Source organism: Neodiprion fabricii, chromosome 3, assembly GCF_021155785.1.
Source record: "Neodiprion fabricii isolate iyNeoFabr1 chromosome 3, iyNeoFabr1.1, whole genome shotgun sequence".
Lineage (NCBI taxonomy): Eukaryota > Metazoa > Arthropoda > Insecta > Hymenoptera > Diprionidae > Neodiprion > Neodiprion fabricii.
In genome coordinates, this window is record NC_060241.1 from 36,681,787 (window position 1) to 37,169,373 (window position 487,587).

Below are 487,587 nucleotides of genomic sequence, written 5' to 3' on the forward strand. Positions count from 1 at the left end.
TATGGGGGCTAATTAGCGAAGTTGCTCGTGGTGTATACGACGGTGCTTCGGGTCTCTTAACCCTGATGAATAGAGTAAGTTTAGTGCAACACGTTGTTCGGCCTGGGATTTCCTCTCTCCTGCACGACTTGGCGAAATCCCGGTGCTAGAATCCGTGGAAAGTCGGCGTAGCTTCAACAGGATCTTCGAGCCCGAGGCGTTTCTCGGCCTCGTTGACTTCCGGATGAGCGTATAGCCCCAACCGCTTTGGCGGGGGGGAAAGCATTTTTGAAATTGAAACGGCGCTTTACGGTGATCAAATTTTGTTTTTTCGATTCGAGGCGACGAGTCGCGTGTGGAAGTCAGAGACCTCGACGAATCGGCCGGATTGATTGGCCGGTCAATAAACGCCTGCAGGGCAGTTTGACGCGTCGCGTAATCCCTCGAGCGTCGATTCCAATTTCCAATTTTCGGTTCAACGTTTTGTACTTTCCCATTCGGCAAGCTCAGTCGAACGGTGACGATATTAGCTGGTAACGAACGAAACTGGCCGAGGGATGCGTGGCTGTTGAAACGCCAGAGAAACGTAAACGAGCCAGAACCAGCTATACAGGGTGTCTGATCGTCACCGATATAACCGGACCTTTTCAAATGCACGCAGGTCATTAATTCATCCTCGCCTCGAACCGCTTGTTTGTTTTTTTCTCCCCCTTGTTTCCCTGTTTCCTCCGTTCCCGAATCGCTTCGGCCTCTCTTGCACAGAGCTTTTTTCCTCGCGTTTGATCGTTCGATGTGCGCTGCAGCGGAGCGACCGGTTTAATTGTACGAACATTCAATCTCCTATACCGGCAAAGAATTTAACAAAACGAGCCTAAACTTGATGTCCGTACCTCTGCAGACTTTATCACCAACCGTAAAACCTCGACCATACACCGACCTGTTTAATGACGCTCATGCGAGAATTTATTTCTCTCCCGTGATGAGCAAGGCGCATAACTTTAACGATAGTAATAATTAAACTTTAATCATGTCGTCAAACGGATTATTTTACTCGGGCGTCCCGAAGGTTCGACCTTTGGCTTCGCGCAGGTCAACTTGATGCCCAACTTTGTCCGGGTGACGTGTGGGTCAATTTTAACCAAAGCATTACATCTACGGCTGGTGCCCAAAATTACGGGACAAATCAACTCCTTTATGAATTCCCGCGGGAATGAGCTGGCAGCGAGAGAGAGAGAGAGAGGAAGAGAGAGAGAGAGGCCTGGGGGATAAGCTCCCGATCTGTGTGTGCACGGGCATGGGGAAGCGCAGTACAAGGGACGATTTGGCGACCGTTAGAAAAGATCAGAGTGAGAAATCGAGTTAGGCTCGTAGTTACGGAGTTGTTTCATCTCTCGGGAGAAAGGGAATTGCAATCTTCTCTCGAACGTAATTTCGCCCAGAATTGCATTAGGCGGGCGTAGGGCGCCTCGACAATTTTTACCACTATATGTGTATACACAAAGCTACGTATACCTAGTTGCCCGTTCCGTCTATACAACAGTTTTTCTTGTCTTAGACCTACTTGCGAAAAGTTTTCACGTCAATGTCGAGCTGGTCTATCTCAGCTTGAAAGATTTTTTTCATTGTTTTTTTTTTTTTTGTTTCCTTCTTATTATTTTTTCTTCTGATTTTTTTGGTTTGTTCATGATTGCGTTTAACCCCGAGTTACCCAGAACATCTTGCGAGAGCGAAGCACTTCGAGCACAGCAACCGCCGCAGGATGCTCCGCGCGTATTTTCCAGAATCGCGCAGGGATACAAAGCGAGAATAAAAAGTTTGAGGAGAAGGCAGAAAAATGAATGGAATTGTTATTCGCCTGATGAAATCACGCGCTGACCCCGTTCACATCTCATCAGCGTTAAAACCAGACGACGAAAGCTCTTCGCCGAGCTCTCTGAAGGTTCAAAGCTCTCTGTGACGACGCGGTTATGCAGGTATCCCCTTTACCTGGGCATAAACGTGTATCGATGTTTGGGTACGCGTATAAAATACGCGGGTAAATTATGTACGCGCATATATCAAGCACACGCCTACACATGCATATGGATGCGAGGTAGAAGCAGCGAGCTTTGACACGCTTCCTTTCCCCCCCTTCTTCCTTTCGGCTTTGCCGTTTTTCACTTTCTTTGTTTTTTACACCAATAAACCGGCCGCCGGCAGGCCTGGCGTAAGCAACGATCCTCGGGAAATGGAAAAATTTCGCTTTCGACCTCTCGGTGTAAACAATTCTCCGCTTTCGGAACCCGCAAGCTCCGCTCCCCCTGCAGGGAACGTGCCCACCCTTGTCTTGTGCTATTAGAATTCCCACACCCTCATCACAGCCCCTAACAACAATTTCATCGGTAAGTCCTGTCGTTTTTTCATTCCTCGTCGAAAGAACCTTGCTAAATAACTGCATCGCGACGATGAATTATTCCAAATATTGGCAGGCAAGTGTTATTCTCCATTAATCGTCGATGATCCTCAGATATTCTAACTTCGTAGCTAATATTTATGTACAATCATTTTTTCCTCTTACAATTAGAGTAAGTCTTACGTTAGTAATAATTTATTGCGGAAAAATTTCAATCGGGTGACGGTGATTCCAGTAAACGCAGTTGGCTTTTATAGAAATATTAGGACCCTGTTGCGGGCACAAATTCTTACGGTGTGATTAGCACGGTCAGCCTTAGAAGAAAAAATTAAATTTTTCACCCGTATTAAGGATTTAGTAAAAAATTTAATCTCTTAACTCCGCAAGATTTAGATGGGTACGACATTTCGAATAATACATCGTTGGACTTAGTCAAATTACCTTGGATAGCTCACGTTTTTTTTCATTACTTTTGTTTTCCAGTAGTTCGCATGAAATTACAAATGCACGCATTATGCGTAGGTTTATTTGCACAGGTGAGTAAGAACGAATCGTGGCAAAGACACGTAGGTGTAATTTTTTTAATCATTCAACATATCATGATTCGATATTCTTAAACATAATAATCAGATAGGGTTATATATTATACACGCATTGAATATTGATTTCAGACATAATAGAGTCACAGAATAAGTGCAGTACGTTACGGGAGTCGGAATCAAATCTTGGAATAACAAAGACGTGTGAAGCATGAACAGCGCTGGTCTTATTTTACGACTTGATTTTTTTGCCGGCCCAGATTGAAGAATAAACCTTATTCATACCGAGTACCATCCACCCTGGCGGGAAACGTCCTTCCGCAAGTCACCTTCCAAGTAATCCAAATTACAAAAGTGACGAAGATCAGACGTACCGCAACGTGAATGACATAGAGGCTGAAATATATCGAACGTGAAGCTTGCATACATTTTACACGGTTTTCTACTCAAACAGTATCGTTTGAGTAGTTTACTTTTAAGTTTTATAAATCAACAAATAATGCTTGTCAATATTATTTCCAACTCAACACATCTGAGAAATTCTTCTGTAACATGAATCTGTGAAGGCATTGATATCAAGAATAGCCGGCAGTTTATACTAACATGAAGTGTCGCTGTCTCGCTTTTCCCAAATCTTCATCCTTGTCCTTCAGGAGGAACTTCTGAATGCCGGCAACCTGTATCTTCATGTATTCTTTCCAGTCAAGGACCTTCATACTGAATGGAAAAAGTTCCTTGTCTTTTTGGTCGAGTCGTGCCCAAAGGTTTTGCACTCGATGATTTCTGAAGTCCCACTCTCGGGTACAAAAGAACGTTACGACACCAAACATTTTGCTAATTTTCTTGTAAAGTCGGTGGAAACTGAAATATCAATTTTTGCTTTAAATTCTATTACCACATTAACGGTTGTAATCTTTTAATACAGACGGACGAAGGTCAAAATTTAAGCTCAATATTACGTTGGCTGTTTTCCAATCAGTCTGCACAAAGCGTCTATGAGCAAGGCTGGAATCAGGTGCAGAAAGAAATCCAAAATCACGAAAACCAGCTTCGATTTCACAAGAGTAACACTGTTATAATAAATAGCCGAACACGACGGTTTGGTGTATGAATAATCGGTGCACAAGTTGTAGAACCTCTTCCATGTAATCGAATTTTCAGGTCTAGACACGTAGTTATAGACGGGAACGTCCTCGAAGTGTCTGAAATTCGGGCGAACAGATCTGATCATTGTACGCATGCTGTTGGTCACAAAGTAATTGTCAAATCATTTCAATCGTGCAAGTAAGTTAAGTAATCAGGCCCGCGAAATTGTGTTTAGATTTGCTGACCCCTCATCATCTCAAACATACGACCTTTTGTCAGTGGTTGCAGTTTCCCACGCGCAGGCAAGAAGAGCATTGCAGACCATGTCAGCTGGGACAAGGTCAACTACGGCGTCACCGTCCACTTGCATGGTGCGAATGACGCCTATGCCCATTCCAACCAAAATTCCATGGATACCCATCACATTGTCGACCCAACCGGGAAAAGGTTCTTTATTAGTTGCCACCACTGGAAGTAACGGGAGCATTCATTCGACCGGCAGAGATGAGTAAACAACATGAAAATTATCGAGACGTTGACATTCGATGACTAACGATAAGAAATGTCAAGTGGACTGATTTTTTTCACACTCTCGCATCATTTATCGTCTTTCTGTTAAAAGTCAATGACTAGCAAAGTGTCGCAGAACACACTAATGAACAGTTTTATTCTGCATTCAAGTTACCGATGGATGGCCTGAAAATAGCGAACGGCATGTCTTTTGCATATTCAGCCACGGTACCCTCTGCGATAGCCTTCGTGAATGTGTACGTGTTCGGCCACTCTCCCACGATCCTGCGAACAAAATAGGAACCTGAGTGTTTCTTTTTGTTGAAAAGAGAGAGAGAGACAAAACCGAAACCTACGCTGTTGCGAATTTCTGTCTCACGCTCTCCGTCCAGTTGCTACGTTCGGCAATTTCGGTCAGTTGATTGACATCCTCCCAGCTAATTGGGGACGCGTAGATCAGCTCGTCGATTCTTTCCCTAACGCAGTTGCTGAAGGCAGTGGAGATGCAAACACCGACCTAAAACACCGACGATATGAATCGCAGTACCAAAGGAGCGATAACTGACTTACCTTGAAGTTTTTGCAAGACTTGGCGATGTCGATGATGTGCTTTACACCATTGACGTTCACGGAAACGGCCTTGTTGAATTCCTCGTCGAATCTCACGGAGGCAGCAGCGTGAAATATAATCGAAACCTGAAACGAGTCCGTTGGAAAATTCACGGTGAATGATCAGTTCAAGTTTTTCAACAACAAATCTGCAGAATACTCAGTAACCTCGTTGATCACGCGTTGATGATCTGCGGCCGATAAACCGAGCTCAGAACTCTCGACGTCACCGGCCAGTCCAACCACGTTGTTCGCAAACTGCGGACACTCGGCCCTCAAGACGTCGAAAACCTGCAAAAGTAAAGATCAAACTGTCCAGCTAGTATCGGTACGCCGCGAAATGTGCAAAACTTCTTCCTGAAATACCTTACCGAGTTTTCGAATAGAGCTTCGATTCGTTCTTGCGGGGTTTTACCCTTCTTCGGACGAACGAGGAGGTAGATGGTCCCGATGTTTCGACAGCTTCCTAGCAACTTTGCCGTTAGTATTTTACCTATAAAGCCAGTTCCGCCTGAAAGTAAAAACAAGACGTCATAATCATCGTAAGATGCAAATATCACGTTCGTTCGTTTTACAGCAAAACCAGTTGGTTGTTGTAAGGTTGAACAAGTTCACTGTAACGGGTTCGTCACTCTGTTGTAAAAAATAGTAAGTTGAACGAAAAGAGAGACTTGTTTTTTATAGATACCAGTATCTAACTATAAATAAAAATTGATTTGGCACGTAATTTCTAGATGTACGATTACTCTGTTTTTCTTTTGTCTTTTACTACAATTTTGAAGAGTTTGTTTCCTTTAAAGTCGACTGTATTTGGATTTCTTTTTGATTAACTAAACGAGTATCTATATAAATATAATATATAACTAAGTATAACTATATAAATATGAGTACGTATATAAATTTGTACAAATAACATTGCAAATATTACTTATTGTTTTAAAGATCATTCGTTCATTTGCTCATCCATACGGCTATTCCCACGTACGAATATCCATTTTCAAATTTAATTCGACAATTTACTCTTGTTTGTATGACCAGCCTTTTCTTTAAAGTCTAACAGTTTTCTTTCCTTCTACTTTGCTTTCTTATCTGTAACGGTGCGCCATTTGATCGTCACACCACCACCAGTCGGAGCCGACTTCAACAAGTTGTGTATGAAATAACGACCATCACGTAAAATTTTTCCTAAATCCTAGGTAATAGAGAACATTTTCTGCATTCAAATTGCTTCGTAAATTCCCATACTCAAGTAGAAATAGCATTTTTTACGAAGAGAACAGTGCCTTGTGATGTCAAATTAAACCAACGGCGCACCTTCATCCTTACGACGATCAACAGGTTTGGCTAAAAAATGGTTCTATCTGCAGATCTATGCACTGCCTGTGATTGAATTACTTAAATACAATTGACAATACAATTCTCAACTAATAATCCGATGAATTCAAAAGTTGCAGAATGGACTACTCACCGGTTATCAAGATACTTTCTCCAGCATAGAATTCTTGGATCAGCGACATTATGCAACGAGTGGATGACACGGTCGGATAACAACTGGCTTATTAAACGTCGTGGCTGGTATGCTTACCCGTATTTCGCGATGGTCAAAGGGACCCCTCGGCCACGTAGCAACAGCCAATGAAAGGCCGACTGCATTGAAATTAATATTTCTCAAGGCTGTAATAAGTCAGTATGCATGCCAATCATTTGCAACTCCATGTGGCGAAGACCTAGTTTCCGATACGGCAGAAATTTGGATTGCAGATGACGACTGTTCAGCGTTTATTTCCTATGCTTGGAACATTCAAGTATCGTTTTGTCATAATTAAATCGATAAATCGCGTTGGGTGGAAAACTTTGCTTGAAATTAGGAACCGAAAAATTCTTAGTGCAGACTTTGGCTGAGCACTGCGATCGAACGGCTTAACAGGCCGATGGAAGCAAATGACTGCAAGTCCCGCGGACGTCTGTTCGAATCTTGGAGAAATACACCAAACAGATAACTACTCTAATAATATTTTCGGATTCCCTCCTCCTCTTCCCAGCCTCTCACATGCGTGTAAAGTGACAACCATCGTGGATGATTTCTTTACAGCTGCTGATTTCTATAAAAAGACTACTTATACAGTTCTCATTAGGTCAACCGAGAATCTCTGTTCAATGCAGCAAATTTAATATTGCATGATATTGCATAACTAATGGAAATACGTACAATAGTACGCAGACACGGTACACACTACAGAATATATTGTTATATCCTAGCGGGAGTAACGTAAGAAAGGCACCCGTACCCAGGAGTGGACTTAAAACTTACTTATCATGAACAATTACCTGAATTAATATTAATTTAAGAAGACATTCGTTCTCGATAATATCATTTATCGAATAATATTATTCTTGGATATGAAGGTCGTGAACATCAAAACACTTTTTTTGTGTTAACGTTTCAGCCTGGATGAGGGACCTCCTCAGAACAATTTATTTAGAACATCTGTCACGAACAGAAATTATAAAATAATGTACAACTAACTTATAACAAAATTAAATGTGAACGGTTTGGGTAATAAGCAGGGATGCTTGTGCTAATATAAATGAGAGGAATTACCTGATGATGAACTGACACTTTCAAATAACGAAGAAAAGGAACCAACTAGTATGTAGTGAATGTGTGTTAGAATAACCGAGAAAAAAAAACAAAAGTTCATTTTTTAAAAAACACTACGACAGCGATACGAAACTCCCAAGCATTCATCCTGGTTGTTAATTGAATAAAAACACACAACGACCGTTTTAGGTTTTGAGTCTGGAGCACTTTTGAACGTGTGGAACGTCCAGTGTGTAGTGGAGGGAGACCGATATCAGTCATTATCAGAGCAAGCACAGAGTCGACGGGTTAAATAGAAATCAGAAAAAAATGTTAAGAAGATAAAATCGAGAGCAAGCTCAGTCGGTAATAAATAGTTACGATGGGTGTATCACAGAGGTGTAAATAGTACTCAGATGTTCAATATCTTGTCTTCGATTGACAGAATTGGGATGGAGAATTTTAATGTTGATGAAAACAACTCTGAGTTGTAGGAATTTCCGGTTTCGAGGCAGATTTGTTCAATATTAAGTTAAGAATATAGTAGTTTTGTGCACTAAAAAATGTCTTCAATATCGTTTGGTACTAATCGCCTGTGTAAGAATCTGGATACATGTAGTCACACATGCACGTATGGTGTTGGTCGCGCGTGAGGTTGCGCTGGGGGTCAGTAATTAGGTATCCGTCTAGCAAATAACACAAATTGTAGTCAGTGACGACTCACAATTAAGGAGTAATCATCGGCACAGAGTTTTAATTACACATTGTTTGCTATCTCTTCGAACCCTGTTGCGAAAATTAATTGCATTAATTTACACCAATTACAAATTTGAACGATGTATAATGAAACTGACGACTCATAGCTAACCGGATTAACATTTATTTTCAATATTTGACGCCTTAAAAAGTTACATTATAGAATTACATTCAATTATTGTTAATCCAATCTCCCGTTCAAGATTTCAAATAAAATTACTCCATGTAACCATTTATCTAAGTATAATATTGACACCATCATTACTCATTTTACAGAACCTTATCTAATTATAAACAGTTCGTTACACCTGAAAAAAGCTTCTCATCGGTTCCGTTCACTTTCATTTTCCATTCTGAGAAATTCAATGTAGCTAGACCACGTGTGCTACGTTTCACGATTAACATCTTTCTAATAACCGTAAGCGAGTCTCGACTGTGCGCAGTAATCGCAATAGTTGGATGAATGCAGATCAAACTCGGGGTATAAAATATATTGCAATTTATGTAACCCTACCCATCGTCTCAAACGGAACAATTTTATCTAGGTTTTTCAATATGGTTGCTAAGTGACTGACTTAGGTCACTTCTTACGTCACTGAATTCAATCGCCATCGTCCTGTTTTTGAGAATCCCTACTCTGAGAATGCTCAGTTGATTTAAACTAAATACGAATTCAATCCATACGCGGGGTCGTATAGTTTAACAAATGCACACAGTGGTTACCCCGTCATTCGACTAATATCTGACCGGAAATGCATTCTGTAAATACTTGTTTGTTTTATTTTTGTTTTTGCCTATTATGATTGATATGGGAGATCAAAAACATGTATAACTAGATTATGATACGATCAAGGCCTTCGACTTTGGAACCGTTGAAGAAACTCCAATTACTATCGTTGATGAGATATTTTTCTCATTCTGAAATCCGATCCATAATTAGGATGAGTTGTGCAATGATGCTAAGAAAATGGTTCATAAAAATCGACTGTCGACCAAATAATGAATATAACTACCTTTTTCCATGAAATATCGCAAGAAACGATATTTTTCACTCTGGGATATCAACTCTCTTACAAACAGCTGACCACTTCCTGTCTCGCCGAATTCAATTGTCATGTTCGGTTTTGAAAATATCTTATTTCAATTCATGACGATGTAAATAAATTGCGAAATAAATCACCACAATGTTCGTATCATGATTCACAAAAATATTCATGACACGTTAATGACATTGCACTAATATGCATTATACATTTCTCTATTTATAAGTCGTTCAGGTCACACGACGCACGGAGCAGGATTGAAGTACACAGTGTTTGACGATTTGCGACTCGTTAGTTTTCAGCCATCTCTCGTCGGGTGCTTATCACAGATTAAAAATGTCGCAAATACAGCAATTCTATGCTGGGCAAAACGTTTTTATTACCGGTCAGTATCTACCGCTTGAGGTAGCTCTCAATTTTCTCAACATCAATTTCTATCAGAGAACACCTTACGTGTGAATTTTGAAAAACGATGTGTAGAAATAGACACGATATTAAGTTGAGAATTCTAGAGAAGCTACGGCGAACCGTTTTTGGCAAACAGCGAGGCATTACCGGTACACGTTCTTCAATTTCAGGGGGTACCGGGTTTTTGGGCAAAATCTTGACGGAAAAACTGCTCCAAAGCTGTAGAGACATCGGGACCATCTACATCCTAATGCGGCCGAAAAAGGGCAACGGTGTTCAGGAACGCTTCGAAGCGTTTCTCGGTGATACGGTGAGTTACTACTATTGAACAGTTCTCAATATTATCATAATTTACATCTCGTCTTTCTTAAGAGAGTGATGAGGAACGCGGAAAGAGACGAGAATGTCGAAAGTTCATCCTGACGCTGATGATCCATCGTCAACAGCCAACATTTACGCAAGTTTCGTTCCAGGTATTCGATGTGTTACGGAACGACTATCCGGAATTTTCAAAGAAGATCGTCGGAGTCGAAGGTGATACCGCCCAGAACAAACTCGGACTTTCGGAAACGGACTACGCACGCCTTGTCGAAGAGGTACGAATACTGCAAATAGATAGTGCGTCTTTCCTTTCTACGCGTCAGGGGTTCAAGTCGAAACGAAATTCTTCCAGGTTTCAGTGATCTTTCACCTAGCTGCCACCGTGCGTTTCACAGAGCGCCTGGAGAAGGCTGTCGCAATTAACGTGAACAGCGTGAAACACGTGATGGACATCGCAAGGGCCTGCAAGAACTTGAAGGTGAGGGCATCTTCGCTGTTTCTCGTTCGACGAAATTAACATTATCACATTTCAGGCTGGGATTCACGTGTCCACCGCGTTCAGCCACTGCGTCCGGAAGTCCATCAACGAAGAGCTATACCCTCCACCCATGAGCCACGAAGAGATCAACATGCTAGTGGAAATGCTCAAGAGAATCGAGGGGCCGGAAAACCTGACGGAGTTCGTCTCTAAAGGCTTTGCATGCTTCATTGCACAATAGTATTCGTAACCAAGCATAAACTCGAGGTTTTAGAAAAAAAAGCTACCATACATACACTCGCGATATTAGCAGCAGTTGAAGTGACTGACTTTACTCATAACTCATCGGATGTCTTTGTAAAAAGCGAGCAATTTCTAACCAAATCGATTTTACAGAATCACGGGAGAATGGCCGAACACGTATTGTTTCACCAAAGCTATCGCCGAGGAAGTCGTCGCTAACTACGCCACTGACCTACCTTTCGCTATCTTCAGACCGTCAATTGGTAATTTACGCATGTGACAGACAGTTATTTCATCTCGAAATCTGAGACTCCTACTCCCAAACATCATAACAATCGCACGAGCCAGCAATTCAGTCATTCCAAAACCGATTTTAAACATGTTATTCCAATGATACTCCGTAATATTGCTGCCATCCTGTCAGAACCTCCTTTCAGGAGAGAACGTAACAACTATGTCGCAACATTGCTGCAACCTTGTGGCAGCAAGAGGTACTGTGTTGACACCGTATGAGAATCAAATGACGCATTAATTCAATTTTTTATACAACTCTACGTTTTCTTATGACGTGGGTTGATAGGCGTGGTACAAAAAAATCTGACCCGTTGACACTAGAATACTTCCTCCGTGATTGTTAAAATGGTCTCGAATAACTCTGTTATGATCACGGAGTGCAGAGCTCATGGCTTCGCATTGCAACAGTTACACAATTCGAAAGGGATGCTCGTCACGAGTTGTCAGAATCTTGAATTTCTGAAATTCTACGGTTATTCCTACGAACATCTTCATAAATTGTTCCACAGTGACAGGGGCCTACAAAACCCCCATCCCAGGATGGGTTTCGAGTCCCATAGGAATTTCGGGCATGATATGTGTCTGTGGCCTGGGTATCATACACGCCGTTTTGATCGATACCAGTACCAGGCTTGAGGTTGTCCCGGTCGATTATGTTTGCAACGCACTTATCGCTTCAGCTTGGAAGATCGCAATGACGGAAAAAAGGTAACGTTTAGCAGGGAAAAGCAATTTATCAAAATTGGTTTTCGTCATTTTCTTCTTTTTCTGTTTTTCTAATGTATTATTTTGTCTTGGTGATTCTTTCCCAATTCCGACAATAATCCATTTTCTTATTTTTATTTTCCGATTAAATACGGCAATTCTAAATACGGCAATTTTTCGTCTCGCTTAAGGCATGAATAAAATTGGTTGTAATTTAGCTTATTGCGGAATATTGCGAAAAGATAAAGGAATTTTTCAAACCTGACCATTTCACAACGAGACCGCGAACTGACTTGGCATTAGCTTTCGAATTTACACGTCAAGAAGTAAATACAGAGAAACATTGTGCGAGCCAATGGTTAGAGACCTTACGTGTGTATTTCAGAAGCTGCGAGGACGTTCCGGTGTACAATTACGTTTCTGGAAATGAAAATCCTATAACTTGGAAAGACTTTGATAATAAAGCCAGAGCCGTCGCAAAAACTCATCCATTCGAGCAAGCTGTTTACTACCCCAGCGGATACGCCACAAAATCAAGATTTCTGTACACAACCCTCCACTTTTTTCTTAATTTGCTCCCAGCAGTGATGATTGACGTTGTTCTGCGATTGAAGGGACAACAGCCGCGGTAAGTACAAAATAAATTTCGTCCTTTATAGGTTATACGTAGACAAGTTAGTGAAATAGACAAAATCCAGCAACGAGATTAAAGGTGAGTATTACACAATTTCAGAATGTACAAGCTCGTGGGTCAAATTTATGAGGCGTTTAACGCATTGGAGTATTTCACCACGCAACAGTGGGATTTCGACAATCAGAAGATTCAAGCGCTCTGGGAGCAACTTGGGTCCGAAGACAAGAGTATATTTCCATTCAGTATGCAAACCGTCGTTTGGGATGAATATGTCATAAATATGAGCAAAGGCATACGCAAGTTCATCATAGGTGATTCCGATGGAAACGAAGAGAGAGCGAGACGGCGACAGGTTTAGTGAGTGAAAGTCTAGCCTGTGGTGCACTTTACCAAAGACTTACACGCGTTGCACAATATACTCAATCCCTTCACCTGTTTCAGTCTTTACGCCATCCATTTGGCCGTGCGTATCACGTCTGGCATCTTTATTTTGTGGTTGATCTGGAAGTCCTTTCATGGGATTCAATCAATGTTCCTGTGATACGATTCTAAAGTTCGGCCCCGTTCTCGTTTGATCGACGAACAAGCCATCGTATTTAGTATCATTGTGTAATTTATGTAACGGAGAATAAACACAACTCGCATGTTTCAATTATCGTAGCCAAATTACCACACGTCACATCCATTTGACTGTTCATACAGAGAAAATAGCGCAGACTCGATGCGCGTATTTAGGACATTACTCTCATAGACTAAGTCTGAGCACCCGATCAGCGTTGCAAGCAGTGCAAAATGCGTTCCGATATCAACAAGATTTTGCTCCAAGTCTGAATACATGCGAGATTAAATATTCCCAAGTCACTTTCTCGGATCGTCTGTTTATTCTAATCCCACCTAAATATACACCACTTGCGTATAATTTCACCGAAATTGGTTCGGAATACCGAGGAGAGTCCGACTATAATCATTGAACTAAACAACTTCTCGAACCATGCAATAAAAACTCCTAATAAAAAAGCTCTGTTCTCGTTCTGTACGAAATCCGATGGGGTTCGAAATGATAATAGCCAGCCTCAGTCTTATTTCAGGTCTAACCAGGCTTCCGACATCATCCAAAACTCTCATGTTTGGCACCAACGTATCTGCAGATCACTTTTTGGGGCTAGCAAAGTCACCGAACATCTAATCAATGCATAATTTTTTTTGAATTTAAAATTTTCTTTCTTGTGCTGCAAATATTGGGAGAGATTATTGAACGATATTATGAGTTCAAAAATGCCCGCAAAATCTTGCTAATCACAGCCATCTCGATTGAGGCGTCAGGCGGGAGAAACGGCTCAGAATTTGAAAGAGTTTACGAGCAGACGACCAACCAACCGTTTTATAATTCCCCGTAGTTATTATTTAATCGTTATTAACACAAATTCAAATTAAATTAACACATCGATATCGCCAGTAAATATCCGTACGCATCCCAACGTGTGAGTCAAGAATAAAAAACAAAACGAAGTCACGAGATCCAAGGAATCATCAATTTTTACTAAGTTTTCCGCATTACGGAATCGCCGCGAAGAAAACTTAAAAAGACCGTGGATTCCAAATTTTATCGAAAGATTCTCAAAATCACCTGGACAATCACACGACGGAGCTGCTGCCAAGTATAAAGCAAAGGGATGAGTGATTTTTAATTTATTTAGGACTTATCAACTTTTTTCATTATTATCATAGACAATTTTATATCCCAGTGCGGGTTAATTCCAGCGTATTTCATTTTAATTTATTTGTGAATGTTTGAATGAATGTGTAATTTTTATTATTTTGACGATGGATAGGATTTGAAGAGTTTTTATATGTTATTTATATTTTATTTATATTTTATTTATTCAATTGATAGTCAAAGTCGTATTTATTATCATTCTCGTCATATTTTTTGTAAATCTGTCCATTTATTTCATTCTTTTCGTTTATTTGACTAACGACTGGAATTCTTACCCATCCCCTTATTTACATTTGTTTTTGACCTCCCAGACTAATCTCAATATAGGCAAAAACAAGAAATAATTATTTACACTGTACTGGAATTCCCAAGCAATTGTCAAGTGATCTAGTTTTATGATCCCTTCGCAGAGATCAATCTTATACAAGAATTCGAATAATTGACTGATATGGTGTTTCAATTTAATGAGCGTATTCTTGAAGTGGAGTTCAAAAATGATCTTCATCTACCACAAATTTTCCGCCTGACCTGCATAAGTGTCGTCTCACGATTCACCTTGTTCCCACACCGGTGACGTTGTAGAAATTGGTTAAAGTTTTCAAGCGGAAATTACTTTTATTTTTCGGTCCTATTGTGAAACAATGACTCTACCCAGGAAGCTACGACGTTGTCATTTTTAATTCGCATTCGTTTGCATATTGTACAAAATGTGTGTGAGATAATTAACAAATTTACATTCGTGCACGTGGTATCTCATCCATAAGTAACGCGAAGTTAGCGACGACGCAAAGAGTTACTCCGGTACCGCAATAGAAGAAACATGTCAGAAATACGACAGTTTTACGCAGGTCGAAACATCTTCATCACCGGTTGGTGCCGTTCAAATAACAAAATAAAAATAATAATGTCCTTCTCGAGGGACAAACATTTGTTTGAATTATACCAATGAGATTGTTTTTTTGAATCGTGGCCCACGTTTAATTGACAAAGAGACTTACATTTACTAAAAATTGCCAGGTGGAACCGGTTTCTTGGGTAAGGCACTGGTGGAAAAGTTACTCCGAAGCTGTGAAGAAATCGGAACCGTCTACCTTCTGATCCGCGAAAAGAAAGGAAAAACTACACAAGAGCGAATGGATTCTCTGCTCCTCGAACCGGTGAGATTTGCCGAATTTCTTGCAATGTCTGAGCTGGCGATAAATCGCGCATGTATTTCGCTGCAGGTGTTCGACGTTTTGCGGACCAGCTCTCCGGACTTTTCGAAGAAGTTGGTTCCAGTTGCCGGCGACGTAGCCTCCGAAGGACTGGGATTATCGGCAGAGGATCGCAAGCGCATCGTCGACGAGGTTCGCAGGGTGCACGTTGACTCTTCGTATCCATTGGTCGCACCCTAAAAAACGCCGAACTCTTTTCAGGTATCCGTCATCTTCCACGCAGCTGCCACGGTGCGTTTTACCGAAAGACTGGACAAAGCGATTCCCTTGAACGTCAACGGCGTTAAATACGTGCTGGACATTGCCAAAGCGTGCAAGAACCTGGCGGTGAGAGGATTTTTCCAGCGTCTTGTAGCGAGGCCGATGCACCAGCTGTGAATTATAACTTCGCCTCGCGATTCACGGCGTCTCCGTCAATTCCAGCTGCCGAACGTTTCAGCTCGCGATCACCTTAACCCTGTTCTGTTCCAGGTCGGCGTCCACCTGTCAACTGCTTTCAGCAACTGCGTTCTCAGTAGCATCGACGAAAAGTTGTACGTTCCGCCATTGAGCTACAGGGAGGCGAACGACCTCTGCGAAAGCTTGAAGAACACCGAGATGTCGGAAGGCGACGTCGAATCCTTTACGAAATCGTAGGTTTTTCAAGCGGGCTTGTCGTGGGAGTGCGTGACTAAGGATGGTGATCAATGTGTTCAATTGCAGAGTCTTGAAAGGATGGCCGAACACTTACACCTTTACCAAGGCTATCGGCGAAGGTGTCGTCGCCGAATTCGCTGGAGAATTGCCGTTCGCAGTTTTCAGACCATCGATCGGTGATATTCTTATTCTATGATTATTCTTACCATGACTGAAGTGAAAATTGCATCCGCAATTCCACTCGATTCTTGCATAAATCCAAGAATGGGTTGTAACTGAGATTAAACGAAGGTTACATTTTTATTTTCCAATTGTTGTTACAATACAATAATTTTTCCTAGTAATTAATTCATACGAGGAGCCAATGCCGGGTTGGATTTCTGGTATTGCTGGGTTTCCAGCGATTATATGTGCATCTGGTCTCGGCTTAAATCACATCGGTTTCTATGATTCTAATGCGAGAATCGACCTAGTTCCAGTGGATTATGTCTGCAACGCTTTAATTTCTTCCGCTTGGGAAACAGCCGTCACTAAAAAAAGGTAACGTCTTCGAATGCCGATTCGTACCGCCGTTTATACATAGAAAATCCACATATGAATGCATTTGCATTATGGAACACACAATTTTCACAAACTAACAGAAATGGAAAATCAAACAAATAAAGGTATCGCATGCTTCAAAAGTTATTATGTAATTTTCGGATTAGCAAATATCCGGTGACGTACATTTGACTCGTTTGCTTTCAGGCACCATGAGAATATTCCTGTATACAATTATGCCAGTGCAAATGAGAAACCCATCACTTGCGGCCAGTGTGTAAGGGATTTCCAGCGTTATAGTAATGAAAACCCATCAGTGCAATTGGTCTACTATCCTTTCTTCTTCGTAACAACGTCAAGATTTGTTCTGAGTGTATTACATTTTTTTCTGCATACTGTGCCGGCGTTCATAATTGACGGCGTCGCAAGATTGTTAGGAAAACAGCCGCGGTAAGCTTGAAATAACGATACCAGTATCGTCTTTGCCTAGTAAACGTAATTGCATGTAGTTTCGATTTATTTAGTTCGAGCCGCACTCGTGGCCTGAAGGATCGTTCATTATTTCAGGATGCAAAAGGTTGCGACTTTGTTAGGGAATGCGTGGATCACCATAGGATATTTTACCACAAAGGAATGGGACTTCGAAACTCATCGAGTTCAGAGCCTTTGGCAACGAATTGGGCCTACGGACAAGAAGGAATTCCCTTTCAGTATGCAAGAAGTCGACTGGGAGAAATATTTTATACGTATGGCTGGCGGTTTCAAAAAGTATCTAGTAAACGAACCTCCTGGAAGTGAAGACAAAGCGAAACGACGATACATTTAGTAAGTAAAAATTAGTGCCGAGTTATCGCCTTGATGATATATTAATCGCGGTCAACGAATCATCGTTGATTGCAGATCATTTCGACGGAAGCAAAAATATACCCTGAAATATGATTTTCATTCCGCATTTATTACAGCTTTTACATCGTCCATTTGATGGTTCGTCTCGCCTTATATTCCTTCGCTCTTTGGCTCGTATGGAAAATATTTTGGTAACACGGCGTTCCGCCTTGTTCGAGAACGTACAAGATGATCACTAGGTTGACGAACGCACCGCAAAAAGTAACAAAGAATTTCGCAATATTTGGCGTGGATTGGGATTACAAGTTGTTATATGTTGGATTCATTGACACTAGCCAAGCAACGACCCCCGACACAAGAAACTTATGTAAAACCGAATTTGCTGATTAGTAATAAATTCAATATATTGCATAATGCTCCGTATTTCTGTTCAAATGTTTTTTAGATTAGGCCTTACACGGTTAGAATGATTTCTAATCCGACACTGATCCCAATGTTTCCAACCTGCGTGACAATGTCTAGCAACAGGAAATGACCTCCGGCCGATTGAATGTCCATACATACAATATAGAAAAGTTATTCAACCTCGACATTACGATGAACTAGCAGAATCGTTAATGTCAGGTGAATATAGTTCGGCTACTCTTTAAATTTGAATGAGTGAACATTCACTGATTCCAAGTGATTGGTATACCACTGGAAGAAACCAATTCATATACACTGAGGATTAGGTATCTTTTCAATAATGTTTCACTGATTTCGATTGCATATTGTTTTACTCCAGTGGTATATTTAGAACTGATTCACGTTTAGAGAGCAGAATCACCATTTGTTGCCACTGTACCATTTTTGGCCGTCGTCGTATAATGTTTTACTTCTTCCAAGTGCTATAAATCTATCCAGTTACTGAATTCATCACAGAAGCTTACTCTGCAGATAATATTACTCTGATAATCAAATGTTTTAAATGCAATTCTGACAATGATCAAAACTGATTCGACTGTTCATACCATTTGTCGCCATGATCTCATTCGCATGCAGTTGATATGGCCACAAATGAATCAATAGATGGCCGCAGACGTTACGAAGATGGCCGAAAACGGTGCATTCAACATGCGTTAGTCCGCTGCTACAATGATCAGTTTAGCAGTAGATTATGCCTAGGCATAGCTTGTTCTCTATTGAAAATATTGCATGCCTTTGCGAATATTCTTTTATTCATTTTCGTTACTGCGAATGCCTAGCATTGAAACCCTGTAATGAAATGTGAAAGATAGGAATGAAAATAAGCAATAAGAATTATTCGTCCCTAACGGATTAGTTTTCAAAAAATTGTAACGAAAAAATCACTTATGATCAGGAAGTATTTCTTAGTAATCGATTTTTTTTGCTTCTCCGCTACGTAACGGGATTGAATAATTTAATTTTTTTGTTTATTTATATGTTTTTTGATATTGTGGATTACTTTTCGTTTCCAGATTATACATTACATTTCACTCCCAAAGGGAAAGCGAACTGCTTCAAGAACGTTGAAATTTTCACTCCGAGAGCGTTCAATCAATCAACATCGCGTTGATGTTGTCGACAGTTAAAAATTCAGCCTAACAAATGAATCTTCGTTCAAAAAGCGATGTACACCTTACGACTCTCAAGTTGAGATGGGAACGATCGTTTACAAATTTCAATCAACTGAATTCAAAATTGCAACGCTAATTGAATTAAAAAAAAAATAACCGTATAATCAGTTCGTCCTGATTTATGAGAAATATATTCCACTTCTTCGATCGAAAATTCTAAGTGGATTTTTTAATTGGTCCTAATTTGAATTCTAATTCATTATTTATAATGCATGAAGCATATTTTAATTTGGGAACACTTTCTTGCCGTATCGAGACAAAAAATTGCCAAAATTTTTACAGAGTACAATCAACGATTCAAACCCGTCATAAATCATTCCATTCTATTTTCTAAGACAATGAAGTCGTAACCTGTTCTCATTACGCGATAAAAGTCGAAATTTTAACGAGATATTTTACGTCCCAGCTGCACTAGTTGACGATGAATATTAATTAGAGGTCCCGTCCAATTAGAGCGGCGGATTGGCTGGACAAACATCTCAACTCACCGTCAGAAGGATTTTGTCTCATCTCGGCTCTGGTCTAAGGAGCAATTTGCACAACGGCCAGTGCTAACCAAACTTAACCCAGTCGTAAGTCGATTCGCCGCAACCTGACTTGGCTTACCCTGCTCCAGCAGCCATTTGATCTAGTATTCCATGGATCGTCGAGTTAACTTGCTACCAATTTATTATAAATCAGGAGGGAGCATATTTCTCGTGAAAAATTGACGGTGTAATTGGCTCTAATTAACCGGCTGAGAAACATCCGCTAAGAAATTTGTCATGAGCCAGGCGAATGAATCGAAGGCTGGAAACCGAAAGAAGCACGTCCACCTCTGACCTCGCCTCTGACATAAGTATGTGGACAAACGCTCGAATTGAATAGTTTTCCTTTTCTCTTCGCGCTGACCGAAAAACAGTCGCAAGCGTGCACAAAGAGCTTGGACGATTCATTTTTCTCTTCGCAAAGCCCGAGGAATCTGAATTTTTATCTCCGAAATTGAACAACCCGACCGAATTTTGGCGGATCCGTTTTTTGGCTAGATTTTCATTGAACATTTCGTCGAGATTTTCCCTACTGTCCGTTCTCCCGCAATTCGACCGACCGCTTCCCCTCTTTCTCTCCGCATGCGTCAAAGACTGAAATTCCAAAGTACGCAAGGTGCACGAAGAGGTTGTTGTGAGACCGCGATTTTATGGAGATACCAGGTTACGAGGTACCAATGGCGAGAAATGAAAGAGCGAACTGTCCCCGTGGCGTGCGTCTTTCGCGTTACGGTGGGTACGTATCATCCGTGCAGGGTGCCAATATACACAGAGCCATATTTTGTGGGGAGACATTATTTTCTTGGGGGTTAAATTCGTCTCGTCTTTCGTACCTTTCGATATTAGAAGTATTATGTTACCCCGAGTTAAAAGGCCCGTGAGAGCGAGACTAAAAGGTTTTTTTAGAGTTCCGTTATGGTTTCGTGACCTACTCGAGCTGTATGTGTCCACCTATAACGTGGCCGATGTTTATTTTATTAAACTCCAAGGAACGCCCCGTGTCCATCCTTCAATAAAGCCAAAAATTCACCCGCGAAATTCCTTACAAAAATACAATAAGTCGGCACGGCGCGGCGTATCTGAATATTCATAGCTGCAGAATGTTCGGTTTAGAAGCGATATTTACTCGTCCATCTCAACTGAAAAAGTTGTTGTGAATAGCAAGAGGAGAATACTCGATAAAGGATATCTCTTAAATTCAATTTTACAAGGTCGCTCTCGGAACTCGAAGTTTTCCCATTTAAATAACACGAGAAGCTACAGACTAAGCTGCGCAGATTTTTTTTATGAAAATCGAATGCCTACAAGTTTTCCATTCAAATATTCCATTTCAAAGTCGATACTTTATCTACTAAAGACATTCGAAGATTTATTTTTATGTAAAATTGACTTTCAAGCCGCGGCTTATAACTTTAGAACCGTTTAAGCTAGGGATTTGACTCAATAGACACTTCGGCAGGAAACTTGTATCCGTATCAATAATTACAGTGCTAAGTGATAACGATTGAAAAAAACGGCATCTTCTTTGGGTTATTTAATTGAGAAGATGTGGAAATTTGGGAGCGACCTTCTAAAATTGGATTTGAGAAAAATCCTTCCGCAAGGGTTCTCTTCCTCCCATATACAACAAGTTTTTCTTGTAGCTGTCCAACTTAAACAGAAATAAAAATACCGCCTCCGATCGAAACACCCTGATAATAATCACTCTCCTAATCTCCCAATTAAAAAAAATTTACCCAACCGATAGACCAGCCTGCTGTTGATACTGTTTGACGACGTCGAGAGTAAATACGATCCCAGGACACGTATCCAGCAGAACGAGGAGCTCGGAACGTACGGAGTTACGGCCTGTAAAACAAGGCTCGAGTACTCCAAGAGACACAAGAGTGGAAAGGGGAAAGGACAAGTGCAACGAAGGGGTGAAAAGAGGGAAAGCGCGACTTCGTGACCCCGCGGTTTACGGGGTAAGGTCATGTTACACTGTACGTTTGGGGGGGTGAAACGGCAGCCAGTAGCCAGTTATATGATCCCTTGTTTTTGCAGCGTGGAACTCCAGCTCGAGAGTTGCAGGGCGAGAGGTAGAGAAGGAAGAATGATAAGGATCACGGTTGTTAGCTACGTGCCTTTCACAAAGAGCGAATACCTGCCGTTGAATATCCATGTGTATATATATATATATATATATATATATATATATGTACGTGCCTACTCTTACTGGCAATGGAAAAGTTTACCGACGATCTTGTGCGTCTGTCATTGTACACATACACGCGCATCGGAAAAGAAACCGAGCTCTCTTCTTTTCAACGCGGAAGAATCTTCCTCCTCGAGAGTTCTTTTTATCATTTATATATAATTTCAGACCACCCGAGGTATAACAGGATGTGAGGAAAAACGTGAGGAAATGGAAACAGACTGCGTCGAGATATCGCTACGAAATCAGGATCCGTGCCACCTTGAAATCCTCGGTGATTCGAGTGGAAAAATTTATGTACCAGATGTCAACAGTTGGGCTTCAGACTTTGGTTGATCTCTTTTGGAACGGATAGCGAGAGGTTTGATAGATTTCGAAAATTCGGTGTCGTAACAACCGCTGAATTCGAACTTCCAGCCTTCTGCGACTAGATACAATTCGTAACTTGACTAGACAATGGCGGGCGAAGTGAAAGATCGATGCCAACTTGAGTACGGGTGTTAAATGAAATAGGCAAGAGCTGTGTGTCGAGATAAACTCGTTCCATCCGACTCGTGCGCAAATTTCTGTCTCGAACCACGGCGCGTGGTTCATAGAATCTGCAAACAGCAGTCTGTCTGGATTCTGGGAGTTAAATCATTCGGGATATTGGATATTAGCATAGTGACTTAACAAATTGGTGGGGGAGGCGAAATTCCGCAAGTTCTACAGACCGATGAAGGTGCACAAAGCAAAAGTGATATTGTATCCACACACGGCGAGTTCAACGAACTGAAAATTTTCCAGCAGCCTGAAACTTACACGCTGCAAGCCAATCCGTGTTTCGGAAAATGATTTTCTGCTCATGACTCGTTCCTGGGAGCGATATAGATTTTTCACTTGGAAATTTGAAATTGAGTCACTTCCTAAATTTCTAAAAACAAATTACTGGAGAATAGACGCGTTCGCAGACAGACCGGAAGAGTCTGCGAAATTCACCGTTTCCGGAGTTACGTTCCAGGGATTTTCGTTCGTAGACCTCATTCCGATAATCCAACGCGCAAACATACACCCTCATCGCTATTTAGATCCACTCTGGGGAGAGTTCGCTCTCTTTTGCTTCGCTTCCTCCATTTCAAGATCCGCGTATGTTTGTCGTATGCACGTTGTGCATATTTGCACAGCACACAACGCAGGCAGTTCTTCTCGGTGGCTTACCGTCTCGAATCCTAATACATCGCAGCGTTTTTTGTTTCTTTCTTTTTCTTTTTCTTAGGTAAACAAGTTCGTTCTTAGGCATAAATTCGCCTAGATTTCTTGGGTCCCTTAAATTCTTACGCGGAATCTGTGAACGCAAACGTAACTGTACAGATCGTATATAATCAGATTATATTACATAACGGTGTGTATCAGGTCTAGGAAATATAGCAGAAGGGAACTTTGCTGATTTTTCAAATTCTACCGGACGTGGATGCCCCGAGTCGGTTTAGTTATTACCGAGAGCGTAGAATCAACACAATTTGCGAACAGGTCTTGTCCGCTGTGGAATTGAAGGGGAAAAATTTTTCCCCACTGTTTAGTTTTAATCAAAACTTAAGAGACCGACCGAGCCCCTCTCAAGTTCCGCGTATATCAAGCACCGCTGTGTGCAGACATTTATATGTACGCAGGAAGCTGTTCGACATCGACTCCGTGCAAAACTCGGAGGAAAAATCCGAGGAAAGACGGAAGGAGGAAAAGAAGAAATTAGCAACCACCTTTCAGCGGTACGGAGTCGGCGCGTATTTACTTTTAATTTGAAACTTTGTTTATGGGACAGACTGCAGACGGATACGGAATATCTACGTTGATGCGTTTACTTTCAAGGAAAACCGGATGATTCGACCCGCTGCAGCCGCTAGACGTCGCCTGCGAAAATCGGGCTTCCTCTTCGCCGTACGCGCAACCTTACATTGTAATGCGAATGTGCAATTACACGGCAATCATTTCCGCTCTCTTATCCGCGCGTTCCTTGCAGTTTCGAATTCCGCGTTGCTCCTTGCACAGCTCTGATATCGCTCAGCCTTGAATTCTCAGTGTCTGCTGAACCCCCTGAGCCATGTAGCAACAGGTACATGACCACCTTGCAAAACAGTCGGATGTGTACTGCAGCAGTCTTCTGTTTTATATGCAGCTTTTTCGGTATGAGCGAAAAATCAGTCGAGGCTTTCGCTGTGGCGCAGAGTGATTAGCTATTTGTAATTTGCCGAAAAGAGTCAATCAAAGTTCCGAATGTGCGAAAATGAGAAAATTTTAAAATCTGAACATCGAAATTCTGAATGATTGAAGATTTTCAATTCTCCGAATTTCTGGCTTGGTGAAATTTCAACATCTTGATCTTTCTTTGTTTCGGATTTTCGATATTTTTATCTTTGGAATCCTGGTCAGTCTGATTTTTGAGTTTTCTCATTTTTTACACCCACTGGTTAAGTAAACTACGGTATGTGGGTATATTTTAATTTTCGGAATTTCACTCTATCGAAACTTTATTTCTCGGAATTTTGCTGTATCAGAATTCTACTTTCCGGAACTTTACTCTATCGTAACTTGAATTTTCGGAATTTCGATCCATCGAATTTCCGACCATTCGAAACCTTGTTATTTTGTCAAAGTTGCATTCTCCACTTCAAGTTTCACCACGAAATAATTCAGAATCAATCGCTTTCTGAACTTTTCAAATTCGGAACTTCAACCCCACCTCGCCGAAAGCATCTAGGCTGACGAGCCCAGAAATCTTGACTACCAGTAAACCAAGTCGTTTATCCTATCATCAGCCATGATCAAAATCCAGCACTGGATTTGTTATACGGTGAAGAGTTCTTAATTTTCGTTGCGGCGCGATAGCAAATATCTGCTGCAACAATTAACGTCTGACTACGAAAGGTACTCGATTACTCTGCGCCATTGCTGATTGGGCGCCGGGCAATTTTCCCCGATATCGTTATTCCTGACTCATTCGTCGAGCGACGAGGGTGGAGAAAAAAATATTAGAGCCGATGACACGAAGAATTTTTTCCTCTTCCTTTTGCCGCGCGTGCTCAGCCGACTGTGAAAACGTTACAATATGTATATATATACATTCATTTTCGATGCAGCGTACGATTTTTTTTTTCTCTCTTTCTTTTCCGACGTCCTTTACCCGTCTCGAGGACCGGACATTCGCCGACTTTCGTGATGCGAGGCTTCAGGCCAGATCCATCTGGCAGTCATCCAAAAAACCGAAAAGCCTGCACATGAATATGCGGAGCTCGCTTTCAATTTTTAACCCAAGTTACTCGGATGTCTGGTTTTTCCGTCCGCCGAGTCCTCGTCGCGACGACTCGAACTATACGCCGAGGGGAGGAATTTCGGGTATCTGACTATTCAAATGCAGTAGGAATTTCAATTGTAAGAACAATTCATTTCTCTGTTCCGTGAAGGGTTCATTCGACCATTCAGCACAGTCAAGTTGACGACCATTTCCCATTGTGGATGATGCGAGTTTTGGCAGGATTGATCCAACCGGATTAAAAAAAATTTTACTTGAAAAATAGTCATTTCAACTGAATATTTATTTTCTCTCGATGTAAGGTAGCTGAAGAAACGATCTCGTAGAATATTGGCAAGGAATTGCTCGACAGTTCAACCTATAAGGCGGCGATATTCTACAACAAGTTGGAACGTAACGTTTTGACATCAATATTTTACTCGTTCGACGCGTCTCACTTTTCATCGCCTCGAGGAATTTTCAATTTCACGACTTGTATCTCTCTCTCCATTGTTGCACGTGCCGTCGTTCCGCATCAATGCGATTGTTGTTCTCTATTTACGCCGCAAATTGATTAAGAAATATGTTCCGGTACGAGGGTGCGCCAATTTCCTCGACGCACGCGGTTGAATCGATCTGGTTCAATATCCGTCCTCGATGTTTTCGGTTGGCTTGGAATAACAGGCAGAGCTGCATGAGCTGCAGGCAATTTGCAAGGGCTGCGGATATGCGAAACAAAGTATCGAAGACGACGTGCGGCGGATGCTGCCTGAACCTGAGGCCGTGGAAGCGGAAGACTCACGTTAGAAACAGATCAAAAAACATCTCGAGCGTAATTTCATTCGATTTTATAAGCGTAATAAATTACGGTGAATCAGTGTGAGAAAGATAGCCGCAGCAAACTCTGCGGATTAAATTACGTTGACGAGCAAACCGCAACTATATCCATTTTGTTACGACGGATTCAATTCGTTCTCCAGACTGGAACTGGACGATACTTTGAAAACTCGGCTGAAGGATCATTGGGCGTCATTAAGGATCAACGAATCTTCAGTGTCACGGCAGATCGATCAGAAAAGGATGAATAAGCAGCTGGACGAATGAAAATTCCCGCGAGATTATTACGCTGACGGAGCACTGTAATATTTTTACCCCTTTGTCACCACGCAGAGTCTCTCGCATAATTTATGACCACACGCCGTTAAAAGCCATAAGTGGAAGTGTGTAGGTCAGGCTCATCAGTGACTTCGGGATACCTTTACTAATGGAAGAATGTCGTTTGACAGGCGCTAGAAATTCTTGGATGAAAAAAATAAATGCTCTAGGACGCATTGAGTGCCTTTGAAACTAGTCAACAGTCACGGAGCTGAAGGGTAGAAGCAAATGGCGACAACCATTTGTAAAGTTGAGGCATCGAGTAACCGAACTGACTAAAATACACGAAGTGGCTCAGTAAGATAACGGGAATAAGAATTCTTTGATAAAAAGGGTGAAAATTATTTATGGCTGAAACGGAGAAGTGGATAAAAATTTGCTTGAACTAGAATTATAGCTAGTCAGTTTGAGGAACGAGCTTTTAAGTTCGACTGGAAGATTCAGACTTGCAGATTTGATGATTTGATTACAAGGAAGAAGGGACCTTGGAAAGCAGATGCACGATCCGCGAGGTGAGTTGCCAAAAATTCAAATCTCAACTCCCGACAACCTGGAATTTGGCAAACATTTTGCATAATTGAGGCGATCTGTAAACAACGACTCATAAAGAAAAGTGTGTCAAGTGAAAAATTCGTCGAACCAAAAACGTAACTGAACAGAAGTTAAACAGTGCAAATTCAGGTGATAAAAGCAAATTTCATTCGGTAAACTATGATCTGTGATTTGGCATTTTTCAATGCTGAATTTCAATGGTAAACACTCTGTTACTAACATCAGAGAACTCACATTATTCTACTATTTTTCACTGAAAAATCACGTAAAGCTAGTCTGTTTCTATTTAAAAATACCGCTTTCCGACTGCAAATGAATTCTTTTACAAATTGTCTGAGACAGAGTGGTGTTTGTCTCAACTTCGTCGGTTGGCCACAAGAAAAAAAAAGCAAAAAACAAATTCGATTCCTACAATCGTAGTAATTTACATATGTTAAACTTGCGATTCGACAAGAAAGACTTTATCATTAGGGATAATTTGACTTAGGTGATCTGCGAAGAATTCATTTTAAGAATAAAATCAGCAACTGTTTGTTAAAATCAGAGAAAGCAATATGAATTTTTCGGTGAAAAAATTCTAGAATAACGAGATTCCTACGCTGGAGTTAAAACAACGAGGTATTTATATTTGAATTTCAGTGCTTCGACGTTATTTCCTCCATCACGAGAACTTCTACAATTCAGCCTTAGTGACACTATTTAAAACTCTGTTTCGTCACTTCTTTGTCTCGACACTTTGCCAACCTGACTGTACACCCTATGCACCCGTAATGCTTGATGTGTCTAATGCGCGACCCGACAAAGACGTGAAACTGGATTCGCGTCGAAAAAATTCGGGATCCCGAGCGGGTCACTCCGTATAATTACGAAGTAATTTGAGCGAGGATCGCGCTGACGATGTGGGAGCTTCTTCCGGTAGGATCGCGTGGCGTAATCTATTCCCGTAAACGAGACCGGCGCCTCGCCTCGGAGATTGGCGGTTGCGCGTCGCCCATGACCAGCAGCCATTGGGTCAAGTGGGTCTATAATCCGGCGAATTAGGCCCATTCCAGCCCCGACTGCAGGCCACCCCCCTTTGAAATAGTCGGCGCTGAATCCCTTTAAGCATCGTGAAATCACGACTCGAATTAATGACAATCAGAGACGATGGTCTCAGCCGATTTATCGTCTTGTTAGGTAAAATTTTAACCGTGAGTTTGACGGGGATCTTCTCGACTCATCGGCGATCACCTTTGAGAGGATCTGCATTTTGTTTTGGTAAAAATATCACCGAGGAGAAGAAGCTCCTTATTTAACCGTTTCACTCCGGTTCCAAAGAACGATACTCGTTGATTCGAATATATTCCAAGACTTTTTGTACCCACAGCAAAAATATTTCGTTGACTATAGATAATATGGATATAATGTACTTTGAACTATCGATGTCGTAAATAATGAATGTCAGAACTCGTGAAAAGGCAATCGTCGAGTGAAATGATGGATAGCGATAAAAGCCACCCGTTTCAATTGATAAGAATGAAACGGGACGTGATTTAAGTGTGGATCTATTTTTACCAACGTTGACGTAGGAGTGAAAAATCCCATCGATAAAAAAACGCGGACCTTTTCACGGCGATAAAATAAATGATAAGGAATTATTATAACGAAAATAAATGAAGATCCGCGGCGTGTCGTCGAGTCTGGTGGTTTGCTATGACTGTATAGAAAGGAAGAAAGACCCGCAGTGATATATTCGGACCCTTCATCTATCATCGCTTGTCATCAGGGCCGACGGGGCGCAGACGGGCGAGAATCGGGGAGAATGAACGAGAGAAGGAGATAAAGGGAAATAAAAACAAAACACATAAAAGTGAAAGTGAAACGAGAAGAAAAAAAAAAAAAGAAAAAAAAAACACAAGTCACCGAGGAAGCGGGCCGATCCTTTTGATCCCTGCCCTTTATCAGTCCTCCTCCTCCAGCCGCCCTGCAAGCTCTCTCGTCCCTCTTAAAGTCGAACTACAACGCCGCAAGCACATGCAAAATCCCGCATCGTATACGTGTATATTCGCTTTCTATGAAACTTGAAGCTTTTTTAGAACTCGACTACGCGAATACACCGTAAACCCTCGCAATATGTACCCCCGTAGACGTTTTCACTGACAAGGGTGTCTTACGTTCAAGTTCCACTTGCACTACATGGGACATTCCCTGCAGTAAAGTCGACCCTCGCCATATTTCACCATCGCACTGAAGAAATTTTCGCGATGAAGAGATTTGAATACTGCTGGAACTGGAAGAAAATGTCGATACAAGTAACAAATGCGATATTTGATGATTATGGTATTTTTACATAAAAATAGAAGCTTTCCTCGAAATTTGTCATCACCGATGACGGTCGACGAAACCAATTCGAAAAACCATCGATTCCGGCCTTCGCCCTGTGAATTTCAAAACGCCGTTTTTGGGACACTGGACAAGACGACAGCCGGAAGGAGTCGACTCGACGCAGAATGCCCCGTATATCTTGCGGATGCTGGACGGGGCGGGCATGTCCGGAGGTACAAAGCCGGTTCAATGGCGGCTAAAACGTATCCCGAGTCCCTCGCACAATTGCTTTTGCCGTTGCCTTTGCTTTCGCGCAGAGGGCGCGTAGCCCTTTTCCATTAAGATTAGCGAGCTAATGGCACCACGAGGACCAGACGTGCAGACTGGTCTTACACACACGTACCGCGGGTGCAGCGTGCCCTCGCCATTCCTCTTCGAGAGCCGCCCCCCACCCTCTGGGCACTCGTTTCTGAGCCAACTTGAGTATATACCCACACGTCCTAATGTTGCAAACAATGAAAAAGGGCCCCAGACCCGTAATTAGAGTTAACAGTCACCCGGGGGTGTTTCGGGGTCCTTCCGGATCTCCGAGGCGCACCGAGAAACACGATGGTTGAGGCAAAGAAAGACGGGGGTCGAAGGCCGGAGCCTTTTCACCCTTAGCGTGACCTAAGGCGAGTCCGCTTTGAGGGCTAGTACGTACAATGTTTTATTTTACTTGGGATCATTTTCTCAGAATTTTTCAAGTCCAACTTTTTCCGAGGTACGAACAACTCCTACGAGGTATATTTAGGAGCCCTTATTGTATGATTTGAGAGAAAGATCGTGAATCGGTTGAAAAAATCGTCTCCTGCATCTTGTATCCTGATCGGTAACGAGCGAGATAAACTTTTCTAGAAATCGTTGAATTTTACAAACTTCTTACGCGATATGTCGAAGAGTGAAAAGCCGCTTACGTCACGTGAACGGAAGTGTGAACAGATGTCACAAAAGGGGAACATTGCGACCACACAGCTTTTACGGTATTTGCCATTTTCCTTACTCGCGCGTTTTTTTTTTTTTTTTTTTTCACTCTTCTATTCGTGACAAAAATTTGCCGCGTATTTGAGCGTGAAAATCGAGGGTGTAAGGGAGTAAGCCGAGTGCCGAAGGGTTTTATAACGTGATTCGAGTGCCGTGTAATACCAATGAAGGGTATCACGGTAAGTCCTGCTCGATATTGAGCGAACATTGGCAACTTGTAGAGACAATAGTGCGTCCCCTAAATCCCACGATTTTGTAGGTACAAGTGGATAAACACTGTCCGGTGTCTCTGGGCTTTCTGGACTAACATGTGTACGTGTAATCGCACATTGATTTGTACGTTATTCAGCACTAGTTACAATTATGTCAATGGAAATGAGAAACCAATGACTTGCGGGCAGTGTCTAACGTATTTCCAACGTATCAAGAATGAAATTCCATCGGTTCTAACGATGTGCTATCTCTTCGTCTTCGTAACAAAGTCAAAATTTGTTTCTAGTGAATTACACTTTTTTCTGCATGTTGTGCCGGCGTTCATAATCGACAGCGTTGCAAGATTGTTTGAAAAACAGCCGCGGTAAGCTTGAAACAAAGATACCTGTATCGTCTTTGCCTAGTAAACGTAATCGCATGTAGTTTCGATTTATTGAGTTCGAGCCGCACTTGTGGCCTAAAGGATCGTTTTGGTAACACGGCGTTCCACCTTGTACAGGAACATACAAGATGATGTACAATACCATCGACATTTGCAAGGCACAATTAGATAAAAACTGGAGAAATCTGCAGATATTACACAGAGTTTAACTATTGGAGGCATTGAAAATGTAGTTGCAAGGGTGGGTATTGTGACGATGTATATATTTGGATAGACGATAGTAAGAACCGAAGTTCGGACGGATCAGCGGATCAGCGGATCAGCAAATCAGTAGGCCTACGACTTTAGAAGGAGAGAGTTGTGTACGGAGGTGTCAATAAATAATAAAGTGTGTGAAATTAACCCGAATCCTGATCAGGTAACAAATTAAATAAATAACGACGAAATGAAACAATAAAGAAAGTCACACCATTCTAAAATTATAAACACGACACATCAAACACTCTCCCTTCAAATTCTTCGAATAGTTGTTCCGCTCTATTTTATTTATATACCCTTTTACCGTCCGCTTTTATGTTATTGTTACTATTTTGTTTTATTCTTACTCGACTATTGTCCCTTATATCTTCTAACTTAAGCACCTGTGCCGTCCACTTATATTTTTTAAACTATCAAACCAAGTTTGTTGGGTTGCGACGTGCAGGGACTATAAATTTGGAATTATGTACTATTAAATTATAATTGACTTATTAAACCAAAATGACCCAACTAAATGCATAATTTTCTCTTTGATCGTCAACAACTATTTCTCGTAATTGTCTATTTATTTCCCTATCTTTTATATTTGACTTATAATCAATAAACAAAAATTCATTACAGTATAGAATAAACGTTATACTAGATTGCATTGCATTTATTAGTAATCAGGATACAGACATATTTATATTTTGTGCTGGTAACAGAATCAAAATAAACACAAATCAAACATTCAAGATAAACATAACATCAAACATTTTCATCTATTATTAATAAACAAGGAACATCAATGTATATCTATGCCGATGAAACTTGGTAAAATGAACGATTCAAAAAAATAAAGTGTTCGTTGATCCCATGCTGAGAACGACACGAATCGATTCACGGATTTGACAGGCTTCGCGTGTCCGATTGTTATTACCCGCAGTTAGCGAAATGTCGTTATCGGAATTCATAATTGTCACAAAATCCGACCTCATACTTCACCGCGTTCAACATGAATGTTAACACCAGAATGAACTGACACTCGCATTTATCTCATACAAAGTCGATCCAGCGTTGACAAGCCAGCATGCGTCGACGCACTAGATCAGAATCTCATTGGCTGACTGGTGGAGCAGGTCCTCCCTCGACCAGTCACAACGCGGTCCTTTTCGTGTGAAATCTTTTTTGCTCAGCCAGTACCCCCATTCTGGCAGGATTTTCAATGCTAAAAATTGGAGAAGAAAGAAAAAAAATAATAAAGAAATGGCAAAGTAACACGAGGCGCCAGGACTCCGATCCTGCACCCAAGAATACCGCATTCGACGTTACGAAGCAGGCGTAACGGTCCCCTGCACAAGCAAATGGACCGTCGACGCGGCCTGTGATAATCGGCAAAGCATATGGCCGTGCAATATCTCCTTCCATTAGATTAGGATCGTAAATCTGTACATATATCGCACTTTTGCCAGAAGCTCGGCGGCACGCGAATGGCTAGCTTTTACAATACACACAGCTATAACTGGGCCGATACGCGCATGCATGGCAGCAGACTGTCGGGACAAAGGGAACTATTTACACCATCCATGCTCTGCTGGTTTTCCGATCGTGTGGGCATATCGATTACGTTATATCATATTAGCGTATCGCTTCTACGAGGCAAAGTTCAACCTGCAGTCTTTTTACCTTTGGCCAGTGGCAATCGGCTCACGGATATCCTCTGTTTTAGTCCACTTTTTTGCTTCGTTAGTACCTATCGATAACGATTACAACTTCCTCCGCTTCGGGAATCCAAACGATTTACCCAATCCCTTAAAGTTGGCTTAACACCGTGCTTTGTGTTATCAAACTCAGATACTAACTCTCGCAAATTAGTTGTTTCTTGTTCCGATCACACGGAATTTTATCCCCTCATGAAACGTAACAAAGTACAAGAATAAATAGGTCGTAAACTATGCCGTTTCATGGCTTGCGACTAAGGGGTTAAAGACCCAAAGGCCCCGACCGCAAAATGTTGGAAAAAATTTACGTCCAATCTACTTACCGTTCGCGTGCAGAGCGTGACTCGGAACACCGATAATAAAAGAATACGATGCAGGCGTACTGCAGGCATGAGCTTCGCAAAATATCAATATCATAACCCGCTGTCCTAGGATAAATGTCCTTGACTGCAATCTCTGGCTATCGCGAGGAACGGAAGTACTTGTAGGCATACCTTCGGTACATTATCCACCGCTGTAAAATTCGCCAAGATTGCTATACGTAGATAATGGCTCATTCGGTTTCGTGCAGCAAAAACTTCATCCGACTTCCGAAAGTGTTCGTCCAACTTGACCTGAGTTTTTTTAAATTTCATTCATAATTTGGCCATTCTGCTTATCGAACTTGAATATTTAACGAACTTTTTACAATTAGATCAGGTTCTGTAAAATGAGTAATGATGGTGTGAATATTATACTTGGATAAATTGTTACATGGAGTAATTTTATTTCAAATCTTGAACGGGAGATTGGATTAACAATAATTGAATGTAATTCTTATCTCTTTGAGGCGTCAAATGTTGAAAATAAATGTTAATCCCGTTAACTTTGAGTCGTCAGTTTCATTACATATCGTTCAAATTTGTATTTGGTGTAAATAAATGCAATTGACTTTCGCAACAGGGTTCAGAGATATAGCAAACAACGTGTAATTAAAACTCCGTACCGATGATTACTTCTGATTTGTGAGTCGTCACTGACTACAATCTCTGTTATTTGCTATACTGAACGGATACTGAACGACTAACACCGCACGTATATATGTGTGAATAAACTTTGTGTCAGAATAGAAGTCTACTTCACTCGGGAATTTGATTAGGCTGCAAGTCGAATTTCATGGCAAGAAATGTCCGCTTGAACGAGGGAACGAAAACGATCACGTCCGGATGGTAGTAAGAAATCACCTCCTGTCCGCAGGCACAACAGGCCTCCGCAGTGTCTAAACGAAAACACGTTTGCTACCGGTTACACCCGTTCGGTTCTACCGCTCGGCCCTTTTTACCACTTTGCGGTGGCACTGGGGAACCTTCGCGTAATGGCTCGGCAATAACCTGCCCTCTTGCCGGGCATCCAGAGATAACCTGGAGTCGACGTGAAAAGGCGCTGCAACAATTTTATCTCGCTTCCGCAATCCCCTTGCCGAATTATCACCCAGGATCACCCTCGGCTAACCTCCCTCCGACAATGTACTACCAAAAATTCGACTCTGACCGCTGTCTGAAATCATATAACATCCGTACGATGTTTCCAGAAATTTTGTTCTTCGTGTATCAGTTTTTTTTCATTCTTCTCTACTCCCACACTTCTTACGATTATCTTAAATCGATTGAATTTCAGATTCAATCGGTCCAGCAGTTCAAGGAGATTTATTTAAAACAAAAGGCATCTATTCGCCAATGTTTCCTAAGCTCGATAGGTATTCGAGGGGGAAGTTAACCACTTGTTCTCCAAGCGTCGACTCCCAACCTCTAAAAATTGACCCTTACACGTAGATTACAAGGTTTGTTCATTCCTTTTTCTTTCGGTAAACACACGTTTTTCCCGCACATTTCCCAAGTCATCAAGTCTCGAACGATCTTGAGTAGAGAAGATCGCGACTCAGCAGCAGTGCATAAATTCTGCTGCACGTACGTGCGGCGATCCCGGAGAATTTGGATCTTCGTCGGTGTTAAACGCGCAAAGCCCGGCCGAAATTCTCGGCGCGTTTTAGATTCCGATAGTGTCGAGACGTCCCATTAGGTGGGCGGGATGCGGGGGTTGAAGACACCCCAGTGTTCCCATCCGCCGAGGATGCAGCCAGCATTCGACCCTCGGGGTCGGCCGATAGGAACTCGGCACCCCGTGTTGGCTGGATTATTAGTACGGTTATGGCATCGCGTAGATCACGGAATGCCACGTCGTGCCTTCGGCAGTTGCAGCATGGACCGAAGTTAGGTACGCGGGTGGAGATTCGGCGGACCGTGGATCGCCTGAATCACTGCTCGTTGTCAGCTGAGAGTGCATCTTTGGACGCTTGACGCGGAGGCTGGACTACAGCCAACCGATGTGAAGCTGGGAGGACTCGGATAAAAAATTGCTAAATTGGATCTTGGCGCAAGTCGAAACTTAGGGGTAAGTGCGAAACTTTTTGTCGTAAAATCGATTTTCACACGGAGAGAATAAAAAAAGCTGATTTTGCTAAAGACTGCAGAGACGGAGAGACACGGCAGGTTTTTTTTTTGGTAAGATTGGCTTCGTAAAATGCAGAATTTACTCTATAGAAACTATGAATTGTTATTGTAAAAAATATAGTTGACGTGGGTATTTTTTCACCGAAAACCTTGACGTGTTGCTTTTTTTTTTGCAGTTTTTAGCAAAGTCTAGTCTTGACCTTCTGATGCGAGTAACTCGAAAATCACAATCATAATTTCATAGGATGGACTGCGAGAAAAATATAACAAGATTTCTCCGTTTTTTGGCAGAATATCTTTTGAATCCAATTTTGTCGATCGATACCGTCCAAGATTGTTCCGAGATCCAGGTTTCAAATGACGAAGAACAGTGAAGCATAAATTTTTTTTTATATATCCAAGCCTCTCTGGAAAACCTAGATCGAGGCTTTCTGATTTTAGTGAAGAAACGTAAGCAAGAAAGTCCCTGTTCCGTGAATTTGCTCACTTATTTCTGAAAACATTACCAGCCAATTGGTTTCTCCGAAAGATTACAAGCACAGGGAGGTATTTATCTCGTCCCCTTTATATTTTTTTAGGCATATTTCTCTCCGTTCCCCCTTTGGCGTCATGAAATACGAGAATTTCTTTTGTATTGCGAACGAGCTCAAAGGGACCGTTCACTGGCACGTTGAGACGCCTTTTTGTTCTAAATTCGCGGATTTAAATTCCTTTGTGAACGTCGAGCAACCGGAACCCAAAGGAACCTGATACTCGGACTGGACGTGTGCACCTTTTTGAATACCCTACGTTCTTTCCAAGATCCACTCGGGTGATCTTTTTTTCTCTGCCCTATCTGCTCCTTTGCTTTTCCTCGTCTTAAGGTTCCCGCAGTTCTTATCCTTTGACAGATATCACGAGCATTGATTACATTTTCTGTTTATTTAGGAATTCCTGTTACGTCAAGCCTTTCAATTGACTCATAATGTTCACGCACCGTAATACAACGTGTGATAAAGCTCGGGTTTTTATTCAAGCAAATGTCTCCGTTCGTTTACGGTGAAACCGAACGAACTTTCATTAACGTTATGCGTGATCTGCAGGGTCGTCCTCATTATCCGGTTAATCAAACGAGCTTGCCAATGATTTTAATTACGGAGATATATAAATCCGAACATACTGCGTCCACTGCGGCGATCGTTGCATGTATACTTTTGTCAAATGGAAATTGATCACCGAGAATCGATAATCAATGTGGTGGACAAACGAGGTCCATTCGATCTACGAATACATATAGTCCGTATGATTACGGCGCGAGTATAGCTAACACGATTTGTTCGATGATAAAATATAAATTATAATTTATAATTATCAGAATAATTATCGTAAACAGGCACGGCTGACTGTCGGTAACGGATAACGAAGGGAATGTCAGCCACTAAGGCAATCACTAACCAAACCGAAACCAGCTTCTAACGCGGGAGAAACTGGTTGTAGAAATTAATTATCGCTAAGATTAATTGACGCCGGTTGATTAGCAATGCGTTTGGAGTATTGTATCTAATACAATTTACCCTTCCAGCGTCCTCCGACCGGAATCCATCCCCCTTACCCCTTCGCTCCGTCAAGGCTGATTGTATCTATCCGGTGATTGGGTCTGCCGACTGTACCTGACCTACACCGCCTATCAATGCTCGCCGCAAATCATTTATACCCTCGAAAGTAGAATCGCGCATTTATCATCTAAGGTATAATAAACAGCGTACGGCGAAACGCTATTTCCCTAAAATAATAACTGTATTTTTTTTCTGTCTCTCTCTCTCTCTCTCTCTCTCTCTCTCTCTCTCTTCCTTAATCTTATTAATCTTGATTCAATTTTGAGTAGTTTCAAGTTACGTAACTTGTAAATAAACCTTTCCAAGGGGTCTTATTAAGTACCACTACCGCTGCATATCATGGCACTGGCCATACAGGACCTCGAGTCCTTGACAAAAATAAAAGTTCACTTCATTCGCTTCGCTTTTCTCTGTCCACCGGTTTTCCACGTTATCGCAATTTTAGAAGCGAAATTTCAACGCAGGACAATTATTCCTAATTCAAAATTCGGTGTAAAGGTAGAAAATGAAAGTGAGTGAAATGAAGAGACAAACAAATCTCTAGGGGGTATTATTTTATTCTCAACTAGGGGCTTCACACCCTTCGAGTACTCGGCACTCCGCACCTCACTTTTCAACGGCTAAAAAAGCTTAACCGGCATGAGTCACAATGAGCTGCCAGTTGTCCAAAATAAATAATAGGATTCCTGCTATCGGATAATCTCAAATATACGAGGGTAAATAAAAGTTCCGCTTCCGGTTTCTTTCTTGTTTCGTTTATGAATAACGACTAACGTGTTGTATTGAATATTGACAAATGAAAGATGACATTATAATATTGAGGTCAAAAACGCATATTGGAAAAATATGTTAAACATATGAAACCAAAGAACTTTATTCTGATCAATAACCTTCACAATTTCATACTTCGAAGTTCTGCCAGCTGAATAACTCATGCCTTTCAGTAACAAATTAAACGAGCATCCGCAAAGTAAATTCACTGCGCACAACTTATTGTCATCCACGTCTAAGTCTAAGTCTTTGTACCGATTCCGCTCGGCCTGAACAAAACCAGGGCTCCAAATCCGCTGATGATCCTTCTCATTATCAGCTGATCCTGTATTAAATATCACAAGCTTACTAATTCGGTCCTGAGGGCGTCCCTGATATATAATAAGTGTACGTATCCAAGGGTGCCGAAGGGCGTCTGCAGGACGTTAAGCGGCTTAGAGCCGAGTTTGTTCGGCGAGCTTGCAGGACCACAAACGAAGAATATCAGCGGCGATTCCGCGCAACGAAAAAATTCGTGGATGAGGGAAAATTCCAGCTGCCACCGTCGTCGCTTACCTTTGACCGCAGGTGGCGCCTTCGTTCGATTACCGCTGTCTAACTTCCCGCAGAAATCCATCCGCGTTATCGAGCAGATCGGCAGACTCCGAGGAACCGTCGTTATATTGGCTAGACGAAGGCATGTTTTCCCCGACATGGTCACAGTGTATGCGTGCACAAGTGCCACCGGGAATATTGCGAACGGTTCGAGTACGGCGATGAGCTTTACAAAGAGAGAGCTTTACACAAAGAGAGTAGGAGAAGGAGGAATTGCCAATGGAAGAGGGGAACTTCCCGCAACACTATATTATACCCTGCGTACGCGGGCTACCGTCGTTTGATAAAGTTCACAAAATGGATTGACATGCCGGGCTTTTGATTACTAGTTTCAGGGATGTTTTTTTTACACCCGACAGGGATATTAAAATTTCAAGCACGCTGGTTGAAACGGTAACTAACATTCTACCTTTGGTTTTCACTGCCTACATCGGGAGAAATTACTGGTTGTCGCAGGTTAACTGTTTTTACTTTTTACCGTAACCCAAAAGTATACTTCTTGATGCAAAATCAAAGTGAGTTTTGCAGACGTTGTCAGAAAATGTAGTACTTTACAATAAATTAATTTTAAGGTCCTATTCGATTGAAAAATTTTAGTGAAATAAATAAAAAGTACAGATGCAATAACCAAAAAATGTAATAATTGCGTATAAATTTCCTGTAATTCCAAGAATGTTGGAACCGATATCGTAGCGATGCAAATTTTGCTAGAATTTTCTAATTAGGTACTGTATCTGTAATCCCAGTTTTCACTCGGTGTGTAAACCTGAATTCGATGGTGGATTAATTGCGGCTCGAGAACCGAGCGTTATGCGTTCGGTGATCTGCGGTATTTTATTTGGTATTTGTATACATAGTGTAGATATTTTGATGATTATTTCGATGAAATTTCATTTCGCCAATTATCCCGTGGCTCGGCACGGTATTTGATTATTTGTACTGGTTATACAACCGCAGGTCTGAATACGTAATTAAATAAACGTTGAAAATTCTGTTTCGATTTCGATCATGCACATTGATTGCTTATCGTTATTCGTTTATTTTTCATTCATATACATACGTTCGATTGGTTTTTTTGAACCCGTAAATTATTTTCTCGTTTTTATCCTTGCAGCTATGAAAAAATAATACCCGTATGAATCTAATACACCTAAAATTCAACTAAATTCAATAATCTTCAATGGTCAATCAAATATTTTTTTCGACTCGTCGTCCGATGCAAATCGCTATACACTATAGATCATATCTACCTCGCCCTAAAGCTCGTCGCTGCGGACAAAAGAATAGAATAAGGAAAAAAGAATTCCTCCTTTTCACGGCAGGTATCGAGTCATGATTAGGTTGAAAGCTTTCGAATATACGGGAAAACGTGTGCGTGGAGCTAGGCAAACGGCAACAAGTTTCACCGCGAGTGGTGTATCATCGATTTACCCCTGCAGTGCGATATAAGTATGCTGTGACTCCGCAGCATCGCTCATTCGGGATCAAAGCAGCAACTCGAATGAACAACAATCACCCAACCCATCAAACATCGCGGTTGTTTATTTATTTGCCGTGTGTTCTTTTTGTTTTTTTTTTTATTTTTTTTATTCATTTCCCTTCCTTTCTTTCGTTCCGCTTCTCTTGTCGTTTTTTTCCTGTTAACTTTTTTTGTTTTTCGCTGGTTTTTTCGCAACGACGACCGAGGACCGGGGTAATGTATAGGCTTACATAAATGGCAGGCTCGATGTCGCGGATAATATACGATTACGAGGCCACAATACGACAGGATGTCCTAACTGCGAACCCTTTCATTCGCCGGCGGAAGGCCAGCACCATTGACGCAACCGCGTCCTCTCCCGGGAGTTATGTAACGATCAGGTGAAACCGGTGATAAATGGGGAAAATTCAGGACTGTTATACCCCGAGTTCCAACCTCGCGTCTCTGCTTATCCGACCAAACGGTGCAGGCGAACCGCGATGGCCTCGCTGATCGCGAATGATCAGGGGAAAAGGGGGGAGAATTAAAGAAAGAAGATAAAGACCGCCAATTAGGACCGCCGGAATTTTCATCATACACGTCAAGATGCTCGGTAGAATTTCATCTTGGGGGTAAACGGGCGAGTGGGTGGGTCGGAGGGGGATGATTTCGAGGTGTGGCATTATTTCGCTTATTTAAAGGGAAGAAGGCGATTCGCGCGCGGAGAAACAAATTGAGCGAACCGGGAGGTTCGCTAAATTGAACAAGCAGGGGATTAAATTATTATATCGCGCGTAGTACGGCGTACACGTGACCGTTAATTAAGGAAGGGGATGGAGTACGTGACACCGCGGATGATAATAATATACATTCTCTAGTAGCCCGGCGGGCTGTAACTCCCGGCAACCGCGGTTATGGTCCTGCAACATTTCCCGAGAAATGCGATCCAATCCAAGTTATACTAACGCCAGAAACTAAACTACATTAAACGGACTACTGCCGAGGGTGTCTGACGTGTTTCGAATTAGGTTTACTGCCGCGCGCATTATTATAACGCGAGCTGCAGCCTTCGGTCTGCCGGATAAAATACATGATATACCTATTTCGTAACGCGGAATTGGCAACGCTTTATAAGTTTCGTAAGTGCGGTTGAATGTATACGTGTACAACTTTCGGGAAATTATTCAGGAAATCCGTCCTCGTTTCGCAATAATTTCTATACGTAGGTATTATGATGTATTACAGGGGAGAAAGTTGTACCGCTTCGATTCAAACCCTGCGTAAAATATATCATCCTGTAGATTATAACGGTCGATGTTTTGCAATATATTTTTTCTGTATGTTTTTGAAAATCTTTACTATTTCCTTACGAACCGAATCAAGTAACTACAAGGGTAAGGAAGAAGGCGATGCTACGAATGGATTCCAAGACAAATGAAAGCGTCTCAGAAAAGCACGGTTCAAAAGTATTAAAAAAAAATTGCTAAACAGCGAAAAACAAGCTGATTTTTGTAAATGTAAAGAAATGATCAAGAATAAAGCTGTGGCCAGTAGGAGTATCGATATTAAAGTCAGAGATTTTTCAATTGCCTAATGTTTTGAAAGACGGGGAGAAAGTGCGGCCAGGAAGTTGACATTTACGCGAGAGCAGATAATCGGTATTAATTATTTCCAATCACAGCAACAAAGCCCGAGCACAAAATGAAAGCTCTCCTACAGGTGCCTCCAAGCTAAATTTCCCGCCCAATTAACCGAATACCATCTCTAATTGAAGACATTGTACATTGAATCGCGAATCCGGTAACATAATTCCTCGTTAAATAAGAGGAGGAAAATCGCATGTTGACACGTGTCAGGTAGGCCTCTGCGTTCCACGTGTAGCTCCATCGGCAGACTGAAGGATAATCCAACCTGCGAAAGAGACAGAGAGAAAGTGAGAGGAAAAAGAGAGAGATAGATAGATAGAATTTCGAGTATAGACACGTGCGCATTTGAGTCTCACTCTCGCGACTTCCGGTGCGGAACGTTCTCGGCTTCTCTCCTTGATCAAATATTAGGCTTAAGGTTGAGCGCGTAACTGTTATTCCAGAACGTAGCAGCCTGCATGCATACACCCATCGTCCTTATCGTCATCCAAGCTCGAGGCTGGATATCCTTGCAGAGGAAGAGAGGAGGTAGCACCGGAAGTCGGGACGGAACGGGCGCCTGGCACACCCCCGCCCACCGAAATCCTTATTTCCGGAACAGGTCCTTCGCAAAGGTGCCCCCCCCCCCCCCCCGTCTCCTTTCCGCCCCCTCCTGGCCGCAATATCTCACGTATCCACGCGCGATTCCAACGCCCGGCATGTCCCGCCGATAGATGTATCATCAGCGGCAGGATATCAGCCGGGCTTCCGGTTTCATCAACAATTTATCTCAACCCTCGTGGCTGTGCCCACCTGCCACCTGATCAAATGAACCGTCAAATAAACCTGTGACTGAACGACAAACCGTATCTTCTATGTGGAACGAAAGGTGCGAATCGATGAATTCAATCGCGTGTGACACCGACAGACGTTTCTTCCTTTTGCCATCTTTCTCCTTCTCTCGTCTTACAGTCGCTGGGAAAGTATCGTCAAAGTTATTCCTTCGCTCGACGCTAGATGTGGATATTCTAAACTGTCGATTTGCAGGGCAAGCATATTCTAGAGTGGATTGCAGGGTTACGAACGCATATACTGTGAAACGATTTACATGCAATTGTTAAAAATTTGACTGAATATCGTTCTCGTTGAACGATGTGATGGAATTTTTTTTTTTTTTTTTTCTCTCTATCTCTTAACCAGTTTAGAAAGCGCGGTGCAAGCTTTCTCAAAACACCGTTCGTCGTCGTGATAATTTCTTCGCTTATAGTTTTCTCAGACGACGACTGCGAGCGTGTACCGTATTGAAGCTTGCTTCATGATAAAGCGTTGAAATAACAATGAACAGAACAAACGCGTCTAGTTCAAGAACAACTTTCCACCCAGACGTCTGAGCAATTAGTAATTAGTGATAACGGCTTGAATAAACAAATTTCATAAAGTCGGACCCGGCAGAATGACTAATTAAACCCCCAAGAAAATGTTGAACAGCATGAATGCAGGTGTGTATAAGGTGGACAGAAAACACGAAAGACAAGAAGAGATACGGAGAGAAAGGGGATACATGAAACCGGTCCGCTTGTGTACGTAACAAGTGTTTGCCCGTCGGACGAGCGTACGCAACAAAAGTGACTACAACGAGGAAGCTTTTTAATGTCATTCAAGGTTCACCTTGCACCTCGCTCTCCCCCATTTTCATTGCCCCATTCCTCCTTGGTTTCATATTCCAGCTCTCCTTCGCCACCTCAGCCCAATTTTTTCCGTCTCCTCCTTCTTGCAGCAGCATAACCAAGCTGCAAGTATTTACACACAGCGAGATTTCCGCGTTGCTCGATGCAGCGAGGCGACGAGGCGATTTCCGGCGTGACTACTTTGCAAATCGCCTCCCGGGCAGCAGCCAGCCGCATGTCGCCAACGTGTCCCGGGCGTCAGCCGCGAGCAAACAAGGGTGGAAGGTGGCTGCGTACGCGAGGCGAAATCCCTGACCTTGAAACTTGACGCAGAGCGGCATTGGGGTGCGTTCTTCGTCAGCGCGGTTCGATCAGCTGCTCCGGACGGCCAGGATTAGGTTGGCAACCGTGACGCGCCGGTGGCGCACCAAGCGGTGGCGTCGGTGAAGCGATCAGCGGCGGATTCGACGCAGTCGAGTGTACGTCGTTGGACTGATGGACAGTAGTGGTCTGACAACGAGCAGCGTCGCTTAGCGATCTTTGCTCTCGGTGTAAAATTGTACTAGGCCCTACGTTATTATCTTGTCAGGTGTAATTGATAAGGAAATGATGTATTCGCGGCCTTGGAACATCGCGAATATAATACAACATAAACGTTGCGTCACGCAGTAACCATTATCGTACGACCGATATTAATTTCCCCGAGATAATCGACGGAGAGATAATTATACAAAATAGCTTCGTACGCGCGCTATGATACAAAATTCATTGGCATGTTTCACGCGATCGTTGTATATACCAATTGTATACAGGTATGTACATACCTGCGACCTAAGTATGTAGTAAGCTGTAAGTAAGCTGCGTAGCATGCATCGTTAAACATTTTCATGCCGGGTTGTGCCCTGCGTTGGTTGTATTGCAGGTACCTCCGCGAGTGTGACAGACGTTGTCGCGCTAAGACCTCAAATTCATTTCGGCACACCTGTACACATGTGTATTATGCGTATATAACACGATATCAAAGCACACCGCGATCTAGGTCATGTAGGCTGAAATATTATCCCAGATCCGCGACGCGTTTCACGTTTCTGGCTACAATATCAGAGTGTATTAGAAATCCATTTCAGCCAAGACTTCAATCTGTTGGAAAACGTTTCATTATCGATAAATAATATGTGGGTACATCGTTAACGCAATAATTATTCAACGTTTGTTTCCGAATGATCGATTTTTATTACTACCGAATAAAACACTATTTTAGCGATTACAGAAATGAAGCAAAAATAAATACACTCACTACGCGGTGAGGTATACGTACAAAGCTTTGCGAATATCTTCCGAACGAATGGTAAAAATTACTTATTTATACGTGACACAACTGTGACACAATTCGCAATGACAATGAGATTTTTCCCGACTGCGTCATGCTGGATCTGCAAACGGCGTTTCCTCCCCTGCATTAATTTTTCTCGCACGCCACGGAAGATTCATTAAATCGCCAGGAGGTTCAACGCTGCACGAAACGGTAATGCAGTTGCGTTGATCAGCGTTTAACGGGGATCGCATTAACGCTGTGTGATTTACGACGCGTTGCATTTTGAATACTTCTACCACGTCCGCAGGGTGGATACTTCTCGATCCTGGGGTGCTCGTTGCGCATTTTTCCGCCCGTTATAGTCAGGGCGGAAATGAGAAAGGGACGGAGGGAAAGTTTGTTGCCAAGTTAGATTTGGCCGAGCCGGGACGAAAATAGTACGTATATTGATATGGAAATGAGTTGCTAAGAAATTACAATGGAGATGCAGATACCGATAATGCCCAGGCTTGTCTGAATAATGCATTAACAAACCTCGCGCATAATAATTACTTCGTGACCTGATAGACAAATCGATGCTGCTGCTACCGCCGCTGCTGCTCTGGCTGCATGGCGGGTCTGTCGTCTAATTATGATTACAATTAAATGCACGTTCATGTACACAGAAACGCACAGCGTGTGAGCGTTGTTATTTGTCAGTCACTTTTCATCCTGACGAACAGCCGCGTCGATATTTGCCACCAGATTTCATCTCTCCGTTCAGTTATTCAACCCTTCGACAATTTTCGGGTTCTTTAAGTAGATGTACGAATTGACCGGATGTATGCATGAAAAAACCGGACAAGTGCGAGTAAAATTCGCACCCTGATGGTTCCGTACAAAGTTAATCGTTTAAAAAAAAAAAAATGTTATGTGATATAACTACGAATTAACTATTTTCAGACTTTTTTCTTTACTTGTGATGTGGGACCTTGCTTCTCACTAAATCTCATGACCGTAGGCCAACGGGAAGTACTTTATTGGTTTTGATGAGTGATATTGATGCGTGTATCAAAATATGTGACCTAAATGTCCGTAGCATTCGATTGCGTTGGTTTCAAAGCTTGAATTTTTTACACCTCCAAGGGACCGTAAGCCTTACTGTTTGATATTAATTTCAACTTGATACCTTTACCCGTTATTGAGAAAAAGCTTCTTCACAGACGAACAACGAAGCGATCCTATAAGGGTTCCATGTTTACCTTTTGAGGTACGGAACCCTAAAAATTGTAAAAACAAAAGCGATCTGTATTTAAAAAATCTGAGGAACCGTTATCGGCCCAATAGTGAAACAAACATTCGGAAATATTTTACATCGTTCAAAAACTGATACGCTTGATAAAATTCTTTCCCTTTGTTCCCGTTCACTGTACGATCGGCAAACTTGAATTCTCATCGTTAAAGAGACATGGAATTGGCTAACGTACATTTAAGTTCGAATGGCTTGGAGATCTCGAGGGTGCAGAGTAAAGGGGATGATTCTTGTTCGACGAGGCCCGTTGAAAGTAGAATAAAATCTCTGCGTTAACAACAAACAGAGCATCGCCTGCACTGCCGTAATCTATACGCGGAGGATCCATTACGCCTCTTTTTCCCCTGCTTGTTGATGCGCGGCTACGTGAACGAGCCGAATTGAAATCAATATCCGCGTAAGGTTCGTATCGCTGCAAGGGTGTCACTCCAATTACCGAAATAAAAATTTGCACACGCGAACTTGTTGGCCTGTATATACCTACGCATTGCGAAAAAAAACCACACGTGCTTTGAAGCATGGAACGAAGGCTTTTTGCACCCCGGGTGTATCGAGACTGACTGACCGAAAACTAATCCCGAATGAAGCATTGGCGGTGACACAGAGCTCACCGGCGATCAATCGGGAAGCAAAAAGTAGAAACAAAACGAAAAAAGTAGAGATTTTAGAGCACGCGACGAACGTATTTTCGGACTTGCTTTTTTCCCCCAGCTTGTTTTTACATCCCCATCAAAGCGGGTTGTTTTTCAACTCGTATCTAGCCGCAGATTGCACGAGCTGTTGGATTCGAGTTTTATGCATAACTCTGGAGCTGCATCCATTCGGTTTACCTAAAAAAAAGATTAAAACGAATCAGTTTTTCTTTGGCCTGTGAATTTTACAAAAATTTTCGTTGATATTTGCGTGGGGCAAACTAACCACGAATTATACAAAAGTAATTTTCAATTTTTAGCTAAGGTGATTTCAAACATTAGATCGAGCTTACAATGTCACCTTTACTGATCAAATCTGAAGACGAATCAATGCCTGTATTATCAACTGAGGAGTAATATGCGCGACAAGAAATGGTTGAAAAAATTCTTGTAAATCAGATATCACCCCATGTTTCTATCAGTTTCACAAAAAATACAATCCAGCAGCCTGCAGCCAGTCTTGAACTCGATACGCGGTATCTCGCAAGGTCGAGATCGTAGAACTATATTTCAGCAATACGGTTTGTCAGAGGAGACCGAGGCTCGAATTATGCGACAGGATCTGTCTGACTGTGTTTCTCTTTCCGAGTCAGCAGCCTCGCTCAGAGAAACGGCGCGTCTCATTAACAGCTCGAATATCTCGTTAACTCTAGAATTAGCGAGAACCCCTAGATTTCGGAGGATTCTGAACCTAATGGTTCGTCTCGCAGTTCTCAGTGATTACCGGTATCGGCTTACACGTTATTAGCCCATGTCCGCGACCCGTTAGACACTTGATACCGAACGCGTCATGCTATGAGCTTCGAACCCTTGGTGCCCTGACGTACCGTCAAGGATGAATACGTGATCGGTGTACAATAGCAACAAGCCGCGGGCAGGCGTGTCTACTCGCTAAATGAAATCGCGATTACCGCACGTGCCTGGATCCAGTTAATGTTTTGCCATGAAACCGAGCCAAGGCACCGGACAACCCAAATATTAAGGGTGCGTGAAATCCACAGTCCGAATCAAAGGCTAGAAGAATATGATGCAGATCGTCGGTAACAACTTTGTACACGTAATTATATTCCCAAGGTAAAATCGCCAAGTTCGGCTTAACAGAAAAGGATCGCAACGCGGCTCGTGAAACGGCAAATGTGGCTCCAATTAATTTTTGCCTCGAGGAATTTCACCGTAAAACGATCGTGAACGTAGCGATCCGGACGGTCTTGTCCAACTCAACGGTGGCCTTCGGGCATTCGTGTTCAACGCTGTGAAAAGTGTGTAATACGCAGAGCCAGGTGAATTCGAGGGGGCTGTTCTGTAATATATTTCTGAGTTGTCACGAAAAGTCGAAGGTTGGATTGCCCTCGGCCACCTGGACGGTCAAAAGCGTGGTTAGTACCCAACGTTCGTACGTGATGCTCATATCGCGCTGCAGTTAACATTTCATAAGCGGATCACCGGCCCCCAGGGAACTGGCAAACGGTACGCTCGCCTAAATTATATATTAAAACGTAAGCCGCTACACCGAACCAGGTTGAAAATTCCACAATTCGAGACCGTGGCCAAATTTAATAACGCATGGTGCCAGTCGAACACGCCACACTTGTCAAAAGTCGCAAGCGATCCGAACGAGGGTGTAAAAAAGCAGAGGAAAGAGCTTCGCCTTGTCCAAGTTCAACACTGCATTTACTACGGGTTCACTGACCACTTATTTCTTTCCAGTTTACAAACGAATTCCATTCAGCGTTACTTGTTATTAGACCCAAAATTATCGGAACTTCTTATTCTAGGCGACTTTTTTGAAATATGGATTATTTATCGATTATCTCACAATTGATTTTTGAATGACGAGAAAATACGTTGTTGCACTTTTTTTGGAAGAGAATATAATATTTGATCGCAATCTAGATTGCATTTTTTTTTTTTTTTTTCATAATTTCAAACTTGATGCGTCAATGAACAAAGGGAAAATTTTGCGACGGCTTTTCACGACCGAAACTCATCGGGAACGGTTATAATTAAATTTCTGATGATGAAAAATGTGTTCTAATAGACACTTCTAATTGCAAACAATTAAAATTAAATCATCGAAATTCTCTCCTCTTAATAATTAATCTTGATTAATTGAAATTCTCTCGTCTCAATCGGTCGAACCGTCCGAATTAAAAAAAGTTAGGTACCTACAAAGATGAGTTTTTATCCAGTGCGGAAAACGTTAGTAGTACGGAAGCAAAAACACCAATACAGTTTAATAATTTTGATGATTTTGATTACGCAACAATTTCCCAAATTTTCGACACCTCATCTCTATCGACCGTAAGTAAGTACATTGTTTCATTCAAGTTCGCTATTAAACAATTTTGCCTCCCTTTAACTCACCGTTCGATTGAAACGTTGTAGCCCGTTATTCCTTAAACTAGCAGTAACAACTCTCGATCCTCGGAAACCCCTCATTACAGTTTCACCATGGTTATAACTACGACTGCGTTCTCCGATTATTCGTACTAATGGCTCCTCCAGCGAGCCGATAATTGGAGTTGCCGAAAAGTGCAGATCGTCTCTGATGAGTTATGGGGAATGATTGCACGGGGCGTTGGCAGCCGGTTGTGTAAGGTTACAAATTTATTTTTGAGACAATGATAGAGACCGCCGTAGCGGGTATATTTCGTCCGGTTTTGTTCTCCCGGATCCTTTTTTCTCTCCTTACACCCCCGAGATCCTGCAGTGAAATAAATTTCCCTCCTCCCGTCCCTCGCACCGCTTCTCTAACGCCTGGCCATTAGTTTCGCCCACGTGACACGACATAATAACGCGCAACCGAAACACTCCCCAAATTATTACTTCCTATTAAAACTGCTCCGCGGTGACGCGAGCCGGTGAACCACCGTCACCGCCATCCAACAATAAGCTCCCCAATCCCCGTTATATAACAGACATAGGAGACCATGGATTCGCCTCTGTTTCGTATAATTACTGAAATAGCCTTGGCTTCCCAGCCGATAATATTATACACGGCTGCGAGGACCCCATAACTCATGTGTGTCTTGCTCCTAGCACGATAACGACGCGGTAATGATCCGAGGACGAGAATCGAAAAGGGGCGCCCTTCCCGAGGGGGACCTTTTAACCTCATTTCTTTACTCTCGTCGCGCCTTCGCCCTTAAACGATTACTTTATTATCGATCGTCCGATATCGGTTTCGATCGATGCCGATAGGCGGATCGATGCGATGATCCTGGATGATCCGTTATTCGCGCATCGTTGCAAAGCTCGGAGCACTTGGAAGGAATATCGTACATTTTCAGATGAAAAATTCATGGAACACACATTCGGTCCTCAGAAGAGTGTAACATTTGTTGTCGGTAACAATATAGAAATTGAATAACTTGTTGATTTAGGTAACATTAATCTAACGTACACAAATCTTCTGAATAATCATACGTACGTTAAAACAAAAAAAACATCCAATGCTCGGTTGAATAAGTAAATAAAAGGTATAATCGTACAAAGGCACAGACCAATATAAATCGTTAAAAATCACTCATTCTTCCATTCATTCGTTCACGCAAATTAAAATACGCCTTTTGTTATATGTCGAACATGTACACTGCACAATATTTTGCTTCTCTTTCTTATCCAGGTGCGTCCAAATGTAAAATAAGTATCCGTCTTCAAACCACCGTTATTCATTGCTTCCCTTCTTCATCTAACCCATCCTCGGCGTTGTTCATTAGTAGAATTCTTTTATTTTAATTTTCGTTTTCGTAGACTACACCTTCACTGTTCATTGCAGCTAAGTTAAAAAAAAACACAGATATAAGGACTACGACGGATAGAGCAATTGCTTTGGCGTCTTCTTGTAGAGTGTCTCATTCTGCGTTTCCCCCAAGCTGTGGACTCATCGTTCCTTCCACCACAGTGGTCAAGGATTACATCCAAATACAGTCCAGTCAAATCGCTCGCGCACACATTCGTAGGCTTGTCATGTCACAAGAGGCATTGCGACGAAAGAGAAATCTGATATTTGTACAGTATGAAATATTTTTAAATACGACATTAAAGCTGTCGACCTCTCATCATTGTGTCAAAATTCAAATAAATAACGTCGTTTTACCCATTTTCTTCACCGAGAAGTCGATATCGTTTTTCAGATTCTGAACAATAAGATAAGAACTAATATTAAAGTTCGAAACCAAATTTTGGATGCCGGATGTTGGGATGTTCAGAAAGTGACGTTGCCCAAATTTTTTTCTCTCTGACGTCATCTATCTATAGTAATCGTCGACGACGAAAATCAGCTAGCCGAATTCCTCAGTCTGGAAACAACCGCTCAGTAGAGCGGACGGGTGAGAATCGCGCACTGCAGATTTCGAGTACCGGGTTCTCTACTTCCTGGATCCTGCACTCCGGGTCCGCTTCCTGGTGCCACTCGGGTTCCAGGACAAACGCCCCATAGTTTCTACGGTCCAGGTCCGCTACCTGGTGAAACTCGACTTCCAGGACAAGCGTTCCGTAGTTCCTGCGCTTCAGGTACGCTGCCTTATGAAACTCGAGTTCCAGGACAAGCGCTCCGTGGTTTCTGCACTCCAGGTCCGCTACCTGGTGAAATTCGACTTCCAGGACAAGCGTTTCGTAGTTCTTGCGCTTCAGGTACGCTACCTTATGAAACTCGACTTCCAGGACAAGCGCTCCGTGGTTTCTGCACTCCAGGTCCGCTACCTGGTGAAATTCGACTTCCAGGACAAGCGTTCCGTAGTTCCTGCGCTTCAGGTACGCTACCTTATGAAACTCGACTTCCAGGACAAGCCCTCCGTAGTTCTGGCTGTCCAGGTCCTTGATCTGGTAACTTTTTACCTTCAGGGCTAATTTTCTGTAGTTCTGGCTATCCAGGTCCTCCACTGGTGGATCTCGCCCTCCAGGACTCGCGCTCCGTAGTTACGTTTTGTTGAAATTGTTGCTGTACATTCAATGTCTACTAACAACGTTATCGACTGGACGTCGAGATTCACTATGTAAATTATTGTGTATGTATTGTAACGTTTTGGTGAACGTCACGAAATAAACACGGGTTCGTGAGCTTAATTAGCGAAGCAATCAAAGGCGGAAACTAAATATTAAAAAAAAGCTTTAATGGCAAGTAAGTGTTTTCTTTTTATCGTTCGAAACAAGGCTGTTTTTACAATACTATCGGTTGACGCAGCAACCTTATTAATTTTACGACGTGTGAAGTCCTACGTGTCTTTTATCTGCGATGACTACTGTATCAGTTGAAAGGGAGGTAAAACGCGTGATTTCATCCGTTGTAACAGTATATGACGATAGATACGAGTAGAATTATCAGGTAGTGAGGTATGTTTTAACGTTCTACGAATGTACGCTATACTAATGACAGTAAGGCTTTATCCAATCGAGCACAAAAATCAGCTGTATCAGGCACCCCAACCTTACAGAAGCTTATTCAACTGAGTTAATGATCGTAGTGAGCGCATAAGCACATCTTGAATTGTGTGTTTGCACATATGTCTGATAATGTATTGATTAACACTTATTACCCATTGAACAATCCTCGAGCAGCTAGGGCGTGAGGTATCTGGCAAATCTCGTATCATCTCGTAAAATACTGACAACGAGTAAGCGAGCACAGCGAGCGCACGAGCACAAAAACCAGTTACACCAGATATACGACTCCGAGCGAGCTTCAGCGAGCGACGGTTTTAAAGCTAGTAAGAACTAATTTTTATACTCGTACCTAGAAATTCTTGACAAACTGTCTGAGTTGGATTTCTAATAATGATAGTATATTCCTTTCTTAATATTAATAAAATTTCAACTCGTTCGAAATCGTAAACAAAATCTGTCCGAGACGATTAGAAATAAATGCACCTGTCAATAAAATGACCTATTTTTGATTAGAATTTGACGAACTATATAGATTTTCCGGTGAAAAAATAAGAAGATAATATGCTTATATGGTTATACGTTTGAAATTTAGTGTTTTCATTAGATTCAACTCGATTACCTTCAGTGGCACTTTTTTAACCATTGTTTCATCGTGTTTTTCTTCGTATACAGTATTTGCCTGACTTCAAATCCAACAGATCCTCATGCAGGTAAAAATACAAGTTGTAAATAATACGAAAAATGTTCAACAGTAAAATAAGCTCACTATTCAGCTGAAAAGAGAGATTTCACGAAGTATTTCTCGGGTAGGTTATGGGAATAGGTTTACTTTACAAAATCTAAAGTTGAATCACATCGGAGAATCAACAATCTCTTTCTAATCTGAGAAAAATCGAAACATGATTTGTCGCCGTACGAGCCTTTCGTAATATCTTCGTGACCCAAGATGCGTTTCGGAAATATAACAAGTTTCAGAATCTTTTCACGAAATAACTATATAACGCCGATTTTACTTCTGTACAGGCACATACATTTTCCACGTTTCTTTCAAAGCCAACTCATTGCCCCCCCCCCCCCCCCCCCCCCCACAATGCGTATTTCATTCTCCTCCTTCTTCTCCACCGCCTTTTCTCACCGGGTGCCTATCGCTTCTTCAACAACAATCAACATCGCGTCGGAAGCCCTTGAAATCCGTCAACAAGAAGTCTTCTCCGAGTTGAAAATGAGTTGGCGGATGGGCGACTCACCCCCCCGTATTTCAGTACGATAATGACACGGAGTACAAAGACGGGGATGGATTCGATCCGCAGACCGAATCGCCTCCCTCTGCGTATATCGCCCACCGAGGGACGCGAAACGCGGTATCAATTTAAACCCTAAATAAACGACGTAACGCGCAGGGTGTACATGCACGCCTGTCTGTAATACATACGCGTATCCTCGCTAAGCCGAGAAGTCCCGAATTTCCGGACACCTCGCTCGCTGGGCGAGACTCTTTAAGGATACATCGCGAGTACAGTCTAAAGAAAAATGTACCCCAGCAAGAAGGATCTTAAAACGAAGCTTCAAAAGTTTTTACTAGAACGGTGTATCTATAGTTCAAGACAAACAAATCTCGACCCCATAAAGTATCAAACATTTGTCCAGGCTATTACGATTTCGTACGAAGTTTTACTCTGTTTTCAAAAACGTACCATCCGTTCAATTTTGATCGATTACCGTGTACCTACAACTCGTTTCACCTTGGGAATTAACTCTACGAAAATAACCTCGGACGTATTATTTCCTAGATTAAACTTTCCTTCGTCGCAAAAACGGTGCATATACAAAAACATCATATTGAAAGCTCAGAGTTATTATTGAGCTTGAAAATCCGATTTCGCCGAATTGTCTAACCGATGTAAAAAATTAATTTTTTCATCGACGAACATAGTCGAACCAAGCGAGCTTCGATTTCGATTTTCGACTTCGATTCGGCCGGCTTCTCTCTCGTTTAGACGTCACTTTTACCCTCGGCTGTACCGTCGGTGCGCCCTGAAAGAGCCCTTGAGCCGTTCGCATCCCCCGGCGCTGCACTCTTTCGCGCAGATTCGCATCCGCGTACTTATCGGCGCTCCCTCGCGTGGCGTCGCGACGCCGGTCGCATCGACTTCCTCCTGCGGCTTATGCGGGGCCCCGGCACGGCCGGTGCAATCTCGCGTTAAATAACAATGCTACGGGACAGCGGCCCCCTGGGGGTGAGGGGCGGCTGCTCTCCCTCGCATCGATCACCCGGGATCAGCCCCTGAGGGGGGCAAGCCGGCGGAACCTGGCGGACCCGGAAAATAGCTTACTTACTTAATTGCAACTCGGCCACCGCTCCGTAATGCCTTATGCTAATCACCCGAGATTTATTGTTGTTACTCTCACGGCGCACTCAAATCGTCCCCGCAAATTTAGTCGCGCTGACTCCATTAACTCGTCGGTCTATCGGCGACTGATAACCTGCCTCAGACTACGGTTAACCGTCACTCCGCATTTAGCACAAAATTTCCGAACCACTCGTAAAATTGAAACAATGCTGCCCAGAGTTGGAAGATGAAGGAAATTTTCATCAATCAAATCTTGGTTACGAAAATTTGGTTCTGTTATGTTTCGATATTTGATACGCGACGAGGAAGGAGTGCAAATTGAGAATTGAAATAGAGGATACAATAATACGTGGATTCGATAAGATGTATAACCACGAATGGATGATCGTTACGAAAAGCTACGGCCTTGTTCGATCACAACTGGCCGATGGATGATGGATTAAGGGCGGATTGATGGTACACTGACCTAATAAATTTACAATAATAAAATTAAATTAAATTGGGCTTAGCCAAGTAACAGAGAATAATAAAGAAGTTATATTTATATATAATACACATGGAATAGGCTACCTCGCACAGTTCCTTGCTTTGATATTACAGCATTTTTACAAAGTTAATACACTTATAAAGTTCCAGATCATACATCATACATCATACTCGTAGAATATTGTTTGTAAAAAGCTTCTGCTAAGTAAAATTATTTCACATATGATGAAAACTTCGATTTCCGTGACGGAAGAAAAAACCTTATATTTAACCGAAGTTTTGTTCAAATTTCGTCGTCTTAAAGAAAATCAAATAAGTTTAAGAAGTGTGAGAAAAGTTTTTGTGTCGCAGTGATAAAGCATGCGATACAAGTCATTGTAAAAATATGATCGGATACCTGATTTATCGGGGGTAAGTATGTACGTATAGCTTTATATTTTGGAGCTTTTCACGCGTTCACTGATCCATACACCGTCTGCAGAGCTCATGATATAAAGAGGCAGAGATTTATCGAGATTTTCTCTGTAGCGAATTCATCCATCGTGAGTCGCAGCTACACCTATACGTATACGAAAATCCTCCATTATCGCTGTCAAATCTGCAGCCCGCTTCGGGTTGAAGATCGGTGACACGGTTCAATGCCGTCGAGCGAGCGCGGATAATAAAAGCAAAAAAAAGAAAAAAAAAACAACAAGCAGAAAATAATGAAACGGATACTGTGCAGCCGCGGAATGCGCGCAGGTGGCGAATCGCGAATGAGAGGCTGATGAAAATGGTGAAAAGAAAAACAAAAAAGTGAGGTAAAAAGAAAGAAAAATGGAAAAAAAAAGTCGAGCAAAGCAATTAAAAATAATCGAAAAAGCAAAATACCAGGGTGAAATTTTGAGCCGGTGAAGGCATTATTTACTCAAACTAATTTGATTTTTTTCTGGATTTTCATCATTCTATGAGTTACTTTGTTTTTTATTCATACTTAACTATCATGTGTAGTTCGATAAGTTTAGGGTCAGTCTGACCCCAGTATGGCAGCAGTGTCATTCCATAGATATGTGAAAGCTAAGGCTTAAGTTTCAATCATGCTTTTGTTGTAAATTAACAGACATGTGATTGGCAATGATACGCGATTTGAATCTCATTTTATGTGAGATGATTACATGCGTACATTTTTGATCATGGAAGGTATTTGTGTGGGCAATGACTACATTTTTTAACGTGCTTAGCGAAAGGTTTTTGCATCGAAGGTGCTTTTTGGGGGATCTGTATGTTTGTTGACTTTCTAAATGACGGGAAAACCCAGTTCATAACCATCATACCTTTTCGATTGGATCGCAAAGCCTCGAGCGTCGGGTTAACATTTCATCTGTAAATTTCCAGAATTCATTTCATCAATTTTAACACAGAATTCGATAGCATGATATTTCGTCTCTACAGTTTATTAAAATATTTTCAATATTTCATCATTTTACAACCGTTTGTTTTCCTGGTTCTCTGTGTAAACTTTGAATGACAATTCCACGCCGGTTTTTCCCTGCACAAAAAGCTGGGAGAAGAATCTCCGAGGGGAATTCGAAGGGTCGTTCTTCGTTGCAGGTAATGCGAAAATTCATATTTAATCCCAGTTGAAGTTTGTGAAAGGTCTGCCGTCCAGCAGCAGGAAGACTTTGTAGAACTGAGACTGCATCTCTGTAGGCTGCAGCATCGCATTGCCGGAGCGTAAGGACGGAGGTAAAAAAAAAAACGCCTGTCATACCTCGCGCTCTTTAGACTTTCGACTTTGTAGCTGGCAGCCAAGGGAGAAAGAGAAAGACTCACTCGTTCAAAGATGCACGCCCCTGATGTCTGGCGAACGGACACCGTATTTCAAGAGAACGAGTTTAATCTTAAGAGCATGCATGAGAGAAGGCACGTTCAGACGGTCTACGAGCCCCGGTTACTGACAACTGCGAGACTGATTGACTCGGGGTGGTTTTTATTTTTACTTTTTCCCCGCTCCCCTCGTATTCTCTTTTTACCTCTCGACATTTCTTCTCCGTCCCACGTCCACAGTCAAATAATCCGAGACGTACATATTTACTGGCGTTAAACGACGCTGTCAAATTTTATGGCCATGTACCTGACCGCGAGCAGCTGAAGACTTCCGTCATCACCGACCTTACTAATTTATACACAGCCGACGCGGAATTCGACGCTCTGTAGGCGCGACGTTTTTAATACCCTATTTCGTCCCTCTTACGCGATTGTAAGAAAATTTCTAACCGACAATGAGAAACGAAAATACCAAGGGGATGAATCGATGTTCCGGCCGGCGGCGAGTGATCGGCCGCGTTCAATAACGCATGAGATAACGCAGCGGCCGATCGTTGGTAGAAACGTAAAAGAACAAGAGGTGGATACGGGGTAATAGAGATACAGTGCTTCCGGGAACAAGGGTCGGATTTTACGCCTCGATGACAGTCAAAGAGAGACGTGGAGGGATCTGTCAGTTTGATATTCGACGGACTTGTTACGTTGTACGCACAGCCTGCGGTAAGCGATATTTATCCCGGGTTTTGACGATGCCGAGAAACGTGTACGGATACGGTTAGAAAAATCTGTTGGGCATTTAGATTTTCGACGATATTCACAGCGCGAATTAACACTACATTCATTCTTCATCAATTGATTGTGTGAAATGTAGTTTTTTTATTTTCAAACATCAACCGTCAACTATGAAATTTTCAAAATAAAGTAACAAAAAAACATTCCAGCGAAATGTCGATTTCAAAATGTGAGCATATTTTCGAAACTGACCTCAATGAGGCGGAAAATTTTTATAGAAAGTTCACTGGACGATTGGACACCGATTTTTGGTTGGATGAAAAAGGATGAGGGTCGTGATAAATTCGTCTGAAACGCATCTGGATTCTAATAACGTCCGGCTGCTATCGAACGTGGGAAAAAGAGACGTCGAATCGAGACGAAAAGAGACGTGAGACTTTTTCTAAGAAAAGTTTGATATCTAAATTGAATTAAACTACAGAATAAAGTGGCATTTGCATTACTGATGAAAATCAAAATTTCCTTCCCGCTGCAGATCGATGACCCAATTTTGTCGACCTCGTAACTCATTTTATCCGAATATTCGCTTGTACAACAAACGCGGCCGCGTTATCGGGCGTTCAATTTTTTAACCTCATGATTTTTTAAAGCGCATATTTCATACTCGCGCACGTATAGGTTACGTGCCGAAAAACCCGCGGCAAACTCGGCGGGATATTTTACTCAGTTTAGACGTTGAACAGTGTTTTTCCAGTCGCAAGGCGAAATTAAAGCTAATTAGAACCAAGGCTCAGGGAGCTAATGAATCGAGGAGATTACCGGGGAGCTTAAAAAAAGCTTAACGTTACCGGATTATCGCCGTTGTTCGACTTTCTACATTCGTTCCATCGTTTCTCTCCGCTCGGCCGTTTTTTGCAGAGCACCAATTTCGGATCGGGCTTTTAAAAATTTTTACAATTGGCTAACGAGGAAAAAAAAATTACCAACTAAGGAGCGTGGAAATAATTGCCATAATCAGGGACCGTCTTCCACGCAGGATTAGTCGGGATTGGATCAGGGATTAGTGCCTAAAAAAACCGTCGGATCAATTCTAGGGGACGGCAACTTTTTCACGATTATCGATCGCGCTGATCGGTCAATTTCCCTTTCGGTGCAGAGGGACTGAGAAGTTTAAAAACGACGCGGGAAAAATACAGAAAACTCAGAAAACAAAAAGCGTCGCAATATCGAATGCTCAATGTCGCGAAAATTTAATTCACAGAATTTGAAAATACAGATGGTTCAAAGTGTCGTGCAAATTCTGTACGAATGCGATTTTCCCATCGCCGAAAATTCGATATTGCGACGCTTTTGTTTCCTGAATTTGTTGCAATTTTATTCCACACCGTCTGAAGAAAAAGTGAGCAATGAAAACCGTGGGCGTACTTACTTGTTCATGAGCAAATAACCCTGTTAATTTTTCCGCAAGACTTTGAAAGTTTAGTTTCTAACATTATACTTACCCGCGCGTTACGCTGCGCGGAACATGTAAACGATGCGAAGTTATAACGAATATTGCACGTGTAAATTTTTTTATCACAAGCATATTTCTCTATCACCGTCGTTAGGTCCGAAAGCGAATATAATACCAGCTTATTGAAATTAATTATTCCGCGTAATGCGTAAGCCGCTACCCCAGAAAAGCTCTACTTGGATATTCGACGCTCGTAATCGTCACTCGCTTGTCATTGTAATCATCAGGCGAAAAGCTCCGCGTATATCATTGAGCCGCTTTACTCTGTGCCGTACAAAGCGAACTTCGGCTGTGAGATCATCTTTTTCCCCTCCCCTCGTTTAAACAAATATACGCATTTCTCGATCTCGAGAGGTTTGCATAATATCAGGGTGAAAGTTACACGACGGTTTTCTTTACAGTCGACTGCCAGCAGACTGTTTTCCCTATTTTATCTGCCTTTAGTTTTCTCCCGTTTTTATAGCACCGCCTCCCGTTCGTATCTCAGCCTCATAATTTGGTACAACGGGAAGCTCGGGATGCGCCAGACAGCCGAGAGTCACAAATCAATGAAACACGAGCCTAACTGCGCAACACGTAGAGATTGCAATTTTCCCGACACTTTCTAAGAGCCGACTGTCATCCGCAGGCCTATAATCAGAAAGGCAAATAAATCCCCCCGCGCTCCAAGACGGAAATAACACGTATTTATTTCACTGTTTCACCCTCGGATGTACGGGATATACGGGTAATCATTCTCGACTCAAACCTGCCAGGAAATCTTCTCCTAATCCAAAACCCATACACATAATCCCCTCGCCGTAATCCAACCACTCCGTCCAACCCCGTGGAATCGGTGTCCGATTTCTATCCGGATTCGAGCTGCAATATTGACAGGATGGCAGCAAAACAAGATATCCTTTCTGCAGCCTGCTGATGATTTTTTCGGAAAAAAAAATCGTGGTAATTTCAAATACTGAATATGTTCGAGCGATTGTACGAGGTGAATTCATCACGTAAGAAGAATAGAGTGAAACTTTATTAGGAAAAAGAATTTAAATATTCTATGCGATTTGAGACACAAATCGATTCTCGAAAACGAAGAAAAACTTTTTTGATATCGTTTTTGCATTCTTGCAGAGTCGTTGTATTGAGTTTCAAACGAATCGTCAAGTTAGTTTTGTTTCATAAGTGAGAAATTAGTTTAATCATTTTCAGCGACATTGCGTTTCATAAAATTTTAATTATAATTTGAAGAAAGTTCAAAACCATACGATGAGTTCATTGATCGTTTTTCGGATAAGTCAATTGACCGAGCCTTAAAATAATTCGTTTCTTCGATTGATCGACGAATCGAAGTCTACGGTTAACCAATAACCGCTCAGTCCAATAAGATTTATAGTTCCACAAACCAAGTAGAAGTTGGACACATTTTTCACAGTCGCCGCCAAGTAATTTTTATTTCGATTCAATTTCTGAACTAGCTAAGATTTCCACCTGCCACGCGGTTTATCGGAGGGTCTAAAAACCCGGAAGATTCAGAGTAATTCGCAAGGGTTCGAAAAGGCGTGCATTTATACCCCGGCCAACGGATATATATGGTATATATTTTCAGGCTCTCTAAACAAGGCAATAAACTTCCAGATCGAACTCCGGTCAGCGATTGTGCAATAAAACGGAGGATCCCTCGGCGAACTTCATTACTCCTACGGAATAGGCTTTTAACAGTAAGGTGGCCGGAGTAAAGGAAAGGAGAAGGCGGATCTCTCGGCCAAAGCAAACCTTGCAGCAGTCGCGATGCACGTTCGCACCGTAAGGCGACGCACATTACCGGCTGAATTACAAACGAAAAAACAAAAGTCTTCGGAGCGTCGCGACGCCTCGGCTATGGATCACCATTGGATGTCAATTTTTCCGCCGCTGAAAGCCACCCCTGTTTTTGTTCATAAAAAGCCTCGAGATGTATGGTGGATGTGAATCATGATCCGATTGATTCGCACCCCTGTCCCACAGACTCTAATTGTTGTATAAGATAATTGTTCATATGCATGCACTTACACTTGGAAAAATTTCATTCGTCGTAGTAACTGGAAAAATTCAGTAAAACAGGTATCGTTAAAAAAAACTGTTTGAATATCGCTGGATACGCGTAACCATTTTGCGCTATTGTCGATCCTTTTTTGGTAATTGTAACACAAAATCAGTTTGTTCGATTTACTCTATTTATTTAGTTAAATAAGGCTTTAACGTCAATTTATTCTTGCACAAGCATTAAATTTTCGCAACAGTTGCAAGAAAATATAGTAACAGTGATCGTAATGAGAAAAAATAGTAACGGATACTAGAGTTTCCGGTAACAGCTAGAAAACTAATTTTCATTTTCTACATAGAACTACACTTTTCGATTTCGGTAAAAAAATGAAAATACTTGAGGACTGAACGATAACCGGAACTGAAAATTATTCTCAGTGTACGTGTATAATAATAATGTGACACAACTTTTTTCTCCCCATCGCGATGATTCAACGATATTGTAAAGGGAGTATTCGGGATTCCTTATTCTGGCAGTCGATCCTTGAACTTTTTGAACCCAGTGTAAAAATAGGGTTTGAGTGGCTGCCAGGGAAGAGGAAGGAAGACGTGAAGCCCTGGCGAATTGGCTTGACGAGGGCTGCTTCACGACTACCGAATACTCGGATGTGTTTGAGGGCTCGTCGAGACTTCATTCGGGGAATTAGCGGCTGTTGCGAAGCTTTTCAATGTCGGCTGCGGACTTTAGGGAGAGACGAAAACGTGAGGATTTCCAACGGGAGAAAGGAAGAAGAAGCGAGTATTGAAAAAAGTATATACTTAAATTGTGACAGTAATGGCGGTATTGACGATGATGATAATAATAATGAAAACAATGGGAAACGAATGTGGGAGAAATAATGGGAGGTAAGAAACGAAGAAAAGATGTAAAAACGATCCTTCTTTATTTCCAGGCTCACAAAGCACCTCGTGAAGCTTCTAATATATTTTTTTTTTTTTTTTTAACAAAATCAGAAACCCTGTCTGCCGAGGGATTTCGAGTGGTTGTAAGGCCAATCAGCATTATACAATATTGTTGTCGGGGGATTAAAACGAAATAAATTGCGAGTTATAACGATCACCGTTGTGGTTAACAATACTTTTCGCACCCCTTATACTTGACCCTTGGAAAAAATTAATTGCAAGGGCTGGTTATCCGGTCGCAATTGAAAAAAGTAATTTTAACAAGTACCAGGGCGTTATGCGAATGAAATTATCTTAGGGAGAAGGATGGAATAAATAAAAAAACTTGCGGAAAATTCGATTCGTCCATATTTGTCACGCATTGTTCAAAACCGTAAAGCGTTCGTCTTCGATCTGTGTGAGCGCGATACTCAATATCTTCTTAATTAAATTATTTCACTCGGTATAAGGGTACAGCTTATAAATCTCAACCGACGTAAGGTCGCGACCTTAGCCGAAGCTTGATGTTTCTTTTTCGACCATTGATTCAAACGAGGATGAGAGAAAAACGGAGACAGAAATAAGAATGATGTCGTAACCGGAATCGTATCTTTTTTCCCTTCCTCGTTCATCTTTTTCTCTCTTTCTCTCATTCGATTCTGACAGGCTCAGCTGGTGTTCCTCGCCCCCCTCTGCGAGAGGAAACAGAGATTAGATAAACTCCCTGCCGCGCGGTGAATAACGCGTGAGGCAATAATGACCTCTGACTCTCGAAATGAACCAATATTTATACATGCGATACGTGGAAAGAAATTCCCCCCTTTTTTCTCCCAGGGAGACTTTTTGCCTCCGGTCTCAGGGAGATTACGTTCAATGCTGTTCGACACCGTCTTGCACGGGGTTCTCATGTCTCTGAAACTCTGCACTCGCCAATTCCCACCCTGGTACGATTAAAGAGGCGATCACGAGGGGAGGCGGAGAGTCGACGTGATCCTGCCGCGACAGCTTCCCGCAGGATGCAAGCCCTGCGGGCCCGCAAAGCCCGGGGCTTGATGAGGGCAACTCTGATGGGAAAACCCCGAGCCCCGTAGGACAATGGGAGAGGACAGCCTTCGGATGTACGTCGCATGTGTTGGACGGTTTGATAGCTGCACGTGTAATGACCCAGGCGATAGCTGGTGCACGGTTCTCCGTCGGAGAATCGATAAGGTTGTACAGTTGAGTATGAATACATTTTTCGTCATTTGTGTAGGCGATGGTCTCTCGTTTAGTGTTTTTCAAATAATCACGTTCGAAAGCTTTTTGCCAGAATCGTTGACGACCTAAAAGTAATAGAACCGAGTGAATTCCATTTCTGCTACAAATGCAGCAAATCCGATGACTTTTTACGTAAGCTAATTTACCGCGATGACTACGCTCACAAAATAATGCAAATCGGATTACCGAAGTGTCCCTGAACACAACGCAAAGAGCGTGAAGAGCCTGGTTTGATTCGTAAAATTTATACTCGATTTCGAGAGATAAGTTGTTAACTTTTAATCCAGAGAAAGAGATACTCTCAGCAAGAAATAATTACGTATAGCATTGTAATTTAAACCTAGCAATATGCCAAACTCATCACCAATTATGGTGGATTGCAACATTCCTTTAAACGAAGCAATAAAACTATTACTTTATACGGTGTTTGCCCTGGTAAAATTATGAAGCAGAGCTTTCACGTCTATTTCTTGTTTTTACCTTAAAAAAACGTGAAAATCTTAGTAGAATCGTTCAATTTTAATCAGCGACGGATGATTTCGTTTGGAAAACCGTTTTTCACAAATTCATCAAACCAATATTTTCTTCTTGTCACGTAATACTCAATTCAGCATTGCTGTTTGCTGATAAAAATCGCTAAAATGTTAAATATTAGATATATCAAATTGCCATTTTTATAAATAAATAATACACATCGAAGCTCTTGCTTATCGGTGTTTTTTTTTTTTTTTTTCTTGTATTATTAAAGGAAAGATCGTATTTTACCAATGTAATAATTTTCTCTGTACTTGACGCGCAGCGACCGCGTGTGATAAAATTCTCAAGCAAGTAACGATTTTCAAAGGCGAATCGGCCGAGTTCCCGATTTCTCTCCCCCGGAATAATAATTATCGGAAAACCGTCATGTGGCCAAAACCCTGGAGGGATACAGGAAATTGGAGATTCCTTATCGCGACCCGCCGGCAAGTTCTCTGATCCCGAAGCCTCCTTTGTCTCCGAATGGGTGAAAGCCCGCTTTCGCCGTTTTTCACCGGCCTACAATTTGCGTCTTCTTTATCTGTAAATGCTTTACGGGGATAACTAACCTCCTCTCGACTCGGATAAATGGCCCGTCTCATCATTCTTTACCCGCGGGATCGTTACTCTCGAGAATCGAAAAGCCTATCTGCATCTGGTTTTCGCGTCAAGTTCAGGGTCGCCGTGTCAAGTAATTTTCTCGCGCTTTCAACTTCCGCAGTTCAATTCGGTGAACAGCGGCGAATTTTATCCCGGGTAAAAAACTACCGGCCAAAATACGAGTCAAGTATTTCACTTGGAATTTCAGCAGTCAATACCAGGAATAATTTATTTCCTTCTCGTAGTTAATTTGTCCCAACTATGACAAGTATAACACGAAATCTTCGGCTGTATTTGAGTTTCAGGGAATCTAAACTTCAAGTCGCGGACCAAAATTGCGCAAAACGTGGGCGAGTCGTTATTCGCTAGAATTCATAAGGCGAGTTGATTAAGTTTTTCTTATCATAAGCACGAAGGACGGGAATTCGCGCTGGCAAGCGATTCAAATCCTACATCAAAATACACTGTGCAGACGAAGGGCGACGAGAGTTAAGGGAGAAGTGGGAGGGGGAGAAGCTGCTTCTACGGGACAGATCGTAATAATGCCTACATCGTGCCGAGCTCAGCCGAAACAATGGAGCTAAAGAGGTTTTCTCCCTTGCCGGGTTAATGAAACATTTTGTTTGAATGCCGGGGAATATTAAGGAACCTGGATTGTCTCCGGCTACGGAGAAAAGCTGATCTTTTGTTGACAGTTTTTTCGTCCCAAGTCGGAGTTGCGAGCTTTATGCAGAATTCTCCGTGATTTGTTTCACGAAATTCTCCTCTCTACACGGGGCTGAAATTTTCATTTCAAATTTCCACCGATTTACCGCAGGAATTCAACGGATCCCAACGCGATTTAACTCATTGATTTTCAGTTGAGCGACGAGACTAATTTTTCACCATTAATCATAACCCATCACCATTACCATTGTAAAGATGTGCCTGACCAATTAATTTAAATTCGTGTAAAATTTGTGCAATACTCTGTAAGATTATATTTCACCAAAAAATGAAAATACCGCTAATGAACGAACGAATTAAGGCACCGATCCACACATGTCGCTTTGTTGCTTCTAACAAATACGGGTAACAATAGCCGAGCAATTCCGACCCTAATTAGCTTGCGTCGCTTCGGGCAATGCTTGAAATTGTACCGTAATCAAGTTAATTAATACGCACTTATCAACTAAACGAGCCACTCTGGTACATATAAAGGAGTTGAATCGTTCGCGGGTGATAAGAACTATTAACGAGACAGGGGTCCCCTGAAAAATTTCCCCCATTCTTTAAATATTGTATCTCCATGTATACATCATCGCGACTCGTTGGTTAATTCACTCAAATAAATTATTTAGTCGAAGTTTCCGTGTATATACAACACACTCGGTTCAATTATTATCAATTACGGTGCATTTTCCACTTGGGTATTATTACCACTGTATACATATACGTATATACTTATATACCACTCGAATATCTAAGTATTTTCTCGTATCTTCGTCCCGCTTCGTTATCTCAATTTATAATGAACCACCCAATTTGCGGTATAATGATAATTGAGCGATTCGCATGTTGTTGTACGGGCTTCCACCGCTTCCAACGTTTCGATTCTTCACCGTTTTTCAGTGACTCGTTGTAATTTTTTCCACGTTTCCATCCATCGTCAGACTTACAGGAGAAGAAAATTATTGAAACACTGAAATTACAAGTTGTTTTGTCGGAAGGTAGTTGAGTCGATACCAAAAAATTTGCACGTACATAAAGCGATCATCGGTTGATTCATTGGATTCGATTATTTCCAAGAGATCAAAGATAAAACTGTTTTGCATGCGACTGTTTTTATTTCGTAGTGAGTAGTACACCGCGTTTCCTAATTCAGTTAATTTATTTTCGATAATAACGATTCACCTGGAGACTTATGAACGAAATGCAATATTGTACGGTTGACCGAAAGCAATCAAATTGATTGTAAGAAAAACTGTTCCCCATTTTATTACTGAAAAAATGACACTCAACCGAGCCACTCAATAATTGTTTTTTCGTGCAACTAAATTTATTGGTTTCGGTTAAACAACAATTTAAACATGATGTGGTTGAATCAAGTTATTCCATCAAATTATTTCATCAACTTTATCCCCATTTATTTTCAATTTAAAATTTCATTTTCTTTATCCCCAATAAAACGGTTTAAAATCGGCAAATTGGACTAATTTTAAAAATACTCGAAAAGTAGCAGTGATCGCATTCCGATCAAAGAGCACGTAAATCGCGTTGGAATAAATCAAACAAATCTAAAAGTACACAGAGACAATCCGTCAAATTGCCGCTTCTGGCGTACGCGGCAAAGGTACACAAACGAGCCCCGTAGCTAATACACTATAACCAATCCCTTATCCCGATGTGCCCGAGGGGTTCACCGAATCCCACACAATATTATCGATATTTTATTCCTATTTACCCTACATTGGGCAGGGCGCTGCACCACCGACCGGATCGGCACCCCTTCGCAAGTCTGCAGATCTGCAGACAGAAGTAGCTACAGGAAACAGGGATGGTGTGGGCGACCGGTTCACCCTCAACCACGGATCACGAACCACGCGCCGTGCCGTCTTTGTGGGGTGGTTTGATGTATGCGGACCGCTCCCTCTTCCCCCCCGCCCTATTCCACCCCTACTCCACCCCTACTCCACCACCTTTCAGCAGCGATCTTTTTCCTCCCGCATCTCCTCTCGCCGACTGATCTCTATTCCGATATGTAAAGAAGGTTTATTTATCTCCGCAAGAGAGAAAACGCATACATTATACATCTGTCTCTTTCTCTCTCCCCCTCTCTTTATAAAGAGAGAAAGAGTTCTCTCGGTTGTTCCGCACCGTTCGCCGTGTCAAAGCGATCGTGAAATTCGCGTGCGACTCTCGTTCTGCCGTTGCTGCTACTGCTGTGTAACTGTATTTCCGTTTCTACGTATTACGATCCAGGAACTGAAATATTTCATACCACGCTTATACGTCCGCCAGGCATTAGCCACGGCCCATCGCTTCCCTCGATCCGTTTCCGTCTGTCCCGCGTTCTTCCGCATAGCTTCTCCCGATCCGCTTCGTCCAGTCTTCGTTTTTTTTTCTTTTTTTTTTTTTTTTTTCTTTACCCTCTATACGTCGTATAAATTATACACGCAATGCTGATCGTTTGATCCGCTGCATCGTTCGTACGTACGCGATAACATCGAATAGAAACTCCTTTCAAGATGTACGTTTATCCGTTCTGGTATAATTACGAACGCACGATTCTTCCGGATCACTAGAACAGCTTCGACAAGCACAAAATTAACTTGACTGGTTTTAGAGAATTAACACACGATGAACAAGCTTTCGACAAGCTTCTGCCAAAACCGGAGTCCGCAGCCGTTCTCAGATCCATCAATCTCAAAATCCTAAAACGCGAGCAACTGGAATTTCAGATCGCCAATTTACCCCTCGGCGTTAGCTGCCTGCAGCTGAAATTCCGCCATGTCATACCACTTTAGTGCCGATTCACTCCGGCTGACAAGCTGCTGGCTGGTTTCTGCGGTTCGAAAGCGTTCGCCGTTTAGCACCTCGCATTGTTACGTCTGAGAGACTTCTTACAGCCGTGTGGATTACTCGTATTAGCCATCTGTCTGAAGCGAGCTTCTGCATTCGCATTTGTGTAATACGCATGTCCACCGGCTGCAAGCCAACATCGCTAAGTCTCTCAGCAACTGTACACCGTATCTCACGATTAGTTCCCTGCAGTTTAACCTGGCTAAGTCCCGTACCGTGGAGTAATTAACCCCCGCGACAAACAGCATGTTTTAATTAGGAAAATTCACAGCTCGACGTCTTGACGGTATTACTACGCGATGCCGGATTGCAGGTCTTGGACAGCGAGAATCTGAAGAAGTGATCGCCGTGCGCTTGGCTGCGTTTGAAAACCTCGCGATGAGTCACGTTCATTTCACTCGAGCGATCTAAAGTCCAACGAATAAGAAAATAAAAGACGCCCTCGAACCGTTATTCGAGAGCCATTCCGCACCGGAATTATTCACCTCGCTCACTCGGTTTGGAAGAGAACAACGACCGCGTAAAAGTTTCGAGTAAAGTGGGGGACGGGATATCGTCAACGAGGACACGGATACCCCCGAGAGGCAAAGATTGCGGGGAGGTTCGTCAATTGGCCAATTTGCATTCATCTTGATGAGATGATAAGATGCGGGTAGAAGCTGGCGAAAAGATAGGGCGCAATATCCGTTGGCTTTGGGATGTGTAAGCCGATGTTCTACGAGCCCGGTTAGCGAAGCGGGTGGCACGAGGGTCGGTCATAATCCGAGGGCAAACAATCAAAGTTTGTCGCACGGAGCTGAGAGAAACACCGGCGGATGGTTCGTACGCACACTCGAGAGTATTCGGCCTGCCTTTTGGCCTAAAAAGTCCATTCATCCGGAAGTTGATGGTGTTTTGTTTACACTAACAAAGAGTTACTTCGCACGACCGTTCGGCATGGCGTGGCAGAGAATCGCCACAATACGGTGAAAGCGGGGGCCGAGCAATGGGCAAACGGCAAATACGCCTGGGCAGTGGATTACACTTGAAGAAAAGTTTTGGCCACTTGAATGGGACGAGTGCCGTTACCGCGGTGGGAATAATTCGCAACTTAAGACCCGAAACACCAACAATGCCTCGAGGAGTGTAAATATTAGCTCGAGAACTTTACCGGAATTATATGAATTTATACTGCGGCGCCTATGACGGCGGGAGGCACAATTCCGTTTCGTAATTGCCTAATTATGTTCAATTCCGCGGCCTCGCCTCCAGGACTGTATAAAATTACCCGACATGTTTACGCTCGGCGATGGCTAATTATTGCACGCCAAGCTCTTCAAAGTACCTGCCAGCGATACTTTGTCACGTGCAACATCCACTCTGCGGGTATATTTGCCAGACTGACGCGTAGACATTCGCTTATGCGGCGCTAATTCGCTCCGTCGGGGGATGAAAAATTAAGCCCTTTGAAACGCGATCCGAGTGCCGGAATTATACAGCGAGAAAAATTGGACGTCACGGAAGGAAACCGGGAGCGAAACGTCGGACGACGTATCACTGACGTGCATTTTGTTCCTGGCTGTGGTTTCCAGCCCGGAGCGAAATCCGCTCGAATCACTCGGATCCCCATCAGCGTTCAAGCTATACGACGTACCGGATAACGATTCCGGAATGAGCGTCTCATTTCATTGTTCGAAGCTCGTAATTTTAATCACAGAGTCGTCCATCCGGCGCATGAGATTGGCGTAATACCGTCGTCTGCGATACCTGGTGCTTAGCAACTCCGTGACGGCCGCAATTTAGACGCAACCGAGCAACGTCCCGCATTATCTGTTTTCGTTTCTGCAGCGAGCTGGAGCCGATGAACCTGCACCCTTCGTTTCAGCCGGAATAAGGATTCTCCCATCGTCCGTAAGGCCGGAAAATACCGGCTTCAGCGAAAGACGAAGATAGGGGAGGACGAGTAGAAGGTGACCGTCTGCGTCAGACGTTCGTCAGGAGATTCGAGGAATTTCAACAGTTATTCACGTCACATAACTCAGGGGATATCGCCCTTGGCGTACTTCGCTTGAATATCATGTGCTTGAAATGCGGAGGAAAGTATGGACGGTGTTTCTCCTTTCTCCTTTCTCCATTCTTCACCTTTATCTTGTGTATTGCCTTTTTATATAGTTTCTATAGTTTCTAGTTATATAGCTCTTGGTACGAGATTACGACATTTACCGTTACGTTTTTAATATTTCCAGATACTCGCCCTACTTCCATTGTCGCCGAGGACCAGAAAGCCGCAAAACAGTTCTTTGCCGGCTCTTCCGGTCACCCGGACTACCAGCTCCCCGAAATACAATCCCGCAGCGAAGCCGTAAGACCCAACCTTGTGAAACGCCCTGCGCCCACTCACCCCTGCCAATCTTCGTCCTTAAGCTTTGCGGTGCTCGTTAACCACCGATGTGGGATGTTTTCGTCGTGAGTATGAATAGAACGGACCGTCGTTCCGAGTTATTGGTAGAAGCCGTATCAACTGTTGCTCGGAACGAAGCTTCGCTGCGTTATATCAACCAATTTCCGATTATTGCTTTAATATTGAGGACTAAATTCGCAGCCACATTGACTCAGTGGCGATAAAATTCTTGGCTTTGTAAATGAAACTGAGTTGAAAGTAGTATCCGATGATCCGCGCATTGTGATTGCAACGTAATTATAGAATGAAACGTCGGTCAACGTTCCGCAGAACGGGATCATGAAGCGAGGTAAAAGCTTTTCGGAGAAATTCCTTTTGAGGATAAAGCGGTATACGACTGGCCTCGTGTGGTCCTGCGGATCGGATGTGAAATCCGAATAATCCCATTGAGCACCGAGCACTTTGAGTCAAAAGGTTATCCCCTTGTAATAACAGAGGAGGTCGCGAAGCTTACCGGAACTTCGACTCGATTGGCTTGATATGAAATTTCCAGAACCCGAAATCAGCCAGTGTCCACGCTAATCTCCCCACTTGGGAATTGATCTTGAATGGATTCCCAGCAATTATAAGACCCTGTATTTCAGTTCATTGAATTTCTGAATCACATATACACACATTTATATAGTTTTCCGAGCATAGCCTGAAATTGAAATCTTAGTCTTTGCATTTGTTAGTATACTTAATCCTGCTCACTTAAAGACGTCGGAATTCATTCTCGAACAACGTTGAATACTTATACCGTCAAAGTGTACATCAGACAAGAGAAATTTCGTGGGTACAGAAAAATGTTTGAGCACGTAGTCAAAGGTGTTTCACGGCGCGAATTAAACGGCGGGGTTATTATTCGCTATTTTTTCAATGTTCGGCGCGACGGAACAGAGTTTTCGAACCCCTGACGTGAAAGTATCCTGTTCCGTGGTTTGAAAAGTTGAATTTCGGCAGGCGGCTGCTGCCGCACTCGAATGGAAGGTGAACTTCAACGCGACGAACCGTATTCCGGGTGCGTTCTAAACGACTTGAGAAACACAATAGAGTTCGAAACTTTCCCGGTTTGTGAATAAGGGTAGAAAGCTGCGAACTGTCTAAGAGATTATACTCCATCATATAAGCCACGCCACTCGTTGAGTCGGGGCCTTTTAATTCGGGAAACCCGGACGAGAAATTAATTCGTTAACGTGTCGGATTCTGACATGAAATCAAAAAAGAAACTTTTTGCTCCAAGAACAGCTCAAACAATCTCCCAAATAAAGGTCAAATATTTTATAAAAAGTTTCGCGCCCTTTGTTTGTTCCCTTGCGGATCGATATGTTTCGCTTATCGCTAATCCGGCCCAATTACGGCTGGCAAATAACGCGTGCCAGTTGATCATAACGCGTGACAAATCCTACCAGTTATACATACATACAAACCCCAGCGTGTTACCACCGGATGAAATAATTTGCATTATACTACACGCTTGGCACCCTTGTGCACTCACCCAACCACTTGTTTCGTAGCTAATAATATGAAACCACAATCCGCGTTTGTTTCCCGCCTACACTGCCCGCCGTCCTTCCTTCCTTCCTTCCTTCCTTCCTTCCTTCCGCTTTGGCATATCTCGTGACCCGCATCGCGTCATTAAACACCATTGGTTGTGGCTCTACATCCAGGTTGGATTAGTTTTCACTACCGCTTGCCCGTTTCCTTCGCACTTCATTACAGTGGCCTACGTACGGAATGAAAATCGTAATAACTTCCGAACTTGATAAGTTTAACGAAGCAGAGGCAGCTGATCAACGGAATGACGACCTCGCGTAATCCATGGGTTTAAAAATTGAAACTCGAATCATCGTCATTCCTCATTGGTTTACAGCCCGTTTATCTAAGGACATAGTTAAGTCGATTTGACGACTGGTTACAGCGGGAAAACGAGGACGGCGAGAGTTCGAGGTGAGAACGATGGAGGGAAAGATAAGGAAACGGTGGAGGGAAGAGGGACGGAATGAGGAGGAGCAGGAAACCCGGCGCACTTTACCCACGGGATGGAAAATTGGAACGTACCTACCGTTAAATACCCGCCGGTCGATTACGAGCTCGCCTGACTGCTCCAACTGCGCGAACTAAACCCGCAGAGCTGGCTAATGAAACCGGAGTAATTTGTCCGTTCGGAATCCCGAAACAACTCGTCGAATGTTCGCCGGTGGTGGGCAACATCCACGACGTAGAGGCCGTGTAGAACCCCGGGAGTAAACAAGGTTGCATCGCTTCATAACGAGCTCTCCGGTAGCTCGGCAAAGTATTCCGCAGAGGCGATATCCCGCCGACTAGAATCGCCTTATTCTCGCTTCGACGCGATTCCTTCCCCGTTGTAAATTTCCTCCGACTAGGTACACCCGTACAAGTAGGAACCCGGTGGAACGGAACTCTCGACACCCTTTCCTTACACGGTGTATTATACTGATAACGTCTCCGATTGCTCCAGTTCAACACCGGTGGAAATGAGAACGGACGGAGACACGCGAAGCAGGGTGAAGAGAATTCAGGATCCTTGGAAGGAAGAAAAACTGCCTCCACCCTCCGACAGTCTTCTCATGCACAGCTCTTACCTCCTTCCTCCTCCCTTCCTGATTTATCGCCTATGTATTACACGCCTGCTTCTTCTTCTTCTTCTTCTTCTTCTTCTTCTTCTCCGCGTTTGTGTTCGAAGGAAATCGTGCATGCGGGAATTCCCCTGGGAATTCAGAATAGGTGACAAAGAGTTTCCCCGTGCCCACTAAAAGCGTGCATGAATTTTAATCCGCGGCGCAGCTTCCTGCCGACCATCGTCAGGATTCTCAGTTCGCATCAACTTGCGTCGCGTGAATTCCTGACGTCCTTGGTCGGCAAACTCCGCTCACCCCTGGGACGAGTTGCGGGAAATGTAACGCGGGCATTGGCAAGAATCCCGGAAGACCTCCTGAGCAGGTACAGCATGCTTTGCAGGATGACATAATAATTGGTAAACACTGATGCCCCGGGAGACGCGAAACCGGGGCAAAGAACTCAGAGCTGTCCGTTCCCTGAGGGTCCTTGCTATAAGGAAGCTGCAGACTGGCTCCTGTGACACCCGGAACCGGATCCCCTGCGAATCGAGCTACCCTTCTTACTTCCCTCGTCGTCGTCGTTCTCGTAGGATGTTTACGGATGGAGGGCATAGTTCAATTGATACTCACTACCGTGATGTAGGTTCTTGTTTACACAGGCTGTTACTGGGATGTTTGTCAATGTTTCCAATGGTGTTTACTGTTCTTCGTTGATTAGGCTTATTTTGCAGTAAGACAAGACTACGCTAATGGCTGACAACTGTAGGTACACATCTATGGGTACACAGGCATATCGAGTGAACAATTTCTCGTAATAACATCGTTCCGATCTTGAGAGCCTCTTCGGGCGTAAATGATTTGGAGCAAGTCTGCAAACTCCATTATAACCGTCACGATGCAATTAGTAAGTGAATCCGCACGCATTTCAGAGCAAAGACTTTCATCTAAACCCTCAAAGGACTCGGTAACGTTTCACAAGCATTCGTTATGCCCGGGTTGTATGCATACGGTGGGTGGAATCCACCCGCTGTAAGACGATTTACCGACGAATGCAAGCGGTCGAAGAAAGGAGATCCATCTTACTGTAAACAGATTGACACACTGAGTGAGTATCGCTCTCACGAAACCTCTACAATTAGAAGCCTGTATTTTCTGAACTCAATTTGCAATACGACTTCTTGTAGATTTAAAATAGAAACAATGGATATGTCTCTTCATTGCTAATTACTTTAGATAATCGGATTCACTCGGTTTCACCTCGTTAAAAGGAAAATCATCGATTTATTAGCCAACGATGAGCAAAAAGCGGCGACTAGATAGTCGTGCAAGTGCGCTTTAATTCGAGATCAAAGATATTCGAACCTTCATAAGCCTCTTTCGAGTTCTCTGGTTAGCTAATTACGTCCAATTAGTCAAGATCCAATTTACATCGAATCAAATCCAAAGTAATACCACACCATATTCTAGGATAATGCTGCGCTGAACTGTGACGAGACAAAAGAGTGTAAAAAATTTAAAAAACATGATGTGTTATTATCAATCTCATGGTCTGAACTTCTCATAAAAAAGTATGTTAACTTTGAAATGTCACATTTTCGCTCGTCGTCACGATTGCGTATCAAGTATCAAAAGCACACGTCTCAACCATGATTGATTAAATTAGACAATCTTGCAGTACTCTGCGCGTGTATACGTCGAGTGCAGAAGTGCACGAAGAGAGGCGAGAAGACATTAGCGTGACAATACGTAGGAGGCGGAAACGAAACGTGTACAGTTGTAACAAGAACGAGAACCGGTGTTATCATAGGTAGGCGTCGAGCCGAGTCGTCCAGGATTTACCTTACTTGCGAGTATTAAACTGTCAGGATAATCCACCGCCCTTGTAATAAGGGTCCCGAGTGAAACAGTTCCTCGCCTGGGCGCAGCCTAGCGTATATACAAATAACGCAGCCCGTTACCGGTGTCATGTTCTCGCCGTTGCACTCGGCGACATCTGAAAAGGACTTTACCTACGCGTTTACTTATTACAAGATACTAATGCACGCTCTTGTACTGATTACAAAGCGCTGCAGGGTCATTCTCGAGAATGGAATTACTTGCGCAGTAATAACATCGAGAAAGAGCGTGTCTTTCACAAGGCAACCTGCCGGATTGTGACCCGTTGAAATGGGCATTGAACCTCATCGTCATCCATCGATGGGTGAGAAAAATTACAAACCTTATCACGCATACTGATCATTAAAGACACAACTCCTGCTCCATTCTGTAAGCAAAAAGTCACGCGCATACCTCAACTGTCATCACTTCCATCCAAATCAGTACCTGTATTCACGTACGCACATACCACGCAGCTTTCAGGAAATGGAAGTACGATACTAAACTTGAACCGGTTTCCACCTGAAAGAGCACAACGATTAATCTAACTGGATTTATCCTGGCACAAACTATCGAATACCTGCCTAGTTTCCGGACGCATTACTTCTATTTGCTACAAGCTTCCGAGAGTTTGAGAATTCCATCGTGTACTCTGTCTGGTTGGCATGCGTTAGCGCGTGATTCCCCATTCGGAGGGAAATTTTCTCACGATTTCCATTAGACCCTCCAGTTAGGGGCTCTGACCGGCTGCAGACTTACTCCCGGCACGATCAGGTCGCGTTGCTATCAGCCTCTTCCCCGTGGGACCCGGGGGACGTTGGGACGTCGGATGGCGGACTGTTCGAGCGACGGGACCCACCGCAAGGGTTCCCAGATGTCCGCCAAGAGCGTCGCACGTTCCGGCCATATTGCTTAGTTTACACACTGCACCCGCAGGACCCACCAAGGATCCCCCAGGATCCCGACAGCTCTTTCGCCCACCCCTTCGCCGCGGGTAAATGAATTAAACGTTACTCTTGGCCGGGATATGGACGCGGCGGCGTCTTTTGCCGTCACGTTTACCCGAACCTCCCTGAATAATGGTTATATTCTCAGGGAATACTGGGTCACGCTCTTCAGCTTTGTCCCCGCGATGTTCTCCGCGTATTTACCCTACTTCGGAGTGGATGGAATTTATTCGAGAGTTGACTGGACCATTTTTTTCCAACCCCTGATAACCCCTTCCGTCAATCAACCGAAACACGTCATCCGACCTTTTCACGGGCAAACCCGACGTGGGTATCCGTACAGCTAAACAAGGTGTAGAACCGGGTACCCAGCAAATTGCGGCATCGTTCTCCGGCAGGAACACCCGTGCTTCGCGAAACTCCGGGCTGGGACAATGGGTGATTACGAAAAGTAATTATACCGCCTCACGAATGGCCCTGCAGGGTATGGCGCCTCCGAAATCACGCGACTTCGTATTAGCGCGTGACGAGCTTGAGACGTATCAACAACGCCAAACGACACCCTCGTCCCTAGATAGCAAAGACCCGTGGGCTGTTTTGTTTATTTAAATACAGACTTGGTTGCAGGAATATTTCCAACGAAATCTTATCGGCTGTTCTCAAATACGTACATCCGTAAAAGGGAATCCACGAGAGGTTCCTTCGCGTCGGAATACCGTGGAATTGTGAACCGGGAACCACTAAGCCCATCGGAATTCGAAATAGAATCCACACCGGTATATCGGAAAATTGCCGCTAGGGAACAATTTTATCTGTCTAAAGCAACTCCGCTGGACCGCACCGAATCGGCGGGTTCGGAAAAGTGAGAAACTATCGATTGATCTTCTTCTATTGGCGAAATATCTTCTCCAGACACAGCCAGACATGGAAGTACCGTATGATGGAGACGAACGACTGTGGTTTTATCCGTTTTTGAAGGTTGAACAGAGCTCGCAAAGACGCCAAAAAAGTGTCTCAAACGATCTGAATTTGATTTTTCTTCTGTCTGACATTCGCGTAGAACATTTACTTTCTTACGGGCTATAATGACTTACAATCAGAGATCAGAAATTCGATCTTGCGGCGGTTAAAGGGATTTATCAAATCAAGATTCGAAGAAGTTGAAAAAGTATAAATGTAAATATCCGTACAACTCTTGAGACATCTCATTGGAATTCGAACTCGTCGCCGTTTACCGATAACTGTAATATAACTCGAAGAAAAGAGACGATTGAAAATCAGTTTTCTTTCACTGAACTTCATGGAAGTCCGTAGATTATGACTCCCATTACAACACCGTGACCCTAATAAAGTAATCGAGATTTCTTTGGCGCTGCATTCGAGCGATGAAAAGGATGGTTCATTCATTCTGCTTCATGCAGCGACGCGTAATTCTCATTCCATACAGCCAAAGTTTCTTCGGGCGTTGGGATTTCTTTTTATAAAACTCCTAAGACGTCTAGAGACGGTCGGTAGCTCGGCACTGATTAACTCGCAAGATCGTCTCAACTGGTTGAAAACTCCCCTGGATCCGGGGGAAAAAGTTTTACGCAAATAATGGCAGAAGTGTTAACTCCTCCTAGCTGCAGAAGACTCCTGCAGTTCTTATAAAACAGGTCTTCGCCGTTGGGGAATCCGAGATCCTCGAGTCGAGTTTGGAAAAAACGAACCAGCAAGAGAGTAAAATGTGTAACGAGGAAAACTACGTCTACGACTTCGCGACGCGGACTGGAAAAATGTTGCCTGGTCGAAATTCGATATTTCCTATCAATTCTATTCTCACCTGACAAGATACTCCCACCTTGGCTATATTTACGAATACCGATGATAGTCCCTACAGCTTATTTCACGAGCCCAATACAAACGTTTTTTAATCACTTACTCCCGTTGCCACAGCGACTCTGTTTTCAAAGAGCCAATTAAAAATACCAATCAAAAACGGGGCATTAAATTTACGGCAAACTATGCTTATCGCATAATAGGGAGGTGGATGTGAACAGGTATGCACGTGGATTAATGGGATCAATTAATATCGTCGACGGATAGGAATTGGAAATCATTTGTTACTTTAGGTGTTCCAATTTATATCTACTTCTATCCACGCATGCATATATATATATAAAGAGAGAGAGAGGGAGAGAGAGAGAGAGAGAAAAACAACCAATTCGTCAAAAAAAAAATATGATATTGCATTACCCGCTGCACATGCAACAAATAATAATTGCGTTGTAGCGAATTGACCGCACTGCTCGGGGTTCGAGCATTTCCTTGTCACCCTGGTATGTTTATCAAAATGCACGCGTTCTGTTTCGGCATCGTTATTCCTTGTCGCTGTGGAACTCTGGATATCAACGGCAGCATCTGTCACCGTCAGAATCTAAAACGCGTGATAGATTTGAAATTTTTTTTTCCAACCAGGCGTGAATCGTCGATGTTTGCAGAGGTTTTTTTAAAAATGAATTTGTAAGCAGTACTGGAAATGCAACTTTTGGAATTTTTGTTCACATCTGTGTTCTTGCAATTTTTTGTAAATGTAATCATTGATACAAATTTCTGACTCACGATTGAAAATTTGTAATCGCTGACTCGGTGTGCGCAAGTTTTCTCTTTTCTTATTTTCCACAATTCAAAAACGGGAGAAAAGAAGATGTCTCGAGATGATGAGGAAGGTTTTATGTCGAGTGAAGAGACCCTTATTGCTGATTCAGTGAGTCGACGTTACGTCTGCTGGGGTTTAAATTGGCGGGAATAATTGACGTGCAATTGAACCCTGAGTATCAATTCATTGCGGCTTATTGTCGTCGAGAATTCGCGACATCGAAGAGCAGCCAATCCTGTTTAACGAATTCGTCGAAACTATCTAGCCACGGAACGGAACTTGGCTCGAACTACTTTTCGCAAAACGTGAATCCCTGCAGGGCTGAATTGTTTTTTTGATCACTCCAAAGGAAAATGAATTTGAATAATTCACCCCGAAATGCCATCCTGGGCCTTGAAGATACTTTGCGGAAATAAATTGCCGCGGGCAAATGAGACGTGGAAAGTGAGAACGCGCCGGGAATACCCGAAATTTATTGGTCATAATTTTTCAGCGGTGCAAGCATACGCCGAATCTCTCTTTTTCACATCCTTCGGTTCGATGTCAGGGTTCAGTCTCCGTGATGAAGACAATGACGAAATTGCAAAATTCAATTCTGTTGATCAGCTTCCACAATAAAAGATGGAATTTTTTCACAATATTTACAATTTCAAAAAGCTCCTTTCTCAATGGTTGACCTTCAACTGTTGCTGTTGTTTATTTTTTAATTTTTGTATTTGAGAATTGTGTCACTTTTTTTCGCAACCAACACTAAATAGTTATAACAATCATCCTGTACTTTAGTATTATACCTTTTTCCCCTAGCGGTTGGAGTTGTTTTTTTTTTTTTTTTTTTTGAATGAATCTTCCCAGCTCGACAAATATTTGCGAGTAAAGAATTTGCACGGTCGTTTGATGTTCTAATAATGATGCGCAGTCCTCCACGAATCAGCCGGAAGTTGAACCGTCGAATTTCCGACGCGCTTTCGATGGGCCTTTCCGAGCCGCAAGCACCTACTTTGTCGGGTTATTTCGACGTCGTAAAACGAGGAAATCACTTCCTTCGAGTCACGAAACACGCTCCCTGGTATTCGGCAATTAATCGAGCCGCATCTTCCCTCAGGATACACGGGGACCGGGATCCGCGTATACCCGCATGTTTATCTTTCGGCAATACGTACGCGAGAATGTGGGTACATGTTGTACTTGTATTTGACAAAAACGAGACTCGGAGATAATAAATTTCCCGTAAGTACGGCACTTGGAGTATCAGCTTTAGGCGAGATTGTCCGATGATACAGATCCCCACAAATCTCACCCTCATTTCTCTGAATTATTTATATCACCTCCTATTGTACCCATAACAGTTCGAGTTATCAACCGTCGACCAGCAGGTACTTCGGCGTATTTATTCGAGTCCCAAATGTGCCCTGTAAAATTTTCAAACCTTGTTTTATTCGGAATCAACGCAGGAGACCTGCCTAAAAGCGATCAGTCAATTCATTGAGCCAAGACGTTGTTCGTAAAATTTTAGAAAATCGGGTACATGTGTACAAATTTGCTAACGGAAATTGAAAAAAATGATTTGGTAAAACATGTATTTCCATTTTCTCCAAACTAAGCTTGTCTTCACGATTGGGACACCGTAAACAAACAACGAATAATCCCCATATATGATATACGACAGAAATTTCGTACACGAGAGGGATGAAAGAGGGTGTACAGTTAAATGAAAACGCGCATCGTGCATCGTGCAAACAACCTACGGTACGCATACATTGGATCCGAAATTTAATCAGGAGTTGAAAGTAATTATTCCTTCTCCCTGCAGATGAATATCGCGAGGGTATAATAACAATATTCCCGCCGTCTTTCATTAAATATTTAACGCAAGATGATCGGGCGTGCGGCACGCTGAAAATAAGGGCTGAGTTTCATCCCCCACTCGTGCTCGTCGTTGCACGGCGCAATTTTCGCCGTGATCATCTCCGCCTCGGGTGCAGGACGCGTCCCCTTTTCCCCCTTTGGCAAACGTCAAAGGGGAAGCTTTCCCAGGACGCTGCTCTATCATCGTGGTATGATTTCAATTGACCCCCCGCCGACGTTGCAGAGCCAGATGTGACCGCGGGCAGAACGCGTGCCTCGTAAAAGTTTCGCGGTAGGTTCGTGGGACGCGAGCTTTGAAGGCTGGCCATTGTCCGACCCTCGCCCGTTTTTTTCAGGGAGCACACGCCCCGTGTCCTTTATTTTTGTTGCCCCCGCCGCGGTCGCGCAGGTTCGAGTGAACAGGTTCGACGTCAGGTTCACAGGGGCTTCTTTGACGCTGCTCTTGAATCACGCACGCGGTTTGGGATGCCTACACTTGCCTTTGGACAGGTGATCCCGACCCCCTCGCAACCCCTAAATCTCACATCCGACTACGCGCTGCCAGTAAATTCAACCTGACCCTACTTCTCCCGCTTCTATTCTCACCTTCGACGTTTCGTTTCAAGTATTCTGCGGTAAAACCCTGCAATGGTGACCCAAAACAACGGTACGAATACTTTGGGTGACAAAAATGGGATCCGTGGGAAGTTTCGAGGGTGCGATCGCTAGAAAATACTTCAAAAATCATGAGCGTGACAAATATCCAGATTTTCGTAGTAAAAATTGTCAAAAATGTTCCATTTTTTACTGGAATGAAATTATTTGTCCTGTAAAAGAACCGCTTCTCTAACAATCACTTGTTATACACCGGACCGGTTAAACATTTCGAACAATTTCTAGATTGGGATTTCCGGAACCAAGTTTTTGATCAAACAAACAAATAGAATCAAACAAATTTTTATAGACTATCTTTTTCCACCCTTGCTACCTTTCAGATCCAAAATTATACCGTGCTGCGATAGAATCATTTTTTACTGATATGTCAAATACTCTGTGTGCATGTGTGTGCTTTCAAAATATTTCTCGAGTTTCAGATTATATCACCGAAGATTGCGAGCACACTTTATAACGAAAAAGAAAATTCTCTCTTCGATAAAAGTGTACGATTTGTGCGAAGTTACAGTCTATAAGATCCATCGGCAACATTACACGGAAATTGACTCCGCGAGGTTGTGAGAACGGTTTAGAGATGAGAGAACATAGCTCAAATGTTACGGCCCTGGAAACTTGGCGTTACCTTGTAGGTATCAGTGAAACGTGTAAAGGCTGATAACATGCAGCCGTCTGTAACGTGCACGACAAATATTTGTATAAATTTTCATTTCAGCATGCCACCGGTGTCAAAACAACGATCGTATATATCCTTGCTTCAGCGTTATCATTAATTCAAGTAATTATTATAGCTGAACGCATCTTCCTCGGCCGGCGCTGCCTGCCTCATGACGGTTTAATATTTGAGCACCTCGTGCTAACATGGGGGGAAAATTGTGTAACGACTTGCTATACTTGTTATATTGAATTATACCACGATGTCACACTCGCAATTAGCGAGTGAATTTATTCATCAAAGGCGTAGGTGTGCGCGTATTATACAACAAGGTGAATAAGCATGGGAAGAAAAAATACGTCACGCAGTCAGTGGCAGGTGTGTAGTTCGTCTCTATTTATTTTTCACAGCGGGTCGTTGAAATTTCTCGTTTTTTATCGTTAATTATTTAACCCCGTCGCCCGCATCTGGTGAATTTCACGCGATTATACCGGTGGATAAAAGAAGCTGCAAAAAACTATGACGTTACTCGACTCGGGTTCCGATGGCTGTCACCTTATCCACCTGCCACCCTGCGAATAAGAGTGGCATTCCTTATCTAGCGTATTTCCACTCATCAATTTCAAATTTCCTTCACGTCTGAGCTCGTGACTTTTTTGCCCCGATAACGAAACTCGGCCAACTCGAGGTTCGTAATAAGTAGGTACACGGCCTTTCCTTAATTCGAGGCAAAGACACGACGAGCGAATAATGTACGCAAGGTCTAGGTATAATATAAGGGAAAATATACCAACGGGAGGAAATTTTTCCTTCGTCGTTGCTTTACCCGGAATAATAAATGGAGAATCGATTCGAGAAACAGGATGTCGACCAAACAAACGGCCGGCTTAAATCGAGGCACAAGTCGCAGAGATTTCACAAGGATTTCGTCAAACACCCAATGCCCTTGGCTCTGTTTGCTGGGAATATACGGGAAATTAAATATTGAAGAGCTTTTACGAGAATTCGAGGGTCACAATAAAGCCGAGAAGATTAAAGTCATTTTCTACATACCGAATTGATTTAGCGAGCAGAGGTTTCCCCAGGATCAGAGAGAGGGAGACTATTTGTTACAATTTTGCAACGATCAGTACGGTGCCTAGAGAATTTAATTATCCTGCAAAAGTCGGTGGCGTGCCTAACTAGGCAGTAAAAGTTGCGAGCCGGCCCTGCAGGGAAACGAGGGGAGGATTTTTTCCTCCAGACTCGTAAAACTTTTAATGAAACATTTTCACATTCTTGTTGTTACTCAAGCGGCCGATGAGAATTTCCGGCCTCTGGAAAGAATCGATTTCTTCGGCTTGGTGAACCAGGTTTTCTACAAAATTGCAGCAAGGTTCGAAATTTCTGATTACAGTCATTACATAACATCCCTTGTATCTTTTCCCCTTTTACAGTTGCCGGAAAAAATAGTTCTGCAGTAAAAAAATGAAAATGAGTTTTCTAGCTGTAACTAGAGATTCTATTAACTCTGTGTAAAAAATAAAATTTTTCTCAGCGTGCATCAAGGTTATTCGCATACATTTCCCAGGCCAATCTGCGCCTGATGGGCCCAAACCAAGTGAAGAGAGGGTGGCTGTGCTGCGCCCTCGAATCTCTCCCTCTCTCTCTCTCTCTCTCGCTCTTCACGGTTATCAATGTTTAAAGACTATACGGAAGGGTGCGCCACTCTGCTGAACCCCACGCAGGGACCCAAGTGGCCGAGTCGGGGTACATTAGGGTTCTTTGAGAACACAATACACTTACACTTATACTCTACTATGCATGCAAACAGGGTGGATTCCGGAGCGCTCTGCTTGTCGAGAAGATATACGGTGGAAAAAATATCTGTGTATTCAAGTTCGGTATTATATTATACTGTAAGCATTGTGTCCGTATTTCACTCTCCTTCACGCGTACGACTCACGCCATCGTGTCACTCGGGAAGCCCTGAAAAATTGCGCAGCTGCAGTACATCGGGAGATTCTTATTTTCGTCATTATTTTTATCATCTTCGTCACCCGTCGGTTGTAAAAGGAATTGTTACAAATTGGATATTTATTCCGACAATTTGACGTTCACGTATTTTATCATCGACGAACAACTATCGATTATATCATTCTTCGAGATTTGGAGTGATTTTCTCCTCGATCGATCGAGTGAAACTTCAGCTTGAAACGGTTTTTATTTTGCTACCTTGTACTTTAGAAGATAGTTGGAAAAATTACAGCGGATTATTCCAACAAACATTTGTTACACAGAAATTTCAAGCCTTCGACAAAAAGATGGAAAAAAAACTGTCGCTTGCAGAATCTTGAACGGACTGCATCACGAGAAGTCTCAGAAGTGCGGAAGAGAAAAATAGTAACTAAAAAAGAAAAATATTCGATGTAAAAACGAGTGGTTGAAGTTTAAAGTGGGAAGCAGTAATGAGGGGAGAAGATAAATTTCAGCACGTAAGTACAACAAGTATATACGTTTTTAAACTTAAACAAACGCGGTCTACGATCAGAAAGAGGGGCGGGGGGGGGGGGGGGGGGGGAGGGAGGGGAAAGAGAGAGAAAGAACAAAGAATGAAAATTGAGTGCAGGTATATATATATATATATATAGAAAATTCCCCCAGATGTTCAAGTGCTTTCGAATGGTATATAGCTGGAGTGTCACAGAAAGCTCAGGGAAATATACTCGTAAAGCTCGAGCTTGAACTTGCTACAGTAGCGTTTCTTTACCTTTTTTCCCGCTAGTCAAACGGTTCGTGTCGCCCGCGTCTTGAAACCGTGCTTGAAACTTTTTCCCACGTGTTTCTATTTATTTTCAATGTTTTCGTCTTCTCACCGCGGGCATGAAATATTCCCCAATACAGTTCGTTGACATCGTTTGAGGCCCTCAGCTACACCGGAGGGGCAAACACGAGCGCAATCATTCCGATTTTCAAATATATTCCCAGGAACGTTCGTCAAAAGAGCGTATAATTTGCATAAGTGACGCGTGCGTTTGTCAGGGTAGAAAAAAAAAATCTCTCCACACTTTACAGCGCAATATATTCATGCAAACTTCAAGCGTTGAATATTCTACCTTGTGAATACCTTGCCGTGATAATTTCGAAGTGTCGTTTTTTCTTCTTCTTTTTCTTTCTCTTTCTCTTAACCGCAGCATCGTCGATAAGCGTCAATTGGTTGCAAAAATTATGCGACTTTACGAGATTATTTTACATTCCTATGAATAGGGAAATATTACGCCACGGATGTAACGTTCGGAAAGTCGTACCTCGAAATGAAATATTTCCGTATACATGATTGGCATATTTTCATTTGTGAATATTACCGAGGAATTTGTATATTCGAAATATTCGGTCAGTTCGAATTGCGAGAGAGTCAAAAATAAAACTTATTTTTCAGAGAAAGGCAAATTTTCAATCGTGGCGAGTTAAATTTTTAAAACGAGAGTATCGCCTCTCTTTTCTCGTATCACGTACCGGGGTACTTTTTTTTTTTTTTTGTTTTTGTCTTCTATTTATTAACAATTTTCACAAGCGCTATACTCGAATGGATCCTTCTCCTTGCCGACACACGCAAGCGAACAATTTGGTCGCGTGATTTCGAACAATTTCAGTATATTTTTACGTCGAGTAGTTTCCGGCATCGGTGATCGGTTGAACGTAGCTCGAATCGGGAGATTGAACGACAGCGAATAAGAAGTACGGAGAGAAATTCCGGTCGATGATGAAAACGGGAGAGAAACGTTGAGAAAAGTTTACAAAGGGTTCGACGATTTCCTTCGCGAGGACTTTTGTAGCTTTTCACGGACGAGCCCTTCGAGCCGACAAGACAACCTTTCAATCCTCGCACAAGGGGGGTGATTTTTTAAAGTCAAGTGCTTCTCGGGGTGAGTATAGACGACAATTAATCATCCCCGGCGTAGAATATCCGAATGTATGCCTATTATGTATGTATATGAGAAGAACGATGAATTGTGTAATTTAAAAAATTGATTTTTCAGCTGAGGGGAGAAATTATTTTCCCGCGTCCGCGATTCCCTTTCACGTGTACCTACGTAGGTATAATGTAACAGGCATCGAGCTTAAAGCGACGAAAAAAAATTCAAGGGTCTTGTAATTTATCGTACGCCACGGCGCTGTAACAAAAAATAAGGGAAACAAGGGCGGAGGCGAGGTGGACAAATGTTTTTTGATAAAATATCAATTTGAATATTGAATATTCATTTTCTCAATCTCGTCGCGCACTCGGTATTAGCTCCCTTCGGTAACGAGGAGGGGAATGAAATCAAGCCGACATTTTTCAAACCTTCAGACATTATGTGCCGCATATCAAACATTTACTCGCGTCGAAACGAAACTCGTTTCGGGGTAAAAATTGACCGATATTATACGTATACATACGGAGGCGATACGTACGTCAATTTATCAGAACGAGCAAGTAATGTTGTTCCGTTGCTGTTTCATTTTCTCTACCCGAAGAAAACCTCCCGCAATCATTCAAAAGCCCGACTGAATCGTCGTAGGTACTTTAACGTCCCGACGCCAAAATGCGAAGTTAATTTCGAGCAATATCTATTCTGCAGATATGCCAGTTCGACAAAAAAAATACAAAACTTCGCCCAACTTTAACCGTCGTGCTGTATCGTCGCCTTTCGGTTATTGCATTGCTCGGAGAAAGGAAAGGAGATAAAAACGTACGTCGCTTTGGGGGAAATGCGGGACTCGCTTATGGAGCGGGAGAAAAAAAATACCGGAGGTGAGCTTCTGCCGTCGAATTGAATAGAGTAAAAAAGTGAAAATCAATTGCTACGAATTTCAGGGCTGCAAACTTGGCGCTCTTTTCATCAGATTCTGAGACTTGGTTTCAGAGATTTTTGGAAAAATTTCGACACGTCTTTGGAGTTCTTGTGATTTTAGAGAAAGGTAAAACTAAATCTGTCCAGGTTTTTTCTGATCAAGGTTGTACCTACGTCATAAGGAACAAAATACTGAAAAGCTGGGAAAATTCACGAATTGACTTTCTTTCGCATCGATGATAAAACTTAATACAGCGTTGTTCTAGATAACAAGTGATATTGATAATGTAATCAATTCCATGAACATTATGATTCACGATATTCTATCAGACAGCAATATTGAATTATACTCTTTCGGATAAGAAATATTTTATTTTTGTAATTTTTTAATAATCAAATTGTTGCGTGAAATTCCTGGATTGAAATCTAAACTTAATTTCTAATCGAAATGGAATTAAATATGCAATTCATATCTTCCCGCATTGCATTCAGATATTCTTTTGTTAAATAATTCCAAGTGGATCCGATGAAATTCTTCTGCACAATAATGAAACGTTTCATGCGTCTGGGACGCTTCAATTGTCAAGGTGAACTTTTAATTGGCGGGAAATAAAAGTTTTATCACGACGTGGAACGTGTAATTAAGTTTCAAATTGACGAATGTAAATATTTGAAAAAATTGCTTGACTGAATAAACAAAATTTCAATTTCACAGATTCATTCATCAGCACTTCATCGTTCCGATTATCAAAATTAAACGCTCTTCCCTGAAAGTATATTTGACGCAGTTAAATTACTGAAAGTTTTCTTCGCCAGGTTAATTATCCAGTTCAAGTAACTCTGATCAACCAGCGTCAAGGGTTACATTCAGAGCCTGGACGAATGTTTCCAAAGGAAATACGCAACTCTGTTCAAACTGAAAAAACGCCCGTGCAGCAACAAGCGTTCGACTATACATCGGTTAAAAAACTCATCGACAAACTAACTTTCGATCCAACGATCTACGAAACCACAATGATCGACTTGCTTCCCTCTCTCTTTCTCCCGTCAATGAACAGACGCGACGTCGACGTAACGAATATTAATGACAGCGGACATAACTTTTGATAAAGGAGTTCAGCGCGTGGTGTTAATAAATGTGATTTCCTGCCGCGTATCACCGGGGCTCATCTGCATCCCGCCCACTTGTAGCAATAAACTGTTATTAACTCGACTCAGCTGGTCAAAGTCCCGCAACCCAGACACGCGCCCTTTGCCTCATGGGCCGCCGACCTTATCGCGGAGACCAGAAAAGCTCACCCCTCTCGACGAGATTTGAACTTGCGAGTCAACTGACAAACAGAGAATGAAAACTGCGCTCACTCGAACAGCAACGGTCGCGATTAATCACTGCTGTGAATTATCGCCAGCCCTGGCAAGTTGGTCGAATCGCGGAGGGGGAAAAAAAAAGTCGAGGAAGAAACGTGCTAAATGACGAGTCGTTCGCGGCGAGAAAAGCGGTTGTTTGCTCTTGGACTTAGGATACGTACGGGTATGTACACAAAGACTGGTTGGCAGGATTCCCGAACGTATTCAGAAGCCGGAGTAAATGTGTGGATAACCATCCTGCACCGAGAAACTCGCGTCTACGGAATCCCCGTTACTCATCTTTAAAAGGCAAATAAAATTCACACTTGGCAAACTTCCCGCAGTTGGATACCGGTATGTGTTACCTAGTCATGCGAACCACGCACCCTTGTGTAGGTTATACACAAAGCTTACACGGGATACTCGCAGCTAATTTATACCGCACTCTTTATCGTAACCATCAGTCAGTTTAACGTCCTCGTTAATTTTCCACCACCCTTTTAAACTCGCCGGGTGAAATAATCCGGTTGTTTTTTACAAACTTTCCAAGCATCGCTCGTCATTGGCGAGAAATTTAATTTCTCCATGCTGCAGCGTGGAAAGCGCGAGGAGGAGTTCAACGGAAGCAGAATATCGTTGGACGAATTTGCCTCTTCATAATACAGCCTCATGGGTGAGTTTTCGAAATTTACATGACGCAAATAAACGAGTGACTATCGCTATCCATCACGTATCCTTCAAACTCTTTTTTGTACCTATGAGAAGGAATTTCGGGAGGAGGAGGATCCTTTTCGCCGATCAATCATTCTCAATACCTATTGGGATATATTGGGAATAACGGAGGGCGGAAAAGGAAGGGTAAACTACGAGGTATAATTCGCATCGCGCTACTGTTGGTTTTTTTAAAGAAAGTTTGAAAATCTGTCTCACTTTCGGAATGATTGAAACCGCGACAAACTGAGTTAATGACAAAGTTGGGATAACGGCGGATTCTTGCAGTACGAAATTCAAACTTGGTGCAACTCATGACGCATGATACACCCCGAGGCCTAAACCGTAACCGAAATTTCAAGCTGTATAAGGTAATTTATGGAGGAAGAATAATCACGAACATCGATAACATTGGTGCCTGAAATGATAATTGAATCGTCTCTTATTGGAAGCGGAAGGGCTCTGCGGGGAAAAGGAAAGAATGAAGAGAGGTTGGAAAGGCGTTCGAAATTTGCAGAACAGCCCGTGAATCTCTTAAGGCGGAGACGTTCCATTAAGGAAAAGTATATTTGTGCCAATAGGCGGACGAGAAAAATGACAGGTCAAATTTATAAGGCTATTAGAGGGTCTCCGTCCCAGACTTTCCTCTCGCGGCCGTTATACCTAACGTGTTAAAACACAAATTGCCTGTCTCGAGTTACCGTCACCTCTTCGTTGCGCGTACAAGGCTGGAGAAAGAGAGAGAGAGAGAGATGAAAAAAACCACGATATTACGAGTATATACAGCCGCACGTCGATCTGAAGTTTAATTTCCAAGTTCGTTTTTTCAACTTCGACTGCTGGTCAATAAAATCTCGCGTAAGCCGCTCAAGGGGAAGGGTATTGTTGATTCGGCCAAAAAAAAGTCACTTTTTTAAACATTTTTTCCCAAGATACTGGCAATATATTTTAAATTAACGGATTACCATATTGTAAAGTAACATTTAAAGAATATTTTCTGAAAATTACAGTGGAAAATATTAAAAACTAAGCCCTTGGCAGCATAACTCCGGACACGTCTCGAAAAAAAGTTGATTTGCGATGACGGTTGTAACTCATCACTGGGTCATCTGAAATCACAAAATCAAATTGATTTTATTAGTTTATGAGTTTCCCCAAGTAACGCTATCAAGTTCTTTTTAAATTTTTTGATACTTTCTATTTTACAGTAACAAATTTGCCGATTTTTTAAAGCGAAAATCGCGTTTTTCACTCTCCAGTGTTACTAATAGTTGAAAAATCAATAAAACGAAAAAAAACTTTAAAAAGTGTCTTTTTTTCGCCGAATTAACGGCTCCCCCCCCCCCCCCCCCCCCCCCCCTCCTTAAGAAGGTAACCCAACAGAATTATCGGTGAGAAAAGGGAAAGTAGAGAATGTGGCAAAAGCACGTTTTCGCAAATTCCCGAATCGCCAGACTCGGACTCCACGCTACGTGAGCTCACATTAGCCATTGTGTGTGAGTAGGAACAAGGGCGGAACGTAATGCGTTGACGCTTTGACGCTTCGACGATGTCGGGTCGCAAGGGAGGCCCAGTCTCGTCGTAATAATGCAGCCGTAGGTAATTGCGCGATTCTGTCTACTCCGATTTGTCAACGTCTAGTCGGTGCTTATCGAGCGCATGACGTTGTACAGGAATCACGTATGACGGCCTCTTCTGCGCGTTCAAGCGCGGTCATATACACTCACGAATCGCCCTCGAGCCTCCGATTCGACGATCGGTTATCCGTCCAATCGATATCTAATTCTGCCCCGTTTCGGAAAACCTCTTCGGCCTGTCAAATCGGATCACAGCCAACGGCAAGCTTCGCCGAAATTCCTTCGCCAGCTTGGCAACCGCAATTGATTTCAATCGCTGTAACTTTTCTGCACGCGTGTCGAAAATACCTGATTTCAACATCGAACTTGAGCCAGACGACGATCCAGAATATCCGTGGCTCAGATCGATACGCTTATTTCATGCTGCGGTGGGGTCGATTTGACCGGATGATGATGTTTTTTGCGGTGTGATCGATCTGCGGAAATTTTGAACTCTTTGAAAATGAAACCCCATTGGGAAAATTGATCAAATCTTGGTAGTTTCAGTAACAAGGGTTCGTCTTACAAAACGATTTTTGAACGCTGTAAGCGCGAGGCCATAAATCCGGAGAACGTAAGACGTAATATATGCCATTAGACTCGAGCCCGGAAGCTCTTACCTTCCAGCTCAGACGTTTTACGACTTTAACCGCAAGCTTTGACCGGAGACAATGTTCACCTTTGCGTTTCGCCTTCCGGCTGGTCTTAATAATTGCAGATAGTGAAGAACGTTCCGTTAGATTCTCGTAATTATTCGCACCTACGAGTCATTTTCCAAGATAAAGTACAAGCATTGAGATTCGTCAAAGCAGACGGAAAGCTTGAGCGGTAAAATCCTGTATATATATATCGAATGGGTTCACCTTATCGCAGCTGAAGGAAACGGCAAATATCCCGAGGATAAATTCTTCATTTCTGACGCGAATCCTGCAGCGCCATTTACTCGTAAATTTATGCCCCATACTTCGCAGGGTAATATTGTCGAGTATTTGCATTCTGCTATCATCGTGGTCATTTGCGGGAATAAGGTGGTCGGTGGGTGCCAACCGCGAACCGGCTCGTGGTAGGGCGCGTGCCTAAAGTTCATGGAAAGTTTATGGAGACGATGATAAACGAGCATCCAGGTATGGCGAGGGTGGACTCGCCGGCGCATAGACAGGGGTCGTTATTTTGGCTCGGACGTGTCCCACGGTGAAAAACGTCCCCGCGTCAAAATAGCGCTTCGACGACAGGCAAGAAAATCCGAGAAAATCCATTTCGTACGGAACATCGTTTTTACTCTAGTAATCGGCGATGATTGCCGTCGTCGCGTTAAAAAATCATTTCTTTCCTGAGATAAAAGCGCGAACAAGGAGACTAAAGGCTGAGTATACATTTTTTCTTAAAGAAATTAAACTTTTCTTTGACGAAATGTTTTCATCGGCTCACTACTCGCACGATTATAATGTGTGCTAAGTAAGTATTACCTGATGGCTAATGACTGGCCCATTGTTTGAAATTCTAATTAATATCCATCCATTTGTCGAACAATGCGACTCTCGAATACCTTGGACGATTCTTTTGCGTCTTATCCCCGTATTTCCCGAACCAATGAGCGAGGTAGGTATTCGTTGTAGAAGAATGACTAAACGTTCGTACAATTCTCGACACGAAGACGGCGAAGAGTGAATCCAGAGCACCGAGTTGTAAGAATTCCAAAACCTAAAAGTACGCGCAGCTTTATTGTCGCGGTGATATTCGAAAGATGGAAACACAGCTCAAACTTATTTCAAAGTTTTGAATAGCGTGAAGAATATTCCAACCTCTCCTAAATTGAAAACTGCGATTTCTGTACGAACAGTTTTTGTAATTGACGGGTTTATCCTCAGCTCAATGGTATTGGCGAGGTGAATAAAACGGCGTCGGGAGCAGTTCTAAATCTCGCCAAAGTATTTTCAAACGGACAGTTATGTTATATTACGTCAGGTCCGGAAGTAGACGTCCGATGCAGCTTGCAGAGCTTGTCCGGACGCTCGAATACCGGTTTCCAGGGCCCTCGGAGTCCGTTCTGTTTGCAAGACCCTTGAGAAGAAATTGAATGCTTAGGCGAATGACGGTCGCCCGGCATCGCGAAGCCGTTAAGCATATCCGCGTCCCTCGCTGAGTTCGTATAAACATACGTAAACTGTACACGGACGAGCGCTCCCCCCCCCCCTCCCCCCCCCCCCCCCACCGCCGCTACCCTTCACCCCGTCATTGACGAGTCATTCAGGGATGTCAGAATGAGCTCGACGAGGTTTCCACCCCCGTTTCACCCCGCAGGGAACGAACCGCCCCGTCGAGCTACGCTCTGACTCACCGCCCTTGGGGATAGGCCATTATTAATTCACCGTGAGATGAAACGGAATTATTTCTCGATCCGGCCTCGATGTCGAGGTTTAGCGTATGCAGATTGAGTGCCGTTTTCCGAATATCTCTACCAAGGTCCCACGGCTGCAGCATCGAGGGATCGAAAGGTCGGGAGTTCGGGTATTGCTTTTAATTGAGAGACGCGTCTCGGGATGGAAACTCGTTTCTCAACTTGGAATCAAACACGCTCCGAGTCATCGGCGGGAAATCTTTACGCTCTCGTAAGAGCGGAGAGCCGAAAGATCGAGCTATGGTTAATTCCTCCTTACACACAGCCTTGTATACTTTCTTATTAGGAAATAAAACGGACTGGCAAACATTTGCTCGTAGGATTAATAAATTATTCTAAAGCAAATTAAAGTTTCTTTGCACGGGAGAAGAAGGAGGACGAACTCTTCTCGGCAGCAGACCGAGAGGCAACGCCGCCGACGTTCCGAGTCCGTCCCTCGTCGATTGAAGGGGCGATTTTTAAGACCCGGTAAAACGGGAAAAGCTTCTATTTACTCTCTGCCTTTCGGATACGGGTTTCTCCGATAGTGAAAAGAGCCGCACACCTCGGACGGCCTGTCGTATTGACAACGATCGAAAACTTTTCAGTTACACGATTTGCGCTCCGTTGCGTTTCCCAGTTAACCAAATTACCCTCCTTCCGTTAGACTCGCCACGCGAAATTCGCAGCCGACACGGAAAGGGGAGGATATTTCACGAGTCGGTAAAAAATCATCCCAGACTCCATTGATAAGCGATCCGATCACGAAACGCCAAATGACGGTTCATCCTAATACTTCTCGTCTTGATTCAAAGCGGATGTTGTGCTCTTTCGAAATTTTTTTCGAGCCTCGGTTGACTCGGCGTAATATTTTTCTTGTCGATCCTTCTGATATAATCCGTTCGTTCTAATATAAACATAATGTATACTATAAATTTCCGACCACTTCCTCTTACATTAAAGCTCGCAAAAGAGCTGAGTTCATACGAAGCATCGTACACGGATGCCTGGACACGCGGGGGTAGGTATGCTGCTTTGGTAAAAGCTCTCGATTTCCACCGCGTGAAGATATTTGAAACCCGTAAAAAGCCGGGGCTGAGAGGCAGGCATGAAAAGTATGTGATTTTCTGGGGTCGTTCAACTTGGAGCGGACAAAGAACGACCCTGACAATAACCAGGTTCGAAATGTCTTCTGGCCGTTCCTGTCATCGGCAGATATCGCCCACCGCGGTTCCCGAGTTGATGGATAGACGCCTCCGAGTCTGGATCCACTGCTCCTCCCCGTTTTCGCGTTGGTCACCGAGTAAATGCCCGTTTTTTTCCCATTCCCCTCTCTCTCTTTTTTCTCAATAGTTATTTAGGGTGAGATTTTGGAGCAGGGTTGGTTTTTGCCTCGTCGATAATGGCCGTCCCATGGCCGATCAGCCTCGCTGCTGCTGCTGCTGCTGCACCGTTGTCAGGGGTGCATAGCGTTAAGTGTACCTCGACGATTCCCAATTCTCTCGTGTCATCGAATTTCCCCGATTCGTTTCGACCCCGTCTTATGTCTCCCGTTTCACCTCACCCTCGCGATGAAGCTATTTACGACATTCACCCCTGCGCTGCGCTGCGTCGAAGCCGAACAGATAACCCGCACCACCCTGCTAGACCACGCGGTTAAAACGTGGCTTTGAAAAAAAAAATTGAGTCGGGTACAATTCTAGGGGAAGTAGAAGCTGCTGTAGAATGATACTTAAAATCGATCGCTGTAAATTATTTTACCCATCAGGGTTTTTCTTTTTTTCTTGGACAATTTTCAGAACGTAATTGCATACTGACCAAGGCTTTCAGGAGGTACAATATAAATGCGAGTATAAGAGGAACGAAATAGTGAGTATATTTTGAGAATTTTCATGTCGACAACCAATTATTCTATTGGAGTTTGTTTTTGTTCAGAGATATGTTGATCTACCATCTTTCACACATTTATTTATTTTTTTTTATTACACTTAATTTACAGAAAGAATTTTTTTCGACAATAACGGCAACTATTTCACTCGGCGACATCTTTTTCGATTACCACGGCATCTAGAAATGACTCAATCGATTCACTTCAAATTTTGAGACAGTGTTCTTCGATCAATTATCCTTACTGCCGCGATCTCAGTCTTTTGCAATTATCATATTAAGTTTTTTATCAACGTTATTGTTAATAGCAAAGCTTTGTAATAACTGTTACTAGTGACAAAAAAAAAATACATATACAAATGCAGCTCATTCTACATGCTTTTGATCGAAACATAACCCAGTCGGATTAAATGATCTCAGACGAATTGATGATATAAATTCCTAAAATTCACCAAATTTTTCAGTCCTCTCGTACACGTTCGATTCGTACCCTCTTAAAGTGCATAACAGCCTCGATTGCAGGACACTGACGCATGCAGCTCAGTGTGAGTTCCGCACGTTGAGTACGTATGAGATTCTACTGATGTTATCGATATTAGTTAATATCACAGATTAGCCGATAGGGTCACAAGCTAGATAGGATAATGTGCCCCGTGAGTAATGATCAACGGTAGGTGGCATCTGCTTTGGCCGTAGTCGTTAACGTACTAATTGAAATCCAATTAGTATCGCGAATTCTGTAACGTACCGTCGGCGAACCGATACACAGAATATTTTCGTCCACGGGTGTAAATCCGGCTGGTTTAATTGAAACTTGTATATATTTGCAGGAGTCGTGCCAGTTGCTTAAAAAATCTCATTCACAGAGAGTTTTATCGTTTCAAATGTCAATCAAACTTTTATACGTAGTTGTATTGTAATAGTCACTCGATGTTTCGAGGAGCGTTATTCGGAGCTCTTTTGCGTTTCGCTTGACGTGTTGATCAAAGATATCGACGGTTATATCAACTGAACAAATATTTATTCACCGCAACGTGCGTTTAATTGAAGCTTCGTCCAATCAACGGAGCCTATTACGATTGCTCTTTGATTGCATCGTACCCGAATGGCTTTTTTTAAAAATTTTATTACGAATTTCAAGAAAATTCCAATAATTGCGAGGAAATAGAGAGAATCGAAAAGCGTATTTCGGTTCGCTGTACGATTCATGCTCACGTCTGACGGTTTCCACTTTTCTGCACGCCGAATGTAAAAATTGGAAACGTTATAATTACATTTCAAGAGCTGACGATAAAAATTTTCTAGACCCCGTAGCACGGCGAGCACACTCTTTCAATTTATTTAAATGATGGTGATAAAAAAAAATGTGCATGCATAAAAAATAACAAAATCGACTGTTAATTACTACAGCTGCGAGAATTGCGTGCTCGTTAACTCGTTGCAAATGAATCGGTGTCAAGTGAATGAAAAAGATTTAAATCTATTTTCAAAATCCCGAGTAATTTATTACATGCATTCGCGAAAGCCTTTAGCTCTTCCCCGAACTTCCTTCCGCCGGTTTAAATCCGAATCCAAATTTGGTCTTGCAGAACTGTATCACATTTATATTGTTTCGTATTCTTCTTACTCTTAGCGATGTCTGGCCGAATTTAGTTTCTCCAGAAATTTAATTTAATTTACTTAAACACCATTTCGAAAAACTACCGGCTCGAATGCATGACTCACGTGACCTCGTTGCTAATGAGGACGACTTTTGACGTTTGAACATCATTTGAAAGGGTACTAATTAGGTGGACTCTTAACTTTTTTTTTTCACAAAAATTCCAACTTGACGATAGACCGTCGGCCTGCATTGACTCGGAATTTTTAACTCAAGTATGTATTCTCCCGGAAGAATATTTCTCTTGATTTGAACTTAAAATTTGTTCGTGAGTTTTCTGTCCGTTCTTGGTTATTTTGAACAGGGAGGAAAGTTGAAAAACGACCGTAATGATCGTTTCACAGAACAATTTCTGAATATAAATAAATTCCGGTATAAATTAAAATTAACATCTGCTCTTCGCGGGTCGTTTTGTTTCAACTAAACTCATAGCTGGCTACTGTAAATGGAAATACCAAGGCCTCCGGGCGGATAGCAGAGTTGGCCAAAAAGGCTGAAGGCTGAATATGAACGCGAAACTAACCACCGAGATATTTTTCCACCCGGTGAAATCCGTGGATAATCTCAGCAAAGGAGTGCAAAAAGGAACGCTCTCCCTGTCCCGCTTTTACTCTTACTCTCCGACTCTTTTAATCTCCCTCTATTGCTCCTTCTCCATCTTCTTCTTTTTCTTTTTCTTCTGCTTTTTATTTCTCCTCGGCGAAGTTTACCTAGGAAATTACACGCAGCCCTGCTTTATAATTTAACTTAATCAAATTTGTTCGTCGCTAACGAATATCCTCCCGAGTTAATACTATAGCTGAGCGTGATCTTGATGTACAAAAGCTAATCGAAACGAATGAACCGCACGAAAGCATTATTTTACACCCTTGCAGAAGTGGAAAAAATGTTCAAGACCATTAATCACTTTATAATTACAAGGAAAGTCGGTCATCAATTATTACTCGGCCACTTCCGAGCCGCCGGAAATAAAGCTTCTGCTTATATATCCGTACCTACAGTACACGAGTTTTCGCTTGAGTGAACAGAGCTTAACTCAAAATGAGAGATTGACCAAATTTCGGCCAAACAGTCGACATGTGATTGCCCCTTTAAAGCATTGTTAATTTTACCCTAAATTCGTACGATTCCGAAGCCTAACAACAAATGTATAAATATATTTGCAAGGTAGAATTCGAGATAAACAAAGAACCGAAATAGAAACTCGGCGACTGATTATTTACAGGATCTGCGCGTGTAATCGAATGTTGTAGGTTAATCCGTTTTCTTACTTGCCTGAAATTCGATACAACAATGCCATCGACATTAGCCACGGCAAAACAAAACAAAGTCGAAATCAACCCTCCCAATTAATCCCGTATCAATTTTCCGACTCAGAAAACATCGCCGTTCGCGCGCGCTAGGGTGTTCAAAACAATTCATCAGCCCTCTCACCCAGGTTCAGTCGATACAGCGCCCACGGCTTATGCAGCACGTCCCATGCCGGGGGTGGAAGCCCGAAGAAGCACTTGATCTCTCATCCAAGATTCGAAAAACATCATTTCCTCGTTATTTGCTATTGTTATCTCGGATAATGGCTCGTCGGAGCTCCTTTCTGAACAAAAATATAACGCTCTGAATTATTTGGCGGCAGTAAATACAGTTCTGTAACCGAGCCATATTTCATTATAGAAAAATTTCTTTGCCAGGATCTTGAGCTACGACTCGATGTGATAGAATTATTGCGTTACGGTTCGCACGAGGCTTTTTTTTTTTTATACACATACTTGCGTTTCTCTTGGGATTATTTATCGAAACGGTGTCGCTCGGGTGAATGGGTTAAAAAAAAAAACTAATAACCACAAAATAGAAGGGTCATAATATGAAATTTTCAAGAATGCCAGCACCTGATTCGTAGAATTTTTAAATCTGAAAAGTCGAAGTGTGGGTATAAGAGAAGTCAGAATGTAGAAGTGGATGGAATTATTGAAATCGAAAACAAGAGAACCGTTCGAATTTCTGTACAATTTCTCTCAGATTCAATATTTACCGTGACGATTCTGTATTTACTCTTCTGTACTCCGACTTTTCTATTTCTAAACTTTCTAGACTTTGAAATTCTGTAAATTAGATTTTCACACTCCCGAGAATTTGGCAACCCACTTCAATCTTTGCGGTTTTAATTTAAACCGTACCGCTATTCCCGTTCCCGGTACAAACCCACTCGGAACTATTTGGGACCATTTTCGCAGAAATCGACGGTTAAATTCTCCATCAAATGATACTAACCTAACGCAGCCCACCCTAGCATACCTAATTTAAGAGTATTTCAATACCGGATATGAAATCCCTCCGCAGCGGCGAGGAATGTTAAATATATTTCAGTCCCCGGTTCGCTGTTACACAAGCGAAGGGGGTTTTCGTTCCGCATACGCGATGCGGGCCGGGAACGTATGTGTAAACTTGGGAATCTTGGATCTCGTCGATGAGGAACCGGCGTCGTCCCCAGTTTGCCGGATCGTCGGGCGAAACGTACGTGTGCGCAAACCATAAGTGAAACTACCGGTGAGGAATCTGCATACGACGCGAGTTGCCACTCTGGCAGAGAACCCGAGTCCCCGGGGTGAGCCACCACTCCCGGGGGACTCCCGGGGACTCCTAGTGCTTCTCAAACAAGGCGAACTCCCCCTCGGAGTTGTCCCTTTCATCCTTCATTACCCAGCCAACCGAGCCTATGCCTGCCTTCGTCCTCCTCGAGTACATCCTCGCGCGGCTTTCCGAGGACCTAGAAGTTATCATCGGATACCGCGCGTTTCTACCTAACGAATCGGTGAACGTCTAGGAACTGTTGAATATTCAGCTCGGTGCCGAGTCCTTGGCAAAAACGCGGATGATATTGACGTTGGTAGCGCCGTAATGCAGGCATCTTCCATCCCTTGGAAATTTCGCCGCGGTCGTATATCTTCCTGGTCTGTACGTTACGGGTACCTGCCGAAGAAAGTTTCCTCGTCTCTTTCCGCGGATCTTATTTATTATACATACATTTGTTATCGCTCCAAAGGTCTCAAGTGGGAGAGAAAGTGTGGTTTTGTTTCTCAAACATGTCAAGAGTTTTACTTTTCCCCGAGATACGCGGTATTGAGCCGCGGTGATGGCGGCAAGGCGTTGGTCCTTTCGAACAAAAGTCGTATATCGTATACCCCGAGTACAAGGTGAAATATGTCTTGGACAGAACCGGCGAAGGAAACAGAGCCAGTCGTGGGTTGGGCATCCAATTTCAAAGTCATACGATGCTCGAGGAACCTGTTCGAAGAAATTTTCGCACGATGATCACTGACGACGAGCGATAGCGATCATACGCACCTCTGTGACACTTATTTTCCTGCCTCGTTCGACAAACCGAAATTCCGCAGTATACAGATGTAGGATTTAACCCGCACGTGCGTGGATGGCAGAAAATCCATAAAACTGACATCAATTTCTCACAGATAAACCGAGGGGGAAGTAGAAATATTCCCCATCGTTCGTCAAATGCGAATTCAGAATTGAGATGCAGGTATTCTTCGGCTCGTTTCCTCAAAATATCCCGGCTGCGTCAGCAATTGAATAATCGGGCCGCACCGGGGTGAATAAACTTGACAAATAAGCAAACGGTATATAAGGCGAAAAGGAGGTTGGGTATCGAGGTGAGAAAAAATGAAAGGAAGGAAGGGGTCGAAGTCGATCCCGCCCCACGTAGCAGACAAATGTCGACTTTATCGGACCATCGCGCATCTGCTTGTCCCCAGACCGTCTTTGCTATTCCCGATCCATTTCAGCCCCCGCGGCATCGAAGCCCGATATTTGTTACAATTCTTATCATACGTCAAATTCAGCTGGCACTGTATAAAGGCGCGTGGATATACCTGCACAGCTAATAATAACGGTCAACCCCATATCTGTCACCCTGAACCCCCTCCGATTGTTCAAAGATTGCCAAACCGAGGGTGATGAACGGACGCGATAAATCCTACCTCTTTATAGTTCATATAAATAGGTATAGGTATGGGGTAGGAAATGCGGAATATAGGCCCGTCAGTCGAAGGCAATCATCGTTTCTTTCCTTATTGAAAATTGCCGTACATATTCAGAGTCAACGACGATACCATTTTCCCCGCCATTGGAACACTGCGATGTACAAATGTTCAACTCATTGTCGGTATAAGTACACTACAAGTGATCGTTCATTCGCTGTCGGTATCCGACAATCATCTGATGCGTGGTGCGAACATTTGCATGTTGCCAAAGTTGCCTGACATTTCATTATAGTTTATTTCAGGGGACTTTGAAAGTACGTATTATATCGTCAAGTTATCAGCCAGTGACACCGGATGGACACCGAACGCAGTCTGTTGAAGTATACGCGAGATACATTCGAGAATTGTGGATGGAGGACCAGCATTGTCTGCCGGTTCTCTAGAATACACGTGACACAACCTATGAGCCCGACGACCTAGATATCAATTACAATCACACCAATCAAGAGCCTCTGTCTACATAAACAGCGGTGAAACGGGATACAGGCAGGTGAACGGTGTTGGATGACTGGGCTTGAAATGACGTCCTCTCGGTGAAATTCGTTCCTAGATCCTCTGGCCGTACATAGCTGCGATTCCAGGCCTCGAGTGAAGTGTCAAACCGGCGATGACGGTGAGTGTTGCACAATTGAAACCCAGGGAGACGATCAGTTTGTCGATGATCCGATCTCTTTAGAATATCGCGCTGCTGATAATGCTGGCTTGTTTATTATCCTCTCGGATGCTAAAAGACGGACGTTGAATTGCCGGGTATTCGTTAAGTACACACATACCGGTATTTGAGTTGGATCTATGACGGCAAACTAGCACTAAGTTTTCATTTGATTATGAGTTAGTAAAACTCTGAGTAGTAAAACTCTCAAGTTTCCGCGCTGCAACGATGTTTGTTTCAATCGTGTCGGAAAGTGAGGAGAAATCCGGGAAAAAGAACTTGTTGGTAGTAAGAGATAAAAAAAAAAAAACGTAGAAGGAGGAAAAGAACCTCCGTACAGTAAATATCGTCAGAATGCAATCCAATCAGTGATTAAAACGAAAAATCTCTATAAACTTTTGCTTTCCCAGATTCATTCAGACCTTATGCTTGCAGTAACCTCAACCTGCACCGTGTTTGAATATACGATAAAAGGTCCAAAGAGAGCACGCAACAGACCGAGTTGGGTTACACGGTCTCTTAACTGAAGCAAAAAAATTTGAAATAACATGTGCTAAAAGCTCAGCAGCGAGAGAACATGACATTCGAGGTGGAGTCATTAGTCAATTTACTTTTTACGAGATTTTAGCCAGGATTATACAGAGAGTTACATTTCATAACATGCACTCACAATGACCACCTTGTAGGTCCACTCCAGTGTTTACAACTGGACTGTAATAACCGCGTCAATGGACGTTGGTGTCCTTTTACGACATGTTAAACCAACGACATATGCAAGCTTCATACTTCATTGCGGTAGCGAAAATGATCAGACACATTCCTGTTTTCTTCAATATTACAATTCCAAATGTAAATTGAAAAAAAAAATTCAGCTCAAGGACGTAAATTTTGCCCGTTTTACCCAGGGTCGTTGGAACAGCGGCAAATTCCGTGGCGGTATATACAGCAGAAATCGATTAAGGCGGGTAGCAATTAGCTTCTTGCATAATCAACGTGACTGCTGAGCTGGTTGGGCGAATTCAGGACCCACTAAACAAGATACGAGGATTCGGGAGCCAAGGAGCAGTCTCTAACGACCTCTAAATCGTCTTACCGCTGGTATACGATTCTGTTGGTACATTCGAATTAGCCCGGTTGGAACGATATGCAACCAATAAAGCGAAGCGCAGAGGACGGCGGGCGAGGATACACGCGGTGTTTGCGGGAAGAGTTAGGGCGTAAAGTGCGCCTGTGTGTCTATTTGCACTGCGCAACTGCACCTTCTTCGGCGAATATTATATACGGAGGTATAATTTGCTTACATCGTTGGCTGATACGAACGAAAACCAATTGCATAACTTTGCAGCGCTGTTATTTACTCTTCCCTCCCGCTTCCCAGAACTTTTCCGAGGTTGAAACAAAACAGATAGATATACGTATACCTGTAGGGTACGTGGTTGTTTATTTGCTAGGTGTGGATGGAAACGTGCTCGGGATGCATAAGTACGCTTTCGCCTAGCTTATACGTACACGTAGGCGACGATAAGAAGTTGCTCTGGAAAATTACTTTAAATTGTCTGGTGAGTATCTCGCGTTCGTTTCGCTGCAGCGTATGTATAGGTCATAGTCTTGAATCTCGGTACCGCGATACCGTGGCGCCCGCCTTTTCTGCACTTTTTCATAATCACAGGAAATAACGATCAAGCAAGTCCGACCAACGAATAAACGAGTCAAGTTTGCCCCGTCCTTATTTTATTGCATCTTCTCCGTTTTCTACTTCCCTTTGCAGGCTATTATGCTATAATACTGACGGAACAAGATACGTGGAAGAGCGGAAGAAAAGAAGAAACTCCCTATTCTGGACTATCGGTACAAGCGACAATGAATTTTTTCAGAACGCGTTTCTCCCGCCGTACTTGAAGAGACCGGCACAGAAAACGGAAAGAAAGTGCAGCAGGATTCTGCAGGTGTTGGCTGTGGCAGGCTGAAAAAAGGATTCCTAACGAAAATTCGATGTCCGACGTATTTGCGACGCCTCCGAAATACCAGCTTCGCTATTGTACACGTATCGATGTACGTTTGCGGTATTGAGTCGGTATGCGGAAGGCAGTTCTTCCGCAGCGAGGTTCTTCAAAATTGAGACAATCGTACCAACGATAAAACCGGGATTGCTTCGCGTACCTTTAAATTGATCCGAACGCTTCTTTGCCTCTCCTTCCTTTTTACACCCGCACTTTATACACCTACATCTAAATCCGCGGCAGACTTTACGGCGCACTTGTGCTGGCTAGATAGCAGATAGTCACCCTTACGTTCAGTTCCCTCCTTTTTTCTGAAAAATTACTTACAGGTATTCTAGTTTTTTGCAATCCTCTGTTTCGATTTCGACATTAGATTTCCTCGCACTGCATATATTTGAATGCATTTGAATTGAGGTCGGGGAATTCACCTCTTGAAATATTATCGCACCGTTCTCTGATCACTGCAACATTAATTTATTTCCAGTTACATCGAATACCGAATTCTTTAACGAAAACGGATGTAATCAGAGATGATTCATCAGGAGTCGCAATGGCGTTTATTGAGAAATATAAGATCAAAATGACAGGATCAAAATATATTCTCAAAATTGCTTGAATATTATTCGACACCTTTGAGTAATAAAAGAAATATTTTAAAGCGCTGCAGTTTTCAAGCAAACCATCAGATGAAGAATCGTGAATAAATTTCGCCTGCAATATTTTCTTCTTGTTCGCGGGCATAGTCGTCATACACCACGATTCCGGAAAAATCAAAAATAAACGGCCGCGATCCTATCCCGCCTCCTCTTTCCGGCTACCGTAATCCGGCCAGCAGGAAGTCTGGGTAAACGGAATCCGTCGTCTTCGGCAAGGTCTACGCGGATAACCTTTTAGTCTAATTAGTCGCATAAAATTACCGTTAATACAATCGCAAAATGAAAACCTGGATCCGTTGGATGACTGCACTGATTTGACCGTGAGTTTCACCCCTGAGGGGTTTCCGGTATAGTAGCAAGAACGATTTTTTTCACCTTTCTCCGTGTTTCCATCCGTCATTACTTGCGCGCAGCGATCAAAGAGCATGAATTAAATTTCTCATACAATTGGGACTGACGCTATTCTGAAATAATAACGTTCAAACGTAAATAAATTCATCGTTCGAGGTACCGGATGTAATTCAAAATTATCCAGTAGTTCACGTAATCCGTTTATGTATATGAATTTATGCCCTATGACATTGTTTTTCCAAAAAGTTCGGGCCACGAGAAACGTATGCCGATGTAACGCGCTTAACATAAAATACGTGCAAGCTACGTTACTTTGATTAACTTCCCGAGTGGCCTTAAATATGTATCAAGGCACAAGGGGATTTCTCTATCGCCTCTCTCATCAGGTTTTGTGCTCGTTATGGGTCTCTAAAAATTTTCCACCGACATTTCGCGCCTCCCTTAGATATCCGAAGCCCCCTCGCATCCATTCTCGGCTTCATGGGTTTGATCAAAAGTTCAAAAACTGCCGCGATTTAGACACCCTTAGCTCATCGTCGTTAAATTATCCTCCGTCGCTTTTACAGCTGCATGTCTATACACACAGCAAAATTGTCCCCTTTCCATGGAACGACGCCTCGTTCACGGCTGGTGTCATAATTTTCGCCTCTCCCTCTCCCGTCGGTCGGATGCTACAGGAAATTGATGGATTGTCCAACCTATCGGGCAGATGCGATGCAGGGTGAGGGCTTCTCGGCCCCGGTTAAACGCTATCTAGATCTTACCCCACAAATCTTATCTCAGCTAAGGCTGACCGATCTGTTGCGAATCGCCTCATGCTTGGATTCAGCTGCTGTCATTTTCAGAACTTCTTAACCCAACCGTTGTGAAATATCGTAAGGGTAATTGGTTATTATTTGCGAAAAATCTGCACCCTGAAGGCACAAAATAAATTTTCGAATTGCTCGGACGATATAGACATTACGAATAAAATATTTGAGAAATTTGATAATCGGCCTTTGTCGCCTGGCAGGTGTGTTTTCGTTTATCTATTAATTCTAAGTACATCAACTTCGTGCAGGTGGACTGAATATTGTAAAATTCACTCGGACTAACTAGTTCAAACCCTCGGATATTAATTTTCTGTCACTTACCGTAGGATAAGCGGTGAAGGAATTTGATTCGACACTTTTCATCTTAGAATTGTGGGACTTTTGAAAGCGTTCTCGAATCATTTGTCTCTGAGTAACCGCGGAGTTTGTCCCTCGATAAAATGCATCTGTAATAGATATCCAGGATACGCATCGGCAGAATAAATAGGTAAAAGTGTATGCGCCGTTCGAGCGGAGTCCCTCGGGATTTCTCAATAACCGTATATTCAATACTTTACTGTTCACAGTGTTCACCTCCATCCGTTTAATAACCGCAGGTGCGACGGCTTCACGCTGCACTTGTATTCCTTCATCCAAGCGCAAAGGGTCTCATTGGCATCGTTAACGTCGCACTGAAGGGATCGATCATTTTACTCTATAATTGCAAACGTTTTTCCGGAGCTCGAGTAATCAGCGTTAATGTTCTCTCCATGCATGTTTTAGAATTCCCTAAGCTGTGCCAACCCGCTCCGTTGCCACAAGATAACGTATCTTTGCAATAAAAAATTCCTCACCTTTGCCTGACTGAAAATCGAGTTTTGTTCCGCGGAGCAGAAAAATTTTCTCAAAAATTTCCTGGATTTGCCCGGTTTTCCCCAACATGTACAGGCCGCCCTTTGTACGGGAATAAGTAGTGAAATATGATATTGGGGAGAATAAAGACTAGGTCTAAGATCGTATGAAAACGGCGACCGCGAAACGACGACCCAGGGTATTAAACAGGGTGCAAAAAGGTGCAGAAATGGGCGGTATGCAACCGCCTTCATTCCAAGTAATTACCGTCCCTTTCACAGACTTTCACGGTACGAGTGCTTTGAGAAGGATAGAACGAGGGCGAGGGTGAGATGAAGAGATATAGAAGCGTAGAAAGAGACAGAGGGAGGAAGAGTGAGTTGATTAAATGATTAAACACACCCTGGGGCGTCTTTGCATGAAACTCTCGTGATTATTATCTTCGAATTGCATTAACTTTCAGTTTTATTCGCATTTAAAATTTCTCTCTGTAATATTAATTTCCATTTCTTCCGCTCTTCGTTTCTCTCGTCGCCAAGCGTCTAATAAGAGGGGGCTATCAAACGGGCGACTCAGAAAATATCAATTAATCGCAGGGTACATTTCCACGGGCCATTTACTGGGCTGCAGTCGGATCGTTATTACCCTTAATGTGACGATATTTCCCTCTGAAACGTGCAAGTATTACCTTATGAAAGAATCCAAGCATTTCCGTAGCGTGTGGAAATGTAACGATCATATTTAACCAGAGCTTTCATTACGAAACCGTCCGACCGGGGGATGGTTCAAACAGATCATTAAAAGTTACGGACTTCTTGGCAGGATTAATCACGAGATCTTAATCCTTGAGAAGATCCGTCGCTGGACAATTCACTCGAGTGTCATTTCATTTTTGATCTCCAGTCGCTGTCTGCGAAAGAAATCGAATATCAAGACGATAAACTTTACTTCGTTGATTTAACGCGGATCTATACGTACCGAAAGAAATGATGAATTGCTGCACTTTATACACCGTGTCTGTCGGTAATATATTTATACGTATGTATGTGTTACAGCAGGGTAGGTAGATATACGAGAAATGCAAAGCAAACGACGGGAAGGGAATCGCTTTCTTTGCCATTCATCGTTAGACGTGAAAAACTTTATTCTTTCTCGTTATCCTTGGGCTTTGGGCGGGATTTTATTTCAAATTATTCACTTTCCATCATCGTCGTGTATTCGACGCTATTCGTTTCGACAAAACGAAACTGATATAATTACATTCCAGTACGATACCTCCGAGTAATAAATCTGCCAAGATCTTCACCTTTCCTTTCCTTGCGCGTTATCAACGTTTCAAATGTTGTCATAATTTATTGCGTGCCATACGCTGTTCTGTATAGATAAATTCTACCTGAATTACACGCGATAAATCATTGTGCTGATAAATGCGGGCAAGTATAATGCTTGTATTTTACGACTTCCGTTATACCGGTCCGACAATAATTATCACAAATCGAAGGAATCGTGTGCAAATAATTTTCACATTATTCACTGTCACCTATCCTCTTAACTGCTGTCTGCACTTATACATCCTATTGAATTTCTTCGCCGTATAGACAGCAGGTAAGGCTTCAACGAGGATGCACTTGGATGGTTCAAAGGTTCAAGATATTTGACACGCGTTATAATGATGCGCCACGTGCCATATGGTTCACCTCACGCAACAGGAGTTACGCTTTGCGAACTCGTCAAGTCCTTGGCAAAGTCAGGTAACTTTCGCCATCCGACGCGTACGCATAATATACTCGTATATTCACCAAGTAAACGGCATTGCAACTGTTCTCAATTCAAGCGATGCAGATATCATATTGGATGATTATCTACACAAAGATTCGGGCAAAGATTTAATTGAATACATAAACTGAGATCCATAGAGATTAAGAATGATCAGCGTCACCGCGATCGCTGTGTGATTCCATTATGAATCGTACGTCACATTCATCGATTGAATGTGGATTGCATTTCTGTGAAGAACTTTTGACCTTGTATAGATTAAAATTAAATTTTTATCGAATTTGACGCAGATTGTGTTCCCAGAGTTACCAAAACCGTACAATGGGCTAAAGAACCTTTCACAGGCAACTCTAGTTCCTCGTCCAATCATTACAAGTTGACCGACCGTACTCATCCGGATCTGAGCTCTGTAAGAAAATACTATAATAGAAATAAGCGAAGACGCGACCCGCTTTGATCCATGATATAGCAAAGATCAATAAGCGTAACGATAAATATTACATGAACACGAATGCTCTCGGCATGGTAGCAGTACGCACTGGCATGCCATGGCATCACGATAATATCGAACGTCTTATTAAAGTTATGAACCCACACGAGCCAGCACGAGCCATTCGAGCCCCCAGAGGCTTCTCTCCTGTAGTTACCCAGCCACATGTCCGTACATTCTGTCCAACAAGAGGAAGATCGACCTCCTCCGTAGCATTTAGCTAATGGACAGTCATCGCTCGATGGCGAATCCCACCAAATATTGGGCCTTTGTTCGATCCCTTGGGATAGATAGCTCGCGTCTCGGCACTCCGTAACCTCCTTGTGTATTACATAGGTGCGTATCCGTACCTGTGTATTCGTCCACGTATACCAACTCGAGATGCGTTTACGGGACGCGTGTATCGTCGGCGGTAAGGCATGTCAAGTGGATATCTTGAAGACGGGAGCTGCAGTGTATATCTGTAGAAGCTTAAGAGATTTTGTATTATATCCAGACGCACGTTCATGCATGCCAACAAGAAGACGAGGAGGATACGGCAGGTGTTGCATTCGGCCTGGCGGCCCAGGGCAGCTGCAATCACGGCACGACCATCTGCCACGCGGTTGTTCGGCCGTCGATGCCCGAAGCCCTGCTGATTGGGCCCAAAACACGTGCCCTGGGAGCGGATGCGTCGGCTTAAGCCCCGGAATGGAATTTTGCTTCTTTGTCCAATTTTGTTTTCTCTTATTTTCGTTCCTTCCTTTCTCGTCCTGCTTTTGGTTTTGCATCAGTTGACGATCGGTCCGCACCCGTGGCAATGGATTTAGAAAATATACCGGCAGACCTGTTACAAACTCAGTAAATATTTATTGGAAAATTCATGCGCCCTACTATATTACTGCATAATTTTTCTGTGTACGGAAATCTGCGAGAGATCGAAAACACGCGGCCAAACTTAGACGACTCGGTATACCCAATAATACATAAGCTTCAAGTTTTCGAAGAAGATATCCTACCGAATAAATAATACGTTACGCGGTAGAATATTAAATAAGAATGGAATAAGACTGCACCCACCCTGCGTATGGCACATACGTTGGGAAACTGTTTGAAAACCGGTGCGATATAGTAAAGTTTCTCACAAGGAAAACAGCTTCGAAATGTTCCCCAGAAGTGGCTGCAGGGTACACCTATATCGTAAACGGCATCGCGACCAGGCGGCGAAGGATATAGAAGTTTGTTGACAGTTTTGCTTATAAAGTTACTTCGTGTGGTAAACGGTCCAATCAGTTGCTCTCGATCTCGCACAAGTACCACGCTACTATATCTGTGGCAGTATACACTTGGTTGGAAATTTCCTGAAGTCAAGAGATCATCCGTCACATAGTTATTCGAAAGTTTAAACCACTCCTTTATAGCGAAATGTGCTGGCATTTTTCGGACTTAAAGTACGGTATGAAAACCGACGGGGAGAAGAAATTTCAACTAAGTCACCTGCACTCAAGCGGGTAAAAAACAAGAAAGGAACGATCGATAATACGTTTGATTTCCGTTATTAAATATGTTGGAATAGAATGAAATAACTCGAACTTTTTCTACGAATAAGAAAACTTTGATCCCTGTTCCCTGTATAATTCATATCGCATAGTATAGAAATAGGGGCCTGTGTGTATATTATAGTAGGCGGTGGAATAATGCTAGCCTTTTGTAATGCACTTAAAGTTATCTATGTACCCAGACCCGTCTAATAAATAAAACGGAGCAAGGCTTGCACGCAACGACTTGGCGGAGGAACCAGAGTCAAGTTAGCCCTACGTAGTGGATGTATGCTTATAGCTATACAGCGGACAGTAATAAAAAGTAAGTGTCCGTAAACGACAGGAGCTCTCGAGCTAACCGTCGGCCGTATTTCTTCACAACGTGACTACGTCATACGTTGTCGCAGATGCCATGAAATTCGATCGCATGTATAGTCGCTTTGACCATCACGATATCCCCGACTGAAACAGGTATCAATAAATAAGGAACGAATACCATTTTTCCTTCTGAGTATTTTCAACTATCGCATAATAACTGGAAGAGTTTTTCCATATCTGCGGATCATATATATATACGTACGTCATTATGCCGTTCAAGACTGTGACAAAATAATTTGACACAAGCATAGACGTAGGTATGAGCGATACGAGAGTAATACGCCTGCTGATATGTATCCCGAAATACACAGTCGATTACGATAAGCCGCTTAAATTTGTATCTGTAAAAATGTTTGGTACCGAGCTACGGTCAGTGAGCTGCTTGGAACAATACCGACATACGTATTACCGATCGGTAAATTTCTTCGCTAATCAGCACCGGGCAGGTGAATTTGAAGGTACATATCTGCGGTCGTTGACTGTAGAATATAAGGACGGATACTCCTGGGTAAATTATTGTGACCAGTTTTCGTCGGGCAAGTGGGCCCAGGTGGGCCTGGGAGCGTAGGAGGATTCTGCTCTATCGACTTTAACTAACAGGCTCGCACCGACAACCGTAACATCAGTAGCATCCAAAGTAGTGTCGGTATGGAAGCTTGTGATTGAGTCAGTACAAAGTTAGTACGTAAGACTGCTTGTCAACTGCAACTAAAAATATCGATCAGCTCGATCAGCCCGTGGTAAGACGCGTAACCGCATCCACCGCCAACCACTCCCAACTACCTCCGTCCTCCGAGTCCTCCTCATCACCCTCCGCCACTTTCTCGGCCTCGCCGCGCCAATCCACGACGTCCACGACCACCTCATACCACCACCGACTACTTTCGTTCGGAGTAACACAGTCTTCGCAATGATAAGCGCAAGCCAGTACTTAGCCTGTGTGTACGTACCGACTTGTCGGCGATACAAGTAATTAATAATGAGGATAAATTTCTTCAAAAATTCGTATCGAAATAGTGATTTAATTGAAGTATAGGTACCCGAGAGAAGCATGTATACATGGATCATAAATAATGATAGATCAGATGTAATAATGATGCAGAGACCAAAAAGTATAAATGTATATGCGGTCCATGTACGATATTATTATATGTGATCCATTTAGGATTAATACGTGATGCATACTATAAATTTTATAATTTTCCAGGAGACAAACTAGATTATCTACAATGATACGGCTATAATATGAAAATAGAAGAATTATTCATTTCGAAAAGGGATTCTATTCGACACGCGCTCGATGTATTCCATAACATTAATATTCATAATTATTCCAACAACTTTTCATTTGCTCTCTCGATCTTGAATTTTCATAGGCATAGAATCGAAACGCTGATTTAGCTGGTCGCAAGTGAAGCATCTGCGTTGGGTGGAGGAGCGGAATTATTTTTCGAAAAGTATTCGGATGGAAAAAAATTCAGAGTAACTGCAATACATAACGGATGCGCTAATTCTGAACGAGATGAAATGGATGCTTCGTATATGAGACAGTATTTAACGCTGCGTAGTGATTTAAAGACCTAGAAAAGTGATAGGGAGAGAAAGAACGACGCTTCTCAACACTTCGAGTGTATTTTAACACACATTTGAAAGATACGAGCGAAATTTTTCATCATCCAACTGTCGCAGAACGGCAGCGTTATTAGCCGACCCGTTCACTGAAGAATATATCTTCAGTCAACGGCTGACCATCGAAGGGCATGGCCGCTTGAGTCTGGAATCGGCAGGAGGGATAAAGTGTGTATTTCTTGTATGAAATGTGAAACCTAAAATCATTATACATCATATCATATCATCATACATCATACATCGTACATCACACATCATCATACATAGTATTAAAGGTCGAAACCAAAGTTTGGATGTTGGATGTTCAGAAAGTGACGTCACCAATCTCAAATCAGCTAGCCGAATTCCTCAGTCTGGAAACAACCGCGCAGTAGAGCGGACGGATGAGAGTCGCGCTCCGCAAATTTCGAGTACCGGGTTCTCAACCTCTCGGATCCCGCGCTTCGGGTCCGCTACGCGGTGAAACTCGACTTCCAGGATAAGCGCTCCGTGGTTCCTGGTTCATGTTTACAATAAATTATTTCAATTCGTTTTTCGCGCAAGCCGAAATTCAGTAGCTGTCAGTCCGCTAATAAAATTTCTCGACTTCCAGGATAAGCGCTCCGTGGTTCCTGGTTCATGTTTACAATAAATTATTTCAATTCGTTTTTCGCGCAAGCCGAAATTCAGTAGCTGTCAGTCCGCTAATAAAATTTCTCGACTTCCAGGATAAGCGCTCCGTGGTTCCTGGTTCATGTTTACAATAAATTATTTCAATTCGTTTTTCGCGCAAGCCGAAATTCAGTAGCTGTCAGTCTGCTAATAAAATTTCTCGACTTCCAGGATAAGCGCTCCGTGGTTCCTGGTTCATGTTTACAATAAATTATTTCAATTCGTTTTTCGCGCAAGCCGAAATTCAGTAGCTGTCAGTCCGCTAATAAAATTTCTCGACTTCCAGGATAAGCGCTCCGTGGTTCCTGGTTCATGTTTACAATAAATTATTTCAATTCGTTTTTCGCGCAAGCCGAAATTCAGTAGCTGTCAGTCCGCTAATAAAATTTCTCGACTTCCAGGATAAGCGCTCCGTGGTTCCTGGTTCATGTTTACAATAAATTATTTCAATTCGTTTTTCGCGCAAACCCATATTCAGTGGCTGTCAGTCCGCTAATAAAATTTCTCGACTTCCAGGATAAGCGCTCCGTGGTTCCTGGTTCATGTTTACAATAAATTATTTCAATTCGTTTTTCGCGCAACCCCAAATTCGGTACCTGTCAGTCCGCTAATAAAATTTCTCGACTTCCAGGATAAGCGCTCCGTGGTTCCTCGTTCATGTTTACGATAAATGATTTCAATTCGTTTTTCGCGCAAGCCCAAATTCAGTAGCTGTCAGTGCGCTAATAAGATTTCTGTGACTTTATAATCTTCTCATAATCTTTTTGGTAAAATATGTCGATAAAAACTTTATATTAAACCTTACACATTATTTTTGATTTGTTCTCATGCTGAAAATGTTTATTAGTATTCGAGGTATAACTCGAGGTGGTTGGCGGTGATCGTTGGGGGTGGTTGGGGGTGGTTGCGGGTAATCTCGGTGATTCAGGAGGAGGGGGACGAGGATTTGTGCTCGGTGAGTAAAACATTTTTATAATATTTGATGGCAATTATAATTATATTTCATCTAAAATATTTCAAACTAGTCATGTTTACATTAAATTATTTCAATTCATTTTTCGCGCAAGCACATATTCAGTAGCTATGAATAAGCTTATACAATTTATTATATTATTAATTAATTAATAAATATTCTTATAATATTTAATGGCAATTGTAATTATGTTATATTCAAAATTTTTCAAACTTGTCATGCTTACAATAAATTATTTCAATTCGTTTTTCGCGCAAGCACAAATTCAGTAGCTATGAATAAGCTTATACAATTTATTATATTATTAATTAATTAATAAATATTCTTATAATATTTAATGGCAATTGTAATTATGTTATATTCAAAATTTTTCAAACTTGTCATGCTTACAATAAATTATTTCAATTCGTTTTTCGCGCAAGCACAAATTCAGTAGCTATGAATAAGCTTATACAATTTATTATATTATTAATTAATTAATTACTCAATTACTCAATTATATTAATCGTTACACAATATTTTCGATGTGTTCTTATACTGAAAATATTTATTACTATTCAAGGTATAACCTGAGGTGATTGAAGGTGGTCGGAGGTGGACGAGAAGGAGGACGAGGAGGACGAGGATTCGTGCTGGGTGAGTAAAACACTTGTATAATATTTGATGGCAATTGTAATTATATTTCATCTGAAATATTACAAACTTGTCACGTTTACAATAAATTATTTCAATTCATTTTTCGTGCAAGCACATATTCAGTAGCTATGAATAATCTTGTACAATTTATTATATTATTAATTAATTGATTAATTACATTATTCCTTACACAATATTTTTGATGTGTTCCTATACTAAAAGTATTCATTACTATTCCAGGTATTACCCGAGGTGGTCGGAGGTGGACGAGGAGGAGGACGAGCTGGACGAGGAGGAGGCGGGGTGGGTCGTGGGAGAGGACCTCTCCTCTCCTCAGAGGATGGGAGGGGGAGGGGCAGGGAAGGGGGAGAGGTGGGCGGGGAGGGGGAAGGAAAGGGACGGGAAGGGAAGGGAAAGGGCAGGGAGGGGAGGGGCGGGCGGCGGGGAGGGGGGCGGGAGGGTGGGTGGGCGGGAGGGAGGGAGAGCGGGCGAGGGGGGGGGGGGGGGGGGGGGTGTACTGCTCTATTAACTTTGACGGGCTCGCATCGACATCCGTCCTCCACTCTCTCCCTCCCTCCCTCCCTCCCGCCCGCCCTCCCCCCTCCTCCCTTCGCCCCTCCCCTCCTCTCCCCACCCCTCCCCACCCCTTCCCTTCCCTTCCCTTCCCTTCCCCCTCCCCGCCCACCTCTCCCCCTTCCCTGCCCCTCCCCCTCCCCACCTCTGAGGAGAGGAGAGGTCCTCTCCCACGACCCACCCCGCCTCCTCCTCGTCCATCTCGTCCTCCTCCTCGTCCACCTGGTCCTCCTCCTCGTCCAGCTCGTCCTCCTCCTCGTCCACCTCCGACCACCTCGGGTAATACCTGGAATAGTAATGAATACTTAGTATAGGAACACATCAAAAATATTGTGTAAGGAATAATCTAATTAATCAATTAATTGATAATATAATAAATTGTACAAGATTATTCATAGCTACTGAATATGTGCTTGCACGAAAAATGAATTGAAATAATTTATTGTAAACGTGACAAGTTTGTAATATTTCAGATGAAATATAATTACAATTGCCATCAAGTATTATAAAAGTGTTTTACTCACCCAGCACAAATCCTCGTCCTCCTCGTCCTTTTCCTCGTCCACCTCCGACCACCTTCAACCACCTCGAACAACCACCGATAACCACCTCAGGTTATACCTTGAATAGGACTGACAGCTACCGAATTTGGGGTTGCGCGAAAAACGAATTGAAATAATTTATTGTAAACATGAACCAGGAACCACGGAGCGCTTATCCTGGAAGTCGAGAAATTTTATTAGCGGACTGACAGGTACCGAATTTGGGGTTGCGCGAAAAACGAATTGAAATAATTTATTGTAAACATGAACGAGGAACCACGGAGCGCTTATCCTGGAAGTCGAGAAATTTTATTAGCGGACTGACAGGTACCGAATTTGGGGTTGCGCGAAAAACGAATTGAAATAATTTATTGTAAACATGAACGAGGAACCACGGAGCGCTTATCCTGGAAGTCGAGAAATTTTATTAGCGGACTGAGAGCCACTGAATATGGGTTTGCGCGAAAAACGAATTGAAATAATTTATTGTAAACATGAACCAGGAACCACGGAGCGCTTATCCTGGAAGTCGAGAAATTTTATTAACGGACTGACAGGTACCGAATTTGGGGTTGCGCGAAAAACGAATTGAAATAATTTATTGTAAACATGAACCAGGAACCACGGAGCGCTTATCCTGGAAGTCGAGAAATTTTATTAGCGGACTGACAGCCACTGAATATGGGTTTGCGCGAAAAACGAATTGAAATAATTTATTGTAAACATGAACCAGGAACCACGGAGCGCTTATCCTGGAAGTCGAGAAATTTTATTAGCGGACTGACAGGTACCGAATTTGGGGTTGCGCGAAAAACGAATTGAAATAATTTATTGTAAACATGAACCAGGAACCACGGAGCGCTTATCCTGGAAGTCGAGAAATTTTATTAGCGGACTGAGAGCCACTGAATATGGGTTTGCGCGAAAAACGAATTGAAATAATTTATTGTAAACATGAACGAGGAACCACGGAGCGCTTATCCTGGAAGTCGAGAAATTTTATTAGCGGACTGACAGCTACTGCATTTTCGGCTTGCGCGAAAAACGAATTGAAATAATTTATTGTAAACATGAACCAGGAACCACAGAGCGCTTATCCTGGAATTCGAGTTTCACCGCGTAGCGGACCCGAAGCGCGGGATCCGGGAGGTTGAGAACCCGTTACTCGAAATACGTAGCGGACCGAAGCGCGGGATGCGGGAGGTTGAGAACCCGGTACTCGAAATTTGCGGAGCGCGACTCTCATCCGTCCGCTCTACTGCGCGGTTGTTTCCAGACTGAGGAATTCGGCTAGCTGATTTTGAATTGGTGACGTCACTTTCTGAACATCCGACATCCAAACTATGGTTTCGAACTTTGATACTATGTATGATGATGTGTGATGTACGATGTATGATGTATGATGATATGATATGATGTATAATGATTTTAGGTTTCACATTTCATACAAGAAATACACACTTTATCTCTCCTGCCGATTCCAGACTCAAGCGGCCATGCCCTTCGATGGTCAGCCGTTGACTGAAGATATATTCATCAGTGAACGGGTCGGCTAATAACGCTGCCGTTCTGCGACAGTTGGATGATGAAAAATTTCGCTCGTATCTTTCAAATGTGTGTTAAAATACACTCGAAGTGTTGAAAAGCGTCGTTCTTTCTCTCCCTATCACCTTTCTAGGTCTTTAAATCACTACGCAGCGTTAAATACTGTCTCATATACGAAGCATCCATTTCATCTCGTTCAGAATTAGCGCATCCGTTATGTATTGCAGTTACTCTGAATTTTTTTCCATCCGAATACTTTTCGAAAAACAATTCCGCTCCTCCACCCAACGCAGATGCTTCACTTGCGACCAGCTAAATCAGCGTTTCGATTCTATGCCTACGATAATTCAAGATCGAGAGAGCAAATGAAAAGTTGTTGGAATAATTATGAATACTGATGTTATGGAATACATCGAGCGCGCGTCGAATAGAATCCCATTTCGAATTGAATAATTCTTCTTTTTTCATATCATAGCTAATCTAGTAATATGAATACGTACAAATAAATTCTCGGGTTATCATCTTGCTATATACTACTTTCGATTACCGTGTTCGGTACGCTTTTTGTTGTAGGTGGCTACAAACCACTTGTCTCTTTCTAGACAGCATTTTCAACATCTTTAACCGCACCTTCAGCACGTAACAATGTAGTCAATACGCAACTCTTGAAATTAAACAAATGTGCAACAGTGAAAGGTTTAACTATACTCGCTTCAAATTCTTTTCATGCGGAATAGCAGGTTATAACTATGAGTATCTTTTGATACCGGTAATGTGTTCATCCGACAGGATAAAAATTGTTCTTACGGATAATGTTGCGTTGGAAACAGGATCTAATAATCTGAAAGCTATCGGATGATTTCCCTTGAAAATCAGTTATTGACAAACAGCCGTTGATCTTTCAATAATGTTATGTATATAATTCTGAATATTACAAAATTTCTCCTGTGAAAACCAGATTTTAACGGTCATTCTTAGCACTTTGAGAAACTGTGAATTGACAATAATTAATATTTAGCATTTCGAAAATTGAGAAGAAGAATATGACTTGACAAGTTCGTCAATATTATGCCCAAGGTGAAAGATTTGTTTTAACTATTTTTCCTGAACTATAAACAATGATAAAAAGGATATCAATACTTGATTCATTTCAATGCATTACACGTATTACGATAGTAGAATAATTATAACGTATGAAATTATTTTCTTATATCTCGAACAGCTACTCATAGAGCTTATACATAGATAGGCTCTATGGAATACACTACGAACAACGGATGAAGACTTAGAGACGAAAACCAAAAGATTTCCTTCGTAATTCCTCTGTTGTTGGTCCTACGCTCTTTTTAAGTTCTTTTTTCCATTTCTGAGGTCCCAATTGGTGAAAAAAGTCCTGCAAAAAGGATTCAGAGATGAAAATTTACGGAGCTTTGAAAATCGCAACAATGCAAGGCCTTTGGATGTTTTCAGTCAATTTTTGACGGATTTTGGAAGATACTGAAATCGATTAATTTATACCTAATATGGACGTAATTTTGCGAAAGGAATCGATTGCGCGTAGTCCGAATACGCTGCGACCAACGGATCAAGAGTTACAGCCGAAAAACGAAAAATTTGATTCGTGATTCCTCTGCTGTTGGTCCCACGCTATTTTTGATGACTTTTTAGCATTCCTGAGGATTCGATTAGCGGAAAAAGCGTTCTGCGAAACGATTCTGAGAAAATAAATTTCCAAGCTCTGAAAATCGCAAAAACGCAAATCCAGCCTAATATGGAAGATCGCACTGATTTGACATTTCATCTTCCACATAACGTAGAAGGCTCATCTTTCTCCAGAACCTTTTTTTTATTATTTTCACCTAAACCAACATTTTAGGAGGTGCCAGGGTGGAAAATCGCAAATCATTTTTTTCTGAAACACCCTATTGGTACATACAATCTACCTGGACAACCCTTGGTCAAAACTCGATGGTAGTGAAAATCGGGCAGGAAAGGACCAACGCCATTCGAGTATTTACTAATGCTGCACTGGTTTACTTGTTGGAGCCGATACCATTGCAAGTACATTTCAAGCATTTTTTATTGTTTTACAAACTGTTGCTTTACAATAACTGACTAAATACCAGTTCACAAAATGACGTTCAAAATAATACTAGTTACGAGACATTTCGATATTTTACGGCTAAAATATTTATTCCACACGTGAACGTCGTTTATAATGCAGTTATTATATTGATAAACTTATTGGTATCACGACATTATGATTAATTCAGTAACTGCAAGTCTGTTTTTCTGTTGTAAAAACTGATAAGGCTCGTTTCTTTTTCACAGTACTCGAAACTTACTGCAAAGATCTGAAATATGCTTCTGACAACTTTGTTACATCGAAAATTGAATGATAGTGAAATGTCAGTTGAATTTAGGACAGAGATACATCAATAGCGACCAGATCTTCCGTCGCGACCTTTATCATCTCTTCCCTTGCGGTTACGATCCTTAGATCTGGATCTTCTCTCGCGAGAGCGAGATCTACGCTTGCGATCGGTACGGCCTCGTGACTTTGATCGAGACCTTGAACGACCACCACCGCCACCACCGCCGCCGCCACCGCCGCCGCCTCCGCCTCCACCACCACCGCCACCTCCGCCACCTCCGCCACCACCCTTGCCGCCCTTCTTGCGGCTGTACAAATAACGGCGCAGCTCTCTTGAAATTGGTTTCAGATGCATGAAGTTGCAAAATCCAGAACGGGTGCATTCTCTGAAAGCAAGAAAATTGAATATTTAGAAACTCGACCAAGGAATTCCAAGAATCTTGAAATAAATTTATCTCTTCTGCCTGCCAATTTGGAAAATAATCGACTAAAATATACGGACTTTCAAACCAGAGACCAATCAAATATCAACGTTTTGAAATAAGCAATGCATTTCAATATCTAATTTGAAGTGCATTCTACACATGCAAAGAAACAACAGTTCTTCTTGTCCACCTTGATGTGAGGAAAAGATTTTCTTTTACGGACATAAAAACGATTGTTTTGATGGTTCTATATCTCTTCAAGTTGCGCTACTATAAATGGCTACGAAACACGTATGCGGATAATCTGATCGCACAGGAAATTCGACGCTAATAGGAAAAGATGAATTCAAAAGCATTGGGCAATGCAACCATGATATATGCAGTCTCTAGTTGCATTGTGTGCTTGTTGACGATTCAGAACTTTCCTGTTCCACATTACGAGTTTTTGGAGTAGTTCAAAAAGAATTTTTGGAAATTAATACTTCCATTGAACTTGCCCGATTGCAGATTCATTCTTGATTTCTCCACCATCACCGACTGGAATGGATAATCTGTTTGAAAAAACTGATTTAGTTAAGCCCTGTTCCATTGCCTAATTAGGGATCACAACAATTGAGACATTTTGTGATATTTTCTCGGCAAGGCATAAGCGACAGATATTGCAATCACGACAAGATTCATCTATGCATCATATCCATGGAAAAATAAAGTCAATTAACTTCTCATTAACACTGTAGATCCTAGTCAAGATAAAGAGATAAAGAACCAAAACACATGCAAGTACACACCATAAATCTGTTTTAGATAAAGGACCACAATTTGTAATGTCGTACTAAAATGAATATTTTCATCGAAATACAAGCACGCATTACCATCTTTCACACACCAATTCGTTAATTCCTATTTAGCATTCATTGCTATTTTGACTTAATTTCACACCTGTAACTACAATTTCTTAAGAAATACTACCACACAATATCAATTTTCATAAACGACTTCGCATTGAACATAGAATTCTCCATAAAATTTACTAAATCTAGTTCCAGAAATGGAGATAGTCTAAACTTTATTGCTCAGTGCGATTGTGAGCTGAATTAAAACATTCATAGAATGTTTCTTTTATAAAACAATCGATCTGACACTCGGTAAATAAATATTTCAACGATCTGCACATCAAGGTCGAATAGGTAAAACTAGTAATACCTGAAAAAAAAACTCATACATCAGAGTACGAACAAATACAATGTTAACTTTGAGAAATAGAATCGTAGCTCGAAATTAATTCATGATTAAAAGAAAATCTTTATACATGTACATTAAGACCCTGGTGCTTACCCCATCTCATACTGTCTGCAGCAGGCTTCCCTGAAATCTGTCACGGGTGATAGTTCGGCATAAACAGGCCTTCCACCGAACCACCGGTTGTTTAAATCATTGACTGCTTTTTCCGCGTCTTCTTCTCTCCGAAACTTGATATAGACATTACCAACAAGATGGTCTCCGAGGTTATCACAAACGTTCATCTCTTCTATTTCCCCATACTTATCTTCACACTCGACAAATACATCTTCGAAAAAGTTGTCATAATGCTCCTGCATCTCTTCATCGGAAACATTAGCTACCACTATTCGTGAAAAAGAAATTAATTTAACAAACATGATACAAATTTAACAAAGGTCTGATTCATTATTAAATCCTTCTATGATTCAATACTCACAATGGGAACCATCAGCGCTCTTGGCAGAGTTCTGCGGATTGACGTAAAGATTTTGAAGCAGGCATGTCTGTCAAGAAGAAATAACATTTCAATTGTGCATCAGAGGTTATAAATCAATAATTCAAAAAAGGTATTTGCTTACCTGGCTGAACGTAGGTTTGTTGTGGATACGTGAGCACCTATCTCCGTGCCGACAAGCTCCGATTTTAAAATAAAAGGAGCAGTTTACTCTGTAAAGGTTAAACGGAACGCCGTTAATCAAGAACGCACAGCCCACACGCTGATTATATGTAATTTCTTTTTCTCACAGAATACAGAAGAGTTTGACGAACTTAAATTCACTTACTTGTCTTTCTCGGTACCGAAAATGGACGCGAGATACTCCGCCATGGTTCGCCTCTATTTACTATTGGACTCCAAATTGGAAACCGTCGAACGATAAACAGTTAATTAATACACGTCAGAACAAAACCGACGGAGACCATCCTCCCGGTACACGCTCCAGAACAAAGAGTATAGCGGAGAGTGGAACCTGGCATAAGGCAGCAATGTAATTTTCCGTATACGAATCTCTGCGCCCTCTAGAATATCAGTGACATAACTAATTTCGGATGTAGCGCTAAAATTCAAATTTCAGGTCCAGAATGTACGATCCAATGAATAACAAATCAATATAATCAATACAAATACTTTTCATATTATATAAGACTCATTTTATTGCACAACTTTGTCGAAGAAATTGTAATCCCAATACTAAATTGTCTATTCCTCCAATCAAAATTATACTTGACTATAGTGATTTTTTCCTCAGAGTGGCAACATTGCTGTACTATCGGAGCTGTTCGACCCATAGACCCGAAAGCAGGCTACTGCGCTACAAATTTAACAACGGCAGTTTTAAGAACCGACAGAGTGATCATTTGTGACTGGATCATTGAAGCCATTCCGAAATGGAGGATGAAACTGAATTGTTACAAAATATATTTACAAAAGTAAATAGTGATGTTATGAACCAGGTGTGTGTGTGAATATAAAGATCTAAGTTATTAATTCTAAACTAAATCCGTATCGTTTGAACGTTAGGTCCATCACCATTCCCATCTTCGATTTCTAGTTCCTTCACGCCTGTGTCGACGAAATATGCGGGCGGAAACGAGTGACGTTTCAACAGTTTACAAACAGCGTTGAATGGACCGAGAATGAGTACAAAATAGCCCGTCAGGTTATTTTCGATTTGTTAAGAAATCCGGCAGTGCTGTATCTTGAAAATGAAAGGGTAATTTATCAACAATCATTCATTCATTTATTCAAAGTATCTTGGACTCTTTTTATTCAACATTTTTTTCGTAATCATTTACTCGACAGATGCCACATCGATATGTTGAAACGCCTGCCGAATTACAACTTGCGATACGCACATGTGTAAATATACGAAGAGAGCATCTGGTTAAGGCGCTATTGAGGGAGCATTCAATCAAAAATGGAACGACGTTGCTCGACTTTGACTGGAGATTAAAGGTACTTGAATAGAGAAATAATTGTATAAGTCAGCTGATAAAATTCAATAATTACCCTTTTTAGTGGATTATGGGATCAAGCAAACTCGCCACGTTGAAAGAACCTCTTCTGCAGTTGGATCTTATCACCGAAGATAGCAAGAGTCAGCAAATCCTCGATCTTGAGTTGAACAGAGATGAACTCGACATGTTGATAAATGCGTTGGAGGAAGTGGGAGGCTGATTTGAAAAACTGTTACTATACCGAAATTATAATAGCGTTCAGAATAAAGATATGCTTACGCTTGGATAATCTTATTCTATTCCACCGTATTAATTATTTCTATCATACCCATAAGTTATACTATTTTTAGGTATTGAAAACTCAAGTATTGTAGTATTAAAACCTTATGTCGAAAATGTTATACTGCACACATAAAGTAGTGAATAAGAACTGATGAATAAGAAATAGACACATGAAGTAGGTACCTCCTAGAATGAGAATACTAAAAACCTTGATTACATACATAAATTACATGAAGCAACATTGACCCTAAAGCATAATTACAGAATAATGAGAAAACCAAACGTTTTCCTGGACAATTCAATTGTACCGTATATGTAATATTTACACCCAATTTATAGAAATAATTTGAGTTGTCGTAAGATTGATGAACAAGTAATCATCTGTGTATACAACTCTAAAGTGCTTTACTATGCGAACTGTGTATATAAATATCTATTATGAGCGTCAGATTTTTTTTTCCCTGTTGTACCTTATCGCAGTAAGTATGTTCACTCAAGTCGGCTAATATTGGAGAGCATAATGCGTTTTATAGGACAGTTTAAGAGGATCATGAGGCAGTCGGAAATTATAGAGAATAGATACACTTATTTCACAGTTTATTATAGGTTTGTTATAGATAAATGTTGAATAGTTTAGTTATTATTATAACTGCGGATCAGACACTGAAAACTGAATTTCGATTTTCCAAAACGTCCACGAATGAAACTCCACGTTAAAATATATCGTCTTCAACGCAACATAAAATACCGAGGGATTATGATTCAGGGACGTTTTAGATTTACGATTTAATATAATTGATTGGTGCAGATCAGTCGCATCGAAAGAATTTAAATAGAAAGATTTGTTGGTTTATCGTCAAATCTTATTTCGAAAGAACATTCAATTTCGTTGTAAGTTTGTAACCATTATTACAGATAATAATTAAAATCCATAAGAGTAGGGGTTTACTATACAATTTTTAATTTTACTTCCTTCTTGCTTATCAATAGGTATATCTTTTAAAACCAATGTCGATCAAGAGCAATGGCCACACGCTTCTCTAACACTTAGAATAATAATTCTGATTTTGGGGCGTACATATGGATTCTTTTTCTCAAGTTTTTTTTTTTTTTCGTTTTATTTCATTTAGGTTTATACTCTCTACGCTACGAGCTTAATAAAATCTTTCATAATTAATTAATTAGTAAGTTTTACTTCAACCTCCGGAGATTCGTATAAACGTAGAAATATCGTATGAAAAATTTGTAAAAGGTGTTTCAGGGATAATTGAGTGGTTGTGCGGGGCATCGTAATTGTAATTAGGCAATATTCTTTTAATAATTATTATAGAAATTAGGATAGGTTTTGCAAGTATTTTATACGGATATAATTAGCATCCCGAGACACACTTGGCTCTTTTTTTTTTTTAGATTATATATCACTTACATTGCTCAATCTTACTGTATATTTACTCCATTTATGTACCGTGTTATTCTCGTTTTCCGTATGTAAGTTATGCGTGAGTGTGCATGTTTATGTGTGTGTACGTGTGTGCAGCTCTTTATTACAACTTAAAACATCTCAAATAGTATAAATACAAAAACATTGTAGTTTAAAAAAAAAAAAAACCGACAAACAAAAATACGAGGAAAATAATTAAACTTATGCACGGTTTCCGATGTGAAACTAACTTTCATATTCATGCTACGCTGTGTTGCGTTGTGGTTAATGGTGGTTGTGGTATTGTAGTTTTTTCTTGAGTTTTCTTTCGTCTTTCCTTTTCCACGTGGTGCATTGTGCTGAGTCGATAGGGTGTTACCCTTTGAGTATTTCCCTCGGAGTACCCAAGATAGAGTTCCATCTATCTCACTCCAATTCACTTAGAACGCACAGTAGGCCTTTCAAATTCTTTCAATATTTTCTTGGGCTTAATTAATAATTAATGACACTTTAAAATTTCTACATGGCAGGAAAATTGTCACCTGCGATGGGCACTGCCCAAAGATAAAACGCCATCATCTATCTCGTTCATCCACTTATTTTATGAAGAAGTGTATATCGCTCGAGCGCGAATTTCGGTGACTGATATATATTTTTTTTCATTTATGAAAACCAATTAATTAGATTACTACTTTCTTTCCAATTACTAAATTATTTATCCATTTTCCACTTGTGTTTTTCCAAAGATTTTTTCCTATCAAACAGTTAATAATTAATGGGTCTACTATAAAGTCTGTATGCTCTCACAATGTTTCATTTAACAATCGCGCTTTTCTTTCTGCTGCTCGTAATAAAAGAACGTTATTTTCTGTTTAGTTGCAGGAATGGTCCAAATATATGTATACATATATATATATGTGTGTATGTATATATATATAATATACTTTTTTGGTTTTAACGAGAAAAAAAAACTTTCTTCTTCCCAAATACAATTCGGTTTAACGCTGCTTATTCCGTGATGACCTTCTGGTGGAGTGAATCATTGACAATTTCCTGTAACATTAAGAAGAACGATGATGAAAAAATTACTAATTCACTGCGCAAAACTTTTCTTCATTTCAATTCACAAGTTGATCCAAATTTATTGTTACTATAACTTCATACTCACGTTTGCGTTGTTGCTCTCGATGGCTTCATTGACTGCAGCCGCTACTGCTTTGTCGCTGATTTCAAAGTCCTCAATAGCCTGTAAAGATGAAAATGAATAATTGATAATCTGACAACCAAAGTTTTGGAGATTAGGAACACATAACTGTAAAAAAAAAGTATACCGACAGTCATAAATAATTCCCAGTTACTTTTAATAAATGTTATACTACGTCGTAAAGAATAAAACGAAAATAATGCATTATATATAAGTCAGATGGCCCCTCGCTCTGTAGTCTTCACTTGATTATTTATTAATAAAATTCAGAACTACCTATACTCGACGAGCTATAAATAGTCGATTGGCGATCATCATTCTTGCAAGATTTACAACAAACTTTCATCGAAACTTTATTCTAACTTCAATGCGACTGTAGTCTTTTTTCTCTATTGAATTCTGACGGTAGTTTGAACATTTGAAAAATATCTTTATTCATTACCTTGGTCACAGAGGCTACATCTTCGGTGAGAGCGGGCTCCGATGGCGGAAGCACTGGCAGCTCTGCTGGTACTGGTGGAGCAGGACTAGCCGGAGCTTCAGTCACACTTTCTGTTGCGCTAACTTCAGCTGGGTTTTCAGCAGGCGCTTCAGGCTCGGCAATTTTCTGTGAAATGAATCCCTCATCAGACAAAAGCTCCGAATAATATTTCCACTTAAATTGTACATACACCCAAGTTCCCTCTGTACTAATTACGTAAATCTAAATGATACTTCATTGATTAAATTGTGCATTTTCGATAATACGCGTCAAATAAGTGTGAATTATTGATGCAAAATATTTACTTCCATTATTTTGAATTAGACCGGTTGCTTTAAATGCTTCACCTTATGTGTGGAATAAATATCTTACTACGCCAAATGGATGTTATTAGATAATTGATCCGGTCGAATGACAAGTATAAAAATTTCAATAACTTCATGCAATGATAATAATATATAAGTCCCCAGGCAAGACAATTCACATGCGCAGCATACCATGTAACACATATTCTACTACAGACGCGACGTTAAACAAAGCTACAAAGTGAGAACGTTGAAAATTTGTTTGATTAATTATCAACTCCTAAATTTTACTAACCAATAGTAAATTTTTCAGCTCAACTACGTCTATCAATGAGTTTGTTTTCTAGAATTCAAATTATTTAACAGTGTGTTATTCATAACAATGTTTTCTTTTTCTGAAAAACATTTCCTCCACTATTTTATCATTATTACAGGCATCAATTTTGCTTCTATTTTTCAAAGCCAATCTACGTGGCTCTGACTTTATTTTGAGTTGCAATAAAATTATGTTAATATTTCAAGAAAACCAAGAGGCAAACAACACATGGGTTCGGGAATTTTGGGACATAGTATTAGAGATTGTTAATAATTTTGTGTCGTAGAAAGGTAAAAGATTTTCGTAACCATATTATAACACACAGATACTAATGGCAGGCGAATGTCGCTGGAGAGTGAGATAGGAGACAGATTGCCAAGAGCACAGGCTTCGATTAAAATTTATGGGTAACAAACGACGAGAATTCTTAAAAAAGAATTCTTTGATTTCATAATACTGTGGCTGATACCTTGTTTTTATAGACACGTACAAATACTATTTCGTTTGGTTTTTTCAAGGGAAATCCAACAAACAAGGGAAAGAGAGTTCAAAGCCGATAAATGCTGCTCTGTGTATCTTGCATCATGCTATTCGATATAAATATTAATAAGTTGCCTAAGAATGTCATGCTGAACCCCACAACGAGCTCTACATGACAGAAATTGCGAATGCGATTTTCGGCAAGTACAATGACAGGTGGATGTAATATGTTAAGTTCTATCGATACGGGATGATGATGTGGGGGAACGTATACAATTGGGAATCAAGGATGAAATACTTCAGGCTATCACAGAGTGTTGGAGCGCACACAGAGACAGTTGTCAATCAAATAGTGAAATTTGGTTTGGTTTTTTTTTTTTTTTTTTTTTTTTTTTTTAATTTTTTTCACCAATATTTGGCGCGTTTGATCATGCCAGGGATGTGCATGTTAGTCACCTGGGCGTTTTCCGGCACAGCGGTTGGTACAGCTTTCAACAATGGGCAACTGGGTGAATTTTCCAATCCGTTCATTCCCTCCGATTCAGCTAATCTCTCCTTCAATTGAACATCCGAATCATTGTATGAATTAAGGCTTTGTGATAGCGACTCCACTTCAAATTCTTGATTGCTCTCCTTATCATTTAATTGAAAATGTGAAGACTCTTTTGGTGATATCAGAATATTCGTAGGACTAGGACAGCTGGGAGAAGACGACACAACTTTCTCCGCTGGGATTTTTGGAGACAAAGGTTCTTCGGTGGGGCTGCCATTTTCGATAGTCAGTTCGGAAATATCTTGCATAGGATTGGATAAGTTTTTGGTTGGTGTGGGACAAATCATGACAGGGTCATCAGAGGCATCGAATTCGTTAGGAGGGACTGGAAAATCGTCTGGTGTGCTGGAAATTTCTTTGACTAGCTTAGGACAGCTTAAGAATTCTGGCAATACTTCGTTTACTGGGCTTGCAAGTTTCATAAGAGGAGGAGAAGATTCGGAAAGGTTTAAAGTATCCGTTACAGAACTGGATAGTTCTTGCAAAGTGTCTTTAAAAGGACTAACAAGGCCTTCAGCCGACATGTGACAAGCTCTCAATTCCTCGATCGGATCAAAAACATCCTCAGAATCCAAATGCCCAGAAAGGTCGTTCATCATAGTTTTAGGCGAAACGAAAGATCCACCCGTCAGAAGATTCATCGACTTATCAATCTTTTCTGACAGCAATTCACCCATACCTTGAGACTTCTGTAAACTGGGAATTGGCGATTCTGGCAAGGGTGGTACAATTTCATTGACCAAACCGTTCATCGTTGGAACAACTGATACACTTTCTGTCTGGATTGCGTCGCTGCTTTTAATGTCAGTAGAATTCGTTTCCACACTTTCTGCCAGCAATACGTTTGAATCAGATTCATTTAACAGAACTTTATCAGTTTCCAACACAACATCAATGGTTTCAGACTTTCTTTCACTTTCCAGCAAATCGATCGTCTCGACTGCCTTGATAACCGACTGGGTAAAATCGTCCTCGGGAACTACATGAGCTGGCCTGGCTTCGACTAAAGATTCCTCAGATAACGGTAACGGACCTTCTTCCGATTGAATAACGAAGGAAGATTGGTCGTAAATTACATCAATATCAGGCAGAACTGACGCTTCAATTTTCTCAGTGTCGGGTGCATCTTTCGCCGGTGAAGTGAGACTCTCCCATGACAGCGAATGGAGACCAGATACACCGTTTACAACTATTTCTTGTGTTTCCAAACTTTTTAAACAAACGTCGACCTTTTCGTCAGAACCCAATGAATTATCGACTTGTTCGATAAAAACATCTGAAACGGCTTGGCCTGGAATAACTTCTGATTCGACAGATTTGACAACTTCGGTTACAATTTGGCTACAAGAGGCTACAGGAAGACTTTCGTCCTCGTCTACAACGGGTGAAATTTCAGTTTCTTTAAGACTGTCGGGTACCTCGGTAACCGGCCGACTGACCGTAACAGGATGAGATTCGGATGTGAGTTTAGCCTCTACAATATTAGACTCTGTAACAACAGTCGTTTTCGACTCGGCAAGTGACTTGGCATGTTCAACTTGCTCTTTAGCGATCTGTGATGCCATACTAGCAGCCTCGGCAGGCACCTTCAATGCTTCGGCAAGTGCCGATGCATTAGCAGCAGCGTGCTGAGCCTGCTGCAGGGGGGATGGGTCAATGGGGGTTGGCGGAGGACTGGAAGGAAGCGGGGGTGGGAGGTCCTCACTGGTTTTCCTCTCAATGATAGACGGCGTCGTGACTGGCTGAGCTTGAGCGACTCCTACCACAGGTATGGCCTGCACTGGACTGACCTCAACTTTATCAGCGACCACCACAGGCTCGACTTTTTCAATTTCCTCTTTCTTTTCCTCGACAGGGACGGGAGTGGGGGCAGGAGTGGGTTCCTCTTTCTTTTCTTCAACGGGGGTAGGAGAGGCAGGGGCAGCCTTTTCTTCCTCCTTGACAGGTGCAGGTGCCACCGCCGGTGTTGATTCTACTGTTGGGCTGCTGACTTCAGTCTTCTCTTCGGCGGGACTCTCCTCAACTGGCGCTGCGACCTCTGCTTCTTCGCCACCCTGCAATAAAAATTCGAAACATCAAATAATTTGCCGGAGAAAACAGAGAATTTTTAGCAAACATAATGACAACGCGTCGCGTTTAAACATCCTCTACAGGCAAGAATTTCAAAACAATAATATGTACTTGGCGCGACAAGCGACTGCCTCTCGTGACGTTATCCATACAGAATTAGTTCCACACTAAACGAATATACATCACGTTGAAAATGTCGGTCATATTTTTCTACAACATTCGAGATCCAAGAGTTGTTCTATCCAACGAGTGAGTGCTCGAAACGAGAGTAGAACCATTGCCAGGCTTGATGTGTGAATATATATAAGATAAGAGGCGAACGGCACGTGAGGGATTTTTCACAACGGTGATTTTAGGAAGCAATCGATGAGGGATATTCGTCAGAAAAGTGGAAGGTTACAGCCACGTAGCTCCCAATCTCAAATGAGGACCAACAGTGTCACCGTGTCACCGTGCAATGGGTGCATTCAAATGTCATGAAAAAAAGCACTTCAGAAGTTGATCAAACTAAGAAGAATACAGGAAATAAGGGAGATGGGGGGTTATTGGCAATTATTCCTACCATATTAACGGCAGTGTTAGAGGATTTATTGCCAGACCAATGGCCAATTACTAAAAGATAATGTCCGTTTAAATTTGAATAACGACTTCCAATTTCACGTAAGAACCCTCAGTGAACTTTGTCTCACTATCGACATCCCCCGATGGGAACGAAGTTATGTCTTGTACTGAAATTGGAAATCAGTTGATCTAATCCGGAAAGATATTGCTAAAGTTCCGACTTGGAATTTTAGAACCGACTAACGAGTAATCAAATAGTAGTCATGATATAGGTATAGAGTTTATGGGTTGCAGGAATAGAAAAACCATTGAGAAGTTACGAGTAGTTTTCGATTATACTGTGAAAGAAGATTCACAAGACTTGGCGAACGTTATGAATTTCAATTAAGTTTGTAGTAATTTGCTTTGCATTTGTGGACGTGCACACAACATAAATGATGCTCATTTTGCAATAACAAGATGACGAAAGAGGGAGGAGGAGTATAATATAATTTAGTAAAACATGACACTTTCTACTCGGAATTCTTATTTCCTACATTCCAACTGACTCTAAACACGTACCTACTTAACTCACAGAACGCAGATTACTTCATTAAATACCGAGAAATTTAATCTGCTTCCTTACCGCGTAATTAACCGCTTGTAAATTCTTGCGTAATATCATCAAGGCATCTCAACTTGAGCTATGCGTATTGTTCCAGATTGTTAAACAGCCTCGCCACATGCTACAATTTTCACGCTAATCATCGTCGCTGCGCAGTTTTTTCATTCGAGACATGCTCGTACAGTGAAGTCAATACGAGAATTGAAAGACAAAGCTTGGCGATAGAATATCGTTCGAAATTCAATCGCGTCGCATCCGATGTTCCAATATCGAATTTCTGACGCGTATAAGGCAAATACGAGGGGGGGGGGGGGGGGGGGATAGTCGGAGGAAGGAGGAAAAAATCCTCAAGAGATTTCATCCAGTGCATGTTTACCCGGCAAACGTGTCGCGTATACGAACGGGGTAAACCTGAATTGCAAAAAAAAAAAAAAAAAAAAAAAAAAAAACAAGAAAAAAGAGCAATTCCTCTTGAGCGTCAGAAAACAATCCACGTATTGTTATACAGGCGTGAAGAGTCGCCTGGAGCTCGGCTCAGAATCGCTATTGAAGATAGTATAAGGATGAAGCCAAATTAAACCAAACTGACAAGAATAAATGAAGTGCAAAGGTTGCAGTCCGATTTTTCGTTGCCAAAGAAAATCCGGAAATACCTGGTGATAAAAATGAAGGGATAAAAAAACTCGAGAACTCTGCCCAGCTCATTCGGTTGGCTCGGACCCAAGGGGGAACATATTTTGGAAACTGGATCACTGCCCGACGAGGCAGGGTGTTTTAAGACCTGAGCGAATCTCGGGGAAGCTGAATATGCCGAAATAAATTAGGTTTTAGAAAATTGGCACGATCTGTAAAATATAAATACGAAAGGACTAGCAAATATTTCCAAAACAGTCTCCAGGAGCTTTGCTGTAGCATATTAACGTGTCGACAAACCTGGCGTTCGTTTTTCACGCGAAACTTTATCAAACCCTAAATCTCTTCCTTGTTAAAAATTAAGAAATTATGCTACTATATACCTAATAATCTCGTCGAATTAACAACCTCGCAATTAGAATAAATATGCGAAAGAGCGAGATCGTGTATCGATAAGTTGAAAGTAAAAGGATTAATGCATTACGTTCGTTAGTATTTACGAATTCTCTTCGTTAGGCGCACAATTTCATTTCATGCATCAATGCTTATACGATGTACGTATCTTGCACAACGACGCTTAACGTAAGTGAAACGCGAAAGAGGTAAAAACAAAAAAAAAAGTAACCAACCTATTTGCAAGACATTGACACCTGCGATAACAGCTCTTTACACGCTTTCGCCGGATATGAACTCGAATATGATGCACAAATAAATTTCCGCGAATAATTATTACATAAAACAAAAAACCTCCCAGATGTACAATAACACTGATCCATCGTTGACAGTTTACTTTTCATTCACAAAAGTTTCCTCATTCTCGAAATTCTTTCTCATTCAGATCTTTAATTCTAACAATAAATTAATCGAGCCTCTGCGAAATATCCCAAGATTCTGGAACGTTGCCCAAAGCGTGAAAGAGGTGAGACTTTTCGGAACTGTGGTATAGACACGCTTAAACGACACAGTCTGGTCTAGGATATTTCGCACCGAGTCAGGCGCATAGCGAAATGGAATGGTCTCCATCTGCCTATATTATATTATATGTATATAACGTTACAACTGCGCCATTCGGCAAACCCGTTCGCGAGATTGGTGAGGTATTATGCTGAAAGCAGCTTCAAGTATTCCAATAGACGATGCCGAGGTTTGCACATCTCGAACGGGCACAAGATATTGTACCTTTGTATATTATCCTCCGGGTTCTTTACTCATAACGTTACAAAATATACCGAGTCTCGATGGCATTTTCCATTTTATTTCAGCACTTGAGAGGAATAAAATTTTCACAGCCGTCTACATGTCGTTTTTATGTTTTATTCTGTAGTATACGAAAACAAAGCGTTCGCAGTGAAACTTATCGACCGTGAAACATTACAACCCTCGTATCTTCGATGTACGTTAAAAATGCATCAGTACGTAACATCTTCCAAGAACGGAGGGGAAGTCAACAGACTCAACGTATAAGTTTTGAAAATTGTCCCGAACAACTTCCTGATTCATGTACTATTTTAGTTAAAATTATTACGCAATGAAAGTTGGCAATTTATAATGATGGAAAACCAAAAAAAAAAAAAAAAAAAGAAAGAAATGTATCTACACGTAACTCAACTAAACAAACGTGTATGGTTATCACGCCTGATTTCTGAAGAATTGGGTCACACCTTGTACCAACTTTCTTTCAAATTTCCCATCATCGTAGAAATCTACAAACAGATTACGAATGGTAAAAATAATTAGCCAGTTTTTCTAAGATGTGCCGAAGCTGCGGCAAACTCGACTTGTGTATACATCTATATATAGACGCACGTGTACATATCTGCCTTAATGCCACGGCTGTGTAGTAAAATTCCTTGTCACAAAGAAACATTTCAGCAAGCTTCAACGGACTGCAAACATGCCGCAACGTTTGTTGTTTCGAGCATATACTATATATATACATGTAAAGTATGTCTAACAATAAGTATATGAATATTCTGCAGATGTGCGAATAGTACGATTAAATTTCAATGAAAATATGTTAAAATAACATTGTTATGAGCTTGCACGACGGTTACGTAACAGACGTGCCTTTAGCACGTAAACAAAGTGATAATAGAATTACGTAAACGAAATTAGCAAAGAGTTGACACATTTGGCATTACCCAGCGCAGCTTCGCTAAATGATTTTACAATAAGAGACGAATGTTTCTCAATTTTCACGTAATGTTACCTTGTAACGTCAATGTCAAATTTTCCGTTCAATATACGATACGAAAAAAGCTTACTTTAAGAAACTTAATGACAAATTCTAATCTGCACCAATTAAAGATCCAATTAGTAATAAACGTGTCGATCAGCAGCGATAATTCAGACTGTACAGAATTGAAATATCTAGTAAATTTTAACATTCTTCCATAAATCAGGCTTTTTCAGAGACGCATACAAGTTCACCCGAATACCGGACTTGATCGATTTTATTCCTCCTCTGCTACTTTCCTTTCTTTTCTTCTTTCCACGTTATTTCCCGAAGTTTCGTAATCGTTAAATCATGCTTAATCGACGAGGGGTTGATTGAATGCCATATAAGCGTGAAAGGGTATAATATAACAGGCAAAAGCTTTTATATCTGGTGGGTAAGGAAAAGGAAAAAAAAAAAAGAAACATTCTCCCACCGAATCGTGCGGCACGCAATATTTAGCTTGAACCGAGGCGTGTCTTATCGGTAATGAAATAAAGTTTTACGCCACGTGTCGCTTTCGTCATAGTCATAGTCGAAACGGTCGTTACTTCATCAAGATCTTCTGTGCAGAAATCCCTCCTAACGCTCCAACGATTAATTATCCTTCCAACTAACGTCTGCCTTAATATTTAACCACCGGATCAAGGGAAATCTTCTCTAGCTGACGACGCGTAGACACCGTTTCCCTATTCGCCATATCGCACTCCACACACCGTTAAAGACGGAAAATTAATGGTTATAAGGATAGGCGATAACAATCCGGGGAAATTAATTAACTAAAACACGTGTTACATGGAGTAGATTTGGTATTAATTTGTTTCTTTTTGTTTTTAACTGTTCCATTAAAATAAAAAATAAAAAACATAAAAAAACAAAGAAACAACGAATAGTTTGTTCCTCTACAATATCATCACAAACGGCAATTTTCTCATTTATTTCCGTCTATTCCTTTTTGTTTTCTTCTTTTTTTTTCCAACAGTTTTTCGCCACCTTCTGCAAGCTTTTGCCAGTTTTAGTACGGACTTTTCTTTTTTGCCCCCCCCCCCCCCCAAAGTTATTTTGTTCGTTGCTCCGCGCCAGGAAATATACATTAATTTAAAAATTTTAAACAGAGAATCGTGTGGGCGGATAGAGAACGTTTTCCGAGAGTTATCCGTTCCGTTATAGGGAGGACGATAAAAATTCCACTTCCGTTCATTCCCCGTCATACCGACATCTACAGCCTTTACGCCCGTTGAGGCTACACACTATTTTCGTTCATATTAATGACAAAGGAGAGCCACGGGCATCACCCCGAATATTACCCCATGGATATCGCTACACCGCGTATGGTGCCGAGTCTATTTCAGCTCGAGTTTGGCATTAGGAAGGAGCGAGAGAGAGAGAGAGAGTTCACGAAAAGCTTCACGAGGTGGACTCGCAACACACTCTATGTAGTCTCGATGCTTTTACTCGCGAACTTTCCACGCTATTTTTACACTAGCCGTTGCTCCTCGGTCCTCGTGCTTAAACTTAACGAGTGTGATCGTCTTACCGAGGCTAGACACCGGCGACGGAAAAATTATCGGCAACGAGATGACAATTTCGCCTGTAAGCGACGCCCAAGAACAACGAGAAAACGGGAAGAGCAACGAAGAAAAAAAAGAATCAAAATTTGCTTCTATCTTAAAAAAAAAAAAAAAAAAAAGAAAAAACTCGTACACGCCTCCGACTTGAATGATGACGTGGATTTTGCTTATACAATCCAAAATCGTACACGCCGACGTGTTTCGGGAGACAATCATGAGTCAGATGTCAAAATCTCATTGCCGAATATCACGCGTATCCTTATAAAGGCAGGTATAAGAAAATAAAAATGGAAATGAACGAATCTAAAACAAAAGTGGAAAATTAAGCAGTTTTAATTAGAATCCTGATCGTTTGACACGATGTTTATTCTTATCCTATTACAGATAATAACTAGGAAGTGAACAAAAGCTGTTGTTACTAAAGTACCAAACGTTGCACAGCGAAAAGCATCGGATCCCGATATTTTCTGCACCGCGTACTTGTGTCAGTGAAATAATATCCGGTGTAAATTTCAAGCAATATTTGACATCTTTGCGGTATCCTGCGAAGTATTTAAAAATACCGTCTCGTCACGAGTTAACTCATCTTCAACAAAGATGCGTCGCGTTGTCGCGATGCGGTTCGTGCCAAAATAATCTCAACTCGTAAGACAAGTCGCGGGACAACGAGTCGGTATTTTTCCAACATTTCGCGAAGGAAATAGAAATGGAATGCGGGAGTCAACGCAGCAAAGCGTCGCGATGATTCACGTATTCTATAAATAGGACGATTATTAAATTTATATAAAATGAGTAATTCAGGGACAAATCGTACGTAAAACATGCACGGTTGGAGCAACATTTTCTTTAAGGATTATAACACAGTCAAAAAGCAACATTCTACAGACAGATGTGGAGTATAATTAGCGCAAGTTAGTATTTTAGGTAAAGAAAATTCAACAACTGTCACGCGTGTCTTTCATTCTTTATTTAATCATTAGTTTTGTACACTTTTAAATTTACCGTAAAAAAAAAAAAATAAATAAATAAATAAAATAGAATGGATGTAAAAAATTAATTACCGAAGAATCAGAAAATTTTCACAGTCAATTTCACTAGATATTAACGCAAATGCGGTTAGGTAAATCGGTGAGTCAAAATTCAATACTTTTTCGTCAATTTCATTACGAGATAGTCGAACACTGAAGTTTTCATGTGGATTTTTCATCTCAAATCCAATATACTCGTTCGATTTCACTCAACAACAGTTTATTTTGTCGGTTAAACTATTTTTCACAAATTCATTGAAACTGATTTGTTCTCTGTGAATGAAAAATAATAGTAATAAAGTAAATAAAAAAAAAAACCAAAAAAAACTTTGATTCTCAACCGCAACCAAAAACTTTGCCAAATCGGCGTTACGTCAAAAACTATCGAATCGTCTTCAAGTACGTTAAATATGCAAAAACTAACGAGATAAGCGAATATCGATAAAGACGCGAAGAATACTCGTCGTTATCACAGAGCCTGTGAAAGGGAAAGACTTTGTGTTCAGGTATCGTACCGTGGTGGTGGTGGTTGTGGAGGTTTCATTCGCAGGTGCAGGTTCGTGAGGATTAACAGGGGCTGCTAACCCTAGCAGCGGGACCGAGGCCAAAATACGACGAGCACCACGAGCCATTGCCCCTGCGGCGCGACACACGCCGCCGCTAATCGTCCGGCCTACCTTAAGGACGGACTCCATCTTGATAATATCGAAGAACACCCGATGCTGCTTGTGCACCCTCGATTTTAAACTCTATCGGTTGGCTTGCTTCGTTCGACTACGCGGGCGAATTTCGAATCGATCCGATTTCGGCCCAGCTGCGTACAATTAATCGATCCAAATGACGTTAGCTTTTCTTTTTATTCTACATCTTTTGCAGGGTTGGTATTAAGACCAGAATCTCGAGGTTTTACACGCCGCGTTGCAAAAAAAAAAAAAAAAGAAGAAAAAAAGAAAAAAAAGAAAAACCAACCGAATCATTAACTAACAGATAAATGTAAACGTACCAAGAAGAAAATTAAATCGGCTCTTATCGTCACTGTCTCTAGAAAAGAAAAAAAATATCCCGACGAATTTGATAATCATTGAATCGTTGTTCATTTTAACCTGGATTGTGAGAAAAAATCTTACGAGATGGCGTTATTTTTCAAAATTCTTGGAATCACCTTTTTTTTAAGCCACGTTTATCTTGAATATATTCGTTGATTTGATTCTACACCTGCATCAGCACTTCGTGACAAAGTCGCACAAATTCATCGATATTACCGTCATTATTATTTATAGTTATTATTATCGTAGACGTAAAACTTGAACGACGCGTGTAAAACCTCGACGAGCTGAAATGTTCGGATCGATTACTATACGTATATTAAATTTAGTCAATCTTTTTAATATTCATGGTAAAATTGAAAACGTTGCGAAACTGTTAAAAAAAATATACCTCGACGCACGGACCGCTCGTACCAAACACAGTGCACTGACTCAACGTCGTCCGGGTTTGACCACCAAGTTATATAGAGAGACGGTGAAAATCGTCCCACGGCTCGATGTACCATTGGCCAAAGGAACCAAGCGAGGCGGGGGTCAAACAACGAAGACGAAGAGGAAAGAGACGAGAAGAAGAAGAACAAGAACAAGAACAAGAAGAAGTCGAAGACGAAGTCGACATTGCTTCCTGGACCGCGAGAGATCTACCACAAGTAAAAAAGAAAGTATAGGGGAGAGAAAAGAGAAAAGAGAAAAGAGAAAAAGAAAACGAAGGAAAAAGAAAAGAGAAGAAACGCAACCTAGGCGGCGTGGAACGACCTCGACAATTCTATTCTTGAAATTAGACGTGGAGATAATGCGAAGAGAGAAGAAGAGTAAGTGTAAGTAGAAGCGATTCCGCTGCTCCTCACGTCCGTCCGAAGCTCTGCAAGATTCTAAATCACACAAACGCGTGAGTCTCTCGTCTGGAAAATCTCGCGTGTGTGTAAAATCCCCTGCAGGAAAAATCTATTGTTCGGTTTTCTATCCGCTTTGCCCCCCCCTCGATCTCTATACAAGTCGCTCAGCGCAATCCGGTAGGCATGAGCTTTAGTCGTGTACAAGGTACATCGCAGACCGTTATTAATCAAGTTTCATCCTTCTTTATTTACGCCTGCTACCCCCTTTTTTACTCGACGGATGGAAAAGTACGATACGATTCAACGTGACACATTTTCCCAATCTGTGTCGTTCGAATTTAGAAATTGAAACTACCGTGAATATATCATATATATATATATATATATATAGATAAAAGCTTCGCAGTAATTTAATTCAGGTGAAAAAAAAAAAAAAAAAAAAAAACAGAATCCCACGCTAATACAACACGTCAACACATATAACAATACAGCTACAAATAACTTGTATGATAGATTTCAATTAGAAATTAATAAATCGAATTATTGTACAAGACGATTTGTTCAACTTTCGAAACTCTATTAGAATGACAGTCAACTCCTGGAGTCAAAAACTTGCAACGCAATTATATTTTTGAATTTAATATTCACCCCCCCCCCCCCCCCCCCCCCACATCAGACCAAATTATACTTCTAAAATATCAAAAACCATAATCGATGAAATCGAAATGCTCCTTTTTTTCTTTTTTTGCGAAGTTGATTGGACGAATAAGAAGAAAACAAAAAAGGAAAAACTAGTTGACGAAATATTTAAAAAAAAAAAAAAAAAAAAAATCGATGACTCACCGTGGGTATAAGATCCATGTTTAGCAAAATCTTGAATCTGTGTTGCTAAAAACGTGGTTGATTATTTTATGAAACCCAGAGAGAAACGGAGATGCATTTTATACTCAGCCAGCAGCACCGAAAAACGACACGCGTAGACGTCTGTATAAACCACCACTACTACTACGTCACGTATTTACACGGGAGAAAAGTTTGCTAAAACCGAAATCCTGGTAAGGTGAGGGGGGGGATCGATCCGGACGTTTCAAATTACTCGCACACGCGCTCAGCTGCATTATTCGGCCCTTCTCCAACAACGCAATAATCCCCAACCAAAGTCCGCAGCTATATAGCAAATTTGTTTCACGTGAAAGCGACGTGGTAGGAAATCAAGCAGCTGCAAAAGCTCGTGTAATATTTTCTACGCAAAATACATCTTGAATACAATTTTATTCGCCACTCTCGACCTGTTCCGTAAAAAGTAATTTCACCCTGCAATATGAAAATATCCATCTGAGACAACAGATTTTTATTTTTTTTTTTTAATACGTCGCGTTGAAATTTATTTTCGTTTTCACTTTTTACTTTACTCGAATCTGGAGATGAGAAAAAAAAAAAAGTATAAAAATAACGACAAACAAGAGAATTTTGCCGGGTAACAGATTTTTTATTTTTGCAAATATGTTCCGCTGCGTAAAGGAAAAAAAAAAATATATCCAGATCATATTATCACGATATGTCTGATATTGAAAATGCTACCAACGCCGTTTTATTTTTTTTTTTTGAAACCCGTATTTTTGGTATTTCGGTAACCACATTCCGTAAATCGGACTCTTTTTTTTTTTTTTTTTTTTTGTTACACGAGTTTGCTAAATTTTGCGACATTTTTTGAAAATCCGCTCACAATCAGATCAGACGCAAAACGCAGAATTTCGTAAAATCTAATTTTCGAGCTGAGTGTCTGTACGATTTTATCCTCGATGCGACGAGACGAGAATCACAGTGTGAGCTCTCTCGTACCAGTAATTAGCTATCGGGTATACGACGTTTCAGTTTGGTAAATACGCGGCGTCCGCGTCGTATTCGCTTCGATCGCTCATTGTCTTCTACGGAATTGGCATCGGCACTTGAGGAATGCGAAAGACGAGTATCCTGGCGATGAAGAAGAAGAAGAAGAAGAGGGCGACGACAACGACGACGAGGTTCAAGCACGCGCATTCCTATCGCCTTTTATTCTTCTCCTCGATAATCGCGACGCATGTTACACACAATCGTTTGCTCGTTGCACCTATATCCGGAGTGTGTGCAGGTATAGCAAAACCTGGCTGCAAGCCTAACGTGTAATATTATTATCTGCACCGCACACCTCGACGACCATTGATCCCTCCGCATACGTTAGAATGTATATAAAGTGCATCGAGGAGAAAGTTGCATACCTGAGAGTGTGCTAAAAATTGTGTATCATACCGTACGATAGAGTAAACAAGGAAAATTCAAAAAATTACCCTCACGAAATTTGCAGTCTTTTCCCAGTTTTCGTCATAAAAATTTCATAACTTTCCCCGTTTTTTTCTTTTTTTTTTTTTTTAGCCAAATCTGATAAATTGATTACAGCAAATTGATAAAACTATACGCATTTTCCATACAATGTCTATTTTTCTTTTTTTTTTTTGATGAAATTACGAACCGTCACTCGGGTCACAAAGTTTGAGAAGAACTTTCCGGCGACGGTGAGAAAAAAAATTTGTATTCCATCTAATTTATCTAAAACTATTAAAAAATTGTAGAACGTATTTGTATTTGCAAAAACCTCAGACATTTGAGAATTCCAGGAGATATCCGGGTTCCCAAAAATTCCCTGACCAGCTATCACCCCGAATTCGAAAGTTCGAATCAGTCCAGACACAAAACCTTCTCAGCAATATTTCGCGTCGCAATACGAGTATACGAGTATAATATAAGTTACATAGAAAGAAGTATTCGCGAAGGGCGAAGAGGAAGAAAAATGAGATAGATAAAAGAGCCGCGGCGACAGCTGCGATTGAAAATAACGTTCCAAGGTACGTAAGTAAGTACATTATGGAAATTCATCCGTTACCATAGAAAATGAGTCCGTGTTATATACGGATTTAGGTACGTAACAGCTGTGGAGTAAATGCGGCGAAGGAAATTCAATCACCGGTTATCCAACTTCCCTCAAGCGCAAAGACGGACGGACAGACAAACTCCCTTGAACGGAAAACGTCGAGTTCCCGATAGCTGGTACATATTACGTTCGGTATTGCGGCTACGCCGGCACAGCCGCCGCGTTTGTTGTGTGCTTTGGAAAGCACCCGACGAAGGCAGCATCTGCCAAGACTAATTTCGGAGACGTTAACCTTCCCGTCGACGTTTTACCAGCTGAAGATTGAACAGATCTCTCTCTTTCTCCGTGTCTTCGACATGATTCTCCAACTTTAAAACGCTGTTCGAAACTCGTTTCCACCCGACGTTTCTAATCATCTTCCTAAAATCGTCACTTCTGTTGCCGATTATTTATGTTACGTACGTTCTTCTCTCGCTAAATCCGAAGATAAATTCTAAACTTGAATTCAGAAATTTTTTACAGTAGGTAAGATTTGCATATTGAATTATCGGGTTTAACTTATCAAGTCTTAGCAGAACGACTCGAAAGTTAACGAAGACTCAATTTTTCCTATCACAAGCCAAATTTTCACACACCTCTAATCGCACCATTAATTACTGATAATTTTCTTCCATGTTGCTTCAAAATCAATTTGAGAAGAAAAAAAAGCACTTACACTTTCAGGTACTATTTTTAACCAAGGGATATCGTGTCGGTAGCGACAAATTCTCTCTCTTTCTCTCTCTGAAGAATCAAGTGGAAGTCGAGTCCCCTTTTCTCTGTCGCGTACAGAGGTATAATGTACGTACCTACCTGCGTCGTAGGTACGTCGTTTTTATTCAATTTCTTTTTTTTTTTTTCATTTTTTTAATATTGTTTTCACACATGCAGCTATACTAATAAAAGAGGGGGTGATGATATGAGATGCGAGGAGCCTCCTCGCAGAGGCGACGCATCGCGACGTCATCAGACAATCTCCACCACTCGTCTCGTCGGGGCAAAGCACGAGGTGGAGGAGTACGCCTGCCATACTATGTACGCATAGTCACGCACGTCCGCTTCGAAACTACCTTCTATAGTAGGTGTGTGCGCACACACACATATATATATACATATATATATGTACATATAATATGTAGATATAACAGACTTGCCCCTTGGCTGGGTTTCGCTCCTTAGACGTTGCGATCTTAGCTCGTTGCTGTACCAAAAAGACAAGAGCCAAGTGAGCGAGGTTAAAACAAACCACTCGAGTCGTCTGGCGCGGGTGGATTACTAATTAAAAAGTGCGGTTTCGCGCCTTTTCTTTGGTTGAAAAAACCGAAACAATTTAAAAAATATCGAGGAACGGTTTGAAAAATAGTGTAACTCGAGCGATCCCGCGGCATTGTAAATCATTTGGAAGTCAGTGAGAAGTCGATGAACTTGTATAGTAAATTCGGAACAGCTCGTTTGGGTACGTAGAAATCATCTAGTAAAAGTAAGTCAAGCTATCGTCTTCAAGTTTGGCGATCTCTGATTAATTTCCAAGTAAATATTTCCTCGGAAAATTATTCAACGCAATTATTCGACTTGTCCTAACTGGCTTGAATGAAAGCCTTTCACCAAATTCCAATAAATATATATCCACTGCACCAACGACGTCGTCACCACTACGTTCCTTTGGTGAATCATATTACGGATCCGTGACTTTCACCGTGCTACCAAATAGAAAAAAAAAAGGAAAAAAAAGGAAAAAATGGGAAAAAAAAAACAAGCCCCGAACTAGAAACGTGACGAGAAGGGAGGCACACTCCGTTCACGGTGTATTTGATTGTACAGCACTTGAAGAGTATTTCGAACATAGGTTAACAACCATAAGATGCGGGTGTCGTTTACGATCAGTAAGTCCAGCAGCCTACTCCAGCAGGCTTCTTTCACAACCGGCTACTCGTCCGACGAATATCGCCGACAAGTACAAGAGTGTCATAGTTTAGCCGCGGATCTTTCCTAAACCCGGTATAAGATTTTTATCCGAAGGAATTTCCGGTCCCCTTGAAAAGTCGCGTTTGATGCACGGGATATATCTGCGGTGGTAAACCCAATGAAAACTGTAGAGGATGAGAGCGAGACAACAGGGTGAGGAGGGTGAAGGGGAGATATAAAGTGACATCGATTTATCAAAAGAGACGGTCGCTTTGTCTCCCCCCCCCCCCCCTCGTTCTTCCGCGAGTCTCGAGTGCGTTCGACTCTCGTTGAGTTATGGGGTCGAGTCTCTCTCGCTCTCCTCCCGAATATAAGAGTGGAACCTCCCCCCCCCAAGCCCCTGTTCCGAAACACTTGAGATTCGGTTCACGTCCTTCGAGCCAGTCCTTAAAAAATCCTTTACATTCAGCCCGTACATACGTGTCGTTATATTTACACATGCGATACATCGCTACCGTTTTTCAAATATTTGTCAACCGTTAAACACGGTATGAAAAAAAAAAAAGACTTTGCGGGTTTCTCCCCCTTCGCATCGTATCAGCGTCTACGTGAAATATTGCCCACTCGCAAGATATTGCTTGCGAAATTAATATCCTTAAACGATTCTCTCTCTCTCTTCTCTCTCTCTCTTCGCGCAGCAACGTCAAAAAAATCTATGGATATATGGTTGTAACATTTCTCACTCTCCGGACTCTTCAAAAGGAAATACCGTGATTTATCACTCTGTATATACACGTTCTTCTTTAATGCATATACAGCAAAAACGCGAGGATAATTTTCCTAATGCATGTATGCGTGTATTAAACACGTATATTATATACAGGCACGTGCTACGAAAACTGTAAATATATCTACGTATGTTTTCTTTTCCATCAATATGCACAGAGCACCGGAATACGTGTTTGTGCGTAACGGAGTTCGCCTTACACGTGCACATTATAGATACACGTATGATAAAACGCGAGAGGTTGTTCAACCTCGGTATGTTTCTATATCCTGGTTGCAATTTCAACTTTGTGCCGTTACTCCATACTCGTATTAAAAAAAAAAAGAGAGAGAGAGAGAGAGAGAGAAAGAGAGAGAGCCGCCTCCGGCATATCTCATTACCCCCCGAGTCTGGGGACGCGGACTTCCTGCGGCGTCTGGTGGTTTAATCGTAATTAAAGTAAACTAAAGTAAGGTAAGATATTCATTCCGGCTCCTGCGGGCTTCTCTCTGATCCGTTCATTCGAAGCCTGGACGAGGGTAAAAGTTACAATGCACGTAACGCGTATTCCGAAAAAAAAAAAATAATTTTAAAAAAATCCGTAAGCCAACGACCGCGTGAAATTCTTTAAACGAATAAGAAGACGTAATAAAAATGAATCCAACCATAAGAATCACTCGCAAAATCAAACCCCGAGACTGCGGACTCGGTCATTCGAGATGTGTTGCTATAATCGAGGAAAAGAAAAATCACCCCCTTAATTTTGCCTCTTCGCGGGTCATTGTCTTTCTCTCCCACTGTCTCTTTATACACGCACTAGCACCAGCAGCAGCAGCAGCAGCAGCAGCAGCGTGACTGAAGATTATTCGGTTGAAAAGAATCTCAATAACGGCGTGTCTCACCCTTATTTATACCCCCTCTCTTTGCACAGAGGAGAGCGACAATAATTATGAAACGTCGTTTCGCAAAGTGGGTGAGAGAATCCCGGGGCTCGTCCCTTTCTCTCCTCCTCATCCGCTTTTCCGCAGGGACTCTGACTCCCTCCTCACATTCTTGCAACAAATCGCTGTAATTTTGGCTCTACTTTTTCTTTTTCTTCTTCTTCTTCTTCTACCATGAATACATACGCGCCATCTTATACGTATATATATTCTTCTAATTCTACATCATTCTGCAACGATGCAGACGGGAGAAACGGTAACGGATACAAACGAACGAACGATCAGTTCAATAACCAGCTTATCAACTCGAACCTCGTATAAAATCGTGTAAAAGAAACTGTTCTACTGTTCACAAAATGAAGTGCAATAAAAAAAAAAAAAAAAAATAGAAAACTTGTAAAATGTTTCGCATAACGAAACTTATATGATGACATTTAGAATCCTTGAGTGACGAGTGTTAAGATAGGTTCTATAAGAGATGAAGTTAGGACTTGGGTAAGAAAAATTATAAATGTCTAATATTGCTGAAAAGTTCCTAAAAATTTCTGGTTACTATTTCTGTACCTCAAAGTGTTGAAAAATCGTAAAAAACGATTCAATTTTTCAAAGGGATAAAAATATCCGGACCTTGATCGTCCCGTAGGTTTGTTCAAATCCGTCGCAAGTCGGGAGCGTGCGAAAACCCCGCGAGTTCGTCGGTCGCCATGGTTACAGCTGGCGCGTCCCGGCGTCCCGGCGTCCCGACGCTCGATACTCGTCAACGCCCAAACCGAGAAGGACAAGGATAAAGAGAGAGCGAGGGAAGGAAGAGAGAGAGAGAGAAAGAAGCAGCAGACGGACGGCTGGATCGTGCAAACCGCGAATTCGAGAGATACGGCTTAGCGGGCGCGTGTTTCGGTTGAATTTGAAAAAGGAGTCGATTGGTCAGCGAACTGCGATGAAAGAGACCGGACGTGAGCGGAATGGCGTAAACTAAGTCGCGAAAGAATGATTCGTCCTTCTGAGGGGCGGTAAAATTGAACAAATTTCAACCTGCCGGTAACGAAGTGATTTTTGTAGATTAATTGAACGACGGGGAAATAACCGAAAGGAAATCTCGGAAAAATTTCATGACAAGCGAAGGTTGTTGTTGTTGTTGTTGGTCAGAGATGGGGAAAAGTTTCAAGAATATGTACATATATATCAACGAGGGGGTTGTTGAAATGAAAAGGGGAAACGATAAATCTCCCCTTATTAATTGCACTATTTTTCTTTGCTGAAACGTTCCGACAAACGATTCCTACACAGGCACGCGTTTCGAATATAATAAAATCGGAAAAGTTGGCATTCGTTATTATAACGATTACCAAAACACCGTGAGGAAAAACAGAACGATAAAATTTAACCGTCGATTCATCTGTAGTGTTATAAATTTTACAAGCTACCCCTTTCACCGATAAGTGCTCTTTGCCGGGAGTAAAGAAAGAAAGAAAGAAAGAAAGAAAGAAGAAACAGAAGATCAAGTCAAAGTGTCCGAAAGATTAAGAGAGTGAAAAATGACGGTGAAGTTGCTCTTTCTTCGCAGTTTGCGGAAGTTGAATATTCACCGAGTTTACCTACACTGTCCATATAGCTCGACAATAAATGAGCAAAACGTTTTAGCCGCGTGGCTGCAGGTAATTTCATTATTATCCAAAGGAAAACCCTCGGTTCGTAAATTAAAATTTTCACCCGACTAAAAATTATAAAAAAAATTTTCATCAATGAAGAAAATTGCAAAAAGGATTCCAACGAGTCTCCGAGAATCAGCCAAGAATTGGACTGCCGATTAGTAACTCCTTTCCGCGTTTTATGGGGGAGGGAGGGCAGTTATCGCGGTGAAAGGAAACCAAAAATACACACCGTTGAAAATCTCTTTTCCAATTACTCGCCCCGGAATCAGATACACCTTCACATCCAACGAATACACATCTCGGTCCGCAATTTCCGGAATAGTTTCCCTAGCTCGGATGTATGAGGGGATCGATTTTGCAGCGTACTTTTGTCACCGCGCGTCCGTCTCTCTCTCTTTCTCTCTGTCTCTCTGGGCGACGGCTCATCCGGGAGAAGTGCACGTATAAAAGACAAGGAGGAAAGGGTTGTCGAATGAAAGCAAGCCCACTCGGAGGATATTACCGGTGGTACCGCTGCTCGGAAACTGGTTTCCGATAATCTAGACCGACGTATTTCCGCCTCAATTATCACACCGCGTAGTGATGACATGTTAGCAGGAGAAAGGTAACGACGGTCACGGATTCGATTTAGAGATAAACAGAGGAAAAAAGAACGCAGATCGTGGTAAATAAATGAAGATTCCTGAACCGACAATGTTGTTTTTGGCTAAAATCAGATGATAGAAATTTGCAAAACACAGAAAAAATTGCAAGTTCATTTTTTCAAACACTTTCCCCAAAGATTTCGGTAAAACGTAAATCCATGCTACAGATACCTTTAACACAATTTACACGATTGCTCATTTTTCTTCATTTTTATCTAACCGACACAGTCAAGTCCAAACTATATCTCCACAACACCGATTAAAATCTCGCTACAAATTGACGCCGAAGGCTAACGCGCGTTGCACAACGTTCCCCTTTTCCTCGTGATTTCTCGCGTGCAAATTTTACGCTGTACTACGAAGGGTCGGTTTCAATTGAATTAGGGTTCTATCCCTTCTGTGCGAAATCTCAATCGTGTGAAATCACACCCAATATCTCCAAGCAGTGAACATTGAACTACGAAGATCACTCTGGGCAACGCGACTTAGAAGCGAAAGTACCGAATTGTTTCTTGTTATCTTTTTTTTGATAAGCAACTTCAACAACGAACTTTGAAAACACGTTACTGTAAAATAAATTCTGCGAGATAAAATATAACCGACAGCATTTGCGCGCGTGAAACAAGGACGATAAAAAAAGAAGAGGGTAGATAACCAGAGACGATACTTTCAAAGGTGATAAATTCACGCCATTGGGGTAGTTCGCACCCGCCAACGCACCCTGTAAAGATAAATCGTTAAAGTACGCTACCGAATGCGGTTAATATCGAAGGGATCTACGTCTACAAATACCGCAATTCACTGGGTAGTATGTGGTTAACACACGAAGACGAAGAAGGGTGAAAGACGGCGATCGTTTGCTTTGCGTAACATCGACGCGGCGGAGAAACCGCCGGATGAAATCGGGGAGATAATTCGTTTAATCCACTTGTAACCGGCGCGTCAAAGGAACGATTTCCTCCACTTCAAATCTCGAAAAGCAGCCGCCGCGTGTCGATATCAGAGACGGGTTGTTCTCTGTATATACTCGGTCTTTTCGTCGTCGAGCATCAGGAACACTCCCAACTGGCCGACTGCCAGATTTCATCCACTCCTTAACTCCTCCGATCCCTCGTTCTCTCATTCTCTTACTTCTACCCTCGAGACTGATCAGTCGGTAATTACGTATATTGTTCTATATACACTGGGATTCAGGTGAAGGGATGGTTGAAAAGACACCGAGATTAAGGATCATTTATCCAATACATCCTTAAAAGAGGATATCGAAGATGGAAACGATTCCGTGGATAAGAAAAATTCATTCGTTAGTAATTTCATCTTCACCCCCCGAATACCATTAAAAGTAGCCTCATCCATGACGAGATGCTCGAGCCTTTGTCCTCTGGAACATGCCAGCCAAATATTTCAACGTTTCCTTGAACCCGCGATGCGAGTAGTTAGTACCTTTAAAGCTTTCAATCACCAGAGATTCAGTTTCCTCGTTCCAAGCGATCGGATCGTACACGAAATCAATCGTGCTTCTGCCTAATGCAGGGCATATCCGACAAATTGACAGGCAAGGATATAAGAGGGCGACAAACACCTGCGCCATATGGTTCTCTCCACTGGTTGTGCATAGGAGTACAAGAGACCATACGGAACGTGATGACCCGTGACTTTACTACCGTAGGACACGATGCCCCGTTGTCGGAGTCGCACTCCTGCATTTCGTCCCACGTCCAACGTTGAACCGGGTTCCGCCAAGCTCGCTCATCCGCGACTGTAGCTGCGAGGAATTTTGCAAGGCGAGGCAGACAGAGTGGCAATAAATACGTTTCTGCATCGTTCGGAATTGCAAAATGAGCTGGGAAATTACGACGCGAATACGCGATGTTGCACATTCGTCAACATCGTCGTTATTTTCTTTTTTTTTTTTTTAAATTAATTCCATTTCATTTTTCTTTTACTTTTTCAAAACTTGAAATAAAAACCATACAACCCTGAGGAAATGATGAGCGAATTCCGAATCAACGGTAAGAAAGAACTGGAGAAATTCTCTTGCGGTAAAATTCTTATCTACGACGCAGGAAACTCGTAAATTATATTATTTATTCGTCGTCGAGAAATGTTCCAAGGGAATTCTTCGAAAGTGTGTGAAAAAGAAGGAGATCGTTATTGTTATACCAATTAAAAAAGTATTTCGACAAAAAGCTGATGCCCAATCGGGCGAAACTGAGTAAGCTTCTTTTACAGCCGAGATGAAAGACCGGTTAGACCGGTATATATGAACGAAGTGATCGGTTGCGTAGGGTCGCGTCCGACTCTTCGGTGCAGCAGCGCCTCGTCGTTACGTCATTGAGTATATGAACCAGAAAACCAGGCCGAAACTAAACCGTGTGCGGCAGGACTGCTGCTGCTGTTGCTGTTGCGCCTTTCGAGAAAAGAAGGAAAGAGAGAAGAGGGGGGAGGATAAAAAGAGAGAGAAAGAGAGAGAGAAACGAAAACCGGTTCATTACGGCCGGACGCGACGTTGCATCGTCGTCGTTGACGTCGTTCTCATCGCCGGTGAATCGCGGAAACGAAAATCGAACGAACCCCCGAACTGAGAAGTTGAGAGAATTTTTATACTGCACAGGTTCTTCGATTCAACGTACCCTAGATTTTTACCACGTTGAAGTTAGTGACGTTAACGTGAAGAAACGTCATGGAATCAATCTTTGTACAATTTTAGAACGACTTCCAAGGAATTGGCTTTTCAAAATATGAATACGAACATGTTTTCTTTGTTATAATTGTCTAGCTGAATTTCAGGCAGTCCTCGATTTGCGAAGTATGTAACGATTTTCCTAAACATAAATCGTTAAAGTAACGTTACCAACTTCAACCTCATAGACTTTTATGCAAATATTATAGAACAATTTTTGGCAGATTTTTTCAAAATTCACACTTCCCGATTCGCAATTCAAACCATTTACGGTATTTTCAATATAATTTTGACTAAGGTAGGAGATTCGATGTATCAGTCAACATAACGTTCGACTGTTTAAGATTTCGAACCCGCGCAAGTCAAAACACGTTTCTGGAATTTAAGGGAGCGAGAAAGAAGCCAAAAATAATTCAATAAGAATTATAAAAACAAAAAAAACACAAATAAAAATAAATAAATAAATAAACAAAAAGACAATCTTCACGCATCGTTCCGTGTAATAAATTTCGAGAGAACCTCGAGATTGATGATCGTCGAGGATCAGATGTCATCACCAAAGATGCAAGACCGAGACCACGACTACCGGGTATAACGATTATACGGTTAAGGTCAGCAGCGTCTGGATCTCGTTCTTAACGCGAGTTCTCGTGTAACGTCAAGTCCGGAGGTGGTGGCGGTGGTCGTGGTGGTCATACCTGCCTGTATCATTCTAGCTTCAACCGTGTGGAGAGGAATAGCGGTAAATTCCCCTTTGTCAACCTAACCGGTGTATTCCGAACGCGCTTGCGTGTAGTTTGTAAAAAGCGTTGTATCCGATACGGACAAACCAAAGAAAAAAACAAAAAAAAAAAGAAGAAACAAACGAGCGAGCAAATGACTAACTCTCAGAGTCAGCGAACCTGCAGCAATTATCATACTCGCACGTTTGCAATTTCAGTTCACGGTTAATTACTTGCACTCGATTGAAATTTACTCTTTCCAAGGCAAATAAAAAAAAATATATACATATACGTATATCTATAAAACAATAATAACAACTCTGTTCCTTAAACCAAATTCATAATATTATTCCCGGTATGTGCAAGTAACGCAGACCCCTTTTCATCGGGTGACTTCTTTCAACGCCGAACAACGACAGGTAGGTACCTACATTTACTTTTAAAATTCTCCCCCCCCCTCCGTTGTAAAACCCATCGTACATACAGAAAGACTTCCGACCCGTGACACCGACAATTTATGCCTTTTTACGGGTTTTGTGGTTGAATATCCGGGAAGTATGGACCGTTGAACCGTGCTAGGGGAAAGCCCTAGGAACGAGGCTGATTCAGAATTTTCGAATAGCGTACTTACGCAGCGAATAATCGATGTCGAAGAGCGTCCTGCGTGAATACTATCGAACAATTTTCGATGCGATGGATAAAAACTTACGGCAGGTAATCTAATCTCACAAGTTACTAATATTTGTGTTCGAACAACCAGCGTTAAAAGAAACGCAAATATAACAAAAAAAAAAAAAGACAAGAAAAGAAAAAAGTATCCTTGTCTGTGTCGAGATAATCGTCGATCGGAACAACGTCGATTAATCAATCATTGTATATCCTAACTGGTGTTTTCATTCGATGGCTAATATATTTTTTATGAGCATTAATCTTCAATCCGAAAGTCCAGGCCGGCAGAAAGGCTGAGCAGAGTAGAAATTGATCCTTAATAACGGGAGGCAGTCCCGAGGCTCGATTCTAACCGTGCTCCGGGCGCAGCCCAGGCCAAGTGAAAGGATAATTTCTAATTAGCGAACGGGCAGCAGGCAGAGCCGCGGTAGAATATACGCCCAGGATTCAAGCGTACGTTTTCTTCCTCAAGGATCTCTGCCTGCCTGCCTGCCTTGGATCCTTGACTGACTTTAATATTATACACGATCCTCGCGCTTATACGTACATATACATGTAATGTAATAGAAGGTATTTTATGATGGAGAAAGAGAGGCGGGTGGAGATGAGAGAAATTATTCGAATATCAGGAGAATCCCTGCGAACGATGAGAGACAACAACGGGATAAGAAAAAAAAAAATGCTCGATCGTTCCTTGTTTGCGCTCCTAGCAGCAAGTTTCCAAAGACAAACTTGCATTTGGTGTAGTTGTCGTATCGGAAAAGGTTTTTTCTTTTTTTTTTGCTTTTTATAAACAGTAATTAAAAATTGACACCCACGGATTGTCGACAAGAGAATTCGACACTTGAAGATTAACGGGGTAAAAAATTGCGAAACGAGATGCGTAATATTACTTACCTCGGCAAGTGGTTCTTCTTTGGTGACATCACCGTTCTTTGGGGCGTCTTCGCGTGCAGTCTTGCTCCTGTCCTTCTTGCCGAAGCTGAGCGACCTCAAGGACCACTTCTTCTTCTGTAATCGAAGTTGTAAAACGGAGAGACAAAGATGTTAGAAAATTTTCAACAACAACGGAGTTACGATTAGAATTGATTCAATTTTCATGGAAAAAAAGAGACAATGCGTTTTTCAAACTTTCCGAAATCAAGTTTCAAACAATTTTCTCCTATGTGATTGTGAAAGTCATCAATTTTTCCACTAAGGGCCTTATTTCAGAGTCATAAATGCGTATCTATACAATTTTCAGACCGGAAATTACCAAAGTTTAAAAACGTTCGTATACACTTGTAACAACAGCAAAAGAAAAAAAAAAAAAAAGAAAAAGGTCTCATCTTGTCAGTGAAAACTTTGCTTTATATACATTGCAGACGCAGAGAGATCGTTCTCAAACTTCCGAACGGTTTCAAACTTAACGTGTAGTACTTAGGCAAACTCATCGTAATTGTAAATTCAAACTGTAATATATAACTTGGAAGATTTTCTCAGCGTTATAACACAATAGTGAGAATGGCCACTAAATTTCCATCGCGAAATTCCTCGACTTTTCCATGTTTTTCGAACAAAGATTTCATAATTTTCTCTGACCAATTCGGATAAATTAATCTTCAGCAAATAGATAAAAAAAAAAAAAAAAAATACACGTATTAACAAAAAATATTTGTGTTCCATCTAATTTATCTAAAGCTTAAAAAGAATTGTTTGTCGTATCTGTAAGAAAATAAAAAAAAAAATAATACATAATAAACGATTTCTTGACTTTTCGCAAAAACCCCTGACATTTATTTCCCAACTTTGTTTCATTCTCTTTTCTTTTTTAACTTTATAACTTATAGTAACTTTATCCGTTCACACAGACCTTGTCCTTCTTCTTGGCATCCTTGCTGTCGGGAGATGTGGCGGATTCTGGACTGATCGGTGTTGTATTGCCATCAGTGGGCGTCGTGGCCTCTTCGGCTACCGCCGGAGTATCTGTGTTGGATGATTCCTGTCTCGTATCTTCGACCTTGACTTCCTCCTGGAACGACGGAATAAAAATCTTATTAAAAGAAGAAAAGTTGAAAAGAAAAAAAGATAATAATAATCACCCGGGTCGCGTGTGTTTTCAACAACGTCCACGGAGCAATTATACACAATTAAACGAGAAACTCGACTGCGACTATGCAGGAGTGAAAAAGAAAAAAAAAAAAAGAAAAAGAATATTTCATGTAAAATTGACGAGAAAATATTACCGCAGTTATAACACGACGGGATGATTATAAGAGAAAGAATGAACGAAATACGTGTAATCCACCTCGTAAAGAGGCGACACAATAAAATAAAACGCGGCAATTAAAACGCAGAGCGAAAAATTGGCCTCTTAACATCGCCGCATGTGTGGATGTATACAGCTACCCAACATGCGAGGAATTTAACCTCTCGCTAATTCACCTATTATACCGACAACAGTTTTTAGTCGAGAATGAGGAGAGCGGCTCATTTCATTTCACCCTAACGGCCCCTCTGTTTCTTCGTATAATCTCGAGAAAAAGTTATTTAGCGTCAAGTACCAAAAAAATAAAAAAAGAAAATAAAAAAATTCATCCGTCATCCATGGTTTTACGTTACCTCCTCCTTCTCCTCCTGATCTAACAATAATTCGTAACATCGTAATGTTCTCATCTCCTTCGATTTGCTCTCTTCGAGATTCAATATTTCCCAAGAAAATCGCCTTCGAGGGTAAATCGAGTCACGATCTATTTGTTCTGGTATCTACAGTTACGGTTTCATTTTATTTTGCCATCAGACAAGTCAAATATATGTGTATTATAAGGCGATACCAGTGCGATACGAAGCAACAAACAACACCCTGTACACGCATATGCCGGATCTTTTTTTTATTTCAAGCTACGCTGATAATATAACAACAAGGATAATAATGATAATTGTTACTACGCTACTCGTATGTACCAGACAGCTAAAATGATAATTTCGAGAAATAAGAAACCACAATACGACATGACGTGTAATATAACGTAACGCAACGTAATGTGAAGTAACGTAAGGTAATTCCGCCCACAGTCCTCAACGTCTTGTATTTTCCTCTTTATTTTCAGATACGGTCGCCCCCTCAGTCTTCCCCTTGCTTCACTTTTTTTTCCACTGAGCAAACATCTAAATATTCTTCATCTTCCCTTTGTCACCACTCAACAAAAGACGCTTATAACGTAATAATACGTGTATACAGGATAAATATTACGTCAGAGAATTTATCTCATTTTAATTTCGTACTCGGCTATTCGTAATTTGTTATTGAGAAATGACTCATCTCGTGACGTGTAATACAAGCTTCGTTTAAAAACATCCCTCCCTCCCTGCGGTACTTGAGCTGCAGCGTGCCGGCGTAGTAATATAACGCTTGGAGACAATTTTAATTTGTAATTAAACTGAAATTAAGCATTGCGTTCCTATCGGGTGTATGGAGGAGTATACAGAGTGTAATTGTATCGTGGAGCAGAGACAATGGCGAGGAAGAATTCACGTCGGACTTGTATATTCATTAATTAAGGTGCGCTTGGCCGCCGCCCGAGGATCAAAGGAACGATTAAAGAGAAAAGAGCCAAAAAAAAAAGTAAAGAATGTCACGGCTCTTCGGATGTATAGCTTCCTAACATCGAACGAAACGTGATACGCTAGATAAAAAACTGAGTGACTTAGTCCTTTCGGACTGATTGAATTGCAATTTTTATTCATCGGTTTAATCGTCGTTCCGCAAAGAACATAAACTTGTGTGAGACGGTGAGAAGAAAAAAAATAGCACAATTACATTCAACGTAAAAGTTCCAATCTTCTAATAATTCAAGAAAACTGACGATGACGAAAAAATTTTAACCAACGATGGAAAACTTGAAAACATTTTTTTTTTCTCCGTTCTGCACAAACTTGTGCTAATAAAATTTCTAAATATTGCTATAATTTCATTCACGGTCGAATGACGTAACGTATAATTTCCTAATTAATCAAAAGGACAACGCTCTCTAGGCGTCTTACCAATTCACCGAGGAGAAGAACAAACCGCGTAAAACGTAGATTAAAAAGACGATGGAATATAATCGTTTTCTAAGATGCAAATTAACGACAACAACGAAATATTTACCGCAATCTGTCCTGAATTAAAGAATCCACGAAGACAAATATTTTCAACTTTCCGATCAAAATACCAACGGCACCCGCAAAAAGACGAGAATAAATAAATGAACAAATAAACAACATGGACATTTCCTCGTGAAAAAATATCGTTCCTTATAATTTTACTCATGACAATAATACCAAGTGAATTTTTCTCATTTTTCTAGTACGTCGAATTTTCGTTCAATATAAAAGATACGTCGTTTCAATTTCTAATTTTTAGTTCCTACGGACGAGACTCGAGTGGATAAGGTATATGCATAGCGGTATAACAGTTTGAATTGAAGGTCGTTAAGGAAAGGCCATTTGACGAACCAAATTTCCTAACCCTAGGGCCACTCCCTGCCTTTGTTCGTGTATACTGATGACCCTCGAAAAAGCGTCGCGTTCCCTCCTCCTCCTCCTCCTCCTCCTCATCGTCCTCTTCCTCTTCCTCTTCCTTTTCCTCCCTTCAAGGGAACGAGAGCCGCCGTTAAAGTGCCACGCCGTGTATAATACATGCATACGTACATAGTTTACACGCATGCAAATTAGACCCGTGAAATGCACTGAATAGGGGGAAATTACTTTGTACAAACCTACCCGAAATTCAACGTCAAAAAGGGTCCACCACCGACCGGGTCTGTTCGGTCATTTGGTATTAAACCTAGTTATACCCTCGCCGAAAATTTGGGTCAAACGACAACCGAGTAAAATAAAGAAACAAAAACAAAGAAATAGCAACCTTTCTACCCTAGATAGATTTTTTTCCAAACCATATTTGCCGTACGATATCAAAATCAAGCGTATAAAATATAGCAATACATTTAGAATCTATAATACAACATTCCAATATTTTGTAATCTACAATCGCGATCTTGACAAATTAAAAGACACAATTTTTCTAATACAATTTTATACGCATAAGCATTTACGTATGTATGTACGAATGATAAGACGACGAGTCAGATTAGACACAACGATCCTACGCTGTATATTAAAATTGGCAGTACATGTGTATGAAAAACGGCGATCGAAATTTGTAACCGAGTCGTTTTATCCTCGCGTTTTATCGAACTGGGCTCGGCTGGTGCGTTGAAGAGTATTGAGTTACACGCGTATCACACCACCTCTTATCCGTTGTTAAAGAGTACTCGTGTCAGTACTGATGTAAAGAGAAGCGAGTGACGATTTACACAACGGACATGCGTAAAGAAACAATATAAGAAAGAAAAAAAAATATATAAGAAACTCGAAACGACGAGACGACGCGACGCTCGGGAAAGACACGACATCCGACAAAAGGACAACGCGAATATTTTAGCGAATCATAATTATACACGTAAGTGTAGAGTTTTATTTTTTATTCTAATATTTTATTACAGAGGACCACATAAAAAAGGTTAGAATACCGTACTCAACAAAGCATTGGAAACACATCGGAATGGAATGAACGAATTAAATAAGGAATAAGACTAGGAAATGTGACTAAGAGTATTATATACAGAGTGAATTGCTAACGACCGAACGGTTTAATACGCATGCGCTGAAATTCGAGAGCGAGAGCAGTTGTTTTGTCAGGTTGACCGATATTCGTAAATTCAGATGACAGGTCGCCGCGATGTATGCAACCTCAAAAATGTTGGTCATCCTGACAAAACAACTGCTCTCGGTCTCGAATTTCAGCGCATGCGTATTAAACCGTTCGGTCGTTAGCAATTCACTGTGCACACGGTAACTAAAAAATCGTCAAATTTGAATGTCCGATTAATGCGATTTGCAAATATCGATTACATTTTTTTTTTTGGTGAATTTCAAGCCCTTACACAAGCCTAGAAAAGGGAAAAGACAGTATTTATAGTATTCCTGGATCCGTGCGTCAAAATTGACCAAATATTACGATGCTATAGTAATTCGCATGCAAAGAAACCAGAAACACGTGTACGTATTAATAAACCCTCGATTCAAAATAAGAATCACGCAATATTTCTTTAAATTTTCAATCCATGCCCATCGGGCTGAAGTTAGTAACGTAAGCGTAACGAAAGATTCGTGGCAAAAATTGGCATTACTGGCTTTAGCCTCATTTCTGGCTTTTCTACTTTTCTGTGCGTCGCGTGTGTGTGCGTATGCATACATTTCGTTCAAATTTAAACAAAAATTCGGTCAAAATCTGTCCGCACAATGTACATACGATACAGAAACCGGTGAAACCATTGCGGAAGAAATATAATTTAAAAACTTATAATAACTCCGCGATTCTTCAATCCATTCACCTCCAGCTAGGTGAGAAGCCTGCAACGCAGCACACGAAACGTTACTCCGAAGAAATCATCCCGCGAAATTGGAATTGCGAAATCAATTCGGCACCTCGGACACGCTACGGACTGCTTTCAAATCGCGAAAGCTGCGCTTGCATCGCACGCTTGTACACACGCTTACATACATATATACACACACACATATATATACAACATGGCACGTATACAGAAGACGCAACTCCGTTAAACAGTTAAGACCTTTCAAGTATACAGCCAGTGCTCTTCCATGGTTTGAAACATAAATCTACCGGATGTGCGTTATATATATATATATATATATATACATATGCATATAATACGAAACCTGTGCAGCACACGGAGGGAAATACGGGACTCGTGTACTTTGCTAGCTAGGAAATTGCGCGGCGGTAATATTTTCCCCTCTCTGTAACTTCACGGGTACAGAGCCTGCACTTTTTACATTAGTCGTTTATGCTCGTTTCCGTTCTTTTTGTTTTCAAGCTTCATTCTCCCTATTTCTCTATTTTTCATTCCTCTTCTACTCTTGATTTTCTTCAATTTTCTTTTTCCAGTTCCGCAAGAGCAAAAAAGTTTACACTCCTGTCTGTTGTTACACCCATCCATGCGTATACGTATAAATTACTTACACGTACGGCGGGTGAAAAACGCAAAAGTAAACCGTTGACTCGAACGCGTGGCGAATTCTCGCGAACAGCGTTTGTGTAAGAAGAAAATAGTAAAATATTCATCGCCGCGTTTTATTATACATAATACACGGAGTTCATTATCGCTTAGCTATAGAATTTTTCTTCTCCAGTGCGTAATTATTAATAACATATCTTTCCTTTTACGTGCGCGTTATGTTTTTTTTTTTTTTCTTTTTCTTCAACTTTCCACTCTCTCCCATTAGTTGTGATCGAAATTGATAGTAACAATTACGCTCGTCGAACGATATTACATATACAATAATCGATACGTGAACAATGACGCGTAACGCGTGCGTTTCACCTTTGGAAAATAATACTTAATACGCCGGATGTGAATTGAATAACAAGAGTGGAATTTGTCGTCTCTTATTTTCACCAACTGCTGGTACACAATTAAAATACCGTACAGGTATAACTCGCCTAATTATACAACCTTGCCGACCTTGTATTTGCATATCCCGCACTCTAGCAATGACAATTTCCACTTGCGTATCATCTTGTCATTAAACTTGAAACGAATTTTGAACAAATCTGACGATGAGAGAGAGAGAGAGAGAGAGAGGCTTCGTCGAATAGCGTGAGACTTTTCGCTTGATTCGTACTTTTATAAACGTTGAATTGTAATATAATGTGAACCGAACACAACACAACTCGTGATAAAAATTGAAAGATGATGAAAAAAAGAAAAAAAAAAGAGACAACGGGGTAAAAATACACGCCGCATGTGCAGAGATACGATAAAATAAAGTCGTGTGGGTGTGTCTGAATAATTATTCACACACGCACACTTCGAAAATAGCATAAAAACGACAAACTTGTGTATAAATGTGGATGAAACAGCAGCGTCCTTGCGGAGAGTGCAGCGTGCATGCAACGATGATACATACGATAAACACACGCGTATAATTCTATAAATATACTCTCGTTCTTTGTTCTCTCTTCCAGTGTATATTTAAGGCGGTCGGTTCGATTGTGTGGACGACACATCCGACCGACGATATTCCCTACAAATTATGTGAAACAAAAGCGTCCAAAGCGCCGTATTCGGTATTAAATTTTTCGAAATGAAATGACATCGAAAAATTAATTAATGCTATGTTTCGCATTGTTCGCAGTTGGACAGTTTGCTTCTAATAACTACCTAAACACACAATTAGATGATAAATTGCCAAACGCAATTAGTGCTGTATATATGCCTAATATATACTAATTATTATTTCACGCTTGATTCTTCAATACTGCTGAGTTATCATAAATTGATATTCAGGTCAGAGCAACGACTGTACAATATACGTTCAATGATAATTTTATCCAACAAGGAAATATTCTGAATTAACATCAGCGGCTAGGTAAATAATTTAATTAGGTACACGCGTTGTTCGATCAACGAAGCGCGATATGAAATGTAAAACAAAAAACACATCGTACATTTTTCTTCCTCATATTCTAAACGCGTAGTTAAATGATTACAATATATAACAAATTGTCTCGACAGGAATAATTACTGTTTATTACAAATAGGTTTGAATCAACTTCGTTTTAGGTTTCGCTGCACGTAACAAGCGGGTAAACGAGAGGATTTTATAGGCGGAGGACAAACGACAAGAAAGATCCGTGCGCGTTGTCGCATATCTACGTAAGTAACAACGGTAATAATTTCTTATAGCTGGCGATTGGTCGCGACATTTTGTCGAAACGATAACGAGAGGACGGAAGAAGAGGATGAAAAAGACGAAGGAAAAAGAAACCCAAAAACAGAACAAGAAAAGCGAAATGGAGACAAAGAAAAGTCGGAAAAATAGAAAACTCCTTTGTTTCCATTTACGCGCATCGTTTTATTTCAATATTACGCAAATAGCACGCAATATACACGCACACACACATACATATATATATATATGTATTATATATGAATAATGAAAATTGTATGGGTGTTCGTCTGTCAATGTAACCGACTAGACAACGCAGAGCCGTTTGCCGAGTGGCAAACTACGAGCTGAAGAAGAGAAACACACGAGATAATGCCGTAAGAGTAGTTCTACAGCTTACCTATACGTGTGTCGTGACGTCTCACTGACCGACTGACGGCTTGTTCTCGACGTCTGTCAAAACACTGCTTTTTACCTCGCACAATGCACATTCAAACATTCATGCCCCAAAGTAGGTAAGCCAATCATTCCGGACCGAGTTATACGTTATATTCGCGAATATCATAGGTTATTTTTAAAACTGACGAAAAATAATATTAGCGCACTACCATGTATCCAAAATTATTTCTTAAAAGGATCTGGTATAAGAGCATAAAATCAGAGTGGTTACAAATTTTTGGAATAGAAAAAATTCCAAGACATTTTCAGGGTTCTCAGGACCTGATTTTCCCTGACACTTTCCCAGTTCTATCAAGTTACTAAAACCTAACTCGTTCGCTGCTTATCAGCTCTGTGTTTGATTCAAATTCAATTCGAATTCAAGAAATACATAATGATGTACAAAAAAAAAAATCAGTTTAAGCCAATTTGTTTGCTCGACAATGAGATGAAGAAAAAAAAAAAAAAATAATAAACGAACTTGTTACCTCAAAAATCATTTCTAATTCCCATGACAGAAAACACATTATTTCAATGGAATTCGTTCATCGATAATTAACGATTCTTCGATGATCAATAACGAGTCTCGAATTCCCCTTCTATAAAAAATGTAGAAAATTACAGAAGAAATTGAAAAAAAAAACAGAAGGTCTGAAAAACTAAAAGAGAAAGAAAAAAAAGAAATTAAAAAATTAAACAATGGAAAATTAATGGTTGCGCGAGCAGAGTTTCTTTTTTTTTCTTTTAGGGTCTTTAAATACGTAGGGTATAATACTACTGGCAATGGTTAACTGAGATTGAAGTGTTTTTCGGTGCCGCAGGATGAAACACAATGCGTTACAGGTACCTACGAGAAATCTCGGAAACGCGTGGCGGCCGATAGACAACCGGCAATTATCCGCACGCACGGATATATGAAACAGCAGCGCTTTAACCCGACGGACACGCATTCAAAGCGGCCAAATTTTGTATAAAATATAAACGACTTTTTTACTCTTCTTTTTCCCCGACATTTCGAGGTACGTTGCGTGTTGAAATGTTGTACCTCGAAACAACGAAGCCGAAGCCTCGGTTAAAAGCTCAGCGCTTCGACTCCGCAACATCAGCCGGCTCTTTGTGCTCCAGGATGTCCATGGATATCGTATTAAATATCTGCCATGGACTTTCTCACGATCTTTCGGGATACAATTAATTCGTCGACGACCATGTACACCAGTGTGTTGCGGATCTGTAAACCACGTCGTTTCGTGTACCGTTTAACCCCCTTCGAGTCGCGCATCGTTATTAACTTTTTATTAAATATATAACATTCCACGGTTTTTGGGGTAGTTGATTACGAATCTGAAATCGGATTTCAACAATTCAAGATTGCGGATCAAATATGGGCGACCAAAATTTCAAATTTAATCAAATCTGGTCAAAAAAAAAACTATACGCAGGGATTTTTGGGATCGCTTATTGGTTAGCCGTACTAAATTTTCAAAATCTGATTTCGGATTCGTTGTCAGCGACTCCAAAAACCCGTCAACAGTTTGTTTTCTCCATATTCGAAATAATTCGAAATTTTCATCCTCCATATTTGATACGCCATCTTGAATATTTGAAATACGATTTCAGATTCGTAATCAGCCACCCCGAAAACTTGTAGTTCGTGTAAAACATGTGTATATATAAATTTCTCGGAAATGAATTATTCCTTCAATTTTTACGTTTTTTTTTCCAATCGATTGGTTTCTAACAACAACAATTAACATTACATCGCAATAATCGGGCTAGATTATTGAAAACCTATCTTACGACTGCTCACCGGGCATTATTCAACAGACGGTGCACTTGACAAATTACTGAGCTTACAATAAAACAGCTGCGGCAGCTGAGCTTCTAGCCCTCTTCTCCTCTCATTCTCTCCCTTTCTCTCGCTCTCTCTCTCTCTCTCTCTCTCTCGATTCCATGACCTGGAAGTCTCCTAATGGAACTCTCCTTGATCTCAAATCGACGAATTATATATAATATATACACACAATACCACTCGGCATAATTTTCCCATGCAATGCAGTGTGAAAACTTCAGGCAATAGATTCCACTCCCGCGAATAATAACAACAACAACAACAAACAACGACGACGATAATGATAACACAGGGTAAGTACGAACGATCTGCAGAGTCGAATAAACGTAGTGTAAATTATGGCTACCATGCAACACGAACAAACAGTTGCACGAACTTTATTGTTCGGGTCGAGAATTACTTTAAGAGAAACGCGCGTTATACGGTAAAAGTTTATGCAACGTTGGAGCAAAATTGAGTCTGTAAAATAAGAAGGAAAAAAGAAAAAATAAATAAAATCAACTCTCCACCGAGTGTTTCTCGCTTAAACGTATACACGGGTATATACGTAGAAAATTTCCGTACGAACCCCGACATGTATGGGTAACATGAAAATTATCCTCGTGTTTTCCGGTTCTACCGGTTTTTCACCTACCAACGTATAACGTGCACCGAGATTCCGCAGGTCACACCCTGCATCGAGAGATCTGGAGGCAGGTGGAGTGCCCGAGTTAATATATTTCGGCAAGGCGCGTGCGGCGGAGTTAAATTGATAAAAGTCCCGCGTTGGCCAAGGTGGAAAGGCTGGGGAAGACGGTGAGCATAAAACGCGTGATGGATATATTTCAGGGTGCACACGGGGAGCACCTGCCGAGATTTTTATGAGATTGCGGACGAGAGTCGAATGAAATTAAAAATAAGCAGGATAGGAACGGGTCTGGGAGTTGAAACCTGGTGCAGGAGACAAAGCACCGTGCCGTTTGTATGCCTGTATATGTATAATATGCGTATTTTCAACGTGCGGAAAAACGAGCTGGCGACAGGTGAGAATAAGAGAAGAGAATGAGAAATCAGACGAGGATGAAGTTGGTGGAACGTTGCCAAGTACAACGATGCGTATTTGGGAAAAGTCGTCAATTTGAAAATCTAGTAATACCTCTAACTTACTAAACCACAATAAGGGGGAAAAAAAGTCTTATTTTTGAAAGCCAGCTCCTTGAAAGTCAGTCTAAAATTGTGCAATAATGATTTTTTTCCAAGATGTTTCGTTACGTCAACGTTACTAACTTGAGCGTCAAAAATTAGAGGCACCTGCTTCGGTGCTTTATTTTTTTATTTTTTCATCGCGGTACCTTCGCTGAGGATTTTACAAAAATTGCAAAATCGATCATAAATTTTTCCAGCATTACAAAGCGGATCGAACGTACATTACGTAAGATAAATAAATGCCGAATCAATGACTTGTTTGTCAAGATTGATAAAGAAGAGAAGAAATTCTTTAAACTTTCGCCAACAAGTTTAAAAATCTTAAGAATGAAGCGTGTTGCGAGTACACATCAATGAAGATTAATCGGTGTGTTAAAATTGAACTATTCTATATATTTTTTAATTTTTTTTCTCAGGGCGCATACCGTAGGTACCGTTAACAAGCTTTATTCAATTTACTGATTAATCCTCACAGCTAACCACGCGTAGGTTATCACGAGGTTTAATCAGACTGGTACAAAAGAGAAAAAGAAATCAATCACGACGAAATTCTGACGTACGATTGACTCGTTTTCATTACCTACTAATCTAAATTCAGCACAGTGGTTTGAGGAAAACTTTAAAAATAATAATAACAAAGAAAACCGACCGAATGTAAATGCAACAACGTATGGAAGCAGCTCTGATTCAAGAAATGAATTTTATTGAAACTGACAAGAGGAGAAAGACAAAGACAACCCACAACGGTTAAAATTAGCATCGTCGACGTAACTATCGTTATCCATGACATATTATACGTAATGATTCGTTTAATGCGTGCAATAAATGAGAAAATACAAATATTGATACTGCAGAACGAAGTTGTTACACAGGTGAAGCATACGAGCAGGTTCACCCGATGGTGCTCGTGACCGTTCGAATCCACACAATCATCCCGAGAGTCTTGGAATTTTTTTTTACGATCGTCTCGAAGACGACACACGTCGACGAGTATATACGGGCGCGTGACAGGATTTCACAATTCAGCGACGAATCTAATCAGCCAAAGAGTTTACACAACGATTACTTCTCTCGCTGTTTGAGCGCGGCTTATATTTATGTTATATGAGATATTCCACCCCGAAGCTACTCACGTCCGAGATCCTCGCCATCCGCTATTTTATTCATTTTTAAGTGTAATGTACGAAAACAGTGTAAAAAAAAATTATCTTTCACAGAGTTTTGGACTTTCGAACCACGGTTTTGATTTTTATTGCTCCCAAAAAATTCGATTTTTTTTTAACGAATAGCGCCGGATCGATTGGCTCCAAATTTTTGACATCAATTTCTTTGTTAAGAGACGAAAATTTTGAGACAGACGAAACAAGCGATTGAAAAGTGAGAAAAAAAAACGAACAGGGCAACATTTTTGTATTTCTCAAATTTATGTTCATTCCGATTTTCTCTATTTTTAATTACTTGTCTCGCCTGTAACTTCTGAACCAAAAAGCTTGTCAATTTCCGTCTTGGTCTCAAAATTTTCGTTACTCAACAAAGAATTCATGAGATAAAAATTTGCAACCAATCGACCGAGGCTGTTCATTGAAAAATTGTGTTTTCGCGTTTTTGGAAGCGGTAAAAATCAAACCTATGGTCCAAAAAATCTAAAACTCAGTGAAAGATGATATTTGTTTTCTACGTTCCACACCATAATTAAAAATAAATAAAATTGCCAACTGTTATCGTCACACGTAGACTGCTTCGATGTGGAATGTCTCGTACATCTACAATTTTCTTTCCATCCTTCTTTTTTAACAACTCACAAATGGTAAAATTTTCAGATATCGCTTATACGTATTAATAAATTAAATGACTAAACAAATATGTAAAAATAATACACCCGTATAATCATGTCGTTTTTATTCCTTTTCGGACCGATTAAAACGTCGATCGCGATCGAAATCGCGATATTCTTTGAGCGCGTGTGTTTGCTATAAACTCGTTGTCGGTGTCGCATGCAATTGAACCCGAGAAACACGTGCGCAAAACTGGTCGAACCGATCTCCTATGATTCATTCGAAAGTTCGCACGGACAAGCGTAGACATAAATACACACAAATATATACGATATAAGTCCGGTCTATGCGCTGCAGCTTTGCCTAGGTCAGTCTATTGCAGCCTGCGTCATCAAAGCTAAAACACACTCGCAATCAGCCAACGATGTTTATTGGCATTATACCGTGTAACGAGTTCTCATGAATTTCTAATGAGTATAATTAAGGCATTAAATACCAGACTAACAACACCGAATTTCAATGTCGCGTATATTTATATTTCATGTGATACTCGAATCGAATTCGAGAAACATCCCGCGACTCTATAATTTTTCTTCACTCACGGAATAACGTGAGCAGATAACTTCAGTCAACTGAAAATCACACATACTTGACACGATATTCGTTTTAGCACGAATTTCTACCTAGTTTCGTGTACAAAATCATGTAATCCAGCAACCAAAAAATATTATGATTCATCACTCCGATTTTGGATTGTTTCACAATTTAAAATTTCGAACGATTCGCGATATTTTGTACTGAATTCTATTTCAAAGTTATTCCTAGGCAAAAAAATCCATAATCTCGAATATTCAGTGAGATTCATCTTCGTTTGAGTGGGTAAAAAAAAAAAAAAATTATTTTGTCAGCGAAAAAAAATTGAAACAAAACACTAGCATTCATTTAGTCTCAACACTATAATGCAATCACCGACATGTCAACACTACGTAACATCACAGTCACAGATGACGTGCAAATATTGCGATTATTTTTTTACTTAATCCGGCAATTTGTCATTTTTAAGGAGGAAAAAAAAACCGAATTAACCTAGCACGAGTTTCTAATGGAATACCCGATAATATGATTTTTCATCTTCCACTACATATACCGGGAGAATCTCTTGAAACTTGAAAATCAACCGCGCATGCGCGAGTTTTATGAGCCGTTCGTTGCAGGCTGACCATCCCGGGTTTTCAGCTGTCGAACTATTTCTACCGGCGACGTAGTTGATACGAATTTTCGAGGTTAGAATCTGAAACAATTGAGGCAGCGGCTCGAAAAGGTTTGGGAAGCATTTGTAATATCGGGTCGAAAAGTTGATTCTTCAAAGAACGGTCGGAATTCAATGCTCGCGCTCTTTGAAAATTCAAACGTACACATTTTGCGTAAGTTGGCACGCCTGCGTCGCAGACAAGAACATCGCTACAGGAAGATTTCGCCGACCAATGAGATTCAATTGTTTGGCGCATGCGCGGTTCATTTTCAAATTTTCAAGATATCGTCCCGGTACGTGCAGCATCTACAGGGAAGAATATATCCCACCCGGAACTTGATATTAAAACTGACCTTTTCGGTGTCCTCATCCTTGTCCTTGTCCTTGTCGTTTTCCTTATCTTTGTCCTGTTCCTTCTCCTTCTCCTTCTCCTTCTCCTTCTCCTTATCGTCGACTACAGCGTCGGAATGAGGCGCCGTGCCGTTGGTGGTCGGCTTTCCGTCGGATTCCTCGATCCTCTCTAATTTACCATCGCCAGGCGCCGCCGCATCCCCCGCGACGCTTCCCTCGGCCGGAATACCGTCCTTCTTAGGCGTCGTCGTGATGTCCACGGACCTTTTGCTCTGTCGCGCACCCATCTTTAATTAAAACTCCTCCTACCTTTGTCCTCGGCGTTGATTAATTTATCGCGTCGCTGCCGTAATTTTTTTTTCCGGAAGCTCGGCTGCAACGACAAAATTTCATACAACGTGTTATAACAGAGAAAACAAGAATTTCGTAACACTTGGCAAGATATTTCAGTATCGGTAGGGGCAGGTAAGCAACGATGAAAAATTAACAAGAAAAAAAACTTTCAAATAGGGATTATTCCTTTCGTTCAAGTTTACACGTTACAATGACGTGGTTTGATTATACATTCGGAGAACATTATTGACACGGTGGGCATGGAATTACAAGTAAAAACGTGTAGTCTACGCTTTTAACGAGAAACACAGTATACGCGTCCGTTCTTCGTCGTACCGATGTAGTAGAATTTTCATTACTTATACATATACATTGTTGTTAAAACGAATAATAGAAAGATAAAGTATCCGACAAATCGGCTCAAATTGTACATTGTTGTTATTATTATACACAGATCAGGAATTATTCGAAGAAATTTTGCAAAGAAAAATAGTAACCGAGGTAAAAAAAAAAACAGAAATGAAGAAATGAAATCTTTTATACCGTACTACGTGATGAAAACCTTGGTCAAGTTCGTCGAACGAAACAAAATACGTGGAAATTGTACGTTCGTTTATTGCAATAAAAGGTATTCAAGTCGCGCGTCATCGCGTCGAGTGAATGAGTCTGCGAACAAATGTGTTGATACAATGCAAGACCAGTTCAGCTGACTTCCTCTCATGCAGTCATCATTGACCACAAAGAGGTATTAAGGCACGTAGTACGTGTGTTGAAATAAATAAAAAAAAAAAAAAAAAGATCAAGACACCCGGCAAACATGAATATTATCGAAAAGATGAAATCAAGATATCAAAAATTATAGCAAATAATAATTAATTGGCTCTGTTTCAACGACACGTTGTATAATACACAATCAAGTGAAGAAGACAGCAAGTGAAGCGCGATAACGAAGATTGAAGAAAGAAGAAGAAAAAGAAACGAAGGAACAAAGAATGGCAGATGTTGCTCGGTGCAGTGAAGAAAGCACAAGCGAGCAATAAAAATTGCACAGCTCATTGCGCGATTTGTTCCTCCCCCGTTAAAGCAGATGGAGAATGTTGGTAATGATACGTTGGAAATATTCTTGCTCGGTGAAGTGCAGCAATAATTCCCTCTTCGCGTTACGACGATTATAATATCTATGTATCCACTTTTATTCTAGAACACACGATTCTCCCACGTGAGTTATTGAACTTGTACACCGTGCCACGGTAGATACGTGAGATATTCGACACTATCATAGTTATACTTTTAATCGATTACCGCTCCTGTTATAATTATGCAAAAAAATTACAAGTATCTTGCATAAAAAGACGTAAATTGTAACAAAGATCCAAAGAATCGTCCCAAGTAACGAAATATCGAAACTAAAGTCATTGTTTTGAAAATTTCTGAACCCCTTTGAAGAAGAAGTTTAATATAAAAAATCTGTGAATATACATTTTACTTTGTAAAAATAGATTACTCAATTCGATACGATCCTAGATATAGTTGCGAAGTAACCATTTTTTATGCAATAAAAAAAAAAAAAATCGAGTCGTTACATCAACGTTAAGAATTTTACTCTCTTCCCACACGATATTCCGTTACCCGATAATAATCGCGTAATTTGCGCATGGATTGCAAATGGCAAGTACGGTACGTAAAAGAAAACAACCGGAGAGTGCAAAATGGTGGTTTCGATGCAACGCGTCGGTTTCCGGTTTACGACAAACGCCTCCGGCGAGAATTTTATGGGATAAAAGATCGAGGTCATACGATATCACGATGATGAGTGTATATACAGCCGGGTATCAGGAAACGTGACGGTTCGTCCTCTTTGCAATTTACACCCAAGTCCAGAGTAATATCTATCCACCGGGGGAGGAAAATCCCGGCAAACTTGCAGTCCCGAGTTTGTTGAAACGTTTGACGAACGCCTTGTTTCATCATTATATGATTCACACGTCGCGAGTTTCCGTTGTCACGAGTTATCGCCGACCAACAGATTGCAGTCTATACATATAACTGGTTGATTCATGTACAACCTCGACTTTTTTTTCGTTCTGTGTGTCATATTTTTAGTACATATAGGTGTGTGTGTGTGTGTGTGTGTGTGTGTTAATACGAAACATTTTTATTCCTCGTAATAAAAACAAAACTGTATTTCATAAAGGAAAAAATTGTACAACGTTGCGATAACAGATAGATTTTTTTCATCGTAACAATTTTATAAACGCAAAATTATCTAACATTATTTGCAAAGAGATATGAATTATATATATGACATGAAACAACCGTATATATATGTTTGATCCTCGTTATAATTAGATCCGTTATCGCACGATGCCTAAGTATGCTTAAAAATTTGCCGAGCAGTTGTTTGAACTGTGACGATAATGACATTAGTAATAAAAAAAAAAAAGAAAAGAAACAATGCGTAAAAATACATTTGTAAATCGCTGGTCAATGTTCCGATAGCCAATTAATCATGGTCGTCGTCGTCGTCGTTGTCACACCTACATATCCTCCAACACATATTATACGACAACGACGAGGACGAGACGATGTTTTAATGATCGCGGGAGAACTTCAACGATCAAATTTATGTACACCATACGAACCATAGACAGGTTATTTGCATTGATTGTCGCACCGACCGCGACGTAACTCTGTACGACAGAGAGTAGTAACTGGACACGGCGTATCATCGCGTGACGGTGAAGAAGAAAATTGAGGAATAATAGGTAAGTGACGGGAACGTACGTATCATCTATTCACGTATGGACGCGATATAAATAGAATAATACGAGTATGTATCTCTCTTTATCAATCCGTTCAACAGTTTAATGGCGCGTTATATTCAGGGGTCACTGCCGTCCCACAAACTCTATTAAACTATCAACGACAAAACTCACAACCACCGCCTCCTCTTCTTCTTCTCATCTCTCCGGTCGCCACGTACGTTGTATACGTTATCATACGTACATATAAACTTTCGGATCATTGTAATCACGGTATTAGCCCCCTTTTTTCAAGGTCTCCAACGCAACAACGGGGTACTAGCGGAAAAGATATTTCATATACATCGTTTGGAATGCACTATATACAAAGATTGTATGATCGATGCGTCTGATCAGTTAGGACGTCAAAAAGAAGACAGCACGAAAATCTATAGGTATGTATTTTCCCCGTTTGTAACAGTTGTAAACACATGCTGGTCCCCCAACCTAACCTAACCTAACCTAACCTAATCAAATTTGACCTGAAGTTGACGAGAATTGAGGAAGGGGGCACATTTTTCGTTACATTGTCGTCGGGTTTGAACAGCCTGCGATTGAAGTGAAACGAGTGAACCGAAAAATGGATGGATCCGGAAGGGCATGATCAACAATTATTACCCAGCCCGCATCGTTGAATCCCGCATGTTACGGGAAAAAAGAACGCCTCGATATATCGAACAGGGTCTGTTCTTTGACTGATGTTGAAAAAATGAAACCGTTCTCTTCAAACGAACAATCAATTGTGAAAAAGCATCTTTGAATCATACGTTTTTCGGACTTGTTAGGTACCCGTCGATCACCTCGATCACAAAGAACCTCGTCTTGCAGGATAAACGGACGATAAGAGACGAATTCTCGTTTCCACGACGGATTGGGGGTAGAAATATAGAAAGATAAAAAGAATTTTTAAAAAAGGTGAAAGTCGAAGTATGGAGAGGTAAAAGATTAGAAAGGTTGGAACATATAATAGAATGCCAAATTGTAGAATCTTCAGAATTTCTCTTGATAATATTGAACCATATACAGATTCTCGATTTTTCTGTACCACGTTTTTTCACCTTTCTATATTTTGTTTTTCTGTATTTCGATGTATTTCAACATACTATGTTTTCACAGTTTTCTGTACTTGAACTATCCGAATTTTTTCAATTCAACGCCCAAGATTTCCGCGTCTATGAAAATTCGACATTCCGGTGATTCTATCAATCGGTATTTCTATTTTTTTTTACCCCTAACTTTCGCAGCCATCAACATTTCAAGGACTGTCCGAACACTTCGAAACCTCTGATTGTGAATTAATTGTAAGTTCCGTCTAATTGTACAGCAAACGATCCGCGACACCGTCGGCCGTTGATGCTGATTATAGGCACATGTCTCCGCTTTGCGTAGCAGTTATTTTGGTCCACATCAAGCATACCCACCACCACCCTCTAAGACTGAACCAAGAATGAGTTGGCTGTGGTTGACCTTGAGGATGTGGACACTCCAACGATCCGACGCGTGCTGCGCAACGAAATTGTCTTTCACCACCAAAATCAAGATGGGTTCTGATTCTGCGTTTTCAAAATACCCGTAAAAATTTCAAACTTCAGATAAGGATCAGAAGAAAAATAAAAAAAAAATATATATACACATATTACACATATATATACATATATAATCGAGAACCCAAAAAAATACCGAATACCGTCTGACACGGTCCTGAGAAAATGTAGAATCACTCTCTCAGCTGCGTCTGGACTTTGTGACATACGTGCATTATGCGGGTTCTCGGATAATCGCGAAACGGAGAAAGACGAGTAAACGACCCCCTAGCATCGACACAACGCACAACCGGCACCAGGCGTGCTGTTGAAAACTGGTTATGAGTATGCAATACAAATTGCGTTCTCAATGCTGAATTGCTTTCCCGAAGTCAAGTTATAGTAAGTATCGGACGAATAATCGCGGAAAACCGTAGACGAATCGACTAATCTGCGGATAAACCCACCATTAACCAAAAGAGAAAAAAAAGAGGGGGAAAAAAAAACTACGGAAACGAGTAAAACTAACGAGAATTCTGTACATCAAGGGAGTGCCCTGGTCGATTTCGACGTGGCGTATACATGTCCAAATATCGAAGTTTACGTAACTCAAACGCCAAAAAAATTGCACAACAGTCCCATTGCATACATAATTCCGAACAAAAACATTACAGCACATTTTCATTTGAAGCAGAAATAAAGAAATGAGATGAATTCTACGAATTTGCTATTACGATTTCGAAGAACGTCAATTGAAAATGTGTTCAAGTGTTTTTCTTCAAAATTACGTATACACAAAATGGGTCTAACGATCACTTTTTCGCTTTTGAGACACGCTTACGGATTTCGATATTTCAACATATATCATCAATCAACGAAGAAAACGCGACATAGGTATAAAAATTACTCACACTTGGACGTAATTTCAAAATGAAAAAATAGAAAAGGTATCTTCGTTTACGGCTCATTGCGATAAATTTCCATTAGCATCTATTATTCGAAACTGAATTCTGTCGGTCGGTCATTTTTCCCACACGGTGGACCGAAGAGAGGTGGGTTTAAAAAAAGAAAAAAAGAAAAAAATTAAAAAAAAAAACGGCCCGAGATAAAAATTCGAGAGATTAGCTGCACGTGACGATAGGGGAAATGGGGGGTGAGATATTGGGGGGGGGGGGGAAGGAATTCCTCGAGCCTTAAAGCAAGCAAACAGATTTCCTCGACCTTTTCCCGGCCTTTCACAAGCCCGAGCGAGTGAGCGAACCGATCACCATTCTATCCATCCATCTGCACCGATGTGTCGTTACAACGAATGGAACCGTTTCCACATTGTAGGTATGCGGTGCGATTCTTTAGTCGGTATATGATGATGATGATGACGACGATGATGGTGTGTGTGTGTGTGTGTAGAAAAGGATTCTGTGCGTATAGTACGGAAATGCGAGAAAGAAGACTGCTGCCGTTGCTGTATAGCAATGGTGGAGAATAGAAAAGAGTAGGTGCGGATGAAATTTATTTTAAAAGCCAACGATCCCAGGTATAAAAGAGATGGAGACGGAAACTTTCCTACGGCAAAATCGTGACAAAGAAACTCATACCGGGCAAGCAGCTCGCGTACTTGCAGCAACACAGCAGCGGTTGTTAACCAACCGCATTTATATCTGTGACATGCGTACATGTATGAAAAACGCGATACGAGTTCATACGCGCACAAGTAAAATCCTTAAGTAAGTAAGGCGAAGAAGAAAAGCCGATAGCAACGGTCACCCCCAGCCAATAGTTGCTTCAACTTGTCTTCTTTTTATCAGTTTTTTCATACTTTTTACAAATCTAATTATCCGTTACTTTCTGCTACGGTTTGCATCGGCGAACCAAAGTAAGTACGTGAAAAGTAAGAATAAATTACAATTATAAATTATTATAATTATAAATTAAAAAAAAAAGGAGGAACAGGTTACATATACTATATGAGGTTTGGTAGAATTGAACGGAACGGAAGCTATTCGCGTTTAATCGAGTAGAAGAAAGAAAAGAAGAAAAAGACGATCAATGGAAACATCGTAAAATCACCGTGTTGAAGTTGACAACGTTATCGCAACGGTTCGTGCTGTGAAAAAACCGTTGCTCCGTGATTTTGGAATTATTCGAAATTCATTAAACCGTAACAAAACAAAACGAAGAAGAAAAAAAAAAAAAACATTCGTATTTTGTAATCTTCCTTCCTTCAGAGTAATTTTAAAAATAAGAAAATAGCGATTTTTTTATTCTTCCCCAATATTTCGTTAAGATAACGTTACAAACTTCGATATCGTGTGAAATCGGCACCAACGAAATTCCGATGCGATCACCGTTAAGTGAAAAATCGACGCGTCGAAACTGCCGTTTGGAAACCCACCAAGGAATAGTTGAAGCAGCTTTGGCAGACCGCGTTGCAAGAACGAAACGGCGAGACGAGAGTCGGCAGATTCGATACAAATGCCGCCCAGCTAGACGACATTTCGATCGAGGGTAAAATACGCAATTACACGCGCACACGGTGGGACAAACGAGTGCTCGAAACACCTGGAAAATCGATCGGATTTACCCGATCCACGAGCGGACTTTGTCAGGGCGACGAAACCTTGAATGAAATATACGCGTTATACTAATTCCGGTTAAATTATTCCATCCGTTTTCCACTATATCGGTACAGAATCGCCTCTGCCGCAGTCACACGCACACAGAGCATAAAAAATACACGATCGACGCAAAGAGAAACGATAACGATTTAAACGTTGCGACGAAACAAACGAGTATGAATAACGACGAGAAGCGTACAAATCCGCTCGTCGCGATTCTTGGATGAATTCACTTGTGAGAAAGCTGTCGAAACGAAGGGGTTGTCGGAGGAACGAAAAGGAAATTGGAAGAAGGAAAAGAAAAATTTTTTTTGTTTTCAAATCGCATCACCCACAAAGTATACGTAAAGCTTTTACATAAACCTGGAATAAACCTTCTCCTCCTTCCCTCATCGTCGGCACGAAACGATATCTGAGTAAGTTAATGGGGGAAAATAAAAAAGAAAAAAAAAAATCACACCGTTACAAAATTCAACAACGATATACTCGAAAAGTATACAAAAAAAAAAAAAAAAAAAAAGAGGGTATGTACAAGAAATCGTCGAGTGTAACGTAGTATCAATTGTACGCACTTATCCTCCTTTTATCGTTCTGACTTCTCTCTCTCTCTCTCTCTATTCTAGGGCGGTAAGACGATTTCTATATCACACACACACGCGCGCACAGAGGGTCGGGGGGGGGGAAAAGACACAGAGAACCAGAGACGAAACTTCTTCTCGGGTGCACTCGGCTCGGTAACGCGCGGGCAACTAACTGCTGCCGACAAGCCGCAAACCGGTGCCGGGTGCCGGTTCGGACTCTCCTCCTTACAATTTTCGAACGAAGGGGAACGACGACGACGACGCCGTCCGACGGATTCACGAACTACCGAATGACTCGCCCGACGAGCAGCGACGAGCAGCGACGAGAAGCGACGAAGCGACGCGCCTCTCCTTGTCCTCTCCCAGGATTTTCTTTATCTGTATACATATATGTGTGTATGCACCTACTGGGTATACGCTACGTTGCTGTTGCCGCTGCTGCCAATCTTCGTCTTGCGTGTCGTTCCTTCGTCGGTTTGATAATCGGTGAATCACCGCTACTCTTTTTTTCCCCCTACAGGTTATTTCCTTCTTCTTGTATTTTTTTAACTATGTTTAGATATATATACATAGACACACACACATACACACACACACACAAACACACGTACAATTTGTTATAATCACGAATTCGCGACAAAGAAGACAGATATTCTTGCCTGCGCGTGAATTATAGATTTGTATTCTTGTTTGTTACTATGTGTTTATTAGATTTTCACCGAATGTTGTATTTTTAACGCGCACCGCGTTAATAATAAAAAACAATGATAATAATAATAACACAAATCGCGTGCGATTTTGGTTTTAATTGTACACTTGGATTTAAATTCGTATTTATATATATATTTATATATAATTTATCTATCCGTAAATCGCGAGGAATAACTTCGATATTTTATTTAGTCAGATTTAATTACTTTATTTAAAATACTTAATCCATATATTTATATATTAAGTAATAAGTATGAGATCGATCGATAAGTAGTTGATCAATTTATTATCACATATATAATATATGAAACTGCGTGTCTTGCAATATATTACTTATTATACGATCGTACTTTTAATTACTCGCGTTATTTAATATCCTCCCCGTACACGTTTAACAATTTACAACTTTTCGCCTCTTCGTTTTATTTCTCTCTTTATCTCTGTTTAAATCTACTTCTTTAAAATAATAAGTTGGAATATTAAATTTCCGTTAGACATACAGTGTTGCAATAAATATCTAAACTTTACACAAACTCAACATTAACTGCACACAGTTTAGGCATGCTGGGCAGCAGCACTCGTATACGTGTTTACCATAAAGCGTTAATTACTTTTCTTATTTATTGGTGTGTTTCTTTTTTTTTTTTTTTCCCCTTTCAGTTTGCCGATGTAGAGCGAACTCCTCTATAATAGTATAACAATATCCTTCCCCTGTGGTTTCGTTTTTGTTTTTTTTTTTTTCTGTTTTCTTTTTAACTATTTTTCGTTCTTCGACGATCAGTCCTCACTCTACGACGGGCAACGAAAGAATGAGAGCGAGGTTTGCTCCACGACTCGCTACCACGGCCCCCCGGGTCTTGCGCGTTGCTCCTCCGGGTCTCCCGAGGGTCGAAGGAAGGGAGAAGGGAGAAGGGCGAAGGGCGAAGGGAGAAGGGAGAAGGGAAAGCGGCAAAAACGCGGCGATCTTAGGGCGCGGCCCTTCGAACCGTGACCCACCCGCGTCTCTCCCTTTCTCCCTCGATATCCTCTCCGTCCAATTGATGAGGAATTTTGTATCACTTGACGAAATGGGTAGACTGATGTGTATAGATTCACATTCACGTCTAATTGTGAAGAAGGAATTGCAGAAAAAAGACGGACGAAGTGTGTACGAGTGGCTCACCTCACGACTGCTTGAAATTTTACCCGAATCATTTGCGTAATATGTGGGACGGACGGAGTTGGAGTTCCGAATTTGTAGAGTTTTGAGAGCGTCCAATTCCGAATTATTTGGTGGCGAAACTTGAATTAGAGAAATTAAACTTTGAAGAAACAACAGAGTTTCGAATGGTTGGAAACCCGATCGTTCAAAGTTCCGATATGAAAGTTTTTCAAAAAATTCAAATTACGACAGAACAAAATTCCGGAATGTAAAGTTCCGATAGAGTAAAATTCCGCAAGTTAAAATATACTCACACAGGGTAGTGGGTGTAAGAAAATCAGAAAAAGCGAAAATCAAAATCACCAGAATTCCGAACGTAAAAATATGAAAAATCCAAAACAAAGAAAGATCAAAGTGGTGAGATTTCACCGAGCCAGAAATTTACAGAACTGAAAATCTTCGATCATTGGAAATTTCCATGATTCAGATTTTCTAAATTTTCTCATTTTCGCACTTTCCGAACTTTGACTTGTCCAAATTACGCCTTATCGGTATTTTGTCCTTTTGGAACTTTGCACTTTCAGGACTTTGAGCATGCGTTTCGGACTATTCGAAACTTTGATGTTCGTCAAAGTTCGATTTTGTTACTTCAAGTTTCGCGGCCAAAAAATTCGTAATTTGGGGCTTTCGGAACTTTTCAAATACGGAATTTCAAACCCGCCCCCCGTTTACGTTTCATTCGTTAGCAAAAAAGAAGAAATTCGATCAACTATCAACGAGTGCATATTTGTAACCGTAAAAGGACGTTAAAAAAATTGAAATCACAGAGCAATCAAAAATGTGCTAAAAGACACACGTACAAGTTAAATAAAAAAATGAGACGAACAAGACGAATCTATTTATACGCTGATTGCGGATGTATATGTTTTTTCCTTCAAAGAATTAAACAAACGTAAATAATTACTAAGTAGGTACAAGGTACAAGGGTACAAAGTTTACGAAGCAACGTTTACAACCGTGATTATGCGCGGCGGAGAAAACGTTGCATGGGAAACAACGCGTTATTGCGAAAGTGAGCTTGACGATACGAGCTTTTGTCCTTATTATAATTCTATGAATACCTGCAACAATATAACATGTGTAGACCATGGATATGTGATATACGTATATAACATATACGCGGCAGAATCCTCGAGACACAACCGCATTCTTTTCTCATCACAAAATATACCCCGTGGAAGAAACTGGTTTCTCAGTTACGCCCGTGTCTATATTTTTATTTCGTTTTGACTGGTCGATTTTTAAACCGGACACCAACGGTCTTCGTGTATGTATATATATCTAAGAGGCATTCGATGCCAACTTGACCAACGTTCAACACCGCGGATTATTGCAATCTGAATCGGTTCTGAAAACAAATGAATAAATAAATAAAAGTGAAAATTACACGGTGTTGCAATTTCAACATTCTAACAAAAAAAAAAGTAATATTTAACAGATTTCGAGATATTTTATTCTCATTCTTCGATTCGAGAAAAAAAGATGCGTTGCTTATTTATGATCTTTATCTGGATATTCTTCTTCTTTTGTTTCATTTATTTGTATGAATTGTAAACGAGAAGAAAAAAAAAAAAACATCATAATTTTGAAAACAATGGTTGAGAGAATTGACATTTCGAAATAGCAGCCAACAAGAAAATCATCTATTAAATTCATTGTGATAAAAATAAAAGGTTGACCGAGTTGTCTCACTGTCAGCTAAATTCTAAATTTTCTTTCACGACATCGTTTGTCCAGGATTATGTTGTGTACCGTATATAAGTCAATTCTTCCAGATTTCGTGACTGAGCACGAGAGACTTCGGTTAGTGGCGAAGAAAGAGAAGGGGGAGTATCACGTTGTAATAAACCTACTGAACTCACTTATCATTCTTCGTAATACGGACAATACGTATTAATACTCCTGTTGTATAAAACGCGAGTCAACCGCACATCGCAGCGAAAAGAGAATTATTTTTCATCCAATCGTAAATCGTTTCCATACTGTGTGTAAGAAATATTAAATAACGTACGACTTTACACGTGTCTCAAGTAAGAGAGGCAACGTTTAATGAGAATCAGTAGCTTGCGGTATGTATACACGTCACACTCATACCTAGATATTATATTAAATTCCGGAAATTCAGATAAAAACCTTATACACGTACACATGTATGATGCGTATACGCTTACGAGTAGTCCGTAATTATTCAACGTCTCTTTCGTTAGCGCAAATGTAAGACAGATATCGCCGTATCATTAACGGATTACGCGACTTAAATTTACAAGTATACGATTTAACGAGCTTAAACTCTTCATCGGATACGAAATTTGAAACGAGAATCAAAAAGAGAAGAAGAAAACCGATGGAAAAAGAAAAAAAGAAAAAAAAAAAAACAAACTCACCACCGACATTCAAAACCAATGACCATTGAATTTTATGAATCTTTTACCGTTTCAAAAGTAACATCTGTAAATAATAACGATAGGAATCTGGGAAATGATTGATGTATTACAAACACATCGTTGTACAGTTGAATTAATACTTGCAGACGTGAGGACCGAATGACGCGGAAATTGGCAAGTTTTCTATCTCGCAAGTGATAATAACTTGAGGACAGCACGCAATATGATCCCGAGTCAGAGCCGAACGTTCGTACGTTGCTCGCGAAACATTTTCTTAGTAACAAGAAATTGCGCAGTTAATCAACGATAACGAGGTTTATCATCGCGCGGACGTTCACGGAATTCGAATCGTGTGCCAATGCACCGTATTACAAATTATTGTACGTTATGCATGTCGTTGAAAAATTGTCAACACTCTCGCATAATGCGTCGCAAATATCATTATACATACACATTGTGCATTGCGTGTGCGTGTCGTTGTACAAGAATCGTACAATATTATACAACGATTCATCATCTTTGTCGTGAATTGATTATTGATTCGAGTTAAAAGTTTACGCACGCATATAGATAACGATATTGTCTTAGGCGGAAAAATTATTTTTATTGTTATTTTTATCGAACATTTCGAATTCGCAAATAGTGATTTATTCGTACAGTCATTTTTCTCGAAACGCGTAAGTGTCGCACGCCCATACATCGTTGCACGTATGCATACGTGTGACTTTTCACCGTGCCGAATGGAATGACTCATATATTTCGTACGTGGAGTCGCACGACGCGACGTGCGTACGTATATACACACATATTGAATAAACATACCCTGTACATGCGACACAAAAGTGCAAGGAAATGCTCGTTAACGTTGTTTAAAGCAAACTGAAATCGTCGGCGGAGAGTCGAAATTGCAACGCATTGCTTGCCGCACAATTTATATATATATATAATATAATATATGATGGAATAAACTCGACGAAGGTAAGCAGCTGAGTTGCAAATTATAACCAATTGTAAATAAAGTTTAAACTTTGTCTGCTCGAACTTGACCGATGCGGTGATTGCATCGTTTGGATAACAAATTAGGTATGAAAGAACGTAATTTGAAACGACGTTGCAAAATATGATTCATTCCGATTCGCGAACAATATTCCGCGCCTCGAAACGTCGATGAACATATTTTGTGCAAGAATTTTTTTAATGTACGACTATTTTATTTCTCCAACTTTGCATCTCCCGATGAAATAATTCGAGTATATTTTTCTTCGCTAGTTTTCGTCACGAAATGAAATCAAAGAGTAAGAAAAATTTCAACACTCAAACTTGCCCTGCGAATGAAATATTTACAGGGTGTTCTAATTCGTTGAAAAATTTAGATTTCAGGACTGTTTTCACAAATTTCAGGGACGAATCAATTGAAACATTTTAGGAGCTTGATTTCGTTTCCTTATAAATTTTTAATGATAGAATAAATTGGTTGAATGTTGAATCGAAAATTTTATACAGCAGTTCATGCACGGAATGAATTTCCAACAACTCATTCAAGGCTCGAGACCGCGTATTACAAATGAAATCTCACGGGTTTCGATAAAAAAATTTATCGTGTCATCTATTCCATGATAAATCAAAATATTCCGAAACTTGAGTAGCAATTTTTGTTTACCAGGATTTAAGGATATTCAAAAAAAACAATAGACAACCTGCATTTAATATGATTTTGCATTGGTTCATTCCGCGTGCGTACGAATCAATCGCGCATTTAATTATGTAACGTAACGTTGCGATGAAATAAAGATGAAAATAACAAAGTAGTACAATAATAACGATACGTCAATTATTATACGCAGTTTATTCGTTTCTGTGCTTGACAGTGAATAATATGCATGAATCACAATTGGAATGAAATAAACCGATGAAGATGATCGGTTCGTCGTTATCACAGTGATAATCCTTGATCTCTGTCAACAATCTCCAGGGTTTAAGCAAAATTTGGATGACTTTCAAAAAAAAAAAAAAAAATAGCCACAGAAAAACGAAATTGTCTGTTTCAAAAATCGCACCTTGTTCACATCCCCTCGACGTTGATGATGATAAGATTAATCTAACGACCTCATTACGCAAATACTCTCCTGTATTATTGCTGAATAATAATAATAATAATAATAATAATAATAATAACAACAACAACAGTAATTATAATACTAACTTAAAATTTAAAAAATAAAGAAAGAAAAAAAAAACTAATCTCACGGTATTGGGAAGCTTGCGTCGTCTGCGACTGTGTTCAGGTGTGAAAAGTCTGCACGTGAGGAATGGCACTGAAAATTCCAGCAGTGTCAACGCGTTATCTAACTTCAGCATTCCTGACTCGTAGTCGGTAGACCGTTTGAATCGAGTCAAGCTTGCTTCGTTTGGTCATGCTTCTCGGAAGCGATGCAAAGAATGGTAGAGCAGAGGGGAGGGGGAGAGAGAGAGAGAGAGAGAGAGATAGCGAAAGAAGAAAAAGAAATGGAGGAATAGCTCTACATTTCGTACCGCGTTATATTTTCAACAGCTTATACGTCCGTGTATTATAAATAAATGAATTTATTCGGAGTTGGCCAGTGGTTGACTATTTATTTGTTACGACTTTTCGGCGACTTCCTCGCGTAATGGCGAATTAAGAAGATGGCCGGCAATGCCCGGCAGAAACGTCGCAATAAATAAATATTCAACCGCTGGCCAACTCCGACCAAATTCATTTATTTAACCAACGCACCATGGTCACGATATCCAAATCAATGTATATATTATACATGACTAACAGTACGCGGTACGAGCGATTAATTGGCGAAGATTATGCACCCGATTGGATGTGCTTTGAAATTCCTCTACTTGTGGACGATGATCGTTGTCAACCGCGTCGAACAGATTTTCATACAACTCGTAATATTAACTTATCGTCGCACTCGCTGATTCGCAGAATTCATACACAATGTTAAAATCACACATGCAAGCACGTGTAAATTTTTCACAAACTCGTACAGCACAGAATTCGACGAGAACATTTCGGTTTCGTATTTTAAATTCTACAGTTCGAGTAAATGCGATTTTTTTTTTATACGGCTACGTTATCGTATCGTTTGGATAAAAATCTGCAAAATACTGTGCTTGAATAATATAATGAAAAAAATTAAATAGAATAAATGAATGAATAAATCATAATAAACTCTAATTGAAAATCGAAATGAACTCTAATCAATATGTATCGGGATGGTCCTTACATGGAGTCGAAAATATAATTCATGATGCAGTTTGCATAAAATTACGTCTAAAATAAAGCCCAAGATTAACGATTACACCAAAGTTTTTTTTCTAAATTTGCCGTCAGTAGAAAAAAAGGTAAACTCTACGCGATTTCTATACAAAACCAAGCCAGAACAAGCCAATATTTGAAAACTTCATTCTGCTATATTGCTTCTTCTTTCAACCAATCGGCAACGTAACTCGGAAACTTTCCACCTTTCCCAGTTTTCCACAATCCGTGGCGACTCCGATCGTACATTACGTAAACATAAATACATACGCGAAGCATAATAAAAAATCTATAAGATTCTACATAAAATTGGAGGAAAGAATGGAATTTTAGTTTTTTTTTTTCTTTTTTTTTCTTTTTTAGTTTTGTTTCTTTTCCCCCTCAAGTACAGATAAATCATAGTACAGGTATACGTGCAGATGTCGACCTGCCGCGTTACGAGCCGATCACGGAGATAGGAGCGCGTTGCGGGATATTATATATTTATAAACTTCGAGAAACGAATTTGAGAAACCTTCCTAGAAGGCTATCTCTTGTCGGTAGAGCTGGGTACACGATAGGATATCGATATTTCCTTCTTCTTCTTTCTTTCTTTTTTTTTTTTCTATTTCTTTTATCTTTTCACTTTCTCTTTGTCCCTCTCACGACGAAAATAAACCCGGAAGCCTCCTCACGGAGAATCTCGGTTCGAGTTCCATCGCGTCATAATTATACTGCGGACGTTAAACTATGTATAATAAGTTTAATCACACACACATATATATATATATATATATATATATATATATATATATATATATATAAAATGTACAAACAACGCATCGCGTATTATTTAAACGCAAGGAAATGACGGACACGCCGAACGATACGAGTTTGTACATCCCAGAAGTTTGTACATAGTATCATATGCATACATATTACATATGTATATATATATATATAACTGCCGGAAATTTGTTATCATTGAAAATGAGACAGCGCACCGGGAGTTCGCCAGCACCGAGCACAACATGCAGGCAGGCCTTTCTCTTATCGCAAAAATAGCGTAGTACATTTAAATGTACGCGAACAAAAAGTCAACGTGAATTACGAGCTAGTTAGTCATAAATTAAATAACAGGCTGGCGAATTTTTGCAATGAGTCAGTCAGTTTGAAATCAATATCGAAGAAACGACCCGGTTAGCAATCTACGGTAAATAATACGTATCGTAAATGCTGTCGATATGTTTTCACACCGTTTTATCAAAATTCTACACAACCATTTTTACCGGCAATGGTACGAAAGTCGGCGGTACTTGTAACGACGCATTGAATACGAAATTTTGTTGAAATTGCAAACTCCTCCACAGTAATACACACGGTGTACGTGTAACAGCGAAACGGTTATTATATCTCTTCTGAGCCAGCTTGTCGCATTTATACGTACATATATACATATATATTCATTTAGATTCATTTGTTCAGGTAAAATTACGTCATTTCATACATATATATATACATATATGTGTCGATATGACGAGTTCATTCACGGCTCAATTGCCAATATTTTTCTGCGGTATCTTTTGTTTTATTTATTTTATTTTACTTCTTTTTTCGCCAACGACCATTTCAATCTTTTCATTCATTCTTCTCACTCGATTTTTGTTTTTTCTTTTCTTTTTCTACTTATATCTTGTACGGCAGATCGAAGCTACGGATATAATACCGGTTCAAGAATTTAATTTCACGCAGTTTGACGATAAGTTTTTCGTGCGAGAATTTGATCGGTGCGTAAAATCGAGTTGATGCAAAGTAAAAATGATTAATTATGATATTAATAAACAGGAATCTTGTTAGAATTGTGACGATTGAGAAACGGATCCGTTTTCATCTTTTTCGACAATTTCAGTGCAACGTTAATCTAAGTCCGCAATTAAACGAGTTTCATCATTTTTTCCCCCGTATATAACAAAAATAAGAAAGAAGACGGTGAAATCTCGATATCAGTGTCAAAATAAATTCAACGACTACTTTTATTCGAATGAAACAAAAAGAAAAAAGAAAAAAAAACTGGGTAAAAAAATGTCGTTATATCGTAACCAGAAATAATAAAACATTGAAATATGATGTTAACAAATCACCGATTGGATGAAATCAGCGAGTGAAACAGAGGCGGCACAATCATCGTTTATTAAATACGCCGAAATTCGTATCGATAAAATGAGTCGCGATTCGAATTCTTGACCGTCGAGTATTGCGAGACCAGTGAATCATCATTTTCGCGGTATACAATATCAGTTACAGGAAGATGAGTGTGAAATTAGCATTTCCTGGTTGCAAGCCCGAAAACTACTCAACTCCCAGTTAGGCGCTACGACATTGATTTCACATTCACGATTAATTAACGTATAATATTATCACCGGTCGTAAATTACACCTATAAATATAAATTCGGGACGTTATATCTGCCCGGCATTTCACGTAATTGGTTATTATAAGAATTTTCTTCTAGCGAACGGTTATAAAAATCTATAAATTACTCCTCTTGTTGCATTTTTTTTTTTTTTTAATGAATTTCACGAATTTTCGTACAACTGATACGCAAATTTGGACCGATGAAGAATATTAGCAAGGATTAATAAAAGTCGAATCGAAAATCTAAGTTCTAGTTGTTCGTTATTAACAGACTTATAAAACGACTCTGCAGTTATTATATAATTCGTAATCTATTTACCGGTTCAATTATACATGTATACATATATATATGTATGAATAAACTGGAGGTCGACGACTGTTTTAAAGTGTTTCGTGTTATACACACACACCTATATAGATATATATACAATAACATATAACATATGTTTATGCATCAGAGATAAGAAACCTGCTTACAATTTATACGCGGAGTATTTAAAAGTACAAAAAACAAAAAAAGGCAAATTAAAACGAGGTAAAGCGCGTTGATTGCTAATTTACGCAGACAGATTTCCTTTTTATATATATATGGTATATTCCACGTCAATTCGACTAGGGTCTGACACTCACTGCGATAGCGACATTTTTGAAAATTATGAAAATAATTACGTCACTTCTGTCACCAAAACCAAAAATATTCCAACCAAAATCAAATTCAGTATCAAAGGACAGTCATTTCTTATTCATTATTTAATCAATTGAAATTTTTTTTTTTTTTTCGTAATTCTGCTTATTTTGATGTCTATCTTTGTAAGCAAGACAGATGAATCATCAATTGTAATTGAATTATTGATTGCAATCGTGAAATTTGTTTTTTGCACGGTATTTTGCTACGGAGAAGACTGAATTAATTCGTTTGTGTGTGTGTGTGTGTGTGTCTATTTTTATGCATGGCTATTTTATATGCATGTAATTCATCGAGAGTAAGCGGACGACATCGATAAGAAAAAAATGAATAAATTTACATTCAATAAAGATCGCAACTTAGACCGAAAAAAATCAGAAACGAGATAGAAATGAACATAATTTTGACGGACGGGAGACCTTAACCCGAAAGCTTACAAAAGAGCGGTTGAAGCGTTGATGCGAAGCTGTAATTAATCGTGAGAGAGTGAATTAAAAAAAAAACAAAAAAGAAGTAAAAAAAAAAGAGAAGAAAAAATCCCCGGCGACAAGAAGAGGGCGAAGATCGCAAGGCTTTAAGGCTGATCTAAAAGATGTTCCGATTTAATAGGACAATGGAAGTGGCGGCGCAACAAGAAGAAGAAGGTCGGGGGTTCCTCGGGGCATAATCCGGCTTAAATTAATAAAGTGGTTAATAAGCGACAAAGGCGGTAGTCCCACGCGATTAGACATGCAGAGATTGAAACAACCCGCCAGGGGAGAAGGAGGGGTCGCGTTACGAACGAAGGAACGAAAGCCGCGCCGTAAACGTAACGTAAAGTAACCCGTAACCCGTAACCCGAAGGGGTTTAGCGGACGTGAATGAGAAACTACTCGTCCTCTCGTCGTCGAAACGCTCCCGATTCCAATTAAGACGCAAGACTGCAATTACGATTAAAATTACGTTTACGATTAATACCGGGCTTATTGGGAGCGAGATGAGTCGGTGTGTCCGGCCGCACGTTCGTCGCCGGAAACGGAAGCTCCACCCTACACGATATGTAATGACTCGGGGAAGAATCGTCCGCGTGAAAGCATCCCGCATAACGCGGAGGATAAAGAGAAAGAGGGAGAGAGAGGGAGAGGGAGAGATACCGAGTGCTGTGGCTCGATTTTGCAGTTCTCTCGCCTGCATGTTATAAATATATACGCGATTAGCACGCCGTTGACAATTATCTGTACCATGGCCATGAACCGGCGAATGTCACGGGCGTGAATCGGTTGCCAGATATACGTATGAGCAGCCTTAAGAGGACGCTACGCAGTCGGTCTTTACCGACCGAGTCAAATGCCGCGATTACTCATTTTCGTATTTATTAACCATTTCTCAGAGCCTTTTCGCACATGCTGCGCAAAAGTTACGAATATACTGCGGATGAAGTGCGATTCTAGATTCGACACCGCATGCGAATGAATGTACGCGAAGAAGAATGACAGAAATTATATAATTCTGGCAATTGTAGGAGTACATTTTTTTGCTTTTTCTTTCCAGTTGCGGACACTTTCCTGCCCTCCCTTTTTTTTTTCTTTTTTTTTTTATCGGACATATTGCACGTAGCGACTTTTTCTGGTCAACAATGCGACGGGTCTGATAATAAATGACCAGTGACTTTTTGCTCGGCCGGTAAAAACTGGATACAGTATCCTCATAATTTCAATGTTTCGTGCTTGTCAAAGTTGTTCTCACCCTGTGACGGAACTGTTTCTAATTTTGTAAAAACCTTCACATTTTTCAAATTTGTATAGAAAAGTGTCATTATTATTTTTGTACCATCTGCTATCTAGGTCGCTTGAACAACAAGTTTTAACCTCTCGCGATGATTGTTGAAGCGAAACTTGTCAAAAACAGCGAACGACGATGTTTGTAAGATGTGAACAAGTAAGGCATTAAAGACAGTAGAGAAAAAAAATTAAAAAATTACAGGTACAAAAGGAATATTGAATAACAAGAATTTTTTTTTTTCTGTAGTTCATTATAACCGAGGAGTTAATTTGCCGAATACGAGTGAAAACACAATTACTAGAACGTTTAGTCAGTCGTTCAACGATAGTTACAAAAGTATTGCTTAGAATTTTTTTCCCCATCTCTTTTTCCATCCAATTCAGAAACAGTTAACAATAAAACATGACGTCACGTATTGCACGTAACGATCAAAAGACTAAAATCTGCATCTTCATTCGGAGTATATACAAATAATAATTAAATTTCGCATCTAAGACGCTTGAATGAAAAAAAAATGAAAACGACCGAGTTATTCGTAGATTAGACAGTTTTTCACTCCTGATCCGAATTTGCAAATTACATAAGCTTGTCTTCCGCAAAAGTAAGTTAAAAGTTAAGAGTATTGAATTCGTTCAAATTCCTGTATCAATAATGTGAAGCAAATCAATGACTGCATAAAATTACCTTCAACTAGCTCGATATATTAACTCGAGACCTTGTTCGGTATAAAAAAAAAAAACTCCGTCTAACGGTCCAATCCAACCTTGTGCCTTATATCGCCTGCAGCGGAAGCAGTAGCAGAAGTCAACGGTTCTTAGCTACGATAGTCACGGTTCGAGTACGCATACCAGGTAATTACCATTAGCCATTACGCACTATTACCCAGACGAACGAATGAATGAATGAATGAATGAATGAATGAACGAATGGATAAACGCCTACGTTTCATCGCGCGTGATTTAAAGATCGTTAGCACGCGTACAAAGCATGCGTACCTCGCGGTTACAAATTAAGCTGAACAAAGTTGCATAGAGATGAGTGTATTTTCTTTGAGCATATTTTGCAGGAAAAAAAAAAAAAAAAAAAAAAAAAATTTCAAAAGTCACGCAACGTCTAAAATTTGACGATAGTGATTTTTGTTTAAATATTTCATTTCCGCACGTCAACTTCGTCTTCGAAAATCACGCGTATAATTTTGCCGTCTGGTGGTTGACGAAAATACTCAAAATAAAAATTCAATCCAAGCGTGCGACGCGATATGACGACGACATATGGTGGTGGGAAAACAGTCGAAACCTTTTCAACCGTAAACACGTCTGACAATCACTCGAGTGTCACCGAAATGTGAACTGATAACGATATCACAAAGGCATTAAAAATATCCCCCCCACGACAATCTATAATTACCGGAAACGTTTGTACGTTATGAACAACAGCAATTGTCCGGCTAAAAATGAATGGAAGAGCCAAAATGAGAAGGGAAAAGAAAATGTCGACAACGTGAACAAATTAGGACCTGATAAACGAACTGAAACAGAAAACTAATTGCTTCGAACCTAATATAGAAACTACTCGCTCATTCGTTTCGTTTTTTTTTTTACTATATTCACACGTTTTTTATTCGCTTTAATACAGGACGAGGAGAAACTTGGGATTAATTTAATAACAATCTCAGTCTCTTGTACAAGTGGAAGAAACTAGCGAAGCACGTCGTACGTATGATAAACCATACCGTGACATTAGAGTACATGTTGTATGAATTATATTAGTTGGCACGAGTAAACTGTTTATAACGAAGGATCTGCACCGTGGAGCGGAAAATATTAACAGCTGCGTGATGTACTTATAACATGATAATTTAAATGAAGACGCGATACTGATAAATCTTCAAGAAGATGGGATATCATACAATACCGCCGTAGAACAGTTTATTTTTATTCAATTTGTAAAGAGAAAAATTCTTCCTACGTGCGACGAGTCAAAGCACTCGATTCAACTAACCGGATGATAACAATAATCCATACAGCTGTAAATAAATAATTAAACGTTTCCCGTAGACTTAATTTGAGCGTAACAATTATATGCTGCAAAGCGATAAGTTTGCTATGAGAAACGAAACGAAACGAATTTCCCTTGTAAAGATTTGACGTAAGAAAAAAAAAAAAAAAAAATTGATGCTACGAAAAATGATTAAAAAAAAAAAATCGTTATCACGGATCCAACATCTGTTTAAATAATTGTTTTTATTTCTCACAATTGAGGTAATTACGACACGGGCGCGGAGGACAGTAAAATTAAAAAAAATACCAAATACTTTGGAGCCGGGGTGGAAAAATAACAAAATTGGCGAAACAATGATTAATCGCTGCAGTAATTGACACCGAGGCAACGCGTGATTAATTATTTTATGCGCAATACGCCGAGGTGTTGGTGGGTGAGTTATTTTATTATTAAGACTAAACTTCCACTTCCGAATAAAATTCACGTTGCGTGGGTGAAGGGAGAGAGACAACGGTACTTGACATCCGTCGGAACTCTGGCCGACTGACGCCCGAAATAATATTCATAAATGGTACAACGATAATAACAACAACAATAACAATAATAATAATAATACACGTACATATTACACATCGAAATATTCGTGAGAAGTAACAATTGCAAAGTGGGAGGAGGTTGAGGAGGGATACCGAAAGAAAAAAAGGGTGCACGTAACGAAAAGTGATTGAACAAAAGAGAAAAATACGTGACTATTCGTGAAAGTCGTAGTTTGCGAATTATTAAATTTAGATTTTTGTACACATATTATGCATGGATCGAGGTATGCGTGGGAAAATTCGAAAAACTCCGATGCACCGAAGTGTAAAGTTGATAATTACCCTTAAGCGGATGCTGTAGTCGCTCCTTCTTTACCGACTGCGTTAGATGTCGTCCATTTTCACCATTATCAGAGGTTAGGTATGCATCGTAATGCGAAAATCAACGTATCAGCTGTATTGTACATACAATTGAGAACAAAAAATAACCAACAGATTTCGGTTAAACGCAAAAATAAACCAACGACATAAAAAATCGCGATCACGGTTTCGTATTTTTCACGGCGAATCATTATTTCTGAACCTAATCATTGAGGCGTTGGTGTGTTTTTCGTTCATGTAATCGCACGTACAATTCGGCTTTTGCGTCCTTTTCTGCATTGACAAAATTAACCATTAGCCAAAAATGGATGACAATTAACGCGGTAGTTAGAAACGCTCTAAAATATTCGAAAAAAGGTTAGCATGACATATTTTGTTGGCCGAATTGCGTGATTTCCAAATTGACAAATACCACAGGAAAAACATTCCGCGTATCACACGCTGTTGTATCAATTTTCAACGTTACTGTATTAATATCGATGCTTGCCTCGGTCGAAACCATGAGATTGTATTTATCGTAAAGTATCGGCTATAGAAGGGAAGCGCAAACGTACGAGGTCATAGTTCGAGCGTGTGTTTATTCGAAGCGACAGGAAGGTTCGAGTTTCATTCTACACACATGCCTGCAACAACTTCGTAAACCAATTACAAGCTCGAATGACTCAAAGATGATTATTATTTTCACGGTATGGCGTGCTGTTGCCGCATACCTGAATAAAGCAGGCAGTTTCAAAGGTCGCACTTTATTTTTTCGTTCTACCCAAACACTGAGAGATATTTTTTTTTTTCGGTTACCGCTCATTCCTTAAATATTTACCACGAAGATGAAAATTAGTTTTATAGCTGTCACCGGAAAGTCTAGTATCTCTTACTATTCTTTCTCATTACGATCACTGTTGCTATATTTTCCTGCAACTGTTGCGAAAATTTAATGCTTGTGCAACAGTAAATTGACGTTAAAGCCTTATTTAACTAAAAGAGTAAACCTCACAAACTGATTTTGCGTTATAATTACCAAAAAAGGATCGACGATATCGTAAAATGTTTACGCGTATCTCGTTTTTCTTAATTCCAACAATATTCAAACAGTTCTTTCAACGATACTTGTTTTACCGAATTATTCTAGACACCGTATGATGTCAAATGATATTATTCTCAGTGCACGATCTCTGAAGCTAACTAAATTCAAATATAAAAACTAACGTATATACCTGTAAAATATATGTATACGTACATATAATGGAAAATTTTAAAACACAAGATGAGGAAAAAAAAGATTTAGCACAAGTTCTAGGCTCCATTTTCTTGGATTATGAAAGAGAGTGAAAAAGCATCGGCTAGATAATATAACACAGACTGCAGTCGATGGCGCATAAACGATCACGTAGGTAGGTAAATACGCAGGGTATACAGGAAACGGAAACAATCATTACACCTTCCCGCTTATACTAAACAGGTTTACAACGCCAGCGCGGCGGCGGCTCGTCATAGCTACAAAGAATATCAAAAAGGCTTTCCCATTCATGATATTTGACCAACTACAACGGCGCGCATTGCACTCGCTGTCTTTTGACATTGTGTGTATTAGAATGGAAGTGAAAATAATATATATAATAGAACAGTCTGGAATGGAATGGAATGTAATGGTAAGGAATGAAATGAAGTTACTAACTCGGTGACGGGTTACTCACAATAATAACGACAATGACACGAGCTCGAGTTTAACGGTGAAAAGACTTGCTTACGTTATACCTTTACAACATGCAAGATAAATTTAGCCCGAACAAAGAAACACCAGTTAAAAGCAACTGTTGCGCACAGTGAAAAATAAAAGTAAATTTCGATTTTGAGTCGAAAAATTTTAATTCCAGATTATTACGAACTATAAAAAGTTTTGATTTTATAAATACCTTTTTTAGGTTTACACCACCATCCTAATTTATCGATTATTTTCATACTTCGCCGATTTCCGAATTATCGTTTCTAAATTGAGATTTTTTTCGACAATATTAACGAAACGTAACGGAAAAATAATTTCTTGATATGGAATTTTTTTAAATCGCGTTATTACAGCCGGTATGTAAGTAACAGTATAATTAACAGAATTTGAGTCATCCAGCAACGAGTATATATGTATTTTTTTTTTATTTATTGACGATGTTGCTTTTTCTTTTACACATACATATGTATAAGTCGGTCAACCACGTTGACCGATTAACTGATACAAGTGTATTAAGCGTGGCATACAACGAAAAAAGCTTCGGAGATAAAGTTGTTTGATGTTTACCGAGCAGCAGTTTACATGTAACTTTAGTTTTTTCTGTTTCTTCTTATACTGGTAATAAAAATTTTCCCACTGTGCGCGTTTTTTTTTTTTTATTTTTTCCTTTTTCCATATATATATACGACGAAAGCCTTGCGACCATTTTCTTCCTTTTTCACTCCAGCAAACGCTTTTATTTGCAACGGAATTGCTTTTCATCTTCTACAATATGAAAGGAGGACGGAGGAGGGGGACTAGACCTGATCGATTGAAAAGTCAATAGAAACGAAATGCTTGCAGTCTCAATCTTCTGTGGATTGAGACGAAGAACCTCCTCTATCCTCGATGTGTTTCGTAATAATTGATAAATCCTATTTCAAATATGCCTGCAGGTTACAACTATAATTTGTAGAAATCATCTCGTCGTTTCCTCCGACAGAAATAACCGGTACGAAAATTACTACGTTGTATAATAGCAAGAATTAAATGAACCGTACGATAAACTCCCATTTTACAATAAACATGCCATTGAAAAGTGATGTCAAAGTTTTCCTTACCTTTTGCCATTTTTTTTCTTTCTCGATATCGCATTGCTAAACAACCGTATACAACGCCGTTCGACAGTCGTTTAAAGTTTCTACATCACTCGACACATCGTGTTGTTTAACAAAATCTATTTTTAAAACGTCAGCTGCCGCATTAAAAAACGCAAAGATCAGCACATTCGGGAAACGATATCGCAGCTGCTGGCTGCTGCGGCTTCATCGCAGCAGATTTTGCATCTCTCCTTAGCGATGCACTGCGGGATTAAGCGCCATTTGCAAACGTGTAATTAATATAAAACTTGCGGCAAATCTCGATCCGCAAAGTGAACGTACATAAAAAAGTAAGCAGATGCCTTTTATCAGCGGCGATGCAACTCGTTGTGACAAGATGAACGAAGTTCACGGACCTGAATTTTTCCCGATAAGTAAGATTTGGATCCGATGGAACTTTGAGCGTTGGGCTTCGGACCATTCGAGACTTCGATACTTCGTCAAAGTTTGCTTTCTTTACTCTAAGTTTCGCTGTCAACGATTCGGAATTTGGCGCTTTCGAAACCTCCAAATTCGAAATTTCAACCCCGCCCCGTCTGCCGATATTTATATCCTTTTCGATAAAGTCCTAAAAATCATCCGTAAGCTCGTACGTATAATCCAAAGGTTGAAAGCAATTGATATGGACGGTTCCACACTCACTTCAGAAGCCTCGAAATGATGGCGCAGAATATAACCCCAGGGGAAGGTCAGGAGGGTCGATTCGAGTTACGGATTTTAAGTATTATATTATTATCGGGTCGTTACGTCGGTGCTAAGTGGGTGAAACGTGTGTGTTCGGTACTAATCTGTTGTTACGGAGATAGGTGGGTGCCTATATTTTCTCGGGAATTATGTATCGGACACTTGTTGACGGGTAAATTACCGTCCTCGCCGACAGAGCGAGAGCCTCGTAGTAACGAGGGCGAAACGCAACTTCGCTCTGGTCTGGTGTTAAATTTCAACAAAACGATGTAGAAGAAAGTGAACCAAGATCGGTCCTCGCAACGGTGAAACACTCGTTCGAACGAGTCGGGGAGGCAAGACGTTTTATCAAAATCAATCACTCACCGAATTGTTTGCTCGTGTTCCAGATATTCTATGTCTTACACCCAGGATACTTCTTTCTATCTGAAACAAAAAGAGTTTTTTATGAAAAAAGTTATCCCATCTTACCACATTTCGCCTCAATGCTCGATCGAACTCAATCTCTTTACGCTTTTCTATATTACCCGTAATTTTTTGTTGCAGTTATTATTTTCGAGCAAGACCATAGCCGTCAAGTTTGATATAAGTTTATTTTGACTACAATTTATAGAAACGCTGTGTATATATGTACGGAATCGAAAAGCTTCGTTTCGATTTTTATGCAATTCGAAAATAGTAATTTGTCTATATGCATCAATTATGCTGCTTTGGTTGTTTTTATATCAAATATGCTACGCTTACTTGTTGTTAGTAGAACTGTGGAGAGATTAGTCACCGTGATTATAGACTCAGTTTTAACTAAGCCTACTATATTCAACCAATTCTGTTAAATCGTTCAAGAATATTTCAATTTCTTGTATGAAAATCGAATAATGAAATATAATAAATAATATAATCAATCAATTAAGTGTGTCCTCCCCTTAAACCGTTGACGAAACGATTGAGAATGGGGAAAAGCGTACGCTTTTCGCCCTGACGATTTTGAAGTACACACTCCCAAGAGGCGATAAAACACCGTACTAGAGCTGAAAATACGATCGCATTGTGCCTAATCTTGATTTACGATTTAGAGAAGGGACCCTGCGACGAATATGCCGCCTGGTTCTAAGACATATGGTGAGAAGAGAAAATTTTTGGTCCAATTTAAACCATAAACAGACTTCGCAAAGTGGCCATAAACAGACGCTGAGATTTGGAAACTTCCTATTTCTTTCAAGTTTTTTTTTGTTTTCTTTTTTCGTTTTTATTTAAAGTAGATGTACTATAAACAAGTTTTGACATTTCTCCTCCCAGATTATTTTACAATCGTATAACGGGTTTAGCTCAAACTGAGGATAATTGGGACATCAAAGAAACATGGAAGTAATTTATATACTTGAAAGGAATTGATTAGGTACCGCAAATTTCAGGACTTCTCTAATTTGATTTCTTCTTCTTTATACAGCGTATTGTATATAGGTAGGTATTCTGTCAAAGTACCGACTAATTTTTGCAAAAATTTATTGCAGGACATTTCCGGGTTGTCCAGAACCCAAGACGCAGTTTTTCCACAAAATTTTCTTCGTCCTACAGATAATAAGTATCCTAATTCTTTTATTGACTTTATTTTACCCTTTTCTCTTTCGATCTGTAATATCAAAGATTAATTTTCACTTTGAATACAAGAAAAAATGGGAGAAAAAAAGAAGAAAAAAAAAAAGATTGACATTTTTATTTTTCTCCGCAATCAACAACCAAGATTCCTTGACAATTTCAAATGTTCTACGACTTTTCTCAAATACCCAAACATTTCGAGGTTTTTCCAGCTAAGCGGCTATTCTCTGACTATACATGTAAAACGACGCTAATTATGAAAATGAAAATTCGCTAAATTCGCCGTTACAAAAAATGTCTTCTGCGAACTAAAAAACTATACTAAACTAAACTAAACTAAATCGACATTTGCGTACAATCCCCCCTTTCAACATGGAACAAAAAAAAAGAACTCTCGACTTTTCTATACTTTATCCAAATTTCAACGCGTCATCGATAAATTCTTGCCATTCGTATGACATTTGTTACAGGTATACCGTATATTCAATATTCGTACACGTTGCTCGTTGAAAGAAAAAAAAAAAAAAAAAAAAAAAATATAAAATTACGACAAAACAAAAAACCAAAGAAGGTGGAACAAGACAAAAATAATAACAATTAACGGTAAGAATGATAAATATTCGTCGGTATAAAAGTCGAATACTTGAATTATATACAACATTGATTTGCCTGGCCTGGGGCTTCAGCGACTCGACAAACCCGGCAGGGGTCGCGTCACCCCAATTCAAAGCGCTGCGCCTCGCCCCGACGGCTCATGGTGATGGCGAAGTACGGGGGCGTCGGGGTGCTCTCTCTCTCTCTCTGTCTCTCTCTCTCCTCCATCATCCCATGCGTGGGTAGGTAGACCTGGCGGTTATGAGGGGGTCTCGTATTGATTCTATGGGGATGATTCATGGGTTTCGCCACCCTCGGGCTAGCGCGTCGGGGTCGAGGGGCTCCGGCCGTGAGGGTGGGTGGGTGGAAGGGAGGGAGGGAGGGGATAAAACCAGAGGGGAGATATCGGTTGTTGTCTACGGCACACGGTCTGGCCGACCGGCTCGCTCTGCACTCTGCGCTTCGTCCTCGTTCTCCTCTCCTCTCTTCGTCGTTGGTCGCGGTTACTCGGGGGAAGGTTTCGTAGGGTGTAACGTGGATTTTCTCGCGAGCGAAAGCGAACTGTGTCCGATCCCCTCGAGGAAATGAGAGAGAGAGAGAGAGAGAGAGCGATCAACGTTATGCTGATTTGATGAGATTACAATTCGAAGAGCACCACGAGCCTTCACGTTCGTTTTACAGATGCATGGGTGAGGGAGGGGGTGGTCCAACTTCGAAGGATAAGTGAAAACAGAAGCTAACCAATCCTCCCTCTTGTTACTGGAACACGTGACCGACCGAGAACTCCATTCTCAACTTTGACACGTATATACATACATATATACGTCTATATATATATAGAGAGAGAGAGAAAGAGAGAGGATTCCAGTTCTATGCTGGAGGTTTATCACTTCGAAATTGGAAATTGTAAAGCTTCAAGCTCAGTGTATCTTTCTCGTGTGAAAGTTATCTCGACCAACGCAGCGATAACGTTCTTTTTATGTTGTTTTTTTTTTTTTTTTATTTTTTCTTCTCCTTACGAATATATTTTCTATGTAAAGAAAAATTCCACGAACATTCTCGGTGAGTATATATACAATAATCATCGATGGATAAAGTTTGGAAGAAATTAATTATGATGATGTTTGAAAAAATCTTTCGGATCGATCGATACGCGATCCGCGTGCGATCTATCGCGATATATCTATACGCGATATATCGTGCGTGAAATATTGTAAGATCAGTAACAAAGTGAATAAATTTCACAACAGATACTCTTTGCAATATAAAACGATGCTACAGTATAAATCGATCACCGTAGAGTTAACCGAAGTCGTTAAATCGAACCAACGAGTTCGCGACACCGACAACAACAGCATAACGGTGAATTTATGTAAGAAATGAGCAAAGTTTCATGGATATCGCTGACGAAGCGAACCGTTGGAAAAAAAAGCTTGTTGGGTATTTCATCTCTCGGAGAATTGATACCCTGGCATCGAGTCGAGTGTGAGGAAAGTAGCAAAAAAGAAAAAAAAAAAAAAAAAAGAAAGAAAGTAAAATAGTGTGGCGGACACGCGCGCGCGCTGCTTCAATTGGCAAATCCAATTCACCGTAACTAATATTACAAATGCGAGGATGCGTGTGGAAGTAGAGAGGATGCAAGCGGCGGAGTCCGGTTTATCCTCGTTTTTCCCCTCCTCGAACCCTTCGTCATCGAATAGGTTAATGCCTTCGCATACTTCTTTCGCACGACGCGGCGTAGGTGGTTGTAGAAATAGGTTGTGGGACTAGTATACATATACTGCAAAGCACATCGCACACCATGACGAAGGTGCGTAGGTATAGGTATAACGCAAAGTGACTGCAGTGAGTCACAGGCTCGTTGCAGGATCAAAAGCGCACCGTAACAGCGTGTTTCGGTCGTAGATTATCTCGGTGGAAGTTTTCCCCAAAGTATTTTGCAGCAGTGGCGATATGCGAGCTGTCTTGTATTTCGTGAACAATCAAACAAACGTATTACCCATTATTTCAAAACCGTATTCCGACCAACGTCGAAACCATAGCGTGGTTTCCATTCGTGCCGTAAGCGACGGTCGGCGACACTGATGAATAATGAATAATTACGCTGTATTGAGTCGCAGCGATAGTCGAACGTTGTCGATAAGCTAAAAAAAAAAAAATAACGAAACGCGAGGTTTTTGTGGTATATCCGAGTGTTTCTACGGCTGCGGGTGTATTCTTTGGTAACTCATCGTATACGGTACCAAGGCATGCTTAAAACGTCGTCGAGGACATAAAGTTACAAATTTTACTTTTTGAAATTTTTGGATGTTTCGGCTGGACAAAGCCAGCCATCGTCAGGGAGAAAAGATTATCCTAGCACTTGAGTTGTGTTTCACATGACAATAGAGTAGAAAATTCACTTGATTATAACGATTTACTCCAAATAACCTTCTCGGGACACGAATCTTCATTCACGCAGTGTAGTTAGTGAAATAATTCAACCCGTCAAATAACCGCCGAGACTAGTTTAGCATTAATTAATCACCGAAATAATTCTTACGCAAATCGACGTTGAATTATAATTACGGCGGTCCAATCCATAACGACGTCGATTCCATTCATCGGTGATGGAATTGGGCGTCGATTCGTGACTAAATTGTATACATCACGTGAAATCTCTGGGGGTTTAGACTCGTGTCGGGGGTTGGAACGGCAGCGATACATTACAGAAAGTATCGAGGTGCAAGTCGGAACACCTAATAGTAAATGGAACTCTTGCAGAAGAGAATTGTACGATTTCAAGTACGAACAAATGATCGAAACGTTGAAATTATGATACTTTGGTGCTGAGCTGAGGGTTTTCTCGACTTGACTTGACTTGACTTGGCTTGGCTTGGCTTGGTTCGGCTCTGCACATTTATCTCCAGCATCGCGTGGGCCTAGACTCGCATCAGACGAAAGCGTGGGTGTGCAGCACCAGCACCGGTAACTCCTCCTCGGTCAAACAACGTTGCACAGAGAGAGGATGCGTTCGTGATTCTAGGTTTATTAATAGAGTTTCTTAATTCATAATTAGCTGAACGCACGTGGAGGAGGTCTCTCGTTGACTGGTCGCAGATTTATTACTGATTTACGACCCTGAACTTGTGATCACGAAATGTGAAAGGGAAATACACGGAAAGTACAAGAACACGGATAAATTGGCTCAGGGAAGCAGCGTGAAGTTTGGTTAAATTCTTCTAAATTCTTACAGCCTGCAGGATGACTTTATACTTTTTTAGCATCGTCAAACCAACCTGAGATTAGCCACGATAGCTTTCTAAACTTTGTGAATAAGTAACTGAACTTCGATTAGGCGACGTAATTAACACCTAAACGGCACAGTAAATTTAACGTAGACAGGCTAATATATATTCTTGTTAAGATTCCACAGTTCATAGGACTCACAAGTTATACCCTACATCACGATGATTCTGCATTCGTACGCAAGAAAGCAGTTTTTACAATTAAAGGGGGAGAAATAAATTTAAGACTACGTTTTTTTTTTTTTAGTCATTTTCATGAATTTTATTGGCAAGAAACGAATGTATATGATTAATTGAAACTTTTATAATATTTTATACATATATTCAAATAAATGTTGTCATTTTTTTCAAGTACTTCCTAGGAAAATATGAAAGATATCAACTTTCACTCATCGGAGGTCCAACAATTTTCACCTGAAATCAATAGGATTTCAAATTCATTTCAAGGGCACGTCTTTCTTCTATAAGAACCAAACTCCCCCCAAAAATATCAAATTTTCAATTTTTTTATTCGGAAGTTACGTTTACATAGAAGAAAGACATGTCCTTAAAGTAAATTTGAAATCCTATCGATTTCACATGAAAACTGTGGCATCCAGAATTGTACAGTCTTGATGGCGACCTCCGATGAGTTGTCAGCTGATATCTCCCATATTTTCCGAGGAAATGCTTTAATAAAATTACGATATTTATTCAAATAAATGTATCACGTACATATATAATGTTTTCAAAGTTTCAATTAATTATGCCAATTCCATTCTTGCCATGAAAAAAATTCATCTTAAACCCATTTCCACCCTCAACGACATTCATCGACCATCGACGATCGTTCGAATAAAACATCCTGGCAACGCGATTGAAAATGAACTTCTATTTCAAATTCACTCAACTGCGAAGAGGTTTGTCAATCGAACGAAAGAGTCGTACGTCTAACACTTTTATTTTTCCCTCCCCACCCTTTATCACTCTTAATCTTGTATAATTTTTTGACGTAGTCTCAGGGTCAAGGGGATCGGACCCAGGATATAAATACCTGCTCTGGTGTGTCGAGGCTCGCTCGTCCTTGGAGAGGACTCTCGTACCGCAGGCAGCTTCGGTCTCGGATCTCTTACGTTTTCGCCTTACACACAAACACACGCACGCACGCTCGTATCGATATGAGATCGTCATATGGGAAGAACGAGTGCGTGTGCACGCGTGAGTGGTTGCTTATACATCTATCTTTCAGCTGCACCACGTATGCATACATGTGTGTGTGTACGAGGTTGATTGGCCGGCCTTGGACGGAGCCAGATGTCTTGGCGCACGCGACTAGCGACCCGCCAAAAGCGAATTATACAGCCAAGCCGATGTGCCAGGGCCCCTTTGTCCGCGGCGGCCATTTCCCGAATGGAAATCAAAGAAAAGGGTGAACGTCGATGATAAACTTGGGCGTAACGTCGTGCCGCAGATACGAAAAGTAGTACCAACAACTCTAGACACCTTGGTTCCGATTCGCAGGGTCACGCTTTATGTTTTATGAAGCTTTCCAATAAACCAAGCATTTTGGCATGGAAATAATGTGACATCTTCCTACGGACGTCTTTCTGTCAAAATTACGCACAAATTGTACGGATTTAATCTTCTTGCCTTTCTTTGCAGAGAGTTGTAAGGATACTGGGACCGTTAACGTGACTGACTGACTGGTTGTAACGGAACTAACGTGGCAAACAAAAGTATCATTAGGAATTTATACTTAAAGAAATTATGGTAACAATAATTGATTTTTCTAGTCTACTACAGGTTTTCAGCTAAATAAACTTCAAGACGATATCAAAGGAGGTTGAGAACCAGCTACAGGATTTTACAGTGTAGTTGTAGCTATGTTTCACTAAAACAGGTCTAGAAAAATGCTAACAAGAGTACAATTTTATATGCCTACATAGTTGGAGGGTGGGAAATATTTTATGCAGAAGAAAAAATAAATAAAAATATATCTGGCAGACTGATTAATGTAATTTCTTCTAGTGTAAATAAAGTGGAAATTTGCTGATGAAGTTACAGTCAAACTGTGAACGACCGTTGAAAGTATAGAATTGTTATTATTTATGAATTTAATTGATACAAGATGAGGTCAGGTTTTATAAGGCGTGTGGCTTAAGGGTAGCCATTTCTCCATCATCCCTTCGATTTGCCACAAGTTTTTTTTAAAGGATGAAAACTCACCAGCTAACGTAATATAAACACAATGCTGTCACTCGTTTCCAGGTAAATTTCATACGATTATAACCGGAAGTGCGCAATGTAGTGGAAAAAAATGAATCGTCCTTACTTCTCTTTATACAAGAATTAAGAATGAATAATTTCAAAATACGATACAGACTTCCTAGCCCTTGAATTCTTTCAATTTTTTTCCCAATCAACTCCGTCATCTATCCTGTAATTTCACCATTTTCAATATTATTATACGATTTTTCAACCGCGTTTCACTTTTTCATCCAAAATAACTCTGCGCTATTGTAGAAGCGAAACATGGGACGATGCATAAATTCATTCATTCAACGAAGTCTACAGTACAAATGTAACGTCAGGTTTTACGCTCAAGATATCGCTTTTCATCTGCGATTAAAATCATACGAGTAAACTTTTGCACGATAAAAATCTGCACATCAGCTAATTTATGCTTACAGTCTACAAGCTACTATATTACACAAGAGAATCAAAAAGCTCGAATAATGATCCTCCCTATAAATAATTAACTCGAGTCGGGGTTTGAATATTTTCCTTTGGGGTGAAAAAAAAAAAAAATTAAAAAAAAAAAAAAACAGATCCCGAAAGAAAAGAAAAATAATGAAAAACTTTTCGCAGGACAAAATTCACTCGAGAGATTTCACGTAGTTAGAAAGAACCACGAAACATGATCAAGTTACAATGGTACTTTTTTTTATTGAGAATTGTTACAAGGATGACGAAGAATCCGTCTTAAATTTATGTTTATACGTGTGACAATTTACGATAATGAGGAAGTTGTAACGCCCAACATTTACAGACCAAAAAGTAATACAAGATATAAACATTTGTATAAATGAATATTGACTTGTTATTCAAAAGCGCATATTATCCCACGTGTATCCAGAGTCTCTTCGCGTTATAAAATCGAGGCGGTCGTCTGTGGTATTTACGTATTCGATAAAAGTCCTTCACTTCCTTTCTTTAAGGGTTTCCCTGGACTCGGGTATAGCATACGTGTAAAATTTCCAAGTGCCGCAGATGCGGGTGGCCGTTTCTCGTCACACTCGAAATATGTCAAGATACGGATTGAGGATAAATAAGAAAATGCCGTTGCTTTATACTGACCGAGAGAAATAGACGCGGCTCGAGTTGAACTTTCGTCGGTAAAATATAAACAAATATACCTAGTGCGTCGATCAAGGCGACTGACCTTAGCCCAGAACATCATTAATTATATACCGTGTGTACTCTCGGACAAGTCAGGAGGATATACGTATATCTATATCTCAACACGTTTACTCTCTTGGGCAAACTGCCAACACTAGAGAGAATGAGTAAGACTTCTATATCAACAAGTGTCATCGCCTCGTAGCTTACGGGAATTATATATATTAAATCTGTCTTTAAGAAGGGCAAAATCGAATTTTAATGGTCTTACCCCCCAAATTAGTTCGAAATGATTAAAAAAAGGGGTGATTTTTAAAGGGTGAGATCATTAAAATTCGATAGAATAGATTCAATCGTCGAGGGTTCAAATTTTCAGAACCAATTCGAAGACGAATTTCGCCGAATAAATACAAAATTCGAAAACAAGACTAACGGACGAATCGTCAATCGTCTAAGATTTAGAAATATACAGTTTGCCCCTCGATAATTAGCTCGTAAAAATACGTCTCGATCCTTTACAACCCCTGGATTTATACGCTGACAAGAAAAAAAAAACCACATGAAAAGATTGAATACAGTGGTTTCCCTGCTTCGATATCTTTAGCATTTTCATCGGTAAATGCGACACATGAACACTACAGCAGGCATGATTGTTTATCGAAAATCAATCTAAAGCCTAGGTCAAAGTGTCGCCGTATGTGTAATCAGTTGAGTAAATACATGTGTGCAGTAACGTATAAACATTATCAGTGTATCGTACACGATTGTTTGAAGAAGAAGCTACTGACCAGAATAACATATTTCAAGAACTTTTCGTATCCTCACTTTGTGCTTTCTACATACGTGATATATAATACGACGCCAACTTGTCGCGTGGCTAGAAGAACAAGAAAAAAGAAAATGATAAAAAAAAAGAAAAAAAAAAGAGATATATCAGTAAACAAGTGTTATGTATAGCTTCGCCACTGTTAACGAACTAATAAAATAAAAGTAGCGATACTCGTGGGATGTCAATTCGATTTTGTGTGTTTGTGTGTTTGTATATTTATATATTGTACATATATATACCGTGTCCAAGTCGTTGAAAATAAGTTGCCTCAACCGGATAACAAGTGTTTACGAAAGGATAGAAGTGTTAGGAGAGTTGATTCGCAGCGTCGTTACACGTGATCCGATAATATACCGTATGTTAAAATCGATGAAAGCGAAGAAGAAGAAAAAAAATTATTACATAATTAAAAAGCAAGTACTAAAATTAGACACAGTCAACTGTTTAACTAAACGCAACACGTAATCGTATTAGCATGGCAAATTACCTGATCCCAGACCGACTGAAGCGTTCCGCGAGAGATTAATGACAAGGTTTTATTATTAAACTGCGCTTGTAAAAATAAACCGATTCAGCTATCGTACACCTATATTATCATTTTACCGTACACGAAAGTAGGTGTAACAGGAGTTATACAAATCGAGTTTAGCGAATTTTACACTGGACTTCTTCGCTGATCATTCATGGTATTCTGGATTGATATACAGCGACTATTTTGAATCACTCCAACGCTGTTTGTATTCGTCCGGACTCCGATCGAGAAGATCGATTCAAATTCACTAGCATTGTTGAAACATTCAGCAACGAAAAGAGAAAGAGACAAAAAAAAAAAGTTTATCGTGTCTCACATCCACCCACCTAGGAAAATGAAATCACAGAGACTGTCGACCGTTCATAGAATCCGCCGATACCGCGTTGTTATTGGACAGGAAACTGAGGATTTTATCGAATGTTAAGATCAGGGTCGGCTTTAGCTCGCCCCGCTTAACCGCAGGACCTCCATTCTCTCCCTCGTCCTCTATAACATATTTCATAGGCTTAAAAGGAGCTGGGTGCATAAGGAACTACAAGATAGGTGGACCACCTTTTCTGCAGGTATAAGAAAACTATCCACAACCAACACCGGTTGCACAGTCGTCAGAAACGCAAAGCCTCAAATGTTCCACTACGGTTCGCAACCAAAAGCTGAACGACCGAACGTTGGATTCATCGAATCCGATGAAGAACCAACGCCTACTAAAACAACCTGTTGTATGTTTGGCAAAGTACCAACGTGAAGAAGAGGCTACGAAGAAGCTGCTACAGTGTATAACGACCGAGTCTAGCACTCTTCTTCGTTCGTCGTAAACATCCGAGGATGGGTAAAAAGTTGCGAAGGTCAACAGATTCGGATCGGTACTTCGTACCTCCGGTTCTTGATGAAGGAAGTGAAATGTGCCAAAGTCAACGTATCAAAATGGACACTGTGATATGCGATATAAATTGTTATACATCTATCCCGAGATGCATAATCATCCACCGACGCGTAGGTGAGTGAAACAATGGGGTGGAACATGGAGATTGGAGATGGATATCGGAATCCTGCGCCTCGAATCCAAACTCATAACGACGACAAACATGGAAGAGCTCAGAGAGAGAGAGAGAGAGAGAGAGCAAATCGCGTCGATGGATATACGTGTTACGATGTAGAGTGACTGTGAGATGTAAGGCTGTCATACCTTAAATCTACACTTGCAGACACAATACAGAACCGAGTACTTCGCACGGTGCGTGTAAGTAGAAAAAGGAGGAAGAACATGAACATGTACCTACATAAAAGACGAATTGCGGGAAAATCTGAGAGACTCAACGGCGAAGAATATTATTCATATCTCCGAACGATAAATTGAGGAAGGAGGGAAACTCTGCTTACCACCGAATCTTCTTCTCGCTTACCCAATTCCATCCACATCTAGAACGAGATTGTCACCCCTTGGCAGGGAGGGCAGACTCGCATCTCCGCGGGTTTGATTGATTCGGTGTATATAAACGAACGAAGCGATAAAATTGATGTTGTCGCGCGCATCGCGAGGAATCAGGCCGCAAGCGATTTAGTATAGATACGAATCTTTTGCAATATCGAGTCAGAAGTAGGGTTGGTTAGGGTGTAACATTTGCTCAACTTTCCCCATTTGCACGAATAATATGCATACTTTTTTTCAACCACTCTATGTGTGAAATTTTACCGGCGAAATGCTTCTATCCAATGCATCGAATGAGCGACGAAGTCGATTGTTCGTCGGGTTTTGGCTATTCTAAGTCTCTGGAAGATCGGGAATAAAAACCTCTTAAAGTTGTAAAGCTTGATGAGCCCCGTCCATCAAACCATGAGTCAATTTTTCCTCTTCGTCAAAGATTATACTCTCACACCCTCAATATTTTGGTGTGTCAATTATACGTGATAAAAAAAAAGGCGTATTGAAAAATATAACGATAACGCGTTATGTACCTCAAGTTTCAGAACGAAATCTATCCCAATAAATTCTACCCGATTCACCACAGAATTCAACACAAAACAAGTTCAACTGTCAAATAAAGTCATAAAATTAGGTCTACCTTCTCTTGTTTAAATATTTATTCGGAGATTGGAAAGGTCAAATAACGCGTGACAAGCAAGCCAGATTGATACGGTCAATTCGACGGAACATTCCCAATACAACTGTGCTCAAAGAATATTACAATAGAATAAATACTGAAAAGAAGAAGAAGAAATCGTGCAGGCATTTTGAGAAAGTAGACCTGCAGAGGATGGGTTCAAAAAGAATAGCACGAAGCTCAAGGATCTCTTACGTACTTCACAGGTTTATTATTTTTCTACTACCAATTTATAAGACCCAAACCCTAGTAAAAGTTCTTTTCCCGACATCTCATGCCTCGTTAAAAGTATACATACATTTTTATACTTTATACATGTGATACATATGTACGTATATTAAACAACAAAAAGATGATTTCTACCTCGTCACTTAGCTACTGGAAGTTTAAAATTCTGGGACGAAACGTAGACGCGGTTCCTTCGAAAACTGGTCGCCCCAAAGTTTACCCGGTTTATTTATATTTTACTTCCCGTTTGCGGGCTCAGTTTATAGAACAAAATAACCGCATCCCGCTGACGAGGTCCTAAATGGAACTTAAAAAAAAAAAAACACGACTCTTCATCCTCGATCTTCACACATAAATTAATCACATCGTGTACAATGTATTGCAAACTTCCACGATAGCACGAATTGCTCTAATGACAAAACCGCCTTCATGATATTTCACTCTACGCGGTGTTATATACGCGGTATAAACGAGACGTTGAAACATTCCATCCGGCAGCAGCAGTTTCCGGTATGCCTTGCGATATGATTTGCCCCATCTTACACACCGTGCGCAATGAGCGCATCAGAGACTCACCGCTGTAATCGCGTAATTGCACTTTCAATTACACCATCACACAGTCTCTAAGTGTTGGCATAAAATTTTCCCTACAACTTTCGTTGGTGGCACGCCACACAAGAATGTAACGCGAGTGTAAAACATTACACACATGCATACGTACATATGTGTGTATATATATATATATGTATACAGAGGTCGGCATATCGGCCATATTGCGTGACTGCAAGCATTTCGAGTTGATTAAGTTGACCCGTAGAACACGTCACTTCGTAACTGTTCGAATGTAAAACGCAGTACAACCGACGGTATTCAATCGCTTGACTGAACGACGAAAAAAAAAAAAAAAACAAGAAAAATGATCTGACCTGGGACGAATCCTTAAACTGCGCGCGATGCGTTGCATCGTCAGAAGTAGAAAATCGTAGCGAGTTTCTTTTTCTTCGAAAGCTCGATCCGTATGAGAATCAATTATACACGATTTTGGAAGGGACGATTCTTACTTTTTTTTATCGAAATGATTTCTTGTCAAAAAATTTTGTCCGCAGGAAGTGCTGAGCGTTAAATTCTTTATTCGGTAACGTAATTGTTGGTGTAGGATCCCTTGTCGAGGGTGAAGAAGAAATAAAAAAGGAAAAGAAAAAATGTCGTCAAGCATAGCGAGTTAAATGGCATAAGCGACGCTTTAGCCCGTCACGGTTGCTTCCTGAACATAACTGGAGTACTGTCGGCACGAAGAAATGAAAACGTTCCTTTGTTGTATAACCGTCAAGCGCAGCAAGCGGGTGTTTTAAATATACTCGATGGCCGAAAAGCACAGTGAAAGCACCCCCGCGTATACCAAGGGCGGCAATTCCACCGACAGTCAAAAAATCCTTCAACTTCAAAGACAAAAACGCCCAGAAAAGTCTCAAGTGAGTACCGAGAGAATGAATTATGAAGGTAATTACGGAGGGTCACTGATGAAATTCAACAAAAATTTTCAGTGAGAAAATTACAGCATTTTTATATCGCATCGTGCCGAACGGATACAGACGTGAAAAATTAGACAGTGAGATAAAAAAAACTCCCGTATTCAAATTCCTGCGATGAATCGACGATCCGGACTTTCCAAGTTTGGAAAATTTTCCTAAATCGTTATAAAATGAATTACTATCGGAAAAAAACTCCAAAACTCGCATTTCCGATATTTTCTGAGATACGGTGAAAAAATACATCTGGTTCAAAATTATCGCGAGGTGTTCGGCAGGTAGTCGGTCTTCAGAGTGAAATACCGCAGTTAATCCTCAAGACGAGTGACCGATCACCTGTGTCTGTAAGAACCCACAGCCCGACTACCAACAAACCTAAAGGAAAAATCCGTTCCGTCGGTGTAAAGAGTGACAAAATTCAATACCTACAAAATATATTGTATGTACACCTATTTACTCACTCTCGTTGCGGAAATACCAAAGTTGACCGGATTGGTGAAAATTTTATACTCGTAAAACAGACCGTGACAAACTAACCGTATACAGTTTTTCCGTGGGAGTGTTGCAAGTAGTTTTTCAAAGTGTAACAAGCATTTCCTGTAACTAGTAGAAAAAAAAAATACTGGTTACTGTTTCGAAATGAATGTACGTTGGATTCAACTGACAAAAGTACAAAAACGAAAAAAGAGAATAGACAAAGAATTTGACGTAAAAGAAAGAAAAAAAAGGAGGGAGTGGAGGGGGGGGGGGAGTGAAAAAGGCGCGTAATAAAACGAAAAACACATTGCATTTATCATCCTTGGCATCTTTACTCAACGGCACGCGCCCCGTTTCTGCAGTACGGTTGAGCCGTCTGCTACGACGAAAGCGAGACAGTGATACAATCGTATATTTCAAGTGTCCGCTGGGTGAAGGTATAACGAAGGTAATCTTTCAAGGGAATATGTGGACTCCGAGGGTCGTATGCCGCGTAGAAAATACCCAAAAACGACGACTAATGCTACCTTTTAGTGGATTTATGGCATTTATGACTGCAAATGTTTGGTCAAGATAAGAACGTGTATTTCTGGAGGGTTGTTTTACGAAGAGAGAGAGAAAGAGAGAGAGAGAGAGAGTCGAGATGGTCTTCAGGACGTATACGTATAATCCAGAGCGTTACGAGTATACAAGGAATTCGTCTATCGTCAAGTTCTTATCTGACCGCCATGGGCTACCTACTACTTAAAAAACTCTCCCGTCGCAGCAATATGACGTAGATAATACCGGCTATCTTAACGCGTTCGTCTCAGTTAAGGATACCGTGAGAAATGTATATCAGTTATTATAGCATCCGTGTCAAAGTGGACGACGAAAGGAGGAAACGCTAACCAATAAGTTGGCAAGCTACTTTGTAGAGTTGAGATGAACGTATGCCGAGCTACCGCAAGTGCACAGAGTATTACAAGAAATGACGATTAACCCTAACTGGTAACTCTGGGTGAATTTCACCCGAGACGTTTTTCAAACTCCTCGCAGAGTCCCTCAGTCGTGGTAATTTAGGCACGGAAAACTGTGCGATCCTTGAACAATACCTAGACATTTTTTTGTAGATTTTAGGAACTCATTAATCATATAAAGCTAAATATCACTTTTTTGGAACTGGAATGAATTTCACCCGGTATGACCGTTATGCGATTCTACCAAGGCGTTACCAATTAGGGTTAACCAAAGTTTACACGGTGTACATAAAGTTGTTTCGATCCATAATAAATCTATTCAGTTCACGAGGTGTGTGTAACCAACCACCTGAGGTAATTAAACTACGAATACCAAAGTCTAATAAAGGGTGGAGCATTCGTTGGATATGCCAACAAGTGTGAAAACACAGTGTAGAGAAGAGAGCAGCGACGGCACATCGATTAAGCCAATTAAATTAGCCAAGCCAATTAACGGTAATTACCCGTAATTAATTAGAGGCGCAAGGATATATGGGTAACAGCAGTTGGTGCTGGTGCGGGAGAAGTCTGGTCGGGTGGTTTGTGGGTCGTCGTCGTCGAGGGCGATGCAGAGAGATGAATAACGCACAAGCTTGGAGCAGAACCTACCGCAGGCGCGTACCTTACATTTTCTTTGCTCTCATTGTACCAACCCAGCAGAGTGTTCACGGAGTGCGTTGCAACGAAGCTCCGCGTCTTACGTTGAGCCTCGAAGATGTCAAGTGTCGGATAGATACACTCTCCACTCTATCCTCCTTCGATTCATCCGAACACGATACCCGGCGTCGAGATAAGGATGCGGAGATTGAACGCCCGCGGAATGGCAGGGATGATATGAGGAACCGTCAGGACTGGGATAGTGAAATGCGTTTCTTCCATCCGTGCAGCCAGAAAGCATGCGTTTCGACTGGATTTCTCGCACCGTTGAGCTCGAAACTCAAACTTCAAACTTAAGCTTCAACTCCAACAACTCGAGACTCCATTCTGCACTACTTACGTGCCCCGCGTGCATTGTGTTCTACAGTCACGACTCTATTCAGGTGCAACAGAGGTCTATCAACCGTAACGCAAAACACGCGCTGTGTGTGTACGGATACAATATACTCGCGCTCCTCACCGTCCAACCTCACACTGCCTCTGCAATACTCCTCGACCACCTCATCCTTGGGTATAACATGTATCCACGTAGGTACCAACGATGCTATTATTCCTTTACACGTAGTCATTTCATCCTGGTCACAAAAGAGTAGACTTGTACGTCACGTGGGTTACAAATGCATTGTGTTCACATCTGTACATAACATCAGGAACTTCTTCAATGTATGTACCGTACATTGTTGTGCACTCGTGCAACTTTCATTGGAGGGTATCAAATTTTTATTCACAGACACGAAGCGGCAACGCTGCCCGTCGAAATTGGACGACAATAAAACGGGATTTGTACGATTTCGAGAAAATCTTTATGCAAGTGCGAATCGCGAGCCACTGCCACAACAGCGGTGAATAAAATAAATGTCATTCCACGATACTGAAAAGCCCCTTGCACGTAACAGGTCCACTTTGAAACCCGTGTTCACTTTTCGGGTTCACAAAAGTATAAGATACCTTTTTCTATTCAATCCTCTGAAGAACGAAGAGGCGGAGTAAATAAGACGATTTTAAATTGAATCCAAGAAATGAGGTTGTGAAATGTGTTCCACCCTGTCAAAGAACACAAGATTACAATGTGATTAGTATTCTCTCTTTTCGTGCAAATATTCGTACCATCAAAGTCCTTTCGAAGGATGAATGAGACTGATTTCAAGACTGTTCAACGTTGTAACGGAATAGAAACTACACCGTGACAGGCATCGACCGTAGTATACAAGGGGAACGGGGGAAATTTGTACACCCCTGGGTTGTCCACGAGCATGGAATGCGGGGGAGTAGGGCACGGATGGTGCACAGCTGCCGCCCTGCCAGTGCGAGAGTGTTTGAAATACAGTGTATAGTATGGGTGTTACGGGTGTGTAGGTGCTTACCTACACCATGGACCGGTCCTCCTTACTACGGGGCGTAAAGTTGCGTAGTATAACGCCGTGTCTCGTTCCCGCAACTCCCAAGACCTGACGTTGCGCACAAACTGTTGGTAACAGTCCTCCTCCCATCCCCTATGAAACGAGGGTACGCTTGTTACGCGTACTGGCATAGACATTTAATCGTCGAATCTAGATTAGACGAGTGTTGATACGACGTTGAAGGCAGAACAGGACGACATTCCGTGTCGCAGAATTGCGAAGCAACGTACGCTTGGATACTGACCGAAACGTACCCTTGTTACAATTTTTCTAAATCATTTCATCTCGAACTGTCTAAATTAAGACTATTCTTTACCTAGACTTGAGAGAGTAAGATACGACTTTTTCAATACGAATAATCAAATTCGATGTCGTCGAAGTTGTTCTCATGTCAGTCCGACTATCGATGAGGTTACGACTTTCGGACTAAATGCACTGTCGTGTACGACATTCTGGACTGATAGAACGGATCAAATCCCGACACCCGACACGAATGACGTCTCGCAGCATATACGTGTCGTCGTTTCACGCTAAGTGGAACAGTACTGCCTAGTTTTTTTTTTTTTTCTTCTCCCTTAGCTACAAGTACCATTATAGACTGGTTGAACCAAGGTCGGGTCAGACAAGACTTTTGGGATCCTGACCTAACGCTGTGAGACGTGATTCACAACGGTAGGAGTGCAGTCTTTCAAGTCGCGCCTACGCATCTAACCGAACTCGAGTGCATGAGCGGCGGAGTAACGAATAGGGGCGGAAAGGGGAGGGGGGCTTAATTTTCAAAAATAGAACGCGTACGCACGCACCGTGCAATCTGGAAAACTCTCAGCTTTATTTTCCTCTACCTTGACGCACATGCGGTGCGTGTATATATATATATATATGAACCGTTTGATTTATTCGTAAGGAATAAATAAACATACGTCCACGTCGAACTTGCGAGAGAATTGGCTGTACATATAATTATGTATACACGTATATATACGTTGTGCATACACTTTTTAGTTTGAGTTAGGTTAAGGTTGTCCCATTTTAACGAGTCCTGCAGTTCAGGTTTAGGCGTCTATCGTCTCATCATCATCATCATCATCATCATCATTCGACATATTCTTTCACCACGTATAACGAAATACATGAATTTGGCGGTAAATGTAGCGGGGAAATTTTCAAAAATTCATGACAGACGTATCGATTATCGGCAACGTCCAGCAATATAACGCAACAACTCGAATTGCACTTATCTTTTCACCGAGTTATATTAAAGCCTCCCCGGTGTATACCTATAATACGTACACGTATATACGATATAACCGCGATATCTTGGTTTGACCCCCAAAGTTCACCAGACGGTGTAATCTCTCCGCCATCACGTGACACGCTTGTTTTGCCCCTGACTAAACAAAAGTCAATCTCTTTGCCCGGCCGCGGGTGAATATAGGCGAGAGGAACTTACACAGCGCGGGAGAAGCTGAAGAAGTAAAAGCAGAAGCTCAAGCAGAAGCAGAAGCTCCAGTCGAGGGGAGAAAAATAATCAAAATGGCTGTTCATCCACGTTCCCTGTGTCGAATATGTTTACAGAATCGTCCGACAGAACGCGAGACCCGAATAGTTGGTGTGTTTGAAGTTAAAACGGAGTATAAGTACGTATTGTAAACAACGAGGGTTAATTTTACTCGGAGAGGTTTTTTTTTATACATAATCTTTGTACATCACGCGTGATTTGATTTAATTTGTGTGATGAGAAAAAATTTTACTCCCCCCTCTCCCGCCCCCTTCTTTTTTTTTGTCGTTGTTCAAACACAATTTGTTGACATTTTATTCATTGATCGACAAAGTCAACAGAGATTCGCAATTGTTGTACCACGATAAAAGTGTCTTCGTCGTAGTGTTTGTTGAAGGATGAAAAAAAATTCAAGGTTTCGTTGTCTCGTCCGTTTTAGAAAATTATCGAAACGTCAAAACACAACTGTAAAAGGTTGTTATATCATCCGATAAAAAAAAAATACTCTCGAATATTTCAGCTTTGTATCAAGTTTTATTTATCAACGGTCGGTTCGAATTCGTATATTTATGTAACGTGCTATCCGAAGGCTTTAAAATCGTTAAACACGAATCTGAATTGCTAGTTAGAAATTCGAATTGGATTTTAATCATTTTTTTTTGTTTTTTTCTAAATAAACTTGAAACCTACAGTACGAGAATGAGAAGTTCGAGAGCTGGCGCATGGTCAGTTTAAAGCCTCTTGTTTTACAGCTGTAGTCGTTCGTTACGCAGGTAAGAAGCTGGAATTCAGACCAGACGACTTTATCCATTGTGCAATAGTATCTACAGATGCATGAAATAATATTCAAACGCAGAGACGTGAAACGTATGCAATTTACAAAATTCCTTACCTACATCGCAAAACCCGACAGTGAATATTAAAAATAAGAAAGAAATTGACCTTTTCCCTTTTCTCAGCTCGTAAAAAGTATACAAGATACATTAAAATAATATATATCGATTCTTACGATGCAATACATTTTTCGATAAATTTTTTTTTTTTTTCTATTTCATTTTTCCCGTGCGATTAGCATAAGTATAATATTAAACGACGTAATGGTTAATTTGCAAAACTCACGCGCGAAATGCGCCATCAGTTCAGCAGCCGCAGACAGCAGACAGATGTTGTAAATTCAAGAGAATATCACATTATATTTACAATTTACTTAATTAAGAAAAATATACACGGCTGTACATGCGCGCATTTTTCGACCATCGCTTCGCGACGAAGCCGTGTGTAATAAAATAAGAACAAGAAGACAAATCTATCGTACATATTGTAGGAGTAATTACACACCTGCTACGCAAATATGAAAATATAAATATGCGTAATCCCCGCTGTAGCGATAATAAAATCTATATATATATATACATGTGTGTGTGTGTGTGTATCTATCTTACACATATTAATATACAAAAAAAATTCTTTCCTTCCAAGCAGATTAAAAATTTTCATTTAGGTTTAAAAATACGCTTAAAATTTGAACTCTCAATTTTAACATTAAGCAGTTGCGAAACGCACTTTCTATTTTCCGTGAGAATGACACAGGAAAAATGGTTGTCGCTCCTTCTGATTTTTGTAACTAGCTAAAGACGCGTCGTACAGAAAATTACCAGACATATTTTTGTAGAGAATTGAACGCTCGTCAAAAAAGATCTCTCATCAGTTTATGACAAATCTACTCTTTCCAGAGTCATTCAAGTTCCTTGTTGAGTAACTTTTGACCTCAAGTAACTTTTGAACGAGTAAATTTATCAGAAAATAATAAGAGACGCTTTTTGAAGAGCGCTGAATTCTATATAAAAATGTATCTGTCAATTTTCTCTACGACGAAGCATCGTTAGCTAGTTATAAAAATCAAAAGGAGCAAAAACCATTTTCCCCGTATTATTCTCATATAGAAAAATAGAAAGTGCGATTCGCAACCTGTTAATGTTAATATTACGAACTGAAATTTTAACAATCGTATTTTTATACCTAAATCGAAATTTTTAACCCGTTTGGAAGAATAAAAAAAAAATTCTCTTGAAACACTCCGACATATATACGTACGTATATCAGGCTTGGCGACCTTCAGTTTCGAAAGAATGCGGTGCAATGAAACGGATTGAAATAGAATGCAATGTAATATAATGTCTCTCCTATAACTACGACAGATATGAATCAGACCATGAACACTTGAGGCGTGTACATAAATAATTGACTAAGCGCTATGAACGCGAGCGAAAGCGAGTTAGTAAATCCGGGGTCAACTTTTCGTTCAGTTTCGTTGAAAAACAGAACGCAAGCACGATGCAACAAGCAAGTTATGTAATTAATGAGTAAAAAAAAAAAATCAAACATCTACTCCCGAAATTCTGACAAGCAGATAATAAGCGCCTAAAAAAAAAGGTGACAAATTAATCTCAATTGGAGCGAAGAATCTCTCGAATCCTTATCTTTCAATATGTGTAAAAAGGAAAATGAAGATGAGATAAATTTTTTTTTTTTTTTATTTCACATCTTAGTTTTATTATATAGTTCCCGGTAAAACGCGCGGCTTATATTATACGATACAAACGGCGTATTGTAGATACTGAAATAATGATTATCGCGCTTCATTTTCGCGTTCGACGATAAGCGAGTTGCAAAGGTGTCACGTTTCTGGTTACGCGAATAAAAAAGAAATAAAAAGTAAACGCTATCGGCAACGTGCTGCTGCGTGTGTACATGACGCATGCATGCAACGCGGTACGGATTCCGGGAGTAAAGTATCATTCACAATCGGCTCCTTTTTTTCTTTTTTTATACATATAATACAAGCCGCAATTGATATGAGATAACGATACAAAGGAAACTCGTTACACGCGCATATATTCCATTAATACAAAAAGAATACCGCGGTTTTTATTCCGTGAAATCGTCGTCGAAGCGCCGATTATACGGTACAATTTTTCCAACAACTTAAATAAATAAACAGTTGGTGAAATTGTCTACATCTTTGTGACGAAAAATTTTTAAACGGTCTATTGTAAAATTTAACAATTTAGAAGACTTTCGAGTGGATGATCAAATTTTTTGAGCTATCGATAAGTCGAAGACTGCACACGATCGGTGACTGAAATTTTCGAATAAGACGATACGAGCGAAATATTATAAAACTGTATTAAAAATGGATTAAGAAAGAAGCTTTTTTTTTTCTAAGAGTGTGAAAACGAACCGAAATTGACTTAAATTTTCGTCACGTTACGTTTACAGACATTTAAGAGCTCTCCGTATCTCCCCCAGTTTCCTCCTCCGAGTCCCCCTTACACGTTGCGTAAATCTCCGAGTGTGCTCAGAACTCACTCCTGCACCCTCAGAGAGTACATACCTGTGTAACAGAAGAAGGTACTCGACGCGTGAGAATTCTCAAGTTTAAAAATACGACATCGATATTTAAAAAGTTAAAAATAGTAAACCACACGCGTAAAATATCGACAAGCAAAAGAATTTCAAACTGTATATTTCGAATACATTTCATTGTAAGTTCGACGAATTCGTAACTCGAGGTGATATCAATGACGTTAAATTGTTTATTAAATTTGCATTATATACTGTATAAAAAAAAAAAAAAAAAATTACTACATCTATGTATAAAGAAGGTGGATTTAAATCGGAATTCAAAATCGGCCGAAAGCTTTTCGAATTGGCGCAGAAAATCTAAAAAAAAAAAAAAAAAAAACAAAATGCTTCAATTTTCGCCGAGTAACGCGGCTTCTGTTACACTACCTCGAATTTGAGGCACGGTTCCGACGATGATCAATGGTTCAAATTCTCAAAGCGTGAAGCTTGTTTACCGTGGCCTAGAGGATGGAGATCAATTTGCAAGCTCGCAAGCCAGCCACCCTTGAAGCTAACACGGAAGGTCCACATTGCTGACAGACAGCGAAAGGGGGCTGCGGGGGAGGAAGTTACCGACTCCGCACCCGGAAGTCAACCACCACCAAAGGTGTTATTTTCTACCTCGTTCGATATAATAGCACCCTGATTAGAAACGATGGGGAGAATCGAAGCTTGCCCACATTCGACTATATATATATATATAAAATAATCATTGCGTGCGTGTTTCGGAAAACGAAAGAGAAAAAAAAAAAAATGCTAGACGTCAGCCGGCACGTTATATTATACGAATTATAACCTCGTCTAAAAATAAAACTGAACCGCGTTTTGATCAGTGCATGTATGAAATTTGTTGAAATTTTACCTCGATATTTTTCTATATGACGGGTTACTTCCAATAAGTGGTAATTACTCATAAATTCAGCTGATAAAACGAATTTTGACAATGTTAAGGCAATAAAAAAAAAAAAAAAAAGATGACACTTCCCTTAATCTATAATCTTACGTATACACATATCAGTTATCGGACGATTATTCTGAGAGCGAAGTTATACCGTCAAACTTGTTTCTCCCTTATTCGAGTATCTTACTCTTACACCTGTACTAGAAGTAACTTTTTGTCATACTTTTACTGAATAATCATCAGTAAGCTGAAAGAATAAAGAAATCCGCCATAGAAATTTGCTGTCACAATAAGAATAATCGTTTGATAAATGTTTTAGTAGAGTTTTCCAAAATTCATTTTGAAATTCAGATGGAAAAATCTTCAACAGATTGGCAACAATTTTGTTCAAGTAAAATTCCCTGATTTTCCCTCTGGTATTAACGTAATGTTGGTAAATTTTCACGATCAAAAGTTCGAAAAATTATGCACCTTCGACGTATAAATTTGAATCTAAAAACATATAGCGTTGTTTCGTTTCACACGAATTATCAGAAATTGAATAATACTATTTCCGAGAGTCAGCTCATTGTTAACTAAATTTACGAAGCTTCGCTGCAAGTATGTAAAACAAATTGCTAAAAAAAAAATGTGTACGTTTTTCCCCGTGTTCCATCACATGTGATCGCATGACTTTTCCCGGCAATCGAAATTTCCCAACAGCAATTCTCCGTTTTGCCGATCTGTCGTCACCCTGACGAAGGTCATTACCCCGTATTATTTGGGTTACCTTCCTCTCTGCATACGTTGCATCGTACAAGCTGCATTTATAAGCAGGTGTATGCGAAGTAGCATCTCGGTTATATTCGAAAGGGAGGCAGCAACGAGAGGCAGACACCCGTAAGAACATGGCGGTTTGTTCCAGAACGTTTGATCGAAAATCTAAATCTAGGTATAACAAGTTTATAACTTGATGATACTGTATGACAAAAACATCCGAGATGATCGGCTCGCTTTTTCATACGTAAGTTGACGAAATATGAAGAGCGAATAATCAGGTAAATAAGTTTTCCATCGCATTAATATAATCGACAACTGAAATTAGTTCGAGCTTTTTCTTATCCCAACGAAGTGAATTATTGTTATATTATACATATCCTGACTGCAGGTTTGTATGTAAAATATGTACCGCGCAATAAGGTAAACCGCACGAATGTGAATAAAAATAAGTGTTATTGTCAGACGAAGCTGTCTCAAAACCGCGAATTTTGTACGCCTGCAAATCAGATGAATTGCTAATTTTAAATTTTACAAATATATTCTATACGATTCATTTCAAGTGCGTAAATAATGTGACGATAATCGAATTGTCGAAACGAAAATCGTATTTCATTTCCAGTTCTGTGAATTTCTGGCTTCGTGAAATTTCACCAACTTTGATCTCTCTTTGTTTTGGATTTTCGATATTTTTACGTTCGGAATCCTGGTCATTATGATTTTCGGTTTTGCTGATTTTTTACAACTGCTCGATGAGGAAACTACGCCGTGTGAGTATATTTTAATTTGCGGAATTTCACTTCACCGAAACTTTATTTTTCGAAATTCAGTTCTATCGGAACTTTTCTCAATCGTAACACGAACTTTCGAAATCGCGCGAATTCCGGAACATTGATAGCCGTCGGGTTTCCGACCATTCGAAAATTTGTTGTTTCATCAAAGTTTGATTTCTCTACTTAAAGTTTCGCCACCAGATAATTCGGAATTGGGCTCTTTCGATACTCTTTAAATTCGAAACTTCAAGCCCGCTCCAACGGATCATACCGAATCTGAGAGAAATTTTTAGTTCCGGTTACCGCTCGGTCCTTAACTATTTTCATTTTTTACCACAACCGAAGTATATAGTTCTAGGTACAAAATAAAAATTAATTTTGTAGCTGTTACAATAAAGTCTGGTATCCGTTACTATTCTTTCTCATTACGATCACTGTTACTATATTATCTTGTAACTGTCGCGAAAATTTAATGCTTGTGCAGCAATAAATTGACGTTAAAGCCTTATTTAACTAAAAAAGTAGAGTAAGCCTCACAAACTGATTTTGCGTTGCAATTATCAAAAAAGGATCGACAATGGCGCAAAATGGTTACGCGTACCTCGTTTTTCGCAATACCAACAATATTCAAACATTTTTTTCTAACGATACCTGCATTGCTGAATTTTTCTAAGCTACCGTAACAAATGAAATTTTTCTCGGTCTATCACTCGCGATAATTTACTTCGGTCTTATACTGCAGAATTACGATAGCGAGCTGCTCTGAAAGAGACGAACGCTCACCGCCGAAGAAGAAGAAGAAGAAGAAGAAGAAGAAGAAGAAGAAGAAGAAGAAGAAGACGAAGAAGAAGAAGAAGAAGCATCAGCATCAGCATGAGTCCCCTGAAGGAGGAGAAGAACCAGTTCTCTTCTGGCGTTAAATGTGGCGGCAGACGAGTGACTCTCACTCATTACCATACACACTGAGATGCCCGAAAGCCACACTGACAATCCTACCACTTGGTAGTTGGCTGGATGAACGGTGGATGCTTACACGAGTAACGTAACGCGTCCATGGACGACTCAGGGATGCGTCGGTGATGCATAAAGGTCGAGAGGTGCGGGGTGAATTCAGTTGAGAACTACTGAGCAACGAACGACCTGACCGAGATCCTTTCCTTTCCTTTCCTATAGTTGGTTGTTTTTTTTCCCCCTTCTTTTTTCCCCCACCTTATCCTTTTTTTCCTCCACTTCTCCTGTTCGTCGACGAATACTGGAATGAGCAAGGTATTAAAGATACTGCATTATAACCGCGTGCTCGTCGAACGGCATGGAACAGCAACGAAGAATTTCCATTCGTATTATTATCACCGCAGCTAGAAAAATTTAACCGGAGTTCCTGCCGATCCTTGGATGTATTCTTAAAATTAAATTTCTCTTTGGTTCTCCAAGAGTTTACGTCCGCGTGACGTGAACGGGATAAATCAAGATCTAATCTCGTAAGCCGGTTCGGCTCGAGAGTTTACTTTACATTATTCTGTAACACGTATCTAATCCACCGGTACAAGGCAATATTTTATCGCACGGAAAATGCAGCAGCAAACTGAATTATTCAATCGCGATGTATTCTCGGTTTGTCTTTCCATTTGTGTGTGTTTTTTTTTTATTTTCATTTTTTTTTTGTCGATTCTTTCACCTTACTCAATGAAACGTTCTATTTTCATAATCGAATTGAATGATACGCGTTATTTCAAAATCTTTAACTCCGATAAATTTTTTCCTTTTTTCTTTTTCTTCGAAACATATAATGCGTAGACCACATAATTTGACCTATTCGTTATAACTACAAGCTTACAATTTTTGTTATAATAATCTTGTGAGAAATAAAACAAGAATTCAAGACTTTGATCGCGATAGACGTTCCATATTTTTTTTGATTAAGTATCCGTTCCGCTGCAGACGTATAAATTGACTTTTTAGTAAATGGACTGCAACAGCAGCAGCAACAGCAGCACGAGTCGAGAAACGTTGAGAATGAGGCAGCTAGTCAGATCGTTGACTACGGTAGCGAAGGTTTGAGGGGGAGGTGGAGGGGGGGGGGGGGGGGGGTGAAAAAAATGTACAGAGCCGAGAGGAATTTCTGTGAGAGAAAAAGTGTTCCACTGTTATATACACATCGACCAACTGTGATGTAACAGCAGCTGCCCTACAAGTACCTTATACTTCCAAGAATGTTTTATTATATTAACCGTGTTTTAAGTCAAGTTCGATGGATTTTTAGATCATCAAAAATCTGGATCGTTGTATACATAAGGTTTCGGGTCCTGCGCATAGCACCGATACGCAATTTGATCGGTGTAAAATTACATGATTAATGACGAAAGGAAAGGTGTATAAAAGTTCTTGGAAAAAAAAAAAAAAAAACCGCAGAGTATATTGTTACCTATGCTAAATTCTACGGATTTATAATTCATGATAAATAATATAATAATTATGAACAAGGATAAAATTGAAAACTGAGGACGTTGCGAATGAAATCTTGAAAAATTAACCTTTCGCCTGATTGGGATGGAAAAAAAAAGAGAGAAGAGGAAAAAAAACTAGTAATGATAATAATCAGTAAATCAAATAAATTGGTTATTTGCCTTTCATGGTTTCATCTTTTTTCGCAACAACTGTTTTCATCGGAATTCGCCTCCATTAAATGACTCTAACAATACATCAAGACTCTTCGTTTAGGAAAAAGACAAAAATAAATAAACAAAAACACTGTATAGATGAGAATACCAAGAAGTATATACTTATATATAACTATAACAAGAATGATTACCTGAATAAAATACCTTACACGAAGAAGTAACCTAAAAACCGAATCAAAAAGCCATCAGCTAATTTCATACGATAGCTGCATGCGAGCGTCGCATAAGTCACGTGCTTCGCCGCGCACCTAGGCCATGGTGATACACACACATATATATATATATACACATGTACACGCGTATATATACCTATATTTTTCTTCATTCTTCGCATTTTTTTTTTTTTTTTTCACGTACGACTTACTCCACATACCGTTATAAGTCAAAGAATTTCTCCTCGCCTGCCTTCACACAACTCTGCTAGCAAACAGAAAACATTCTCTCTCTCTCTTTCTCTCCCTCCCTCTTATTACGTACTCCTTTATTATGCCTATGGGCGCGTGCCTTACACGTACAACATGGTGAATTACAGGAACAAATCACGGTGGTGTAGCGGAAACGCGACCGATTTTTGAAGGACGCGACAAGTGTTGATTGTATAATTAGTTGGACGCAAAGTCGTCGCGACATTGCCAAAAAGTTGGGGCACAACGTGCGGATGATGGTGATGGTTGCGAAAATATTTCACGACTCGTATTTCGAAAATTTGTCGGCTGAGAGCAGAGACATCTCAGAATTTGGTTCAACAAAATCACATCTCGGATTATGATTAAAAAACTTCGTATATCCTCAAAGATCACTTTCGAAATACAATATGGTTCAAGAAAATTCTGAGTCGAGGTTTTATTTAACCAAATTCTGAGATAGGATGTTTCGGCCCTCAACAGACGAATTGTCTTACTAAATATGTTCAGACGATCCTAAGGTGCAATTAAACGTGTAATTGCTCTCTCTCTCTCTCTCTCTCTCTCTCTTTCTCTCTCGGAAAGGGTTGCGACACACAAACCTGCAGGTTTAAAGATCTCGTAGCTGAGCTTATAGTCCTGAATGCAAGTAGCGCGTAAACTTCTAACACGGTTTACCTGCGAGAACTGCACCAACTGAACTTTTTATTTCAGGATTGAGAGCATGCTATGTTAGTTTCACATCTTGCAGTGAGTAAATTTCCTCAAAGAGGTTTTAGCTAAGAGGTTTATTGAAGAAGTGAAGAGAAGGGAGAAAAAAACTGGAAGAAACAAATCCCGGATACACAAAACAACGCGAGAGAAACTTTGAACATTGCTTATAATTCGCTCCATTTTTTAATTGGACATTTTTCATTCGCTTTCCAATGTTTTGCGAATATGCAATTAGATCATTTACAAAAACTCTCAAGATTTTCATGGATACGCGTTTACATTTAAATATTCAGAACAATATAGTAATTTCAAATTTCTGGTATAGAAAAGTTCGCAATCGGAATGAAAACAAAAAAAAAAAAAACATGGATATTGTTAGTAGAGCCGCATATTATAAAACACAAAATCTAAACCGATGTATAACATATAATTTAGGATTAACCAACAGTTCTATGTATCAATTTCATTTCTAGTTTCTCCTTTTTTTTTATAGATTTCCACAAACTTGACACATTTTTACATTTTCAAGTTGTATTTTTAAAGAGCACCTAATCACGCTCTAACTCAAAGTTATATATTTCGTAACTACGGAACTTGAAAAACCAAAACAAAAAAAAGGTTCCGTAGGAAACTTTCCATAGGGAGTATAACGGTTTGCAATTGTTGAAATTTACATTGTATAATGACGAACAATGGACTGCACTCTCGCGTGCAAAATTACGTAGGAGAGAAATTTTTGCTTAGAAATATTGACGAGATACTATTCGGTAGATACCAGTATACGCGGTTAATTTCCTAATGTACCGAAAAAAGAAACATCCAATTCACACCCTCATCAATTATTCGAGGCAGGCTACGCTGAGAATATAACTAATCGTAGGTTCGTATAAAAACGAAGTGCAGTTAACTGCAAAGGAAAAGCAAGAAGAGGAGGGAGAAGTAACGAGGAAGAAGGAGAGGAAGGAGAAGTAACGAGAACTATCCGAGGAGTTTGTATAACTCGACAAACGCAATTACGCGGGAGATACGGTGACGAGGTACCGTTCGATCACCACGTTCCTAGTCATATACTGTTCACTGTACATAAGCTATATATATAAATTATATATATATATATATATATATATATATATATATATATATATATATATATATGTGTGTGTGTGTATATATAGGCTCAGCACGGCTATCGGTCTATTAGTTTTATTTCCCTTATTTCGATCTAGCTCGTTTTTTGTTCTCGTATTACTCACGGCAGGCTAGCAGGTCGCAATAAGTAAGTCGCAGCACACTGCGGTCAAGTCTAACGTAAAGCAGCGTAATGGATTGCGAAGGAGAACCAGCCCGTGTGTATTATACAAGGTATTCGAATCGAGAAAAGAGTTGGATAAGTGTATAAAAGCTTGGAACTCGAGATAGCCGATCATGAAATTTAAGATTGCTTTCTCGTAACTATGAAACACGAAGAACGTAAAATTGGCCAAATTTTCACGAATTGTATCTAATTTTCTCTCGTTGGATTATAAGCTCTCCCTCTCTCTCTCTCTCTCTCTCGACGGATGAGTTAAAACGAACTGGTTCTTGAAAGAGTTTGATAAAATCGCTCCTTACAAGTAATTGGAATTGTAACATTCAACAATTCAAAAAACAAGACAAATAATATATAACATAACCTTGGATATTGGTGTTAAAAATACAAAACTTCAATTTAATCCATTCAAATTTCTTTACTCGTATACGCGGTTTTAAATCACTTATTACCGAAAAATCCACAAATCGATCAACTACAAAGTTATCCAAATTACCCTAAAATCTTTTCAAATACTTAACAGATTCTACGCCTGATTTTTATACTTTGCCAAGTCGTCGGTCAAGGTAACGGATAAAATTCAAACGAAATATCGTAACGGATACTTGATTTCGAGTGTGAAAAATCCTTCAATAACATGAAAATTGAGTGTGAAATCCACGAGCTCGGTCGCACGAGACGATCGACGGGCAGGCAGGCGAGAGGAAAGCATCGCTCTGAAATAGGAACCGGAACCAGGCAGTCCGTGCGTGGAATCGTCTATTGGACGACAATTGGACAAGCACTCGATGCGCATACGAATTGAAGGCAGGTAGGAGGCGTCGAATGTGCCCGACGCCCGGCGTCGCGTCGCGCCGCATCCGACACACGCCGCAATACCGAACCGCAAGGATCGTTGCTCTCTCGTTACGATATGCGCTGCTGCTGTTCTCGGGGTTTTCATATCTGGTTAATTTCGCGACTGCGAGATAACCGGATCGACCGATCGCGCTAATGTGTGCGAATATCTTCGATCTGCGATACCAACGAAAGTTGAATTATTTGAATTTAAAAACGACAAGTGCGACGAAATTATTGTACAAAATTATTTACTATTGTTCGTTATGTATGATTAATAGACTAACCGAACATGTTACATCTTTAATTTCCTGAGCCCGATAAATTTGACTTCAGTTACTAAATCTTGTCCTGTCCCCCCCACCTCTCGTTTGTTTTTTGCTCCAATTTGGTAAATTGAAAATTGGAGGAATTATGCAAAATTTAATTACAGATGTACGTAAATTTACTTAATTCGAATTATGTACTAATTATCCCGTTGGGATCAATTTTCCGAATATTTAATGCATGAATCAACTAAAACCAAATAATCGGTGATCCGTAAATATGAATCATAGAATTGATTCAAATGACTCAACTGTGCATTGAATTTGCATCGTTACTTTTCGCCAACTTTTTCTACAGTTCTCGCAATCTGGTAGACGACGATGCAAAGTGAGAAAATCCATACATGCTATTACATAAAACTTATACGTGAATTTGAAGAATCGCTATAAACCGTCGAGTATAAAAATTTGCACAATTTTACAATCGCCTCGGTATCAAGAGAAAGTAAGAAGTAAAGGGGAATCGACGAGAAAAATGTTGAACAAAAACTACGAGAAACGCACCTCCGCGACACACATAAATCGTGCGTAACGACAATAATTTCCAAGAATTCTACTACACGAGTAGCAGCAGTAAGTAAATAACAAAGAACGGATGAAAATTAACGACTGAAAATAAAAAGAACCACGTATGAATCGATAGAAAGAACTAGCGACGCGACTGCGAGACGATGAGTGTGTTTATAAATGAGAATTTATAATTTGAATTTGACGATGGGAAAAAGAGGGGGGGGGGGGGGAGGGGGAGGGGCGAAAAGTATCCATCCGTTAAAACTGCGCAATAAATTCAGTGCTACTGCAAAATCGAGACATCTAGATCGGGTTGTTTCATTTGTGGTCGAACCATAACGATTCTCGTCGAGAGAGGGAAGGAGAGAGAGAGAGAGATATTGAGACGTTCGAGACGCAGCTTCGAACCCTGGCAACGTGACGTCGTATAACTGACGCTGAGTTACGAGGACAGGCCAAGGGACCCGAGAAACATAATACGCGGCACAATACCCTGTGTATATATCTAAAGTCTAAACTCCAAACCGCCCAGATGGCAGATGGCTGGATCAACAATGGCGTCCGCCTTTCTTCGTCCCGTTCGCATGGCTAGGACGATCGGAGGATACTCGTGATATTCGTAATCTACTTCTATGTCTCAGTTCCGTAGCTAATACCGCGTGCAGATACCTGCCTTACCCTTAATCCTCGAGACGAGGGATCCCCGAAATTTTCTCACTAACTACGCGTGTACTCGGCTACTACGGAGTATGTCAACATACGATTATAAAAACGCGAGAATATCCCATTGTTCTGTGGTACGGTGAAATCGTTTTTACCTTTTTCTTCCTCTGTCTCTTATTATTACTCCGAAATTAGCGAGAACTCCTCTCGCATCCAAATCAAAAACTCGCGGAGATAATCAGCCTTCGTTAATTACACACCCATCCCTCCATTCTTCGATGAGTGTATTAGACTCGGAATTGTAAAACTCGTGCTCAAGGAAGGAGTGATGAAAAAAACGATTAATACACATTCGGCAACGCCATTGACGAAATTCCCAACAGTTTTGCGCGTTAATATCGTTGCGATATTCGGGATGATTCGATGGCTGATGAACGCCTCGTCCGACAGAGAATTTTTTCTTTCGGTGTTCGGTTATCAACGGTAATCGGGGTCGGATTTACCAAATATTCTGTAGCGATTCACAAATCGCGTCGTATTTCGGAATTCGGATGCAGGACGCCACCCCTACAAACTACGCAGGCGGCTCGGGGCTTACACCGATTAATGCACCGCTGGGTGAATCCGAATGCTAAACTCGACTTCAACGTCGATGTTAATTGAATCGCGGGAAATATCATTCAATATATTTTGGGAATTGCGTGAAATACGAGGAAACGAACCACGTGCTGTGGTCTGGTCACAACTGGTATTACGGGGCGAAAAGCCAGCGTCGCCGGCCGCCTGAGAGGCTTACATTTTCCGTTCGTTAATATTTTACAAAGTACGCCATCCGCCGAGGCGTAATAAACCGAGCCATAACCCGGGCTTCTTAGGAATTATATTGAGGCTGTGAAATCCTACCTTTTTCGGCTAAATATCCTGGAAAAGCTGAAACACACGTGAGATGCACTTCGAGCCCACGCGACAACTTCACTTGACTCTGCCGGGAGCTTGGCGACAGCTCCTAAGCTTCCACTGAAACACCACTAGCGACATCTTACGGAGCCGAAACGAGGCTCCGAGATGCGCGCGCAAATACGGGGGAGAAACTCCCGCTTCGAAATTCCCATCATACTTCTGACGATAAAGTCAACACATGCGTGCCAATTTGTGAATGCATGGTCCGCTAAATTTTATACTTTGCATTGTTTGTCGCGGCATTTATCCCATTTATTATTCATAAACGGTTGGCTTATCGATCGGTATTGTAGCAAACGATTGAGAAACGTAGTTGCACGAGTATGGATTTTTATTTTACGTGCGAAAATATTAGGAATGCTTGAACGGTCTAAGCAAAGATTACGTTTAACTTCGATTATATTTAATTCCTAATTATCTGGCTGGATTAATTTTGATTGATTAAATTGTAAAAATGGCGTGACTCGTTTACATACGTACGTCGGTTAATTTGCCAGGTTTTCCCTCGATATTTCCATCGTCGGTAAAATGGTGTATATTTGAAGATTCGAACAGGGCCGAAATGGGTTACTTATTTTGATCAATAATTCTAAAACACATTATCAACTAATCACGAGTTTGAGGTACTGAATTTTGAGGTTGTTACAAACAAAATACCGATCGTTACTTTACCGCGGTCACCGGATCCGGATATTAGCGGCGGGAATGAAAATTGTTTATGACTTTTAAATTTGTGAGATATCCAGTTGGAAAGAATGGATTCTGTTTCAAATTCGATTCTTTTTTTATCCGATGTTTGCGAAAATTTTAAAAACAAGAATTTATTTTTTCTACCGACTGCCGCAGCGAAATTTAATTTGGAATTTAAAATCATGGACCACAATGAATTCAGTTCTAGAATACGCACAAGGAATGTAATTAACAAAAGAATAAATCGGAGGCTTTGGAATTGATTGAAACTTGTTAAAATATTCTTTGCCTGTATTTATATACAGAATATTATTTTTCATTTAAGTACTTATTGGGTAATTTAGGCGGACTAATTTCGCAAGCTCTGAATTACATTGATTTCCAGCACGAAATACGGCCTATCAATTAGACCTGACAATTTATAGATTTGTTTTCACTTTGCAAAGTGTAGCTACCTGAGCCCAACGGCTATTTATCTGTATAAAATTTATACTGTTTTTGTTACATACATTTATAAACTTGAACGTGAGGTAAAAACATTTAAATAATCCTAGTATGAAACTTAAAATCTACTCATTAAGTATTCTCCTGAAATAAAGCATCCATAAGTCGTCTTGTTGTTGCTTTCTTTTCTTCCTCTGACATCTTCTTCAGTTCTGAAGCCAGATATTTGCAAAACAGATCTTCAGATGTTTCTTGTTGCTGATTCGAATTGCGTAAATGATTTGTAACTGTTGTTGCCATTTCTGCTATTGATTCTTGAACGTTCTCGACTCGCTGCTCATTTTGGTCAGACGAAGGAAAAATTCGATTGTTTTCTGATGCTAGGAGAGACAATGGATCGGAAGACTCAACTATCGCTGTTGACGTTGATGGCGAAGTCACTGGAGACTGCACTAATAGAGTTGCTGTGTATTGCGTCGCTGGGGATGGAGATAGTGACGGATTGTCAGATGGTGATGGAGTTTCACTTTTATACTTTCGCACATGTTTCAAATTCTTTGCTTTCGTATTAATATTTCTGTACGATCTGTAATAACAGGAACAACGTTCACATTTGTTTTTCTGTATTGTTAATTGTTATAATTTTGGCGCTTGAAACATAAGATTGCAACAGCCTTGCTATAATTTATATGGAAGTTGAGAAAAGAAGTGAATATTATTCTTATATTTGTTATGCTTACTAGTGACTGATTCAGACCGTCCAAGAATTTAAAATTCGATTTTAATCACTCGAATTCTCTCACAAGATTTAATGAATTACCAAGGGAATAAATCATGCCTCACCATTCACACTAGTTTAGGGTTGAGAATCTCCGATAAAATTTGCTGAAGTTTGCATTCGACTGTACAACATTCTTCCTGACTCTTCACAGATGGAATTTCAGATAATTTGAAAAGTATTGTGAAATTCCATACGAATTTCGGAACAGTTGAATAAAGAGATTTCAAATGAAATGTAGGCTTTAAGGTATCACCTCCTTCCAACGATGTGTTGGGCGAGGAATCCCATCTCTGCATAGTGTGGCCAACACTGTCGGATCGTGAATGTTACTCCATTCCTCATATTTTGTTCGCTCAATCGTTTCTCCTTAGAATATCGCTCTCTGAGTCGTGTCCAACGCTTCAGACATTCACTAGCTGTAAAGATTAGACAGAGTGACGAACCGTGTGACGTTACTGGGGCATGTATAACAAAACAACGTGCCATGATTCTTACAAATCACAGACGCATCGTAGTACAGAGAAGAAATGTATCCCAAACGCTGAAGAGAATTATAAAACGCAGTTAAAGCAAATTACCTGGCTGTTCTAAAATCGCGGCAATTTCCTGCCAGGACTTCTCCCTTAGCGCATAATCCTTTTGATTTTTCGATGTTTTCACGTAGAGGTGAGGGTAATTTTGGACTAAACTTATCAGCAGACTGTCCCCGTTTTTCGAACCGCCTTCGGAGTTATCGCAGTCATCCTCATTCGTAACAACGGTTTCATTTTGTTCCATTTTATAAGAATGATCTCTCATTACTTGACGGAATATCGCGGAAGATTTGACAGTTTGCATACTTATTGCTTAAACTGGAAATGGAGCATTCAAGATACAAACTAAACATAACCTGTTCATAATAAATACCTCGATGCTACCGCCATAGTCCGATACTCTGATAGAGAGGAAAACCGAAGAGAGCCCTCCTGACTTTTTTGGAGGCGTCTTTTGTATACTAGCGCTGTCTGATTTAGTTTAGAATTTTTTTAAGCAATTGTCGACGGTAAGATAAGTTCACTGAAATTGTGTTGTACCGACAGTAGATAACACAAATCACAATTGCCATAAGAAATTCCTATTGGCGTGGATGAAAATTAAGAGTCTACGAATACTGGCAAATGATGTCATTTGTCCAAATTCGATAATTTTAATTATTAAAATTCATTCCGACAACCACGTATACATTGAACCTATAATTGAAGTTACAAAATTTATTGATTTTGATATTGATTGATCAAATTACGCGACGCAGCCTGAACCGTGGTACTTCGCGTTTGCCAAATTGCCGTCGTTCGTTCCGTCAGGTGTTTTACACATATCTATATTATGCTGAGCAGGTGAAAGAAAGCCAAGGGCCCGGAGGTGATGTGATCCGCAGAGATAACGGCAATATCAGGCAATATACTGTTGCTCCAGTACTAATCTCTACTGAACCTTATTCTGTAACTTATATGACAGTGACAGAGCTAATAAACGTCATTTTGACCAATCAGAGAGAAGCTTTAAACAGAAAATCTTCTTTAACACCCGCGACGCCCGCGACTGAGTTACGGAATCCGGGGCGTAGAGACACTGAAACGGTAGAGATCAGTCAATAACTTTCTGGATTACCATCCATTGAGTTATAGAGAGAGAGAAAAAGAAAGACAGAGATGCCAAAACATGCTCGGAAAACAGTTCATCTCTAAACTTGCTTAGTCGTGATTGTAGACCACAGTAGTCTGCAGTAGCCGCTGGTACAGATCCTTGATAACGTCAAACATGTTGTAACATGGTGATCGCACACGTACGCCGCGGCGCATTTTGTCCTAGTAGAATACAAAATTAAAACTATTTTAAGAACGTGATAATATAAATTAATAAACTACTTGTGTGTTGCAAATGATACGAAAGGATAAACCAGGTATAAAAATTTTAACATTTCAACGTTATTAAGTAATAATAGACCGTACTATCAACGATTTGTAAGATTAACGAATTAGTCATTCAAGTCGTTACACTGATAACCGTTATAAAACCTCGTTAAGTAATTCGAATCGAATCGAATAATACTGGTAAATCCGGTTTACTAATCGAATTATTCATCAAACCGAAACTGCCACTAAGCTTTTCATATGTGCAGCAACATTTAATTTCAAATAATTCTTGTTAAATGTAACATCAAAAACTCTTAACTGTTTACAACAAAAACCTGAAATTCACGTGTATCATCAATTAATAACTACCTAAGTCGGGCATAACATTACAATTTTCATGTATGTCATTTTAGATTACTGAAGTACATGCAGGAGTATCGGAGTATACACCGTCTGTTCTATCCCAATAAAGTAAATTTGGAAAAAAAAATGTGGTCAGAGGCTATAGAATACTTCAAAGACCCGCAACAGGTTGCGCAAATCCAAGAGTTTTTTGGAGTAAGAATACACCACAATCAAATACTGCAACACAAAAGTGGAGATGGAAACTCGGTGATGGATTTCCCTTATGATAACGGAAATGTAACAAAAACAATAAGAAGAAAAGTAAATAGGATCAATGATGAACGGAGTTCAAGAAATGAAACCAATGGTTATGCAACAAGCGAAGACGAAGCAATGCCCACATCTAGTTCGGATCCTCCCCAGTTTACAATAACAAATCATATTTGGTATTACTTATTTTTGTTCGGTACAGAACTTGGGGACGAAATATTTTATTCCACTTTTATTCCATTCTGGTTCTGGAATATTGATGGTGCTGTTGGACGAAGAATCGTTTTAGTTTGGGCCGTCGTTATGACAATTGGTAAGTTTTTTGCAATCATTCTTGAACTGAGGAGGATGGACAAGATATAATGCCAAATTAACCAGATCTTTCGTACAGGTCAGTGCTTGAAGGATATAATATGCTGGCCAAGACCTGCATGCCCGCCATCAGTCAGATTACAAAACAAATGGTCCCAGGAATACGGCATGCCATCGACTCACGCCATGATCGCTGTTTCTATTCCATTCAGTGTTGTGCTTTTCACGATGAACAGATACGTTTATTCGTTTACCATCGGTTGCACTATCGCTGTTCTTTGGTAAAACACATACCAGCATACTTCTCTTTCGACCCATATAATATAGTTAGACAGATTCATTCAGCTTTCAGCGGATTACGATTAAATTGAGATAGTAATTACTACTAAATCCAAAATTATCGTGATGTTTTTTACAGGTGTACATTGGTCTGTGTGAGCCGAATTTATCTCGGAATGCATACAGTGCTGGACATTCTTGCTGGCCTGGCTTTAGCAATGTTTCTAATGATTCCCCTAGTGCCATTGGTTGATGCAACAGACTATTACTTTCTAACAAAGGATTGGGCTTTGGCCATCTTAGTTGCTATCAGCATCGCTACTGTGGTATATTATCCCTGTAGTGATAAATGGACTCCTACAAGGTACATGTGTGCCGTAGACTTAAAATACTTAGCATCTTCTACATATCAAATACCTATCCTTAGTACAATTGTGTGCACAGCATTTACAACGCAGGCATTAATTTTTTTCAAATTTCCTCTCTTGTTCACGGATTTACAGAAAACTATTTAAAAAAAAAAATTGAATACAAGTAAAAATCCCTTTCCAGATGTAAAAAAGTAGAATGTCGAAAACAAACGGAAATAGTATCATTTAAACAAACAAAGTAATCCCTAATAATTACCATTTCAGAGGTGACACTGCCATGGTAGTGTCGGTTACAGCCGGGGTCCACGTTGGAGCATGGCTAAATTACAGAACCGGAGCAATGTCAACGCCACTACTTCCTCCACCATACAATATTATTTGGCCATCTTATCCAATGCTTGGGCGTACAGTATTGAGGACAATATTAGGATTTTGCTGTATAATAGCAACAAAGGCATTGTTTAAATTTCTCAGCTATGCAACAATGTGTGCGATACTAAGAGTAAATTCAAAAGAACTGATGAAAAGTCGGAACTGTTTAGAAAATCGAAACAAGGTCCTTGTTGATTTGGTTTATAAGTATATCACGTGTTTTATGATCGGTTTCAACGCTGTTTACCTATTACCAAATGTTTTTAGTATGATCGGAATTGAAAGACCAACCTTTTATACAGAATTATAGTTTTAGTAGTAACGGGCACTTGATCTAAAATAGATCTTGCATGTTCAGTGCAAATACAAATAACGTACTTACACGTATTCATCACTTATCATCATGTTCTACATCCAAAGAGTACTGAAATATCAGTACGAATTAATATTTCATAACAGAGGAGAACATAAGTATTGCATTCAATCTGATAAAACCATCGAAAACTGAGAAATGAAACAAAATATTTGTTCACTTGATGTTTAGCAATCGAACATAGATAGTAATGTAAGGTTGAATAATGTGTTTTGTACTAAGCGGTATCATTCTCGAACATCTATGTATTTTGAAAAACAATATTTATTCGTGGTTCGCCTAATTTACAAGCAATATTTACTCCTGATCAGTGAAAATTCTGGCAAATCGTGAAAGAATTGTAACGATCGAAAATATCGATTAAAGTTCCAATCCCCTGAGCATAGTTTGAATAGAGATTGAACATAGCAACAAAATAAGGCTCAGAATTATTTGAAAATTTTGCTCAATCCAAATCGTGTATGATCAGACTAGTAGGACTAGTAATTAATTCTGCTGGGAGCTAGACCCTGATAAATTGATAGTCACAAAAACGAGTAGCCCTTGCTTTATTCCCATTTATTGATGCGGTAAATGAAGCGAAACCCTGACTAAACTTGCTTGCTTGAACACAGTGTTGAATATCTAAAAAATTTATCGCTACACCTACTGCCCCACTGTAAACGTTCAATGAATGTCTTTAATGCTCAGTTGAATGCTATCAAAGTTTTAGATCACGTATTTAGTATTCACGAGTCTTAATGATTTACACCAAATAAATGAATTATACACAAATATATATGTATATATTTATAAATCTTACAGCTTTTTGTTACTAAAGAATCATTTGATGTTTTCAAAACGAATAGATTCAATTTGCTCATGTAAATTTATATTTATATTTACCTGTTTTCTTTTTAACTGTACAAAACTTATTTCTTTAAAATAACTGTCATGAAACATATCCAGTGGCTATGAAACATTTGCTATTTTAAGAATCAAAATGTCTATTCCATACTACTTGTCACATACATTTTTTTTATAGCAAATGGTATAATTGAATATTAAGTGAAGTCTAGAATTGATGAACGTTGGTTCAATTTCAAAGCTTTTGTAATAATGATATTAACAACATAGCTTTATTTTTGCCGATTTATTAGGCAGACTTGACTATTGCAAGTGTAATTTAAGGATTTAATATCGTATTTAAGATGTTAATAAACTAATTATTTGGATGTTTTTTCTTAAAGATTTATTATCCTTCATATATTGAGGCAGATGCGTCATATCAGGCAAAAGTTGATAATTTAAATTCAAAGATATTAACACTGAACAACAGGCATATTTAGTACCAACATCTGTAAATACAAAAAAATGAAAATGTCTGAAATGTTACATATCAATGATTGAGGAGATGATAAGAATTCATTATTGCTACATTATTGACATTCCAAGAATTAAATTTTATTAAGGATTAATAAAATTTTTTTATCTTCAATCGAGTCATATCAAACACAAATTTGACTTCTTTGCATTTACGAATAGGGATTCATTTGAAGCTATAAGGATTTTATCTTTTAGTGTATTCCAAAAAAAAAAGTTATGAGTTTGCAAGAGTAAAGTAGTTTACTTACGCCATTGATTGTGTCTAATGCTGCATCCACATTTTCTTGAGCAATGGAATATGGGACAAAGATATCGATCAAATAACCAGTTTTGTGAGCTTCCACTATTATTCGATCCTCACCAACATCGACTGCCAAATCTTTTGAAGATAACTATAACAAAATATTTCAAAAATATGATAATTTATTGTACATATATACTTAGTAAAGATATTTAAATAAAAACATCGTACCACATTAGGCACTTTAAATTGTCCAACTAATTTCTCAACAGTTCCTTCCTTTGGTTCACGTAAAATTCTGTACTCAGGTATTCTTGAGTTCTTGAAGTTATTTTCATATACAGATTGAGCACTCAATGCGGATTTGGAAAGATTGATTGTTTCAGTTTCCAGTCTCGTTGGCCTTAAGTTATCACCTGTCAAGTCTTGAATAAGTGGTTTACGCATTGCGTTATTGACTTCTCGTTTCTCAATTCTGTGTTGCTGCAGCTTGCCCAGGGCCTAAATAATTTATGTAGCATTGAAGAAACATTGTATCAAATCTATCTGTATTTGGTTCTATTTTCTCAAAAACATGGTAGGATTATTCAACTTAGAATTACCTTGCGATGCTTCAGTACGACATATCCTTCGGGACGTATACGCTTGTCATATTTGTCTGAAACCCCCTCTATAACGACGCTGATCAGGAAAACCCAGAACAGTTTATGTTCCATGCATTTTTTATAAAATTCCGTATTTATTGCTATGTCGTATGTTGGCGCTGGTTTATCAGCTGAAAAAAAATTATTTAATTTTAAATGGATTTACCATAGCATACCTTATTTTTTTGCTTTGACGGCAGATATGCTCCATTAGACAATCTATTATATAGAATGAATCAGTGTCTCTTACATTTGTCAGATTCCATCCTTTCCTGACCAATACTCATCGGAATGCGATAACTGGAGGGGGTTTCATCTTCTATCAGTTTTAGCAATTGTGTTTCAGATATTTCTTCTGGTGCTGGTATCTCTGTGGTTAGACATATGTTCAAAAAGACTTTTTGGCCACATTCTGTTTTTGCTTTAACGCAAGAACCTGATGGGGGAAAGAAAGTAATCAAGTTGATCGTTAGTGCAATCGTACAGGCTTAAATTTTGTTTAACAAATCCGAATACTTGTCATTCATACCTGGACTCGGTCTTATCGTGACTGAAGGACGTTCAGGTTTATTGAAGTTTTTCAGGAGTTCTTCGAGGTCATTTTCCTCTTTAATGCCCTGTTAAATAACAAAATAGATGAGGTTAGTTGACATTGAATTTATTTGTAAAAAACAAGCAACTGAACTAGGCTACGATATTAAATCATAATAACTTACCGGTAACAGCAGATTTTTTGTTATAATTGATTCGTCAACATCCAATAATGAATTATTTGACATTTTTAATCACCTTCTTCGCGAACTTTGAAAACTATAGAAATTTCTTTCGCAACGTGCGCGCAGAAAGCAGATTGTAAATTGTTTATATATTGCAGGAAACGTTGACTCAAGTGACTAAACTATATATCTTCAATCAACGCAGGAAATAATGTTACTTCCTGATATTTTGGCTTATACTTTTCATTTTATCCGAAGGAGCGCTCGCGACTTATGGCGGTAATTTTTAAGATCATTGTGAAAATGTAGGTTCCAGTTTAATACATTTCAATTTTCGTTTTACTATGCAAATTTTTGTATATATTTGTTTTTATCAAAATCGGATAACCAGAAAATGGTGAACTTACCACATAGAGCTGATATTGTTGAAGGTTGAAGTTTTTCGGTAATAATTTAGACTTGTAATAATTACTGGATTGGGGAAAAAACTAGTTTCGACTCATGACTATCACTGACTTAGTTTTTTGATCACGTAACTTTGTTTTTCTTAGAAAATGGACAATCAACTAGATAGTCACATCTACCTTGATGGTTCAAAGAGAAATAATACAAATTTGAAATAGTATTGAATTGACAGGGCTTTAGATGAATGTACGGGACTGATTCGTGGATTCCACCAACATATTTTCAAATTACGAGTTTCATATAATTTTATGAAGCATAAAACAAGATATCGGTTAAATTATAAAAACACTAAACCGAACCAATAGCGACACTCAAATCGCAACAAAAGACAAGATCCAATGATAGAAATCCATTACAACAGCAATTATTGGAGAGAAATGAACAAATATTTCCTATAAAGTGAGCACATATGATGATATGGGATTTCAGTGTAGCACATATCAAGAAAATTCACCAACATATAGAGAAATTTTCAATAATATATTTTGTAAAACATTACTAGTATCCGTAAGTATTTTTTTATTACCTAAGAATCTTTTGTTGGGTCTAAAAATGTTGATAGATAACTGTATTACGCTCGATGGTTTGTGTCTACATATTAAACAGATGATATACATATATTTCACAGTACATACAAGTAGGCACTTTTCTCTCTGCACTTTGTAACATACAATGCGAAAATAATCCACTCTTACGAAAATTCCATCGCCAAGAATCGCATTTCTCTTGTACTCATTTAATAATCTAATAAAATAGAACTGCGTAGTATAGTAATATATTATATTAAGTTTTTTTTAGATGTAATTTTTTTATAATTACACGCATAAGAACTCAAAGTGAGAAAAAAATTCCATTCTATTTATAAGTCGCATGAAACGGCGGCAAGATACTGAAGCATTAAAAATATACTCGTATAAAGAATATTTTCAATGGCCTCTGAAAAATTAAGTATATTCTGTATTTCTACAAAAGCAATGGAACTTTGGAATTAAGATACTTACAAGATTTGTAATACAAGACACGGTACAGACCATATGCATTGCACACGCTTATATTACAAATCTTACTGGTATTACAACATAGGATCGTGTTGTTAATATAACATCCATGTTGAAAAAAAAATCAACTAAATTCTCAAGTAAAAACACTTATATGCTGTATCGCAACAAGTGTGCTATTTTTGACGTGATTGCTGAAATTGACATCGACCAAATACCTTACATTAATTAATTAATATTATACATTATAATTGCTTTTTGTAATATTTTTCATATTTTGTGGTGCGTTCTAAGTACTAGCGTAACTTGCATTGGACATTCTAAAACTGCCCAATACTGGTTACGTAGGTGACTGAGAAGAATAGAAAAGTAATACAAGATTACAAGGCAAATTCCAGAATGGTGAAGTAAACTGTAAAATTAAGTAGATACGCGGAACTTAAGTACGTTACTTGAGTACTTTGAAACTGATTGTTGCGATAGTTTGAACTCGAGTGAGAATAACTTAAGGTGGCTACAATATCGAGGAAAAAATTAAAATAATTAAAAAATATAGTTGTTTGTGAAATATGATTGAACAATAAAAAATAATAACAGGATTATGGAGAAATGTACTGGCTGAAAGAAATATATATGCCGTCAGAGATGATCCTACTACATTACAGGGTGAGATAAGCTCACTCCGGCTGGCAGTATATTAAACAACAGTATAGCATGTTCAAAGTGATTTACAGACATGCAAAAAAAGTAACTCATATCAGAATTATCCAATGAAAATGTCAGAATTCGCGATTACAAATATTAATGTATATTTTAGAAAAAGATCAACTTTTACTGTCACGTTGGTACGAAATATTTGTTCTGCCTTCCGAAACTATTTCTCCAGAGGATATGATAACTCTTTAACGTCAATGAACTGTACAAAGTTGTAAGTAATCAACGAAAAACCTAAACGAAATATAATTTTACGCTGCTAAACCAGCATCCTTGGCCATACTATAGAATGCACTAGTTTTTTGTTGGATTAGCGTTTCCGGGTCGTCAAACTCTGTGATGTAACCTTTATCTAATACGATAACTCTGAAAATAAAAATATGAAATTCAATATGACACAAGAGTACATTATTTTAAACCATGTTGTTTGGTTCAATGCAGAATCTACGCAATGCTAACGCGGGTAATATTGAAAAGATCCTGAATTTGGCAGTGAAAACGTTATCAACAAAATAAAATAAAATATTCTCGTACCTATCTGAATCGAGTATTGTATTCAGCCTGTGTGCAATTGTAAGTACAGTGCAATTTTTAAACTCTTCTCTAATGGTCCGCTGGATAAGATCATCGGTTTCCAGATCAACAGCAGCAGTTGCTTCATCTAATATAAGCACTCGTGTCTTTCTCAACAAAGCTCGAGCCAGGCATATTAATTGCCGTTGACCAACACTCAAATTATCTCCACCTTCTGTCACTTCGTGCAACAAACCGGACGGCAGACCTAAAACAATGATTAATATGTTATTCGTAACAACAGTCGTGTTTCTTGATTGTTGAAAATGTAAAAAATCCTGTAAACAGATGCTTCTGGTAAAAAAAGAAAACGATAGAGCAATTTTTTTCTTACTCTTAGCAATATTAATTATCTTTGGTAAATTAATATTGAAAAATTTTGAACACTATTGAAGTAGATAATCCATTTTATTTTACAAATGTAGTGTAATGATATCAAACCTGATGACAAATATACCTTTAACGAATTCTTTCAAGTGGGCATGTTCTAACGCTTTCCAAACTTGATCATCTGTGTGCTGTTCAAATGGATCTAAGTTCAGCCTCAAGGTACCAGAAAACAATACTGGGTCCTGGGGTATAATCGTTAGTCTCGATCTCAAGGCATGAAGACCCATCTGTGATATATCTAGACCATCAATAAAAATCTTTCCACCAGCAGCCTCGATTATTCTGAACAGCGACAATGTTAGCGATGATTTTCCTGCTCCGGTTCTGCCGACAATGCCAACCTTCTCGCCGCCGTTGACAGTAAAAGTCAAACCTTTGAGCACAAGGTCTAATCCTTCCCTATATCTAACTTTGTAGTCTCTAAATTCAACGCGCCCTTCGCTGGGCCAATCTGCTGGTGGACTACAATTAGGAATCTCCCACGGCGCTTCTTGAGGTGTTTCGCCATACTCCTTTATTCTTTCGACGGCAACAATGTTTGTTTCTACGTCGGATGTCATTCTTACCAGCCAGTTCAAGGTTTGTGTAATCTGATTACGTAACAATGATTACTAGTAGAATTGCATATTTTTGTTAATGCTATTTTACTTGCATTGTGCAAATTTAATATTAAATTCAGAATGTTGGTTGCAGCAATTAAAACCAGTATCTACAGCTGCACTACTTACTTGAAGAGCGTAGCTCAATGAGAATCCTACACCACCTGCAGTCAAATCTTCTTTTGGAAGAACGGAAAATAGAGCAGCAAAAAATATGATCAGGTTTCCCACCATTTCCAATCGTATCGCTAACCACCTGTAACACAAATTTCCACAATAAGTTTCTGGTTTTAATAGTAATATTCAATTTCTTCATTAATCTCACTTACCGATTTGCAATAACACTGGGATAATAGCAGACTTGATTAAAGTCTACTCTGCTTTCAGATTCAGCAATGAATCTGTCTTGCAAACCATAGGCTCTGATTGTTGGAGCACCTGTTATTGAATATGTATCACAGAATGAGGATTTGAATAAGTTTATTCAGATCTGGCGATGATTTTTGTATAAAAATTAGCTCAAGATTTGTCTCTATTTGATTTCACTAAATATAAATAATCACATCACAGATAAATAATGCATGTTACTAAGATTTAGATATAGTAGATGTATTTCAGTTGAATTAACATACCTGTAACAGATTCACCAAAATGGGAGTAAATAGGGGATCTAGAAACAGATTCCAACCGTTTCAACTGTCGCGAAGTTGCAACATAGAAACGCTGAACAAAGTAATAAACAACCCCTATTGGTAGGATTACAACTGCAAAAAGTGGTGTGCTGTAACAAATTGCTACAACAGTGCCAACTGCCTGTAAAGAATTTTATTTTGTTAGCGTATCAGATTTTTCAAGTTATAGTGGCAAATTAATGGAAATCAAACATTTGATAATTGAATTTAGACTTCTATCTGGTTTAGTATACATTAATTGAAGTATATAATTTCAATGGAATAAACGTATGTACATATAACGAAAACATGTAGCAATTAACTAGATCAAAATGAGTAATTCAAATGACCTGGGATCAAAAGGCCTAGACTTAAAATTCAAGAAACCTTTCAATGTATTTGACTGTGAAAAATTTCTAATTTTGTTGCAAATTGTAACAAATTTCGAACTTATTGTTCACAGTAAGCCATGCTATTTCTAAATATTAGTTCCACAGAATAGTTATGCTTTATAGCAATATATATATATATAGAACAAAGCTTATAACGTAAATGGCCCACCAACTGGCACGAAGCACTGAATCCAAAGTGAATTTCAAGCAGAAACAAACACCGCAAAGAAATAAAAATCTTTGGTTATAACAAGATTTTCAATTAATGGTAACTGTCTTCGGACACAACTATACAAATAAGATTTATAACACGAAAAAACAACACAGAAATTACAATTTGAAAAAGCTTCAATCTTGAGACAAAATTTATCTTTTTTGATAGATTATCAAACGCTCATACATACTTTTTATTGACACTACGTCAGGTGGTCAAAGTGGCAATTTGAACATACACAGAAAGCACACACAGAAAAGGAAGAATTGAAAGTATCTACTGAATAATCAAGATTGCTAAAACAAACGGAAAGTTGCATACACAGCGAAAGTAATGAATAATATTGCTTCCAGTTTTATCATTACTTCTTGTAAATAAATACACAGTGTAATGCATTTGCAATTAAGGTTCAACTACATTACAACAATAATGAAAAACAACTGATGAGTTTTATGTAATTGAAGTCCACCGCACGAGTCTGAAGAAAAGAGCAAATCTTCAACGGTCTTGAAAGAACTACAGAAAGTAATAAGAACGAATGCACAGAAGTGGGAATGTCCGGGATTGTCTGGAAAATACGTTCTAATGAACCATCGGCTTTCTCCTGCCTGTACAAGAATTACCTCAAATAGGCAATAGATGCTATCTGAAATTTGTTGGGGGAGTGAAGTATCCAGTACATCCACGTCTTTAGCAAACCTGGAGATAATGCGACCAGTTGGGGTCGTGTCAAAGAAGGTCAATGGAGCACGCATCACTCCGCGCAGCATCACTAGGTGCATCCGACGAGCAGCCAACCAACAACCCAGCTGCGGAGCCAAATCATACAAAAAGCTCGCCAACGCTATAACATCAGACACGGTTAACTATCATTGTAACCGAGCTGGCCAGGACATTAGGTGTCGGGTATTTAGTAGATTGATATGTCTCAGTGATATACTGACAAACAAAAAGTACCACCTTGATCAAAGCTGTATGAAATTATCAACATAGTTAAGCAAATGCTGAATTTTATATGTCAACAGTCGCTTAGCAAATTTCAGTTACGGCAAAGTAGCTATATTTAACACTGTGAATATACTCTGCTGAATGTGTAATCGAAAAAGCAATCTAGCTGAAACAATGAATAAACATATTTCGCTTTCTTATTTTCTACCACATTTCACATTTCACATTGCTTGATGATGATGTGTGTCAGGTAGTATTGGTTTTAATGTGATATATTAGTATGAACAGTTACACGGAAACGAAGTACGCTATCTATTCAGTCAACGGATAGAGATTCACACTCTTTTACCAAGTGTTACAAGTTGAAAACATCCAAAACTTGTTTCAATCATTGTGTTTAATGATTATCCATTCACAACTCGAAAATGTGTACTTCGGACGAACTTAAAACACAATCCAATGAAGGACAGAAATTAAAAAATTCAAAGACATAGAATTAATGAATGGAAGAGCAGGAAGTGATTTCTAATTTTTATAACTGAAGTACATATAATTGAAATAGAAACGCGTTAAATGAATTTTCAAGTAATTCAATCTTTTCAACGAAACTCTTGATAGATTCAAACTGTTGAACGACAATGAGAGCGAAATATAATAAATAAATATCAAACCGAAGGATGAATAGATGTAAAAATCATGTAAAGTTCCAGTAGAACAATCAAAAAAGGTCGCAGTTTCAAACTGCCGAATGATTCACGGGTATTGCATTTATTACAAGCTTTCTCGATATTCAGAGCATACCTTTACGTTCGTCCTAGCTCATCTTGTGTGAAGTTTGCTGTGATATACCCAAGAAATAATAGTGCATTACAGTCACGATATAGTGAAAATAAGATGCAAGCAACGCCGTGCATAAGCTATATATTACAGTAAAAGCATTTGTATAATTGTGTCCTTGATGCAGCGCAGAAAAATCAATATTAAAATGAAAGAAAAATTTTAATCAGTAATGTCATTGGTATCCTATCAACGTATACGCCACATTTTTCACAGAAAATTCATTCACCAGACACAAAAAAGATAGGTACTTGAAAGTCATCGTTTAAATAGGTACCGTTTTGGAAATAACTCAATGTAAATATTTCATTGGAGAATAAGTTCACCACTAGTTTAGCCTGTAGCGTTAGATTCCATTAATTTTTGACAGTAGTGACGGAAATTTCGTGATATAAGTATGTAGGCATGATTATAGAAAACCGATGGCCAGCGGACGAGCATGAGCTTACCCTAAACAGAGATGACAGACACTGTGATAGTGATGGGGGTATTTTGTTGTCCATAACGTCTACATCTGCACTGAAGCGGCTTAGAATACGACCAATTGGTACCGTGTCAAATAGATACATCGGGCCACACAATACATTGTGTAAAGCCGTACGATGCATGGCGGTTGCCGATCGCAGTGCACCAAGGTACAATGCCATGATTCCCAAAATTACACCAAAGGCTGTAACACAATACTAATCCCTGATATTCTATTTCACATAAGATACTCTTTAGAATAAAGTTTTTTTTTTTTCTACTAAAGATACAACTTGTCCTGAAAGATGGTTTGTATAGATTGGAAATTATTATCAAATCCATCACTTGGCACTTAGTATCAGAGCAGGGTACTGCCTAAATAACTTAAAAAAAAAAAAAAACAGAAAAAAATAATTTTATATACAATAAGATGGAGAGTGTGTTGTGTGAAAATCTTACAGATTACTACAGGCAACAAGCGACTGTGAAGTAACTAAACGATAAGTCAATGTACGATGACATCAGGGTATTACTGACGTAAAAATCACTGCGAGGAAAAAGCTAGTTTTGTAGGGGTGACTCACCTATACGAATGTATGCTACAATTTCACAAGGATCACGTTCAATCCAACTATGCAATTAAGTATATGACTTTTGAAGTAATATAATATATTGAGACAAGAATATTCAGCATAAGAGCCTCTGAAAATAATTAAATTTTAACAAATGACACTGCATTCAGTTTCATTTCACTACTACGGCTTTGTATTTAAACCGAAAATCTTCTGTTCTGCAGCAGAATCTTTTCACTTGAAGAAATCTTTATTTTCATAAAAGTTTCGAAAAAGTCGCTGCAGTTTAACAGAACTATTCGGCATCTGTGTTTAATTTTGATTATTTATGGATGATTCTGTTACTCATACTTTCATAAAATTGCATTTTAAAATAGAGTATTTATTTCCTAACAATATCCAGTCAATCTAGATCACTCACACAACAGTCAAGCTAAGTCTTAGTGCCTGGTATAACTGGCACGATATTTATTGGAGAAATTATACAATTTAAACTCTCACAAATGAAAAGTGTAATAGTTCAAAATGTAAGGGATGATTCAGGATTTTTGTGCAAACATAATACTGGCAAGTTTCAAGCATTTTTGTGCTTACATTCACGATTTTGCAGCGGGGTAAATGTGGTAGATTTTCAGTCTCCCAAAGATATATGAATAATTCGGCTTCGGCACTTGTGTTTCTATGACTCACATTGATCGTTTTTACAAGGCTTAATTTCAAGCAACAGTGTCATCAATAAAAGAATTTATACTCCTTTGACGGCAAAATTATGTAATACCTATGCTGTGATGATTAAAATCATGGACAATTATTAATACATTAAAGTATGAACAAATTTTCAATAAAATTTATGCATTTGAATCTTAAAGAGTGACCTTGACCAGATAAGTTTCGACCATATTTTCCTTGAATCACCCTCAAAACCTACATTTCACTATATGCTCAACAACCAACTGAAATATTAATTTTTCTTACCAGACTGAGTTTCGCAAAATTATCTTTCGATAATTTTCTGTGATTACATACGAATTGCCGAGGGCCAGCAGCGAACAATAAAATATAAATATAGATCGTCGTTTGAATTGCATCAAATAACTATCGAAATTTAATACTGATATGACGACTGGACATATAAAGTTTGAATTGTGAAGTGCTCTGATCTAAAAGGAAATATTATCAACTTTGTATCAAGTGATCTCGTATAATGTCAAATTAATAAGTTGCACAGATAACTATTAATGCAGAACATGGGACGATGAAGACACGACACTACAGAGATACATTTATTTGCAGACGCATGTACGGATAACAGACACGACAGTGAACTTTTGAATCTCCTTCTCAAAACAGAATGCGATTTCAATTGAAATAGGACTACACGTACTACAGCTTTTACATGGTCGATCGAAAAAGCTTATATTCAAGTAAAATGTGTAACTGCAAAATAGACATACGAATAAAGTTTGAAAGCGAAACAATAATTTGGAAAAGTTATAACCAATAATGCCTACCAATAGACAAGACTGGGAAACAAAAGCTGGCAAGACTTTGTGTTTCATACACGTACAATGAGAAACAAGACCTGCAACAATTTCATTTAAGTCCCTACCACCAAAAATACTCGTATCATACCGAAAAGAATGTCTGAATCCAACTTCGGAAATTGTTTGGCAAGGTGTTGTCAATGATATCCACATCCTTGCCAAACCGATTCAAGATTCGACCCATTGGAGTTTGATCAAAGAAGGAAAGTGGAGACTTCATAGAATTGCTCAACATAACTTCGTGAAGTGTAATAGACGCTATTATGGAGCCAAGAGCCAGGGAGAACGAGGCAGCAAGTGTGAATATTGCTAAAAGAATTGTTAGTATATAAGGTTATAGAATTGTTATTTTATTTGTATTCGTACAAATAATATGTAACGGAGAATGAGTGGGTAAGTGTCGGGTTAGTTTTAAAAAGCTATTCACAGACAGAGTCTCTGTAATGAATCATGCGACTTCTATTAGAGCGGATAGCGATACTAAGATGCATTCCTTTTTTACCGTACTGTAAAATTTGTGCGTTTGTTTATGGTTTAGTATTTAAAGAATCAAAGTACGTCGTTTCACTGTCTAATATTTCTGCTTCTACTTCGTATTCGAAAGTAAAATAACAATATGTCTAGTCCCCTAAATCTTGCACCGTTGGATAATTGATCGCTGGTATTGTGACTGATAAAACTGTAAATTCTGTCAAATGCATAACGCCATGCTGGTCATTTGAGAGATACTGTGCAAATTAAAGCATATTATGTGTTCATGCTGTCTGACGTATGAATATGCAAACAAGTTATATTGTAATATTGTGAAAATCACATTCATTTGGTGATCTATGTTAGTTACAGAAAGTAACATAGCTATTGGTGGACCGTTCACATAAAATGATTTGAATATTAGTTTTTTTTGACAGTAAAAATAATTTTCTACTTCTTTTTTTTTGTTAGGTGAGATTCGTTGAAAATCTCACGTACCGATGTAAGACATAGTAACCAGCCTCTAATGGTTGGCGGTAAAACATTGTCTACAGTATCAATGTCTTTCCCAAAACGATTTATTATCCTGCCAGATGGTGTAATATCAAAGAATCCAACGGGAGATCGTAGTACACCAAATAGCAATTCCACGTGAAGTAGCTTGCTACTCCGAATGCAGCCAACAGCCATCGTAAGTTGTGAGAGTAGTACAAATGACGCTGAAATTTGGTTCAACGGTATATACATCATTCTAAGTACATTTATGCACAATTCTATATACATATTCTACAGTATTCTTTTCCAGGCTACATACTGCAAGACGATGAATGATAAAGTGCTACAAAATTTATAATAATAATATTAACAATAAACTATTACTATTACTTTACTTTATAAAGTAAGTAAAGTATTATCAGCAATATAAACCCCCAGGTTTTACCAAGACTATTGTTTAAATTAACTTCATCTTTATTTTGTTTGGAAAAAGAAAAAAAAAAAAAAAACATTCAGCTGCCACTGTCTAACATAGGTCCTTTTCAATGGTGATCAATCAATCAATATAGGAGTTGATAAATTATTGGATACGATTCACACCTACCCTACAACTTTTTAAAACATCATGATAATTTCAATAATGATGTTTAAATGAGGACGAAAGATACGAATTAGTCACCAAAAATTAGTCCTCTTCGCAGCACTTTAACGTTAAAAAACTAATTTGAAGAAAGGAATCTTTAATTAAGTAAACTTGTTTAATTTGTGACAAACACTTTGTCAATATCTTCCGAAATGATCAGTTATTGCATGGAAACATTCAATCATAGGCTGTCTGATTATGGTTAGAATAATTCACTTGGTAGCAAAATAAACATTTGTGAAATTCATTTGACTTTCGAAATCATTGCCCATCATTGCAAACAGTTTGATCGTGCTATTGGAAATATGAACTGAACCGATAGTGTTATGAGAAAGAATTGATTTAATTGTGCTACATTTTATGAGGCTAAATCTTCACACGCCTTATCCAAAGATCAAAAGATATTTGACGTGATAGACTTATGTAAGGAAGAATACAATTTCAGAAAATTGCAGGTTGAACACAATTTATGGTACTGAAACAATTTCTACTGAAGTTTCGGAATTAGATTTTGTACGATGAAGAACCATTCGTAAAATATCAACTTAAGCTGGACATGATACTGAGAATACTCGACATATTTATGATTCCACACTATTGTATTCAACCATACACTTTGCATAATCCTTTTTAATTGTTTTTCATGTACATTATATATGATTGTTTGAGATTAAGATTGTATATGATTATGCATGAAGATGATAGGAATGAAACTGAATGTATTTTCGTTTAATGCTTAATAGTTATCGTTAACTAATGAAAGGTATTAAAATTTGCTTTCTAAAATATTACCTCCAAAGCTTTGTAGTAATTTAACAGTGTGAGGCGGGTGCAATGTAAGAGCAATGTGCAAACTAGAGAACCATGTAGTTACATTAGTTTCTAAGCTTCGTTCGATTCACGCATTTTTTGAAAGACAATATAATCTTTACTAAAAAATTAACACTGTAACAAAACATCAACAAATTTTGGAACTCAGAGAAGTTAAATTAATTGTTAAAGAACGCAAAATATTCCAGTTAGAAAATTAGTGGTGTATTTTTCTGACTAAAAAATTATTAGGCTCGGTTTGTTTAAAACTAATACATTAGAATAATATGAATAAAAATCGTATTTCATGCCATCAAACACCAAAATTGAAACAGATATGATTAAAGTTGAGACAAAAATATACTATTTATTCACAATAAAATCAAGAAAATATAGTACATTATCCAACAAGGGAATAATCGAGTTTTATTCCTCTGTTGCACACAGGACTTTATTCCCGACTCAACTCTGGCCGCATTATTCATTTGAGAGTCTCTTTTCCTTTTATGTGTAAGTGTGATCATTTTATTAGTCTGAAAACTAGAATATTATTGAAAATTTATAATAATACATTAAGAAATAGTTCAAATTTGAAACAAAAATTAGAAAATCAGAAAAACTGAATGAAAAACTTACTTGCCAGGAATATTAAACCATGAAAAGTGCTACATTTTTCCCGCAGATGAACGAAAAAAATAAAGAGGGAATAATATGCAACTTTTGTCCCATTTTTCAGGACAAAAAAATTAACATTGTGGTTGAGTCGGCAATGAAAGTTTAATCATCATTCCAATTAGAAAATTCTGATGTGTTGAACGAATATGATTGAAATAAGAAATACTTGACAACGTTAAGTTCGATAAGCAGCTAACTGGACACAGCAAACGACACGTGATCTGTTTTCAAAAAGGTATAAAATACGATCATGCAATGATTAGAGTAAATTAAAAGAGCTTTGAATAATATACAATACCACATTTTCTCTTGTAAAATTATTTCAGTTTTTCAATGTTAGGCACAGAAAACTATCGGATATAGGACGATAACATTCTCACCCAAAATAACTTTCAAACTCTAACAAGAATATTTTGAATAATATTAGAGATGATAGAATGAAACTTCTCCATTTGTCACTAGATATCATTAATAATCTTTTCAATGTACACTTCATCAGTAGTTCAACTGACGAAGATACGTATAGTATCACAAGCACTTGTCCATATATACATAACTCTGAGTGGTAATTCGCATATTCTTACATAATAGAGTACGACAGTCGCATTGATCCAAAATACCATCATGTTAACGGTTAATTCAGGAATATTTGTACGCATGTAGCGAAATAATAACAGCAGTGAATAGAAAAAAAAATATATACGTCCTAGTGTGAGAACAATCGCTCAAGCTATTCAATAATTCCGTTATTTAACGCAAAAACATCGCTATCAGCATTAAAATTAGGATATAGATAATGGGGAAAACAAAAATTGTAATGAATTTTATGATAGAAAAAGTGGGTAATGATCCTGAAAAATTGTGAATTTAATTAGTTTGAATGATATGCAGTTTGTGATCAGATGTTAAATGACTTCTGTAACGTATGTGGCAATGATCTGGTTGCAGCGGAGCTGCAATCCTAACACGTCGATCAGGCCTGTGTGTATGTGCATGTAAATTTCATTACAATATACTTATTGATAACGTAATTTTCCAAGTTTCAATATGCTTACCTTGCCCAAGACCAAGTCCTCCATACACTCCGAGGTACATGTCTCTCTTTGCAGTGTCTGAAACTGTCGTGTTATCATCTGACCATTTACTGAGCCATGCATTGGAGCCAATACTGAATATTTGGAACACAGCATTCATTACAATCGTGGAAACGGTTAAAAACCAGCCTATAGAGCGAAGATAGTGAGAATACACTTTCCATTTGACCTGAAATAGGAAATACCAGAATAAGCATGAGACATGTTTAATTTGCAATAAGTCTTACATCCGAATAATTTATTCTTCCCTGTGAACAATGGGGCTGCAATTTGATGCTACTTACGCTTCCGGTTTCAGTTTTTTCAACCTCGATAAGTTTTTCTCCAACCTTAACTGGTAATGCATCTTTTTCCTTGACACTATTTCTATGAAGCAAACTAACAGAGTTGTGACTATCTATTGAATATTGTCTGTAACAAATTAACATGGAATTCAAATATGGGACAGTTGACTGCGCTAGGATTCTTGTCTGCCTTATAATTTTTCAATCATCTGTCACAAAAACGTTTATCGCAACATACAGTTAAGATTATGAACTTCAAGTCAATGATCTCAAGTTAAATTCACGTAAAACGTACTCGTACCTTTTAAGTGAACCGTTAAGTGATCGTTTTTCATTCACAGATCCAGAATCACTGTGACTTTCAGATACCCTGGATCTAGCTCTTGATAACTTTTGCTGCAAATCATCCGTGCCAATCGTTGATTCAAGCTGTTGTTTTAGTTCATCAAGGTCTGCTTCTGATACTGCATCAGCCTCCACTGATTCATATTATAAAATGGATAAGTTGGAAAAAAGAGTATATTTGTGTTTATACTAGGTGAACAACTAATTAGTATTTACAAACAGCCATGTAACAAATGAAAATACAAATATGATATTTTGAAGCAGGCCTTTCGCACTCACGGCACAGGTTAACTTGCAGTGGAGAGTGCGAGATACGCAGGGAATCCCCGGTGAAAATACAACTTTTGGGCCACGCGCACACTGCTATCGCCAACACGTGAGCTAGTTTTCTTTCGCACCATTTAACCGCTACGCTTAGCTCATGTAAAAGTTGTGTGTGTGCTGGCGTTAGCGATGCGCACATGGCTTGGAGATTGCCCTTTCACCAGATGTTCCACATAACGTGAGGTGTTACGTGGCTCGAAAAGTTTACCACAAGATATCCTCAGTGTATTTTTAAGGCCATGCATATTGTATAATTAATTGGTGTTGAGAAAGAATCAAGTTTAACAATTATCAATCAAGTTATAAAAATGCGATAATAATCATTCGAATATCTGGTTATTTACATTACTGAACCAATGTGAATATCAACGAATCAGCAAAATCATTGGTACAATGCAACAGACATTATATATTTGCATCCTGAGATTGGTTGTTGGTGATGATCTGTTATAATTTATAAAACGATTCAAAAGCCATACAAAAATAAGTAAGTAGAGTTCAACATTCTCAATATTTAAAAATAAAATCTCAATCCTATATATGTATAGATTTTCATTGCTATAGGTTTAAGCAGAAAATAGTAATTTTTGAAGCTCCTAGGGTTAGATACTGAAATGACAAAATGAAGTAAGAATAAGAGTTGTCACCATCTTATTTTTGACTTACAATTTCCGACTTGGCCCCATGAAAAATAGAACCATTCAATATCAGTACACGAGAGTAATATTTTGTTGTCAGAAAAAACTGAATTTTTTAATTCATGAATATATTAATGTATACCTTCTTGCAGATGTTGTACCAGAAACTCAGCAAAGGCACCCTTCTTTTCCAACAATTGCTTGTACGTGCCACGTTCAGTTACTTCGCCATTTTTAATAACAATAATGTCATCCACTTCTGGCAAATAAGTAATTCCGTGTGTAACTAAGACTCTTGTCTTTTTCTTTAGCATTCCACTAGGGCCAATGACATTATCAAAAATATGTTTGCCAACGTGAGAATCCACCGCACTTAAAGGATCATCCATGAAATATATGTCTGCGTTACTGTAAACAGCTCTAGCCAAAGATACTCTTTGTTTTTGCCCACCAGACAAGTTGATACCTTTTTCACCAATTTCGGTCTTATCTCCCGCCGGCAACATTTCAAGGTCTGGTTTTAGAGCGCATGCTTCAATGACACGGTTGTAAAGACTTTTATCGAGAGATTTGCCAAATAGAATGTTGTCTTGCAATGTTGCATTTTGAATCCAGGCTTGCTGTGACACGTAGGCGATCGAACCCTATTTGATGATTAAATGGCATTTAAAATAAGTATTTCTATAACCATACACAATTTTGATCCAGCGGTATGGGACTTTCATATTACAAGCAAAATATATTGTAGCGGACTGGGCGTTACAGAATAGACTTTGATGAGAATAAAATGCAGTACAAATTGTCACGTCAGGATCCTCCAAAACTGCATACAATGTCCAGAATTACGAATAAGATTTTGCATTCATACGTTATAATTTTGTCTTTCGACTGCCTTACCTTCGTATTCACTCTGCCACCCAACCGATCCATTTCACCAAGCAGTGCTGATACCAGAGAGCTTTTTCCTGAACCTACCGAGCCGACAAAAGCTACAAGGTGTCCTTGCTGAACATGCAAATTAATATTTCGCAGCGTTGGCTTATCAGATTCATCAACACACCATGTGAAAGTTCCATTTTCAATAACCAAGGGATGCACTGAAAGTTATTATAAAATCATTTCATTATCGACTATTTGACGGAAGATTAATAACAAAACTAATTTCTTCCAAATATTCTATGTTTATGCATTGCTAATCTCTGATGAATAAGATAGATTGCTAATCTCTACTATTAAATAGTACAAGTTATTTTCGGTAATTGCTCTTAGAATCTAACTCACGTTCAGATGGGTCATGTTGCACATTGTTGGGATCCAATTCTTCTGAATTCATGAATTTGTTAATACGCTTCACAGATACTGATGTCTAAGTAAACCAAATATTTCATTATAGGCGATGCTCATATCCCAGGGACATTCAATAGAAATCAAATCATACGACAAGTTCTCAGGGGAGTAAATGAATATTATATAGACTTATTTTCATAAAAAAGACACGAAATTTGTAATATCATTTCAACTGAATACTTGTCGTTTATTGAAAAGTGATATCTTTTTAGACTCAATACTTTCATTCATTATTAGTTATGACAATATGTTGCATCTATAGCCTTCAAATATTTCGGAAGATAGAAGTGTATTACAGAGATGAAAACCTCTACATTGTTATTTATTTACAAATTATATGATTGATAACTTAATATTAATACATTTTATATTGTGAACTACGCGCAATGGTTTAGTGCACATTTCAAATTTGAAGTGAAAGTATGAATCTAGATACCTCGGCTAGTTTAGCGTTCATCAATAAGTTTGAAGCATCTCAGGATGAAACAGATCGAATGCTATGAAAGACTGTGGATAGTTTTAGCTTCATTTCAAAGAACAATAAGGTAAATACTGAAAGTTTTAATTGAGGTACTTGGATCGCAGTTGTCATCAAAGAGATATTGTATGTATTCCATGAAAATTCATGTGTGGTATTGTTCACGATATAACTTACTTGGACCATATTGCTGATCATCATGGGTAACATGGAGAGCGGAAATCTCAGGATATTGAATAAACTGAGAGAAACAAAGGCCTTCGTACTGTCCAAAACGTTTTCTTCATTGGAAAGTACAAATGTGGCGAACGATACCAGAGAGACCTAGATGAATTCCATCATGCAGCATAGAATAAAGAAATGACTGTGCTAATAGTATAAAGATAGAAGGAGTGTAGTACTTGGAAATTCATCCAGTTACATAAAGCCTTTGGGGTGTTTGCACCTACATCAATAAGATTTTATCAAGCTGTCATGAATTTTAATTAAAAAGAAGCTTATACAGGTTGGTCATAAAAGCAAAGGTTCGAAAGTCCCAAGTATTATTGTTCATTTTCAAGCCAAATTAAAAGTATTCATCGACAAAGTTGAATACTTTAAATTGTCCAGCAGTCGCGATACTTAAATAATTTAATCCAGGCATGTTTTACATTATCAGGACTGCTTTTATTATTGATGATCCAAAGTCTAAGCACGGAAGATCAATGAGAAGAAGGTTTTTTTCTTTAAATTTATAACATGTAAATTCGTTGATACTTCAACATTTGACGGTATTCCAATTTCTAAAAAAATTGATGTAAGATTGAAGGATCGATGTAATTGGAGATTGGTGATCAGTAGGAAAGAAAGAAATCAAAGCACTAATAGCAGACATCCAGCATCTTGAACATTGTATCTTGTGTCTGGTATCACCTGCACACTGAAAATGATGAGCTGCGGGAACATAACCATCGGCGTTTGGATGATGTTAAACAGAGTGAGCGATACAAAAACCAACGTAGCATCCAGAGTATGTGTTTCATCGATGAGTACGTACGTAGCTAAGGATGTGAGGCATACCTATACACACTTCAATTTTTGAATATCTCGTAAATCCCATTTTGTCGGTATGAAGAGACGGAAATCAAATTTTTGAACTATGGATCACATGTTTTACGAATGCAATTAAAATTCATGTGAAGTTAAGAAAATTATCCCAAATTCAGCAACAGTATCACCCATCCTCAAAGTGGAATAAATGTGAGATGAATCACTATTTTGGATGCTTACTGTAAGGATGCCTTTTGCATCCATCACTACTAAAATTTTTCATAATTATCAATTCGCGAAATGATGGTGTTCAGTGCCTTGATTACTCATTGTATTTCCTAAAGATCATTGTGTATTGCAAAATGACCAATATCGGATAAAACAAAAAGATTTCATAAATTAGAAAGTATTTAATATAATCTTGGGGTATTATTTGTGGCGTAAAATCAATCACAATTGTTATTAAGGTTTCACAGTAATGAAAACTGAATTCAACATGAAGTAGGTATGTCAAGGGCGAAATATATAACTGACTTACCAAAAAAGGGGCACAGGACCAGATGAAGCTTGTACCGGCATTGAGGTAAGCAGCTTCCTTCAAAACCTGTATCTCTTTGTTCCTAATCTTCAATATTTGCTGTTCAAAAGATGGTTCCCAGGCATATAGCTTTAGAACTTTAATGCCATTCAATACCTCGTTCATTAATTTAACTCTTTCATCTTTGCACTTCATTTGCCTGATTTGTAGCGTTTTTACTTTATTAGCAATCAGTGCATTGACTGGGATTAAGATAATCATAACAGCAAGACCAGCCAGCACGGATGCTCCAAGGGTATCCCATAAGAAATACAAAGCGAGCATAATCTGCAATGGTGCTGACCAAATCATGTTTATGTACGCAGTTAGGTCCATGAATCTTTGAGCATCGACGGACATTAGATTTACGATTTCGCCAACAGTTGACTCTTTACGCGCAGCATTTGACATTCTCAAAGCTTTACGATAAATAGCTGCAATCAGTGCTGTGCGAATCCGTAACCCAACTAAGAACATTCGATTGAAGTATTGAGACAAGACCAGTGTTTGAACAGTTGCCGTTAAGAAAAGTAGGACAGCATAAAAGTATCCCTTCCACAAAGGTTCGCCAAAATTGCCACTAGAGTCCTTGGTTTCAACAAAAGCAATGAGAAATCTAGAAAAGAAGATTGAAATTTTTATATGAAATGCCGCAGCATTGATTACACAGAAAAATGAGCAGTGTGAGTGTAAAGCAGTGACATATTTTTTGATATTCAAGTTTATATATACTTCAATATTTGTGGACTGGCGAATGTTAAAATATCCTGAGACAGTTTCAGTAGTGAGCCAAATAAAAATGTTGGTCCGAACGCCTTACAGAGAGCTGGCAAGATCGAGGCTATTTTTTTTCGTCTCGCACTATTGAAGTCTACTTGACCTGAGGATTTTCTGAATGATGCCTTTGTACCTTGTGCACTGTAAAAAGTAAACTGGTTAATTACATATTACAAAACATCTATGGATTGTAAGACAGCGAGTTCTCAATATTATTATCCTTACCCAAAATATGTCCAAAACAGCCTTGATAGCAATAATATAAACAATACAATATATTCGAAAAATTACACGTGAAAAATAATCAAATATGAAGATTTTGTATTATATTAAGTATAACATATAAATTCCCTGCGCCTGATGATGAAGAAGAAATGGACGGAATTTCAAAACCTTAGAAATACACGTACTTATCCGTTTTTCTTAAAGTTTCCATCCAATATTTATCAAACTTTGGTACAATTTCTGCAGCTGTATCTTCAGGATTCATTGCCCAGAGATCATCTGTTTCAAGAGGTTTTTTAAAACCTTTCCATGCCATAGGATCAAACCAAGTGAACAGGATTTTCGATGGAAATGATGAATTTGTTTCGGGACATGGTCGTTCCACCTATAAATAATTAATGTCAGATAACTCTTGTTTGGTACTTTCATGTTTTACGTAGAGGTAGATTACGTCATATACTCACCGGTTTATATTCAGAAAACCTTGGTTCGCCATCAACGAAAAAGTGTAGCAAGAACAGGACCAGAACCACTGGATAATAGATCATGTAAGAGACATATGAGTATGTTACCTCGGTCTGAAAAATTTTAATTCATTCATGCTGGGGTGCATTTTCATATCCTCGGCACATGCTGTATACAACGAATATTTTCAAACAAAAAAGAAAATATGAAAAACTCTAAAGTTTGAATTAGAATTATTACTTATGACAGAACTTACCGATTGATTATGTCCACGTATTATACTTCTGTACTGGACGGCCCCGCACAAAGCAAGTAAGAACCAGAACAGGAAAAGTAATCCAGATGTCCGCATTCCATATTTCCTATTGTATAAAAGTAGCACTAACGCCATAGCCTGGTGCATAGAAATCGAATATAAATGGTAGAATAAAGGTTAAAAATATGACATGCTACGTTAGGGTCTTTCTTTCCAAAATAAGGGGTAACAGACATAAAGTCAGTTTTTGTAATACACTTTGCCGATAAACAGTACAAACTACTGCAAAGTTATGCTTTTAGTTTTAGAAGATGTATATAATGTTCAAGGACATGCTCGATCAAAATGTATGTCATACGATTTTTATATTTATCATTGTCAGCTGCAAGTAATATTTCAGCATTGAAATTCCAAACCTTGTTATAAAGCACGAATGATTTCACACAGAGTGTAATTTCATTCTCCCATATCCATTATTTATATATTCATATACGTCCCAGTTATTACCAATCTACCATTAGAACGATAGTGATACGCGTTTGTTTTATTATAAACAAAGATACTTACAAAACTGATGAGCTTGATAAGCGGGGTGCAATAATCCACGCTGTAAACTGTTTCACCATTGGCCTGAGAATAGATTGCATAGCCAAGATCAGCTATCGAAAGTATGACTAACAGAGAAGTTAGTAATAGTTTAGATATAAGTATCCATGTAAACGGTATGTTCCTTCTTTTGCTACTTAAGATGTAGTAAGTTTCCATTGAACAAAATGTCCAGAGAAATACACAAGGCGTCCATACTAATACTGTTTTTTGAAAGCATTCTGTGAGATCTGGATTGTCTGTGTACCACGTCACGTTTAGATCCTGAAATAAATATTACGCATCATTGTATTTGTCTCACATTCTGAATTGAATGAATTGAAGAAAGAATAAATTAACAAAACATCGCTCTAATGAGCCAAGAGATTCCCATGCATGGGTAGCATAGAAAATGAAGGCTTATTCATATGCTACCAGATCAAATTTGTAAGAGTACACGAAGCCACAATTTTCAAAATTAGCTTATGGTAGATACAGGCAGTGTAACAAACTAGTAGAGTTAAATAAGAGAAAGAATGTAAGAAATACATAAAGAGACGTTTCAGGACGAATGATGTACAAAGTACATGTCATTCCTGTATAACTTATAGATCAAAAAGTGGAGTGTTGTGGGTTTGATAGCATAAAATTCCAAGCGATCCATACGTCGTGATAATTTTTTTCACTATCGGAGTTAGACTGCAGGTGATAAAACATTTGGAAACTGTTGGAGTGTCAGAGAGAAAACTAGAGACTGCAAATTATTGAAACACTAAATTAGTAACATCAGCATTATGAAACATTGTCAAAAAAAATACTATTTTGCAATTTAAAAAACATGAAAACGTCGTGCTTCATCATGATCTACTGAATTTGAGACAGTTCTAACGTTACCCTGCAAAATAACAATATTTCCTAAACATGCATCGTTACAATACCATTACTAATTTCAGCTTCATGAATTGTTAAATTTGAAAGGGTACGAAAAAAAAAATAAAATAAAATAAAAGAAAACCGGTAAGCACTACACTGTGGATGGATATGTAGAGATAGATGTGAAGAAGCAAAAAAATAAATAAAAGAAATTACTAAAATAGTAAAATTTAAATAGATATTAGACTGGGCCAAAAAAAACGAAGAATTTTTTTTTTTAATGGTACTGTAAAAACATTGTTCATGACGACAAATAAAAATTATCCTGAAAGTTTGAGCCTTTAATATTAATATTAAGGGGTGTATCGTTACAGCTATTGATTTTTTAACAGTTACCGCATTTTTTTACCCAAAATCCGTCAATTATCAATCTGAAAAATTTTATCAATCCATACTTTTGAAGGAAATTAAATTTCCTACAAAAAAGCTCTCTTACTAAATTGACGTAGATCGAGCCGTTTCCTTGTAATCGTGCGTTAAGCATTGATTTGTTTTTTCAAATTTTTCTTTGAATTTTTGATTTTTGTAATTACCAGAAAAATAAATATTTTCATAGATCAAACCATTATTTTTGTGGGAAATTTGATGCTCTACAAAAAAGGTCTCAACATTTTTCATGAAATTCACTCCTTTAAAAGTTATTCGACATTGAATCCCAATCAATGGAAAGCGTTAAGAAGCAATCTGTGCGATCTTCGGTCAAAAAAAGCTATAGTTTCGGAGTTTCAGCAGATCGCGATGCTTTATGAACCAAGGCCTTCAAATGAAGTCATAATATATAATAAATGTAACAAGTAATAGATTATATCGGCCGTTTAACGAATCTAGTTTTGCTCTTCCTATTTTGAAACACCATGCGGTATCTTCACAAGCGACTAGTTTTTGTACTTTTAATTAAATCACTTTTATTACGGTGAATTCTTAAATAAATAACATGAATAGTCAATGAAATCAGAGTACAAATTACGATTTAACACAATTTCAAATGATATAACGTCTAATTTGACTTTAACGTTCTGTATTTCGGTCATACAAGACACGACCTTTGACAAGTGCTAATATTCAATGAAACAAAAGACACAGAACGTCTAAGATCTAAATTAATGAATATAAATTAAATCAGTGTAAATATTTATAGATTAGAAGCAAAAAAAAAATTAAACCAAAAAAAAAGAGTACTTTGCCACTTGCCGCAACTAGAGATAGCCAGAAAGGAAGATTAAAAAGACAATGAGTGGATCATATAATGATATGGATAGAAGAGTGGATGTGTAAGTACAATGTATGTAAGTGGATGCATAAGTGAGGTTAAAGGACCCGTTTAGAAAGTCCATAATCTCAAATTTGTTGAATAACATACTGGGCTGTGTACGGATGGCGCGTTATGATGTAATCTTACTAGTAATAACCGGTGTCCGTTAGCCGAAAAACACATTGAGAAAGTGTTTCGATAAAAACGCTGTAAATATACGAAATGTTGTATTCCATTTAAAGTACTTACCCAAAACGCAGAGCCACAAAAGTTGTCCATCGAATGGTTTGACATGATGCCACATTTACTCCTAAGCCAGACGTTAACGGCGAAATTTACGTCGTTGTAACCTTACCATTCGTCCCTCTCGTCTATTCTGCAAAGCACAAAAACATTAACGTTTTAATTAACGAACTTGATCCTACACACCACAATGCGGGCTATCGTCATTGCTGATTGCACATGTCATACACAAGGGGGACGGGGACTACCGTTGCTAACCAATTCGATAGGAGAAAGTGTGCTTGGCGTTCCGCGAATAACGCTGACAATAGAGATGGCGTACTCACTTCGCATCTGCACACTTAAGGGTGCGTTCCAATATTGACTCCAGTCACTCCCAGTGCTTTCAACAATCTCTTATCTTTTTTGCTCTGTCTCTGTGCTAGGGAGTTTTTAGCGCTGCCGGTTATTTTCGGAACACACCCTAGGCTTTGCCCAACGAATCGTCGCGGCAAGTGGTTTTCAAATTTTGGCCGATTTCTTTTTACGTGAATTTTCTAACACAAGTCGACACTAAGTGATTTTATCGGTCGGATCTAACGGAATAAGCGGGTTAATGAAACCCCCTTTATTAAATTCCCGGTCAACGTTCTGTTTACGTAAAATTCACCTTCGCGAGTTCACTGTATTCAAATACTTACATTTTCTGTTGGGCCGACCGAGATGCCTGATTACAAGTACACGATACTAGCGGCACGTTGCGGCTCCATTCGCGAATATTTTCAAATATTTCTCGTGGGAAAACTATTGGACAATATAACCATATACTCTCGGAACTTTTTTGTAGACCTCATCGAGACCTTGAAAACTCCTAAACAGAAAATTCCTCTATCTGTAGAGTTTGGTCAGCATTCGCATCATCGTGTTCAGACTCGGCTTACAAATATCGTTATATCTACAAATCTATTGATCTGCTCGAAGCGAAATATAGCCTAAAACCTGATCGGACGTTGTAGCTATTCGTAGAAAAAAAAACAATCAAAATCAATTCGGTAGTTCTGGAGTTATAAGCTAATATACGGACGGACGGACAAGTCGAGAGACGTTGAGTTCTATCGTACATATTACAGAGAAAAAGAGAAGAGAAGAGAAGAAGAAGAAAAGAGATTAATAATTGATACTTGATGTATACAAACGGCTCGTATATTCAAATAAAACTACTTCATATCATCTCACTTTGTGCTGATTACAATCCGCTCTCCCCTCCACTCTTCCTATTCCTATCAGTGAACAAGCGAATGTTAAAGTTCTTTCGATTATACTTTAGGAGTCGTATATTTCTAAAATTACGGAAGACTTATAATTCTTATTCGAAAACAATTAATTGCGTTGTCGATAGACCTAATAGATAAAGAAATCCTTATAATTGCATTATCAACATGTCACTGCAATCGTTGCAGGCAATTCTTGATTAATTTCAAAATAAAAAAAACTTTTTACACAATACAATAATCGGCGACTATTGTCTGCAAAATTACGTACGTGTAATTTAAAAAACAAAGATCCCCTGACTGTCGAATTTATCAAAATAATCAAATACAATCCCGGATACTGAAAAATAAGTAATAACAGTCATAGTTTCTTTCTCTGTCATAATAAAGAACTGTAGTTGATTTGTAGCTGTATCTGCTTCATACATAACATTACAGAAAGGTGATATCGAATACTCTGCGATACTGCGAAATTAAATCAAATAGGTCAATACTCAATAATATACATAATATGTGTGTAGTTGTTTATACCTTAGAATAAGTGTTCCAGGGGCGTGTTATTTTCTCGTCGTTTGTATTAAATCACATTTAAAAATAACCGAGTTATTCATTTACATATGCGGTTTACAGATATCATGGCCGTCGTCTTCGGTAAGACTGGGGGAAAATTTTTGTAACGTGTTACAGTTTAATTGCCGAACTTAGCGCAGGTATAAACTCTAACTGATCATTACTAAAAACGTACAACAGTTGATTATCCCGGAACGCAGGTCTTCCCTGGTGAAAATGATTTCTAAGATTTTCTACGAATTTTTGAGGAAATTGAGACATTTCGTAAAATTCTGTACAAAAAATTGTTCTCGTACAAAATTGTAAATATATATAGTTTCGAATAAAAAGTTGTAGATTTTCATGAAAGTTTGTATTTTTTCAGTAAAAAACTTACAAGATACAACAATTTTTTACGAAAATGAACAATTATTTACAAAAAACTATATGCATGTTTACAATTTTGTACAAAACAATACCAAATATTCCAATTTCTGTAAAAATCGGAAAATTTGAAGAAAAAAACAAAAAAAAAAGAAAAACCAACAACAATACGATAAACTAATTTCTTTTCGCCTGTCAAGTAAATACCGGCAACACACGAGTTCTCATACAATAATAGAGAAGACGCTTCCCATTTCAAGACAATCATTAATTTAGACCGCGTTCATTGCTATGCGGCCCTCGGGACAACAATTGTCAATTTAACCCGCAAATTGACTCTGAATGAAATGTTGCACACGCAAAGTGAACACAAGGAATCAACTGTGTGCACGTATAATACAGTGACGCAACCACGTGTTCATCAGTGTCGATTCCACTTGACAGTGGACACGTGGTACTACATACGTACTGCTATTGCTATGAATACGAGTTCGCGTAATAATTCTGATACATTTCTTTGTTTTTTTTAACGTTAACTGTCATCAGATTCGAAAATTATTGCATCATATACATATAACACTTACGCGGCCAGTCCGTTGAACTAGAAAAGTCGTTGAATGTTTCGAGAATATACATACTTTTACACACAGTTTATAGATATACTGTTTTTGTAATTCTCTGGTAGAGTAAAAACAGAGTTTTCCTTAGGACAATTTACGCTGAAAAATACACTCTTTTATATTAAAAATAAAAAAAATAAAAAAATAAATAATACTGAATGATGGCAAAAAAAAACTGTTTTACTATTACTGTTAACTGGTTTCCTATTATTCTAACTTTTTTTTTATAAATCACGCCCTAGTTTTAACTCGTTTTCTAGATATGCGATATTTTGTCTAATATCTCAAATCTTGTATGTGTAATTCCGCTGATAAAAACACACACACTTGAAAATGATTAAAATTAAATTCAAATGATTTAGAGGATATGTGATGGTTGTTTGTTACAGCAGAACCAATCCATGTATAATTACACATCACAATATGACTTCATTCCGGTTACACTGAGAATGATATTTTTCCGAATAACATTAAAAATATAGAAGTAAAGTTTACGACCGCTGCATAGATGCAGAGTATGAAGAATGATTCACAGTTTTTTACATTATGTATAGTCCGTCCAATTGCTGGAACTGTGACACAACAATTACTAACCATGGTAACGAAGTAGGAAAAATTGTATACCTGAAAGCGTGAAAAAACACTTGTTCTACAATGCTTGAAAAATAATAAGACCGTTGGAATTACATGCAATCATAGAGTACACACGATATTACCCACAGTATAAATACTGTAAGGTATTATATTCCGTTATCAAGTGTGAAAAAATACGTGGAGGTATGTACAGTATATGTAGCATAACGCGATATGGTTCCACAATATTTTATCAGAAAAAATGCATAAACATTGTATATATGTACAGCAGCTTGGCTGATGACAAGAGATAAGATTAATCCGCATTTTGCTTGTCATGCTCAACGCGTATTGCCTCATATATGATGTTGAGTTACATGCAAGGAAATGTTTGACCGTTATTTCATACACTGAGAGAAATTTTTAATTCCGGTTACCGCTCAGTCTTTAGCTATTTTCATTTTTTACCACAATCGAAAAATATAGTTCTAGGTACAAAATGAAAATTAGTTTTCCAGCTGTTACCAGAAAGTCTAGTATCCGTTACTGTTCTTTCTCATTACGATCACTGTTACTATATTTTCTTGCAACTGTTGCAAAAATTTAATGCTTGTGCAGCAATAAATTTATGTTAAGTCCTTATTTAACTAAAAAAATAGAGTATAAATAAACGAATAAACTGAGTTTGCGTTACAAGTACCAAAAAAGGATCGGTAATAGTGCAAAATGGTTCGGCGTACCTCGTTTTTCGTATTTCCATCAATATTCAAACAGTTTTTTTTAACCATACCTGTTTACCGAATTTTTCTAGTAACTAAATCTAATCACGAGGACTAGGGTTTGCATATTTCGAAAATATGCTAGCTAGTGTGAATACTAGTTCGAACACATTCCTTGTACCCTTCAACAAGTAGGTACTTTCACTAGCTAGCTGAAAAAAAAAATGACATTTATCGAGTAATTGTAAGACACGTGGTTCAATAAGAAATGAATTAATGTTGCTTCCTGAAATCAATATCGCCACCTCATGTTTCCAAGAGTTTAACGATACGTACGGACGCAGAGATTAATTAGGTGGATTTTATGATATTCGAATGAGATTTCGATATCACAGACCTGTGCAGTGGATCGATCGATGCAGCTCTAATTCTGAAACACCTTACGTCGCAAAATATGCAAACGCACGCTTGTAACAAACCATTTATACAAGCCATGCCATTGCCACACCGTACGAACAGCAGTATACGAAGTTGAATACTGTCCTCATTTGCCCCCAATAAGCTACCCTATCGCATGACGGAGAGAGGTATAAAAGCGAACTGTATCGAATTACATTATGCTCCGATTTTTTTAAATAAAATTATCGTTATTACGATGTCAGATTTACTCAGTATATACTCGTTGGAAAATTATTCAGTGTATGAATTTCAAATCTATTATGTAATATGCGTTCGACCGAATTCGAATTTCCTTGGGTATGACACAGTATAATCGATTGTCTGCATGGTACCCGTTTTCAAACTACTAAAACAGATGGCTCATAGCGTCGAAAGTTGACGTATCCCTCGACACGGTAAATATTGGAATTTCTAATTTCTAAAAAGAATTTGTCAAGATTCGTAATTGTAACGATCATTGTCGCGGACTTTTAACCCCGTTAGCAAACTACAAGTTTCCGGACGCTTCTTATCGTTAAAATGTATATTGTTCGAAACAACAAAGGAAGCATATAACAATGATTCCCGTTAGAGTTAAAATAAACTGTATGATCGTAAGCCTGGAGCTTGATTCGCTTCAACTATTATCAGTCATGCTGTATTCCAGGAAGCCTGCGTACTTGTTGTTCACGATTTGAACCCGCATTCACAATTGTTTCATCTTTTTAATTGCAATGTGCATCTGATATAAATAATTTCTGTTGCCATTCTGATCAATGTATTTCATTAATCTAAGTGATTCGAAATAAATTGTTCAAAGTCTGATACACTGGTATTTTTTCTGATATTTAGTAAACTATTTTTTAAATAAATCAATAATAAACTACAATTTTTCACCACAAAAACCACATTGCATCCGCAATTAAACGTATATGTGTTTCGTATTATATGTACTTTGAAATATATATTATTCATGATAAAGGTACGAAGAATCGGATTAATCAATAAAAATGAATTGGCACAGATTATAAATTGTAGATAGGTAGATGGGTAGGTATATTTAAATAATTGAAGTATATTAAATTGATGACGGTCAAAGTTCTCGTTATAAATCATCGGAAATATGATATTTCGGCGATAAACTCAACAGAGGATCTATTCGATCGTCAAGTTTTTTCATATGTGAATTGTGATGTTGTATTTTATATAAATCATGGAAAATCGAGTAATCCGTGGGATATTTCTTATCGGTTATGATATTGCTATACACACACAATGGGGCAAGATAAAATTTTGCGTAAATACGTGATACTGCACTTTACGTACCAACGATATCTGTGCCTCCGGAAAATGATAAACAAGTATCGGGTGGACTGAAAATCATTCGGAAGTATTTTTACGATTTGTAGGTATTTGTAACAAAATGTAAGCCGTGTGCTAAATCCGATCGATAAAAAAAATGTATAATACAACTTACCGTTCCTTCGCACAAACACTGTATAATTACAGTCTCGGCACTTCAGCGGCGGAATAAATTCGCTATATCCGAAGAAGTTTGATAAAAACGTAAAGAGGGATGTACAAGAAAGAATTACACTATAAATATATTATGCCCTGCGCAACTTCAATGTAATAATACACGTTCGGTACATATTACATATTGTGTTATGGTTTTACTCTGAACTTTGAAGATAAAATCCTCAGGATTGTACCGTTATTTACGAATATATAAACTGTGGTGTAGGATAAATCAGGCACAGTTCAATGTATCCCTGTGTTAATAATTTCAACGCAATCCCGAGTCTAAAATTTGTCAAGCACTGAACTGAACTTTAAAGGTTTTTTTTTTTTCTTCACTTACGTGCTGGGTTTTAATCCGCAGTGTACTCAACGTTTCGTAATTCGCGAAAGATTGTCGATAACTTTTTATAATAACATTGGGTAAACTAAAATTTGTTGCCATGTGTATTGAGCACAGATGTTCTTAATTCGGTATAACTTTGCACGCTTGAATTATCGCACGAGTTCGTTAGAGCCGCGCCAAGCCGCTCGTTCGCTGGCTGTTCACCGACTAACAATGGATACATTGACTATCGTCACTCGACACTAATTGTACAAGGAGGGATATATCCGTCAGTGAATGTACCGTACGCAACAAGTCGTGGTAGCGATCAATGTGAAATTCGAACGTTACGTAGATCATTTGTCAATATCCGTGTTTCTGCAGGCGCGTCCGAGAAATATATGTGCAATGGACAAATAATTGTAGTATCCATAAATTTGATTCTAAATAAATAAATAACTAAAATACGTTGAATCTTTCTTCATAAAATCATTACTCTGTGTACCAAAAATAAATTATAGCTTATTATATCCAGTATTTTCGCAGGATTAATTAATGATTGGTCTCCGTAAGTCGGTTTTCAGATTTAAATATACTAGCTGTTTATAATACTGTATTTTAACAGCGCGATTGATATGAGAGGTGATGGAGCATTGAACTAAACGATTGTCATATATACACCGAACCGATATATTGTATTTGTGAGATATCAATGATTTCATAACATTACCGACATAAAAATCTTTAAAGATTTATACGTTCGTCGTCTGTTACGCTGTAAATGATTTCGAATTGAATCAAATTAAAAGGAATCACCTCATTCACTTCATTCATCGGAAGATTAGCGCTTTTCCCGTTTTTGTCACTCATCGGTTTGCGATTACAACATAGCTCCTACCTCATCAGATCACGTGATGATCATATACGTTATTTTGAGATAAAAAATTTTAAAAATCAATTGTCACAGAGTTGAGGTAGATTTCAAAGGACAGGCAATCAATAATTTAAGCTCCCGTTTTCTTTTGTACTAATCGATAGTCAAAATATATTGAGAGTTTCTCTTTTCGTATACAGGAAATGAAAGAAGCTGTATCTACACTAATTTCCCGGCAATTAGTTGTTGATGCGTGCAGCCTACAGCGCGACTGTGTTTATACAATATACTATCTATGATGTGATGCGATAAAGTTTTGCAGCAGAGTCTCAACTCGCACGTAAATATAGAATTATAGCAGTACTGTAAATCTGTTGGTGAAATTACAGCTGTTTCACGGTTTGTAATCTTGATGCAAAGTCGCCAAGGTTGATACAAATATACAAATAAAATTCCTAAATTAAATATGTTCGGTTATTTTAGTATTATAATCATGTTTGCGTCATCACTCGCGTTATGTCACGAACAAGTATAAATTAATACCTGTTGCTGACATGAATTAGTTTAAAACGGCGATTCTGCTAGGCGGATAAATAGAGATCCCGTTAGTCGTCGGACCGTTGAGAATGACTTGCAATTGTTGTCAACGAACGGGGCATTCTCTTTTTGCTACTTTATTGCAACAACTGTGATTGTTTACGATTGTTCTCGGGCATATCAGCTCTCCTGACAACGAAGAAACCCCCGAATTCACGAACGTCCGTTAAACGCTATAACGACCCGTTGTAATCTTTTATTTTCGCTGTTATTTATACCTTATGAAACGTATAATAACCAGCGTAAATTTGACAGTCAACAACAATAACGACAGAAAATTATAATGGGCCGTCATATATTAAGCCCGCTAAACGTGTGAATTTAACAGTCAACAACAATAAAAATTGCCTTGTAAATAATAGATAATTTTTTCAAGCTGCGGCACTCCATTTGCGCAAAAATCAGTCGTTATTATACACTAGAAGGTTACAATACATCAATTTTGCCTCGTAAAGTGCAAAATTTGTATGCATACATAAAGATGTTTGATTATGTACGTAAACATAGGTATGAAGTATAGATGTATAATTGTTAGAAGACGTGGTTCTTATGAAGTGAGGACCATTCACAATATGCCCAACGGCAAGGTCAAGAAAAGAAGACAATTCAATAGAAGGATCTTTGCCTTGTTGAGTCACACGGACAACTTTTGGCGAGTGTTAACATACGTTACACATCCGATATGTATGTATAACGTGCAAATATATGCCAAATATCGATATATGTAGGTACACTATAGTTGATAAATGACGTAAACTATACATGTTGGTATAATACATTTTGATTCCTACTAGGGTTGACCAAGGATATAGGAGATTCACCGAAATATATTTGATAGAATTTCAAAAGAATAATGAACTTTTAACCAATACTGAAATTTTACTGAAAACTCCGGGGGAATTTGTTGAGTTTTGCAGCGAATAAATTTTACCAAGTAGTTTTTATAAGTCTATAATAAATCAAGTGAACAGTGCTTTTGATCAAATGTTCTCTCCAGACATTTCGAGAGAATAATTCATTCTCGTTTTAAAATATGCAAATGAATACGATGAATGTGTTGATATGTGTATGTACAAGTTAGCCTAAAACAAAGGAGTATTGATTTTTCTGTTCTATTTTTTTTTCGCAATATCACTTTCTATGTATGCCTTCGCATCATGTTCTTAGACTAATAGTCACACTTTTCCAACGAAGAATATACTTGTGTACACATTTCAGCTTACAAAACATCCGAAAAATACTGAATAAAAATTCTTTGTTATTCGTTGGAGAAATAATTTATTATGATATATAAACAAAGATTGTCGTAATACTTTCTTGTATTTTTTACATATTAATAAATACAAATAGCTATTTATAATTCAACTATATATATATCCTTGATTCATGATATTATATACGTGAGTCTCAAACTCCATATGTTCTACTAGTTGACGGAATGCTGATGATAATATTAAACAAGTAATATTAAAATACATAATACATTAGTGCCAAGTATGTATGAAAAACATGAAGATAATACGATAAGATTTCAAAACCTTGATGGAAATATTATGTCGACATTTTTCTCAAACCTTTTCCAAAAGAAGAAAAATATTTACTAATAGAATTGCTTCGAAAAATAAACTATTGTGTGATAAACTGCATAACTAGAAGCAGCCGTTAAACAAGTGATTAGTCTGATAACATGTAACATTCGACAATCACGTCGATACAAAAGAGATTCATTTATAACTAGATTAATTAAGACCTTATTACTTTTTTCATACAAGCAATCAGTGCCATTATTATATATTATATATTATATAAACACCGTTTGCATTAATAAGACCACAGTATTGTTATCACATGATGCAGAAATGTGTGAGCTGGATTTCATACATTCGTGATCTATTGTTCGCGGAATTTTTCATTTTGCTAACTGAAATAAAGAGATTGATATTCTTGTCTATATATTCTCGAGTTGAAAGTTCAGATCCTAACTGGGTTTGCTGTTGGCTGTAATCAGGGAGCTGTAATATGTTGTGGATATCGGTATTGTTGCAGCAAAAGTACTAATAGAGACAATAAACTGTTTTTTTTTTTAATTTTGAGGACTGCTGAACAAAAATGTTAACAATTCGGGCTGACTAAGGTTGCATCGGTATTTTTGAACCATGTCTTGGACCTTCAATCGTCTGCGAACATGCGGTGGGTGATAGCTGAAAGAATAGTAATTGAAAACTCATTATATAAATTCTTCTTTTGAAGTTTGAAAATTTGGTAACAATTTCATTCTCTTCACTTTAGACTCCAAAAATTTATGTAAAAAAGCAAATTACATATATTGGTTCCATAAAGTTTGAATATCGAGCGTTTCGCGGTCACATATTTTGTATATCATACATAATTAATTGCTAGATAATCGCAAGCCAGAAAAATGCATTATTTTCGTTGAGGCAAAAACTTTTTTACTAGCATTAGTTATACATATACATTCAAAATTACCTCTTAACTAAAATTTGAACAGTCATCGGTGTGCTTCATTTTTGAAAAACACTTACCTATCATTGTCCAGCCTTCTTCGACGTCCCATATTTAAAGCGGTTTGTCTGACTAATGTGCCCAACACCCGTCGAGACAGCACCATGCCATCAACCAATGGAGTAGCTAAATTTATTCTAGATACAGGGCCTTGTAGTCTTACTCTCATCAAACCACTCGACAGTGAATGTAAAAAAATGACTTGAACGTCAGAAGGCCTTACACCATTGGAATGCTCGAGACCAGTATGAGTGCAAGATAGAAGGTCAGCTGCAGTAAGTGTTCAGATTGTTATTGATTAGCTGTACATTTATAACAATGCATAAAAATGGGTGACGGACACATACATTCAATTGTGCTTGATAATTGAAAGGTTAATAAACTAGTCGATTTACTTTGATCAAATGTTCAGTTTAAGGTTCTATTTTCACCTCACAATAACTATTTAACATTGAATAGGAATTGCCCTTTGATGTAACGAGTGGACGAAGATTTATTGTTCACGTACCGATTGGAAATTGCAAGTGATCTTCTAAGCTCTCTAGCCAAACAACTAATATTCTTGTATCAGTTTGCATAGGGAGACTGTGCTTCGTGCTTCTTCTAGGTTTAATTGGATCCCCACTTGATGTGCTGGATGGACCAGAGCCTGGTAAACTGGGAGGCTGTTTGTCAAGGTCTAACGACATAGTTCGAGAATTTTGACTTCCTGACTGATTAACCGAATACGAACGGGTTCCAGCACTTTCACTAACGCTTCGCTCGAACCAAGCTAGAATGAAAATTTTTTACAAATAGGATCAGAGAATTTGGTAAAGCAAAACTGAAACAAAGAAACAAAGTTATACCAATCAAAAAAATATGGGCATGGCTAAAACATATTTCAAAAAATCTTTGAGAATTACCACAGAGTATTTTCATATCTCACATCATTGTTTAAAAATTTGTTGAGTATCATTGAGGGGCTACAATGAAACTAAAAAAGTAAATAATCCAAGTCATGTGTATTTGCATTACCTTGGCCACCGCTTATATCGCTATTATAATTAGACTCATCAATGGAATCGGAGCTCATGTTCCCCATCAAATGTGTCGGCACTATAAACGCCACTTCTGAGCTCACATCAGCCCAGTATAAAATATGCGTGTCGCCATTATACAAAGCACCGCCATGATCGCTATGAGCCGGTTGCGGTACAGTAACTGGAATTGTAGCACGCCACGATGTAGAGACATGTCCTGTCCATCCTGCATGAGATGACACTGAGACTGGCCAGCCAAGTGAACTCAGGAACTCCAAAAAATGTGGAGATACGCTCGTTTCATGTAGCTGTTGCGTATAATTTTTCGACAAAAAGAGATGATATCAGTTTCAGGTGTAGGTTCAAAAATCAACCCCTCAAGTATTCATTTGGCTCCATTGAATTCTTCATTCAAATCTGTACATACGGTAGAAGTGGACAGGAATTGAACTCACCACATTAGAGAGTATTTCTTCAGCAGATTTTTGACCAGCTCGAACGTAAAATACGTGTACTGTGTCGCAGGTTCTCGGACTTGTGTGGTCCAAACTTTCCAAGTCTGTGCAGAATCCAGGCATTGACGGATCCAAAGCTGTGAGCCCGCTCGTGGTAGAATTTTCGTTGTCATTTTGGTCTAAATTCAAGAATCCAAAATGGCTGAGGAACAATCTGGCTGTTTGAAATTCGTGACAAATTTTTGGCGGGGTGCATTCTTCAATCTTGTCATCTGCGTTTCGAGCCAAATCATTACTGGACTTTGATTCCAGATTGATTTGTCTCTCCAGTAATTGTGACAAAAGATGATGCTCGTTTTTTACTGTATCATTATCATTCATTACTGCATCCAAGCTTGGTATTGACTCATCCCTATTATATCCACAATCAAGAATATCAATAATTAACTTGATGCCAAATCAACAGCCTCAATTCTTGTTCAATCATTTGAATAACTGTTACTGCATGTCAATATCTACTTACACTCTACAATGTGGAATGCGATCAACATTATCAGGGAAAAATCTCGGCTTATAATCTGGTCTTGGTGTAGCCTCAGCCAAAGGCAATGGGCGCCCAGGATTTGTGTTCATACTTCTCACGCTGGATTTGTGCCTGGGTAAATGTCTAAGTTGCATTGTCCACGCATGTCGACCGAATGGACCTCTTATTAACACTGTAACAGTAGGTTGTGGATCCTGATCATTCCCTAACGGCTCTTCGAGCAGAGCTAGCATCGTAGCATTTTCAGCTACAAAGTAACGGAATCGTTCAACTGCAGCTTGTCGAGCTACGCGGCCGCCCGTCCAGCTGTTACAGTGACGAAGTAGCAAAACCTCGTCAAGTAGGGAAGAAAGAGATTGCGCTCCGCAGGCACTTGGAAAATATCCTACCTGATTGTAGAATTATTGAAATTAAAATATTTAACTAACATGATCGTTCGTTTATAGACTTCATTCCAAATAGAACTTACCTGTTCTAATATAATTGTCAGGAGTGCATCAGCTGCGTCTCTAACTCGCATTGATGCTGGTTTTAATTCTTTTTCATCTTTCATTTTAATTGGCTCTCCTGGCTTGCCAATGCTCTTGGTACCAGACACACCTAATTCAACTACTTCCAAAACTGTTGTAAGACAATCCTTGTCCTGTAAATGTTTATCGTTATTAGTAACCAATTCAGCTGGCATAAATAAGAAATCATTCAAACATCTTGATTGTCTTGTACAAACTTGTAATAATTGTGGGTGAGCAGATAACCATGTGGTTAGACAAGTGAACGCTGCGACAATAGATGAATGCAAGTCCTTAGAATGAGCTGGTGGTGGTCGCCAACATTGGTAAGTGATATAATCACACAACCATTTTACTGCTCGTTTACACTCAAGAGCATCTATGACAATATGTTGTTATGAGGTTTTGAACAACTTATTCAAATTATTTCTAAGATATTCTTTATACTATGATATTTTCAATATTTCTAATATTCCTAAAAACTCAAAAACTTTTTTACTGAAGAAATGATAGAACGTGATGGGAGCTAATTGCTTTTTGGGTATTACACAAAACATAATTGAAAGTCCAACCTGTTAGCTTCCGAGCTGCTTGACATATGTAATGTTGCTTTGATTAGTCATGATGTTTTAGTACGAAACAATCGCAAATCTCTTGTTATAGTACAACATAGAATAAACCGAAATATTTACCTGTCTCTCGAATATGCGTCCTTGCTAAACCTGCTAGCAATTCTAATGCTGCTAATGAAATGTTCAAGTCTGTTTTCCACGATGATATTAATCTGTGACATACCAAGTATGTGGCTCTTACAAAAAGAGCATGTGCAGAATCTGTAACAAAATCAGTATACGAATTTAGCCTGAAAGTTCCTTTGATGAACGTTTTGCATGGATGTGGTAGATAAACAGTCAAATACGTTTACAATTGGTGATATTAACGTCAAGATTAAATTACATTTTGGACAATCGGTGAGTGCACAACAATTCAGTACTGCAGTACAGAAATAATTACCAAAGTATTTACCAAAGGCAGAGTTTTCCTCTTGAAGTGTGACAATATCAGAGCCATCTCCAAGTGAACGTAGATCACTGGAAATGCTTACTTGACTTGTTGAATCACTGGCGACTATCAAGCAGGTGATGATGGTACAATGGTGAATGCGCAACGGAACACAACCCAAAATAAAAATGAGAAACAACACGTCACAGAAGCGTGAGAAGCAATTAAAGATAAAATGGTGATTGTTACGACAAAACTAAAGTTTTAAGAGCAGGTGTTTGTGTTGCAAAATCAAATGCAAATTTCACACCGTAGCAAACCTGTTCTCTTACGGTCGATACAAATTATCGCAAGCTAAAAATTACAATAAAACGAGATGCTTGCAGGTTAAACTTGTAATTAGTGTGCAGGACCGCCATTATTGAAAATATACCACGTTTCGATGAAAACGAAAAAGGTACAATTGGCCAAATTAGTTTGTATAACAAATCGAAATTGAGAATCACTGTTCATGTATATTGTTGAATTTACTCTTTGAACCCTGCGAGTTGTAGTATACTTTATTTTAAAAAATATTGTGCTTTGAGCAAACTGATTAACTTTTCAATTAGTACATGCTATTTATCAAACGAAACAGTGCGAAGGCTCAGTTACAACGTGGCAATAAATAACAATGAAATTTTGTTCTGCTTGAAAAATTCGGAAAAAAGTGTGTCTTTCTTTAAAAAAAATAGTATCCCAAATAATAATTACTGTTAATTCAATCGTAATAACAACTGATTCCTTAGACGTCTTATTACCTGATGATAGCAAATTAGTTGTAGTATCACTGGTGATTGTATCAGGTTGAGTTACTTGTTCAACCTCTTCAGCAGCTGCCGAGTCTTGTACGCTCAACATCAACCCCCCTGTGATAATAGTGAAAAATGAAAAACATCTTTGCACAAAGATAGGAGTTGGATAAAATTTGTCAACTAATATCTCAATCATACCTAAGAGCATGTGCGTGTTTAAGGGATCAGATTCGACCTGTAATGCATTTATTAGCAAGTTCATGAGTCTGGGTTTTAATTGTACAAACGTCACTGGATTCTTCTCCTGATTGATTATCGCTGTTAAAGATGGTAACTCCTTGATAGGCAAGTTCTAGATTAAAAAAAAATGCACATAAGCCAAAATATAACTTTTACAGAAAGCATTGAAATCATTGATTCATCAACAAACGGATGTTACCATTACCTGTAGATTTAGCGGAAGTGTCAGCATAGATATCAGCAGATGTATGGAAGCTCTTCTCAATTCGATTCTGGACACAGCATTTGACTTTAATTTCAGTTCCTTTTCTGGTAGCACAATTTCCAAAGCAGATATAACGGCTGGCACCAATACTTGTACACCGTCAAGATCAAGACGAAATAAGTCTGCTGAATTTAACAAAATACTGGCCAAAGTTTCTCCACATTCTCGTGTCTAAAAAATGTAAAATGAACGTTTCATCATTTCAGAATAGCGTAGTGTAAATTGCTGATAAAAGTTTGCCCATCTGAATACACGATTGTTGAGATCCAAGAGGAAAGACGATTATTTGCGATTACCTCGTTTATTTTAAGGCCGTGATACATAGCTTGATAGAATCTAGCTAAATAAACTGGCAAAATTTCTTCCCCAGTCTTCTTTGCACAAAATATCCTGCAAAGTGCTCCCATAGCTTCGGCTCTACCTGATTCATAGCGGTCAATACCAAGCGATGGTGGGATTTCACTAGTTGTTTCTTGCAATGAACTTGGTCCATCGACAAGAACTGATGATGGACGCTTTGAAGCACCTGATGGCTCTGTAATAATTTTACAAATTATAGGTATCTGTTAACTGACTTGGTTGCAAATTCAAAAATATTTCAACCTATTTGCAGATTGATATAAAATTTGAAAATGAACGCTTACGAGGCAAATTTTGTGACCATCCATCTGTGCCTATAAAAGCTGCTTCGAAAAGCCATTCTCCAAACAAATGTAATATACTGTTACATTTTGGCCTTCCTGGTGCTAATGGAGGCCTGATGTCTTGGCCTAGCGATGTTACAGCTAAAAAGGTAAGATTTTAACATGATTTTCAACATTTTTCTCATCTAAAGTTTCATTCCATTATAGCAGCTTCTTACAACCTCATTTAGCCTTACACGTTATGCTCGAAGTTGATGAGGGGCCAGAGTTGGGGGTCGATGCAGGCGGGTTGCTAGATATGCGACTTGTTGTTAATCCAATTAGAGAAGCTTTTGGGATTCCTGATCAATAAAATTAAGCACATGATGATAAGTTGTAAATATATGATTTTTTTTAAGAAGCACTTCAGTTAGCTATAACAGATTTTCCAAAATCCTATAAATATTTTGCATAAGAGTCGTCAAAAGTTTGGTAGAAACTGAAGCATATGCTTAAGTTGGTAAATGTGCCAATAAATGAAATTTCCTAAACATCTTGTGTAACAGAATAGCAACGTGCAAAGACAAGTTTCATACTAGTGATGCATTGTGCTAACAAGTAAATTGTATTCAGGAAGCTGCTCTCATAGGTTTATAGATATTATTTGTATGTATAACTGTAAAATACAAAGTAATTTCGCAGATCTCATAGGTTCAAAGGTATTGCATCTTGCGCTATTACATCATGAATGAGATAAATGCAGGAGTTGGTGTAAGAATTGTAGTGGTAAATCAGTGCACTAATAATAATACCCTTAGTAACAGCAGAAGGTGTGACACTGAAACTTTTGGCCAGTCTTCGCTGTGTTGGTGGTGTGGGGGAGGGCTGTGGCTGATCTTTACCGCCAGCTTTATCTCCCGCCACACCACCACCTCCGCCACTTGCAGATGCAACACTAGTGATGCAACACTCCTCCCAGCAGCAAGCCTGTGATACCCCTGAAACATTCGCATTGCCATGCGACCACAACCAAAAAGTAGAAAAGGTTGCGAAAGTGCTGGATTTGGCATTGATAGCTATGTAAGTGGTATGTGATATTTGAATTTGAATAAGACTTTACAATGTGATATGTACATTTAATTTATACCTTGTAATAAATTTTTTTTTTAATCTGTAATACACTGAGAAATTGAACAAATACAGAATATACAGATTAATTTCACTAAACATATCAAGTTTTCATCAAGGTGTTATCTAGTTGGTGTGTATCGACACATTTCTGATGAATCAAAGGATTTCACTAACGCCTCCCCCATACATATAAATATGAAAAACGTGCTTCAAACCACCCACATTTGTATAAGTGAACAGAGAAACAACTGTAGCCACTACCGCTTTGACAAACAGTAACAAAATGGAGACCCAGCTTCTTAGCTTGAATTATTATCGTATTTTATGGAATGGGAAATATTGCTGTTGAATTATTGATACGTACAGTTCGAAAATTGTACAAATATTTGAAACCTTTTATGAAGATATAACGAAATTCATTAATGTGGTAAATTTTATGATATATACACATGATATTACAAATATAATCATAATGTCGGAGATTCTACTCACCCAAAAAAGCATCAACTTGACCAGCAATACCTTTGATAGCCTTTAGAAATATTTGTGGTAAGCCCTGTAAGCAGGGATGCTGGCATGGATCAACCACGTTTTGACTAGCGATAGCGTACTGTAAAAATGCTTGTGTTTGAGATACTACAGCTGGTCTGCACAAATCTACTGGATCGCCAACAGTTCGTAGTAATCTGTACCACGATTGTGCCACTGCTTCATCAGACATTGTTTGAGGTACCAGGTGTGCGTCTTCGTCACCTAGTTTGTATCATTATGTTCAAAACTCTGACAATTCATACGTTAATGTTAGTAAAATTTAATTAGAGTTTCATTATTTCACATTTTCGAACAAAAAAAAGTAGTAATCTCGTTGATCAGTCCAAATGTAGGACACTAGAGTTAACAGGATCTCGGCAAGCAGATGGTTCTTAATCTGAAACTACTTACTGATTTTTAATTCTGGAAACATTGGACCGTACATAACTTGCAGTAATTTTGCGGTCAGAGCTAAACAAACACGATTCCATTGCTCTACCAGAGCTAATCTATGACGCCATCGTAAACACGATTCTCGTAATGTGCGCCACAGTGGAGGAGATGGAAAATTGCGTTCACAGGCGACGAGCCATACCTGAAACAAAGTGACATTCTCCATACATGAATTGGTCTGAAATAAACGAGACTGAAGATAGCAGCCAGAATTAGCAGCCAAACGTTCTAATGTTCATTCAAATAATGTAGCGAAGACCGAAAACCAAATTTTTGTTAAATACCCTTAATCTGTAATACTTTTATAGGATTATGAGAATAAAACTGAACTGCATTTTTCTATTTCCGAAAAGTTTAATACGTTTGGCTGTGAATTCTAGCTGCTAGCTTCAGCTTCACTAATTTTAAATGCTTGTTATTTTTCTCAAAAGCATTGAGTAATTTTTACCTCCAACAATACACCAAGAACTCTTTCACATAGCTGTTCACCTGCATCCTCTCTAACAGCAGGTGGCGCTAATAAAGCATCGTTTATTCCAATTAAAAACAATAATAAGCTTTCCCATGTTTCTCTCTCCAAAGTTGCAGGTCCTCTTGCGACTTGCTGGAGAGTTCTGAGCACCCTGTGACATAGCACAGCTTGTCTATTTATTGTGTCAGCCCCTGCAAAAGAGTGTAACAAATTGTTATACAACAAAAAATGAAGAAAATACTCAAGATACCTAAGATATTAATAGACAAGTGCAGAAAGTGTTAGTTTAGTCCTTTACCTAAATCCTGGTACAAAAATGGCCAGACTACGGACAAGAAATATAGAAAAAATTGGTTAGTCTATTGATAAGGGTTACGTAAGACAATAAACAATTGGTACAGGTTTGTCAAAGGAACAAAAATAGTCGCAAAATTACTCAAACTGAGCCTTAAAAGTTATTTTGTTCCCATTGTAAGTTGATACAAAATAACTTCAACTAACTAGCTAATAGAACTTTAAAACAGACAAATGATTCTAAAACTGTGCTTAGATTATTTTCTAAAAGACTTATATGTTGTAATTATAAATTAATTATTATTAAACTGATCAGTAATATTGCATTAACTTGAAAGACATTCTTGTTATTACAATCTCACCAACTGAACTAACAACAAAAACAACAAAAAACAGTGTTAAACATATCTTACCTTCTCCCTTTCTTGGTACAAATAAATTATGGAAGTGGCTGATTATTTTACGTGCATAAAAATTTGGGTCCTCGACAATGGGTCTTGGTACAGAAATTTTTGGCGATGAATACAGAGCAGATAGCCATTCGCAATAGACATTAACACAGTCTCTGACAGTATCATGCTCCGCCAATGGCAACGAAAGTCCGAAGCAAATGACTTCCATACACCACTGAACTTCTCGATCCGTAGTCAACGGGCTGTGCTCAGCTGCCTGTGTTATGCCAAGATTAGTAGCTAGCTGACGAACGATCGAGAGCGCTACTTCTCGTCCAGCTACAGGGTGGAATTTTTTTAAAACGCTCTGGCTGTCCTCTGAGCCATTCTGAACCAGTGTGCTCAGGGAGGCCCATTCTGAATACATTCCTCCTCCAGAATCCTGTGCAGAGGTAAGGTTACGATATGAAAATAAAAACATGGTTATTAAACTCTGAAACGCATATATGCGATGTCGTGATATTTAATTTTCTACGAGAATATCGTTCGGCCGTAATTTCTCCATTGTTAAAAGACATCATTAACCTTTCGTTTGCTATCTCCGACGATTATTTAATAATTTACCGAGATCGAGTTTCTTGGCCCAGTCATTATTGAGGTTATACATGCAACTTTGACAAGTGTCGTGCTTTGCATCAACGATAGTCTACGTGTCAAACGTAATATCGAATGCTGGACTGTGAGGCGTATAAGTTACCTTGAGATTAACCCTGTTGAATACGCCTAAATTCATAGATTACCATGCGCAAGTATGACGTACGATTGAAAAGGAATAATTAATTAACTTCCCACTCTGACCTGTCAAACTCAGCCAGAAAACTTCGAATATAGCTCGTGTAGCTGAAAAGCTGGCAGTAGCAACGCAAACCTAATCCGAAATCCATCCACCTAGCGGTAATTTGGCAAAAGTAACTCTGCGCGCAATGCGCATGCGCACTAGCTGATTTGCTTCATGGGTATTAACAAAACTACGAGCCTAGAACAGAAGCAAACTACGAGTGTGGGCGAGTTATCAAAGACAGGTGTAAATGATGAAACAGATTTTTGGTCATACAAATTTAATCCGAGCAATCAACTCTTTGTAATGAAAAAAATGAGAAAACCTGTGGACGTCCAATAAATAAATGAACCAAACAAATCTGATCATTAATCATTTTAAGTGAACTACGCATAAGACTCTGGGTTGAGAACCAGTATTTGTGAACACAATTTTGGCTTTCTTGTTACATTAGCTTTATTCAAGGGAGGACGGGTAACTAAATGATAGGTACACCTGGATGTATCACAGATAATGAGTTATCGTTTATTGAAGAGTTCAGAGGTAAGTATCAGGCGGTTCTTTTTGCCACCGCTCTGGCTGAGTGTAACAGGTCTTGCTTTCTTGGGCGCGCGCGCGTGGTGAGTTCTCGAACGATCATTTGTCGCAGAGACGGAACGTCAGCGTCTGCTTACGCTGCCGCTTACGATCTGGGGCGCTGCTCTCAGCTCTGACGACGGGCGAACCTGGTCGTTGTCGAGAGGTCGCCACACAATAAACTTCCGCTGGTTGCGCATTGCCAGAAATTTGCTGCAAGTGCATTGACAAAGATAAACAACGGTATTTTAAGTTTGATGCATAACTTCAAGTACATTAAATCATAACGGTGTATTTATCGATTCAAAGTGGGATAAGTGAAATATCAGTGAGGGTTCAGAATTGCGTCAATTCGAAATACTACTGATAATACAAAAGATTTAATTCGCTGTGATGAAAGGTTATCGTTTCGGCGATAAAAAAAAGAGAGAGTGAAATTTTTCACTTCCTATGCTGCGCGAGCTGCTTTTGTTTACATGAGTTTAGCTTCGGCAATAGGATAGTGTTTTGCAGGTTTTGAAGCAAGTTCCCTGAGCGATTCCTCGTTCCCAAAACAAAGCACGCAATGTTATAACATGAATTAACCGATTTTGATGTGATATTCGGCGTGTTTTTGATAATTAACGCAAGATCGGCTGCGGTCTCCATCAAGTTTTTGAAAATTGTCAAGAACATTCATCAACCACGATGGAAGAACAGGAAAGTCATAGTTCGAAAAGAAACATGTCTGATAGTCTGGAGGCCGTGCTTGTCAACGTTGAAAATACCGATCCAAGTAGTTTCATTCACATTGACAAAAATGAGGTATTACAGTTGGAATAACATTACTCACACTATAAACTTCACCAGCTTCTTATTGGTGTCAGGAGTTTCATGCACGAATTTTACCATGTTCTATCAAACACTCACTCACAAAAGATTTCCTCATCTTTGAGCCGAGCAGTTAGCTTTAATATATTTCAGTTCAGTTCTATTTCAATCATTGCATGTCATAGAACCCGTGTTCTATTTTTCATAGGTTAACAAATTGCCGAGTATATACATTCTTTTTTATAGATATGATTTTACCACCAAATTATATCCTTTTTGTATACATTATACAGTTACGACAGAATCGATAGCACGATTTATACATCATGAGCATTTCCCATTTTCTCGCAGTTTAAAATAGGTAGAGGACGATCGAACGACGAGATACTGGCTAATATTTCGATATCAAGGCAGCATTGTATTATCAAACGCTCAGACGTTGGCGAATGGACGATACAGGATTTCAGTACGACTGGTACTTTTGTCAATGGGAATCAGTTGGCACCAGGAGAAATACGGACGATTAAAATAAATGATTCTGTACGGTTTGGTCCGATGTCTGAATTTTTGTACAAAGTGCAACTACTCTCTAAGAGTGAGCCGCTTGCCAAGAAGGCTAAGATGTCCGTGCCAGAGATGGATTTACGAGATATTGTGATGAAGCAAAAGACTTTTGAAGAATCGCAGCAAATGGAAAGGGATAATCTTGCGGAACAAATGAAAGCCAAACACAACGAGCAACTGGAGTTGAAAAATGAACTGCAAAAGTTGTTGAACGAAAGAGAAGCGGCAAAGGGAGTGAAGGATCATTTAAACAATCAGATCAACATGCTGGAAAAAAATATAGAAGAAGTCAAACAGGCCGAAATGAATCTTGAGAAACTGAATCGAGAGTTGTCGGAACGATTAGATAAGGAGAGGCAAGAGTTTGAGACAAAATTGAACGAGGAGAAAAAGAAGCTGGAAGAAGCCTTGGAGATTAGTAGGAAAGAAAAAGAGATGTTGGTCAATAATATGAAAGAACAGTTGGAGAAACTGAAAAATGAACAACAGATTGAGTGCAAAAAGCTAACCGAGTCACTCAGCGAAGAAAAGAAAACTGCTGAAAAATTACAGAGTGAAAAGGTTGAAATTGAACAAAAACTTAAGGAGACGGAAGATGCTTTACTCAAGATAGAATCAAAAGCCAATGAACTTCAAACTACTCTTGAAAAACAAAATGGTAATTTTATCTACTGTGGAAAGTATAGTTGAGTGGGTACGATTGGTAAAATAGATTAAAGTCATTTCTTCATCTCAAATCTGGATTAAATGACTAATATTGAAAAAATCGTGAATAGCCACTTCAGTTTTGCATAATTTTTCTTGTCCTATTCTAATGAGGTAATGTTGTTTTTTACGTGAACACAAATTTCGCATCTACACATATTATAGTTGATTTTTTTTTTTTCTCTCAAAGTTATTAAGAATAATAATTGTATCCTTTTTAAGTTTATTATGAAATCGTGGCAGTGTTAATCTGAAAAAAAAAAAAAATCAAATGTTTCTTGTTACATAATTTAGTCATGATTATTTTTCAGCAGAGTCAGCTGCAAAAGTTGTCGCCCTTGGTACTGTGGCAGAAAACGTTGAGATTATTGATGAGTCACATCTGACGATTCTAGATACGATAGATTTGACTAAAGAAACACCTACGAAGAAAGCTGCTCCACCGAGCAGCACAGTGTCAGCTAATGAAGACGTCTTCAACAAAGTTGGCGATATCATGGATGAACAGTTGACATGTAGTATTTGTTCAGAACTATTCGTAAAAGCAACAACACTGAATTGTACTCACACATTTTGTCAGTACTGCATAGATACTTGGGAGAAGAAAAAGAAAGAATGTCCGGTGTGCAGAACGGGAATAATTGCCATGAATCGATCTTTGGTTTTAGACAATTTCATTGACAAAATGGTGGAAAACTTGTCAGTGGAATATAAGAAACGAAGGACAGATATTGTTGAAGAACGGAGAGGTAAACTCGGCCTTCCTCTATCTGTTGTAAAATCTAACGCCTACCAGTTTTGCACTGTATTATAATTTGTAAAATTGTTTTTAGTATAAATTACATACATTTTTTTCCAAAACGGTGGGTTTTATTGATTCTATTAGGTATTATTGACTTTAAGTAACGGAAAATTAGTTACAACCATCTGACAGTGAATGTCGGTGGAACGATTAGTATTTCCAAATCGTATGCTATGATTGATTTATGATAGTGTATCCATCATACGAAATCTGTTGAAATTATATACCATAATAAACTGGTAGGTGGTGTAATTAATTGTACTAATCTTATTAATATAGAGTACGATACATCAGAAGTCGAAATCAAGATGGCATATATCCTACATTTTTCTCACAGCTTTAAACTAATATTTTTCAGAATATGAAAAGGCAGCAAAGCAACCGGCGAATCAAGCACGTGGAAAGAAAGGTCGAGGCCGAGGTAGGGGAGGAAACGCGAATACAAATACTAATCGTACTGGAAATACTTCTACAGCAGCGACTAGGTCAGTAGGTCAGTGTGTAAATTCATCACAATAGATACTGACATGAGCTTTTAATTCGAATAGCATTACTACGTAGGGCGATGTATACATGTACCGTTTATTCATTCACATTGAGTAGAGTAGAAATTTCTGGTGGATTTTTCAAATCGACATATACTTGTATTACCTATCTCAATTTAAAAAGGCGCCATCTACTGAAATGTTGAAATATGTAACCAACCCATGAAAAATAACCACCTTGCGTTTGAGGAGTTCGAAACTTGTATTCATGATTAGTTTCCTTTATTTTTACGTATAATCGAAATGTGCGCCAGCCTCTTAGTGCTTTACTTTTTTCGTGAAAACAATTTAATATTCCTGATGCTTTTTTTAATTTATTTTTTAATGGAATTTTCATTGCATGTATAATATACACACTCAAATCTTTTATATTGTACTTTTTACTAAATATGACTTCCCTTTGTCAATAATTAGTTAAAAAATTAATTATCGTTATGATAGTCTCATGTACTTTAGATTGAGATTTTCACATGTTTCGACATGGCTTTGTTAATGTTATCTACATCCTGAAGTTGATTTTACTTGTTGAAAAATGTTTACATGTAAACAAGAATGATAGTTACCATATTATTCAAGTTTGTAAGCAACTTTCGTCTGATTTGGCCAAGTTATTTCTCCTTATTAGAATTAACATATTTAATTGTGTGCCTGTTTAAGAATATGTTCGAACTTATTATTATTTTTATATGAACGTGAGACTGTACGTGGTTTAGTAACATTTCCTGTTACCTAAGTTTCACCAGCAATACATCTATGACAATATTAAAAGGTTTTCATAATCGATATACTGTATTTTTTCGAATTAGACCCTCGGGACAAAAAAAAGATTTTATTCAAAGATAAACCGCATAACTGTATGAAAATTGAATCATATAACTATGAAAATATCAAGCGATTAAAATTTATCTGACAGTCGGACAGCCGGTAACAATCACATCCCAGGCAGGACAAGCGGTAGCAATCCGGATTGGAACAATGCCTCAGGGTCAAGCGGTCAACATCGCCAACAACGCTCAAGTAGTGGTAGGTGTAAAAAGAAAGGACCTCATTACCCTGCAGAAATTGTGTTGTGCTGTTCCATTCTATTCTAGGAAGTAGTCTTACCATTCGTTGATGAGTACTGAAGAGCTTTCTTGGAATGTACATATGTGTTATGGTATATTCAATGATTGGTACAAGATGTGTACCAAAATGTGGTTTCAGTAAGATGAACTAAAAATGGGGTTGATTTTTGATAGTATTTGAGAAAACACAATATACGTTATTCATCAGTCACTTCAATTTATATTTATTTCAGGTGGTACCACAAATCATGAACAGACACCCGCATCCACCCAGGGTTCAGGTAATACAACCCAACAGACCAACGATGATGATGACGGTTCAACGTGGAGTACGTCGACAGGTATATACAATTTTCTATCTTTATTGACCTGGCAAATGAATGGCACACAAATACCAATTTTTTTGGATTGTGTTTGCAACAGACGGCGACGGTGAGGATACCAACTCCCTCTCATCCGTCTACTCCTATAGTCAGACCTCTGAGGATCCGGAGAGCCACTTCGGAAACATGGACATCTCAATCGACTCAGGTATGTCCGATCCTGTGTATAGTATGTGTTTTTCGAACTGAAGGATTTAAGGCTGAACCGTTCATGATTAAAGTTTTGGAATGAATTTTTAAAGGATGAGTCAGTAATGACTCATTCACTATTGAAATTTACGGTTTTGAACATTAATTTGCATATTTTTTCGGCAAATAATTAAAAAGATGATTAAAAGGGTGTATTGCCGTTTAGAAATTTTTTTTATGCGATACTTGCAAGGCGATTAAGGTCTCTTTCATGAATCTTTTCTCAATGTCTGACTTCAGATGGCCACAGCAGCGACGATAGCTGGTCGGGAATAGTCGATGGATATGAGGATTATTGGAGCGAACCACAGGACGACTATATAGAAGGTCGAATTGGTGCCCTTTACGGTGGATATGGTAGTTGCTATTCCTGCGGAAACAGGGGGCATTGGGCTCCGGGATGTCCATTCACATGATTTTGTGGCATTGACAAGTGACTGAACATATTCTAGAAACGATTTTGAGGTGTATGCAATATTTATCATTTTCAATCCACTCGATTGAGTAAAATTTCGTTGCTTCGTTGAGTGACTTATCGACCAGATTTATTTGGGTCATTTACGAATAGCATTATTATTATTATTGTCATTAAATTTTGATGATAATATTAGTTGAGCACTTACTGTCGAAAATTATACGCAGTTATTTAAATCTCATCAATCTCGTTCATCCCGCGATATTCCATATTCAGTGTATCAGCTATAACCGAAAGTACTCGGAAACTTTCGAAAAGCCATATTAATAATTTGAATAATATCTATTTTCTAAGTTCAGACATCCCCGGATATTGATTAACGTTATCGAAATTATTCTGTTACAGTAAGTTCGTCAGTAGTGTTGTCATTATTTACGTATAGGGTTGATAACAATTTTGGAAGGTGAAATATTCCCGAAAACTTATAAACGTTATCATATTTAATTTTGAAAGATTTTGCAGAAGAAAATCGTGCTCATAAGACAAAAAATTAAAATTCAGCACACTGGTTGTACAAGGTTTTGAGATGATTACTTTTCATTTCTTGGATTGCAGCAGTATTATAACTTCACTGTACATTTTACAGTGAATGAATACAAAACTTACTGCTGGAGAAATGAAATTAAATTGAAAAATAATTACTTGTATACAAATATTACTTTTAAGAACTTTGCTCCAAAATTTACGTTGTAATACTTGTAATAATCAGTTAGAGAATAAATGAAAAATTATTTTGTAAACAAGGAATATTCATCATTTATTAAAAACAATTGGTAAATTCATTTCTAATAGTACGTATCTACATATCATCACACAGTGGTACATACAGATCTTATGTCGTACTTCTTGTAATGTCGCGCGATCGAATAAAGAATGGAAAATAGTTGAAATTAGTCATAATGAGGCAGATGGTCTAGTGACTTGTAAAGTTACAAGTTGGACTAGCACACAGACGAGATCCGTGTTTTATGAATTTTGGTAGACATTTTTTTCTCACGATTAGTCATCGCATTAAATTTATTCTTGTGCCAGTCGACGTTATATGCACTGATTATTAGATAACAGTGAACATGTTTAACAAATGTGTGATAGTTTAACTGTTCAGAAAATCAGGCCATACTTCATGCAATCTTTCATTGAAAAATATTTTTCTTTCTAATTAATATTACGAAATATTAACGAACAATTAATGCAAATTGTAAGATGTTGAGTTTGATGACCTGGTGAAGTTCAACAATTCTGACGGAAGAAACATGTTTGGAACTTGAAAAAATTCAATGTTGTATTACTGAACCTCAAAATTGAGCTGCATACACGCATACAGCACGGCTGCACAATGCGCACACGGATTTATATCAACGATAGACAAAAGGTCAATCATGAAAAACAGTACACCTACGTTTTTACGTATCTTGTCCTTCTTTGTTTTTAAATAAGGTTAATTGTAATATTAAATCGCAATGATACGATATTATCACATGAAATATGTGTTTGTTCATTACAAATTTTAAATATTGTAGCTATTATATGACAAACGATGACGTATTTTTAAATACTTTAGGTTTGTTAAATTTATTTAAATTTAATTAACTGAATACAAACACTTATTTAACACATTTGCTAAATGTTAATCTTTTTTCTTATCTGTTTCAGTTTTCGGAGCATTTTCTATAGCTTTTTGTCCTTCGCCATCCTTAATCTCAGCTTCCATTTCGCCAGAAAATCCAAACTCATTTACCCTTGTGAGATCAGTCTTGTAAATCCAACGCTGGTATAAGAATATAAAGAACACAATATCGTCACGGAAACAGCCCAGCCTGTATAGCGTTGGCATTTTTATAACAAATGCAAATATGTCATCGATGAAAGTGTTCAGGAATTTATAAGACATCATGCGCCAAGGTAAATGCGCAACACTTTTCAATTTGTAGTTAATGAAAAGTTGGGGCGTCATCATTATAAATCCAAAGGTGAGTAAAAATCCGTAGAGCATATTAAGGACCCAAGAATACCATCCTTTGTGCTCAAGGTATAAGAGGGAATAGATAGCGTAGCCACCCAGCAACGGGTATAATGCCCACGACAGGTATCTAAATGCGAGTCTATCATATTCTTTAGTGGAAGATTCAACGTACGACCCTTTGTCGTGGAATGATAATTTTGGAATTATTCCTAGGATCCTATCATCTCTTCTGACTGTGATATCCACCACTTTGTTAATTTTCCATATTTCTATGCACAATCCAATAGCACAGCTAATCCTCACCACAGTATTGGTCTCATTATCCAGTACGTAAAGTAGAACTATTAGAGATTGGAATACGTTGAAGAATACTGAACGGACAGATAACCCTTCAAGGGATTTTCGATTATTCCAAAATTGAATGTCTGAAAAACAATTACAGTAAACATGGTATTAGCCAGCTGTTTAAGAGAAATAAAAATTATGTGCTTCATATTTAACCCTTCTGAACTGAAAAGAAAATATGTTGAAGCATAAGCAAAAGCAGTCAACTTGTCAATTACAAAAAAAAAAAAAAAAATCAGGTCTTATGTTTTTGAGTCAAGGTAACAGTAAAAACTATGTTGTAAAGCAGAATGTTATCTTCACCTGTATTATCACAAATGTTTATCTATTATTTGAACTGCTTTATAAGATATGCTACTTGTGTATTGAGAAGGTTGTATTTCAATAATTCACTATTCAGGTATACTGGAAAAGTAATGGGTGAAAATTATTACTCACCATTTTTGAAGGCTAAAAGTTCAAAAACGCTGTGCAAAATTGATACAGCAATGGTCATTCCTAGCAGATACGGATTTGTTTCTAACAACGTTTCTTTCAAAGTGTCTTGATCACTGTCGTCCTCCTCTGCTGCATCACCTAAGTAGAAAAAAATAACTTCTGAGTTCAATAATTGTACAAACTAAGTTAACAGTTCTTTGCGAAAATTCCAAGGCATTCAAAATTGTGCAGGGAGATGATTTTCCACATTACTTTCAAAATATATTTTGAAAACTTCCAAGCTTAAGGACTAAATACCCATAAAAGATGAAGTCCATTTATTCCTCATAGTTTGAGCAGAATAGAGTTGCCATTTGAATAGAGATAGTGGCTGGTATGTTAGATGAAGTTCAAGTTCCGTGACTGTCTCATTCAGTGGCTGGTAATCACGTTGCATGTTCCAAAAATCATTGGTGAAAATTACTGGCTTGTACTTCGCTCCCCCAGGTAGGAAGTAAATATCTGTAGAAAAGAAACAGAGGTGACGTATTTTCATCAAGTGATTTATTTCATCAGCACACTCACATTCGTCTAAAGGTGGTGGAACTTGTCCTTGGACCCAGTTTGTTTGATCTGTCACCAGATTAATTGTTAGGTTGGGATGCCAATGTGAAACAATTTCTTCCTTCATTGATTCTGCTTTCTGAAATAATGAAGAGATTTATAGGTAAATATGCCCGCTAAGTTTGAAATGAAAAAATGAATAATCATTTGCCATGATCATTTTCTTTTTTCTTAGGAATTCTACAGTACAGTTAAATTAAAATCAGAACAATAGCAGTATTCTAGAATTTACTGTGGATATCTAAATTTTGAAGAAACAACAAACAAAGTAATCGATATGATCATAATATTTTTACAAAATAGGTGCATATCCGTTATTTTGCTAGACAAAATTAATGTTACCTCAATTTCTACGGCTGTGGCTGATGTTTCCCCAGTGAGTAAATTGTGCGTCCTCTGGTATTTGATTTTCTTAAATTTATTTAGCATTTTCTTTGTGTACGATACATACTGTCCGGCATAAACACCTTTTCCTGCACCAGGATCTGGTGATTTTCCATTTGGAGTAACGTAAATGTGTAAATAAATGGATCCATTATGTTTTAATTGGTCTGGCGGTGCAAATTTGTGCTTCAATACTTTAGTGCCATCTTGATCAGGTCCACTGTACCAATCGCCATAAATCATCCCAGACTCCAACCAAATTAGGGCATTTGGATCTTTGTAATCCTTAAAGTTTTCAGCTTCTGACAAGTAAACGTACAGATCGAACAGTGTTCCATTTTCAAAAATGTTTACCGCAGGTACTTTGGCAATGCCTGGACCAGCACTGCCACTACTTCCTGCTGCTGTTGTAGCTGGGTCAGTTTGAGGACGCCGGAAAAAAGAACTTATGAAGTAAATTATGAGAGCTCTGATAATCAGGGATTTGGTGACAGCGAAAAATGACTCTAGACGAGTCGGTTGATACTTTTCTCTTTGTTGGTCAATCTCTGCATTAATCTGAAATTTAATGACATTGCATTAATAAAACAGATTATACTAGAAAATTTAGATTCGCTAATAGAAAAATACTATTGATAAAAATTGTAGAGTGGATTATTGGAAAAATTTCACTTGGTCCAAACTTGCACAATAGAGAATAATTTGAATCATACACTTTTGTGTATTAACAAGCAGCAAGCGTAACATTAGAAACAGGTGACTTGCATCTGACCTAAATGGCCTAAATTAGAAACTTGAACACACAGGGTTTGAAAAAACACGAGCACTGCCAACTGAAGCGGCACACAGAACAGTTGAATAAATCTGTCACAATCTACGATAAGAAATATTATTTGCAGACTGTACGATTTTTTTAAAACATGCACGTGCACAGGTTTCTAAAACCTTCAACTTTTGCAATAATATATTAATAGCGGCAAAAAATTTCGCGACTATATCAAGGCCAGTTATTTAACAGATGTCCGAAACCTTGTAGTTATGTAGCGAGTATCGAGGCATGGGGATATGCAGCTTTTTACTGATGTCCTTGCTTTGTCAAGCTGTCCTATTACACACCAAATATGCCTTGCAATGCAGAAAAATATGAATTTGTCATACCCAAATTGCGACATTTGAGGTGCTTTCTATGAAATTGCGAACTGAAGTGCGAATCGTAGATTGGCGAGACCCTGCATACCGTCATATTCTTACAATCAGTTACTTGAAGGTTAAACCATATGATCTGATAATATTAACGAAGAGCCCGATTTCAAAGTAATATTGGATTTTTAGAAAAGTTGGCATTTCCAGGGATAAGCCGATGCAACGTGATAGATAAAAAATTTCGGACTATTTTCGTTTATTTCGATTCCCATTTCGCGTATTGATCTCACATTTCGCGAACTTGTCATGTATGTTAGGTTAGGTTAGGTTAGGCGTGGATTTATTTCTCACCGCAAACAAGTGGTCATTAATTACGTGTGCACAGGTGACGTATGGTATTAAGTCGTCGTCTGCGTTGCGGTTTTTGCAATCGACACTTTTATCGAGAGTAAACTCCCGCAGACTAATTGGTATTAATTAATTTTTGACATAACGAAACGGGAGTTTTCGTCCTGGCGGGGTTGTAAATGGGATTTACTTACGTCTCGCGGATTATCGGGGTCATCTGCTGTCACTAATTCTCCATTTCCTTGATGGTTTTCCATGTTTTCTTGCCTTTCCTCACCGTTAAGATGATTTTCGTTTTCCTCTCCGCCCGCCATTTTCGTTTTCATGCAATTGATGAAAAAACAGTGCTGGAGAGAGAGAGTGATGCGTGAGACGGGAGAAACAAAGGGGGAGCGAGTCTGACGGAAGTCACTAGACTATGCGTGGAAGGGGATTCGATATTCCCATCAAGTAGGTTGCAATTGCGCAACACATTTTTAACAGGAAAAAAATTATCTCTAAGGCCCAGTTCCACAACTTCAATCATTGAAATCTACAATCCGAATTGAAATTCGTTCAGGATTTTGTGATAAATGTTTACTGAGTTGAAATTCGTTGCAATTACGTTGGATGCAACGCTTATCATACTCATATCGATGAATAAATTGTTAGGTATAAATTTGTTTGAATTGCTCAATTCTGTGGAAATTGTTGACGGAAAGTAAACTGATTCGACTACACATATGGATGAATGATCTAAGCAAAAAAAGCAAAATCGATTCCACTCTAGTTGATGAGAATTTGTAATTTAAGTCCTTCAGTCAACGTTTTTGTGAGTAAAAAAGGAGTAAAGTTGCTTAGGCTTAATAATTCAGTTATACGTATTAAAAACAATCTATGGAAGGTAATGCCATTTCGTCTGCGATAAATCAGTGTTGATAATGATACATGAAACAAAATGAATTTCAACATTTGTATTTCTAATATTTAGATCAACGGATGTCACGTGGATGACGAGACAGTAAACGTGTGTCAAGCATGATGAGATCAATTACACAACGTGAATAACGCGCTTCAAATTATTTAGGTTACCGGATAATAAAATAAGTTTAGAATTACCGTCGTGTAAAAATTGCTGTAAATTACGTAAATACACTTGGTTATGTAACTTGAAAATATTTCGAAATACAACGACGCTGTCCGCCATGCTGGCGTCTGCGAGATTCAACGTTTTCTGTCAAAAATGATTAGTTTTAAAGTAATACGACGAAAAGGATCGACTAACCGGGTGAAGTAAAACGTTGATCGTTGACGTAACTCGATCCGAATTTCCTGAAATAAAAGTTTCAGTCAAGATAAAGGAGTACGGTAGAAATTTCTCCTCGGGCAAGACATGGGAGCCCGTGAAGGGTGCCAGTCGCGACATGGCGGGTTTTCGAGAAGAGGATAAGGCGCTATTTCCCATTCAAAGTATATCTTCGGTAGTAGAAATATTTAAAAATCAATTGGAAAACAGCTCGGAGCCCGACTTAGCGTTGTTGTCAATACTCGTTGGTGCGGTTGAGAATTCTTTGACGTGTAATCGGACATTTGCGTCGCAAGAGACCGCTGTTTACGACGAGCCGAAACTTCCAGCGGTAGAATTTCACATCGCCGAAGCTTTGTACACGAAATTTCACGCGGTTATTAAAGGAGCCGTCGACCTCACAGTTTACGACACTAAATACGCGACCAGAGAGCTCGTCAAGAAAGTGTCAGATGTCATATGGAATTCTTTGACACGCAGTTACTACAAGGATCGAGCGCATCTTCAAAGTTTGTACAGTTACTTGACAGCTAATAAGTTGGATTGTTTCGGTGTCGCTTTCGCGGTCGTCGCCGGCTGTCAAGTTTTGGGATTCAAAGATGTTCATCTTGCTATGTCCGAAGACCATGCATGGGTTGTATATGGCGAAGACGGTGTCGAGACTGCTGAGGTCACATGGCACGGTAAGTTCCTCAAGGATTATTCATTTCCTATAGAAAAAAAACTATTCGTTAGGATCGCTGTAACCCGTATCAAGTCATATTATACGTTGCGACTGTGCGACACGCTCAAGAGACCAGTTGTACGTTATGCAATTTTACTCATACGAAAGGTTTGACATTGCGTCATGGTGGATACGAGTATTCCTTCCGAACTTAAGAAACTGGCAAATTACCACTTGAAAAATTTATTGTATCGCATAACGGTGAGGATCTGAAATAAGTTTGATCGGTTTGTAATACACGGGGCATTTTGTGAGCTTGTTTGAAAGACTGTAAATCATGCGAAGCCTATTCTGTGATTTAGAATGTTGCCTCATTCTTACGTGTGCTGATACTTGAAGTTCATCGAACAATTTATAAATAATACAATCAAATATGATATAAGTGAAAGAGAGTTTAGAAACTCTTTTTCAACTCAATTCTTTCAATGTACCGAGAGAAGTACCTAGCTACCAGCTCTGAAACTATCAGCACGTTAGTCCCACATAAAGTTCAACTATTTCTATTTGTAAAAAATGTCTGACATCGAATACCTCACCGTTTAATTTCATCTTGCTTCTTGCTCTTATGCTCCTAAGGGTCGAGAGACAAGTTCTAGATACATTTATCTAAAATCTGAGATTTTTTCTTTCTTCAGAGGAAATGTGAAGGTAAGTTGACTTTAACTAACAATAAGACATTCTACAAGAACATTTTATATACCTTGTCCTTACAATTGCAGAGTTAAATTGAATTGAACCAAGCAAGTGGTTCGTAATAATGTTTGTTGGATGCTATTCGATATTTACCCTTAAGGAGTCAATGGCGATTTACTCATGGATGAAATGTTTGAACATCCCATATTTTACTTGGTCTCGTATGATGATATTCTGGATAATATATTTTCTGTTGATTATCAGGAAAAGGGAACGAGGATAAACGTGGCCAGCCAGTTGAACCGGGGATTGCATCTAGATCCTGGTTATACGTCAATGGTCAAGCAGTTGTGTGTTCACGAACGATGGAAGTTGCTACAATTGTTTCTGCCATAAATCCGAGTCTCAGTGCGACTGCTGATGCGGCTGAAGTGGCTCTACTGCAACAGGAATTATTGTGGTTATTATATGATCTGGGTCATCTGGCAAAGTATCCAATGGCACTTGGAAATCTCGGAGATTTGGAAGAAGCCGCTCCTACACCCGGCAGGCCACCTGCCGTTCACTTGTTTCAGGTATTTGCCCATCTGCTGTCAGAGTCAAGGATTGACAATAACAGAGAATTGCCTAAACGTTACTTTGATATTTTTGCAGGAGGCTGTCAGATCAGCGAGAAAATATTATGGCAATGCGCATGTTTACCCATATACTTATCAAGGAGGATATTTATATAGGCATGGGTTACATGCAAACGCACTTGCATCATGGGCTGGAGCAGCAGATGTTCTAAGAAAGTTAGTGAAGCATTTCAATAATATAAAAATTAATTTAATACCAGGTTGCTGTACATGCAAAGTTTATCGTTGAATAAATATATAACATCGGTAAAAAAGTATTGAAATATCCGTTTTGCTTCAGGTATGATTATTCAAGAGATGATGGTGAAATATACAAGGAGCTACTTGAAATAGCAAATGAATTGATACCCCACACAGTCAGGGCAGACGAGCGTCTTCTGCGACAACCGCGCTGTTTTGCTTATCTTCTGCGTTTTTATGATGGCATATGTCAGTGGGAAGAAGGTGCGAACACACCAGTTTTGCACATTGGTTGGGCGAGACCGTTGGTGAATACAATATCGAAGTTTGACGCGAATATCAGAGCTCAGGTCATCATAGAATGTTATGAGGCAGATCAGAAGTCTGAAGAGGATAAGGCACAAAAGCGGGAGACAAATATTGACGAGACGCTAAATAACAACAATAATAATTATTGCAAGACGAAGGAGAGGGGTAACACAGCTCGCGATTTAATAAAAAGTCTCGAATCAAAAGTCCCCGCAACTCCGGCGCCGACGCATCCGAGTATTCAAGCTCTGACTGCTGCATGCAGTGAGAAAATACTAAACAGGGATTACCTGCTACAAGGAGGTGGGGAGCCGTTCGTAGCACCAGCAGAAAACGCCTTGCCTGTTGAGCCATCCACATCGCAGGAACCGCTTGATCCTGAAATTGAAAGCGATTTGGAAAGTGAGAAACCAAGAATAACTTTGTACAGTCAGAAAATGAAGGGCTTAAAAGACTTGTTACTAGCCGAGAAGTTGAACACGCATGCAATATCGTTGCAACTAACCGCCCAAAGCCAGGTACAAATTGGTAAAAAAGGTAGAGGTAGCGACGAAGGTGTTAGTCAGCGTCCAAAAAGGACGCGCAGGGAGTAGCATTGGCATACATGTTTTGTATGATTGAATATTAAGATAGAGTATCTTATATCTTCCTAAGAAATCTCTTAATAACAATGATAATAGAAGCAATCGATCCATTCTTAACTATCAATTATTACAGTAAAATTGATTGATAAATTAGCATCAACGCGGTTGCAAATTCAAATATCACGTTGTTCATACGGAACTCATTTTTTGTTCGGATCAATGATTAATTTGACTAATTTGTTCATACCAATAATGGCCGCGACCTAACCTTTCGCTTTGAATTATATGTTTAACTGGATTCTTAAACTGGTCCGTTACATCGTTTGGTAGTATGAATTGGTACTCTATTATCTATTGGTGGTGCATAATAATTATACAATCCAATGTAGGTTTATTCAGCCCGTAAAGATAGGATGCTTACATTACACATGAAATAATAAATATTATTATTATTATCGATAGGTGTAGGTAGTGTAGAGAAAGTATGAGAAAAAAAATTTTGTAGGAGAGTACAAAAAAGTTATTTGATTTTCGAGTCAAATGAAAAATAGGTGCTTGTGTCATGTCTTTTTATGTGAAATTAATGAGGCCTAGTTAAGATTAAGAAAGAAATGATTTGTAAGTATTGTAAAAAAAAAAAAAAAAAAGACGAAACAAAGGAGAAGAGAAAGAAGTGACGTTAAATTTTTCGGAGTAAAATACTTCTGGAAAATCTCGTTTGTAAGTGAAAAATGACTGAAAAAAGTTTTGGGCAAGTACAAAGTACCAGATCGCGATGGCGTATTTAATCAAACGCTCAACGTCGCGTAGTATTAAATTGCTCGTTACTCGGAACCTAGATAATAAAAAGATTTGACATCTGCATCTGTAAATAAAAATAAGGTACTATGCTACCTGTTCTATTAATCACAATGATTGCTCATCAGTGATGATGGATTCACACACTTATTAGTCTATTTCTATTTTCTTGTTGCACTTTTGCTTATTTATTGATTCAAGTTTTTCTAATTATCTATTGCACTATTAATTATGATTAACAAGTTAATGTTAATGTTTTTTACGTGAAGTAGATGAACTTTTGTTAGAATTACGCTTTTAAAATCTAGTATCAACGAAAGATAGAGGTAAAAAATAACCTACAAACTACAACATTCCACTCCATAGGTGGTGCAAAATGATTCATTTTATTTAACTAAGATATTTTAAGCATCAAATGCTCGCTTATTTTTATAACTATTTATTTCCAGAGTAATTATGAGTATTTTTAGATTAATTGTAATTTTTATTTTCCGGCCCTTTTATCGCCACAGAATTACTCGTAGCTCGGATATTAATTTGAAAAGCTCGTATAACATATTTCTACATACTCATTCGATGATCTGAGGATGGAAATAGAATTTCCAATGGATACCTTCACTAATTCAAACGCAACTTTCCTAAGCTTTAAAGCGCGTAGTAGGCAAAACTGGACTTTATTACCAGTCAGAGATATTTCTTTGGTTTCTTATAGATACTTGAAGAGAGAAAAAGGTTTAAATATATCAGCAGTCAGCGCATTTTGTATACAACTAATTATCACCTTAGAATGTTTGAGTTACGGCATTTTATGGTAATATCCATGCAATAGAGTAGCACATAAATCAAGTTTTGGTAATTGCGTGTTATTCTTTGCCAGTGTTAGATTTTGATAGGGAAAATTTGTTTTTCTAATTGAATCGTATTTATTGCGCGAATGATAAGAGGCTATGTATTCACGTAGAAAAAATTTCAACCAAAAATTGTCTCATTTTTAAATGTAAATTACAATACTTGTTTAACCATGATACGCGAAATGTCATATAATCAGTTAATCTGTATTTCAGAATACGATTTAGACAAAATGAAAAATCGAAATTCATTTTCTATAGCTCATAAGCTACTCTAATAATATTGAAATTGTATGTGATTTACGACACTTTTTGATCAGGAAGTTAATTTCACTGAATATATTGATATACGTATAATATATTTATCAGTACTACTTACGAGTCAATTTTTAAACCGTATTGTATGAAAGGTATTTATCAGGCGCCAGCTGAATACTATTGGCTTTATTTCTTCATGTAAACAAAGAGCTTGATAAAATTTTTCAAAATTTTTACGTGTAAAAAATTGGTCGTTAATTTACCAAATAATTTGCAATTATGTGTTGAAAAATGACGAGAGAGTATATTATCAAAGAATATTCTATGGATTTTAATGATCAGTACAACTGATGACAGCTAATAATTTACAGTTGGCAACTGGAACTAAAACAATTTGTATATACAATAATTCGTTGCAAAGTAGGTACATAAATAGTATTATGTAGCATCTTTCCGTAATTACCTCGATGTTTCTTAAACTGAAGTACCAATTACGTAGCTAAATGGAGGTGAATATCCATGTTCGACAAATATATGTCATGACATTCTTATTTTCATTTTTTTCTTTCATCTATGAGCAGCATCGTGAGGTATTCATTTTATAATGTTTGATAGGTTGTTGAAGAATGGTTTGTTAGATGGGAATGAGAGTAAAAAAATCTAATAAAAAGATCAATGGTCACATAATATTGAAAGGCGCTATCTTACTGTGATGCAGAATATGCTATATTATACTAGTGATGATAGTAATAATATAGGAAATATATTAAATATGAATTGTCTTAATGATATCGCTTTATCTTGCAGTAAAGAGTCTCCGAGTACAAAATTACAAATGACACGCCTGTATATGAAGCTTTCTTCGTTGGAAGATATTCATTCAAAACTTACCATTCACGGCTCATTTCTTAATTTTCCAACAATACGATACTGCTTGGGAAAATCGTATTCCCATTTAAAAGTATTAAGATGGAAGATATGACGGAATTGAGAAAACGTCAACGGTCAGTTTCGAATATACTTTTTCCAACTAAGACATTCGATCGATGTAATGAACTGATTTTTTATGTTTAGTGGATAAACTCCTATTTTTATTTTGCGATCTCTTGAAGTTGTTATTTTTTTATATTCACACCGAAAATGGTGTATTCACAAGAAGCATATTACCTGATGTAACACTAACAATTGGCACATTAGATTCAACATTATATTCATAGTATTTTATCACGATTATCCAACAATGGATGAGAAAAGATGTAAAGAAGGCAGTAAATTGTCATGTATTATGTCAAAGAAGAGGCACTATAAAAATTGCTTCAAGGTATCGCGAATTTATAAATTAAAATATGCAAATCCTGCAGGTGAGAACTGGTGCATAATATGTAGCATGAAATTTCTATAAAATCTATCATATAGTAAAATTTGTAGCGTTAGTCACTAAATAGCGCTCACTGGAAGAAAAAAAAAACATGAATTTTTAACGCACAGTACATTTGACTGTTGTCGGCAAAATATTTGCAAACTGTTACGTTATGTAGAATCAGCTCCTACATATTATAATAGTCGTGAAACATTTTGTACAAGCATGATATCTTCTTCCACATTATAACTTATTGTATACGAAAAAACAATATGACAAAAAATGAATTTGATGAATGAATTGCAAATGATGTTCAGTACTTGGAAAATTCAACTTTGTTATGAGCCATTGTTAATTTCCAATTAAGGTATTTTATAACAATTTCAATATGCATAACTTTATATTTGCAATTATGCAAATATTTCTATATACGTATGATATACCTATAATGGAAGTCGTAGGCTATTTATGCACATTTAGATCGTGTATTAAGCGTAGTAAGAAATATATTTGATTCGAGTATGCTGCGCGCCATTCTCAGTATTTGATGTTACATTGACTAATTTATTAGTAAATGATAAATGTGAAGGTGTTAATGTGCATAATACTAGCAACGTAAAAAAAATGAAAAATATGGTAAACAAAACAGTATTTTTATATTAGCAAAGTATAAACGTGAACTTGGCTTTTTAGTTGGATTGAAAATTTTGTAGTAAAATTGTATTGCTATGAGCAATTAATTTTTTTCACTGTTCCGTACATAATTCTGACAAATGTCATCTCTGAACATTAGCTAACAATGCTTCGAATTTATAATTCAAATTCAATTTACTTTATGTGTACTTGTACATTTTAATCAATATGACGTATATTGAAGAATATCAGAGACAAATGCTTAGAGGCACAAAATATGAATTATATTATAACATACCTACTTGTACCAATAATCTCTTTCAACATTTTCTTATCATTAATTTAAAATACGACGGTTGTATAATTAATATTATTACGAATATTATATTATTTTATTTCTTGAGAATTGCGTGTCTAATGTTACTGAGCCAAGTCCACTCAAACATTCATCTGAGTTTGGCAAGGAAGTGTTTGGCATAATTAAAATAATACAAAAATATATACATAAATATTTGTCAAATGTACTTCTTATTGTCAAAAGAATATTTAAACTCCATTCGGCGATGCAAAGACCAAAACCGTAAAATATTGACTACTGAATCCTCCAGTACTTTCGATTTTTCGGATCAAAAAAGAATTGTTCAATACCGCGATGAAAAGGATAAAAAAAAAAACTGCCGTGACTGATAGATTATGATTTTTCATCTAATTTATTTTTTCTATATTGTATTACGTTTTATTAATTTTACATAACTGATCACCCCGCTATTTGCTTTCTGATACATACGAGCCAACAGGAACTGTTGTGTGCCATAAACTGTAATTTTTAAATTAATAATAATAATATTAATGATATTCCATGTAGCATGTTACATGAACCAAGTTTTTGAACATCCAGCTTATTGTTTCCGATGATATTTCTGTAATTGGAATCTATATAATACCAACTATTTTATTTTCCCAGCAATAATTACTACTTAATTGTTGTTTGCGCACAAATTGACCTAATGTATCAGCTATTTGGTTTGTTATGTCGGCCGACCTGTGTTTGAGAAATGTAAATAAGTAATGCTTGAAAATTTGGATATTGTATAGATGTATAATACTAGTGTTAGTATATACCGAATAGGGAAATACGTATACCAAGTTGAATATATCTGCTCTTTGTTGATAGAATCTGTTGAATTAAATTTTTTAAATGCAGCATATTCGTTTCCTTGTGACGAAAGGAAAATTTAAAAAACTACATGCAACAAAATCATAATCGCTAAATTTTAGGCAAAAGTCGAATATACCAACAATGAATGTAGCATATGCGTTCACTTAACTTTTGTGCGGCATGCATATTTTTGTATTGAATTTGCTTTATCGTGTTGCTTTAAAAATATTTTTACCGACTTATAGATCGCTGAAGAAATGGCGCGAAGTATTGCATCTATATTTTATCTCTGTCTTCGAGCTGTTATTGAATTTAAACTATTTAGAATTTCTCAATTAATCGTCATAACTTCCATAGAGAAAAAGTTGTTAGAATCAAAGCCACTAAGATAATGCAATTGAATAATTCATTTCAGTTAGTATCTCTCACGTACTTAAAAAGCTTGATTTCAAGCTGCATCGGTGATACATTAATAGTAATAATGATGATTCTGAAATCCGCAAGTGCAATCTGTTTGCGATAAGAAGAAGTGACTTTATTCTAATAATACTTCTACATTGTTCGCAATGTAATTACAAATCTTAGTGAAAACAATTCAATCAGAGAGAAATTACAAGCTATGTTGCAAAGTGATGAAGAAAATTTATATCGAGCCATGCTACTGAAAACAATCCTTCTTCACATCGCTGCGGGGCATTCATAGAGCACCATTTCAATTTTAGTTCAATTTTGTATGGAGTTTTACTATACATCTGGTACTTGGTGGTGGCAGTAAAGTAAATGAAGAAGACCTTTATTGTCATTTGCTTCGGCCCGTTCTTGAGACTTATGGATGAGAAGTGGTGCTCTGCAAAGTATGCAGATTTTATGTTGATTATCCACACATTGTTAAAAAACATAACACTTGAGTTGTAAAAAATATTGAAAATATGTCTTGTTTTTCTGTGGATCATAATAAACTATTTTATTCTAAATTGATGACGTGTCCAACCATTATTTCAATAAAATAATTAAGCTTCACATTGTCTTAGATTGTGCAAGATTGATACTTTGTTACAAGATGTAGAGGATACATTATACATTTATTGTATCATTTACACAATTTTAACAAATGATGTCTTGTCTATTTCAGTAAGCGGTAAAGAAAATAATACGAATCGATGTTGAATATATATTATTATCATTATTATTACTATAATTATTATTTGTAGGCACGAGGAATGTCCAGAAAAAGCAATTTTTTGTGACATAAAAATGATGAGTCTATAACTAGAACAAGGATTGATTATAATATAAAAGATTTAAATAAATTACAATATTAATTAGGGTAATTCTTAATCTAACAGTAATATTTGGTCATTGATCGCTTTTAACGTCAAAAGCTTACGAATAGTAATTCATTCGATTCAACCAAACCCATCTATTTAGGTGCACAGAATTTAGTGATAGTGGGTAATAATTATCATAAACGAAATCAAAGTCTAATACAAAGAATAATAATCATTTCTTTCAAAGATTAGACAAACGAAATTACATATCAGTATCAGTTTAATTCAGTGCATATAAACCGTCAAAGAAGTACGGTGCGTTGGTAACTTATAATTTATATTATATTTGAGGTTTTTACTTTGAAAAATTATAGCTTTTTCTTAGTTAACGCAGTTACAAATAAATAAAATAAAAGTCAAGATCGCTTATGGCTATTCAGTCACATTGTAATTGGTTTTACTCTATTGTAATACCAAATGATTTTTGTAATGTGGCGATATGACTAATCCTCGTGAGTCCTAAGCTTCCTTTCTTATGATAGAATGATCTGTGTTACAGAAAAAGTTTGGTGATACGATTTTTAATCTACGTACCTACACGAACATGTAGGATTGATACCATTTTGAATCAACTCCTATAATTATGATAGTATTATTGTTTAGCTAATTGAAAAAAATGACTATAACATATTCTTACCAATAATTGTGTCGCGCAAAAATAATAAAAAAGAGAACATATCGCACTTAGAGAGACAGTTGAATTATCCCAAAAAAAAAACGTTTATGTTATCAGTGCGTCGGTAATTATATTTTCAGCGATAATTGTAGCATTAAAAATGCGTTTACCGATAATTGTTTAAAGGGATTTAACGTGAGGGAGTATTTTCAAAGTGCTTTTGTCATAAAACTTATAAATCAATTCTTAAAAATTAGTTTACCTCGAGTTTGCGTTGTAAGTCAAATTACATATGTCGATTGGTGTTTTATATTTAAACTTTAAATTCTGTCCTTAATACTGTATTTACACGTTATTACTAAAATAAGTTACAAATAATTACAGCTAATGAAATTGCTTGATTAGAATGCTGCGTGCGGTTTGCACATAGTTCTCGAAACAGTGTGCAATACTTGAATGACTCACCTGTAACTGTTTTTGAAAATTTATCTACTATACATATATCATTTATTGAAAATCAACGTGTCACTCGTAAATAACAGATCCAAAGGAAACGAACATCACGTAGAAAGGAGCCACCTGAAAATGGTACGGTTACAAGTCTCAAGATTGGAATGGTGCGATGTAACATTGATCTTTATGATACGGTTCTACAGAACGTTGTTAGAAGGTGATCAGAAAAGAAGTTTAAGAACTGAAATTGTAATTTAGAAATGAGTTGCGAGTTAGAATACTATTGTTTTTGTAATCAATGAAGCACCAGTTTGATTTGTAGGTCATTTCAGGCGATGCAAGATGCATGATTAGATTCAATTTACAATCGCTTAACATTCTCAGGCATTGTATTCTATTCTGCTTATATCAGTCTTTAGTCTTTTGTATTTCCACAGATTCTTAGTATTGACGTTAATCTCTGGACAATTAATTATATTCCAGTTGAACTGGATTATATACTTCTTAATATAATATGAGGGATGGTTCCATTCTACATAATTATATATTGACAGGGTATCGTGTTACTCATATTATTTCTCTACTCTACACATAGTTCACATCTACTTTAGATAAGATATCAACTACAGAAAATAATATATTTATTGATGATCAATTGTTTGGAAGAACCATTCTGTGAACCGACGCAGTTGCTGAGCAGCCGCATGGCTTTCGTCTTGCAATCGGCGATTTTCATCTCGAAGGCGACGCACTTCATCCTCCAAAGAAAGACGACGCCTTGTTTCTCTTGCCACTCGCAATTCTAAAGTCGATAAATGAGATTGCAGGTCGCAAACGTTTCCCCTAAAAATTGAAACCAACTTAGTCGATACAGGAGCTTAGCCTTTAGTATTTCAAAATTTAATTGTCTGCACTTACGAGACAGTTGTACCTCCATCGATGACTCTTTCTTCCGACCAGTCCTGGCCTAATTGTTTTATAGTTCTATTCGCGGAGTCCATGAGACTGGGCCAATCTATCTCTCCTTCAATCTGCGACTTTGAATCTCGTGCCACGGTTAAATTACTTATTGGCTTTGACGTGGTATGAGGGGACTTTGTGACACGTGGAGATAATCTGAAATATTTTTTTTTAAATTTATTCTCAGGGTTAGTATATCGATCGATGATTTAGTGAAGATAGAGTACAGTGCCAAAGGATTGCGCACTTTTACAACAATAGTTATTCAGTAAAAGTTCAACTGCCTCACCTCTCCTCTTTGGATAATTTGTTTTCACTCGGTGCAGGGCTAGATGCTGTACTCGCATTAGAGATCACAGTAGCAGGCCGGGCCATCGTCAAAATCACTTCCGAGACGTTTCCATTTTCCTGTCCATTTGTTGGCAGGACGCTCAGCGTTGAGGTGCTGTTTCCACATAAATTTTCCCTCGATCTACATCGATTCTGTATCTCGATCATATTATTGTTCAATTTGTTTGAGTTTTGATTGTTCGATATAATAGTAGGTACATTGTTATTTGGAATAGGATTATTTGATAGCTGCATATCATCAGCAATGTAGTCAGGGTTTATCAACTTCATTAAATCCTCTTGCAGTGTACTAGACGATAAATTGGCTGAATTCCTGTGTGAATTTCTAGCTCCAGGTTTTGGCCTCGGGCTCTGATTTCTAGAACTACCACTTGACGGCGTTAAATTTCCACCTCGATGTCGATTAGCTCTACGCAATCTGGGCGATACGTTTCCGGAACCATTTGACAACTCGTCTTCACTCGGAAGTGTCGAAATATCAGTTGAATTCCCGTCAGTCATTCTCGTATCCGGAGGTAAACTAGAAGTAATGTCTTTTTGTCTGTATTCAACTTTGTGAGGCACTGGCCTCTCTGAGATACTGGTTTTTAAGCAAGTCACCTTCTCACCGACTTTAAACTCATGTGGAATCTCGTATCTTATTATATCTCTGTTGATATCAATTTGTTCTGCTTTCTTGCCATGATGTTGATGGTCTATACCGTACTTTGTGTCACTCTGAACAACCTCAGTTTCGTACTTGCTTTTCCTGAGTTCAGAATGTACTTCTTCGAACTCGTAATTGTAAATCCGCTTATCATTAGTTTTATTATCGTGATGTTCACATTTTCCATTCCTGTCATTAATTTTCACATCATATATATCAAATTTCGAGTTTCTTTCATTCGCTTTCAGGCCCTGTTCATACTTGACGTTCCCTTTGTCAGGCGTTGATTGTTCGTAATCACTAAATCTCACCAGATTATTATTGCTTCCGGATTTTGGTAAACTGTAAGTAGCGTTTTGAGCTAGTGGTAATGAATTCGAAACTGTTAATTTCTGATGACCGTGGTTTTCATTTTTATGCAAATCTCTATGAGACGCGTAAACGTTTTCTTGTTTAATTTCGTATTTTTCTTTCTGAAGCTTGACGTAGTTTGACGTAGGTTCTTGACTACGTTGCATGTTTTCAATTCTCTGATAATTTTCATGTCTACTATTTTCCAAAGCTCTTTGTGACATATAATTACTCTCTTTTGAATAATGTTCATGGTTGTGGTACTTCGCACTACTGCTGGTACTTTCGACCATCTGTTTTGTCGTCGTATAGTGACCATGTTCCTTTTCCTTTTTTTGAGTGGGTCCGTTTTTGTTCCCCGTTAATACTTGATAGTTTTGTCTAGCTGGAAGCGGCGGAGGCGTTCCGTCCACGCGTAAATTGGTATCATGTTCTTGTGGCTCCAGGAGTTCATACCTGTTGGAAAAAGTAATGTTTCTTAACTTAAACGGTAAGAACACTTGAATTATGTTCATATAAAAATCGTTTTTACAAGTATGTGGACTTGAATTAGTACTTGCAGGTATTCATCAAAATTGAATTACCATCTATCGTCGGCGCTGCTGTGCCCACTGCTGCTGCTTGTCATGGTGCCTTCAAGAGGAAATCTTGGATCATTGAAAGATCTCGAACTGGAACCTGTACCATATCCAGAGCTGTTACTTGACCGTGGTGGACTGAAAGATCTGTCGTAGCGTCTCTGGTGTGACATAGCAGTCTGTTGCGTCGGAGTGCTGTCAGGATTTGTGACATTCTCGTAATCACCTTCGTAGTTATTTGACAAGTATTGACAGTTTTGCAAAGTGCACCCTCTGAAAAGAGCATAATATCATTCACTGCTGATTCTATCAATAATGCAGCTTAAATTTTTTCAGTTTTAGTAAACTGACCTTCGTGGGTTGCCGTCAGGCATTGGTGGCACCACAGTGACTGTAACCTGCGCGCTGGTTTTCAAAAGATCAACCATTTGATCGTGACTCAGGGTTGAAACTGCAACTTTGCATATCTCGACCAGCCTTGATCCTTGCCTGAGTCCAGCCTGCCAAGCAAGTCCCATGCTCTCAACTTGGGTGACAACGCCATCTGGTTGAACGTGAAAACCTAGTTGACCCAAATTATTCCGTTTGAGTGACAACTCGGAAGCAGGGAATCCTTGTGTTACAGCCCGTAATCGCGAAACGATCTCCATCAACTCATCCCTTTCTCCATAGTCACCACGAACGTGAATCGTCACGCATTCACCTTGGTGATAGTAAAGCCTCAGGCTAAAACAAAACAGATTGAGAATATTTATTACTTGAATGGCATCGGTTAATTAAGCTAAGCCAAGAGCAGATCGATATTTGATAATTATCAACGTTTAGGTATTTGAAAATGTTGAAGAATTATTACCTGTTCGTCTGGGCATGCCAACCAAGGATGCTGACGCAAGCAGCTACAAATACAACTTGTCGTGAATGTTCTTCGATCAAAACTATTGTGTCTACACTTATTCCTAGGTAACAGTCTGTGTTTTGATTGCTGTCTTCTAAAATCACTTGCCAGCATATACCTCCTCGCTGTGTCGCGTCGCACGACAGGCGAGGACGAATTGGTACCTTCTTTTTACTGCTGAACGAGAGCATAGCTAAAGAAAAAAGAACATTAATTTAATTACAACAGTTTTAGAATTTCGTTCTCGTTCTTCGCAAAACGGAATGAACAAATGTAGAGAAACAGTTATTAGCGTTCCTGAACTTATAACTTTGGAACATCGTGATCACGTTTAATTTGCTACTTACCATCAGTAGATGATGTATAATCAAAGAATGTAATTGCAATTCTAGTAGAGGAAGAATCGTAATATGGGTTCTAGGATATCTCTATAGTTCTACAACAGTATAGCATCGCACTTACAAAATTTTTGTCCGGTATCAACAACAGTGGTAGATGAGTAATTTGTAGCCAAATCTTTGAGGTACTCTTGCCTCGTTCTGGTAGCCATTGTTGCAAACTTTTCAGATCTGCGAAAAAACCATACACAGAATTCGTACATTGATACGATAAGAAAACTGTATTCACCATTTTTTTAAATACCAGTTTACACGTTGTATCGTCGCTGTTATAATTACCTGTGCGCAGCGTTTTCGGCATTTATTACTTTCGCAAGGATAAAATCAGCAAAACCTTTTCCTTTGCTAAAAGTAGCGCCTGCTTGAATGGGTGGCCCAAATATGGGGACTTCCTTACTTCTCGAAACAGCAACGGCGTACTGTGTATTTTCCGAGCATGGATTAATCGCTCTTACAATGATGAACACGTGTTGAAACTGAGATCGTATTCTGCGAGGACTGAATGGGAGCGCTCCTGGTTCCTGTAGAAAAGATTTAATTTTTATTCACTTACACAGAATATGTGTAGAAGACCATGGAAAAGTTCAACACACAGCATCGAAGAAACTAAACGTATACACGATACCGTACCTGGAAGACTATGGTGACAATATCATTTCCGATGTGTCTTTTCCTCAGCAATTGTTGTCTGTTGTTAGGTGTGAAAGGAAGCATGGTAGATACGTGAAACGTAACTTCCACACCTCTGTGGCTCGCAGCGACAGCATGAGTGCCGGTCGAGTCTGTTTTGGTATCCAAGCCTGCTTTGTAACCTTCAAAACCGCGCAGTCTTATTCTTTGGCCTACGTAGAAACGTTACATTGAACCACATTAGACGCACCGTTGAACGCAATAGCATCTTCGAATGTCACATCGAATGAAGAATAATTAACATTAAACAGAGAATCGACAATGAGCAAATAAGTTCTTACCCATAGTATCTAAAAATTCTAAGAATGCTGGTCCAGCATGTTGATTATTGTACATTTCTTCCTCAGTCCTTTGACCGGATCTACAGTAAAGAACGCCGACTTTGTACTTGTTGGAAAGTCCCTGCTCGTCCAATCTTGCGACAGCTTCCTCGGCCGCGGGTGTTCCCAGCTTAAGACATCCAAGCTGGACCTCCGGAGCGACCAACTCGAGGATTTCTCTCATCGGCGATCTACCTTGCGGTCTTATTCCCAAAGCCTCCTCGGGAACTGTTCCGCGAAGAGTCAGTAGCTCGGATGTTCGAACTATTATTCGGTACTGATTCGAATCCTTTCGAATGCTTATGGCGACCGGCCCAAGCTGCTCATCCATGCCGAACCAGTTCTGGTGTTCCCGACCTGACCGAAAGTAGAAAAATTATAATCAGTCAACGAGCATGCTTGTTGGGTTACGCAAATTGTGACTTGGGCGATTATTACTACGCTTTAAATGCGAGTTTCGGGTTACAATTGTCAGCACGAATTTACCCAAAAAGTATCGCCGGTAATAGTGAGCTCCATCGTCGACGCTTTCGATCGGCAACGGTCTTCTCTGAAGAGGGCAAGTGTGTTTCCACAGAGTTTCACCCGGCGGTGGTTCCAGAACGGATACTCCGTAGGCTAACGGCGGTCGATGAATTCCGTTCGCCATCGTGCAGCGAGTCAAGCCGACTTCTCGCTCACCCTCACCGCCCGTTTCATTCCGGAAGAACGGACAGGACTCCAAAAGCTCGTTGCCTGGTATGATCGTAGAAAAATGAAACCACGGGTTAGAGTATTAATAAAAACCAAATCAACCAAATCTGACCAAATCATGATCAGATCATAGTGCCATTCAACAACTCACAACCACTTCCAGCATACAACATTTATCAGAAATGAAAGAAATTAACCTTTCCCATCGCCGATGTCATCCTCTGGAGCTTCGTCAGGGGTTGACGCTCGGAGCGAACTGGCAGCAGAGGCTCCGGTGGCTGTGTTTCGCCTCCTGGCCAAAAGGATGCCCCTGAGTTTGGCGGCATAGCCAAGATTAGCGGTGAGAGATTGGCAATCGTAATGGGCGAAAGCGCGTCTTCTGTGTCTCTCCTCGACGTCGGCGGACACCGAAGGACTAGCCGGGTTCTGGCATTGTTCCTGGTCGACGCCGCGTGGAGGTTTTCCGCTCCAGAAGCGATTCAGTTTCAGTCGCAACTTCGGACTGGAGCCGGTCGGCCCGCAGACCTCGTCCGTGTCCGGCGACTGGCCATCCTGCAGCCGACGGAGAAGCTCCGCGTTCGAACTTGGGCTTCGCTGATCCGGGGAACGAAAGTCCTGGAGCATTGCAGCGAAGAAATTTTCTCCAACTGGTACCGACTGCGCTACGACATCGATGCTCCCTGAAGCAGGATATATTATGTGTTATTAGGAACATTTGTCACGTACGTTACACACGAGGATCAAGATTTTCTATTCTAGTCATATTCCCAATTATTAACGTTTCATAGCAGAATATGCCGTGTCGCGTTTCTAACACAATATTTTGCTAATCCGAGTCTGTCGGTGATTTTTCAATATTTTCAAAGTACCAACAAAATCTTAAAAATTTCCCTTGCATGGTGAAATTTTTATTTCAATCCATTTCAGACACATCTCGTAGATATAAACAGTTTTACCATAAAGCGCAATATTTTCATCCTCTCTACGTTTAGGTCAAAGTTCGCAATTGACGTGAAAGCATTGAAATGTTCAACATTTAATCACGGAATGTCAAAGCAAAATTCACTTTGAATCAGTTGCAGGGAAATCGTAAAGCACGCGATAAAAACTACAGCTGGGACTGACCGTGCACTTGGAATAGAAAAGAAAAGAAAAGAAAAAAAGACAAGAAAGCGTCCCTCAATATTTCATTAAAACCATGTAATATTTACCGTGGGAGCCATACTCTCGGCGAAGAGGAGTGTCGGGAACACGAGAAGCTGGGTCCGGACTGTGGGGCAGCTCGAGACTGGAATTCGAACGATGAAGTGCTAGACTGCGTCCCACACGGCTCCCCGGTCCCCCGTTACTGCCACCGCCTCCACCGCCGCCACCGCCGCTGTTTACTGGAAGACTCGCGATCATCTCATCATTCTGTAACAAAAATAAGATGTAAAATATGAGTAGGTTTGACAATAAGTCAGGGAAATCAATGATCAAAAGTCAGAACTATTAAATACAGGTAGTACAGTATTTGCATTGACACCCAGATGATTACTGATTTTTTAACTACAATAAATGTGAGAGAGATGCGTAACATAAAAATTCGTATCATTTTTGTAATAATTGAACCAAGGGGGAATGTTCGGCTCTTTAACATTCGAACGAACTGATGGTAAACCTTAACAAGAAGAGTGGAGAAAGAAGCGTCGAGGTACTGTTTCAGTTGATATTTGTGACCTAGTTTCGAAAGCCACCCTCTGATAACGTCGTGAAAAAACTTTTTTTCCAGTCTTCTCAGCTACTTCCACTTATAATTGTATACAAGCTTGGTCATACGTTTACGTACATTATACTTCGTTGAACGAGTACATAGTACGTAAGCACATAGCGAAAAAGTCACGTGCGAATGGAGCGACTTTTTATTATTGTGCCTCCGAATAAGTTTCATAGTGTTACATATATACGTGTCACGAGACAGGAGTAGTAATAATGGTTAGCGAGCTATTCTAAATTTAAGTGCTTCTAAACAAGACCAAAGTAGGACAGCTAATTAGATACCTCCCAAGAGAACCAACGCGCTCTCTCTACACATGGTACACATGGTACACATGGATCTACACACCATCTATACATGTACCTAAAATGTACATGTGGAAATAAAAATTGAAAAATAAAAATTATCCATGTGATATACCTAAGTATGTCTACGTGTTTTTCACGTAGGGATGATGAGGGCAGTCCTTGTGGTTCGTTGTATACACGTTCGCTCATTTCGTTGAGAGGCTTTTTCCGTGGTCTTGCCTCTTTTTAATTACGCTAGTGGGACATTTCTCCTCTCCCCTCCGCTCCTCCGTTTTTTTAAATTTATTTCTTCTTTCCTTTCATCTCTTTATGTCATTTTTACAACCTCGTGTGGATATAATCCGGCTCTCATGACTCTACGGATAAGATTACATATGCCCCAAAGGTGCCGACGACTATGCCCTGCGAGTTAATTTGCTCAACTTTAATCGGTTACTCGACTGAAAAATACTTCGTGCATGAGAATAATACGTTATTATGATTATATACTGGCGTTGCAGAAATAAAAACAGGAAAATTATCGATATTCGAAAGCGGGTATCGTATGTGTAATAAATTCGTTCAGAAAGGAATAACTTCTTGCAACGTACGCTTGACGGTTGAGATCGAGCTATAGATGGAAATTCGTTACATGATCGTTAATAAAGCTTCATACTAGCAGATATCGCGTGATACAAATTTTATTAGCCTAAAAATTTTGAAACCCAATTGCACGCGACAGATTACATAAGGATTTCTATAATTGGGTAATATTCGAATATAGAAATTGCGTTTAGAGGTAGATAAATGTGAAATCTAGGTAGGTTTACAAAGGAGCAACGGTACGAGGCCATCTTTGATTGCAGCGCGGTTTATATGTTTGAACTCGTATGGAACAGCTTCTAAAAATGGCGCCGTCTCGGTCCGCAAGAATCTCATCTTCGTATACGTTAATTAGCTTCGTTCTACTTCCAACGAGCTATGCTCGCAATGTTCGGCATGTTTTGATTGCTCATCTTGGAACGAAGATCGCGGCGCCGTTGTCTGCCCATCGCTTTCCTCTTTATGCGACAGATTTAGTACAAGAATTTTCTACGATTTTCAGATATCAGACTCTAATTCGGGGTGGACGTTGCCCGAAATAGAGAGAACCGTGCGATCGTCCGTAACGAAGTTCGATAATTAAACCTTTCAGTACGAGTGTGGGAGCAATTTTTACTAGAGGATTCTTATAGTCAAAGGATTTTTTTTTTCGCTACAAAGATCTCGCACGAAACTGTTCGTGTGGGGAAAACAGGAAGTCGTTGGTATTTCGTGCCCATCCGGGAAAATTCCTTATCTATTCGATATACGTTATACACGTTGCACATATCTCATTGTAAGTAAGTGAGTCTAAAAAAGTTCAATAACCTCACAGCGCTCGGATTCATCTGAAATTAAATATATAAATGAATTTAGGATTAATGATTGAAAAATAACCCCAAAGGAGACTAAAATTTTTCCGAAAATTTGACTGGTGAATGAAAAATACATATCCACCAAGGATACCTACATAACTATAATAAAAAATGAAATTGAGCAATGAAAAACTAATCCAACGTTAGTGCACGATTTGTGCTCCTCCCGTCTAACAGCGTAGCCAAAGAAGAAAGAATTGGATCTATGGGGGTTAGATTCCTCGTGAAAATCTGAAACCGAAGTTTCTTTACCAAAACTTCGAGAGACCGATAGTTTTCGAGTTACAGAGCTTGGAAGTTCTACAACCAATAAGGAGTTCACGTTTATCGCGCATGCGCCCCAACGAGTCACGTGTCAGTCTCCCGATTGGTGAATCGCGAAATTCCCTGTAATTCGAAAACTATTAATCCCTCGGATTTCCTGCAAAGGAACTTTAGTCTCGAATTTTCACGGGAAATCCACCCACGAAATTTAATCTGTCATTATCCGACGTCCACCCTTCGTATCGCATGTCGTTTAGCGAGACGAACGCGTAAAACGTGCGAAGACGGATACATGTATAAAATAATCACTCTGCGCACCGCAGGGTCGAGAGTGTTAATAGAATTCTACTCCAATATCCGAGGGATCGGACGACCCTACAATCAACGTTTCTACACCCTCTGCAGTGCGTCACGTGGTTGTACAGAGTACGATAGACAAGAGCTGCCATCGACCGGCACCAACGGAACGAGCATAAGTTTGGAAGTCTGCAGCGAAGAATGAAAAATGGTTATTATTCCCGGAGGGGATGGAATCGAACACCGGTAATGCGGGTCTAACGGGAGGTCCGTTCTGATTTCCATCACCCTTTGTTGTGTCAAGTGATTCTTCGTCACGCATTCACGCACGCACCCACCCACACACTTCATTATCACGTTCGCCTTTGTTACCACGGTGGTTAATTCTTCTACCAAACTTGCCATTGATCGCTCAGGATGGGTGTGAGCTGTTGCTGCAGTAGCTAGCTTCTCGTAATTGATGGGGGTAGGGTAGCTGCTATCTGTCGCTTTCAGTTGACCCATAAAAACGACCACTGTTTCCAGAAGTTCCATACGAGGGGAAAAAAAACTCATGATAATATTCAAACAATTATAAGCACAACAAATTCTGGTATAAAATTTCCGGTACCAATAACACAGTTACTCTTTTTCCTTTCGAGCAGTGTTTGGAATTGATTTTTACAAACTCAATCGTATATTGCGATGGTGCGTACCAGAAATGGTGAAACAAAAACTGAATTACACAATTCTCCGTCGATATTGAAGCAAGAATTTCTGCCCTATAATTTCTTTACTGCATTTCGATAATAATTCGATTTTAATTGCACACCCAAAGAAATCATAAAGAATAAGCTAGGCAATCAAACTTGGTGTTACAAAATGATCTCCTGATATTTGTATTCTGAGATCTCTCACTCAGGAGTTAAATGTCAATGCCTCTACATGGTTTAAGCATGACCTAAATTTCCAGGCGTAACCGTCCATCATAACTACATGCATGTAGAACGGCAAAGTAGAGCCTGGGTTGCAATTAATATCACCCTATTAAACGTCGTTTGGAAGACAAATGAATTGAACGTGTTTCCTGAGAGTCGCAACGTACCGCATCAGCGGTATCAACCCGGCTAATCGAATAAGGATGGAAACTGGGAAATCTCAAGTGTCTCGGTGTGGTATTCATTTGGAATGTAGCCGGGACCAAATTTCAAACGAACACCAAGTTGGGCGGCAGAGCTCGGGGACTGAACATTGCGCGAATGCCATCCATAGCTGTTCCTCGATGGTCGCGTATAGAAACTTTTATCTTCTATTCCCTGCAGCACGTAACCCGGTCCAAAGACCGGATGAAGGACGACACAACAATGTCGATCCTCGCATAGTTACTGCGTAGTTTCATCGCATTCCAATTCCAAGAACGAGGAAAGCGGTATGGTCAGAAGGTCCCAGAGAAGGAAAAAGAACCAGAGCCGCGGGCACGCCTCATTATCTCAGGATGAAACCTGCAGTCACGTTGCTGCCTACCCAACGAATCACTGCCTTCTGTCCCTTTAATGCGTGGTTAGAACCTCAGCTCCGCTCTTCTATGCACCGAAACAGCTGCGATAATTCCACGCTGCTGCAGTCAGGTATGTAGAAACCAAACCAAAAACGAGAAACAAATAATTTTATACGAAAGAATTCAAGACTGCAGTTCCAAAAAAAAAAAAAAAAAAATAAAATAAAATAATCCGTTCCAAACGTCCCGAATTAAAAGTGTACACTGTACAAGTAGATTTGATATTCTTCAGTTTCTCCGAGTGTACATTATGTACGAGTATAATGTAGCTCCGAAAATCAACTTCGAGATTTAGGAGCGTCCGCGATTGAAATTGAAAATAGGAATGAAGTTTTAAAAATAAAGTAAGCAAGAGAGGAAAAAAAAAAGAAAGAATTCTTGACACGCGATCGTCCGGTCAGCTGTCCATTGACATTTACACCGAACACACACGATCGTGGCACGTTAGCCGGTTGTAACGTCTGTAACGAAATCGCTGCAGTACCAACATCGTTTCGTTTTATTGAAATTTATTTTTTTGTTTACAAATAAGTCGTCCCGGCAATATCATCGTCGTAATGACGCGAGTGAGGAAGAGGCCGGTTTTTTAAATGAAATATTTCGGTTAAACGTTTCGACCTTGTGCGCCGTCGTGTGTGTATCCGAGTCTCGAGGCGCCACCGCGGGATAATAAAAATAAAATCCACCACGCGGCGGCGCATCAGGTACCCTAGCCAAGACAGCTCAGAGAAACCAGTTATATAATAATATCTGAAATATTTTTGAACAAATTTTACGACAATGACTGACAGTGCGAGGATCTTCCCGACTATCAATTAACCCACACAACCGTCAGTCTTCTGCGTTTAATGTATACGTATACCTTGTACCAAACGCCTTTTACCAACTGCCATGTAATAAAAATAAGGTAAAGGAGGTAAAAGAAAGAAAAAAAAAACAGAAAAACAATAATTATGTACCCTGCAGAGGTTTTTCCATTAATATCATAGTCGGGGAATCCGTAAATCAATCGATTCCAAAAAAAATAAATAAATAAAAAATAGAAAAAACGTACGGATCCTTGTAAAATTGAGCATATCAATGAGGATCCGGCCGACGCGGCGGTCGGCATTCCACGTATCAAAAGTCAAAACATTTATTTTTCGCATCCTGTTCCAGTATCGCGTAATTGATGTTAAACGTAATTTATGCAGCTACTGGATATTGACACCATGAAACCAGCGAGTTGATGCAATCGACGCAGTCGTAATCGGGTTCTATGGAACAACAACCGTGTACTAGTGTGACAGTCGTCGCACAGACGACGCACATTGCAACAACAACCTACCAGGGACAAGACCAGTTACCTGCGAATTACTGCTCCATACATGTCAGCACCACGTGACGATACACATGTGCTGAAGTTTATTACCTGCACCACGTTTCATACATGTGACCGTAATTGCAAACCGTAAAGGGTTCGTTTTATTCTTGTTTTTCTTTTTTTGCAAAAGCACAGGTTCACCGTAAAGAAAAAAAACGTACTTTACCGTTAAATTAACATGTGCTGTTATGCTGTAACTATGCTCTCCTGCCACACCATATCTTCGTTATATTTATTATTTCAAGTTTATAATGTTATATTGCATCAATTAACTGTAGCAACAATATTCACAGAAAATGAACCAGTAGCAACTCCTGTACCCTTATAACTGATTGCCGTTGAATGTCTAAAGGAAAAGAAACCCGGCATCAGCTTCGGAAATCGACACTCGATACAGGCGCGATTAAGGATCACACAACGGTCTTTTTATGCGGTGGATAGAATGGGGGGATGGGCTCGGAATGAAGAAGGGAATTAAGAGAGGAGAGGACTATTCGTGAAGGGATCAATTTAGCTGACGCTTCCGCCTACACGGGTTTGTATTTCAAAAGCTGAAAAGCGGACGGGATGTCGTGTTATTTATCGAGCGTTATACACACACCCTATATGTATGCACATAGGAAACGGGATCTATATATATATTTTCGGAGGCCTCGAACCAGGCCGCAGAAAATACCTACAACTTCCTCCACCTTCGAAGGGTTTCCGACACACCGTTCCACGCCCGATTTTCGAGTTCACAGGTATAGCGTAATATTTTTGGCTTCCTAAATCCTGTCCCTTTCACCATTATTAGAGGTGCAAACATTTCGCGTTTCCGTTATCCCCTGATCACACGATGTATACGGTAAGTAGTAGGTATGTAAAAATCACCAGGATACACAGAGTCGTTCCCTGTACATATTGTACATACCGGGGCAATCTCTTGGAAACTTGAAAATCAACCGATCGTGCGCTAAATAATTAAATCTCATTGGTCGGCGAAATCGTCCCGCCACGTAATTCTTGTCTGCGACGCAGGCGTGCCAACGTATGAAAAATGGGTACGTTTGAATTTTGAAAGAGCATAAGCATTAAATTCCGACCGTTCTTTGAAGAATCAATTTTCCGAGCAAATAACAAATGCTTTCCAAACCTTTCCGAGTCGCTGCCTCAATTATTTGATATTCTGACCTCGAAAATTCACATCAACCACATCGCCGACAGAAACAGTTTGACAGGTGAAAACTCGGGTTGGCCAGCCTGCGCGAACAGCGGATAAAACTCGCGCATGCGCGGTTGATTTTCAAGTTTCAAGAGATTGTCCCGGTATACAACACGTATAATTATCGTTGCCCAAAGAATTTCGATATGTTAATTCAACGTATAAGATGATTAACGAGTTTCTCTCGAGTGTAACAAAAATTGACCAGCCAATTACTCCGCGCGTTGGTTGTTTCTTCGTGTAAATGACAACCCGCGGTGCTTTTCGCTAGTACATGATACGTATAATACGGTAACTCTGGGCGCAGCATTAACTACATCGAGGGTAGCTAGGTGGGTACGTATATATAGATAGGCGGGTAACTAAGGCTGCGAAGACGAGGTTCATTCAACGGTTGGGTACTCGTAAAGCGTACTCCCACGGTGGTTTACCTCCCGGATAAGCGTATACAACCGAGAGGAACGCTGAGAACGCCGCCCGTCTCTTGCTCGAGAGAGAGCCGTACCGCGATAGGATGAACCGGTACCCGGTGCATGCCGTTGGCTTAGGCTATAATTGGAATATGTGCCAAGAGGGCCTATGGTACAGCAGACAACATCGAAACGAGACCTGCATTCACCGAGGTGCCGTTTTCAATCGCGGACTCGTTAAGTTCGTTCCAAAGTCGACCGAAGACCAATCGAATGGTCCACGTGTCCCAAAACGCGCCTCTTCTCCTGGGCACGCTGATATTATATTTCACACCAGAAATATGTACGTTTTACACGTTCAGTGGACGTTTGAAAAGGCACTTCGGATCATTACCCGACCCTGTAGTTTGGAAGTGTCGTATCTTCTGCCGTATCACTTTTCAAAGCGTCTATATGCACTTTTACATCGTTATGTAATATAACTATACGCGATAAGCTGTCGGTAAGTATATAATGTAAAAGACTGACGCCAGGCAACCTCACCCTGCGTTATATCCGTTTCATGAGTTTCGAGTGCCATAAAATTCTGACGGGAGGGTTATACGCTATGATCGTCTTCAGCGGCTCTGAAATCCTATCCAGATCAGGATTACATAACTATGATGGGTATACACTAAACGTTGCACGCACTACGTAATAGTTACTGTAATAATTTAGTAGATACGTTCTCGACGACGCGACATGTTTTACGACTGAAACTAAATAGTAAGCCATGCCGAGGATATAAAAATAACGTATACATTCTGCCATGAAAGTGCCTCGCATTCGAATGGATACATTTTTCAACGATCCGGCTATTTCTATCACTTTCGAAAATATACACCAACTACAAAGCCAGGTTATCGTCAGTTGACTCAAAGTTCATTTAAAAAATGCACTTGCGCTGTGTTTCTTTGCACGCCAATTTTACTTAGCTTCGGTAATAATAAAAAAATAATTTGGCACCGGTGTTGGTTTTTTAAAAATTTCTTTTCATTTTACGCGTTCCTCGTTTCGATTTCCGTTTATATTCTCTTTAGTGTTGTGTTTCACGTCCGTTAGAGATCATTGGTCCAATTGTTTTTGTTTTCTTTGTTACCTGCCTTCTCGCGATTCGATCCGAGCACGATATCCGCGTTCACCGCCAGTTGCATACATCGATGCCGCTGCTGCTGTTGCAGCGAAGATCTTATCTCGCGAGCAATGTGCGTCGCGTCGTCGCCTTATATACGCCGGAAGGCACTCGTTTCTCCGTCTCTTTCTACAAGTCCAGAGCTTACACGTACAAACGTATAATATACACGTATATGTACACCTATGCAAGCGATCTCGTATGCAAAGTACTTATTCGGGAGAGGCTCCGGTCAGCCAGAGTAGGCCAACGATATTCGCATACACGTACCTGTGTGTATATATCGTTAAACGACAATCACTGTGTATACATATCGACCCAATGGAGGAAAATCACTCTTGAGCTCCACGAGATCCGTATAATCGTACAGGTTACCTTGTACACTGGTACATATCATTCAACGCATGCGGTGTCCGCTTCTTAACGTAAATTAAACGGAGCTACTTGTACTTGTTGTTGCACGTTGCAAAGACATCATATACCCAGTGGGTTAAAATCGTAATTCTGAAATCGAGCAATCGTTGAACAAGATCGATAGAGCAAAAGTTTGGTCTAGACTATCATGTACGAAACTCGTATAAAAAATGGTACCGACGTTCACCGAGTACCAACGAACTGTGACATCATAGTTCTCACAATCAGTTTTCCATACTCTGAGATGACTGTGATAAAATGCCAAGAATCCCACGGGTGTGGTTACTAAGGTACCAATTATTTTCCCCCCCAAAATGTGCCCATGACGTTATAAAGACAGCGATGCGCAAAAAATGACGTATCAATCGAAGTTGAGCATGTTGGCAAGTGAGTTCTCACTACGAAACAACCACACTACTGTTCCACAAAGCTCATTACCGAAATATAGTAACTTGTTGAAATGACCGGTCGAGGTTAAAACATCGGCGTGACATTTAGTCGGTCAGTGTCTGGAGTTTGGTTAGAGAGCTGAACCTGCGGCAGTCTAGGTTTCAAGTGGCTGCTTCGTCTCTCATACAGAACTAGCCGCGTATACGTGCAACCAAGTTTATCCGACGCGTGACGATGTCCAAGCTGGTGTATGTTCATGGGAATATGCACGATGCGTGCAGTGCGTGCAAGCGATGGGTGGTGGAGTACGCGCATGTTGGGTAGGTTGATAGGTGGAAGGTAGTCGGTGTGGCCGTACCTAAGCCGCAGGTGAATCAAAACCAGTGTGTGCGACATGCGCATGTCGTGTATATATACCCATACGAATACGCACCTCGTGTGTTACGCTGGTTTTGACCAGTTGCTGTGCTGACTCCAGGATATTTGCTTCGATAGTTTTCACGGCCGGATCGTTTATTTGAATGAAGGATCAATTACAGGGGGTCTGTGATATACATAGAGCCAAATGCAACCTGTCGAACAGACGAAGTACCAGCATTTACGAATCCATGAAGTCAAGTTATTACTCGGAGAAACGTAAATTCAGAGTGAACAACGTTGTGGAAAATGATGCTCGTGCATGGTTCGATGTGAAATAAGCATACTGAAATCGACTATCGGCACTTTTGTGACAATGGAAGTTAACGCGGCATTCCATCTGATACGGAGTGACTGTTTTTCTCATGGATCCAATTTGCAGTCATCCTCCACTTCTTCGCTGTCATTTGTTTCAGTATGGAGATGGTTCGATCTCCCATTGAATTTATTTCTGCTACAACACGTCAGCTGGGTGTTCCACACCTGAGAATACCAACTTTTCTTGCTTTTCCAGACCGATGAACACCCTGGTCACTGGTGTAACTGACAAACGAGTACAACCATACCCTGCACCATCCCTGTTCTTCCGCAAATTCGAAAGTGCAGACAAGGACTGTCCTGCTTTTGAAGCATCAGGTATGTACAATGTTTGGTTGTGTTCCTGTACGTAAGGTGAGTATGGGTACAGTACATATCGCGTAACACATATATACCTGTGGCTGGTCAAGTGTTCGACGATTCGCGTGGGATCGCCTCGAAGGACACGAGTTCCGTTGAGGATATAACCAAGCAGGCACTGACCGTGGCATCGAAAACAGGTTTCTCAGTTGGATTTTATACGTTATGTAAGGCAAACGCGTGCAGTATGTCATAAGCATCGGTCTTTTATTACGGACATTGATTGTAGGCAGGGGTGAAAATTTGCCGAGAGGGTGGAAATTTCGACCAACGGCCAGCGTTAGGTAACTCTTTGTAAAACCATCAATTTAACGTTCACTAAAGAAATGCACAAGAGGACAAAGTTATTGACGTTACTGTAACGATGCATGTTTAGGAAACATCGTTACTTCGCATCTTTCGCAATGTCGGAAATTTAGTAAACCTTGATAAAAAAAAAACCATATTCTTATTTTCGAAAATCAAAAATCAACTCCTTCAAAGTTGTTCGAAAATTGCGCAACAATGATTTTTTCTCTGATGTTTCGTTACGTTAACGTTACTAACTTCAGCAATATGACTTCTTTTTTTTTACATAAATCGGAAATCTTTTTCTAAATTATAACAACGACGCAAGAGATCATTATCACGATTCAGTTGAAATGAATTCCATCAATTTGCAGTCTACTGAATACGGAAATCATTATAAACACACGAATAAGATCCATCCTATTGATTTTCAAGAAAAAAGCCAACTTTGTACAGTGTACACTGTATTATATCTGCTTAATTCATACGATTGTTCGAATCTCAAGTACCGATCTCTACCCATGCGTATTATGCCTTGAATCCTTGATCAATTCCCTTGAAAGTTTGTCTGTGTCTTCAAATGTTTAATACTTACGGCTACGGTATAAGTTCCGGTTGGCAAGACATTGAGCATGACGACAAATAAATATATGTACGTATACCAACAGTTTTATCTTTGCCGATGGCGTTAGTATCTACAATGTTATACACAATAGCTATTCCTAGGAGCAACGATTTCCTTTTATTGCGGATAGAAATAGATGCGAGAAGAAAATACATTTTTCTATTTGATATCTATTACACAAGACGAAATTTGTAGGCCAATATAATTATATATACCCGTAGTACCTATTTCGAATAATCTTGTTCACAGTTATCTCCATCCCACGATGCTACTGTCTTTTATTTCAATTTCGTTTTTATTTTTTTTCACTTCACCTGTTAGGAATGTAATATAATCCAATTGTCCCACGCACGCACGACGGGTTTTGACGTACAACACGTATAAGGCAAAACTAAAACTGAATATATTGATAGGGTCATTTGAAAGCTTTTTCGTTAGTTAATCTGACTAGAAAAAAAAAGAAGTGGAAAATTGCGTAGATTATAATTTTACAGACCTGGGTTCGCGAGTAATGATGAAGAATAATTACGAAACTGAAACAGACACAATGAGTCGAAGACCAAGTTTCCGGTATTTTACTACAGCAGAAGGTCGTCTCGTCTGCGAAGTAATTTTTTATTATTCGTGGGCGGTCAGCCGAGCAGTAAGAAAAAAAGTTAGTAAAATTGAATTGCATGGCGAGAAACTGGTAGGTCTAATTGTAATCCGACTTGACGGAGATAATGTGAATAAAAAAAAATTGAAAATAACATTCAAATCGATCAATCATCATCCACCGATTCATGTCACGGCCGAAGTCGGCGACATTTTGTTTTTTTCCCTCCAATGAAGTTGAAGTTGATAAAATTTACCCAAAAAAAAAAGAAAAAAAGAAAAAAAAGAAAAGGAGAAATAAAAAATCATTTTCTGTAACACGAGGCTGTAGAGTTCGAGGGAATCGATTTTGTAAAATTACACGAGTATATATTTCAGTCTTCCAAGATAAGAAAGCACAAAGAAAAAGAGGTGGACTAAGAGAAATGTCGGCTGACCCCAAGACTGGCGATCGAGATGATCGCAGATGACCTTTTGCTAATTTTCTGATTCCCAGCACGCGACTACAACTATGTGCAAAATTATACAAGGCATGAAATGCAGGCAAATTTGTTTAGGGTAAAATTTATTCATACAACTTCCGCTGAACGTTAATGTAATAAAAAATACCGACGCTATGCATATTAATATTAGCAGATTCATGTTAAAAAGAAAAAAAAAAAGAAAAAGAAAAAGAAAAAAAATCGTATATACAGAATAATTAAATCCCCTATATAATCAAGATTCATTTGATCACAATTTTCAATTCGCGTCTGAGGCGCAATTAATTACGCTGTAATTAACTCATTGTTGGGGTTTTTTCATCACATACCTCTGTAGATAAAGTGTGAGGAATTTCGCACGGGATGAATATTTTTCTCTCCGTTCTTTGTTTGTTTATTTATTTATTTTTTGTTTTCGATTATGACGTTTAATTTGTTATTACTATACTGTTTTTATTATCGAATGTAACACGAACGCGTCGTTAGGTCACTGTACGAGTTAATTACGAGGTGTAGCCACCGGAGTCCATCCTCGCTGGGGCTAATGATAGGTTCCCATATCCAGAGCATCGTCGCCCCGGGCCGGTGAAACGCCATCCTCCACCTTCTTCTTCCTACCATCTTATTTCAGGCCTAAGATTACGCCTTAAATTCGTTATTCATCGAACCTCCCAACGATCATATTCCGTTTTAAATCGTCCTTCAGGAATAATTTCAGTTCATCCAATCTCACGTACAGCTCCGCAACGTCTGTACGATCATTCGAAATCTAACAGACTTAACAACATTGTTTCAGAGCTTACAAAATATTCCTTTTTATTTTATTTTTTTATGTTTATTTTTTTTTTTTTTTGTCTTTATCCTTCCCGTCCGCCGTACACGGTGCGTGAAATATGATATTGAATCGTTTACACCGCTCTTCGAACATTTCTCCAGCCGCTGAAAACGACAACAAATTCATAACCGGAAACTCGAACGTATGATTCCCATCGCCGATTCAACCGGAATATACTCGCAGCTGAGGTGTGAAAACTTTCTTGCAAATGGAAATTAGTTCTCTTCGATGCTCGGTAATAAACTTACACATTAAATCCATTGTACATTATATAAAATCACACGCGCACAGAATCGTAACAACTGTCTAATGGGAATGACTCTCCTGTAGGGCATCGAACCCTGCTGCTCTGCAGGACTCGAGAGATTCCGTCTGTCTCTCTGTCCATTATTCGTCTGCGGTAAGTCGACGACAGCTGGTCTGGTACTTATCCGACTCTCTTCTACCTCCCTTCGGTCGTTTTTCCTTTCCTTTCTTTTCTTTTCTTTTTTTTTTTTTACTTACACCGTATTGTTTATATGATTGTTTAAAAAAAAAAAAAATTCCTTTACCATCTTTTTATTGTTAGTCCCGCGAAACTCGCGCACTGCGTTTCACGTAACATATATTATGTATACCTATAAGCATAAATTTTTTCCTCCTCCCTCCCTTAAACGACACATATGGGTTTCTTTCGAAAGAAAATCTTATGGGAGACATTCTTAGCGGTGGTCTGTCATAACTTTTTTCTGTATACATATATATATATATATATGTAGAACGCGTAACGTATTACACGCACACTCGATCAGTCATGTATGGCACAGCTTACGCAAAAGGCGTTCATTTTTTACTCGCGAATGGAGTGCATCTTTTTTTTTCTCGAGTGTTTGGCACGAAATCGTCGTTTCTTTTCAACTTTTATTTGCAAAGGGCTTGATCTTGCAGATCGGTAAAGAAAAACCGTGTTTCAGATATGATTTTTAAAAAACCAGGTCGACATTTTTTATTGTTTCTTTTTTTTTTTTACACTTTTCACAAGGGAAAATTATAATTTTCCAATTTTAGAATTGAGTTTAGAATCCGGTAAATCGTAATGTAGCCAAAAATTATGTATCATATTCAGCAAAGTAAACTCCTGCATATTCATTCCAAGCTTATAAGTTAATGATACTATTTTAAAAATATATCATCACGTTAACTTTACTTCTTCGCAAAATCTTTAACACGTACACAATTTTTTCCCCCTAAAACAATCGTTCCACTTTAATTATTTCAACACAACTTGTCAACAACTTTCTGCAGTCAAATTTCAAATAATTATCAGATAAATTTCATCTGCTTGATGACAGGTTTAAAATAATTAAAACAATGATTCAAACTGCACTTTGAATACTGTCCGTATAATCCCAACACCTCGATTTCCGTATTCGCTGTATATTAATTATTTATATATATATATATATATATATATATATATATATATATATATATATATATATATATATATATATATATATTCGAAATGTATACATATACCTGTACAGGATAGGTAGCTGGATGCCGAAGGTATCTTACTGGATGACTAACGCGATTCTCATTGGGATATGTATATACATATACGTAATACTACTTCGTAACTCTTTCAATTCCAATCGATTATACATGCAAATATTTGTGTGTGTGTGTGAATAAAATAGTCACCGCCTAAGCGTACATGGAATGCCATCGGGGATTGCCTGCGCGTATACATAAAAGACTATGATGCTAAGGTACCCGAAGTTTACACGCGTTTGCTTGTAATTATACGGCGACACGAGTTACACACTGCGTGAGACGTTGGAGTGTACGTACGCGTAATGAGGTATGCCAATGCATTTTTCCAAGTGAATGAAACAACGGGAATTTGAATAGAAACATAGAGTAAAGAAAATGAATAAATAAAATATTGGTAACGTTATCCCGTCAATTCACGATAAACAAAGCGATCGAAATTGTTACTGCATCGGATATAAGTGAACATTGTTGGTTTCGGTTTGCTTCTTTTGTACCAATTTCGAAGTTCAGTCAATAATGCAATCTCGTTACGTCTTAAAGCCAATCCAACTATACCGATGCTGGAATTAAAAAAAAAATTGCAAGCCTTGTTCGGTTATGTTTAACGATAAATAAATATGGTACTGCGGAGGGCTTTGCGCATTATAAATAATTGCTTAATGTACTCTTTGTTTTTATACCGGTGGTCGTCGAAGTTCATAGGGTCGAAAAATCTTACGTCAGAGACGAAGAAATCTAAGAAAGTATAAATATAAATGAGAATATCGAGTTTTCACTCTCTCTCTCTCTCTATCCCTTAAAAAAAGGGGGGGGGGGGGGGGGGGAAGAGAAAAACAGTAATAAGAGTGAGGAGTATGCGAACAGCATAAGAGAGTAGAAGAAAATAAAGACACTCAAACATATTCCAACAATCTCTTCTTCATCACGGGAATAATTATTACATAAATAGTTATAGGCCATGATATAAAGCAAATATTATCAAAAAAAATAATATCGTGTGCGGATATAATTTCATTGCCGTGAATAAAAATACTGTAAAATTACGAAGTAAAAAGGGGTCAAAAGCCTAGGACTTCCATTTCAAATTTTGGTCAATAATTGTGTCGGAATGCGGGGCCCCGAAATTCCGACGCTGATGACGAAACGGGCCTTTGGCCGGTTTGGTGATTCATCGAGCAACAACCACCACGTGTCCCACCATATCCTCCGTCCCTTACTCCCGTAAGAAGGAAGCTTCGAGGTATGAGAAAAGCAGGCGGTCATGCACGTGTGTTTCTTTCTTTTCTTATGTAACGCTGTACTGCAGCAGGGAATAAAGGGCGGCGGTTCAGGGCCCAAAAATGGCCCATCGAGAGATTCCGGAGCAGAAAAGGGCCGCCCACCCTCCCGCCTTGCGCTTCTGCACCCGGGATCGCATTCCGGAACGCGTTGTACAAGCAGCAGCAGCAGCAGCAGCATCGGAAACAGCGGCGTAGGATTCGCGCCAAATTTCGTTTCTGTTTTATACGATTTATTTATTCGTTCGATAATTTTTTTTTTTTTCTTTTCCTTTTTTTGTTGTTTTTTTTTTTCCCTCCACCGTGCGAAAATTGAAAATCAGGAACAACGAAACGAGGATCGGGAAGAGAGAGAAGGAACGCTGTGTACGGCATTGCGAAAAATTGAACAACAATCGTGCGGAAACAAGCGTAATAATTAAATCTCTCCGTGAATGCGCGCACGTTGATCATGATGCGATCTATTAAAAAATATGACACTCGGGAATTTGTCCGTGAACGTTGAATCAACGCGTCATTCTCGATCCTGATGCCCACACACACCCCGGACAGCCTACGTAAATCTAACCGTAAACGGGAGTAAAGATTACAGGTGTAATCCTGCTGACCGAGTGTATGTATCGGCATTATTTCGATTAATTGATTAGTTGGTTAATTAATTATTCGAAGGTGAGCGCAACTACGCGTTAAAAATACGGGAAAGATCAGCTTGGTTTTTTTTTTTTTTTTTTTTTTTTTTTTTTAATTCAATATTTTACATCCGGTTTAGTGTACGATAAATATTCAGTTCGTAACATAAAAATATAATTCTGTACAAGTGGGTGTTTGTAAAATATTTTTTACATGTTTTTGATAGAAATATAAGAAGAAAAAAAAAAAAAAAAAAAAACTACATGCAATTCTTTCGAAAATTTTATAAATCCATAACTGAATACTTTTCACCGTGAATATTGAACCGTTTTCAACGTTCCATTGATTTTTATGATAAATTGAATCGAACTGTAAAGCCCCTCCTTAAATTAATCAATTTTTAATTTGCGAGAAAAAAAAGTTTTCCTCCTCTTTCATTATCTCGTAAATAATGCAGTCGTAGTAACGACATTAGATCACCGAAGTTCACGACAAATGTACGATTCAGCGAAAATTTTCAACAAGAATCACAAGAATCACAAGCATCAATTCGTGAAATTCTTATGGAACATGAATGGATGGATGAGTCATGCATCTGCATGATCACGCAATATGTGTTATATTTCAGACGCGCGGAGCATGTGAAATTCAATTAACCGAAAATGAATGAATGAACGAAGAGATGCCGGAGTATATCAAACACGTGCATAAATTTGAGGACGATACCAGAAAAAAATGAACAAAAAACTAGAAAAAAAAAAAAAAAACAATGGCCGGAGAAATTACCTCTTTCACTGGTTCTTTTCCGCGTCGTTTTATTCCGCACAACGATGACGAGATCAGATTGGCAATTCCTTGAAAACATTCGCCACATTTCATCTTTCACTCATCGTCAAAATTAAAAAAAAAAAAAAAAAAAAAAACACAAATAAAAACGAACAGACAACCGAATAAAAATTCTCATTCGCAAAAAACGAAACACAAAAACAAGCGTTGCAATATTATCGCGTAATAATCGCTCGCAAATAACTCTCGCGCACTATGATTAACGGCATAATTATATATTATATCATTCGCACGGTCGTACTTGTATATCACTATTATTATTGTTATTATTATTATTGCACAAGTAAATCGCGTACAACGAACAATATACTCCCGATACGTCGACGACTTCTCTCATTCGCGAATCGAATGTAACTGAAAATCAAGAAACAGATACGCGCTTTTCCACCTCTCAAACCGTCCGCTCCCCGACACGTTCAAGACAGGCACCGATTTTGCCGTTGCCGAAAACTACGCGTTTACAATGTCTAACGGATATCCGAACCTAAACGTGCTTCGACAGGCAAAATCATGCTTTACCCCCCCCTCCCAACCAAAAACAAAATAATTGCTTGCGAGCTGTTTTCGCATGGTTCTGCAAGAATGGAATTTGCGCGAGCTGATATCCTTACACACACACAGACATTATTAAGTATTCATTTTTTTATATGTATAGTCGTACGTATGAAAGATAGGAAATACTTAGCAATATGAGCATTCGAAACGCAATTCGCATCATCAGCTGTACCCTGTACGTTACTGATACGCTGCGGTTTATCTCTATGGTGTTCGTACGTACGTAGATACCACATGCGCGTGAGTATGGATGGGGAAGAAGGGGGAGGAGGTCCTTCTCTTTGACCAAGGATTTGGGTCAGATGGTATCGGTGAAGAGGAAAACGAGCCTATGACGTCACGTTACGGTTGAAAAATACATGTTCGACAAATTTGTTTCACTATAAAACGTATTTCTATTTTTCACTCTCTAATATTGTCATTATGCGTATATAACACAGATTTTTCACGTTTTTTCCTTCATTTTCTTTTTCTCTGCAAGCGTCGTTCGGTAATATAATAAAAAAATGAATAACAATGAAAAAGGATGAAAAAATGGAATAAAGAAAAAAAAGTTTTCGCAACATTTTTAGCACGCACAAGTTATAGATTTTATGCAGTGATTATAAATTCTTATTGTATCGAGCCCACTGTTTCATTTATTTAATTTATTTTGTTTCTTATTATACGTATATCGAATGTATTACGCGTACGTATTTCTACATTATTTATTCATACATACCTAATATACCTATTTACGCGTATGCATGTAAAAGCCGGTTTACGTATTATACCTTATATTGCCGGAGTAAATTCTCACTCATTAAAATAGAAGATAATAAGAAAGATTCCCTTTTTCTTCTACGTTCTATAAATAGGCGCACCGATTTGACTTATCATTTTTATCAGAGGCAAGGCTTCGATAATCATCAACCAAGTTATAACAGACTTACATCTATAAACGTCTCAAAAAATCGAAGTATGGATGACCCGTACAACATATGATACGTATATGGACCTACGTAGGATCCTAAAATATATTATCGAGGATACAAACTGTCGACAAGTAAAACCAGATACCCATTATTTCTCACCTACGAAGAAACACGAACCGACTTCCAATTAAATATAAAAATAAGTAGGTGGATAACATACGTGTACGTGTACGTGTATGTATATGGATATACATTTGTAATATATTATAAATAAAATAAAGGATGTATATTTTAGCCGTTTCAAAATTATCAATACCGCAAGTTACGGTATAATAATATGCAAATGGTATGTATGTGAATATGCTAATAAGAGATTTGAACGTATAATAATAATAATAATAATAATAATAATAATAATAATAAGCGCAGCTTCCTTTCTTTGTCTTCGCGTTACGTCTTTTCGATTTGACGCCAAAAGTCGCAAAGAAATTGAAAATTAAATCACTGCCTCGCTTGGACCAGTTTTGTTGCAAATATTTTCCTTGCGTGTCGGTTTTTTTTTTTTTTTTGCCGTGTCAAGTAAAAATTGCAAAAACCATCTATAACCGGTTATTTCTTTAATTTACGTACATCGTAATTTTGCTGAAAGAGAAATCGCAAACACGTTATGGGCGCGTTTTATACAGAACTGGCGCTTGTTAACGATTAGAAAAAATTAATTAAAAAATTAAATAAATACTCCACCCTTTCAACAATGAGTTGGCAGAGTGATTATGGAGTCGTTTGCCGCGGAATAAAAATACTCGTAGAGATCCGAAGATTTCGGTCGAAGCCGTACGTATAACGAAGATTTAATACGAGGTACGCATAGAAATTATAATATCAATGTCATGTTTAGGTATTATCGATATACGCGTTTATATTCTGTAAAGATAATGCAAAATGGATGCACGCATCTGCCTCGCGTGACAAGAAACGATCACTGTTCAAGTTTTACGTATTACAACTCACAATATTAAATCCTGTACCTTATAGAGTAAGATGATTATAATTATTGTTCTTCGGTTTTTCAGTTTTTCACCTTTTTCCTTTTTGCATTTCGCTCGTCGACACACACGCACGTGTATGAAACGTACGAACACCTCTCTTCTACATACTTTGCACACATATTTGCTGCAGTGTAAACGCGTAATTTGCATTTAACCCGTCCAATTATACAGTACAGCATCATTATGAACAATCAAGTTTTGTCGTAAAAAAATCAACACCGAACACCTATTGTTTTCAATAAATAAGAAGATAATTGTGCAATACTGAGAAGTTGTTGCCGATTTTCAAACTACTTTACCTCTGCATGTACGAAATCATTTCAATGATTTTTTGCGTCGTTGATGAACAACATAATCGGGTGTAATCTGACACGACTGAATAAATGCGCCGGATTAAATGAACGGTATTGAATTCGTTCATTATACGCATATAATTTGTCCAACAATTATTCTCGTAAGCTTTACAATGTACGTAACGTATAATTGTAAACACGTGCAGAAATAATTCCTCCGGGTACAATAAAAATGACGTATTATGTGTCTATGTATACCATCTACACGTTTGTACAATGTACATGTATACAAACATGTAGACGAAATATACTCGCGCTTATTGTTAGTTAGAGACAGAAAGACAGAGCTTGAAAAGGTTAAGGACCGGATCAAAAGCCGATTGTAACTTCGCTCAAATCGTTCATTGTCACTTTTCCAGGTTGGATCAGGCGATAAAACTTTCGAGTGCAACGACTGATTCTTTGTTACTAGCAATAATAACAGACAGTGAAAAAATGCACACAAACTTGATACACAACGCGTAACAAAATATAAAAAATTTCAAATGATCTCCGTTTAAGTAAAATACGTATCGAAAGCCGGTACGAAACGCGAAGGCGGCCGAATCCGCGTAAGAAGATCGAAGAGGTGAGAGAACCTTGTGCGAGTTACCGTGAAAGGCGGGTGGTTATTGTTGTTCCAGGTAAGCGTACATAAAGGAAGGATGAGAAACTATAATGAAAGTACGGAGAGAGGGAAGTGATGCAATAAAAAATAATAAATAAAAAAATAAAAAAAATTAAATAAAACTGTTTCAACAATGATACGCCTCTCATCCCTGACAAATGACTATCGGCGTATAACCACCTCTTCTGACATAGATGAATCGTGACAGGGTAACGAACGTTTCAAAAATCACGCCGATAGGATCGTCGCGTTCTAAGAATTATTCACACATATATACAGTGTATATATATTATATATATATATTATATATATATATATAAACACACACACACAACATATATCGTATATTATATTATATAGCTGCCAACGCGCGTGGGTCTGATTTAAATTGATGAAGAAAACGAGGACGACGACTATCGTCTGTATTATACGGACTCGGTTCAACCACCACCAACCACTTGAAGCGATGTTATATGTGTATGAGGCAGGATTCGTTGTTCGACGATTTGTATAAAGCCAGTCGCTGCTTCGCCTGCGAATATGTTCAAATGCCTTGTTGTGGGAAAACTTTTACGACACAGCGATACTATGTTCTCGTAAAATTTTTCGTAGGTTTCATCGAGACCTCGAAAACACTTGAACGTAACTTTTTTTTCATCTACAGTAAGAGTTTATTTAGTCAGCCTTCGCGTATAAGTTTGTAATTCAGGTTCGGCTTGGCTTAGAAATATCTTTACATCTCGAAAAGTATTTATCTGGTTGTAACGATACTGTAGCCTGAAACTTGTCCAGACCTGTATATCAACAGAAAAAAAACGGAGTCAAAATCGGTTTAGGAGTTCCGGAGTTATAAGCGAAGTAAAGAAGAGGAAGAAGAATAAGAAGAAGAAGAAGAGAAGAGAAGAGAAGAGATGAGGACGCTGTGAATTTAATGGAATTATAATTTGCTATTTCCATGATGTTCCCAAAAAGTGTACAAAACGGAAATACTTGAATTAGGTATAAACAAGAGTTTACAGATATCGATTTGTCGTTTTAAATTGCTTTGAATGGTAAAACATCTGGTATGAATTCATTCAATTTTAATAATATGACTTGGGTAAATTTTTATTTATTTTTTTTTTTTGAGAAAATTAATTTGAAACATTTTAAAAAAAACTTTTTTCATACTGCTAAAGTTTTTTGATAAGAATCTAAATCAGTGCAATCTTGAGTAATTAAATATTGAACGATGCGGTCAATGTGATAAACAAAAGTGTCTCAGTGCAGAGATTCCAGAGAATAATCTTTCGACTGAAATGAGTTATCGTTGAGTAAAATCGAACGAATCTACCAAATTTTCGAACATTTTTAAACGATTTCAAACGAATAAACGTGCAGTCCAATCTTGCCGGACAATTTCCACAGCTGCCGAAGAGATATATTTTACAGTGGTAAAAAACCTAAAGTAATGATACGAATACAATCGCTCAGTTATGGCTTATCATCGGTCTCGAATCAAATATTTACTCGATCGATACAACTCCGTTTACGTTGATGCGTACATAGGTATGGCTCTATAACGCGATAATATAACACCGGATGCATTGCGTGCTTTACGGTCGAGTTTAACAACCGGATTTGAGAAAAGCCACGCCCTGCACTGCAGTTACCGATATTTGCCGTTTAATTTTTTGTCGTTCTTACCGATTACAAAAATGTATTACTCACTATTCGCGGAACTATGTTATAACATATAATATATATATATATATATCAAATTTGATAAAACGAAGAAACCATTGTTTCGTCGATGATAAGGAAACGATGACGATAAGAGATGTAACGGTTGTATCAAATACATCTCATTCGTATATCGCTATCGCGAGCGAGTGAATATTTAAAAATAAAATCATATCAGACCACGACCTTAATTCTATAGCTATTCGATGTATATCTTCTTGGCGATAAGAAAAATCTAGGTTAAATTCTATTGAAACATTGCTGAAATTTTTTCTTTACGTACCGCTTGTGGCCTGCTTAATTGCCCAGAGTCGTAAATTTTTAACCAAGTAAAAGTTCACGTAGATTCATGAATGAAGATGCGCAGCCTACGGGGGGAGGGGTAGAAATTGCGAATTTTAAGAGTTCCGAAAGCGCCAAATTCGATCAACCTTTGACGAAACATCAACGTCTCGAATGGTCCAAAACTCGATGCTCAAAGTTCCGAAAGTGCGAAAATGAGAAAATTTTAAATCTGAAGCATCGAAATTTCGAGCGGTCAAAGATTATCAAGTATGTGAATTTCTGATTTGATAAAATTTCACCACTTTGATCTTTCTTTGTTTCGGACTTTCGATATTTTTACTTACCGAATTCTGGTAATTGTGATTTTCGGTTTTTCTCATTTTTCCCACCCGCTATCCGAATAAAAATACGCTGCGCAAGTATATTTTAATTTGCGAAATTTCACTCCATCGAAACTTTGTTCTTCGGCATTTTGCTCTATCGGAATTTTACTTTTCGAAACTTTACTCTACATCGTAACTCGAATTTTCGGAATATTCATTTCGAAACCTCAAGTCCTGGGATTTTTTTTTTCTTCAAAGTTTGCTTCTTTTACTTCAAGTTTCGTCACCGAATAATTCGGAATTAGGCGTCGAGATTTGCCTGACTGTATAAGAATAAAATACATCCGCACAGCCGTCTCATCGAAGAGGACCAAGCTTAAAGGATGCTGGCTGCAGCTATGCGGGATTATTTAGCATTGAATTAACACGAAATTAACACGGCGCGCTAGCAAGTAAGAGTAAATATTTGCGGCTGGCTCCCCTTTTCCCACAGGCAATTCACTCGCTCTCCCTAAAGCCTGTTCCCGACAGCAGGGTCCAGGTTTTTCACCAGTTTCCCGCACATGTTCCTGCCCGCAACACGCGCACATTCAACCCACGTGTAATTTCCGTATTTTCGAAGGGACTGCAGGCACAGCAGGAGGCGAAGCAGATATCGGTGTCAGTAACGCGTCACTGCACACATTTTCGTCAATATTTGTTTGTAACATAATACGATAGTTTAAGTTGCATGCACGTAAGCGTAATATAATTTGACACACCCATAAAATACGTTTACGGAGAAAATAATGGAGTTCAGTTGTATGTACGTAAAGAATTTTCCACCCTTGAACGATCAACGACATTTTATAACAGTACACTGAGAGAAATTTTTAGTCTTTAGCTATTTTCATTTTTTACCACAATCGAAAAATATAGTTCTAGGTAGAAAATGAAAATTAGTTGTCTAGTTGTTACCGTAAAGTCTAGCATCCGTTACTGTTCTTTCTCATTGCGATCACTGTTGCTATATTTTCTTGCAACTGTTGCGAAAATTTAATGCTTGTGCAATGTTAAATTGACGCTAAAACCTTGTTTAGCTAAAAAAGTAGAGTAAACCGAACAAACTGATTTTGCGTTGCAATTACCAAAAAAGGATCCGCAATAGCGTAAAATATTTACGCGTACCTTGTTTTTCGTAATTCCAACAATATTCAAACAGTTTTTTTTAACGATACCTGCATGACTGAATATTTCTAGTTACCATGACAAATGAAATTTTTCTCAGTGTACCGGATGATCATGTGCGGTCGACGTGATAAGAAAAGGAAAAAAATAAAAAGTCACACCGATATCACATGAAAGAGTTACACTTCGGCTTTTAACCGATTACACACACACACACACACACACACACACACACACACATATATATATATATATAAATTTTACGTAAATTATCACCGGAAATAATATGATACGCATATATGTACATACATAAAATACACTCGCGACAAGTTTTTTTCAATTACTTTACAATGTCACGGTTACGTGACGTTTTCGTTTCGCAATGAGTGAACGTAAATGTTTACCGATCACAAAATTCATTGTTCAGTGCTTTTTCAGTATCTAAAAATATATTCTCATAATCGTACTACCGACTCCTTATATCTCGTTATAAATTTTGTTCACTGACCTGAAAAGATTATGGTTCATCCACCTTTTCTCTCCAGTTATACCTTGTACGATATACTCGCTAAATGTTATACACTGACGTTTGTACATATAACAGTGGGTATAAATATACTGAATATACGTACACATGTGTATGGATATCGTATATCTACGTTCAATCTGTATACCTTTAGGTATATTATATATGTAACAAGTCGTCGTGTCCGCTGCATTAAATCGAATCAAGCGAAAAAAGGGTTGTTGAACACCGTTTGATATCAGGTCAGTGACTGCTTCCAGGCTTCGATCGAGCGGATACGAATATATATATATATATAGTATATGCTTATGTAATGCGCTATCGTTACAAAGGTATGTAATACAAATGTGTACGAAAACGAAGAATTCCGTCAGTTAATTAAAGTAAAGCTGCGGTACGTGAGGTAATTTGATCCTCCGGATGAAAATGTACGCCTATGGTTCTTATCTTACGTAAACAAACAATATAAGCAGAGCATTGAAACATTGTCAGTAAGTTTTTCTTATCAATTAACCGTGCGCATTATACAAGCACTTCCTTTTCCTTCTACACATCTGTAACGCGTGATATAAGGATGCGTATCTCGGAGGAAATACATCGTGTGATTTTTCTTTATTTTTCCACGAGAAGATATTGTGTATAATCCAAAAACGTATAAGACAGTCGGTATCCTGATCAACGACGATTAATTCGATTCAATCCTTAGAATTTTCACTTTATGTAGAAGAACGTGCAGGTCCAAAGTACAATTTATCTTATGTTTGAAACGGTTCGACTGGTTGTTTTTTTTTGCATTCAAATTACAAATTTCGAATGAGAACAGACAAAAAATCGACAATTTTCATTCTCGTAACTCGTCAAGATTCTCGGTATTTTTACACCAATTTCGGAAAAAATCGGTGAAAACAGTTCGGCGCTTTTGACAAGTACATGAATAACATAACAATGTTCAAAAACGCAGTGCTATATATATAACATTATACGCATAACGCGAAGCTATCACAGGTCTAAAACAGGGGCATAGTATTATCTGCAGTCTCGTGGGTATAATACATATGTATACCGGATTTGTATGTATATATAATATATATATATATACATATATTACATATATGCATACATTGCGTCCATATATACACCCGCGTGTAAAAGTCCGTACGGCTGGCATGCTCGACCAACGTAACGTAATTAACGGATTTGAATTAACACGTTAATTGCTGATTGGTGTAAAAAAGTTATACGCATATAGCAGGCGCCTTGCCTGGAGTATATTATACCTCTAGTACTCGTTATTTCAGGTGCTTGATCCCTGACTTATGACCCCTATTCATATTCCGATCCAAGTTGATACGTAATACGTATATACGTGTATGCAAGTTGAGTATTACACCGTGTGTAATGGACAATGGGAGGATATAAAGGCAGAATCAAATTGAATGAAACTTACACGCTGAACAAACTCGGCCGTAGTATAAAACGAGTTTAATTCTTTATTTTTTCTATTCTTTTGCTAACAATTATTGAACGACAACCGCGCTCGTTCGTTGATCGTTTGACAGAAAATATTTCAACGAGTCGACGTAAGGAAAATGGGAAGAGTTTTTGTCGTTTGTATAATATTTGAAATTGAATTGAACGGGCATCGAATTGGATTGCTTGTGAAAAAAATAATATATAATATGGTCTTTCATCTTATTCTTCTTATACCTTTTACCTTTAAATTTTTACCGGGGAGTTGAATGTAGTTCCTACTTGCTGCCGGTTTTATAGCGGTATATATAAATATATGTATAGTGGTAGACTTTACTTACATAATATATATCGGCCAATTAATTATGCCGGTTAATTAGGCATTACAGAAAGACCAGGCGACTGTATAATCCGTCTACACGAATGTTATTATGCGCTTGTCAAACATGGAATAATATACGTGCATGTGTATATATATATATATGTATGTATATATTTTATATAAACATGTGTAGGAAACAGCGAATATTTAAGATGCCACATAAATCAACGGACCGCTATAAAATGTATCATAACTCGGCCCGCATCCGAATTCTGACTTGTTAACATCGTTACTTATAGACGCCTCGCCGCTTGTCGCTTCGAAATTTAGATACATAATATACTACTAGGAAAGTATTGTACAAGTTCTTGATAGAGGTAAAATTTGTCAGCTGTAGTAAACAGATGAAAGAAGTCGAAAGAATATGAAGTATTATATTTTAGTATCGCGTAATAGAGAGATTTTCTCGATTTCACTAATGCAAAATTCAAGTTCAGGTTTGAATATATTGAAAACCGGAGGTGAAAAAATATTACGAGCAAAGGATCACGATGACGAAAACGACGTAAAAGCCTCTGAGGATGAGATAGGATCGAATCGGTCTAATTGTGAGCTCTTGATGAATTCGACCATGACCATGCACGTATGGATTGATCCTTAGAAATGATTCCATATCAGTCAGTCCACTTGTCGACGATGGACTGTTGTACGAAAATGGTTTGTCCATCATTCCGATCACGTATCAGACCGACGAGTTATTCACTTTGGAACTCCTGCGGTACGCTGGTCTCGGAAGTCTTTGTAATTCAATGGAAGTCATTGGTAGTCTTTAAAAGTAATTAAAAGTCGCCGGAAGTCACTACGGAATCATATGTAGTCTTCCGCGAGTCATTGGAAGTCGATGAAAGTCTTTAAAAGTCGGAAGGTCACTTGCACACCCAAAATTAAAGCGAGTTGTCCCTCGTAACGGAGTGCGTTTTTCCACAAAACAGGCAATTACAAAAGTACTCGCGTGCACCGTTGTTGAAAGGTGAGCAAATTATTCCTCGTCAATAACGAATCGCAGCTCAAAATTGGAGGTAGGTTATAGCAACCGAGAAGAAGAGGGCCTTCGTACGTCCGAAGGAGCGATCGGTATCGCGTCCTTCGAAGTTCTTCGACGGAACATCATCGAGTATATATAATATACAAGGTACAAGGTGTAATAATAGTACAAACAGGCCTTGAACCTGGTGCATGCGGCACGGTTCAAACTATTTCTATAGAAACTATTACGGTAACGCATTGCGTGTTGCCCGGAGGGTATCCAGGCCTAGATAAAAGATATTACGGGCTTTGGTATACCGTGGATGCTGAATGTCCGCCGGACATCCTCGAGGATGAAGACGAACCGTCTGTTATCCAAAGGGGGGAACGAGCACAGTGCGGCCTGGAGCGTTTCTCAGTTTCTTCTCGGTCTCTAGAGCTGAGACCTTATCCCGATGGTTCCTCACAACTCGACCAAGTCTTGCTTCCTCGCTTGCTTTACTCACTCGCTTGCTTACTTACTTCCACGCACACCGCGCGTGGAACTCCAACAACGCCACAACCACTTCATGGTGGTGCACAATGCCCCTGCAGAGGTAATGCTTCGGTTATATGCATGCCTTCCTCCAGAGGAGAGTGAACCAGCAAGCTAGTGAATGGTTCAACAGCGAACACACTCCGCATGCTGTACATAGGTATCTATAGTGTAGCCTTCCTTTGTTTAGTCACTGCTGCTGCCACCATAAGAACGGACTGCTTCAGTCCTATCCTCGTAAAATATACATTGGTTTGGTGTGATGAGGTGTGTGTGTTCGTGCGCTTCACTCTCGACCATAAGCGACACGCACACACACTCGCACATGATTCGTTACATGCCTACTCCTAAGCATGTATCAATGTACCTTATAAGCTGGTACCTCATACATGCACATTTCCCGATACAATGTGTAAGGTACTACGATTGTTTCCTTGTCCCATGTATATACCCAGTGTTCGTCGCATTTCGTTGCACAAATTGCCAATTCTTGCATACTCTGTTCTTACTCGTACATATTGTATTGTTCCGTATATCGTCATCACTGTACTTACCGTACCTACATCGTGAACATGGTTTACTTCGTACGGTCGGATGCGTGGATTGCGTAATGATTGATTTCAGTAATTTTAACAACTTGTGTATTAGTTTCTACAATTGTAATAATTTTCTCGGAGAAAACATTTCCAATTAATGTAAGAGCTGTGATGAAAATTCAAGCGTTCGCGTTGATGATGAAGATGGGATGCAAAGAGAGGAAGGATGAAATAAAGGAAGAGTGCCCGAGTATCGGTACTTGGCAAACCTTGTAAGGATTTCTCTACTTAATATTCATTATTTCATGTAAATTTATACCCTCCACCTCCTCCTCCTCCTCCTTACTTACGTTTGTTTCCTGCGTTACGCATTTGTAAATGTATAAATATGTGTAACAATGCGCGATTAGATGTGTACGCGAATGAAAACGCTTTCAGAGTTTCATTCAGGAAGTACGTACGTGTATTAGCTGAGGTTTTATGCGTATTTATGTACCTATGCACAAGTTTCCTGCAACATCCTGCGGCTGATGGAGTCGGCGTTATGCTGCTACTGCGTTCACATTAATTACAATCTTTAATTAGCGCTGCGCTTTGTAATTCAATGGCAATCTCGTACCAACAATCGGATATTAACGCACGGGTTATATTATATATGTATATATGGGATATAATGCGTTATTACGAAGGCGCATTATAACAACCCCGTAACCAAACGGGGTAAGTATGTTGCATGCACTTGCATATTACGTACGTTGCATCGCGATCCTGCAGAATAATATCATACTGCCTGCATCGTGCATTGTTCGTTCTCAAGACTTATTACATTTGATTATACTTACAAGCGGGTATTTCGTAAGAATTACGTACGTTTAATACATTAATTTATCATTTTCACACGTAAGTATTTATTACGGCATGTAACCTGACGATCTACCCGTTATAATACACGATTATAAATTGTTACACGTATGTCCAAGGTGGAATTACTTTACTGTTCGTATTACAATAATCGGGACATCTTTGAAAGATTATGATTTACGCTTCACGTTATATTATACACGCATGGCTAATTATAAAACATCTCGCGGTTATCTCACTGATTGACGATACACTCTTCACAAATCTCATTACTTAGATCATCGGAATTAATACTCAGAAAGACTAGCCTTAAAGATATATATTCGTGATTAAAATTTTTTGGTTCATTCATTCGTGCTAAAAAATAAGTTTATCGTCAGTAAATCAATCGTGTATACATCAGACGTAATTATCTCGGAAACAAAAACCGTGTCAAAGAAATGGAAAAAACACATTCTTTGCAACAATTTTTCGCCTTCGGCGTCACCAACGACGTTTGACTAAAGAAAAAAAAAAAGAAAAAAAAAAAACGTGCGATAAGATATCGCCTGTGTTTAGAACGTGTTCAATGATTCACAGGAACAATTATTTATTTTTTTTTTTTATGTCATTAGGTAAACGCACGTTTTTCTCCAAGAACATGAGCATTTATCTGATTGACACAGAGTTGACGATGCCAGGCTTTGGTGTGTGAACGACCAACGAATGGGCTCGTGATAAAAGAAAAAGTAAGAGAAGAAATGTAATAAAAATCCGAAGCATATGCCGTTGTCGCCGCATGTGAATGCCCCGCGATGTCCCACGTGGTCCAGATCGTTTTTGATCGGCATATGCTGTCTATATCCATATACGCGTATGCAATAATCCTAAACTACAGGACAGACTCTGACTCGTCGACCGTGAATTCATTAATAATAAGTATGCTAATTTCCGTACGCTTTGGTATATCATGCCGGGACTAAGAAGCATCTGTCGGTTTCAATTTAATTAAAAGTAGGCATTTTAGAGACGTTGGTAGGTAGGTATAGAGAAGTAATCGTTGATTAAAATTGGGATTGAAGCATATGGCGCGAGGCGCGTGGCACGAAGGTACAATATTTATTTAACGATTTCACGATGTAGTCGTTGTAGTCTGATTACCACGTTCTCATATCACGTCCATTAATACATCAAACCGTGATGAAATCGTGTAATTTTACCGCATAAACCTAAGAGTGCGGTGTCAATTTTTTACCAGAATGTCCTGTGAGAAGCATACATGCGTACGTATGCCGTAATATCGAAAACGCAAAAGTTACAACGCGTGCTTTTAATCAACCTAAAACATTTTACATTGATATAATTAGCAACGATATGAAAGCGTATCAGAGCAGGACTGACTGACGCAACTCGGACACGACGTTTGTGTTCTACACCGCCGAGTCACGAAAGAAGCCGGGGGGTTGGATAAATTTTACCAACTTACTATATGTATGTAATTACTGCGAGACGGAACACGTATACATATATATGCTTGTTATAATTACCGGGCAATTTGGAAATTGAAATTTACCTCCAGACGTTTTTTTCGAACTATGTACTAAACTCTCGGACGATGATTATACAATTACTTAAAACACACTGCTCGACATTGCGCGCATGTTATATCCTGAAATTCTTCAATTACGGAAAATTTCCTCAAGCCGCGGTACACTTTGTAATAATTGACGTTACATGCCTGAATTCATTAACTCGCGGCGAAAGTTTATAGTTGAAATAATTAGAGTTGTTCTTGATCATCGCCGCCGCACGGAACGTATATCCAGTGCAGCGGTTGACCAGACTTTTTATTGTGTCTTCCGGCGCAGCCGTCTGTTTAACCGACAAAACACAATGGGTACCTTTATTGGTGGAAGCGGGATTTACGGAAGATGAGGAGCAATTAAAGCAAGTGCAGAATAGGAACGTGAGCGTTGTGCGAGCGCGATCGAAGTGAAAAGAAAAGGTGGGAAATAATTGAAGCTGCTGCGTAGATAACAAATCGAGAGAGAGAGAGAGACGAGAGACTGCAGCAGCAGTTCCAAAGATACCAAAGCGAAGAAATACGGCACCTTTATTGCCGCGGATGCATCAACGAAATTTATTACTAAAGGCTTTTTCTGATTTATCGCATAAAAAATAAAGACCACTTTAGACGAGGGCTTATATTATAGGCATATGTATAATACAACAAGCCGGGCCGCTACTACCGTTAATTTTAGCCGATGTATTTTAAGCCTTAAGGCGAGATTAAAAGGCTAATATCACGACGAGGGCGTTGTACGTGTAGGTATACCTCGTGCCACGATTGCAGAGACCACATGTCGGATTACTTTTCCGTAAACGGTAGATTACGCAAGCCTAAATACCGCAAATTAATTCTACAACGCAGCGGGAATTTTACAGGAAATTTTTCACCCTCGTTGGTACTTTTCCTTGCATACATTTGTAACTCGGTGCGGTGGATTCGTAAATCATCTGCGATTTATCTCAAGAGTGAAGTCGAGGCTTGTAGGTACGCAACTCGTTCCTTGAAATGCTGTAGTGGTCGTAACTTTAGAAGCTGCAACGCGCGCATGACGCCTTCGAAGGACGTAGGTACGCAGATGCCTTCAACTTTACGATAGCAGTGCAGAAATAAATGCATTATACAGCAGACTGTCGACACTACACCGGCTTCGTATTACAGTTGGGATTCGTACCGGCGTTGATTTACAAAACAAAAAGGCCGGTGATTCTTCGTTAGGGTGTATAATTTATTCCCACACGCGTGCGGTCGGATGGATGAAGAATGTTACATGCTGCGTGAAACGTCAAGTTTCATCGACATGATTAACGAAATTCATTGATAAATTTTCCTTGGCAGCTAAGAAAGTCTCACGCGACTTGACGGTCTTGAGAAACGTGACATCGAACGAAAATTATGAGTCAATCCAAGGATTACCGGGAAGTAAAAAGTCCTGTGATTCTGTTCTCGACTCTACCTGCATGTCTGCAGGGAGTCTCCGAGAGTCGACGTGCTTCGGCGTTACCGATTCGTTTTGGAGACGGTAAACGGTATAAGCCGGTACCAAAAGAGAGACCCCCTCGGTCTATTTGTGGGCGTCCCTGCAGCGATTCCGTAGCAGTTTTCGTCTTTTACTGCTCCGCCGGATTTAGAAACCATGGCACCGGCGTCGTGTTACTTATACAGAGAGATACGATTCAAAGAAGAAAAGCTGCCGGTTCGTATATAATTGACCGCGGTGCGTAAACGGGGTCCTCCTCTCCTTGGCAGCCTGCAGTCAGAAACGTCCGCCTCCGATGTAAACCCATATTTCTTCGCCACGTCCAAAAACTGTCATTCATTCCGTCTTCCTGTCTCGGCTATCACCCTGCACGAAAAATTCTCTCATCTTCTCTTCCGCCGTTGCACACGATACTCTTTGCTTCCACCTTGTTTGTTTTTCGATTCGTTAATAACCGTACTACGCGAAGGCTCGTATCGCGCGAGCCGGAATGATTATTTTTAGAATTGTACGATACCGGCTCCAGATTTCCTCATTATCTCAATCGCCTTCAGGGCAAACACGCTGGAGATACGCTTTTGCGATTACAGAAGGCGGGAGATTTCAATGAAACAGACAATTGAATGAATTCATTCCAGGCAAGTTTGCAACGCACGGAATGGGTTTCGTAACAGTTTACAGACTGCTGCTGCAACGTCCTCCGTCTGGTCTTACGGTCGAAGGATGTTACGCGTTAGGGTTTACATTGCAGGGGGAAACTGAAACAACCGAACTGTGTAAACCGGAAAAAAGTACAGTGTTAAATACCTTTTTATTAGATGTTAAAAAAAACACCTAAGGGGATGCAGAGGAATTAAAGCTCCCAAGATAAAATGGTTCATTAAAGTTTACTAATTATCAATGTTTCCACGACTGTACTCACTTTACTTGGTAATACGAGATCGGTAGCAAAAAATTTGAATTTCGTATTACGTACACGATAGTTTGTGCGGGAAACGGATGTGATTAAATTTAATACACATTAAAACAGTGAGAGAAAAAAAAGAAGAAAAAAATTGCCAAGTTTCCACGGTTCGCGCTGGAAAAGTGTTATAAGCGTAGAAAGACTTCCTGCCTAAGAGACGACGAGGGTCTAACAATCAGCAGCAGAAGTTCTTCCCCCACAGTCAGGTCTTTATAAGGCTAGAATAGCCAGCGAAGGTATGCAGGACGTGAAATTCTTCGTATTATAATAGAAGTTAATGACAGTGAAATAGGGCAGACTTAACCATGTATTATTTAGACGTTATTCGGCTTTCAAACTCCCGCATTGAGAAACCTCGGTAATAAATTCGTTCGATTTGAATACAGCGTGAGTTCCAGGTCATTCTTCTTCAAAAGGAACGAGTGGAAGGGTCAATCGTATACGAACCCGGTTTTTATCGTGCCAACATCTCACGGCTTCTGTGGCATCGTCGGATCAATGCTTACTCGGAGAAATCAGTCGGAGGATTTTGAATGAAAAGAGAGAGAGAGAAAAAAAAGAAACGAACTACACGCGGAGTCCGGAGGAAAATCTCGTCATGCCGAGAGTGTAACCACACTTAGTGAGGATTATCTTGCTGCGAGGTGAAGCCGGGGAAGCGGAAGTACCCGTTTCCCGTTTAGTTACTGCAACAATGGGTAGGTAAGTAATTGGGGTCGGTTATAGGGCCCCATTGAACCGATCCAGGCCTCTTTAAACTATTAACGGATGACAATTGCAATCAGGCTGGCTCGGCACAAAAATCCTGAATTTCCGAAATTCCTGATCCTTTCTGACTTAGGCCCAACGAAATCGATAGATAGTGGTTTTAAAATCGACCAATATTGACAGATGCGGATTACTGATGATAAAATTTTTCCAGCCGATTAGAAAATCCACCATCAGATGGTTTAAGAACTTAGATCGACACAAAGTGTAGTGTGTGCAGAAGAAGGAGAAAAAGTAAAACGATAACTCCGGTGATCTTCCAGTTTACTACAGAAACTCTGGTCTCTCTGTAGGCAGAATTTTCGATTCATTAAAAAATTTTTCTTTTCTTATTTTCCACGAGGAGGATCGGCGTCATCTGGCAAGAGGGTAACACTAGAGTATGCGTCAAGCTCGCGTGGATCGACGTTGGAAAGGGCCGTCGGTCAAACGGAGAGAGCGAGACAGGCGACGGATGAGACGATGCATCCTGGGTAGAAGAGAAGGACGCTCAAAGGCACCGGAAGTTCCTCCTCGCCCCATTGGCCGGAGCCGCATACTTGTTGTCCGCTTCGAGGCTGCAACGGGCCGACGACCATGCCTCTCTTCAGTCCTTTCCTCCGCCCTTCGCTCTCTCTCTCTCTCTCTCTCTCTCTTCCTCTCCGCCTTGTCCGCCCTATTATACCTGCATGCACGGCAGCGGGCTAGAAGACTGGTAGGTTAACCAAGTTACGAGTTGTGCACAGAGTTTGATGGAAAAAAGGCGAGATAAAGAGAAACTAATTTCGAAGAGTATAATAACAATGATGAAAATAACAATAAAGCCTTGCTGCAATTAGTCGAAAAAGAGGATTGTCGATTATCTCCATGCTGAAAAGGAAAGGAGAAACGAGAACCAAGGCAAAAACAGTTTCAAGTCCGTAGTAAATTTCAATTAAATAAAACAACGGACGATTACACTGAGAAAAATTTCATTTTTTTACAGTAAATAGAAAAATTCAGTAATGCAGGTGTGGTTAAAAAAAAAGAACTGTTTGAATATTGTTGGAATTACGAAAAACGAGGTACGCCTAACCATTTTGCGCTATCGTAGATCCTTTTTTGGTAATTGCAACGCAAAATCAGTTTCTGAGGTTTGCTCTACTTTTTTAGTTAAACAAGTACTTTAACGTCAATTTATCGCTGCACGAGCATTTAATTTTCGCAACAGTTGCAAGAAAATATAATAACAGTGATCATAATGAGAAAGAATAGTAACGGATACTAGAATTTCCGGTAACAGCTGAAAAACTAATTTTCATTTTCCACCTAGAACTACATTTTTCGATTATGGTAAAAAATGAAAATAGTTATGGACTGAGCGGTAACCGGAACTAAAAATTTCTCTCAGTGTAATCCTGCTGATAAAACGAACGTGGATTGACAAATGCGAAGAAGGCTTGTTTAAAACCGTGAACGGATCTCAAGTGTCTTGGGGGGGAATCGACGTCGTAGAATTTTTCTCCCACGGGTGGTGATCGCGTCGTAGTGAGTTTGAGTTCAGGTCATGTAGTCGGTCTAGCGTGTTAAGAGATCGAATCCTCATCCCCTCCCGCCTCCATCGGGGCTTCGTTCAAGTTTTTTCGCCTTCCTTCACTGGAGTCTCCGTAAAGAAGTTGAACCTGTCGTGGCTCGGTATAAACTACAAGGTGCCCTCCTCTCCGACTCGGTGCCCAACACCAGTGATCTGCAACCCCCTCGACGTTTCTCTGACATCCGCACCAATACCCCGAAACCGTGCACGCATTGCGCAATCCAGTTGTAGCAGGACTTCGAAGGTGTTAGGTAAGGTGAACCAACGTCAAAATGGGACTTTTCAGCGGTTTAAACACGCTTCACCTTCGGTCGGCAATCTTTCTTCCACTGCGTTTTGCTCCTCGACACAAATCCATGGTGGTATAATCTTCTCAAGAGCAATTAAGCACTCGCGGTTCAAGATACTCTGCATCAAATAATAAGAGCTTTGTATCTAGCCAGAGGAATGGCTTTTGCATGTTTCACAAATGGCCTCGAACGGTATTTAAAGTCAGAATCCTGCTCAGTCGCAAGACGAAGATCTTGATCAAACCTGAATTAATACAATACTCAGTTTGAAATCACGTTTTACAGTCGCGTAATTTTGTTTGAAGTTTACTGCTCGGATAATGCACAGATTCAATTTTTCCTACGACACGGTCTCTTATCTCGTGTCGTATACGTAAAAAAAAGAAGAACAAACTGTAAAACTGCCATAAAAGAGCGTTCATATCAAGATATTCATTCGGGACAAGTCGGCACGTTTTTCGATACAGTCACCACGTACCTTATCGCAAGATTCAATCCAAGGTTCACGTGGTGAAAAATTGCATCAAGTAACTCCCATGAGGTGTGTTTAACGCAATGATAGTGCGCAAAGTTTATTACTTATTCATAACGCACGGCAGGTTTTACCGACGCACATGTCCGCAGCATATCACCGCGCATCCTGCAACAACATATTGCATGAATATATCCGCGGATCATATCTGACCGTATCTCTGTGCCAGGGGCGAGGGTTTCAACCGCAGCAAAGTCGTTCTTTTCCTGTTTCTCTCTTTTTTCTTCCCCTCTTCATATCGGTAGAGTAAATTGCTATACGGAAATGTTTCTCAACGGCGCATCATAGCACGAGGTAGATGATATTGAGCCGTGTTTCAGCGGCATGGCCGCCGCGCGCACCTGTCCCTCTAATAATTGCCTAGAGCAAAAGCGAGATCCATGGATTAGCAGGCGCATCATCATCTCTCATTCTCCATCTTCCTATCTCCTCCACATCTCGAGGAACGATTAGTCAGTCGCGGTTATAAAGACACCGCGTGCTCTGCCATTCGCGAAATATTGTAACATCTACCACGAACCAATCATTACTCAATCGCTGTGCGCAATGTAGTTTCGTCAAGAACCCGTTGTCTCTCGATCAAGGATTGCGTCGAACTTTCATTCGCCAGGTATCACTGGTAGCCAGACAATTGTCTCCCTTGTTACGTAGGTGTAAGAGGGTCACACCCAAAGTGTCCGGATATCGATTCCATAACCACAGCTGCAGACTTTCTATAACCTTTTAAAATTGTAACACGTATCACGTGCGGAACACCGGATTAATTAACTTGCGAAGCTTCATCTCAACCACTTTTTAACGACTCTGGTATTTTTCACATGATAAACATCAATTTCAATGCAGTTCATTTTCCGCGGAAAAAACGTTAAACTGCGTATAAACATACACGTATGTTGCGTCAAGGATGGAGTAAAACAGTGGCAGCAACCTAGCGGTGTGAACACTTTTTTCATTTACCTATGACTAACGATAAGCTGCGAAGCGATGTAGTGTAATAAGTACATGGGAAATGCATCAACTGCAGGTAACATACACACCCAGAGTATAATCGCGCCGTCTCTCTATTTTCCACGAGTCTGCTGCCACGGACACGTGCATAGGGTACATATTGGAAGTTGAGTAGCAACGTTATAAGTGCATCCCGCAAGCTTTCACTACTCCGTAAAACCGTAGTTATATGGGATCGGATTTGTATACTACACGTATTACAGCTTCGCCGAGTAGAAACCCAAGTCACGATATACGCGCCGGTGCTTTGAAGAGCAAGTTTCATCCTCCTCCAACAGTATTAAGGCCTTGCGACTGACAGATCGCGAGAAGGTTCATAGAAGTAGACAGTATTTATTCATTACAGATACCCTCCAAGCACTAAGCTGATGCAATTATGCACTATCCAAGCGTCCCTGCGTTACGATATACTCGGTGTCGCTTTGACATCATATAAACGTATCTAATCGAAATACACTAAATAGTAGTTACGGTCGGAATGTCAATGATATACAAATGGAATTGCAATAATAATTAAAGGAATACAGCATAGACCAGACATTCGCGAACTACTTAAAGACTGCGAATACAACAGGTTGGACTAAAATATCGCCATTTTTCACTCACTTTTCACAGCAAGAACCCTGATTTTTCACTTACTGTTAGTGTGGCTAACAAACTGTCGAGCAAACCAAACGTACTGTGTGGTAAACTAGTTTGAACTCCGGACTTCCTGATCGTATAGCGCTTCTTCCTCATACGTGAAACAGTATCAGATTTGATGACGTTCAGGTGGAAAACAACGACACCAATAACCAACCAAAAACGATCGAAAAGTAGAACGCGCGATGATCATCAGTATACGCCATTGGTACCCACGTGGTACGGGAGTATGTATCAATAAGTTAGAATCATAATTCTCGGGCAGCTGAAACCAGAGAAACGATCAACGGATCTCACATGGGCAGGTGCGAGAAGATGCATGGACACCGAAAGGAGTGCCGCTTATAGTATTGGTAGGAATGCACTCGGCATACCTCTGAGAGACCTTAACGCGACGTGTACATGGACCAGAGTATAACAAAGGAAGACAATTCAAACCATGCAGGGACATTCGGCGTGGAACGACTGTCACCAGTGACAAAGAATACATTGTGTCAGCGACGTTCGTGATGCCGTCTTGTTCTCGAAAATTCGCGGCTAACTAGCATCGCGCATCTTGGTAGGTTTCGTTATGAAACACGGTAGCTACACAATGACGTCCATTTTCAAGCGACAGTTGGATAAAATTTTCATCATCGGTAGTTCATGACTTGCGATCGCATGATTCAACAGGCGTGATGTTAATTTCGTCGTTGTTATGAATCACGCGCGTGAATCAGCGTAAGGTGTAAAGATTGAGACCAAAGAGTTGTGATGAGCTTTGGTAAACAGGATTCTTATCGCGCTGTAAGTCTCAACGTGATACGTAGGCATTACCTATACATGTATATATGTATATTATACACATCCACACAAAGGTTGGAATTGGAACGCAACGTCGCTGAAGCCGATCTTGTCAACGGACATCCATTGCTAGGTCTTCTTTGCCACAATGGAAACTTGTCAAACCAGAAATACTGAACATCAGCTGTTTTAGCCTTGCCAAGGTTTTTCCGCGGCGTGGCTATTCAGCTGCAACGGTGTTTGTAACGAGCGAAAAGGATGCAGTGATCATGTTTTGCGTTAATAGAAATAAAAACGAAATTACACTTGGTCCAGGTAATTGCGCTACAAGCAATTATAGTCCATGTTAGCTTTCTCGTATTTTGACTACACCAATAATAAGATATTCATAAAAAATGTAAGCTTGTTTTTCGCAAACTGAACACAGTGTTTCCTCACCTCGCCCTGAATGTTATAATAACAAAAATTTGCGTCACATTTACTAACAGAAATGTAACAAATAAACCAAATATAAAGTGGATCCGTTGGGATATTATATTTAGTTAAACTTTTTCAACAGTGATAACTGTAATGGTGTTTCTAAAGTTTTATTTTTCTGGACCTTCAAAATATATGCTAGAATATTCAGCACGCGGCGTGCTATTTCAGTAGGTACCTGGCACACGGTCAATCAATAAATAAATTACCACCCTCGCGTTTTGTATATTTAACATAGACTGAGCAAGTAAATCATTAGAAGACCGCTACTCGCTAGCGAAGGCGACGATCCGCGTGCTACGAATTCGATTTCAATCTACAGCAGACGTACATATGTTTTCACATGACGCGAACGCATGTTTCATACTTGCACGCATATGCGAGAAAATGAACGACAGTTTCGCGTTAGCTAAGATGGTTTATTTTCACACTCTGAAGAGTCCGCTGTTGAAAACTGCCGCGATGAGCGAAAGAGTATAAGAGAGATTCTTTCACGGCCAGTACTCTGGAAACTTAATAGAATCACCACAGACAGTGCGTTGTTGGTCATCCTATTTATATCATTCCAATGGAATGTTACATTGGCCTGATATACTGTCAGTGTTGAATTTTAAGGGGGTGACATGGTCGATTTCGACGTTGACGTATCTCCAAATATCCAAGTGCACGTATCGGAAACGTGAAAAAGGACTCAACGTCGTAACTTTGAATAGAAACATTCCAACACATTTTCATTTGACGTAGGAACAAAGAACCTCACCTCTTTAACCATAATTCATTGTCAGTATTACTTGCAATATGACGTAAATCCGACATTTCTACATTATAACACGTAGTTAGAAAAGGGATATGTCACATGGCAAAGTCGGACCCAAAGTTGACTCTAAGGAAACCACTTCAGAGGCGTTTCCTTCAGCTGGTCGACGACCATCGTCTTGCGTAGACAAAAGGGAAAAGGTAATTGTCACGTGGAATACCAAGAATCGAAGTCAGTTCACAAAGAGAAGCATTTCGTTCGTGGTGCCATGCTGCGGGGCCAGGGGACCAGGAGGATGAAGACAAGGTGCGGAGGAGCAGGAGGTGGAGGAAGAGGAGGAGGTGGAGGAGGAGGAGGAGGAGGAGGAGGAGGAGGAGGAGGAGGAGGAGGAGGAGGAGGAGACGGAGAAGGAGAAGAAGGAGGAGGCGGAGAGGGCGACGCCGACGGGAATCCGGGGGCAAGTTTGTGTATCCGACATGCCGGGAACCCAGCATATGCCGTTATACTTGCGAGGTAAATCTAACCCAACCAAACCCAACCGGCGACTGTTACGGGCAAGGCCTTCGACGGCCGGGCACCTTGGCCGAAGGTGTACCTCACATCTCCCAGCATCTCGCATCACTGACCTAATCAACAGACAGAAAGGAAAGGGGGCTAAAAACATAAAAAAAAATTATCGCGGATACGAAAACGACCAAGCGTTATGGTTTCCATATCGAACGGTATTCTTGGTAAACCTCAGTTTCCTTTTTTGCCTTCTATATTTCTTTTTTTTTTTGGAAATCGTGTCGGTTAAATAGGGAGTGAAAAACGTCTGGGTCCGTGAGACCAAAAAAAAAAAAATGTAAAAAAAAGAATCGTCATTCCCTCACCTTGGTCGTCACAAGTTCTGACGGTATTTCAACGAATGATTGTTAAAAACTTCCGTTGCTGCAACGTGAAACATGTTCTCACACTGGACGAATAAAAAGAACGGAAGACGGGGTCGAACCGGCGGATGTTGAGTTAGAAACAAAAGATAAACAAAAAGACGCTTTGGTACCGGACCACGTTTATACCACTTTTTGCCCATCCAATTATGGATTCGTAATAAATGATGCTGGCAATAACGGCGAGGTGTACGGAGCAGAAAAGAAAAATGACTTGTGTGATGTTCGGTGTAAAATCTTGATGAATTTCGATAGGTTCGGATCTACCGTATGCATGTATAATACATATTCTTCACATTCAGCTCGACTATTATGGATTTCCGGCTGACTTCTCAGTGGCGTCTTAGTGTCTACGCGTTTATCGATTTAGCGTGAGAAGAAAGGCGAACTGACTTTCGCGAGGTACGTAGCAGAGCGTTGTCGTAGCGCCGAAGAAGAAGAGTCCAAGAGGCGGAAATTGAAAAAGAAACGACTTACCATAGGATCGCGTAACCGATATGCCCGAGCATAAATTTTGAGGTTTATCGCACCGGCGGATATCTCCGTGAATTTAACCGCACGGCAGCGGAATTGCATGACGGAAAAAGATACGTGCTGCTGAGTTTGCTTGTTTGCGATAGTCGAGCATCGTTATCTTATTCTTCTTCTTCTTCTTCTTCTTCTTCGTATTCTTGTCATGGTTCAGACTATATCGGTGTATTGAATCTATATCATAAAATCGTCTCCGGGGGAGGAAGAGAGATACACGGAATGGTAATGGCCTGCTGCAAGAGGTTTGTTCCAGTATCCGAACACAGATATCGTATACACATACAGGACATGCACGGAAAACGTGACCAAGGAATAAATATGGTTTAAATGTAAAGAGGTCAACAGTGAGAGAGCTGCGGGAAGAAGATGCTTGAATCGTAAGAGCTGCCGTGTCTTTTATTCATGCACATAAGTATTTACTCAACAACGTTGCAATTCGACCATAAGACGATACCGAATCAGGAACAAACCGTTTCCGTCCAATAAACGAATGCACGTTTCTACTCACCATGATATTTATCGTCGGTAAATAGTTCATTGGGTATATACCAATAATTCTCTGAAATAATTCCTTACGTTCGAATCCAGTATCTTATAATACTATCCGAATCCAACGACTGCCAAAGCTATAAAGACACGATCGGTTTATGGAATACAAACACAAGTAGTAAGACAGGATCAAAGTATTATAGGTAGAAGAATTGAGAAAACAAAGCAATTTGTCATTAGGACATACAACGTAATCTACCCTAGAAGAGGATATCCCGATGTCGTTGTATGATACGTTAGTGCTTGCACGTGGATAGCAATTCCGATATTCGAAACTTGAAATTCGCATCTACTCGGAAAGTTTAAGTATCCAAATAAATCAGTGCCCTACAACTATTCGAATAGTTAGGATAGTACCGATACCCGGATTTGATACGTTGGATTTGGAGGATCTGTGTTGCTCGTATAAGCCGAGTACCTGAAAAATTCGTAGCTCTAAATACCCATGTATTATATATATTGTCTCGGGATTCACTAATCGTCTTAGAATTATTACAGATGATATCCGAAAGCCAGAGGCTAAGGACGCGATGTCCGCACCGCACGTTTCATACTCGCGGCGAAAGATGTACATAAAGTACCGTACGCATAATATACACCGATGACGGTATCGAGGTGTGAAGTTAATTGAATATCACAATCTGTTAGATCGTTTGAGAGTCGACTTGCGATTAGCAAAATTATTTTTACGTTGGCGAATACGTCAAGAGATTTATCACGGGGGATCTTGCAATACCTTACACACGTTTGATCAAATCTCGTACCGTGTAACCACGACGAACAAGTCGTGTGTTGTTTTCATTACCAGAAGGAAGTGTCCGACCAGACTCTGCGAATACCGATTTTGCCGAGTTACCTACAAGTCCATGCAATGATTGAACTATCTTCGTACATCCGAAATTCACGATCGTTCGCAGTTAGGGGTTCAGCTACTTTCAATTACACGCAAATCTCGCTAACTATGGTCCGACAATCGTTATCTAAAAAACCACCAATTACGAGATACGGTACGCAACACGTTGTGCATAAAATACGTCCAGGCATACGTCAAATCTACTGTTACAATACATTTTCACTTGGCTAACTGTAAAGCACAATCCAACCACTTAAGCTCAACGGTGCTGTGTAACCTACTGCTGACAGAATACCCACTACGTGGATATACTCGCCTACGTCACACGGTTCGCGGTGCCTCGTTCGATTGTTGTTACACGTTATTAAGTGCATTCAAACTGCACAGCAGTGAACACACTAATAATACTGCATACAGGGATGCGGAGGCGTTTCGGACAGGATATCCTTATGCAACACCGATTACAATGCGCGACGAATTCTGATTCCACTTCCATTATTTTCGATCCCCAACCGAATTGACCGATAATTTATTCACGCTGGTCTGCACGGGGGCTGCAATAAGGCAACCTGTACAAGCACGCGTGTGCCGAGCTGCTGTATTCCCGGTACCGATGGTCTCACACGGTGTATGAGGATTGCGTATCACTCGTCGACCATTATGCGTGAACCGGTACTTTTATATTATATATCTATAGTCTATACACAACACCTTCGTGGCATATATACGGCGTAGCAAGTGTAGTAAACCAAACACACTCGATGGTTGCAAGCACGCATCGGCATGAATTGTACGATAACGTGAAAACAAATAATTTTTTTTTTAGTTTAATGGTGTATGACGCGAAGGAAAAACTATGATGCTGAGAAGTGTGTCATTAATCGGAGAAACCGTCTTTTCATTTAATCTTTGCTATCTCTCATTCGTCCTCTCTAGTTTAGCAATTTGGTAGGTACAAATTTAATACTGTTAATCGTGATACTACGAAATGGTTATTGATCAGAGGATGCGCTGAGTTAATGAAAACATTTGAAACAGCGACGAAACTGGTGGAAATTGTAGGTAACGTACAACTCGTCCCTTTTTGTTCGATCAGTTTTCCAACTTCGAGACTCGGAATTAAGGATTCTTCAATGTCGTATACTACTGTAGTTTTTCAGAGTAGTTGCTGTTTCGACAATTTAAGTAAAATTGACACCTTGATTACGTATTTCTCATGATTCCTGTAATCCTAAATAATTTCGCACGACAATCTTGACGATTACTAATGCAAACTTTAATTTTAATATTAATAGAAGTTCTTGTACTATTCTAAGCGATAGGCGATCGGAAAAGTGTTTCAAAATAGTGCGTGAGCTTCGAGCATCGGGGTGCGGGTATCTTTTCCTGGGTAATATGAAAATCGTGGTTGAGTGATTGTTGTATAAAAGGCGATAGAATACAGGGGCGATGTTCGCGTGAGGTGATCCCCGGGTGGATTAATTTATGCCCGTCTCGTCCGGCAACGTCGTTCTCTCTTATCTTCCCCTCTTTCAACCCCTCCGATGTGTATACATATAAGTCACGGTACTCAAGGAGTATTTCCGACAGTTCCAGACCTCGCCCTCATCGCGATGATGGAAGACGCGAAAGGGGGAGTGAAGAAGATGACTGGTGTAAACATTTCGATTTAGCTGAATCGTCAAAAGCGAGGAGGAGTCTCAAGGATCTGGGGACCGTTTTGTCCCGCTCCCAACCTCTGACCCCTTCCTCCTATTCATCAACCCCTTCACTCGTGATGAGTTCGACCCTCGCTCCTGAAAAATGAAACGCACCCTGTGCACAGGATCCTCAAACTGTGGCAACGATGACGCACAGCCGAGTCGAAAGTTCAGAAAAATTAACGCCCGTTTAACGGTTTCCTCGTATTACAATTTGCGGATTTTTAAGAAAAATCAATCAATAATCGAGTGTTTTTGAATTCCTTGCCTGTAATTTTGAAAGACAGTTTTGATCGGTCGTTTTCCAAAAATGTCTTGTGTCTGCGTTAGCTGACTTTTTAACGGTTTCACTTTCTCTTATCTAACCCTTTGAGTCGTAGTGAAATGTAGGAATTCTTACTACCTATTTCATATCCATTTTTTGTATATTTATAGAACTTTTCAATATATTTCTTTGCGGTTGTTTTTGCTATTTCTGATAGAATACTGATGGGTTTTCAATACTCGAAAGTAATTATTGCGATATAACGTTAATTGTTATTGTTAGAAACAAATTGATTGAAATAAACTTGTGAAAATTGAAAGAATAATTCGATTCCGAGAAAGTTACCCCTCTACACATATCACGTCTCACATAAATTATAAGTTTTCGGGGTCGCCGATTATGAATCTGAAATAGGATTTCAAAAATTCAAGGTGGCGGATCCGATATAGCGGACAAAAACATCAAACACGATCGAACCTGGAGAAAAAACTGTGTCTAGGGGTTTTTGGGGTTGCTGACACCGAATCTGAAATCAGATTTTGACAATTCGATACGGAAAGTCAAATCAGCGGCCTCGAAAACCCTTGCATAGAGTTTTTTGACTGTTTTCGATCAAATTCGAAATTTTCATCCGCTATCTTGAATCATCAAAATCTGCTTTCAGTTCCGTAATCAGCGACCCTAAAAACCATACGATACTATCTTGTAAGAAACGTTGCGTCAGCACAATAACGTTTGACTCAAAGGTTTGACTGGAAAAGGCGAAAATATGCGACTGTCGATGAGGAGGGCCGTAATTGTGGCCATTTTTTTATCCTATCGGAAAAGCCTTTGCGCTCGGAAAGCCTCTTTGTCTGATCGTGAATTTTGGGAACGGCTTTCCAAAGTATGCGAGGGACTGCACATCGTCTCAGGAATAAAAATATTCACCCTTAAAGCGTAATTTTCGTCCGTCTGGCGATCCCCCGCTTTTCTCTCATCTTCTTCGCACACTTTTTTCCCCCTTTGTTCCCACCCGCTACGAGACGGCGGGGGCGGCGCGGCGTTCCGCAACACCATCGAACCAGCAGCAGCAGCAGCAGCGGAGAGCTTTGGAATGCGCTCATATTGCATCCTTTGTGCTCTGCAGCCAGTCGTCTATACACATATAGACACACGTGTATAGCAACGTCTGAACACAGCGTTCCGCAGATTATACATATGTAGGTGGACGTACGTACGCGCATTAACAACGCTGAGGAATTTCCGGAATGGGGAACAGCCGAAGGGCCGAACACACATTTTCGCATATTGTGTACAGAGGTGCAAATACGTGTGAATCGTTTTTTCTGTCTACTGAATAACAGGGAGAGAAATCGCTCGTCGGAATTTCTTCGATAAACGTATCGAACAGTTTCCGGGTTGCATTTTCATACGGATCCTTGATCAGTGAGGCGAATACGGATTACTCGGTTCGCAGGATGGACGAAAGATACTAACGATATGCCTTGAGAGAAATTCATGATCTCAGTTTATCGCTTACGAGAGCCGATCACCCCCCAAACTGACTTTTGAAATATAAATGTCGAAAAATCGTTGAAAACGTGTGGAATTATTGTAAAATCTAGCACAGTCGACGATGAATAGCTTTTTTTTTTTACCGAGCCTTCAGAAAAATTATCATTTTTTCTCGATCATTCAAGATTTTCCAAAGTGTAACGGCGCTGCTACAGATATAAATTAGGGCGTAATTTTATACCTGAGCCGGAGCAGTTAGTCGAAACGAGATTCCTTGTGCGTGCTATTTCTCTTTTTTCTCTACTTGGCAAAGGACGCGAAATATTTTCACGTTCCAACGCTTCGCCCCGTGAGGTTGTTTCACAATGGATCGGTTACAGTAGGTACCCTACGTATATATTTTAGTTTTTCATTCTGTTTCTTCATGATTATTATTCCATTGAACGAACCACTCCTAAATAATTAAGACGATAGTAACGGTACCCGTACGCATTTAGGGTCGTTACATACGTTTAGGTCAATGATTGGGTCACGTATTACACAAATATACATCATGGGCACGGTAAAACGGGTGCAACGTCCTTTAATATCGTCAATATAGTAGAACGATCACAAGTGATAAGATATAAATAAACGAATCAATACCAGGGTAATAGTTCAATTGTCGCAGATAAAATTTTACTCGCAAAGATAAATGTGTAAAATATGTATATGTATTACATATACGTATATCTGAGCGAAACGACAATCATAGACTTTTGTTAGTTGGAAAATATATTTTTTATATTAAATACAACTTCTCCGCACGTGTTGGCAAGTTTCAAAATTTCTCGATACTTCGTTGATTGTACGAATAGATGAAAACGAATTATAAATCCATAAACAAAAAGAGAGATTGACTTGAAAATTCGTTTTCACTTTCAACACCCTGTATAAGAAAGCGTATAGGAGCCACGGCTATAAGACTTGAATGAATTTGCTCGGGCGCCAGAGGGTCCTGTTGGTAATATTAACAGGCCAATCGTCGCATCCGGCTTCAAATAAAAACCGCTCTGTATTATACACATGCTTGTGCATCATACAGGTATACGTGTACCTACTAACTCGTATCGCGATAAGAAGCTCTTCCTGTTCGCGAACTTTACACTTTACATCACCCTCCAATATTACGTTGTTACGTATTACAGACGTGTCACACACACCCCAATCTTGTTGTAAAAATTTGTACGGAAAGATACCGGGCAAAAAAGGACAAGTTACAGTTTGAAAAAAATATATCCATTTTTCTTTTCTCCCTCGTTTCAAGACAATTTATTAATATTCACCGCGTGATATAAATACGTTTGAAATGAAACGAGAACGTACAATATTGCACATTCAACGCTCCTATAGATTTATTACCTTTTTTTTTTTCTCTCAATTGTGGAAACTTAAATTGTAACTCAAATCTATTTTTCAAACCGCAAGTTTTGCCCGCAGAAAACAAGCGAGAGCGTAAAACCTCGCAAGAGCAACAGACTCTCCGAGTTCGTAGTAAATTCGCTCCATCGTCCGTTAGAATTGCCATAAATTGCCGCGAATTGCCGTAAATTACTACAAGTCTTACGATGATAATAATAATAACAACAACAACAACAACGACAACAAAAACAATAGCCGCGACTTCACACGTGATGCATGCGGTTACAGCAAAAATCGCATACAGTCTTTACTACAATCTACTTATAAACTTGTATCGATTACTGTGTATTTTCTTGTAAAAAATTGATAAAAATTTTTTTTATTTAACACAAGAATGCGATAAAACTTGCACACGTATTTTTATTTATGTACGTAAACATTCAACGACGAATGTATTCGCAGCTAGATAAAAATCTCTTTTTCTTCTTCGTTGTTTATTCTCACGTCTTCCAAGAATTAATTCAGTATTGGCATCAGATCAAACATTTTTAACAGCCTCGGATGAGGCAGAGTTTGTGTAAACGCGAGTTTTCTATTTATAATATACCACTGCTATTTACTTTTTTATTCTAATTTTCCATTTATCTTCCAAGTCCGTGTCAAATAAGAAACAAAAAAAAAAACAAAAAAAGAAAAAACACGAGGGTCGAAGACCTGGCACTAGATTCCACATACCGATTAACGTATTTTCGCATCTAGGTGTGAGCAAAGTTATGCCCTATATATGTTTATATGTATACTAGACTGGGCCAAAAAAAACGAAGAATTTTTTTTCTAATGGTACTGTAATAACATTGTTCATTACGACAAATAAAAATTATCCTAAAAATTTGAGCCCTTAATATTAATATTAAGGGGTGTATCGTTACAGCTATGGATTTTTCAACAGTTACCGCATTTTTTTTACCCAAAATCCGTCAATTATCAGTCTGAAAAATTTTATCAATCCATATTTAAAAGTTATTCGACATTGAAATTACTTTTGAATACAATTTCAATGTCGAATAACTTTTAAGGGAGAGAATTTCATGAAAAATGTCAAGAGACCTTTTTTGTAGAGCATCAAATTTCCCACAAAAATAATGGTTTGATCTATGAAAATATTGGTTTTTCTGGTAATTACAAAAATCAAAAATTCAAACAAAAATTTGAAAAAACAAATCAATGTTTAAGGCACGATTACAAGGAAACGGCTCGATCTACGTCAATTTAGTAAGAGAGCTTTTTTGTAGGAAATTTAATTTCCTTCAAAAGTATGGATTGATAAAATTTTTCAGATTGATAATTGACGGATTTTGGTTAAAAAAAAATGCGGTAACTGTTAAAAAATCAATAGCTGTAACGATACACCCCTTAATATTAATATTAAGGGCTCAAACTTTCAGGATAATTTTTATTTGTCGTCATGAACAATGTTTTTACAGTACCATTAAAAAAAAAATTCTTCGTTTTTTTTTGGGCCAGTCTAATATATACAGGAGAAACCTTGCCTATTTCTTACAATCATAATATCGAAAATAATCGACTCTCGCATCAACCGATGAACAAATTAACGAGGTGAAAGTTATTAACAGAAAGGAGGAATTAATTGGGACAAAAGCAGAAAAAAAGCTCTTCAAATTTTTTTAACAAATCGGAGGAATTATGACGATAAAAATATACGTATTCAATGGCCCGCAAGTAAGCGGAGTCGGAATTCAAATGACTCAAGGTTGTTGTAATGCAAATTTCAATGATTCGCACGATTGAAGGATTCGAGGAGGCGATTCGACGGGAAGATCATCGTGCAACAACTAAACGCAACGAGCGACGCATAATGAGAAGTCGTTGCACTCCTCTTCTCCTCCCGCAGAAGGACAAGGTAGCCGTCCTCCCGCAGAGTCAACCAGGACGACGAGCTGCAGGATATATCTAACTATCGCTCTCCTCCAGCACAGGTTGGTTGGTATAGACCAGGTATGCGGTATTACGGAGATGAGCTGAGGTGAGCTCAAGAGTGCCTTGGGATTGAACGTCATTGAGCTGCGTGTCCGCAGATACACACTCGAAGAGATCTCGGCTCTTCTATAAGCTGCGATGCAATTGGAAACTGGCTTGATTTCCACTCTTCTGCTCGCAGCGTTGAAGCGTCGACGTCTTACGGTTTAACCCAAATTTTTAAATAAAATAGTGTTCTGTGATTTTTTGGGTCGCTGATTGCGAATCTAAAAGTAGATTTTCAAAATTTGGGACAGCGGATCCAATATGGCGTGACGAAAATTTCAAATTTAATCAAATACGATCAAAACACCGTATGCCGGGGTTTTCGGGGGTTCCTGATTGAATTCGCTCTACTGAAGTTTCCAAATCTGATATCAGATTCGTAATCGGCGATCCCGAAAACTTGTAATTAATGTACAACTTTCTAGGAATCGAATTGTGCCATCAATTTCCACCATTTTTTTTTAATTAATTTGTTTCTAACAATAATAGTTGACGTTATATTGCAATGATTACACTAGAGTATTGGAACCCTGCTATCGGAAATAGCAACAAATAAAGCGCAAAGAAATATGTTGAAAAGTTCTCTAGATATAAAAAAATAGACGTAAAATAGATGGTAAGAACACTTCATTTCGACTATGACTCAAACGGTTAAAGAAGAAACACTTGCATTTTTTCGCGATATTTTCAAATAAGCTCGTCGTATGATCGTTTGACCATCGATATTCCAAACAGTGCAAAAAAGTTGATTGGCATCTTGTTGTGCATAATTATTTCTGCGTCTAGATACATGTAATTGTCATCTTCATCCCATCTTCCTTCTCCTCTCATCTTATCATATTAATTTCTGATATATCATATTATTTTCAGCGAAGAATTTCCTTTTTCGAATTTCTTACCGCACTAAAAGTAAGGTAGCGGAGTCAAAAATAGAGACAGCCAAATTAGCCAATCAGCGTTTTAAAGGTGAAAAATTCACCTTCATTTCGATTTTTTAGAAAAGTTTTTACCATTTTTTATTTTGCATCCAGTACGCATTGCGGATTAAAAACTTGGAAAAATCAATGCTTTTCTTCTGAAAAAAGTAAGGCTTTTACGGACGAGTAAATATCGAAAGGGTAAAAAATGTAAAAATTTTTTTTAATCATTTCGATTCAATTTGAGGAGTGTGACCTTCGAAATTCGATTTCACTCTTCCGAAGGACGAGTCTAATATACATACATGTAATATAGTTATGTATATATATGTATAATTCAATTGTTATAATATCGTACAAGGCGTCGATTCGCGATGATAATTAGTTTCGATTCAATTATTGCTCATTGTGTGACGCATTCGTTACGCGCTTATGACTGACCGAATAGGTAAGTCGCCATTGCAGTGTCCGCGTTCGCTAACTTAACGATACGTACGCCACATGATAAATTGCGTTAGAAATATTTGCCAGTGTCTTTAATTATATAAGTAATAAGCTTATTTCGTGAGAGAAATTTCACTCACGACGACAAAGTTTCTTTTTTTTTTCTTCCATTTTTTGTTTAGAAACGGACTCGAACCTAATTTAAAACTAGATACACCGCGAAAGCGATATTTCTACAATAACTCTGGCTGGGAGCAAAATTGTAGGGTCGATTTTTCAGAGGTTCGTCGTTGACGGGTTGCGACGAACCTTGAGGATGTTTGCGAAGATTGGAGAGATCGGAGAGGAGTGCAATTAAGGTGTCCCACAGGAAGTCGACGCATATTCGAGAAAACCGCATTCCAAACCACAACGGCGTTCAGCTTAGGTATACGTAAAGCGCATGTGTGCGAATGCAGCGTATAATACGTTACACGAATACGCATGCGTGAACACATAACGCCGAGGTACGATACAAAAGCCATTCTGCGTGCGGGTACGGCGAATCTGAAATCGTAAATTCCGTTTCATTCAACAATTTCAGCTCTCCTCTCGATGCACGCACGCGAAGAAGCGAAACGCGAGAATTTTCTCTTTCCTTTTCTCACAAACTCAGCGTGAAAATTGACGATGTAACGAGAATTGCCACGATGAAAAATCGAAGTCCTCGTTCTCACAGACCGCGTGCTTACGGTTTGCTTGCGTTTCTTCCTCTGTACGTGCGAATATCTACATCCGTTAACAAGCCGAGAAGGTCGCTAATTCTTATTCCGATCGCGGAGTTTTTGGTACACGGACAAAATAATCACGTCTGTCTGGCCTGCGGCGTGTCGTACGAACACGATTCCGACGCAGGATTACGTTTATCGAGTAACGAAGAATTAATTCTGCTGATTCTCAATCACGGAAAGGAATTTTTACTCTACTTTCCTTTTCGTTTCAATTAAAAACGGTTCAACTGTCATTCGTCATCCTTTTTTAAAAATCTATATTAAACTTTATCCAACTCGACGCGTTTTTTTCATCGCGTATAGTATTTGCGAAGTGTAGAAAATTCGCGTACATTCGTACATGCAATAAATTACACACCGACCGAGCTGAATAAAAAACTTCCGTTTGTTTCTTGCTACATTACGGCCAGTGTAGGATGATAATAACGATGATAATTGCGCGGATATATGAAAAATAAACTCTTTTCTTATTACGTCTCACGGTCGTGGGTATAAAATAATACATATAACGCGTAATTAATTAGATCTCGTTGCAACGTGCAAACCGCGAATGGACGAATGCACGCACGGCGTGCATGCAGAGCCACCTTATTATGCATCGTGCATTGCACGGTGGTTGCATAAGACAAACGAGACGCGGGTATCAGATTACAATGGAAACCGTTGTCAAGGATATATTTCGACTTCACCTTCAGCAGCAGCAGCAGCAGCAGCAGCAGCATGGACCGAAGTTTCGCGTATATCGGATGCCGAGACGTCTGCCTGCCATTGACACCGGCAGGTTACAGAATTAATGAAATTCTACACCATCGCCGTGCGTGCGGAATGACACAGACACGTATGTACATGTATACGTATATACACGGCATGCTTGTAATTTTTTGAAAGAGCGACGTGAGAATAAGAAGAGAACAACTCGTGCGTGTAATTATTTTTGGCATATCATAGGCGTAATATAATATTTTTTTTTTATATACAACAGATGCACCGAGGCGAGGTGAAGCTTAAACTGCGGTCTGATAATAAAGCTTCGGATTTTCCCGCAGCGTAAAACTTTCGTGAATACAGAATTTTTTTTAACACGATATTCAAAGTTTGTAGAAGAGGAATGAAAAGGATCGATGAGGTAAAACGAACAAAAGAAAATAAAATAAATAAATAAAAAATGTGTCGTGAATTTAGTTAAAGACCAACTAATTATATTTTCGAGATTGGTTTTTATGTACAATTAAAAATTAAAAGGAAAGAGAAAAAATTCTTTATAATGTAAGCCTGCACCGATCCTTTCAAAAATTTTAAAAGTTGTTAAAATTTTCTCGATTTCTCTAAAAGCATAAAATATACAAATAACATTCGTAATAACGTTTCAAAGTTATTATCGTAAACTAAATAACCCCGTATCGAGTATTGATTACAACAAACGAATGCATGTATAAATCAACGCGGTATTACAAAAACCAAAGTCGTGTCGAAATTGTCGTATTTATAATACACGCCAAACTCTCATAACTAAATAAAACGTGTAGGTATCTGTTTGAGATAATGCGTAAATAAATAATTATTCATCACGCAGCCGCATAGAGCGAATCGCACGTGTCGGATTAGTGAAATTCAATCCGTAGCACGAGTAACGCCGAGGGGCAAATTTTTTTGCGGATTTTAAAAACATGCCGTTTTGATTTCTCCTTTTCCCTCTCCTCCTCCTCCTCCTCCTCCTCCTCCTCTTCTTCTTCTTCCTCACCTTCTCAATCTCATTCTTATTCTTCTTATTCGTATGCACCACTTGCGAGGATAAGTGTGTCAGCACGCCAACAGCTCTGCAGAGAAGAGCCCCCAGATATATCCTTCTCGTAATCGTTTTATTGCTAAAACTGTTCATCGAACCAACCGCCTGCCTCACAGAGTACTTAAGTAAGTACCCTGTGTCGATTCCGATGCGCACCTGATACCTCTCGAATCTCAAACGGGTATCGCACTTTTTATTCGCCATTCAACATCACCGCTTCCGCGCGTTTAATTATTTTATTTATTTTTTTTTTTTTAAACTTACTTATTAATTTTTTTAATTCTCTTAGATTCGTTTCTGTGTACAATTTTCGATATCATTTTTTCTTTTTCAGAATATATCACATTTCGCACGAGGTATGCGGTTGAATATAAAAATATATGTCATATTATACAAGCGCTGTGCGTAACAAATATGCGAAGAGAAGTTATCGATACCGTGTAACTAGGCAGGTAGAATAATAAACACGGGCATGTAAACAAACTCTTGTAATACTTTTGAAATTTTTTCAAGTAGGCAATTCGGTCAGCGTGAATTATGTTATTATACTATACCTGTACAGATATAATAACCGAACGTTGTAACCTCAACAGTACGTATATTTATTTACCCGTGTTTAATTTAAACCGCTGCAGCACGCGAGAGCATTAAATTCGAATTAAGTATACGTAGTATTATTATATTAAATTTCGTACGCGTGAAGAATTTCAGAAGAAATGTGCATGAATATTTACACGGTTCGTATTGTATTATCAACGTGCGACGTTTGTATCGATGATATTTGATAACACAGGTCAACGAAAAAAAGCCAAAAAAAGCCAAATTCTTTCCGAGTTCATATCTGAATCGAAAAATTTCGATTCTATACATCGAACGATAGCCAAAGTCTTAATTTATTACTTATAAAGTTTCCTTTTGTCTTTTTTTACGTTGATCGTTGAAATCGAAGTGAACTTTATCTAATAAAATTATTTTTTCTCTCATTAGTTACGTGGAAGAAATCAATATTTCACATCTGGAATCCATACTTAAAATGAAAGATCGAGGTCTTCGCAATGGGAAAATAATTTTTACCTCACGTGTTTAGCAAACTTTATTACATTGTGTGGACGGTATAATCGCAATTCTTATTTTCCTCTCAAAATCGGTCGATATATCGGGACATTCTTTAACAGAAATCTTTGTATTTATTTATTTATTTATTCCTTGAATTCTCAAACTCTCGACACAAGCATGCAGGAGGAGTTATATAGTAAAAAGCATCGAATTTCCGGACGTAAAACATTCAAGGCCACTGTCGTTCACCGTGATCACGAAATGCCGATGGCGTCGCTCGGTCGATGGACGCCACAGCGGCGGTAGATCGGTTGGATCGGTTGTTCGTGACACGCACACACACACACGTGAAACAACGGTAGTTGTTGAATTACGAAAGTCGAAAGTATACCGCGGTGTATGTATACTATACTTTTCTGCACTGACTGTACAAAATCCACGCCTCGTTATTCGAAAGAAACGATACAAGGCTTTGAGAAGGAAGAAAGAAGAAATAAAAAATTACGCCGATTTTCAACGAGTACAAATAATATCATGTGAATATTCTGTGAGTTTCAACCGTGCGTTTTTATAACCGTTATTTATGATGGATATGAGAAATCAATTTTCTTTCACGGAGAATTAAAAGTCGAAGGATAAAATTTTCAATTCTATTATTACTGTTTCTGGACGGAGATGGATTGCCGATTGATTTGACGATTGGTAGATAATCAAGACGACAGTTTCGTTTGTAATATCGTTGAATTTACTTGCGATTTTCGTTTCCGAAAAAACTACCGGACACTCAGAAAATGTTACTTAGGTGTGGTGAATAATAATATTTAATAGAAACTCGACTGTATCGTTATAGATTTATGCTCTGTGGTTTTCTCGACTGGTCAAAGTTCAATATTACGTTAATTTTCACCGCACGTTGTCGATTCGTTGAATCGGAACGTTGCAAATCTGCGGTTATTCGCGGCATAATTGATCGTACATAAATATTGTACGATTAATCCATTTCACACACTCTATAACGATACACACGCGGAAGACGAAGTTAAATATGTATAGAATTGGCTCAGTCTCTACAGCCGTAGTTACTGAAGCCCAAATAAAAAAAAAAAAACCAGCGTACTATCGAATTGTATTGCACGTACCTACTTTGTAATGGAATGCTCGTAAGCGAGGTTGAGAAACGAGCCGATTGCGATACAAGTGAAAGAAGAACCGCAGAAAATTTCAACTCTTGCTTTTCCGCACGATTTCTGTAATTATTTATACGCTAGTCAAAGATTCGGACCCAGATTCATTAACTATTTACCGATCTCGGTTACACGCCTGATTTAACTCCAATTTAAATTCGATCAGCGAGATAAGCCAGGAATGAATTGTGAACATTCTACAATATATTGAATTTATACGCGTATTACACACGCAGTTTTATAAATAATCGTACATTCGGGCCACGTGTGTTTTTGAGTAAATCATTTTTATTTCAATTCGTATAAGTGCGAAATTTCAAATCTATTCTCGTCAGAATTGCATATTTTTCCACCATCGAAATAGCTTTAGGACTGTGGAGCAATAACTAATAACCTTAGCAGATAAGATTCGTAGTTCGTTGAATTATTGAATCCATAAATTATAGATAGTTTTTGAATAATGTTACCTACGGTCTATTATGTAGAGTCTGTACTGTGCCAGATTTGAATGACCGGCCATCGTGTAGAGTGAAGTGAATGGACCGCAGACCGGATCTCGGTCAAGACGTCTGAAATTGAGTTCAAAATCATGTCTGACATAATCCGAGACTCGTCATATTCCCTGCAGAGAGGTCGAGTAGGTACGCATACGTATTACAATGTCCGAGCAATTTGATGTTCGGATTAAGCTGAAAATTTTTACGCCCAAACTTATCACCATTTATCTTTTCTGCGCTTCGACGAATTACAATCACAGTTTGATCGATATTCGATTTTTCAATTCCTTCCATAATCATCGATGGACAAAAATTGCTGCCGTTTTGAAGCCGCTTAGCTCCCATGACATCGAAGTCGGAAAGTTATCGTAACGAAATATCGGGGAAAAAATCACTTTTTCCTCAGCTTTACAATGATTTTTAAGGAACTAAGATTTCTAAATATGATTGTGTTTTGTTTTAATACGGTTTACTGAATTTCGGACAATTCCAAAATCGCGAAATAACGATTTTTTTTCTACTTCGATATGATCAGCTCCCTGCAGTCTCATGACGTAATTACAACTACAATAGTCGTTACTCACTGTCATGACTATTATACGCTGTATGAAGAATAGCACTGAATTTAGAATTCCATACATTCAGGTTGAATTGATGATCGATTATTATGCATGGCAAGGAAAGCTCTACTCGTTACGGCATCGACTGAATCATGTTCCGTCTCAGTCGTCAGTTTCAAATGGAACAACGGTAATAGTACATAATGTAATATAGGCATATAATCTTGACTACAGGTCTACGCCTATAATAGTATAATAATATAATAGTCCATGGAAACAAACAAACAACACCGGCTGTGACACGTATCGCTACAAATTGGCACCGTTCTTGCATTGAACGTTATTAAACTTTTTTTATACGGTAAATAATTTCGCTCGTTGTGTGCATCGCAAGTGGAGGTTAAACACACGGAAAAATTTCTCAACCGAATATAACATACAGCGTGAATCGTGAATCGTGATACGCACGCTTGCTTCGCCTCCATGTTTTGCTTCCTTCGTTCGCCTTGTTTTCGTTTCGGTCTTCACTCCTCGTTTTTTCTCTCATTCACCGGCAAAACCGAATAATCCGGACGACGTGTTTCATAAAACTACATAATAAGTGGGTAAGAATAAAAAGCGAAACACATACAGAGTCGTAATATTTCAGTTCGCTTGTACGAGCGCGTGCATTTAGCGCTGACAAGTCGATATAAATATAAAACGAATCGCCTTGAACTCCGCTGTTAGTGTCCGCCTTGAACGTTGACGGAATTAGGTACCTACGAATAAATCGTTCGAGAACAGATCTCGCGGGGCTATAATAGGCGCGAGTGTTTGTAAAGAAGAATACAAAAAACAAAAAACAATCGAAAATTCACACAGTGTGAAAAGGATTTCACAATGCTGAAGTTAGTAACGTTAGAGTAACGAAGACACATTGGGGGGGAAAAATTACCATTTTGTAACTATTTAGTGACTTTCAAGCGGCCGAGTTTTGAAAATATGAATTACCGCATTTCAGAGATTCGTCAATGTTAAGGATACGTAAAAGAAAACGGGTTGTTCGAAACGTGAATCGTTACAACAACGTTACTAAATTCGGCCTCGTAAGATTTTTCAATAACCACGTGATCAAATGCGCAAGTCTGATGACTGATTAAAAATAAGGAGGTTTTGAAACTCGACTTACGTTTTCTTGCTGCGATGAGCGTCTCTGCCGCGGCACACAGAACAGCGGCACACCGTGCTCCTTTTTTCTCTCCAATATAGCGGCTTTCGGTCTCGGGGTTCACAAAAACAACAACAACAACGACAACGACAACAACAATATTTAACCGTGTAATACGGGCACCGTTACCACGCCCAAATGCGACTGTACCTGTGTTATACCTAGGTAAATAGGTAAATTCACTCTCAACAACAAGAGACACACAAGCACGCACGAAAACAAAAGAAAACAATAAAAAAAAAAAAAAAAAAACCAAGAGAAAAAGCACTATATTTATTTTTCGCGCGCAAACGTCGTTTGCTTTTGTTATTCACGTGATTTCGCGTTGTTATTCTTCCTACAGTTACGACAAAGATACAGTAAATATGCAGAGCTTAGTGCACCACCGTAACAGGTTGTTTTTCCCCACCGACTTTATAGATTGTTTAAAAGATATAAAACGAGGGATTGTTTTCGCTCCGACGCAGCACACGGTTGATTATAATGGAAAACCACAAGAATAATAAGAAAAACAACAGACCGTCGATTAAAATCCCGCGTGCGTATTTCACGTCATCGAGACTCGTGCTTCAAGCCAGTTTCCACGGAACTAGTTTCCACAACGCACAATTCCACACATAACACCTAAAACCGCTGGAAAAAAGTTTCGGCGGTAGTTTAAACGACGGTAGCGACGCAACGGCGTTGTACTTTTGTTTCGCAGTTTTCAAATTTCCCGCCAAAGGTAAAGCGGGAATCGCGGTATCCCGGATTCGAGATACGAATGTGTGTGCGCGCGTCTGTTTCACCAGCCGCGCTTCACTGATCGGCGTGTCAACGTAGTTTCGGTCGGTTTTCGCCGCCTTCTCAAACTATGTCACACTGTGTGTATATATATATATATATATTCGAACAAGTCAAACCACGCGAGAGGCGCGACTTATCACCACTGTCCAAACTCTTATAACTGCACAGGGGTAAGCGAGCGCACGGATCGAAGCGATTTTAAAATCGACGATCAAAATCGGTTGATTTTACTATTCGCTGAATAATGTCCACGCTCCGTTATTCGGGAAAATCAAATACGCTCCACGACACGACGCACGCACCGCCGGCTTCGCAACCACAACTAAACAGCTCCTGACTGCTGCTCCTTCGTCCGGCAGTCAGCACCGACTCCGAAAGCACCAGCCATCCCTACTCCTCCGATTTCAGTGCTACCACCACCCCTTCCCTGCTCCCCTCAGCCCCCCCTACTTGTCGCCCTCGCAGGCGAACGCCGAGCGCTGCGAACAATGCAAGCGCGCGTGCCTTTGCTACGAAACACCCGACGCGAGGCTATTCCTCCCTGCCTCTAATTTAAACGTACACAAACGATCCTTTCTGGACGGTTGTGATGCTGCTAGTTTCTGGTTACACGACTGCAACGCAATTGTTTTTATTCAAATCTTGGAATAATGTATAATGTACCGATTCAGCTGACTGCCTGATGGGCGAATGATAACTTGTTGTTTTGCTCTTTTTTTTTTTCTTAACCATGCGGTTGAGTTTATATATTCAATAACAAAACGAAAAGGTGTGTTATTTTCATAGGATATATTATTAAGATCGTCGCTAAGCATGTTGTCGCGGGAATTACGAGACACTCGGAATTCCGGCGCTTCGTATGCATCAGGGTAGAAATTTCGATCAGAATCTTATCAAGCTTGTCTTATCAAGCCCTGATGACGATGAATCAGATTGTAACGTAGCGTTCTACATGGGATCTAGTAGAGTTTTCCTGACTCGCGCCTGATTAGGTATCCTGGCGTTGACCTGATCACGGTTGGGTGGAAAAAATTTCTGCGAGGGAAAACGTAAGGATTACGAACAAGGATTGGACCGTAAGTTTAATAGCAAGGAATCGAATCAACGAATGAAGGCACAAATTACTGTACACGATAATTTCGAGATACGGAATTGCGGAATAGTTCTTGGGTCCGTGTTTATACACGGATATATATTTGTATATTATTCAAGAATATGTTTATGCTCGATAAAAGGAATCCCCGTCCGCGTACTTTATTAATACGAAAATTTCGCAACGCATCGTGTGCATTATTTATATATGTCTAACTGTAAGATGTGTATGTATAACCGCAGGATGGAACTGCAATTTTCATCGAAGTATATCGAGGATGAATAGAAAAGAAAAAAAAAAGCATGACTGACAATATGTTATGGAATTGTTCTGTGAACTGATCTTTTTCAAAGAAATCGTCGTATCACAACAGTCGGTTAAAAATACCTACATCGGTATTATTTGTTACACGTATTACACACAATCCTGAACTTATTTACAATCTTTTTTCGATTCTAATTCTGTACGTCACTGCAAAATAAAAAATAGTTGAAAAGCAAAATAATGTGATTTATAAGTTTATTCCGCACATGAAATTTTATAACCGTGCAGACGAGTGAGATCTAATGAAATACCTTGTACCGTTGCTGATGCGTAATCACGAGGCGTGAGAATTTAGCACACCTACTACGTGATATAATGACGTATACGCGAAATATTCGACGCGTTACGCAGGAAGTTTTCGGCCGAATAAAACCGCTGATACATACCGAATCATTTAAGCAAATTTTAAATTCCTTAACACTTGACTTGTTCGCCGAATGCGACGAGTACTTATCTTATATACCTTCGTGAAATAAAAATTTCCGAGATCTGGATAGGTACGCGCTATATAATACACGAGCAGCAATTTCCTGTGCCGTATCGTACGAGTTAAGCCCACTTCACGTGAACTGTTTAGGTCCTTTTTAGTCGGTCGTAGCGAACGTCCATAGTGTGAGTATCGGTATATCAGGTTGCGCAAACAGGCCTTATCTCACTGTAGAAGAGAGTCACATGGCACTTATAATATTATATGTATCCAGTATGTGAAATTTTCTTTTTTTTTTACTTTTTACGGCTGTACAACCCTTGCCTGCACGTTTCCCCTGATTCTTGCTTAAATATTTGAGAGCCACGCGGCAGCCTTATCAAAAGCAATTCCCGCGAGAACCACACGGCATCCTTTTACAGTTCAGACTCATAGACAGGTTCCGCACCTGCCTTGCTTAATTACAGAACGAGCATTGTCTTTTTCTTCATTCTGGATTTCTTCATTTTTTAAACAACGATCCAAGTAAGGAATCGTGCTGATGATCCTTGTACTGTTTTACGAGTCGCATTAAAATCCAATTTTGCGACGAGCCATTCCACGGACCAAGAAAGAACCCCCGGTATACGTATAGGTAATTTTAAATCGTAATCTGTCTGGGACAATCTCAAATTGCACGTTAAATTATCTTCACGCTAGTTACGTGCTTCAATTTTAAACCCGAAATTCTAGCGTAATCCCTGAAAAATCCTTGAATACTTACAATATTATGCGTATTGCATAAGGGAGGATGTTGTGTGATAATGATTACAAAAATGCAAAAATGTCATTTATTTGGCAAACTACAATATTGTGTTGTAATAGAGTATCGGCATCTTCAGAACGTTTCATGTAACGTATATTAATAATTCTCCGTACGTTCTATCCCTTTCACAATATCCTGATCGATAAACCACTTGTAAAATTTAAAGACCTAAATTAAATGTTAAGATTCTGTTGGCTTTGATACCTATCTCCAGAACTTGTCAAAAGTCTAAATTGTTATTAAAAGGTCTGCAGGAATGTCCTTTGGTTAACTGCATCGTCACTTTACCGAAGGTTAAACGATTTTAGTGGCAGATAGAGTCATTACTACATCAACGGTCACTCATCTCAATGTTATCTACATGTATGCATGCATCAAGTTAATTTTATTACCCACAGGGCGTGAAAACTACAATTATACAGTACAAGCCACGCTCGTCAAATGACCATACTAAACACTGTGTACTCGACATTCCAATTTTGATAAGCATCGCGGTCTTAATAACCAAAGGTGATATCGTTCCGTAATCACTTTTGTGGATTTAAAAGAATGTTTCGTTGGAATAGTTCAGTTCAATTTGTTACTCCACAAAAACATGGAGCTCTTGTTTGCTCGGAAAAGAAATATAGAAACGATGCGCCGGTTTCGCATTTAGTTTTGCAGACTGGTAACAATCCCGAATGCATGTCATAATTTGTGAGTATCCCCTATTGCGCACAGAGCCCAGCTGGTCCCATGACGAATTTAATGCCCTCTCAATTAGTTGGCTGCAAGTAAGGCATGCGACGTAAATTTTGAAACTCTTCTATAAATGCAGAGGGCGTGCAGCTGCGCTCAAGTTTTTTGGTGTCATTGGCGTTACTGCATAAGCGACGCGTGTGGCAACGCCAAGATAAGATCAGGCTGCTCTTATGTGGTCCCATAAAGTTCGGCCTGCATGCTCCCGCATCTCTCTTACGATGTTTCGACCGAATCCGTCACTCGACCGTCACTTTATCCTACATGTCTCTCGTGTCACGGCCCTAGTTCTGTTAATTAGACAATTATATCATCAGAACGTTAGAACGGTACCACATTTCATACCAATTCACGGTCACTTATTACGTTCCGCATACACGTATACTTTCATGCCTCGATGTAATAATAATCATGTCCCAGAGACAAGCATCCTCCAATGGCAGCTTCGAGCCTTTGCTTCACGTTCTTGTGTATCATCCGGTTTTCCTGCTTGCACTTGAAACTGAGCATGTCTGGAAGATCATCCGATTCAGTATGCATCTGAGAACTAAAATGGAGGAATGACGTCGCGGTCGCGCGGTTCAAATTACTGGAATCAAGACGGAAATTGCCAGATGCTCGTATACTAGAATTCCTGTACTTACCGGACAGTAACCACTGAACTATTCACGTCAGGGTATTTCGACACTAATTTCCGTAATTCACAAAGTGAAAACGTCGCAGCATCAGTCTCTGGCCTTAATTTCATCGTACAAAAGCGTAGCGAAAGCAATGATTCTTATCTTCTTTCCTACATCAAGAATAGTACCTTCAGAGTGAATAACTTCCGTGAAAAAATTTGCGTAACCCAATAATGCCTGATGTCGAACAAGGACGTTCTTCAGTTTGTTTCAACGATCTACCCAAAACTAATACCGAAACGAGCGAACTGCGACGTCCAACAAAGGGATAACAGTAACGATTCATGTTCGGGATTTCCATAGTTTAATTGACGTAAAAGTGCGGGTTCCCCTTCGCAATGATGCACGTTCATACCGTATGCAGATTACGAGGTAATAGCCAGAGAGAGAGAGAGAGAGAGAGAGTAGACAGCGCGTCTAGACGGCCGTTCATAGCTGGGGGTCAGTATTTGTACGAGGGGAATTCGGTAGCGTGTGCGAGTATTCATTTGCGTGGGTGCAAAAGCGTGGGTGTGTCCGTGCCGGACATACCGGACATAGGACACAGGGCACGAGGGGCGATCAGATAGGGAGATGCATGTGGGAGGAAGCTTCCTCCGGAATCCGGTGTGAAACCCGGCTGATGTATGTGAGTTCATGAATTCGTTGCGATAAAACTTTCGTCCCGACAAAGGAAGCCCGATCATGGGTGATCAACGAGGAAGTCGCGGGAGAAAAATACAGGCGACATCCTCCGGTCGGGATTAAAGCTGTTTAAATCCGCAGGATGTTCACCGTTTGTTGATAGTTCTTGAAGTGTTTTTTTTTTTCTCAACCATTTCATACTCGACTTGGTCGAATCTGGTGCAGTGTACGGCGAACGAGGTATTGCTGGCTTCGAATTTTTTTCAGTTCTATGTCGGGAGAACGGGACTCCAATGCACTGCAGTTTGCTTCCGGGTCTGCGATTCTCGACCAGTATAATCAGCCCATTCGAACGAAGAAGCTACATCACGGACTGTAAACAAACCGCGACGGGCGCCTAACGGATCTGCTCAATCTGACAATGAGCATGATTTGCTGTGTGGTTTGTACTGGTTCACGAACATCTGCAGTGCACCTATTCATACTTGACACGGAGAGGAACCGGTGCGTTTACGGAATTGGTGTTGGTAGGGTTGATCTGCCACAACGATAAACTGGATACATTTCATTTCAATTTATAGTACGGAAAAAAGTGAAATATCTGACAAGTGTGACAGATCAAAAAGCGATTTCAGGTATATTAGGTCGACTTTTAGTGTATAACACCTAGGTTGATGAAACTGCTCAGATAAGCGGTAGCCGATGACACGCTCATGAATGAATTAGGTGATTTACCGCCTCTGATAGAGCGATCCGATTATACGTGAGGACTCATTGATAATCGGTACCAACGACAGCGGTAATCACCGTATGGATGCGAAACTTGTTTTAACGAAGGAAGGGTGTGTAATAACGATGACCACTAAGCTAAAAATAATGGATTCATCGATTAATCGAACACGACTCGATTGAATTGGCAAAAATGAATCAATTAATGGATTGTTTCATATTATTTTGAAACGGTGAATTTAAAAGTAAGGTTTGGTAAATTTTAGTATGTAATCTTTATAATAGCGGAAAAGTTTTTTTACGATTTATAGTTTCATTAAAAATATTTTTCAGTTTCACGTATAAATTTACCGTATCAAATAGGTACTCAGTAGGACGATGATACTGATCGATATTTTAATCACACGAATCGTTCACGTGAGTAAAAAACAAAAACTGATTTTGAGTAAAAATAATCGAGTCGGTCGATGAATCGATTTTGAAAAATAATCGATTCTACTCGATTAATCGGGGAAAAGCGATCGATTTTATCGAAAATCGATCATTTTTGGTCGTTCTTAAGTGAGCAAGTCTCATATTTTTCTGTAGTTGTAGAACTTCGAATTTGACCGAGTTATACTTCAGCGACTGACAATCACTGAAACGGCTTCCGCATCGGTTATGCGGACATGAACGTGTATCTACACGTGTACACGTGAGACTAATTGGCAGCTGAAGGATACGTTATTACGAAAGATCTGGTGGGGCTACTGGGAGTAGCTGATTGCGCTTTGATATCGCACTGGTGTTACCACTTGCGTAACAGCGATGCAGCGAGCGTGGAATTGGAGAAATGGAATCGCGAGATAGCGCCGCAGTTGTATTGCAGATTCTTCCTTTTTAAAGCGGTGTAACGCGAACTGCACGGCTTTTACTCGCGTTTTTCATATTATATATCGCCGTTGATCACGCGCAGGTGTTAATATTGGTAGGTAACCATATACGCTGCAGTTAATGCGGTAGGTCGTATAAATGCCGCCTGTCGAGATATCTCCATCTTGCAAATTATGCCGCCTTCTAGTACCCGTTGCGCAATCATTACGTACAGTATCCGTACATCGATCATACATTTCTTACGGATTCTTTTACGATCTGATTGGTCAGTGGCTGGGCTCACAGTAAAGTACGTGGAAATCTACGCTGTGTTTATTCTTAGATTGCATTTTTCGCGTTGAGGTGACAGGAATTGATTCGACTCACTGGACGATTATACCTGCATCGAGATAAACGTTCGACGGCTTTTTGCTAGCGAGATAATCTCATCAACGACGCACTAGAATGGCTTCAACGTCGCGATCTTGCAGAAACGAATGAGCTTATAGCTTGCAGTCAAGCCGGAAGTCACTGAACTAAGCTGGTAAATTGTTGAAATCCGTCCATCGCTGCCTTGATTTTTTCATTTCCGAATGAAACTCAGTGCTTATTTTATTCGTGAGGTGTATGAATAAGCTGTTTTCGTATCAAGGGCGTAAAGTGTTATGCCCGTGATGCGAACAATATTTTTCGTTTTAAGTACGCGTAAGACGGGATTTAAAGATCCGGGCACTAGCGTAAAATCCCGTTTTCGGCCGACTATGACGAAAAATCTCTAGTGTTGGTTCGTCGTTTCGTAATCGTGTATAAGTTAGATTTCGTGAAAATTTAAAGAGTGTAGCGATTGCGGAGATAGGAGAAGCAAATCATTCCCATTGTTGCGAGTCCGTATAGAAAGTTGTAGCAACGTGGTATCGTAATTATACACGTTGGTTGCTCGGTCTGCTTTCGCTCTTCCGTTGTGAAATGAAACTTCTTCTTCTTCATCTTATTCATCTTCTGCTCGACAATGCGAATGTTTGTGGATGTAAGCAAGTACTAACAGAGAGGATCGCGGTTTTTTCTCTCAACATTTTGGATCTCGCTGTCTATGCGAGATTTTCTATAAGATAAAAATGTGTTTAATCGTCGGAACAAACCAAAAGAAAATTGTACGAGTGCGGTAAAAGTGAGTCTTATTTTACGGAGATTCACGCACATTATGCGTTGCCAAATCTAATATAATACGGATAATATAGCGATGCTTTTGAATGATCATAATATTTCTATTTATTTTATTTAAACAATGATTAAATGAAACATGTGAATTCGAATTATTCTTCCATTTCCGAATACCGGGGACGCATGTTTGCGTTCAGCAATTCTTTGACCTTTGCAATATTTCTTTCAATATTATCTTTTACAATTTTTGTTATGTTACCGTCAACTTTCGGCAGTAGTTTACCCTTCCTTATTGACATTTCGATTTTTTGAGCCAATTCGACGTCTCGGTCACCAGAGATAAAATTCGTTACCTGACAATCCACCTCGCCACCCAATCTCCCGGTTCTTCCGCACCTGTGAAACGAAAACAAAAATACAACGAGAATCAATGTTTTATCGGTAGAATCGGCGTCTTTGTCAGATCGATCAGCAGCGAATAAACCGATGACTCTTAAAACATTAAATTACAAATTTTCTACTTTCAAGTCATTTTGAAAACTCGAAATTTTATTTATAGAATTTCTCATCGTTCAATTAACGCTCACCTGTGAATGTAATCGGCCGTGTGAAGGGGAAAGTCGAAATTAACGACGTGCTTAACCGTCGTGGTGTCGAGTCCTCTGGAACAAGCATCAGTCGTAACGAGAACAGTGGTGTGACCCCTTTGAAATTCAGCAAATCTATCTAACCGTACTCTCGCTGGTAAGGTGCCGTGAGTGTAGGAGCAGTTCACACTCATTTCGCTCAAGAACAGGTATAACCATTCGCAAGACTTTACGGTGTTGCAAAAAATCAGTGTTTGACGTTTCTTCTCCGAATTTTTTTTAGCAATTTTCAACACTTCGCCTGAACGAGACGAGTGGCTAACTCTAATGAACTTTTGCCGTACTTGGGGCAAAATCCGGTGCAGTTTATCCGTCGTCAGACGAACAAGGGAATTGGTCTGTGAAGCAAGTGGTCTTATTTTAAATTTTTCCCATGAGTTTTGATAGTAAAAAACAGATCAGACGATATTCTTACGTCAACGATTGCCTCCAATGTCGCAGGTATCTCTGTCGGCATCGTTGCTGACACCAGGGTCAATTGGGCGGTACTTGGTAATTCACTTGAAGTTCCCATACCAGGTGAGTCGAACTGTAAATGTCAAGTGTTCTGAGTTACATAATTAATAGATGTGAAAAGGGCATGCCATTTCGATTGAACTGAAGATTACACATGGTGAGACTTACAGTGATTTTCTTCAAATAGTGACGAAGTTTTTCCGTGAAGCTATCATCGAGCAAGGTGTCAGCCTCGTCGAGTACCATGTGCCGTATGGATGAGGTCTTCTGTATAGACGTAGTTGTGAATTTACTAATAATTCCAAGAGATCCGATCAACAGATCGACTTCATCCACTACAGGATTAAGCATTTTCTTTTTCGTGTGTCCACCGATTAATACCTGTATCTTGATATCCGTATCGGCAGACATTTTCTTTGCAACTATCTGCAAGAGTTAACAACTGAATCAGTGCAGTTTTGTCAAATTTGTATTTCAGCTATTAAACACATGCTTCTCAGCCAATAACTTGTCGTATGAATATGAAATTTGAAGAGAATGAAATAGATAAATTTCTTGAAACTCAACACACCCCGATCTGTTGCGCTAAGTCTCTTGACGGTACTATGATCACTCCTAATGGCTCGTTCACGCTGCGAATTGCCAGCTTTTTCCAATGGGTTATTTGTTGGAGCATAGGAAGCAGGTAGGCCAGCGTTTTGCCACATCCTGTTTCTGCAGCTATGACGCAATTCTTTCTGGACAGCAAAATAGGGATGGCCTTATTCTGAATTTCCGAGGGATTATCGATATAATTTGTTCTTAGATTCTCGATCAGCTGTTTGTTCAAGCCCAACTCCTCAAACGATGCTAACTCCGTATTGTCAAGTGCGGGCTCAGGCTGCTTTGGAAACATAATTAATGCATTGGTATACATTTTTGAATAATACGCAAGACATCTGTTTTTTCATTTAATTACTTTGCATTTTTTACAAAGGATATTCATCGCTGTTGTATGTACGTACAATATAATCTGGATAAACGACAAAATAGTCACCAACGGATTTGTTATGGCGCCATCCCTTGGATGCCAGTGGTATTGGTTTAAATTTCTCGTAAGTTCGACCGGCAGTATAATTGAGAGATTCGTTCTTACACTTTATTACTATAGGTGGTCGTCGCTTTGGTTGGATTTTTTCTGAAAATGCAATTTCCAGCGCGACCGCCGGACTCTGAAACAATTCATGAACATTTACGGATAGATAATGACCGCTCGGAGGCCCCGTGTAGAATAAGATTTATTGATGTGATAATAGAACAGGTTAGATTAGGTTAGGTTTGACTTACCGCATGTTTTCTGAGGATAGAAGTGAACGAATTTATCGTGTGATTCAGCGACCCGCGGCATGAGTTGTGAAGTAAACAGAACATTTCAAGTCCTGGTTAAGTTAGATTCTTTTCAATGTGTTGCATCTCTTCGTCATTTCATCATATAACCTAATTTTTTAACCAATGTAGACATTCGATTCTCGATGTGCACGAAATCTCCGTACCATCTTTCAACCAACTCTGAAACCTCTGAAGTCCGACCAAAGTCGACATGTGACTCTTGAATTGGACGATTGGTGGCAGCACTGTCTGATGTTACAAAAGGCGTTACATCATACATACCTATATTCCATGACTAGAAAAGTCACGTTCGAAATCTGAGAAACGTGATCGAGCTACGATAGGTGCTACGACTGTGCTCCGTCGGTAAGAAATATACGTCGACCGCTAAACGACACTCGGACAAGACCGTCTAATGGTAACCGTTGACTAAAGTGGTATCTTCACATTTTGTTTGCACGAGCAATTCGCTTGAAATAATTTTATTTTTCAGACAAGTCTGTTTTTTTAAATACAAAATCGCTTTCAGAAATGAATATGAATCATTAAATAATTGTACCTAGTAAAATATTGTTATCGGTACATCGAGTCTTCTTGCAATTATTGGCAAATAGACGAATATGATATCTTCATAGGACAAAACACGCTTGATTTCAATTACGCACGAATGTTTGAAATTGAGTTGAATATCGACATTTTTTTGTAATTTCAATTTATCACGTATACAAAGCGATAACTAGGTAATTATTGGTCTATGTATTTACTTATTATGTTGCATTTTTAGGTAAAGACCGATTTAGTAACAATTGCTCACATGGATCCACGGCCACCGAATGACAAGTTTATACAATTATTACATTTTCACTGTTCAAATAATTCTGAAAATGTTGTCAATAAAGGGCAGTTCAAACTTGATTGGATTAATTTAATTCATGTAATAATGTATATACGTATATTTATCGTACATGAATGTGACTGATGTACAATTATACATATAAAATAACTTATTACAACAAATAATATAGGATTTCAAAAATATATCTGTACATGCCACTGATTATACATATAAGAGCATGAGAACACCGTGCAGTCGTATTAATACGAGCAATGCTGTAGTATTACACGCGAGTATATTAATATGAGATTAGTTAGCCAACAATGTTTTCGACAACCTTTCTTCGTCGTAAAGGGAAAACAATAAATAGAAAAATATATAAGGAAATACAAGGGGAGGAAAAATAATCGATGTACAATATATATATATATTTATATTTATCGTATATGCTATCTTTTCTTACGATTATTGCACAGACAATGCTGATTATTGCTTATTATTTAAAGATTGATCATTGATTGACACATCGAGACACTTATGTATTAGTACGAAATAAGTAATTGCAGTTTACATGATCTCCGGATATACAAAACGAGGGGATGCCACCGCTCGCGTATCTGGTATAATACATAACAGGAGCACGAAAATATGTATACGTTTCATCGTCATCCTCCATCGTCATACTGGTCAATAAATTTCATTTACCCTTACCTAATATGTAGATATAACATACGTATATGTATATGTATATAGAGGGACCACGTGATATCACGCCAATGCAGGTACTAGAGAGGGAGCTCTGAACACTTTGGCTCTGGGCCCGCAGAATTATTTCACCAAATATTACACGCTCGATTTACTGAGCCCGATGATCCCACATGCAGCTGCATATCCTACAATCCCCAGGCGACGACTAGATACAAGATTATTATGATTGACAGTAAACGGCTTACAGTTGGATTTCGAACAGATGCAACTGTGTGTACATTGGCCCCCAAAATATTATGCCCAAAACGGCAATCTTTCCCGTTTCTTCAACCACGCTGTGTATTTTTAAAGGAAGGATTTATTACATATGGATATTTTAGTCAAGGAACAATTGATAATACGACGAATACAAAACTATTGTAGGTATCTATGACAAACTGTTCCAGGGCAACGAGGTTGTAGCAGAGATATTTCGATTTTTTGCTTTGCTTGCAAGTTCACCGTATAACTAATATACACGACAGCTTGGTCACTTCAAAAACGATTTAATATTCTTTCGGTAAATTGATTCTACTATGTGTTGAACGCAGAAATTTTTATATCAGGTTCACGTTCAGTGACCCCAAGGATATAAACCGTGAAAATGACTCTGCTGCAAGTCGCTTCCGGATAGCGAAGGAATCGATTAATAAATTGCATTCGCATCTTCTATTGTTCATATAAATAGTCGAAACAAATCTACCGCAAGGTGCAAGAATTTATCTATTTCACCGTTGTCCTTTCTACACTTCCGTAAACTCAACACACCGTCTAACATGCGTCTAGCTTTATTTTTCCGTGCCATTAGACACCGTTATCTCACCTTTCCAATATTCACCTAGATAAAAAGTTCCCGCCGTCCGAGGTTCTGCGGGAACAGGATGTCTCGACGAACGCCACTCATACAGGTGTACACCAACCGTTTCCTCCACTCATTAATTACTCGTTAGATACATATATTTCTGCGGGACCTAATTGGCACACGACTATAAGGAACACACAGATTAGGATCTAGGTGGATCCCTCGTTACCGTTTGTCTCGGCCACCCGCCGTTGACCTTCGACCTCGGAGGATCCGGGAGGATGGAGAACGACCTCCTGTAAAGCTTTCGCGATTACTTTAGGGCTGTGATGATCCGGGGTGGAGTGGCGTGAGAGAAACCCGGAACCGTTTCCACCGATAGGAGATTCGGTATTCGAGTCACTGACCGGGTCACTGGACACGATCAAGGGTACGGTCAGACCCGATTCCGGCCTGATACCGGACCCCTCAATTTCCGGACTTACATCATCGTTCCGGTGGCAGTCTCCCGGTGATTGCTCGCCGAAGAGCATCCTCAAGTCGCTGCCCAGCCAGCTGTTTGGACTTGCGTCAGAGACCGCTGGGATGGTCAACGGCAGGGTTTCCGGTGGTTTTCTCCCTCTCGCACTGTTCGCCAGCTCGCTGAGGGGGATCCCGACCTCGGACGTCGCCCAGACGTCGCAGTTTGGACTGAGCGAAACGCCCCGTGGAATCTGGGTCGGCTTAGGGCTGGTGGCCGCGACTTCCATGGACCGCCATCGTTGCGGTTGGTCAGGGCTAAGGGTGGAAATGGTGCCGAGACTATTAGCCGGGACAATGCGATGCGGGAACCGAGGGGAGCCTCGGATTTTTTCCCGCGAAGACGACTGGCTCGCGCTGGAATCTGCGGAATTTGAGCTTTGGTCAGTGCGTCTGCCGCCTCTCGTCTCTTCGCGGCAAATCCGACGATGCACTTACGTGGCGGAAGCGTGAAGTTCACCCTTGGCTCGCTGCACTCCTTCCGCTGGAGGCCCAGGCTCAATCTTCGGTCTTCCTCGCTGGTTATGCTGATTATAGGACCGGAACCGCACCGAGGATGCGGTGGTCGAGTTCCTTGGGTGTCCACCTGACAAGTTGACGCGGCCTTCGTACCCGGAACCAAACCAGCGATGTACCCCATGTGGACACGCAACGCCGAGGCAACCCCTGAACCGCGTTAATAACTGTCGTTAGGTAATCACCTTCTCGAGCAATTTAACCCTTCTCGGTAAGCTCGTGGGCTTACAGTTATATAGGGTGGGTTTTATGGGAGGTTAAATCGTTGCTTTGGATGCTTGGGGCTGACTAATTACGAACCTCATCTTGAAATTATCGCGACGCTCAAAACGGCGGAGTGCTGAATGGTTTGGATTTCACCGTTTCGAAAGTTTGCAATCGTTGCAATTATAGTGGTTCTGGATTCATAGCTCAATATTTCACAGTCTTACATCCGATACGTAACGAGTGTTGGTAACTCTAGCGAAAATCGCCGCGGGTTCTCGTATTCGCTGTTTTTGAATTCCCGATTTTAGCCTCAAATACGAAAACAACAGTCTGCGATCATCATGGACTACAAATCACCAAAATTTTGTCAAATGTACGGCCAAGGTCCGTTCGCGATGGTTTAAATAAGACGCAGCTTGTGCACCGAGACAGTTTGTATATTGTGCCCAAATACCCAGCTGCAATAGTTAAACCTGCAGGGTACCGGTAACAACTTACTTTAGGTCGTGTTCATAATCGTTTGCCTAAGTGTTATGCATGCGAAGTCTTATAGCCTCCTATTAAATAAATATGCAGGGTAACCCGGGTATATACGAGGATAGTTAATGTAATCGTCGAAAACTCTGATATTATACTGGGTTAAACCGGTTCTTGAAGCTGTCTAATATCCTTGTAATGAGTCCAGAAATTTAACTCGAGTGAAACTGCAACGAAGTAGTTATGTGCGCAATACTTTCTATGTCATACGAGAGAGAATAATATGAGAAGAGTAACTGTAAAAACAAAATATATATAAAAAAAAAACGTAAAACACGTCATGTACAATTATTCCAAATAAGCAAAGGATCGAGCCCTGCGTATTATCTTTATAATCAATACTTCTCAATCACTAATAAGAGTAAAATGCATCGACTGTATAACTGATAGCGAAAAAGAAACGGAGTCTTGCACCGCAAAAGCGTCGGTCTCTGGGGACGGCAGGCTTTCATAGTGCAGAAACTGAGCTACTGCCGACCTTTAGCCATGCATAAAACAAAGAAAATCCTCATCTAAATCCTTCTCCTTACCAATATTTCCGACATAATGCTCATATTCTCCCGGCTTACCACTCCATATGTATAATGGCTGGAAGTTTGCAGCGACTCGGGAGTCCTGACTAGGCTCACCGCATATAAACTCTGTCCCATTTCACGTACGTATGCAGTCTATTTGTCTCCGTCGACTCCGTCGGTTTGTAAACAAGAATCACTCGGCAGTATTGCAGAAATGGGAAGCATCTAAAGAGCCGCTGATTGGTAAGCGTGAAATTTATACCCATACAGCTACTTCGTGGCGACGTTTGAAAGGTCATGTGTCGTGTGCACGTAAGCCAAACATGCAAGTTCCTATTGCATTTCCTATTGGCATTTCGGAATCGACATCGCTGACCTAGTTCAGGGCTTACCATACTTAACGTGGGAACGAACACTTGAGATGAAACCACTGTGAAAGCGATTCGAGTCATTTCAAGTCCTGTCGAGTCGTTTGAATTGGGGTATCGAGTCAATGTCCGGACCATGGTTTGGGATGGGAGCATGTTAAGGAGTCGTTCCCAAATAGTTTCTTACCGGTGAAGGAGGCGGTGGATGTTTTTCGGCTGTTGGGTCGACTGCCGAAGAGGCTGAAGAGTCTGTTGAAGACGCCCAGCCGGTTTGGTCCTTCCGTTTCTCTGCGCTGATGGAGCTTGTAGATGTCGGCGAGACTCCTCCGAGGGCCGTCCTCGAGATCCGGCTGACTGCTAAAGGCTACGGTTCCGCGGCGCATGCCTACGTTCACGGAGGAGGACGGGTACAATGTCGCGTTTTTTGGGAGAGGACTCACTTCTCGACGAGTGGTGAGAATTGGAGGACGGGGCACGGTTATTCGACAACGACTGATGGTCGTGAGATAGGCGAATCTTGCCTGGTGCAAACGGTATCATCGTCTATGGGTCGGCTCGGAGGCGTGCATTGACTCTATTATACACGCGGATCATTGATTCTCGGAGAATTTTACGATTCTGGCTATTTACATCTCAAACGGAAACTATACAGAGCTACGAGTATGCATATCAGGGTGGTTTTTGTTTAGCTTTCTTTTCTTTTCTTTCTCACGTACCTTTGGAAAAGTTAGATTTTAGTCTGAAGCAAAGCCTCGCGAAACCGAAACTCGATAGCAAAATTCTAAAAGATGACTCGTCCGGTTTCGAGTTTTTCAAAGAATCCAACCGAAATGACTCAAAAAGTATACAAGTTGGGAAGCTGTAATTGGTTTCATTTTGTAGATAAACAAATTTCCTTCAAAAGTGGTGCCAACCACTATTCACCTAAAAGTTCATCTTGCTTAAGCATAATAAGCTTCTTCATTCATTCATTCAATCCACTCAACTTTAAACGTTCGTGTCGAATATGAGATGAGCATTTAGGTGTGTAGTAGTCCTGACCTTTTTTATAGAAAATTTTATTATATACAAAACGAAAGAAAAAAGAACTTCTCAACTTGTATAGTTTTCGAGATATTTGCGTTAGAGTGTTTGAAAAAATCGAGCCGAATGAGTCACCTTTTAGAATTTTGCTACCGAGTTCCGGTTTCAGGAGGCTTCGTTTGCGGCTAGAAACTAACTTTTCGAAGGGTGAGTAAGAAAAGTAAAGTTAAAAAACAAACCACCCTACTACATATGTATTTCTCTTCAGATTAATATATGTACACGGGTTATCTGTCTTGTCTTACAAAGAGAGGTGGATTCGAGAAAGATAGCGAGAAGAAGAGAGAAATAGTGAATGAGAGGTGGAGAACAGGGTGAAAAGTTCTCGAAATTTATGTACTAACGGCAACGGAGGTGGGTGACTGACGAGACTATTCATACGTTATTTATTCGTTTCTATAGGTGGTAGAAAACGAGAACGATATTGATAACAAACTATAAATAAATAATATGCACAAACACATGCAGTAATACGAAAATGTTCACCTTTTAGAGGTACCTGAACGGTGGAAACGACAGGGAGAATATAATTATTATCACGATAGAAGCTTTGAGAGGGTCCGTCATATATACGCGTTCGCAAAGGTACGTTTGAATAAAATTTCAGGCTTGAACATCGCTGCAATTACGTGTGAGGGTGTTCTTTTTCATTTTCCCGTATATCCCTGGCTATTCCTACCAGTTTGACAAACTCTGGGGAAATATCCACGGGCTTTCAGTCCCGTAGGAATATAAACCTGGACAAATAGATCGTTGACACAATGTCCAAATACTTTCTGAAAGGGTAACGTTTCGCATGGAAATTCGCAGTCGGAGATAAGAGAAAATTCTTCGTTCAATATTTCGTCACATCAATGCTATGAGAATGCTTGTATCGGTTCTGCACTTTTCTCAAACCTGCGGATACTGCACGGAGGTAAAAGGACATCCCACCGCTGACACCAAAATTTATAGAACGTTTCGTCCAGGCGGAAATTTATGAAAGGAACGACGAAATCTTGTCCGGTTCACTTGAACCTTTCCAAGCTTTGAGTATCGCATGGAATAGTGACTGTGCTTTTATCGTACAAGCGCGCGTTAGGCACTCGTTCATTCGGAACGGCTAAACGATCCGAATCCAAGGAAAATGAAAATGCAACTTCAAACGAAGGGGATGCGAGAAAGTGGCGCCCCGTTTTCGTCCTTGGTAGGCACATATGACGGACCTTTTTCAAGTACGTAACCACGAACGACGCGTGAATCTCTTACCGGACGGGTCGGCTGAAGGCCAACTTGCCCGCGGAATTACGGGCGGCAGAACACTCAATAGGAGAAGGGGAAGTCCGCCCCCTATGCTCGGGTTTCTCTGAGGGATCGAGGCGTTTGAAGAAGCCTGGGAGGGACCCGGAGGTTCCTCGCCGAGCTGCTTTTCCAATCTCGCAAGCTCCAGTTCCAGTTGAGCCATCTCTTTGCGATACACTCGGTTTTGTACCTCGACTCGATACTGCAGCTCTCTGTGGAAAAATAGCGCGTACTTATTTCTCAGACTCGCTGGGTGGTTGGATTTTATTCCTTAGAGGAAATGTAAATCAACCCTTGAACTTCCATTCCCGTCTTCGACTACGGAACGTTCATACAGGGATGAAATCGCACCTTCTGTCGTCCGTGACGAATCGCCTTGTGTTACACTCGATCTTCAGTCCCAAGCTCTGCACGACCGGATCCGCTCTTTCTCCGGCTAATATGTTCGCCAATTGAGGCAGAAAGAGGAGCGCCAGGGTTGAAGTCGTTGAGGCCAGAATTAAAGCCGTGATCGTGACAAAGGCCAGGGTTGCTCGGTCGGACATCAGATTGGCCAAAACCACTACGATCACGGAGGTAATAACCACAGAATAAACGCTCATCCCGATGTACTGAGAGTCGTTCAGTGCAGGAATTTTCACGTGTCTGAAAAGTTCGTTCGAAAGCTGTTGAAATACTTGCGATTCGTTGCCGCACCAATCTGACAGAGTATCGAAGTTGATCGTTTTTGAAAGAAGTTCAGTTTCGCTGATACTTCACACGTATTTTAGTCAGTTCTTGAAGTGATTCTTCAATTGTTACTGAATTTCGCTGGTTGCAATCGAGTTCCAGCGGAGAGTTCCGTCAATGTTTCTCAACGGCTAAGCTGCACCCTTCATTGTGGATACCTTCTCTACAATTTACAGAATCTATGCATACCAATACCGATGGAACGGACTGTTGTTACAACGTCCCAAACAAATTCGCAACATTTTTTCCTCACGGTTTATATTGGATCAATCGTTTCTAGCTGTCTAAATATTGTCTAAAAAAATGTTGTAACTTCGAAAAGCAGCATTACGTATTCTTTGAAGCGAAGAACACATCTTCGGCAATTGAGCTTCGAGAATCGTTTACAAGGGGTCCGTTTTCGACACGTCATGAATAAGAAATGGTGTTGAACAGAGAAAGCAGCGAGAAACAATTGACCCCGAGTATTCTTACGAGTCTTCTCATCGATGGTGAGAGTAGAAGTGAAGAGGATAAAGACCGGTGCATCATCTACCATAACGGCACTGAAATACAGTGTACAGAGAATGTGTGACAATTAAGGGTTGCACAGCATGCCGTTCATTGTCTTCCCGAACAAAGCGAAGCGTCTTGCGTCGAGAGGATCAGTTTGTCCAACTCGTTACAAAACTTCTGTCAGTATGCGGCTGTAACCATGAGGCACATTGTCTGGGTTGTTTGGAATACTGAATTTACAGACCTCGTTTCCCATGCCATGTAAACGCCGACGACAAGCAGAAGTCCCTTGTAAGCGTAGAGGGCTCCAAGCCAGCCGTTGGTGTGCTGGGACCGGCAGACTTCCACCTGGGTAAGATGGCCCGGAGTTAATTGGTGATCATTAGGGATAATTGTTTGGAGAAACCTGCGAGGAAGGCTTCCTTCGCCTCGGCGATCCTGCCTCTCCTACCTGGGGCTGATAGACGACACCTCGATCCTGCGAGCTGATGTCCAGGGTGAGATTTCGCAAGTGTCGCTGCATCGGGTCCAAGGTCACCCACAAGGTAACGACCAGTCCGTCAATCAGCAGCAGAACGAAGATCAGGCTTATCAGCTGCGTGTCTTGTAAAAGCTGGAAAATCGCGTGTTTTGCGACATCAGACACGATGGGTCGCAACAAGTTGGTCAACTTTACGGAGTATAATTACCATCTACAAAGGTATAAAGAAACTCGAGAGGCTCGTCGGCAAGAATTGATAACCCGATCGGAGGACAGGAACAAAATTGATGCTTCTTTGAGGGGAAATAATTAAGTCTTCCAACCACATTTGCGGAGATGAAAACATCTTTATGAATAACATTGTTATTCAGCGGATAAGAGGGTGAAATTTTGTAGGGTCGATCCTCTCGAATTTCCGTAACGGTTCGACCGATGTGTACAATACGATTTAACTTGGTTTACCTTATTCTTAACAACGCCACTTCTGCTCCTCGTGAATATCCTGTGAACCCTGTAAGTCTTGGTGAACATCGAGCCAAAAGCGAGCGAAAATCCAGCTGACAATAGGTAGACCCTGGCCTGGATAAATACACCTAGATATACATGTATGTATATTTCTTTGTGAAAGCTGGATTATTGTTCGGCAACCGTTGCCGATTTTTTGTTATACCTACACGAGTGTAATGACGTACCGTGTGGGTTACGATTTCAAACGCAGTATCATCTGGTGATTAGAATATTCAATAGGATCTAACTCATTGGCCAATTTTCATTTCTTTCCAATTAGACAATATATGTATGCAACATACGTAGAAAATAATGAAAGGTAATTACTGTCATATCACGCAGTATGAAAATGAAATGAATAAAACTAAATCCTGGTTCTTAATTGGCTTTTACCGACGTTTTGCAAAAATCCAGAGGCTATGGAAATATTCATGCAAATATTCAACTGCGTTTCAGTTTGAAGCGATAAAAAACTGATTGTTATTTCATCATCTTATCGACCTAACCTTTGTACCCTCTGCACACTCTCCCGATAATGAATCTGCGCAGTCTTTTGAACGGTACTCATCTTCTGCCAAAAAAGTTATTCAAACAATTCCTAACTTGTAAAAACTTGTCAAATCTATAATTAAACCGTAAAACGAGACTGAAGTTGGAAACGAAAAATTAGGGAATAAAATACTGTATTTTAATTGACGTTTCACTCTGTATTACGGTTGACTCAATTCCCGAAAATCCTAAGGTTGCAACATCGTTATGATTTTTCCTAAACATTAATCGTCATTACAATACTAAGCGTTCACTTTCGGCTTAGTGTATCGGTTTAAAAAATATTTAGTAAACATAGACTTACGGTGCAGACTATCGGAAAGTATGCGTCACTGTCAGATAGGGTAGCATCGTCGAGTCCCAAGAGAATCACAGCTCCGTAGACGAGGGCGCAACCAACGGCAGCGATGTTATTCAGTTTCGGACTTGACAGTTTTATACTTCTGTTTCCACATAACGAGCCGCGTTTTATTTCATGAATTATCATTACACGTCGACAATAAAATGAACTCTTTCAGTCACGAAACTCTGTTTTTTTTTTTTTTTTTTGTCACGGAAGTGTAATTATACGTTTCCTATGTAATTCTCGACGCTGAATGCAAATTTGATGTAAAAAATTGAATAAAACTAAGAACAACCCATAAAATGGAATGGAAACGAGGTGAATTATCAAAATTGTTTCAGACAGTGTTGTTGAATGAGATTTATATGAATATTTATTTTGAGACAGTGCGATTTTAGGCCGAGAATAGGTGCAACAATCAAAACTATTTACATGCACCCCTGAGGAGGGTAAAGACTACCCCTATGCATTGAATTTTGTAAATCCAATGGCCATTCTGAGATCTCTGTTCGTCAACCAATGAATTCCAAGCGTTTTTAGTATACGTTTGTTACAAAACATCTCCGCTACCGAATGACATTGACGAAAATACATTTTTTTCTTTTGCATGTGTTTATTAATAAAAACTGACAGTGACTGAAAGGGTTGAAGAAAAAGAAAACAAGAACCGGACAATAAAGGTTGCCCGAAATTCTAATTCCGTAAAACAGAAAGATTCGAAGTACAAAGAGGCAAAAAATGATTCGCATATATATTGCACGTTTTCAAGCAATTCTATACGCTTATATTCTTAGTTGGGATCGTAATTTCGCTCAACCTTATTCAGCGCGTATAAAACTGCAAGGCTGCAAGTTTCTAGCTTACTTGTGCTTCCGGAAGTGGAGGTTGAAGGCGAGGAAGGCCAGGGCCAGGGTGGCACCGACGCTGGCGAGGCAAGCGACGGCGAGGAAAACTCCTGGGGCGACGGTAACTACCCTCAGTCTGAAATTGTGCCGAGATAAGGGGAATAATTATTTATATAGTCGATTCCGCACGCGGAGCTCAACAATTGGAATAAGTGTCAATTAAAAACTACTTCTTTTTTTCTTTTTTCATTGTAATCTGTATTATATTCAATGGTGTTTTTTTTTTTTTTTTTTTCTCATTTTGTTTCGTTGCTTTTGCTTTTGTACTCGTTTTGCTTCTTTCTCCGCCCATTCTTCCTTCCGTCATTAATCTCTCGACTCGACTACGTTCGCGTATCTTTCCCATTTTTCATATTCATTCTCCCTTCGTACCGGCAGACTCGGCGAGCTGCTGGCGGATGTTCACCTGGCCACTGCGGAGTTGCACAACCTGCGCAAGTCATCGTCAAACTTCCGTTCGTCGGTGTGTAGATGGCTATTCTTCTCAACGTGTGGCCTGGAAATTTTTCGTAAAATAAATCGTGAAATCAATGTCGAATCAAATTCAAAGTACGTCGATCAATTATCGTTATAGTTATCATCAGCAATACATGAACCGTTAATATTTAGCGCGTTGATTGGCTCGGGGCTGTGAAAATCGTCGACGATGAGAATATTTTTTAATTATTCAGCTCAGTGGAAGATGAAATTATTATCCATTTTCGCTTCATTTTTATTCGCGTATATCGAATCGGACGCGCAATATTTTCTCTTATATACGCAGTAAATTCGGTCCGTTATTAATCGAGGCACTGTAAAGGTTTGCCCGAAAAAAATTACCACTCTGATTCTTAATCTAATTAGCGTTTAAGTATATAATATAGACGTATATTTTCCACTTCCTCACCGCATTTAGCAATACGACCGGCAATTTAGCAATACCTTGGCATATTTTTTAGGACAAGGAATGGAAAATAAAAGACTGGAAATACGTGACCCCTAAAAACAGGCGAATCGAACAATGCTACATTTCGATCTTACGGAGTCTGCAGCACAAGCGCATACTTAAGTGTGTATTGTTTTTTACCCTCTTCTCATTTCTTTACATCCATTTTTTACGAACAGTGAACAACGCACGACGAGCTTCAACTTCTCTAGTGCGGCTGCTATTCGATCAAACGAATGTTTACGGCATGGTAAAGAGGGAAGTTTTGGGATGGAGCTAGCAATAAATGCGTGAAGTGGACCTGGGCGTTAGTCTGAATAACCGTAAATTAATCTGTGCGTACCTACAATAACTTCGGTATAAATGATGGCTGTGTGAAAGGAAAAAGTGTAATGGAATTAGAAACAAACGTTTGGGTATCGATGCTTCGTTGCGAACCGTTTAAAAATGGTTTAATGTATACTAGATTTATTCGATTTTACTCGATTGTTCAGAATTTGGTTCATCTGTTCAAAATCCTATTAGCAGTAGATTCACTGAAATGCTTCCTTTTCACCATGTTGACGTTGTTGAAAATTTAATTTCACAACATTGCATCGATATTGATTACGACCACGAAATGTCAATATCGAATTGACTAGTGAATAAAATGAGCTAATGTAGAGTGAAATCGAACGAAGCTACTAGACGTTTAACCATTTTGAAGCGATTTGAATCGAAGAATCCGTATCTAGGCTTTTATTTGCGATTCCAGCGTTTTCATTATTGTATTTATGAAAGTTTTTAGTAGCTCAGGAATGTAATACTTTTGATAAGCAATCAATGTACGACTATCACATTACGAAATTAACAAAAACTATCGATTTCAATTCGACCGACCGACAATCTTAAATCTGGGAGCTAATTCGTTCAAGCAGATAACGCGACAATACAACAGGTGAATATCACATCTAGATGACTTGAATAAGTTTTCCTGATCCAACGAGTGGAAGCATTAATCTCCAAGAAGCATGAATGTTTCATAAAGAACTTATAAAGATAGATGTGTATATATTCCCGATTATTTAGAAGACCTTCAATTATTGGATGTTATAATCGTTGGACCATAAGATAATTAGTGATAGATTGATTAGCGTTATAAATTATACAGCATTCTACGTGTTTGGCTGATTCACCCCTTTAACGACGCTTTCGCTTATCACTGCACTCCGCTATATGTTTTCTCCCCCATCGCGAGATGATTTACGTTTAAATCCGCGTTATAGCGTCGAGCGTAAAACCGTCGAGGACCACAAAATTTTCCTCAACAAACTTCGATAATTTTGGTGATACTCGTACGACAGATAGCAGGTGACAAGCTATCGCCTAGCATTTTTCCTCGTTTCAACTTACATACCTTTACCCACTGAAGGGCAGAGAATTTCCAAGAAACGGAAAGTTAAGTTCCAAGTGTTAGGAGGGTTGGAAAAAACATAAAGAAGATTGGATACCGATGTTTGGCAGAGTGAGAACAACGAATTGTTCGACAAGGCGTGAATCCTGCTGATTGGATCGACCGAGACTTGCGGTTTCAAGATTCCTCTCCGTGCGTACCCGCATCAATTAATTTTATCAAAGAGTTTGGCAAAGGACGGTTTGCTGTATCTATTCTACCATAAAATGATGCAAACGAGATAGAGAGTGAGTGAGTTACCGATAGAGATAGAGAGAGATAAAGAAAGAGAGGGACAGAGAGAGAAATTAATCTAAACACAAACACGACGCGTTTCTGTGCTCATGGATGAAGTTTAATTAACCGCATCCCCGCATGAATTGGGTTCGCTGTCATTAGAGAATATCATAAAGCGCTGAATTTACCCGCCTGTAATCATCGACCTTGTCCCGAGATATTCGGAGGGTGTTTTATTTGTCTTTTTTATTTCGGTTCGTTAGGCATAATTTCCCAAGTTGCAAAAATACACGATATTTCGTAACGATCAGTGGCCGGCCGTTTTTTGTATACAAAAGAAACTGAAGACGGATGGTGAGAAAAAAGACTCGCAGGGTTATCCTTTGAAATAAATTGACCGTTTTAATTTAACCACCGCTTTAGCTGCTACATATCCCGCCATAATTTGGTCGGTCTACTCACAATTAGTCTCTTATCTTCTCCTCGGAGAGGCTTCCTCCAAATTTTCACACAGCCGACGGTTATATTCTAAGCCGCTTACGCGAGACTCCTTTCAATTCACGATACAGTGATCCTTTCATTACTTGCACGTATTCTCGTAATCCGCGGACCATCGTGGGGATAGTTTTTTAATTATCCGTGCCCTTTTTCTCAGAGCTGAAGACTTGTTCATTTTTTCTTAATCTTAAGCCATGTTCGACTAGACACTTATTTTCAAGGACTGTGTGAATTATTCAGAATGACAAAATTCTATCTCGACTTGAAGGTGCGAAACGGATTTTCAGCGCGAGTCTGTGTTACAGGTTTCGATCGTACGGGGGTGTAGACATACAAAGGACTTTCGTAATGTGTTTTACTTTCGCTCGTCTGAGAAGCTTCGTCAACTTTTCCAAGTACGCAAGGACGGTTGTCGGGCAGCAGAAAAGGTAATTCGAAAGTTGGATCGCTTTTAGTAAACGAGAGAACGGTCGTTTGTTCTTCTAGATCCCTGATCAGGATTTAAGATATTGATCGTTGACTGTTTAACTTCCGAACTCCTCCACCGTGGGGCAAACTTTCGTTGAATGATTGGTAATGTCGTCGTCGAGATAGAAGTTTCTCCCAAAAACCACGTCATCTTCTTCATAAATAAAAATTGATAGTAACCCCACTGACAAGTGGCTTCAGACTGGCAATGAGCCAGCTCTCCAAATTCCCGTTCACACACTGCAGATTCCAAGTTTATAGTGAAAGAAAAGCATAATATCCAATTCGAATTTCGAACTACAAATTCAGATTTGTGATTAATGCTTCTAATGCCTTTGGATACCATATTACGTGAAAATGTGACGCTTTGAAAAAATTTTTAACAACCATAACGGATCCACCATTAACAAATTCATCGCATACGTGTATAGACACACACACGTCCATCTAAAAACGTTTAAAGATGATTCTCTGTACTTCAAAACGTGAAGATCTAGCGAAAACCCAACTTTTCATTTTCAGGTTGATCACAATAACTGCCTTTTTTTTCTCTGAGAACGGAGAAACGGGAGACTTAATAAAAAGGAAAAAAAAATCAAGAAAGTAAGAAGACGGACCGAAGATCAGAGAGAATTACCAATCAGAGCGTTAATATTCGCCAAGGCATAAATGGGGTGAAATTTACCGTAAGAAGGGGAACAATTTCGTTCGACAACTCGATCAGGTTGATAATGATAAATGCGATAAAATGGGGTGAAATTCATCGGATTAACAATCACGAATGCAGCGAAGTCAAAAGACTCGGTAATCCGCAGCGTTCCATCTTACATCGAAGATGTTCCGTCAGAACGACGGTACAAAGTTTCCGGATTCTTTCGGTGGGTTGAAACGCGTAATAATACTGAATTGGTAACACATTTGGAAAGTGCAAAGAGATAAAGTGCGAATCCTGCTGATTGAAAAAAAAAAAAAAAAACAATAAACTGCTCGTTTGAAATTTTGCAAAACGAATTGCGTATCAGCGATGACAACGTGACGTTTTGCGGGATGTATGTTCCCCCTCCTCCGCCGCTCCGACAAAATTTTCAGCGACAACTATCCCTGCCTGCGACGTTATTGCGTATGCAAGAAGAGTCCCAGATGGGGCAGCCCAAGAATTCCCAGCGACAGGCGGTGAATTTCGAAGTCTTTCCGAGGCCTATTTTCGACGGAGGCTTCGCCTCGACGGCCATAAATTCAGTCAATCCCTTCGCAAAATCTCGTAGGTACGTCAGGTGTCACTGTCGTAATTGCCCTGAGGAACTTTGCGTCCTTTCCTCCTCTCTTCCTCCCTCCGTCACTTTGGCTTAGGATTTTCTCTTTCGTTTTTCACGCCGCCGTGAGGAGGAGACCAAAGTTAGTGTCTCGTGATGCCGGTATTAGTGCAACACGTTCAAGGGTCGGGAGAATTCTGTTCACCGTATCTGATCAAACCCCTGCGGATAACCAGACGCGGGAATTATTCCCACTGAACGACGTCGATCAATCGAGGCGTTAACAATCCTCAGGTGCGATCTATTTTCCTTGAGCAAAACTTTGGGTCGAGCGAATGGACGATTATCATTAGATCGTTGATCCAGACGGATGATTTCGTCGCTCGACGTAATTTATTTTACGCTCGACGAGTTCAACCCCGAGTCTCAATATTGATCAAGATACTAGGTACACTTGTTTTCTTATTTTCGGTTTGAAATTATCGGCGTTCGTGTGACTTCGTAGCCGTGAAATATGGTCGATATCGTTATCGTGATTTTCAGCGCGAGTCTCGATGCTGTTGTACCCCGCTGTTCGGTTCTAATTAAACGTTTCAAAGGGAAGGTTGACACGTTGAGGAACTCAATTAACAACCATAGAACGAACGTGCTTGCCGGAAAGGTCAAAGGTATTCGCATATTGTTCTTCTGTTATAGCCAGACGATCATCGTTTCCATCCAAAGTTAGATTTCGTGAATACTTGACTGTAAATGATGGTGGGCGTATGATGGTAAATTATTTAACTTGCAGAAGGGTGAGAGAGGAGGGTGAGATTAAATTTTGGAGGAAAATTGGAAGCCGTAGGTATATACAAGCGTATAATCAAAAGCTGGAGTGAAAAGAAGCTTCCCGTTATTGATGGCTTCCGAAATTTCGTTTCTGATTCTGCCGCCTGCCGACTAATTACAAAATAATAATACGGTAATCCAATTCCCACGTAACAACGTTTGACGCGAAGTCAATCGAGTGTTTATTTCTGTAATCAACATCGGAATGCTCAAAATATCGGAGACAAAGTCTCTCCGGATGAGAACCAAAAGCCCGCAAATCATGATTTACGCGAAATCAAGAGTCAACGGCATTGTTTGCGTCGGTGAAAGTCACGGTTCTTGACTTTATTGGTATTAGTTGTGAACCACTAGAAGTGGGTTTCAGATCCGGTGTATCGAGAGGCCGGAAGTGCTTACGCGACGGTAGCGATTCTAAACGAATCGCAAAGCTCGAGGACACGGCATAAAAGATGTTTCTAAGTGTCCAAAGCTGCGGTAGATGAAAGCGATACTCTCTGTTGGAATCCGCTTCATCAAGTTCGGAGAGCACAGCAATTTGCCTTAATTACATGGAGTACCGACGGAATAGATTGCTTCTCAAAAGTAGAAAGTTCTTATTGAGTTGTCGCCTCGTTCCTTCGTTTAGAATTTAGTACAGATTAGCGTGAATTCTTCATGGAGAATAATTAAGCCGCTGTTCAAAGGTGTTGGATATTCATACGTCAAAACGAAGTTTCGTTGAGTATCTATATTATACAGGGTGTCTCATCTTAATCAATCCACTCAAATACCTCTGTGAGTAAAAACTCTTCCGGAAAAAAGTTGTAAGGCGCGAAGTGGGAAAGAAGACGAGAGTGTCGGATTTTCCGCAAGTGGACCCGCCAAGGTCAAATAAAGGTCAACTTGGTTTATTTTAAATGCAACGGTATAGTTTTCTCGTCGGCATTTAAAAGGGCATCAAAAAGTACCGGCATTCTTACCACCTAAACATGACTGGTAACGAGATACGAGCCGGTCCATTTACTTGTTTTTCAAGTTGTATCTTTAATTTTCTAAATTATTAAATTTTTCTAATTTATAATTCTAATTCTTCAGTTTAAATTTTTGTTAATTCGAAATTTTCATATTTCGACTATTTTTAAAGGATGTTTATCCATTTTATCAGAATCTTCAAGGATGAAACTTTGTTCGCAAACCGTACTTACAATAACAAATAATCCAGAAAATTAAAATAAATTGAATATAAAAGTTATAATAAATATAACCATTAAAAAAAAAAGGTAAAAAGGGTCACAGGGGGAGCGTTTACTTCGTCCCCTGTCAGATGCAGACCTTTGCGAATCCTGTATAACATGCGAAATTCATGAACCAAGTACTACAGGAATCTTCCATTTATAGTAACTTGACCGACTCGCATCTCATTATCAGTCATGTTTGTGTGGTCAGTACGGCTGTACTTTTTGGAGCAAATTTAAATGCCCTTTCAGATGCCGATCCGAAAAATATACTGTTCTGTTAAAAAAAAAAAAAAAAAAACAAAGTTGACATCCGTAATTACGGAAAACTTGAGACTCTTATTTTCTTTCCCTCTTCGAACCTTACAGCTTTTGTCTGAAACATTTTTCACTCACACTTTTTGTTTTCGAAGTATTTGACTGCATTGATTAAAACGAGACACCCTGTATAATAATTACATTTGAAATTGTTCGCCAGAATTTCCAAATCCGGTTTTCATTCGCTGTATATTTGCTAATTTTTATTTTGAATTTGTCACGTTTTACAGGTAGACAAAGTGCATGCACTATGTGGCGAAATTAAACCGACCCACCCTCGGTTTACGATGCGTTTATTACCGTAATTTTGCCGTCGAGGATTTTAGTGGCACTTCGCACTTCCGACTACCGAGAATAATTTCTCCTGCAAGAATTATCGGTATTCGCGTTGTAAAATATTTAATGACGGTCATGTAAAACCTCTTTTCACTACATGCAGAAATTAACTTTTTTCTCATCTCTATTCAAGTACAGAAAAAGAAGTTGCGGAATTTTGTATTACATTCAATTACAGACATCGGCAGCACCCGTTGAGCACTTTTCGCAGACTGACAATGAGTTTGAAGTGACTGAATTGCGGTAGAATTTTACCAATCGCATCGATGCTTACAAGCCACAGTTGCGAACTTGAAATTCATTACGCCGATTCCAAATCGCCGCGCAAGCACCAAGAACAGGGAAGAAAAGTTTGAGGTTCCGACTCTCGCCTTTTTGTGACGAATAATCAGCACGATTTCTAATCACTTTGTCAGATCTGTCGAGCCAAATTCTTTTCGTACAAAAGAGGTATCCGAAACTCTCCGTCGCTGATCTATTTATCAAATCGTCGGCGAGTTGGCGTCGTTCAAACACGTCCCCAATGAGCAATTCTCGATGAGCTTAGTTGAGGGAAGTTGTACTCGTGCTATTGGAAGTTAGAATTAGTTGATCAAAGTCAAAACTCGAGTACGCAGCAACTAATGACATTCGGTTCAAGTTTCCCTCGATTTCGCTACCCTCAATACGATACGAGGATTGTGATGGCAACTGGAGGTTAGCTGCGATTTCACTGAAAATGAGCATGAGAAAATTCACTCGATGAAATCAAGTTGGGCGAGCGTTTGACGGTCTGAAAACGGGACTAATAATAAGGCAATCGATGCGTTCCAAGCCTAGGCGGCCTGAGTGTATATATCCGTTCACGGTCCTCCGAGAAGTCTTTGAAATTCGATAAGCCGAGGGACTCTTTGGTTTTTATCATGTCAAACGATAAATACATCAGTGCTAAGCCGGCTCACAGTTCACATCGCATTTTTTCCCGCCTCAGCCTTTTTTGTCTTGTATGAATAATAAAAAGAGAGAGAGAGAGAGAGAGCGGAATAAAAAAAAAAAAAAAATCAAGCCTGGATCGTCAGATGCGTGGGGAGCGAGGGAAATTACGATATTCAGCGAAATGGATATTTAAGAGGGTTTCGCTTGCCAATTCCTTTGATCTAGTAACGATGGATTCTTTCCTGTCGTTTATTTTATTTCTAAATACTCATTTGACATTTGCAGGGATTTACCGTTATTGTTCTTCAATTTTCGATAATTCCACATCGGTGTTTGCTGTTTTCTTATCGGAAATACTATCGTTTTACTCGCCGAGTTAATTTGTGTTTATAAAAATAAATCATCGACTTATGTAATTTTGCACGTCGCTTTGCGAGTCTTCGTTACTTATTCCTCCGACTGTCTAATTTAAGATATAGTTTTTCGTTGAAACTGCAAGTTTTCCGTTACCTTGATAGGATTAAAGTTCACAAGCATGTGAAGCTTACCTCGTATAAGCTGATTGGTCAGCATATTTTGTAATTAGTTCACCTCTGCAAGCCGCTCTCCGTGAATAATTAATTTGAACTTATACAGCACCGGTTTGCTTGATAAAATTCCAGAATTTCACTATCAGAAATTTCCGATAATAATCACCGCGTTAATATGCATATATTCGAAAATTTCATGAAACGAAATTCACGTCTGTGATCTTGTCTGTATAAAGTCTCCGAAATTGGGAATTGATTGACAACACAGTACTCGTTTAATTGAAGTTGCTCTGCAGGATTATTATTCGACAGTATTTTTAAATCATATTCAGTATTCGACAAGTATAGGAGGAATATATGTGCAGGGTTGTTTTTTCACTCTTGCTCAAAGGCGGGCAAGTCACTTGGGAATCGGCGCCCGCGGATTCAGATTCGATCGACTTTTTCTTCTGATAAATTTTTTTCCGTTTTATCAAACATTTGGTTCAAAGTTGAAAAGAGAGTGAAAATGCAAAATATCGCGCCTATACAAAGAGGAGCGCGGAAAATAACTGCAATTTATTCCGAATTCGTAACAGTTTAAATAATTGTCAGAGCCAGAATTCGCGGGCAGTAAGTAAATTTTCTTTCGTTTAATCAAGCAAATGTGGAGGACATCAAAAACACGACCCTTAATCTATCCTGTAATGTAACAAGGCTGACGTACGGTTGACAAGACCCGATGTTCGCGGCAAGGGATGTCGTTAATTTGTTTTCACAGTGAGGTATGAGGGTGCGCTAATTACTTGCATCCTCGATTCGAGCCTGGAGAAATTATTTCAACGATATAGAATTCACGGGGAAAACTAATTTAAATAGTTTTCTACGGTGTGTTAATGCGCAGTCGTGGACGGCCGGGGAATTACGGTCGTAGAAGTCAAGTTGCACCCCTCGGGATCTCGTTTGACCCATTAATTACAAACGTATTATGGAGAGAGGAGCTTTGACAGCGTTGTACGAATCTGCACAAGTTTTAAAAGAGAGCAAAACTGGCAGTGAATCGATTGCGATATTTGAAAGCTTTACTCATCGCGTGAATAGCAAACCGCAGGTGTCCCAATTTAAATCGCAGATGTGCTACAAGGATGGAAAGAGTTCGTGATCAGCGGTGAAAAATTTATCGGGATAAATATTGTTATCGTCAAATCGTCAAATGTTATCGAAAAATTTGAGATGACGGAAGTTGGAACGTTCATTTAATTTGCCCAAAACAACGATGACGTAATAATGATAATGGCGGTTATGAATTTCGAGAGCGTCACATCACCGCAGCTGCATCGCATCCCGCAAGCAGGGACAACCACAATGCATTGCGTTTGCCCCTCAATTGCTTTCATTCTGGCCGGTCTGCAAGCATGGCTGAATTATCAGTGTGCAGCTCATCGCGCGTGACGAACGTTTCCAAAATGCAGGACCATTGTCCTGCTGCCAAATATGCAGAATTACCGCGTTACAATTGTCCGTAAGCGAGTGACTCTAATGTTGTGAAAAATATGAGGAGGTTAGGAGTTTATTGGTGGAGTATTTATAGCAGCGATCTATTTTCAGCAATTGCGTGAAACAGCTTCGAACGATCGATCACAACGATTAATACATCTGATAAGACGAAGACATTTAAGACATTAACGAGGCTTACCGTGCATTTGATAAAAAGCCGAGATGCCGATTCGATCCGCACCTTTAAACGACACCGGACCCTGAAACAGAAGGAGAAAAATGTTGATACCTGATATGCTCGGAATCGATAAGAAGAACGCTTCGGTTACAGAAATCGAAAAAACTAGCAGCGGCAATAACTCAGCTGTTTCTGAAACTTCGGGTTTCAACTTAATCTTGACAAATTATTCACGCGTGATTAACCACAACGGCGTGACCCTGAACCAAGGAGGGAACATTCAACCTCGGCAGTCTTTGGGACAAGGTATTCGGCTGGCCATGAACGAGCCCATTACGCTTCTGAGATGAGCTACTTAGTTCGCTTCTGATCTGCCATTATTCCAGTAAATTGGGCTGCTGCTTTTTCATCGCTGACTTGTAACCCACGCGTCTAAAAAATTGTTCACGCAATGAGAAAGCGTCGGTGGATCCACGGGTTGCACCAAATTCAAGCGATACAAGCCGTGCATTGGAATGTGGATGATAGAAAATGGCGCAAATAACGATCCCAAGGGTCCAACCGTGGGTGAACCTCGCTTTATGAGGTCTTGAAATTGTTTGCGCGATCTCACCTCTATTCGGTTCTTATTTTTATACCGGGCAAGCGAGGCCCGATAAGGGCGCTGCAGCTGGTCTAACTGGCGTAAAAGCCGCGGCCAGTTTACGAGGGAAACCTTTCCAAACAGTTCTGATATTCACGCTTATTCCCTGCTTGTTTCGGGGCCTAACGACAACAAGCTCTTCGGACGTCAGGGGCGTCAATCAACAAGTTTGCCCTGTGGCTCAAAGGTAAATCTTTTTCCTCCGATTCCCCGGACTACATCCATCCGGAGTCTTCTTCGGCAAACAAAGGTTCTCTTCCTTCCACCTTCCGGAGCTGGGTCACGATGTGCGATTCGCGTGTCATACGTCATGGTTAAATTTCAGTCTGCGATTCGGTCCCGGAGTTAAGAATGATGGATCGGCCTGTCCGAATCAAAAGTTAGGATCAGAGAGAACATATCCGGTGATGTTATTTCCCTCGATGATGTAGTGAACACAAATTAAAAAGCATCCCTGCTTCGCGACAGGAATGGATAGAAGCAAATCGGAATGATTCAAGCTAAGATGTTAACAGTTTGAGAAAAGCTTTAATAATTATAGGCTTCTGAATTATAGAAATCTGGTGTTTTTCATCCTATTTCAAAGTTTTCGATTCTATTTCGTTTACTCTATAGATTTCCAGAAATCATCGGCAATTTTTTTTTTACATTTTATAATTATATCCAGATAGGATGAAAATAGATTTGTGTCAGTGCGTTAATTACTGCAACAACTGTATTTTCGCCGTTAAAACCTCACTACCTCTAATAATGCAAAATGTCTTGAATCTGTATCGGACAATCCACGTGGAAATCTGGCCATTGAGTAGAATAAGCCCAGAAACATTAGAATCGTATCAATGTCACCAATGTGTTTAATCATGTAAAACGTTCAACTTGTAGAAACTTTTCTCAAATTGTTGACATTTAATTATAGCTTGTGTTATTCTAGCTTGTCCAGAACCATTTACATTACCTATTGCAGAGATGAATTGATTCACTAGTGTTCACTGCCATTAGCGCAATTAACAACAATCCTAACTTTCGATTCAGGCGGCTTGGCTGACCCATCCTGAATTCGGGTGAAAGTTTTCGTCACTTTGTGCCAAATGGTGCGTAGCTGGCTCCGTTAGCCAGCGACCAAATCCGCGGAGGGTTGTCTCGCCATCCTTGTCCTCCCGGAGTCAATCTCTTTCCCCGTATTTCACCCTTCATATTTCCCTTCGCCGCATCCTCGCCGATTCCACAGAGTCACCTTGTCTTGAACCCTCTCGTTTCCGCGCGGTTTCGCATCTATCAGCATAAACGTGACATTGTCAGACCTCTGGACCGTTCCTAAGTGTGACGGATACCTACCAAACACTTTCAAGGCATTAGACGAGCTATAACGGCCGCGAAATGTTTTACCATCGTACCAAATTCCCCTCTTTGGAGGGCGTTAATGTGATTGCTTTTTCGTCAATGGTAAATGATATTGATGCTTCGGAGTGCCGTGATTTGTACAGTCCTGACGTTCCCAGCTGGTCCCTCAAATTTCCTACCTTTCTTTCGGCGTAGAGAAAGAGAGAGAGAGAGAAAAAAAAACGTAACATGATTTTATCCACCTTCCGAAATGGCTTGGATATTATAACGCTTGGGGGAAATCCCAGCTTACGTTGAGATCGATACGTTATACCTGTGCAAAATGATGAAAGAATAAATAAACTCGACTTTCAGACACGTATACATTACCCGAACTTTTAGTCCGAATCATATTTCATTTGATTTCTATATGAAAATTGTATTCGTTCGAAGATTTTCGGTGATTTTATTTTCAGACCTACATGAAAAAATTGAAAAAAAGGGACTGAATAGTTCAGTGAAATTTGTTTTCCGACGTTTCGGAATTCTGGAGCATCGATTATCTGACGTATGTGTAACAAAACATCGACAACAAGAGATTTGATTTTTCTGAATTGTTCAACTTTTGTGGGCACCTGCATCTGGGAATTTTTTGCAGGGATTTAGATAAACAACCACCAATACTTACAAAAATACATTTTTAATAATACCTACGACCGAAAATGAATCACCAGTTTTTGATCACCTCTTTTTTCCCATTTCTTCAACATCTGCACAAAACATTTCAGACAATTTCGTTCGCTGTCTCCCACAACTAATTATCTACTTCAATTTGCAGGGTAAAATTAAACCTGAGATTTTTTCCCTTGGTGAGTAAAAGCGGGAGAAGGAGCAGGGACGAGACGATCGACGGGCAAAGGGTTGCCTGAGTGCCAATTTTCTCTGCTAAGACTGCGGAGAGGCTGCCGAAGCCGACAAACCCCGGAGCTTCGTGGCAGAAACAAGCCTAGATGTACACACGGGGATAGTAATTCCCGGACGCTTAATATTTCGGCCGAGTCGATTACGTTGGCAATGTAGAATCAGCCCGCAGCGCCACCGTCGGCTGTCCGTGAAACAGGCTCGGGCAATCTTCGAAACATGGAGATTAGAGCACGGTCGTAGATACGGATCTGGAAAGTCCGATAGTGGAGGGTGTCGCACCCATTGTGTCCCTCGAATTGGAGTTTTTTTTTCCTTGCTTTTTCTCTCCCCGATAAAAATAGATCACAAAATCATGAAAGTAATGTGATTCTGCAATACATTTAGATCGAGGCATGTAAAAAGAGTAAAAAAAGTAAAAAAAGTAAGAACAATTCCGACATGAAAATGCTAAAAACTGTTTTGGATGAAATCTAAAAATTTGTAAGGGAGAATTTTTTGTATGTTCCGAATAGAGATTTGACTCCTTAGCTCTGGTCTCCATGCTTCGAAACCTAACAAAGCCTAAGAATACAAAATATGCCGGCGGTGGCGTTGCGAGTCTGCGTCCTAGGAGTTAAGCGTGGTCTTGGCCGTATTGCGCGCATGCGCATTCGCAGAGGAATCTGACATTGGGAACGATTTTTCGATAAGGACGATAATCAGATTTTACGTTGCGGTTTTTTGACACCGAGAAATCGTTCCAATAAACTGGAACGGTTGAATCAATAAATCGTATTTACATTTGAGATTCTGCGACGCTTGAACCTAACCTCAATTTCATGCAAAAACACGTGACACGCTTTGGTTATGTAAAACATCGTGTGCACCATGGAGTCACAGTATTTCTACGCCTCGCGTATTCGCAATATTTGGCCTTCAGCTCACGCTAGGCTTCGAAAGACCGAGTGTGCTTCCTTGGTGCACGGTATACCATTTCACTCACCGAAACGCCCATAAATTCAAGCTGGCTGAGCTGGCGCAAAATGTGGTCCGCAAGGTCTCGCCTGCCGTGCGTGTACTCGGCCATGCTGATGTTTCTGTGATTAAGGTAATTCTCGGCGTTGGACAAGGCGAGGGCCATGGCCCAAACTGCGTCGAAGGTCTGCGCGGCGTACCTTGACAAGGTCACGCCTCTGGCCGCCAGCTCGGTGGTGAACTCGGCTGTTGTCTGAAAGCGATAGAATACGAAGAGAGCTTTATCAAGCTGCAAAACAGCGAAACATGCTTGACGTTTGCAGGCGGCGGTCCCGCAACTCTATACAAAGTATCAAAATACAACACGGTTTGTTAAGGGGCAGGCAAATCATACTTATGTTTGGAAGTTTTTTTCCAGAATTCAAAAACACTCGGAGTAATTTGAGTTTGAGGGATTTATCATTGATAGTTTCGAGAATATTTTAGAATTTTTTCATCGAAATTAATTACAAAATGGCGGCATGGCACATGTAAATAACGAATGACAAAACTTGTTTATCGATTTGATCTCGTGGCTAGATTTTTGAATTTCAATTTTTTTATATAATTTTTTCAACAACCTTACGGTAAAAAAATTAAACTTTTTGTTCATAATCGTATATGTTTGAAATTTTCTTTTTTAATATTGGGGCTACGAGCTCGAACCCGAAAATGTGTTTTGAACTCGAAAAAATGTTTCTATCTGTTATAAATTGGACAGTGATGTCAGGAGATGCGCAACCGCAAAAGCCTTCGAGTTCGAAGTCGTTCGCTACTTGCATGCGCCACGCCGCCATTTCGTCATTTATTTCAATGAAAAAATTCTAACATGTTCTAAAAACTACAAATAATAAATCCCGCAAACTCAAATTACTCTAAGTGTTTTCACTTTCTTGACAAAAAAAAAAAAAAATCCTATAAATAGGCATGGTTTTAGACCGTCCAAGCTGTGCCACCCTTTAATCACGTTCCAGGAGCTTATTAATCCAAAGTGAAAACCGAAGTTGTAAGAAGATCACTGCGATGCCTGAAAAAGTTTTTGTCCTGTATGCGCCCTCTGCGCAGTTACAATGAGAATTACTGTAATAAAAAAATTTCCCAATTTTAGCATTTCATCAACGTTTCAGAAGGGCGCGGAATTCGGCGTATAATAAGTGCAAATTTTGCCAATCCATTGGCTGTCACGTTTCACGTTATAATTACGTCTCCGATTTCTAATCAATGGGATGAAGCAAAAATGAGAAGACTGCGAAGGCTGCTCAATTATATTACAAATTGGGGATCATTTTTTTCCGCTTGGTTCTTTCGAATCAAATCAGGCGGTGCAATTTTCCATAACCGAGTATCGGGGAAGCTCTTCCATCTTTACCAAGCGTTTGGATCTGCGTCTATATACGCGCAGACTCTGTGTGCTCAGTCATTATACCTTCGACGATAGGAGAGAATAATATATCGCCTTTTCAACGTATCTATCTGGAACACGCGAAGTTGGAATCGGGGGCTACCGCAACGAGGTGTACGCTACCTATCTTGTGCACCATACGAATACCGTAACATCGGAGTCAACGTGTATTCCACACTCGTGCAATATCTCAAATTACCGTACAGGCAACAATGTAACCCAGCAGACAATGATTTGTTAAACTCTCAAGGTTCTTCTCGGTGGCGCAGTCAACGTAACAAATTTCCGAACTCATGCCGGCCGGAATGAAGCTTACTGAAAATAAGTTTGCAGACTTTCAGACCTTTCGTCTTATAATATCGCACTCGTATTTCGACCCATTTTGAAGGGGAATGCGAATCGAGGTGAGTGAAAAAAAAAAAAAAAAAATTGAAACCCTAAGGTTGTCAACTTGCGCCGTTCAACTCAACGAACATTTGCAAAACTTCACTTCACGGTTTCCGCATAACCTGTAGCTTTTTCGTGAGATTCTTCGGGACGGAATATTCTTAGGGCAAAAGAATAACAGAGGTTGAGATGAATCGTGAACGAAAGCAGGATTGGAGAGGGTGTGGAAAACTCACCCACGTCGGAGTTCAAAGACGTCGAAAGTCCGTCAGGAGCTTAGGTCAAATCTCGTTAAGAACACGGCGAACGCTTCGGTGGTAGCATTGGTTTTCGATATAGCAGGCAGTCAGTTGAATGGAATGAAGTGAGTGCGGAGAAGAGGATCTTGGCGTGATTTATTATTCGAGGTAGAGGAAGAGGAAGAGGAAAAGGAAGAGGAAAAGGAAAAGGAAAAGGGTGAGGAGAATGTATAAAAAGCGGGCGTGGATCTCTGCCTGGCAAGCTGCTACCGATATCGGTTTTAATCATACATCCCGAACACTCTATAAGCTTTAGCCTGCAAGTCGAAAAGAATTTGTGATTTCGCATTCGGTCAGCTGTTGATTTGAATTGTCTCTCAGAGCGGATTTTTCGAAACACATCAAAGACCGGTTAGAAAAACGATATTCCTGAATAAAAATCATGTGAATTCGATTTTCCAGCGAAATCGCGATAACGAACGGCATAGTGGAACAGGAGGGAAAATGGAATAGAAACAGCCACCGTCACAGCTGCAACTACCAACGATAAATTCCCCGCGAAATACGGGGAGCGGAGACAAAACATGTACATACCTGTACATATTGGCATATGTCGGGCGGAGACGCGTCGTTTATTTTTTTAGCACCGACTCTGGAACAAAACGCAGAATTTCTTGTTTTTCTCTGCCAGCTCGTTATTATTTACAGTGCGTGACGAAAACGTAACTGCACAGTTTTAATTTCCAGCTGCACAGCGAGGGATAAAATACACGCGTTCGCACTTTCCGCACTCGCAATTCACTCTCCGATGCTGCATAACGGTTTTATACGCCAATTGAGTAATTACTGGATTCAGAATAGATTCGTGTATCGCGTATTAATTCTGCAGTTATCACTGATTACACATATGCATGTATCATAGTTCGCCAAACATTCAGTCAAATGCACAGTCGTGTCTGCCACCCTTGCACGATTCCCAATTCATTAAGCGTAGTCGATTCGAGGGGTGAATTGTTTCATCTCCAAGGTCACTAATTCCAATAAAGCTATCTCTCATACAACTAGGCACGTATAAAAGCAATGTTTAAACAGATTCAGGCGGATCGTTCACGGCAGTTAGTCTTATAATTAACCACCTGCCTTTGTAAGCAGCAATAATAATTGTCCAACTGTTATTAGTCTACACGAGATAATTATTCCCATCGTTTAATATTCACGTTACCCTCAGACGCGATGAAATTTTCTAAATTTAACATCGAAGATTTTTCTGAAGACCAAAAAATCCGATCTCGATAATGAAACGTTAAATTTATGTTTACACGCACGTGTGTTAAAATCTGATTTTAACACAGCTCACCCGTCTGCGTATAGATAAAATAATTCCTCGCTCGTCGTGCCTTTGATTGTCTTGAAAATGGTATGAAAATTCTTATGTTAAAGTCGCAGAGTCACTCGTGCGTAAGACCGATTCTGTATTCATTTTCGATAGATTATCCTGGAAAGGCAGCCGACCGCGTAATCGCAGGACCCTATTTCCGATAAAATTTCCAGAGCGAAAAAATTGTACCCCCGAATTTGCACCTGAAGTTAAAACGTACAAATTGTGGTTTCGCCGCAGCCACGACGGAATCGAGTTTTCATTAGTCAGTGGTATCGCGTATCGGTGAATAATTCAACTCTCGAGTATCGATTTCAGACTACTTTTGTTTCACCTACCTGTGTACGTTAACAAACGCGGCCGTGTAACCGTAGGATTGAGACAAATTTTTAACCAACGTGTGGTAGTTGGAGGCAAACGTTTGTTCAAGTTGATTAAATAATTAAAATTAGATAGTAACCATCGACGAGCAGCCACCGTGCTAATTTGTCATTCATTGTGTTCCCGTTAAAAGTTTCCGCACAACCGCTGCTGATGAATTTCACGGAAACAAACACGGGATGTGATTAAAACTGCGGACGGTACCGCAGGGTGGAAAATATAGCCGAGAATTCTTGATCGTTTAAAAAGAAATTCACCAACGTCGCATCCCGAAATTTTTGAGGCAACACGACTCGTCCACTCCTGAATAATAGTCGAGAAACCCAGAAGCCCGGGTATTATCATCGACTGAACGTGATGAATTCTTGAAAAGCTTCGTGTCGGGAGCTTCGGATGTTATCCGATCAGATTCGAGACTCGGTTCGGCTCGCAGGACCCTTCGATCATCGAGGTTCAACGACAAGTCGAATTAGTAAGCCGTGTTCGAGATTAAGGGGTAACATCGCTCTAAAATTTTGGAAAGTTCTATGTTTTTTTTTTTTTTTTTTTTGTTGGCTTAAACAATATTTTAGGGTCATAAAGACAATATCCAGTTGGTTCTATAGTGAAAATTTTATGTTAAAAGGTTCAATTCTCGATATTGCCACAGTACCTCGGAGCGCGCGCCGAGTGCTCGTAAAACTTGAAACGTATTTTTCTCGAAACCACTTTTTTCAAACTAGGAGGACGGAATACTTGAACACCGTTGCACGGATCGATTTGAAATTTCGACAGTGGCTTCAAAACTACATTCTCCATGAAAGTGCCTCCCCGTTTATTTATATAATGTGAACTTTTTTCTTCTTATAAACAATTTACTGCTTATTTTTTGGCAAAAAATCGACTCATTTTTTCAAAAGTGAACCATTTCTGCAAAATTTGATAGAAAGAAAAAAAAAAAAAAAAAACGAACCAATCCCTCCGTACCTCCATAGGCAATAATATATAGAATCGAAAATTTGTTGGGTTTTTGTGCCAGGTCTTATACCTTACGAGAAATCCGTCCTCCCGTAAAGGAATTGAAAAAAAGGCGATTTCAAAGATTGGCTCTGTCGCCGCCAATGACGTTGACGTTTTTTTTCACACTTCAATACGTGTTAAACGGACCCTATGAAAATAAATCCTATTTCTTTTTCCATACTCCTAAAATAAATCGTCAAAGTTGGGCCTTTTCTCGGAGCACTGAGGTTCAAAGGTCGGTAATCAGGCAGTCGACGTTATCGACCGCTGCAAGGTGTAACAATTAATGACACCACCTCCCCCATCTCGGAATAATAAAGCACCGCAGAACGGTGTGCTAGAAAAAATGAACCGAACCGGGCTCGCTGTCAGTTCGTGAATTATCCGAGGGTAGTTGGGTTCAGTTAGCAGCTGCGCCTCCCCATAGATCTCGCAATTACAGATCGCCTTTTTACTCTTCTCGTTCAGCTTAAATTCCCCGCCAATCAGACTCCGAAGTGGCTGGTAACCCGTCCGTAGATCTTTCCGGAGATTCAGACACCCGCTGTTTCTGGCCCCGGGAGATCTCCCGGAAATAATATAAAACAAATTGGGTCCCTTACCCAGCCGGCGTCGCTCTTACGTGGACCCAAGACCACCGTGTGGCTCTTGACGATGACGAGGCCGTCCAAGGTCGAGGCCAACTCGGAGGACGAACAGTCCTCGGGTCTTGTGTGCCACCATTCTCCTGTCACCCCGGAAAGGTCGACGGCATCCCCTGGAAGAATCCAGGCGTAGTCGCCACCGTGCATCCCCAGCTTCCAGGCCTGAAACGAGACGAGTTAAGAGAAGTTTTGTTGCACCGGTGGTAGGATGAGGAACGAGGTCGTGTGCCTGAAAATCGTCAGGATTTCCCGAAGGATGTATTTCGATTTTTTTGGGGCTTTTATGGGGGTATCGAAATAATTGTAGTAAGAATCAAGAGTTTGAGAAGAAGGAGAAAAAATGTTTAAAGGATCGTGAACACGAATTTAACACGATGTTCTTACCGTGTGATTTGATGATTGATCTGAGAAAATGAGAATTACACGAGCCAAGATACGAACAGTTTTAGGAAGGATTTTATAATTAGAACCTTGAAAATGATTAATCCTTGACGTTTTTGGTCCGATTATAACGTTTTTGAAACCTGACTGAAAAATTTTTACAGTTAAATTAATTGAAAGTAATATAGGGAATCCTAACGCAATTTCGAGGCTCTCGAGAAAGTCTTGTGGATAATTTGGACCAGTGTCGAACCTTGAATTTTATTATAAAAAATGATTTTCGAAGATCAGTGAGAGTAAATCACTTGTTAACCTTGACCAACAATGTTCTTATTTTACCGTAGCATATTATACTTTGCAATAGCTGCAGGCAAAGTATTCCGAGCTGCATTTTTGAATTTGAACTGAAACCGGGCATGTCTTCGAGACATGTTGCATACCTAGTTTTTTACCGTAAAAATTCAAAGTGCGCGAGGCGTTCCAAATGACTGAAAATTACACACGGTGCCGCTTACGGTGTATAATACACATACTTAACATATCCGACTTACGCATCTCACGTTTCCATATCCTGCACCATCTTTTGTAAATATTATCCTGAACGAAGGATACGACAAACGTGTATGTGTAATATAAAGCGAGAAATCGCGGATCTATTCAAAGGAACAGCTTGAATTTAAAGCTAGACTCTCGCGTGGGTTAGAATCTCGCGAAAAGTGTATCGTCTACAGCACGATGAATGTACGTCGGAGTGCATTCGTTGGTTCGGTGACACCCGGAGGTTTTTAAAATGATTATATTTGCATACCGTATGTATCACGTACTCGCTATCAACGCGGCTGCGACCAATTGAAAAACCAACGCGTTAAATAAACATTGATATACGGTTTCACGTTCACGTCGCCCACTTCGTTTCATTTGAAATGGCGATAAAAAATATTTCACAATTTCGAAGCTGCAGGGATTATATGCAGGCGGTATTCGTGCGGCACCGAATCTCCGATATGTGTGTACATCATTTTCCAAACCAATCACGTCTGGCCTTCACGCCTGTGCTTCGTGGGGTGAAAAGACATGAAAGAACCGCATTGAGGCTACGCGAATTTATAAGCCATTTTATATTTTCAAGCTAGTTACGTATATATTGCTATAAAATGACAGTGAAACATTCTAATCACGTGGAGTAATTATTAGCTTGGAGTAATCATGGTTACAAATAATCCTGACAGCGTACGTTGAGGCTGGTATAAAATTCCTATGAAATGTGATGTATAGCTTTTGATAGAGGAGTAATTAAAACCGAGGAAAAAATCCGCTAAAAATGTAAGTGTAACAGGGAAAGAAAAGCAGCGAAAAATCCAACGCGAAAGAAAAGCGTTCAATCATATATGATTATCCCCGGTAAAAATGAAATCCTGAAGAAAAAAAATTCCTCCGCCAATGTTACGAAATGACAATCCTCAAATATCAGCCCGTATTCTTCCGTGTTGCGAAGAGCATTGAGTTTCGTAAATGCCGAATCGTGGGTGGATCTGGTGGATGGCACTTATTCAGTTGCACAGTAAGAAGAGTTGGCTTCCGGGAATCGAATGGCTCGGGAAACTCCATCCACCAAACGGATTTACGCTTGATTTTTACCATTTTCACAACGTTCGAGTGCCTTCCAGGGCCAAAGAAACGGCGAGCGTATTTAGTAGCTCGCGGAGTTTGCACTTTTGCAGTTTATCTCGGATTACTGAACCTGGCAGGTAATTATTTTCCTTTTCCACCTTCCCATGAATACGCTTGTTCTATGAGTCTGCTACGAGGAAATTAACTACGCGTATAGCATCCGAGTGTTTATGAAGATATGGAAATATAATATATATATATATATATATATATGTATATACATATGTACAATTGAAAATCAGTCTTCATTTATTGAAAGAGAAATTCCTGCTCGAGATAAGATCGACGGCGAAATTGGGGCGTTATAACGCGGTAGAAAGTCGGGCTAAGCTTATTCGATTTGGCAGCGTTTTTAACCCGACTGAAGCGGCATAAATTAGAATTCCAATGAAGCGATATTCGATTCATTCATCAGAATTCAATGAAACGAGAAAATTGGCGAAGTCAGTGAAACCGCGAAACGAATCAACCTCGCAAATATCTCTGGAATATTCAACGTAAATACCGGAATATTATTATCAGTATTTACACACTATATTTTTTCACATCGAAATACCTAGACTTGCTTCAAGGGGAGTTACACTAACACAACTTTAGTTTTCATCGCCCGTATCTTGAATTCTCCAGACCGAACGACAATATCGAAAGATCGATATTCCTTTGTCTGGGAAACCTCGATAAGAATGCATAAACGTGTTTCAAGCTGCAGCTCCGAATAACAACCATTCGCATCGACAAAATTGATGATTAGAATAAAATCTCAGGGAAATTCTTTGCCGAGATCGAGTAAGGGGAATAAATTTTTCAACAAATTTGTTTACGAAGGTTTCAGAATTCTTTGAATCTCCGTAGGACGTTAAAATTGTTACATTGAAATCGAAAAAAACGATGGAAAATTTCCTCAAGAGTCGGTGACAAGTGAAGACGAAAAAAGGGTCTACTTTCGGAGGGCGTTCTCACCTCTCTAAACGCCGAGATTTCGCGACGATGGTTCGCCTCGAGCAATATCGAACCTGGCTGGTCCCTCGTATAATAACGGCAGCCCATGCGCTCATATATTTCGAACAAGCAAGTTAATGAACATAACCGCGGGCGGTTTTCGCAGCATAAGAGCAGCGGCTGAGGGCATAAAGGTAATAAAGGCAATTAGGAGTGCGAGTTTCGTATTTCTCTGCCCAAGGAGGCAGCCTTTGTGCCATGTAAAAAAATGGTTCGAGACTTCGAGTAAACAACCGGTTAAGAAAGCGTTTGGCGGAGGAACGCCGCGTCAAAAAAGATCCGATCTGCAGCCATCACGATGCAATTATCAAACAATTATTGTCCCAGCGATAAATTGACTCAAACTCCAGTGACGTCACCTCCTGTTAGATATCGCCCACCTCCTTCACCGAGGTTCTCTCGACTAATTACGAAATCTCATCAGAGCCGTTGAAAAGCTGATATTATACCGAGCGTCGACTAGAACCATCCCGGTTATGTAATTATAAGGAACGTACCTTCAAAGGGAAATACTTTCAGCGAAGAATATACTAGAGGCGAAAGCGTTGTTGCGTCGGTTGAATTTGGTGACAGGAATTTTTTTCTCCTTAACGATAAACTCGAATTTTATATGGTTGAAAAAAAATCTCGCTCACAATCAGGGAAAAACAATATTCTATTTACGCAAGTTAAACATAACACAGTTATATTATCACTTTGCAACAAATGTTATGAAACTTTCCCGCGAAGTAATAAAATCTCCTTACGAATCCGGCCGAGGTTCATTTCTCGCACTTTTTGTTTTCATTCGTTTTTTTCTTTCTTCTCCGGGACGGGAACTCGGTAAACAGAAAATATTGTTTGAACGAGAGAGAAGAGAGGGAATAAAAATGTTAGAAGAAAATCAATCGATACTAATATCCCGTGCAGGGAATTTGTTTGCGTTGCGATGTGAAAGGCAACGGCATGAAAATTAAAATAACTGCGTTTTCCCTGTTGGTTTTTTGGAAAGTACTCTAATTCGGACGTTGAAATTGAATCGTTGGTTTTCAGGCGAGTACGAATTTTGCGGAACGTTTTAACTATCTGTTAAAAATATTCTACCTACGAACAAGTCTGAAGGACAGACATAAACAACCTAGAGAGTTATTGCAATGGTGTAGAATATTTCTTTCCGAATTTTCTGCTCGGCAGATTCGCACCCCGATTTTACTACGCGTAACAGCGCCTATTTTCGACTGCCAAGGGTCTGAAGAATAACGATAGCAAAGGAAGAATGGAAACCGAATTGTTTTTCGTGGCGAAGGAACCGTTCAACTGATCACTGCCAGGGACAGCGACTCTTAAACCGCAAAGTAGTGGAAATAGCTGTTCCATATTCAAGCGATCAACGAAGTCGATGTCCATTTATTTTCGTACAAGCGTTGAAGTAACAGACGACGCGATTACGAAGACTGCAAGTAGGAGTAAAAAACAAGATCGTTTTTCCCAGAGAAATACACTTAAATCTGTCAATCGAAAAGGACCCTCCCGTGTCTCGCGAATTCTCAGCAAAAGCTCTGGGGTCGGGTGAAGATCTGAAGAACGCAGAAAGCCTCGAGGCGTCTAAACCGCAGCAGATGTTTCTCGGGAGCTTTTGTTCGTCGGACTTTTTCACGGCGCGCGTGCAAACGGGAAAATTTTGAGCCGAGTTGATCGAACTCGCGAAAAACATCGCAACAGATTTTCGGCACCTTTTTGCACCCTTAAATGCGAATTTCAACCACCCGACTACCGAACTTATGATGTACAGCGAATGTCGGCAACAACTCGGAGTGTAAAATATCCTGCAGGGCTATTCAAGCCTGGCGAAACTCCTCGACAGGGTATTTCGTGTAGTTCGAACCGCAGGACTTACTTAGCGTCAAACTCCTCGCCTGAAACTGGTTTTCATACAGAGGATGCGAAACTTCTGTTACCGGAAAGCAGACGACCCGGATTTCGGAAACAATTCCGTCCCCGATTCGAGGCTTTTAAACGTCGTTCATTACCGGACTTGCGGACTTGATTGGTCGACGAATATTCGAGGAGGGTGAAAATAAGACTAGGATTTCAAAGATGACCGCGAAGATGTTCCCGACGAGTCGAAGAAAATTGAACCCTGCTATTTGGCTTTGATAGATTTTGGGAAATGCCGGAAACTCGTGTTCGAATCGCGCAACTTTACGAACAGTTCCAATGAAAAATAGCCCGACGATCGTTATAAAGTTGAACTTCGCACCGGGAATACAGGCGAGTCGGTTATAAGTTTCAAGCATTTCGGTTCCACGGTTTTCACAGCATTAATTACACCCGAGGAAAGTTTGCCACTTTACTCTACCGCACAGAGGACTATACGTACAGGTATATGGTGAAGTGTGCTTACGGGGCGATACATAAATTATGCCCACAATAACACGACGTGCTTAGCAAAGTAAAAGTCGCTTGAAAACGTGTCGACGTAGCATAATTTGCACCGGTGAAGATGAAATATTACCGCCACGTGGCGAAGCGAAGAGGAAATGGACGTGGTTTTGAGCGCTGCAGCCACGGCGTTTTAAATTCATTTAAGAGGCTCTGAGAGGCTCTCGAAAATCCCTTCTTTCAAAAGCCCGACCCCCAACCCTGCACATCGGGCTGCAGACTGAACTTCACTCGGACTTTGAATCTGAAAGATTAATAGGAACTGAAAGCTCGGCGTCTCGGCAACAACTGGAGAAGACTCCCTCGGGATCAGCGATCTTTACAGGTTCGTTCTTTCGATCCGGGTCTTTTTGAATTCTCGATCCCTCGATGTCTCGGCCAGGAGGCTAATTGCGAGTCGACGGTAGCTCTTCTTTAATCCCCTGCACCGAGATTCCCGGGTCAAGTGTACGTTTTTGTTTCTTCTTAAGTTTATTTGGTAGTCTTTCCATTAGGAGAGTCCGAGTTATTAAGGGTTGAGGGTTTTGTTATATTCTGAGTTCCGTCTTTGCTTACCTCGCAGAAAACTCGGGGTGCCAAGACCGGGGAGAAGCTTGCGATGATTATCCTTGTGTCCAGTTCCTGCAATCCAATGAAAAAAGGCTTTTTAATTATGAGTTGACCGATGCGTTCGCTGTTTTTTTTTTCAACTACCCGTTTCCCTGTTTTTAGAGAAAAAACGGAGGTTATTATAATCACCCAGGAAATGAAAAGTTGAGGTTTTACTAGATCTACACGTTTTGAAGTATAGATAATCACCTCCAATCATTTTCAGATGGGCGATTGTGTGTGTATTTAAATACCTATGCGATCAATCTTTTGTCCGATGATATTTCGAGAACGAGTTATCGGATTTCAATAATTTTGGTCTCAACCAAGGCAGCTTTTCCAAACTTAGAACTGATTAGATTTTGACTTTGATCGGTTGGGTACATTTTGAATTTTCTAAATAAAAAAATTTTTAAAAATTAAATAAATATGATGATATCTTGAGACCGAATGAATGGATTCGAATGTAAACTGGTACCGTAATATAATAGTTTTTGGGCTCCTGTTTACGATTCTGAAGTCAGATCTGCCAAATCCAGAATGGCAAATCGAATTTGGTGAAAGAAAATTTTTCAAATATTCGGATTTTAGTAAAAATTGATAGGAAGCAGCACTTTGCGTCACCGAAAAAGAATCCAAGGCAGGAATTACAAAATTTGTAATGGTGGATCCACTATAGTGGTTGAAATTTTTAAAAAAGCCGACATTTTCCTGTAATTAAGCTTCTAAATCGTTAATCACGAATCTCAATTTGCAGTTCGAAATGCGATTCGGATATTAGTATCTTATTTTTTCTGTGAATTTGGAACCTGCAGTGAGAAAATGGGAAGTTCGAAGTCGGCTTGTTTTTTATCTATTCAGAATTCCTTAGCCGGTTCTCTTACTTGATACTGCGAATGATGAATTGGCCAGTCGATTAATTAATCACACTATCTCACGAGGCTGCCTGTCGCGAGCGGCCTGAGAATCGTAACACGAAATCGCACGTATCGGCAAGTTTATCTTGAACAAATGGACGGTGAATTAAATGCTCCCAAAAAAGTTTTCGCACGGCTAGGGAATGGGGGTCTTCGTCCAGATGCGAGATCAAGCCAAAGACGATGGTTATGAATCATCCTGTCCCGACGACATTCAAAGGTCATATTCGAGGTCTGCTTGTTCCCATGCCTATGGGGACTGTGCAAGAAGACGGTACGATTCAAATTGGGCAAATAAATTATCAGTCTCTTGTTCAAGGGTCCCACGGGGTATTAAACGTTCGTAATGCATAAAACTTGGCCCCTCGCATTTCAGCTCTTCACTTTCAGCATCCTGAGGGAGATTCGTCCGCATATAACATCCAAGAGAGCAAACATTCCTTATATGTACAATTTTTAATCCCCTCGACATGTTACATAGTTCAAAACTTCGTACACATCAGCCGAGGAACTTTTACTCCCTGTGATGTTGGAGCTTCTCGTTCCTACAACGAAATAATCCGAGTCTCCTTCGGTTCTTCTCTTGTAAATTTGGAGGCAAGACGCGGAAGAACCGAATAACAATAAGTCGACTACCGCGGGGAAGACGGGCCCAGAAATGAAATCTTCGTTGTCCCGGAAACGACCGAAGCCTCGAAAATTTGACTCTTTGCGTGTTTTCCGTTTTTTTCAAATTAACCCATTTCAGCCGGCGGTGTTTTATTCTCTGTACGAATAACCGTGATTAAAGTGCGAACGAGTTTTGAAATTAAACTGAAAGCACCTTAGGCGAAAATCCCTTAATTCTAGAACAATATAAACGGGCAATCTCTTCCCCGGGACAAAACCGTCGTAAGAAACAAAGTCAGGCTCACCTTTAAAGTGCGCAGCTGCTCTTTGTAGTCGTTCGCTGCAAACGTGATGGTGGCGGTACACGTGATGTTAGCTTGTTCCAGCTCCGTGACCAAGTCATTTACCGCCTGAAACGTGAAACATGTACATCAACATATTTTTTCCACCCCCGCAAAGAAAGGCGAGACATTCTCTCCCCTGCCGAGAAGCGAGAGAAGGTCGGCCTAACGCGGGCCAAAATCGTTCCGGGCTGAGAGCTTTTAGTGCTTGACGCTTGTTCCGCGTACGTTGGCCGCTTCTCATCAGGTAATGTTACAGGATTCAGTTCATACTATAACGCGGCGTCGATCACCCCGAAACAATATCGCGTGTTTTCTCGCCAATTCTTTTTCACGCTTAGGTATATCTGCGAATGAATATATATTGTCTCTCCGAGGCGTTCCGAATTTCTTTTATTGATCGAGGAGCAGCGTTCGATACGTGTTGACCTTTTACCGCTAGAGCCGCGGATGAGCCTTCCCGGGGTATGAAAAATCTATCGAATATCCCGCCAAGATGAGACTTTGACCGATCGGTCATCCGATTTTAGGACCGGCTCTCGATCGTCCGTCCAGAGATGTAACTCGAAAATGTGAAAGTTGATAACGGAAATTCCTCGGAGTATACCGTCACTCTGGACAACTCCGTAACTTGTGATGAGCAAAGTTTTTGATCCGGGTGTTCGATTAGCACGAAATCTCGGAGAAATTCTGCCGATAGGCGGTATTAATTTAATCTCGAAAACGCTAACAGCCCGAGTCGAAATGTTCCCATTTTCAAAGTCCAATGCTCAGGAGATTCCGAATGGCGGCTTCTCGGATTACGCGAAGAAGCGAGCCTGAGCCTGTAACACGGATTAAACTATAGATCTTCCGGATTGCTGTCGTTTCACAACGAACGCTCGCCTTCGATGGTTTTGCATAATTTGGTTTTATAAACCGTAGCTGACCCAGAGAAATTTCTAGTTATATGTAGTTACTGTACAGTCCCCGGCTATTCTCTATTTAGTGTACCTAATCGGATGTTGGTGGAGCGATAAATAGACGTCACGGGTTAACTAAACGTACAGATTTCATGCCGCATTTAGTGAGCAGAAAATGTGATATCGACAACTATGATCCCACTGAACAGTGACTTCTACCACACTTTCCCACAATTTTAACAATTGCAACGACACGCGTTTTACTATAATTGTATAGTTACTGCATGACAAATTTTCAATGATTTTTCGATCTTATCTTAATATGTATAGAATTCTCGATATCGAAGGTCAAAGTGAATGGGAGTCAAGATTTGACGCTTCGGTTCTGAAGGGGGCCCTGATCCACAGAAAAATTCGATTAAATATAAAAACTTCCCGTTGACTTGGATGATAAGTGAATTACCATTAGGGTTGATGGATGTGTAATGGATATTATCTGGTCTGTGGATTATTAACTTAATTTTCACCGCTGTTGCGGGTTTTTTTTTTTGACTTTCTTTCATGTAGAAAGTCTCGTCTGATACGAGGTTGCATAAGTATAATTAAATTTTTCTGCGTATCAGGACCCCCCTCAGGGCCGAAACGTAAAACCTTGACTTTCATTAATTTTCACCTTTGACATAGAGAATTCTACACACGTATAAAAAAATGTCACATATTTCTCAGCGGTCAGGCAGTTCTTCGCATTCGGGTAAAAAATCGGCGTCGGGTATAATCTGGTAAGAAAACTGGGCTCACCCACCAGGGAGTACATGTCCCCGTTCTGCGATAGCGCCGTGACCGTGTCCCAGCCGAGGTGCTTGATCAGGGCGATCCTGGCAGGGTTGTGACTCGAGTCTGGTGCGACGGTGCGACGGAAAAGTGGAAACTCTGTGGCGTCGGACAGCGCCGGAGCCGTAGACCCGAAGGAGACTTGGGCAATGCTCCAGTAGGGGACGATCTTTGCCAGGGTTTCAGTCACCTCGGAGCACGCTGTGCCCAGGAGAAGAGGCATCAGGGCGTCTCGCCTGGAGTAGAGAGCGTGGAAGAAACGGTCGACTCCGACGCCCGGGTCGCACTGAAACAGAATTTGGCACAAGTTGGATCGTCGCTGGTTCGATTTGGCGATTTGGAAATTGCGAGTTGACTCTCGGAGGCGGCTGCAGATCCCGTAGATGTGCTTCCGGCTCCGAGGGAATCAACAGGTATGTACCTGCCGCCCAGAAATCTGCGAGCACGAGTCTCTGCACTCTGAGCTCGGAATATCCGGTGTCGGAATAATCGCACTCAGACCCGTCGTACTCCAAACTCGATTTCGCAAGCTTGAGTTTGGCCGGTTAAAAGCTCCCTACGCTCCGCCACAAAGGAAACCACCGAGCCTCTGCAACCCCTTTTTTGAGGGTGTAACTTTTCCGGACGAGGCTGGCTGGTCGAGTATGCGCCACGTGTCTCGTGATGGAATTGAATTACGCGTTGTACTCAGTTTCGAGGGGGGGTGACGACCGAGGGTGAAATGCGAATGTTTTATCGGATGTAATGGAAGGCGAGATTTGAGAGAATTCCGGGATCTGCAGATGGAGAAAATTATACGTAAAGTGAATTTTAATCGGGCATTTTCTGCAGTTCAAGCGGGCAGTGTACTTTATTTGGCAGCTGAAACGGCGAGAGCTTACAAGCTTTTGGTATACTTGAGCCAAAAATGTGTTTCCGGATCTGCGCAAGGCTCGGAACATCAAATCTCTCTCTACATCTTGATTTCCTTTACGCGCAAGGCTCGGTTCACTCTAAATTGTAATCTCTGACTGGGGCGAGTTGAAGGCGAGCTTTCGCTGTTTGCAATACAGTCACGATTCCACGGGGAGGCCTTTTGTATCCACGTACCCACTTCGGCTTGCCGAAGTAACTTTCCGCTAAATGATTGATAGTGGCTTTGTGAATACAAATATTCCCCGTAATTTTTCGAACACTGTTCGAGAATCCGTAAACGCAAATGCGTGATGGAAATATAAGTGGAGAAATTTCGTCGGGAGAAAAGTAAGAAAAATAGAATCCAGAAATATAATCGAAGACCCGAATTTTGCATTGGAGTCGTGATGACGCGTTTGGATCGAAACCGCTTTCCCGTTCACACGCTAGGCGAAATTGGAAAGCGTACCTACAATTTCTCACCTCGTTACTAAACTGGACGTTCAAACGAATTTTGGCAAAACGCCTGACCCGTAGAGAACTGAAGCTTTCTCTGCGTTGTATTCGCCCCAACATTTTGCCCCGAGTTTCAAATAAAAACCATTATTTTATTTCCGCAGCCGTATGTTCGTTTTCTCATTTGTTCGTTCGTTCTACGATCTCGGTTTGCTGATTATTTTTTTTCCGCTCGAGGCGAGAATTGCATATGTAGAACATAGGTACAGTTATAGGTATGTACGTATAACAGACATGCTTATGCAAATGTTCGTATTCACGTCCCGTTGCAAATTTGAAAACCGGAAAATATTCACCTCTTGTAATTTTCCTCGAACAATAATAACACGGAACTGCATAATTTTCTCATCCTGTGATTTCACCGGGTTTTCTATTTCGCAGCTCTTCCGTAGAATGTTTCAATCGATCGACATTTCTCGTTCAAATCACTTCAGATGTGGTACTTTGATAAATGGCGAATGTGCACTTTGCAGTTTGGAATTAAAAAACTGGTCGTCTTAAAAATGTTTCATTTCCCCATTTCTCTTCACGTGCACTCTCCGCGTTCGAGGAAAGGTCGTAATGGGCCACAAAAGACTGTCAGTGGTTTCACAGACCCTTCAGGGACCATGAAAACCTTTTCCAACCAGCAACCCAACTTTGTATACGTCAAACAAACAACCGGGCTAATTTGTGAGGTGGAACTAGCCTTTATTACATGAAAATATTACCGAGGGTGGATAAAACGTACAGCATTACAGTATGTCTCTCGCTGTTGTGCAAATTCAAATCAAATTTGCAACATGAACCCACCTCGTGCAACCGAGCGGAAAAAGGACTCGCGGAATAAATAAAGCTTGATACTAACTCGAGGAATATTGTCGGGTCAATTTTCCGCAAAAATCGTAGCCATTCCACTACGTAAAGTTGCCACATCTCGTTGCCCGCAGTTTCGCGGAAATCGCGATTGCGAGGTTCACCGACCGTCGGCAGACTTCGGAGGAAAAAACGAGCAAGAAAGCAGCATTCATCGAAGTGGCTCAGTGGATGGAAATACTCACGCGATAACGACGATTAAAAGCGAAAAGCGACCGTCGCACAAAGGAGCAAGAATCAATTGTGATCGTTGAGAGTTGAGGCTAAAGTGCTCTGACAAAAACCTGGGCATACGCGTTGCTTTTTTTATAGGAACATTTCGCAATGGGTTAAGAGTCGAGACTTCGGTGTGCAACGCGATCGAGAAAAGAACCAACCGCTCCCATTATCGGCATAGATATCCGATAGTTTTTGGAAACAAAAATGTCGCTGAGCTGCAAAAGTTTTTTCATCACTTCCGTACATGTAAGTTAAACGTGACACAGTGGATTCTGCAAGTCGATTTTCTATTAGCCGAGATAAAAATCCGCTATTCAGCGAAGGTTTTCCAAGTTTTTGTGAAAAAAGTTTCTTGCGTCAAGTCGATTCTTATTATTTCCCTTTGCGTGTAAGCAGAAACGTTGGGAAATGTGGAGATTAAGACTTTCGAAGATAGTTTGATCAATGAAAAATTGGTGTTAAAAAATGTCGTGCTTTCTTATTATACACTGCAAATATTGTTCTAGTGATGAGGTTGAGGTTACTTCATTTTAACTAAAAAATAACAATCTCCCAACATTCTTCTACCGCGTTACAAAATTTTCACGCGCCATTTAGAAAAGCTTTTTAAACGTGCCACCTCGGTCACGAACGTCTTCGAGCTTCCTACGCTGTCTCCTTTAAATGGCGGCCAGCTTCTAGTCAGAGTAGGGCTTTCGTGAAACGTGACATTGTATACATTCATGCGATTCGATTGAAATTTTGAGTACTTGTGGGACCGGCGTCGAGATTCACGACTCACCCATCATATCCGCGATATTCCAGATTGAAGAATCGAGATCGCGTTGCCGCTCTTTTCCCTCTGGCAACACCTGACGAACGGATCCTCGTCCATCATATCTTAGCCACCAAGACGGGCATCACTACGTGCCTTAAATTCCGGTGATAACCGGAGGATGTTGAGGTCATTGGGGGTGGCAGATATTAATGACAGTTCGTCGCGTTAGTGGCATTCTTGCCATGATACGTTCAGCCAGTCGGTTTTTCTAGTACGTCATACAGCCAACGGCGTCGAAGACGAGGGCCAGACACGTCGACGGCAAGAGGGGAGTCTCAAAACGTCTCGAGGCCTTCGGGGTGTCGAGGGTCACGTTAACCAGCCTAATTCAAATACCGGGTCCGCCATCTCGTCGCCCGAACCAATTTCGCAAACTTTTTTTCGAAAGAAATCTCAGCATTTCCTCTCGTCGAATTGTTCGATTGAATCCTGAAACTTCTGGCTGGCCGGATGCTTAACAGCCGACGTTCGGGACGTTTGCATGAATAAAAAGTGAGGTAAGCAAGACACGAAAGAAATCGATAGCGTGAAAATATTTCTTCGGAGTCTCACGAGACCTGGACGCTGAATCAGCCGGCACAGAAAACTGTTCTGGGTCACTATGCCGATGCCACCCGGTACGTGGGGTTGATTTAAAATAAACAAGATCCTGCAAGAGTGGCAGACGTAGCCGTAAGCAAAGAACTTTTCGAAATTTTTTCGGTACCAGGTTGTGTATCTTGTACAACGTTACTCGAGGAGGCATCCGTACGTATAATTTCAAGCGAGGCTAGCCGAATCCTCGGAGAGAGGATAAGACAGTGCAAGGACAAACGTTCTTTCGTATTCCTGCGCCATTCGGCCCCGATGTAACGGAGAAATTGTGTACTGCGATATATGGCGTAGATTGTAGCTACCGTGGTTCCATTGTGATATCCGAAAGCTCATATCGCTGCAGCTTTCCAGGCTTTTAAAAGTCAGGACGACCCGCGTCGTCAAAAGACTCGCCAGATCCCGTTCCACTCTTGTTACTCACTTTTATTCGTGCATTGTGTCAGCTTCTCTGCACGGTTCGCATCTTTGCTAATGTATAATAGCACAGCATTGCCTTGAGACTTTCGGGGACAGTCGGATTTGTATTTTTTGCAGGAGTATTTTGCTCGCCCTATTGTCGCTAGGAAACTAGGATGTGAAAAAATTGGTAGTGCAATTCGACTAGTTTTCGCTGCAGATGTTATATTTCTTAAAACATGAACTCTGGAATAAGTTTGCGCGACGCCTGTTTCGTTCGACTCGAATAAACTTTTAATTCAAACATGTACAGTACGTGAAATATACTTTCGTTTGTATTTATCACTGAATAATCCCTGCGTCATTCCAAATGGACGAAAGAAACGCTCAAGATTTTCTCCCCTCTCGAAAATGACGAGTGTTTCTAATTGTCAAATTCATCGGAAAAGTTACTATCCGAGAAATAATTCATTTTTGAATGAATTTTGAACAAGTCTTTACAACCCGTGTTGCCAGTTCAATGGATAAAACGTCTCCACGGTCCGAGAACTTTGATTTGGCAATATGGCGATGTTAATATTATCACTAAAGACACTCGCCTGAAAATTGGTTTATACAGCTTTATGCGATACATAAAGTTACTTGATGTACGAAGTATATTTATTTTTCCTTCTTTTCTTTTTTTAAACGAAATTTCGACAACGTAGCGCGCATCCGGGGCTGAGAACGGAATTCAAACTTGATCCTATCCATGCCGCGTTTCAATTAACGTTTCATATGAAACCGCGGAGTGATTGTCACTTGTCAAATTAGGCGACGAGTGTATACCATGACTAATTGAGCAAAATCCATCAGTTGAGACCAACTGTATAAACTGACGCCAAATCAACCCCCCTATTCGAACTCGCGACCCTCGGAATTCATCGTACCCCTCTGAAGTTCACAATACCAAATGCGGTGGTATAAATGACCCGCAATTTCAAACCTAGATGCACAGCTCTGAACTAAATGTTTAACGAGTGGTCAAAAATCAGCGGGCGTTGCACGCGTATCGGCGTGAGTTTGACTAGACCGGAAGATGATAAATGTCACTCAAAACGAGACGATAGATTATAATTTTAGTACGAAATTCCTGCAGGGGTGAAAATTGAAACCAAGGCCACTCGTGGAGGGAGCTCAAAAACCATGCTCTCCGAAGTTCCGAAGGACGGGACGAGGGTTGAGTTAGAATTCAATCAACGGGGATTCTAATTAATACGTCAGGCTGCAACGTAGGCGTCAAAGGCGTCGGCCTTTGTTTCGGTGTGATGCGTGACGGATCGGCCCAACGCAATTAAGTCGCGAAATGCCCGCTCATCGTGTGCCTCTCCAGTTTGAAATTCATGCAGGTTATACGGAGATCGTCCGAATGGCGCGGGAATACCGTGAAATATTAATATCTGATTCGCGCTGGTGCTGAATAAATTTCCGGCCAGATCCAAATCACCCTGATAGACGGGACGAGACGTTGGCTACCTCGATGTCAGAGTTACGATTCGGGATCCGAACCCCGGCGCCAAGTTGAAGACTGCTGATTGTTGCTGACTGGTTACTAACCGGAAAACCGTTCGTGACGTAGTCTTGTAATCTTGCATTTAATTTTCGTGTGCACTTGTTTAAGTTCAGCTGATTACACAGGCCTGCCACGAAATCCTCCTTCAAACAAACATATTACGGACGTGAAGGATTTCATTTGCCGGATCCATATCTGCTTTCCTTTTTTTCCATTGCAAACCCGGATCATATTGCACACAGAAAGATGATGCAACGGAAAATAGTCAGAAGGAATGCTTGCGGGTTTTTGTTGGTCGATTCGCCGTGAAACTCCAATCGATGATATCAATAGAAAGAAAACTACAAAATAAGTAGAATTATACTAGTGGATAGATTTTCTGACCAGTTTAATGTTTAAACTTGTTGACTTGAAAACTCTTTTTTTTAACTTGTCTGTTTAATTATAATTTATAAGCAAAAATAACGTTTACATGAAAAGTACACGTTGTAAATATTTTTTATTAGTATATTTCGATTCAAAATCATCAGATATTTTATAATTACACATAATTTTATGGAGAGAAGAAAGTTCTTTTTCTCGCAGATCAGTGTTAATGGGTATAAACTTGAGTCACCAGCTGCTTCGGTGCTTTCCAATATCTTCGATCTTCACTTGTGCTTACTTCCAGTTCAGGTGATTTAGTTTTTGATTGATTCCAACTTGCCAAAGTTGGCTATTTTTCCAACCATATGAATGGTTCTGAATCTATAAAGCTGTAAAGTGAGAGGGATGTTGAGCTTGGACTGAGCATGGAAAAGGCGACGAGACAATCCTTCACGCAGTTTGAATTACATCCCTATCCGAGCCTCTTTATGGTGAGTTACGTGCCAAGCTGTCTCGAGATGGCCACTCGAACCGTTGAACGGTTGCCTGACTCTCCGAGTGATTCGTTCGATTCCTCTGTTTTTTCATTTATCGAAGGGAAGCCGGTTGACAAGTCGCCTGAGGCATTGTAATCCGATTAGAAGAGCAGGCGCATGCCTCGTCGTCAGTTTTTGGGCGTCGTGTACTTTGAGTTGTTGAAAATTTATAAGCAGCGTGGCGACGCAAAAAAACGTTAAGCACATTGTATTGGAAGCAGGCACAACAGGCCTGCGTGTATTTTGGTAGTAGCAAAGCGTTACTGCCATAAGATTAACGCGAATTTTTCACCTCCGTTTTTCTTTACGTGCATACAGCAAAAATGTCGATAAGTCTTCACCGGTTTCCTGTCGATCGATTCAAATTTACTATCACCACTCGACCACTGCTTATACTAGAACTCGTCTGCACCCTCGGTTTGTGCAATTTTCTCCATCGTAAAAACATGTCCTTCAGTAGGATGACCAGGCTCACAACATTATCTACGTCCTATTCTACTTCAGCGTGCTGGAAAGCAATCACTCTAGATTATTGAGGAATGATTGAATTACGTATTTAGATTCAAAGGAACGGTTGTGCTTCTCAAAGGACCGTTTTCGGTTCCACTGGCTCCGCGACTGACAGATGGCGAAGTACTTGTGAGATAACTCGCGGAAGCTCAGCTTCGATTACTTGCAGAAATTAGTGTATTTATACTTTCTGTTCTGCAGTATCAGATAAGTAGCCATTCTAATTTGTAGGTATCGTAACTCCGAGAGTAATAGAATGTTCTGACTGATCATTTGATTTACGAGCTGTGCACAATTATACGTGTATCAATATTTTCTGGCATGGAAATACATATTTACATAATTTATATATCGATCGAACTTTGTTGAAAAGAAATAACTTTACGAGGAGTGGGAATTTCGAGCCTGAAACGTGACAGCAACGTGACAATTTCTCGTTTTTTCTGAGAAAATTTACCCTGCAGCAAATAGATAACGGTAGTTGGTCGCTTCAAATTTGTTGTCTATTTAGAATCGATCGGGGATTTGTGTCACTTGAAAACTGAGTTTAGTTGTTCGAACGCAGCAGACGGTTTGACATGTCTCCGTAAAAATGCTGCTGATAATAATTTCTGTTTCATTGATGTGCGCGATCAGAGAATCGCATTCCAGAGTGGAGGATTATAAAGTAGAGGTACAGGTGCCAAATGTAATGTTCTGCTTAAATACCGCGCTAAAAACGCTCTACAGGGAGCAAAATAACATTCTGTTCGTTTCGGGACCGCCAGATTATCTTGAGAATGTCGTAATAAAAATACCTCATTTTCGTACAAACGACTGGGACAAATTGTTGAATTCAGATTACGCAAATTTAGGATCATCGATAATATTTCTAGAGGGAAATGCGGACATTGATTTGAAGAACTTGAATCGACTACGAGGCATCCGTATGATACCGCAAATTCTTATGGTCTGCGTCTCCGACTCGGTTTGCGGCTCGGAAATCTACTTGACGACAATTGTCGACGTCGTGGACAGCACCCAGTTGCATTACATCGCAATGGATCGGGACGGATCAATTAATATATACCAATATTCGGCTGTAGCCGAGGGAAATTGCAGCGGAGCGCAGCTACTGAGACGAACCAAATGCTCGGAGAAATTGAATGACGATAAAGCTTTCCGGTCGCCGATAAATTTCCACAGATGCCCAATAAGAATAGTCACCTGGCCCTGTCCTCCGCATACGCTAGATTGCGGGCCTGGCGTCCCGAACACGTTATGTGGAATCGAAGGGCAAATAGTCGAGGAAGTGGTCAAAGCTTTCAACGCAACTCCCGTTTTAACTATGGTCAAGAATCCTTCAGGTACGTTCAATACCGGCAGAAAGGGCTCGTAAGGCACAACTTTCTGCTCCGAATTTGTCTTGCATAAGGATAAACTGGGAGCTGATAGGATGTTTTACTTTTGTCTCATCTGCTGTGCACATTGGAATAAAGATGATGGACGCATAGGGAAAAGTGAATGTAATTGTCCTCAACTTACCAAGAACTGATTCTCTTTCCAATGGTGTATCGACGGCACTATTAACACAGATTAACAAACTATTTCTCACGCCGGCTTTAACGCAGAGGTCAAATCGCTCGTTGCAAATCGACAAGCAGATCTGGGTTATGGATTGCTGGATGTCCGTTCTTTTGACGGCGTTTCTTATTCCACACCGTATATATTCGTTGAGGCGACTGTAATCGGACCTCATTCAATATGGGCTTCCAAACGGTCGCTTGTAAACGTTTTGATGCCGTTCGAATTTCGCGTAAGTAGTGCAGATACCATTGTATTTTGAATAATTCTTCATTTTTTTTCAATTATTTCTAGGTTTGGATCGGCATCGGTGTTGTCGCAGCTTCTACTTATATATTAAGGAAATTCGTTCCTCATTTTCGACGAGTTCCCTTGCTTAAGCTGTTGGGAATGTTCCTTGGAATCACCGCAGCAATGCAACCTGACAGAAGTGCTGCCCGAATTTACTTCTTGTCTTTGGCGTTATTTGGCTTCCACCTCATGCAATTTTATTCAGCTGATTTGACTAAAGTTCTTTCGGCTCCTCGGGAACAGAGAATCAGGACGTTGAATGACTTGGAAAAGACGGATATCCGAGTCGTTGGGCCTCTTATGGCCAAGGAGAGGTTCAGGAACGATTACCCACGTATCTTCAGGGACTTTCAGGTCAGAGATCGCTCTTTTTTTCTTGCATCATCTCTTCCTCATTCACGAACTATTATACTTTATCTTTCGAAAACGTTGACACGATTCCGCGCGTCTTGTGATAATGCATTGAAAGATTCGCTTCATTTCAAGCTGATAGAGTTTCCGATGTATTATGACGAGCTTTACAAGTTGCTGGCGGGTCATTCTACCTCGGTATTCTACTCCAAGGTATGTAAGGTCCGGGTATTAGAATCTACTCAAATGATAGTATCACACTTTTGATGATTATAATATTTTTCAGAACACACGAGGGACCCTTTCCAAGTGGAAGAACGTCGAACCCGTAGAAGAAAAGCTCAGCTGGTACCCCATCGGTCTGGTGGTGGAGAATTCTAGTGCTCTTTTGAGACCTAGTAGCAGAGTTCTCTCAACGTTAGTAGAAAGTGGATATACGAAAGCGTGTGAAACTTTCCAGATAAACACCGGGCCACCTCCAACGTTCTTCGGGGTCAAAGCGAAAATCGATCACAACGCGACCAGGATGAGGCTGGACGATTTATACTTAATATTTCTTCTGCTTCTAGTTGGATTGAGTATAAGTACTAGCGTACTCCTAATCGAGTTCGTAACGGCATTTGTAAAACGGAAATTAGCATCCAAAGAGCATGGCAGCGTAATTCGTCCTTTTCGACCGCGACATCCATTTTGTGACCGTTATAGACAGGTAGATAGAGTTTTATTAAGCTCTAGTACTAAGTCCCCTCAAGCTGAAGCCAGAAATAGTTTGATAATTTAAAAAAAAGGGAGCTGTGAATCCTAATGGATAATAACAATGAAAATAATATAATAAATAAAAATAAAAAAATTAAATAAATAAAGATAAAAGTAGAACTAGAATACAGGTAAGTAATTGGGTTGGTTATTCAATTTTTGACCGTTTACCGTCTCACCACACCTTCGACCTACTCGATCCATTCTTCAGCAAAGTTTGACGGGGACGAGACGAAAGCTACAGCAAGCAAGTACACCTACCATCATTTAGTCATTGAATACTTATCGCTGAAAGTGAGAGAAAGCAAACCAGGATTTATTGCATAAAGTGAGTTGTAATTCATGATAAAGAAAGTTGTAATAAATTTGCACTGCACGTGTAAAATTGCGAAAAAATATTGTATCCACTGTACTTGACTGGCTTTCCTAGTACCGATTATGGATCGTAGAAAATTGTGATATTTTCCTCAAGTTAGTCAAGCTCTGCAGCTCTTTCTTTGTTGGTTTTTCCTTTTATCGCATAAATATTCAAAAGTTGTGAATTGCTCTTCGTTACTGACTATATTTTCTCACCCTTGCATTGACCTTGACTGAAACAAAGAAATGAGATTACTTGTTGTTATTTAACAAGCAGATGTGGGTTACGTATTTCCGGACATCCATTCGTATACAGGTATTGCGTATTTATAATTGAACTCCATTTGAATTTATGACGCTATGAACTGAATGGTATGTTGAGCTTGAAGACTGAAGAGGCGACGAAACAATCTATATCGCAACTTCGCCGGTGGTAAGGTTTAAGCTTGAAATAAGTCCCGATTCGAGCCTCTTGCAGGGTGAGTCACGTGCCAAGCTGTTGGAATGGACACTTAAATTGTTGAGTGGTTCTCTGACCCTCCGAGTGATTCATTTGATTCCTATATTTTTTCATTCGTCGACAGGAAGTTTGTTTATAAGTTACTTACAACACTGTAAGACCAAAAGGAGGAAGCACGCGTTTCGTCGCAGCTTTTCTCGAGCCGTGTACTTTCAGTTGTTGAAAATTTATGAGCAGAATATCAAAGTTAAGGGTAAGGTACACATTGCGTTATGAGAAAGCCCTACAGACTGTGTATATTTTACTACCAGTGATACATTACTGTGATAAGATTCCTGTGGATCTTTCACGTCTGTTTATCCTTCAGGCCGTCCATTAAAATGCCAATAACGTTGGAGTGTTTTCATGTTGGTGGCATGACCTGGCTTACGATATTATCTACGTGCAGACCTGTGTCAATGCGCTGGCATGCAATTCACTCCAGATTATGAACGAATAATTCAGTTATTAAGGTTGGACGAAATGGTGCCGGATCATAAAAGTCTGTTTTCGATCAAATTAGCTTTGCGATTGACCAATGGTGAACACTCATGGACGAACTCTCATGCCTTCAGCTTGGATTACTTTCGGAAATAAATATATGTGTCCTTTATTTAGTACAGTATACCGGATGTATAGCGGTTCAGACTTACATGTATCATAACTTCGAAAGTAATAAGATATTTTGATTAATCGTTCGATTTAGAAGCCATACACAATTATACGTGTATTAATATTTTCAGATATAGAAATGCATATTTGCATAATTGATATATTGATTCGACTTTGTTAAAAGGGACTAACTTTATGCGTGAGAAGTTCAACCCAGGGACATGACATCAATGTAACGATTTCTCGTTTCTTCTGAGAAAATTTACCCGGCAGCAAATAGATAAAGGTAGCTGGTCGATTCAAATTTGTTGTCTATTTAGAATCGATCGGGAATCTATGACACTTGCAAATTGAGTTTAGTCGTTCGAACGCAGCAGACGATTTGACGTCTCTTCGTGAAAATGCTACTGCTAATAATTTCCGTTTCGTTGATATGCTCGATCAGAGAATCGCGTTCCGAAGTGGAGGATTATAACGTTCAGATACAGGTGCCGAATGGAATGTTGTGCTTGAATGCCGCATTGAAAACGCTCTACAGGGAACAACGTAACATTCTGTTCGTTTCGGGACCGCCAGATTATCTTGAGAATGCCGTAATAAAAATACCTCATTTTCGTACAAACGACTGGGACAAATTGTTGAGTACAGATTACGCAAATTTTGGATCATCGATAATATTTCTAGAGGGAAATGCGGACATTGATTTGAAGAACTTGAGTCGACTACGAGGCATCCGTATGATACCGCAAATTCTTATTGTCTGCGTCTCCGACTCGGTTTGCGGCTCGGAAATCTACTTGACGACAATTGTCGACGTCGTAGACAGCACCCAGTTGCATTACATCGCAATGGATCGAGACGGATCAATTAATATGTACCAATATTCGGCTGTAGCCGAGGGAAATTGCAGCGGGGCGCAGCTACTGAGACGAACCAAATGCTCGGAGAAACTGAGTGACGATAAAGCGTTCCGGTCACCGATAAATTTCCACAAATGCCCAATAAGAATAGTCACCTGGTCCTGTCCTCCGCATACGCTAGATTGCGGGCCTGGCGTCCCGAACACGTTATGTGGAATCGAAGGGCAAATAGTCGAGGAAGTGGTCAAAGCTTTCAACGCAACTCCCGTTTTAACTATGGTCAAGAATCCTTCAGGTACGTTCAATACCGGCAGAAAGGGCTCGTAAGGCACAACTTTCTGCTCCGAATTTGTCTTGCATAAGGATAAACTGGGAGCTGATAGGACGTTTTACTTTTGTCTCATCTGCTGTGCACATTGGAATAAAGATGATGGACGCATAGGGAAAAGTGAATGTAATTGTCCTCAACCTACCAAAAACTGATTCTCTTTCCAATGGTGTATCGACGGCACTATTAACACAGATTAACAAACTATTTCTCACGCCGGCTTTAACGCAGAGGTCAAATCGCTCGTTGCAAATCGACAAGCAGATCTGGGTTATGGATTGCTGGATGTCCGTTCTTTTGACGGCGTTTCTTATTCCACACCGTATATATTCGTTGAGGCGACTGTAATCGGACCTCATTCAATATGGGCTTCCAAACGGTCGCTTGTAAACGTTTTACTGCCGTTCGAATTTCGCGTAAGTAGTGCAGATACCATTGTATTTTGAATAATTCTTCATTTTTTTAAAATTATTTCTAGGTTTGGATCGGCATCGGTGTTGTCGCAGCTTCTACTTATATATTAAGGAAATTCGTTCCTCATTTTCGACGAGTTCCCTTGCTTAAGCTGTTGGGAATGTTCCTTGGAATCACCGCAGCAATGCAACCTGACAGAAGTGCTGCCCGAATTTACTTCTTGTCTTTGGCGTTATTTGGCTTCCACCTTATGCAATTTTATTCAGCTGATTTGACTAAAGTTCTTTCGGCTCCTCGGGAACAGAGAATTAGGACGTTGAATGACTTGGAAAAGACGGATATCCGAGTCGTTGGGCCTCTTATAGCCAAGGAGAGGTTCAGGAACGATTACCCACGTATCTTCAGGGACTTTCAGGTCAGAGATCGCTCTTTTTTTCTTGCATCATCTCTTCCTCATTCACGAACTATTATACTTTACCTTTCGAAAACGTTGACACGATTCCGCGCGTCTTGTGATAATGCATTGAAAGATTCGCTTCATTTCAAGCTGATAGAGTTTCCGATGTATTATGACGAGCTTTACAAGTTGCTGGCGGGTCATTCTACCTCGGTATTCTACTCCAAGGTATGTAAGGTCCGGGTATTAGAATCTACTCAAATGATAGTATCACACTTTTGATGATTATAATATTTTTCAGAACACACGAGGGACCCTTTCCAAGTGGAAGAACGTCGAACCCGTAGAAGAAAAGCTCAGCTGGTACCCCATCGGTCTGGTGGCAGCGAATTCAAGTGCTCTTCTGAGACCCAGTGGCAGAGTTCTCACAACGCTGGTAGAAACTGGATATACGAAAGCGTGTGAAACTTTTCAGATAAACACCGGGCCACCTCCAATGTTTTTCGGGACCAAGGCAACTACCGATCACAAAGCGACTAGGATGAGGCTGGACGATTTATACTTAATATTTCTCTTGCTTCTGGTTGGATTGAGTATAAGTACTAGCGTACTCTTAGTCGAGTTCGTAACGGAATTTGTAAAACGGAAGTTAACATCTAAAAATGCGGGGAAAGGTACTATACGTCCTGTTTGGCCGCGGAATCCCTTTCGTTATAGATACTCTGCTTAACTTCCATTGTGGTTCATCGACATGCAGGCGAAGTGATGAAAAAGAGAATTGTACTAATCATTCGATTGAACGAATCTGGGACTGAATTCTGTATACCATGCACATTAATTCCGAGGTGTTTCATGTCCACGTGATCGCAATTTCACTTTTCAAATATATTACAGTCCATGGTTGATAAACTGACGAATGATCGTTACCCATTGAGAATTTATAATGTCAGCACTACCAATTAGTAAACAATTTAGGCTGAGTCAAAGACTCGAGCGATTCATCAAATAATCTACTGCGCTAGGGATATTCTACCCATGTTTTACGTCTTGGCATAGGGCAACTAGTTTTCACTGCTGTTGTCTACTGATTAACATTAACTACTTTGTTTACATCGGCTTGCCGCAATTTACTACGTCGTAAAAATATGCCTGCACCCTTCGTTCTTTCCACGAAAATTAACTGGGCAGCAGAGACATAAAACCACTGAATATAAATTCCGTACACATATCGAGCACCGGTGTTACTTGCAAACAAAGTTCAGTCTTCTCAACAAGGTGCAAGGCTCAACGTCACTTTGCCCAAGATGCATTCGGTGATAGTTTTCATCGGCTTGTGCTTCATCGGAAAATCTCATCAGAGATTAGAGGCTCACGAAGTGGAAACAGTATCATCGGACGATATCTCGTGCTTAAACACGGCACTACAAACGTACTACGAACACAATTGCAACATACTTTTCGTCTCAGTACCACCAAACAACATTTATAATGCCGTAGTAGAAGTTCCTCACTTTCTGACGAACAAATGGAACGCTTTGGACACGGTAGCCGGTTTAGTACCAGGAACGGTGGTTATATTTCTCGAGGGAAATGCAGACCAGGATTTGAAAAATTTGAAGCGTCTTCGAGGCACCGATTTCATAAGATCGGTTCTCGTTGTTTACGTCTCTGACGTGGTTTGCAGCTCAGAAATTTACGTAAAGATAATTACCGATATCAAGATTAATGTACGGTTGTATTACATCGCTATGAACCAAGACGGGTCGATTTATCTTTACGAATACACGAAGAACGCTGAGGGAAGATGCGGCGAGGCTCAGCTTCTGAAGCTCACCAGGTGCTCGGACAAGTCGATTACATGGAAAACGTTTCGGCCGAAGTTGAATTTTCACAAATGTCCCGCACGATTGGTCAGTTGGCACTGTCCACCGCATTCGGTAAGTTGCAGACCTGGTCATTCGAAAGGGCTATGTGGAATCGAAGGACAAATCATTAACGCGTTCCTTCAAGATTTGAACGCAACTCCTGTGTTAACCATGGTTCAATCTCCCCAAGGTATACGCATACATTTTCTCAGTATTGTCTTCTAGTAATTATATATGGGTAATGTTTCCGGCTTGCAAGTTTTTCCAATCATTCACATTTCGGCCATGGTCATTGGCACTGCAGATTTAGGTATTCATGACACCTCTGTCAATCCTGGCAACCCGGAATTTTCTCTTTTTAGATTATCTGGCCCAAAAAAATATCAGGTGTAATCAGACTGTGTAACTACATGCAAGTGGTTGGAATTATTTGAATATCGTTTAATTGAATAATCGACTATCTTCTCGTTTTGAAATGAGAAAAAGAAAGACAATTGTATTAACGTGAAAAAACCTTGAAAGTAGAAGCAGAGAATTTTAGTGTATTCAGTTAATTATAAAAAAATGTATGAACGGCTTTGTCTTAGAGGCATGTTAGTTTACTATGTAAGAAATAGAGATTCTACAATTGTTAATGGAAAAACTTATTGTAATGAAATTGATATTTATTTCCTACTCAAATAAAGAGGGACAGGAAAGTGCACTTTCCTACAAAAAGTGAGGCAAGCAAATACTATCAGTAGTAAATATTAACTCAGGGCGAGTTCAAATCATGAAAAAAAGTCGTAATAAATTAGCAGTTAAAAATGACATATTAAAGTATAAATAATCGTAGTTTAGATAGAAAAAAGATTACTTGCCAATTGACTAACTTTTCTAGCTTGGAATGTGGGTCACAGGAAATGGTGTAATTTCCTTTTAAGGTTGCTAAGCTTTGCAGTTCTTTTATTTTCTCTTTATCTCCAATGGTACGTGTATCGTAAAAGTGTTAAATAGTTCATAGCTACTAACAGTGTTTTACTATCCCCTGCATTGCCTGGCTGAAACAAAGAAATCAGATCACTTGTTGCTAGCGAACAAGCAGATCTGGGTTATGGACTTCTGGACTACCGTCTCTATGAAGGCATTCAGTATTCGTTGTCGTACATGTTCGTCGAAGGAACTGTCATTGCACCTCATTCGGTGTTGGCCGACAAGCGATTACTCGGAAATCTCTTAATGCCATTCGAACCCCAGGTAGGAAGATATGTTTAATCATTAGAAAAGGAATATATTGATGAGATTAATTTGAAAATGTATCTTTATTCGGACAGCAACTATACGTATACCATGTGTGTACCCCTTGATGTAATTTTCAATATTCAGGTCTGGGTAGGTCTCGGAGTGGTGGCTGTCTTGACCCTGATATCAAGTCGACTTTTTCCTCCTTTGCAAAGAATTCCAGTATTGAAACTATTCGGCATACTTATGGGGATAAGCGTACCACTTCAACCGCGAAGATTCGCCAATCGAATATTCTTCATATCACTGCTGTTCTTTGGATTCAACCTGATGCAATTTTATCTAACCAATTTAACGGAAGTGTTCGCAGTTCCTCGACAACTCAAAATCAGGACACTGGATGACCTAGAAAAGTCGGAAATCCAAATCGTGGGGTCACCTTCGTACAAGTTTAGGTTCAAGGATGAATATCCACTCATTTACAATAACTTTAAGGTTCGTATTTTCTTGACGAGGAACGAGACGAAGACACAAAACGTTGTCGAAGGTGTGAACGTCATCGTAAATAAAAAAAAAAAACACTTCCCTTTGTTCAAGGAACTGGATTTCCCAACGTACTATAACGAACTTTACGAGTTACTATCGGGCAATTCTAGCTCAGCATTCTACGTCGAGGTGAGTCGAGCTAACCCTGACACTGCAACAATTTCCCTCCCTCGCGTGACATTTAAGAATTTTTCGTTTCCTCAGAACACAGAGAAGACCATCGCTCAGTGGAAGAATGTCGAATCCGTAAAAGAGAGGATAAGCTGGTACCCCGTGGTGGCAGTCGCACCAAATTCAAGTGCTCTTGTTTACAGCCTGAATAGAGTTATTATAGAAATTATGGGAAATGGAATCATCAACCAGTATGAAAATTTGTATTATTCGTTGAAAAAATCTGCAAAAATGTACAATTCTAACTCGACTCGTGGTCAGGCCGCCAAGATTAATTACGATGAATTGTACGGTACATTTATTCTGCTTGCCATAGGGTTGGTTACGGGTACTGCTGTATTGTTACTCGAACTTGCGGTAGTATTTGTCAAAAGAAAGTTGACGGCAAGAGAGGGAGGCTATAGACCTCGTCCTTTTTGGCCATTGACTCAAAGACACGTCCTTAACATACCTCGTGCACGTAGACACTATGATTGAGTCCGGAGTACGAGATTATAGTATTAATTATTACGCTTTGCAATGATTCCCGCGTAATTTTACCTCGTACTGTGTTATACAATTTTAGACTTATCAGTTTGAAAAAGGATTAGGAGGATCATTCGAGGTGCTTTGTATCAATTTATAAAGATTCCCAGCTTACGTTAGATTGTTTTCGGCTTTGAAAGAGAAGCTTCGTATACATGATTTTGGCTTAATTATATGTTTGTGTAACGTACCAATTGATTTAAAATAATACCCGAGTAATGGGAGATGCTTAATTTATATGTGTGAAGGCATTTTCGCTTCAGCATTCAAATCGTGTACTCCAGCAATAGTAAAGTTGTGAAAAATATGTCACGCCAATGTTTTCTGAAACCTTATATCGTCCGACATCCCGACAGCACAGAGATCTTACTCGGTTTGTTTCTCTTGTTCCTCTGTAAAAGTCAATAATTGCGGTCTAAAGGAAAATGATATCCTGTAAAACCGTTGGCAGAATCGCGATCTAATTTTCATTATAATAGCATTCGTAGGGCATGGAATTTCAGCGGCGGATATCCTCTTTTGTTACAACTTCGTCCCATTATCGGTTTCATCTCGTATGTCAGACGCAAATTGCCGCCGAGTTGTACCTCTGAATTGAAATTCAGGATAGCGAAATCATTAGCAGAAGCTCGCCGTTTGCTGGGTCTGATTTTCGACGCGAGAAGAATGATCGTATCGTTACGAAGTTCCCAGGGACGAATCAGGGTGCGTAAAAAACTTTTTCCTTCTGGTCTGCTAATTGAGTTCTATATTTTTTGAACAATTCCTATAACACAGAGACGAAATCCAGATTTAAATATTGCGTACGAACCTGTTTATATTAACAAAATTGTTAAATCGACAGCTAATGGCTACTCCACTGATTTCGTATTTAAACACTCGTAAACTGTTCTTCAATGATTTTCCTGTGGTATCACTTATTTTTAGTCACCAATGAACCGTAATTGCACATTTCAGTTTTCCCCTGAAAAGCTACAAGCCTGACTGCCCTACTTCGGATCAGATTCAGAGCTTCGGATCAGATTCAGAGATTTCGTTCATTGCCGTAGAAATTTCGAGGGCTAGGCGGTGTATTAGATGGAGATACAATCGGCAAGAGAACGAAATACGATATTACGGGGGGAATTTTCTTTGCAAGAGTAACTTTTGCCAAAATTTTTTACCTTCACCGACCCTTGATCATTTTTGGCTACCGCGAAGACAAGATCTCGATCTACTATCATCGTTTCTTGATTCTGTCGTACGAGGTGAAAGATAGCGTTCGCATTGCCTCATAAATTTTCATGACATCGACATCGTCATCCTACGGATTCGGTGTACCTGGATTCAAAAGTTTCTCATGTAACTCCCGGCTCGTCTCACTTCAGATCCTCCGTCTGACACCGGGATAGGTTATCATAAATAAATTGATCGCCCCCCTCCCGTTCTTCGAACCAATCGCTGTCTGAAATGTAATTCCGGTATTATTTCGCGGCTGAATATATGTCAGAGGGAAAGGTTATTTAGGTGACCGAGTTGTATGAGTTTTTTTTTTTTTATTTTCAATTAAACTACATCTTATTTCGTAACAAGTTGGAAAGTTTTCCTGCATTCAGTAGCGTTCACCCAAAAATGTTCTTAAAAAGACGATCATCGGAGTTCATCTCCGTCACTTCGTCACTCGATCGTATTTTTTCTTTCTACCGGTTGAAAAGTATCCAACTTCTGAATCGCCACAAGTTCTATGGGTTTTTTGTAACCGCAAGCAGTTTGAGAATAAATAAAAAAAATTTCAACCACATGAAAAGCATTTCTGTCATTTCGTCTTTTTACTTTCTGAAATGTTATTTATTTTCGCAATATCGCACCAAAGGAGAAAGGAAAACCTTCAAAAGGGAAAATCTTGCGTATCTGGCTACCACGATTAGTAAACAAAATCGTAAATACTCATCGATTAGATATTTCACGTGTACAGCTGACTGATATTCTCGATATCAGTAATGAGGTACGGAATGTTGACGTGATTTTTCACGCTCAGTATTTTATTTTATATCAGTGAAAGAGTGCGGTGATTCTCAGAGGAAATTCTATTACTCCGAATCAGATTTCAATGCTTGTTGTTCAACGATTTCAATCTTGTACGAATCGAAAGTTACACGAACATGTATACATCCTTTTTCTACAGTTAAAAATTTTTTTTTTTTTAAATTGTATAAAACGTATCGTCGAATACTCTGATTGAGAGGTGATATACGAACACATTCTTGATTTTGTGGCCTACTTCAGCGGTCTGAAAGTGTTGTTGAACGTAAATTCATCATTATCACATATGGTTGCAGATATATCCTCAGTTTGCAGAATTTTGACGACACTCGGTTTATCCGGTGAACTTAATTTTCTATTCTACATGTCTATCATGCACCGTGACATCAGGCCGAGCTGTACATACAATGTTTGAAAAAAACTATTTCGTTTTGTACATTTGTTTGATACAATTTGACAAGATAAAATTGACCTTAAAATTATACCGGTCATTACGACTTATGAAGTGTACATCGTTCGTACTTTTCACTTTCACCTTTATATCACTAGACTCAGTTAATTGCATGTTCGTTTACTTCGTTAACTAAAATCAACGATCGCATACCACATTTCACATAGTTTATTTGAAGTAACCGAAACGTCAAGCGCATTCATCGTGTGTTTACACTCGGATCTATGGGGCACAAGACGTCGTCGCGTCGCTTAACGACGACTGCTTCTCAAGAAAAGTCAAAAAGCGCTTTCATTTGTGACGATGTATATGTTTGGATAGACGATAGTAAGAACCGAAGTTCGGACGGAGCAGGGGATCAGCGGATCAGCAAATCAGTAGGCCTACGACTTTAGAAGGAGAGAGTTGTGTATGGAGGTGTCAGTAAATAATAAAGTGTGTGAAATTAACCCGAATCCTGATCAGGTAACAAATTAAATTAATAACGACGAAATGAAACAATAAAGAAAGTCACACCATTCTAAAATTATAAACACGACACATCAAACACTCTCCGTTCAAATTCTCCGAATAGTTGTTCCGCTCGATTTTATCTATATACCCTTTTACCGTCCGCTTTTATGTTATTGTTACTATTTTGTTTTATTCTTACTCGACTATTGTCTCTTATATCTTTTAACTTATGCACCTGTGCCGTCCACTTATATTTTTTAAACTATCAAACCAAGTTTGTTGGGTTGCGACGTGCAGGGACTACAAATTTGGAATTATGTACTATTAAATTATAATTGACTTATTAAACCAAAATGACCCAAATAAATGCATAATTTTCTCTTTGATCGTCAACAACTATTTCTCGCAATTGTCTATTTATTTCCCTTTCTTTTATATTTGACTTATAATCAATAAACAAAATTCATTACACATTGGTTCTCACGTAAAATCAACTAATTGAATATGTGTGTACTTTGTGAAATAGTATCTTATCCATTGAAGTTATCCATGATTTTCGCGTGTCGCGCGAAACGACCAGTGTAAAAATGCAGTTGTGTATGTGTACACACACATGTTTACTTACGCGCATGTCGGTCTAGAGGCGAGTGTACGTTGGTCAACAGTAAGACCGCGCGTGTAACCTGAATTCTTAGGCTCGCGCACCTTTTTTCCCCACCTGATGAACACGGTGTGGTGCTGATCAGTAGCCACAGATCAGTTACTCTTCATTCACTGCGGTAAACGGTCGAGGGTTGAAACGAGGCAGAAAAAGAAAGAGAGATAAAGAAAGTTGGTGTAAAAATTCGACCAGAATCAGGGCTGAAAATTTACGGAAACACATTTCAACTGATACCAACCTCTAATTAAGTATCAATTCCATGGAAATTTTGACTCAGCGTTGGCCCATTTGAGTATTGACCATCTGATTGAATCATTGTTTCGAATTACTTGGTAACGGGTGTAAAAATCGGCAGATGTACGTAGTTCTGTTTCCATTTTGAAGCGGGTGCAAGGCATAGAGACTTTGTAAGAACTAGTAATAAAATGGAGTTGAGGTAGCTGGTATCAATATCGGATGTTTACTCGGGCAACTGCACCTGTTTGCGAACTCATTTGATATTCCGCTTGCAAATTTTCCCCGGAAACACTACAAAATTCACGGGCTCGTGTCCCAGTGCGATTCCGCGGTGTTTCGAAACCCATGATACCCACGTCCCTATAAGAGTTGGCGAAAGCTCGGTGAGTGTGCTTTCGTACGGCACTCGCGGCTCGAGGCAGCAGTCAAACTGGGTGAAAGATCGTGAACTTTCAAAGGTAAAAATGCGTTCGACTCTGGCTTTAACGTTGGTGGCGATATTCGCGATAAGGAGTAGCGAGCAGATGTTGTCTTTTTACTCAAAGCCCCCAGACGAGGGGTGCATTTTATCCTGCGTAAATCGACTAGTGAAACGGCACTTCGATTCGGAGCGTCAAGTGACTATTCTGAGCCCAGGATCAAAGGGCGACTACGTTAGAGGCATAAAGAGCGAGGTTCGGTTGATCGTGAATACATCTAAATCAGATAAGGTGCCTTCGTTTTCCCGGACGAAGCAGGCGGTCGTTTTACTCGAAGGAGATATGCATCGGGACCTGAAGACGCTTCGCTTCATCGAGACCTTTCCACCGCGTACCCGCTTCCTCGTCGTTTCTTTCGTCGCCGGTACCGCCGGTTCATCGGCGAACGGTTACCTCGAAAAGCTCGTACAGTACCTCGACGAGAACCACCGATACTCCGTCGCCATCGCCGTTAAGTCCGTTGATCCTGACCCGCGTATTTACGGGTACACAAAAACCGCCTACGCGAACTGCGGCAGGCCCCAAATACTGGATTTTGGAAAATGCTCCAGCGAGGAAAGCGTGTCGGCCGTATTTCCAACCATCGTCAACTACAACCTGTGTCCGATAAGACTGGCCACCTTCACCTGGCCACCCATGACCCAATTCTTCACGGAGAACGGTGAGATCAAGTCGAAAGGAATAGAGTCCAACATGGTCAACTTCATCGTCGAACATCTAAACGCCACTGCGTCTTTCCTCGAAATCGCGCCGTCCGGTAAGCATCGATTGATTGCCTACCCATCTAATTTCACCAAGTCAAACCCTAATACTCCTTTGGGGTCCACAGAGATCAGGAATTTCGTCAGTAATTACCGAGCGGACATAGGTTGGGGCCAGTTGGTGATGTTCGACGACGACGAATGCTCCTACACAAAGAGCTACGGTTTTGTCGAAGGATCAGTGCTGGTGTCAAAGCGGTTAACCGGGGCCATCATGTCACCGCTGAATAATTTAATGCCGCTTGAAACGACGGTGCGAATGCATTTGCGTGGAGAATATGAACCACGATTTTTACACCGGCTTTGTTACATGTACCTAAGACACTACCTTTCCGATTTTGAGCTCTTCACGCGAATGGCACGTTTCCTTCACAGGTTTGGATCGGCATAGCTGTGGTCGGACTCGTCATCGTGATTTTGAGGAGCTTTTTGTCAACGTTCAAGGCTATTCCGTTGCTCTACGTCCTGTCACTTTGTCTGGGCACTAGCGTTACCAGATCGCCGCAAGGTTTGTCGAAACGGTTATATTTCCTGTCATTGCTGATATTTGGGTACTTGATCACTCAAGCATACTTGGCCAAGTTGATGATGATCTTCACCAAGGCCGGTGACCAGACGGAAATCAATTCCCTTGCTGAACTGGATGAGTCGAAAATTCCCTTCGGCGGCAGTGTCACATCGCGAAAATTATTCATGGATGCATATCCAAGAATCTATAGAGAGTACCAGGTAGTATGAAATTGTTTTTACCTTACACCGTTGAAGCCGCTCTCTAATGAATTTCATCGCGTCGAACGCGCTGATTTTAGGTTATGAACTTGAGCGAGTTCAAGAGAAACATTCAGAGATTGAAGACCGGGGACGGAGGCTTGGCTACGTACGTAGATGTGAGTTGTGGCAGTGAATTCATCCCAAAGACGGAGCACTTTTGATAGACTAATTATTTACTGAACGTATTTCTCGTTAACGCAGTTTTAATACTTCAGCCGGGATTTTTGAGACGTCAACTTTCACGGTTACTTAAAAATCAGGCAGATCAATTCGGACCGCGATTCGTTGCCAAAAACAAATTTAGCCCCAAATAGTTTTGAATTGTAAATTCTGCTCGTTTATAGCTAACCTGTCCCTCGATGGATAAACATTCATGAATATTGCAAGGACAAAGCACAGTACATACTGTTGAATAAATAAAAGCGACGTAGATATTACAGACGTATAGTTATGGATGGTTCCGGAATTTTACATTGTTACGTAACGTTCAATCGAAAACATTCTGCCTGTTTGCCATAAAGAAGACGACGCGACGTGTTCGCTACAGCAACGACTTTTACCTTGACCGTTTCAAGATCCAGACTGTTCTATATGCTGTAGAATACTTGACAAGACTTGTGAAGTGCTTCGGTGTAATTGTTTTATGACAAATTTCATGGCGACGCATCAGCACTTTAGAAATACTTCTTTCAAAGTGCAGAATATATGTTCAATAATATATTTAAGGATCTATCAAGCAGCATGGCATCTGCAATACGACTAACAAAAACAAATATTTCAACCAGAAAGTCCAGTTTATCACCTACGGAAATTTGGAGAACATCGCCGCATTACCAGAAGTACTTACTTTACAACCGATCGCGATAGTTGTCACTAATACGAGCAATATATTGTCAATTTGCAACCGGATCATCACTGGCGTCGTGGAATCTGGCCTTCTGAATCATTGGGCAAGTGCTTCGACTTACGAAAAATCCGAAGGGGACATTTCCTTGAACAATTTTCCAGTTGAAGACAACATTGATCTAAAGTTGGATAACTTAAAAACGATATTTCGATTGGCGCTTGTCGCTAAACTTGTCAGCTTTCTAGTTTTTCTCGCTGAATTGTTAGCAGATTTTTTTCTAAAAAGAGCACTCCATGTTCGGTCATGAATTGAGAAGGACTAAATTTTCTTTGTTTTAATCGTCATTCGCAGTTCAAATGCAAAAGGGGCTTGCAAGATTTATTGTTAGCTCCAAGTAGTGAATCCAAGCATAACGCAATCAGAGTGAAAATAACAAAAAGATGAGACAATTAGTTCAGTCTTCTAGCTATAATGCTGCTTGTCTCAGACTTGAGATAATTTAAAAAGATGTTGATTTCTCCGTCTGTGTATAATCAGATGACATTGAAAAAGAACCCGTTTGGAATTATTTTCATAATGCAATTCTGAAAAATGGATGTGCCTTTATTAGCTATTACTTGGAACATAAGGGTCGTAAATTAACTGTAGACTATTTCCAAAATTCTATAATGTTAGAAAAATTATGATCTATAAGGTTTCTTATTCCGCATCTGTTATCAGAGAATATTTCACTTAATGTATCAAACATTGAACAGCGTCGAAAACAGACGGAAAACTGCATTTTGTTGACGATTTCTTGCCAGAAACTCGTGCGGGAATTCTTTTCGATTAGAACGCGGTAGAGTTTGAAAGTTTGATGTTTCGCTGAAAAGTTCGCCGAAAGGGTGCAACTTCATACTTATAAACTAAGGAGAAAGAGAGCCAACGTAAATGTTTGCCGGACATTTAGCGCTCCACTTAACTGTTCCGTCAGGTCTTAGCAGCCATTTGAAGACGCGTAATTGCCGATGCTTTCACGCGACAGTCTTAAAAGCGTCACCCTTGGCTTCTGTAACTGTGAAAGAAAAATGACGAAACATTTTTCACCGAGTTACTGATTATCCTTCTCTTATAACACGGTGTTTTTTTTTTTTTTTTTTCTTTTTCTTTATCCACATTTAATGTATTTATGCAAGACTTGTCACACCCAGAAAACAACATTAGAAAACTCGTTGAGTGACACGAAGGTTAAAATGAGGGGACAGGGAATAGGCATTACTAAGACGCAAAACTCAAGTGTCAGGCGCAGACTAGTTGAAGAAACTAACTAACGTCGAACTGGTCTGAAAGTTGGGACCGGGACAGGGTCATTAATCGTCCTAGCAAATGGAGGGTAAGGTGGTTGAAATGTTGCGTGAGCATAAAGTGTCTGTTCCACATGCAGTCTGGCCGCAGTAGTGTTGGTCCGTATATGGTCAGCCGATATTCGAGTGTTTCGCTTAGATGTTAGATCATGTTTGGGCGGTAATGAAACAAAGATACCGCTGTTTTGCTGAAACTATCGACGGTTACAACGAACTTTATAGCGGTGAAATTTCGCACGCGTTCCTTACATTAGTTAACATTTTAATTAACTCCCGCTTATTCCGTCAGGATTCAAATTACAGTATGAATTCTTGTGGAGAAATTATGAGTTTTGATCAAATTTGCGTAATGTAAATGTGAAATTTTCTGCAAGCTTTCTGAGAATGTTTTTTGGAGTAAGATGTATGCTGTTTAAAAGAGTTTCAAATCCAAAGAAATTTCAAAACATACACATGCACAACGCATTCACAAGGTACTAAAGTATCACGCAAAAGTGATACTGAATAATCTTGATTATACTGAAAAATGATCGCGATTGAACAGTCACGTAATCTCCAGTGATTGAGGAAGAAGATTTCGCAGCCTGTAAAAGCTTTTGAATCTTATACATAAGACATTCTTTAATGTTACATCTGATTTAGAATTGTAATGCGGTATTTCGAAACATCCTTAATCCGTTCGTGAAATTGTGAAGAAAAACGGTAAAAGAAAGCAGCGTTGGAAAAGTGGCATATTTTTTGCTCCTTTTCGGCTTTTAAATACACGGACTCTCCCTCCCTCCCTCTCTCTCTCTCTTTTTCTCTTTCAACAAAATTGCAGAAGGTTTGTTTTAAGCCGGTCGTTGTTACACTACCAGCTGATGCAGAGGCTTTTAGATTCCAGCAACTGGCTATACATTATCAAAGTAAAGATTAGTTTCTCGCTAAGAATTCCTGGCCATTCAAGTGAAGTTGCCACTTCTTCGCGGCAGCTGAGCGTCTTCAGGAATGAGAATTGGAGGATAAAACACTCTGGATTTGTTTACGTATTCGTTCCATCGATGTTAACGGAGAGACGGAACGTAGTCACGTAGCTTCTTCGAAAATTCGTCAACTTCTGCACTTACATGTTCAAGAGAGAAATACTAGTTCCATTTCTAAGTGCGAACAGCCCAAGTGAAGCATAAGGAACGAGGAAAAGAACGGCGAGGAAAATTGCTGGGAAATTCCTGCAAGGCGAAATAGCAGAGTAGTAGACGAGTGAGCGTATAACTCGGTCTTTGACGTGAAATAAAGTTACGTGTTATGTACCGTCCATAAAACAGCTCTCCGGGGGTAAAATGTTGCTGTGTTTTTTCGCCCGCAAACAGGATTCTAATTATCCACGGCGTGTGCATTGCTCTGAGAAACGAGTTACGCTAATTCGTTGTCAGAAACATGCAGGTAGGTATCAAACACATACACACCGAAGAATGACGGTGTTTACCCTTAATTCAAGATAATTTCTAAACTGATATTTCACACGACTAATAATTTCGGTAGCAAAAAAATACTGTAGAAATAAATACTTTGTCTTGTTAATAATAATGATTGATAAAGAGGTAGAGAGAGAGAGAGAGAGAAATAAAATTGCTGTTGTAACAAAGAAAGGGTTATTAATGATGCCCGCATTAGCTGCAGTGTGTAAGGGAGATTGCTATAGCTGATATCGATCCAGACGAAAGAAACAGAAAACCGTTTCTGGAGGTTCGTTAACATTCATTTAAAGTTTCAAAGAGTCAATCTTTATTAGTAAACGTTTGTATCGTACCGATGAACCTGTCAAGCACTAGACAGCTGCGATAGCAGAGGGTGTACTTAAACTGACAGGCGACATTCGGAACAAGATTAATGATCTGCGACCGTGGAATGAAGTAGACAGAGTAGAGAAGAGAGCAAAATTTTGAGACAGCATGACGAATGATTATAGAAACGCAGATCAGTTGTTTTTGGAGGCTTTAATCAAAGTCGGCAGTTGAGAAATAAATTTCTTCAGCAATCTTAAAGAACGCATTTTGGTAAAAAAAATTTCAGCAGAAGTTGTAGCCAATTGCGTGAGACCAAAGTCAAGAAAGAGATTTCGCCAGCCACCGGAAACGCTTCTATATTCCAGACGAGTAGTTGCTTACGAACTTTAACAGTGATAAGATTACAAATAGATTCGTATTTTCTGTTCTCCGAAACTACTTTCTCCGTTCTCATTTTACCCCGGTGACTTGAAAAGCTCCGGTGAAATAATCTTATTCAACTACCTCGATGTTAATCTTATTACAGCTCCAAAGTAAAGGAGACATCGTGTAATGAACATTGCATAAATTAGCCTTTCTCTTAATTTTTGGACTAACAATAGGCTGTCGCATTATTCCGCGCAGCCCAGCTGGACCTGCGACAGCCACTAATTAAAGATAGACAATTAATTTATCTTGGGGTGATTAAAAAGTTTAACACTTAACGCTCAAAAGTTTCGTCAAAAGGATATAACCTGCGGGGCTATAAGCTGTATTACCCAGAAATTTAGCGACAAGTCGCGCTGGCATCAAAGATACGGCTCTTCGTATAAACGGAGTATTCCAAGCTATTTTGACCCGGCCCTGCTGTCATCGCCATTTTCAATTTTATTCCTCTCTTGGTTTGTTACAGAGCGTTGGAAATGAATATGACCTACAAAATTTTAGATCAACCCTTTGCCGGCGATAATTTTTTCCCTTTTAACTTCTTCAATTTAACGTCTTCCAGAATAAATGTACGACGGTTTTCGCTTCGGGCTTGAAGTTTTTCAAAAGTCAAAATTTCGAGACAAAATTTTCAATTATCGAAGTCGATTACGGCTGTAACAGCGATCACTAAAGAATCGATTGTATTTTTGTCAATTCGAAACTCTGCAGGCCATATTTTTTTCTCTATTGCCTTATGACAAGACGCTAGGAGGAGAATAAAATTAAACGTTAAAGGCCTGACACATTCCGCATACGCTTCTGAAATATACGAAACGTAAACGTTTAATCGTAGTAGGAAGATTAAGCCACGCTTTTCGCTCATTGAGGGTATAAATGATCCGGGTTTAAATGGGAAAACAAATGGTTTTCAACCGTCGGTGTTTTCGGGGAGAGCTTTACTCCGAGCGATTAGAGCAGAGCTCGGAGGGGATTTTCGCATCAAGGCAATAAAATCGATATTATACGTGCAGGCGAAGACACGAAAGTAACGAGTCTCCGTAGGTTTATTCATTAGGGTGGAAAGGTCCTCCGTCGCTTACAATTATTGTTAGAGTTGACGCTTCGCCGCCTTCCCCGTAGGCGAATTATGCAACGACATGACTCAGCCGTCCTTTCCAGATGAAAAAAGTGACAGGATTACCGGGTTAAATTGGCAGGAATTAGGCCTTCGACGACGTACATCGAGTGGAATAGGCAGATGACTAACACGTTTATCATCGAAGAGAATCTACCAGCCCATCCGTTTTAGTGTCCACTCGCGTGACGCAATTCTGATGCAATATACGCTGTAGGCAAAATAGATCAGCAGGATTACGTTGCATGAAAAAATTTTTTCCTCTTCAAACTGTTGTTTACGATGACAAAGATTCAGAGGCCCCGCTTTCGAGTTTTCGTTTTTCCATTGAAACAACGCGTCGAAAAATGCTTAACTTGACTCACTATCGATTTCGCGTGAAAATATAGATGAAAATGAAAAATAATAAAACCTTTTATTTTCTCTGTATTTAGTAGGATTATTTTTGATTTTTCAATTTTTTCAGATTTATGTCACAATATTTCTGAAAATATGCAAAATTGACTAAAATATCCGGGGAATTTTTTTGCACTAAATATTATTGCCTACCAAAAAATTTTCTTTGATATTTTTCATTTTCGTTTGTATTTTCACGCGAAATCGACGGTGAGTTAAGTTAAGCATTTTTTTACGTGTTATTTCGATGTGAAATAAAAACTCGAAAGCGGGTTCTCTAAATCTTATCCAAACAAGCTCAAATTTGCAGAGGATTTGTTTTTCATCGTGAACAACAGTTTTAAGATAAAGCGACACTGAAAAAAAATAAAATTTTTTTTTGGTTATCCACCAAATCTCTACCGTGCATACTTGAGGCGATATGCTTTGGCTACCAGGATATTTACTCGGCAGTTTAAGCCGACGTGACGTCATTAGGATCAGATCCTTCCGAGACCATGCCAGGGTTCGTTTCTCTCGAAAATGGCAATGTCGCTTCAGGGAAACCCTGGTAAAGGGGTAAAGACTCCACTAATGAACACTTCCATACACTTAACGTCATGCAAAGTCCTACACGTAGGATTATACGTTGGAGCTGTTCTCTTTGGCTCCAAGTGTTCATTTACTTTCGCTATTTCCGCAGTGTCGAGTAATTAATTTTGAGAAATCAAGCAATCACAAATTTAGTTACAGGTCTAATCGCCCGCCACTGAAAGCTTCGCCGTTCTTCGCCACCAACGTCGAAGACGATTATATTCCGCAGAAACAAAAGGAACGAAAAATTTTGCGTCGTTATGAGTTTTGTTCAAGTTTCTCGGGGGTACACAGAAATATGGGCGAGCTTATCGCCGGGACCTGCTCGAAACCCGGCCGTTTGTTCTTCTTTAATACCATCAAAATCGTATCACTTTCGAGTCCGTAACCGGCTGATGGAATTGTTTGAAGCCTGTTTAATCCCTTTTGGTGCTACAGAGCCTCGTCCGAATGGATCCGAGCGGTCCAACCCTGCAGCTCGTCAGGTTTACTATTAATCTAGGAAAGCCATTCGCCCACGTTAGCTTCTGGATTCTCATTTGCCAAGCAAATTGTAGAAACTAAAATCCGCATGGGCGATCGTCTGTACGAAATGATTCTCATTTACGTACAGCGTCGAGATTTTATCCACCTCGATTATTTTCCCGCTTTATTGTAATCCACACAAATTTTACTCTGTTTTTCACCTCGAACTGTAGAGTAAGTATGTAGCGAATATAAGCTACGCTACAGGATCAAGAGGAAAGTTACTTTTCTGCCTTATGTATTCAATCTTAATATTATCAAATACAATTTACGTTGCGCGATATCCACTCGGAAATTCATATTACCATTTCAAATTCCCATTTCCTGCTGTGTATTAAGAAGATAAGATTCACGTTTTCTCTTTCGGATATCTCGAGCTCTCGAGGAATCCGATTATGCGCAAAAAATAACAGGTCGATTTTAATTTATACGTATTATTTCACATTTTCATCTTACCTCTCCAGTATGCGAAGACTAGCAAAATTTCAGAATATATAAGCGCGCAGGTCTCATAATTGTACTGTCATGTCGTACGCAGTTCCATTTGCTAAAACAATTACGTAGTTTCATGCATGCCAAAAGTAATTATAGCGTCCAAACGACGAGGATCAGCCAAAGAGGGATAAGTGACGAGACTGTTCCATAGGCAGCGAGCTAAACTTGACTTTAGGCTACTGTCGGTGTGCGAAAATTCAGGGGTTAATGAATACAGCTTCGAACACTGGTAAGGCGACCTAAGAGAAATTGAAAGTCGTGCTTTTTTTTAAAAAGAAATACGATCGAACAGCGCTCAAAAATATTCTGGAAGTGTGACGTGATTTTGGTTCTCATAGAAGGAAGGAAGGTATCGATCAATAACTGCCGGGTAAAAAACTTCAAGAAATTATGAATCTCTGGACATTGGCCATGGTCCGTGATGTGCAAATAAAATCCTTATCTCTGTCAGTGATTTATACTTATTTGTGGCATGACGTAAGCTTTGCTTCTCAAACCTGCATCGAGATAACTCAGCTTGCAACGGAATAAATACCGGATGGATATCTCGAACAGAGGAAACAATATTAAGGCCTAATAACCACGAAAGCCCACCGATATACATCCGCGATGCTATTTCTGCAAGCGTCACCGCTTTAACGCGAATGAGGACGAGGTCAGAAAAACGTTATTAAAATGCAAATTGCGCGCACAAAGAGACGTTCGTAGCCCCAACGCTTATAGGAACTTCATAATGATCTGGTTGTAATACCGTTATATCGAATTGTTGGTCCTCCACGCTAACAACAATTTCCAGTTTCTTTTTTTATTAAAGAGGCAGCGTACCTCAAAGCGGCTGAATGAATCGCGTTCACGAGACTCGTGATTGCAAAGGTCAGTTTGATCATTTTTGATATTGAAAAGAAACGATTAGTAAGGGGAAAAAGTTTATCTTCGAGGGATATCGATTCGCACAATTTTTTTTACATTTCTCTTCTTCGCGCCGGTTCATTTCGCAGCGAAAACTGAGAAACAAGCTAGAAGTGGATAGAAAACTCATTATGAGTTATGCATTATTCCCTTGGTTTGCTCCGGAACCGGATCACGAGCTTCGGCTCAAGTCTGCCAATTATCTGCTGCAACTATCGGTAGTGATCGATCTGGATTAAATTGGCGTGGCCTTCTCCCCGCGATGGGAAAATTGAGCTAGTAAGTAATAAGTTCCGTCTCGACTTTGTTCGTTCGGTATGAACTCTCGACATAAGAACGACCATCCCGAACCTTTCCATCGGATTACTCAAGCTGGTGGTATCGTATTCTGTAAGGATATATCTCAGAATTTCATTAACGACTTTTAAACTTGTTCCTCGAATTCTCGAGTTCGTTTTCAATCGAGAAGCAAAAAAGGCTGCAGGGGAGGGAAATAACCGAGCAGCTGCGGTAATCAACACGATTGCTTTAATTTACTTTCTATGATCGTGAATGAGGAACCGATCAGCTTCGAAGAGAGGATTTATAAATCGAAAGGAAATGGATTTTTCAGAAGGCATTGCGGTAAGTTTAAACGAATAGACAACTACCTATAGTCGTGTTTTTGTTTTTTTAATTTTTTATTTGTTAGCGTCTTTAACTTGCGATATTGTGTTATAGAATTGGTAAACAAAAAAAAAAAAAAAAAAAATGGAGAGATAAGTTTTAATGGTATTCTTAATACGACTGTTACAGAAATGCCAATTTAATGGAGATTCCTGGAAAAAAAAAAAAATAATAAGATTATCCGTACTCGAGGAAATCGCAAATTATATCCTAGTCTTAGGTGCAGATTGAAATGGATCCAGCTATAAGTTCCAATCGTAAAGAGCGAGAGGGGGGATAAATCTCAAGGGTGAGACTAAGCCACGGTAAAACGAATCGGAAAAGTTGGCAGGGTGCAGAAAATTACAGTTAATGCCCAACGTAAGTAGGAATTGTCTAGAAAAAATAAAGTCAAATTACAGTGCGGCGTGAACCCCATAAATATACAATTATGGATATAAATTGGACCTTTGTTAAATCCGCGGTTGAATTTTTTTTTTCCTCGCTAATGAAATCGACGAAAAGAGGTTCGAAGGTTTTCACTTGGGGATACATTTTCAAACGCGTTCGGAAATCGATCCTAGCACGATCAAATTAATCTTCTCAAAGGTAAATACTTTCCGTGGGACTCAATTCCCTTGGGATTTTTTTAGTCCGAAGGACTTGAGATTTCATGCTGGAGACCTGATACGGAAACATACACAAATTTTCTGAATTTCTCATTATAAATTCCCTCCTAACTGAAGATTGTGGCTTTGCCTTCCTCGTCCTTGCCAGGTCTTCTTAATTCCGCAAGATTACGGAGTCGGTCGATCCTTTACAATTGTACAAACAAGAGAAAATAAAACTTTATTCCAGCTTTCAATTACAACGAAAGAATGCAAATTAATCGTAATTACTGTATAAAATTACGCGTGTTTCCTTTCTGAGACACCCGTCTTACGAAATCAAAGAAAAGGAAAATTGTCCTATAAGAAGTGAACGATTCTTCCCGAACAAATATAATCTGAACCTTAAGGATCAATTTATGAATATTTGTCACATAAGCTTGAATGTACGTTCATTGATCATTTTTCCTAGGTCTTGAGAAATTCCCCACAGTTTTTGAGACGCGTAAACATTTAATTACAACAAATCTTGAAGGTATAGCAGTCAAAGGGTTGAGGATTAAACGCCCATCATGTCCAATATATATCCATCTCTCCAAATAGTCAATGGCATCGAGGAGTCTAGATGGTTTCGTTACGATGATCCTCCCTGAAATATGCCTTTCCCCCTCTTCCACGTTAAATCATTATCACTCCTCGTTAAGTCCATTGGATAATTCCGTAATGAGTTTTGTTGCTAACGATACTCCAAATGGTAATGGATGCATCTCAACTATCCCAAATACCACCTGCGACATTGACAAACTATAAGTCAAAGCGAAAAGGCGGAATATCCGCTTATCTCATCTCTCATTTGATTCATACCAGATTCAAACTTACTCATCGATGCCATTCAATTTGTCGGAATTGTGTCGCAAATATCACGAAAAGTATTATATTATGAAATAATTATTAGCTGTTCAAGAAAAGTTCCACGTAGAATTAAACAAGATTCATCTCAATGGAAACATCGTTTCACTGCTTGGCTTGTTTAAATTCTCAATTGTAAGTTGCAAACGAGTTCACTGAAAATTTATTTACTGAATTTAGTTTAAACTTTAATTGTTTAGAACTATATTTTATCTATTTTTGAGCTCACTTCTATAACAGCCAAACAACATGTTCTAAAACTGATATATGAATACTTAAAATAGTATCTTGATGAAGTTACACTAGTTCTTGATAGAATTAGGAACATTTGAGACTTTTAGATTTTTCACCACAGCCCTCGATACATCTATCTACAACCAATCTAGTTTCTTTCATGTCAAGTTTTAATTGGTTTTGACAGATTTAGCCTCGTTTTCTGATATGAATTAAACGCCTGTTATTATGACAATATTCAATACAAAATCCAAGAAAATATTCCCCTTGCACTCTTAATAAAGAATTTCAAAAAAAAAAAATTATTAGCAACATGGAAACGGAGGCCGTTGAACAAAAATTGAAAGGACGAATTAAATTTCTCTTTCCCACGTTTTATTCGTCAAGCTCCACTCAAGCAGTTCAGAGAGAACTCGTTTATTTTGAAGGGGAGTGACGCGGATGACTAGAATCACGAAAATAATTAGACCTCTGGTTGTTTCTTCCGTACAATTGCAGACCGTTTTACCCGTCCTCGTAACGACATTTGTTTATGATATTATTTCGGTAAGACAACAGGGGGTCCGTTTTCCCAGAGATTGGTGGGCCCAAATTTATAAAAGCATCGTACTCAGAATAAAGTTGAGTTGAAATTTGTTGGCTGAAAAATGCATTCAACTACCGACACGAAATAAAGCAATGAACAAAAGAAACTCTATCTGGATTTACAGGAAATTGTTATTGATTAATCTTATTTTTCGATTCTCTCAAGGATTGTTTGAACACATTTTCCAACGTATTTCAGGCGCCGTTAAGGTCGCAGTTCAGTTTATGCAACAATGATTGAACTGCATAAGCAGCTCAGCGAAAGGAACTGCCAAAAAAAAAAACACATTTATCTTGAATGATGAATAATATACATCAACCTGACTAATTTGAATACCAGCCGTGCTCAAGATCCGGGCTAATTGTTAGTTGAGATTTTGTATTAGCATTTTATCCACTTGAGTAAAAATAATTCACCGAGAGAAATCCAGCCATGATTACAAGCTTCTGTGGAAGACGAGTATAACAATAATAATAACTCGAGACTTCGGTCACGTTGCATAACGAATACATATAATACGATGCAACGGGAGAATATGTTTCATTGTGAATCTGTTATTCGAATTCATCCGAAGCAACTCGAGTTCTTCATCGCGTGTATTTCGCCATCATGAAATGCAAAACTTACCTGTGAAGTTTCTCAGGCATTTCCGCAGAATTTTGCAGAAAGCTTTGTTTGAATCGGAAGATAAAAATTCATAGCAGATTGTCGCAGAAAAAGATAATATTTATTTCGCTCGTTTTTTTTTCCATCAATTTAATTGCCTACTCGACTGTATGATTTCAAGTTTGTTCTCACGACTACTCTCTAAAATTCTGCTAACAATTTGAAATCAGCATGCTTATTTGCTGCAGACTTGATCTAAATTTTTTTTTTTTTTTTGAACGGGAAAAATTACGGTGTTCGAACCTTGTTTCGGTGCAAAAATAAATGGTATCTCTATAATATTGTCCTTGTTTAAAACAGTGTAGTACGTAGGGATTTAAAAAAAGAATGCGAGAGGAAGAAAAAAAAAAGAAAAACTGCACAGAGCGAGAAATGGGCCTTTCCATTATTCGGAGGATCGAACATCTTCAGGCTAACGCATACACAGGTATACAGAAGACGTCTGAATTTCGGCGAAAAGATTTTCCATTGTCCGACGCAAACTGTTTGGTTAAACAAAGGGACTCTGGATACGGAGAAAAAGCGTCGAGTAGCGGTTAAAACCACCCATCCACCCACCAACGGCAGGAAAAATATCCATTAACACACGAGCAGATGAGTTGGGAAAACTGAGCTGCTCGCGAAGTAAGAAGCCGATCGACTGTTTGCTCGAGCGAAGTACGAGAGGGAAATTAAAGCGATATTGGTGCGGGATGTGACCGGGGCGGGAAATCAGGTGAAATAAAACTAGGAGCACCCCAAGGCGACTAATCCGTAAACCTCGGGGGTACAAAATAGCGGAAGCAGTTGCCCGGATCCGCAATCAGCTTGAGCGTAACTCGCGAATCCCGCGAGACCGGCAATTCGAAAGCGTTCAGCAAGCGGCGTCGATCGGCGGCCGAAGTAACATTTGAATTTCAATTCGCACGATAGAAACTTCAGCTTTACGCCCCGTTTTCCACGGACGCGATAATCCGGCTTCGACGAAGTCCGTCAGGAATAATTTTGCGTTATCGACGATCGACGAATCGAATTGGAATAGAATAAGAGATAAGAAAGGTAAACAAAACAAGAAAGAAAGAAATAAATTTCATCGTCCCAACCCAACCTTGCATCGATTTTTTACACAACGCATTTTCATTTTCTTCGCGCCCTTTTCTCCTCCCCTCCGTTCAACGTTGCCTCTGAACTTTTTCGTTTTTTGTTTTCACTGTATATAGGTTAAATTCCAATTTTAAATTCAGCGATGTTGCGGCGTCCACGGGATTCCTTTTTATTCCTTGGTATATCGGGGAGGAAAATATAAGAAATTGCAAAAGTGCTTCGGGGTCTCGCCTTATACGGTCATGTGCGAGGGATATGTTGAATACAATAATTCTTTCTCTCACCCCGAATGCAGACTCGTTTGCGGGTTTCTCTGGCTGCCGATGCATCGAAAGAATCTGGAAAACCTGGACGAGCTCCTCTTTTTTTTTTTTTTTTGAAAATTAAGGCGAAATAATAATACGAATCGCGTATATCTATAGATGTTGGGACGGCCTGCTGTGATCTGAAAATGGATGGACGCGGTTTGATCAAGTTATTACCGAGACTCGATGGGAAAAGGTCAGCGTCTATCCAGGTGTAGTCGTTCGACCCATCCAATCTCGATGAACGTCAATTTGTTACCTCTAATGGATGAAGTCCTTGTTGGCGATGGGTATTCCCGCAACCGGTGAAATAAAAGTAGTAAAAGACATCGAGCCGAGAAAATCCTCCTGCTTTTTTCCCCTCCAAGCATCGCGTGACGGCTGCAGAAGCGTCGAATGGCTTCGAATTGCGTGTTATGAATTTATTTCATCTTGTTTCGCAAAAATTGACAGATTTTTCAGACGGCGTTGAAAATAGACGGCGATATTCAGGGACCGAGAAACCGGGGTGGATTAGCCTCTCGGTATCGCAGCGACCCGCGGTTACAGTTATCAGAATGTTTTTATTGGCCTTCACACGATTCTGTCAAGCCGTCCTTTACGGTACACTCGAGGCATTATTTCCAGCAGGGAAACTCGTTAAAAATGTATTACCGCATCCTCTTAGGTCCTCGCTGCCGGAGCGTTGTGTCGTTTTAGAACGAAAATACATCCGACGCACACACAAGCGCACACATCGCGACTGGGTGCGTGGGCGGCGATAAAAAGTCGACTCGCAGGTTCGCGAGTCGCCTGACAAGGGAGAAATCGCTGTGAAAAAGAGAGCAAGTAAGTGCAAAACGAGAATGAAAAGCTCGAACGCTGTGGAAAAAAAAAATTGGCCCAAAGACGAAAACAGAGTTTCGTTCGAGTAAAGAGATTTATATCGAGTCTTGAAAAAATTTGGCATCGGTGCTCGGCGCACTTCGCGTTGCGATGTTCTTCAGCGATAAACAACTCGAAATTATTTCGAAGCCCGTACTTCGGCAGCGTTTAGGCGAAGATGAACGAAGCGGAGCGTGCGGTTCAGTCGACTGTAAATTCGCATGTTTTAAAAATTTTTTTTCCTTCTTCGTTCAATTTCAGTTCTCACGTCACTTCGTACGTTAACGCGAACATAAATCTCTTGCGTCGTAGTAAATTGCCTGCGCTTTTTGGCGTGTTATTCGTGAAATAAAAATTTGTAATGCGCGGTATGAGCTTTTGTCTGTGATGGAAAAAAAAAAGAAAAAAGAGAAAAATAAAACAAGTACACGCTACTCGCTATAAAGCAGAATCGATTCCAGAATGGAACCTTTGCAAAAGAATTTGATCGAATTAAACGAATTCAAAGGCTTCGATTCACCAGACCTCCCAATTAAATAAAAGCTCAATCGAAATCGACCTCATACCATGGCTTCCCGGTTCAATTTCAATTTATTCAAGATACGCGAAACAAAGTTAACTACAAGTTTTGTTTTTTTTTTCACAATAAAACAATTCCTTCATCACGGGATGAAATTTGTGCTGAAAATCAGAAGATTTTCTTATTCTTGATATAATATTTGGAGTAATTCTTAATTCCTTTTCACATAATTTCCGAGTCTCAATGAGGAATTTTAATTCTCATTAATAGCTATGGTTCGGCACGCGCGAGTGTCAAAAATGAGACTATATGTACAAATATTGGGAAATGAGATGCCTCGTAAAGGCGTGAAATCAAATAATTCGCAGATCAAATACCCGAAGATCCTGCGGATGAACCGTTTCTTTGAACGGGGAAACTCGTTGCCTTTGAGAACTTAAACTCCCTGTGCGCTTTGTTTACCGAGAGACAATTTCGTCCAATTTGTATTTTTCACCCTGCACTTTTCCTATTATCAAACTTTGAGCGTGCGGAAAAGAGTTCCGGTGCTGAAACCAGTATTCGTTCTACGCGATTCCGATAACAACTCGCGCAATACTGGCTGCAAACAAATCTCTCAACTGACCCGTATCCTCGAAATGAAGGGAAGGCACATCATCTAGATACCTCCTTCCATTAAATCGTGAATTCAAACAGAAGAGAGTAGATTTTCACGTCGCGGGGAAATTGCATGGAGTGAAAGACGCGGAAGAGATTGCGACTTGTCGTGGAAGACACTGGCAATTTTTTTTTTTAACATCGGTTTCCGTTATCGCGTATATTCAGTGTATGTCACGCATGAGATCATGACCAGAACGAAGTGTAAAAGTATTCTCATGCTATTTTTTCATATTCGAGATCATGATCAGAACGAGAAAGCAGATCCTCGCTATCTTTGGTACTTGAGAGCATGGACCAGTCTGTGAATGTTTGTCTCTTCTCTATGGGATAAAAATTACAAGGATATGCATTTCGATCGATAATATGATGGATAGCGGAGAGAGAGCGGACGAAGCCGAGACGAACTCAACTTTCTCAAGACAAATATATTATAACTTTCACGTGATGCTTCAATTCACTTTATTTCCTGTTATAAAACAAATTATCAAAGTTTCTTCCACCCCCCCCGGGTAAAGTGCCATCCACATTCGTGAGGTTCTCGGATTTCAGGAAATTCACTTTTCCTGGTAACTCTGTTGCCTTAGTTTTCGATCGAATGTAGACGTTTCTAGGTACACTTGAGGATTAGCGTAAATCGAGACGATGAAGCGAGTCGATTCTCACTTATTACTCGACGTTTAGCCACGGATATAAAATTATTAACATTCGGTGCCGAATTCACGAGTCGGTATAAAAACCGCGGGAGAATGAATCCCGAATTGAAAATCGGCCGGATTTACGACACACTGCGCAGGAAATTTTCTATGCCCCATCAAACTAGGATATGAACTATCTTTCAGAGCTGCTGTTCCTGCAACTATACCTATAGGAGAAGATCGTAAAGAGGGCCGACTTTACAGCTGGGCAAAATCGGATTCGAGGCAGCTGTTACCGGATAAAAGGGTTCTTCGTTTGTCGGTAAAGCTTTCCGGCTGATTGAAAATTGGTTAGAATAAATATTTTATATAATATTTAGGTGAGTCGGATGAGAAGAAGCGAGGTGAAAATGTCGCAATGCATGCGTTAAATTATAGCTACCAAGATCCGAGGTAACGATGGATCGGTGCGATATGGTTACCGATCTTGTTTCGAAGATACCACGCAATGCGGGATTATCCGGGCTGTTAGGCAACCCTATTATCCTTCAAACGTTCGTTGCCCGAAAACTCCCTACTGACAGAGTGAAAGCGATCCTTTCTGCAGACGACGTCTTGCTCGAGACCCGGCCATGTGGGTTGTCGCACATCCGGGGAACGGTCAAGGATCGCCGAACATTTGCTGCCTGTATTCTGAGATCGTGCAGTCACGCGAATTTCGATCGGGGAACAGAGAAGAAGAGATAAAAGAGGGCCGAGCATGCGGGGCGAGTAATCACTGTAAAAGGCGCCGGGTCCGCACATACCGATGAAAAATACCGGCTATTCTCGAGCCAGTTACCATGGTGACCATGCGGAGACGTGCAACGCGGATATGAGCCGAATCAAATTCCTCGGCGATTGACTTTATAGCCGGCGTAATTGACGCTGGAAATTGGGTGGAAAACAAGAAAGACGTCAGAAATATTGCGGGGTGTTCGAGGCTATTATGATGCAGAGGAGGAAAAGAAGTGAAACAATTCAATTGCCAAACGTTATCTGGTTTTTGTGGATAAACAGAATGGCTGAGAATTCCAAGAGCATTTTGTAATTTGCTTTCTAGGCGTAAACGTTACTCGTGAAACCATTCAGGCGTGATGACACTAATTTTTGTCATTTGTTCAATTGTAACCAGCTCGCAGAACCTAATGATGATCGAGAAAATAGAAAAAATAGGTGCTTTCGGACCCGACAAACATCTGAGTCAATATAGACTCTGGATCGCATGTTTTTAAAAATCGTGTTAACCTGCAGATGTTCACCTTTGCTGCGAGTAAAATAACTCGGCGTATATAAGTCGACACTATTCTAAGTGACATCCAGTGTAACACCGTCGACTGGATATAAATTTACCTGAAGATAAATTCTTGTCGTCGTCTTTCAAATGGGGTAAGGTATATACTTCGCGTATCGTCTAAAATATGGTATTGCTCCATTCCTCATCTTGGGTAATTTTTTTTCGAAAACCACGAAGCACCGTTAAGCTCAGTTCAATGTCAGTATGATGCGAATGCAATCTGATGAAAGAATTTTCATCGACGAAATTTATGAGCTATCAAAATTCCGCATAAACTTGATAACGACCTCGAAGCAAAGATCGCACCTCCATTGTATACCTACCCTTTAATGTAACAAAATATTGTTGCAGGAGTCTTGTGAAATTTATATTCGTCGCAGCTGCGTTCTTCCTCCTGTTATTGCACCCGTCCATCTGCTCTCCGTACTCAGGTGAGCAAAATTGCCTCAGTGTCTCGTGAGAACGTGTGGAATTGAGTGATTCATCCATTCGAGACTTGACCCAACTAACTGACTGACATGTTCGTCGATATGAGCGACGAATTGACTTCGAAAACACGGCCATGGTTAAAACCTAGATAAAACCACAGTGATTTTATTCCCCCTCTGCCCTCGTAACAAAAAAAAAAGAAAAAATTAAAAAAAAAAAAAAAAAGAAAAAATCGAGCCAAGAAAAGTGAATCCAGTATGCTGCTCGTACTTGAAACACTGATTTGCTACTTTCTTTGTTCGTGCCTATTAAGAGCTTGGAGAAACGTGTCCCCCTTTCGATCAACATCAGGACTCATCCGAGGCGCGATGCGAACCAGGCACTGCCTGCAAGAAATTGGGTCGAAGCTACATGTGCGTGGTGGAAGGTGATTTGAACGAGTAACGAGGGTCGACACTGTGCGTCGTTATTAAGGTGGTTTCAAAATCTCGCCACTTAAGAGGCTCAAAAAGTGATCGAGGAATACGAGTGTGTAAATCGTTTGCAATGATGTTCCAGATTTAGATAATATATATGCGTTATCACCGTAAGGTCAAGAGGCAGTTACGAAATTTTCGACACCGTGGAAGGCGATAAGTTTGAAATCGAAAAGAAGAATTTGGACTCTACTTCTGTTGGTTTTCATCCAGCTACGCTGTTATTTATCATGTATTTATTGTTTGAGATTCTGATTCATTTAATCACCTCATTAATTTATAGCGTTCACCATTTTAGTCGTAAGTTCATTCATTTCAAGATCGGTTTCATAATATAAAAATAAAGCACACCATTTAACTATATGATATCCTCAGTGTACGGTTTCAGTATCGCATACCAGATGTTTTCCTATTTATGCCCTTTAATCCCACCCCATGCAAAAATAATGTTCTCCAGGAATCATCTGTCAGAAAAGAAGATCCTGGAAGCATATCAATTCCATCGTCCGGCCATTATACCCTTTCACAAAAAGCAGAGGGGCACATGTTAGAAAATTCAATTTGACTCTCCTCACTCTTTCGTTCGAACCACGGCCGGGTCAAAAATTCTCTTTGTACGGAAGCTGAAAACGGAAATGGAACGGGCGGGGGATTATATTGGAATTGTGAATTCATTCGACGGTACGAAGTTACCGAGCTGATTCTGGGTATGACAGAGGTTTATTTCCATTCCAAAATACGGTTCTAATTTCCTGACTTATCTCGCGTCCGGAGATCGCGGATATCAGATTCGCCTGACACACACAGACCTTGGTCGAAAGAGTCCGGATATTTCCAAGCGGAAAGGCGATAAGCAAAGGACTATCCGCCGATACGGTGTAACTTGCTTCAAGAGTCTCGCATTCTCCGAGATGCATATTCCAGATGAAAGCGCTCTTTGATGGGCAGCGGCTCACGAGCTAGCTCATCGTCGTTTTGCCGAAGTAAAAGCGAGACTTGCTGTCAGCATTAGACTTTTGTCGTTGGTGCGCAATTTCCAGAATCGACTGCTGTAACGCTCGCATACAAATCGCCATCTTTGTGTCAAAGGTTATCTAGTATCGCAGCTCCGACACTCATCTACTCCAAGGGATGAAGGATTAAGTCTGTAGCGCGCGGGGTCCATTGTCCATTGTCATTTCTCGTTTTTGTGCCGGGAGACCGTCGTTAGGACAATTCTCTTCGGGGGCGAAGTAGTATTCCGTGAAAGTGAACACTGCCTGGGCTCTCTGTAACCATTGTGTGTAATACCTTGTTTTGGGAGATGCTCATTACCGGGGTGAAAAATGCGAGGCTCTTTGTTACAATTTCGAACATCACGATCGCATGTTTCGCGTTTAATGTTGTTTAAAGTTAGATGAAAACGAAACATAGAACGCTTTGGAAACAGACACGAAAATTAATAATCGGGTTGAATTTCATTCAAACAGTGTCTCATTAACGTGGAAGAATATTCAGACATTTCGAAACTGAACTAAAAAGCTCAGATTTTCAACTCGACCAGATTATTGTGTGATTCATTTCTTACATCAAACTAAATACTGTTTTCTAAAGGATTCTTGATTAAATTGATATTTTTTTTTTTGTCTTAATGCAGTTCTAAATGTATTTTACCAGTCAATCTGCAACGTAGTTTAAACAGAGTATCGCAAGAAAATAATTCTTGAATTCTACGAGCATACGGTGAGTGAGTGAAAGTTTGAAAGGAACTTAAGGCGCTAAAAATTCGTTAGGCTGCATAATATTAATAATAACTTTCGTAACAGCAGTTCGTAAACTGGATAATTATATTCAAGCTGAAGGTTCGCCCGAATCTCTCAAGTATTCATTCATTCCAGAGCTTGTTTGCATATCCGTAACGCATTTTGTTCAAATCTCTTTCCACTCTCTCGCATTTTTTTATCAAGCAAACCGAAGTTACGTTTAAAAAAATTTTCCGCTCCTTGTCGGCAGGCATTCGAGCTGCACGATTTCGTTTTCAAAGTGGATTACCTGCCACTTGACAACCGTTTCACTGACCATTTCACATACCGACGGCGATGCCTTGCCGACAAAAATCCCAAACTCTTTCCTCGGGGATTTCAAAGTCCGCTTGGAATATAAAGAAGGGTAAGGAACTGTAAAGCTCGGATGAAGAGGGGATTCTCTTCGGATTCCGTGAGCCAATGATCCAGATGAAAATCTTCCCAGTAATTGGAGGAACTTCTTTCAACCCAGACACCGATCTATTCCCCTTTTTTCCTGGGACCACCGAAAGAACGAATCACCCTCACAGCGATAAGTACTCAATTCGCAATCAGAATGCATCTACGCTCGTTTGTATTTGGATTTGATTATCCATCGCCCCGTCACAATGTCTTTTAACGTTCGCACGTGTACGTAGATAAAACGAGAACATCGAACGAGATACGAGCCTGTAGAATATAATGGACGTAGAGCTTGAAATTATTGGATGCGCGGACATAACAAAACCCGCTTGGAGTGTTATTGCGTGATTATGAGCTGTAACCGTCTCATCAACGTCCTCCATAAAATGTGCACCAACTATAACGCGCATTGAAACGTCGATTCGTTTTAATGCTGACATTATCATTTCGTGTTAAACGCGATGTGGATACCTCGATACTCCGTGATCCGTACTCTGGTTCTATTTGCGCAATTTTGCGACCCGACTTTCGACACTCCAATTAGGGCAAGTCAACTTCTGGGACTCGTTAAATGTTTCAGATACCAACTTCTTACTTTTGAGCAAATAGAACCTGAGTGTGGATTGAAATAATCACACGCATTAGGCTAGCGGCGCGAGTATCACACCGCGCGCCATTATAATCTTCATTATTCCTGTGAGACATTAATTATTGATGCCAACCGTGCCTGCAGAGCTTTGTTACAAGGGATTGTGCGAGCTTCCAGGTGTCGGAAACGGTCCCCTGCAACCAGATGGTGGCTGAATTTCGTAGCGACGAATTGGGCGGGGTGAACACGAAGACCTTTGCAGCTAGTTGTGCTTGTCGCCTGAACGGAGATTCGCGCTTTCGGACGCTAGGGGAAGTAATTAAAGCTCGAACCAATACGAAATATATTGGATTTGGGGACTTTGCGGAATGCAGGTTTACAAATAAATTCATGCATTATACGGAGCCGACGTTTTAACGAATCCGGACGTGCAGTCAGCTCAAAAGTGTGTCGAACAGAAAACTGGGCCAAACGAAGGTTCGAAAATCATACATCGTTGAGAAAGTATCCGTTGAAAGAACTTTTTAAACATTGGGGTGAAACTGTACTCATGCTGTTACGTTAACAATATAAGAGAAATTACATTATCTAACTGTTTCCTTTACTAAAGAATCCATACAGTTCATCTGATCTTGATGAAAAATAGTGAATTATCATCTCATTCAAAAATGAATACCTTTATTCAGGAACAAAATGAGTTATAGTGGATATAGCATAATATTCAAGGTTTTTCACATAATGCGGTTTTTACTTTTTACATTCAGTGTTTAAAATGTCTCGTATCAGCGGAGATTTCTTTATTCATACGCAATACTGCGCGGTTACCTGAAATAAGAATTCTTTTAGCGTGCGTTTGTTTTATCGGGTAATTTTTGTTTCAGTTTCTTTTCACATCCCGTACATCCTGCGGGTGGATGACAAGGGCAACGTCTGAGCTTGGCGTCTCTTTGAGCGGAGCATGTGCGCCTTTGATCTCTCTTTGGAGAACCGGCGTCGCCGGCAAGTCGGAGAAGGATATTCATTACAAGAGTCGTGGGAGCGTGAATCTCAGACGAAAGAGAAAAAAAAGGAAAAAAAAGAAGAATTTCAAAGTCGTGCCGGATAATCAATCAAATATTTGATGTGTTTGTTCCGACGAAATGACAAACACGATGTGAACGAATGTGTCGCGCGTCGATCGTCGCATCGCGTTAGGTGTAAGGAACGCGTGGATAAAAGTGTCCGTGTAGAATTCCATCCACTTGGATTAAGATCGTAGATATATCTATACGGAATGCGCGAAGTGGGTCGAAGAGACGCAGACACGAAGCAGGCGGAAAATAAGGCGAATGAAAATGTTAGAAAAAGATTCGTACCGAAGGAAATGGAGAATTCTTGAATTTACCGAGTCGATTCGCGTGCGATTCTGGGGAGAAAATGTGTGTTCGACAAATAGAAGCCAACGTTGTTTAACCTGCTTCGAAGCAGATTGCTGATAAAATATTTGAATTTAACCGGAGTTTACGTACCCACGATATCCCCGAATGATCGTGATACATATATATATATACATGTACGACACCCTTATAATCTTGATGGAATTTCTTTCCTTGACGGATAACAGCTCCGTCAGAAAATCCATTAGACATTATCGGGAATTACGCTTCAGACGCCGGGAAACGAGAGGAGAGATATTCGAGCCTGAGTTTCACCTTGTCCACTCGACGATAATTACATCAGGTAGCTGAAGTTCAAGACGTCGCCAAAACGGCGGAGTTACGAGAATTTTCTCCGCAATCATTTGGGCGTAAAAATATCGCTTCATTTGGCAAAACGGTCAGCGCTTCTGCCCGATGATAGTAAATGCGATGATACAAAGGTGGGTACCTACATATATTATTTTCAAGGATTCGAGTCGATATTTCGGGCCCACATTTGACCCTACCACGATTCTTATAAGCCTACTTTGAAGGAAACTGAACCTAGGAATCCTACTTTAAACCTCCAACTCTTAAAAATAAAAGTACTATACCGTACTTTGGCACTGTTCAATCTCCAGTTTCTCCATTGGAACTGTAACTCTTTCTCTGTGGGGCTATTTCGACATAATTTTGATAAGTTTGAATAACATTTGGCGATCAAGTATTGCATATCAATTATATTTATTCAATATTATTACGGATACAAAAATCCTATTAACGAAAGAAGCTCCAAGTTAATATCAGTACAATATTCAAAAATTCATCGATTCATTGGACTGCCCTATCTTTGAAGGTTTAAAGGAGGTTCTAAGCAGACCCTACTTTGAGCCTAAGCTTGGCAAATCAGGAAGTTTCCGATATTTTTAGCGTCAAAGTAAGGTCTGATATTGCATTGAAATAGAATCGACTTGAGGAGGTATGTTTCGACTCGAGGTGATGCCGCATATTGTAATTAAATTGTTATTTCTTTTTTTCGCCCCATCTTCGGCAAACGCAATGCGTAATTTTCCGTAATTGGTGTAAATTTATTTAATCAGAGTTTGTCTCCTACTGCTATTACAAATGTCCGTGACTATCGGTAATCCGAAAATATATTGGCAGATGTCCAATCCTGACTGCTGTTATCATTAGCGCACCTATTTTTATCTTTGCTTTTACTCTGGGATTAAAAAACTGACAAAATGTGTCCCAATCGAGGAAGAAATCCCCGTACGGCGATTTCCCCAAGTTACTTACACACACAAGCCGGGCGCTTTTTAGTCATATCTGGCGGGTAAAATCGGGCGGGGTAGAAAGTCGCAACTGTTTCGAAGTCGAATCAAGAGTTTGTCAAGGTGAAAGTATACCCCGAGGTCCTTTTTCTCGTCCCGAATATCTAGATTCAAATTTGATTAAATCTGAATCCTCCACCAGGAAAAGGGTTCCGTGAGCGAAACTCACGATCGCCTGCACAAGAATTTCTCGAAGCGAATATGTAATAGTTTAATCTGGCGGATGAAGATTTGTCGCAATTAATGTCACCCGTTTATCGATTTACCACGTCGGCAGCTGTAGAAAAAAATTTGAGATCTATTCTGGTCGCAAAAAGAAACCGTAATTTTAGTATCACGTGTGATGCGCAAAGAAAAGAAAACAAACGTTTTTTCGCATCGATCGTTCGTTCCTTACGCGAACTGGTTAATCCCTATCCCGTTTAATTTCTCCAGATCCCCGACTATGCCTGCGGGACTTGAATGCGAAGAAGGTGAATTGAATCTATTCGTTTTCTTAACGAGAATGAAATATATAGGTTCCTAACCTGCACCCACCCTCTTTCCTCGGGACTTTCCCTCTGGATTCTCTCCAGGTAACCCGCGATGAAATTACGTTTGCGAAAGGTCTCGAGAGCCGTACAGCGTCAGTTATCAGTCTTTTCGTTCCGACTTTCTATCCATCGGAGTGCAAGTACTTGCAGTTTTTCCCTCTACACACGGCCATTGTAAGTGTACACTGAGAAAAATTTAATTTCTTATTGTAACTAAAAAAATTCAATAAAACAGGTATCGTTAAAAAAAAACTGTCTGAATGTTGTTGGAATTAGGAAAAACGAGGTACGCCTAACCATTTTGCGTTATTGTCGATCCTTTTTCGGTAATTGCAACGCAAAATCAGTTTCTGAGGTTTACTCTACTTCTTTAGTTAAACAAGGCTTCAACGTCGATTTATCGCTGCACAAGCATTAAATTTTCGGAACAGCTGCAGGAAAATATAGCAACAGTGATCGTAATGAGAAAGAATAGTAAGAGATACTAGACTTTCCGATAACAGCTAGAAAACTAATTTTCATTTTCTGCCTAGAACTATATTTTTCGATTATGGTAAAAAATGGAAATAAGTAACGACTGAGCGGTAACCGGAGCTAAAAATTTTCCCTTAGTGTAACGATACTGCATTTTGAAATTATTATCACCGTTTTAGAACCGTAATAATTTTCAGTTCCGACGCCATAGGGAAGTGTGCTTCGTCTCGCACGAAGTATACGGATATTATGGTGTAATAACTTGGCGAGAGAAGAATACAACCGAGATGATAAGCGGACCGCTGACCTTTACCGGTAAATTATCTTTTCCACCTGAGTCGGAATAAGAGAGGAAGGAAGAGGGTGGAAGAAAAGGGGCTGCCGGTTATGTACCGCGGGGATTTATCATGCCTCCGATTAATAACTTGGCGAGATGTATAACTTTGGAGATTGTTCGCATTTAATTAGTACCGTAAATCTACTCCACCGAGACTCTTGGCGTTCGTGTGCGTGTATAAGCTTTTATTCGTAAGTGGTATCGTTATACGACAGTAGAAAGCACGCCGCGTGTCCGAATCGCAGCTTTACAGAAAATAACGCGTTCCCGTAACAGCGAAAGACGCATTAAAAAATATCACCTTGCTTTCGCCTTACGGAAACAACGAATTGAACCTCTCGCCAGTTTTTCAAGCCCCGAAGAGATTTGCCAAATTATCAAGGCGGAATCTATTCACCTGCCGACAAATTACTCCCGGGCCTATTCCTGCGGAGGAAGAGGCTTTCTTGGCGAGACGAAGGGCGACGCACCGCACAAAAGCCGCGTATCACCCGAGGCCTGCATTTAATGAAGCCGCACACGTTCTTGCGACGCCCCCGCGACCGCAGCAAGGATCTGAAGCTGCGCCCGGAGGAGACGTGGGGATCCTGAGGGAGCGCTGGATCGCCACCTGGGACCACTTCAGCCACCCCAACTTGTTGAATTAACTCATTCTTCTTCTCTGTAACGGAGAAAATAGCCGGAGAACCACGCAGCGTGATGCGGGATGAGTAACGGGATGGTTGATTAAAAATGTCTAAAAATTGCCGGGAAGTAAACGTCGGGAAACGGGTAACGGAGTCCCGCTCTGTATACGGAGAGTTTTCTTTTTCGTGTTTCGTATTGCGGGCAACAGAAATATTTCCTACTAACAAAAGATCGGGAAAATTTTAGTTCTAATTTTCAACTCCCAAAAGTCACTCACGTTTATCTCTTTAATCTCTTTCGTTGAAATTTTTTCCTACGAATTCTACCGATATATCGTCTCGTTTACCGCGATTTATACTGCCTTTTATTCGATGCCTCGATGAAAATGAATTTTAGCGATCATTTTCACGGCATAGAAGACTAATTAGTTATTTATACTTCGATGAACTGTCGCGAATAAACGAGGATTCGCTTTGAATCGTAGATATATTTGGAATCGTGCCTGATTACAATAAGAAAAAAATAAAAATAAATGAAAAAACAACTGTTCTTAATTCGGCTGAAATCTTCTGGAGATAAATATTTCGTTTATTCAACGTTTTTCTTGAATAAAATATAAAAAAAAAAGTAAACCAAACTTGAATAAGCTTCGAAAACAGTTTTTACCGACTTCTACCAAAAATATTATCGCACCATTTTTCTTCTCAATCGATCGACAAGGAGAATAAATTGAGGCACCCGATTTTTTTGTAATGTCCACGAGCCTCAATTCGTCAATTGCAAGTCAAGGGATGCCCTTTGGTTTTTATTTTGTGAGATATTAAAATATTCTTTCGCAGAGAAATGATCAATGCGTTCAACGAACTGACGTACATATTCCAAACCATGTGCCTGTTAAATTTCTTCCACGTAGCCGAATTAGGGGAGAAATAATCGGGTAGGGAAGTTGACGTCGGATTATCTCCGGATTCAATTAGTTCAAGGTTGTAAAAAACCGAAACAATATATACATATATATATATACATATCTAATTGAATACTTCGTTTGAGCTTGAGCTGAAAAAAGTTTAACGTCAGGATGATTCCAACGCTTCGGATTCAAGACGAACAATCTTATCTCCGACTGGCGAGTTTTGTTGCAACTGTAACTTTGGCCTACGAAATTGAACTATTCATCATGGAGGTCGATTTTTCTCGCGGCCTCCCGGCTATTAAGAGACGCTGCGGATGCGAAAGGTTATCGATATCGCGATCCTGTCACTTGGGAGCGCGATAATTTTCTTGCCGAAGAAACGGATTTCAATTTCGCGATCTCCCAACTCCGGGCTCCCAGTGCCCTTTGGGTCAATGGGGAATTTACCCTTTCACGATGAATTTTAGTCATTTAGACTTGCGCCAAACGAACAAGGGAAAACTTTTACCACGGAAGCACTAAAATTGATTACTTTGACCGCAGTTTCGGAATTATTTTTCGTATCGGGCTTTGGTTTTTTCGGCACGAAATAACGAGCTCGCAATTAGTTGGCGTTGAACAAGAGAACGACGCGCAACGGTCGGTGAACTAAAATTGTATCCGGTAATTAATGGGGGGGCTTTATTCATTCAACGAGCTTTTAAAAAATTGGTATCCATCTTTCCAGAAGTTTTATGACCAATCATTATTAAAAGCCGGATTTGAAATTTAACAAGCTTTCGCCCGGGCACCGTTTTAATGCTTCTGTAAAATTGGGAAACTTTTTCCAAACTCTGAAAGAAAAACTTTGGACAAGAACATATATTATTATACGCGTATATATTTATGCTGCACATATATACACAGATTTTTGTACTTTCCACTTGTTCTTTTCTTCCGCGTTCTCTGCTTCTTCGAAATATTTACTGCCACACGGGAGAGATTCGTATTAGTCGGGTAAAAAAAAAGAGACACAATTGCATCGAACATTAAGCATAAACGATTATGAAGCAATTTAAACTTCGAAGTGACCAAACTGACTCATCCGTGTCCTTCGAGTTTGGCATACCTATCTTCAACGCCTTACATTCGATACATCAACCCCTGAGAATACACGCTGCACGGTGTAGTCGAGATTGCGCAGAGTTTGAGAAGATCGAACGAAGTCGGACCAAGAAGTTTGAAGAATTTGGCGAGGGCTCAGAAACCCTTTGCTATTCGAAACAGGTCGCGAAAGTTGGTGAAGACTTGTAGCTGAATGCAAAAGTACTCGACTAAAACCACTTTGTTCTATCTAATCTCGGGTTACGCTTTGCCAATTTCCGGGAGCTATGGAGTACCCACAATACCCCCCCAGTCATCCTTTCACCCAGTAAGATCAATTGGCGCTGGAGAATTTTCGCGGCAAGATTTGAAAGGTGCGCGTATCACCGATCCATTCAATCGCAGTTCACTGTTCGAGTACCCGCCCTTTTGGATTCATGTTTGAAAAAATTCAGCACAACTAGCAGCGCGGTGTAAAAGCGACGAATATATCTGCTGCATCGGGTGCGCTTGGCTTTTTGCTGAATCCACAAGCCAACTTTACACGGCCAAGCGGTTTAACCGATCCCCTGATAGAATCTGCATCTGGCAGAAACGTTCGCTTTGCTACTTCGAGTAATTTAAGCTCATTCAAAAAAGGTTGGAGGTTCTCAAACGCGGGCCAAGAGGATTCTAAACTCTATAAACTTTCGAGGATCCTCTCGAAACCTGGCAGCCACAAATGCGGGCGCATAATCACTGCGGGGAATTCAATTCCTCGAACATCTGTTGTCGTTACGCATCCACTCTCTTTGGCGTATTTTTTCTCTTAAAGATGTTGACGATAGTTACGCTCCAAGGGGGTTGAATTCAATTCATCAATCTATCCAAGTTGAGACTCAGACAAATAAGGTGAGTGTACCAGTTATTGACACGCTTAGACCCACTTTTCGGACCTTTTTATTTTATAAAATTATAAATTTACTGCACAAATTGTGAACTTCTCGATGGTTAAAACCAATTACTAGAGAGTTAGACACTACAAATTTATATATTGGTAATTTTAGAACTCAGGATTAGACAGATACAAACAAAAATGGTCAATAACTGGCACACTTACCTTAGGTCAGAACTACCTTGGGTGACGGCGTAGAGTATAATGCAAGTCCATGGCAAATAGAGACAAAGTTTTGTAAATACGGTAGAACAGAATTTTGTCAAAAATCAAATTTGCGCGTCATAATTATTATTATCAAACCTAAAACTCTAGAATCGTATCAAAATCACCAACTTTCAATCACGTTGAACATTCTAACTTTGAAATAGATTCTCAACTCGTTAATATCCTTGTTTGTATCATGCGATTTTGCTCATACAGTGAAACTTCTCTTAACGGACTCCCAATAACGGATTCCTCTTTACAACGGATAGTATAAAAATCTCCAGCAGCACAATTTACACGTTAATGTTGTTCTGAATAACGGACATTCCTCAATAACGGACAATATTTTCAGTCCCGAAGGTATCCGCTGTTGGGAAGTTTCACTGTATTGATTTCACTGATACGTATCAGGGATGTTTCATTCGCTTCACCATTATCGTCGCAAATAACATTTCTGGCGATTTTTCAAACGGTTTTGTCCATCCTCCAAGGTTTCGACTCAGGCAATGGGTCGCGTTCACCTTCGATCGAGTTCATCGCATCGTCTATGTACCGCAAGAGGCAAGCTGTCTTACCTTGGTGTCATTATGCACGAGGTGTATCCTGAACCTGGGAGTCTTGTCCATCTGGTTGATCCTCTCGACGGCGAGCCTGGCGGCCTGAAGTTCGCTGAGTCCTTCGGGTCTGGGTTCGTTGCCTTGGGTCAGCTCGAATAGTCCGAGAATAGTCACGTTTATCTTGTCACCTTCACTATCACCAAACCGCGTCCTGCCGTTCGCGAAACCGACGGACCGATTCCTGACCGATTCGAATCCGCCGTTCAGGTCCCTCAGTATTCCAAAGTCGTCGATACGGACGGCCGGGGTTTTCGGCAAGGTCAGGTTCTCCAGATTGGCTTCGAAGCTTCCTCTCACGCCGCCGGTTCGACTCCCCGCCCCGGAACCAGGCAGCGTTTCGTTCTTTCCATCGAAAAGAGAGGCATTCGACATTGTTCCTAAAGCTCGGAGGCCGGGCGAAGTTCCGGGAAGAGCTGCCGAAGAGTTTTGGTGAGTCGCTTCCGGTCCGACAGCGGTCGAGTTTGAATCAAGTCCGTCCTCCCGCCGCTCGACCTTCGGATTGTGCAGACCTACATCTCGACTCGGGCTTTTTGGCAGATCCGGTTCCGACGTCGATCCAGACGAGCCGCTCTCCTCCGTTTCCGGTTTGGCCAGTCCGAAATGGCGCCTGTCAAACTTCTCCGGGGGCGGCAGAGGCTTGTAGGTCGGTCTTACCGGAAACTTTTGGGAACCAACGAACCCCAGGAAAGGAGCCTCGCCCCCAACTTTCGCCTCGAGATTAGCCCGGTCCGTTGTTCTTTGTCGTCCCGTCGAGCCTTCGTCGTCTTCGGCGTCGTAATCGAGGCCTGACTTCGTTACTACGAGTTCGTTTTTATCCCGAGTCGTCGTTATTCTCCCATCGCTGTCCGAAATTTTAGGAAAACTCTGCCCTCTCAAGTTCAAAATCGCGACGCTGGATTCTCCGGCATTGCCACTTGCGTTTGATAAAACCGTTCGCTTATCGACGTTTCCGATCTCTCCGTAATTCGTACTGTTTATCAACTTTTCGAGATACTCCCTGCTGCTGTCACCCGCGGCGAGAATTTTCGTCTTACCGATGTCAAAAATCTCGGTATCATTGCTCTTCTCAATACCATCCACGCCGTCGCTCCGGGCGATTTCCTTCGTCGAGATGACATCTTTCAAAGAGAGCGTAAGAAGGAGAGCAGATAGAAGGTGGAGGGTCGTCGAGGGGGATAACGAAAAGATGTTGGACCTACGAGAGCGCGCTGCTCGCGACATACTCAGTCACCCCGATATCAACTCCTCCAGACTTTTGGTCCACTGCAGCCTCGCCTCGACCTCATCTGAAACAGCGTCGAAATACTCGGTTAACAACTTCGAATTACCAGCTATGGAAAATATTTTTTTTCCTGTTCTTTTTGCACATCATTGATTACAAGTTCTTCTCCGAAATTAGTTGTCATTCGTTATTCCTTCGAGGAAAAACTTCGTCGTATGTTTGGCAGATACTGGAAAAATATTCTTTGAAATAATATCGAAGAAGGGAATGTCTTCACGAATATATGTACGCGGGGTATGTTTTTGCCGATTTATTTACATCGCATGCGGAGCAATTTGAAAAGAAAACTCGAACTTGCGTCCTCGTAAGTTATGAATGAATGAAAGTGAAAAAATTTTTCAGCGTGTTTTGATACTTCAATATAAAATTTTTTCGATGTTTTGTTTTCACTTCTTTTCGTCAGTCATGTTTCATTTTTACTTCGAGGGAGTTACAAATCTATTCCGAGTTCTTTACATATTTATGTACCTATCTCTGTTGGAAAAACATATTGTACGTGTTCGAGTTCAGTATACGTATAAGATACGTGGGGCAAAGATGCTTCCGACAAATTCGAATTTCATGCACATATGTACACGCATTTGAGAGGGTACGGTATAATGCATGCAACTTTAAGAGTCCTGCATTTTATGAATTTCTGATCTTGATACGCCGTATAATACTCTCAGTCGGTCTTTAAACTATCAGTCGTTCGAAATTTAAAATCAGAAATTGGGAACGGGGGTAACTTTTTCCGAAACTGAACTGTTTAAAAGTTGTTAAACTTACCGAGATGCGAACTCGATAACTCGAATAATCTTATAATAGTATGGAAAAGTTTAATCACTTCCAGGAGACGAAACGACCTTTCTTAGCGAGCAATTGCATACGAAATTATGTAGGATCGAATCAGTCGGCGATTTGATTACCGACGTAAAATTGCTTTTTCGTCGCATTACTTGTACTATGTAATTACGTTTGCTCATGGTGAAACGTACACCAGTCTTGCAAGTCTCGAATTGCCCCCGATTATGGTTCAAAAGATTAGCCACTTGCTGTGACAAATTGCGTTAGCAAAAAAAAATACCCTTGAGACACCCCGGTTCTTCAAATATATCAGAAGGGCGTACGCCCGAGGCTATGACTGAGGACGCACCCCTGCAGCTCCCTATTTCACCCCTAATCACATTTCAAGAGGCTTGTAAGCCTGCGTAATGAGACCGAATGATGGAAAGTTTCTACTCTCCGTACACACCGGTTGTTGGTCGTGCTACGAAAACATTCGTACCTGATCCTTGGGTCGGGTTTACAGATCGGCTTACTGCACTTGAATGGAAAACAAGTGCAGCTGATTGCGACGTCGCTGTAAAATCACATCAAGAATAATTCTAACTGTACCAAGAACTCCAACGGCGTCTGGGATCCGATCGCGGATCTCGGTCTCTCTGTTCAATTGAATGAATTGCGCTCTCAAGCAACGTCTGCCGGAAAGAAAGGAGTCGTCTTGCAGTATTGTAGGTCGAGGACCAAATCCGCACATTGTTTCGTACTTAGGAAACAATTCATGAAAGCTTCGCTCACAGTCGGCGAAGCTCCCTCTGATATAGACCTCGCGCCGCCATTGGGGCTTGAAACTGCAACGTGAGTTTATTGGCACTGAAAGTTTTTACCGGGGTGTTGACAATTTATCACGAACAGCGTTGTCTGACCTGCTTGTAAAGCTCGCTCTTTCTCTCATTCTTTATTCTTCCTTCGAACAAATGTGAGAATAGAGGAGAAATTGTCGCGAGAATCAGCGTCGGTCGTCTTGTCCACGAAAAACTTGGCATGCCTGAACATGTGCTGGAATTTGATGATAGGAAGAGACGAGAGTTGAGTTCGATCGTTAGGAAGAACTAAATGGCGTGACTAAGGCGTTCAATTTGCAACGCTTTGACGTGTAATAAGATTTTCCACTCCATTAGTAAGGCAGTGCCAAATACATCCACCGAAAACGGCGGTGTGAAAGTGTCGAGGAGGAAATCTTGCAGCAAGTAAGTTGACGGTATTAAACGCGTACTCAGGTGGTCCGCAGGAACCGCGGGAAGGTAAGAAAAACAAGTCATTGTTTTAACTGTCGCGAACAAAAGCGGTCTATTTTTCTTTTCGGTTTTCGCTCTTCGTTCGGGGATTAATCACTTTGGTGATTGATTGTGCGGCGAATCAATCACCCGCAGAGTTTTTATTACCGCCGAGTGGTGATCATTCTAATCGTCGTGTTCTTGAATCTCGAATCATTGATAACTATGCTCCTAGTTTAACAACACACTCTACGTTTGATATTAGAACGTGGTGGAATTGGGATTGCCAAATTTGGGGACAGCCGGCGCGTTAATTACAGCCGATAATCGCGCATCATCGTTTCAGAAGTTTTCCGAGGTCAGCAGAGGGTCGATACTCGCAAAGCGGACCGCTGCTAATTAGCTTTGTTCCGAATTTCGCAATCATGGCAGATTAGCAGAAACGTACGATATCCAGCCCCCGTGCTCGCAAATTGTAAATAAAATAAAACAATATACCGTTGGGAAAATCCGCGCAGTTGCGAAAGTTCCTCAAACACTGTCAACGCCATAACCCTGCCTGCAGTATAATACCTTGATTGAAGTAACCCTAATCGAATCGCTTCTACCTTAGGCGCAGGTTGTTTGCCGATCGGTGGATGAAGTTTGGGTAACATTAGTTCGCATTCATCCGACGAAGGTTATCGGCGTATCAACGAGGCAACAGTCCGAGCATAAACCTGCCTATCCGTGCTGTTTCACCGTGGCTGTTGGTCTCAGCCGTCGAAACGATCGCTGAACTGCCAAACACTTGCTGCAGCGTGTATTGTCAGCACGGACCAATCTCCGGTTAATTATCAGCTTGATTGGAAATTGCAAACTTGGCAGTGCCAGGAGCCGTAAACCCGGTCGAACCGCAGCGGCGTGGTGTGCCCGTATCTTCGCGAAGTGATTCGCTCTTCGTCGTCGCAGAGGAATTGTTGTGCCTGGGAGAAGCGAGATAAGTTCAAAAACACGCGTGCTTCGGACTCTCGGCTTCGGCTTTAGTGGCCGTCTTGCCTTTTCTGGAAGAAATAGACCCGCTTTGGCCGTTCCGCTGAACTATTTAATTCGTTTTTTTTTTTCTAAATCATTTATACGTTTCGTCGGGCTAAGCTGCTACCCTTTTCGGATTTATGGTGACGGGTATGCCCCGAACCGAACTTAAGGCTCCCATTGTGTATTTACGAGGCAAATATCTCGGGGGTCGCGGACTACTGCTTTTTCTGAACAAAAAACTGTACACTTGGCTTCTCAAGCTCTCGCTCTCTCTATATATTATGTATATACATATATTTATATGTCATTGCTAATGTAAAGTTTTGATTCAATTATGAGTAACAAAAATACGATCTAATCTAATCTAATCAGTCTCTCTCTCTCTTTTTATCATTATAATTATCATTAACTATCACTAATTTTCTGCGAGCATCTGCGTTCTACTTGTATTTATAACCAATTACAATTATTAATCAGAATAATTATTGCCGTCCTACCTAATGGACTGTCCTTAATTATTATTATTATTAATCATACGTTACTCGACTCGATTGTCTCCCGTTTTCTCCACGAATTCTCTATGATATGTTGTTTTTATTGTCTATAATTTGTTGCCTCAAGGCATAACCAAGGCATAGATAAAAATCAATCATTAATCATCAATCAATCTCTCTCGTGTCTTGAAGCGATTCGCTCCGGTTCTGAAAATCGACACACATATCGCAGATTCCATTTCTCTCGGAACCCAGATAAAACCCACTTTCCAAACTATCCAGCGATGTGTCCGCCGTTAAACCATATATACGCGATGCATCTGACCGACATGAACATAAAGTTTCACGACTCGGTATTAAATTTTTTACTCCGATTTCGTTTTGACTGTCCATACCCGAAATGGGTGATCATTGCGACTGTAAAAGTAGTGATTTTCTCTTATATCGTTGGCATTTCATGGGGGAAATCTTCATCGCAGTCGGTTCCAAGGTTCGTTGAGTATTTTCCTGTGACGCTGGTACCAGTGAGATATATCGATTCCAGCAGACCTTTGCTCATCTGGATTCCTCGAGTCACCGGGGTATTATCTCGTAGCAGTTTCCAAAGAATTACTTTATCCAACGTGATAAATCAATTCGACTGCATAGTCCAGGTAACTCGTATCCGACTTATTGTGATACGAACTGTTGCCGGAACGTGGTGTGGAATAACAATTGTGTACACGCGAAACAGCTTCTGCAAGTACCGAATGATCGCGATACACCTACGTGGACGTTTTACAGAGTGACTCATTTGAATTAATGAAAGATTCGAGCACGTAGATCGCAAATATGGTTTTCCCCGTTCTCATGCACGTATCAATTTTAATCGCCCCGAATTCTGCAATCCGGCAATGAAAGGATATTAGAATTTTTATCGTTGGTCATAACACTGCAAAAATGTTTGCGAGAATCTGGAGAATATGAATAAAAATTTGTTGACATAACGTGAAAGATAAGCTTGTGTTCTTTGTCATTTTCAAACATTGCCGTGAACCATAGAAATTCATCGAAATGAATAATTAGAAGTAAATTATGGTATCAGTTGTCCACTGAAAAACGACGGATCCTGTGGACAAGAATTTGCGTGATTTTGGAATTATGTCATAGATTATTTCAGTGTCACGCTCAGCGATGAAACTGTTTGGTCTTGATGGTTATTGGGTTTGCCTCCGGAGTTTGTCAGGTTATAGGCACCTCGTGTGCAGGTAAGAACGGCTGTCAGTGTGCAAAGTCGGCTAAACTAACATGAACAGAAATGAGGCAAACGGAAGCTTCATCGTTTACTTTGTTAATTACAGTAAATAACGAATAATCTAGTCTGCGGGAGCCCGGCGTAATCGAGAAATGTAAATTGGTGTAGTTTACGCAAGGAGTTGAAAAAATTTCGGTAAAAGTGAGAACAAACAAGGCGCGAGAGAATGAGGAAAGTTTAATTACTCGATGTCAATTGAGAAATTGCGGTAACGGGATGGAGAGAATTTCCATGGCAAAAAGCGGTTCAAACTTTTTCTGCAAAACTGTTTTCAGGCATTTGTTTGCGATGTATAAAGCATTACATTTACGACAAGATCAGGCGCTTTCAGTCTCGAATTCAAAGTGGCTTGGATATATTTTCTCGCACTGACGATGAGAAAGAAAATTAGCTTGGCCTCTTGCAAAAGCTCTTCAAATTATTTCTTGAACGAGTTGCCGGTACTTGATGTTCGACATCGGAAGTTAAACTTTTCCAACTTTCCAAGTAGGTATACCTGCTTCTTTTCCCGTACAAGAGGCGGAGTGCGATCGTGAGGGGTAATGAATTTTCAAATTGTTCACCACTGCTTGTATTATTCTTCGCGAACTCTTGGCTAGAATAATTACTACGTTTTTTCTACACGGATTATTTATGCGAAATTAAAAATCAGTAAACACCGGTAAGGGTTCGGTATTATTCAGCCGGGGTATTCGTTCCTGGATTCGTTCATTTTATCATCCAGAAATTGAATCCACGTTTTTGCACCCTCATGTTAATGAGCCTATTGATCAAAACGACGAGTAGAGAGACCCCGCGCAGAAAAACCGAGCATATCGGCAAGCGCTGAAAATATTTTCACTTATCGGGTAACTGAGTGGTGGAATTTCAATGCATGCGAGAGTTGGAGACAAATTGGGGTATCCGAAATGTCGTGTGAAAACGTGGGGGAAAAATGAAACGGTGAAAAAATGCGGTCCTCGATATTCCCGGCACGCACACACACCCGGTGTATTTCCTACACGTTCACGGGTATACATGTACGTCACGTAAGGCACGCCAAGACATAAACTCATGCATACATGGTCTCCTAGTTATTTCTAGTGCTTCCCGAGCTGAATATGTAAGGGAAATCCTTCGCCACTTGACCTATCGGCGAATCTAGGAGTCCACCCACTATCTGCAAACTCGAAGCTTCAGTTTTGAACCGCCAGCCATTCCTCGAGCCTATTCTGGCCGGGTGTCTAAGCCCGATTCGTGCCGCACCTAGATCCAATAATCCTGTACCACTGAGAGGGGATTCTGGATTGAGTTACATACTCTGAGGTACTCTGAGGTATTTCACTCCATTACAGTTACTCCGAATGTATACTATAACTACTATAATGTAAACAACTATATTCATGCAGTACCTACGGTAGTCATTGAAAGAAAAATTCGTTTAGAACTTCATTTGCGCAAAGAACTAACGGTTCATAATTTTAGAATATCAATCAGACTTTTACACAGATTTCATGAAATTGGTTTACAACATTATTCACGACATTATTTGGCTATTACTTCATAGAGGTGATGAGAAATTTCTTTAACTGGAATATACTTTTTTTTTTTAAATAAAACCGAATCAATGAAATTGTAGAATCGAAGAATCACGTTCACAGATGGTTCGAGAAAAATTTTTCCTCGTATTGTCCGTTCATTGTGTTCGTCAGATTTTTTCAGCAGAACAAGATCTTCGCATCACTTTGTACGTAATTGCATCATAACCGAGTTATTATATCCGAAAACAAATTTAGTACGAATGACAGAAAAAAAAGTGAGACAAAAAAAAAGTATTCACGCCTGTCCCAAATTTCCCGAATATTTTAAATTTGGAGGAGAAGTTTGCGTTTTTGTAATTATGGCTTATACCTTCCGTCCTTGTGTCTAATAAAAATACCGATAACCGGTAGCAGAAAATATTCCGAAAGATGAATCACAGTCGGTAGATAAATCAAATTGCAATTCATGAGCACGGTTATCTGGGATTTGTCGGAAATTCCGGTAGCCACGAATACCGCAGATGCATGGACCAAGTATCCCCGAGGCGTGCATTAACTGCACGAAGGGCAGCAGTTGCCGGATAGTTCGATAACGTAATATTCCGCCGGAGAGAACGTGTTTAGATGATGGAAACAGTTAGGTTCTGCAAGCTATGGGCATTGAAGAAACCGATAGTACATTCACAACTGCATGCTGTCCTGCACCTGATTGCAGAAATTTCGAATTGTCCGGAAACAGAGCCGTGCGAAATTTCTGGATCACCGATTCAAAGACGTAAAAGTTAATTTTCTGGAAAAGCTCGAGGTGTGACTATGAATCGGTAAGAATTACCGCGGAACGTTAAACGTTTGGGGGATGTAAGCCTTTTTCCATAAACCAAACACGAGCGCAGTTTACGGGTCATTTTTTATTTTATTAATAGCGGTGATTTCGGAAATCGTTACGTGCATGACGGATCTAATTTCACGGTCGTCACGTGATGGCCGGTTGGGGTCCCTGGGTCACGGGACATTATAAATAACGGTCATTTTATACGAGGACGTAGAAATATAGCACCATAACAAATGCGAATAACCGTATCCCTTACCTCCAGAAGTACTTCGCACGCCTCACTGGGCAAGGGTTTTCAGCACTTTTTGACCTCCGCCTCATCCTCGCACTGACCTTTTCAGCCCACCGGATCGACCGGATTAATCGGTGGGAACATTTTTCCCCGACGTTGGCGAACTCCCGAAAATTCAGTAGCTCTCCACCTGCGGCACGGGTGTCTCTACATCGCTGAATGATCGCGAACCTCGGGAAAAAGCTGACGTTTTTCAACAACACCCGGAGTCCGATTATTTACCGCGCATTCACGCGTGACGCAGATATTATCGAAACAACTTTTGTATCGACCTGTAAGTTAATTGTGTTAATTATACATTCGCCACTGGAGTCCGTTCGCTTCCTATTATCGTAAAATTATCATTTCCCCGCAAAGTTTCTATATTCAAGAAAATTGTGCAACTTATTCTCTGCCCAAATCGCGCGAACAGTTTACTCACTAGCAAAGATCTCAGCTTTTTCCCCGCTGGTTATCTAAGCGTCGAAAAACTTTGGCCAAATTTAGATCGATTCGCGACTTGATCTAATCCCGAACTTCGTCTCCACATAACCGATTGAGTCAAGCATCTCGGTCGTTTCCCAGTTAATTTTTCATCGATCTTTCCGAATCGTCCACCATGATCATTGTGGTCAAAACGTACTTCAAAAGCTTCCTCCGTCCGTTATATAGCGACGAGGGCGATTATCGGTATCGGTGATTGTCGAATGGCCTTGACATCGGATCGAGCGAGGGTCAACCGGGAGACCAGCGCATCGCGTGGAGGCAGTGCGCGCACTGGTTGCCTCTTTGACGTGGGGTTGATTTTCCCCGCAACTCGAGGTGCTACCTGTGGTGGTTTGTACCGCGCATGCGCGCCGAGGGATGAGACGGAATCTCATCTTCTCTGTGCAGCTTCTCTTCAGGCCACAAAACCGTCGGGGATAGTAGATAAGTAATGTGGTCACTACCGGAACAGAAAAGAGCGGCAAACGATTCGACGTTTTGGCAAGTACCTAAACTCCCGGGTACACATGTAAAGTACTCGAGCTATGAAGTTTACGAGACCTCGAAGCACAGACTACGAATCGCAAATACACACTTTGGGTTGACGGTTGATCTCACAAGGGAGATTCAGGATAGTCCCGAGAATGGCAAGGTTCTAGTTTTGCTTCAATGGAAGTTGCCGCAAAGATGGGCATGTACTCCAAACTTCGTATCTGGGGTATCATAGTTTCACTTACAATGAAATTATCCACTCTGGCTTGTAAGCAACACGCGCTATACACCTGTACGTTGATGAAGCTCAGACAACACGTCGGTTGTGTCGTGTATTGATCCAAAATCTTTGTTTACGTCGACGATATTCAGACGTGGAATGTCGACTGCGAATTGGTGCATTATATGAAGGCTGTTTTCCGTACTGCCGTGTCAATCGAACCGGATTTAATCTCGGTCACCGCGTGCGGAACGATCCAAACGTGGATTGAATGATCGAAAACCGTCGTAAAGTTCTATTTGCGCAATACCTGCAGGACGATATAATAATTCCCGTCTATCGCCATAAATAAATTCTCATTCATCTATCTTTACAGTATATAACAATCATCCCTCTTTCCTGAAAGTTAGTACAGGCACCGAGCCACGGTTAAACCGTGGTTTATTACCTTTCTTGATCTTATCTGACTCAGCTCTTACCTACCTTGTTGTCTCCAGAGTAAATACCTCAACTATAGGACGCGAGCAAAGTTTTCCAACAAGCTTAAACCAGAAACTAATATTCCGGCATCATCCGGGCGTGAATAATGAAGCGTTTACAAAATGATTCGGTACAACAATTGCTACTCGTGAACAACCAGGTCAAGTAAAATGTGGCGTGTAGGCTGCTTCGCACAGATCACAGAAGTGGTAAATGAGTTTCAAACCAATGTACGCACAGTTCGAGTAATGTGTGAATGCTGCAATTATCCTCGATATCATAATTGAATCAAATGGCACGACGCGACGGTGGGATAAGCCACAACGCCACATGTGCCTCGACATGTTTTCATAGGTATTTGATTAACGATGGTGTAACGCACCGGCATACCGAACGACGAATGGTATGAGCAGCGATAAAATCTTGACATAATTTACGAGAGAAGAGGAAATATTGTTTTCTTCTTTTTTCCCAGTGAACAAACCCTAGATTTGTCACGTTTCTCACAAAAGCGTGACGGCCAGGGCAGGAGAGCACTTCTGGGTTTCGGCCTCGCTTTAAGCACTTTTACCTCTTTAAGTATATCCTCCTGACCCAACTTTTCACCTACGAAGTTGAGGCTTGATTCGACGTTACGTACTTTGTGCTCCGTGCCACATGTCGCCCGGAAACACTAACGTCGTAACGTGTCTGACAAAAGGAATTGAAAATGAGAACAATTCCGGGAAAGTGAAACGTGTGTCATACAATGAATAAGTACGAGACAATTCATTGGATTTTAGAATCAAATAATGTAAATTTCTTCAATAATTTGAGGAGCAAAACCGACTGGTATCATACATGTAAAGGAAAAAGGACTATCGGTGCTTGCAATGACTTCTCCACACTTTCATCGTAACGTGTTCTTCGCGAAATTCTTGTCGCCGGTAAAAGTCTTGGGGGTATTTTTCCAATCTCGTCAAAATTCGATCGGGCTATACGAGCGGCCAGTCCGGGAAAATGCGATTACGAAACCTTTCGGCTGCGGGCTGAGCAATAGCAAATCGCCTAACGATATCTGGAGACGATTGAAGATATTTTCGAAAAGGCGGCTGTATATCGAAAAACAGGAAATAAGAGTGGTTCCGTAACTTGGAAGGCTGCTGTCCGAAAAAAAAAATTTATATATAACCCGCGGCTACATTCCACTGGCAATTCTCATCCCAAAACGATTTATCCTCGGTTTGACAGACTGCCACTGTTGCTGGCTGGAGGAGCAAAAGTTTACATGGTTACCGGAAAAGGTATCGCTTATGTACCCACCCAAAGTATGCATAATGCATTTTAGGGATCCGAAGTTGGAAAGCTCGTACATTCGAGTTTCTCCTGGACACGTATAAGTCTGGACGCACTTTCCGTTGAATAATCGTGGTTCCAGACGTTCCTGATAATGGTGATAATAACGTCGGACGGATCGCTGATACAATTTTTCGTTATTTCACGTCTCTTCAGAGTCGAATCTCTCTCGTTACTCTCCCCTTCGATCAGCCGTATTGCCAAACGATTCCGACGGGATGATCGAAGCCCGGAGGACGGATCATCCGACACCGTTGCTTCGTAAGACCCCGAGGGATGGACGGTTTCTGAGTTACAGTAGACACTCGATGAAAGCCGCGCTCTCTAAACAGCGAGGGGAGAAATTCTCCGAATTGCACAATGTAACGAGATTCCAGTCTCGATGCAGAATCAGAAGATTGGATTACTTTGAACTCTGCCTACCCAGCATCCGCCGGTCAAATAGCAGGTACCTGAAATTAGTAGCTGTAGCAGCAACGCGATATCGATCAACTCGTATTTCGCTGGATTTAGAGATCGATAAATTTCACGGCATATTTCGCGAGGAAGCCTTCGTGCCTAACGGCAGTGCTTCAAGTCTAATTCATTCGTTCGAGTCGACACTTGCTTTATACCCTCTGCGAGAATGAGCCACTTTCTATGCCTGATCCCGATGCATGCCAGGTATTGTAACCATTGTTTCAATTAATCTTCGTTAGCCCGAGCGCAGCGTTCCGGTAGCGTAGTTTCATCATCGTGAAATTTGAATGAAGAGGATTTCTGCCAGAGAATCGTCGGACTGAAATGCATGTACGAATGTATGTCTGGCATTGCTCATTTCAGTTTACGACGTTACAATGACCTCGGACATTTCGGATCTGTTTGTTTCTTCGTTGGCACACCGGGAAACGATATCACGATTGTATCTCACTCGCGAAATCAGGTATATTCGCTGAAATACTGGACTCGTGTGATCATACGAGATTTTATACGGTACGCAGGCTGAACAGTCGTAAATCAACTTCACTTTTCACAGTGTTACATGTAACTTTTGAAACTCAAGAAGAAAACGACCTTTAAATTCAAATCTAATATTCGAGGTACCTCAAAGTCACGTTCATTGTTGGAGGTACTTTTTTGCCCTTCTCTTCGTCTACAGATATTCGATTATTCACTCCGCGATCTTTACGTGAATTTTCATTCATATATCAAATTTCTATTGCGAATACCAAGTGACCGCTATCTAATCAATGCTGCAGTATTCCATCGAAAAGAAATTGGAATGCAAAATAGAAACCGATGGTAAGAAGTCGTTGAAATGGTTGACGTTTATAAATGAGACCCTTGTTCAATACCTTTTTCTCGCATAACTATAATACCTTATGCCGGTAAAAGGATCACCTTTGGAGGCACGTTCTTTCGGACAGCAAAGAAAAATGATCGGAAAAAAAAAAAATCTATCGGATGGAAATCACGAGCCTTCCGTTGCAGATCTTTTTGTAGACTATAAAAACGAGACACTCGAATCGCTCTGCGCGAGAATGCTGTTATGAATGCAAGATTCATTCAGCATTAGGGATGAAATATCTGTATAACCTGTATCACAAGTTGTCTTTTCGCCAGACGAATTAATTCTGGTACAGTAGACAGACCCAAAAGCTGGTAATTCATTCCAATCGTTACTGCAGGGGAAATGAGTAACGCGGTTGTCGCTATGAAACAATAAGCGTGAAATGACCAGTAATGAAGTTTCCTCCTCCCCCCTCAATATTGGGGAACAAAGAATCACGAGGCTTGTGATAAGATTGGTTTCAGTGGATCGCTACTATCTCTCATCACTCGGCAAGTCCTGAGATCCATTTCACAGAAAACCACGGCTACATGTGAGCTCTTATAACGTGCCTAGACGAAGGGAAAAACTGAGCTCTATCGAAGGCACCTGTGCTCGTTGACACGTATTTTTATTTGTCGTTAGCGGCAAGCAGAGTTTCTCGGATAAGCAACAGCTGCAGCTGACTGTAAATCTCGAGTCAGGTGTGGTACAGTCATAACGATAGTGTGGAGGAGCCGGAAAAATTCTTCAATTACAGCGAGATTTCGGTTAACGAAAAGGCGTGGTTTTAACGTAGACTTAAGCTCGTCTGCTGGCACAATGATCGAGCGAAGAAATCATGACTTGACTGAAATCAAAGTTGTTTTCAGACGCGACTGCATCCTTCAAAAGCGTAATAGATGCCACGTGCACCAATAAGAAATCAAATTTGAAAGGATTTTTTGTAACCTTCTCACCGGAGAACGCTTTGATCGAACGCAAGGGATTGCGTCATCGCCAACGGGATCGTGTTCAACAAATTTTCAAGTAGAGCGGTTTCCCTCGGAAAGCGATTTGCTCGAAAGGATTTCAGAGATACCGCAAGGTTCAAAGACTTTTCCAGGCCGGTCTTTTAATGGCCCTCCTCCTTATTCGGCTCAAGGATAACTGGCTTGTCTAGTGACCGTCTGGCCGACGACTATTGCACCGATGGTCAAGCGCTCCTAGACAAGGGTGATCCGTCAGAACGACCTCCCTGTCAGACCCACGGTCTTACGCTGTCCTCAAATCAATCTCAGCGAGCTTCCAGACAAAGCGTTGATACCAGCAGTCTCTGCACATCCCGATACCTCGGGTTTCCAGGTACATCTAACAACGAGCAGTCCTCGAGGTTTCGCAGGAGCAAACAGGCAGCTACATCCACCTTTGTCGCGCCGTGTTCGGTATGCGTCTGACAATGATAGTGTTCCACGAATGCTCGAATAAGAGGGTGGATATATTACGTGGGGATGACGTCGTTATACTTATCACGGGTTGTCCTACCACCCTCACAACCTGCAGCCTCGAAGCTCACTCGTCAGGACCTCCCTTTCGTTTGCGAGCTTTGGGCTTCGCTTATCCTTTGCATCCTGACCTAGCAGTCTCTCAAATTTCTCGGGATTGCGGGCGGAATGTGACGCAGGATTCCGCGAAGAGTAATCTTCGGGTCGAGGTCCTGCCGCTGTCCCATCGCAATCAAGGACTCAGGATGGTCGTGTACGGAGTATCGCTTCCGTTGTGCTCCTGACCCAGTCTTCGCGCCATTGAAGGCTTGGATCTGCACCGGCTGGTTAGACACTCGACCCTCGCTGACGGCGCGCTACGTGCCGGCATAATGGCCCTTGTCCTGAGCAGCTCAGGGCGCCTGGCTTCCCCCGGGATCCGTGCGACGTCCTTTTCTTTCTCGCAGCCTCCGCGTAACCTTCGACATTTGTCGGCTCGCTCACTCAGACATCGAGCACGGGGTGTTTCTATTCAACGACTGAGTGAGTCTGGAGGTATCTTTTCGGTCGAATCTGCTGAGCAAGTTGCGCAGGGCGTGACCTTTCACCCTGTACTGTTTAACTGGCCTTTTTTGATCGAGCCAGACACTCTAGTTCATTTTTACGAGTTCAAAGCTTCTTGTTACTTTTCTGTGGAACTCGATTTTCTCGGGACCAACGGTACGCAACTCGCGAAAGAACGCGCTCGAGGAA

The 487,587-nt window shown here is 39.9% G+C and overlaps 17 protein-coding genes, 3 long non-coding RNA genes and 1 other non-coding gene across 64 annotated transcripts; 9 read left to right on the top strand and 12 right to left on the bottom strand.

Moving 5' to 3' along the window:
* Positions 1-2,918: 2,918 nt before the first annotated feature.
* LOC124177924 (fatty acyl-CoA reductase wat-like) lies at positions 2,919-6,697 on the bottom strand. 2 transcript variants are annotated; one of them, XM_046560887.1, is made up of 10 exons: positions 6,584-6,697; positions 5,487-5,626; positions 5,284-5,406; positions 5,077-5,202; positions 4,863-5,023; positions 4,682-4,791; positions 4,266-4,464; positions 3,870-4,151; positions 3,514-3,771; positions 2,919-3,306 (listed from the first exon to the last, which is right to left on the bottom strand). In XM_046560887.1, the coding sequence occupies exons 1-10, from the start codon at positions 6,630-6,632 to the stop codon at positions 3,186-3,188; spliced, it is 1,569 nt and encodes a 522-aa protein (XP_046416843.1). In that variant the 5' UTR covers positions 6,633-6,697; the 3' UTR covers positions 2,919-3,185. The 2 variants fall into 2 exon arrangements, with proteins under 2 accessions (XP_046416843.1, XP_046416844.1); XM_046560888.1 differs by having other exon boundaries at positions 2,920-3,306; positions 3,870-4,112.
* A 3,051-nt stretch (positions 6,698-9,748) lies between these two features.
* Positions 9,749-26,928, top strand: LOC124177925 (putative fatty acyl-CoA reductase CG5065). Of its 3 annotated transcripts, none has more exons than XM_046560890.1 (10): positions 9,749-9,880; positions 10,074-10,213; positions 10,377-10,499; positions 10,577-10,702; positions 10,758-10,903; positions 11,099-11,208; positions 11,749-11,947; positions 12,330-12,572; positions 12,678-12,935; positions 13,020-13,230. In XM_046560890.1, the coding sequence occupies exons 1-10, from the start codon at positions 9,832-9,834 to the stop codon at positions 13,117-13,119; spliced, it is 1,494 nt and encodes a 497-aa protein (XP_046416846.1). In that variant the 5' UTR covers positions 9,749-9,831; the 3' UTR covers positions 13,120-13,230. The 3 variants fall into 3 exon arrangements, with proteins under 3 accessions (XP_046416846.1, XP_046416848.1, XP_046416847.1); XM_046560892.1 differs by lacking the exon at positions 13,020-13,230 and adding an exon at positions 26,919-26,928 and having other exon boundaries at positions 9,795-9,880; positions 12,678-12,939; XM_046560891.1 differs by having other exon boundaries at positions 9,795-9,880; positions 12,333-12,572.
* Positions 15,048-17,945, top strand: LOC124177926 (fatty acyl-CoA reductase wat-like). 2 transcript variants are annotated; one of them, XM_046560893.1, is made up of 10 exons: positions 15,048-15,164; positions 15,313-15,452; positions 15,519-15,641; positions 15,711-15,836; positions 15,981-16,141; positions 16,212-16,321; positions 16,487-16,685; positions 16,893-17,135; positions 17,253-17,510; positions 17,648-17,945. In XM_046560893.1, exons 1-10 carry the CDS (start codon positions 15,116-15,118, stop codon positions 17,724-17,726), a joined length of 1,488 nt encoding a protein of 495 aa, XP_046416849.1. In that variant the 5' UTR covers positions 15,048-15,115; the 3' UTR covers positions 17,727-17,945. The 2 variants fall into 2 exon arrangements, with proteins under 2 accessions (XP_046416849.1, XP_046416850.1); XM_046560894.1 differs by having other exon boundaries at positions 15,100-15,164; positions 17,210-17,510.
* A 90,647-nt stretch (positions 26,929-117,575) lies between the features above and the next one.
* Positions 117,576-120,563, bottom strand: LOC124179009 (splicing factor U2af 38 kDa subunit-like). 2 transcript variants are annotated; one of them, XM_046562934.1, is made up of 6 exons: positions 120,376-120,563; positions 120,172-120,259; positions 120,030-120,096; positions 119,648-119,936; positions 118,810-118,863; positions 117,576-118,273 (listed from the first exon to the last, which is right to left on the bottom strand). In XM_046562934.1, the coding sequence occupies exons 1-6, from the start codon at positions 120,417-120,419 to the stop codon at positions 117,949-117,951; spliced, it is 867 nt and encodes a 288-aa protein (XP_046418890.1). In that variant the 5' UTR covers positions 120,420-120,563; the 3' UTR covers positions 117,576-117,948. The 2 variants fall into 2 exon arrangements, with proteins under 2 accessions (XP_046418890.1, XP_046418891.1); XM_046562935.1 differs by lacking the exon at positions 118,810-118,863 and having other exon boundaries at positions 120,376-120,559.
* A 319-nt stretch (positions 120,564-120,882) lies between these two features.
* Positions 120,883-121,848, top strand: LOC124179010 (COMM domain-containing protein 8-like). The gene is made up of 4 exons (XM_046562936.1): positions 120,883-121,045; positions 121,144-121,305; positions 121,395-121,547; positions 121,611-121,848. The coding sequence occupies exons 1-4, from the start codon at positions 120,980-120,982 to the stop codon at positions 121,767-121,769; spliced, it is 540 nt and encodes a 179-aa protein (XP_046418892.1). The 5' UTR covers positions 120,883-120,979; the 3' UTR covers positions 121,770-121,848.
* A 563-nt stretch (positions 121,849-122,411) lies between these two features.
* On the bottom strand, positions 122,412-225,833 carry LOC124179008 (A-kinase anchor protein 200-like). Of its 4 annotated transcripts, XM_046562931.1 has the most exons (9): positions 225,738-225,833; positions 192,820-192,879; positions 165,714-166,084; positions 151,936-152,094; positions 150,981-151,094; positions 128,354-128,644; positions 124,898-125,062; positions 124,420-124,497; positions 122,412-124,304 (listed from the first exon to the last, which is right to left on the bottom strand). In XM_046562931.1, exons 3-9 carry the CDS (start codon positions 165,996-165,998, stop codon positions 124,260-124,262), a joined length of 1,137 nt encoding a protein of 378 aa, XP_046418887.1. In that variant the 5' UTR covers positions 165,999-166,084; positions 192,820-192,879; positions 225,738-225,833; the 3' UTR covers positions 122,412-124,259. The 4 variants fall into 4 exon arrangements, with proteins under 4 accessions (XP_046418887.1, XP_046418888.1, XP_046418886.1 ...); XM_046562932.1 differs by lacking the exons at positions 192,820-192,879; positions 225,738-225,833 and adding an exon at positions 173,973-173,991; XM_046562930.1 differs by lacking the exons at positions 192,820-192,879; positions 225,738-225,833 and adding an exon at positions 173,556-173,735.
* A 903-nt stretch (positions 225,834-226,736) lies between these two features.
* On the bottom strand, positions 226,737-228,609 carry LOC124179095 (transcription factor Adf-1-like). The gene is made up of 3 exons (XM_046563168.1): positions 228,288-228,609; positions 227,963-228,125; positions 226,737-227,514 (listed from the first exon to the last, which is right to left on the bottom strand). Exons 1-3 carry the CDS (start codon positions 228,544-228,546, stop codon positions 227,061-227,063), a joined length of 876 nt encoding a protein of 291 aa, XP_046419124.1. The 5' UTR covers positions 228,547-228,609; the 3' UTR covers positions 226,737-227,060.
* Positions 228,610-229,097: 488 nt separating this feature from the next.
* Positions 229,098-233,140, top strand: LOC124179093 (sphingosine-1-phosphate phosphatase 1-like). The gene is made up of 5 exons (XM_046563165.1): positions 229,098-229,651; positions 230,018-230,532; positions 230,611-230,812; positions 230,950-231,174; positions 231,446-233,140. Exons 2-5 carry the CDS (start codon positions 230,031-230,033, stop codon positions 231,861-231,863), a joined length of 1,347 nt encoding a protein of 448 aa, XP_046419121.1. The 5' UTR covers positions 229,098-229,651; positions 230,018-230,030; the 3' UTR covers positions 231,864-233,140.
* LOC124179094 (PIH1 domain-containing protein 1-like) lies at positions 232,697-235,088 on the bottom strand. 2 transcript variants are annotated; one of them, XM_046563167.1, is made up of 7 exons: positions 234,893-235,087; positions 234,706-234,793; positions 234,427-234,612; positions 234,135-234,307; positions 233,764-234,033; positions 233,540-233,683; positions 232,697-233,263 (listed from the first exon to the last, which is right to left on the bottom strand). In XM_046563167.1, the coding sequence occupies exons 1-7, from the start codon at positions 234,953-234,955 to the stop codon at positions 233,228-233,230; spliced, it is 960 nt and encodes a 319-aa protein (XP_046419123.1). In that variant the 5' UTR covers positions 234,956-235,087; the 3' UTR covers positions 232,697-233,227. The 2 variants fall into 2 exon arrangements, with proteins under 2 accessions (XP_046419123.1, XP_046419122.1); XM_046563166.1 differs by having other exon boundaries at positions 232,697-233,683; positions 234,893-235,088.
* A 730-nt stretch (positions 235,089-235,818) lies between these two features.
* Positions 235,819-264,832, bottom strand: LOC124179091 (multidrug resistance-associated protein 1). Of its 12 annotated transcripts, XM_046563154.1 has the most exons (26): positions 264,615-264,832; positions 264,231-264,292; positions 258,227-258,353; positions 255,775-256,077; positions 255,208-255,345; positions 254,951-255,064; positions 254,672-254,871; positions 254,487-254,507; positions 254,217-254,402; positions 253,446-254,100; positions 252,056-252,202; positions 251,335-251,419; positions 250,951-251,150; positions 250,196-250,697; positions 250,082-250,090; positions 249,048-249,225; positions 248,747-248,873; positions 248,424-248,631; positions 245,244-245,464; positions 240,532-240,717; positions 239,264-239,444; positions 238,961-239,069; positions 238,761-238,887; positions 238,100-238,622; positions 237,604-237,850; positions 235,819-237,435 (listed from the first exon to the last, which is right to left on the bottom strand). In XM_046563154.1, the coding sequence occupies exons 3-26, from the start codon at positions 258,269-258,271 to the stop codon at positions 237,321-237,323; spliced, it is 4,827 nt and encodes a 1,608-aa protein (XP_046419110.1). In that variant the 5' UTR covers positions 258,272-258,353; positions 264,231-264,292; positions 264,615-264,832; the 3' UTR covers positions 235,819-237,320. The 12 variants fall into 12 exon arrangements, with proteins under 12 accessions (XP_046419110.1, XP_046419109.1, XP_046419111.1 ...); XM_046563153.1 differs by lacking the exon at positions 264,231-264,292; XM_046563155.1 differs by lacking the exons at positions 264,231-264,292; positions 264,615-264,832 and adding an exon at positions 258,479-258,497.
* LOC124179272 lies at positions 235,940-236,031 on the bottom strand. Its single transcript, XR_006870005.1, has one exon. It is a non-coding gene; the product is annotated as a small nucleolar RNA SNORA17 (small nucleolar RNA).
* Positions 264,833-268,100: 3,268 nt separating the features above from the next.
* Positions 268,101-278,228, bottom strand: LOC124178663 (ral GTPase-activating protein subunit beta). 12 transcript variants are annotated; one of them, XM_046562195.1, is made up of 24 exons: positions 278,075-278,228; positions 277,339-277,759; positions 276,930-276,956; positions 276,608-276,822; positions 276,118-276,301; positions 275,668-275,928; positions 274,857-275,042; positions 274,302-274,406; positions 274,066-274,206; positions 273,718-273,956; positions 273,362-273,592; positions 273,115-273,268; positions 272,923-273,030; positions 272,147-272,248; positions 271,813-271,953; positions 271,693-271,707; positions 271,339-271,499; positions 271,081-271,254; positions 270,591-271,000; positions 270,068-270,479; positions 269,608-269,920; positions 269,099-269,362; positions 268,611-268,860; positions 268,101-268,268 (listed from the first exon to the last, which is right to left on the bottom strand). In XM_046562195.1, the coding sequence occupies exons 1-24, from the start codon at positions 278,108-278,110 to the stop codon at positions 268,151-268,153; spliced, it is 4,668 nt and encodes a 1,555-aa protein (XP_046418151.1). In that variant the 5' UTR covers positions 278,111-278,228; the 3' UTR covers positions 268,101-268,150. The 12 variants fall into 12 exon arrangements, with proteins under 12 accessions (XP_046418151.1, XP_046418147.1, XP_046418149.1 ...); XM_046562191.1 differs by having other exon boundaries at positions 272,135-272,299; XM_046562193.1 differs by lacking the exon at positions 278,075-278,228 and adding an exon at positions 277,942-278,068.
* A 680-nt stretch (positions 278,229-278,908) lies between these two features.
* LOC124178665 (E3 ubiquitin-protein ligase RNF8-like) lies at positions 278,909-285,640 on the top strand. 3 transcript variants are annotated; one of them, XM_046562199.1, is made up of 8 exons: positions 278,909-279,535; positions 279,893-280,763; positions 281,122-281,559; positions 281,971-282,097; positions 283,071-283,180; positions 283,455-283,562; positions 283,645-283,752; positions 284,034-285,640. In XM_046562199.1, exons 1-8 carry the CDS (start codon positions 279,419-279,421, stop codon positions 284,207-284,209), a joined length of 2,055 nt encoding a protein of 684 aa, XP_046418155.1. In that variant the 5' UTR covers positions 278,909-279,418; the 3' UTR covers positions 284,210-285,640. The 3 variants fall into 3 exon arrangements, with proteins under 3 accessions (XP_046418155.1, XP_046418156.1, XP_046418157.1); XM_046562200.1 differs by having other exon boundaries at positions 281,125-281,559; XM_046562201.1 differs by having other exon boundaries at positions 281,971-282,105; positions 284,034-284,206.
* LOC124178666 (cleft lip and palate transmembrane protein 1 homolog) lies at positions 284,997-290,627 on the bottom strand. Its single transcript, XM_046562203.1, has 7 exons — positions 290,591-290,627; positions 289,687-289,839; positions 287,960-288,559; positions 287,579-287,696; positions 287,312-287,515; positions 287,015-287,152; positions 284,997-286,656 (listed from the first exon to the last, which is right to left on the bottom strand). Exons 2-7 carry the CDS (start codon positions 289,816-289,818, stop codon positions 285,896-285,898), a joined length of 1,953 nt encoding a protein of 650 aa, XP_046418159.1. The 5' UTR covers positions 289,819-289,839; positions 290,591-290,627; the 3' UTR covers positions 284,997-285,895.
* Positions 290,628-290,643: 16 nt separating this feature from the next.
* LOC124178667 (menin) lies at positions 290,644-300,584 on the top strand. Its single transcript, XM_046562204.1, has 4 exons — positions 290,644-291,460; positions 292,399-292,709; positions 292,789-292,928; positions 293,053-300,584. Exons 1-4 carry the CDS (start codon positions 290,896-290,898, stop codon positions 293,852-293,854), a joined length of 1,818 nt encoding a protein of 605 aa, XP_046418160.1. The 5' UTR covers positions 290,644-290,895; the 3' UTR covers positions 293,855-300,584.
* Positions 299,965-368,326, bottom strand: LOC124178662 (signal-induced proliferation-associated 1-like protein 1). 6 transcript variants are annotated; one of them, XM_046562180.1, is made up of 15 exons: positions 367,142-368,326; positions 311,644-312,838; positions 308,392-308,593; positions 307,378-307,860; positions 306,974-307,222; positions 306,449-306,844; positions 306,108-306,319; positions 305,757-305,998; positions 305,542-305,648; positions 305,038-305,272; positions 304,536-304,910; positions 304,191-304,457; positions 302,548-304,062; positions 302,217-302,414; positions 299,965-302,141 (listed from the first exon to the last, which is right to left on the bottom strand). In XM_046562180.1, exons 2-15 carry the CDS (start codon positions 311,794-311,796, stop codon positions 301,940-301,942), a joined length of 4,836 nt encoding a protein of 1,611 aa, XP_046418136.1. In that variant the 5' UTR covers positions 311,797-312,838; positions 367,142-368,326; the 3' UTR covers positions 299,965-301,939. The 6 variants fall into 6 exon arrangements, with proteins under 6 accessions (XP_046418136.1, XP_046418140.1, XP_046418141.1 ...); XM_046562184.1 differs by lacking the exon at positions 311,644-312,838 and adding an exon at positions 354,746-354,952 and having other exon boundaries at positions 367,142-367,221; XM_046562185.1 differs by lacking the exon at positions 367,142-368,326 and adding an exon at positions 318,164-318,232 and having other exon boundaries at positions 311,644-311,756.
* Positions 368,327-374,225: 5,899 nt separating this feature from the next.
* Positions 374,226-376,218, top strand: LOC124177849. Its single transcript, XR_006869680.1, has 2 exons — positions 374,226-374,353; positions 375,959-376,218. It is a non-coding gene; the product is annotated as an uncharacterized LOC124177849 (long non-coding RNA).
* Positions 375,490-378,072, bottom strand: LOC124177847 (probable ATP-dependent RNA helicase DDX28). 3 transcript variants are annotated; one of them, XM_046560717.1, is made up of 8 exons: positions 377,829-378,072; positions 377,507-377,713; positions 377,074-377,385; positions 376,671-376,928; positions 376,462-376,575; positions 376,131-376,384; positions 375,987-376,061; positions 375,490-375,795 (listed from the first exon to the last, which is right to left on the bottom strand). In XM_046560717.1, the coding sequence occupies exons 1-8, from the start codon at positions 377,910-377,912 to the stop codon at positions 375,552-375,554; spliced, it is 1,548 nt and encodes a 515-aa protein (XP_046416673.1). In that variant the 5' UTR covers positions 377,913-378,072; the 3' UTR covers positions 375,490-375,551. The 3 variants fall into 3 exon arrangements, with proteins under 3 accessions (XP_046416673.1, XP_046416672.1, XP_046416671.1); XM_046560716.1 differs by having other exon boundaries at positions 375,987-376,384; positions 377,074-377,382; positions 377,829-378,071; XM_046560715.1 differs by having other exon boundaries at positions 375,987-376,384; positions 377,829-378,071.
* LOC124177848 lies at positions 376,488-377,066 on the top strand. The gene is made up of 2 exons (XR_006869679.1): positions 376,488-376,565; positions 376,690-377,066. It is a non-coding gene; the product is annotated as an uncharacterized LOC124177848 (long non-coding RNA).
* A 1,046-nt stretch (positions 378,073-379,118) lies between the features above and the next one.
* LOC124177797 (gamma-aminobutyric acid type B receptor subunit 2) lies at positions 379,119-481,813 on the bottom strand. 4 transcript variants are annotated; one of them, XM_046560613.1, is made up of 19 exons: positions 481,693-481,813; positions 472,259-473,586; positions 418,842-419,156; positions 417,102-417,206; positions 415,238-415,303; positions 409,169-409,372; positions 403,770-403,994; positions 399,922-399,982; positions 389,662-389,785; positions 389,249-389,365; positions 388,346-388,484; positions 387,448-387,564; positions 386,956-387,117; positions 386,749-386,852; positions 385,632-385,925; positions 385,248-385,492; positions 383,104-383,301; positions 381,212-381,439; positions 379,119-381,137 (listed from the first exon to the last, which is right to left on the bottom strand). In XM_046560613.1, exons 2-19 carry the CDS (start codon positions 473,519-473,521, stop codon positions 380,464-380,466), a joined length of 4,641 nt encoding a protein of 1,546 aa, XP_046416569.1. In that variant the 5' UTR covers positions 473,522-473,586; positions 481,693-481,813; the 3' UTR covers positions 379,119-380,463. The 4 variants fall into 4 exon arrangements, with proteins under 4 accessions (XP_046416569.1, XP_046416567.1, XP_046416570.1 ...); XM_046560611.1 differs by having other exon boundaries at positions 481,035-481,813; XM_046560614.1 differs by lacking the exons at positions 379,119-381,137; positions 381,212-381,439 and adding an exon at positions 384,486-384,498 and having other exon boundaries at positions 383,141-383,301; positions 481,035-481,813.
* LOC124177798 lies at positions 460,196-461,412 on the top strand. The gene is made up of 4 exons (XR_006869666.1): positions 460,196-460,256; positions 460,516-460,595; positions 460,907-461,067; positions 461,152-461,412. It is a non-coding gene; the product is annotated as an uncharacterized LOC124177798 (long non-coding RNA).
* Positions 481,814-487,587: the final 5,774 nt, after the last annotated feature.

Bases quoted from the DNA above. Each gene is read 5' to 3' on its own strand.
- LOC124177924 (XM_046560887.1), bottom strand. From the start codon at position 6,632: ATGTCGCTGATCCAAGAATTCTATGCTGGAGAAAGTATCTTGATAACC. The intron at 5,627-6,583 runs GTGAGTAGTCCA...TTTTACTTTCAG, and splicing joins AGAAAGTATCTTGATAACCG to GCGGAACTGGCTTTATAGGT. The intron at 4,792-4,862 runs GTAGGTTTCGGT...TTTTGTTCGCAG, and splicing joins AGACAGAAATTCGCAACAGC to GATCGTGGGAGAGTGGCCGA.
- LOC124177925 (XM_046560890.1), top strand. From the start codon at position 9,832: ATGTCGCAAATACAGCAATTCTATGCTGGGCAAAACGTTTTTATTACC. The intron at 10,500-10,576 runs GTACGAATACTG...AAATTCTTCCAG, and splicing joins ACGCACGCCTTGTCGAAGAG to GTTTCAGTGATCTTTCACCT. The intron at 11,209-11,748 runs GTAATTTACGCA...ATTGTTCCACAG, and splicing joins TATCTTCAGACCGTCAATTG to TGACAGGGGCCTACAAAACC.
- LOC124177926 (XM_046560893.1), top strand. From the start codon at position 15,116: ATGTCAGAAATACGACAGTTTTACGCAGGTCGAAACATCTTCATCACC. The intron at 15,165-15,312 runs GTTGGTGCCGTT...AAAAATTGCCAG, and splicing joins TCGAAACATCTTCATCACCG to GTGGAACCGGTTTCTTGGGT. The intron at 16,142-16,211 runs GTAGGTTTTTCA...GTTCAATTGCAG, and splicing joins GTCGAATCCTTTACGAAATC to AGTCTTGAAAGGATGGCCGA.
- LOC124179009 (XM_046562934.1), bottom strand. From the start codon at position 120,419: ATGGCGGAGTATCTCGCGTCCATTTTCGGTACCGAGAAAGACAA. The intron at 119,937-120,029 runs GTGAGTATTGAA...TTTCACGAATAG, and splicing joins GAGCGCTGATGGTTCCCATT to TGGTAGCTAATGTTTCCGAT. The intron at 118,274-118,809 runs GCAAGTTCAATG...TCTTGCTTTCAG, and splicing joins AAGAATGAATCTGCAATCGG to AGAATGCACCCGTTCTGGAT.
- LOC124179010 (XM_046562936.1), top strand. From the start codon at position 120,980: ATGGAGGATGAAACTGAATTGTTACAAAATATATTTACAAAAGTAAAT. The intron at 121,306-121,394 runs GTAATTTATCAA...TTTACTCGACAG, and splicing joins TGTATCTTGAAAATGAAAGG to ATGCCACATCGATATGTTGA. The intron at 121,548-121,610 runs GTACTTGAATAG...TACCCTTTTTAG, and splicing joins ACTTTGACTGGAGATTAAAG to TGGATTATGGGATCAAGCAA.
- LOC124179008 (XM_046562931.1), bottom strand. From the start codon at position 165,998: ATGGGTGCGCGACAGAGCAAAAGGTCCGTGGACATCACGACGACGCCT. The intron at 128,645-150,980 runs GTAAGTAATATT...TTTTTATTGCAG, and splicing joins AAGAAGAACCACTTGCCGAG to GGTGGCGAAGAAGCAGAGGT. The intron at 125,063-128,353 runs GTAGGAGTCGCT...TTCATTTCACAG, and splicing joins CAGTGCAGGCCATACCTGTG to AAAATTGCCGAGCCTGAAGC.
- LOC124179095 (XM_046563168.1), bottom strand. From the start codon at position 228,546: ATGCAAACTGTCAAATCTTCCGCGATATTCCGTCAAGTAATGAGAGAT. The intron at 228,126-228,287 runs GTAATTTGCTTT...TAATCTTTACAG, and splicing joins CGCGATTTTAGAACAGCCAG to CTAGTGAATGTCTGAAGCGT. The intron at 227,515-227,962 runs GTGATACCTTAA...CTGTTATTACAG, and splicing joins CAACACATCGTTGGAAGGAG to ATCGTACAGAAATATTAATA.
- LOC124179093 (XM_046563165.1), top strand. From the start codon at position 230,031: ATGCAGGAGTATCGGAGTATACACCGTCTGTTCTATCCCAATAAAGTA. The intron at 230,813-230,949 runs GTAAAACACATA...TGTTTTTTACAG, and splicing joins TGCACTATCGCTGTTCTTTG to GTGTACATTGGTCTGTGTGA. The intron at 231,175-231,445 runs GTACATGTGTGC...TTACCATTTCAG, and splicing joins GATAAATGGACTCCTACAAG to AGGTGACACTGCCATGGTAG.
- LOC124179094 (XM_046563166.1), bottom strand. From the start codon at position 234,955: ATGTCAAATAATTCATTATTGGATGTTGACGAATCAATTATAACAAAA. The intron at 234,794-234,892 runs GTAAGTTATTAT...GTTATTTAACAG, and splicing joins CAAAAAATCTGCTGTTACCG to GGCATTAAAGAGGAAAATGA. The intron at 234,034-234,134 runs GTAATTCTAAGT...TAAATTATTTAG, and splicing joins TCGTACTGAAGCATCGCAAG to GCCCTGGGCAAGCTGCAGCA.
- LOC124179091 (XM_046563153.1), bottom strand. From the start codon at position 258,271: ATGTCAAACCATTCGATGGACAACTTTTGTGGCTCTGCGTTTTGG. The intron at 251,420-252,055 runs GTAAGTTATATC...TGGTTTACTTAG, and splicing joins TGATCAGCAATATGGTCCAA to ACATCAGTATCTGTGAAGCG. The intron at 237,851-238,099 runs GTATATTTGTCA...TCATTGTTTTAG, and splicing joins CTTGAAAGAATTCGTTAAAG to GTCTGCCGTCCGGTTTGTTG.
- LOC124178663 (XM_046562187.1), bottom strand. From the start codon at position 278,013: ATGCAAAGCACGACACTTGTCAAAGTTGCATGTATAACCTCAATAATG. The intron at 273,269-273,361 runs GTAATGGTAACA...TTTTTAATCTAG, and splicing joins CACTTCCGCTAAATCTACAG to AACTTGCCTATCAAGGAGTT. The intron at 269,363-269,607 runs GTAATGCAAATA...TTTTCATTCTAG, and splicing joins CGATATAAGCGGTGGCCAAG to CTTGGTTCGAGCGAAGCGTT.
- LOC124178665 (XM_046562199.1), top strand. From the start codon at position 279,419: ATGGAAGAACAGGAAAGTCATAGTTCGAAAAGAAACATGTCTGATAGT. The intron at 280,764-281,121 runs GTAATTTTATCT...ATTATTTTTCAG, and splicing joins TACTCTTGAAAAACAAAATG to CAGAGTCAGCTGCAAAAGTT. The intron at 283,563-283,644 runs GTATATACAATT...TGTTTGCAACAG, and splicing joins AACGTGGAGTACGTCGACAG to ACGGCGACGGTGAGGATACC.
- LOC124178666 (XM_046562203.1), bottom strand. From the start codon at position 289,818: ATGAAAACGAAAATGGCGGGCGGAGAGGAAAACGAAAATCATCTTAAC. The intron at 287,697-287,959 runs GTAACATTAATT...TCATTATTTCAG, and splicing joins CCACAGCCGTAGAAATTGAG to AAAGCAGAATCAATGAAGGA. The intron at 286,657-287,014 runs GTGAGTAATAAT...ATTGTTTTTCAG, and splicing joins ACTTTTAGCCTTCAAAAATG to ACATTCAATTTTGGAATAAT.
- LOC124178667 (XM_046562204.1), top strand. From the start codon at position 290,896: ATGGCGGGTTTTCGAGAAGAGGATAAGGCGCTATTTCCCATTCAAAGT. The intron at 291,461-292,398 runs GTAAGTTCCTCA...GTTGATTATCAG, and splicing joins TGCTGAGGTCACATGGCACG to GAAAAGGGAACGAGGATAAA. The intron at 292,710-292,788 runs GTATTTGCCCAT...ATATTTTTGCAG, and splicing joins CTGCCGTTCACTTGTTTCAG to GAGGCTGTCAGATCAGCGAG.
- LOC124178662 (XM_046562184.1), bottom strand. From the start codon at position 354,928: ATGCAATATGAGCGCATTCCAAAGCTCTCCGCTGCTGCTGCTGCTGCT. The intron at 306,320-306,448 runs GTAAGAACTTAT...GTTTCTACGTAG, and splicing joins AGAATTTTTAGATACTATGG to GCCAAAGAATAAGACTGCGC. The intron at 304,063-304,190 runs GTAATTCAATTT...TTTTTCCAACAG, and splicing joins AGCAGCGCCGACGATAGATG to GTATGAACTCCTGGAGCCAC.
- LOC124177847 (XM_046560715.1), bottom strand. From the start codon at position 377,912: ATGTTCTGTTTACTTCACAACTCATGCCGCGGGTCGCTGAATCACACG. The intron at 377,714-377,828 runs GTAAGTCAAACC...GAATTGTTTCAG, and splicing joins CTATCCTCAGAAAACATGCG to AGTCCGGCGGTCGCGCTGGA. The intron at 376,385-376,461 runs GTAAGAATATCG...CTTGCTTCACAG, and splicing joins CATTGGAGGCAATCGTTGAC to ACCAATTCCCTTGTTCGTCT.
- LOC124177797 (XM_046560613.1), bottom strand. From the start codon at position 473,521: ATGTCGCGAGCAGCGCGCTCTCGTAGGTCCAACATCTTTTCGTTATCC. The intron at 419,157-472,258 runs GTAAGACAGCTT...ATTCTGTTTCAG, and splicing joins TCGTGCATAATGACACCAAG to TGCGACCCGGGCGTCGGAGT. The intron at 399,983-403,769 runs GTGAGTGAAATG...CTTCTGTTTCAG, and splicing joins TTGAATTTATGGGCGTTTCG to GGTCCGGTGTCGTTTAAAGG.